This window comes from Prinia subflava, chromosome Z (assembly GCF_021018805.1).
Source record: "Prinia subflava isolate CZ2003 ecotype Zambia chromosome Z, Cam_Psub_1.2, whole genome shotgun sequence".
Classification (NCBI taxonomy): domain Eukaryota; kingdom Metazoa; phylum Chordata; class Aves; order Passeriformes; family Cisticolidae; genus Prinia; species Prinia subflava.
Genome location: NC_086283.1, coordinates 53,780,230 through 54,356,945, shown reverse-complemented (window position 1 = coordinate 54,356,945; position 576,716 = coordinate 53,780,230). Strand labels below are relative to the sequence as shown.

The window sequence follows — 576,716 nt, the reverse complement described above, 5'->3', positions numbered from 1 at the left end:
GATGTGTCTGTGAGACGTAGCATTTTGCAAGTGCAGACTGAAAAATGCATACTGTACATTTTGGAGACACAGGATGATCAGGTATATCACCCAGCCTCTGTGGAGCAGGTAAATTCACACTGTGTAACTGAGCACTAGCTGCTGCCTGCACTGCAATTAGCTGTAGTACATCCTTACACCCTGCATGTATGTGGGTAATTGCAAATTCCATAACAGTTAGAGCAAAATTACATCTGAGAGCCTGGGAGAGGCACAGCTGCTCAGTTCCACATCCCTAAGTCCAACCAGCGAGGAGACACATTCCCAGCAGGCAGATGTACACAGAGCACGTGTACATGTCACATCTTTGCAAATACACACACCCAGACACATGAATCAAACAGACACCCAGAGCACTCACATGGACACACAGTGTACTGAGGGATCCTGCTCTCCTCTCATTTTCTAGCATTCCATAATAAATCCTATTTCATCCCAAAATGTCTCCCCCTGCATCCACCATGTATCCCCCACTCCTGGGCACAACACACCCCTCAGTCTGAAATATGATCTGGAGGCTGCTCACAGTGACTTGTGGAGGTTCAGAGGTGTTTTATCACATAACCTACCGTACATGTCTAAAAAAAAATACAAGCATGTAGTCACACACACATACATGTGGCTACATTATTTCTTATCCTTTTCAAGTACTTCAGAGTTCACATGCTGAGAAGTTTATGATGCCACATGATACTTGTTACCTTGCTCAGCCAGAGCTTGGTCCATCCTCCTTGACCCAAAGGCTGGGAGAGAACCAAGGTCTAATTAGGAACCACACAAGCAGTCTGATCTCAGGCCAGTGGTGCTTCTTGAATTGCTCTCAATTGTTATCAAATTGTTATTGTGTCAAAATGGACCACAGTGTTCCCGGATGTCTTAGTTCTTCCTTTTTCTGCTTGTAAATTTCTATACATCACACAAAGAGGTAGAGATCAAGAGCCCTAGAAGGTTTAAAGAGGGACAGATTACTACTACTACTAGAAGCACTCTGCAGGCTTAGGGAAAATGTTTGAAACAAAATTAAACCACATGATTCATAATGCATTATGTAAGTAAGGAAGATAAATTTGAGACATGAGGTTGAATAAACATGCAGATTCTCTCATATCTAAATATGGAATTTTGCACCTCCCTCCTAGACTATCTAGAACTGGCATCTGTTTGGAGGAGAATACAGAGCAGATGTGATGCCGTGTGGCTAGACATGTGTTAATGTCATGTGTTAATGTTATGTAGAAGCAGAAAAATACAACTTCATTTCTGAAATTTGGTAATGAGTTAATCACTGAAGCAAGTTACGGGATCCTGTCTTTAAAACAGGACTTAAAATAAGCCTGCTATTTTAAAAAAAAATAAATTTAGGGCCAAGTACTAGGTTTTATTTCTTTTGATTTAATTTAGTTACTCCTTTTGAGAGTGTCTCTGCCATTTGATTATATTTTTACAGGATCCTGGATTCCTGGCATCCTGTTGAGCTGTCGTATTTGCAAACAGATGTGTACCCATACTGACCCAGAAATGCTGGCGTAAGTCTGTACTGCCTCAGGCTGCTTAGCTCAGTACTGCTTCTCTCCATGTCATCACATGTTTCGACCAGTCACGTGTTTCACTGCTCCCACCTTGTACTGCAAGACGGTGTGAAAAGAAAACTTTAAAGATGCGTTTTTGAAGCAGAGTTTGTTCTTGTTTCACAGTTCCTATCGACTCTTATCATACTCTAATATTCAGAAAAAAAACCCCAAGTCTCCTTCTAGATTATTTACAGCTAGTAGTAATCCTCTATAGGACTAAGACAAAGCAACTATTTTTAATACTTCCAAGAAAAGTATTACTGAAAAAAAGAAAACTACTTACGGTTAAATTGGTACTTGAATAGCTTAGGGATAAATCTTTTCTGACATCTGTTTCATCAGAAGCTTAAGGAATCATTCAAAACCACCCACATTTTTGAGCAAAAGACTGTTTTTGCAGCAGATTTTCTTGTGAATCATGATTAACATTCTTTTCTGTTGTCTATACCATACACAGAACTTTGTAGCATGCACCCACATACAGTATTTCTTAGAAAGATGAGACTATGGAGCACATACAGTTGCCATAGCAACATTTTTGTATTCTGAAGTGCTATCATACTACATTTTTTCATTTTAAGCTTTTGTAGACTGCAAATGACATCTTTCCTCATTCAAGCTGTCAGTTAATCTCTCAAGATTCATTCAGGATTACTTTCATTTTGTGATTAAATCCCCTGACATTAAATTATGGGCTGTTCTACTGCTATTGTAAGAGAATTTGTGGTTAACTGAGAACTAATGCAAGTCTTCATAGGCTTGAAAAGAAAGAAAAAATTACAGTTTATAGAATATACATGACAGATTGATCAAAGAGATACATGTACACAGATACCACAAGATACAACTGTATGGCAGTGACAGACACATTCTGCCAGGGAGACCCTTAAAAAAGAGACTTTGGCTTTATTTAAATCAGCTATGCAAAATCAGAGTAGAGGAGAAAAGAATAAGGTGATTTGTTTGCATTCACACATGATGATATTGTAAAATCATAGAATGGCCTGGATTGGAAGCAACAAGTCATTGAGCTCCAGCCCCCTGCTGTGGAAAGGGACATCTTCCATTAGACCAGGTTGCTCAGAGCCCCATCAAATCTGCCCCTGAACACTTCCAGGAATGGGACATCCACAACTTTTCTGAGGAAACTGTTCTAGTGCCTCACACTAAAGAATTTGTTCTTTTATCTATACTTAAATCCCAAAGTTAAAATCTTTCAGTTAATGCCATTCCCCCCTGTCCCATCACTACCTGCCTTTGAAAAAGGCCCTGTCCAACCTTCCTGTGGGTGCCCTTCAGGTTTTGGAAAACTGCTTTAAGTTGTGCCCAGATGTAGTGACTGAGACTCCTCCAGACTGAACAACCCCACCTCTCTCAGCCTTTCCTCACAGAAGAGGTTCTTCATCCCTTGGATTAGCTTCACGACCCTCCTCTGAGCTCACACCAATAGTTCCATGTCCTTCCTGTGGTGGGGGCCCCTGGCTGGACAGAGCACTCCAGGTGGGGTCTCACCAGAGCAGAATGAAGGTTGAGAATCTTCTCCCTTGACCTGCTGATCACAAACCTTTTGGCGTAGCCCAGGATATGGATATGATTCTGGGCTACAAGTGCACATTGTAGGTGGAGTTCAGCTTCCTATCCACCAACACTCCCAAGTCTGTCCCTCAGAGCAGCTGTCAACCCACTCTCTGCCCACCCCGTTTGTGTTTGGGGTCACCCTGATCCAGGTGCAGCACCTTCATTGAATTTCATGAGTTTCTCACAGGCCTACCGCTCAAGTCTTTTGAGGTCCCTCTGGATGGCATCCCTTCCCTCCAGTGTGTCAACAATTTACACCTTTGTATTGCCCAGGTTTTGTTTCCACTACAAGGCTTAAATTTTTCTGACTGCTCATCTGAAACTAGTTCATATTTTCAACTTTTCTGCTAATCATTTATGTCTAGAACTTGACAGCTGACAGTCTGGCTATTGCAAAAAATCTCCCACTCTAAGAAGACTTTCTCAGTATATAGTGAAAGATGTGTTAAGAAAATCAGACTGGCAATCACTGTTGTAACTGACAGTTCAAGTAGGAAGCAGAGACTACATTGCAGAAGAGGCTTCTGGAAACTTACAGTAAAGGGAAAGTTGAGTAGGGTTAAAGAAATATTCTTTTCAAGAAGTCCCTGAACATTCCTCTCTTTGAAGTCTACTAATTTCAAACCAAAAATATTTTTTCCCATGCGACTTCATAAATATGTATTACACAAACCAACATGAAAGATATTCAAGAAATATATTCAATAACCTTCCAACAGTGGGAAACAGATATTTCTCTAGATGCATCAGTGGCCAGAGTAGACATATAAGTGACTAGCACTTGTCCAGGCTATTCAAAATGCAAAAGCTCTAACTAGCAGGTGAAGGCAGAGCATTATACACACCACCTCATGAAGGAGAAAAGATCACATCCCACCATGCACACCATGCTCACTGCAGTATGTCAAGCAAATACCATTACAACTGGATGGCCAATCATAATAATATTTAACCCCATTGTTTCAAACCAGAGTCTCCATTTAAAAAATAAAACTACTTCCTAGGTTAATCTTAAATATGCTTTCCATTGAGCTTGCTTATTTTTTTCCTATATAATCTCCTTACTATTAACAAAGGGTGAAAAATTATTTTTTTTTTTTTGTCCAGGACGGTTTGAAATTTATCAGCTGGAAAGACCCCAGTGTTCCAAGAACAGAAGGATATAATTGCAGATATATCCATGCAGATGTTGTTCTTCTGTTGATACACACAATAGGCTATCTCTGCTACACCACTAAACAAATTGCTGTTATCAAAGTCTAGAAATTTTACAAGGGTGGTCAGAGTATAGGGAGGTGGTCAAGGTGACCACTGAATATGACAAAAATGTATTGGCAAAAAGATTCCTTCTGAAATTTCTGACACAATCTGCGGGCACACAATAAGAGTTCATTTTTTTAAAACAATGTTGCATAATGGTTTTGGTTAGGTTAGCCTTTCCTTACTTATTCTATTTCTATTTAAAGATACAGCTATTTATATGCATTTATACTGATAGAGATCATCTTGATAACAAGGAACGCTTTCCCCCAAAATCTATAGTGACAGATTTCTGTAATCTAAATTCACACACCTATCAATAAAGTCCCAAATTCAATTGAGAATTGCTATTTTACACAGAACATCTAGTGCAGAATTATCAAAATGTAAGCACACAAAATGTTTTTTTGAAGAAGAAAAAATAACAGTTCTATTAAGTAAGGAAACAGATTCAAACTTTCCATCCCAACAAGTAGGTATAATTTTTAAAAATATATTTTAGAGGATATTTTATATGATTACTAGACAATACGATGAAAGCAAAAGTCCATGATTTTTCTTAATGTAAAGGATATTTCTTCACTTTTTCAAGCTTTATTTTGTAGTTATTTTTTGGGTTTGCTTTTTTTGCTCTGAAGATTGAAAAGGAAAGCAAATATAAAAGTATGCAAGGGAAATGCTACAAAAGACGAATAAAGAAAAGCTGATGGATGGACACACACATGCATTCACATACAGAAAAGACAGATTAAAAAAGTGTGGCTGCAAAAAACAGAGACCCAGAACTACACATGCAGTATGTCAGTACAATATAAAAAAGGAAACCATAAGCATGACATATATAGTGCAGCCTAAAAACCGCACACTAAATACTTGTTTTCTTCCCATATGGCATGTCTGCAGTCACCAGATGAAATCCCAGTTGATAACTCTGCAGGCTTATTGCATAACAGGAACTGATTTGTTGATGAAAGCCAAGAAAAGATTAAACAGAGATTTTCAGGGTCAACCCACTTTACATCCGTTCAGATTTGTTGTAATTTCAAATGCCTTCTTTGCAGATGTACAGCAAATAGCTGTGGCTAAGCTTTAAACATGGTAAAGAATTAGACCAGTCAGTATCCTCCTACATTCAGGTCTTGAATTACTCTTATACTTCCACTGAAATTACAGGATTAAAACTGTAGTTTTGTAGATAGTAGATGAGTCTAAACAATTAAAAAGGAGATATCTGTTATGCACAGCCAACTCCCTAGCTGGCAAGGTATATGAAATATCTTGTGCTCTAAAGGAAATTAGCAAGCTTTTTGAAAAAGATTTGCAATAAATTAAATATATATGTCTTCCTCATTCTAGTCCTGAAATACATGAAAGAATATTTTAAGGTTTTAAAGGTAAAAATTTGTATTTATATAAACAAACTATGGCATTGAAGTAACTGATGTAGTCTATGCGAAACTGGTATCTGCTTTTGCATGTGAAGCTGGGCAAAAACGCTTCTGTGAGTCATCTACCCTACAAAACCTTCTGTTTCAAAGCAGCTGAAAGTAACTAGGTTTTTCTGAATAGTTTTGACTATAAAAAGCTACAGAAAATCTTGGTAAATTTTGAAGTTACTCATATCATCATCTTGGTTCATGATTCACATAAAGAGGAGAAATGACTGATAGTAAGACAATCTAAAATATATACACATAAAATACAAACTATATATATATAGTATCTTTATACATATATATATATAAAATAGTCTTTCAAGGTTAGAATTCTGACCATCTATACATATATATATATATACACACACCTATATATCACATGTATATATAAATTAAACATCATAAAAATGTTAAATGTTGTAAATGCCATATATTCAAAATTCTAACTTTGAGACCCTATTAAAATATATTTCTAGGCTTACTATCACCATTCTTACAGGTGTCAGTCAGAAAGTATCTTTTCAATAGGAAAATATCTGTTCTCCCACATGCATGATACACTTCAACCACAATGTATGAGAGATTACTAATTCAGACCCTACAAATAGTGCACGTTTTGGTTTTTGCTGTGGGATGCTGCAGAATATGTGAGAATTTGAACAGTTTGAAGCTACTTACAACAATGCTTTTAGAAAGTCTTATAGAAAAAAAATCTAACAGTCCTGACCTGGACTATGTCCCAGCAACTGCCTGAAAGGAACAGGGATGTATTAGGAATTTGTCTCTTGAGAAATGCTTGATACATATTTGTCTTTCTGGAAACAATGTCTGAAATCCTGACCTGGAAACAGGCCCTCTATTTCATGGACACTCTGCCTGATCAACAGGATCTTCACAGCCTCCTCCCCATGGTTAAATGAAAAGCTTTCATTAGAAAAAATTATGCTGCTAGTATAAAATACGAAGCAATTGCATGGGGAAGTTTCAATGAATTCATTTGTTGTCTCAGTAAAGTTTTCAGGCACACATTGCACACATGGAATAGCCCATTATAAAGAATTGATGCATGTACTGGCACTTACTGTAGAAAGGGGATGTTAGTTTCAGAAAGTTGTCCTAAGTTTTTATTTTATTAATATATCTACATAACTAATTTTGAGGAATGGAGATATAGATAGATAGACAGACGGATAGATAGATTAGATAGATAGATTAGACAGACAGACAGACAGATACAGAGATAGATAGATATGATTGCTTTGTGTGTCTTTCATATTATTCGAGTCACAATCTTCACAAGTTTTCAGCTACAAGCGGAATTTGCAGTAAGAGAAGGTTATAGTCCTCCCATACCAGCTACTGCAGGGAGGTCATAAGACAGAACTAACTTTTGGTGGCGTAAGAATCTTGAATTTCACTCTTGTCTTGAGCATCTAAATGCACTACACTCTTTATCAAGCTCTCTGAAAATTAGCCACATATGAGATATGTATTGTGACACTTACAAAGCGCTAGGTAGGTATGAAAATTCTGGTGTTATTGAACTTCCTTGTTGTGTTTAAGCAGTAGTAATAAAAGGAAAGTTTTGAAATATATCGCCCAGAACAGGCATCAGAATACTTCCTTATTGAAAAGTGGAAGAGTTCATTTAAAAAAATCCTGTTTTCTATCATCAATCTTTCATTTTGCTTTCAAGATTACTTATCTTCTTGGACAGTTTTTAATCCTCCAAAATATTACATGTGAGAGAAAAACTATGTCCTATGTGAAGATATTAAGGTTTTAAAGCCTTAATACTGAAAATAGTTCCCATGGTCCATCTTACATTTTATAGCATTTTTTAGCACTTTACAAGCATTTTTGTGTCAAGGCTCCCTTGCACTGAGGGATAAGCTGTGAACTTTACAGTGAAAACAGATAGCATTTTTCCTTGTTCCTCTCTACAGTCATTGCAGGTATAGAATATAAACAATACAATAGCATTTTTAGATAGATCCATAGAATAACTTAGGTTGGAAAAGACCTCTAAGGTAATTGAGTTCAGTCATGAACCCATTACTACTTCCCCTCTGAAATCATAACTCTGAGTGTCACAGCCACACCTCTTTTGAGCACTAACAGGGGTGTGACTCCAATACTTCCCTGGGAAGCCAATTGCAATGCTTAGCCAGGCTTTCAATGAAAAAATTCTTCAAGATGTCCAGCTTGAATCCCCTCGTGCAGTTTGAAGACGTTGCTCCTGTCCTGTCTCTGGCTGGCGGGGAAAGAGGCCGATCCCCACCTGGCAACACCCTCCTGTCAGGTGGTTGTAGAGAGTGGTAAGGTCACCTCTAAGCCTCCTTTTTCTTCAGGTTACTGAAGACCTTCTCTGGACATCATCAACTCAATGACCTTCTTGTAGTGTGGGGCCCAGCACTGGACACAGAACTCAAGGTATGGCCTGACCAGTGCTGAGTACAGGGGAACAATTACTGCCCTGGTGCACACTATTGGTGGTAGAAGCCAGGATGCCACTGGCCTACATGTGAGTTACTAACTCACTATCTGCATGATGTCTACTAAAGAGAGGGTTTTCCTCTAGAAGCTGTTGAGCATAGAAGTATGCTCCTTTGGGGCATGTAAAAATCCTTTTATACTGCTCTAAATTCTTGTGCCTGTGTTTCCAAATGTACACTTGATTTATTGAAAGTAAAACTAGCAGCTACAAGGATTCTGCATTTCTTTATATTCAGCAGCTCCAAAGAATCTCAGTTCCTTATCTATCCAATTCTTCTGAAGCCTCAGATATACAAAACCAAGTCTGAATGCAGACATTCTCATATTTGCTTGTCTGCTATTTCTGAATGAAAGTCACTCTTTAGTTCCCATCTCCTCTTCTCTTGAGAAAGCCCGATTGGGTGCTTAAAAATTTCTTTTACAAACATGGTTAAAAAACAGCACTAAAATCTTTGACAAAGAACCATTTCCACAGTACGAACTTCTAGACAGTGTTCCCAAGGCAACAATGTTGTTCATGGTGACTTCACTGATTACTCAGTGGAATTAATAAAAATGAATGTATTTTATCCTGCTCCTTTCCTACTAGTAGTATTTGGTTACTTTTTTTCTTGCAAGCTATTAATGTGTAGGAGAATGGACTACAGGCATTAGTAGTAGTTACCCCTGATGAGTCACAGCTGTGTTAATTACCAAAAACAGCTTTGCCCTTAACAGGTTATAGCTATATCCAATAAGGATGAGTGTGACAAAACAGTGGGCTGGCTGGTCAGGGGAGGAACTGAAGGAATGATCCAGAGGAAGACTAAGAGGAGAGGAAGGGTGGGCCAAATGTGGACTCACCAAATGGGAGAGAGAATTGCTGCTGTGAGGTTGGTCTGAGTCTGCAGTTGGAGCCTGTGGTCAGAATCCAGCTAAGTAAAACCTGCAGTCTGAGTCTCTGAGGGAAGCCTACAGCAGGAGCTTGCTGTAGTCAGAATCTTCTGGAGTTGGAGCCAAGGATGGCCAAGCTGTGAGGAAAAAGAAACCAGGAGTTTTTCACAGTGTGGTGAACAAGACTGTGTGTCTCGACTCATTTCTATCCTTAACATTAGGTCTGCTGGCACATTAATGTGTACTCCCTCATAACAGCAAAATTACTTAAAAAGAAGAAAGAAAAAAATTATGATATGCAATTTCCTTGGATAAACAATAGTATAAAAATCTAATGGCTCCAAGGACATCTTGCTCTAAGGCACTGTTGTGCAAAGAGGTAGTCGTGGTTTGTAAATATTGGTAAATTCACAGTTGTAATACCAACCAAAGGTCTTCTCCAGACAAGAATGCAGACCTAATGCTGGCTATTCAAGGAAGAGTCACATGAAAATTCTGTGTAAATCTGAGGAATACAGACAGTCCCTGTCTTTATCTGCTGCGCTTCACAGGTGATCATAGTGATACACACTGAATTATGCCAGTGGCTTTGTGGGTTTCCTCCATTAATGTTCACAGTTGATATTACTTAATCTCATTTTCCAACTCTTCAGTAAATGCTTGTCCAGCTAAACATATTATACTTTAATTGCAAGATAGTAGTATTTTCTCTGGACTTACTCTCTCTTCACTTGGTTTAGGAATTTTAATTAAGTATGCAGTTACCCAATCCAGTACAGAGTGCATGTCAAGCTCTTCCAAAAACTGTGCTATTCTCCTGGACATAGATAGATGACTGAACCTGTGCTTCTTAGCATCTTCCACAAAATGCTATGTGAGTTGATTAATCACTGAAGTACTAATGTTTGAAGACAAATATTAGTAGTTCACTGTCCAAAGAGTTCAACTCTTCCAGCTATAAAATGTTTTCAGAATACACATAAAAGAACTGTCACAGCTGAATATTGTTTCAAGCAACTTTCATTTAAGAAACTTAGGTGTAAGACAAATCCCAATCAGAATCGCTCACAGAGAAATATGTAAGTACTCTACAAAAGACTAGAAAAGGAGATACTAGCATTTTATAACATTTATACTGTGTAAAAAACATGACTGCATAATAAAGTTTTATTCTTATGAGACCAATGGCAGGTTCTCTTGGTTATGCACTTAAACTGGTGATTCCTTAATTTAAATACTGCTATAAGCAAAACAAAAAGCCCAGAACTTTTCTTTTTGGTGAGATTAAAAAAGTTGATTGGTTTAAATTTTTATTTATGTATGAGGAAAAAGGTAAAATCTTCCAAAGGTATACTAAAAAAATGAAAATATGTTCTTCAGAGAATACATCATTATGACATAAAGGCAGCATCAGATATGTGATGCAGCTGAATATTTCTAGCAATCCCTTACTTGTTTGCTAAGAGATTCAGGTGAGCCTATATTTGATGAAATGAAGATTTGTTCCTGTAATTAAAGTACTGGAGTGGAAGAGCTATCTCTTCCACAGAATTAGTGTATAGCTTCAGGCAAGACTGCTTTTCAGCCCCTCATGTAAAATTGGGGTAGCATTTCTCTTATCCAGTCTTTTCAATCAGCAAATGTTAATGCAAGTTTGTCTATTGCTTAATACATAAAGGGTGTTTCTAAAGTGCCATTACTCCACAGGTTAATAAAATTTAATGGTAGCTTCTCTGAAAGGCTCCAAACTCCACCCTGACAACAAAGGCAAAGGGAGGGTTTCTTTTTATATGCAGTCATTATGGTTAATTATAGTATAGCCTGCATTGCTAAGGAACCATTTCCACTGAATAGCAATTCCACCAGGAGGAAAACACATCTCTGTGCTGATGATGCCACCTGCTTAACTATGAAACCTCAAGTGGCAGGTTTTGTTCCACAAGCCTACTACAGAGACCTTCCTCTGAGGCAAAGCACCGGTGTGTGATGTGACAGATTTTGCCTGACTGGAGGGCAAGCAGGACATGCCCATAGGGTAAACCTTGGTCAAGAGCATTTCCATGGCATTAAATATTCATGCTGAACTGATCCAAACTGTTTCAGTATTCTGGAATCTACCTCTATGATATTTTCACAAATTGAAACATTTCAGCTTGCTGGTAAACTCTGGATTAAAAGGTCAGAATATTAAGGAGTTCCATGATCTGGAAATAACAGGTTTTGACGTGCTGCTCTAACAAAGCTACGATTCTCTTCTTCCACCATGATGCATGTAATTCCATTCTGTCCTATTTCCCAGAACTGGAGGTAAACAAAAACACATTAGAACGATACTTTCAGAGGGCAGGATGCTTTCAGCAGCATTAACGTCAAGCTTTTATGCAGTTCAGACTTCTGAACTGTGCATTTTTTTTCAGGACATTCAGTGTGGTTTATTTTTAAATCTTGTTGATCATGGAAAGCTGTTTTCTCCTTTCCTCTTTCATGACAAATCAGGATTCCTCATCCTAATTTTGATGGCTTTTAACCTAATATTAGCTTCTACTCTTGACCATTGCACATTACAATAATTGAAAATGCAAAACAGGACTACAATAGTTGCAAAAGCAGAGAACTGAGGTTCTCAGTTCTCTAATTACAGCTGAGCTGAATACAGTTGCTTCACAGATTTTTAAGCATTTCTGATTTTGTTCTCTTCACTGAATAACATGGATGTCCATGCAAAGAATATTAGCAGAAAAAAATAAAAGAAAACATTCAAATCTCAGCAAGATGTAATCCAATTGAAATATGCCATAACTTTGGAAAATTACACACGATTCTATACTTATCAATGCAAAAATACCTGAAATCCATTTTATGTTTGATTAGCTTCACATTATTGTTGCATCTATTACATACTTAAGGAAAATTGTTGCATTGTTTTCTTGAATTAATTTATAAGCCTTGACGCATGTTTTTTTCTTGTATTTGATCAGTTCATCATGTTTCAGGATATATTTTTGCATAATTGAATATGCAAAGACCACGTGAGGGAAAAAAAACCCACAAACCAAACCAAAATATTTTGTAACTCCTACTAATAATAAAAAGAGTTAGATATCTGTGGGAAGTATAAGGGCAAAATTCATTTACTCTGTAGTGGATGTGAAATTTCTGTCATATGTCTTTCATCTGCCATCCAGTCTGCCAGATCTTTCATGAATTTAGCATATGACTTTCTTGAGTAAAAAGAAGCAGTGGAGACAAGCACATGCTTTAATACTAATAGAGTTGTTTTTTTTTTTTTTTTTATATTCAGATTGTGTTTCATTTGATATGTAATAGGCTGAAGACATTAACTACAAAGTCTAGTGTACCTGGATCAAAAAACTTAAAAGAACACTACATATTTAGTTGGCAAGTTTGACTGAAAATATATATTTTCTTTTTCATTAATATACAAGAAAAATTCACTGTCAAATAATTTTTTTCAGGAACAGTTGACAAAAGGCATTGAAGAACTTATTTGCCTGTCCATATACAGCAGAGATAAGGTTATAATTATTTACCTGCCATTCCTATTCTTAATTTCATAATTGTGAAATTCTGGTCAGAAGGACCCAAGCAGCTCAGACCAAAGCCCATCTGTGCCAGCATAGCCTCCAACATTAGGCAGGGACAGATGGTGATCAGCAGGCAAATGCTGACACTGCCCCTGAATATACTCATATTTATTTGCCAGTGATCTCCATCCCAGGGATACTGTAAGCTATAAATAGTGTATTTGTGTTCAGTAGTTCTGGCTACAGTTTTTTTCTTTGTGCAGGAGACTTTTTGTGAATGTGGATAATTGTGTTAATCTGGTAAAGCCATACATATCAATAGGCTGAAATATCATGGACAGTTCATGTCTCCACTGTAAAGTAGGTAAGGGAGAGAGGGAAAAAAACATTTCTTATTTTCAGGTTTGAATTTAGTCATCATTCACATTGTTTGAAGAGGTAAGCATCTGGAAGATGACCCCTGTGAGAAGATATAAGGGTATTCTAGAACCTGAAAACTGATAAGATGTTCAACCTCTGGAAGATAAAAGTAATACAGGTGAAGGATCTACAATAAATATTTTCAACGAATAGAACACATTTATTGTTGATTACTACAGAAAATCTTGCACAACTACCATTGCATGCATAAAAAGATGTAGAAAAACCTTAAGACCAAAAAACATCAACTTCTTAAGCCTCACAAGCAAGTGCCTGACACATAAAACCAGGAAAAATCTTGAAACCAAGTGATGATTTTTTCATTTGGTACTGAATTGAAAAACAGCAAGACCAGGGATTGCTATTTCAGTCTTGTAGATCTGACATTCATTTTATAGGCAATTGTAATTCCCCAGCAGTCTGATCAAAACACAAACTTTGATCCTGTGCTAATACAAAGACTGGTTATGAAACATTAGAGAAAATTATCCATTGCAGATGATTTGGTTGGATGAGTGTGTTGCCTTGTATTTATTTAGGTCATGACAGAACTTTTAAGAACTGGATTAATCTGGGTTTTAGCTGTGAGCTACTTATATTTGTCATTGTACGTTTTCAGGTGGTTATTTACTCTGCTTTTGTAACTAATGTACTTCTGTTTTGCATTTTCAATTACTGTAATGCATAATTGTGAAGAGTAGAAGCTAGTATTAGGTTAAAAGCCATCAAAATGAGGATGGGGAAATAATTTTAAACTCTTACACTGGGGGAATTAAAGAGTCCTTTGCTTCCACCATATGGTAAAAAAAGCCTCCAAAACTCATCCATGAAGCTAGTCTCCATTCATACTTATCTACACAAATGCTTAGGAAGCAAAACTCCTCATAATTTGCTGTGACAGAGTTGCTGAAGATTTTTGCTGAAGTCAAGAGAAGGCCACACAAAGTACGTTGCACTGTCCATCCAACAATCTGTTTTTTCACACAATGAAACCAGTGTCTGTGCCCTCTATTAATGCTGCAAGAAGTCACTGTCCTTTAATTATCTAAGACTCTCAAAACATAAACATGCATGATGAAACAGTAAGTCCAGTTAAAGGCAAAACCCCTCACATTAAAATAGCAAACAGTTACAAATTTCTGAGATTTAAAATGGAGGTTACCCACTCAGTTGGACTGCTGGTTCTTGCAGGTTGCATTTCTTGTATGTTTTCAGTGAAATGGTTCATGTTCTGTTATCTGCAATTGACAGCGATAAGTTTTGTTACAGCCTCAAGGCTTGCTGTTTTCTTGGAAAACTGTCTTTATCAAGTATGCCACTGAAACTTACTTTTTTATTGAAATATATTTAGGCTGTTCTTATCTTTCAGTCTGTTCTCCATTTTCTTCTCACCTTTTCAAGTTCTCCATGTTATTGAAAATGCTCCTTCTGCATTTTGACCTTGCATATTTCTTATCCCACATCTTTCATTTTCTTTCAAGAGCTATTCACTCATTTGGTTTTTGATTTTTTTGTCTCTGAACTCTTTTGTTTTCTTTTTCCTAATCATTAATACTTCTGTACAGTTTAAAATGAAATACTTTCTGAAGTACAAAGCTGACAAACCCCTATCAGTTTGGTTTTTTAACTGTTACCAGGTTTTGCCTTTTATGACAATACCAAAAAGTTTTAGTGTTCCTCCATAAAATCAGGGACAAAATCAGCAATCATATTTTTCATTACATTCTCAAGCTACACAGTTCACATAGAAATTCCAAGCAATTTTGTCCACCTTTTCCTCTGTAAGTCATTGCTAGTTTTCTGCTAAAATACTTTCATGCAGTTTCTAATGAATTCGCATTCCACTATAAAAATATTATACAGTTTGAAGAACTATTAATAAATGTAGGAGCAACAAGTAACAAGATTGTTGTAGTGGGATACTATTCAGCATTCTGGGTAAGGAAGAGAAATATAAGAAAAACTTAGGGACATATGAGGATCTGTATCATTATGTAAGTACTGTTTTTCTATTTATTGAATATACCTGCACATCTTGCTTCCATTGCCTAGACTATAAACTATGTTTTGGTGACCTATTATTTTCCCAGTCCACTTTGGTCCTGCTGCTAGTAATTAGTATATTTTCTAGCAGACATCTGACTTTTGACGTAAAACCTTTCAGTGGTTCCTGGGAAGATCAGGGAAGGGTCCTTAAATAGCCAGAAGAAAAGTGTGTACAGCCCTTTACCACTTCTAGGCATATTGAAATCCTATAAGCTACTATATCTTTCTGTCACATGACATTTAAATATGTCTTGTTTTATTAACCAAATCCCAGATAAAATGAAAAATGCTTTTAAACTGTTATGCTGCACAGGTATTGGATATTGTTTTGCCAAGGCAATGCTTGTAACAAAAGCTTGTATCTCAAAAATCTAAGGAATCTCAGATGACCACAACTTGAACTTAAACCTTTGTGAGCTTTGGCCTTTATGTAAAAGTTCTGTGTAATATGTGCGGTATGTAACATTCTCGTAGTATTTCAATGGCCATCAAAGGCCTTGTGGATCTTTAGTCCAGATCTGACTTCCTCCTAAGCAGTCTGATTTTATAAAAAACTTTGCGGAAACAGGAAAGCTCATTTTGTAAAGGGTAAAATGGTTCGGTGGCCAGTGTCTTCCAGTTTTAGAACAGAGGCTGCATAACAGGAACAAGAAGGTTTTACTTCTAGCCAAGTTTCAACATATGCAATTGAGCATTAAAGAGCTTTTCCAAGAGATTTCCTGCTAACAGCAGGTGTTTTCTTTCCATGCCAAAAATGGCTTTTCTTTAATGAAAGTTGCATGGTGTAGTGCAGAGAAATCATGGAAACTAATCAAAGTAGGGTACTTTGAAAGATGTCAGATGAAAAGACCTGGCAGCACCTTTGAGAGAGGAAGCGCTCTAAATAGACATTCAGCTGTTCAACAGACAGTTCAAATGGGATGAAAAAGGAATACAGCAGAGCTCCTCATCCTGCCAGTCAGACTCAACTATATAATTGCTTATGTTTTCCACAATCTGCTCACCTAACAGAGACAATAAAAGAGTTTCACGTACAAAATACTAACTGCCAAAAATATGTTGAAACCACCCATATACAGAATTATTTATTGAGATATTTAGCCATAACGTGCTACTGACATGAACATATAAATAATGATGGTAGGGTTTTTTCCTTTCTTTTTCTGGAAAATTTTTCTGGAACCACTTCGTAATGCCAAAGAAACAAGTAATTCATCCTGTGTATCAAAACATTTTAATCAGTTGTATTTACTAAAGCTTAACTTTACCAAATAAAGTTAACTTTAGTTAACTTTAAAGAAATTTTACACTGGGATTGGATAAGTGTTTATACTTGATCCTTGAAAAGGCACCGTTGGTGGAGACAACTTTCTCTATTATGATGTGAATCAAACATAAGGGTTTTATCAGTTAGTATACTACTTAAACTGCATCCAGGCCGAGAGGCAACAACTGAACTGGACACTGTATAAATTTATATGAGAACAGGATATTTGTCCAAACACTGAATTAGGTGGGGAAAAACCCTGTGTATTTTTGCTTGAGAATTCAGATTAATCTTCTTTTCTTGTTTCTTATAGGAATTCAATCAGTTTAAAATATGTATAATTCATGACCTTAAAAGATGTTCTGTATGTCTTCAAGAAGTGAGTATCTAAGCCTATCTAAATGAGTGCATTTCAGATCATATAATTCTGTAATAGTGCCTCAGATTTCGGCGCTCTCAATTAGTATCACATAATTGCAGAACATCACAGTGATAATTTAAGTTTCTATGTGAGGGGACTTCATGTATAAGTAAACAATGGGAAAAGAAAGAAACTGGTATTTTTTAACATTAGTAATCTGGCATCTTATCTGACTTAAAAAATAATAGTCAAATTGTTAAGATGGATCAACTAAACCAATGTAAAAACATTTGTTTTTTCACAAAAATTAAAAGACTCACAGAATTTGTTGGTTTATGAAATCTGGTAAATTTCACTTTTTATTTTACATTATTTGTCCTCAAAGTAAGGGATTTATACTAAACCAGAAATATCTTTGCTTAACTACTGGCTGTAGAACATATTGTCATTAAAAGCATGGAATTCACAAGTTGTTTAGACACATATTTCCAAATCAAACAGTTTTTCTCCATTCAGTAGACTTGGTAAGTTTGGGCTGTGGAGTCTACTTCCCAGTGCTGGCATCACACAGAGCTGAAATGGCAAAAGCTTTCTATCCCATTAGCAAAAATTATCATTTCACTGATGACAACTTCATACTAAAAATCAGGTTTTTACATACTCTTTATGATGGAGCCTCACATCAGCCGTGATTTCTTATGTCTTTTGAATGCCCAGAGTCTGTTCCTATGTATACTTTCATTTGACCATAAGGCAGTAAATGAGACCAGAAATCACTCACATTTGCAGGAGAACATGATGCTATTAGTAAAACAGAAGAAACAAAATTGAGTCATTAGATTCAGGAGAGATGAATGCCACCCTGCCAAACCCTGTGCCAATCTCTTTACCAATGCCAGATGGTTTCCTTAGGAGGCTGTGCAATGGTCTCAGAAATCTCTGAGATTGCTGTCAGTCAGGCCAAATTTTAATTCGCATTTTCATTGCGCTATTTTTATGTAGAGTTACATGCTCATATACTCTCTGGAATTTTTGTTTTTACATCACTTCTGAGCATCTGACTTCATGCATCTCAAATCATCTAGTTTCAACCTCCAGCTTGATTCTAGACAGTTTTCACATTACACTTTATTATTTCAAAAAGGGACACAGTTAAATCATACATTCAGGTAAAGAGTTCAGCTATTTTTGACAGAGCAAAGTTAATATTTTTCTTCCAATAACATTTATCAGCAACTCAGCCTGCAGAACCCTAAATTACCTCTCACATCCCAATGCTTTCATGTTTAGGAAACAGGCTGAGAATAAGATTGATGACTGATTTTGCAACTGATTTTGCAATGTAATAACTGTGTAAAATTATGTCTCTCACATATATTTAATGGATTGGAAAGTCTGCTGCAGTTAATCAAGACTTCTCATGAACCCTAGCTCTATATCAGGAATCTAGAATATTTAACAGCTGTCGAGTTTAAAACTAAGTCACAATTTGCTTTGATACAACTCTTCATGACTAAATTTTTTTGCAACTTTTACATGAAAAATCTGTCATACACCATGTGTTTGTCATATACTTTTTTTTCTTCCCAGAAAAGTTCTTTGCTGTAAGACTTTCTGTATCATCTTTATTTTTTTCAGACAACATACACTCTTCCTGCACTAAATGCTTCACAAAGCAGAGTAGCATGCATGTCATTCAGTGTATTTTTAGAGGCATTCAGTGGAAAGGAATGTGTTTTAAAGAACATAATCCAAGGACACAAATTAAAGTACTGCTGAGTGGGGACCCAGATAAACAATATATCTTTGTAAGATAAACAATAAATACATTAGGAATCATATGGCTGCAACATATAGAACTGAAAAAATGGAACCAGAACTCATCTGTATGTCCAAAATTTGAAAAAGACTAGCTCAGGTATTGAGTCTTGGGCCTTTCTCCACTTTACATGCTCTGTCAAAGCATTGATCCATCCTATCAGAGTAAATATTATCTGAATATCTCTCTCCCAGTTATTGCTGTTCTATCATCAGCATGAAGCAGAACAGTATCAGGACTCAGGTAAAGCTGCCACATGCCTACATGCATTTTCGCACATGTTGGTTATTAAAAACTTCATACTTCCACAAAATCTGAAGAAAGTTTAAGATTATCTTGAAAGTTCTGTTATCCAACACTTTGTTTCTAAGAGGCAGAGAAATTAACATGTTTGAGAAACAAGGATTATCTTTTTCATTTGGACAGGCAGGAAATTTAAAGAAATAAAACAGGTAGTTCCATGAAATTTCCTTTGTCATGACACAGATGAAGCATGAGCATGCACAGCAAATACTTCGAGAGATATCGTATTTCTATGTTTCATTTCCTGACACACAGTAATCCATCCTGACTCCATAAACTTCTACAGAAAGTGAGATAGAGAGCAATTTCCTTGCTTGAATCCCTGTACATGTTATTTGCACATTTCCTTGACAGCATACTTACAAGGAATTCTCTTCAATTCAAAATGCACATGTCCATACCTTCTCTTATTGACACCTATAGCCAAGAAAAGTTGATATTATTGAAAATTTCAGATTAGTGGCTGTTTGTTGATTAATGGTTGCTTCTATTGTGATTCATTGCAAAATTCCTTATGCTATTATTTGTACAGGCAAATACAAAATCATACTTTTCTTAGAAAAGGATCAATCATTTTTGTATAAATTACATGATGGCAAGTGTAGACACACCACTTGTGTTGAAGTAAAGGTAGCATAAAACAAATTCAATCAAACAATCTGTTAGAAGGCAGAAAGTTACCTCCTTTGTGAACTAACACCGCTTTTTAAAAAAATCAGAGTTTTGCCTTACTGTGGAGAAAAGTGTCAATAAAGGATTGAATTGGCCAAAAATTTTTAGCATAGAACTGAACATAAATTATGAAGAAAAATTCACCAAGTTTTAGGATTCTTTCCTCATTTCTTAATACATAGTTTTCTAGATAGTATAAATAGCTGCTTTTTTTTTTTTTTACAAAGCAGAAAAGCTAAGACAGAGACACTGAAATTTTCAAAACACTGTAACTGTTTAGTTAAATTCTGATATATATGATTTGAACAACTGTACCAGAGAAGTCACAGGGTGCACTAGCTAGAAGGTTCCTTTAGGTGAGAAAATCCTGGATCTATTACTTTTTTGCCAGGCAGTAACATCACTTTTATGAATAATTCATGTTGCATAATTGTCTTTCAGATTTCTGTCAGAAATACTAATCACTTTGTTATTATAGTGCCAAAAGGGTAATTAAAAATTTATTACCGTAACAGTCAAATTTCCTCCAAATCAATGGCTAAAGATCAAGACAAGTTCTTGATTTCTTGTTGGTACATTTCAATTGCAGAAATATAAACCAGTGAATGTCAGTATAGTAATTCTTTTAAATAACCTGTATGGGTCTTTGTTTTCTGCAGAACTGCTGTGCTTAGCCACTTGGTTAAGCAAGGTGTTGTTTTACCATTGAAACCAAGGGAGAAAGGTGGCATTTCATGTGAACAGACAATAACAGACTCTATGCTTTCAGATGCATGTCTAGCATATAAAATCTCTGCTGAGACAGTTGCACAATCCTTTCCAAACTTATGAAAGTATCACTCAGTCACTTGATTATCTGTCAGATGCAGTAATCTGTTCCCTAACAGTTTATGAACATTAAATCAAATCACTAAGAACATTCAAAGTTAATTTGGCAACTTTCCCTATTCCTTACCACCAGAGAACTCAGGAAAAAAAAAAAAAACCCAAACAATAAAGGAAATAGGATAGTGCAACACTCAGGTGCCAGACGAGACTGCTTCATGTTATATTTTTGCTTGTTCTAGGGTTGATCATGAGAAAAAACATCAGATAAGACAGGAATTCAGGAAGATCGTTAGGATCACAATGGCTATGGGAGACAACATGGAATAAGCTTTAATATTTGCAGTAATTTTTTAAAAAATAACCTTTTGTTTACAATTATTTTTTAATAGACCACAGTTTTTGTTTTTGTAAAATTATTTCAGTATTTAATTTCATAAAGCTAAATGTAAAGCTTGATATTGGGTGGGGGGAAATAAAAAAAAAAAAGAGGAAAAATTCAGTAGACCAGGTATAGATCTTTTACTGAACCAGTAGCCTGTGATGTCTGTAGGAAAAGATCAGAAAGGTTAAGAAATATTCTTAATGTACATGAAGTATAGAAAGAGATATGAAGTGCATTAAGACAAAAAATAACATTAAAATCCCGTAGCAGAAAATTCTGACTAGCAAGAGAAGTGAAATTAATACTTCTAGCTCAGAACACTGAAATAAAATCTGATGGATGAAAGGCAATTAATTGCCATCTATTGATGTGTTGCCGAGTACATGATTATAGCACATTAACATTTCTTAAATCCTTTCAGTGACTTGTCCAAACAATATTTCTGGGAGACAGCATCTCACTAGGAAGAGAAATACATGATTAAGGAAAACTGTTACACCTCCATCTCTTTTCAGAAGCACAACTACAGTCAGAGGCCTTGCTGTCAGGGGTAATTTTAGTAATCATTACTCATGGCACTGTAGCAAGGCAGTACCAATACCTCTTTTTCCTGACACTTTCTATCTGTAATATCAAAGAAAATACCAGAGGTGTTTCCTGTGCAAGCCTGTGTTTCCTCTCTTATTTCCACCCATGTGACTAGCACTTCCATCAGTAAGCCATGTTTCCACCACCTGTTTAAAACAATACCATTACTTTCAATGTCATTCTGAAACAGATCAGCAATGAAGTCAGTAGCTAAAATGAAGAAACCACACTTTGCATGATAAGAAATGAGAATTTCCATTTTAAGAACTGCATTTGATATTAGATGTGAATTATTTTATTTCACTTATTTATATGTGAAATATTTTTCACAATTGACTACTAAGGAAGGAAATTTCTTCATTGATAACTAAAAGACACATCAGCATGTGAATAAACACTAAACAGAAAAGGACAGTATCATTTAAGTCTTATTATAATCAGAAATACTTCCTTAGTGTATAGTTTAAAAATTTCCCTTGGTTTTGTTTTAGGTCTTTTGTTAACTGCAGTTCCTTTAATTTAATCCTAAAAGACTAGGAATCTGTTCACCTATACAGTATCATTGTGTCATTAGCTTAGTCACTAGTCATTAGTCACTGCTACATTGGCAACAGTGCCAGTTTTCTTCTTCAAAGATAATGATATTTACCCCTTAACAAACTAAACAGTAGAAACATAAGTAAAATAAAGTACCCCAGTATAATCCACAGGTTTTGGTTAGACATGCATGATTAAGAGCTGTAACAAGAGACAACCATTGGCTTCATTGTCCTGGTAATGACGTGGAAACCATGTGCATGAAGGCACTGGAGAAATTAATGGAGGACTGTCTCCTGTGAAAGGGACCCCACAGTGGAACAGGGGAAGAGTGTGAGGAGTTCTCCCCCTAAGGAAGAAGAGGCAGCAGAGAAAACGTGTGATTGATGCCATTCACACCCAAACGTGTGATTGATGGAGGAGAGGAGGTAAGGAATCAGGAATAAAGATAAGCCCAGGAAGAAGGGAGGGCGGGATACCAAAAATGTTAATCCAATTTCTACTGTAGTTGTGAGAGAGGAGAGGTTCGGAGAGGAGAGGTTCGGAGAGGAGAGGAGAGGAGAGGAGAGGAGAGGAGAGGAGAGGAGAGGAGAGGAGAGGAGAGGAGAGGAGAGGAGAGGAGAGGAGAGGAGAGGAGAGGAGAGGAGAGGAGAGGAGAGGAGAGGAGAGGAGAGGAGAGGAGAGGAGAGGAGAGGAGAGGAGAGGAGAGGAGAGGAGAGGAGAGGAGAGGAGAGGAGAGGAGAGGAGAGGAGAGGAGAGGAGAGGAGAGGAGAGGAGAGGAGAGGAGAGGAGAGGAGAGGAGAGGAGAGGAGAGGAGAGGAGAGGAGAGGCTGCTCACGGCACTCCTGGGAGGGCAGAGGTCAGGACACCCCTGGGTCACTTCTGTGGTGTCAAACTGAGTTCTGATGGCATCTGCTCCTGCAGCACCATCAAGGGATGCCACTGCAGCCCTGGTGCTTCTCCTAGACCTCTCTTTAGGCTGATTCTTTTTTGTTTTGTTTCAGGGATCTCTTTAATTCCCTGAATGTTGTTTAATCCAGCCAACTGTCACAATCTCCAGCCTGACCAATTTCGGGGTAACACTCCCTGAGCATTTTAAATTTGTAATTTAAATACACCACACTGTCTGAGAGTCTCCCATTCCTACCTGGTCTGCTGGTTTGCCAAATGTAGGTGAAGACTCTGCAAGTCTGCAACAAAATTCCCAATTATTTCAGAAAAAATTGCTAGACTTTCTGGGTCATGGAGTCTAGTCTACGCTGCTTCATTTACTACATGGAATAATCTCTTCTGTACAGAGACAGATATTCCAATACTATTCTCAACAGAAGTTTCGGAGACAAAAAGAACTGCAGACTCTCTCTTTCTTTTCATTAATATGTAAAACTTTTCATTAATATATACAACAAGATGACAAAGTTTACTCTGTTTCATAATGAAAACAAAGTAAATCATTGTAGATTGAAATGTGACATTCAATCATTTTACTTCACTTTGGCATATTTCATACGCTTCTAAAGAGATTGGGACAGAGAATAAAATTCAATTTGTCATTGTTTGTTTAATGATGAGATTCTCATTAAAAAATTAGGGCTATAAAATGGAAGAGAATACCATTTATAGCCACACTATAAATATAGATTTATATATAAAAACACTAGATACCTTTTTCATTCAGTGTTTTAGTTTATGTGCATATAAAGAGGCTAAAATACAAACAAGAAATTGGATAAACAGAGATATATTGTTTTCCTTTGGTTTCATGCCCATCCAATTTAGCAAGCAAAACAGAATTCAATGTCAGAATTCTAAAGGTTCACTAAGAACATGCAAGTCATTGAACTAGTCTAGCATCAGCACACTGTGCCAAGGAAATAAAGCACTCTCTGGGGCAGTGACATTGTCAGCATCATATTCGCTATTTTGAGACATTGCTTTTTAACCCATTGTAAATCACGCAGTAGCACCAGCAGACCTATTCGTAACTTGCCGTGGAAAACCTATTGTTTTGTCTGGTATTGTGTACCAAGTTGCAGTACAGGGAATTCAGGATAGACACAGAGTCTTCACTTGGCTGAAAAACACATGAACTACATAACTGAATTTTCACCAGCTGGGAACCAGCCACTGTAGAAGACCAAGCTGATCTTAGCAAAAAAAGCTCATTTTGAAGTAGGTGCTAGAACTTTAATTGGAGTCTTCATCTAAAAATGGTTCTTGATAAAATAAGTGCCAAAACCCCCATTACCATGCTGTTAATCAGCACACAGTGTATAAAAAATCACTGCATGCATTTGGAAAATTTACCTCTCTGCCTCACTCTTCTTTTAACAATGCTAAATTAGTTAAGGCCAAGACCAGCTTCTGAATAGGCAGAGTTAATCAGGAAAGAAGACAAAAGCAGGTTTATTTTAAGTTTTTTCATCAACTGCTTTGAACCCTTTGGCTCAGTGTCACCTCTTGTCTATGTAACAGTGTTGCACAGACAGCTATTGCATTCTTTTGACCCAGACCACAGTCAGATCAGCCCTTTATCAAAACTGTCACTCAAAAGAAAGATCCAGCCCTGCTACTTTGTTAAAAAAATCCAATGGTTTCATTACCATGGTATATTTTATAATTGCATGTGGATCATAAACACAGGAATCTACCCATTAAATATATACTAGTGTCTCACTCTACCGATTTAGAAAAATTACAGAGTTTCAGCTGTATTATTAATTTCTCTTGAGCACAATCAAGAACTGTTAGGTTTTGCCTAGACAATAGAAGGTCTTCTCAAAACTGAACAGCACAAACCTTCCTTGCCTTCTAACCACTCTACAATTAATGCAGGATGGTCGCCAAAGCAGATGAAAAGAAATATGTGCATTAAAAGCTTCCAAGGTAAAGTCATCCATGGTGACCCAGATGGTAAAAGATCTTCAGCTAGAGACTGCAGCTGTACATGAAAATACTCCTCTCCCTGATACTAGCTTTAATCATGGCTGGCGTTATAGGAAGGTACAGGTAGCTTTTTAGAAGTGGAACCACATTAAAAATACTATCTATACTGGAAGCAGGCTCTTAATGCTGACATTCACCATGCAGAAGAGGCCTGTCATTATAGTTTCTGCTATGCTATTAGGAAGGCTACTAAAGCCATTTTTTGCTGTAACTGCAGGCCTGGACTGAATTTACACAGAGATGAAAGAAATCATTGGTAAGTGTGCTTTGCCTGAAAACACTACACTCTGTTTAGAAGCAGAGCATAGCAGAGGGTTGGGTGGAAAGAAGCAGAGCTCAAGAAAAATGGGTATACTCCTGAGAAAAGCTCTTAAAAATAAGCTTCAAGTATCTCTGGCTTTAAGGAAACTGAAAGAGCTCTACAGATCACACAGACTCTGGCATAGCTTTTTCTCATTATTAAAACTGTTCTAGAATTCTACAGCTTTCTCTTTCCTTTACTCCACCCTCACCAAACTGAAAGATTTTCTATACTTACTGGAGAAAAGTTCTAAAAATCTTCTGAAACTTCAGTTAACCATCTGCAATCAGATGCCCTGGCGGTGACTTAAGGCTGCAGAAATTCCAACACAGATTGTTGAGAGTGCCAGAGAGAACTCACTTGCTCTGCCATTTTGGTTTGTTCAAATGCAGCAGGGAGAAACAGCCTTACTTTTTTCCTTCACCCCATGTACCCTCATATTTGAGAAACTACAGACATCTGGCAGACATCTGGCAGTGAAAACATGAAAAGCAAGCATCATTCTAAACAGGCTACAGTTTGTTCTTTTTTTCCTTTAAAATGATTAAAAAGAAGGGAGTTGGCATCTGTAGCATACAAAACTTCTCTCTTTGATCAGTGCACGAAAACATTTTCCTGGAAAAGTTACATTAAACGCATCAGGACAGGAAAACCTCTGCCATCCCACAGAGATAAAACTGCAGGAATGAAGATTGTTGGTCCTGTTGTGCCCATAGTTTTCCTCTGAGAAGACAAATTAAAGTATTAATTATGTAATTTATTTTTCTGTATTGTGTTTGCAGTAATTTTTTTTGAGTTTGTTGTGGGTTTTTTTTCAATTTTACTGATCCTGTATGTCAGTGAACTGCAGTATAATTGTCAGCCAATTTTGCTTCAAGTTTTCATTATGAGTGATTTGTCAGTCTGGTGTGTGATCTACATAACTTTGCTTTGATGGGCTGTGTGAGTCCTGCAATCTCTTGTTTCCTTGATGACCCAGGACTAATGTCTTAAACAAAGGATTTTCATACCAGATACGAGGAAAGGCTGGTAAGATGCAGACTCTGCAGAGGTGGGGTAATGCTTTTTATCCTGCCAGTTTCCTCCCTCCCCATAAGGCTGGCAGTGTAAAACTACCCCCTGCCTTAGGGGAGGTATTCCAGACTCACAGGTAAACCAGAAGGTATTCCTGTATTCCTGCCATTGCATTGACACAACTGCATCCAACAGTGTAAAATTCCACCCCCCATTCCCCCCCTCCACCCTGCAAAATATCACGGTGTTCCCAGTAGGTGTGGATGTATATAATCCATAAAACTCTTTGTTGTGCTATCCCCACCCTCACTGGATCAAGACTTCCACAATCACTCCAACCATGGACATTGAAATTACAACTCTCAGGTCTTGTAGCTGGATCTATGGGTCATGATACGCTTCCTCTTCTCTATCTACTCTTGTTCTTTCCATTTATTTCTTTGTTTTCCTTGTTCTTTCCACTTCTTTCTTTCTTTTCCTTCTTGCCTAATTCCTTCATTATATTTTTTATGGAAAGGACCAAGACAGCTATATGCCTGCCTTCTGTTGCAACCAAATTGATTTAAAAATAAACCTGGTTTATATATACGTCTTGTCATGTTACTGCAACCACCCCAAGGGATTTATTAATCAGAATCTCAGCTGCCCTGACTCAGAGGTGGGTTGAAACATGGTGCACAGAGACTGACATGAGAATGTATGTAAGGTACTTTTTGGGAGAAGCAAATTTGTCCCTGAAATTTATGCAGAACACCATGATTAGAATACCAATAAGAGTTACTTCCTGGAAGAATATTTATCTTTGCAGACATGGGAATCAAACCTACTTTCTGTCGCGGTGCCCACTAGAGTCCACCGACTCTGTCCCCGGCAAGCCCAGGCGCGGCGACAGGCGCTCAGTGGGGTCAGCCTGCAAGCGGCGCAGGCAGGGCTGACTCCCTTGGGTTCTTATCCCTGAGAGGCTCTTGTGAGCGGTGTTGAAGCGACAGGCAGTGGAAAGAAAGGAGGAGTCAGTTCTGAGTGCACAGAGGGTTTATTAAAAACACCTCCTCAGCCCAGAACTGGCCGAGGAAGGAAGGGTGCAGTGGGTTTTTGTTAGGGGCTGGCTGGGAGGAGCAAGGGGAGTGGTTGGCTACCACTAGCCAACCGGCAACAGTTGCTGAGGGACCCAGGGGTGGGGAAACATAACGTGGACTAATCAGGAGAGGGTAGGAGGGGAGTTACAAGGGTGGGAAGGGTAACAGATACATCTAACAAATGTGAGCTAAAAATAACACACGGTGAGGGAGAGTGAAGGAACAAAGGAATATTAATGAGGGGGGTGAGGGTACGGAGAACCGAACTATTACAGAGAACATATGCCATAAACTAATTGAATTAAAACACTGCCACAACTTTCCTTATGTAGAATAATAGGGTAACTTAGATTACTACCTCTAAGACTAAGTCCAGTCATTAACCCAGCACTGCCAGGACCATCATTAATCACACTCCTAAGTACTATATCTACATGGGTTTGGCACAACTTCTGGACCCTTCATCGGCTTTGTTGCCCTTCTCTGGACATGCTCCAGCACCTCAAAGTACCCCTTGAACTCAGGGGCCCAGAACTGGACACAGGACTTGAGGTATGGCCCCACCATGTTCAGGAGGACAATCACTGCCCTGGTCCAGCACCATTGCTGATCCAGGCCAGAATGACATTGGACTTCCTGGCTACCTGGGCTCAGCTGGTTCATGTTCAGCTGCTGTCAACCAGCACCCCCAGGGCCTTTTCTACAAAGCCTGTGGTGTGTGCCCATGGTTATGGATACAACTCTTTGCCAGTTTATTTAGCCTCTCTTTAAGAGTTTTTGTTGCTAAAAACAAAAGAACAAAACAAAAGGGATAGTTTCCTATGTGGTATGTTTTTTGGAATTTTCTCATGGTTTTTCATTGATTCTTTTACTTCACTATTAACCAGATCATATATTCTCTGCATAACTTTTGCAGGATGAAAATATCACCATCAAATAGGCCCAGTTTCACAATGCTGATCTCAAGAAAGTGAAATCTGTGAGTTATCTGTGTGAAAGGATCGGTGTTCCTAGGATTGCACCACCACAGGATTGCACCACCACACATCTCATCCCAGCAACAACAACCTTTCCTACCACTCTTCAGGTTAGAAACATTTACACTTTGATGGCAAGGAGTCCCTGCAGTCCAAAGGATCTCACTGCCTTGGTAGTAAATTCAGGGACATTTATTGCAAGGAAAATACAATTAAAGACACTGAATAAATCTTCAGTGGATGATTATCTCAAAAGTTTGAAAGATGCTGAGGGCTGGAAGTATCTTAAAATGCCACGAGGGAGGAAAGACACCCTACTGTTTTGATCCATATCTTTCTTTCTACCGTCTGATACCTTCCTGCAGTGTCAGTGCAGGACACCTGTGGTACACAGCTTTGCCCAAATTACTGTTTAGGAATTGAATTTGACTGTACTGCAGCAAGACAGCAGCTCTAAAGCTCTGGTTTGCTGTGGATTACCAGCTCCATGAGAGTCATCCTACAATGAGAACTAGAATGATTAGCAGCAGGGTCTGACTCTTGAATCTGCCTGCCCATATAGCTGTTTCCTATAAACCAAACTTACTGCAGCACGTACCATTTTTTCCCTTCATATTGAAGACTTCATTTCCTCCTTACTTCTCTAGAAGAAAAGGGAGTAAATACCATACCCCCCAAACACCAAAGCACCCACACCCCAGTAGTTTATAGGTTAAAAACCTCAAATGAAATATGCTTGTTGAAAAGTACTCTTTGTAATGAAAGTCGTTCAAACCTGTGTTGCATCAGTTACAGCTGACCTTGCAGTATCACATTTAGCAACTGTCCCGGGACACCAGACTTCAAAAAACTGCTCCTCCACCTATGAAAATTGCCTCAATTTGTGAACTGAATCCGCTTATTTTTGTCTAAAGACAGCCATGGTTCATGGCACAATGTCTCACTAGAATGAAAATTCAAATGACTGCACACATGGGGGAATATTAAATCACACAAGTCAGATTTTATTTTCTCTAACGAAGATTCCAACCCTCTCCAGAGCTCTAGATAAGATTAATACTATTGTAAATAGGAAAAAAGCTAACTCACTTTTTCAGAGATTGTTGCCTTGGAACTTTAATATAATGAAAGGAATAACTTAAAATAATCACTGAATTGCTAATCCAAAAATTACTACCAACAGGTTGTATCTTTTTGCTGTTTTAGTCATCTCTATAAATAGACTACAATCTAACTGAGCAAATTCCATCTTTGAGCCTCAGTTCATTTATCTGTGAGATAGACTGTGATACATGTGTTGCCGAGGATAGTAAGGATAACAATAGAAAGATATCTGGAATGAGGACCGGTCTCTTGGTTTTCAAGTAGGATGGGAAGCCAGATGATATTTTTGAACTTCAGAGCACTGTCTTTATTGATAAAGGATGCTATGTCATCTGGCAGAAGGAAACCTGTTCCACTGTCTGCAAATGAACCTGTTCACAATTGTATCAGAGGACAGTAACACTCATGTCAGCATCTTTCTTACCCACTCTTCTGCCCACTCTTAGCAGATACCCCATTATTTTGAGGTACGCAGGCTGCCCCAAAATATCTAATGAAAGAATAGAAAAGAGAAAGTAGAATGTGCACTCCTACACTGGGTAGTTGAGATTTATACAAAAAATATTGACATTTTAATAACACCTTTTGCAGAATATAAAGATAATTCTGTTGAATATTCTAAGAGATAGTCAAATTCTAGTGTATGAATCTAAACTCTTGCTGTTGTTCTGATATTCCAAATGAGATATTGCATTGTTAGCAACCTCTTGTCACTAAGTTTAGTCAAAAGGTAAAACAAAAATGCAGATACACAGTAACTCACCAACAGCACTTGAACTACCCATTAAATTAATATTCTGATCATAAAATGGGCTAAGACAGAGAAGGGGACAGCTCTGTAGGACTGAGCTTTCTGTTGCAACTGAAGGTTGCTGCTGGAGAACTGCACAAGTGGGAAAGGATAGACACCCAACCATAAGCAAAAATTATATCCTAGAGGGAGAGATTTACATTCAGTATGAAGTGTAAAACAAAACAAATAGCTATTTTTTTTCATTAATGATTCTACTGCATTAAATTTATACTTCAAACCACAGGACAGTGTAGTGCATTGGCCCTGATGGGACACCAAGAGCTCACCAAAGCTGCTCTATCACTCCCCTCCTTAGCTGGGTAGGAGGGAGAAACTATAATGAAAGACTTGGGTGCTGAGATAAAAACAGGGATGGGTCACTCGCCAATTACCATCACAAGCAAATTGAATCAGAGAAGGATAATGAGAAATAAAACTCAAAATTTAAACCCAACACTCCCTTGTTCCCTGGCTCAACTTCAGTCTCAGTTCTCTAACTCCTCTTTTTCAGCACCAGAGGTGGATAGGAATGAAGGTTGTGGCCACTTATCTCTGCTACTCCTTCTTTCTCTTCCTCTCCTCCTGCTCCAATGTGGGATCCCTCCCATAGGAGAAGGAGACAGTCTTCCATCAACTTCTCCAATGTAAGTCTTTCCCATGGCCTGAAGTTCTTCACAAACTGCTCCTGTTGGGGAAGATGAAAGTTTAACAAGCAAGTTTTACAGATATGAATGTTTAGCAGAAGGCTCTCTGAATGTAGAACCTGTAAGTGAAATAGAGATGGAAGCAAGTTTTGATATAAAAGGATAAAAGATGTCTAAAGCTGAAATTGCTGTCAGTTGTTACTAGACAACTAAGAAGACAAAGGTTAAGATGAGTTGGAAGGATGACTAGAACAAAGGATATATTGACCACAAAAAAAGATGTTTTTACCAAGTAGAAAAAAGGTCTAAATTTCCACTGCAAAACAACTTAATTTTAAACTGTAAGATACTAACTTGATGTGATTGGATAGTACTAACTATATTATGGTAATGTTAATAGTTGTGATAAGCTATACGTAAATGTAAAGGTATTGTGTATGATGCTGATGGGTTTTTATGTATTAAGATGCTCAGTAAAGAAAACTATCATGCATTGTAACCAAAACTAAAGTGGCATCAGGCACGTCTATAAGCTGTAGCTGGCAGATTTAGACATAGGCTCTGTTACCCACGTCCCAGGACTGCTGTAACATCATCTATGTAATAAACAGCATTATGGAAAGAGCTGCCTGGAGTCCCATATCTCTCATTTGAGGCTCTTACATGCTCCAGAGTGCATCTCTTCCATGGAGTGTCATCCTTCAGGAACAGACTGTACTAGTGCAGGTCCCCCATGGGGTCATAAGTCCTGCCAGCAGACCTGCTCCAGCCTGGACTTTTCTGTCCATGGGGCCACAGGTCCTGCCAGGAGTCTGCTTCAGCACGAGCTGCCCACTTGGTCGTATCTCCCCGTGTGCATTCATCTGCTCCAGCATGGGGTCCTCCACGGACTGCAGGTGGATCTCTGCTTCACTGCAGACGCCTACAGCCTGCAGGTGCACAGCTGCTTCACCATGGGCTGCACCAGGGGCTGCAGGGCGATCTCAGCTCTGGTGCCTGGAGCGGCTCCTGCCCATCCCTCTGCACTGACCTTGGTGCTGTAGGGTTGCTGCTCTCTGTTTTCTCCTCTGGCTGGAGTTGTGCAGTGTTTTTCCCCTGCCCCACACAGGCCCTATGATCCCCCCAGCCCCTTGCCCACCAGCTGTAAGCTCATGTCCTCAGCAGGCTCTCCACAAGCAATGGCCCTCCTGTTCACGTGGGCACTCTGGACTCTGTGCAGGCCGTTCTCATTCTCCTGCATGGCAGGACATCTGGAAGCCAAGTGCCCTCTTCCAGCACCAGGCTGGGCTCTGGAGATGGCAGCTGGCCTGGAGCCTGCACAGTGTCCTGAGGGAGCAACACAGGGCAGGGTTGATGTCCAGGTGTCCAGAAAGATGAACTACTGCCAGTAGAATTACCTGGCTAAGATTTAGAGCTGGACATACTTCAGTGGTCTCAGACCTAAGGTGAGGATGACAAAGCCTGGGGAGAAGGATGTACTGCTTACCAATAATGGACCCAATGAATGCAGGATTTACAGGCAGAACTCCCAAGATGAGGAAGAAACTCATAAAGCCAACTCAGCAACCGTGCTAAAATCAGCTCTGTCTGGGTAAAAGATAATTCTAGCAGGAGGAGATCAAAACCACTTATTCATGGCCCACTGACCCAAGACAACCACCAGATCTGAGCATGCAGATTAATCAGTATAAGACGGGAGGGAATCTTTTAGCCAATAGAATATAGCACACTAATTAATAAGAGAACCATACAACTTGTAATCAATGAACATTACTGTCTTTGCTAAAATGTATAAAAACAATGAAAAGTTGTGATAGTCATCGTGCTGGTTTTATGGGTTAGCCACCCAGCACCCACTTCTGTGCAGGACTTTAAATAAAGCAAGTGCCTCAACTCTGTGTGGGGATTGGTCTCTTGCACATGGGGTAAAAGAACCCGTTTTGGAAAAACAGCTTTGCTGAGGACACATTTATAAAACATGCTGATTTTCTAACCACTCTTGCCTGTGCCTGGGCCATCCTGGGAGCAAGGCTGGGGCAGACAAGGCACCAGAGGTTTGAAATTCAGCACTACATGGTTGCTGTGGCCCAGCAAGTCACCAATCACCCATGACAGCAACAAATCATGAGGGCAAGATAAGGAAGACACTCATGGATAAATGACCTGCTGAATTCAGGCCATCAGTCAACAATCACTAGACTTGGAAAAAAGGAAAGGATAAAACAAAAGTGAAAAAGATAATCACTGAATTTTCTCTGTCTTTAAAAAGTCAAGCTTTTTCATGAGTTCCTGAAATTAATGTTTTTATTTTGGCTAGTGAAAAAGATAGTGTACAGACGATTTTTACTAGAACAAGACTCATTTAATACCATTTTACAGCACATTGCAAATCAAGACAAACATAAACCTACCATAGGCCAGGAAAAAATGAAGTCCCAAATTCAGATAGATAATTGTACTCAGACTTCCTGGACATTATTTTAGTTTAGGCAAAAATGACTGTTGTAATGAATTACTTGGCTCAGGATGAAGGACATATTTACACCCTAAATTACAGCCATTTGATATCTGTATGCGGGTAAACCACATACATGCAGGCAGAAAAGGGACTTATAAAAAAAAGTTTCACCTGTGAGGCCCTATGGAGATCTGAAAGCAGCCTTCAAGAGTTAAGCTCTTTTTCATCTCAGTTCTCTCCTCAACTTATACAAAGCATGATCCAAACATCTAGACAACTGCAGATTTTCTTGATGAAAATCACGTATTACAAGAAAAAGGTCCCCAAAGGATGATACTTATAATGATACTGATTTGTTTACTTTCTTTACTTTTATGTTTCATATTTCAAACATGTTTCCACAAAGATGAATGCATTTTTACAAAGAAAAAAGCAATCATCTGTCACAAAGTATCTCATTTAAACCACAAACCTGATTCCCTTTTACACTCATTCTTTATAAAAAACAAATCTGATTGCACTGTTAGTGCTGCTATGATGATTCCTTGACTAATAAGTACTATGTGCTTATCTATTGCTTTCTTCAATTACCTGAAATCAAAGGTAAAGCTCACAGTTATTTTATTGGTACAAAATCTAATTCTTACTCTTCATTACAAAGAGCTACTAAAAATAACTGGGAGCTTTACCTTTGTCTCACTACCACTATATTTAAATATGTATTCAGATAGATACAAAGTTAGGTTCTGTTTTTGATCCTAGATTCTGCAGAAGTTCATTCTTGCCAACAAAGCATATAATTGTTTTCTTCCATTTCTGCTGGGCATGAAAACATTAATGATAGAGTCAATAAAAGCATTTTCTAAATTCAAAACTTCAATTTTCTGCAAGAATAAAGTTTGTAAAATATATAAGGAAACAGTAATTCCTGTATTTTTATTCCTTACTTTTATTAATTTCTATATTTTTTCCACAAAGTTAATAAAGTCCTGGTTTCTAAAGGTGAACTAGATGTTTCTTATTCTTCTTCACAAGTGAGCTTGTACCAATTTTTTGCATACACAAAACATGAAGAAGGATATTGAACTGCCTGAATTGCTTCAAAAAATAATATAATACATCTCACAGAATTACTCTGTGCTCTTAAGACAGCAATTTTCTGTTTATAGACTTCTGCACTTGAAATTTTACAAATACATAACAACATAATTTCAAAATACTACTGTTTATTTAGATCAGTTTCTACATTTTTTTGTAGTAGAAAAAAATTTCAAATTTATACTCTGTTCATATTGTAATTTTTATTGTGAACTTTGACAGAACTACACTACACATAACTGAGATATTTGCATAGGACATGGGAGCAATGCTTCCTGCCTGAACACTTCAGCAGACCTTTTTTTTTATTTTCTTTTAAGTTTTGTATAAGAAGGCAGAAGCACTATCCAGATGGCCTTCATCTCAGGTGTAATAGTCACCCAAGCTTGTCAGGCAGTGTTGAGAGGCAAGTCAGGTAGGTGGAGAAGAGGCTTAATATCACTTCCCTTGTACTTCTTTTCTTAGGCAACAAGTCTACAGATTATTTAGGAAACCTAAGAAGTACTCATAATTAGGTCAAACCTGACTAATGCAAAACCTTGTTTACATAATATATGCATATGTGTGCATACACATAAATACCCTGTAACTGGAGACAGAATAGTTAAATCATAACAACTAAGCCCACTGAATAAAATTATGTTAATATTATGAGGTCTTTCTGGTACGAACTGTGTCTTTATAGGAGTTCATACATTAAATAAACACAAGATGAAAAACATTCTAACATTGATGTTTATTATAGATTCCTGTTTTGATTAATATTTCCCTCTTGACAATTACCCTTTTTTCTCCATTACTCTTCATTTTCTACTCTGTAAAGAGAATATCCTCTGGGTAGATGCTGTGGCCAACAGTCTAACAGATTAACAACACGAACAGCCAAATAAAATGCATTACTACCATTGCTACTTAATTACAGCTCATTTACTCCCTGTTTCTCATCTTGCATTCATTGCAGCACAGAAAGCAAGCAGTCAGAAAAACAGAGACTCTTTAATACATTAGGCTCATGCACTACTTTCCCTTCCAATTTCAGTCTCTGTCTTTTAGAAATAACTTTGAAGCAGCAGCTTTGATGCAGATCAAAGAGAATATCTTTTGCATAAGCCTCAGAGCTCTCAGGTCCCCAGTGTTCCTTCCCCATTTTTGCAGATTTTTGAAGATTTTTGCAGAGATTCAATCAATGACTTTTTGCAGAAGCATAAAGTACTCATGTTTACAGGTATATTGAGACCAAGTATGTTACAAATAGTAATTTGCACAAATTATTTCACATGATAGAGTTTCACTTAATTATTCATATTCAAGCATTCACTATGATTGTCCTCTTCCACAGACCTCTGCATACATTTCTCTCCTATCACCATTACAGATCGGTTTACTGAATTGTGAATTATTTAAGTGCAATCTTCTGGAAGGCTATGGTCTTCTTAACCTTACCACGTACTAATGAACTGGTCTTCAAAGTCCGTAGGTTTCTGTTGCTTTAAAGGATTTGGTAGGTTGCACAATGATCTTACACAGAATTTATAGCAGGGGAAGGTGGAGAAGCAAAGATAAACCATGGTGAACCAAGATAATGCATTACCATCCATGGAGACTATGATACACACAATGCATTTCTTAAGGGAGGGGAAAAATACAAGATTTCTTTGGAGATACTCAAGGCTGTAAGGACACTGAGCTAAGGAGGAGACTGAGACTGTATTCTGAAGATGTCCTTGTCAATTGATCACTCAGAAATAAAGATTTTTCTGCACAACAACAAGCAGCCTTTGCCTGATGTTATGTTGCCATAGGATATGCCATGCTTATACGACTATTGATACTGTAGCAACTTTCTATAGTTACTGGCAAACATTTGGTTCTGTTACACAACTCCTCATGCTTAATCCTTTCCACAACGAGGGAAGACCTTCATTTTCATTATGCGCAAATTTCTTTTGAAATATTTTCTCACGGGCAGTGTTTTCTGAAACCACAGCTTCAGCAAATTCCTACTTAACAGATGATATTAAGTAAGATGCCAAACATGTATTTGCAGAAACTTTACCTGTTAAAATTACATGATGTGAGATTATGATGCAACCAGGGAAGAACAAAATACTTCTCTACAATAAAATATGGTGAAAATTCATGCATATCCGTGTTCCTCTTCACATTCCAGCAGTGCTGGGAATCTAGGCAGAGATTGCTTCTTCCCTTCACTGGTTCTCACTCTGCAGCTGAGTGTTTGCTGTGACTCAGGTCAATACTTGCAGAGTTTTAGCCTGGAAATTTCCATAGCTTCATGCAGTGCTGGCCCATCAAAGTTCCTTGGCTGTTCTGTCAGAGAAATAAGATCCAATGATGCTTCTTTAATATAAAACTACTCCGTCTCAGCGCTATCCTTGACAAGCCCAGCTCACAAACAAGCCTCTTCTGGGGTCCTACCTATCAACATGAACCTCAGCTTAAGCTGAGCCACACATGATCCAGACTCAGAGCTCATTACCTCATTAAGTGTTTGCTAGTTGTAACTAGTCTGCTTCCTCTACAATTTGAGTCAATAAAAATGAAAAAACACCAAGTTTTCTCATTATTTTAAAAATGTGGAAATGACATGATGTCTCAACTTCTTCCCCCTCAATGTATTCATTTTCAGCAAAACATTCACTGTATTTAGAGCAGCACAACAGATTTCTTTATTCTAACCCATATCTCCTTGTTGCTGTTAGAAAAACACATTTTTTCCCTGACAAGTTTTATTCCAGGTAGTGTTAGGCTGTCCGTTGAAGCACACAACAGATACTGCCCACACAGTACCTCTTCAGCAAGAAAATGAAGGCAATAGCTTATAATAACTTGCCTGACTACAAAAGGTGTGTCTGGATGGTGTGTCAGGATTAAAACCAAGTTCCTCTGAAACAAGTGACAAATAGCTAAATTCTAAGCTGGTAACACCTTTAAAAGGAAGGTTAGGTTTTAAAGATATAAAAACATTAAAAGTTTAAAAGTAATACACAGAAAGTCAAATCTGAGAGAAACACAGCAGTGTGCTATTTTCTGTTGAAGTCCTTGATCCTAGATGCAAATGAACTATTGCACACACAAATTTTTCTCAGCATTTGTCACTAACAGTTTCTAATCTAATTACTAGTTTTAAAATACTTTTTAAAAATACTTTCAGCTATGTAATCTTTTCTATCCCATCCTGCCCCTATGATCAGCAAGGGTACAGACAAATTATATGGACCCAGATGAGGAGTCAGGTCTGCTGCTTTGTCACAGAGATTCTTTGCAGCATCAGAATATACTGAAATTGTGACTCAAAATCTATACTTAATAACTGTGGCTGTTCAGACCACTTTTAAAACTGATATTTGTCACTGACTCATATCTATGTTCACCTGTATGTATCTTAACTACTTAAATTGTAAACCAAATCCACTTTAATGCAGCAGGTAATAAATGCTCTCAGAGACACTCAAAGCCATGTGAAACATTTTCTCCCACAAGGGTTCAGGCAGTGTCTTGACTAGCAGCATGAGGACACAGCATGAAAAAGGCATAAGTCAGCTCTTCTGAACTTCAGGGTATGATTTATGTCAATTTAGATCTTACATGAATTCTGCTTGTCAGGTTTATGTATTTCTTTTAATCTGCTTTCTCTGTCCTCCATTACATACAGCTCTGGTTATGAAACGAATTTTTTTCCCCTGCAATTCTCAGCAGCTAATTTGTATAAAGAATATATATTACTAAGGCAAAGCTTAGTGACATTAGGAAAAGCTATCTGTGATTTCAATTGATTAGTGTCTTTGCTAGGTTCATTGATATCCTTCACTATCCACTGAAGTGAATAGTGGATATTCACTGAGAAGTGTTTTATTATCTGGCACAGTATTGAGTTGTAGGACCATATTAAGTGCCCTTTGAAATATGAAGATTATGGGGCTTTAGGGTCCAGGTTGCCAGGTTTTCCCATGTTCTCTTCACAGTGATACAATTCTTGAAAATTTTTCACCTGTTCTTCCATGATGGCTGGAGAAAACAAAGCCCACTGGAAATGTGGATAATAGGAATGCAAACAAGTCCCACACAGAAGCCTTCAGAGCACAACATGCTGCAACAGACTGACACTCATTCAGGAGTAGTAAGGACAGAGTAGTACTTTTATAAAACAACAAATACACTTGTTTGACAGGTTACATGCTATCCCACTGCCCACTCAGAAAAAGAGGCATATTCCTGAAGGTTTTCCTCAGCTCAGCATTAGTGAGAGTGTTTTGAAACTCAAGGATGGTCAGACCTATCCTTTAACCTAAATTAAAGAATAGAGGATCACTCACTGTTATCCATTTTTCAAACTTTTTACACATTCAAATCTTTACAGTAACTGTAGACATATTTAATGCCTCTTTAAACTACAGATAGTTTACAGATAGATAATGCCTCTTTAAACTACAGTGAAATCTAAAGTTTCATCTGTTGTTTTCTATGTTTACTTGTTAATCTGTGTTTCAGTAAGTATTAGAATCCACTTCAAGGTTCCCTTCATAGGTAGGTGCTCTCTTCAGCTGCAGTTTGTGGCATTCAGTACCTTGCAGGAGTCGTACAGCAGACACAGATTTTTCTCTTAATGAATACTAAAAGTGAAATGGTTAAGCCTAAAAGTGGCAAGGTTTTAATGTCAGGACAGCTCCAGTGAGCCCACTAAGTTTGAATAGCACATCGATTTACATGTCTCACTAAAAAGTTCGGCACTCTGTTCAAAATACAGACTTAAAAATTATAATCAATTCTCAGTATTTTCACTTTATTTTACTGAAAATTTCTAGGTTTGAATAAAAACCAGAAAGTACAAAAGGGTACCTCCAAAAGGTAATACCTCCTCCTGTCTCTTTGCTAGTCCACAAGGAAAAAAATTGTACCCTTTATGTCTCAGTGTTAAAGCCTCCCAAACCCTGTTCATGGCTCTAAATACTGCCATAAGCTGAGCTGGTTTTTGATGCATCTACAGTCAGGAGACCAGGGCAAGCAGAAAGCTGCCCTTGATCCTCTTCTCTGATGAATACTGTATAAAGCCAAAGTAACGTGGTAAGAAAGATATGGATTTTACTCTTCCTCTTTTTGCTGCTATTATAGTGACACCTGCTGTCCCATTCTGCCTTTGTAAGTCAGAAAAGCCTAAGGAAAAAAGTGGCAGCTTCAGAGTAAGAACCTTTACAATCAATCTAGTTAATTGTACAAATATTTCCCCCAAGTGCTTTATGCAGCCTGGCTCACGTACACCGTTACGTTTTCAGGTGTGGTGGATTGACCCTGGCTTGATGCCAGGTGCCAACCAAAGTCAGAGGGAAGGGAAGGGGCAAAAGGGTAACTCACTGGGAGGAAAAGATCCTTGCTGGTAGGATCCTTGCCATTTTTCTGGAGAACTGATGTTCTATAGAAAATAAAGAAAGAATTTAAATAAATAACGAAGAAATCGGAAATTTATGCTGAATTGGAGATTTGCCCAGAGCAGAAGCAGCGGGCTGGTGTGGCTGTCGTTCTAAAGCACCATGGCCTTGCAGTCAAGTGGTCTCAGCGGCATTTAACACGGAACAGGCAAAACTCACTGGGGGAGCCGTCACCTCCACGGCGGGCAGGGGTGTTCCGCTCCGCAGGGCCGGGTGCTGTGCCGACACCCGGTGGCTCTGCACAGAATGACAGCAAGGCTCGGAAGGCAGTGACGGGCGCCCCACCGCCGGCAGCAGCGCCCACGGCCCGAGGCAGCGCCCAGGCCGCCTTTGGCCCGGGGCCGGCCCAGCGCAGAGCCCATCCGCAGCACGGCGCTGCCCCGACACGCCCGCAGCCCCCGGCGGGAAGCTCACCGCCTCGGCAGGGGAGAGCTCTGGCCCGGCACCCAGCCCGGATGGGCTCTGGCCCGGCACCCAGCCCGGATGGGCTCTGGCCCGGCACCCAGCCCGGATGGGCTCTGGCCCGGCACCCAGCCCGGATGGGCTCTGGCCCGGGGCTGAGCAGGCCGCAGAGTCACAGGCGCTGGTTGGAGCCCAGGCTCCTGACACAGGCCCGCTGGCAAGCAGCTCTTGCCCCTGTTATAAATGCCAATCCAGTAGTCCAATTAGGACATAATTTTGGTTTATTAAAGAGAATCGAATTACAGAATTTCGGCAAACCCCCCCTCCCCGCCTTGTTACATTGACAGTGTACCCGGGATTGTCAACGGGAGAACTGGGACGCAGTTTTTGGCACTCTGCCGTCCCCACAGAGTTCACACATTGGCCTTGTTCGGGGCTTAGATTTTATACACTTTATTCCACCTCTGGCACCAAATTTCCCCACAGTCCTTTTGTTTCCAGGGTTGGTTATTTGAATTCATGTTCGTCTCCGGCTAGCTGAAGAGTTTCCCCCCTCTGTTGCAAGGTGTCAATTTCTGGTTTCCCGTGGATGAATGAATGAAAGTTTATGAACGGAGGGGTGTTTTTTTCCAGGGATCCAGGCGATGATGGTGCTCTGATGGCTCTGCCGGTGCTCTGATTGCTCCACGGGAGCCTTCCTCCATGGGAGGAAGGACTGATTGCTTATCTTAACGTGTCCTTCTTTCTGATGCCAAAGAGAAAGCCAGGGTTTTCCGTAAATCCTTTGTCTCTTTTCTAAATGGAAATTCCAGGGTGGTGCCTGCCTCCCTCTCAGTGAATTCCAAGGCAAACTGAAACTAAGGTTATATTCTCATATAAAATATATACAGTGGTTTTTATAATTTCTAACATACCATTACCCATAAGAACATGAGTTAACATCCCATATTTTTCACACCCCTGATGCCTTAAGTTTTAGCTTTCATATTTTCATATTCTGTGCTGCCTATGGGGTGTAGTTCTGAGGCTCATATTAAGTGCTAGTAAGCTCTCTTCACAGAGCAGGTAGACAAAACAAATCCTATCCTGCTGAGGGCCAAGGACGACTTTCAGGCCTGAAAGCATAAACAACAGTGGATGGAAGAGAGAAAACAAGAAGGTTGAGACCTCACAACCTGAAGCTGTAATTGGAAAATAAAACCCCAGTATGCAAATGAACCAAAACTTATAAAAATGTAAGGCCTCGTGAGTGATCAGCCATTTTTGTGACTATTCTTAGTCCACCCTGGGTGCAGCCTTGGTCAGGCTCCTGTCCTGCCCAAGGTGGATCCTGGAGGTCTTTCAATAAATACCCACTTTATTCTCTAGCTCTGTCCAGTCTTTGTTTCAGGTCAGCCTTCCAAGGCATCACCTGAACATAACACATCACACTTGCTCACTGCCACACCCACCACCGGGAGATTCCCTGTGTGAGGATCTACAACAGTCATGCACAGGGGGACGTTTTTGCAAATACAGACAGCAGTACTTGCCCACCCAACAACAGAGGTGCTGCAGACAGAAGTGGGGACGTACAGACTTCAGACAACAGTCAGCTTATTCTGTAATGCGATTTTTTAAAGAAGTTAATGACAGTAAGCTGAAGAATGCATGATTTTTCTGGGTTTCCTCCAATGGGATTCAGGGCTATGTTGAGTGACACAAAGCCCAACACATATGTTCTCATACCATTGATGAAGTGAGTTCACCATTTCCAGCACAATACAGAGCAGAATGAATGGCAAGGGCTGATAATATAAATAATTATATTTATTATCCTAATTATATATTATAATTATAATTATATTTATATCCTGAGCCAAAGAATCCAACACTGGAAGGACTAAGTCTTGAAATTTGGCTATTTGAGGTATTATTGAAGACTTATTAACCCAAAAGCAAAAGAAAGTTTGTGCTGTACTGTTCTGGAAAAAAGAAATAAATTAAATTCAAGTTCATTATCTGCTTTGAACACAGAATAAAAACTAGTAAACCTTTCTTTATCTGAAGTGAAATGTTAGTGCAAGAAAAAAAATTATTGAAAAGAAAAACACTGTAAGTAGGAAAGTAATATTTATTATTGTATTTCAAGTCAAAATTTTAATAATTGCCTCTGATTGAATCCAAAAAATGACTGACATGTTATGGCACAAAACCCCATATCAAGTTAGAGAATTATGACAGTTGCCCTCATGGACATATCTCACCATGATATTTTTTACCAAGTCCATCATCTGTGCTGATTTATTATATGTTATCTCTACAGAGAGCTGGTAACACAGAGATCATGGACTTAGCAGAACCTATATATAAATTGTCATGTGCAGAGCCAAATGTAAATAGATTAACAGTTTTGTGTCAATGAAGAAGGCTAGACTGGGCAAATACATAGCCAGTTAAAAGAAAAGTCATTAAAAACAAGGACTCATGTGTAAAGGAGGTATTAATGTCATTTATATATATATCTCACCTTTGCTTGACCAATTTGGAAGTGAAGGGGAAACCCCCTCACTTCCAAACTATTTCTCATATAGTAGAACCAGCAAATCAATCTTTCTGTATCCAAACACCAAATCCATATTAGTGAGATAAGTGAAAATTAAGACTGTTCACAAGCCAGGGTCATGCTTGTAGGTACTGCTGCAAACTCTGAGTCTGCTCTTAGCAGTAAGCTAGAATTTTATGCCATTTCTAGGGCTTTTTTGTTGTTTGTTGTGGGTTTTTTCCTAGTTCTTTAAATAAATGCTTGTCTTCACAATGCTATAAATGCTAGGACAATTTATTACCAAATTCAATAATTTGGTTTATTAAAAATTCAAATCACAAAATTTGGAATCAAATTACAGAATTTTAAGTAATAAAAAAACAAAACTCTACAAACAGCGACACTTACTTGACAGAATTTCTCCCGGGAAAAAATGAGTCAAGGGTGACCCAGAGACATGGACCCTGGCAGTCTGAGTCTCTAGCTGGGTTCACGCCTTGCCCACCTAGAGGCTTAACTTAAATACTCTTAATTTCACCCTCGGCAGCCCTTCTCCCATTGTTTCCACTAAGCACCGGCCATTAAGTTTGTTTATACTAAATCTTGAAAGAGTCTTATGGCCCATTCAAATGCTAATGTCCAGAGTTAGTCCTTGCTTTGAGTAATTTAACCTCCATAGAAGTGTGTGATGATTCCTCTGCACGTAGCACCCGATCAGTATAAATCCCTGCTTTGAGCTGTAGAAGTGGGTGACGACCCTTCTGCACGTAGCACTCGACCGGTGTAAGTCCTGGCTGTTGAGGTAATTTTCGCTGCACGTATGCAAGGGTAGGTTGATCGGTATTCATTGTCTCATCAGTGCCTCATGTTCTCACCTTCTATTTTTGGACCAGGGAGATCAGGAGAGGTGCTTTACAGAAGTCCATGAAACGTGCGGGTTGAGCAGACACACATACTTTTATACAATATATTACAGTTTCCAGTCTATAATTATTTATAGAACATGAATTAAATAACCTTATTTTCTACAACAAGATCTTCAGAACTGTTACATGAAGCTTTTCCTTTAGCAATGTTCAAACCTATCTTGATCTGGGAGAGGAGGTGAACCGAGCAAAGCTGAAAAAGCTTGCTATCTCACTTGTATCTTTGTAGAGGCAGCAGATTCAACTACTACATGTAACCATTATGTAACCACTCAGGAACTTTTCCTTCTGCACTAAGGGAGCCCCTTCACTCAATCCACACCCACAACCTGCCAATGTGGGGCTTACCTTGGACAACATTAGGTCTGGAAGCTCTGTTAAGCACAAATTGGTACTTCTTTTTTAAGAAGCAAAGGGAATGAACATCCCACAAGTCAGGGAGAATGTTTGGTGTAATACACGCCAGAGGCAATAGGTTCCTACATCTTTATTCATCATCTTGCAATACCACAGGTTCTTCATTTGCAATGTCATAGGCAATCACACAGCAACTTTGCCACCTACAGCAATTTTGAAGCCATCAAATAAAGGAAAAGGTTCTGTCTAGGTATCTCAGGTATGGAAAAATTATTCAGAAGAGATTAAGGAAATTCAGTCTGATGGTCAAACACCTTTCTTTAAGAAATTGTTACAAGTGATACAAGCACGAGTTTCCATTCTCAAATTTTTACAAATTTTATCATGCCAGCACCAAAACAATGTAAACATAAAACTAGAATTTTACTTGCCATCGGAATGCCAGAAGCTCCCAATTTCAGAGCAGACCTTTGTGAACCAGATGAGCTCAGTACAGTATATCAACACACTCTTCTCATAATTTTCCATTCTTTTTAGTGTGATATATTTGGCCTTTCTGGTGTAAAATTATTACTTGTGACATTTTGTTCATCCCTCAGAAACAAAGCACGCCACCTGTATTTAAAACCGGAGTAACAGGAGTACTTAGGCATCTTCAACCTGCTAAAATGCTAGTTCAGTTCCCATACATTCTTGTGAGTCTGACCTTCATCTCATTTTTCCTTTCATCCAAAGCTGACTATGAAATTTGGTTCAAAGGAATAAAGAAGTGAAAGACACTTCTGATCCGAATGACAGTGGAAGAACTTGGTCTCTTCAGAAAATCAGAAGTCCTGGGCATTACAGTGGAGTTTGACAAACAGGGCAGACTTGGTAGGTACTAACACTTGTCAGCTTGTCTGCCATACAAGAGCATGCTTGATATGGAAATTTTATGAAAAGTAGTGCCAGATGTGGATATTCTTATGCTAAGCAACCTACTCACCCTACTCCTTTCTTGGTGTCAGCTCCAGGAGAGCCAAGTCTTTACAAACGAAAACAACTTAATACAGAAAAAGTTCTATTGGCAAGAAGTATCCATTTCTCTGAATATTCTTCAAGATGAGGACAAGAAATAAGAGTCACCTCATAGCCCACCTCATTGGAATTGAAATATATTGAAATATATGCCAGACACTTGAATTCCTACCTTCAAGAATTATTAAGCTGGGATGCTTCTTCTGTATCATGGAAAAAGTCCTAATTAATTAGCACACTAAACATCTGACCCTTCAGTATTCACTGGGTTGCATTAATTGTATTGAGGGCATGAAGGTTCTATCAGGCAACAACAAAGTGCAAATCAGAGGTGAGTACAGTATAAGTGTCAGAGTATGCAATCAGGGCTTCAGTGCTCACCCTCTGCACTGCAGGCAGAAAACTTAGAATAGTCAAAGACTTCTGCTTTATGCTCTTCACCTTCTCTATGTCACTGTATGACAGACAGCCAGTGTGTCTCAATGCAGTCCTACCATCTCACAGAAATAACAAGCAGAATAGGGAAAGCTGTGCAACAAGAGAGAACTGCTAAGAAAGGAAGACAACAGACTTTGTGGAAGGCTTAACAACAGAACTTGAGAAAGGATGAGCTCACAAAAAATCTAGAGGCTCAGAATCTCTCAAGATTAGTGCACAAGCTGCAGCAGCATGATCCCTGCAACATCAGTTCTGCCAAGAGCCTTGCTTGAGCCATGGAAAGGTACAACTCACCACCTCTTCTTTACTTTGATAAACTAAATGTTAAGAAAACAAGATCATTTATATATTGGAATGATCTAAGAACAGAAAGAACATAGGAAAAGAATAAAATCACTCACATATTTGCTACCGGCAATGTTGTAAGTTAGAGTAATAAATCAAAAGTAATACTAAAGCAGTGGAAAGGAAAGATGATAGCAAGTCTACCACCTTCTCTGTATTTCCACAGGAAATGTAGTTTTACATTCATAGTTATGGGTGCAATTACAGGTAGAAGGAAAAGAAAAACTGCACAGGTTTAGAATACTTAATTTGACAGAAAGGTTCCTTGATTCACTGGAGTGAGGGAGGAAAATCTTTTATGTCTGTTGCAAAAAGAGCCTGTTCAGAGGGGTTGTTTCTAAACTGGGCTCTGATATTTAATCAAATTATATATCTATTTTCACATTTTGTGAATCTTCTTACATAGGGTCACCCACAGTTTGATGAAGCCACCCAGGATTTAGGAAGGAGAACCAACCTGTCATGTCTCAGCTTTTGTAGGTTCCAGGTGTGGCTGTGGCTGGAAGGGTGATGCACAGCATTGCTAATAATTTTCTTTCTTTTCTCCATGTCAGAAATGTAATGTTTTCAGGCTTTTTATATTTTTGGTTTGTGGTTTTGGGGATTTTGGGGGGCTTTGTGTGTGTTTGTGTGATGGGGTTTGTTGTTGGTTGGGTTTGGGCCTTGTTTGATTTTTTGATTTGGTTGCTTGTTTTAATTTTTTGAATTTTTATTCTTTTGAATTGCTTTGCTCTGACATAAACATTCCCATTAGTACCTTATGTAGATACATCCATTTCAGCTAATATATATATCTGAATATATATATATATCTGAAATATATGTATATGTATATATAATTTTTAAGGTGGTTTTGTTTGTTTGTTTGTTTGTTTTGTGTTTTTTGGTGGGGTTTTTGGTGTGTTTTTTTTTTTTTTTTTTGTGCCAGGAAGAAAAAAAGGTGAACAGTAAAGTTTTGAAGGATGTTATAATGAATTGCTTAGGACAGGGTATTTCCTGTACTAACTGAAACTTGTAAATGGCTGCCAAGTTCTTATTTTATTGACTTCTCAGACAGATCTGTTTGTGTGTCTCCAGTCTTGATGGCCATTAGTGTTTTCCCTTCCCAACATTTTTGCACAGAAGCTCTGTATTACTTCTGGTTCCCTCCTGCACAACCAGTGTGTCTGATAGAATAGCCTAAGTCTTGAAAGGCATTGATTAAAAAGTATAGGGTAGTTACCCAAAGAGAGCCTTTGATGTCTTGCTCTATCTGCTGCCTACCAAAGAGCTTTACTTTGCCAGTAGGCTGTCAAATGTCTTACTAGGAATTGTTCCAGTGTTGCATCAAAAACAAAGGAATGCACAAAATTAACCACTATTTCTGTGGCAGATACTTTTACAGTAGGGTTTCTGCCGCTTAGGATTGGAAAAATATTTAAAACACATTTTAGGAAATGGAAAAATTCACTTCCGTAATACAATAAGGTCTGGAAAAACAATTAAAATCTAGTGTAAGAAGGGGAGTGGACAAGATCTAAAAAAAAAAAAAAAAAAAAAAAAGAAATTCAGCTAGATGTTCAGCATTTCAACATTGAAATATCAACATAATATAGATGCTTTCAGTCAACCAGAACACAGAGATTTTGAAGGCTTTAAAAAGACATATCTGAAAGTATAGACAGAGATGTCAAATTGCTGAGCTGTAGTGGAGGCCGAGACTAGAGATCAGAAAGCACAGTAGCTGGAAAAATACTGTACTGAGCAGTCACTTCATTTCCTGACCTCATGTTCTCACAACAGTTCTTCAGTGCCTGTCAGTCCTAGAACTGCAGTTATTGCTGGGAAGACATTTTATTTTTTCTGAGAATCTGAATCACACATTATTCAGTCAGAAATATTTCAAAGACTAGCTTAAGAAAAACTGCTGCTGAGAAAATATCAATGGAGAAGTAGTGAACCTCCTACAGTATTGATGAAGTTAGTACAGCTTTTGGAAAAAAGAGAAAGAAAATGGATGTTTTCTGCAAGTATCTGAGCTTTTAGCATGATGATTACTAGGAAATAGTTTCTGTAAACAGTAATGTATTCAGATTAGTAAAGTTCTAATCAACAAAATCACTATGTTTTGATTTTGAAGAAAGACGTAAATATTTTAAGGGATTCATCATTGGTGGTGAGATTCTCCCTCTAAACCATTGCCTCAATTTTATCCAGCCTGCTAAAAAGTGTTTTCTCTGGGCTCCTAAAATGTCTGTGTAACATGAATGACTGCAGCTCATTCCCTAAATATCAGGAAACTGTAGCACAAAGTGCCCTACAACATATGACACCATTTTTTAATGGGACAAATGTCCATTAGATCCCAACAGTTTTTCAGGCACACAAACACCTTAGTAGTGGTCTCATCTTTTCTGCATACTTGACATGAGCTTTTTTTTTCCCCCTCAAAACTTAAATTCCCTCAGAGATTTATACATCAGAACAATGGGAAAAGAAAGTACATGTACAAAAAGCACCAAAATGCTACATCCTTATCAGTTTCAGGGCAAGATACCTGTTTTCCTTCTACTTACCCACTTTTCCTCATCATTTGTCATTCCTCAAGCTAAACACATTAGTTTTTGGCCTTGGAAAGTATTTTCCTCCAACCAAAACCAGTAGGTAATCAGAAAGATGGGACAGTACTAGGGTTCAAACCTTAAAGATGTTGACCCAGCCATCATGGGAAGCAAGATTGTTCAGAAGAGGCCTGAATTTCTTAAGATGTGATTGGGTTAAGGAATGAGAGATGGTCATGCCATGGTAGGAGGCCATCTTGAAGTCTGTCATTAAATCACTTTTATTAGGAATCAGCAAATATATTAGCATAAATACATTAGAATCATTTCATCCTTCAGAAGCCTATAACAGAAGAAATTCCTTCTTTATGAAGACCAACACACTATCTAACATGAAAATTTTTATCCAGGCCCTAATTTTATCTATCAGTAAGATTCGCATGGGAAAAGAGTAACTATTCAGTAAACACAGTAAATAAACAATCAGTGATGCTTCTTGTTCTTTACAAGTTCCTACTTTGTTGAATACCAGCAAATTACACATCTCCCTAAAGTGTTATCTTTCTTTGCCTCTGTTTGTAAAGCATGTGTGTAGATTTCACTTTCTAGTTTCTTACAGATATTTTCATACCTCTGTGGAATAAAGCCACTAGGACGCAATGCAATGTCCCTTTTAGTCTGTAAAACATGATGTAAATTATGACTGTACCAGGAGAAGGAGACAAGGCCAAAATGGCACAGGACAGGTGGGGTTTTTTTCACTCACTACATTCTCAAATTTGTAATGCTAGAGAAAATGTGTCTACATTCACAGTTAAACAGTATTTAAATAATTAACAGTATCCTGTGTTCAAGGATTCCTACTGATCTGGTTGTGTCTCTTGATATAGATCACGTATGGTTTTCAGATGCACCTGTAGGTATAGTCCTTAGAGTTTCCTGTTCTCAGTTTTTGAAAGGTAACATCCCAAATATTCAGTGAGATACCTGAAAAGGCTAAGTAAACACACAGGCTATCTGAGGTGTGCTGAGGACTACCAGTCCAGGATTACTCACAGATGGTCAGTATCTCAGAAACCTGCCACGTCTCTTACCTCACCTCCCTTCTCTCGAGTGTTTAACTCTTGTTGTCTACACTGTAGTTTCTCAAAAAACACAAACAAAACCAAAAACAAACAAACAAAACCCCCCAAACAAATAAACAAAAACACACACACACAAAAAAACAAAAAACAAAAAAAACAAAAAACAAAAAACAAAAAAAAAAAAAACAAAAACAAAAAAACAAAAAACCAAAAAAACCCAAAAAACCCCCAAACAAAACAAAACAAACAAAACAAACAAACAAACAAACAAACAAACAAAACCCAAAAAAAAACCAAAAAAAAAAACCCAGCAACAACAACCACCAAACAATTGCATATAGGCTGGGAAAATTTGGTGAAGAAATGATAGGTTTACTATATTGTTCTCTTTAAATCAAATATTTAAAGAAAATCTGGGCTGGAGTGCACTATAATCACAAAGATCTCCACAGAAGGAATTTATTTTAATCCCAGAACCAAAGCCCAGTAATACAACCCTTCCAATGTAACAAACTTTTTGCCACTAGAAGGCAGCAAAGCTTCAATATTAACATACATTTCTGTGACACAGAACAGGCAGAAACTTCTGTTAGTAAAATGAAGTATTCTTTTCCCTATGTCCATCTCAATGGTTGCTGATTTATCTCATATCGTTTGTTCTCAGTTCAGATGCATGACTGGAGAGTATTCATTTGTAATGATTTATTTAAACTCTGGCTAAGAGATTTGGGAAGCTAAAAGAAACCCAAAGTAATTTCACAGATTGCTGATGTAAGTATAAAATGTGAATCATAAAGTAGATTATCACTGAGTTCCCTTCGGGTAATATCTATGTCTATGTCCATAAATACCCAAAGAGTTTATCTCTCCACTTTGTGTGCATCTTCTCACTCCAACATTAATCTTATGGTGTAGGTATTATACTACTAAACTTTCCAAATGAAGAATTCTACTGTTCACAGAGTGCCTGGAATATCTGAGCTCTGTGTTAGTGAGATATTGCCTTTTGATATCAGTAAAAACCTGATATGAATTGCCAGTGATATTCCCAGCTCGGATTTCCTCAGCTATCTACGAGCTTCTGCACAAGATACAAAAGCCTTCAGAAAAACCCAAAGCAGGCCACCTGCTTATATTGTGTATTGCAACAAGCAAACCTAAAGTCTAGGAACACAGTGTAAGACTAATTATAAAAGCCATGGAGCACAGTCCTGCATAAGTAAATCCTGGAAAGCCTTCTCCCTAGGGTATTGGTAAATGACAAGAGGTAAATCATGGAGGGAATGGGGCATTCACAAACCAGCAATCCTAGGGCACCTAAGACCAAAGCGTTGCAGCCACAGAGGCTTCCAAGAAACATTGTTTTTATTTTGTGAAATATTTCTAACAGAAAAATTGAAACATTAACAAATGTTCATAGGAGATACAACACTCCTAATCTGTGTCTGTCAGTGCAGCATATGCGCTCTTTTCAAAATACTGCCCTTTCATTGAATAAAGAGTTTCAGAGAGCTTGGCACTCCTAGGAGTTTGTGGGGCACTTCATAAGAGAATGCAGAAAGTGTGGTCCCTTATTTACTCCTGTGCCCAGGATTCCCCCACCACTGCCATCAGTCCCAGCACCAGCCATTCTGGGTCATCCTGCTGCCCAAGAGGGAAAATATGTGCAGGAAGGCAGGGGTTTGGCCAGGCACAGCACTGTGCTTCAGACTGGAGCGAGAAATAAGGGAAGATACACACATGTGCACAGGCTCACACACTGAAAATATTCAGAAATTTGGGAACAAGTAAAAATCAATAAAATATGCTTGATCAACAATCAGTACAGAACAGAGCCGAGAAAGTTATTCAGAGTGCTCAGTTTGGTCTGAATTTTTTATCGTCTCTCAATTTGTGAAAATGTTCAGAGCATCATTTGCAGTCATACTTTTTGTAACTAAATCACTATGAAAATTTTAAAATTCACATGAAGTTCAATTTTGTACAATCATTCAGCATATAACTTGCAAATGAACCTAGAGATGAGTAACACAGATAAAAAGTATCCTGTCTCAAGCCTTTTCCTTTCACCCTGAACAAAAAGCATGCCTGAGTCACCAGTCAGTGATGTGGGCATATCTGTTCTCATTAATTCTAAAGGGTAAAAAGCAGTGCAAAGCTCCTTCTCTCTGAAGATTTTGAACGTGATTTAGGTAAAACATTTTTCTGTAGCAATATATTTATTTCTACCAGACTTAATATTCCTCTCAATTTGGCTCACAAATCCTGGTCTGTAATACTACTAGTAATACTACTATAATGAAGAAGCAGTGGGGATCTCAAGGTGATATGAGAGGAGTGCAAGTAAGGAACTCTACCACCATAGGCTGACAACATCCAATAGCTGGAAAGGGAAATAGGAAGCAGAAAAATGCATCAAAGAAAGGTGCTCCAAGTACCAAACCCCTTTTCTGCAGTCATGTTAGCCAACCAGGGCTGCCTGAAGGAGTTCAGAGGGAAAATACAGACAGGCCAATGCAGCCACACTGCATCCACCAGCAGGAAGCTCAGCTGCAGTGCCACCCTGCATGAGCTGGAAAGAAGCTGGTAGAGCTTAATGGCATATGGAATAGGCCATACTTTTGCTGCTGCATGCATAATATACATTGATCCTTTCTTTTACGACCAGCAGATTTCCTTCAGGCATTGCCATCACCAGTTTTTGCTCTCTGCTCTGCAAACAACTTACAGGAGGTTTTGAAAAGGAAACCTGAGTCCTGGATTATACTCAGTTAAAAAGGTCAAACTGCCCACATTATCTAAAAACTATTCCCCAAATTACTGTATTCAATAAGCAGAGTAACAAATCTCAAAAGACTCTACTTGTATGTGTGGAGAAAAAAGGGAAATTGATTTTTTTTTTTTTTAACTGATAGCTGCCTTTACATGTGTAGGTCTATGTAATTTGTCAAACCATTAGCAATACTAATCATAGTACACTGTACACTATCCTTGGAAATATTTCTCTAGTGTGATAGTCTTCCTCAGTTACATATTGTAGTTGAACAACATATGACAAAAGAAGGTGTAGGTGAAGATGGTATCTCAGAAGGAAGAGCCAAGCCCATTAAAAGCATTTTTCTGAGATATCTGTAGGATGCTGATCACTGTGGGTTTAACTGGACAGAAAATATACCTCTTCTGAAAGAATTTCAATACTCACTTAAAAATATCTGAGCAATAAGAAGTGTGTAACAAATGGATAATAATTGTAATATATAGAAATTATGTTACCAAAATTTACAGTCCATCAGGAGAAATATGAGCATGTATGAAATACTCAGAGCTCCTTATAAAAAATTGACATCACTTGTTTGCAGAAGGATAAAACTATGCAGAAGACAAAAGATTAACTTTCTTTTCATATAAGGAAACTTTTGCTGCATATTACAGTAGTAAGAATCAAGGAGAAATCACTTTCCCTTTGGAATTTATGACACATTTGTCATGGTGAAGCTTCTATGATGGTTCTTTTTTACTGATTCTTTAGTACAGTTGATTTCATAATGAACCAAACTTCTGCAAATTTAGTCAATACTGTTAAATCTGTAACTGAGGCATATTTAAAGCCTGCGTGTTTTGCAAAGTAAAAGTCCAAACCAGAGGAAATAGGGAAGAATTATCTGTAGGCAAGGCAAGTGCAGCTGGCAGATATGGGGGAGGAGCCCTGAATTATTCCTGTTTGTTTTGAGGATGGTTTCCTTGGCTACTGAAAACAATGCAACAACTTTTCTGGGCATATGCAGCAAAGTGCCACTCCTGTTAAGAATCATTATCTTCCACTAGCTGAAAAAAAATCAATGTTCTTTTGAAACCGAACAGTGGAAACTCAGCTGCTTTTTAGAAAGACTAAACTTCTCTTAAGGCTAAACCAGAGCATACAGTGAGGTAACACACAGTAACCCCAAATGTGTCTAAGGTGGTTGATGTTTACATGAATTCCTCAAAAGCATATAACATTATTTGCAAACAAATGCTTCTACCAAATACGTGATGCTTTTCCTTTAAGGGCTCTGCATTCTCTCTTCCTCCAGTAGAGTTCCCAGCAGTTAATTGATGATCAAAATGAAGCTTGCAAAGGTTCACTGTTCAAATTCCTGGCTGATGCCTTTTTCAGACCGTTCTGCACTTTATTCAGTACAGGAGGTGAAGAGACAACACTGTTCCACAGATATGAGAGAGGCAGGAGAGGAGTGCAGGGCTACAGCCACACTATTCTGCTTTCCGTACTTGAAGTGGAGAGCTGGCTGCAGGACAACAACTCCAGCTTTTGTCTTTCTACAAGAGCTTCATCACAGATCAGAACAAATAAACTTATTTTACCCCATATGGCAAGAAGTTGGAGAAGGTGTTTCCTGCCATTCCAGTGGTGCAGCCATAGGTCCTGACTCTCCTCACTTATCACGTGGACTTTTAAGGTTCCAGTTATTTGACAACTTCTAAGCAATATTATTAAGTCCATTATCCCAGCACTCTGCATCACCTCTAAATCAGACATATACCCTTTTACTTGCCCAGAAGTAAAGTCAATTTGTGCAAAATGAGGTCATGGGAATTGTTTTATCAATTTTCCTTTGAAACATACTGTATGTACTCTATGTCCACACGGAAGAAAAGGAGTGCAACTTGCAGCCCAGACTCAGAGTTTTCATCTCACTTAGCTATCACCATTGACAAGTAAACCTATCTGAGTCTATGCAGATATCAGGTTTATCTCACCATGACCTTGTATGAAAACCAGTTATGTATAAGGAAAACCTGTACCCAGGATTAAGCCTTTTACAGACTGCGTAAAGAACAATAGTAGCTTTCTGACACGATACCTAAATACTCCAGATGCCAGCACTTAGGTAGCAAAAATATCTCTGTGGAAAGGAATTTCAAGCATAAACTTGTCAACCATCTTGCAGCCTGAAGGATGCACTCATTTTGCCTGTTCACATTCGCTGGTTCTGTAGTTTGATCAGTGAGAGGAGAGAAACACCTGCTGGAAGAAAACTGAAGTAAAGGTAAAGTCTGCTCCACTCAAGCGCATGGGTATTTCACTTTTTCACAATGTACCCGGTGGCTCAGCATTGGAACAAGTGGTACATGAACCAGGCCTGAACGAGTAAACATAGCAGAGCCTGCTTTTCTCAGATGCCTCCTCTCTGCATTCCCTCCAAGACTGCCTGATGTGGAGGCCTCTCTGGGTATTTTGTTGCGAGTCAGTCAGGCAGTCACTGCATGTCATTCAGTGCACCAGCTGTCGCTGCACAATAGCATTCGTTCCACTGAACAATAAATTAAATCTCTCCCAAGTGCTAGCCATATTCTGCTCTGAGCCTTACTATCACTTGGCATGTGTTACTCCACAGAGTGCATGCAAGAATCCTGGGTTGGTGATACAAACACAGGATTCTTACTTGAAATTTCTCATGAAAAGAAAGTTTCAGTTTTTCCCCCTTTCACTAACAAATCTATATGCATTTTTAGGAAAGAATGAGTTTGCAGGCAGATGGTGGACAAAGATGCACAGCAAAGACAGCTCTGTTGATAGTTGTTGCTAAAATTGCTCTGCAGAAGGTGGTGACTGGCAGCTCTACACTGTGTTTGTGCTTCCTGGGGCCCTATTAGGAAAACAGACATATTGTGTGAGATAGGGAAAAGAGGCATATATTTGCCTCATCCTTTGTTTTGCCAGGAAAATTACTTTCTAGTGTCATGAATTGTGACATTTCTCACTTAAAAACCCCACTGCAATTGAGAATCCTTACAATGTTTGAGATTAAGTATGATAGTAGACACCAGGAATGGCCAAATATCACTTCTAATTTATTCTAGATGCTCACTGTCCTCATCACCACTCCTTCCTTCATGCCAGATTGTTCTTTACTGCTTCTCTTTAGCCTGTATGGGGCACTGACAGCTCCACTCAATTTTCTTAATCCAAAGCAGACACTCAGCTCTTCAGCCTTAGGCATTGATTTGGCCTCTTGAACTACAACCAGCTGGGCCAGGATTAGTATCCTCATGCCTAGCTGCATCACCATCTTTTTTATTCTTATTAGAGTGGCATGAAGGTCCTCATGACTAGGAATTTGTTATGATCTGTATTATCCACAATTAGGAAAAAGAAGGCAACTACCAAGTATTAATGGTCATTTCAAGATATCAGAAAAAAAAGGTTAGGAACTTTAAAGTTGAAAAAATAAAAGAGTTACACTTTCCAGCCTTTCTGGGTTTTGATTTGGCTTGGTTTGGTTTTGTTGTGGTCTTTTTTATCTCAAAACAATTGGATTTGAAACAACTGGTTTTGAAGCTGCCAACATTCCTGTGGGATAGAAGTACCATTTCTGATCAGCTCTGTAAGCCAACAACCTGCAGGAACAACTGCACAGTCTGTAACTAGCTTTGGGAGAAATGTATTATGTTCAGTGTCCTGCAAATTGTTTTGCTTTTGGAAGGAGCACTCTACTTTCTGTGTCTATTAGCCTTGAATTCATGCTCCCCAAGAGAAACAATACTGTTCTTTGTTCAGCACCTTATGCTGCTTACTGGCTACTGTCCCAAAGAATAACCAGAATGCTCAAATAATTAAGGTCTTTCCTAAGTACTTGCTAAATTACCACAGACCACTGTGCAAGTGATCACTGGGTGAAATACAAAATTTCCACGCACACTTGAGTACCTGATTCAAGACAAAGCACATTGAAGTGGGGCATGGTGTGGCCTTGCCAAAACCCAACTCCATGAGTCTGTGAAAAAAAGAAGAACACAAAATAAAAAGGAAACTAATCTGGGAGCATTCATCTCTCCGTTTCCTTTTATCCAAAATATGTAATACCTCAGTTTAAGTTTTGGAGATTGGTTATTGCAATTTATAAAAGGCATTTCGAAGATCAAGGATGATAAACAATTAATGCCATTAATAGACAGATATTAATATAAGACAGATCTCTTATCTAATCATGTGCAGGCATTTTTTTTTTAGCTCTGATGTTTATTTATAAAATATTTAACAGGAAGCAATTAGTAACAAGAGATGAAAACATACAATAAATGAATCTGTTATTTTGTGCTGGATTGAATTGTAAGGGGGAAAAGTGAACAATTTTTAAAGGATCCTATATTCTATATTTAAATTAACTTGTTACTTATCGATCAGATCAATTTATTTTGCTGCAATGAAAAACAAGCTTCAAGGTGGAACTGCTTCTAGGCTTTGGATTTGTAAATCAGTTAAATCTTTTTAACTTGTATTATCCAATCCTTTTGAATCACTTCATTCCAGCATCTTGCACTTCCTGTTCATTTGACTATCACCAGAAGAGTAAATCAGTATGTCCTGGTATATTCAGGGATGTAGCTTTTAGGCTTTTTCCCTTTCCTTTTGAAAATATGCCCTATCAACAGATTACTAGACATACTGTTATATTTTTTATGCATTCCTGAAGATAAATCTGGAGGCTGGTTTGAAATTTTTATTACTTGTCTTATATACACCTAAGTCAACTTCTGTGGCTGCTTTACATGAGTCCTCTAATGGGTCCAACAATGTCTCCAGGCCACAGCTTGGAGAAGAAGCACTTTGCTCTAGGCAAAAACAACAGTTCTGGTGATGCTGTTACACCCAGGTGAAAGTCCCAGAGTTTGTGGCACAACACAGGCAGAGACACTGGAGATGGCAGCTGCTGCTGGTGGAAAGAAGAAAGGTGGTGCTACCGATGCCAATGAAGGTGTGACAGGCCAAAGACAATTCCAGCAGCTAGGGTAACCCATCTCATTCCCCACAGCCATGTGCTCCATGTCAGCCTGGGTCACATGCTGCTTGTATTCTCTTACCACCAAACACTTGGAGGAATTTTTGCAGGAGAGTAAGGACAACAAATAAAATGAAATAGAGGATGTTGAAAACCCACCTTCACCTCTGTCTTGGCATCACCAACACAATCAGCTGCCACACTAGACTGACCCAAATCAAATGGCCCAAACCCTCCAAGTGTTCTGCTACTGCACACACAGAACTTCCTCTGGTCCCCTGGAAAGACAAATCCTGCTGCTGCAGCAGTGGAGATTTCTGGGGCACAGAGATGTGGAAGGCAGACAGAGGCCAAACTAGCAACCTACCATCCTTTCTTTTCTATTCCTCTCATCTGGCAGGCCCCTCTTAGCAGCTCCAAGCTCAGCTCTGTTCCCAAGGCTCAAGGCCTCTTTACACCCATGGGACCCATGAGAATCCCATGCCATGCACAGGTGTAACTGGACAGGCTGGTAATCCTTCCAGCCTGCCACTGGGACTTGTGGACAGGACTGCACACATGGTGACTTCCCTGATGAGCAACCTCTGCTTCTTGAGGTAGGTTTGTAAATGGCCTTAGAGAAGGGCTTAAAAACACTGTTCTAAAGAAATTATGAATGTAGCATGAACACCCACAGTATAATCTATATATGACAATGATCAAAGTGATTACCTTTTGTTATCCATATTAGGACAGTAGATTTTCCAAAAGCTTCTTTTCAAAATACCCCTTAGAAGAGGCAATGAGAGGAACATGTATACTAGAGGCAGGGTGGTAAAACTGCACCAGGGTAGTGCTAAGATTGTCACACTGGGGGATCAATCAACAGGAAAAGCAGTGAAAAGTGTCAGAACTTAGAGATATAGAAGTTATTTTGTGTAAACAGGACTACAGATAATTAGCCAGAACTTCAGAAGGTTGCTTCAAAGCTAAATATAGAGACGGCATAATGACAGATGACATTTAGCACTGATGAATAGTGTACCTTGGAGGAAATGTTTTGCTCAGGGTACTGAGTCCTAAGCTAATGGTAATGATTCAGGAAAAAATATCTTCCCTTTCTGTGGACAGTGAAACATAGAAATTGTTAAATAGATGGCAATTTTTTTTTAAAGTGGATTACAGATTTGTTAAATTTAATTAGTGGTCCAAAAGTTTACCTGAACTTATTTTGTTCAGTCCATGCAACAAGAACAAAGTTTCAAAGTTACCAAAAAAGGTTGAGGTGTTCAGAATGATTCAGCTGGAAAAGAGAATCACTGGAGATTATATCAGAGGCATAGAGTTGACAAATGTTCATGTATTTTTTTTTTTAAATTTCTGCATTCCTAGGTAGATGTGAGACTTAAGGTGTTTACTTGCTTTGCAGAAGAAGAGAGGGGTTTTGGTTGGTGTGGGGTTTTTTTGGTTTTTGTTTTGTTTTGTATTGTTTTGTTGTTTTTTTGTTTTGTTTTGTTTTTGGTTGGTTTTTTGTTTGTTTGTGTTTGGGGTTTTTTTTGTTTTGTTTGTTTGTTTGTTTTTTCGTGGTGTTTGGTGTTTGTTTTGTTTTGTTTGTTTGTTTTTTCGTGGTGTTTGGTGTTTGTTTTGTTTTGTTTTGTTTTGTTTTGTTTTGTTTTGTTTTGTTTTGTTTTGTTTTGTTTTGTTTTGTTTTGTTTTGTTTTGTTTTGTTTCTGATGTTGTGGTCCTTCATTGGGACAGAGTTAAAACCTTCTGGAAAACAAAAGTAACCAAACTGGAAATATCCAATCCTTTCATGGGTAGATATAGAGATGGAGAAGACCAATGTACAGAGGACCACTCTGTCTATCTGAAACCATAGGTCTGAGAAAGTACTTCTTTTCTGCAGTAAGGAATTGACAGCTTCCATTCTCTTTGGTTTTGGCTGGAAATTTCTCTTGATTAACCTGTTTTGCTGAAATTTCTGTGTCCTATTCCAAAAGCACTAAAGGGTTTGGCAGAGTGATATTAGGTGTAATGATTTTTGCTTCAAAAATTTCCTGACCATATCTAATAAAAAGAGAAAAAAAACCACCTTATAGAACCCAGACAGGAATATGCTTAGAGGAATATACTTCTTTTACATAGTAAATCATTAGCCAAGGAAATTCTGTAAATACTTTCAAGACCAAGAGGTAAGTGGAAAGATGATGTCCCTACTGACATGACTTCTACAGGTTCCAGGATATCAGAAATTCACAACCGAGCTGTCACAGAATCACACAGGATCACAAGATTGGAAGAGACCTTCAAGATCATTGAGTCCAACCCAGCCCTAACACCTCAACTAGACCATGGCACCAAATTAAATCAATACAACATCTCTTCTTTCATGTAACCAAGAGCTGCAGTCCTAGCACAGCCTTACTCAGCAGCTTGGCATCAGAAGTTTGTAGCATCTGCCCATGTCAAAAAGCAGATTTTACAATTACTTAGAATTAGCTTCTCCCCCCCACTCAGTTCTTGCCTACTACTTCAGTGTGACAGGTTGCACTCAGTTGCAGCAGAGCACCACAGACAAAGCTACATAATTAATACACTAGAAAATTAATTAGCCTGGTGCTCAATGAGATATGTTCTTGGTAACATGATTCTGAATAATCATTTATCTCTTGCTTTCACTGAGTGAACAGTTTGCAAGCATCAGCAGCTATTGCAGGCAATTACATCACTGATCTGTCATTCTTTCACGGCCGTACCATATGGACAATAATAACTTAAAGGGAGTCTAGCAGATGTTAAGGACATAGTGCAAGGCTGGGAATGTACAGATAGGACCTGTGTGTTTGCACTGAGATGGTTCATGCTAAAATTTTTTACCTAATAATTAAAAATGTTTGAATTTTTCAACATATATGTCTACAGTGAAAATCTGCATTTATGTTTAGTTTCAGAGATGAAGAAATTAAGAAAGCAGATGGCACTACAGAGCAACCTTTCTATGAAGTTAATTGATTTTCTGAGTGTACAAAGCAGGGAGAAAATTATGAAAGACAATTTTTTGAATCAGTTAGATTTGCAAGAGAGTTTTTGTGAAGTTACTCAAATAAGAGCAAGAGATCCTGTTTAAACCCAAAGTACACAAAAGTTAGTATCTTTGTTTCTCCAACCTTTGCAGAATGCATTCCATCATTGGTATATCCCAGAATCACAGAATCACTAGGTTGGAAGAGATCTTCAAGACCATCAAGTCCAACCCATGCCCTAACACCTCAATTAAACCAAGGCATCAAGCATCACATCTAATAATTTTAAACATATCCAGGGATGGTAACTCCACCACCTCCCCAGGCAGACCATTCTAATACTTTATTACCCTTTCTGGGAAAAACTTTTTCCTACTATCCAGCCTGTATTTCCCTTGGTGCAGCTTGAGACTGTGTCCTCTCCTTCTGTCAGTTGTTGCCTGGAGAAAGAGACCAAACTCCACCCGACTACAGCCACCCTTCAGGGAGTTACAGAGAGTGATAAGGTCACCTCTGAGTCTCCTTTTCTCCAGGCTAAACACCTCCAGCTCCCTCAGCCACTCCTCACAGGGTCTGTGCTCCAAGTCCCTCTCTCTCTCTCCCCTCATTGCCTCCTCTGGACGCACTCAAGGGTCTCAATGTCCTTCCTGAACTGAGGGGCCAGACCTGGACACAGCACTCGAGGTGTGGCCTCACCAGTGCCCAGTACAGGGGAAGAATGACCTCCCTGCTCCTGCTGGACACACCATTCCTGATCCAGGCCAGGATGCCCTTGGCCTTCTTGGCCACCAGGGCACTCTGCTGGCTCATGTTCAGCTGCTGTCACCAGCACCCCCAGGTCCCTTTCTGCCTGGGCACTGTCCAGCCACACCATCCCCAGCCTATAACATTGCAGGGGATTATTGTGGCCAAAGTTCAGGACTTGGCACTTGGACTTATTAAACTTCATCCCATTGGACTCTGCCCATCCATCCAACCATTCCAGGTCTCTCTGCAGAGCCCTCCTACCTTCCAACAGATGGACACATGCTCCCAGCTTAGTGTCATCTCAAATTACTAATAGAAGACTCAGTAGCCTCCTCCATGTCATCAATAAAAATATTGAACAGAGCTGGCCCCAGCACAGACCCCTGAGGGACACCACTGGTGCCTGGCCCCAGCTGGATGCAGCACTGAGCACGTCCTCTCTCTGGGCCTGGCCTTGCAGCCAGTTCCTGACCCAGCACAGAGGGCTCCTGTCCCAGCCATGGGTTGCCAGCTTTTGCAGGAGTGTGCTGTGGGAGACAGTGTCAAAGGCCTTGCTGAAGTCCAGATAGACAACATCCACAGCATCCCTGCATCCACCAGGCATCACCTGGTCATAAAAGGAGATCAAGTTGGTCAAACATGACCGACCCCTCCTAAACCCGTGCTGGCTGGGTCTGATACCCTGGCCATCCTCTAAGTGCTGCGTGGTGACCTTCAATATAAACTGCTCCATTACCTTACCAGGTATTGAGGTCAGGCTGACTTGCCTATAATTACCAGGATCTTTCTTCCCACCCTTTTTATGAATGGGTGTCACACTGGCCAGCTTTCAGCCATGTGGAACCTCCCCAATGAGCCAGGACTGTTGGCAAATGATGGAGAGTGGCTTCACAAGCTCATCTGCCAGCTCTCTCATCACCCTGGGGTGGATCCTATCTGGTCCCATAGATTTATGAACATCCAAGCAGCTCAGAAGATCTCTGAGTGCCTCTTCCTGTATAACAGGGGGACCATATGGTACAGAAGAGACACTTCTACACTGCTCAGTGCATATACAGTGAGAAAAACAAGGAACTAAGAACAGTTTTTGATCACTTTGTTTTTTCAGCACTAGCATGCATGAAGAGGAATGCCTGAGCCACTCCTTCAATCATGAGCTATATCTCTGAATAACACTCTCTTTTCCTATTCCCAAGGCCCTAGGAGCAAGGGAAGTGCCAGAGAAAGACTGGGTCCACATGTCACCTCTTTCACAGCACAAACACCCCTGTCCTTCCCTTGTTCCCTTGCTAACTCTGTGAATTTGGAAAAAAGGTAATGGTGTCTGGGTGCTTCACAAAAGGAAGTGAAAAATTTAAAAGCAGACAGGAAACACCAAGTTGCAATTAAGCCAGCCATGTGACAAGGGACTATCCTCTTATGGACAGATCCTGAGAACCCAAACAATTTTACATGTACGGACTTACACACACATACTCATAAGCATCTTTCTCAGCTCTCAGAGATCAGAGTTTCATCCACTTGAGCTTTGGGCTGGACCTGGACAATACCTCTGGTTTTGTGACTAATGCAAATTCCCAGAATTTGGAGAGTAATCCTGCCCCTGTGAACTTCTGGGCTGAAGTACGCTGTCTGCACAATTACTTTCACAGTGTCAGGGTTGTGAGGGTTATTCTAGTTACTCATAAAGTAAAAAGGAGTTAGGGTAATTGTCTTATTTTCCACCTGCAATCTTGTTTTTACAATAGCTTCTCTTCATACGAAGAGCAATGAAAAAACATATTTTTCTACTAAAGTTGAACTTGATAACATTATATTTATAATATGATTATTATATAAATATAGTAATATTGCTGTCACATATTAGTTAAATATAAATATAATAAATTAACAATACAGAATTAGAAATTTCATATGTTAGTCAAAATGGAAAAAAATGCTATCTTGGACAATAGAAAATTTCACAATAAAATAAAATGCTGTTCATCATGTAAGCCATCAGGTTGAGTTATACAAAGCAAAACTGAAGAAAAACTGAAGAACTCAAGGAAGGAAGGAAGGAAGGGAAGAAGGGAGGAAGGAAGGAGGAAGATTCATTAATGCACTCTAAACATTAAAAATAAGGAAGTGGATTGTTTCAGAAAGCACAGTAGAGATGGGCTGAGTGGAAAGCAATGACTTTCTGTATTTTAAATGAAGGAACTACTGAAACATGTTGCATGTGTATTTTTGTATTGATTCCAAAACCCTAAAACTCAAAACCATCCTGCTTCTATTTCACATAGGGAAAATTCAATACTTTTCAGAAGAGTGTTTTGCATTTCTGCCAGGTTAGCATTATAGTAATGTGTTCTTTCCATCATAGGTTCAGCTTGGAGCTAAAACCAACAAAAGCATATATTCCAAAATATAACTTTATCATTCCATCTCCATGGAGGTCAAAATAAACAGAAGAATACACTGCTGAAATCCCCAAGCCCTGTTGGTACATGAATACATTTCAGTTACACATGAATATATAAATAAAACCATGTGTTGTTTGAACTTAGCAGAAACAGTGCCCAGAAAGCTTCCCACAATTAAGCCAGCCAATATATCTCATAGCAAATTTGTTGCCCCCACCCCACCATGTGAAAATACATGTAACAGAGCAAAACTGAAGAGACTTTTCTCCCTGGTTTTATGATTCCTCCACAGATTACATAGATACATTTATACCAGATCTATCCATTCTCATTATATCTTTGTCCTTTTCCCCTGATTAAAAAGGCGGGGATGCTTGGGCCTACAGCTGAAGTCAGTAAAAGGACAGTGTGGTTGATTTTTTGTCCAGGGAAGGACAAGAAGAGGAGTGGAATGAGGGATGCCTCCTTATGTCTCTGTCTCAGCATTGCCACAGTGCAGCATGCCTACAGGGCTCTGGGGGAGAACATCAAAGTGGTGCTGCTTGCTAGTTCTTGTTCTCATCTTCCTTTTCCTCCTAGGACTTGCAACCTGTAATTTTGTGAGCAAACTAGTGTTCCCAGGTCTCCCCTCCACGTAGTTTCAAGATAATTATCTGTTCCAGTCTTTTCTGTTCCTGGAGGACCCACACTTACCTAATGAGCTAAGAAGGAAGTAGAATAATGCACTAATGACATTTGCTGAGAATTTTAAGCAGACAAGAGTTAAGAAACAAAAATGAGAGTGAGAAAGCACTTACAGAGACCTGGTGTAAGTCATCATGACTCATCAAAACAACCAAAAGAGCAGTGGCAAACTAAACTGAGTATTTTCAGGAGAGACACTGCTTCTCATTTGCAGCAAACAAACAGACAAGAAGGCAGGATGCTATCATTGATTTTAATTAGTAGCTCAATTATGACCAGCACATCAGGACTATATCAATTGAAACAGAAAGGCTGTTATATGCTTAATCAGATCTATATTTCTCTATGCATTAGTGTTCATTTTATCAGAAGAAACTTAGCTTGCTGGGGACTGACGTATATGAGGAGAAAAAAACCTCCACAACAACAACAACAAAACCCAGCTGTAATTAATGCTGCTGATGTTGTTGCATGCTTTAGAAAATGTTGTACAACTCATTAGAATTACAGAATGGTTAAGTGGGAGTAGGGTAGGGAAGGAGACATTGTCATATGTGGTTGTTTCAAAGGAAGCTGCTACCTGAACATGAGAGTCCACCTGCACAGAAACAGGTTACAGATGTACCCACTCAGTTTGAGGAAAGCTGGTTTATTTCATGGAATCATGGAATAATTTGGGTTGGAAGAGACCTCAAAGATCCTCTGGTTCCAAGCCCCCTTCCATGAGCAGAGACATCTTCTACTAGATCAGGTTGCTTAAAGCCCCATGCAATCTGGGCCAGAAAACTTAGGGACAGGAAGTTCAGTGCCTCATTATCCTCACAGTAAAGAATTGCTTCCTAATTTCTAATCTAAATCTACTCTCGCTTTAAAGTCCTTCTTTCTTGTGCTATCACTACATGTCCATGTGAAAAGCCCCTCTTCAAATTTCATGTAGGCTCTCTTCAGGTACTGAAAGGTCACAATCAGATTGCCCCAGAGCCTTCTCTTCTCCAGGGTGAACAAATACAACTCACTGGGTCCTCACAGATGAGGTGCTCCAGCACTCTAACCATATTTGTGGTCCTTCCCTAGATCTAGTCTAACAGTTCCACGTCCTTCCTGTGCTGGGACCCCAGAGCTGGATGCAGGGTTCCAGGTGGGGTCTCACCAGAGCAGAGCAGAGGGGCAGAATCCCCTCCCTCCCCTGCTGCCCACGCTGCTTTGGATGCAGCCAGGACACGTTTGGCTTTCTGGGCTGGGAGTGCCCATGGCTGGGTCATGTCCAGCCTCTCACCCAGCAGCACCCCAAAGCCCTTCTCCCCAGGGCTGCTCTCCATCTGTTCATCCCCAGCTGTGCTGATACCAGGGGTTACTCTGACCCAGATGCAGCAGTTTGCACTTGGTCTTGTTGAACCTGATGAGATGGGGCCCTCTATGGGCCCACTTCTTGAGCTTGCCCAGGTTCCTCTGGATGGCATCCCAACCAGGGGATGTGTCAGGTTAGTGACATGCAGGTGTGTCAGTAGTGCTGTCTGTATATTTACAGAGTATGCACTCCATCCTTTTGTCTATGTCTATGTCAATGACCTCTTCCTTCTCTTCCTTCTCCTTCCCTTCTCCACTGCTGTAGTCACTCCATCATTCAAGGCCACTGGGTTGGTCAGGCAGGACTTGCCCTTGGTGAAGCTGTGCTGGATGTCTTGGATCACCTCCCTGTCCTCCATGTGCCTCAGTACACTCTCCAAAGGGCTCTGTTCTGTGACCTTCCTGGGCACATAGGTGTGGCAGATGGGTGGGTGGTTCCCAAGGTCCTCCTGCCTATCTTTTTAAAGATGAGACAATATCTCCCTTTTTCCAGTCACCTGGGACTTCCCCTGACTGTTATGGCTATTTGAGTATCATGTAGAATTGTGGTAATCTGTTTAAATGGTTCATCCCTTTCCTCCCTGTTAATGGTTTTGCCCTGGTGTCACTCAGTTGGAAGAGTTACTTTACCCCACTCCCACTGTTTGTCTATCACCCAGGACCAAGCCCAGCTTTCTAGAATGTTCTCCGCAGTGTGATGTTTCATAGGCTGGCTTGTCCCAGCCACTCCCCTGTAATGCCCTGATTAGTTCATCCCTATGCCTGTTATTCCCTTCCTCCTCCCCTTATGTTATGTGATTGGCCCGAGAATGTATCCTCTTATCTGTACCACCCCTGTTCAAAAAGCCTGTGCAAGGCTCTGTTCCCTGCCTGTGTAGCCTGGTTCCCTTCGGATAATGAAGTTGGTCCGGAATTGCCAGCACACTGGTCCTGTGCCATCTTTTGCCAATCCTCAGCCGTGCAGTCGCTGCCTTGACAGCTTAAGGACCTTATCACTACCCTCCTTCTCCTGGGAGCTAGCCGGGACTAGAAGGAGAGGACAGTGATAATTGGTGCCCAACGTGCTCAGGACAGTGCTCACGACGGTCAAACCCCACCGTGCTCTAGCCTCGCCCGGGCTCACGGATTTCAAGAGCCTGTCTGCTCTCTTTTGGGGATTTGAACCACCTCAGTCGCAGCAGGCTGAGTTTTATCAGCAGCGCTCCCGAGGGTGGCAACGGGACCCTCGACGCAGCTAAGAGGCCGTTGCCGAGGATTGGGTTCCTGTCACCCCGTCTGCGATTCCTGCCTCCCTCCATGTTGCCTTTTGTAAGTAAAAAGGGAGAGTGTTTGTGAGTGTTGTGAGTGTGTGCGCACAGAGGATAGCAGACCATTTTATTCTGTTCTTTTACGTTTGCCTTTGTGACAGGTGCGGGTGGAGCTGAGAGGGCAGTGGAAGAATGGGTGCTGTGTGGTCGTTTTCTGCCCCTCAGCGCGCAGTTTATATCCAAGTTGTGGGCATCCTAAAGGGGGGAAGGAAAAAGTTTTCAAAAAGGTTGTTCAGGGATTTTGTTAGGTGGTTGCTGAAGCGATACCCCCGGATTTCTTCCTCACACCTTACTTCCCTTGATTTTTGGAATCAGGTCGGTGTTCATTTAACAGATTTAGTTGGAGAAGGGGATGCAGAAGGAATTCGATTTCTCCCTTGTTTTGTTTTGATTCATGGGGTTTTAGTTGGCCAGAGGGTATCGTCCACTCACCAGACCGATGTTCCCCCCCGTTCTCCTAACCCCTCTCACCGATCCTCACATCCCTCACCTGGTCAGAGGCACAGAGCAAGCGGTCCAGCACGGGGATCGAGCGAGAGTCTCCCCAGCCCTGTGCGTCCGTCCAGATCCCCTAGTCTCAGGAGTGCTGGCCACATTTCTCAGACCCCTACCCGCAACCCTGCTACCCCAGTTTTTACTCCAAAAGTTGTTTGGTTCCGGACCCCAAGTCCCTCACCCCAACCCTTATGTCGATCCTCCTCCCCAGCCCCGTCCTTGTCTCACCATTCCCCTAGACTTCCTCGGTATTCCCCGAAACCCTCTCGTTATTCCCCTAGACCTTCCCCCAAACCCCCTAGGGCACAAGATGACGCCCAGCCTCGAGGAGTACAAGATGGAGGGGACCGCATGGTCGACCCCCCTTCTTGTGCTTCTTCTTCCCATAACCCTTTTCTCCCCTTGCCCAACCCCTTCCTTGATGATGCCCCCCCCTTCTTATTACCCTAACCCCTCCTCTGACCACTCCTCTGTTTTTGGGTCCACCCCCTACTCTGCCCCTGCGTGTCCCCTCCCATTTCGTCAGGCAAGCAACACCCCTTGTCCCACCTCCGGTAACACCCACTGCTGCATACACGCCCATCCTTGTCCTCCTTCCGGTTCCCACGTCCCCCTATCCGGTTCCCACGGTCTGGAACCCGGAAATGAGGGGCCTGAAATCCGGAACGGGGAATGTGACAACATACCCACCGCACTGCCTGTGACCTTTAGTGATGAGCGAGATACACTGCCCACTTGGGAACCTTTTTCTTTTCAGAATAAGAAAGAACTCTGCAGAGCCCAGAAAGAATTTGGGAGAGAGGGGGAGTTCTTCAAGGGACTCTTGAAGGCTACCTTCTCCTCGAATACCCTACTCCCGTATGACATAAAAGATTTATTCGTATGTCTCTTATCGGCCTCAGAGTACATGCTTTGGGAAGCAGGGTGGAAGCGTCTCCTTAAGACCTTCCGCACTGAGCTTTTGCAGAGCTCGGGAGATGGCCTCGACACTTTTGGCCAGGCCATCACTATGGATCACCTGTGTGGTGAGGGGGAATGGGCAGAACCTCGGGATCAAATGAGAGCTTTGTCCCGAACAGTATTAAAAGGAATAAAAGATGCCACAGAAAGAGCGTTTGCTGGATTACCCACTGGTGACCCACACCCAGGCTTTGCCTTTGTAAAGCAGGGGGAAGCAGAGAATTTTGCAGCTTTTGTTAATAGATTGAAGCTACAAATGGAGAAGCAGGTCACAGATTCCAACCTCGTCGCACCGATGCTCCTGGAAATGGCAAAAGCCAATGCGAACTTAGCCTGCAAGCAAATCATCCTCAGCCTCCCATTGGACCCACCACCGTCCCTACCTGTGATCATAGAGGCCTGCATGCAGAGGGCACCCCTGCTGATGTCGACACAGTCACAACTTACTACACCTCTCAAGAATGTGGCTGCGGCAAGCCCAGCCACTGTACCAGTACCGGTACCCGCTCATCAGCCACCAGCTAGAAGGGACATGAGTAACATCATTTGTCTACGTTGTGGGAAGAAAGGACACGTGGCACGTTACTGTCGAGCCCCCTACCCACAGGGAGCTCAGCAGCAACTGCCTGGAGGAGCAAGCTCTTCCCAACAGCAATCTCAATCTGCTGCTCCTCAGACAAAAAACTGAGAAGGCAGCGTGGCCCTGCCCCGCGCAATGACAGAAATGGAGCAGGGGAGAATGGGCCAGTGAAATATGGACCAGCTTCTGGACGTGACGATTTTCTACCGGCTTTGACTACTCTTGATTGGCTCCCTCAAATGCGTTCTCTCTTAGTCATTTTAACACCAGTTGTTTTTAATTCTAGGGAGTGGACACCTGTGCAGGTTCGCCCATTGGAGAGCCCATTGTCGGACCAAGTCCAGCTCTGTAAGTACTTGGTCATTGGAGACACCAAATGCACACCTGCTGAGATTAGGGTGGCACCTCTCACCATGCCAGGGAGGCTCGACAATAGCTACCTAATCTTAGTAAGTTGTGTCCATCCCCCTTTCTTCTTGCCAGCAGAAACCACAGTAGCTCAGGCAATCCCCTTCCCGGAGACTGTCCGGGTTGATGACACTGCCCCGGAAGTCTATTGGGCAGAAGCGGTGGGCGAAGACAAACCTACACTTACCTGTACCCTCACACTGAATGGGGAAAATGTTAATGTCAAGCGTGTGATGGACACGGGGGCAGATGTCACGATCATCCCTGAAAAGGGATGGCCGTCGCATTGGGCATTGCAACCCATGGCAGGCAAGATACAGGGCATAGGGGGTGCTCAATTGGCTTATATAAGCAAGGACATCGTACAAATTACGGGGCCAGACGGCCTATTGGCTAGTGTAAGGCCGTACGTTACCAACTACAGGGTACCCTTGTGGGGGAGGGATACCATGTCCCAATGGGGAGTCAGACTTGAGATCCCGAAAACCCCTCGGGATTTTTAATATCGGTCGCTGATGAGCGCCCCGCCCAGAAACTGAATTGGACTTCTGACTTGCCAGTCTGGGTAGATCAGTGGCCATTAAATAAGGAAAAATTAGCGGCGCTCAATGAGCTCGTGGAAGAGCAATTAACACAGGGACACACTGAACCAACGTTTAGCCCCTGGAATTCTCCGATCTTTGTTATCAGGAAGCCGGGGAAAAACAAGTGGCGGCTCCTCCACGACCTCAGAGCTATCAACAATGTTATTGAGGACATGGGACCCCTTCAGCCAGGGATGCCTTCCCCTACGATGCTCCCCTAAGATTGGAAATTGGCCGTTATCGATATTAAAGATTGTTTTTTTAAAATTCCCCTACACCCTGCCGACGCCCCACGGTTTGCATTCTCAGTTCCCACTACCAACCGAGAAGCCCCAATGAGAAGATACCATTGGAAAGTTCTACCCCAGGGCATGAAAAACTCGCCCACCATTTTCCAATGGTATCTTTCTTCATTGCTGTCCCCATTGCGTGCAAAAGAAAACCAAGCCACTATCTTCCATTATATGGATGACATCCTTGTGTGTGCTCCAACCGACGAAGACCTACAGCGTGTCCTTGACCAAGCAGTCAACATTTTGACACTTGCAGGATTCATTCTCCAAGATGAAAAGTTTCAGAGGATGCCTCCTTGGAGGTACCTGGGTCTGGAGATTTCTGCGCGGACCATTGTTCCGCAACAATTGGTCCTGAACAGTAATCCCAAAACCCTAGCGGATCTCCACTCCCTATGTGGGACTTTAAACTGGGTTAGGCCCTGGCTGGGCATCACTACTGAGGACCTAGCCCCCCTTTTCAATCTATTGAAAGGGGGAGTAGAGCTTAGTTCTCCTAGGGCACTGACTGCAGAGGCAAGAACGGCGCTGGAAAAGGTGGAAAACATCTTATCCTGGAGACAGGCACACAGATACAAACCAGATCTTCCTTTTCAGCTTATCATCTTAGGTGAGTTGCCACATTTGTATGGATTATTATTCCAGTGGGACCAGGACCAGAGGGATCCACTCTTAATCATAGAGTGGGTGTTCCTCAGTCACCACCGGTCCAAGAACATTACTATGCCACAAACGCTGATGGCGAAGCTTGTGGAAAAAGGGAGGACACGTATCAGGGAACTGGCTGGATGTGATTTCTCGTGCATTCACCTTCCAATTGGACTTTCCACAAAAAAGGTAGGATCACAAAGGTTAACCAGGGACATGTTTGAGTTCTTGCTTAAGAATCAAGAATCGTTACAAGTTGCTCTTCAAGGCTACAGTGGGCAAGTTTCAGTCCATGCCCCGGCACATAAGCTGTTCAACGCGAAATTCAAATTGGTTATCAAAGAGAAACAGAGCCGTAGGCCTCTGAAGGCCTTGACAGTGTTCACGGATGCATCTGGAGCATCTCACAGGTCAGTATTGACCTGGAAAGATCCTCAAACTCAGCGATGGGAGACAAATGTTGAGGAAGTTGAGGGCTCTCCTCAAATCGCTGAGTTAGCCGCAGCCGTCAGGGCATTCAAGAGGTTTGCAGAGCCATTTAATTTGGTTACAGATTCAGCCTATGTGGCGGGAGTTGTAGCGAGAGCAGAGAATGCAGTTCTTAAGGAAGTGCCCAACCAGTGTCTTTTTGATTTTCTCTCGGAACTGATTTTTGCTGTCTCCCACCGAAAGCATCCCTTCTTTGTAATGCACGTTAGATCACATTCTGACTTACCTGGTTTCATTGCAGAGGGGAACCGCAGAGCGGACTCCCTTGCTGCCGGCGCAGTTGATCTCGCTAACGTGCCCGACCTTTTCCTACAGGCCCGCCTCAGCCATGAAATGTACCATCAGAATGCCCCAGCTTTGGCACGGCAGTTCCATTTACGGAGATGCCAAGCGAAGGCGATTGTGGCAACATGTCCCCAGTGCCAGAAGTTAGCCCTCCCGTCGCTAGGATCAGGGGTGAACCCTAGAGGGCTCAAAAGTTGTGAGATCTGGCAGGTGGATATAACCCACTTTCCACAATTTGGAACGCTCAGATATATTCATGTCTCTGTGGACACCTTCTCGGGTGCAGTTTACGCCTCTGCCCACGCGGGGGAAAAGGCAGATCATGTAAAAAACCACCTGTTACATGCATTTGCTGTGTTAGGGGTTCCTAGGGAAATCAAAACAGATAATGGCCCAGCATACATTTCCAAGGCTCTGAACGAATTCCTGCAAGAATGGGGAGTAGAGCATAAATATGGCATCCCTCACTCCCCCACTGGTCAAGCCATAGTTGAGAGAACCCACCAAACTCTCAAGCAGGTGCTGCTCCGACAATGGGAGGGTGCGAGAGGCCTTACACCCAGTGAACGGGTATGTAAAGCCTTGTTTACTATCAACTTCCTGAACTGCAGTTTTGACAACCCGCTTCCTCCGGCAGTCAGACATTTTCAGCCAGCGGACCTGAACAGTAAGGAGCGCCCACGCATCATGATAAAAGACCCAGAGAGCAGGCAAATAGAGGGACCCCATGAGTTAGTGATGTGGGGGCGTGGATACGCTTGCGTATCCACCCCTCAAGGGCTGCGGTGGATCCCACAAAAGTGGGTAAAGCCGTATGTCACACGCCATCCAGTCCGTCCCCCGGACGGGAGTGTCACGCCAGCTGAATCCATTTTACAGAGATGGCCCGAGGACCCTTTCCAATTCCCTCAGTTCTCCCCATTTAATTGACTCTCCTTTGATTTCTTTTGCAGAAAAAGACCTATCTCCAGCATGCACCCCCTGAGAATGAGTGCAGTGTTCCTGATCCTTGCAGTCTGTGTTTCTGCGTGGGTTGTCCCACAGCCGCGAAAGAATGTGTGGGTTACTCTGGCAGAAGCCATGAAGCAAAAACATATATGCCTTTCTGCCTCTTCCACTGACAATCCACTCTCAACATGTCTGGTAGGAGTTCCAGTTGATGTGGACAAATTCCCTGCCTCATTATTAGACTTGAGAAACAGAATACATAAAAGGCCTGGAAAGGTGTGTAGAATTCAGGCTGATTTTAAAATATATCAAGTTGCCCTTACAATAAAACAACCCCTTGTGTTATGGACCGGATGGGTCCGATCCCTTCCCAAAACCCACGAAGAGCCCCAAGAATTTGAACTTTTAGGTTCATCGTTGGCAACCCATTGTGTTCACTTTGATGTGGATCCCCCATTCCAGTTTACCCCTCATCACTTAAAACAGTACAAAGAAACTTTTACTGCAAGCAAATGGTGTACCCATTTAGCACGGATTCCCCTTCCCTCTACCCAAGATGATTACCCCCGTTCCCTTGGACCAGGAATGTTTTTAATTTGTGGGGACAGAGCATTCGCTGGAATTCCTACTCGTCTTGTCAGAGGCCCATGCACCTTCGGTCAGTTGAGCCTCTTCACGCCCAACAACACGCAAATTGCTAATTGGCGGAATGCATCACAACCAATTGGTAATACAAATGGTATTAGCCCATTGGACAGACCCAAAGAAGTTTCAGAAGGTGCAATGAAATTGGCATTGAAAAAAAGAGATCTCAAAGATCTTGATGACAGTTGTGATGCCGAGGTAATACACTGGTCAAAGGCCAAGAGAATTGCTGCTTCAGTTTTCTTGCCTTGGGTGGCCGCAGCAAAAGCTCTTGGAGAATTAGGACACTTAGAATGTTGGGTAGTGAAGCAGGCCAAGTTAACATCAACTGCACTAAGTGACCTCCTACAAGACGAGCAAATTACCAGACAAGCAACCCTGCAAAATCGCGCGGCCATTGACTTCTTGCTGCTTCTACACAACCATGACTGCTCCGAATTTGAAGGGCTTTGTTGCATGGACCTGACCACAAAGAAGAAAAGTATTGACTCAACCATCAAGGACATGCAAGGAATGATATCAAGGATCAAGCAAGAGACTGGAGATTGGGTTTCCCAATTATTTTCTGGATGGGGAGTGTCTGGATGGGTCACCTCCATCATTCGTTCAATTGTGTGGATTTTTGTTACACTATTTCTCATAGTCTTTATGCTTGGCCTGTTTAAAAAATGCTGTTTGTCTCAGTTATTCTCTACCCCTTCTGTTAATGCCCTTGAACCTGTCCCAGAACCTTCTGCCCCTGGCTATGGAAGAGGAGATGAAGAATGCCCCCAGGAACCTCCTAACCCGTGGTTTCAAGACATTTACCCTCAATGATATTATCCCTACCTTCATTTGTAAAGAAAAAAAAAAGGGGGAGATGTGGTAATCTGTTTAAATGGTTCATCCCTTTCCTCCCTGTTAATGGTTTTGCCCTGGTGTCACTCAGTTGGAAGAGTTACTTTACCCCACTCCCACTGTTTGTCTATCACCCAGGACCAAGCCCAGCTTTCTAGAATGTTCTCCGCAGTGTGATGTTTCATAGGCTGGCTTGTCCCAGCCACTCCCCTGTAATGCCCTGATTAGTTCATCCCTATGCCTGTTACTCCCTTCCTCCTCCCCTTATGTTATGTGATTGGCCTGAGAATGTATCCTCTTATCTGTACCACCCCTGTTCAAAAAGCCTGTGCAAGGCTCTGTTCCCTGCCTGTGTAGCCTGGTTCCCTTCAGATAATGAAGTTGGTCCGGAATTGCCAGCACACTGGTCCTGTGCCATCTTTTGCCAATCCTCAGCCGTGCAGTCGCTGCCTTGACAGCTTAAGGACCTTATCACTACCCTCCTTCTCCTGGGAGCTAGCTGGGACTAGAAGGAGAGGACAGTGATATAGAATGGCTTGGCAACTGCATGAGGCAATTCCCTCAGAACTCTGGGATGCATCTCATTTTTGTGGCTGCAAAAGTTTGAAAGCTGAACTGTGCTAAAGGGCTGAGTCCAACACCACAAAAAAATATGATCTGCTACCAAGTATTTTCCCATTTCCAGTATACATAATGTTACATCAGACTCATAGAGAAACTTAATTCCACAGGGTAGCCCTGGCTCTATTTAAATACCCTTATGGTTTGAAGCACATGTGAAGAAAAGGGAAACATGGGTTTAAGAAGTACTGGCTTGTGAGTGAGGCAGGGCAGTGTCAGAATAGTGCAGTGCAGTGATGTGGTAATAACCCATATCTCTAGAAGTGGGATGAAATCATTCTATTCATTTGGGTACTGGGAGCTTCACACCCTCGTTAGAAGAGTTCACAACTGACTGAGAGCTACAATTTTTGCACAACTAACTAAATACTTGGCAATGATGTTAAAAAACATAAAACAAGGAAAGAGCCACAAAACTGCTCACACTATCCATGGCAAATGGCGATATTAACTTTATCAACTTCAGATAAAAATAATTTTTATTTTCTAAGTGTATAGCTGAAGATATGTGTACTATCCATTGGTTTTATCTCTTCTACTTTCTACTCTGAGTCACATGAATTACTAGTTACTAAATTGTCAAAAGCCCTTTTTTAATATTTAAGCCTATATTTAGAACTTACTATGTTTTTTCAAGTAGCATGATAGACACTTTTCAGCACCAATCACATTAAGAGACCAATTGTAACTCCATATAGGCCTTTGGAAAATGTTTAGGCCAACAAAATGATAGAAATAGGCTGAAACACCCCAGGAAGCCTTCATTAAAGCTAAGAGCTTCAGGAGGTTCAAGAAAGCTTTTGGGAATAGTAAATGGATTTTTAAGTTGGGTCTTACTTCCCCTACTGCATAGACCAGAAAGCAACTATAAAAAACCCCAACATTCATATTCAGCAGTTTTTTATCAAGCTAACTTTTCCTACATGTTTGAGGGTGTAATCTTACATGTCCAAAACCCTCACAAACATGGTATTCAAAACTAAGTATATGGGATATATTGTTATTTTTCAGCTGTAACACATTAGGAAAAGTGGTTCTCTTGATCTTTGATGCCAGCATGTTAAAACTTATGCATAGCCAGAAGACATGCTTTTTCAACATGAATTCAATCCAAGAATTTTGTGACTAATTCAAGAAAATTTATGAGACCACAGACTTGGGAAGTATGAGCATGTGTCCAAGTGATACAGAGAAAGAGAAAAAACCATAGTGTCCAGTGATGTACATGGATAAAGGTTAGAGAAATTGCACAACTTGTACATTCTAGAACACAACTCAAAAGAAGAGTCAAAAATCAGAAAAGTGTAATTTATGGAACAAAATGTTAAAAAATTCACTTCTAAAGAGTAAAATTTAACCAGACTTGAGGAGTTCTCAGGCAAATCTGATAAACTATAAAAGAGCCTGTGTTTTACAATAATTTTCCTTAAAATGCAAACTCTTCACAGTGCTCAACAGAAAAAAATGGTAAATATTAGAAGGGAAGCTTTTCTTTTATCTGTAGGTCTTTACATTTACCTGGAAAACTTCAGTCAGCAGTATCACAGAGTATATCCCTCTAATTTCCCATAGAAGGCTAAATTATGATAATATGGAAAAACTTTTGCCTACGGCATTTTCCCTGTGATCTTTCTTCAAAGCTAGGGAAGAGAATCCCTTGCCATGAATTGACCATTCTGCTCCATACAGATACAAGCTGAGCTGGCAGCCTAATATTTCTACCATTTGAGCTCTACATCTTAAGTCCAAGAGCTGAGAGCTCATGGAGTACAATTTCTGGCCAGTGGCTCTTGCTGTTGTTTGACACCAAATCACTTTGCCTTCCTCTTTGGTTATTTCCAGTAAGTTTTTTGTGGGTTTTTGTCATTTGCAGGAGAGAACAATGACATTTTTATAGATAGTTTCACAAGCTGTATGTTTTCATTGGCAGGAAAGTTAAGAGCACTGGGCTAGCTGTCTGGCAGAGGCAAGAAGCACAAGCTAACTTGAAATACTGGATGCTAGTTACCACATACCTAAAATGGAAACCCTTAATCTAGAAGACAACCATGGAGAAAATGTCATAGGAAGACCTACACACTTACACAGCAGTGCAGGAAACCTCAGTCACTGATTGAATGTCTTTGCTAGTTCAAACCATGTGAACTTGTAGCAAGCCTTACTTTCCTCAGCAGGAGAAGGAAGAGACAGGGAGCCGTCCCTTGGTCAGGCTCCTTCCTATGGCAGCTGCCCCTCCTGCAAGATGCCAAACCCAAGTTACACATTTCCTGAATGACTGAGCTTGGACACTGAGGCTATCCCTTGCTGGAGCTCCTGACCCTCTGACTGTTGAGAAAGCTACCCAGAGTAATGGCCCTGCAGCTCCTGTCTGAGGATCTTGCTGGATCCCTGTGTCAGCACTCCATTCCCCTTCACAGCTGGATAGCATGTTCTCCAGCAACCACACAGGAGTGTCCCTGCTGCAGTCACACCTTTGCTCTGCACAATAGGCGTGGGCAATGTCACTTCCTAGTGACATTGACAGAAGACAGTTTTCAAGAACTTACAGTTTTCTTAAAAGTCTTGCAGATTTTTAAGAACAATATACTTTCCCCTCACAGTGGTTATGGGGCTTGACTACCTTCCCTAATTTCTAAAACTCTGAATTTGTTATTTTAATACTGCAATTGGCAGAATTGTCATCCAATTTAATTGCTGTCACAAAAGTCCAAGTGGGAAAGCCAAAGTCCTTACCTTATCCCTGTGAATATTACAATACTATAGATGTCAAAATTAGAAAATGGAGGATTACTTATTTCAAACCTATTTTAAAAATTACTGATTTCCCATTTGTGCTAAAATCTCACTCTTTAACAATTGCATTTGGACCTGTGCCCAGCAAACACAATAAGCACAATTCGAATACTGTGCAAACACAGATCCATCTTATGCAGCTGTCATCAGTCCCACTGCTTGCTTGGACTGCAGTCTTACTTTGTAAGCCAATAGCACCCCTTTAGAGGTTCCATTACCTATTTTTCCTGAATCTTGGTTTCTGGCTGGTGTATCAGATATAGATTCACTGTGCATGCCTTATGTGTACCCTGTTAGAAAAGAAAATCCCACTACTTTTTAGGTTTGTAGCCTGTCAACCCACTGTTCTCACAGGTAGTAGGAAGGCTTGATAAAATTCCAGAGTTCAAATTTTGTACATTTAAAAAGAAAATCAGCTATTTTGATCACTTGAAAAGTGATTTGGAGGTGTTAATACAAAATCATAACAAATACGTATCTGGAATGCAAATGGAAAGGATTTGCACTGAGGAACACTGAGGTTCCTTTTTCAAGTAATTAAAAATTTAGCTTGGCACAAAGTTCCTGAATTATATTGTCATTGGGAATGGAGAGCCACAGATATCTACAGAGCTGTCCTTTCAGCAGCTAGTCTGCATTACACAGGAAGCATTCTGCTGGATGATTTTTAAAAATGTTCAAGCCGCCATTGAGATAAAAATCTGAACTTTCTGGTGATTCTTTGACCCCACTCCAGTCTTCTTGAAATTATAAGTCTAGGCTGGAAACCTGCTTCGTGCTGGACCAGAAAAACCATGAAAACAACAATTAATCCCAATTAAACAATTAAAGGCAGGGCTTTAAGTTTTCTGGTTTTCCAGAAACTTGCTGCTTTTTTCACCCTTTATACCTACTGGAAACCTTATCTATGTACTACTGCTTCTAATGACAGGCTTTACAGCTGGTGTGGGAGGGCAGAGGCAGCCATGATTTCATACATCATCAGACAGTGACTTCTGGACTCTGGAAAAGAACACCTCACCACTCCAGACAAAGACTCATTGTCAGATTCGAATTGGTTAAATTAATAAGAAACTTTTATTTAATGGATATTAAGTGAACCTGATTATGATTCTCCAAACGCTGTGCTTTCCTAAGCAAGAGTTCTTATTTCAATGTTTTTGTAATACTTTTGAGTCCCGTGTCTCTGTGGAAAAGTTCTATAAAGATTATTTATTGATATAGTGGAACAGGAAAACTGACCTTTCCTCCATATGATTATAAGCAATTCCTAGCCAGGGAAGACAAATGTTAACACAAAGACTGCATAAGGCATCTGGTGACGAAGTCCTTCTACATTAAAATAAATAAATAATAAACATTCTTCCATCTCTATGTTCCTTTCACTTCCCATCACATATGAGGCAAAAGAGGGAGGCAGATAATTTCTAGGGGTGTTTTACTTTTTTTTTTTTTTTTTTTTTTTTTTTTTTTTTTTTTTTTTTTTTTTTTTTTTTTTTTTTTTGTGTCCTATGTGACACTCTTAGGCAGTCAGCTAGCCAAACTGGTGTTAATATTTCACCTCTGTTCTTCCTGGGAAAGCCAATGCCCTGAAATTTTCATGTTGTCTGTTTGTTTTTAACTAGTACTTGACTGAGGCTGAGAAACCTAAATATGTGTAAATAAAATAGCATATTTCTGTATTTCTATGCTGTGTGTACAGAGAACACCATGTGTCATATTGAAAAATCGATGAGTTTTGCCATGACTGTTGCAAAGTTTTTGAAGAAATCAGAATGTAATTTTCCCCAACCAGACATTTTCTCTCTTAGTTTAAAGATTGTGCTTGTGGTCAGGTTTGTAATAAGATCTGGGGTACAAAATGCTCTAGGCATTTTGTCTTTTTTGGATGAGCATTTAAGGCTAGACTCACTCTAGTTCAACTAAATTGCTGATTTAGCTAATTTTTTGATTCTTACTTGAGCATTCCCTGCCCTTGTTATCATCACATCCATAGCCAACTTTTCTGTAGCAATGGAAAATGCTGTGAGGTCAGGTCTCTCTAGGTTTAGCTCTGTGCCATTTGGTTTTACTCATCATAGTCAGGATGAACCAACCCAGACTAATCTGCAGCAGCCTGGAGAACAACAGCTAAAAAACTCCTGGTATAGATGTGGCCTGCCAAGGAGGCACTCAGGAGTCAACTTCCCTACGTAAAAAATTATGAATGTGTATGCCAGGTTGCTGGTGCATACCCAAGTATAGTTTAGCTGATGATTTGATAGTTAAGCAGATTGGGTACAATACAACTGCTTCAATCTCTGTCTATAAAATCAAGGTGAAAATGTTTTGATCCACAGCTGGTGTGTGAATGATGATGGCAACAAGCAGCAAGTGACTAAGTTACAGACACTTGGTTGTAATGACTGCCTGCACCCCACTGCTCAGAGACCACCCAGGGCAGCAGTGAGCGAGTTTGCAGGGTGCTACTTGGCTGAACTGTGCTGCTTCCCTCTTGCATGCATGTAGTGTCTGCAGTGCCTGTAAACTTTCAAAGTGGAGAGAAATAATTCACACAAAGACATGTGTACAGTGCCTTAAGAGTATGTGTGATTGGTGTTAGAGGAGAACTACCTAAACAGTTCACAGTCTGGTATACATGCATTGCTCCACTTAAGAAAGGGCTCATACACTAAACTAGTGACAGTCTGCTATTTGGAATGCAGGGTAGGTAAATATCAGATGCATCTGAAAAATCTGAAGAAAAAGACATCATAATAGTGTCTCAGAGAGATGCATGTGATTAATCATCATTTTCTTGCTTTATGAGCAAACAATATTGTGCACACATATTCAGACCTGTACTCCAGTCATGTTATTTTCCTTAGATTTTGATTATAGATAGACAATGGCCAGACTGCTATTGTTTAATTTATACAGTATCTTCTTCTGTTCATCCCACATAGTGCAAAAGTCATTGAAGTGTCAAATTATTTTTAATAATATGGATTTGTATCCTACTCTCTCAGAAACTGCAAATCTCTTAGTCAAGATTGGTCTGTCCCTATTGTGCACATAACTGCATTGGAATATATAGGCATTATGCAGTATACATTATACATTATATATGCATTATACATGCATTATACAGGCATAGAAGCAGGTAGTGCAGAACAGTGTGGTAATGAAAGGATACAATATTATAATTTTTCAAGAAAATGAGCTGAACATAAACCCATATGTGGGCTTCAACTGTCTTCCTTCTACCTCTTTAGAGTTTTTCTCTCCTCCTTTAACCTTGTACTGACCCTACCTTTCCCAGATGCATTTTTGGACTGCCTCTTTATCCAGTCGTACCTTCAAGCTAAGGAATGGGAATATTTATTCTATACATTCACATCCATTTCAATATTTATATAGGATAATAACACTCATTCTCTGAAAATTTTTTTTTTAATTCTGCAAGAGTACAATCAGACAAACTAGTTTTCCACAAATAAGGATGAGCAGGTGGACAGGTAGGTAGCTACTCCAGAGGACCCTTGTGCTTGTCATTATGGACTTTCACTGAAAACCACAAAAACCCCCAAGCAATATCAGCTCTATCTCCCCTGCTCTTGTTCACTAAGATCAACACAAATTGAGGAGACAAGGTAGTGCTCTTGAATACATAACCTTTAACTCTGAGCTAACCCTTATCTGCAACCCAGCTGCAGGGTTGTGAGACAGCTTCAGTAAACAAGAAATCATCCTTCTCATTTCTATGTTTAGAACGACCACATTCAGGGGTATAATCTGCTCATGGCTCTGTGCAGCAATGTGCCTCTTGGCACATATATAAAATGGTGTTTTTGAGGAACCACCTGAATCTGGTGGAATAGTCAGAGGCAATTACCACACCTGGATAGCTGCCTGCAGAGTGTGGTGGCTATAGAAATTGAATTATCCATCCTTCCTAGAACAGTCTGGCTGGACAGACCAAGGAGCAGTGACAAGCAACCTGCAACAGCATCTTGTGTATCTCCTGTGTCTGCACAGAAGGACTCCATTCCTCTCAGCCCAGGTAGTTTAAGTATATTCAATGTACAGTCAGATGAATATGGAATAAGAAAAATATCATGAAGATATGCCCATTGAAACTTTATTTGAAGAGTCAATCTTTTTTTTCCTGAAAAGATTTCAAAGTCTACCATTCAATATAAAGTCCTTTTTGAAGAATTCAGAAGGTTTTGTAACAAAATGTAATGTATACTAGCACACAATTTGCCTGCGTACACTTAAGCATTGGAGGTTTGCTCTTTGAACATCTGCTGTTTATGCCAAAGTCTTATTGTTTCCCTAATTTATTTTTCTTTTTTTTTGAGTACATCTGTATTATTGATGTTTTTATATATTTTGGTAATACTCCCTCTGTGGTTAAGGGAGCTGTTTATGTATTCCCTTGGCATACGGAGCAGCATCCCAATGAATCACTTTCCTCCCTTGCTTTAAAAGACTAAGAGTGACAATGACAGTAACAGGAAGGTGATGGAATCAATTTCTCCTTCATGTTCGAGGCTGCACAGTAAATCATGGTACAGTTAGTCACCACAGAGGGGAACGGGCAATGAGAGGATTTCATGCATTTACTACCCCTCTTTCATTGTACATCATATCCTCTGAATGTCAACTCACTGTCTTTTCAAAAGAATTCACTTTTTTTTTTAATTACTACCACCACCACTTCCTCTTTTTTTTCACTCTGATGAAACTACTTTGCACTGATAGTGTGTATTTAACATTGGTTACGTAGGCCTAACATTATGACAGGAAGGGTGTGTAATTAACCATGCTGTCATGCTGTTTAGATTCATGTTTCTTCAAAAGATGCTGTTATGCAACATCATTACCTGTAAATCTTTGCAAAATAGTAATAAAATTATTGAAGTCTGACAGGAAAGGGGAACCCTTACCTTCTTCATATATAATTTTTTTTGGTTTTTATTTTTTTTAATTTTTTATTTTTATTATTATTATTATTATTATTTTTAAGTCAAGGTGGCATTTAACCTAAATATGGAGTAGTCAGGTCAAACCACAGAGCTATCACTTGTGGGAAACTGCTTCATATACAAACAATTCCTGCATCGTCTTTCCTTGCTTTTACTCCAGCCCACCCCATCTTTCTGTCCAGTAACAATTCCGGGTAGCAGTACTTTTCGTAGTGACATGCTAGGAGGCAAACGCCAACTTGAAGTTTCTAGAACACCCCAGAAACCACACTAGAAGGCAGGACTCAAGAATAAATGTGACTCAGCTTACACCTGCTACTGTGGCCAAATCTCAGACTATAGCAATTGCCTCACTTCATAGGGGTAAAAATATTAATGATGAAGATGGTGATGTAATGACAATGATGATGATACGTAGATGGTCTAGAGAAGGAAATTCACAAGCAAATCCAAACTCATTCATGGAAACACATTAATAAATCCAGTTATACTGCAGAAAAGTATAAGTCAGCAGCACAGCACAGCTCAGTGTAGATGACCAGAAAGTAGTGACTGCTGATTTGCAGTGAACCACAGGGCTTCCCATATAAATTTTCCATTTCTGCAGCTATGCTACCAATTAAAGTGCAACAAAACAGAAAATACAGAACAGTGACCATTTGCAGATGTGAAATCTGCTCTGACAGAGAATAATGATGGAGGAAAAGAAATTGTTGTGGCAAGATGCTGAATTGGGTGACATCATGCCCATAATCTAAAGTTATGTTTTGGAGGCAAAGTACCAGAAGTTATTAACTGAAATCAGGAAACTCAGTTCTGCAGCAAATATCTCATGATCAGTAGTAAATGCAAAGTGAATAAAACAAAGCCTTAGTGAAACAAAGCTAATTGTTGAGCCAAGTTCACACATCAGTATCTGGACATACGTGATCACTAAGACTCACATTTTTATCTCAGTCTTTTTCTTTAGTATTGCCTATGTGCAGAAACCACTTCTCTTGAGTTTATATCAATTTAAAACCTGGAATTACATTTTTTTTATAATACATGTCTATATTTTATGTGTCTGTAATCTGGTTATTTATGAAATGGATATGTTCAAAGGACATTAGGGGCAGTATACAATGAGGATGGGTTCTTTTCTATCTGATTTTTACTTTTGTATTAGTAGAATTGCAGTCTCATTTAAGTCGAAAATTGCACAATTAACACTAATATGCTTCACTGATATGCTTCAGATTTATTTGATGGGGTTTTTTCCCCCTGGTGATAGAAATTAGTTAAAGTTTCTCAGTAATTAGGGCAAGTTTAGGTCCTTTTTTATGTTACAGTAATTCTTGCTTAGCTATAAAAATAATAATATATATGGATATGTTTGCAATTTAAGTGGCTCAGGGAGCATTCTCAGTAAACTACAAATGTTGGCTTTCTCTCTTTGTTAGACAACCAGGTGGGAGGTTCTGTTTGTAAAAGGATGCACACCTTGCCTAAAGTGATGTTATCCCCTAAAATGAGCTTGTTTATTTGAATCACAAGATCACATCTGCCAACAGAAGCAAGGAATAGAATGCTAGGAGGCTTTCAAAGCAGGCAGAACCACTACACAAAGAATTTATGGCCTAAGTTTTGCTAAGGGTAGCAAGGAAGCTAGGTTCATCATCACTGTCTGAAGTGAAATTTTGACAAAGTGGATTCCCACAGGGTCTAGGTCAGCACAAGCCATTCATTGTCAGTCTTGCAGTGTTTTCCAAACTTTTGAAAAAGTGATTTTAAATGTAGGAATAATTTTAAAGGCAGGTTAGAACTCCATCATGGATTATTGTTTCTCTTATTTTTGCAGCAGTCTGAGAAAGCAAGAGAAGATGTTCGTGTGTCAAGTCCCTTTGATATGATTGCATTGAAGCCATAGTCTTACTGTTCCTTACCTACAATACAGTAGTAGAGAAAAAGTGGGAGGGTTTGGTTTGTATGGGGGAGTATGACTATAAATTATTTCTCTGAAAGAGATTTTCATATGCTTTTACTTTTTACGTCAATTTGAATTAAACTGGAGGATAAGGACGGGAAGAAAAACTTACCAATATGAAAGAAGGTTCAAAAAGTACTTCTAAGAAATATGTATATAAAGTCCAGCCAGGGATGAGGAGAGGGCAGAGTTCAGGTCCTAGCTTTCATTTTTGCTAGAAGCAGTTGCAATTCTTCACAGACAGCATTAGCAACTCTATGTATGTTGTCAAAACCATATGCTTCTGTATTGAAGATAGTCAATTATCAAGTTAAAAATCTGCTTTTTCAGTTTACATAACTCCTGAAAATATTTACCTGTTGATAACCTGTGTATGTACAAATCATAGGGAACAAGTTGTCCCTGCCTCACTCTCAGATTCCATCAAGGGTAATCTCCAGTAAAGTGAATGAGGATATTTTCAGGTTTAACAACTCACCATGTTTGCAGTGACAGATTTCATAACCAGCAGTGATCTATCTAAAAATGTAAGTAAAACTTAGTTGTTTGTGGCTTTCTAAGTCTCTGTAGGTGTTTGTACTCACTGATCTCAAATTTAGTTGCTCATTTTACGTGATTTGGAGCAAGTCTTTCTCTCAGTTTTGCAGAGTTGGATCTTAGAAGGGGCCAACTCCATGATAATGAGTACTGGGAAGCTACTTTCCTATGTTACGGGTATGCCTATGTAAACATAGAGAAGGGGAATTCCAGTGCTCCTGGATTTTCTGGCACAATTGCTATCTAAAGTAGAGTTGGTGCAGTCCCATGTAAAATGTGGAGGTTGTGGTGGGCTCTGTAAGAGGACATTCACACACTGCTGGGCCATTAAGGTGTCTGAAGGTGAAACTCTTGGATGTCAATGAATGTCCAGGCATTTTCTGAAGTCTGAGTTACTGAAGAAATGACCCAGATCATTCCTGGGAAGCTAGGTGGACATGGAAAACTACAGCAGATCTCATTTCACTCAAGGGAATAGGCCTGTAGTGAGGACCTATAGTGAAGTATCTCTGGTCAGCCATTTGTCCTGGGCTCAAATGTCTGGAAAGATGCTAGAACAGTTCTTCCTACAATACATTTCTCAGATAACAAAGGTAAACACTACTGCTGTTTTCCCAAAATAATTTTTCACCATTACAATGCTTACTTCTTCTATTTATAAACAAGCATGAAAATAACCAATAGCTGTTTATAACCAATAACTATTTATAAACAGCATGAAAAATCTTGTTTTGAAAACTCTTCAAAGCAATACAACATGAACTTAGTATTTTTATGCTGCAGGAATTAAGATGGACACAAATTGTTTCCACAAAGGGATGCTGAGTTTGTGTTAGGAGGTGTTACTTTAGTCTTTGGTCATTGCACGAGAAGCTAAATTCCTTAGACAAATTATAGCAAAGCACGTGGTTGTGTAGCCTGAGGGATCAGATCTGCTGCTACCACAAAACCCCCACAGTTCTGGGAATGCATCAGGGTTGGAATGCATCTAAGGACCGGGGTCAATGTGGCAAGAGACTGATAGCCACTGACTTTGGTAGAGAAACACAACAGCATCCTCCAAGACCAGTGCTTAGAAAACGTGTCAGATTTTTAAGTGTGGTAAACAGCGATCTGGGTAAGACTGATCATCTGGGAAGGGAGCAGATGGCACTGGGGAATCCTGGCAGAGACAAGATCACATGCTAATGAGTCTTTTAAAAACAAGAAGGGGTCTGGGAATGGGCAGATGGAGCAGTGTAATGGCTGGGAGTAATATGGGAAAAGAGGGCTTCATTTTAATTACTAATTTTTTAATTGAGAGTATTACAAACATGAATCAGGTGGGACTGGGCAGTTGTGAAAGGACATCTGGGACAGGATAAAGGATGGTAGAGATTTGGAAAGAAAAAGAGGGGCACTGCTTTGTGAGGGAGCTTGACAGCACTACGTGATATCTGCCCAGGCCTGGAAGCCAGCTGGGGTCTTCTCCCCTCTGCCTCGAAGACACTTTTTGTTTATTCCCTGGGTGAGTATCCTGGGCCAAATGTAGACAGTGCCAGTCAGACAGTGCTTCTTTTCTGCCTGTGTCATGGGGCAAGTCAGTGCCATCCCCTGGGCAGATGCCACACATGTGGCTTCTGTGCACTGCAGCCACTGTGACAAATAAGCACAGGAGAGAAAGTGAAATTAGGATTGTGTTCTCTTTATGCTTTTCAACTACTCATGCTATTAAAATATTGCCTTCCACATGTTTTTTAAACATCAGTTCATTTTTTATTTTAATACCTTGATACTCAGTAGAAATAAAATGTCATTATTTATGTAGTGTATTCATCATATCCATGTTTACTTAGGGGTTTATGCATTTTAAAGGAATTGCGGTGATGTGATGTGTCAGCCACACTCAGAGAAATTAAAACTGAAACTTGTCGTATACTTAAAAACCCCAAAGGTTTGTTTCACTGGTGAATAGGGAAAAATCTTCTTAAAGGATAGAAAGCGAATTGGGTCAAGATATGCTGGCCATCATGGACAACAAAGGGGTTCAAGGTCACCTTTCATTGATTCTTAATTGAAATGTAGATGGCTCTAAAACCCAAAAAAACTTCTCAATCTGTAGAGTATTTCTGCAGTTACACCTTACTCCTTATTTTAAGAGTGTATAAAGAGAGTAAATAATGGTATATTTCTTTCTTAACAATACTTTTCCTGGTGCTCACAGTACATTTTAAATCAGAAAAAGGTGATATTTAAAAACCCAATTCCTAGAACTATTTGTATGAAGCAATATGAGCAGAGACTTCAGAACCCTGGGTACTGTGCACAGGCTGATGAATCCACAGATTTTTATAAACATATATAGATACACATTCAGAAAGTAAGAGACATCAGTACATTACAGGTACTGTTGCTGTCTGAAAGAAGTCTTATGGATATCTTAAGACCACTTAACCTGAAATTGTGACATAAGCAATTCCTTTTGCACCAACACAGAAGTAATAAACGTTTTTAGACAAGTGGAGTAAAAGGATGCTAAACGCTTAAATATCAATAGATTCACAAGAGTTTATTTCAGTCAGGGATCATGCGTGTGGTTGATGCCTTTGTCGGTAATACAGCTTCCCTTTATTTAAAAATATTTGCATTTATAGCATGTGCAGTTGCTCCATGGTGACACAGAGTCTGTGTTAGTCCTCAACTGAAACTGCTTTATAAAATATTTAAACAGTTGCACTTAAGAGGGGCAAATTCTCAGCCTCAGTAACGAGATGTATAAAATACTCTAGTGAGATCAAGATTTGCTCAGAGCCTGCCATCCGAATTGTGTGGTCAAATGGATGGTTTTCTGCTCTTTTATTTTGACTGAGTGTTGACATACTGTGGTTTTATCACTTTCCAAACCATTAAGCTGAGGACGTTACAACAAGAACTGAGAGAAAAAAACGTGAGGAGTACAAAGCAGGTTGCTGACCAGTTTCCTCTCAATTTTACAGTACATTTTATGGAAAGGAGAATGGAATGCTTTCTACTAATTCTTGTTTCACCTTGACTACCAAAGCACGCACTTTGAAAACTAAACATAAAACAGCTAAGGAGTGTTCTGCTCACATACATGCAGAGTACGTGCAGTCCTGGGAGAACTGACACACACCCTGGAGCTCATGTGCTCTCTAATCTCCTCTAGCTGGCTGTGGCATCCTGACTGCATTGTTTGTCTTGCACAAACATGCCAGTCTTGGCTGACAGCCCAGCAGGATTGCTGCCTAGTTAGGTCCTATGTCTCAACTGCAGTTTTCAGAAGGACCATAAAATTAAAGCTACAGCAACACTGTGTGAGACACGAGTGCACCAGCTTTTTGGCCCTGATGCTTCAAGGATGCACTCCTACTGCAATGGAATTGCATATTTTTGTTCAAGTTCTTCACACATTATTTGTACTACTTATGAATCCATTAATTTTCTAGAGTCCAATTCCAGTTACTGCAAAGGAAAGTAAATATGTTTAAAACATAAAAATAAAAGTGTTTCCTTCCCTAAGGTCACCCTTCATCAAAATGTTTTAAAAACCCTCCATTGTTTAAAAAAATAATAATAAAGGATCAACAGAAGCCTTATACTTAGAGCAGCACCAGATATGCTAAATAAATTCCTGACTGTTGTTTATCTGATATGTTCCTGAAAGACCTACAGGAATACAGTTTTCACATTGTAATATTCCACTAATAAGTTTTTCTTCTAATCTAAATATCCCTTGTGCTTTTCAAGCTTGATATCAATCTGCTCTCCAGATTAAACTAATCCAAATGTGTCATTCATTTCCTGGTTTCCATGAGATTTTTTTGATGATCCAGGATTCTCTCCATTAGGTTCCCGTATAAGTCCATGTATTTTTTAATTCAGGCTACAAAACTACGGAAGATGCATGTCAAACTGTCCCAAATTGCAGTCACAGAAATGTGAATGAATGAATGAATGCCTCATTCCAACATTAAAATCATAAAAGCCTTAACTGTAGCAAAGCCAACACATATCTCCCAAACTTCACTTGATCTGTCATTTCACAACTATTTTCTCTCCCAGAAACTCCATCTCTATTACAATTGCCCAAGTAATTCTGCTCTTACCTCCAGCTCTGAGCAGACTAACTGTCTAGTTTGCTTTTGGGATATTGTGTGAGACAGTGTGAAACTATGTACTTTAAATATGTCATTGCTATTGGTTCCCACACGTGCACAACCATGGTCAGAAGCCTTAATTTTGAAATTTTCATGCTGTGTATTACGTTATGACTTTGTTAGGCTGTAGGTATTCCTGTGCTATCATTTCTTCCACTGCTTTTCAGTAAAAACAAATCAAAACAAAACAAACAAAAATCTAACAAAACTTCTCTGGAAGTCTACTCAGTTTTTTAAAATTTAATTCAAAATCCCTCTTACATTTAGAAATATTAAATATGCAAAACCTGCAAGATTTTAAAATTTACGGAAAACTAATGGAAATAGTTTATGGAAATATAATAGCAAATCCTGATTTTAGCAGTGTTAGACTCTTCAACAATAAGGACTGCTCATAAGACTTGCTAAGGATTAATTTCCTCAAATCAGTCTTGTTATTTTTGTTTGTATTGCAGAAACTGAATTTTTTCTTCTGATGCCAACCAAGTTTACTTTCACAGTTACAAGTACCAGCATAGTCTTCTCTTGGTTAGAATGGTTTTTTTTAGAACTAGATTATATATGAAGCTGTTTTGGGAGGAGGGTTTCATGGTTATAATTCTGTTTATTTTAAGCCAAATTTACTTTGCCAAGGAAAAAAAGACATCATCCATGAATTAACCTCAGAAATGTTATTAGGATAAATAAGCTGAACTTTTTTTCACAGAGAACAGCAAAATACTCAGAGAAGCTACAGCAGGTAAATATGGTCTTTGCCCTACTTCTACAAAAATCTTTCTCTAAACAGGTGACAATATAAGGACAATCCATATCCTGTCTAGGTCACATGAGGTGAAGGGTTTGCTCAGTCATGGCCCACATCCCACGTGAAGTAATAAACTGAAAACTCACAAAACTTTTTTTGACAACACTGAGTTAATATTGCTCTGACCAAACACCAGTGTCCCACACACTCCACAATTTGGGGCAAAAGAGTTCCAATCTCAATTAAATAAAATACATTAGGAATTCAAGGTCTGCCAGGACAACATGAAATAAATACATATGCAATAAATAAATATAAAATATAAAATATATACAAAATATGAAATATAAACAAAAAATAAACATAAAATATAAAATATTTTTTTAAAAATATTAAAAGGGAAGGCGCAGGACTGATTTGATTTGGTCAAATTTCACTAGAGGAGATAACAGTTTACTTCATTTTTCTCTGCCGTTTACCTACTTTCTAGATGAGAAAAGATTTCCATTGACTCCAATGAGTGTCTTTGGTTCAAGTCTTCTAAAGGCTTTACAGCACAGAAAGCATTGGGGTTTTTTTCATCTTCTTCTCTCTTTCTCCATTCTATTACTGTATTTATTCTACAGTGTCTTGCCATGCAGCATAGCGAAACAACAATCCAGCTGCATGGTACAGACCTGCTTCTACTGAGCCAGAACTGTACAGAACTGATAAACACTCCAGGAAATCCTGAATCCTGACATATTCTCAGCAGTAAATTTGCAGCGGGCTTTTTTAGACACTGGTTGTTTTGGCCCTGCTCTTCTCTGTCCTGCTCTCCCTGAATGTTTATCTGTTAGACAGAATGATCGAACTCTGGCTGTCAGGTTTTCTGCAGGCTGCAGAGGAGAGTCCTGCCCTAGATGTGGTGTTTGCCCTCAGGGCGTAAGCTGTGCTTGCAGGCACTTCTCAGAAATGCCTCGGGAGACTCAGCGGAGATCATTGTGCCTCCTCCCCTGCCAGGAACTAAGATCCTCTTTCACAGGAAGAGTACTGAATGTGTCCCCTTACCTGCTGGCCCAGAACACACGCAGAACCAAACAAGAGGTTATTCTGCAGACAGCATTTTAGAGGCATAGCCTTGTTTTTGCATTTTCAGCTCTGCTCTTTTGGGATAGTTCTTAGTTAGCTGGGATAGTTAGTGCCCTGGGACCTTTTTACCTTCTCATTTGACAGATGCATGAAATTGCATGGATTAATGTGACGGATTAATGTGATCGATTAATGTGACCGATTAACACTTTGGTCTTCCATGTCTGAAATGTTTGGTACATGCAGTACAATTCTGAATAGTGTGAAAGAGAAAAGGAGAGTTGTAAGTGGGAGCACCATACTTCAGGAAAGAGATGGAGCAAAAAAATGGAAAGGAAAATATTGCCATTAGTATTCACCTGACATCAAGTGCTGAATTCTAGTTGATAGCTAGCATCTTTAATGACTGTTGTTTTTAGCTGTCAAAGATAAACACAGTACTTTCATATTATCTCAAACAGTAAACATGAAAGGACTGAGCTGAGGAACTTGTCAATATCTTATTTAAGCTACTTTTAGATCCTGTGTAATATTAGTAAAATCAAATGCATGAAACTTGTGACTGCAAGTAAGATTTTAAAAAACAGAGAGGGTTTGTAGGACTAAGAGGTCTGGGTTTTGTGCAACTGATAATAGCTGGCACACAGCTCCTCTGCCATTCACACTGGTCTGTCTTAAATCATTCCCCTGTGATAGCTAAAAAGTATAAGTAATACATGACTGAAAACAGTCCTTTGGGAACTTCATACCCTTCACACATACAGGATACCTTGTTGTCAAGTACCCACTAGGCATCAAATGTATGTAAACTCTCTCTTTCGACTACAATTGCAATAACTTCTAAGTTATTCAGGAACCTAAATATCAGAGCAGGTAGTTTGAAATGTCATACCAACGCCTCACTTTCAGAACTCCAGAGTATGATGTGCAGTACCACAGCTATATTAATGAATTTCATGGACATCTCAGATGCACTCATGCCAGGTTCAACAGGAATTCGTCTGTGTGTTAATGAGAATACTAGTGGGACTTATCATATAACTTGTGTTAAAGAGTAAATTACTCCACAGTTTGCTGAGCAATTATGCTAGTAGGGCAGTCAATCTGTAGAAAAGAATGCAGGTCTTTACTTACAGCTAAACAAAGGTTGTTGTCTACCACAGATAAATATGTACATGAGACTTTCTAAGCAGGAAAATAAAAATTCATATTAAAACTTTTTAAATAAGGTGAAAGAGAAGACCCAGCTCAAAAAAGAAAAGGCCAAAGAGCCAGTCAGATACTATCAGAACACAAATGATATCTCTCACACCAAGCAGAGAATGGTCTGCAGGCACAGGGGAGGGTTCCACCCCCACCCTCCTTGCTTAGAATCCATCCTGACACACACCGTGGCCTTTTTGGGGTCACGAGTTTGTGAAGTGCTAAATTCCTGCTACTCTAACTTGGCTTTGACACTGGCAGGCTGTTGATATACAATACCTCCTACGGTACACTAGCTAGTCAGCACGGCACCATCCTTATCATTGCTTGTTTACTATAACCCCAGGATAGTGTTTAGTGGTTGCAAACATTTGTTTTTATCAAACATGGTACAGATATGTCTACTTTTCTGTATTTTTGCCTTTTTTAGCTCTTGGAAGTAAATTTTCCCTCCCTTGAAGTTCAGTTTATGTGTGACTAAGAGATTTTCTTGTTTGATGGTTCAAATTTGGCAGTTTTAGTTTCTCACTTTTTGGACTTTGCTTATCATAATACTTAAATATAGGTGATTGTTCAAAGTTTATCTCTGCATGAAAAGACTCCTGGAATATATAAGCTGACCTGAATGAGCTCACTCTTGGATGCATGGAGGGTAATCTCACTTCTGATAGCACTATACAGAGGGATCCATGAAAATGTGGCAACATGACTTTAGGTTTAATTTTAGTCCCAAAGATGACTTTATTACATTACTAATGCTCAAGTTTATATTGCTGATAGAGAGTTACATCACACACAGTCACTAAGGAGACTGTAATTGTACTAAGGAGGTTGTAATTTATGAAATAATATTGCTACTGTGACTTTAAGGTTTCTTCAAGTCCTTTTTTTGCTGCCAGTTCTCAAATACTCCTGAAATGTCTCTGGTGGAATGATTTGCTATACTTTGCCAGAGTAGAAGAATAATTCTAAAAAGGCTTTTTGGCACAGATTCAAGATAAAAGCATTTCTTTTATGCAGTATTACAATTCCCTGAATGATTAACAAACCATATTTAGCATATGCTTCTAATGCTTTGAATATCTTTCCAAAGATGTGCTCATAACATTAATTTTTATACTCTTAGGAAATGATAAAGGAATTAAATCTAATGAAAACTGCTGTATTGGATTCCTTAGCTTACAGGAAGATCGAATGTACTCCCTGGCAGTTTTGGATGTCTTGAAAAATATAATTTTGATAATATATCTGAGAATAAGGCAAGAAATTCTAGGAGGAATACTACTAATAGTACCATGTAAAACTTGCAGCTTTATTTTCACACATACTATACATTGTAATAAAGGGAATCATGCATAATAGACCAGGGTTTTTACTATAAAAAACAGTGCAACTTCACATCCAGCTAAGTATAAACTTAAAAGAAGAAAAATATTTTTAAACTCTGCATAAGTGTAGATCCTGAAGCTGGTTTTTTTCTGCCTGTAAGCTCCCCTTGGAAGGTATTAAATTGAATCAGGCATGTGCAAACCTTAAATTTAGCTCATCAGCTATCACAACAGCTGAACTGCTCCGCAGAGAGGCAGGTGCCGTTGATGGTGTACACATTTCTGTGCTCAGAGCTATGCCCGTGGAAAGCGTATACTGTACATTCCAGCTTGGTGATGACACAGCTGTGGCCCAGGACAAGCATTTCTGCACTGCGGATGTCCCTCATCTGCCAGGACTGCTGATGCGGTCTGCAAGCCCTGCTCAGACCTGGCATTGTCACCAGCAGGAATGCAAGATGGGACACAGCGTTCCTTTACGGGGAACTGGTGTTTCTAAGTGCACAGCCTCATCATTCCTGACAAACAGCTGGTCATAAAATCCATAAATGAGTTCACAAAGATGTCCAGAAATGTCCTTGGTGGCCCTGGAATGAATTACAACAACTTTTCACAGGGTCTCTGCTGCTTGGACTTGGCTTGTCTGAAATGGGAGACAAGAACGATAGTCATTTTATACGGGAAGAAGTGTAAGCAGGATAATTTCAGGGGGGAGCCAGCATGAGGGCAAGAAGAAAAGGCACACCATCTCTTACCTAGGAGAGTGCAAGTGTTGCCTGTCAGCCAGGCACCTCTGCAAGAACTCCAGTTCTGAACTGGCAGATTTTATCAGTGTATCTTCACCATTGTGACTACTGCACCACAGATTTCGGGAAAAAACATGTCCCAGGTCTTCCAGCACTCCAAGGACTGAGTCATCTAGATGAAGGGTACACCCTCTCTCAGTGAGTCATTTCACATACCCTTGCCTGGTCCTCAGCTTTTCAGTTTGTGTTCTGACTTAGAGCAGAGCACTTGTCTTTGAGCAAGGTTAGTTTTTCCCCATCATACTTCAAAGGAAGAGGATACCATTGTGCAGGAATGTCCATCAGGAATTTTGATCATATTTCCACTGGTACTGATTCTCCTGCCAGAGCACACGTCTTGAGTCTGCCATCCCATGGAAATGGCTCTCAGTTGTTTACCACACTAGTCACTTCACCTTCCAGTCAACAGAGAAAAGGGAAAATGCCTCTTTAAAATGTATTGCATGACATCTATAGTGGCTGGTGATGACTTCCTATTCATATAGGCTAAGCAAGGAATCTTCTCTTATTAGCACTCCAAAGAGATATTAAAGGAACTTATTCAGTGGGCAAAAAAACACAGCACAAGATCTTTAAAAAGCCATGGGAAACACAGGACATGGAGAAAAGGCCTTTCAGGTTAATTATTGCTCAGTCCCTCAGCTGAATGTGCAGAAAGCCAGAGGGAAAGCTGCACATGAAGAGGGCATCCTCACCAAAGAGGCAGAGCTTGGCAGAAGGAGCAGGAGTCATCTTGGCTGCTGAAGGAGCATACTAGGGGAAAGAAACCCTGGAACCTGTTTAAAGCTGAACCAGTTGCCATGAAGGACATGACATTTTCCATCCTGGCTCCAGGATATTAAGCAAGCCTTGCAGATGTATTAAAAGGGGCCTGGCAGCACCTGAATATTGAAAAATACAAGGTTGGTCATGGGTTGTAGGGAGGAGAAAGGTGAATTATGTGAAGTTTTGGCTCCCCATGTGGCTCTCACATGGACCCATGTTCTCAAGTGCGGCTGGTCTGAGTAGAAGGTGCACAGTTGCACTACCTTGGGAGCTGGAAAATTCCCAAGGGAGAATTAAGGGAGGAACTATCAAGTGGTGTAGAAGAGAGGGTCAACGAGGAATCTCTGGACTCTAGGCAGCTCTTTTAACATGCAGTTTATTGCATAGGGTCATGGGTAAAAAAGAGCCAAGCTTAAAGCTGCTAGTCACTGCTAAAAGCGTGCCTGAGAGATGCTTAAGTTCTGATTCCAATACATTGTATCTTTTTCTGCCCTGAATATGCTAATTTACAACATCCAGCCAGCAAAAGACACAACACTTATAGAATCTACATACAGCCTATTAGAAGTACTACCTTACCATACTGTGTTACATTTTAAACCCTAAAAGCTACTTTCTAGATCCCCTTTTTTCTTCTCTGCCAAACTGGCAGGGTCTCCCTGACCCTTGGACTCTTTAGCTTGCAGAAGCATCCCTTCTGTTTGCAAAGGACATTGTTTAATCAACAGGGATCTTCCCTTCATCTCACTCAACCATTGTCTTTCCAGTTGTTCAGTAACTGACTGGCTTGGAATCTTATACCTCAAAACCAGCACTCATTTCTATTTCACTTACAGGTTTCATATTCCCAGATTCTTTTGCCAAGCAATCATATTTTTAATATTTCCCTGTTTCATCTTCCTCAGCAAAGTAGGAGAGGTGAAACACCTTTCTTTATCTCTTTTCCTGTTAAATCTTTGGAAGAGATAGAGTGTGGTACTGAGTGACCTCCATAGGCTGTTTAAACTATCTGAGATCCCCTCTAACAGTTTGATTCTTCTTCACTTTGGGTTGATGTTTCCCAGGTTTAGATTGTGCTTTTTTTTTTTTTTTTCAATTAAAACTTCTGGCAATATTTTGTTCAACTGACAAAAGGAAAAAGAGTTCAGGGTTGTGTACCTGGATTTGGTTCATATTTGACATCAGACACTATAATGGAAAAGAATAACCCTGAACTTAGAAACCGACTGTCAAGCATGCAAATGTATTTAGAAGGCTCCTTGCACAAACACCTGAGCCTCGTGATAGAAACATAAGAATCAAAACATACTTTTATTGTCGAATTTGCATTCAGACTCTAAGTTACTCCTGCAAAAACATCTCTCATAATCTAACATTTGGTGAAATGTGGCCAAACAGTGGGTAGTTTAACTGTCCTGTGGGTGAAATGAATAAATCACATAGAAATGTTTCTAGCATATTACATATGGAAAAAAATCTACTTCTCAAATAAGACAGGTTTATTTACTTTTGTTAAATAAAATAAATAAATTTCTTACCACAAACTCACTCACACATCAAGATGGTGACTGTGTTATTGAGTGCAAAATGTCATGGAGACAGGAGAAGGTAAAGGTGTTATGTAATTTTACCACTGAGGCAACTCTATGTAACTGCAGTCCAACAGCATCACATGGCTGAATATCTCAAGGGAAAAAAGAGAAGGTATTTCAGACAGAACCTTCTTTTTCTATGTGTTTTTTTTCTTCTATCACAGTGAGAGTTTGGCTCCCAAAACTCATAAAAAATTCCTTTAAATTCCTGTAGAGGAATTTGAAAAACTGCAAATTTTTCAAAATATAAACTCTATCCTACAGCTCACACTTTATTTGGCTCTCCACACTGCTAACCCAAGTCATGGCCCAACTGTGCCCTAAATTAAAGACTGAGTCTGACACTTGACAGTTTGAGGAGTTTTAAAAGCTATTTATTGCTTTTATTAGAATAATTTTTTAAATTAATTAATTTTCTATTAATTTTACCTTTCTTCACTTTTATACTGCATTCAACTCAAGCTGTTTTCTAGATAAACCCTAGAACCAAAGACAAGCAAAGTCTTCTCGTTGCTGTTAATGGGCACTGAATCTGATTCTGGGAATTAGCGAGTCACCCTAAGGACAGTCCAGACAAGACGAAGTCCTTCCTCCTTTGGTATCTCATGGGCACATCATGCTACATGCACAACTGTCCTGAAAAGCTAATGGGCCCCTGTGGCACCACTAGACACTCAAATTTGGCAAAGTCTAGTGAGCTCAGGCTACTCAGGATAATTCTACCTCCAGTGTAGCTACCTAGCAGCAAACTGGAAGACATACATTGGGGATGGACCCTGCAATACCTATGCAAGAGAATAGAGATACACTTTTATTTGTCCAAATGACAAGGAACTTTTCCTTGGTGTGTACTGGATACTGCTTCTTTTCCAAATACAGTTCCTGGATAACTTTTATCAAGTGTTCCTCTTACTGCTCTCATATGATTTCACAAAAATATTAATGCATTTTAAGTTAATCAAAATATAGGAAATGTGCACCATTACTTTCTTTAAATATAAGCACAAGTACATCTGTGCTTAACTACACAAATGTAGTCCCAACAATCCCTTAAATATACCCGACAAACTTTGAACCCGTAATAATGAATTTGTTCTAAGTTTTGGACCAGCACTATGGTATAAATTATAATACCAACCTATTCTCAACAAGGTCCATAACCACATTCAAAGAAGTTGTGCATGCATTGAATATGCCATTTGGCTTAAATTATAGGGAAATTAAAGATAGAGTAGGGAAGATCCTAGACAATTGCTGATTTTTCATGCATGCTTTGACTGAACAACTTGCACACAGCGCTTAAAGACTTACTGTTCTTCTGGAACTGGAGATGTTTCTGTGAGATCAATGTTATAAGAACTTTCTTTACTGGTTTATTTAATCTTTTTAGTCTGAGACTAAAAGAAGGCTGTTATTGGTATGCTTCAGAAGATACTGTTTCAGAGGATCAGTTTTGGCCAAAGTAGTAGTACTTGGCACATTAAAACAACGCCCAATCACTAAGCAACTGGCTTTTTTGTAAATTTAATTATTGATCCCTTGGTCTTAGCAAACTGGAACACCTGTTGCAATAGCAGAATTGCAACATAAGTACTGCTGTGGTATATACTACCAAAGATGCATTGCTCTACACCTAATTTTTGTAAAATAAACTGATGCTTATAAGAAATGTTGTCAAGTTGGAAATATTGGAAAATTGTTTTTACCCCCTCCTACATCCAGCAAAACACTTGGACATACTCTTAACTATAAACATGTGCATAGTCTTAATGCTTCAAATAAATGAAGTTTCTTAGTGAGCCTGGAGAGTTTTGTGAACTTATTCTGCAGCTCACTATAAGTGTAACACTGCAGTATCCTATACCGCTGACAATATATCTTAAATCAGAAATGAAGGGTCTACACATGAGAAAAAAGGGTCTTAGTCAGGTAGGCATGGCAGCTGCTGCATGATCTCTGATATCTGACTGTGCACTGGGCAGAAATCTTGAACACTTATGCATACATCTCTATACTGTATTAGCTTTCCTCCAACCAACCAGATCCAGAGGAGATGAGAAGGAGTATGAACGGGCCCTTCAAGATTTCCCTGGTGGCTGACTTGAAGCAGAATTACTCTACTTAATTGAATGTAAATAATGAACAAATCATACAACACGTGCAGTATGCTTCAGAAAACATTCAAAACATGTCACTGACTTTTCAGGAGGGTATTGGTGTTTAGAAAATACCTACCTAAATCATACTTCAAATATAGCAGTAAAGTGCAAAGGTCCCATTCAGCAGAAATATTCCTGCTAAGAAATCTTGCACAAAGGCACATCTGAGACTCTCTGAAAGAGTAGCAAGAGAAGGACAAACAAGAATAAGAGCAAAGTAATAATTCCACAGTATCAGAGTAAAACAACAGGACAAATGTTCTCATGAGGTCATATGGCTCTTCTTCCCCTCCCTGTGTCTGAGGCTGTCCCAAATACATGCAAACTATTCCTTACTGCTGTTTGTCCAACTTGTTCTGTAAAACCTGTATGGGTGAAGGTGTCACAGTCTCACTGACAAGTCATTCCAGTATTGCACTGTCCTGGACAGGCAAAACACACTGTTCCTTTGGTTTTACAGAAGTCTTTTACGCATTTCAAGACCAGTTACATGTTCCAGATTAGCCAAGAACCTTGATTCTGACTGAGTTAATGGTTGGTTTATGTTTCAGGTCATTTATTGATTGCTGGCTCATGTCCTGTTTATTTTCAAACACTGTCTTATCTTCTTTTAGCTTGACATGCTCCCTGAATGTAACTAAGGGCTCAGGACTTGCACATTCCACTCACCTAATTGCTCACACCCTCCTGTTCTCTCAAGCATGCACATTCATACAGGAGCAGCACTGTGTGTAGAGCTTTCCAGGTGCTGACAGAGAGGGTTCAAAGATGCTATCATCACTCACAGAGGGCTCAAATGAAATACAGCTTAGTTTTAGACACCCATCCACATGTATTGATGTCTTTTCTTTTATCTTAAGCAATCACACCGTAATGAAAGTCTTGGGATAACAGTCATTCTCTGTCTCAAAAACCTGCATAAAATATGGACCATTTCTTGGGCAGGCAACATATGAAGTTGCTGGAATATGGTAAGAGCACCACCATGCCCAAACACCTTTAAGCAGGGTCTTAGAGACCAAAGAATTTGTGACAGAAGTAGGGAAAGGTGGACCAGTTGGGAGCCCAGCCTTCCATGTGCAGCTCCAGTGTGTCCTGTTGAAGAGTGAAAAGGGAAAATGTATTCTCTTAAAATATGTTAGGAAAAAAGTGGGTTTGTGTGTCAAACACAGACTACCCCAGAATTGTTTTTAAGGTCAAGCACAGAAGAAGATTCAAGGTCCCATGCATTTTGCAGTATGACAAAGCCAATAACTTATGAAAATTATTTTTTACCTAGGGAAGTGAAAACAACAGAAGCAAACAAGCAAACAAAACACCAAGCAAACAAACAACAAACCTCCACCTTTTACTTTTCAGATGATTTTTTTAATAACATCAAGAATCTTCCAGTGAAGGGCGATAATCTTCAGATATATAGCTGTCCAAAACTGCATTTTCAGGTAAAATATTATTAATGGGAATTTTTTGACAGTCTTATCAAGACCCATCTCTTGAGTTTCTGGCCCCTGCTCTGAAATATGGACCTCTTGTGAAACTTCAGCTCATCCTACGAGTCCTGCTTCTCTTCCATTATGAGCATCATTTTCCACAAATCAGTCCTCCTTCTGCTGTCTCCTGCCTTCCTCTTTTTGCAGGACTCATACCCCTCATTCCATTGGGGAATGTCTTCCTTTTCCTCAAGGGCAGCACCACCAGAGGGAGCATTCAGAGCATGCATAGAGACAAGCCCTCCATGCTCCAGCTAAGCCTTCCAGCTACAGGAAGGGGTCATACCTGGAAGTTTCAAAATATAGCCTGGCTGTTGCAATTCTTTCAAATTCATCAGCCAAACTCATGTGGCTAATTTGGGAAAGAAAATCCAATGAGACCTCATGAGATGCATGAAACGAAGGGATCCCTTGCTTTCAAATAAATCTCTTCTCCAAAGCATGGTCATGTCTACACTGATCAATTTCGATTCCAATTTCTATGTAGAAAAATAGAATTTTCTCTTCCTATTCTTGGGAACAGCAACAATATTTGCAGTTAGAAATTATCTGAAAAGAAATCCAGACTCTACAAGATATCTGCTGTCATGGGTTTGCACTGGCCAGATGTTAGTGCACCCATGAATATATGTTTTTTCTCTAACAACTCCTGTGGGATGTGATCAGGAACAGAGCAGAGCAGGCTTAAATCTTGAAAACAAAAAAAAAACCTACCAAAACTTTATTAATTACATAAGAACAGGGACAGAAATACTCTTAAACACACACAGAGACAGAAATAAAAACTTCTTAGAACATTTCTTCTCCCAGTTTCTACCTCCCCACCCATCACTCTTCACAGACCAACCCCTGGGTTTTAGATCAAACAATCACCACTCAAAAACAAACTAATCTTCAATTCAGCAAGGGAGAGAGGAGTCTCTCTCGCACCACAAACTGTTCTTCAGAAAACACGGGTCCACCCCTTATGTGTTTCCATGTCACCCATAGCACCGCCCGGAGAAGTCTGCTAAGGTGACACTCTCTTTTTCCTATGTCCAGCGCTCTCACCGCTGTCTCATAGGCCAAAACTACATACAGGGCTTTTTAAGGATGCTGCATGCCGAGCTCTCCCCCTTTTTACCCAGGGGCCAGGGTTCCAGGAGCAGGTCTGCCCTGAGGGCAGAGGGCACCACCTCACCCTCCCCCTCTTTTCTCTGCTCGCTCCAACTCTTCAAGTGCCAGTCACTGTAGCAAAAGCAAGGGGCAGCTGCATCCACCCAAAAATGCAGTTTATGTTCAAAAGAGACTCAAGTTCAGTCCATGGCTTCTCTTATGCAAGAGAAGTCCAGCTCCAAGGCTACTCCTCTCATTCTTCCATCGAGTTCCTTCCAATCATGCTTTATCATCTCGGTCCCAGGCCGCTTCCCTCTCTCCGAAAACCACCAGTCATGAGAATCAATGTCTAAGAAAAGTTTCTTTCTGCCAAGCAAGGGTTAACAGTTTCTTCTCGGCAGGGTGCAGGCTCAGGCACTCCCAGGCTCCGCAAAACCCCCACGTGGCTGGGCAACTTCTCCCGGAGTTTGGGGGGGAGGGGGGGGTGAGCACACACAGCAGGCACTTCCACAGTTTTCCACCCCTCCATCCTGGACGGGGCAGCTCAGTTCCAGTCCTGTCCCCTCTCTTCTCCCCCCCCCGGGGGCTCCGGCTTACCTGAGCCCGACCACGTGTTTCCCCTCCCCCACCCAGCCTCGTGGCCAGGCGGAGGAAGGAGGCTCGAGACGTCTCTCTGCTGAAACCGGGATCTGAAAAGGAGGCCGAGCCCCTCAGACTCCTGCTTTTAACTCTTTGTGTCCTCAGAGGCGTGTCCAAACCTCCGAGTGACCAACCCAGGTGCCAGCAGAAAAGCTGATCACTGATTGGACTGCCCACATCTCCCTGGAAGAATTCACCTCCCCCCCAACCACGACATCTGCTTTTGAAGTCACTCCATTAAGCTAGGAATTGCACAGACCCTAAAATTTCACTCCTGGGCCTGTCGAAACCATGGGAAACAAAGTTTCATGGAGCATGGACAGTCTCCCATATAGCTAAATACTAGATTCTAATGACATTCATTATTTCAAAAGCTAGAAGAAAAGCATGTTATTCTGCAGAACCCTGTTTTCAGCAATCAGAGGCTTTCCATATGTATCTATTACATATGCATAAGATCTTCAGTTCATTTATGAATTCATTTGGACAATCATTTACTCTGAATTGTACTGCATATGTACTGGCTGGAGTGATCACCCAGGTGGCTGAATTGCCATAGAAAACAGCACAGACAAACCAGGTCAGCATGTCCCTTAAAAATTTTTAGCACAGAAACAAATAGTTATTTCCTTGTTCACTTTTCCCATATTCACTAGAATAAAAAAAAACTAATTCCTGTGGGTTCTTCCACAGAATCACTAGAACCACTAGGTTGGAAGCAATCTTTAAGATCATCGAGTCCCACCCATGCCCTAACACCTCAAGTAAACAATGGCACAGACTGCCACATTAAATCTTTTTTAATATATCCAGGGATGGTGGTTCTACCACCTCCCCAGGGAGATTGTTCCAATACTTTATTGCCCTTTCTGGGAAAAACTTTTTCTTTTCCTGATATCCAGCCTGTATTTCCCTTGGTGCAGCTTGAGACCATGTCCTCTCCTTCTGTCAGTTGCTGCCTGGAGAAAGAGACCAAACCCCACCCGACTACAGCCACCCTTCAGGGAGTTACAGAGAGTGATAAAGTCACCTCTGAGTCTCCTTTTCTCCAGGCTAAACACCTCCAGCTCCCTCAGCCACTCCTCACAGGGTCTGTGCTCCAAGTCCCTCTCTCTCTCTCCCCTCGTTGCCTCCTCTGGACACGCTCAAGCATCTCCACGTCCTTCCTGAACTGAGGGGCCAGACCTGGACACAGCACTCGAGGTGTGGCCTCACCAGTGCCCAGTACAGGGGAAGAATGACCTCCCTGCTCCTACTGGACACACCATTCCTGATCCAGGCCAGGATGCCCTTGGCCTTCTTGGCCACCAGGGCACTCTGCTGGCTCATGTTCAGCTGCTGTCACCAGCACCTCCAGGTCTCTTTCTGCCTGGGCACTGTCCAGCCACACCATCCCCAGCCTGTAATATTGCAGGGGGTTATTGTGGCCAAAATGCAGGACTCAGCTCTTGGAGTTATTAAACTTCATCCCATTGGACTCTGCCCATCCATCCAACCATTCCAGGTCTCTCTGCAGAGCCCTCCTACCTTCCAACAGATGGACACATGCTCTCAGCTTAGTGTCATTTCAAATTTACTAATGACAGACTCAATACCCTCCTCCATGTCATCAATAAAAATATTGAACAGAGCTGGCCCCAGCACAGACCCCTGAGGGACACCACTGGTGCCTGGCCCCAGCTGGATGCAGCACTGAGCACCTCCTCTCTCTGGGCCTGGCCTTGCAGCCAGTTCCTGACCCAGCACAGAGGGCTCCTGTCCCAGCCATGGGTTGCCAGCTTTTGCAGGAGTGTGCTGTGGGAGACAGTGTCAAAGGCCTTGCTGAAGTCCAGATAGACAACATCCACAGCATCCCTGCATCCACCAGGCATCACCTGGTCATAAAAGGAGATCAAGTTGGTCAAACATGACCGACCCCTCCTAAACCCGTGCTGGCTGGGTCTGATACCCTGGTCATCCTCTAAGTGCTGCGTGGTGACCTTCAATATAAACTGCTCCATTACCTTACTGTGGTCAGGCTGACTTGCCTATAATTACCAGGATCTTTCTTCCCACCCTTTTTATGAATGGTTGTCACATTGGCCAGCTTCCAGCCATCTGGAACCTCCCCAATGAGCCAGGACTGTTGGCAAATGATGGAGAGTGGCTTCACAAGCTCACTGCCAGCTCCTTCATCACCTTGGGATGGATCCCACCTGGTCCCATAGATTTATGAGCATCCAAGCAGCTCAGCAGTTCTCTGACTGCCTCCTCCTGGATAATGGGGGGACCATTCTGCTCCCTGTCACCGTCTACCAGCCCAGGAGGACAGTTGTCGTCTTCCCACTTAAAGACCACCGAAGCAGCTCAAAGCTACCAGAGCTGGCACTCTTCTCTTCTACATTCATCCCATTTCTTTATGGAGTTTGACAGAGAAAAGTGCTGGGTTTTGCACCTGGGACAGCGCTACTCTGGATGTATGGATGGACTGGGGAAGGAGACACAGTAGAGACATGCCACGGAAAGGTACCTGGAGGTCCTTGTTGAGGGGTAGTTGAACACAAGCTAACAGTACCCTGACAGCCAGGAGGGCTAACCCTGTCCTGGGGGACATCAGGCACAGCATGGTCAGCCAGAAAAGGGAAGGGATTTTCTGCTCTGCTCTGAGCTGGGGCAGCTTCATCTTGAGCTCTGGGGGCAGGTTTAGGTACTACAATATAAAAAACAGACATCAAGCTCTTAGAGAGCATCCAGAGTCCTCCTCTGGATGGACCAGGAGGAGAGGGAAGGGTCTTGAACAGAAGCCTACAGGGAGAAACGGAGGATACTTGGTCTGTTCAGCCTGGAGGAGACTGAGGACAGACCTCACTGCAGTTACAACTTCCTCATGGGAACAAGAGCAGGGGCAGGCACCAATCTCTTCTCTGTGATGCCCAGTGGCAGGACCCGAGGGAGTGGCACAAAGCTGTGTCAGGGGAGGTTTGGGCTGGATACTAAAAAAATGTTCTTCACCCAGAGGGTGGCTAAGTACTGGAAGTGGCTTCCCATGAAAGTGGTCACAGAACCAAGCCTTTTTAGTTCAAGAAGCATTTTAACAATGCTCTGAGGCACGCAGTGTGATTACTGGAGCATTCTTCACAGGGCCAGAAGTTGGACTTCCCTGTGGGTCTTCTCCAAATTTAGAATCTTCTATGATTCTTGATCATCAATCAGATTCTTTTCAAGAATAGTATGATCAGCTGCTGCTTTTGCCATTTCCTGTTTATTGTGAAATGCAAAAACCAAGGCTTCACCTTGCCTTGTATGCTGGAGCAGGTAGGAGCTAAGATTTTCAAAAGGCAGCTCTTTGACCAGATCTAATACAGCTGGGGTTTTCTTGCTATGGTATCATCTGGCCCTTATGGGGAGAAAGGGGACCTGCAAGTTGAATTATATGCAGGGCAGTTTATACCAAGGCTAGATATCCACATCCATGCAGAACAATGCATGCACCTCTTTCTAGGTTGTTTTTACAACCATGTTCTGGGATGTATATTACTGTCCCTGAATTGAGTTTCAACTTCAGTGTTACAATTGATGGTTATTTAAATGTTGACTGAAGAATTAGTGCAGGAGAGAATATTTCACTTTGTGGAGCAGCATGTTATTTTCCTCAGTTTGACTGTATATGGAATAAGTCTATAAAATGCAGCTAACATTGACAAGATATGCATCCAAAGACAAACTCTAGATCTCTTCAGCAGAATGAACTAACAATAAATCTAGTGAATAAATTACAAACCTCCTTAAGAAACTATTCTCCTCAAATATGCAGGTAAGCCTAAAACATACAGATGAGGAATACTTGAATCTTAACAAAAAGTGGTGAAAATGTATAATGTTCATTGCATATAATTGCAATGACATTCCTCTTCCCTGAAAATTCTGTAAGCCAGGTATGCATAAGGAGACACAAGAATGAAAGGGTGGGGGCAGAAAATATAAAATTCATATATATCTATTGTGTTACCTTGTAACAGAAAATCCAATTCTCTAATTAGTTATAAGTTTCAGAATCCCTCTGATGTGCCACCAATGTCAGTTCCCAGAGAAAACTATGATCTTAGAAAAGTGGAACATGAACGGTTTGTGCAGGCTGGAAATCAGATTTGTATGTGACTTGTTTCCAACGGCCTTTAGTTTGGCTGAAGAGTACATTTTTAATAGATGTGCAGGAACACAGTAATCTATCTTTGCAGGACTTCTCGACCAACAGACCAATGTTGCCATTTAGAATGTTCTTTCAAAATTATTATTACACTAATAAGATACATAATTACAAAGCAATATTGTACTAGTACTGGTAATTGTCTGGAGATTTGGCGGAGACAGAGAAAGCAGCCTAGTTCTTCTCTACCTTAAATTGGTTTAAAACATCAATAGCACATCAAAATGTAGGGTTTTGTAGTGGTGTATAAGTGCTATAAACAGTATGTAAGAATGTGCAGTCACTACCAGAAGCCCAAAAGAAATCCATTTTATTTAGGACTGTCATTTAAGGGCAGGAAAAATAGAGTGGAACAGAACATTGTAAGGAAAATTGTTAAGATAATCACCCCGTGATAACATAAAATATCTCCAGCAAAGAATGAACACTAACCATCCAAGGTTCAAAAGTGCAACAATGCCTTGGAAGTTTAAAAACTTCCACTTTTGAGGGTAGGTGTGATAGGCAAGACAGGCACCTCCTTCCTGCAGGACTATCCTGACTTTACTCGGACAGGAAGAATTCTGCCCCAGGATTCCCAGGCTGCCTTTGCTGGGAGGGGACCCTGCAGGAGCTGCTGATGGGGACAGAGGTTTCTGTGCCAAGGCTGTCTCCAAAGGCAGCAGCCACCCATCACCTTTGACAAATTTGGGATGGGGTTAGGTGAGGAAAGCAGGAAGGAGAAGCAGGGCCTGTGAGGGTGGAAAAAGGATGCATGGAGTGCCTTGAAGTGAGGGAACAGCCTGCTAAGGCAGCAGTGCTCAGACCAGTTGATTTTCTCTCAGAAATTCAGAGAGAAATGCAAGAAATGTATTATCATAAGTCTGAGTCAGGAGAAGAACTGACAGCCAGGAGAAAACAGCCCTGGGGGGAAATCCCCAAATAGCTGAATTGAGAAAACTTTGTGCTCTGGAGCAACCCAGCCTATGGTAGTACTAAAAGAACTGACAATGAAGAGAGAAAATTGCCAGTGGGACACAGCAGAGGTATGGAAACCCTACCTCCATCAGGTGTAGCAAGCTGCAGTGCACTGTGGAGCTGGGACAGACTGTGTTGTCAAAGAGAGGCCTTGCAGAAAACAAAGTGGCAGGAAGGCAGAATTAAGTCCCTGATGCATAAGGGAGAATTGGTGATGAGGACAGTCTAGCTTTGAACAAACCCATCCCTGAAAGAGTTCTCACAAAGGGAAGGATTCAGTATTTAAAACATTGCCAGGATACGTTTCCTGGAGGCAGTGGAAGTTAGGGATTCTCACACTTCAGAGGTGTCTGTGCTGTTCACAGGGATCCCAATGCTGCCAATAGCAGTGTGGACTGTGAGTGCCCCAAAGCACCTAGGGTGACCATGACAAAGCTGCAAGCATAGGGAGCACAATGTGTGTGACACAAGCTTAGGAACAAAGCAATGGTAAGGTCATATGTACCTTCTCCAGCCTTGCAAGTCTGTGAAGAAATACGGAAAGAACAAAGCCAGATGCAATTTCCAAGCAAGTGAATATTTTGTGAAGCAATGTGTGACGACAAAATTTCTGAAGTGGAATTAGGATGGTATACACTTGCTTTCGTCAGTTTTTCTGAGTTTAAGTTACTTTAATTTTATAATTGTTTTCTGCTTTTTCAAGTAGAGCTAAAATATACCACCATTCAAACGAAATGGTTTATCTGCCTTCAGCATCTGCATTTCTGTGGTTGTGTGCACTTCACAGCAACACAGAGTTATCAGCACACGCTGGGGTGCACCCTGTGACCACAAAACCACCCTGTTCTGTTCTTCCCCCCCTGTGCGGAAGGGCAAAGTGCCTATGTAGCCTGCACACAGCTGTGTGTCTCCCAGCAGAGCATCAGGATGTGGAAGTCAGAAACCCTTGCCAGTGCCTGAGTAAGAGCTTTTGGGCAGGTACTGGACATCAGCCTATGCATCTGGAGGGATCATGCCATGACAAGAGCACTAGACTTCAAGTAGTAGCCAATACCGGGCTTAGACTAAACCACAGGAATTAATTTAGTGTATAGTAGAGGGGAAAGCTGGCATAAATGTATACTGTGTATTATTGCTTTCTTAACAGGGTTACAACAACACTGATAAAAATATCAATCCATTAATCTGAAAAAGTGAAACAGCAAACCATCAAAAGAGGGAATCCAGCCTAATTCTTCTTTGTGAAAAAATGTTCCCTCCCCTTCAGCCCCTTACATGCCCTGCTGAGCAGGGATAAAAATTTTCAAAACAATGATGGTAAAAGAATTTCAAGTCCTGTATCTGTTTTCATTTAGCAAATACTTACCAAGCTATTTCAGATATTTTAAAGAGGCATTTTTGCCTTCCTTTTTAGCAGACAACTTGCAGAACCTGCTAGTTCAAATGTAGTGATCATTAATTCAATATACCAGTCTATGTAGTTTAAATTCAAACATAATAATAGAACTGATGCAAATGTCTTAATAAAATCTAAATAAGTATCTATACTGTGTTTTATCTTTATCTGAAGAAATGGAACTGGCATCCAAAGACTAGATGAACCACGAATTATTTAAAAATCAGCATTCTAAGCTTTCTGTTCTGACTTCTAGCCCAAAACACTGCATTCCTGGTGGCATGCCATGGGCTCCATGGTTCAAGTTGTTAAAAGTACTTCCAGAGAGTATCACTGTGTGTACCAAAACCATTCTGACAGCAGATCTGATAGCTGCAATGATGTTTTGGGGTGCCTATGAAGGAAATTCAGACATATACTTGGAGAAACCAAGCAACCAAATTGCAACAAATATATTTTATTTGTATGTTGTGGACTCATTTTGTCAGAAACGGAGAAATAATGTTGCCTTCTGCAGACACAGATTCTGAACTCTCTTCCAAAGACAATTTTCCTCTACCGAACATATAAATCCTAACATAGACTTATAGCAGACAGAATAATTTATTCCAGTTACCATTTTTCCTGCAAGTTACTTAGTTTCTGATTTTATATATTAATTCTTTTTCCAGAACTCTTTTGGACCAGAGCCATGACTCTTCTTAAGCAATCCTTGGCAAGTGCAAGCAGCAATTACCACATACGCTGTGGCTTCAACATTTCATAATCTATATTTTTAATACAAAATTTCTTAGTTTTCAGTGCACAAAAGCCATGATATTGTTTTCATGTCAGTGAACATTTCTCTAAAGATATTATTTCAGAAGTCGTGCACAGACATGTTGTAAAAATAAGACTGGCTTCAGAGTCATGGCAAAAATACACGTTTGCACTTTCAAAACATGTTACATATGAATACTCTCAAATTTGTTTAGAATGCATTTTTCCTCTTGCACTGCTGCCAGAAAACATTTTTTATTAGAATACTTCAATGGGATTATTTAAAAGAAAGGTAAACGCTACCAAAACAAGTCTATTTTTATGTGATCAAATATTCACATGAATTCTTTGCTATGTTTATGAAAACCTCTTTATTCTGTTCTGGGAGGATTTTCTAGACCCACACTTATTGTTTCTGCCAAGACATGTTGTGTTAACCTGTAATGAGGCAGTGTGGAAGAAACAGAAGTCATGTTTATTTAAACTTGTGGTGTGACTCAGTTATGTCTCCAAGGTAAGGTGCCATTCCTCTACAGAGCAGCTTTGTACATGTAATTAATGTTTACTATAACAAATTATGACAGACTTTACATGTATTTTAAAATATTAATTTAAGAACTTGTTAATTTAAGAATTTACTAATTTAAGAAAAATGTTGTAAAATGTGTTCTAGACATCAACAGCACCCAGGATAAATCTGTGTAGTAAATCATTGAAACTGGAGATCACGAAAATTAACAAATTTACTATAAATTTGCAAAAGTAGCTGGTTTGAAAGGGTGTGGCAATGAAGAAGGTTTGAAGAACAACAGTGCTGGAATTCCTTAAGGATCTTGGCATCACGCTTGTTTTCAGTAATCTTTATTTAGGACTTAAGCAAGGAAACCTGAGCATGATGTTGGTGCAACAAGTTATGCTGTTATGATGACAGATCTTGAAGGCATTGCCAAGGCAGGTGAAAACTATCATACAGAAAGGACTCTGAGGAAAAAAATATTATAAAAGAAAGATGAAACTCAACGGCTGAAAATGGGATGTCATGCAAGAGGGATTAATCACAGTATTTTGATACAAGGAAAAGACCTTTTGCTCAAAGTGATTCAGAAAAAGGATGTAAGTACCTCTCAGCTCATGGGAGATTTGCTGTGCATCACAGGCATAACACAGACATAGACATAGAAAAATTGAAGGTACCACCAGGGTGTGCTAGATATAGTATTTCCATCAGAAATAGGGAAGGTCATGCCAGTTTAAAATTCCTTAACTGTGGTACAGTGCGTATCTGAATCATTCATGCTCAGAGGGACTGAAATGTGAAATGGAATAATGAGGGAAATTAAGATTCTGTTATCATCTGACCTGAGAAAAGACTGGCTTTGCATTTTAGTGAAACAAAAGTTGGAGATGGTTCTCTACACTGGACTGTGCAAATACCTCAGAAGGAATTTGCCTGAATACAACTGAACACAAAGAAATACAACTGGGGAGCACGTTACAAACCTTCAGACCCACTGGTTCTGGAACAATCTAGCAGCTCCATCAACACTGGGGTCTCTCTTATCCAGAGGCCTTCCTTTTTAGCAGACAACTTGCAGAACCTGCTAGTTCAAATGTAGTGATCATTAATTCAATATACCAGTCTATGTAGTTTAAATTCAAACATAATAATAGAACTGATGCAAATGTCTTAATAAAATCTAAATAAGTATCTATACTGTGTTTTATCTTTATCTGAAGAAATGGAACTGGCATCCAAAGACTAGATGAACCACGAATTATTTAAAAATCAGCATTCTAAGCTTTCTGTTCTGACTTCTATCTGCACAGCGACAAACATTGTTCTCTGTCAAAATGTTCACAGAGATAGTTACCCACAGGTTCAATGGCAGGGTGGCACAGACGCACCAGCTGTGCACTGGATCCCTTGGGCTTTTCTTAGTGGTTTATGAGGAGAAGTTGTTTCAGTTAGTGGTCACTGCTTGATAGATATTCTATTTCCCCTGGTGAACAGGGGGATGCTGGTTGGATGGATGGATCCAGCCCATGGGCCATGTTTGGCTTCAGGGCTATGAGAATACCACTAACACATAACCACTTCATCCCCTTCACTGCAGCATCCATTCTCAAGGTTATTGTTTCCCTGAGATTCTCCTTGGGGTTGATGTTCTCCAAGGTACTAAGGTTTTCCCCCAGGGTTGCTGTTCCCTGAGGGTTTCCTCTGGGTTGCTGTTCCCAGAGGTAAGAAGGTTTTCAGTCTTCTCTTTGCCCTGGGTGTTTCACACCAGAGGCAGAGATGACAAACTGAGTCCACCGGTGCACATTTCCAAGGTTGTTTATTCTTCATTATCTCAGTTCTTTCTCAGCTCTGCCAGGCCTCCCTGGCAGGGTACCTTATCTCAGTTCTTTCTCAGCTCTGCAGGGCGTCCCCAGCAGAGCAGGACACGCGGCAGACTGGGCGGATCAGAGAGCCCCGCGCCTTATGTACGGTACCCCTGACCCAACCACTGTCCAAGACGTATTTTTTATTTACAAAATTGTACCAATGCCTACTACCTATACTAACATGTCAGTTCTACTCTAAGCCAATCTCTAAAATCCAACTCAGCACAAGATGGGGGACAAGAGCAAGAACAAGGAGGACAGGGGCCACTCCCCAATTCCTCCGTCTTGTCTCTTCAGCCCCATATGCTAAGAATCCTATTTTCTGTATTTATATTCTATAATAAACCATCCACTACTTATTTTAAATTCTTAGGATTTGTGATTCTTCCTGCATGTGAGTGTTCACTCCCATGGACAGGAATCAGAGTCAGTGTCCTCCTGGGATCTGTGTGGGTCTAACTGACCCCCCTGTACAGATCCCAGACACCCCTGTCCTGTCTCCAAACCCTCCAGGGTGGCCAGAGGGATGTTCTAGACTCCAACAGTCCATTTGTACAAACAGAGCAGAAACCTAAGAAGAAAGTATGCAAAGAGTAGTTACCATCTAAGAAATAGAAGAGAAAAAGTACAGTCAACTAGATGACAGCAGGTCTAGTGAGTCAGTGGCAACACCACCAAATAACATCTGTATGACATCACAGCAATGACCACGGCTTGCCTGTCCCAGCCATCCTGGCATCGATGGCACAGGCACCTCTGCCCTCTTCCAGCCTCATTCCCTCATTTCACATCACTGAGTAGAATTAACAATATTTTTCCAGCAGCTCAAGGGCTCCTGAGCCTTCCCTTTCCCCACAAGGAAAAGTTTCTTTTTTGCTGCAGAAAGGTCAGACAACAAAACCAGAGGAGCAATGGAGGGAAGTGAGACTATGCTCCATGCTGATCATGGTGCCAGCTGGAAGGGTGCTGCAGCAGCAGAGCTTGGGGCAGGTCTCAGGAGGACAGGAGACAGTACTGCACAGGAAGCTCTGCACACTTGTGCTCTTCACTGCCCTGTGAACTCTTGACACACAAGTTTTATTTTACCAGGAGACACATTTTATCAGAGCTGCTTCATTCTTTAAGAGGCCATAACCTGCAAGCATCCTTGTATTCAAGAGAAAAAAACAATCTGGGGGAAACAAGTTGCCTTCTCTGCCACATATTTTGTCTAAAATGTGAGGACAGGTTTCTGAAAATCCACAATCAGGACACAGACAAAATGTTAGACATTTTTTGGAAAGACAGGTATGTGACATGTCATTAGTCCCTGGGATGTCACTATGCCAGTGGGGCTGTCAGTTGTCTTTTACTTGGCAAACAAACAAGCATAGCTCCAAAAGGTGGCATTCTGCTCTAGGCTCTCTATACTTTATATCTGCGGGGTACTTTAAAGGTGACAATTCATGCACTCCAGGTCATAAAAATCTCACGTTGCAAAGTAGTTCAAGATTGCCAAGTAGCTGGCAGCAGGTTTATTCCTCAGTAGCAGGAGAATGAGAAATTAGTATAATGATTCACTGTAAGCAATTACAACAGGTGGGGAATTGCTCACAGCCTTTGTGTGCTGATAACGTTGAGACGTAAGCATTTATACCTCCAGTCAATACCTACACCCAGTTCTTGCCCTCAGCCATGAAGAAATGGAGCCATAGCCAGCTCAGAACGCCCTACATAAACCAAAATGTATTTTGAAGGATTTTGAAGACAGTGATTACCAGAATTCCTACTCTAAGCTGCTTTACCTGCTACCTTACTTCTAACCACCTAAGAAAGATGATACTGCCCATATTTTCAGATTTACAGCCTTAGCCTCACAAAGCACTTGAGTGTTGTACCATTTATACAACACATTACAGATAGATTTTTGCTTAACTGCTGGGCTGAAGCTTTTTCCAGTCCAATTTTCTCTTCTGTGAGAAGAGTGAGAAAAGTTCTGAAAGTAAAATTTTCATTTTTACCTTAACATTTCACTAAAAACAAGCCCTCTGGATTTGTAAATGTGAGCAAGGAAATCTTGGAGGGTTTGGCTTTCAAGACACATATCACACAAATGTAAGTATTACCATCACTGTTTTTTATACAGCTACCATTTACAAATCAGATTAGGCATCGGCCACAACACAATAAGAAGAATTCAATTTTTGATAGAGTTTTGGACCCTTGGCCTAAAAAAAGACTCTTTGGACCCTTACCCTAATCTGTAAAAGCTTTCCAGAAAGCAGGACTCAACTGAAGCTTCCTCTAGGCTGTTAAAGGCATCCATGTTAGGGGATTTTGTCACAGATTTTGCTAAAGATATGGCCTAAAAAGCTCCTTGGAAAACCTACATTATCCCCATCTTTCTCAGACACTCATATGTATTTCATCAAAATATACTTTAAGATATGCCATTGTTAATATGAAGGGCTACTGCAAACTTGAACCAAAATGATTATCAGTGACTATCAGCTTTTCCAACACCAGAATGTTATTTCCACAGAGAAGGAGGAAGGAAGGAAGGAAGGAAGCATGTGATTGAGCTGTTTAGTCAAAAACTGGAAGCACAACTAATGTAAAAATCTTAAAAATCATTCCAAACTCTTCTCAGGCAAGCCTCAGCATTTTCTACAGCTCCCCTCTCTGTACCATTCACAAAAACCTCTCTTCAGGGGTTTGGCTTTGCAAACAGATAAAAGATGAACTGGGTCACATTTGGAAGCTCACAATGTTCCCAGTGTCTCTTTATATTTAAGCAGTCAAGTAGCACATCTAACTTCTCACAACTACAAGTTTATTTACACAAAGTCAACAAACAGCATCTATGTCAGTGGTACACATGGGGCTGTGCAACTCATAAATGTTTGTGAGACAGAGAAGTTGACATGTTTTCTTGAGAATAAGCACCATATTAATTAAAATATCCTCAGAGGAACAAAATATGAGCCACAGCAATTGAACTGAGTGGCCTCTGCCCTGTTGTTCAGAAGTCTTTGGGGCAAAGCCAAATGAAGTATAATTAATATGCCTGGGAACCCATTAACAAACAAAAAAGGCAGAGTGGGAAGTGGGATTTCATAGTCCTTTACATGTAGGTTTATCTGAGTTGATAGCTAATAAATACCTTTGGAATTGCTTATCTGTGGAAAATTATTTCCCTTCTGGAGCAATGTTTCTCAAGAGATGAGTTATGCTATGCATGAAGCAGAAAAATCTTCTTTTTCTTGAAAGCACTGGTGCCAAAAAAATGTACTACCACAGATGTATTTTAAGCTAAAACCAGTGAAGATTTTTTGGCTAAAGTTGCACTCATCTGAGGTGGATGTCCTTTGTACTGACATCTTCCCAAGGCTGACTGTAGCTTCAGTCAGTGTGGGGGTCACGGGGACACACTGAACAGCAGAGTACTACACGCTCTGTGTTCATATTGTAAGGGCTAGTGCACAGCACAGAGTTTTACAGCTCAATGAAATATTCATTGAGACCAAACCACAGCTGAACTGGAGCCTAACCAAACCAAACTATAACTTTATTTCTTTTCCCCATGACATTGCACAACAGGCAAAGCTAGAAACAGGTAGGTGATAATTTGGAGTAGCTTCCTGTTTAAGTGTCATTTAGCCCAGGAAAATCTGTCATTCCAGCCAAGTGAATAAGAGGTATCTTGAATAACCAGTATGATATTTCCCTTATTTCCCCTCTGTGATTCCTTTCTCAAAACCTGCTGCATTCCACACTCTTGGGAGAAGACCTGCTACCAATTCAGTATCTCTTGCTAATGTGATGGGGATCGTGATTCCATTCAGAATTAGGCTGGCAAATCCCATTTGATTAAATCATAGCATCAAACCCATGAAAGAGCCTGGCAAGTGACAGTGATAAATACATACAATTCTGCCCATAATTTTTTAAAGTCTGGTCACGTAGGCGAAGAGATCAAAATGAGCAAACATTTCATATCTGGTCTCTCACCTTGCATTTCAAAAATAAATCATTCCTTTAAAAAAATAGTAAAAACTAACAAAAACTACAGGGTGAAAAGGGAGCTGCTTTGTTTCAACTCTGGTGTGTGGGCACTTGCCTTCAAATCATAGCATTCAAGTAGCAGGTTGGTAGTTAATACTCTTGTCATGCTACTAATGTTTTACTTAAAACATTAACTGAATATGCGAAATAGTAGAACATCCTTTTATTGTATTGGCTGAAAATAGTCTTATCCATTAATAATTTGTCTGGCAGAAGATTTGCCTTTAGGGTCTGAGCTAATATCAAATACAAAAAAAAAAAATGCATTTAAGTTGAATGACAAGCCTTGGTGGTGGGAGAGGGAAGAAATGTGGAAATAAAAGACAGCTGACTATGTTCTCCATTTTTAGTGTGCATAATTCTTCCGAATATTCCTTTGAAGTTTGAGATCAGTTGTTTGTTGATATAAAAGGCCTTCTGACCATAACAGAAACATTAAAAAAATTTAAATTTCAGTGTTACTTTTTCCAAGTTTAATTAAACTTCATTCAGCTTAACTCCCCTGTGATTTAGCTCTGACAATAGTCAGACAAAAATACCATTATATCAGCATCATGCAGAAGACAATGAAGCAGCACTGAAATTTCAGAACAAAGGGATAAGTGAGTCCACATTATTATATTTACCTGCCTGCCTCTACTGTATAATTGTTGATTTAGTGTTGGGCACACGAAGGAAACAAGCTGGTGGAGGACTAAAACCACAGGTGAAAACCACCTATATTGCATATCTGGACTGAAAACCTGAAAGCATGCAAATGTTCCATGACTGTGAGTACAGGATGAGATTGCTGGCATGCATGCTAAAATAGTCCACCAAGCACTGCCCAAATCTCTCAACAGAGTAGGAAAAATTAAATTTTCTACTCAAAGGCAGTGGGCAAAGTAAATTTTCTTTATAGCAGCACTATTAGAAAATTATGGAGAAATTTTTAAACAATGCACCTTCCAAAATGCACCTTCCATTTTTAAACAATGGGGTTTTTAATGCACTATAAAAATACTAAAAGAATTAATATAATTTTGAAGAATGCAACAAACTCAGAAAATTATGTGCAAAAGCAAAGAAAATAGAAGAAAAATCCTACAGTAATGAGCAATAAATTTCAAAAACTACCAATGGAAAACAGTCCATTTCCATTTACAGAATCTGTGTGTAAAGAGTTGATGTGGTAGCAAAGGCAGAATAATTGCGGAATAATGAAAAGCATCTTTCTTTTTTCAAGCAGAAAACCAAGGTCAGTCACACATTTTGGGTATTCTGGAAGACTTGCCTAGCTGTGCAAAGCAGGAGTTTTTCCTGAGAAAATGTCTGAATTAATTATGTTTTCAGCATTCATTCTGGATGCCTTAGTCAAAGAAGAAAGAGCAGCATCCTTCACACTACAGAGCACAATGTCATTTTAAGATGCTGCTGTGTTTGTGGTGGCACAGTATGCTGATGACATCTGTGACCTAAAATTCAAAGACCTGTTTCAGAAGTACAGGTTATTTCATAGAATCATAGAATCATGAAATCATGGAAAAGACTCCAAGATCACAGTGTCCAGCTCCTAGCCTAACACTATCAAATCCACCAACAAACCACATCCTTAGGTAGCACATCTACATGTCTTAAATATTTGCAGGGATGGTGATTCAACCACATCCCTGGGCAACCTGATCCAGTGCTTGATAATCCTTTCAGTGAAGAAATTTTTCCTTATGTCCAATCTAAACATCCTCTGTTGCAACTTGAGGCCATTTCCTCTTTTTTCCTGCTTGGTAGAAGGGACTGACTCCCACCTTATTACTGTCTTCTTTCAGGTAGAGGGTGATAAGGTAGCTGTAGAGAGTGATATGGTTCCCCCCTGAGCTTCCTTTTCTCCAGGCTAAACAAGTTCCTCAGTTTCCTCAGCTGCTCCTCACAGGACCTGTGTTCCAGACCCTTCGTGAGCTCCACTGCCCTTCTCTGGACATGCTCCAGCACCTCAGTGTCTTTCTTGTAGTGAGGCATCCAGAACTGGACACAGGATTTTAGGTGTGATCTCACCAGTGCTGAGTACAAGGGGGCAGTCTCCTCCCTGGTCCTGCTGGTCCCACTACCCCTGATCCAGGCCAGGATGCCACCTGGAACAGTGGCTCCTGTTCAGCCTCTGTTGACCAGCACCCCCAGCATCTTTTCTGTCAGGCTGCTCTTGCCCAAACCTGTAGTTCTATTGTGTATGGTGTGACACAGAGGGTTAAGACAGATGAACCATCCTAAAGGAGCCTCAAGCTATCCTTCCTACATTAGTTTTAGCAAACCCCTAATGAGCTTGCTAGACCTTGAGAATTCCTTTCTGTGATATCCAGCTTTACCCATGCAGGACTTGTTTCAGAACCAAGTTCTATCACCATTTTTCCTTTCACATACTCAATAGCTTTGTACCATGTTCTGTTTATTCAAGGGGAAAACTCTCACAACTGGAACACTGAGAAGATAGTTTTGAGGCTATGAAAATTTTACTTCTGTTCTGCAGACTGCAACACTTACTTTCCAATCAATTTCCCCAGAAACCTTTTTAGCTGTAAATTGTGATGCATTCTTTAAAGAAAGTGTATCATATGTTCTTTCCTCTGACTTTCATACCATACAACAAAGAGTAGACAACTTCATCATTGTGAACTACTAATTGAATCATCTGTACACGTGCACCATAATTTCTTTACCATGAGTAATGTAATTGTCAAGTACCAAGTTACGTCATTTGACATTTGCTGAAGTGCACTTCAAGAGAATTGCGACACTACTTTTTCATAAGAATTAAAGCTAATACATTGTCTTTAGGTTCTAATATTTTTCTCTAATGTAGATACTTTGTATTAATAAATGGACTAGCACAGGTCCAGCTGTGCTTAGATGTTGTGCCAACGTCACCAGACTCTGCAGAGAGGACTGTGTGAACACAGCAATGATGATCCCAGATCTGAGATAGCTTTGTACAACTACAAGGATTTTTTTCATCCCACCAGTAGCTCTGATATCATAAAAGGATTCAGATCTGCATGCAAAACCAGCTGCAGAGTGTTTGCTTTTTCCAAACTTATATCATAGTGCAAACAGGGAAGAAAATATGTCACAAGGGACAAAATTTTGGTCCTGAAAATCTGGCCTGTACTTTTCCCAATGCTGGTTGTGTTTATCTGTTTGACTCAAAATTCCTCAGGCACTGAATGCATCTGAGGAGAAAATCTACTTGAGCAGCTTTTTATCTATTTCCCGTTCAACTACAATGACGAATCAAACTCATGGGAAGCTGTTTTTTCAGACTGCCAGGTAAGCCTTTAGCACACCTCCCACCTATGCACCAACCTTGACTCTTCAGAAAATGACTGAGATTTTACAGAAAAGAATAAAGATAGTGGGATTCTGCTCTTATAATTAAGATTATATGCCAAACTCCCCTGCCTCAGATGAGCCAGCTAACCGCTGGGATAATCATGCTTTCAGTTTGCTATGCTACTTTTATGTTCTTCCTGCAGAAGGACACTATGTCAGCAGGAAGGATCCCCCCAAACAAAAATATCAGCTGGTCGTTTGAACATTATTCTGGAGAGAAGATCAGTGTGTTATTTAAATCATTTGACTGGAAAGAGGAAATTAACTCAGGCCTCTTATTTCTAAACCAAGTATTTTTATTATGAGGCTATTCTATAAATATTGAGTAATGCTTTCCCTGTGTTTTTTTCTACAAAGAAACAATGACCTTCTGCTCAGATTATTAAAATAACAGACAAAAGTGGCTACCTTTAGAAGGAAGCTGAGGTTTGTGGATACCAAGATGACAAACATGAACCAGCTTCAGGAAGATTCAGGCTACCCATTCTTCATTAGCTTTAGTAAATACCTAATGAGCTTGCTGGACTTTGAGAATCTCCTCCTGAAGTATCCAGCTTTGCCTATGAATGACCTACTTCAGAACCAAATTCCTTCACATTTTTTTATATACCTCCACTAATCCTATAGCACACTGACTAATCAGTGAGGAAGAAAGTCAAATTTCTGTTACTTTAGGGGTGCAATTGTGTCTCAGCCTGTGAAGCTAGAGGTGATCACAGGCAGCAACCAGTCTTTGACAACAGTCTGAAGAAGAAGAAGCCTGTGGGGAAAAAAGCATGCATAGAACTTGCCCAACATGATCTCCCAGACCCTAACACTATGTGCTCTGGCCATTCAATGAAATAGAGATGCTCTCAGTGTTTTTAGTAATCTTCAGTGGATTCCCCTTCCAAGAAGCTGTCCACCACCCTTTCAGTAAGGGTACCATACAATATAAACCAAAGTGTTGTGTAGTAAGTGAAGCATATTCACATATTTTAAAGACTCCAGAGAGCGCTGCTCTTCAAGTCTGGAATGATTGCTTGTGAATTATATGCTCATGTCAAGGCACAGCAGTCCAGTCTCCTAACTCTGGACCAAACAAATCTGCTCATTATATTTCATTATACTTTAAGCTGTGGAAATCTGGTACAGATGTGAAAAAACTCAAGTGTGTAAGTGGTGGAGACTTTCCACCGCTTGGTGCGGAGAAACTTTCTACACTTAGTGGTGTAGAAAGTCCAAAAGTGAAAGCACTTCTGTTGCTCTCTTCATCTGAAAGATGTTTACTTTTACAACCATTTCTTGCATTTGGGGCTGTATTTACTTCCTTTACACCTGTAGTGGTGCAGGGGATTAGCTATGGATAAAACATATACACCTTGAAGTATTGTGATTGGTTTGACATGCTGGTCTATATTCTCTTACAAAAGCCATCACCTTTGACTTTCTCTTGTATTGTTATAAACTTTTCTCCTTAATAACATAACTCAAGTAAACTTCAGCTGAAAGTCTCCATCCTTTCAGAGTCAGCTATGCATTTACCATTTCATTGACACGGTTTGTACAAATAAACACAGGTCTTAAACCAGAATTCACTTTAGGGAATTCACTCTCATGCTTAGTATGGACACAAAATTCTACATCTTAAATATATGCTGTAGTCTATGTAGTTATCAATGCAGACAGTTTATCAGAAGGGATATTTGTTTAAGAGAGATGTTACTATCCTTGACTTCCTTCTGCAAGAAGCCTTCACACGGAAAATATTACTCCTATTTGTGAAACATCACTGAGGTGCCAAAGTAAAGAAGAATGAAATACCCCTTTAAAAGTTAGCTGCTTTGCTCTGGAAAAATGTATACTAAATCCTGTAAATCAAGTCATAGTGTGTTGGAGGTTTGGGTTCCTTTTCTATCATATTAAATCTTACAATTACACATCCTTTTAAAATATGTTTTTCTAGCAAATTAGCAGCAAAACACAATAGTATCATTCATATCTGTCTGGTATGTTTAGCTTAAGCCTCACATGTAATTGTCTTATTAAATTACCTGGTGCTTTCTGGTATTTTGCTTGGTTTTGCCTGAGTAGAGAACCAACGCAGCTGTTCCTTTTTTTTTTTTTTTTTTTTTTTTTTTTTTTTTTTTTTTTTTTTTTTTTTTCCTCTCTCTCTTTGTAAAGCTTTGCTGGCTGCAAGCCAGTGAGTGACATGAAACAGTTCAAACATTCGGACTAAAATTTTAAGAAACAATTTTCATGCCTGAAAATTAGGTCTACATTTTCATCTGCATGTTGAACCTGACTTTCCAAATGTTAAGGAGAAAAAGTTCTTGTATTTTATTTTTTCTTACAACAACAAAATAAATCTAGGAAACTGATGGCTCCAGCACAAATACATTGTGTTTTCTTAGTCAAAGCAATAAAGAAACACAAGCTGTTTTTTCTCAAAACATATAAAGGTTTGAAGAATTGTTATAGAAAAATAGTAGCTATATTTGATAAATACTTCTTACACTATCTAGTAAGGACTTTATTATATTGTCCATTTTCTTTAGATTAATACAAATCTCACCTATAAGCTGATAACAGAAGCCATGACATCATCCAGCAATTTAGCTAACAGAAGAAGCAGGGTACGACCAAAGGAATGACCTGCTACCAGGCAAGCAAATAATTTTACAGCTGAACTTTATCAATTACTGCAGGAAAACCTAGGTGTGTGTCACAAGGCCTCACATTTCCTGGTATACCTCCTCAGCTTGTAGTCCCACCCACACAGGTGTGTTGGGAGTACGTGGTGATGCTAGGACACTCATGTTTGCCTGGCTGCACTCAGCCTGGGCTGTAAGGGTATCATGACCCATTTGCAATCCCTCTGCTAGCACAACAATCAATCTCCCAAGCAGAAAGCGAACACTTCTGACACACTTCTTACAATACATTATGCGTCTTTCACCCCCAAGACTCACGTATTTATTTTCCATTTCGCTTTGTACTAGAAGGCAAAAATTACTTTTCAGGTTCATGTGAATTCCTGGCTGACCAGTAACAGAAGGCTTTTGTAGTTTTCAGCCGCATGTCTCTTTCTGTGACTCATTTTGTTCGTAAGCTACACGGCTCTCTCACTGCAAGACTGGTAGACAGTATTAGCCTACAGCTTGTATTCTGGCACACTGAGATGCTCTTAAAACAATCACTGTTGTTGGCAGCCAGACACATGTGCAAACTCCCCCCTCCCGTGATGCAGTGGCCAAAATGAACAGGGCCCTGTGTCAGACCCAAAGGACCTCTTGGAGAACAGATGTCCCATGTGGAATTATCCTGGCTGCCCATAAAAGGCACCTCCTGGCCTGGTGTTTGCCCCCTGCAGGGGGGAGCACAATGGGTTTGGGTGTTATCCAAACACACGGAAAGTTGGTTAATGCCACTATTATCCCAACAGATGGGCATAACTCCGAGCTGATCAGAGGCTGCGTTTTGACATACTTGCCAGCAGTAGTATGCCCAGCTGGGTGAGTCAAAAGGGTCTGTCAGTTTTGAGTGTTCATGCATCTAGTTAAAGGCATGCCCTGCTGCTAATCTTGCTTTTCCCAAACTAGATTAGATTTAAGACATTCAGATGCCTTTCCAATGGCTTCACAAAAGCATTCCTTATCTCAGGCCTAAAGTATCAGGTACAGTACTGCCAGGGCAGTGTGTGGTCACAGCCCCTGGCCCATCTTTTTATTCTTCTCTCCCCACAGTATCTTGGCTGGATAAATATCTGAGGTGGGCCTCACACTTCTCTAGTGATGGGGACTGTAATGCCTACATGGATGTGTGAGGCAGCATGGACTTCTTGTTGGCAACCAAATGCTAGGGGTGAGCCACACCTCCACAGCTGACTGGAAGGTGAGCTGTCAGGGGCTACCATAACAGCAAAATGCTAGACAGACTTATGCTTGTTAATTGCTGTGCTGCTTAAAAATGGACAAGATGTTTGTGATTCAAACTCCTGCAGTGTGCAGTTATCTGCCTGCCTTGCTTGAGGCCTAATTCTTCAGTCATAACACTGCCACATGTTGACCTGACTTGTGACATCCAAGGCTGGTTCTGGCAGTCATTTCTGCCAGCCTCAGTGGGCACCTGCTTCGAAAGCAGCTCCCAGCAGAAAGAAAACTGATGTCACTTGATGGTTCAAATTTCTGGTAGAGATAACTTTCTTTCTCTCTTGAGTGTTTTGTCCATTACTGCTATTTTTATGCATTATTGGGTTTTACGTTTTAACTGCAGCCACTACCCATAGAGATGATTCATTAATGAAGATCTCACAGAAGTAAATGTCCCTCTTGTTCCTGGCACATGGCAAAAAACACTGATTAGTCACAGAAGCCCAGCTTACTCCCACATCCCTTGATCCCAAAGGACACTTCTAGGAGTGTGTCATCTTACGATTGTTTCCAGCTGTTTATTCCTGGATGGCTATTTCTCTGAAATGTTCATCTTTTCTGTGAATCAGAGTTTCTCTGTAAATTCACATTAATGATGTGTACGTTGGTCAATTTTGGTGCTCTCAAACTATAGCTATACTTTGCATTTAAAATTAATTTCCCCTAACACACACCATTAAGCTCTTTCAAAATAAAATCAGCAAAAGCTGAATGTAGTAATCATCCCTAGCAACAACTAGACAAAAAGAAAAAAAAAATAATGCATTTTTCACTTGTATCCACTACTGTCCTGGGTTTTTTGTGACATATTATTAAATTATTCCATGGGGAAACTGAACACAGACTTTATTAAAACCAAGACTTTATTTCCTTAGGACAGGTCATAAAACGAAATTAGTAACAGAGTAATACAGAATCTGCATGGGAGTTGAGATAAAACCTTACAGAAAATGACAGCAAAAAAAAGATTAAAATTTCCTTGTAGAATAAGCAGTATGGTTTAGAAAAACAACCAAACAGCCCTGGAAACACCTTTTCTAAGTATCAATAAACAAATACGAGGAATTTATTTTGCATGATTAATGAATGCTCTGCATTACAAACATTAGATCCTCAGTGCCTGTGCCCTCTGAATGCCCAGTATTCACTCATTTTATTTCGTAAAGGGAAGGAAGAAAGTTGAATTTTGATCTCTGACAGTTGCATACAAGTCATTTCAGGAGACATTGCAAGCACCCAGGAGACTGGAGTAGGGGCTAAAAAGCTTCAGAGGATCACAAAGGCTGTTTGCTGTTATTTCTGCAGAGCAGTGCTGCATCATGCCCTTGCTCACACCATCAGTCAGACCAGGCATGTCAGAACGTCCTGCATCTTCCACTCACTCCGTAAGCCCAGTTGTCTCAGCAGAGAAATCAGGGGATGGCAGTAGCACCCAGTGTATAAGCAAGTCTCAAAACACTGTCACAGAACCCAGTTACACCCATAGAATGGAAAAAAAAGTTACCTTATTTCCAGTGGTAATTGAATTGCACACAATTACTCTCGTTAGAGAACATTTAGCTAATGCATTGCTTTATTTTGATCAGCAGTTACATAAACATTAACAGAAATATAACAATGGAGTCATTTTTTTCACACTCAAAAACTGGAACTATAAATAATGAACCATCATGTAACACCATAGTGTTAAAGACCAAGTACATATTAAATACTTTAAAAATAATTCTAATTTGCTTGTTTCATGTTTTTATTTCTATTTCGTAATTATGGTGTTTGTATACATAAAAGAAGCATATTCATGATTCTTTCAAACATTGTTTTAAATCCCACTGACCCAAAATTTTACTAAAATAGTACATAAAAATCATAACTAACCACAAGAAAGTGCATTGCTTTACATACTGGGTCTCAGTAAAACCCCCCAGTCTCCTTTCTCTAGAAAAGAGACACAAATACTGTGAAATTCATTCGTAGAGCAGGAAACTTCTTTAGGTAGATTCACACATACAAGAAACCTGTCTCTAACAAATGGAAAGGAAAATAACACCTATTAGGAAAGGCCTGCTCTTAAGCTGTCTGCAACTGTGGGAAGAAGCACGTAGTCAAATTATTCTGCAACTAATTAGTTTCCGGTTAATAAAAAATTTCCATTGCTTCTTCTAACATTAACACTTAACACTGACCCCCAAGAGATCTACCACTTTCATCCAACTACAGGTCCCATCCGTGCTCTTCTCTACCTCCTGCAAAAACAAACAGAACTTGCTTTATCCCCTTCCTGCTAAATAGAGATTTTGAAACAGATCTCTTCTGTCCATTTTTATTAATTAAGAGCTAGTTTTAGAGGTCATACCCTTTTACCCCAAATGCTAATCCCCTGAGCTCTTATCACCTTGTTAAATGTTTCATGTTGTGAGCATACACTGGTGAAAGCTGGGTCAGGTCAGTGACCTCCCTGATGGGGGAAGAGGCCAATATTGGAGATGTAATGTACATCCCCCAAGGGCTGAGGGGGAGGAGGAGGCAAAACAGCTGCTTATCTGCCATAGCAGAGTGACAGCACATTCTTCTGGCACATGTTCATCTTAATTTTTGCAATTCTTTCTTTGTTTTCTCGTGTGCTTATGCATAATTTGCCAATTTAGTATAGCCCTAGAAAACTAGACAGCTCTAAGAAAATAGTTCATTTCCCTTTGTCTACAGAGACATGTACAAGTATGATCAGACTTTTGGTTAATAAATGGGCAAAGAATTCACAGAAACATTGTTACCACAGCCTGGTTTTGACACTGAAAATGATAGAGGATTTTTCAAAGGGTGTAGTTATGCCAGTTTACATGTTTAGTTTTGGGTGCTTTCACTGCAGGAAATGAACACATGGGGTCTAAGGCAAATCACAGAGAGATTCTCATTAGCTCTGAGAAACTCTCCTTGTCTCCAGACAATAATCCACTTTCGTTAAAGAAACAGGTTTTCTGAACAAAGCTGTTTTCAACCTTCTTTGATATTTCAACCTTCTGGGATATTGTATAGGAAGATAGGGATAAAGTAAAAAGAGGCTTTTATTGGAGTTCAAATTGTTCTGCAATTCCACATTATTTTCTGGCAGAGTGGAGAAAGTAATAATTGTGCAAGTTACAAACTTTCATGCATTAAGGTTTAAAGATATCTGCAATTAAATGATCCTAAAACTTTGACAAACATGAAACAAAAAGACAATATTAAGGTCTTAACTCATGACCTTGAAGATTACTTTGTTCTGACAAATAACATGATGGGAAAAATTTGTCCTCTTCTAACAAATAAACTTATTTTTTTGCCCCCCACAGTCCTGATCAACCAAAGGAATGAGAATATTTGGATATGGTTGATGGGAGAGACAAATATCACACAAAATGATTTTCCCTGACTTTCACTCTTGAGTTTTCCCAGATTTCTTATGAGAAGTTGTTTACTTTCTTTATGCCTTTTGCTCATTAAAGTCCCTTTGTGTCAGGAAGATGGCATGTCACCTTTATAAGACACAAAGATTCGAAGAACAACTCAGACTGGGAAGGATTTTTGGAGGTCACCTGATCAGATCTCTGCTCAGGCCATAACATTCAGTTGAATTTTGAATACCCCCAAGGATGTAGAGCCCACAGCCTCTCTGGGCAACATTTGCCAGTCTTTGATCACCTCACAGGGCAAAAAAACCCTCATTTGATCAGAATTTTGTGTTCCTGTTTTGACTTGTGTCTGTCTCCCTAACCCTCATATCTTGGTTAACACAAGAGAAAACAAAAAACCTTTGGCCACATTTTGAGTGTGAATGAGACAAGGCAGCCAAAGGATGTTACAGCTGCAGAAGAAAAGCTCTCATGAGGAATTTCCAGTCTGGGAAAACCTGCAGCTCCTTGTCTGAGCCTCATCTGAAGGTTATGGCTTTATACGCCTTCTCTTACTAGTTTCCCAGGGAGTTGTTTACTTTTTTTTTTAATAGTCCAACTGCACCTCTTTCTCTGACCTTCTGAGAAAAAATTATTTGCAACCTTCCTGACACAATGAAAAATGAAGCTCCATTAACCAGAGGCAGCCACTGTATGATGATCGCAACATTTGCATTGGACTTTTTTTTTTTGACCCTAATGTTCACTTTGTCAAAGGTACATTAATTACTCAAAACTTGCATCATATAAGTCAACATGAACATTCAGGTCAAGATAAAGCCTTGAGAATGTTTTCCTTCTTTTGTTTTGCAATGTACTTTCTTTCTTGGGAATTAGTCTACAACACATGGCAGGGCAAAGAGCTAAGCTGCAGAAATGTACCGTCACAGTAGTAGAGTGTTTTATGAGAAGGGAAGCCAAGTATCTTAGGCACAAAGAACAAGAAAACAACAAAAGTGATATTTTAGATGAAGTTTGTGAGTCAATGAAGAATTTAAGCTTTGATTAGAGATTAACTTGAAACATTAGAATAAAAACTTTCTCCAGAATTCATTTTTGATCTTTCCTTCACATTTGAGATGTACGTAGGAATGAGCACATTTGGTTAAATGAAGACCATGTCTGGTGCAACAGCTTCTTAACACAGAGTCAAGAGATTACTTAGACATGCAACCAATCCTACCTTAATTCACAAGACTATGATAATGACTACATAATCAGGTAATGTGACACAAGCTGACACCACTTTATTCATGTGTTACATCCAAATTCACAGCAAAACACAAGGGAAAGGTTTCGTGTGTTGAAGCCCAGAGATTAGTTAGTCTCTAATTGCAGCCAGAGTCTGTAGCATTCCCACAGAGCAGCCTATCATTAGTCTGCACATGCTTTAAATGAGACTCCTCAGCCCCTGCAAGTGCTCCACGCCTTGTGCCATGTCCCTCTGGAAGCGAAGTGCTGGGGGAGAAGGGGAGGTGAGGAGGGGGCTGAGGGGACCCCACAGCCAGGGGAGCTGCCAGGGACTGCAGCTGGGCCAGGCTGAAGGAGGCAGGCTGAAAGAAGGTGGGTTCAGGTTACACACCAGGAGGAAATTCCTCACTGTGAGGGTGGTGAGGCACCTCCTCAGTTTAGCTTCCCCCTCAAATTTGAAGGTAGGTGGTTACTGGCTATGCTAGCCCATAGAGCACAAGGAAGGTGAGACATTCCCTTACTATTTTTCCCTTAGAATTAGGACATTCCCCTAAGTTTAACCTACAGAGCAGGCTGCATGAGGAGAGAGAAGCACAATTTACATTCTACCAGAAAAGGAGGAAACCAGGGACAGATGACTCAAGCCCAGTGTTACTATTCTTTAAGTCCCTGGTCACCAAATCTTTTTATTGCCCTTTGCTTAAGGATGCTTTCATTACAGTGCTCTAAAACATCATAAAGATGAATTATTTCATATAGCAGGAAAATGAGCTCAGCCTGGTATCATTGTAGGCAAGAGCTACTTTGTGAGGCAGAGAAGAGGCCACAGTGGGTCATTGCTGTGCTACACAGACATTGAATGGTAGAACAGTAAAGGCTCAGAAAGACCTCTTAGATCAACAAGTCCAAGCATTAACCAAGTACTGCCAGTTTCACCACTAAACCATGTCCCTGAGCACCACATCAGCATCAAAAAGTGACCAGAAACTTCAGGGACTGTGATTCCACCACATCCCTGGGCAGCTGTTTGCCATGTCTGACCACCCTTTCTGGACAAAGATAAGCACCAAGTATTTAAACAAAAGGAAGAAACTAGTAGGGGTGAAGAAAAGAGCAGTACAAAGTATCATGCAATTAAATGGAGGCTGAGAGCTCAAGCTGGCTAAGCACAACTGCAATCACAGCCTGAGCTGTAGCGAGTGAAAGCAGGGATAATTTTACAGAGGGAGCCAGATCAATTCAGGAGATGGTCACATTTACCTGAGACAGAGGAACTGAATGCTAGGGCCAGGGAGAATTCTTTCCAAACCTCTGTTCCCATGCAGTGTCCCCAGCTTAAAAAAACAAAACAAAACAAAACAAAACAAAAAACAAACAAATGCCCATTTGCAAAGGTATCCTCTACTTGTGGGATGTTGCATTGTAAAAGAATGTTCTGCATGTGGGCTTTAATCACGCTTGTTAAATACCATTACAGTGAATGTGACCCTTAAATATCAAGGCTTACAGTAACCCAGCATCTGTGTTTTTTTCCCTCATAGCCAGCTCCTACTAAGTTCTTCTTGGAAGTGCTCACTTATGGACTGAGGTACCTGTCAGTAATCATAACCTGGCTTCCAATCTCATAAAAGAAAACTTTGTCATTATCAAGGGCTTTTGGTAAGTTACAATATAAGAGGGCAAAGCAAATGGCAACAGAGCCAGAACAAGCACTTTTTGTGAGTGACCTGTACTGCTACTGCTAGCATGACAACATTTTGTACCAGCTAGTACATTACTGAAACCAGTCCAAGTTCCCCAGCTGTTCTGAGGGAAATTTAAGTAGGAAAGCAGTACTATGAAGAAGGAAAATGTTTCCTAGAAGCCTGCAGCATTAGAGGGAGGCCTGGGTTTTAGGTATTGACAGCCCCTACTGTCTATCTGAAGGGCATAAAAGTGCAGGGTAGTGCAACCTATTCATAGAGAGGAGGAAAAGCCTAAAAATGGAGTTGGATAATGCACAATCAGTCAAAGTCATGACACTGTTTTCTGATAGCCCATAGATACCATAGAAAGTATGCCAGATGTTTCTTGAAGGATCAACAGCTTTGTGAAACACACACACCATGGATCAGTGTTTGTTGGAGGCAGTAGAGGGGGATGCTGAGGGGCTGCAGCTATACCCTGTTGTTGTGTGGATCTGTCACAGCCACAGGTCTGATCCAGTGCTTCTCTCATTCACCATGGTTATCCCCAGAGGAGTGCCTGGTGTGGGAGTCTGCTGGAAGAGGTGTTGGAGAGCTCTGCCTGCCTCTGTGCACTGTTACTGCCTCTGTGTGCTGTCAGTCCCCACAGGCCTCATTTTGCCAGCTGAGGAGTGGTATCTGGTGGGCCACGTGTGCAGGTTGTAGTGCAGCTGTAGGAACTAGCTGCAGGCCCTCTCCATGGCAATCCTGCTGTGCAGGAGGGCAATTACATACTCCTCTTAATGGCTGTCCCCTCCCACTGAGTGTGGTGGCTTCCCCAAAGACTGCTTGCAGGCATACCTCCCCTGGTCCATCACCAGGTAAAGGTGGATTTTGTGCAATGAAGAACTTGTGCATGCAATAGGCCACACTGGCTGCCTTTTTTCATCTCTCCCAGGCAGACAGGGCACTGGGAGTCTTCTGCTGCCTTTGCTGGCCCTATCTGAGGTAGCTGGCCCAGGCTGTCATCCTTTACAGCAGTCACCCTTCCCCACAGCTTTCTTGACACCCAGTGCTTTGCCCTGACAAGAGAGACATGCAGACTGCTGGAACCTGTCTGGCAGAAGGGGCACACAGATTTGTTCTCCACCCACACAGGATCCATAGGTGGCAGAACAGGTGGGGTCAATGCATTACATAGTTGGCCTCCTCCCAGCTGTCCAGGAAGATGGGACAGGAGATGTCCAGCTCCACGGCCATGCAGTGGCCTGCAGGGAGCTGGTGATGAGGGGCTCCCTCTCACTGCTGCTGCAGTAGAGGATGTCACACTAACAAGGGAAGAGGCACCACAGCCATCAGGTGACCTGGAGAGGGGTGATGGAAATGCCCAAGTCCAGGAAGAAAAACCCTCACAACCTCTCAGAGTGAGGTGTCCCCTTCCAACTCACCTCCACTGCTGTGAGTGCACCTCCTGGGTGTCCCAGATGCTTGAACCTGGTAGGGAGGGGGAAAATCCTCCAGCAGCTCTGGGACTGGGCATGGAGAGCTGCTACAAACAACTCTCCTCACTCAGTGTCAGTACCCGTGGTCTCATTCAGCACTTCAAACCTTGTCAAATGTTCAGCTGGGTAAGTGGAACTTGGTGCTGAATGTAAGCAGCAAGGATGACTAATATCAAGTTTGAGCTTCCCCTGATGCAGCTTTGCACCATTCCTCTCTGGCCTGTCACTGGATCCCAGCAAGAAGAGATCAGCACCTCCTCCATACAGCCAGACAGAGGATAGAGGAGCACTTGAAGGTGCTGCCTTTGCTCAGTGCCCAGACCTGCTGCCCTCCCCCATGCCAGAGCTGCTAGAGCTCTGGAGCCTGCATGCCTTGCATTTGTGCCCACTGGAGTCTGTGCACAGAGGCAGTGGCTGCTGAAAACCAGCAAGATCAGGAGCTGTTTTAAACTCAGGTTTATTTGGTCCAGCGATGGGAAGCTGGTGCCCCAGCAGAAAGGCCTGGCCATAGGCAGCCTTGCAATGCAGAGAGGAATTTCTGGAGGCCTCCTCAGTGCCAACAGGGCATCTCAATGTATCTCTGGCAAGTGCCTTCAAATGAGTAGAAAGCACCCATCACTGCTGGAGGGAAAGCCCATTAAATGACAGAGCAGTTCAAGTTGGAACAGACCTGCAGAGGTCACTTTGTCAAATGTTCATGCTCAAGGAACATGTTCATACTCATGTAGAGCATATTATCCAGGACTACCTCCAGACAGATTTGAATATCTCAAGAATGAAAAGTACAGCAGCTCACAGGAAAACCTGTGTGAGTGCTTGGTCACACTCGCAGTAAACAAATATTTCCTGATGTTGAGGAGGAACGTCCTCTATATGGTTCAATTTGTGCCCCATTCCTCTAGTCCTTTCATGGGGTGCCACTGGAAACAGCCTTTTTCCCTTGCCTTCACACCCTCCCTTCAGATGTATGTACACCTTGAGGACATCTATCCATAGCCCTCTCTTCTACAGGCAGAAGAGTCTGAGCTCTCTCCACCTTTCCTCTCATGGAAGACACTCCAGTTCTTTTGTTATCTAAATGCAGCCTTTGGCTGCACTCTCCAATAGCCCTGTCTCTCTCTGGTAGTCAGGAGCCCAGAACGAAGTACTGTGCTTCAGCTGTGGCCTTACCAGTGATGAGAAGAGGAGGAGGATCATCTGCACATTGTGAAAAAGGTTGATCAAAGACCTACGCGCACCAAAAAGTCTCGTAATTTGCAATAACACTCTGATCTTGTATCCTTGTTTCAGACAGCGTAGAGTTAATCTCTTCTCAGAAAATGGGGTTGAGACTGTGTGGTGCTCCATCTCCAGCTGGGCTTAAAACCATGACATCTTCATCAAAACTGAGCTGTCATAAGCATTAAGAACAGTAAGCCTTGAGTGGAGTAGTAGGATCAGTATTATCAAATGAATGGAATCAAAGTTTTTCACAAAATGTGTACGGTCAAATTCTTATTAGTGTAAATGATAAAAATGAGCATAAATTCTGAAATGGCATCTGATATGCATATTGTGCCTGTAAGAGAATGATAGAGGGAAAGAGAAACACAACAAATTTCCAGTTAAGTTTCCTAGATTGCACCCATTCTTCCCAGCTGACTGCCCCTGTGTAGTCATAATTAAGCACAAAGGTCTCCATGGAGCAAATAATAGGCATTTAAATAATTTTGCCATTCCAGATAACCTCTAACTCCAGTGAAAACTTCCTTCACTGTCATCCCCTAGTTCTCTCTTGCAATAACCAGGGCACAAATGTACCACTGCTTGGAAAAAAATTTGCTCCCCTGCCCTCCCAATCCTTTGCCAGCAAGCTTGAAGAGCTGTAAGTGGAACTGCCAGTGTCAGTTTACCTTAAGCGCAGTTGGCAGGAGATAATTCCTGTAATTCCCTCAGGGGAAAGAAAAAGAGATTTCAGAGATCATATGCACAGTGACCACACTCTACTAGGAAAGAGTTTCTCAGCAATTCTCCTACTACAGCTATTAAAGTAGGAGTCTAATCTGATGATAAAACACTCTGAACAATACACAAACTTGAAAAATGCTGTAAGGATTCTTCCAGTTTCTTAAGATTGGAGGACATATTTTTCCTGTTCCTATTTTAAATAAATAGCAACTTTTAAAAATTGCTCTAGTCCCAGTAGGTTTTTCTGAAATTCTTCTAGGCCATGCAGAATTTTAAGATGAAACACTCTTTGTCAAGAAATCTGAATAAACAGCAGTGATGCATCAGTGTTTTTGAAAAAGCAGAAATCACCTCTTCACTTTTGGAAACAGAGTTAGAGGAATCCACAGGACGAAAAGGTAGAAATAGGAGCCAAAATTCAGTATTTAGATTATACACACAATCTAGGAGACAGAAAAGCACTGCACTTAAATATTACCAATCATGGTGACACTGAGAATTTTTTTAAGAAAGGGGGCAGGAGACAACAGGCACAAAGTGAAGGAAGTTTCTATCTGAATAGAGGAAAATCTTCATCATTTTGAGGGTGATTAAGGTTTGGAACAGGCTGCCCAGAAAGAATGTGAAGTCTCTCTGAAGATAGCCAACCTGTTTAACAGGGGATTTGAGCTGGGTGATCTCCAGAAGGTCCTTCCAACCCCAACCATTCTGTGGTTCTGTGGTAGTAATGAATTTGCATGGTAGTGGTATCATGTAAGAGTCCCATTCTTGCAATCTGGGTTAAGTTCCCAGTTGGTGCACCAAAAAGGTCATAGTGGGTTGACCCCAGTGGATTCCAGGCAAGTTCCACGAAAGCTGCTTTGTAACTCCCCACTGCAGCTGGACAGGGCAGAGAAACTATAATGAAGAGTCCCTGAGTTGAGATAAGAGCAGAGAGAGATCACTCATCAAATATTGTTAAGGGGAAAATGGGGGATATTAATTGAAATAATTACTAAAAAAAAATCAGAGCATGACAATGAAAATCAAAATCAATCTTACAAATGCTTTCCCCCCACCCCTCCCTCCTTCCCAAGCTCTACCTACTCTCCTCGAGTGGCACAGGGAAACAGAATGGGGATTACAGTTCACATCACGTATTTCTGGCTCTGTGTAGGAAGAAGAGTCCCCCATTCCAGCATGGGGTCTCTCCCACAGGAGACAATTCTCCATGAATGTCTCCAATGTGAGTGCCTCCCACTGAAACAGTTCTCCACAAGCTGCTCCAGCGTGGGTCACTGCTCTGCAGGGTGCACTCCTTCAGGCTCAGCCTGCTCCTGGGGGTCCCCCACAGGCTCACAAGTCCTGCCAGGAGATCTGTTCCAGCCTGGGCTCCTCTGTCTGCAGGTCTGCAGGGCCCTGCCAGGACCCTGTTCCAGCACAGGCCTCCCAAGGGGTCACAGCCTCCTCTCAGGCACCCACCTGCTCCAGCCTGGGGCTCCTCCTGCACGGGATCTCTGCATCCCCATGGACCTCCATGGGCTGCCGGGGCATGGCTGCCTCACCATGGGCTCATCAGGGGCTGCAGGGGAATCCCAGCTCCTCTGCCTGGAGCACCTCCTGCCATCCCTCTGCACTCACCTTGGTGTCTGCAGGGCTGTTCCTTTCACACATTCTCACTTCACTCTTGTCTGTCTGCAATTATACCTGTGCAATAACTTTTCTTTTCCTTAAATACGTTATCCCCAAAATATTACCACCAAGTTTGATTGCCTCAGCCTTGCCCAGCAGGACATTTGTCCTGGAGCCAGCTGGCACTGGCCGTGCCAGACATGGAGGAGGCTTCTGGCAGCTTCTCACAGAACCCAGCCCTATAGCCTCTGCCGCTACCAAAACCTGGCCACACAAACCCAACACATTTTGATACTGACAGGCAATAATGGCAATTGTATGCATCATATGCCAGTGTCTCTTGATTAGGTTTTAAAGGTTTAAAAAGAAAGAGAGAAAGAGAGAGAGAGGAAGAACAATGATAGGGGGAATATTTTAATTTTACCACCTATATTTTAGTTTGGTTGGAACAAATTTTAATTTTACTGTCTATAAATAAATTGCATTGTAAAGATGCAGCAAGAACGAGTTATTATCCTCTAAAAGTTGTTCTTTATACATTACAATTCCCACACTTATCTTACTGCCTTTATAGTGTTTCAAAGCTATTAGTTCCTAATATCCTTTTAGGGTAATAGACTACAGTAAAGGAATACCAGCAGCAATTACACTATATTCTAAAGCTCATACTGTTTTTGTTTTTTTTTTAAGGTTGTGGTAATCTCTGAGAAAGTACTCTATAGATAATTGACTGTCCATTCCAAATCCACCATACTTCTGTCGAAATGGTCTTTTGGCTTAAATGCATTTCCTAAAATCATTATGAGACCTGTTATCCATTGACCTATCATTTTAAAAGAGCATCATGGTATCTTTTAGCCAAACTTTGCAAAAGGCTTATTCTCTGATTATTGATAAAGTTTGTCAAATTAGTCAATCAGTCTAAGAGACAGGTAAAATAAGTCCAGTCTCTCCTGGAGCTTTCTCTTGTTCCCAGATCAGCCTGTTGGCAGGGTGTAAGTTTTACCCCTGGGGCTGTGCCCCAGAGAAGACTCACTCTCACATGCTGAGCAGGACACAGAACCAGGAGCACAGCTCCTGGGAGAGCAGTGATGTGGTCAAGTGCTGGCAAAGGTCATTAGGCACACCACCTGAGATCATCTCTTTAATTTCAAACTTGTCCTCAGTCAGACATAACCTGGATTTACTGTAACACTTAGTAGCATATTTTGGGTCAGGTTTGTCTGAAAAGGTGTCCTGAGAAAAACATGGTCCAGCCTGCAAAAAATTACATTTAGGGGGAAAAATAAATCACTTTTCTGTTCACTACAAAGAAGTCTAGTATGTTCAGTCCCCCAAGAGCTAACTGTGTATTCAGAAACAAGATGTTTTTCATGAAAATAATAATGATCACTATGGAAGCCATTTATCTAAGAGAGCTCTAGACATAGATCAGAATGATTGTAAGAACTTCCTGCCTTTTTGCACCATTTGAGCATGACCCTGCAGCATGTTTCTCTTGTGTTTGTCCTCCCAAACTGCTATTTACTTCCTCTGTGTGTCAGCCCTCATTGGTTTCCACACCAATCCTGGAGTTTCAAACTGATGTTCCATTTCCTAAACACCCTCTCTCTTTGAGGTTGCTTCTCAGAAAGCCCCTCAGCTGGGTGAGATGAAATGCAGACAGAGGAGGCAGACACCTTGGGCTGCCTGTTTTGCCCTCCCAGGACAGAGAGGGGGACTGCCACCCGAGCAGTGTGGTTGTGTGTGCAGCACTGGGGAACCCAGCCCCAATGTTTGCTCCCATAATCTCAAATTCTCTACCCATTGTCAAGGCACAGGATGTCAGGACACACAAGCAGCTCAGTGATCGTCCTGGTTTTTGCTTCTCTGCTCTCTGTAGCACGGGTGCCTGGTCCCATACCAGCCCAGCACTGGCTGTTTCCCTTCCCAGTACAAACAGGGGTATCAGCTTCCTCCCAGCCAGCACTCACAGAAGCTGCCTGGGAGGTTCAGGGAGTCAGGAGGTCATGGAACTCCTGTGGGAGGAACAAGGTGATAAGCAACTGTGGGAGAAGAGCAATTTCCAGTGGGTTTGGGAAGGGTGACTGTGTGGTCTGGCGGAGAAATCCTGTGAGGATTTGCACTCTGTTATGTGCAGTGTGGGCACTTTGGCCCATATGGACCATGTCAGCCTCCTCCCTTGTGGTGGGGCAAAGCTACCTTTGCTGCTCCACTGAAGGCATCAGATGGAGTTATTTTGTGCTCTTCCCCAAGAAGCAACTTTGGCTGTGCCTGCATTGCTAGGAGGCCCTGTCCCAGGGCCACCCGCTGTGTTGCTTCTCCATTTCATGCCATCTTGACCCAGAACTTTTTTGTACCTGACAAGGAATTAAGTTCCAAGAGCAGGATTTTTAGATAAGTTATCACTTTCTTCACCCTTCATTTCATGTTTCTCATTATCTCCCTGCTTACAAACAGGTTGCCCTTTCCATTGATAAAATGGAGTAATTTCATCAACTTTTCTCGCAATACATGATCTATCCAGCTATGGCTGTCCAGCTGCTGTGGATTTGGTTGCCACTCGGTCAGTCTTTCATTTCAAAGTAAGCTGCACAAATAGCTCAACTGATACAAAGAGGCAGGATATAACAATAAAATAATCTTTGAAAGATACTAAAGAGACATTGTCTGTGGTAATGTCTTTGGAATTAGTGTCCCTAAAGGGTTCCTTACTGTTCTTTAACTTCGATTCTCATCACCATTTTACAAGCATTCACCATAACAGATTATTTTGCTTTACCACAGTGATGTCAATAACATGAGTAAAATTAAACCCCAGGATGACTCTATCTTCACACCAAGATAGAACAGTACAAAATACAAGAAAGAAGTAATTGAGTCCATGTTTGCTTTTACCTATAGCATGAACTATTTCAAACATACTTCAAAAGTGACTAAACCATTTTCAGGAAAATATCTTGATCATCAGCAAGACTTGTTGATTTCAAACTGAGCCCACACAGCATAACCATATCAGTTATACACCTGTTCCACATACAATCTCTGAATCTTATTTTAAGTTTCTCTGGAGTTCTGAGGTTCCTGTGAGTTCATTTTGTCTCTTCTTTTTTGCTGATAGTCACCAGGCCCCCTCACCAGTATGTCCTCTTCAAGTGTACAGCAATATGGCAACTGCAGGAAAGCAATTGAATCCCCAGTGGCAGACCTACTCCAGGGATGTCTGCCTGACCTGCTGGACCTCATGGACGCATGACGATCACTGGAGTAGACTTTGGGATGTCACAGTCCTCTTTTGGGTGCCTTTGTCAGTAGTCAGAATGGGGTGGAAGTATTTCTCACTTTCTCATCACATTGGTAACAGCTGCAATACCAGAAAAAAAAACGGGGTCTTTTTTCTTTAGTCAGTTTTTTTAAGGGCTCTTCATCTGAGTGTCTTGTTACAGGAGAAACGTGGTTTGCCACATCACCAGGCTTTCAGAAATGGGGAAGCAGAGAAAACCTGATGCGATTTGCCCCACTTATTCTCAAAGACATTTGTTCTGTGTTCTTTACGTTTATCTAATATAAAGTATACATAAGCAAAAATAGTTGTCTGCCAGAGCAATGAAAATCAAGAATAGACACTTCTGCTAATTAACAGCAGCCTGCAATTAACAGCCATTTACAGCCACTTACTTTTTAAGCCTGCTTCCTTTCCCATAGCATATTGCAGATTTACTTCAATATTCTTATATATTTGATTGAGGTACAGAGCATATGTTTTATCTTGTTTTGTTGCTCTGCACACACTGTTGTGTTCACTTCCCTACTTTTTCATTTCCAGATTTTGCATAGACACAATCTGTTAAATATTTGAGAGAATAAAATATTTACATGGCTAAAAGCAAAGTGTCAGTGTCCCTTCCACCTTGTTCTCTCAAGTACTGTCACCCATTGTGACATTTTTATCATTACACTTTCTTAAATGCCTTTTTAAAAGTAGGACAGAACTCGGCTGGTGAGTTGTGTTTCTAGGAGACAGTCAGAGGTTATTGTTTCATAACACGTGTTACACTCCACTAGTTTTTCTGTGACATCCTTTTAGACTGTTCCTGACATATCCTAAAAGATAGACCACATTCTACCAAAACACTTATTGCTAGAGCTGATTGGAAAATTAATTTGCTCTAGACAATTTTCAATAGAACTCTGTAAAGGAATCCTCTCCTATTGTTTTTGGGACAGGATGTTTAGATGTCAGCTAGAGGCTGAATCATTAGTTTGGAAAAACAATCCCAGATGTATACTTTTTCTCTAACTGCCTATGTTTTAAAGCCAAGTTACAGCTTGGAGGAGCTCTTTTCTGTTTGTGTGACAATGTACTTTTCATCTGAAGCCATGTTTCACCAAGTAGATCTAAGCTTGAAGTACCTAGTTGCACATTTGTTATTTTGGTTGGATTTTCAAAGTGGTACAAAATTAGACATTAATCCATTAGCATAGGACAAGAGAGAATAGTCCTAAATTGAAGGACAGTAAGTTTAGATTAGATATCAGGAAGCAATTTCTTACTGTGAGGGTGCTGAATCCCTTGAACCAGCTATCCAGGGAAGCTGTGGATGCCCCATCCCTCTAAGTGTTCAAGGCCAGGTTGGACAGGGCTCTGAGCAACCTGGTCTAGTGGAAGCTGTCCCTGCCCATGGCAGTGGGGTTGGAACGAGGTGATCAGTAAGGTCCCTTCCAACCCAGACCATTCTATGGTTCTGTGATTAAAAGGCATTGGCAGATATTGGCGGACTGCCTTTTTTCAGTATATAACACAAATCAAGTGCCTTTAAACACAAATTTCAATAGGCTTAGGGTGACAGTGCCCTTTTCATCTGAAGCCATTTCCTATTTTGTGCTATAACATATTTTATTGGTTGCAAGTTCACATAGCTTGCTCCACAAAGAGAGGTCTAACTCTGATAGAGGATGATGAGAAAGTGAAGTAACAAAATCAATGTCTTCAGGACCCTGCTGAATCCCTGTGTCTGCAATCCTGTGCACTGGGCTGATCCAGAGGTAAGTAGCCCTTAGTAGGGCAAAAAGTTGGATATGTCCTTATTCATTCTGCTCCTCTGATGTATTATCTGTTATATATCCAGGATTCTGGATTTGTAGGAGAACAATACAGCAATAATGATCTTCCACCACCATGTACCCCAAGCCATTTCTCCTCTGCTGAATATTTTCTTACACTAATATCACCAGTGAAGTACAGCAACAAGTATGCTTCACCCACGGTTGCAAATTCCTCCTATATGTGCCAAAATTAGACAAAGTCTAAGTTTTGTGTGCTGCAGAAAGACAGTCCCTTTCTGCAGTAGGGACTGTCTTTCTGCACCACCAAATAAGACAGTTTATAATACAGTGTAGTTTGTTTCTGCATGGCTGTCTGTCAGGTAATCTTGCCATCCAGGAAGAACACAGAATCCCTTCTGAGGGCACAAAGGATAGCTTCCCACCTTGGGAAGTGATGCTGAGCACTACCTGTGGCATCAAACAGATGACTCTTCATTTAGACAGCAGAAGAGTTGGTCTGATGAAAGGCCACTGAACTCAAATTGCAGTTATCTTTTTACAAATATAACACCTCTGGTTTGGTAACTACCAAAGTGTTTAAGAGCTGCAGATAGAAAGGGCAAGAAAAATTATAGTAGGGTTACTTACTTTTCCTTAATTCTTTAATCATGTTTTATTAACCTCTATAAAGGTTCATTAGATTTGTTCAATCCCACAAATTTGAATGGGTGCTGACTGTTAAAATTGTCAATGGAATACAAATCTGGAATCCCACTGTACTAATGATACCACAAGACCTTCAAAGGAACATAACACCAAAATTTCTCAGGGACACATCTCTTGAGAGACAGAACATTCAACTTTCTAAGCAGGAACTCATAATCACCAGTGGGAGCTTTTTAAAGGTGAAAGTGCAGTAGAACTGCCAAAGCAAAGGACTGCCCCCAGGGCAGACCTTTCTCTAGCACATCTCACCAGGCCAATCCTTTCTTTCCCTGCCATACTGCAGGCAGTCCAGGTATCAGCTCAGGCCAAACTCTCTGTGTGTGAGTGTAGATGTTGTTACTAGTCTGTGTTTTCTTTAAATTTATTAATTAAAATCTGTGATACACTATTCTTTCAGAAATACTATGTTAAATTTTTTTTTTCTTGAAGGACTCAGTCAAGGTGTCTTGAATAACCTTCTGAAATCAATACTTTCTGTACATTTCGTAACCACATGAAGTACTGGCATATGGAAACATATTCTCATTCTCTGTCCTTGTTTATTGTCATATTTTCAGTTCTGCTGCATATTCAAAGCAGTTTTACCTTAACTACACTTGACTTTAAATAATTTTGAAGCATGTTCTTGCCCTCCTAACACTTTCTTTTGCTACTTAGCCTTTGGCTTAATTAGTCATTAACAGGATGACATTGGAGCCTGATTCTTGCATGGAATTTATTTGGAGTTTTTTGTTTTGATTTGTTTTTAAGTGTACATGGAACAAACAATCCAGACCTGGAAAGGAAAAAATGAAGCTGGTTAGGTTTGGATCCGGGGAATGAAACTCTGTATCTCACAATTAGGTGTTTATGGAAGAGAAGTAGGATGCAGAGACAGAGAAGGAGAAAAGCATGCACTATATAAATTAAATTGTGTTTGTATTTATGCATTCTGTCTTACTGAATGACTTCCAGTCCTGGTAATTGTAATTCATTTCCTTTCTCTGGGGTGGAAGTTGCCTGGTAACAGCAAGAGTGAAAAGGTGGGTAATTTTTCTACTGTTTCACAAAACACCTCTGGAGCAATTTGAAATTACTGGGTCACAGTCTCTGTGTTGAAGTTCTCCAAGTTTCACATTTATTTGTTTGAAACAGGAATTAAAACTTCAGACAGTGATTAAACTGGGTGAGCATTGATCCCTTGACTGACACCCCTTCCCTGCTTCACTACCACAGCCTCACACCATTCACAGTTTCATAACCAGCCACAAAATTGCTACACAAAATAGGTGGAGAAGGGTCATGCGCAAATAATCCTTCAACTGCCTGAGTCCAGAAGTAATGCTTAAGACCTACTTGCATTTACTACAGTCATAGAATCTGCATGAAGAACACACTCTGGGAGTACTATTAGCGTTTTTCTTTACAGCCAAAGTAGATGGACTGCTGTATATCTTCTTCCAGTGTGTAAATGTTGAGTGTTTGCAGGATGTGTGCTATGATCAAGAATGTCCCCTTCTTTTTGATCAAATTTTTAACCCAAAATACACACTTTGAAGGTTAAATTCAGAACTGAAGTTTGCCTTCCATGTTCTTTGTACCTAACATAATTTTTTAAGTTATTAATTAGGCAGAAATAGATGCTTTTCTATTCCTGAAATGAAGTTTTTTGCTTTCTAAAAAATAGAACTTTTATCACTTTTGACTGAAATATCTGTAAAGCAAACCAAAAGGAAGAATATGTTTACCCGTCAATGGGTGATACAGATATAAAGAAAGATAGACATTCCTTGAAACTTATTAGGTTGTGAGTGGAAGCTCACAGACCATCAGGAACTGAATGGCCCAAAAAGATAGGTAGACCAGTTTCCATTTATATTGCTAAAAATCACTTTATATTATACACAGTTTGACAGGACATTGAAGAATCAAGATTAAACTGTCCAGTTCCTCCATTCTTAAAAGCAGGTAACGAAAGAGAAAACTGAAAAGAATTTTAGATGAAACTAGACAATTTTTTGTACATCTGAAGTGCACAAGATTGCGCCACTTACTTTTGTGAGGTAAATCATGAAGAATATAAAAACCCCAGCCCTTTCAGCTCCAGCAGTGTTAAATCCTGAGATGACCTCAGATTTATGAGCTGTCACAGTTAAATATTGTGAGCATTTGCAGACACAGTCCCAAGAAATTGAGGAGGAGAGACAGTACACTCATGCCAACAACAGTCAGGTTAGAAAATTCTTCCCTGGTTTGTTCTGTGTTTAGATGACTCACATCCCCAGGGAAACCACAGCAATGAAAACAAAAAAAAAGAGCACACACGGCTGTGTAGATGGATAAAGTGTAACAACACGTGTTGGTCAAAACTTCTCAAATGGTAAGATGATTTCTATAGGATAAAAAAAGTTATTAAGAGACAAAATTTCTAGAGGGTTGGAGGAAGTGGTCTTTTGGGCTAGCTAAAAGAGTAAGCAGCAGAGAGCAGGTCTTAATGCTAACTTGCCATGGAGCAGGATATCAAGGACTAGGTTATTCAACACCCTCAGTAAAGACTTATAAGAGGCAGTAAAAAGGGTGGCTTTTAAACAAGCTACTTATCTATTTGTAATAGGGAAGTATAATGCCATTGGCAAAGAACTCTGGAAAGACTTTACAAAATTACAAAAGTAAGGCTGTATGAGCAGTATGAGTCTGAATACATATAAAGCATCTAGGCAGAAATAAACTAACCCAGAGGTAGCAGTCAGGGCAGAGAAAGGAGATCACAGCATAATAGGATGGTGTGGATTGGAAAGACACCTTAAAGAACATCTAGTTCCAACCCTTTCACTTGATGAGGTTGCTAAGAGCCCCATCCAACCTGGATAAATACCTTTAATGGGGCATCCACAGCTTCCCCGGGAAACCTATTCGAGTGATTCATCACCCACACAGTAAAGAACTTTTTCCTTATAGCCAATATAAACCTACTCTTTTTCAGTTTGAACCCATTCCCCTTTTGTTTTCACTACCTGCTCTTGTAAACAGTCTTGCCCCATCTTTCCTATAAGTTCCCTTCAGGTACTGGAAGGGAAAAATTAACCTTCTCTTCTCCTGACTGAAAAAACCCGACTTCTCTCAGCTTTTCCTCATAGGAGAGATGCTCCAGCCCTCTTATCAACTTGGTGGCCTTCTCTGGACTTTTCTCCCTACAGGTCCATGTCCTGCCTGTGCTGGACACCCCAAAGCTGGATGCAGAGCTGAGTGCAGTGATGGGATCTCACCAGAGCAGAGCAGAGGGGCAGAATCCCCTCCCTCCCCTGCTGCCCACGCTGCTCTGGATGCAGCCCAGGACACGTTTGGCTTTCTGGGCTGGGAGTGCCCATGGCTGAGTTATGTCCAGCCTCTCACCCAACAACACCCCCAAGTCCTTCTCACAGGGCTGCTCTCCATCTGTTCATGCCTCCAGCCTGGACTGATACTGGGGGTTTGTCCCAACCCAGGTGCAGCACTTTGCACTTCAACTTTTTGAACCTCATGATGCTTCTGTGGTCCCACTTCTCCAGCTTGTTCAAATCCCTCTGAAAGAAATCCTGTCCTTCAGGTGAATCAACTGCACCACTCCACTGGATGTCATTTGGAAACTTGCTGAGGGTGCACAGGATCCCTCTATCTATGTTACTGATGAAGAGATAAAATAACACTGGTGTCAATGTGGATCCTTGAGAGGCACCACTCATCACTGATGCAGGTTTGGATTCTGAGCCATTGGCTACTGGATGTGGCCACACAACCAGTTTCTAATGCTTAGAGTCCATCTGTTGAATCCATCACTCTTAAGTGTAGAAAGAAGGAGGGGACCGTGTAAAAGGCCTTACAGATGTCCAGCTAAATTACATCTGTAGCTCTTCCCTTATCCACTGACATAGTTACTCCAGTATTGAGGGCTACCGGGCTGGTCAGACAGGATCTTCCCTTGTGAAGCCATGTGGGCTATATCAAATCACCTCCTTGTCTTCTATGTGTCTTAGCACTTGACTGGATATTATTACACTACTAGATTTTCCAAGTTCCTTTTTAAGAGTGAAATCCTCATTGCCTTTAAAATACTGCATACAATGTTTTCTGCTTTGCAAAGTGTATGTGATAAATTATTTCAAAGCCATGTCAGTGAGATGCAAGTGCTATACTCTGAGGAGTCAGAGAAGAAGCAACTCAATCTTTTTGCTGCTAGCTTAATTTAATTTAATTTAATGATAAAAACTTCTTTACAAATACAACTAGCAAGGCCATCTTTACAAGTATCCGTGTTACTCCATCGTACTCAGTAACTGTAGTGTTTACTCTGAACTGATCAAGTGGAGCTACTTGTTAAAGGTTTGGTCTTTCTCATGTAGTGTTTCATTATGAAATCAATCCAGAGGACAGTGGATGAGCACAGAGATTTCCTATATAGTGTTCCAGCACTGATGAACTTCTTGATATTGCACCTGACAAAATGTTAGTCATGTTATTTCATTTTAGCTTACAAAGTACAGAAGACTTTCTATACTTCCAAAGTAATCAAAACCGAAATCTGTTAGAAAAGAGCTCCACAGTGCTCTTTAAGACTTTGGGAAATGCCAAGACAGATACAGCAACTTCACAAGCAAGTGTCACTTCACTACTTCATGTGGAATGGACATAAGGAACAAGATTCCTTTCTAACCATGACTCTGTGGCTACCTCTGTTGTAATTTGGAGCAGTTTAACTGACTGACTCTGATTACTTTTGTTCAGTGCATCTCTTGGTCATACTGTAGTTTCTTTATACCATTACATTCACTATATAAAGCCTGCTTGTTTTAACTCAGTGTATTAAATATTTTTAATTGTGCTTCAGATTTAATTCCTTTGAGAAAGGAACAGTGTTTCCCATCTGAACAAGCACGTTGAAGAGGTTTAAAAGGTGAGCAACAGTGAGCACTTCCCACGATGTCCTTTCACCTTGCACCAAGGGATGGTCCCAGCTGAGCTACAGTGCAATTTGCTCCACCTCCCACAGCAGCCTTCATTTCATTTTGTGTTTGTGCAGCACAGACTGTAAGAAGTTAATGCACCATTCCAAGGTGCATTCTCCAATATCCACAGATATTATGGTTAAGCTAACAGGCTACCTGCAGCAGCTGTTACCATGATTAAAAGAGGGAATTTCTTTTTAATACTGCTTGGTTCAAGTTTGTTTGATCCCCTACAAGTGTCTTCTAAGAACATATAATTTATCCATTTTCCCCCAACTCTTTCACTCAAGTCAGAATCTACTGTCTTGGCTGATAACAAGTCATTGTTCCTGACCTGCAGCAGTCTGCAATATGCAGGAAGTGAGTAAAGCAGATGTAAGCTCGCTGAGAACTGTGCATTTCATCCTGTCTGCTAATCCTACCTGATAAGATCTGCTGTTTGTGAGCACATGCTGCACCGTATCTTCCAGCCTGAGGAAAAATTTATGGGTTCTGTAGTCATAAATTTCATGTAACCATGTATGGAAGGAGAAGCTTGTTGTAGGGACATTTTGAAGAGTGTGCACACACAAAATTGTTGGCTCAAAATCTTGTTTTATAAATGCCATAAGAACAACATGCACTGGCAGTACCTTTGAGCAATTGAAGGCTGTTTTATAAACACGAATCTACTAAAAAGCTCTACTGAATTGCTGCTCTGATATCTGTCACACATTCAGTATCTTCCCTATATATATAATATGAAATTTTGATTGGGGACAGAAGTGTTTGGAGTTCTTTTTTGAAAGGCATTATAACTATCAAGACCCCAGATCTGGTTTGTTTTTTTTTCTTAACAAAACGCTCATTTTCACAACACTGAAATTCAATAATTGCTTCCACTGAGAGGTATCTTTTCAGCAAGTAGCACTTTCCGCCAGCTATGATATGAATTATTATATGCTTGGAAAAATCTAGGTTTTGGATCATTCAAAGGGGATAAAAGTACAGATGCTCAAAACTTTTTTGGTATTTACCAAGGCCCCACAACCTGTCAAGATTTTATACAAGATCACCAGGTAGATCTAATCTAGATTGGAAATATCCCAAAGTACCCAAAATGAGAAGGTAAAGTAATGGTCAAGAATGATGGGGGAAAGAGGGAACAGTAGATTAAAGTAACACATTTTACTGACAGCCTTGACTGTATCAACCTTCCTGTAAGGGCTCTAACTTCTAAACAATTTGAAAAATGCATGAAAGTGTTAAGCATTTCAAGTCCATGCAAACCTGTGTTTTTTAAGCTTCTCATTGTGCGTATGTTAAAAACAAATTTCCAGAAACCTTCAAGATTTTAAGGCTCTGAAGAAAACACCACGTATTGCTAGATTCATGCTAAAAATACTGAGCAGTAACAGCACCTGTGCTTGTAATTGCTGTCAGAGCAGGCAACTCCAGGGTATCTTTCATGTGCCATCAAAGCAGCAAAATGCAATTGCATGGTATATGTCTCATAAACAGTGAGGTAGACACATTCCTACCAAGATTAATTTCAATGAAATATATTTTTACAAATCTGCACAAAAACATTTTTAAGCATTTCCAGTACTAGCAAAGCTTCTGCCAAATTTGACCAGAGAAAAAAGCAAGAACGTCTGAATCTGGCTTTATAATAAAATAATATGGTGCAATATCCAGCCCAGAAAAGCCAAATGGCTCACCAAGATCACTGAAATTTCCCATTTTGCTACCCTCAGAATCCTTCTCAGCTACTACTAACCCACTGAGCCACCATCCTGCTGTCACTTCATGGCTCATTTTGCTTAAATTGCTGAGAAGCTTGTCACAGTTCTTGTCTCAGACTTTGAAAATGGCTAAGCAGCCATACTCACATGAACAAGAGGAAAATTTAAACCATTCAAGGAGTTTGAGACCCATGTGAAATCCCACCACAGAAAACTGCTGTTTAATCACCACTGTAGTTCCTCACACTGCTTTCACAAATATTTTCTTTTCTAAGTCAGTGGGGGTTTAATTTCTTCCTTTAGTTCACTTCATACTTATATATACATATGCATACACATATACAATGTGTATACAAAATTTGAGTATTCCATATTGGATATTCCCTATATTTGGATATTCTCCATCTTAGCTGCTTTCTACACATTAAACAGACCAATCACATTGGCCTAGAGGAATAAATCTGTTTTGTTTTGCTCTGCTCTGCTTTTGCATCATTGTACACCGACCCCATAACTAAGAATAGTAAGCCAATTTTACCACAAGGGCTGATTAACATTTTTCAAAACAGTTCACAATCAGTTTTAAATTAAGAAGTTGAACTCATTATCATTTATTTCTGTGTGAAAAGTCAGTTCACTATGACTCATTTTTATCTTCTTATGTATTAGCAGGTATTAACTGAAATAAGAATATTAACAAGTCTTGAGGTCCAGGAGCTCCTTACCAACTTTTCCAACGGAGGTTGTAGACAATTTAAGGAGAAGTTGTTTACAATATATTATAAATGGAAAGTTCTATTGCAGGAAATACGTGAGAAATCCTGCTTCAGCTTCACAGTTTGCAGATCATATTGCCTTGAGAGCTTGTTCATTCATGGCAGCTACAGCATACTTCATGCAAAAGCATGTGCTGCTGTTATCACAGCATTTCCTAAAGCTGAGGTGAGTCCTTCAATTATGGCACTGATATCATGCTTGGCTCCAGATGCTAACACGTGCCCTTGTGAGATTACTGTGCACTTACAAGGCACACTTCTGGTGTGCAGCAGACTCTTCATTAAGCTCTCTGCCCAGCTGCTCTCCAGTGTAGGGAGAAAGTTCACTTCAGACCATGGGAACATTTTGTTTTATCCATGCTGAGACTGCCTTTTGGAGTGTAGGTTCTGCCAGCCCTCACTCAGCAGCCACAGCCAGCAGGGAGCATTAACCTTTTGTAGACTGTAAACACAAACTCTGTATACATGCCTTCCAAAATATTCACTTGGCTTACAGGTTGGAAAATGCAATTGTACTTAAATCATTGGCACTGATCTCATACTCAGTCTAGGTATATACTGTGAATTTGGGTTAATTCTTCTCTTGATTGATTTGTGGGTTTTATCTTCACATTGTTTGCCTACAAACACTTTATTGAATATGAAATACCACTTTTTGGGGTAATCAGTCCAATATACAAAAGCTTTCAAAGAAGTAAAAACTGACTCTTGAGAAATGGAGAGTGATTCTAAAGACATGTTTGTATCTTAATATTTGTCTCAGATTTATTTTTAAATTATTTTCCACATTATTATTTGATTAGCATGAAACATTTTATGAAGGCACAGAACACAATTGTTCTACATACGCAAGATACTCCAATAATAACATAGAATCTGAAAATTATAATAATTGAAAAAGAGCTAACCATTTTTCTTCTGCCTAAGAACATAGAGGAAATGTAGCTAGGAACATGCTGAACTTAAAATCTGGATTATAATCATAACGTTAAATGAGGTCAGGTAATGAGTTAAGCTTGGATCTTTGGATATACAGAAGCAATAAATGACCTTAAATATAATAAAACTTTCAAGTTGCAGATTTTCAATGAGTTTAAAAGATCGTGCTTTAGCTCTCTTAGTTAAAGATCTGAAATGTGAAAATAAAAAACCAAGTGGATATCTGGACAAATGTCATGAATCTGTCTAGTAATCTTGTAAAATAGGGATGCAGGAATCAAACTTGTGGGAGTATCATGAAATGTCCAAGTGGTAACACACAGTCACAAGGAAAACGCTATGTAATTTTAAATTATTGCTAGTAGGAATACAGAGCTCAGGGCAATCTGGTGGCATTTAACAGAATACCTTGGAAAGTATGCCTATTGAAATATTTCTGGCTCTTTTAAAAATATCTCTGGAGCCTACAAGACCAAACAGTACATTGGAATATGCTATCTGCATCCCTGAGAACAATAGAAGGCTTGATTTGTATGAAGACTGAACAAAGTACTTATAAGGAAATACAACTTACAAAACCCTCAAAGCATAATGAAGTTTTTTCATGGTGAAGGAGGGCAAGATCAGAAAGACAAACATAGAATGTTGTTTAATGCAATTTTGTTAACTCCATCATATGAAAAGATAGGAAGTTTCAAACTGCAAAGTTTGCATGTGAAGTCCATATAAAATAGCTGTAATATATATGAAAAATTTAACACGAAAACCTTGTCTCATGAGATTTGCAGTCAACTTTCTCAACAAAATTAATCTATATTGTCAGTAGATATACTGCAATCTCTCATCAATATCTGAATGTATGACACAGGCTCTTGATATTCAAGGTCTTGCAAACTCATTCCACCAGGACAACTGGATGATACATTTCATACGGTTGTAATCTTTTCTTATTTTCTTATTTTTCTTATTTTAAAAGAAGCTAGGCAATTTTTTCAGGGCACTAGAAATCCAAAAGCAGACAGTAGTTTCCTTGGTCAGAGGACAAGTGTTATTCCAGAGTCTCAAGTGTTTTTCTGTCTCGTATCTCACCCGAAGCTTTCAGCTTTTACTCACTGCCTTCTCTTTCTGTGTGCACTTTTGTTGTGTCTCTTTTGACCGTGCTTGACTCTCTCAGACACAACCAAACACAGACATGTGCATGTGGCTCCACAGAAGATTCCTCTAATGGTTCCAAATATGTGTATTCACACCCAAAACCTTGCAGGGGTCCAGATGACTTCCTTCTCCAGCCTCCTCGCAATCTGTGTGCAGGACCACTAGTGTATCCTCAGCTGGAAGGGACTGACAAGGAACATTGAAGTGACCCTGAGATTAGTTCAGTCGGTCAGAGCACGGTGCTAATAACATCAGTGTTGTGAGTTTGATCTCTGTATGGGCCATTCACTTCATCTGGATCTGATGATCCTTGTGAGTCCCTTCCAGTTTAGAATATTCTGTGATCTGCTAAGCCCTTCTCCTGGCCCTGCACAGGACACCCCAGGAAGGTCCCAGAGAGCATTGTCCAAGCACTTACTAAACTCTGTCAGGCTGCTGCTGCTGCCCTGGGGAGCCTGTTCCAGTGCCCAACTACCCTCTAGGGGAAGAACCTTTTCTTAAAATCCAGCCCAAAGCTCTCCTGGCTCAGCTTCATGCCATTCCCCCAGGTCCTGCCATTGGTCACCAGAGTAAAGGGTTCAGTGCTCGCCCCTCTGCTTCCCATTGTGAGCAAGCAGTAGACTGCCATGAGGTCTCCCCTCCATCTCCTCTTTCCAGGCTAAAGAAGTCAGGTGATTTCAGCCTCTCCTCATAAGGCTTCCTCTCTAAATCCTTTACCATCTTCAGCTGCTGAAGTCTTCTCTTTCAGGAAGTAGTTTGATTTTCCTTTCACCTAAGTTCAGAACCAGGATAAGCTCTATAATATGCCTCAGAGATGTGTGAGAAGCGGGGTGGGAGGGAGTATGAGAAAGTGAGGCAGGATAGCTATGCAAGGTGTGCTACAGTGCAAGGACAGCATGGAGACAGAGCCCTGTTCTGCTTTACACATCAGCTGGGCTTCCTTTGCAGTCAACACAGATTCGCACACAGGTAGGTGACAAAGGCACGTACCGCAGGCACACACATTCATCTAAGTTTTCTTCTACTCATTATTTATGAATTACACTGTCCCCTAAAGAATTTCTGGTGCATGTTTTGCTGTTTTGTATGCAAAGTGTGTTTACAATAAAGCCTTTTCATTTGCATCTTAAGGCTTATTGTGGCATCTCTACTTCCTCTTGCTGTTCCATACACTATTGGTGTGTGGCGTGCAAGCTGTCTTGGGTGTGTAAGCCTGGTGCAATCAGGTGGTAGAAGCTGTTAGACATAGGATAAGAGCAGTTTCCAGAAAGCTGCCATGGCAAATACTGGAAATCAAAAAGGCTCCTAGACATCTCTTTTATTGGCTTTGAGTTATTGTTATTTAAGACCCTTCTCTGACCAACAATGTGACTCCAAATCCAGACAGGCTCCTGAGTGTCATTGCATAGTTATACAGGATTGCTTCCTATTAACAAGGCTTTGTTACAGCAACTAGCTAAACTGAAGCAGCACTTTATGCCCAGATATATTGCACTGTTAATGCTACTGACTGTCAGTTAAGCTTTGCCTTCCATACAAAGCTATGTATTTCTTCTCAAAACATTTAACAAAAAAAAGAAGAGGTATTATTTGGCTTGTCTAAAGCAACACAAATGTTGTAACCCGAGCAACAATAACACTACCTGAAACATGTCAAGTGAAGACTCAAAATCCAGAGACACATCAGATTTCTTTAAAGAAAAATAAAATTATAACTTCACTTTATTACTCTTCTCATTCCATGATACTTTGTTCTATGAATACAGCAGAAAATGGCTAGGAAAAATCAAAAGAAAAAACACTAACACACTTAAAAGGATAGATTTCCTAAGAAAGTCAAGGAAAATAGGATATAGTCCCTCCACTGAATCCTCTTTATACCCATTCATGTTGCATATCTTCTTTGGGACAGGACAAGAGGGATACTGAATTGCTGAATTGCTGCAAAACCCCTGTCACCACTGCAGCTGCATTCCCATTGCTCCCAGCCCTGACCACGTCCCTCAGCTGCCAGGATACCACACAATGTGTGTTACACAACTCACTGCACTCTGTGCATAAAACATCCTACCCAAGAGATAGGTTGGCAAGCAAATTGAGGCAAAGACTGATTTCTGACATGTAATCCCGTGAATGTTCATTTATTGCAATGTTCATACTACTATTTAGCTTCAAAGGTGGTTAAAGCTGAGCAACAGCACAGTCCTCACAAAACAAAGCACTGAACATATTTAGCAATGAGAAAACCAAGCTGCATCTTGTGGGTCATTACTCTTCTTCTTAAAACAGCTGTAGCTTATCAGTGCCGTCGTAGTTCACCTGTTATGAATTCTTCAGATTCATTATTATTCTTTATAGTGTGTCAGTATCCATCGAGCTATGTGCCCGGAGATCACAAACCATTGCATTCATGAAAAGCTAGTTTCATTTAATGTGTTTATTTCTACCTTCAGGAGTACAAAATTTCCACATCACTACCCATGAGTCACTAGTGATTGAACTATTTTATCACCTACCCAAAACATTACCTCCCTTGAGTTTACTCTTTTCTCCTGCTGAGCCTGCTAGCACTGATTGAACTTACTATACTAACAGATCCCCAGAGGTTGTTTCCAACCACATCAACCTATCCTATAAAGAATACATCTTTTGCAAATCCTTAGGAAAAACTAGTCGGTGACAAAAAATGACATGCAGTTTAAAGAGGATGAAATTAGTTAGATGAGGCAAGGAGAACAGAGAGGACTCTTTCACAGCCCTCCTGCTTTCTCTTTTCAAATGGAACGATAAATCTTAGAGTACATAGAGCACACAGGTCATTCAACATGCTGGAAGGTGATTATCTATTGGTAGAGATTAGGATTGAGGTCTGTGGGGGCAACATGCCATCATTCGCCTGGAACATGGATCCCATTTGCTAGGAAAATATATCAATCCTGTTTTTAAAAGGACTGCCTGCCAAGGAGCCAGCAGTACTTACTGAGCACAGTGCATCCACCAATGTCTCAGAGAAAAGCAAACTCACAGAGGGCAGGACTGCTTAGTTGCTCTTGGTAGTCACATAAAGAACAGTACCACAACACTCTCAGCAAGTGACCATCCACCTGTGTTGCAAATGCCATGTGGCACCTTACATGTGTTGTACGATGAGCGGCCAGTGACATCAGTTTGCTTCTCGCTTAGGAAGAAATTCTTCACTGTGAGGATGATGAAACACTGGAACAGATTGTGCAGAGAAGTTGCCGATGTCCCATCCCTGGAAGTGTGCAAAAGCAGGTTGGATGGGGCTTTGTGTAACCTGGTCTTGTGGAAAGTGCCCTTGCCAATGGCAGGGGAATTGAAATGGGGTGATCTTAAAGGTCCCTTCCAGACAATTCTATGATTCTGTGATTCCTCTCTGGAATAAATCAGCTAGTTTTCTTTCTGGTATGAATTCCACACAGCTCTGTAAACTGTTACCAGAGCGGTCAGCAGCTTTAGTAGATGTTTTGCCTTTAGCAATGATAAGGTACAAGGAAAGTACTGAAGGAAGACAGACAAGTCAGTATACCATACAATAAGAACAGGTAATAAACACAGACCTGAATACAACTGTGATTCTGAATGCATGAATTTAGGGTGATTTTAACCGTAGCAAATTCATAAATATGAGGAAGCAGAATAGAGCTGAGGCAGTATGCTTCAATCATCCCAGGAGATTTTTGGAAAAGGCCATGGAACTCCATGCAGGTATCATATCTAGGATACATGCAGTTCTGTCAATGCACATGATGCATTCACCTCCTCCCTCTGTGGATATCTTCCTTGAGGGACAAATGCAGCTGACTGGGCATTAAGAATAATTGAGTTTCCTTGCAAGACCAGAACAATGGTGTGGGTTCAGGTTTGTCGGTTGTTTGATTCCAGGCCTTACATAATGCTTATTTTTCAGTATATTTACTGGGACTATAGTTACCATAGGATAACATGGGATCAGTAAAAATGAGAGAGAACCTTCCATGAGCAAATGCATTCAAAATAAAACGTCAGAATCTTGGTTTTCATCAGGCATTACTTATCTACTGCTGCATCCACAATTAACTATGAAGTAATTCCTATAATTTAAGCGTCTGAGTACTTTGCCTGGAGGGACAATCACATATTTAACTGTCTCGTGCTTGTCAAACTTCTACAATTCCTGATACCCACATTTGCAGCTGGAAAAAAAGAGACAATTGTCTAAAATCTGCCCCTTAAAGTGTATGTCCTCAATAGAAGATGACATCTGTTCATTGCATGTGCCACTGTCAGACAAACATGGAGGTTACAGACAGATCTGTACCCATTTTGCAGATTGAGGCAGAATATGAACCCTTGAAATACTGGCCTGCTTCCACAATTATTTTTTTCTTCCTTTTGCTGTTAAAAACAGTTTTAGCTACAGGCTGTCTACATCTGAAAGGATTTGACACAGTATTTGAAGAGGATCTGAAGCAGAAAAAGACAGACTTTTGCTGCTCAACCTTTGTTCAGGTCTTGCTGGAACACTGAAACTCTTCACTGAGTATTTCCCTTTTCTCCTTCTAAATAAATATTATTTGGTCAAACAGTTCACAAAATGTGTTTCAATTGAACAATGGCTAAGCAAAAGAATAGGATCCCAAATCAATGATGCTCTTGGATCCCTTCTAAATCACAATATTCTAAAATTCACTCATAGTTCTGCTCTGAATTTTCTTGGTCATTCTCATTCCAGATCCTTCTCTTCAATTAAACACCATGTAACTAGAAGAGAAACTGGAGTGAAGCAGGAGGTGACCAGCAGCTTGTGCCCAGAAGTGGGTAAAGTCAGTGCCCAGAAAAGCAGCAGCCCTGAGTGCTGTCTCAAGAAGTACCCCAAGAGATGACAGAACTCTCAGAGGGGCCCAAGGATGCAGCTAATGCTGGTGGAAATGTAGCTAATGCTGTTGGATAAGTGAGCAACAGCTGCAGGGCGAAAAAAATCACCCGGTTCTGCAAAACACGCTGTATATCAAATGAACTTAAATTTCACCAGGATCTATTCATGTGGCTACCTGGTTCTCCATGGCTCATGGGGAGAAGTCTGCCAGTAGTAGCTCCAGGAGCTCCCACACCACCGTGATATTGCATACAGATGTTGCTAAAGTGTTATAAGGGATTACACACCCAATGAAAACTATGGACATTAAATACATACATGACCTGCACAACTTTTGGTATCAGCAAAGTAAAGACAAGGCCATTGGAGAGTCAAGAATTCTGACAGATGAACTATTTCATGTATTGTTACAAAATTAATTATAATTAATTACATTAATTAACAGACTGGAAGAGCAATGAGCCCAGACAGATAGAGGTGAGAACACAGATGCCTGCTACAGGTTTTATTTATTTTATTTAGGTTTCTGTGTAATGCAAAGTAAATGGAGGAGAAAAATAGGGTCATTATTCTGACCAGGAGATGGGTTTATTAAATCCTGTGTGAACAGATGAAAATGTTCAGTTTATACATAGGATATAGAAATATTTCCAGTTAATGTCAGGATGAACATGGCTTTAAATTTATACTAGGTTTTGCAGGAGACTAGACATACGATATTAGTGCTACAAAACCTAGAATGGAATCTATTTCAAATTATTTCAGGGTGGAAATGTTAATTAGGTTGTGAATTTGGTGTGAATATCATATGATGAAATAAAATACAATCTGAAAAACAACTTTTCAGAAAACGAGGAGAAATTAGAAGCAGCTATGAAAATTTCAGAGGCAGTGAAATGGTTTCCATATACTTATGAGAGCTGAAAAAGGAGACAAAACAAGAAATCTCTCAATTCTAAAAATGTCAGATGAGTAACAGAAGCAGACACAGTCAGTTTATCAACATGTCACAAACCAATGTGATTCCAGAGAATGCCATTGAATAGGGTTTCCCAGTCTGATTCTGTATTGTGTTGCATGACCCAGGGATCATCTGAGAGCCACGGTGGGATCCCAGTGGGTGGTACTGTTCCTGTCTGCAAGCAAAGCCAGCACACCAGGAGGGAGGGAAAGTCCTACATCCCAGCCTAGGCAGTGAAATTAATGCCGTGCAGTGCCGATTTGCCAGCTGGAAGGTGACATACAGAGCCAAAGAGCACAAACCCTTTTGCCGTCTTCACGCAAACCTGATTTTGGGCTGCCCATAATAGTCCCTGCCGACCTCAGATTGCACAGGGACATGCCCTTGGGCATCCCAGCTCATCTCTCCTGCTGAGAGACTGACTTTGCATGAGGCTGTGGCAATGCTCAGAGCCGAAGGGTTCAGAGATGGCAGGGACAGAGGTTAAGTGTGACTAAGTGCCTGTAGCGCACTAAACCTGTCCCACCCAGCTGCTCACGGACAGATAGCTCCATCACGCTGTCCCTGAGCAAAGCTGGCTTGTTCAGGCTCTGAACAGAAAGCTGAACTGGCCTTGTGGGTTTTCAGGCTGTGGGGGACTACTGGAGAACTGGATGCACGCTTGGATGCACACCCACCTTCTTTTTACAATCCCCTGAAGTGTTACCAGTGGAAACCAGATATAAATGGGGGCAAAAAATCAAGCTGCAGTGGAAAGGGAATGGAGGGACTCATTTGAAGGGAATGGGAGATTCAAACTTTATTTTTACGACTAATATATGCACCTTCAGGCCTCAAAGACACCCATTACAATTTTTCCTGAATTAAGAGAGGCAGGTGAAGGCATTCAGACCTGCAAGTAGAACACTGAATGTAGGTAACGTGTACAATTCAGCACCCAATAACATCAGTAGGAGGGAGGTGTGATTTCCTCCTTCAGAACAGTAGGTACTTGACTGTTGGGGCTGAGCGAGACACAGCCTCAAACAAAACTGTGCACAAGTTTAAGAGGCAGTGAGAGCGAAGGGTGAAAAAGAGGATGTGGGTAAAGACTCTGAAAGTGCCTGAGGGGACAGCTATTAGACACAGACAGGAATTCTATTTTCAAGAGAAAATGCGGTTTTGAGAAAATCAAAAACGTTTATAAGCATCAACCACAGTGGGAGAGAAGGCCTCTTGGTGCCTGGGGAAATGCAGCTTTACAGACCATCCAGCTCATGGGAGAAATGGCACAAGACGTGAGCAGCAACTGCTGAGAGAAAAGAAATCTCTTAGGAAATGTAGTTTAACTTTTGAAATTACTTGAAATGTGTTGTTACATTTCAACATATTTAGGTGAAGTATTTTGATTATGAATCACTCATTCAGAACTTTTCACTCCCCAGTAACTTTTTTTTCCCACTTTTTCGTATAATCATAGAACAGTCTGGGTTGAAAGGGACCTTAAAATTCATCTAGTTCCAATTCCCCTCCTGAGGTTAGGGACACTTTTCATTAGACCAGGTAGGAGACCATCCAACCTGGCCTTGAACACTTCCAGGGATGGGCCATCTGCAGCTTCTCTGTGCCAGTGTCTCACCACCCTCACAGTAAAGAACTTTTTCCAATATCTAACTGAAGGCTACCCTCCTTCAACTTAGGAGCCCATTCCCCCTTATCCTGTTACTACATCCTCTTGTAAAGTGTCCATCTCTATGTTTCTTTTAGGCTCCTTTCAGAAATTGGAAGGCCGCAATGACATCACCTCGAAGACTTCTCTTTTCTAGGCTGAATAATGCCAACTCTCTCAGCCTTTCCTCATAGGAGAGATGCTCCAGTCCTCTTATCAACTTGATGGCCTCCTCTGGACTCACTCCAGCAGTTCCATGTCCTTCCTGTGCTGTGACCCCAGAGCTGGATGCAGGGTTCCAGGTGGGGTCTCAGCAGAGCAGAGCAGAGGGACAGAATCCCCTCCCTCCCCTGTTGCCCACACTGCTTTGGATGCAGCCAGGACACGTTTGGCTTTCTGGGCTGGGAGTGCCCATGGCTGGGTCATGTCCAGCCTCTCATTCACCTGCACCCCCAAGCCCTTCTCCCCAGGGCTGCTTTTGATCTGTTCATCCCCCAGGCCTGTGCTGGTACTGGGGTTTGGACCAAGTCAGGTGCTGCACCTTGCACTTGGTTTTCTTAAACCACATGTGATTCCTTTAAGTCCACTTCTCAAGCTTCTCCAGGTCTCTGGATGGCATCCCATCCTTTAGGTGTGACTGCACCACTCAGGTGCATCTGCAAATTTGCTGAGGGTGCACTTGAACCCCTTTGTTTTGTATGGAAATGCAATCCTGCTTCATACAAGACAGAAAATTTGATTATGACTATGCTTTATGCAGGCCTTAAGTCCCATTTTTTGAACAATGCCCTCAGAGAAGTCTAGCAGTATGATATGAGTATTCCAGCAGAAAGGAAACAGTAGCACTGAGAGAGGACTAAGGACTTAATTGTTGGGATGCAGGGTTACAGCAGGGCTCCCTTATCCAGGAATAGTGTCTTCTTAAAGAAATATTTAGATTTTGGCATTATTGTTGAATGAGATTTGAGCTACTAAACATTTATCTTTGGTTAAGTGGGAGAGGAAACCAGGCAGCTGCATGCCAGGCAGAACAGTGGGAGAGGAGGCCACAGTCCTCCCATCTCCTGGGATGCTCCCTCTCTTAAGGCTGCCGTCACAAGAAGCAGTGTGGAGTTAAATGTTTTGCAAGATGAGCAGCTGGACAAGAAGAGAAAAGAGTATTTAGGATAGAAAGGTATCAACACATCATTTAGGGCTGTAGATATGGCAGGGAAGATTTTATGAGAGCAAGATGAATAAGGACTTGTAAGGGGAAAGTAACATACATATTCCCAATACATCTGTTTACACCTGTTTGAAGCAATCTCACAAATAATGGTAATTCTCACATAATTCTATCCTAAATATTGGCTGCCTGAACTTTGTATGGCATGGAAGTCCTGTGGCTCCCTGCCTGAACTGAATCCCAGCAGCCGTATGTGCCAGATGACCCTGAAATGTCTGGCCCTGAAAGGGATCTTTGTGGGATGCCTGTGTGTTATACACCACCAACTCCTGAGATTTAATTATGTAACTTGCTGTTTCCTTGTATGTAGCATGTTTGAGAACTCCACAAACCCAAGTAACTAAAAATGTCAGGCTATAATATACCCTTTCAAAGAAAGCTATGCAACCCTGGCACTCCTGAGGCTACACATCACAAACCACACAACATAACACTAATTTAGCCTTTTTATTATAACTTAGTTTCACATTTCCTTCCTCAGCTGGGTAAGTGAACCCCAAAATAGAGTTTTCTAGGAAAAAAACACTGGAATTAATATTCATCAGTACTTTTATGAAGTACCAGGGTCACTGATATTGCAGACTATGGAAAACAACACCTCACATGATGTGTGACTGAATACAATAATATTCTCCAATAATCATTCAGGTTAATTTCTTGATTGATATCCTCCATTTCACTTAGCCTCTTGAATGAGCAAGTCACATAACTTCTGTCTTTTCTATCAGAAGAGCACCCATGTCTAATAGTGATAAGGAGGAGGGTGGATATGAAGGAGAAAAGGTTACAGAACAATTTGTTGTTCCTGCAAGAAAATTGCTTCTCTTCTTCTCTTCTAACTTCAGGTTTGGTGGGTTTTTTTGGTTTTTTGTGTGGGGTTTTTTTGTGTGTGTGTTTTTGTTTTTGTTTTTGTTTTTGGGTTTTGGGTTTGTTTTTGGGTTTGTTTTGGGGTTTGTTTTTGGTTTTGGGTTTGTTTTGGGGTTTGTTTTTGTTTTTGGGTTTGTTTTTGGGTTTGTTTTTGTTTTTGTAGGAAAGAGAACAAAGGCAGAAGCACCCATTGTCAGGCATTCATTCCCAAGAGAGCCAGCAAGTGAGCAGGAATGAAAGACATTCAAGGGAACAACAGATGGTGGTAGAAAATATATTGAGTAGTGTAGAAAATACATTGAGTAGTATAGAAATATGCAGAGTGTCTTCTTCTCCAGAAATGTCACTAATTTGGTAATTAACTGAGCTTTTAGAATGCATAGTCTTAAAATAGGACCCTGGGTCAAACATAGGCACTGAGATCCTACCTAGCAAGTAGGTAGAAAATTTTTTCTGCTTTTGTGAGACATGGAAAAACAGCAGTAGTCTTAGTGGTGCTGATCTCTCAACAGTACTGGATAAAGCATTTCCCTGCTTCAGTCTGGCCACAAATGCATAATTGTCCAGTCAGCCCGATGTCATCACTTCCCACGTCTTACAGCTTTGTCATCACAAAGTCTAGATCTTTGTTCTCTGCCAACCAACACAACTGCAGGGAAAAAAGGAAGATTATTTCTACTACAATATCTCACCATTCAGAAACACGTGTTTCCTCTTGTTTAACTTTCAGCATATGCCAGCATAATTACATAAGGCTGCATCAGCTGTGTAATGTGACATGAAGTTGCATAAGACAAAATGCCTCGTGCAATGTGCTGCATCATCCAGGAAATATGAAGAACTTTAGTCAGGAAAACAAGCAATTCTCAAGCAGTGTATTTAATCCAACACAGCCTATGCATCATTTTCAATAAAACTGTCATTCCCTCTTCACGTGGTCCATTCCAGCAAAATAATAACCACTGCAACCAGTAGCTTTTTCCCTGGTCATGATCTGGACTTCACTCTGTCATTCACACTGAGTAATTCTACTGATTCACTGGGCGACATCCCCAGATCTGAGAGTATATTGGATGAGCGGGTCTCAGAAAGTATAGTAATATGTGTTATTTGTCATGCCACATATATATCTCTTCCAAATGCTCTTTCCTTTTTACATCCAGGGCCGTATATAGCCATGGTATGGATGAATGGGACATTCAACTTCTTTTGAATTCTGGTACTTCGTGCCCTTCCTCACATTTAATGTGGGGACAGGATTTTATTTTATATTGCAATACTGCAAAAGTTATTAATTCCATGTTAGGCATTTTGCCAGAACTTAACAAATTACATTCCCCAAACCTACAGAAAAGGATGCATGCATATTTTGGCATGAAGAGTTGTTTGTCAGATCCCTATTTTTCCTCCTTTAGAACTAGACACACAAAACAAGCTCCAGAACTAAAATGATCCTGACCATCTTTGCATTTATCATTTATTTTCCTTCTCTAAAATCTAACAAGTTCCAGCAATGAATGATTAACATCTCATCATGTTTTCTATTCAAGAGCAGCAGAGAAAATTCTTTTCTTTTCACATAGTGAAGACCATAGCTGGCACACCCAGTCCCGAAATTTTTTTAAGGAGAATAGAATTCTTCCCATTGCCAAGTGTGATTATTTATTTTACTCTGTGACAGAAATGGATAGAAAACTTCTTCTATATAAAAATAAAATGTATAAAAATGTCTTTTTCCTCTCACTGCCATTTCTCAAGGGGATCAGCCACATCATTTCAAGCCTCTTGATTCAGCAGCATTCTCCCTACTGAGCATGCAATTGTTTAGAAACTATTTTGCAAGCAGAAAATTTCATACTGTTCTCCCCTTGTAGTGTGCTTCACCAATCTGTTGCCTTTTTCTCTACTCAAAAAGCAAGTTCTTTCAGTCTACGAAGTTGTTTCGCTTAGTGTCTGCACATTGCTGGACACTGAAGAGTTCAGGTTGTAGAAATCTGGATGGCCCAGGCACAGAGATGGGTGGTCACATAGTGGCTGGTCCTGCATCTTATGGTATCAGCTGTCATTAACAGCTCCTGCGATGCAGTCCTACCCAGCATTCATCACAGTTTCCAAAAAACATGAGCACAGGAGGGATGTAGGTGCTCTCAAATACAGGACCAGAGCTCAAAATGACCCTTCTTTCAAAAGAAGCAGGTGAAGTCATTTGAAATCAGTACGAAAAAATTCAGCAAAGAGAACTGCAAAGGCCTACTATTAACAAAACTATATGAACAAGCTTGATACATGTAATAAATGATTGGTCATCAGTGTAATGATAAAGAATCTGGAATTACAGATGTTTGAAATTAAACACGTGATGTTTTTAAATAATATTTCTTACATTTCTACTACAAGTAACCAGCTCAGCACATGTCTTAGAATCATGTAACTGTTGGTCATCGGCTGGTATGTGTGTGAACTGTGACAACAACCAGGAGAAAAATAGACTTAAGTTAGAGCATGGGAAAGTAGAAAAAAGGTATTTAAAAATGTTAGTGAAGCACAGTGACAAAGACTGCTAGAGTGAACGGTTTGCTTTGAAAAAGGTAATTATCTGTCAGGTTACACATCAACTTGCATGATCCCTGGAGGGTTTTTTCTAGCTTTGCACTCTTATGCTTCAACAGATTTGACTCCTCCAGCTGGGGAAATTTATTTCTGTGGGAGCTGAAATTTGGAGAGCATGCCTTGGCAAAATCAGTGGTTCACAAGTGAGCCTAAGACAGAGCAAAGAGGCTGTGGTGCAGAGCCCCGTGGCTTCTGTCCTTATTTAGCAGGCATGGGAACTTCATTTTCCCCAGTTTGGAAACCAAGGTCTCTCCAGCTATTACAGTGTGATCCTCTACTTCCTGCATATTAATGAGACCTGGTCTAAGGAGGAAGGACAGCATTACGAAAAATGGAGGTGATTTGTTAGGATATTAAGTCTTAAAGTTAACTGAACGAGATCCTTCAATATCAGCTGTGATAGCAGCTCTCAGTGGCTCCACTAGCCCAAAGCATGACCTTGGTTCATGCTCCTCCCTGGCAACACTGTTCATTAAATGCAAGGTGCTTCACCCATCCCTCCGAGCCTCTCATTCCTGAGCAACTACCAGGTTGTAGGAACACATAGAGGAGCAGCTAGCAAGGAGTAGCTGGCACACTATGATTGCACACCTTAATTTACTTTGCAGTGGCACAATTTCTCCCGCCTATAATCTCATGAGATATAGATATAGATATAGATATAGATGATATAGATATAGATATAGATATAGATATAGATGATATAGATATAGATATAGATATAGATATAGATATAGATGATATAGATATAGATATAGATATAGATATAGATGATATAGATATAGATATAGATATAGATATAGATATAGATATAGATGATATAGATATAGATAGATATAGATATAGATATAGATATAGATATAGATATAGATGATATAGATATAGATGATATAGATATAGATATAGATATAGATATAGATATAGATATAGATATAGATATAGATATAGATATAGATATAGATATAGATATAGATATAGATATAGATATAGATATAGATATAGATATAGATATAGATATAGATTAGATATAGATATATTTAAAAGAGACAAACAAAGATCAAATGCACTTGAAATGCACTTGCCCAGAGAAACCGTGGATGCTCCATCCCTGGCAGGTTGGATGGAGCTCTGAGCAACCTGGTCTAGTCAAAATGCCCCTGTCCATGGCAGGGGGTTGGGTTGAAATTAGACAATCTTTAAGGTCCCTTCCAATCCAACCCACCTTATTCTGTGATTCTGTGATGCTCTATAGGAAGTTATTCAGTGATACCAATTAATCTTATTCTTGGTGTTGTTAATGGAATTTGTTCCTTTCAATGTGCTGAACTGAGAGTTCTGACACAGAAGTTCCTAGGTGTAAATAAATATCCCCAAACCCAGTATTTTATTGCTAAGGTTTATCCCCTAATAAACAAAGGAACTAGTTTTCAAATATATTCCAATATATAAAAATCAGTAAAAATAAAATATTCTGACAGGTCAAAGAACCCCAGTTCTGACACCGAATTTAAAATATTGATTTTTATTTCTAGACCTTTTCCTCATCAAATGAACAGCATTCTCATGAATGAAACACTGAGCAGTAGACTGTGTCAAATTGTCAAGTGTCAAATTGTTTCCTCTTGTCCTACCTTACACAGACAAATTGTTTTCTTTCCTCTATGGAAACCCAGCATTTCTTGGAGCAGAATATTTTTTTCCAAAAGGAAGTGTCGCAACAACTAGTCCACTTGGTTCATTCCAAGGCATATAATGCTGCATCCCTGTCTTCACCAGTATGTTGCATACTGGTTCTGCTTTCAGAGAAGGCCTGCAGGAGAGCCCTTGGCAGCATGGCCTGGATGCTGGAGGTCCCCAGGCGCATCCCACGGGCACACTGAGCCATCACAGTGCTCAGAGGCAGGACAGTCTCTTCCCACGGCCACCACTCACCACGGGATGCACACTGTCTGCCTGGAGGACCCACCTCGGTGGCAGCACCAACTGCAATGCTTCACAGGGGTGTGAGGGATGGCTCATTCCAGAAGCACTCGTGCCACCAGGAATGAAAGTGCTACATGGATCTAAGCCTCAGACATGACTTAGTTCTGATAGCTGTGAACCACTTGACCAGTCTCCCTTTAGACCACTTGACCAGTCTGCCTTTAGTCTCTCCATTTAAACAATGCCTTTTCATTGTTTAAGGCTCAAATAAAGGAGACATAATTTTGTTTTGCTAATGACAGGCTTTTAACAGTTTCTGAAATTATCAGCTAAATCTAGACATATATGTAATAATAATTAATAATAATAATAAAGCAGACACTGAAACTTCTCTCTGCTCTGAACAGCACCATTTAGTTGTGCACACAGCATGGCAGCATACTAAAGGGACACCTGTCTGAGCTTACTCATCTGAATCTCAGTATCTCACAGAAGAAGAGAAGGACAAATGCAAGGGGAAGTTAATTCCAACAAGTAAAAGCTACACAGGATAGTCCACAACTTATGGAATGGTCCTGGCTGTTGCATTTTGCTGCATTGGTATGGCAGGGGACATTTCCTGAGACTATCTTTTCTTCAGACTCCTCTGAAAAGCTATCACTGTTTATGATGGCTGGGATGAAGAAACTAAAAGTAGATAGTTGGGCATTTGGGGCATAATGGACCAGGCACAAATCTAAGGATATGAACATGTTCATAGAATTCAGGGAAACGTACGATAAGGCAGAAACAGTCAATTTGGGTCAGATAATATTCACTGCAAAGAAACTGAACACAAACTCAATGCCTCCCATTTTTTCTGTGAATAGGAGGTTTTCATTTTGCTTTCTGCTCCCTGTAACATCCATTTCCTAGGACACATGGCTCGTAAAGACTCTCAGGGGTCTTAAAGGCCCCAAGGCAGGGCTCTGGATTTCACATGCCAAAGTAAAGGATTAATATGCAGGCACAACCTATGTTCTGATTTCATCCTTCTGCTACTCAGCTCATGGTTGTTTTAAGAATCATTTACTCTGTATCACTTCCAAGATCAAAAAACTGATTGTTTCAGAAAAGAACCAGAGACTCTTTTTGAGCACCTTCACAAAAGACAGAACACTTTAATTTTGATGAAAGCTAAAATGTTTAGCATGAACCTGTTTCATGAACCCGCTTTCCTGAGACTGCCAAGATGAGAAGAAAAACAAAACAAAACAAAATGTTAACAAATTTCTGAGCCATGAACATACTTGTTTATTCCAGTTCCTTGCAGCCAACAATATAGCTGGTAATGCAGGGAGCCTCACATTTTCCTGAGATGAAGGAATTGCAAATGCAAACCCTGGCTGTGCCACAGACAGGCCATGCAATCCTGGGTATCTCTCTGGCCCTCTCAGCCTCCTTGAGGAAAATTTCACAGACATTTTCCTTGTCTGTGAAATGAAAGCAGTGATCAGAGTTTTGTAATGTGAGTAGGATTACATAAAATATTGCTCATGTAAGACTGAAAGTTCCTTAACTATCATTATTAATTCATGGTTTATATTTCTTTTTCACTTTTGGAAGTTTTACCTAGAGCTTTTGCAATACAGCAGGTAGCCAGGAGGGTACAGAGAGGAAGAGAGTTACTAAGTAAGCATGTTTGAGTACAGAAAGAATGTGTGTAGACAAGTGCAAAAAGAAGTTGGGAGTGTAAGAAGGGCAATTTTAAGTACAGGTTAACAGAGCAAGATGTGTAGATAATATGTACAGATAATTCGATTTTCAAGCAAAAATGTAAATAATGTAAATCACAAAAAATAGACAAAGGGAACTCCTTGCCTCAGAGTTCCAAGCCATTTTGAAATTAATATTTCCGCCAGACTCGCTGTCTGTACCTTACAAACAGGTACTTGTTTTCTCTAAAAAGAGGTTTCTAGGTAAAAATGACAGAAATAAGTACGGAGTGTACAACTAGAGAATGCAGTTTAATTTTCTGGATATAAATGCAGCCTAGGAGCACCTGAAAGCACAGCATGATGTGACAACAATCTCGTATGGTGTTGCTTGACCAGTCATTCCTTGAATTTCCAAGAAGAGGATAATATTTTCAGGAAACTGTAATTAATCAGATGGAGAAGAAAAGGGTCATAAAAGAGCAATCTAATTGAGAACCAGAACTCTCTGTTATCCATTAATCATTACAGGAAGTTCTGATTCACCTCTTAGCTTCCTAATGTGAACTGAGTACTTGAAAATATGAGCCTATGTTGTGCTCAGTCTGGACTTCTTCTAAAAACCTGGTGGAAACTGCATTATATTTTAACACTGCCAAAAGATTTCTGATAAAGGATGAAGCAGTTACTTTTCCTCTAATTTTGTAGTGATGGATCATTTGTAGATAATGCATAACCACCAACATTTTACACCAGGTTCATTTTTGAAGAAAGATGAATTCACAGGTGTTTCATGTTTGTAAAATAAAAGATTAGTTGATTTAAAAAGTTATTAATTAACGTTTTATAGTGCATAAGTCCTTTTCTTTCCTAAAATAATTATTAGGTAAATACCTTCTCACAGCTTGGTGCCATCAGCAAACCTGATGAGGGTGCCCTCAATCCCATGGACTGTGTTGCCAAGAAAGATGTTAAACAGAGCTGGTCCCATTACTGACCCCTGAGGACACCACTGGTCACTGCTCTCCACTTGGACATGGAGCCAATGACCACAACTCTTTGAGCACGACCCTCCAGCCAATTTATTAACCACTGAGTAGACCACCTGTCAAATACATGTCTCTCTGATTTAGAGAAAATGATGTCTCACAGGATAATGTTAAATGGTTTGCACAAGTCCTGGTAAGACAATACAGATTAGAAATACCAATGATGGCAATGTGGAAATAGTATCCAGAGCATCTGAACTAACATTTTCCTTACAAATGTTGGAGAAAGTCACATTTTGCCTTATGGAGGGCAATTGCACGTCTCTGATGATCTCCACAAACACCAAACAATTCATGTGCTGCTCCTGTGTCTGATAATTTTGCTGCTAAGATGAACATCCATATTTACTCATAACACATACAGCTCAGAAAAGAATGTGTGTAACAACAGAATATACTGCTTCCCAACTACTCCATTTCTGAGCCAAGACTGCACAGACTGCATTACACAACAGGCGAGTAAAATTTTTACATTTCTTACGTGTGTAGGAGAGGGAGAAAGCTTCAGATTAGTTAATAACAAAATGTCCTGTAAATTAGATTAATTTATAAATACTGTTGTATATAAAAATGCCTTGAAAAAACATTTTTATAAGATGAAGAAAAATGCCCATGTCACTAGGCCTGGAAGTGATAAAAACTATGAATATTCTTTGAACTGACAAAAACAGTTTAGCTACAGGTATATGTAAAATACAAAAAAGAGATTTTAAGGCTTCAGCTAATTGCCACTAGCAAGAGACCAGCAGGTTGGAAACTCAGGCGAGGTCAGTGGTGTCTGAAGAAGAGCATGACAAATACATGGTATAGAAAGTTGGTCCCTTCTACCACAGATTCAAGCCATCACCAGGATAAGATGGAGAAACATCAAGTGAATCTGTAACTGGTAAAGAGATTAAAGGAAAGAACCCTTTACTTTTCAGAGCTGCGTGCAGCACTGACTGACTGTTTTTAAAATAATCTGTAAAATCCTCCACCTTGCAGCAAAGGAAAATAAGTTAAATGTTTCTTATCCACTGTTACCACAATCTGCTCTGATTTTTTTTTCTGTGAATGGACAGCACAAACATTAGTTACTGTGAATAAATAAAGCAATTGTATCCACAAACATTGCTCTTTTTAGCACTACCCTTTCAGATTTAACTCAGATTAGTGGTATGGCCTGTTTTCTCCATGGACCCACCCAATTTGCCACCTGACTGAGCCTGCAAGAGAGCTGAATCCATGGGGAAAACATCCCACCCAGTACGGTCCCCTCTAAAGGTGGCCTGGTGTACCAATGTAACAATGTTCCTACTCATCCTCACTCAACACTCCCTCATCCTGTGTCAATCCCCAGTTCTCCTCTTGAGGGGCTAGTGTAACCTTCAGCTGAAAATATTGGGTTTTATGGGTTTGAAGTGCTGCTCAACACTAAGCCAGTCTTGTGGCCTGTGTCAGAGTTGTGTATAATAAATTAGCTGTAGGTTGTTTTTGCCTCTGTCACAGATCTTGTGGGTCTTTGCACAGCATAATAATCTAACAATAAAGAGCTGCACCATAGAAAAAACAGCTGGTTCTATTGTTAGAGCTCAAGAAATGGGTTTCTGCTTCATGGAGGCTTGATGCAGGAAGATCCAGGCCTGTGTTTTGTTCAGAGTCAAACAAACCTCTTGTTTAGATCATTTACCTTCTTCAGAAGGATAAGTTCTCTGCTGTCTGTTCTTTCTGGTCTAAAATCAACACTTCTAAACTGTTTTCATATGAGGGAGGCTTTCCACTCATCCCACTGTAGATATTCTCCAGAGCTGCTTTCTTCATCAAACTTTTATCTCCCAAATCACATCCAAGCGTCATTTCCACAGCTGGTTTCTTTGGTCTTTTACTAGAAGAAAGAGACCAGAAAGCAGCCCCTCATAACAATAAATGCTTATAAACAATCTCAGCTTGAAGAGTTGGAGTTATTACATGATGTACTGGTAACAACATGTTCATTAGCTTAGGAAGATTAAGCTGTTTTTCTGACTCCTAAGGGCAGTCCTGGGGAGATGTAGAGCCCATGACAACAGAGAAACAAAACAGCTGAAGGGGAAACTTGGACTGACTGATGTTATTCAGGACAAAACTGAGAAAATTGCCATGCAGTGATAATTTTCCATTGTAAAACTTTTCTTAAAGACCAAGGAGCTATAGACTCCATAATTTGAGACTCTCTTTCCCCGACCCCATAAATTAATTAGATTAATCTTGGACCTGTTCAAGTGGAAAATAATGTGGTTATCCAAGAGGAAGATATGTATAGAAAGAAGAGAGAATCTGTAGACTCATGATATCTTTGGTCTCTGGACCCCTGTTTTGTTTTGTTTTCCAAGTTCAGGGGTTTGGGAAGAAAGAAGGATATAAGTTGAAGCAAATAAACTTATTTTCAGGATGTTTCCTAAGCTTGACAACATAACATTTCTAGATAGAAGATGTATTTGCAAATTAACAAAGTAAGGAAATCTCAAATTTGCTAAAACTCTACCCATCAGGCAACCTCAGTATCCTGCACAGAAATGAACACATTTGCAAAGGCACAATCATAAACTCTTTTATCATTACTATTCAAAATATAATAATGATGTATATTTTCCAAGGACTTTTAACTAGTCATGTGATTCAACTAAAATCTATATTAAGAAATGTCATAGTCATTTATATACTGCCTGCATAGACATTAAAGATGGTGTAAAGATTGTGCTGAAGGTATGAGGAAGGCAGTGAATGGCCACATCAAGGCATTTCAAATTCAGCACTCAATGTAGTCTAAATATACTAGCACAACATTTTTTGGTTTTATGCAATCCCTAAACATCCTAAAGTCCTGGCACTGTCATTTGCGTCATTGGTTCACAGAGCTTGTCAGAGCACTTAATTAATGTGAGTTCAATGCGCATTTCAGGCACATCAATTTTTCCTGGAAATCTGTGTCTGTCTGAGATGCTGAAGCTCATAAAGATGAGCAACTGCCTGCTACCCTGGAGATGCATAGGGAAAACTCTGTAAAACATCATTTGTTCTAGAGTTTGTGTATTTGCAAATTAACTTTACTCCTGAATTCAGTCTTACCTTAGGTACAGTATGACATTATTTCTGTTCATCATGTGCTAATACATTCTATCCTTCCTGAAATGTCTTTTGGTAATGAAATGTGAAGCACTGAAGAGACTCGCACTACAAGGATGCATTTGTACTAAATCATTCTTTTCATGGAAATTCAATTATTATTGGTCCTTTCTGTAGAAAGCCTAGCATGTTATTTGGTTAGAGAAATGGACCTTTTTAACCTGCTGCGTTTCACAGAATTGCATTTCAAAAAAACATTCTTCAGTAATGGTAAAATCTACCCTACACTTTTTTTTTTTTTTCGAACTTTAAATCCTGTGCAGCAATTAAGAAACTGGAAAACAACAAAATGACAGGAGACAACCAAATAAAGAAACAATGCTTAAAATACAACTTGACTGTACAACTTTAAATAAGTGTAGAGGGGAAAAAAAACCAACCCCACACCGTGGAAAGTATCAAATCATTATTAAAATATCCAAAGAAGGCGAATCTCACTGACTCGTGCAAATAGGCAGCAGCCACACTGATGGTTATCACTGCACATATATTCCCAGAATATATTCCCACTCCAAGCAGTGGGAGAGCTGCTGGGTATTCACCCAACGGGTCACCCAGCCCTGAGACATCACCTGTCCCCACAGCAGGGAGCAGCACACGCTGGCTCTCTCAAAGCAGCACCAGCCCTTCCCTAGCGGGTCCTGGTTCCAACCAGCACCTGTGTGAGGGCTGGGAGGTGCCAAGCAACCCCACAGCAGCCTTTACACTACGAGAAACCCGGGCTCCACTCCTCTGCTGCTTTTTAGTGTTATTTCTAGTCATGAAACCAAGAAAAAATGGTGTGTCCAGCAATATCTATATTTCACCAACAAGGCCTGTATTTTACCAGGAAATTCCTGCTACCCAGCACTATCCTGGAAATGCTAAAAAGGTACCAACAGAGCAAAAATAGCAAGCAAGACAGAGTTTAAAATTAATTAAGAAAACCAAAGAAGCCCTTGATGCAAGGTCCAGATGCAATACTAGAGGGAGAGGCAAAAATCATTGAGGTTTAAGCCAGCACTGAAGGAAATTACATTAAGTGTTTGTCAAATTTCCACCACATGCAGTAAACCTAATGACAAGCAGAAATCAAAGCAAAAGCAGTGCTAGAATAAAAGTGAGAACTTTCTTTCCAAATACATCTTGAAGATTCAATTGCAAGGCCTGGAGTTCTGCCAGAGTGTTGGGCAGGAAACCAGGTGTCTCATAAAACCACTTCCTCCAAAAATCCTGGACAGCAGCCAGTAAGGCTCTGTTATCAGTAAGGAGACAGAAAGCTTGCTCATACACACCAGAGTCTAAAAAAAGTGTTATGAATATTTAGACTATGCACGTGTGATAAGTACCCAGGTACTCCCATGCATACAAACCTAGCCAGCTGAGACCATCCTGGGTGAGTAAACAAAAGGAAGTAGAAAGAGCTCCTTTTCCCTGTTTTTTGTGACTTTGTTCTTTAAGATACTTCCCAATCAGGAAGCTGTAGACCTTGTTGTTGGTTTAAGCACTTAACCAGGCCCTGGACTTCAAAGCTTGCCCTCCCTGACCCATCAATATTTATTTTCTTAACTCTTGTTAATGACAGCCTATAGGTAAAGACCCTGGGAGGGGAAGGCATATTTAAGGTTATTACAGGAAAACAGCAAGGAACAGTGTGTATTTAAATAGAAGTACTAGCACATCTTTCTCTTAGATCCTCTCTTTAACTGATGGAACCACATTTCAGTATAAAAAACTCAGTGATGCAGGTGACATTACTTCAAATATTCCTTTCTTTTTTCAGCAATACATCTCAGTAACTACATCGCAACTCATCTGTATAGATTTGGCAAAACTGACATAGCACATTGCAATGTGGGTGCACACTTAACATTTCTGGGTTAAGAATTTTATATTGTGCACAATCTGGGATGTGCTGGACAAGAGCAAGGCTCATTTATCACCCATTTGGTGGAGAAATGAGGTAGAGGTGAGGTAAAAGAAACCTAAGTGGGAATTTGTGGGGAATGCAGTTAAAAAGGTTTCCATGTCCCATAGGAGTGAGTTTTTTCTAAAGGGCTAAAGGACATCGAGCTTTTAAATGAAAAAAGGATTCGCATAAATGAAAAGATAAAAATAAATTCACCTATAGATGGATGCAACTGCTGCTAGGTCTGTGGCTTTCTAAAGGAAAGGACAAAACTCATCCAGAAAAGCTTGAGAACTCACACTAATAAAACAAAAGGTAGTTTTCAGATATTACCCTTAACACATATATTAATTAATTAATTAATTAATATAAATAATTTAATTAATATAATTAATTAATTAATATAACCTTTAACTTCTGTAATGCTGAAAGTCCTGTAAAGAACCTGAAATGCCTCTGTGTCCTGGAGCTCTCTGGCTCATTAGACAATGGTATGTTTTCATTTAGTTAGCTAAGAAGAGGTTACAATCAGAAGTTGCATTAAAGTTTGGATTAATTTCCACCTCTTTTATTTCTGAAACTCCAGATTACAGAGATATGTCAAAACAATTTTCTTCACAAATGTAGCTTTTTGGGTTTTTTGTTTGTTTGTTTGTGTTTTTGTGGTTTTTTTGTTTTGTTAGGTTTTGTTTTGTTTTTGTGGGGTTTTTTGTTTTGTTTTTGTGTTTGTTTTGTTTGTTTGTTTGTTTGCTTGTAAGCTCATATATTACAGATTTATCTCATTTAACTGTATGTGTTTTGTCACTTCCTAGAAGTTTCAGTCTGACAAACAACTTGGATCCACAAGCTGTTTAAAGATCTTGCAGTCCACTTGGAAGAGAAGTTTCCAAGAATCTTACAGGCAGGCTTAGGTAGGCTGTGCCAGAGGTGTGCAAAATCACCCATCTCAGCATCCATACTATATTTATGTTACCTGGCTGCACTAATTTCATAAATGATGACGAAGAAGCCCTCTCAGATAACAGTTTCACTAGCCACTTGCACACTGACTCTTGACTCACCAAGCCACATCATTATGTGGTCTCTACTCAACAGTCTCTGCATTCTGGTGCAGAGTGTTCAGCAAAGCCATCAGCCTTTCCTAGTTCAATTAGCTCCAAAGGAAAGACTTAATAATATACACTCCAGCTTTCTCAGAGCTCTCAGAAAACATGATTTGTAAGAACCAAAAGAGATTGAGATAAGAGGGAGTTGCATGCATCACTCCTGCTAACTGGTATGAAGGGATCATAAACCAAGTCTTTCCACACTTCATGTTTTGTCCTGCCATGAGCTCACTGCCATTGCTCTGATCTGGCACATGACACTGCTAGAAATGCTCCCTCATCCAGCAGGACAAGGACAGCTATATAACACTCACTGAGTAATTTAGATGAAACAAAAAGGTGAACCTTTCTCATGCCAGGCACAGTATTTCGAAGTATCCACAGCCACAGGGGTGTTGGAAGGAGCCCCTCAACCTGTATGATAAACTGATGGTAGAACAAGCAGAGCCCCCTCTCCCAGGCTATTCCTGAGTACCCACCAGTACTTTTGCTGCAGAAAGAGCTCAGAAGATTGCTCCAAGTAAGAAAATACAAATAAAAAAATACCTAACAAAATATGTAATCCCCTCTGCTATTTCAGCAATGTCATGATTTAGACCCAAAATGTTGGTGTGTCACATACTTAGAGGAGTCTAGACTCAGAATGATGTTTTACAATCAACATTTGTATGTCTAGACCACCTCTTGGGCAATACTCTGCAGACAGCACACTCAGGTCCTGCAATTGCACAGCCGTATTTACACACCAGTGTGTGCCTGACTCTCATCTCAATTACAGGGAGAATCTGAGTTTCTAGCACAACAAATTGGAATAATCTTTTGTGTTTTCTTTTAATCAAAGCTTTCAGAAGAAACAAAGTTTTGCACAAACTCATTAACTTCAGTTAAGAAGGCAGAATATTTCTTTCAATCGAACATAATATAAAATTTGACTGAAAAACAGCAGGAGAAAATGGGTCTTCACAATACCTAATCCCCTCTTCTTTGTCGATAGACAGATGCAGTAGTACACATGCCTTTACGCAAGCACACATACTGCTTTAGAAGATCACAACTCACTTGGTTTTTTGCATTGAAACCTAACTGAATGAACAATTGTCTCTGCGAAAGTAATATTAAAGGACCAAATAGTGATTTTTGTCCAGGTCTTCAGTTCAGCAGTAGCAAAGAATGACTAGGTTAATGCCATCATGATTTATTTCTTTAAAATTTATGTGTTCCCTGCATGAGCAACATCTCCCTCTTAATACTGAAAAACGGTATTTATCCCTCTTAAAATTGTAGAGGATTGAACGCTTTTATTTGGCAAGAAATGTTAAGACCTTAAGCAAGTGAATTATGTTACCAGCTTGAAGGTATTGCCTTTCCTGTGAACCATGCCACAGCAATAAAATATTGGTTCTTCTCAAAGGCAAGCAAAAAGAAACCCAGGAGAAGTGTTTGCAGTCACAACAAATACAGCAGTTTGTACATGTAGAAGTACAGTCATGCATTTTTATCTCTATTTACCTGAGTTATTGATACTCTCCAAAAAAGTATCATCTAAATAGAGCTAAGAAAAATTTACAATTAATTAAAAGATCTCTGTGTTTCATAGCTCACACAAATTTTCCCAAACTTCATTTGCAATATACCTATTCCCATTTATAGATACAGAAATCCTATGCATAGCACTGTTAAAGCATTTTAACAACAGATCCTTGTTGTTCTTGTTTTGCATACTTAACTGAAAAAAGCAGCAACACTCAGGAAATAAATTGGTTAAAAAATTATTAAGCCAAGAACATGTTTTCAGGCATTGACCTTTGAGTCTGCAGTATCTCTTCAGAAGTTCCTATTCACTCATCACACAGCAATATTCTATTCTCAAAACGTTTGTGGGCAAGAGTTTTTAACACCAAGAACTATCCCACTTACTGGGAACTTAAGGGGAAGTTTTTCATTAGCTAGTGCAAATAACAGCAGCTGAAATAATTTTTTCAGCTTTCTGTTTCACATACGGAAGGAAAATTAAATGCGCTTGTTACGCAAAATTTACAGAACCCCACATAGGAAGGAAAAGTATGTTGCAGGTGAAGGAAGTGGGATCTTCTTGAAAAGACCAAAAAAACTAGTCATGTAGCAGAAATTGCTTTCCCTCCGAAGTGGTGGTGAGAAGGTATTCCGTACTTTGACAGAGGAGAAGGGAGTCAGTCCCACTTGGAGCTGTGCACCAACATGCAGCAAATTATTTTTGACAAACCCACACCAGTCCCTCCTTGGCATACTGAGAATGTCCATCCTCAATCCCCATTATGTCCACTCAGGCACAAAGCAAAACACTCAACTACAAATGTTGAGTTCTTCAACCTGAGTTTAAAAAGGCCATTAAAATTACCAAAAGGCTTTTTTCTATTTAAGCACGTTGTCAGTTCTGCCCCTCAACCATCATATCCCGACACCTCTGACAGACAAAAATGTCCAATTTCTCCCAGAGTCCACAGCCAAGAAAGGGGCCTATGGATAGAACATCATAACTAAACTGAGAAAGTTTTACATCAGGTATTGGAAAAGAATTCTCCATAGAAAGGATTGTCAATTATTGGAATAGGTTGCTCAGACACCACTCAGTGGTGGAGTCACTATCCCTAGAAGTGTTCAAAAAACATGTGGATATGGAACATGAAGATGTGGTTTAATGTTGAACAGGGTGGTGATGCCAGGGGGATGGTTGAACTATATGTTCTTAAAGACCTTTTCCAACCTTAATGATCCTAGGATTCAGTGACCCTCCAAGATCAGTGACTTTTTGTGGAGGAGTCAGCACCAGTGATCCTATGGATTTTTGCAGGCAAGATTTGCTTCTTCTGCTAGGTCTGCAGTATGTTGGGGACAGCCTTTAAAATTAACAGCAACTTGTCAATTTGAAAAGAGAGTTTTGGCCTCATTCCAAGAGGAAGGCTGGATTGAGTTGCAGCATCTGGATTTTTAGAAGTTGTTTAGTGCCAGAAGAACAAAGATGAGCTACACTGCAAATGTTTGTAGGCTCTTGCAGCCTGGAGCCTGTGATACAGCAGAGATTTATTTTTCATTTTTAGTTCAGCTGCAGCTGATTCCTACAGCCATGTTATTCCCCTCATCTTGTCGCAGAGGAACAAAAATTCCAGTTAAGTCAATAAATCTGTGCAGATTGACTCCTGAAAAGGTAAATTAATCTTCCCCAATTTTCTTTTTGTGTTCCATAGGGTGTCCACAACTGAATGATGTCAATGACCATCATTTTTAAGAAGAGATTCAAAACCTAGCTGACAATATGACAGTCTGCCACTAGTGCAGGTGTTCAACCCTTCGGTCACCAAGGACTAGTTCACAAAGATGCCACTAGTGTATCTCCATCTGAGTGACATCTGGGCCAAGACTGAGACACTCAGGACAGGGAGACAAGTTTCTGCACACAGCAAATTATTTTCTTTCTTGTGGTGCTAACAGAAGTTACTGTCATGAATTGCATACAGCAGAACTTGATGTCAGTGAAACTTGATGTGAATGAAACTTGATGTGCCCCATGTGCTCTCAGGGTACCCCCAGGGCTGAAGCCATGGGCAGGGGTATGTGAGAGATAAGCATCTTTCTGCAGCAACTTTCTGCTCCAGAGCTCAGTCAGCCACTACAGAGAATAAAGCTGCTTTTCCATCCAATCACTTCAACAGAAAAAAAAAAATTCAAAGCACTGCGTTTCTACCATATTTAAGTTTTATCAGACGGCTCTTATGCAAATCAGTAGGAGTTTAACAATCACATAATAGTCACTGATGTACAGGAAATATTTGCTATATTGAAAAGGTCTAAACATGACTTCTTAAACACTACTGAAACAGTATGTGTAACCTTTTCCCATTAATTCAGGTAGTAATGAGTGAAAGGTCTTGGTAGAAGAGTTAATAAATGTCAAGGAAATTTTGCAACAGCAGAAACCACAAGCCTCATTTCACTTTTACATATATTTTACAAGAAGCTGACTAGAATTACTCTTAATTGACAGTTGAAATGAGGATAAGAGCCAGTAGTATCACAATCTGGTATACAGAGTTTGAATGATAAACTTCTCAGACATAGGAGGAGACAAAAATAATTTCTGTTCTGTGTCTCTGCATTTTAGGAGGAAAAATTCAGAGTCCCCCTGTGTCTATAGACTCTTTTATTCATTTCTTGTACTTCAAATCTCTTAATTGAATCCCTTAGACACCCTATCGATTTTTTCTGCAGTTGTCTTAATAATAGGATATTTATGATTGTTAACATTACAATTTTTTTATTAAATACTTACTCTAACATCACATTTAATTTTCATTAAGGGAGCTGTTCCCATTGAAGTAAATGGCACAATTCCAGAGTGAGTAGCATCATTCCCAAATTAGTGTTCTGATGCCATTTTTTATTTTTAAATGATAAATAGAAATGCTTTGTATACCCCAAATATAAAAGCAATGCCCTCATTATCTAAGTTCATCTTAATTTAACTGTGAAACTGCTGGGAAAAAAAAATATCATCTCTATTCATGCTGGGTCCTTTTCAACAGTGTCTACTGTAAATAAATAAAATTACCTCCTCCCTCTCTCCTTCCATTTAGTATGATGTAGTGTCATTATTTCAACTTACATGAAGGTTTTTAGCCAGCTTCTAAGATACAACTTTGGTAACTGCTGAGGAAATTTCTAAAGTATCTGTCTTGCTGTGGTCAGCTTTTCATTTCCGTGAACATCAGATGCACGGACAAGGGTTTTGGGTCTGGGGCTGTCAGTCCTCACCTCATCACACATGGGTCTCAGCACTGAGGTGCAGATGTGGCTGCACACCTGGAGGGACGGAGGGCCCAGGTGCTCCGCCTGCAGCAGGGATGTTTTACCCACACTCATGAGCAGCATAGGGTCACCTGCAGACTCTGAACTGCAACCTGAATCTTCAGAGCAGGCGAGACATCACCATCAATGCAGGCCTGTATGGGTTAAAGAGCTCCTCATATCCCTTCACTTGTTTTCCTCCAATTAGGTGGGTTTTTTTCAGTTTGTGCAGTTCCTTTTTTGGCTTTCCAGTGTCTTTGGGAAGGAGAATGTACAGACTGGGAGTATTGCTTGAACTGCTCTAGTTTATAGTTTCATTCAAACTGACTAGATTTGGATTACCTATTAGTCAAATTAAACTCCAAAGCTTTGACTCAGACCCGAGTTTAAATGACAAGGTCACAAAGTATCAAGTGAAAATATCATGGTAACACAGGATACCTCTTGGGGAGGTACACAAGAAGAAAGGCCTGGTTTAGATGGTTCTCCAGGAGGCATCCAACACATTTTTATCTCCTTCCTGTCTAATAAGATAATAAAATATTTTAACTTATTCAGACATTGTGGTGGCAACTACCTTCAAACAATACTTTGGAAATAGAATGGGGTGGGAAACCTCAGAAAAGCTGTAAGAGCCAACTCATATTTTATTAAGGAAAGAGAAATATTGTTCGTATTGAAGTGTTGAACTATTTAACCTACTGTCAGGTACCAGAGCTTTTATTTCTCCTAACTGGGTCGCAGCATGATCAGTCAGTCACTTGTAAAGCCTAAACGTGTTGCAAATGATGACCTGCTTGTACTGCTCAACAGGCATAAATAATTCTCCTAAGCTATTTCATAACAGACCACATACTGCCTTAACAGAAATCACCCCTCTGAGAAAGTGATCTTTTCCGTTTGCTCTCATTTCCCCCAGTGACCTAGTTTTGGGGTAGAACAACACTTTCCCAAACAATGCTGAGTTTTCTGAGCTAGCAACATGAGTCCTTCTCAAGACATCAACAGGAACTGTGAGACAGCGTGTGAGATGGGCTGTGCCAGGGTGTGAGGCAGCATCACTCCTGACATGTCTGGTTCTGGTGCCAGCCCACCCAGCAGCTGTTCTTCTCCCACTGTGGCAGCCACCCCAAGAACTCACCCTGGGGAAGGCAACCCTGCTTTCCAAGCGTGCAGAGCCCACCCCTCTCACCCCCAGGACACAGAAGCACAAAAGAGCTGATAGGAAGTGTTTCCAGACCCTGCAGTTATGACTGTTGCACCAAGAATGGCTTTCAGAATCGAGTGCTGGAGATGCTGCAATACCAAATAAGGGAGAGCCATACCTGTATTTTAAATAACCAGCATACACACAATGACTATGGAACTCTTGCAAGAGCAGGAAAATCTCTTGACTGTGTGGCAGACCTTCATTTCATGTTGGATGGCAGCCTTCCACTGGTTTGAGTGATGCTTTACAAGTTATGCAAGGTGAAGGTGTGGCCTTCTGCTCCTGCAGCAGCTTTTTTTTCCTGTCCTCCTCAGTACTGGTGCTATATGCAATGAAAATTTAAATTGAAAAGAAGAAGTAAATGTTCCTCTTGAAAATTTTTCATGGCTACCAGAAAACAGCATTTATTTCCTAGTTTTCTGAGAAATTCACTGATTTCTCTACCTTTTTTTTCATAGACAGTGTTTACTAATTTTACATATATTTCCAAATTGGTAACCCTATCTATTACTCATATGCCAAGCATCAGACTGCAGCAGCTGGTTGGAAAACAGTTTAATCTCTTTTAGATAGCTTAAAATCCATGGCTTATAATTATAGAAAGGTAGAGCCAGGCTAGACATCATCAAAATGTTAACTTCAAGGCAAATGGGATGTCAGATGCCATCAAGAACTCCTCAAGTTTCCAGGACACACTCCAAGGAAATCACTAGTTTGTTTGATGTCATTCCACACCAGAGCATATTGGCACTAGGAGACTTCACGTGGAACGTGGGGCCCCTCCAAAGCACTTCTTGGAATAAGATGCTTCTCCAGCTGATAAGAATATTGTACAACATGTGCAGTGATTAATGGATTGATCACAAAAAGTCAATGTGGTCTGGCAGGAGAGAGCCAGAGACCACACAAAGACAGAAGGAGGACTGCTGCTGTTGCAGGAGGCCCAGATTGAAGAGCTGAATTACCATCAAAATGCTTGTTCCTTGGGCTGCTAAAACAATTATTCCATTTCAAAAGCACAGGGCACAGTGAAACTGAGCTTTATGATATGTATTTTACTATTTGTTACAGGCCACGTTCAGCCTGATAGAGAAAAAGAGTCTGTTCTAGCTTCTCCTTTTGGTGTCACCTATCAGCAGCAGCTGCAGAAGGGTGTGCAAAAATTCCTGCAGCCTGTAGTCTGATAGTACATTCCTCATAGCAAAATCTTTCAGCATCAAGCGCCTTACAAGGCTTATTTTTCAATGACAAGTCATGTGTGTGTGTATGTTTTCCCATTCTTCTCACTCAAATTTTCTCTCCATTCTATCGAAAACTAAATCGATAAAATATATTTTTTCCCTCATATTTGAATCTACAGATTCTCACTTTGTCTCCTTTCCCCTTGCAGAAACCTAAAATTTTGCACAGTGTAATTCTCCTGTTCCCTGTTACAATATTTCGCACTGTACCACTATTTCACGCTGTTATTAAAGGTGACTAAATTTTCTAGTAGCACAAATGCATGCCACTAGCTCTAAGATTTTGAGACATCAAGAAGTGCCCAGGCCAGGAATGGAAGCAGAAAATTAAAACCTTGAAAAGTTCATGAACAGACAGTGTGGAAAATACACCAAACTAGAGCAACTAAAATTAAAAGTGAAATCCTAATTATCTTTTTATACACAAAACATGTTTTAGTTTTGAAATTTGAACTTTTAATTACGTCTTAAGAAAATTTTCAAAATAGGTCATCTATAAAGTGTAAAAACCACATTCTTGAAAAGGTTTTTAACCAAAAATCTCCCATCAAAATAAAGAACAAAACCAAAACCATCAAAACAACACCCCCAAACCCCAATTTAAGCACACAGATCTTAAAAAATCTGTCCTTGAAAGCAATTCCATTTTCCTAAAAGGCTCCTCTCTAGTAAAAAAAAAAAAAAAAAGCAGGATTTCTTTTTTTTTCATGTTTACCAAACTTGGCTCTCCCTCCTTCATCTTGGCAAGATGCTAATGGCTTCAGAAATACTGAGCCTTTCCTGTTTACAAATGTTACAGTTATCATTTTATCTATCCTTTTAGGGCTTTCCAAGCCACTGCTGCTTAGCCTTGCCCAGAGGGATGATGCCTATTCTGTCGACACTTGTGTCCTCCACCCCTGCCTTTCAGTTTGCCTGCGGTTGCCACAGCTGAAATTTAGGCTGGAAGCTCTTTGCCTGCTGAGCCTTCCTGTTTGGGATTAACCCAGCCTCAGTGAAGGAGCTGAACAGGCTTTCCGTGGCCACCACCTCCTCACCCCCCTGCCAGTGCTAATGAGGAGATGGCCACTCCTTTCACAGCCCTTCGTAAGTGTGTGTCTGCTGTTGTGTGTGAAGTGTTGATGCTTCTCCTCAGAGCGATCAAATAGCAAAATATTTTCCCTACAGTTAATAACCAATATAATGGACTTTTGATGATTCCTTGAACTTTATTGCTATATTCCACTGGATAATTTCCAACCTTATTTTGGAATTGTGATGTCCTTTCCATCTCAAGAATTCACACTTCCCCTTTTTCCCCTTTTAAATATCTCTTTCAGGAAATGTGTGTCCTATAGCTCCTTTCAACCTGCATCCAGCCCCTTCATTCCATAGATTTAAGTCCTCCAAGTTCTCAATTACCTCCCTGGACTTCCCCAAATTCCTACGAAAACTATGATGCAAACTAAAATTATAGGAAAAGAGAATATTAACCATGGCAGCATGGAGTGCTAATCATGTTATTTGCTCTTTCAGAGTCCCAGAGCTCTCAGGGGAAGTTAAGTTCTGAGTGGACTGAGTGCTGATGATTCATGAGACACTTCAGATTTCACAGCCTTGACAGGCTGCTGGGAAGGGTATGTGTGAATTTGGTTATCTTTAGGGAAGATGATTTGGAGCCTCAGGAAGGCCAGGTCTGGGGCTGGTGCTCAGCCCTGCCATCCCCATGCAGAAGATATTGCACAGCATGACTCAGTCCAACCCTCTTTCCCTACAGTGTGTGCCACTATTGCTTCTCCTGCCTCATGTGATCCTGATGTAATTCCAATTACCTCACCCACATCATGTAACAGCTCAGCAGAATGACTGAAGATAACAGCAAATAGAGTTAAAATGAAAAAAAAAAAAAAATCAGATTTCCATGTTTAGGCACCCATAAGGAACTTTTGAGACTAACTTAAAATTCACTAGGACAACTTTCTTGTGTAAGCCAGGCTATATAATTGCTTTGTAATCATAAGTACACCCAACTATTAACCTCCACTCCTCCTCACATATATTTTGCCCTGTGTTCTTCGTTTTTCAGTTTAAATTTTTCTGAGTGGAGGTTAGGGAGATGAGTGGTCTAGGACTAAGCCCCTATGCTGCAGCAGAATGGACTCTGTATTCCAAACTAAAATCTAGTGATCTATCGTGGGAAGTAGATCAGACTAGGGCTCTCCCTAGATCACAAAGGCAAAATACTTAATGAAAAGTCCTTGCAGCACAGATAAACTCTTTTAAAGAATGCACGTATTCTTGTCTGCATAACCTTTTTTTTAGTTTTTGGTTGTAAGACACAGGACAGTAACATAAATGAACCTCTTCATATTACTGGACTTTGGACTGGGCTTGAACACAAGTCAAATCAGGAAGGGCAAACTTGCTACATGTTTTAAATCCATCTCAAAGACATAAGACCTAGACGTCCTAGATCAAATATTGACCTCATTTTACTAATAACAGCAAGGCCATGTATTTCAAAGCAATTAATTGCGCCAATAAAGTTCATAGGCTGTGATGAGAGAGGTTTTTCATATGACAGCTTAGTCCAAACTCTTCCTGTTTGCTGCATCTCATGCTGCAATTGCCCCAAAGATAAATTATCTTGATATCTAATATACATATCTCGTTACTTAACCTGCAGTAAAGACAGAAACTTTTCATATGCACTAGGCCACACCTACCACACCATCCCTTTGACTGCAAGGGATGTAATGGCTTGTAAATAAAACTCTGGCCATCTCCAAGACTTTAAATATGCTATTGAGTTGACAGGAAATGCATCTTTAGGACAGCTTTACCTAACAACAGTCTTCATGGGGCTAATTAACTATTTCCACTAGAAATAACAGCTCCCTTGCAAATTTTCTAATTGAAACTGCACCTGCTGGGACAGTATTAGCACTGGCTAATAAGCAGCAAAGACTTCCTCTAGGCAAGCCTTCTGGGAGTCTTCCAGTGACTTACCCTAGCTGTCAGCTGAACGAAGAACTAGGTAACACATTATGCAATTCAGAAGGAATCCTCAAAGCTGCTCACAAGGAAGGAGAAGCCCTGTTGAGGGAAGGAGTCAGGGAGAAAACACCTGAAATTCCTTGCTGGTCAGTAGAACCTTTTCTGTACTTTTTCTAGGGAAAAAGAGAGATGCGGGAAAAAACCCATCAGACTTGGAATGGGTTAAATTGAAAAATAAACATGATTTCACTCACTCTGATCGCCCAGTTCCTCAGCAAGAGCCAGAGGTGAGAGGAACTGTTTCAGGTGGAGAATGTCTTGGAAAAACAGGTTGAGTCTGTCTCAACATTTTATCCTCTAATAAAGAAAAGAAAAAGTATTCTCTACATCTGTCTTAGCCTAGTGCAAACGTTCATGAGTAGCACAGCCAAATCTATACAAATCAGACAAGATAACCAACCAGTCTAGTTTCAGAAGTGATGTTCTGAAAGCCTATGAAAGATTGACCTCTGCTTTTATCTAACACTTTTAATCACTAGACTGGAAATCCTATATTGTTTTGATGACCTGGGGATACAGCACATCAACTTTTCATATGTTAGCCCACATTTCATACTTTTTTCTGTATATGCTTTTTGTTGAAACTTGGCAATAAGTTGGCAATGTAAGTATTAATAGATGTATCTAGAGGTATAGCAAAACTTCTGAGTTCATCTGGTTCATCAAGACAAGAGCAGCTGAAAACTTATTAGTCAGCAAGTCTGCTATTCATAGCTCTGAGCACACAGCCAGTTATACATATTATCCCATGTATGTCTTTCTGTAAGAATACATAAACCATTAAACAGTTCTGCTATGCCCTGCAGTCAGTAGGGAACCTCCAGCAAACTAACAATGAGACTGCAGAGTACAAAGTCTCACACTAGTGGTGTCCGTATGATCCCCCAATACAGGAAGAAGGATGAGTTAACAGGTAAATAAAAATCCTCTGAAAAGCCTCTATCCATTTTACTTTTCTTAGGAGTAATATGGTTGGAAAATTCTTAATACAGAGCAAAAGACTGCAAGTGATGTCAAAAAAAAGTTTCTAGTGCAGGGACCATCAATAATGAAGAAACTGTGTGTATTTATCTGTCAATCTGCAGCTTGAGTGCACAATTTTGTTTCATTTGTTTCAAAGGTATTAATTCTGTGCCAAGGGATCCTGTAGACCATCTCCTCTCTTCTTACAGGGACAAAGAGATTTGTGACATTCTTAAATACCCCATGCAATTCCTCTTTTACACTGGTAGTAAAACTTCGCTCGCAGTTGTTCCTGTCAATTGTCTACTAGAATTTTAATTCATTTTCTAGCACAAGTAGGCCTAAAGAAAACGTACCCTCTTTTAGGAAGCTACATACACTCTGTGCTTGAGGATCATTATCTAGTCTCCCTTCAGACTTTTTTCCCTTTACAGTTCCAAGTCCCATAAATTTGTCCTCATGTGTGTCATTTCTAATTTCTTTACTCTGGATTTTATTTAGATGGTTATCTATTTCTGGAAGTCCAGTGTCCAAATCAGGACAGCTGTGGGTTGAACACAATGTGTCTTAAAACTAACAGATGTGGTCAGATGTCTCCATGGGATGTTTACCTTTTATACAACAGGGTGACATTGTTGACTTGTCTTCAGCATGTGATCTGCTGTAAATGATCACTTTTGCAAAGAATTTTTTGTAACTAGTTTTGCTCTTGTGATATAAATAATAGATTTATTCCATATGACTCCTTCCACAGGTTTACTGCTACAGTGCCCTTAATGAACTGCATCTTATTTTTAAAAATCATATCCAGTTTTCTGCAATCACGTCAAGCTCTAACCTCATCCTAGGTGGAATTCTGGCTCCTCTCACTGGAGTATCACTTGTACCTGCCTAACATGCTCTCTACTTGACTTTACAAGTGATTTGGAAAAACACTGAAGAGAATGCAAAGCAGGGCGGGCTGCAACAAAATCACAACCTTCTAGCCTCAAAATGATGCAGCTAATCAGTATATTTAGAACTTGACCTAGCTGAGCACTCCCTTTGGAGCAATTTTGCTAGGTTTTGTCCCTTCAACATGTCTATCAGGATGTCACTTGCTTGTCAAGCAGTCATGCTGAGAGATCAAGAAAACTGACTGCTGTGCACAGAGCCTGACATGCTGCCAGGGCAGAAAATTAGACAGATTTGAAATCGTTTGTCCTCAGAGCATTCATTTGTCTGTTGTTCACCCCCGTATTTATCTTCTCGGTATTTCAGTCCGAGTACTTGTTCCAGCACTTTTCTAGGAATTGAAATTGTAGTCAGAGCTGATAACGTCAATCTTCTCTTCGTTTGTGTTCTTTTCAAAGCTGTGGACCATCATTACCTGTTACTGTCCCCTGCCTTCTGCAACTAGGACAGACCTTCCTGAAGGTGCGGCTCAGGACTGGGCACAGCCAGTCCTCCAGGGTCAAGTCAGGTCCAGACAAACTGGAAATCTCTGCCTTAGCTAAATATTTTCTGTTTTAGTCTGTCCTCAACTCTTACTTCTCTACTGCTGAGTCAGCTGGCCTTTCTGGTAAAGAGTAAACTACAACAAGTATCAGACACTTTAGCTTTGTCAGCACCATCTAGCTTCTCCTTTCCCCCCAGTGATGGATTATAAGTTCTCTCACTCTGCCTCTTACATTGTCCTTATAGAAGACTGCTCAGTACTCTCACCGTAGTCCATGCTTGACCATCTTCAATTCATCCCTAACTCTTCATGCTTTTCCCTCACACCTATTCTTAGTAGCCTGAATGTTTTCATCTCTTCTATCTCCAATTTCATAGTAAAGATTTAGATTGATATACTTGCTACGGTTCCCAGCCTCCCAAACAGCCATAGGTTGAATCAGCATTATATTTTTCTTATGGGATTACTAACTCTCACTAGCCTTTTTATTTTCACCTTTAAACAAATTCTCTGTGTGATGTTCCTGTATATTCTCCGAGCACACTATTGTCTGGCTTTCCAAAAGCCTGCTGGCTTGTCCTAACTCCCCATAAGTCAGCTTTTGTCAAACATTCTCACCCTAAATACTAACATGTTGCTGTTCTTTGATAGTTTCTCCCCCTTAACTGAAAGACCATGTGAAGAAGACCTGTCTCTTTGGGTACTTTTCCTATCTTTCACATCAAGCAGTCCTCAGACATAAAATGTAGTTCATCTCTACCCTGATATACTTTTGTCAATTGGTTCTTCTCCTTCCTACATCTGCCCCTCCTTACCCTACAACCCACACCACAAAAACATGACAGCATCTCACCATGCAAAAATCCTCCTATTAACTTCAAAACCATATTGGTCCAAGATAGCCAAACTAGCATTGTGGCATTTTTGTTTCTCACACATACCTACTGATCCAAATTGGGCTGCTGAGCCACAGTGTGAAAGAGAAGCTCTCTGACTATCAAAAGTCTGTGCATCTCACAAAAGAGTTAAAAGCTTTGTACATATATTTCATCTCCTTCTGATGTGGTTACGGATTTTAATGCTCTGCCTTCTGACTGACTGTGTCTCTAAAGCATAAGTCAATTGAAAATAGGCCTGATGCTCCAAAGTGAGTGCTCATTTGCAAACCTCAGTGCAGCTGAAGTGGATTATGCTTTTTTAGGAGACTGATAGATAAACAGACTTGAAACACAGCCTGAGAACAGCTCTGGTGCACTTCTGAAAAGAAGCAAATTGATATCCTCCACCCCTCTGCAAATGGGGAATTAAAAATTTCAAGACTAGAAATTGCAAGTCCATCTGCTGCAGTAAGACTTCAAGGAAAATATACATACAGTCATTTTTCTTCAGTATAGAAAGGAGTAGGGTTTTGCTAGCAAGGGAATATTTAAATTTTTTTCTGTTTGTGTATTTTCATACTAACATAAAAAAATACAGCCTGCCATTTCTATTTTTCACTAGTACTTGTCTGCACATGTGCTAAAATTACCACCTAAATAAAATACCACAGTGTATCTCACAAGAAAAATCAGTGTAGTTCTCAGGAGCAGTGAAATTTATGAGCTTATTATAAATGTAAAAGAACCATATCTTGTCACCTCCTTCAGATTTGCAAGAGGGCCTATTCATTACTTGCTCACACCACAAACTGGGTTTTATTAGATAACTAATTTCATGTCCTTGTGTTAGTTACAATAAATTTATATGTACCCATTTCCTGAAAAATATTTTTAAAAGGCTTGATTTGTAGCCATTCCTATTCAGACTATAGAAAAATAAGTAGGCTGAGCAAAATACGAAGGTCCTGCAAGATGTTAGTCTAAATAGCTGACCCTTTTATCCGAGTATCAAAACAATGTTTTGCCAGTGTCCCCTCACAAGGGTGGAAAATTGCATCTCTAAAAGAACCGGGTACAGAACCTTCCTATTCCTGGGAAGCAGGTGGTCCAGCATCCCTGGAAACTGAGTGGAAAATACCTGTCCGTAACTCAGAAACTCTGCTGACGACCTGAAGCATTTAACAGCTGACAGCTGCCTCAGACGCGGAGCGAAGGAGCGGCTTCTCTCAGGAAGGCACCAGCCAGGCTGGCCGTGCTGTACGGGCAACACGTGGCAGGCTTGTCCTCAGCACTACCATCTGGCATCCCACAGCAGCAGGGGAATTTAGGCAATTAATGAATGAATTCTTCCTTTAAAGGTTCCTGTAATGCTTTTTTCTTCTCCAGCCAAAGTAAGTTTATTAACTCCAGCAACCTGGCCAGATGCCAATTTGGAAACTATCCTGTCATCTGACTTGTGTTTTCCCTGCAGAGTCAACTGCATGCAGAAAACTTCTTCATTTTGTGGTCTGGACCCTGACTCGAGAAAGATTTCTGTCTATTCAGATGCTGACATTGCACCTGGGAGTAATGAGGTAAACATAGTGTGGCACAGCTGTGAGGGCCCCAAGGGCTGATTTCCTGAAGCACCCAAACCATGTTCCCCTCAGCTGTCATAGTGGTCACCTTTTGTCCTAGGAAGTACTGCATTTTGTTGCTGGATAAATGGACTCCTTTGCAATAATCCTGAAAAACATCCTGTCAAATCAGGAGAAGTATCACCTTTATCTTTGACAATGGTAGTAATGAATACACTCTGCTGTACTTACACATAAGATTTTACATGTAAAAATGGATGCATCATCTTCTCTTAATGCAACAGTACAAATTAATTAGAAGGCATGTCAGTTTAGAGAGCGGTTGCTTTTTTTACAGTGTCAGTTTGATTTTACATTTGAAGCTTGTTGGAACTTCTGTAATTCTTCTATTTGTTTATTACAAATAACTCGCTTCAGAGATTACATTCAACAAAACCTATTATGGTGAAAGAGGGTGATTTCACCTTAGGTTGGGTTAGATTAGATTAAACTTTCAGAAGAAATTCTCTACTGGGGTGTTGGTAAGGCACTGGCACACACAGAGTAGTTGTGGATGTCCCATCCCTGGAGGTGTTCAAGGCCAGGTTAGATGGGGCTCTGAGCAACCTGGTCTAGTGGAAGGTGTCCCTTCCTATGGTAGTAGGTTTGGAGCTATATGATCATTAAAGTCTCTTTCAACCCAAACTATTCTGTGATTCTATCTAATACTCTTTTTCTGGTTGCACAGAGAAGCAAGACAATACCGTTTTTTCAAGTACAAGCTCCCATTTCAAACTGTCAAGAAATGATTTGTCATGCACACACCTATGGTACAGGGTCAAGAGGGAGCAATCTACACAGCACATGGCCATGGAGAATGCTTTTCGACTCAGGAAAATAAACAAAAACAGAAACAAAAACACGTTTAGAGAATGAAACATTACTGCAGTTGCAGAAATAAATAAAAACTGATTATTTGGTCTTCTTTGTCTCTAAGCTCCTGAAACTGAATGTCAGGATGAGTACAGGGAGTGGTCTCCAGCTGGCCTGGACAATCTGCCAGCGCACTCCCCTCTGAAGGGCATGCTGCCACCCTGTCCCACCACCACGCTACTCCTTCAAGCCTCCTACTCATGGAGTACCAGCAATGTGCCTGCAAATGTGTGGCACAGAGAACTGTCATTTGAACTCCAGGTGAAATCACCAAGCTCCTTCAAATGTCCCGATATAAGGAATGAAGGTGTTTGGCTGCAGATCACAGTGCTTAGGGAAGCAAAAACTAAATATCACCTGATTACAAAGTGAAATCTGTGGTCTGCCAATGATGCTACAGGAGGGTTTAAGCCTGAAAATAGCATATTTATATTTCAAGTGCTTAAAATTGTTTGCTATCTTTAAATTAACCTTCCACATGAAAGTAGAACTAATAGTATAATTCTAAAATCATCTGTCTCACTGCAAAGAAGATGTACTTTTACTGCGGCATAATCCTAGTTCAAATAAGCACTAAGTTGCAGTCAGTTCAGTTTAGTACATGGAGCTGCCATTCATCACATGCCTGCAATCATCACATGCAGGGAAGGCACAAGAGTGTGTGCAGAGCCACAGAACTACATTTCCATGCCAAAAACTCTGCTTGCAACTGGGCGTCCTAGGAGTGATGTAGTGAACTCAGGGCTTTCCCCGTCTCACTGCGGCTCCAGATGCGGGGCACCCAGAGGAACCAGGGCAGACATCCCCAAGCTTCCAGCAGGATAAGCCAGTAAGGAGTGTGGGGAGTGGTGATTTAGAGGTACATATCTAAGGTGTTCCTGTGGGTGTCTATGATCAGCTGCCATCAGGGCAAGGGAATCACCATGAAATCAGTGCCACAGGACACAGACATCTTGCAGGCAAAAGAGAATGCATACACAGACTTTTTTTTTAAATCCTGTAAGCTAATAAAATACTACTCAGCCTTAAAATTCACAGCATAATACCCAATCTTTTGACAGAAAATGCAGCATTATTCTTTTTCCCCGAGTTGGAAATCCACAAGAAAGAAAGATTCTGACAGCTGCAGATTTCACACATGTCAAAGGCACAAGCCCTGCTCTTACAGATGGATTGCACAGAAATACGCCTTTTGTTAAAAGACAGAAAATTAAAGGAACATTTAATCATGCTCTGACAAGCTTCTTAGCCCAAGGCTAATACCCTGAGTCCTGTAATAATTCCTGAACTCATACACTGGCTTACAGCAGGTGGCCACAGAGGTCTCAGGCAGTGGAAGTGCATTAACTGTGGGGCCAACTCTCATTACCCGTTAAGAAACATGTTAATACTACTCCTTGCCATAAAAGCAATAATAAGCGATGAAAGCACACACTCATAATTGTTTTCAATTACTATGTAAATAGTCCCTTAGCAGCTCAATCTGAAATTTTTAAATACTAAGCCATCAGCTATTTTTCATCTTTTAAAATAAATCAGACCTAGGAATCTTCTTGGAATGAATATTTATTGGAAGCAATAATTCCAAGAAGTTCCAAGTACAAAGTTTAGTCACTTCAGAGATGATCAAGAATTTTGTTAATGCTGCTCTTCCCAAACTTTTAGATTTGTTGGATCTTTGAACACTTTCAAAAATCTGATTCTTAGTCTGACTTTAGACATCGTAAGTGTGAGTAAATATATCTTTGTCTCCTCCTTCCAAATTTGCCCCTCACAGCCCTATGGATTAGCTTTTATTCTCAGGAGTTGTTTTAGAAACCTTTATTTAGAATGTTTTGGAAATAGTACCTAATTACAAGAACATCCCCATTCAAAAGATAAGTAAAAGAGGAAAAGAAAAGGAAAAAAAGAAGATGCCTTCTACATGGGTTAAACAGGTACACATGAACTTTAAAAATGTAAAAAATAAATAAGTAGGCCTTACATGTTTTTCTAAAAGCTAGAAATACCACTGCTTCCCTTTGCAAGGATTTATTAAGAAGCAAAATAAATTCTTAATTTGTAAAGATATTCTTAATATGTATAAAATATTAAGAAATATTCGCGTGGCCCTAAATTATCTGAAGTTCCTAGTGTAAAGCAGGCAGCCACATGTGCTTTATGATATATGTCACATTATATGAGCTTATTCAAGTACTTTGCAAACCTAATAAAAATGAAGACTCAGAGTCTTCAGGTTTCATTCATACTCCTCTGCACAGTACATCAGCAGTGAGTTTAGGCATGGCATTAGGAAAAGAAATCCTGTACCCTAATCTTCATGACCTAGAGTCAAACGAATCACAAGTGTACAGGCTCCAAGCTTTCAAAGATTTGATTTCATATTAGTTCATGCCCACACTTTGAATACAGCCCTCGTTTACTGCAGCAGATGTCAGCTACTAGCTGTGCCACATTTACATCAGAAGGGCCTTTTCTGACACCTGTTTGGCAGAAATCCTTGCAGATAACACGGAGACACATTGGTTTGCGGTTTTGCTTTCCCTAAATGCACACGCAGTTAGAGGCAGCGGACTGTCAGGTCAGAGATTTCCCCTACACCCTTTCTCGCCCTCAGCCCTACACCGAATAATTTTTTGCACCCCCTGGTGCTTTGAATCAGAAATAGCACCTCTCCAGGATTTCCAGCCGTGAATTCCAGAGCAGCCTCTTATGGGACGGCTTCGGTGGTAATTTCTGCCCAGATGGGAAGCCGAGTGGGGCAGGGTGGAGCAGGCAGCTGCTGGTCCCTGTACCTGCAGGTTTGCAGGCATCAGGTTGCAGGCCTTGTCGGTCACATCACACTTTTCCCTGTTTCCTGACACTTCAAATGGGGCCACTCTACGTTTGACAAGAAACATCAAACGTGGCAGGTGAGTTTCCCCAAGCCATTCTCTTTGATGACACCCTCTGAATGTTTTCTGGCTCTATATCCCCAAAGAGAATTCCCATTCACCCGCATACAAGAAAAGTTTACATTTATGTTTGGAGTCTAAATATTTCTACTACCTTTTTTCTCCTGGTGTGGGGGTTTGTGGGGTTGTTTGTTTGCTTGCTCGCTTGCTTGCTTGCTTGATTGTTTGTTTGGCTCAAAGGGTCAAAGTGAATTAAGATGACACTAGCAATTTTTCCCTTGTGCAGGTCAGATCTAAACACTCTGAGTCCTCCCAAGGAAATCAGTGCAAGCACTAGGGCTGGGAGATTAAGTAGGAAAAATTCCAGGCTCATCTGGAGTTTGTGTCTTGGTCTGGTCTGTAACCACTTGTTTTCCTTACTTAACATCACTGCCTGTTAGAGAGAAAAGCTGTGTGTGGAGAGTCTGGAGGAAGACATCAGCTGATTTCAAGGCAGTTACGACATCCTGTGTGTCTAATTCAGGTGCTTTCCCTGAGTTGCACAAGCACTCACAGCAGTCTGACCCGCTGCATCCTGCAAAGCCAGGAAGCTTTGCAAGAGAGGCCAAACAGGAATGGCAATGTGCCCAAATGCCCGTGTTTATGGAAGCCCTGAAGAGCTGTTGATCTAGTGCACATGACTCCAAAAGATGGCTCACTGGTCATCCTGCCTCCTCCTCAGAGGAAATGGTGTGCAGCAGAGCAGGCTCATACTAACAGAGATGGTGCCTGCCCTCCATAGGTAAAATGTGACTGTGCAAATGACATTTTCCATGCCTTCCTTGCTACTTCCTGCAGGAGCCGTACAGCTAGCAAGGCAAGAGGCTTCTCATTCAGGGCAGAAGGTGAATGCTGTGAGTCCTTTACGTTTGTATTGCCTGTGATGTGGTACCACTAAAATGGATGAGCATTGACATCACTGTACAAGGAATTTTTAAAGTTATTTCCAACGTTATGGCCTGGATAGTGATAAAAGCACAGTCTCATTGAGTGACAGCCAAGAAACTATTGCTGCTCCCATCATGCCATGAGCAGGGAGACAGCTGGCAGCACCTAAGAGGGTGAAACAGCACATAAGGCTGGCATGTGACACTCACCACTGTTCTTGTCCTGGCTTGGCAAAGCTCTGTATCTGCCTTACTCATATCCACATTTCCGTCTGATGTGAACCACTCCCTTCTTGCAAACACAAATGGTCTGGGCTGAGGTATAACTTGTCATGCACGTGAAACCCAATAAAATCCTTTCAGAAATATTTGCTGTCACTTTGACAACTGAGACCAGTTAGATTAGATGGAGGAAATGTATTTCCATCTTCACCAAAACTATTAAAACCAGGTCCTCATTTATGCATCAGCGTAGACAAGCAGAGTGTAGCCCTGATAGTTTGTTAGAGAGAAATCTCATGAACAGCAAAGACCCCTTAAAAGAAAATCAAGAGGAAAGCTGAATGCAGTATATTTCTGTGTGACCCTAGGAGCTGTTATTTTTATGTTTTGTAATGTTTCTTTAAGAGTCTCAGAAAGCACTGTATATCTGCAGCTCATCTTATACTGGGAAAATGTGCTAAATAAGCATGAAGTGGCAGCTGTAACTCACTGAAACAGAAATAGTTCTTTATCTAATGTAATAGGTATCTTAATGAAAAATATGTATGTTTGAATCTCATAAAGTAGAATATTTCATACTAGTGAGTGTAACCATACACCAGGGTGTGATTTACTTTGCAGATTAATAAATAGTAATAAAGTTCCCAAATCAAATGCCAACATGAAACAGCCACATGCTGTTCAAAAGGCAGCAAGTACCCTCAGAAGTCACCAGTGAGGCTAATCAAAACACATCAGCACTAATAGGGAGAATCACGTCTCCTCAGTCCTATCAAAGGGAACCCCAATGCCCCTTGCAAATTCCAAGGCCAGAGGAGCCCTGGCATGCTGGATTCAATGGCCGTGCCTCAGTCCATGGCACAGGACAAAAACTGCTTCTCTTGGCTGAAGTCCAAACTAGGCAGCCTTCCTGACATGTCTCCCTGACACCTGCTTCCCTGGAAGTCCCAAATTCAGGGGGTAGTGCAAATGATAAAATTTCTGCTTTTCTGCTGCCTTTCTGGGATGTTTTACATATGTTGTAATCTAGAAATGGTATTTAAATGGGAGGGATCAAGAGCCAGTGAGCTCTCAAATATGTGCATGTTACATGCTGCCTTCTGGCTCCCTGACTTGCTCTGTCACCTGGTAGCAATATGCCTTTTATGCCAAAAACAAACCATGGCACCAGGCCCCACACATCCTCTTGTGTTTCCTAAACTAGCATGTACTGAAGGTATTTGAACCAACCATTCAAAGAATACTTGTCACCTGCTTTTCTTAGTTGCTTGAAATGAATAGAAGATGATGATATATAATATCTGTAGTTTCTACATACAACTAAGAACCAATAATATCAACATATTCACTACTTTGCTATGAGGAAGAAAACTAAGTATTCCTTCAACATTTAATTTGGAGACTAAACATTCTCTGAGAATTATAGAATCATGGTTCATGGGCCAAAGGTGCCAAGACACCAAGTCAAGCCAGTAGAAATGCATGCAATAACTCAGATCCTGCAGTAGTGAATCCTGGGCTCCTTTTCCTCTTTTTGCTCCTCCTCTAGTCAGAATTTCTTCCCTTCTTTAGCAATGTGATAATCTTTATAAGGAATCCTGCAAGTGGCTGAGGGACTCTCATCATTTCTCTGACACTGGGTAGGTACAGAGACCCCTTTCAGCAAAGCTGGGATGACCCTGAGAGTGTAAAGATTTCTTCCTAGGGACAAAAGAGCTGGAACCTCTTTGGAAATGTTCTTTACTTTGATACCCACACTTGTCTTTAAAAAAATCCTTTAAGCTGTCATTTTCACATCAGTCATGCATAATGTTACGCTGAGTTAAAAATTCATGGTGCTTAGATAGATACATTTTCCTGACTGTGCTATTTTCACCAGTTTTAAAAGAAAATGTTAAATGCTGGGTCATAAAACCAAGACAGTTTAGAGAAGAAGAAAATAGCTATTAAAGTGTTAATATTTGATGTAGTTGATAAAGCAGAAATAATCCATTTTGTAACAGTGTAAGAACATTGATAGTGTTGCACCAAATAGAAATGCTATGTGTATTCCTGGCTCTTCTAACAGGTGGCTGAAGAAGGAATGACATTAGCATGGAAGAATACTAACAGTATTTGAAACTGGAACAACTGGCTTCATTTTCAAAGGCTAGTCACTGCAGACTTCTTTGTGTTCTTCACTGAAATTAAAGATTTTGATCCCTTAGACAGCCAAGCACTCTACTCCAAATTTAATGGTCCCTATAATTCTACACCCAAGCTTTTTTCCTGCTGCTAACATATCGTTTTGTTGGAAGATAAGAGGGAGCAGGTATGCTTGAGGATGGGTCACAGACTGCAGATCTTCCACAAAGCTGAAGCCCATGCCTCCTCATAACCAAAATGAGATGTTCAGCAGGTTGAATCAGCTGAACCAATCAATTTACCCAAAACATGGTAAAATAAAAAGGCATGACACATGACATTGGCTAACTCTAGCAAATTCTGTAATTTGGTGCAACTAACAGAAGTATCAGAAGGGTAATGAATCTGAATACCCTTCCTCATAAAAAACAATGTACTTTTGAACAAAATGCTTTTCATAGTCATAATCAGAACTGAGTTTTCAGTAGGGTAAGGTGGCCATTTTCTTCAGGCATCTCTTCATCGTAAATTGATATCAATAATCTTATTTCTAGCCACTAGACAGTAAGCCTGAACTAAAGTAAGAAAACTTTGCAGCTCTTTCAGTCTGTGTGTGACCTCGGGAGTGAAGGGGACAGATATTTGCTTGTGACAGAGTAACAGAAAAACTGGAGGAAGGTAAAGTTTGCCATAAGCAGACACATGAAATGCAAGAAATCATGCTGCATGCACTTTGGGTAGAATATGTAATTAAAGCATTATCCACTGTATTTGCGGAGGAACACAGGACCTCTAAGGTGTGGCAACAAGGTTTATTTTTATTAAGATCACCCTGCTAATGTACGTTTAGCAGTTAACATCTTAAATGGTTTAACACTTAATTTTGCAATCCGTAGTTTTTTATGCTTCTCCTGTAAGCACACACCAGCCACATCACAGCACAGCATAACTACTGCATTCTCATCCTGGCAGTGGGGTCTGGTGAGATACTGTCTAAAGGCAGGATTTACTATCCCAGTCAAATATATCATGTACTGGGATGAAAATAACTGTGTGCATCATGCTACATTTATAATGTTGTCATTCTGTCAGCTTTTCTTTGATCAGCATTAAAAGGTAAGAAGAAAAGCATTGGTGAGGAGTGATGCAGACAGAAGAAAAACACACATGAGATCTCACAGAAAAGGTTTTTCATCTTTGCTTCATAGCTAGTCATTCATTGTTCATGCACAGTACCTGGATAGTAATTGATCACTGGGCAAGGTACTTTGCAGATTTTTCTATTACTACCCATTTTAACTTCATTAGGTTTCATATATCCTCACGAAATTTCACAGGACTTTGTGTATTTGTTAACTTACAGAACAAATCACTGATGCCAGTTGTTTTCTACCATTATTTTTCCCAAAACAATTGTGTTGCATTTGGTGACATTCAGATTTGATGAAACTGGTCTGAGCAGAATAAAAGTGATTTTACAGGTAATCATGGGTTGTAAAGTATTTCATAACTCCATTCCTACCATCAGGATACAGGCACTCTGCAAAGGAGTCCCCTCATTCTGTTGGACTCAAAAAGATAAAGTGGTTTTAATACTGTTAAGAAACACACTTTTCAAAATTGCATTGTCATGGACGGAGAAGAGAGAGAGAGAGAGAGAGAGAGAGAGAGAGAGAGAGAAGAAAAAAAGAGCAGCTAGGTTTCAAAGGTCAACATTTTCTTAGTGGTGAAGGTAAAATGCTGTGTTCATTTGTATTTGAAAGTTCTGAAGTATTTCACTAGAAGTGTTATATACTGAAAGTATTTTGTTGATTTTGGATATATTTTATCATTGTAAATTGGTTTTAAGGGTCAAAAATCACAGCACCTGTGACAAGCATTCATTATGTGCCACCCTTAAAGGGACATGGGAGCATGTGGACGTGCAGCATGTTTGCATTTGTGCATAAAAAAATACAGAACAGACATTATCTACGTTCAAGTGCATAAGTTGCTAATTTTTTGTGGTTCTGTGTAAACACAGACATGTTAGACTTTCAAACTCCAGAAGGCACCTTACATGCTCTGGGTCTTGTTACAGAAACATAGTTCCCTAATAATTTTTTAGGTTTTGGGGGCTCTCTGAGATGTCTGAATAGGCTGACAGATGGTGCAAGACCTTTGTGCCCTTCTGGGAGCAACTGGGAGGCCCTCAGACAAGGCTCATTAGCATGCCAGATAGCACAGGATAACTGCATGGAGGGAATGAAATCCCAGCCTCCCATGTCCACCCGCCAAAATCCAGCTCTCCCGCAACCAGCCTTTTCTTTTTTTGACCTCTGATGCCCCCAGTGCATTAAGCCAGAGCTGAAGGACAGACTACTGGCCCTCCACACTGTGGACTGGGATTGGAAAGCTGCCATTCCTGAGCAGGAGAGCTTTCTGATCACACTGTATTTACATGGGAAGTTAGTCCTGGAAGCCTCAATTATGTAAACAAGCCTTTCTAATGAATCTCTTTCTGAGCCAAACCTCTAGATAAGCCCTGAACTTTATTTTTTCCTATTACACAACTCCGAGTAAAGCTCAAATCTATTAAATTGTCGTGTTATGAACACTTACTGTTAAACTTTGAAGATGTAATGTGTTTAAATCTCTAAGAGTGAATCAGGAAACCTGCTCCCTCTGAAGTCTCCAGACTGCCAGCTAGCAAGATAATACATCCCTGCTCTCTGTACAGTAACAGGCCAACTGAAAGTGTACCATGACTTTTATTGCATCAAGGTATCAAGGAATGAAATTAAAAAGGACACTGTATGTCAGCATAGCAAAGGCCCAAGACGTAATTGCTGAAATTGGCTAGAAAAACTGAGCATTTAAAAGGCTTCTCTTCTCTTCTCCATGTGTTTATGGTACGACATGGAAGCATATTTAGCCCTTCTACAAAACAGAGTCTGTGAGCCACATGTCGTCTTGTAGAGATGGGTGAATGTCTCTCATTGAAAATTTTAACTGCCAACATGTTACTGAGGGGTTCCAGAGAAACCCTGTTACTACTGTCAGTATTTTAGCAATAAGGACCTGGATTCCCTAAAACTGGGCCAGAATATCACTGTACTACAGACACAAAAATGGACCCCTGTTCATTAAAGAATCCAACTCAAGAAACATGCATACTCAGATCCAGCCTGCTGAACAGCAGACAGACATCCTCAGACTCAAAGCCATGGTCCTGCCTGATGCATCCTTAACTCTCAGCAGCCTTTAATACAAGACATAGATCAAGCAACAGGATGTACTGAGGTTTTAATTTCATTGTTGTGGGCAGCTAGCCTGCTATGATTCCCATAACCATCTTGATAGGGATGAACCTTGAGACCAGAAATAATCTGCAAAACCATGTCCAGTAAGCTTTCTGAAACAACCTCTCACCCACAGGAACTTCATGCTGAATTGAGATCACCCACATCCATGTGTTAAAATTGGCCTTTGAGAGAGTTAAAGTGGGCAATCGAAGCTTAAAAATCAATGGCATAACTTAAATAGTTCAACACTGAAGTCCTGTCTATTATTCCAGTTTCTGACTGTCCTCAGCAAAGGTTTTGACAAAATTAGGACGGTGATGTCATGTAACCCCAAGAGAAAGTAAGATGTGACAGGTTTCAGCAGAAGAGTTCAGCCATTCAGGCTTCAGCCCCACCGAACATCAAATCATCCTCCATGCCTCAAAAGAAAATGTGATCCTCAACCACTGCTGCTCCTTGAAGCACTTTAGCTCCAGGGAGAGTTCCTTCCATTTCCCCCTTAGGCAACTGAGAAAGTTTTTCCCAGGCTGGGCACACTGAACTCCACAGAGCATGGATGAGCCAGACACGTGTCAGTCATTTCACCTGTCAGCTAACAGGGCTGGAAAGACTTTCAGTGAGCCTGTAAGGCAACAGGACAGGAATGTGGCTACCAGCACAGCATAACAAGGCAGTCCACAAGCTGCTATTTGATCATACTGCCACATGTCTCATGTGTGTGTGTGTACACGCAGGAGGGCACAGGAGAAGGGAGAACAGACAGATAGCCATTAGATAGGTTTACAATAACAAACCAGCTTCGTATTCCCCTTCTCGGGTTTCAGCTATCAAATTTCCTACAGTCAGGTCCTGACTGTCATACAAGCTGCAAATTCATGCAAATCCTGAGTCATTGTTTGGCAGGGTATAGTTTTTTGGTGTACCCTGCTGTGGTTAATCACTGCATCTGAGATTCAGTTCTTCTTTGCCTTCTTCAGGGAGGTGTTACAGAAAATCATCATTTAAACACACAGCTCATTAGGAATCTGATGAAACACTAACAGAGAAAATGTTACTCTCTGATTGAGTCATTTGCATTGGATGTAATAGTTATTTATTCATAGGTTTTATTAAAACAAGTAAGTCATTAAATTTGTGGCAATGCTATAGTAGTTGAAAAAAGACTCCTAGCATTGCTGTTTAGATTCATAACTTCTTTGTGTGAGAGCACAATGGATTCAGCTGTGTTAGATTATCAAAAGTTGGCAAAGGCACATGAAAATTTCACTTTCTTTTACTTCCAGGACGTTGCTATTTTATTTGATGGGAAACTGCCAGGGAGCAAAAACCAAGTATTTGCAGAAGAACTTTCACTCAAACTCACAGACAAAAGAATAGGGAATTTGAATGGGTTAGATATAGCTGATATACATGTTTGACCTCATCTACTCTGGTGCTTTACTGGTTTTCAAACAGATGTGAGGGCAGCAACAACTGCTTCAGTGTAATCCTAACCTATAGCTGAATCTACAGCCTGGGCCTCTCTATCAATAAATAGGACCTGGTATCTTTTCCTGGAAGTTCTTTATGGTTAGAAGGATAGAGCTCAGGCTACCCTTTCCTATGCCTCAGTCAGATTTGATCAGCAATGTACTTTTAAGAAAAAAACTTTTTTTATAATAGTACTTGTTTCACTAACATTTTTTCTTAGAAATAGAAAACAGGTACAGCTCAGCTAGGTGTTTGGAAAATAGCATCATCACCGAGGAGCACTGTGCAGAGACCTGGCAAGAGCACAAGTCTTTATATAGCTTTTTATTTTCTTAAGTCCCATTGAGCTATTTTATTATACAAAATTTCTTGATTAACAAAAATCAAATGCAAAGGAATACATAAAGGATGATATCATAAAATAACCTTTTTCTCCCCCAACATCATTTTACTATCTATCACACGATGTTAATATTAAGTATCACATGGTGTTCCTTGTACACTCTCTCACTTCTGTGGTGCTTTCTAGAGGCAGAAGCCACACAGGACAGCAACTGGCCAATACTAACAGGCCAATAAGACATTTCTTGTTACAATTTTCTGAACATTGATGTCTACAGTACATTCAGCAACTCAGAGCTGTATTAACACAGGTGACACCTCCACATTCTATGTGGCTTGTTAAATGTACCTTCTCTGGCCTCACTATCCTACACAAATTCGAATTAATTTATTCTGTCATAACATAGATATAATGATGGCCCAGTCTCCCCCGGTCTCATGCCAGCTACATGAAGTCCTTAGTCTCTAGACAGGGAAAGAAGCAGTATCACAGGCCACACCACAAGCCCAGGGACACATAGACAAAAGGACCAGTACCCCTGGGGTCATGCTGGTCTGGCGCTGCACACTCTGGAGGCTCCACAGGCACATTCCAGCAGTTGGAATCACCATAAACAGCAGCTCACATTTGCAGGCTGGCCTCCTCCACCAACCACATCTCATGGAGATAGTTCTGTTGCAGTTGTAAGTGTGTCAACAGGGAAACATTCTTCTAAATGCTCCCTTAACGACTTCATTTTCTATTTTAAAATTACCTGTGCAGATAGAGAGGAAGTGGCAGTAGAAGAGGGCTGTGCTAAGGAAATCTCTACATTTAACTGCAGTGATACACTACACTAGGCTAAAGTGATTTTGCTATTATTCCTATAGGAAGAGTAGAATAGTCAGGATTTTTGCTGGTGTTTGAACCACTCCAGTTTGCAGCATGCTCATGTCAGCTGTTGATCAAGGTGGGTTGTGCAGTTACAATACTCTGGAAGCTCCAAGCAGCTGCACACTTTATCTGATGTCACTGCAGAGGAGGTGGTGAACAGTACTTGAAAATGTGTGGAAAGGAGCTAGGAGCAGGGATGTTTTAAATTATCTTAGAAGACTTTCTCAGGCTTTTCCACCTTAAAAGCAGAAGAGACACCTAGCAGACTAGTCCACTATATTTAAACACATCATCTAAGACCACACTATTTGAAAATTTCAATTAAAATAAAAAATTTGTTTTTAATCTAAAAACAATTGTCCATTTGTTTGAACAAGTTTGATTAATTTAACAACCACATAGCCACAAAGGAGAAAATGTGCAAATGTCTATTCAGAATTGTTACACAAGCAGGCAAGACCAATCTGAGTTGTAAACAAAGTAAATATCCTCTGATCTCACTAATGAGAGTCAAAAAATACAACACACAGTATGTTGCATAACATTTTTCCAATTAAGCTGCTGAGGTCTTTATCAGGGTGTCAGTTAAGGTGATCTTTCCATCTCTTCCATATGTGTCTTCACATACTGGTCTGACCCAACACAAGGAAAATCTACATTTGAAATCCCAGGTGAAATAAATGAAAACATCATAGCAGAAAGGCTGAATGTAAAATAAATGTCAACTACACTGCAAAGCTTTGTCCATAAGTAAAAATTGTTTTAGAGGACTGATAATTTTTTGCCATTTGTTTCACGACTTTTTACCTTCCTCTTTTCTTCACATTTGCACTTTTACCACTGGTACAAACAACTTTCTCTGTCAAGCAGTTACCATAATTTTATCATTACCAAATCATTCTTCCCTGTGATTTCATGAGGCTGCTATTTAGTGACTCACTGTCACATCATGCCTTAAAGTAATTTAAATTCTTCCTATGAAACCTGCTGAGAATTTTTGAAAAGGTGAATCAGAAGACATCCTCTCCTCAAGTATCATCACTTAAGTATCACAATATTTATTTCCCTCATAGATGAGTTATTGTTCCTCTAGCAGTGAAACGAATGTAAAGTGAGTATCAAAGATCAGTGTCAGTCATTTGTACTGTAGCAAGTAGCAACCACTTGGGAAGAGAATCAAAAGAACCACTCCTCAACTGTTGTAATTACTTTTAAAGAGCCATGCAATTGTCTTGCAGAGCCACTGAAGAGCCTTTGAGACACACAACGCTGTAAAGAGTGTCCCAAGCCCTGCAGGGTTCAGCTAGATCCTCACGGGTATTAGATACTCAATTTTACAAAATCTCAGTGGAAGAAGGTGCAAACTTTGAGAGGACTTAGACTTTTACAGGTCTTTTAAGATCTCCTGAACTCTGTAGGAGGGGGAAGGAGGGAGAGACAGACAGAGACAGATGGACAGACAAAGATCTGGAGTAGAGGAAGGTAAATATTGCAATTAGTTTTTCAAATAAGGAAGTCATGCACAGACACTACAGGTGAGATGCTCAAAAATGGACAGTACTGATTTAAGCATTCAACAATGTGACATCAGAAGCTCCATTTTGGTCCTCAGTTAAATTAGCAGGAGGAATTTTTCAAAAGTCAGCTATGGCCTTGTGAAATAGTCTCTGGCAGAAATATGAACTGAACCTAAAGTTTGAATAAGCCCACTAACTATATACGACTACAAATATCTCTGAGTTTTATCAAGTTTATAGATTATTTATATATATATATATATATATATACTTCATAGAAAGAAAGCTTCTGTAGGAAAATTCGTGACTGCTATTCAGCTTCTTCATGCAGTGTGTTACTGACAGCAAGCCAGAGTGTATCTGTTGCAGTGGTTGTGTGTCATCTATATGCAATAGCTTATCCAATAAGAACATTACCGTATTAATACTTGTGGCTTTGCAGGGACAGTTTGTTCTGTTAAACAATTTATTTCAAATGCAACATCTCTTCCAATTGTGGCTACAGTTTTGTAAATAACACTGCTACTGTTATGTAATTGTGTGTGATTTACTATCTACCCACAAACAAAATCAACAGTGGAGTTTACGGTTTCAATTCCACTGATACCTTTGTTGTTGTATTAGAGTATCCTACAGTCTTCAGGTCTTTCATAACTCAGTTTAAAATACCTAATATTCAGCTTCATGATTTTCCATGCTGATCTCCACTAACATTATGTTAGAAAACAGAAAAAACAGTGTCTTCCTTGCATATTCTGTATAAATTCATCACAGGTAGATTCATCTTGGTTTGAAAATTTAGCATAATAGTGAACCTCTCATCAAAATATTGTAAGGACCAATAATGTCACCAAAAAGCACCAGAACCGTATTTTTATAATGCAACCATGAAAAGTTTGTAAAGGTAAGAGGGCATGGACAAAATTAACCTCACCTCTGGAGCGAAACATCCTAAGAAATACAAAGCACTCACTGAAGGCCAAGGCATTGGAAGCTGAACAGTATGGACTGACTTCAGCCATCGCTGCACTTATCTTGGACCAAGCACTTCTGCTTGCCCAGGTCTCCTTGGGGTGCTGTGCAGTGCCTGTAAGCCCAAAACAAAATGGTGTTCCACAGCTCTCTATCCAAAATAACAAGAAATTTTATCACAGTCCAGTAGAGCATTTTTTGCAGCATGGTGGAGGGATCTGGAAAACAAATATCCCACCAGCAAAGACTAAGAGTAGAACAAAAAATCTCCAACAAACAAAGACCAAGACAAATTGACACTGCAGATACATGAAATGAGTCAAGCAGATCGCTTGGCACAAAACCAAGCTCTAGCTACCCAAGTCCCCACCAAAAAGCACTGTGATTGGTAACGTGTCCTCATGCATCAGTCTTCAATATTAAAGGAACACAGCTCAGAGCTTCATAAAATTCTTCATTATCAATTAATGTAAAGCTATTAATCTGTACATGTCGTATAGAGTAGCCTAAAATTATTCCAGCTGACTGCTGACAAAATGGTGTGAGATGCACTATATCAGGAACCTGTAGAGGGAGGGTCCTTACTACATCTGTTAGTGATCCACAGATGACGGGATGGTTGCACTGCTCAGTCTAAGAAAACATTTGCACGAGAGTCAAGATGCCTTTTAAGACTCATGAATGCCCACTGTTCACCTCTAAGGCACCCGAAATTCAAAAGCTTATGTTGAGAAACTTAGTGGAAGTTCATAACATCTGTCTTTTAGACCTCTGATTAGGTACTTACATCAGCAGCTACAGCCCCCTTGACAGGCAATGCAGCAGAGTCTACCTCAACACAAAAGTATCAGCACTATGTTAGGTCAGAATTTTATATAGCAGAATATCCTCTTTCCACTTGTGGCCATTATTTTATTAAGGATGGTCATGAGTACCATGGAACAGGACATCCCAGATCCTAGCACAAACTCATCATGGAGTTCCACTGCTGTCCCTGTCTCAGCAGGAAACCTCACCATTTCCTGCCTCCCCAGTGTGATTATTACCTTTCAGCTTATTTTTTTATCTGTGCTTTTCCTTGTACATCTAGACTGTTTATCTAGTGCACTTCAAAGACCTTGCTGAAGGAATTTTGCCAAAAGCCTTTCAGAAATCCAGGTAGTTTGTATCAAAAGGTCTCTCATAGCTAACATGTTTTGGCAAATCACTTCAAAGAACACATAGGTTATTGAGGTAGGACTTCCCTTTGCACAAGTTAGTATTAACTCTTTGCAAACACATCATGTTTGTCTGTGTTCATTCTTTCCATTTTTTTCTTACCATTTCTACCAGTTTTTCTACTATGCACATTATTTTTATATGTCCCTACCTCCCTGGGACCTCAGCTGAAATGCTGGAAATTTTAGTCTGATGTCACATTTACCAGCTAGGAAAGCAGTGCAAAGTAGTTACACACCAGTGTTAATCAAGATGTTTCACCTCTGAATACCTCCAAAACTCTTAATGCCTGCTTTTAGTACTGTTTTACTGTTCATTTACTGCTCCATAATTTTAATTTTGGGATGGTCATCTCATGAGCCTGTCACAAAGAAAAGATCTAAGATGGGAATCTCCCTGGCTTCTTCTACTCTGAAGGCTTTATTTACTTGTTCTGCAACAGCTTTGTCTTGCCTAAGTCCTCCTTTGATACTTTTGTCATCTGTTTGGCCCTACAAAGTCTCTGGCATGGTTCCTGTTTTTGATGCATTTGAACAGAGATATATTACATCTGTTAATTGTTTCTCAAACTCTTTTTTTGGACAGATAATTGTATTTATACATTCAGCCTGCTAAGGCTTATGATCCTTTTCATTTTCTTCATTTGGATATCACTTCAGCCTTTTGAAGTATTAACTTTAACATGGAGTAAGTTTTCTCTCCCTACTCTACAAAACTTGGCTTCCTTTTGCACTCAGTCCTTTCATAGTAGGTGTAAACTCTGGTGAGTGCATTTAGTGTGGGTGTGCAGAAATCCTCCATACAGCCTGAAAAAAAAAACCAAAAAGTTCAGATGCTGTGAAAGATGTATGGATGTAACCTAACTTCTGACTTGCTCTGGGATTGTATTATGTTTTAAGCTTGACAGTACCAATTTTACCTTTAAATATAAGGAGGAGGAACCATCCAAACCCTTTAAGAAAAAGTCTATAACAAACTGTGACAGGATTTGCAACCAAAAGGCTTGGACGGTATTAACCACTTATTTGCTAATACTGCAATACTTAATAAATAGTGAAAAAGTATTGCAGTGGTAGAATGCACCCATAAGAATAAACACTTGGGGCTCAGTCCTCAGAAATGCCAGGCACACTTCATGATTTAGATTTGCTCAACTTTTATTGCCTTCTTCTGAAGGCAAAAAAAGCAGACTAAGTCCCTTCCCCTCTGCTACAGGTGTTCTTTGATGTGCACAAGCCAAAGATCCAGCAACATAAATGCACTTCTTGAAAAGAGCAAGATTTTACTCTGTCTGATTAAAGGTAGTGAGTTAGTCCCTGGAATTAAATATTACAATATGGTAGACAGAATTGCATTATACTTCAAACTTTCAGCAAATGATTCATTCAAGAACAGAGTCAGTCATAATCTTTGAATTCCTTGTCTTTGAAGATGGTGATCAATGGAACTTTTTTTTGTAACAAACACCTTTGAGGGTTTATTAATACAGGTCATTGAAAAGTTTCTTATACTACTAACAGAGAAGGGAAATTCCTCCTAGCTTTACACATACATCTGCAAATATACAATACCCTAAAGGCAGCTCCTAGAAGACCAAAACTCCTTTTAATTTTCAAAGCAAAGTACCTTTTTCTTCCAGTGATCTGTGAATCCAAGAAATCCTACTTTCTTGTCCTTGAACACTGAATTAATAAGGACTAGTCACATTTCATGACCATGGCAAAATGCCATCTAACATTTCAGAGCCCTACAGACTATGAAGCAAAAGGCTGCAATCAGAACCTTAGCAGAAAATACTTTTTCAGCTAATTTATAAAAAGGACAAGTGCTTCATCTCTGACATTTATCTGAACCATTTCTCGAGAGGTGTGTATATTTCCTAATGCAGCTGCTTTCTTTTACACACATCTCTTTTTTGTGCCCGGAGTCATGTTGATCAGACAAGGGAGTGAGCTGGTGATGGGCCTCTGCCATTGCTAAGCACAGCTAATACAATCCTGGAGCAAGGTGCCAACACTCCAGTCCTTCTGAAAGGCACTTGAGAGTGAGGGACACAAGGAGAAGTGCTATATGTAAGTGCAGTTCAGCAGAGAAAAACCCACTTGACTGAACCCAGTGTTTACAGAAAGGTGGATACACTGCTTGAACTTTATCAGGCTCTGCAGATGTCACTTTGTCTTTATGCAGCATGTACTATTGATTTTCTTTCACCCAGCAACACCTTCCTGCTGTTTCTGTTACTGGCTCACGGCTCTGCAAATGGCTGTGGCATGGAGACATCTGCAAAGGGGCCAGAGCAACCCTCATCTTGTAACAGACCAAAGTCATGGAGCAGAGTGAAGGAGCTGATCTCAGTGCCGGGCAAGTGGTGTATGTCCACAGACATGATCTGCTTCAGCTGGATGGCAATTTCTTGCTAAAGAAAGAGTACAATCTAAATAAAACTGCAGAGGAGGGTATGATAGGAAGACCAGCCAAGCAGGACGGGATACTTGCATAGTTCAGTGAGCACAGAAATCCCCTAGCCTCTCTTCCCCTACTCCTTCACATGGGAGGCGCCAAAGTGATGTCACCCTGAAATCTGGTCCCCTTCTAAGGGTTGGGGGGGATGGCAGAGGTCCTGGGAAACATCTAAATTACATTCTTACACTATCATATTTTGAAGACTGCAGCCTGCTATATGAACAGTTCACTTTAATTTGCCATAGGAATGAAGCTCCAGGGAAGGCATCTGAGGACTTGCAAGAGCTGAGGCATAAGAGGCCCTTACTGCTTTAGTACTGCTCAGTTTTGTGGTTTCTGAGAGGGTTAAAAACCTGGGATGCAGGTTATAGGGATAACTCTTCTTCCTGGCACCATGGTTTCACAAATGAAACTGATTCAGACCATCAGAAAACTAAAACAAAACAAACAAAAAAAAAAAGTAAAATAGCTCCACATAACCAATACATCATAAAATGAAGAACATAGAGAAACTCTGACCACTCTATAAACATTATTTTTATATGGCCCCTTCCAAAAGCACGCAGCAATTCCCAAATTTATCAAAGTTTGTGTACTTTTGCTAGAACTTTGCCTTTGGAAGAAACCTGTATAAATAATATTTTTTTTGTGCTGAGAAGCATATCCTAAGTGTTACTGAATGTGAGTTAAATCTCCAGGTTGCACAAAAACTTGAGTGCATGTCCACAGACACCAAGCAGAACCGTGAACTGGGAATTTGCTATAGGCTACCCAGCCAAGACAACAATACCAATTAATTACTCTTTAAGGAACTAAAGGCTGCCTCTAAATCAATGGCCCTTGTCCTTAAAATGGACTCCGACTTGTAATATGTCAAGTCAGAGTACCACACACCTAGTACAAACAGGTGTGTTCTAAAACACATGGTAACATTTCTAAAGGACATGGTAACATTTCTAAAACACATGATAACTTCATGATGCTGAGGGAGCCAGCCAGGAGAGCTGCCTTCCTTGATTTGCTGCTTGGTAATAGAGAAGGTGTCAAGAGTGACGTGGTGATTGCTGGCCCTCTTGGTCACAGTTTAAAAATCTCTCTTGACAGGAATGAAACTCTCAGAAAAGCTTCAAGATAAGGACAGCAGTCTCACCTCAGTGGCTGGCAAAATTATAGAGAAATAATTCTGGTAGTTATTGAAAAATGTCTGAAAAACTATGCAGTCATCAGTCACAGCCAGCATGGCTTTATGAGAGGGAAGTCCTGCTTGAAAATTCAATTTGCTTTCATGACAACATAGCCCAAATAGTTGCTCAAGGGAAGCCAGCTGATGTAATATTTTTGGATTTCAAAAAAACTTTCAATACTGTCCCTCTCAGGATCTTCTTGGAGAAAATGTCCAGCCCACAGCTGGATAAACACATCCTGTGGTGGGTGAGCAGCTGGCTCATGGGTCAGGCACAAAGGCCTACAGTGAATGGGGTGGCATCAGACTGGTGACCTGTCACTTGTGGGGTTCCACAGGGCTCTTCAACATCTTCATAAATTACTTGGACGTAGCATTGAAAATACAGTAAGTTTGACAATGATACTCGAGGACAGAAAGGCTCTGGAGAGAGACCTCAACTAATATGAGGGCTAGGCAATCACCAACAGTATGAAGTTTGACAAAAACAAGAGCTGGATCCTGCACCTGGATGGTGCAATCCCTCTTGTGCAGACAGACTGTGAAATGAGAGGCTGGAGAGCAGTGGAGTGGAAAGGGCCCTGGGGGTCCTGGTCAGTGGCAAATTGAACACGAACCAGCAGTGCCCTGGCAGCCAGGAGGGTCAGCCCTGTCCTGGGGGGCGTCAGGCACAGCATCACCAGCCAGGCAAGAGAGGGGATTGTCCTGCTCTGCTTCTGCTTGCTTCTGATGATCTTTATTTCTCACACAAACCTCTTCCTAGAGGAAGAGTTACTAGAAAACTGGTTAAATAATATTCTAGTCTTTTTTATCTTAGAACAGAAAAAGAAAACTAAAAGCAGAACACTGTCTTTTCTAAACCACCTGCAAGCTCATGAAAAATCTTCAGACTTAAAGGAAACCTTGCAGAGGTGTTTAAACAAAACAAGCTGAGAATCTGTTGAAAAACCACAAGAAAAATTCCCCTCTTATGTGGGAAGATTATTCAGCAGAGCTAAATATTAATGGGGTTTTGTGGGTTTTATTACAAATATCAAAGAGGAACTTGTTACATTTTAAAAAAAAGTGAATCAGTGAGAAGCAAAAGTTTTCAGGATGTTATTCATATGTGAAGCTTGATCACATTTTGATTTTTTAACTAGTATTTTACTAGTATCCCACACACTTTATTCAAAACCTTAAATTGCAATGACTAAATTCCAGTCCCAAATGTATCTGGGAATGATTTTCTCCATCAAAGATATTTTTGCTCGACCCACTTGGAATGGTTGCATTTGAAAACCAAAGCAGTATTCCCAGAAATATGCAACTGACCCTTGCATTCAAAACTGCCATATGTTTTCTCAGATCCTGGATAAGTGCAGCAAAATCAAAGTGCAGCCAGCTTGCTAAGCACTGTTTTACCTGTTCGGGCATGTAACAGAACCGAGAGATAGAGAGAGGAGAATGAAGAGGTTTGTTTTTGTTTCATCCACAATTACTGTTTAACAAAAGCACATCTGAGACAAAGGTTACTCTGTACAAAGGGCATGACTTTTCAGTCAGGTGCTTGGATAACCTGTGAAGACACTGCTAAGTTTTCACACTGTCAGTTGCACCCCACTCCCCTAAAAATAATAGCATTTTCTCTGGATTCCAAGCCTAGACTTCTGTAGGCTTTGATCCATCCCGACAAACGAAATTAGCTACATCTTTCCCACTAGTGCTAACACTGATGCAACTCTCTGACATCAACCAAGGCACAGGCCATTGTTCATGTCAGCATTTGGCTTTTTGCAATGCCACATCAATTAGATCTGCCACTTGCACCCTCTGAGCTCCAGCATCCCAGCTGGTTCTCTTTTGTCCCACACAAACTCCTTCTATGATATTTGCAGTAACCCCCTCCTTCTCATCTTGGTAGGGAAAAAGATGTTTTGTGGTGGGTTTTCCACGTATATTGCCCAGTAGATTCCCTCTGAACAACAGCAGTCCTCCCCTCCCCACAAATGCAGGCAATCTGTGTACACAGCAGATCCTGAAACTAACACTTAGAAACTGACGTGGGAGGGGGCAACCTTGGAAAATACCTAGCTTTTTTTCATATGGTTCCTGGATATTTTTATCTCAATGTCGTCCATTTCTTGACAATTCAGAAAATATCTTTTACTTATTTGTCTTTTAAAAGTATTATTTCAGAAGACGATCAGATCAAATATTATAATAAAGAAGGAGAAGGGCAAAATTACAGAGGTAAAGAGAAACATTAGTAAGAAAGTAAAATAAGCTAGTAAAATAAGTAGAAACAATAAGGGGAGAGTTATATTTTTTCCCTAAAAGATGCTCTAAGGTGTGAAGTTCCCATACATTTCTGCTAAAAAATGTGTTGTATAATTTTGTCAAAAAAATTGTCTGGTTGCACTGTGAAGCATGTGTACAACTCCCTTAAGAGGTGAGCTACAGTAAGATGGTCAACTCAGTTCTCAGAAGAACAAAGGAAGGCAGCATTTTAGCCAATTCATTTGCAAAATAACACTATTTACTGAAGACCCATTCAAGGTGACAAAATGGCACTGGCTTCTCCTACTGATTAGAGCCATCCCCAGTTTCAATCCAGGGAGGCAGGGTCCTGTCCTTGTGAGATTTTTTGGTGCAAGATCTACAGCAGCTGTCTCTCTCTCATACCTGGGAGTCCCCAAAACACAAACTAGCAGTGCTTCTCCCAGGGAGGATGCTGGGCTTGCAGGGTGAGCAGAGGCTGCCCACAGGTCTTGCTGCCAGCAGACCCTCCCTTCCTAGGGACAGACCCTCATCTTCAAAGTGTTTGCCCTCACTCACGACACTTGCATCCGTGATCCAGTTGTAGTCCTTTCTACCACCAGACACTTCTAAGGAGGCAGAGGGGATGTTGTGGCATATTGCCTTTAAAATTTTTGACAATTAAAAAGCTTTTCATAGGCCCTCACTGTACCTGTCAAGGCCAGCATACAACTCAGCTCTAAATACTCTTTTCTAATGGCCGAAAAAACTTGTGTGGGTGGATGAGAAGGGCAATGTTCACTGTCCTGGCTTTTTGCATACATCAGGTGTCTCCTTGGTCTGCCAAATTTAAGACATAACTAGACTAGAAGGTGGTACACTGACCCCAGCCTAACAGCTGAACAAACTTTGCAGCCATAAATTATGAAAACACACAAAGAGAAAGGTCAGGAGGAAATGTTTCCTCATCACAGCCAAGTGACAGGTTCTCACTCTCAACGTGAGTGCTGCCCATATGAGCTGCACTGGCTGTGCAGTTAAAGAAAAGCAGCTGGGAGAGAGAGAGGATGTGGTTACTGCTTAGGGGACTTAGAAATTAAACAAGGTTGTTTCTCTATTTCTTCTTCCCCATCCCCTCACCCCCCCCTTTTTTTTTTTTTTTTTTTTTTTTTTTTTTTTTTTTTTTTTTTTTTTTTTTTTTTTTGGCATTTCCTTCAAAGCCTTCTCTTGTCCATAAAACCTCTCATCTATGTGTTTCCTGTGTGCTGCTATCTCTTCTGGTAGGAACTGTTACCTCTGAAACTTACTTTTTCATCTCCAGTTTGTGGTTTGTTGGTTTGGAGGGGTTTTTTCCCCCATATTTGCCACATATCCTATTTGTGGTTTTATTATCACAGCACCTAGAAGAGTTTTTTAGGTTCTTATCATACCCTCTTTTTTATCCACTCCTGAAGTAGTTATAAATATCTCCAAACCTGCACTCTGAGATAAAATGCTCTCTTTCACCATCTTTCCTCTTCTTCTGCTCAAGGGTAAGTGCACTAGCCTTTCAAGTGCTACCTTTGCTTTCCTGTTTAGGCTGGAAATTGCTAAGACAAAAGCTCAGCTTCACAGTTCCCCTTCCACCTGCACGGAGCACCCTAAATGGGGACACCAGTCTGCATATTGCAATGCTTGAAACACAGCAAGAGGGGCTGCACCTCTGAGTGGACACCTCTAGCAGTGCCTCTCCACAGACTGTTTGTGAGATGGTCTCTCAAATATGGTAAAGACACAGGGTCAAGGAGAGCTCTCAAATAAACTGCTGCACTGTGGAGTGGAAAGAAAGAGAGAGGGAAAAATATTACCAAGAAGATTGTCAAAGGAGAGTCCTGAAAAGCCTTCAGTAGCTTAGTACAGTTTCTCCATAAAAGCTTTTAGCAATTTATTAATAAATACCCTCTTGAAGAGGAGTCTAATATATTTACCTTATTTTCCAAAAGCCTTCAGTTTTACTTAGGATGTAACAGTCAACAAACAAATAAAATCATGTTTATTTTAAGGAAATAATTAAACAAAACAAAACCATACTGCTCCATTTTCTTGTAACAGAGCACCATCAGTGAGCTTTCTGCTTGCCCCTGTATTATATAATACATATATATATGTTATATGTAATATATATAGTACTTTGATGGCCACTGAAGGCATAGACTACTGTGTCTGGATTGCCAAAAAGGACAGATAGGTTAACTCTCCAGCTGCACTGCATCACCTCAAAAGCTCAATACTGTCAATACTACGAAGACTAAACAGTAAGTGGGTACACCCTGAATCAGTGCTTGGGTGATTTGTTGTCAGAGTTTCTGCAGCATGTATACTATCAACGAAGGTTTCCCACATTAGGGAGGCCACTGTTGACACTAGGAGCTCAGGACAATGCAAATGAGCCAAGGGGGGAAAACCCAAACAAAACAAAACAACTAAAGAAATTAAACAAACTAAAACTACAAAACAAACAAACACACCACCAAGTTATTACCTTCTGTAGTCCCTATAGCAGTTATATCTGCATGACAACCATTGAGTTGAGAGTTCAATGCTGGGGCTGGGGAAAACACACATGAAAGAAAAAGTTTTGTTATTCGATGTTGTCTGAAGAATGAAAAAGAAAAAAGGTAGAGGAAAAGAGAATAGGAACAATAGGTTACATCCAAGAAATCCTCTTATAAGTCAGACTGTAATAAACCAATGAGTTGGAACATAGCCTTTTTCAGTCCATATAGGACAAGATCCACATTCCTGTCCTTCCCATGACAGAATCTATTCTCAGGCTATTTTTTTTAGCAGACTGTATTTATAATGTTCTCTGACTTACACGAGACTGAGGGTTTCTACAGCTAGAAAAATTCAGGTAAGTGTGACAAAACAGAGAAACAGTCATCCACTAGAGAAAGCCTATTAACATATTAAATAAAGTTCTTTAACAGGTAGGGTTTTTAATTAAAGTTCTCTCAAAAGTTATTGACGATTTACCCTATTTCTAAGCACTATGAAATTCTATCACAACAGTAAGTAAACAATTAACTATGATGAAAGTGTTGAAAGAAAAATATGTTCCAGGAACAAAATACTACAGAAAACCAAGATTTTTATGTTGAAGTGTAATGAGATAAAAATTCATGTATTAAATATACACTTCTAATTATAATAAGATTTATCTACTGGGGAACAAACAGCTGACAACAGCAAGAGCTTTGCAATTCAAACCATTACTCATATTTATAAACTTTATAAAAGCAAAATTAACTCAGGGTGGGGTTTTTTTTGTCAGTTATTGGCAGTGCCATACATAGCTATGACACTGTCAAAAGCAATTTGATTTAAATAGCTCAGCTTCCAAAAAGTTAAACTAGTTTTCTGTGGCAGCTCAAAGAAAATCTCTTTATTTTCGCAGGTATTTTTGTTTGTTTGTTTTGGGTCAGAAGTGAAAAGCCTGCTTACTTTCCAGGTTGTACTGGATTACCCAAAGCAGCCTTCTGTTTCTTCTTTTTCATGCCTCTCAAACAAAATATAAATACTGTAAATTGAATTCCAACCACAAGGCATACCATTCATTGCCACATTACTCTTGATGTTGCTCCCTTCATTATTACACCATGAATACTCTCCATCATGCACAGGACACAAATAAAGCCCATCCAAACCAAAGACCACTTGTTCAGATGAGCTTTATTTGTTTGGGCTGTGCCATTTAGTTCTTCAGCACTTTTATGTATTGGTCCTGTATTTATGTACAATGCAGCTGCACAATGCACTTCTATAAGGCAAAGGGTTTTCACCAGTGGTCATGTTTCATTTGGAACTGAGGAAAATTCTCCTGCATGCATAGGTCTTCCCTCCCCTGCCAAGCAAGAGAAACCCCCCAAAAAAAGCCATTAAAAAGATTGATGAACATGTTCAGAAGAGGACAAAGGAAGATGGTCTTCAGCAATATTCATTAAATCAGATGGAGTGACTGTAACCTCATTGTGTACCACACTCGTTGGAGATCACTGTCAAAAAACAACCCAGGAAGAGAGGAGTAAATAATGTTGGTTTGCTTAGATGGAGTCAGGTAGCATCCTCACAGTAAGTGCTGCTGATGGCAGTGACAGAACTAAATCTCCCTGATATTCCCATTCCGCTTGCTGGATGTCCAGCACAGCTGAAGACTGTTCCAGCTGTGATCCTGCCTGCCTTACCCCTGTGCCTGTGCACTGCGTGTGCTCTTGAGGGCCACTACAATGATCTCGTGTCCAGGTCCCACCCCACCACTGCCCTGCACAGTGGGGCCATGGGCCTGACCCTCTGCAGGGCACTTCCCTGGGTCCCACCAGGCCCTATGGCAACAGCTCTTTTGTCTAAAAGGCAACAGACCCTTCCCTACCTCTGCCTGATTTTTATTTTGGATTTTATGAGGAAGACAAACTGCTTTTCCTTAATCTCCCTAACTAATTAGGGAACTGTGGTGCAGGCATTTCTGCCAAGGAACATGCTATGAGAGGACATGTCAGATCTCCTGACACCTTGCTGCCAGTACTGGCCCTGTCTGTTTATCAGCAAAAGGCAAAAGACAGTAGCTGCAGCTACTTGAGTAAATCAAGCATATGAATGGCCATTCCTTGGCATGGAGTAACCTGGGTCCCTGCTATTAAAGCTCCCTTCTTTCCAGAAGAGGGTGGCTGGATGTAAACTGCCTGCTGGATGTGGGCCATTTCAAGTAAATGCCTGGCAATTTTCTAGGAGAGTTCTATCTGGCAGGGGTTGAAACTCCAAGTGTTTTAGCAATTTGAGAGTATAGATGACCAGGTTCCAGCGCCTGGGAACATTCCTTACACTGTACAGCTTACAAATATAGACACAGCCATCATGCATAGCTATGCACTGCCCTCACCCCCACAGGAGCACAGCCTGGCAGCCACGGGAAGGGATAGCTGGAGCATTGGGCTGCCCTCTGCAAGGCACAGGGCATCACAGCTGAATCACAGTCCTCAAGGCTGACTCAGTGCTGACCTTAATTATACACATTTGGTTTTAAACTGCCTGCCCCAAAAGGTAATAACTATATTTTTTCCCTAATACAGAACTGGAGGACAGTACGACCATAGGTCACCTGCTCTTCTGCTCAGGTGGGAAATAGAAGCAAATCATTTTTTGCTTCAGTAACATCAGGACATAATCTAGCCCATGCACTGAAGAGTATGCAAATATTTCTGGAAGAAACTTGAAATAGAACATACAGGAAGTACAGGTATATTGATAAATCAGTGTAAAAAGAATAAAGACTGAAAATATGATCATGATAAATAGTAGATTGCATGTAGAACACTATATATATTCTACATATAGAGTCACTCTAACTCTATATAGAGCTCTCCATAAAGAACTCTAGAAACCACACAGTGGCATGTACACAGAGCCGTAAATATAAAGAGCCACAAGCATACAAACAAGTTATTTCCTGAAAAAGCAGGAAGCAAACAATTACCATGAGACTTTTGTTATATTAAAAGAGAAAATTTAGAAGGACTCTTGAGAAGATTTTTATAATTATTGTTATTGTTGTTTTTGTTGTCATTGTCGGGGTGTTGTTCTTTCTGAAGCTTCCCTTTTCCTTCCCTTGTATCAAGATCTCTCAGCAACAAAGCAGTACTAGGAAAACAAGAGCCCCTACCCCCATCACAGGGCTGCATACAAGGAGGAGAGAAAATATTTCCTGCACAGTTTGAGAAGCTCCAGCAAGGACCACACACCCCCTTCACTCTTTCTGCAGGGAAGGGTGGAGAAAATCCCCCAGAGTTCAAACTAGCTTACAGCTACCCTCTTCCAAAGCAGCATAGCTCCCAGGAATGAAAGCCATCAAATACTCATGGGTCAGGACAGAAATGTCCTGTTTTCCTTAGGAAAACCTATTCCTCAGGTTACTGCAGAGAGCAAGACTTTTAATCAACTTCTTATTAGAAAATATATCATAGTGAACTCCTGTCACCCTGGTTTTGAAGACTTTTTTAAGCCTTCTGTTATGTTCTTCATATTGGAGTCAGAAGTTTCACCTTATCACACTTTCTACTATAAACACTGGCCATGTTTTGCTAACTGTCTTTTATTGTTTACATATTTCTAGGTAGGAGGAGAAATGTGATTGACAGTTAGCTCGACCAACGTGGATTGAGAGGTGGAATTCCATCCTCCAATCCACGGGCACCATGGGAAATGTATAAAACTGGGTTTTGTAAATAAACTCGCTTTTTTTTTTCCTGCTTCGCTCACCAGTGTGTGTCCTCGTGTAGTTCTTCCCGTGTCCACTGTGACAAACTCCCTGTCAGGGTTCAGAAAAAAAAGGAGGCAGCAGAAAACTACTTGGAATAGGTATTTCAAAAAAATGTCAGGACTACAAATGGTCTGGTACCAGGACATTTCCTACATTAAGGTTTACCATCATGTTCATTACTTCTACCCAGTGAGCAGTAGGATTCAACTGATGGCTGAAAGCTAATGGATTACATTCCAGGTGTTAGAAAAAAATATTTCCATTCTACTGTTGCCCAGAACAAACTCTCATTTTTAAATAAAGCAGTTGTGAACAGTTACCTTCAAAGCAGAAGCAGACAGGGAATCTAATATGCAGTGTCATCACAAAGGGGAAGATTTTAATCAACCTGCAAGATCAGCTAGATGCAATACACAACAGAAAACCTCTCTCCACTATTTTCTACCTTTCAGGAAGGTGCCTGTAAAATGTGGGTGAATTATCTTAGGTTTGCTATCTCTAATGCAGCAGTGAGCTGGGAAATCCAGTCCCCTAGGTATTTTCTGAAAAGATTGAACTTCTCGTATTCAACACACATTTCAGACATAGTATTCAATGTTTATATTGAAAAATAACAAAATACAAAATCATAGTATTATACAATATTTTCAGTTGGAGGGGATCTTCTAAGGTCATCAACCCCCATGGAATGAGACAGGACACCTTCAACTTTCTCAGAGCCCCATCCAATCTGACCTGAAATGTTCCCAGGGATGTGGCATCTGCCACCACTCTGGGCCACCTGTTCCAGTGTTTTACCACTCTCATAGTGAACGTGCTTCAGACCTCTGATTATTTCTGTGGCCCCTCCTCTGAACCTGCTGCAACAGGTCCACATCCTTCTGATGTTGGGGGCCTCAGGGCTGCACACAGCACTCCAGGTGCACAGGGGAGCAGAGGGGCAGAATCCCCTCCCTCCCCTGCTGCCCACGCTGCTTTGGATGCAGCCAGGACACGTTTGGCTTTCTGGGCTGAGAGTGCCCATGGCTGGATCATGTCCAGCCTCTCACCCAGCAGCACCCCCAAGTCCTTCTCCCCAGGGCTGCTCTCCATCTGTTCATTCCCCTGGATGGATACCGGGAGTCTCCACAGCCCAGGTGCAGCACCTTGCCCTTGGTCTTGTTAAACCTCATGAGATTCCCATAGGCCCACTTCTCAATCTTATCCACGTCCCTCTGGATGGCATCTTATCCTTCAGATCCTTGTCAATTGCACCACTCAGCTCAGTGTCATCTAAAAATTTGCTGAGGGTGCACTCAATCCTCTCAATCTCCATGTCATTGATGAAGAGACAAAATAACACTGGTCCCCATATAGACTCCTTGAAGGACACCACTTTTCATTAATCTCCATTGTGACACTGAGATATTGAGCACTGTCCTCTGGATCTGACTGTCCAAATAACTTCTCATCCATCGAACAATCCACCCATCAAATCTATCTCTCTCCAGTTCTCCAGTTCAGAGAGAAGGACGTTAAGGAGAAATGCATCAAAGTATTTACAGAACTCTAGGTAAATTACATCTGTGGCCCTTTCCTTGTCCACTGAGAGAGCCACTCCATCACAGAGGGGCACTGGGTTGGTCAGTCAGGACTTGCCCTTGGTGAAACCATGTTGGCAGCCTCGAACCACCTCCCTGTCCTCCATGTGCCTTACCATAGCCTGTAGAGGATTTCTTCCATGGTCTTCCCAGGAACAGAGGTGAGGCATCTCCATTTAACCTTTTCCTTCTTCCATGGCATGAGCTCACCAGTAAGGATTCCCTATGAACGTTGCATTATCTGTGGGAATTACACAGCACAGCACTAGATTTATCTATGCTGTACAGAACAAATGGGTTAAATAAATTTTCCTAAACATAAAGCTTCATACAGCAGGTGGGACAAGGGACTACAGTTGTCATTTAACCACTTAAGAATAATTATTTGCCTTTATCTGACAGCTGGATGCAGTAAAACCAGTAGACATCTGACAGAGTCTGACTGTCTTCAGTGTGATGTGAGCTGATCTGCTGCTTCACACAGAGAGCAGATAAGGGAAAAAAGGGCTGGGTCAAGACTGCACATCAAAACTTTTGCCAGTGTCATTGTGTCAGCAAGGGGAGCAACTTGTGATGATAACCCTGTAACAGGAAAACACCTGGTTTACTGTACAGCTAGATCCTGCCAGAGAAGGGCTTCTACTAAGCAGGGGCTTTCCCATTTAAGCTGTAAAAGGAATGCACCTTTAAAGATATATACAAATAAGACAAGTCTGCAAATACAGCTATCCAAGCAAATCTCACCCACAACAAAATAACACAAGCCACACTTTCAGCTACTCCTAGAATATTAATCCAGACATCTTCAGTAAATACAAGTCAACACCAGTCCGGTGATTTTTGTGCAACTGCATTTAATACCACTGAGAAATTGCACTTTCCAGACGGGAAGAAAAATGCTAAAATTGTCAAAGACAACATTCTAGGTTTCATTTGAAGTACCACATCTGAGCAGACATTTATTCCCAGAAATATTTGCTCCAGTCTCTTGAAACAGCTGCAAAATTATGAATCTTTAGAGTATGGGGTACAAGATATTTTCTGACAAGTTCAGAAACCAATCTCTTTGTGCCAAAACAGAAATCTCAATCATCTTCCCTCTTTTGATTTAAAAGACATGCCAAACAGAACATAGGTGGTCATACTGAGAAGGAAACTCATCCCCTGGCAAAAAGGGCCTGAAGCAAAGTGTATCACTTGGGATGTACTCAGTCCAGGTCCCAGCCCTGCTGCTGGGAAAGTAATGTTGTTCCTAAGGCAGAGATGCCGTCTCTGCTAGGCCATCCTCAGTGGGAGGAGGTGGTTTGTAGAGTCCAAATACACACAGGTCTAACCCTGGGCAAATCACTTCCTTCACCATCACAGTTTCTTCTGCTACAATATCATTGCCTGTCAGGATGAGAAGATCTGCTAATCATGGTTTATCAAACTTCAGGACAGCTGAGGAAAATCAATTAAATTGGAGACAACCCCTAGAAACCCCCCTAGGAAAGAAACAATCACAGAAAACAACACTCTCCAAATGGTGTCCCAGCAGCAGGTCTTGCTTTGCAGTCTCAGGGACTTTGTCCCGCCGCTCTGCAGGGCGGGATGCCAGGCTCCTCGCCGAGCAGGGCAGTCGGCTGGCACAGCACCAGCACGGGAGGGAGCAGGGCATGCTCCCAGACACACTGCTGGCTGTGCCACCTGGCCCCTGGTCCTCCCACGGCTGAGGCAAAGAGGGCACAGCACCCACCCACAGTGAGAGACAGCACCTCAGCACGGCACCCTGCAGCCCCCAAAACCAACACCCAAGTACTCTACACTGTCTACACAGTGACATCTGATAGACATCTACATGATGTCTATCAGATGTCACTGTGAGGGGAGAGAGAGAAAATGACTTGAGATACAGCACGAAAAAAAAGTGTTTGAAAATGTTCTCAGACCAATATAAAATCAGTATTTTAACTGATGAGAAAAACACTATCCAAATACATATTTTTAAAATGCAAATATCAACAATTCAGTTACATGCTAAATATGCATCTGCAAAACCTACTCTAAATATAGAGAGGTCTACCATCAAACATTTAAACATTTCATCTGCAAGTGCAAGTGCATATTAATGAATGCCAAAGGCACTGTATATCCTGAAAGGAGACAGTCTTCACAATAGGTAAGGCTCACATCATTCATGTTTTGAAGATGCCATTAAAGTAACCACTACATCCTTGCAGAAGACTCAATCCAAGTATACCTTGAACTATATTCTACCAGGGATCGTTAGTAGTTTTGCAAAAACTACTTCTTCCCAGAATCAAAGCAGTTTGTAAGTTTTTGCCTCGAACTAGAAAAGGTGCAGGAGAGAATCTGAGGGGAAAAAAAGGTGCTGTCTTTATCTACACATTGCAGCAGGTTATACTTAAAGGAAACTTATTTGAGAAAAACAAACATACATGCCCATTAGTTGTGTAAAGGCAAGCATGATAACTATGTGTGTGGTGAAGAAAATGAACAGGAACACAGTGTACTAAAATGATTCTGTGTTTCTATAATCTTTAAATTTTTTGGAGGAATTTAATATTGTTTTGCTCATTTGTAACAAAAAAAAAGGGAACCCACCTTTTTTTTCTGCCCTTCAGACAAGATCTCAGTGTCTATAACAATTTTTTACTTGAATGTGCAAGTGAAAATGCTGTTTCATTTGTTTAACTGATGAACATCACACCCCAGCTATTCTGCTATGATTAGACTATAATTGTTTGGCATGTCCTGAGTGATTTTGTAACCTTCACTCCAGTGTTTGTGTCTGGAATAACAAACAATACAAGAAAAAAATGGAATGGACAAGATGTTCATTTAACACCGTGTTTGTCTAAAATTTTGTGCTTGTTCAATTTAGTTGAGCTAAACCTCGCGTATGACACAAACAGATATTATCAATCTAAACTGAATAATTTAAGGTCTGCAGAAATTTTATATAGGAGATCATGTGTGGTTTGGATTTTAAGTCTCTGTGTCACAAACAACATATTTGAAGTTTTTGCTTTGGATGGGACTGTGCCATGTCCCTGATTTTTATGAGCAAGTCTGGGTGAATGGCTGTGCTACTAAGAAAACAAACGAACAAACAAACATAAAATCTATTCCCAGCTAGTTGCACTCAGAGACTGTGCCATGTTTTTTAAGAGCAGGCAGCTTTTAAAACTCCATGCCAGAGTTTTAAAAACAGCCTGTTAGTAAAGCCCATCCTGCAAGACAGTCAGCCTGAAACTATAGACCCATTTGGTCCAGCTCCCTGGGGATGGTAGGTCTATGCAGGAAAGCTACTTCTGGAAGGCTGGCATCTTTACTTCTCTCTTTTTCCTCCTCCACAGCATTCACTGTCAGTAAAGGACCACTTTGAATGCCTGTTTCCTGCCTTGCTGGTTTATTCAAGAAAACCACTAAATCCATGCCAAAGAGAGCCTTCCTAACAGCTGTAGACACATAAGCCAACAGAATTAATTTTTACAGATCAGAGGAATCTGAGAAAGTTTACACAGCCCTAATATAACCACAACTATTTTCAGCTTGAGAAAAAAAAAAAGAAAGAAAATACCCTGGCCAAATGCACTTCACAAGTCAGTAACTAGCACAAAACACAACTTTCTACCTGATCTGTATAAATTATTCTCAGCATGGAAACAGCTCCAGTGCACAGCATGGTTCATTGGAGTAGCACTACCAAGTTTGCACCAGACACAGTGAGGAGACCCTGAGAGATTTTACAAACTTCTTTCATATTCAGGCAGTGCTAATAAACATAGCATAAGTCTCCTCTTCACAGAGGAACTCCCCCAGGCTCACAGGAAGAGCAAATCGAAGCGTGGAGACACTACAGAGATGAGAGCAGCACAAGTGCCCCAGTTCCACTCAGAGAAATTATAAAACCAGCCTAACACTGAATATGCCTACCCCAAGCACTTTACTCTTGTGCTGTTATCACTCATCAAATTTCTAGTAACAGTGCTTCTGGCTCCTACACAGCCATCACATCTGAGGTTTTTTCATTTCATGAGTTTCCTTTTTTGTGGGAAATCAGTGCTTACATAAGGGCAAAGTTCAGAAGTGGGGGAACTTAAACCCTTCTTTCCTGGAAGAGATACCCGAGGCAACCTGCAACTTCAGGTACCAGTGTTTTGCCTCACTTACTCATTGTACAATTCAGTCCCAGCACTATTTTTACCCTCAGTCTCTTGTCAGTAGCCCTTGCCCATTTCGTGTCATGCAAAATAAGCAGTGAGGAAGAGAAAAGCAACTTGTTTGGGGAGAAAATGCTAAGCAACTTCCTCAGCTAACAACAACTAAAGTTCATCTGAACCAAGGGAATTGCGCTGAGGGTTGGAGTCTCCTTTTTGTACTACAAGAAATCCAAAGTTGCTTATGAGGTTTTTTCAGGCAGATCTCAGAGGCTGATTACAGAGGAAGTTGAAAGATTAGAGAAAGAAGTTGAAGTTTGACAGCTCTCTGGCAAAATGTCTCAGCAGTAAAGCCGAATCAAGTAAGGCATGGAGGAAAAGTCACTTGCTGGGTTAAGCAAGCAGGAACCTTGGCAAAGACAGAAACAGGAGTCACTTGGGCCTGTGTCTCTGCTAAGGGTTGTGTACGTCAGCTATTGAAGCAAATCTCACCCAGGCCTCTCCCGGCAAGAGACTGCCAAAATCATCAAAGGGCTCTTGCTTGCAGAAGTTACTGCTGGAAGTCTCTTCCAGCAGACAAGTCCTGGAAGGGCACCCCTGTCCTGGTCCATCCAATGCCTCTGGGAAGGGGTAGGCTGTCATCTGCAGCTCACAGTGGGTTCAGATGCCTCTGTGCTCCACCCCTGAACCATCTCCCAGACTAACCTTTAAAACCTCTTTAAGAGCAAAGGTCAAGAACATCTGTTCCCACCACCACAGGTCTTAATGCTGAAGTGGGGTACAGTGTGGATTTGTTGATGTTACTTCTTTGGCTCTCTCTTTTACATCAAAACTAAATATATCACAATTCAGCATGCTCTAGGGGAGGAGCTGAGCATGTTCATTTCCACAAGATCACTCACTTCTCCTGTTTAAGTTCAATCACCAGTAAGTCAACTATTCACAGATGGACTGCTCAAGGGGAAGAAATACACGTGACCAAACTGTCTACTTGATGGAGTGAGATGATGAAGCTCCTATTTTCTCATTACAGTTACTTATCATTTCTACTGAACATCAAGTAAATAATTGATTTTTTTTTCTCTCCTACCCTTACAGATACTATTTTTAAACTGTTCTCTTCTTTCTTCCCTTTAATTTGAAGCCTTTTCTCTTCACATAAGATCTTATAATATTTCCTTCTAGTGAAGTCCAATTTAAAACAGTTATCCTTTTGACCTTTGACAATATTATATTTTAGGAATGGGAGATGTCACCATGTCTCTCATAGTATGACTTGTAGACTGAAACTAACAGGAGCCCTCAGCAGTCACCAGCAGTCGCCAGTACTTTTTTTCTCCACGTCAAGAAAGAAAAAAATAATGTATTAAGCAAGGCTCCATGTTCTGGACCCTGCAGATCTCATCCTAGGGCAAACACTTCCAGCCCTATATACCAGAAGTTGGTTTTCCAAGCAGGCAGGGACTCTTTTGCAACAAGGACAAAAAATGTCCTTGGGAAGATACTTCTTTTACAGATCTTAATTTCTCTTTTTCAGGTACTCTGGCTGCCAGCAGAGCACTGCTGCTCTTCACAACCTAAATAAAGCTGCTTCATCTACTCCCTGCCTGCCCAGGAGACTGGGGATCATAGCAAAACACCACAGCACCTGAGCATTCCAAGGATGATTAGCCCCACCACTGCAGCACCTCCTATGCTTAGCCAGGGAGACTGTGTGAGGGACACAAGCATGCTTCTGGCATTCTGGAGTCCTAATAAAATGACCCATCTGTTTTGTGCTTAACATGCATAAAAATTGCCCTATGCAGCAATATATGGCATGCAATTTAAATTTTCTTACATGAAGAAAGATGACAAAGGACTTTTTTTCTGGTAATTTTGGGTGATTATTAAGCATTTTTCTCTATTTCTTGAAATCAGCATAGAAATAGTCTGCGAGTGACTAAGAAAGACCAACCTGTACATTTTAAGCTCCAAGAGAAAAACTTAATGCAAAGGAAGTGGAAACCCATAAAGAGTGAGCAGTGCTAGAACATAGCAGTCTCTCTGCTAATCACCCTCATTCTGGAGGAATACAGATGAACCAATAGAAAAGAGCAGACAATTCCTCAAAGATAAAATGAGATTTTATAGGGATGCTGAGTGCCTAATATATTTTGTCCACATGCCTCTCATCAGTGGTGTGAAACGTCAAGCTTGGAAAAACAAAATTTACATAACTGTGTGTGAGAGAATCACATGTGTGTACAACAGACTACATCGGGATTTTGACTGGGCATTGAGAGGAGCAAAACAGGGATCAGAATACTGCCTGTGCACTGCCCCAGAAGCAGCTCCTGATAACCAGAAGAGTTCACCTGCAGTTCTGCTGGTAAAATACACTGACACAACTCCAGAACACTGGTGGTGAGAAACTACGCCTCTGTCTGCAACTAGATGTGAGATCAAGAGCACTGCTGCTGATATAACAGCAGTTTAACTCCTCATGGCAAAGTTAGTTAGGTCTTCATTTGTACTATTATCTATCAAATCACCTTTCAGGAGGCCTTCGGTCATTTAACCTGTCATTTAACCTGCATTGCAACCCAAATCTGAATGCAAAGGTGGAGTTTTCAGTACAAAGCCCAGTATTTGCTTTATAAACTAACACTCTGCTGAAAATAAACTACTAAAATCTGATGATTGTATTAGAACCATAATTGTGCATTTGCCTGAAAACAGTTATGTAATCATTTGGGGTATTTGTGACATGTTGGTGAATAAGATGGGAAAAGAGCAAAGGAACATCTTCCCAGGCAACTCCTAGTAATATTCTTGTACCATATTATTGAGGCATTCAAACAGAGTAGAACAAGGCATGTCATGGCCCACCTCAGATGCAAAGTAGCACAGGTACCATTGTATAAAGGTTATTTAAAAAAAAAAAGAAAAAAAAAAAAAAAAAGAGAGAAAAAAAAGGGAGTTGCATTAAAAAATAAGTGAGTGGAGAAGAGAATAAAAAACTTTAATGCACCACTCTGCTTTAAGCCTGATCTAGATCAGGATTTTTGCAAGTGTTTTAGTGCTTAACAGTATACTTACGACAAAGGTCCATGCATTACAAGAGATTAAAAAAAAAAAACCAAACCCAAAATAAACAAACACCAACACAAACAAGCAAACAAAACCCCAATAAAAACAACAAACAAACAAAACCCCAACACAAAATAAATGTGGTTAGTACATCTACCTCTTACTCCTCTGTTACAGATTTTAGAATATTTTTGCACCAGAGAGGCTGATTATGCCTTTGTTGGCCAAAACAAAGGCACAAATGGATTTTGCTTCCATGTATCTGCACATTCCTAAGGTCTGCAGTAAGCACATTCACTAGAAAAACACTGATGATGAATTTCTGATAAACACATTCCACTTGGAAGCCAAGCTTTAACCTAAATGGAGCTGCTTCTTCAGTCTCTAGAATATGTAGACAGCATTAGGGAAAGAAGAGGGAGCAAATCAATAATGCAATTAACGCTAGGTCTGTAAACAACCTTAAAAACAGCTTGAGAGATGTGTACTCCTATGATTCACTTCAGTAAGTTCTTACCTCAAACCATTAGCAGGTGTCAAACGGAAGAAAATGGAGGACCTATTATTGGTATGTTCCAACTTTCTCTGAAATGCAGAATTTAATATGTCATGCAAAGATACACTTACTAGTTTTTGAGACCACTTCAAACAAATATATGTATTATTATTATAATAAAAATATAATAAATAAATATATTTATTTCATTGATATGATATATGATAAAAATATTCTTTATTACAAAATCAGTCTCAGTAGTACCACATAAATGCTTTTTCTTTCTTTTCTTTTTGTCAGTGATGACTGTAGTTTACACAGAATAATGATGTCCATGATTCTACATTGACAGGCTGCTGCTGTACCACTGCATGGGAAAAGATGTGTCCTTTTAAAGAAATACTAATCAACTTCTTCAAATTCTTACTCACCTGGCATCCTAGGAATTTTTATTGGCTTTGCTCTGAGTTGTAGTTAGGGTATATTTTAAGGTGAGTCTGAATCTTGAACAAAGCAGCTCAAAATTATGATTAGCACATCTGCAATATTTTGTATCACTAAACTGAGCACCCTTTAATACTGAAGACAATACCCCAGTGTTGTCTAGTGTGGCTAAAATCTTAGTCTTCAGCTGGAACCCATACTTCCCTCTTATTAAAGTAATTATATAAGAAACTTAAAGTCAGTTCATTGGCGGACATTTCTTAGCCCTGAACATTCAGTTCACTCTTAAATGTTTCATCAAAACATCTCTTGCATAACAGTAGAAATTTATATGTCATTCTAAGTCTGTAGTGACTTTGTAAAACATTGGCTGCAGCCAGGCATACCAAACAGCATTTGTCTATTTTTACAGCTGTATTATATGGAAACAAGGAAGATGAAGACATATTATGAAAAATGTAGGAACCTATTGATGGAAAATAATATCTCACCCAAGTATTCTGAAGAAAATTACTGTACTTTTTTGAATTTGATCACAAGGACTCTTACTTGTTATTAAATTAATAGTGTTTCCAACTATAACTAATAGTACCTCAGGGTACACCATTAGTACCCTGGTGATGAGTGCCTGGCTGATGAAAATCTGACTCACTCTGGCATTTTGATTTAAAAATGTTCTTGATGTACATTCTCAGGCTCAAAGAAGAGGAGGCTTCCTGCTTTAATAATGTCCTCCTCAGCTCATACCAGTGCTGGGGAATTCGTAAGATGAGGATGTGACCAAACTGAAGCCACTCCTTGCCAAACACACTCTCTTTCTTGAGGCTAATTTATAATTAATATACCAACTAATGAGGGCTGCACCTGACACTGTAGTCACTCTTCTGCTTTGAAGCACATGACATTTGGCAAAACAATTTATATACAAGAGATACAAGAAGTTTGTCCTTATCTGCTTTTACACACAAATATACCAATGTACTAACTCATGAACAACCATCAACTACCGAAAACTTCACAAAGTTTCTTCTGCTGGAGAAGCTGGTTTCAGCAACTCTGAACATAGTCTATTACCTTATCCCACACACAACCTTCCTCTCACTGTTTTATTTTCAGAGAAGCTTGCAGAGCCAGAGGCTGGTAGAGAGCACCTCGAGGTTGTCAAACTGCCTCGCTGGTGTAAAGCAGTTCTCTCTCCATAGGATGCAAACATGACAATAAGTTGCCTGATAGAATTATAACAATGAAAAACAATGAAAAACAAAAAACAAACAACAACAACTTAAAGTCAGATAATTCACACAAGCAAACAAACAAACAAAGACAAAACAACTACCCCCCCCAAAAAAACCCCAAAGAAATAAACAAAAAGAAAAGAGGGGGGGAAAAAGAAAATGCCAACAAACCTGTATTCTGATATACAGAGTACAGGGCAGAGGCTGGGAGGGCTTGGAACTTTCTTTCTGGGCCCCAGTCCCAGCCCCTCCCTCCTCAGCATGTTGCACCTACACTGTGTATTTGACCTCTTCACACTCTGAAAATAAGCATGGTGTGCTGTGGGGACAGACAGCACAGCATTCTCCAGGAGGGAAAGCCGAAAGGCCTCTCAGCACTGACTTACCAGGGGAGTGGGGTAGCCCCATCCAGGAGGGGAAATGCCACATTCATGTCAATTGCTGTCTGTGTGAGACTAGGAAAGTTCTGCTACCATCCACCACTGCTGCAGTGATGTTACACTGACCTGCCTCACCTTTCCTCTCCAAACCTCTCTCTAATGTCTTCCCTGAGGGGTCTGGCCATTGCTCTAACATGGTAAAGAGGTAAATGCAGAGACCTCTCCAACAGTCTGCTGTTAAGCCTATCACTCAGACCCCTCTTCCTATCCACATCATGGGCCCCTCTGGATGCTCTTCATTTCCACATCCCCTATGCTCCACTCCATGGATGAAGACAGATGATGTCATCATTTTTCTTGCCCACCATATTACATCATGGCATTCTCCTATTTTACGCAGCTCCTTTTATCCTTCCATGACATCCAGTTTTCTACTAATAAAGTTCAAATTCTGTGGTTTTTTTCTTGGATGCTGAGGATATCTCTGTCCCTTCTCCATCTCCTGCTGAACCCTCTCATGAGGAGAGTACCAGTCACCACCCACACATTGATTTTGAGTTCACTGCAGAAAGGGAAGGCTCAGGAGTGCTAAACAATAGGAGGGAGATTTCTATGATGCCAGGAAGATTTTTTGCCTTTTCTTTTATATACCTTTTATACACCTTTTATGTATCCTCAGTATTCTTAGCATGCATACTTGTAATTACTGAAGTCTGATAACTTAGCATAACCCTAGTATTTTGTTAGGCCAGGAAACCAAGAAACCTCTCTAGAACATATCCTGTAAGCTAGAGATTTGTTCAATCCAGGGGGGAATTCCATGTATGGGGAGATATCATGCTGTTCATCCAAGCCTCCGATTGGGGCATCCTTGTTAGGTATGCTAATTTGTAAGGTCTTTAAATTCTATATACAATCTGTCATGAGTGTTCATGGGGGCACATTACACCTTGGCAAAGTGGTGCACCATAAGGCTCCTTATTAAAACAGCAAGGTAAAACCCCTTGTCCTTTACTTCTGTCCAGCTCTCATTTTTTTAAGACCAGGGAAAAGGTATCATCTACATTGTTCATATTAGACATGGAAAGGTCTCCTTGTTTGTTTATGTTCACTGTTGCTCCACTAGCACTGCATGCATTTGCTTTTCAGCAATATCCCTGCCTTTGCCACTGTCCTGACATGGGTAAACCCACCCTATCTCACTAATACTTCCTCTTGCAGTTCCTATTCCCAAGCCTCTCTTCAGTTTTGTGGTCAGTCAGTTCCCTATGGCTAAACAGAAGATGTTTGGGAGCTGTGTCTTTACACAGAAGACATTCTGTTTTACAATCAGACCAATATTTAGTTTCTGACTCACAGCCCTGAGTAGAAACAAATGCAACCCAGATGAGGCCACTAACTTTTAGGTCCTGCTGCCCTCACTGACGGCACTTGTGAAAAAGGAGGCTCAAGCTCCCATGCCCCCCACAAGAAGCAGATATTAGCTCAACCCAGGACTCAGTCTTTGGCCAGAAAAAAAAACCTATGGCATCCCAGTTTCACTGCAATTTGTCCTTCCCTTCAGTGAACCAGAAGGGTGGCTAAAAATTATTTTCCCTACCTGGGGCAGGATTCAGCTGCATTTGTCAGTAAACCTGAGTGCACGCAAGATCCTGTGATACCCTGACAGCAAGGATTGCACAGCTTCAGGGATGACTCACACACATTGACACAGCCAGAGAGGAGCTCCAACCACAGGGGTTTGGTCCATGCATGAACCTTTACCTAGTTTCAATCCTGTCTTCTGAAAGTGACTAAGAAAAACTGTGCACTAACAGGTCTTCTCCTACCCATCCTGGAACACGGCACTCCTATGGGAAGCGTTAACACTAATCTGGAAACCTCAACACAGGTGAGGATTTGTGTTACTGGCACTGAAAGAGGGCTACACCTGAGCTAAAATGTAGCACATCTTTCAGTAGTAGAAAACAAGTGGGAAGAAAAACATCAGCTTGCTGACTGCCAGCAACGAGCAGGCACGAACCCACAGCCTAGTGAGAGCCGAGACATCAATTTGTGGTGTGCACACATTGATGTGATTTTGCTGTGGCCCCAGTGACACACAAAGTGCTGCAGTGTCAGAAGCTGCTGTGCGAGGGCCCCAAGCTCTGCCTGTCCCCGCGGGATTAGACAGGGCGCGGCGTGCTACAAACACAGCTAATGCAACCCCTGCTGGAGAGCACCACCCAGCAAACCTCTACCACTCAGAGGCCTGGGGCTCTGCAGGGCTGCCTTGCTCAACCAGACAGGGCAATCGCTGAGCAGGACTTTCAAGTTCATGGAAAAGTATTTGGAGCAACTGAAGGAAGGTCAGGCTGAGCTGCTGAAGGAAATGAGGTACGACTCTGGAGAAAAAAGGGAATTCCCAGATACGTAGAATCATTCATTCCTAAAACAAGGATTGCTGGCATTGAGTCAAAGCTGGCTAAATGGTCTGTAATGGTAATTAATGATAAGTCATTGCTCATGTTGTTTTAGGGCAAAATATATTTATGTGGTTGTATTCAGATAATGTTGCAATTTCTGTACTTGCCATTCCCTGAGCTTTACCAAATACATACATGCAAGCTCCCTTCCCCATCACCAATTTATCCACCTTTTTTCCCTCCACTTCTCCAGGGTATGTACAGCCATCATGACAGCACCTCAGAGTATGCTTTCCCCCTCTCCTCACAACAGCTTGTGCTACCCTTCCTTCCTCCTGTGCTCCAGCTATGAGTGCCAGCACAGCCCCAGGGCTGCAGGCTGAAGCATTCCTGCAGAGCAGAGGTGGGAGCTACCACAGATGGGAGGCAAAGGGCATTCATGAGAGCTCTGCTGGCTCCGAGCCACGGAGGCAGTGCAGCACAGCAGGATTCTTGAGGGTCAGAGGAGTGCCCATAGCCACTTTCATCTGTCTTTCCTCTGCTCAGTTGCACCACCTCACTAAATGTGCATACACTCTGCCTGCACACACACACACACACACATATACTGATAGTCACACTGCATCAGGGTGACACATGAGAAGAGGGCAGGGACAAAACTGCTGCTGGCCTACAAACTGAAATGCAGCCAACACCCTAGGTCACCAGGCCTGCTGCATCAGTGGCAAATCCAAACTGTCGAAGCCAGAACTTGCATCTTTTCTTCTGCACATTCCTCATCTTCACTTTTCCTCTCCTTCACTTAACACACAGTTCATGCAGTAGTGAATAGTTTCTCACAGTTGTGCTTAAGCTTCTGCAGGAAAAAAAAGTACAAGAAGAAGCAAAAACATTGCAGCAGATTTGGGACAATGGACACAAAAGTTTTCTGACAAAACCAGCAAGAAATTTTATTCCAAGCATTGTGTAAGTTGAGAGAGTTATGTACTTTTTCTGTTTTTTGGATCCTGGATTCTGGAGAGATGAGAGCAAAATTTCAGAAAGAAACACTTAAATTTTGTGCTTACAAAGACATTGTCAATATCTCCTTTTAGAAAATGTTGAAATTTATCTGGGGCAGGGATTGAGGGAAGAAATCAGGATATGCACATGTGCATGTAGTTATTAGGTCATGCACTTATGGAAAAAGAAATCAGAAAATCCTAGGCAAGCCCCTAGACTGGCCGTACCCACACAGGGGGTTGTGTCTTCCCACACAAAGTGCTTTTAGCCCACATGAAGTGTTCAGGCTCACCCAAGGAGTCATATTTAACTCAGGATAGAGTAAGGATTTTCCAGCATCTGTACGTGGAGCAAATTGAATTGTCTGATGCAGTGCACACAGTTCACCTGAGGCCTCATCTTCTTCAGTCACAAGAGAAAGGATCTCCTTGCCTTTCAGAGGGTGCAGAGAATGTCAGCCACACCATCTCCTTTTCCCACCATGAGGGAGTGATGAAAAACTGTTTTTTGGTATTTCCCAGTACATTTGGTGCACATTTGAGAGCTGGGGATTAAATACTTTTTTTGCTTATCACAGCTGTAAACTTCTCTTTTCTCACCTGCTCTTTTCTTTCTTTCTTATTCAAAAACTTAGCAGTGCAGCCCACTAGTGTGTCTCAGATGCAATGGTTTAGGTATGTAAAAGTCAACACAAATTTTTAACAAAGACATAAATTTTCCTAAAGGTTCTGGTAAATACACCTGAGGGAAAACTTATTTGAGTCACAATTAGAATTCTGTCATCAAAGAGAAGATTTTTTTAAATCAGATCATAGAGTCACCACATTACCTTGCTGTAATCCAGTAAGCTGAGGACATAACACTGCTGTACAATAGATACAGGATGACAGGTCTGATTTTCACAGTGCCATAAAAGACATAAACCGGTGTTGTGTGATCCAGAAGTAGAAAATTCAGTTCTTTAGACCTTAGTATTGACTATGGGGGAGCTTCTCCCTCCCTCCCCCCTCCCCCCACTGTCATATAGTAGCTGTGGGTTTTCTTGCAGGGAAACTCACGGAAACCTCAATGCATGCCTCACCCGAGATGATTTATCACTTCCGCGCACAGTAGCTCTGCATATGTTACAACTGGCATCTGGTTTTTACGGGATGAGTACTGGGTTTTCTCTCTGAGGGACCATTTTTCCTCTCCCATGACTGAGTAGAGATGGGTAGTTGTATCGGTAGCAAGTTCAAGCAGGTACAATGGGCACAAAGATGCTTATCATAGTTACAACAGTTAGTTAGATAGTTTCCACTGAAACTGAGTCATCAGAGCTCCTCCAGAGTCACTGAAAAAGTATTACAGACAGTGGGAGTTCAAAGCCCAGAACAAGGTGCTGCACAGTCAGGAAGGAGCACTTGAGTAAGAGTGCAGTTTACACTGCAGCAGGCAGGCACAGAACCGGGTCCCTCAGTCTGTGCTTCTGCTGCCCTGGGCACCAAGTGAGCAGCATCGTGCCCTCCAGGCTGGTCTGCTTTGGTTACAGGCCAAATTCTGGCTTTTGGACATTTAAAGAAAGAAGCTACCCATGTGAAAATGCACAGTCACATTTGATGTCAGATAACATGTATGCTCGCAGCATCCAGTAGACTCAGCATGAGTGGAATGTGCTCACCTGGTCCCAGGGTCCCCACTCACCTTCCCACAGAAGAACAGAAGAATGGGAAGGAACCTGCACTCTTTCCTGTTGTCTGTGGTGGAAAATGTAGCATCAGGCTAGGTTTGCTGGAAGGTTGGTATTATCTGTTCAGCACAGTTTGTTTTGAATGTTCACTGCTCTCTTGTCCTGAGGACAACCACTGCTGTACAACACGCTATCCCAAACATGCACAAATCCATCTGGAAAACAGAATAATTTTCACTGCCAAACCCACACATGTTTCAACTTGCTTTCCTACTTTCTGACTTTTCATGATATCCTCAAGCTGAAAAGAAAAAGGTAGCATGCAAGGATCTTCACACATGCGGCCATTGTAACTACCTACACAGCACCAGGCGAAGTCCACAGACAATACACTCTGTACATTATGTGACATATATTAAGAGCAAAAAGCCAGGGAAGACCACACATTAAGCAATTCTCACTGCCTTGGCAGCCACCACTAAAAGTTACAGTGTCAATGGCCCTAGCTCTAACAAATGCTCAATCCACAGCTGTAAACATTTGCAAGTATGAGTAATATGAAACACTGAGACATCCCTGAGAGGTCTGTGCATGGGTGCAACTGTGTTTTTCACAGCTCTCCAGAGCTTGTAACTAAGATGTAGGTGAATTCCCTTTGGGCAGTGCTTGCCCAAATCAGCAGGACAAACATGTGCATCGCTCCTCAGCTCAATGGGTTGTGCCTCCCAGAAGACCAGGCTGGAGACTGAGCAGATTGAGCCAGCTGATATTCACCTGCTCCCCAAATGAGACAGCAAGAGACAGAGAGAAAAACAAATGGGACCCCATCGCTGCTGAACTGATGTTATCTGCAGGCAGCTGTGCCTTTTGTGCAAAGAGCACACAGTGCCACAATTTGCAAATGTCTCTGATGAATTGCTGCTGTCTCTGCAGTACGTTGTAAAGAACTGTCTGCTCTTAATTTCCAGGACTGCTTTTGAGGCAATAATGCGGTAATGCCATCCACTAATGAGTTAACCTAGTCCACAGGAAAATCAACTTCACGTTAAACAAAGCCTTCCCTACATTTTTCATGTAGTAGCATATGGAGGAAATGTTGCATGGTGATTGCAGTTTTTACCTCAGGCTCCTTAAATCTGAGGCTGGTATGTGTGGTGTTTGAGTATCATTAGAAGGGGGAAAGTAAAAGTACTGACAAACAGTATGTTTGAACACATCAGAACACAGCTTCTGTTGCAGATCATCACCAATTAATGGCCAGCCCTGGGAACAAAGCAAAGAAGTGATTTGGGGATTTGAGACTTGTGCTGCAAAGACAGCTAAGTAGCTGAAAATACTTCTGGAGACAAGACACAAAGCCTAGCTGTGTACAATGTGTACATCAGTTCCAGTCCCCAGCTTGAACACTCTCATCCTGACACAGTTCTTCTAAAAAGAACACCTAATAGTAATTTTAAAGCATTAATGAATTTGTTACCGTTTTTCAGTTCTCACCTTCTTTTCTGGCTGAACATGGACTGCTGGTACTGAGGGCTTACCTTGATCTGTTGTATAGAAGTAGTGGTAAGCACAGTGAGACCACTCATTCCTTTTTCAAAACTAATTGCTCCAAAGTTTTCAGCTTTGGGCTTGCATCTCATGCCCCTTCACATTGTAAAGAGGTGGTGAAGAGTTTCAAGTTGTGCATTATGAATGATACACTGTTGTAAAATTCAGTAAGCAAGCAATAAAAAGATGCTGCCTTATGAACTGTCATTACCGCTTACTTTTGTTTAGAAGCAGTTGTATCACCACTTTTTTCCCTCTAAATAACAAAAGAGAGTCCTCAGAAATGCCAGCAATGTTTTTTGTTCTCCATATTTTTTCTCAGTGAGTTCCTCATTTAGGTTGTTTTTGGGTTGGGTTTTTCAGGGGTTTTCTTTTTTAGGGGGTGTGAGGTGTGGGTGGTTATTGTAGTAACCAAATAGAAGTGATGTGACTGGTACACAAGGAGCCAGGAGTCCCTTGCTAATCAGAACAAGACATTAGGCCAACTGCATTTTTTACATTTACCACTAGATCAGAACATTTCCGCAAGGCAGCATATCCTAAATCCCCTGTCCTTTCTGCAGCTTGTGTTATTTAAGCAGGTCTTTTTCTCTTCCTAAAGTTTTGCAGAAGACTGGCCCATGCTTTAACATTTGAGAAGTTGCCTGTGTGTACTTTGAGCAGGACAGCACACAAACACTGCGCAAGCACCAGGGACGGCAGAGTACAGTCTCGGCCCTTGCTAGCTAGGCAGGACACTAGAACAACTAGCATTTTCCCAGGTTAACATAATAAAGATTAACCTATTAATTCTTGAAATATTTTCTTTGCTTGTTTGAAACTATAGATTATGTCCCCTACGACAAAAATCTGACATAGCTGCACTTCTGGCAAGCTGCCAAAGATTAGCTTGACACCTGTGTTGTGTGATTCAGGAGTGATTCAATTTTTACTACACAGTGACTATGGCCCAGACTATCATCTTACACCTGTTTTACATTGGGTTGTTTCCACTGCCATCACTGCTGTCTCACCAGCTGTAATTTTTTGGCTGAAGAGAAGCTTGTGCTATATAATTACCAAAGGACATTCTTGCATTTCTAGTTCAAACAAGATCAGAATGTACATCCTTACATTACAGTGTTTCCCTCTGCATTCTCTTCATCCTTACCACATTTTTTCTGTCCTTTATATTCCATTTTTTCAAACATAGTACCATGTTGTTTTATCATCTAAATTTCTGTCCTAGAAGAATATAATGGTTAGGTAGCATATGATTTCTCTGATATTTTAGCACCAATTCCACTTTTTAAACTTTCAACAAGTTAAAAATCGCTCAGGGAGAAAAAAAAAAAGGCATAATCAAAGTGAAAAAAAAAGTACATGTTTTTATTGGGTGAATCTATACTGAATTTTTTTCCAGAAAACTGGGAAAAGTCTAAAGTGCAGCTGGAGGGCTTGAATATATGGTGTAAATAAAACAATTGCTTATATTTATTAACAAAAATGTAACCCCGTGAAACAAAAATAAAATCTTTCACTGATATGGAGGATTTGTCAACATGATATATGGAATTCTTACTCTAATGCCAGTTCTTTCTACACATTCCAGGCAGGACTGTAATCCTGTTCTACACGGTGACTACAAACACGTCTGCCCTGAAGGTGTCACACTATATCACACCGATGACAATTCAACATCTGCTGTTTAAAGGGGCCTTTTTTATCAGTGTGATCTAACCAGTTTGAACTACTCTTTATCTTTCCCAGTGTTCTCCTCTGCCCCCAAAAAAACACAGAAAATTAATTTGGAGGAAGATTGGTCTGTCCGGTGAGCCACACCTTTCTCTGTGCATGGAACAAAACAGAGCCAAGGAGCTGTCTCAGCAACCAGACCATGAACAACGCACCAAATACTGGCATCCCACTCTATTTCAGCCACTGTTTTGTATTCAAAGCACACAGATTTCAAGTAAATTACCTTAGCTACCTGGAGGTATGTCAATGGCTAAAGAGCCATCATCAGCCAGCTGTCTTTTTTTTCCTTTTGCTTTTGTCAATTGCAAAGTCATCTTTAAAGTATAGAGCACTCAAAAATTCCCCACCATTTTTGTTCTCTTGCTGCCTGGCCCGTATTCTTCAAATTACCATCTCTAATGCACAGCATAATCTCCATCAGTTATTTCCTTCTTTGACCATAAAAAGATCCATCACAAAGTTGCACATAAAAACTTGCCACTGAACTGTGCAAAGGCTGCTGACTCTGTTGCAGAAAGCTTTAGTGCCACTGCAGAGGCTGACCTTAAAAATCTGCACCACTGTCCCCAGGAGTTCAGTAAACACATACTCACAGATTTCAAACTGATATTCAAGCACCGCACTGCCAAAAAACAGTGGGAAAGGAGAGAAATGGTAAACCTCCCTGCATGTGTACCTGCCAACTTTACTGACTGGCAGAAAAGGACAACACTAATATTTATTTGTCATTTATAAAGGCAATATCTAGCACAGAGAGTCCATACCCTGACCTTGGGCAGCAATAAGGCTGATGCTCTGAGACCTTTCTTGTGTGAATTCATTTATATGCCCTGTGTGAGGGTTTCTTGTGTTTTCTTCCAACATAGAAGTATTAATTAAGTTATGAGTTGCCCCTCCTGGCAGGAATTTTCACAAATTGTATCTGGGGCAGTGATCAGACAGGGAGGCAAATCACCACCCCCCCCAATGCAGCTCTGCTGTCCTCTGATGTGAGTGGTCCTGTCGTTTCTCAAGCAGGTGCAGGTCATAGTAATTTCAAACAAACTGCTCCAACCGTACCAACAAACTAGATTCCAGCCCAAGGCCAGCAGCCTGGCAAAATGCCACAGTTGATATATACATAGTCATATACGTACGTGGATGCTTTCCCCCGTAATGCGTATTGTGGAGCATAGCTGTTGCATAAACTTTTAATAGCGGGCCAGGGATTTACTTCCCCCTCTGGTCTGCGGCACACTTTTCTGCTGTTCTGTGATGTACTTTGACTAATCATTTCTTAGTCGTCTAGATGCAGACCTTTAAAAACACTAGGAGCTCTCAGTCCCCCTTTTCAATTGCAAACGATTAATTTTTGGTGAAGTGTGGCCTCCCTATTCTTCTGCCAGCCGTTGTGTTTGTGAAAGGACCGTCTCAAATTTCTTGTGTGGGAGCAGCTGTTGCTGGACCAAGGCAGCCTTTTCAGAGCCCTGCCGCAGCCGCTTTTCACTTCTCCTCCTCCTCCTCCTCTCCTTCCTCCCTCCTTTTGTCTCTTGCAAACCAAGAGCCCCTCTGACCCTTCGCCTCCGTCCAGCCTCCCTCCTTTGTCGGCCGTTGCAGACAAGTTCCACCCTAAATCAAGCATTGTCTCCATCTCCAGAAGCCAGCACGTGCCCACATCCCCCTAATCTTTTAATTTCCCCCCAGGAGAAGGCAGCTGTTAGCGATACATGCGATGCACAGCTGTCAGCTGGGGCCCGCCGCCTGCCCACCCGACAATGAGGACGGCAGCGCCGGGCCGAGCAGGAGCGCCATCCACATGGATGTGCCTTTGGCAACAGTTGGCAGCACGTGCTCTGAAATGCGGCATTGTCAGGAAACCCCCCGCCTGCCCCCGCCGCTGCCTCACACACGTATGGGCTTGAACTTTGGTTGATTTCAGAACAAAACACCCGGCTTCAAAGGGCAGGACTCCCCGGATAGCCGCATTATACCTTGGCCGCTGAAACAATCCCCTGCGAAATTACAGGGTATGAAAAGGACAGGCCTCCAGTAGCCTGGCACGTGGTTTACCCATTCTCCTCTTTTATACACCAGTCGTTTGAGAGTTTTGTCCTGGAGAGAGAGCAGCGTAAACAATCTGGAGGGGCAGAAAAGACCTATACATCATGATTTTACCTTTTTCCCCGGTGGTGAGGAAGGCCTACGTTTCTAAGTAAAGCAGGGATAAACGTGTATGAAGTGTGTCAAAGCGTGCGTGTGGCTAGACTGGTGATCTCGCCACCTTAATGTGCAAGGGACAGTCACTTCAGATCAAAATGAAGAAAAAGATGGTGCTCAAGTACCATAAAAAGGCAAGGCGTAATTGCATCTGCACAAACGTAAGCATGTTTGCATGCCAAATTTCTGCCTGCACTGAAAGCAAGTATGACTTCTGACAGCAAGTATGCACACAAATGATAAACTGCCCACTGTGGTCATTTGCCAGTGCAGTTGCCACAAGTGAGCTTGCAAGCATAGTAGTTACAGATCCCAATGGGTCCTGTAAATATTCTTGCCTTTTCCCATGTACTGTGGTGCATGTAACTTTACAAAAATCATATCTCTGTGCTTCACATTAGCCCCTGTCAAAACACAGAGTTTCTCAAGGAAATTCATTTTGCTAACGTATGTGTTGTGGAGAGGATATACAAAAACCTCAAACCCTTAAAATTGTTTCATTTCCTTTTCCCATGTAAATTGCTTTAAACTATGCATGTATTCCTGTCACTAGCCTTCTGGCTAATCATTAAATGGGAATTTGATTGATTTCTTCATGCTACTTTGGGTGGCTCCCAAAGGCTAAGCACTTAAAAAGGAACTGTCTCATCTGTTGCTTTTGCAGAGATCTCTTGCATAGTTTCCTCTCTAAGCAAAGGAACAAACAAGCCTCACTCCCAAACCTTTCATCATCATAACCTTTTTGAAGTCGAGTGGACAGTCCTGGGTTTACTTCACCCCTCTCAGTCATTTCACATGATAAGGAATAACTTCTGTGTTACTGGTGCCTATTGCCCAGCCTGCTCTGTACACGCGTTTTTACTTGCTTTATCTTACCTGGCCTGTAATTTAAAGAACTTAAAAGATACACTGTGCTAAGCAGGCCATATGGCATATGGTACACCTGACCCACGCTTAGCACCTGCTGAGCACACTGTGAGCGTCACAGGCTGTTTGATACAGCACTCCTGGCCAGAGGGCAAAAACATATCCATGCATTTGCATGCTGGACAGAAGCCACGGTGATCTGACACAGTATCCTGACAGTTCCTCCAAGATTAGCAAATCTGTAGAAAGCAGTGGGCTTAACCAACAAAGGAGACACCACATCGAGAAGACCTGCACACATACAGACACCTCGGGATCCCGATAGCCTTGCCCTGGTGAACAGGGATCTTCAACAAATGCAAACGTGCTTTGAGTGGGGAATGTCAGCATTAACCATGGGGATGCAATCTGGGTTTTCCTAAAGTACTCAGAGAAAGCTCAAAGAGATGTGTTTTGATATCACTTGGGCAAGTATATGTGCTGTCCTGACTTACCCCCATGTGGACCAAAAAGGGCAAGAAGTAACATGCAGTCAGAAATAGATATCTCAAAATAAAGTGGTAGACATCAAGCAGAAAGAGAATGCATGAAACTTTAATGCTCATAAGGGTTTAGCAAGCACAGCCTGAAGAGTGTCCTGCGAGATCCAACCTTTCATTCATTGCTGATGCTGCTAGACCATGACTCACTTTCTCTATATGCAAACGGGTCCATTAAGCCTGTATTTTTAGTGGAAAGTTCTCTGAGATTTACACAGCAGGAATAGCATACAGAAGTATCAGGGGATACTGCCACTAGGTAATTGGCATAGCAAAATCTCATAGCAGCAACAGCAGCCTTTGTCAAAGCAGTCCAGGTATTCATCAAAGGCAGAAGACACCTCATTGGTCCATGTGGGAGTTGTAGCAAACAAAGAATGGAGCAGCCAAAAGGAGCAGCCAAAAGTATTTGTCTCTTACACCGCTCAACAAGAAAATGTTATCATGCATGTGGTCAGCAAGGGGACATTTGTTGCAGACAGGGTGGCACAGCCCTGGCAGTGTCCTCAGCAGTGGCTGGCAGCTCAGTCTTGCACAAAGGGCAGAACTTGTGCAGGGTTAGGGCTAGCTGCAATGACATGGGCATCAGTGGGAACACTGAAGGGTTTCTCTTTTCGGAAATTCTCTAACACAGACTTTGGAATTGCCCAATTTAGAAGATTTCCATTTTATGCTGTGCTGATTCTCAACAATATGTCTTGATTATTCTGTTTCAAATAAATTTGGCAGTAATCTTTCCGTATTCATGTTGGAATGTTATCAAACAAAAAACAGAGCTATTATCATCTTTCATTTGTAGTTCTCTCTCCTGTCACTGGAATAAAAATTCTCTGGCTGGAAAGAGGTTGTCAGGCTGGAACTGCCTTTATGTTCAAGGCTGGAAGAATCCTATGATTGCATAGGCTTGATGTTGACAGTCCTTTAATGGGGATATGTTTTTCTTTACATATCTGCAAACCTACCCCTCACAGCAGAGGAAAACCTCACCCTCCCAGGACAGGCTCTTTCTCCATTCACAGAACCACTGAGGCTCGCTGTCAGGGGACTCTAATCATGCCACAGAGCAAATTCTGTCAGGATCTGCCCATGCGTGGGGCTGGGATACAGGTGGGCTCCCCTGCCCGGTCCAGGGAGCCCAGCTGGGAGGTCCTTCTCCTGCCTTGCTGCTCCGTATGGTGAATCTGTGGCGAATTGAGCCAGGAGTGAGTGCTCCAGGCTGCAGTCTAGTCTCGAACTACCCCGGCTCCATCTGTCACCCTATCTGGGGCATCTTTGCTGCATGATTGGCACAGGGCTTGAAAAGGCAGCACAAGACAGGCCATGTGGCAACCCTGCCGATGGGGAGGGGGCGGCGGGGGAGCGGGATGAAATATTGTGACAGGACACTTCAAGCCCCAGCTAATCACAGCTGCTGAGGGCTGAAGAGTGCTATACATCCCCTCGTATCAGGCAGCACATTCCTGGCAACATTATTAATTCAGAGGAGTCCCTTTAATTAGAAGCAGAGATTAAGACTTTCCCCGGTTGGCCTCACTGCGGCTGTAAAGGCAACAGGCAGGGCTATTGTAAGGCCATTAGGGAAGAACAATAGGACGCTGAAAGGGGGATGCGGGTGAATAGGGGAGCGAGGGCTGGCTTGTGCCAGAGGCCGGCTCGCCTCATTACGGGAGCGGCAGATGGAGCGTGGCCGGGTTGCTGGGCAGAGTCGGGGCCGGCAGCTGGCGGCGGCTCCCCCGCACCGCAGCGCATCCCGCCGCGCCCCGCCGCGCCCGCACACCGCACAACAGGTGGGCCCACGCTTCAGCCCTCACCAGCAGAGCCCGAAAACCTAAACAAAAAAATAAAATAAAATGCTTCCATTCTTTTTCATTTCTGACTCTTCCTGCTGCGTTTTCTCCGACATTCCGGAGCTCTGCCGAGAAGATATCGGGGTGGTATGGAAACACACTGTCTTGTCCAATTCATGGTCATGCCAGTCTATGCAGGCATTGCTTCCTTCTGAACAGGGATAAATGACAGCAGAAACCTGACGGCTGTGCAGGAGATGGTGCTATGGATCCAGGTCATTTGACATGGTCAGGCACCTCACCGATTCATCTAACCCTGCACTGGATTCTTAAAAGTGCCAACTGGCTCTACTGGCTTCAGAGGAAATTCCCTACCTTATGCTAACCAAAGGGTTTTTTTCCTTGATTTGCTGGAACTCGTAGGCATGTCATACCTGAGAGGAGTGGGTAGGAGGCTGATGGAAGTCCAGCCTTGCAGTCTACCACGTGTTGTGGCATGTGCCAACCCCCAGCAATCCGACCTCTGCAGCTCCCTGACAGCCCCCACCACCAAACCCATGCAGCTTTCTCCAGCTGCAGAGTAAGGACAAAAGTCCTGCTAGAAAGACGCCCTAGAACAAACCACAGAGGCAGTGGGGTTTTTTTCTTTATTAAGTTGGTGGGGAAAAAATCACATTTTTCTTTCAGTTTCGTGATACTTCAACCCTCAGAGCTTGTGAAGTAATGATTCTGGCAATCAGGGCTCCTGACTGGGGGCCTGACAACTACAAGGAGAGGCAACACTTTCCCCTCTCCCCAGGTGTGGCCTAAAGGCAAGTGTATAGAGAAACCTGTTCAAATTTGACAATCCCCTGACACTCTGGGGAAGATGATGCAAAAGATGCTGATGGACACCACAACAAAAGTAATTTTATAAGCATCTCTTTTTGCATGGCTGGGTCTCTCAAAGTTGTTTACAATGCTTTTGTGCAGTTCTAAGTTCTTCCCTCTGTAGAGGAGAAACTCCCACAACCTGAGCTAAGCTTATGGCTGAGCAACCTGGCATGGTCCCAAGTGAGTGCAAGACACACAGACCAGGCACTCTGCCTTTAACAAACTGATGTCCCCTGGTCTTTATTTTCTACATTCCCTTCCAGTTCATGACCATGCATGTAATTTTTGACAAAAGAACAACTGCAATTTCTTCCATGGAAAGATAATTTTAGAAATCTGTGGAGAGTATTTTTAATTACAGAAGTAGAATCAAGGAGAAGGAACCAGAACTCTGTTAGCAAGTCACTTTGTGCAGACCATCATCAGGCACTCTTTGGACCACCCACACTATACAAAATGCTCTGACCATTATTAAAGGTGAGACCTGCAATGCAGCATGCACAATATTCAAAGTGACACTGTTTAGGTCTCCTACAATCATCTTTTCCTTCTCTGCACCATAGAACACTCACCTTAGTTTCTTCTAGCTTACCTGAATTTTTTACTTATTTCACATGGTATGGCCTTCAGCTTATTCGGGGTGCAACTCTGTTTCCATAAAAAAAGAATGCATCAGAAGTGACTATGAAAATTTATTTGAATCCTTTTATTTTTACCACTGCTGGGCTATGGTCTTTGTCTTGATTTCTTATAGATCTAATGAAGACTAATCCAATGCTGTAGCACAGTGTTCACTCCCATGTAGCTACTAAGTATGGTACAAGGTGCTTAGTGGCTAAAACAGAGACTGGTGTCTTCTTACACTTGTTTTGCCATTGAAGAGAACACAGCTGAATGAGGCTCACTGGCAGGGTAAGCTGTGAACACTGTCCTGAGTCTGAACTCAGACCCAGCCATGAAGCACATTTCTGAGTCAGATTCATTTGTACAAATATAGGAATGGTCAGCTCTAACTTTTCGATTGCAAACACAGCTATTCCACACCCACAGAAACAGACAGAAGAAGGACCTAATGCTCAAATACAACCTTCCAAGAGCTGAGTCGCCTGATCTGTATGAATTTGTTGACAGCCAAGGCACCTTCTCGAAGGAAAGACAAAAACTCTTTTCTTTATTTAGGCAGAAGCAGATGATTATACAACTCATCCTCAGGTATCACAGTAATTTTAAAAAAAGTAAACAATTGAACAAACAGGCAGATTTAGTTCCACAAACAGATGTAAAGCAGAAAAGCAAAGCTTTCATAAGTGCATCTGCAGAGGTTTTGTCCTGTGCCAAGATCGGTATTACTTGCCCACCTTAATTTTGAAATGTGCTCCTTATCATTTGCAAAGCCAGTCAGAAAACTGAGAGAAAAACAGGAGAAGCTGTGCTGATGCTCCAGACACATGGACTACCATTTCCTGCATAAAGACAAAGTTTGTACAAGGAAGGATCTAGCTGACAAAAGGAGTTAAACCTGCTGCAGAGAGCTGGATAGTTTAACAAGTGGAGAATCAGAAATTGTTGCAGTTTTTTCACAGAAGACTTTTTAACTGCATGTTTGCAGCAATCCACTTGCTTGGTTTCAAGCACATTTGAGACAAGTCTCTTAAGGTCTTTCTCTTTCTGTTGTGAAACCAAGATGTTTATTGCTGTTCATAATAACTCGGGGATTCAAACCATCACTGCCAGGAGCTGTAGGCTGCTTAAACCGGCCATTTAGTAACAGCCTTGTACCTACATTCCCCCATCTTATAATTTCATGTCAACATTAATTCCCTGAACAGTGGAATTGGAGGGTTTGAAGAGAAAACACTGTGATTGCCACTGGAAACTCATGGGGTATGGGGAATAGTGAAAAATAACCATCTGGCTCTGACACTGTGTTCCCAGCACAGGGCTCTCTGTCCGTCACTGTGGGTGAGTTCATGCCTCCAACGACAGCAGCTTTGCTCTCTGACCCTGCAGCAGATTCCCAAATGCCAGCAAACACAAGAGGCAAGGCAAAGTCAACACACACACTGGCAGTGTCAACAGAGAGCTTCTTTCTGAGGAAGAGGCACGGGCCACAGGGTTTTGCTGCTCTTTTGCTGATGTATGTTGGCCTGGGAGATCTGACAGAAGCTGTAGCTGCCAGGGGCCAATGCTGTGACTGCATGTACACTCTGTGCAGCACCTCTCTGGAGAGCAAAGGGAAAAAATGCTGAAGAGGAGATGAGCCACATCTCACAACTCTGCAGTCTCTTTAAAAACATGGACGAAGGTCGAGAACTGCATGTGGATGTGTTTGTTCAAAGATGTGCACGGCCCACCTTAAAAATCCTGAGAAGTGTTTAGGTCATTCTGGTGCTCTTGGAATCTGAAAACCTTAAATCAAGCATTTATGGTTTGATTCACAGAAACTAAGATATACAGAGGATTTCTGACCAAAGTAGCCACAGTCCCATGTGCCACATAAATGTTTCTACAGGCAAATCCCTGTTTGCAGCCTTGGTTTGTGCTCAAAAACAGCTTGCACTTTTAGCTCTGGAAGCAGTGACTGCAAACCAAGGCATGCCTTTCACATGTGCTCTTGTTTATGGGACGTGGTGTTCACTTTTTTAAAACACATTCCTAGGTCAGTGGACTGAAGGAGATCGGTCACTGCCAAGGGCTTTAAAATGTGTTTTGTCAATAAAGGTTACCTTGACCCAGTGTGTCCTCTAACACGGCAATAAGATCAACGTAACTGTCCGTCCTGTAATGATTTTTTCATGAGGCTGCTCAGGGTGAAATAAGGTGCAATTAATTTCTACCTGTGGTAAGTAGACTGTAAAGCCAGAAAAACAATTTTATTATGTAAAACCCCATTTAAGAGAGTGTTTGCCATGTTCTTGGGTTTCAGCCTAATTGCATGAGACTAGAGGAGATACATTTATTCTGGCCCTAGTTTCCAAATGGCAAACTGTGCTCCTACTATTTTTTTGGAGCAAAAGTCATAAGTCCTTTCAATCCATTTCCAGTATCAGTAGACCACTCATCTTCAAGAAAAGAATTTTCTGAGAATTACAGTTTGGGGAAATAAAGCCATTTGCTGAAGGATATCTATTTAGCAACCTGGACAAAAATGCGAAGTAGGCCCACAAGAACCTCACAAAGTTCAACAACTCCAGGTACGAGATGCTGCACCTGAGTAAGAACAATCTTAGACATGAACACGGACTGGGAGAACAACCCATTGACAGCAGTCCTGTGGAGCAGGACTTGGGGTTTATCGTGGATGAAAAGCTGGACATGAGCCAACTCTGTGAGGTCACAGCCCAGAAAGCCAGTTGTATTCTGGGCTGCATCCAAAGCAGCGTGGGCAGCAGGACAAGGGAGGGGATTCTGCCCCTCTGCTCTGTCCTGGTGGGACTCCACCTGGAACACTGCATCCATCTCAACACAAGAAGGACTTGGACTTGTTAGGGTGGATCCAAAGGATGCCACAAAGATGATCAGAGGGGTGGAGCAGCTCTCCTACTAAGACAAGCTGAAGGAAATGGGGCTGCTCAGTCTGAAGAAAAAGAAGACCTAACTATGGTCTTCCAGCACCTAAAGGGGGCTTTAAAATGGAAAAAGAGGGACTTCTTATAAGGCCAGATAGGGACAAGGCAGGGGCCAATGGTTTTAAACTAAAAAAGAACAAGTTCAGATTAGCTCTTTGTTTTTGCTCAGAGAGTAGTGACGAACAAGAACAGGTTGCCCAGAAAAACTGTGGATGCCCTGTGCCTGAAAGTGTTTAAGTCCAGGTTGAATGGGGTTCTGAGGAACCTGGTCTAGTGATGAGTGTCCCTGCCCACGGCAGGGAGATTGGAACTAGATGATTTTTAAGGTGCCTTCCAACCCAAACCATTCAGTGTTGGTTCTATAATTCTAGACAATAGTTCTGTAATTCTACTTGCACTTGGTCTACAGGACAATCTGTGGATCTCAACAAGAAGTACTATGCATTTATTCTTCTATTCCACTCTGAGAACAGATTCATTCATAATGTTAATTAAATTTGTGTGTAAGAGTACATTTGTAAAAAAGGTTTCCACACATGGTTTTGAAGAAATCACTGCATGCATACTTGTGCCTTTTTACAGAATGTGCACATACCTGCGGGTGATCTTTCAATAATCTACATCTGTAAATATGTGCATCTGTGTGCCCATAAAATCAGCTCATGCACCTGCACTTTGGTGAGGGTCACAGCAGAGCTAATGAAGATTCCTTGCAAAATGCATCTCATGAAGATGAAAAATCATTGAACCCACTTGAAAGGCCCTGAGAAGTTAACTGATCACCTATTGTGATTTTTTTAGACAACTCTGGCTTAACTGAGTGTCAGATTACAATTCTTTTTTTTTTTTTTTTTTTAGTATATTTGGTTAATTCAAGATCTGCATGAGAATACTCAAATGGACAAGATTTTTGCCTGACCAAAGCTCCTTGAAGACAATTTTTCTTTCCTCCCTGGCTGCTGTCCCCAAGCAGGGGTGAGCCATGGGTGCCTCGTCTCTGCGTTTGACAAGCCTTGAGTGGGCAGGAGTACCGTGTTCAGACTGGTGCAGTTCAACAGGAAGCCAGACAGACCTTCACCGTGGGCAGAGTGGCAGCTTTCACAGTCCATGCTGCAGAACTTCAAAGGGTGTTCGTGTAGCTACTGAGAAATTGACCTACAAATTCACATTTACAGACAGCTTCCAAACATGGTAATCATGCAGTTTACACAGTAGGTTCAGAACCTACTGCCCAGTGCCAGGGTGCTACACTGAGAAGGCTTTAATGAAGAAAACAATGAGGGAGTCCTTTGTATTTTGGATTCCAGATCTTGCTGTGTATCTTGTGCCTGAAAAGTCAGCACTGGAAACACTTATTGGGGTATGAATGATGATAGCCCCACTGCCCTGTACCCTGAGCAGCACATTTTCTGTGGTCAGTACCTTCTGTAATTGCAGAGGGTTATTTTGCAGCGTGTTACTAATTAAGTGCAGCCTCCTTGTGTGCTTGCAGAAAAGGAAACCAAGATTTGTTTTGTTCCTCTCCTGATCATCAGCAGTCGTTGTTTTCACAGGGATCTCGAGGAAAGGGACAAACAACTATGTAAATTGTGCAATTTTCACAATATTACTTCTGTCGTTTCCCTCAGCTGCCCGAGACCTCTTTTGCTCTAAAGAGAAAGCAACAACGTGGGACAGTTTGTACATAAACAAGACTGTGCAGTGTTAGATGAGCAAAAGCCAAGCTGAATATCGTAACTAGATGCTGTCCTGGTCATCAGTTACTGTGGGAGGCAGGAACCTGTTTTCTCTCTGCAAGCATTGCGGCTCTAGGGGGTTTATTTATCAGCACGTTGTATCCAGGAATAAGAAGCTGCTCATTGAAAGAAATGTTACTGTTTTCTAGCTAGCAAGATACTGCCCTAACTTATTCCCACCCTCCATCCCCCTTCCCGCCCTTTTTCCCCCCCCACCGCACCCCTCCCACCAGCACACCCCCCTCATCTCTTGGGCACAGCATTTTGCCTGGATAAAGTCTTGTCATTGACCCAGGGTGAGACTACGACTTCACCAGAGTGCAAGAGTAGAAGGGAATGGTATCATTCTCTCACGTCAACAAGCAAAGTCAGGTTCAAGTACTTTCCAAATTAGTGGAAACTAGCAAATATACATATGATTTCTTAGGGCCCTTCACAAAAGCTGAACGCACTCAGTATGATTAAATGATAAACAACAATGCTGGCGAGTTTGCATTTGGTCTGCTGTAGCAATAACATGGTGTCCTGCCAGCAACAGCACAGAATGCAATGCTGGGAGAGCAGGAAACTAGTAGGAAAGAAAAAAAATATGCAAGCCTTGCCCTTTATGCTTTGCTGATGGGGAAAAATAAATAAAGAGCACAACCTTTCACAAAGGGCTGACTCTGGGATCACTCTGAAGGGCTGGACTGTGCATGAATCAGTAGAGCAAGAGGTGAAGGCTCAACTGCTGCACAGAAAATAGCCCCTCAGCAAAATGGGCACTGGTGCTTGATCTCTTCATTACTAATCCTGCCACATAGATCTGATATCATAATCCCCTTCCTTCTTTTATGTCTTAATCTCTTCCCCAAATTCCAGTCTATAGTAAAAGGACATTGCCCAAAAGGATGGGAAACTGGATTTGGCCTAAAGAAACCAGTAGCTAAATAAACAGGCTCTGATTTCCCAGAAGGTGTAGCATCCTTCTCCTATGTAAAATTGTTTCTGCTTTAAATCAGTAAAAGCAAGAGTGGAAGCATGACAGTCAGTGCTGAGTATGGGCTTTCAATTTTAAACAATTGCTCTCAAGAGACTGACCAGTTTGTGGCTAACTCTTTCTCCCAGAGGTCAAGGAGAAGTGCAAAATATCACTACACATCTATGGGAGTCTATGGGCTGTAGGACAAGGAGAAGTAGGAGAGTGGAGAGTGGATGGCAGGAGAGCATCAGCACCACTGGGCTGCCAGTGTGCAAAGCACTTCTCAGTGGTACTCCTGCAGGCCCGTGACACCCCGGGCAGCCCCACAGGGAACGTGAGGATCTTGGGGAGGAGACCTGCCAGCATCAGTGTCACACTTCCCTGCAGGCCAGCAGTGGAATGGTTGAATCAGTGCTTTTCAAAGCTGTGGCAGGAGGAAGGGTTCTCCATGGGGTCACACCAAAGCAGGGGTGTTTTTTCTCAGTACTGCTCTCAAGACATTGGGAAATTCATCCTGTGAACTCGCATAGTCATGCCCTCACTGCATTTGAATAAACATTGCTCTTTTCTTACTTGGATTAGCTCTGCTCACTGGAACCACATCCACTTTTTATGCTGGCTGTCTGTCCTGTAAACTAACACAGAGATGTCTAAAAACAACCTCAGGGGCCCTTTAGGCTTGCTAGTTACTTTCTTCTTCCCTTTTCCTACACAAGTAGATGATAATATCCTGTGAGGAACTGCTGCAGAACTCTCATTTTCATTTTTGCCTTTCTTGTCTTTCTTCAGTTCACAGCATCTCTGTTTATACTTCCTGCCATGTTACTGTAGCATTCAGCTATCTCCCCCTCTCAAAACAGCCATAGCAGCTTTTCCTCCCTTTTCTGCTCACAACTGCATTCATGTTTCACTCCAACATCAGTGCCGTGGCGTGCACCTCTCAGTGTGTGGTGAGCCATCTGAACACACACACGCTGTCTCCGCTTCTCCTGCTCGTGAAATGGTGATTGCTGAGGCTTGCCATGGCAACAGCATGCACAGCAACACCAATGCTTCCATGCAAGCTGACAGACTGGGTCTCTGCCTCCATACTCCATGGGCTGCCATTCACACTCGTTGCAAGTGAGTTACACATTGCAGCCACACGCACCTCCTGATAACGTCCCAGATCTGCACCCCATAAGTAACATACAAGGGAGAAATCCAACACTCAGAGATGTAGACAGGTGAGAACAGTCAGTGAAGCTTTGTTTCTAGAAATGCCATCAGATTTGTGGTCTTCCTTGCAAAGAAATATCAAGCTAAGTTTGCTACCCACCAGGCCTTCCAGGACCCATAAGAAGACTTTTGTGTTAGTGGCAAATACACTTGCACCTCTTCAGATGGGCATGGCTAAGTGAGTTTCTTGGCCCAGAGAGCAGGTGAACTGGTCTACTATTCTGTCCCTTAAAAACACACCTCAAGTGTACAAGCTGTAAGTCATAATAATGATCTCTGCATCAGCAACAATCAAAAAGGCCTTAAAAGAAAAATATACTGTCAGCAAAAGTCGTCATATTGCTGTTTAGCAGACTTACCAAAGAACAAGCTGTACACATAACAAATGCAATACTGCCTCCATAAATAGTAAGGTAACAGCCATGGAGACCACAGAAACTGTGGCATGAGGGAGAAATGAACCTTTGTCCCAAGCCTTGAGGAGAAGAACGTCTTTTTGCACGTACCCGTGGAATTCATACGCAGACAAGATGGGTAAGGCATCTTTGTAGCTGGAAATGTGACAAAGACTGTGTTAACAATCTCTGCCCTAGGGCACTCGTAAAGGCAGATATTTGAGGTAGTAGTTAGAAACCAAGAGTAGGTGACAGGACGTATGTTGGTATTTTTCTCTAATTAATGGGCTTATACATACAGGTTAAAAGAAGAGTTGCTCTTGGAAACAACTCAATATGAGATGGAGGCTACCTTGAATGAGACAGCAATGTGTCTTGTTGCCTACCCTGCAAATACTGCCACTCAGTCTACACCAGAAAATCATGCACCAGGCTCCAGTGCCTTGATATATTCTCCTTGCTCCAGCAGTTTTTGTTTCCTGTGCAGTAATGGGATGTAAGAAAAATCACTACCTCCCATGGCAGTTGTAAGACCCCTTTCCAAAGGCCCTTCACTTTCTCTTCCAAGTGCTTCTGCAGGCTTTCACATTGCTCAAAGCCTGCATAACCTTGTCAAGGTGTCACAGGTGGAGTGGGAGCTTTAGACAAAGTATATTAGAAAAACCTTGCTACTGAGCCACATGGACCCTCTTGCATTCTAAACTCCTGCTCAGAGAGGAGTATGGGTGCAGTTAGACCCAGCCTTACCTCTAGACTTTATCACAGTTTAAGAAACTTTGTCCAGCAGGATTTAAAGATGGCAAATCAGATGTATTTATATAACACAAATTATTTACGATTAGACAAAAGATCTTCAGATTTATTTACTACACAGTACAAAAGCTAAAACTGCTAGAAAGATAGGATAGATAGTGCATGATATCAATGCAGTTGTATTCAAGTAATTATATTAAAGCTGACAAAAAGAAACAATTATTACAGAGAGATCGAGGTAACTGACCTATATCAACACTTGTGGGCAGGTCTCTTTCTCCTAGCCTTGAGGAGTATGTTTAGTGGGCATCCCCTTATCCAAGGGAGGAAACTTCATAAACACACTCCAAGAAGGAATACATTAGAGGAACCTAACTGTATGAAAGTGGACTGGACTTTTATAGTGCAGAGTAATATGACTCCCAGTCATACATCTTCAAGTCATCTCAGCAGATTATCTGCCAAATCTTTGTCTCACTACCAGAATGTTGATTTGGAGTCAGTTAGTCAGACTGCTTTTAGCACAATTCACCAAAATAACACACGGCAAAGGCACCACATCAACAGAATCCAACGCTCGACCTGCAACACTATGTAAAATAACCAGAAATCCTGGAGATGCAATCTGGGAAGCAGACATTGTTTCCACATAAAACATGGATTCCCTCAGATATATACAGATTTTTTTTAGCTTTTACATCTTCTACAAGATTTTTGGGTTGCTGTGATATTTAGGGAACATCAACAGTTGCCCAAAAACACAGTCAAACAATCTTAAGGTCAGCATGGTCATTGCAGTACCATGGCCCCTTTGGGACTGATAGACTCCTGCTGAAATATGCTGTGAATTTCCAGTGATACTAGATACTAAGATAGTTGTGAGATGCTTTATTTAGAACTCATAACTATTTTAAGTTAGCCTTTACCACCCTTTGCTTCAGAATATAAAATTGCTAAAGCAACGATTACAGTGCTAAGAAGAAGGAAGGAAAATAAAGCTAATAAATTATACCCAGTCTGAATAATCAGGAAATTGCCAGACATGTACAAATGAAACCACTCCATACTAGACTTGGACAAGTGTTGTCACTACAGAACAAAATTAGAGCTATCACATTACTGTATTTACGTTGGTTCACAAAAGGGTGCTTGTACTGGAGCAGTAGTTCCACGTATTTGGATATTCTTCTCAATTAAATATATTTGGGGAAACGCCCTTGTATAGTAGTGAACTTTATCAAATGGGATGTGTGCTGGTCTGTGAGTGTCCCAGAATAACTATCCATGGTTATTAACTTCCATGTATGTGGGATAAAGGCTATATACTCACTGAAAGCATTGCCTGGTTCTGGTGGCTGAGATGAGAGAGGAGAGAAGGATCTGATAGTTTCAATCAAAGAAATTTATGAGGAAATTAATTACTGTTAATGTGCGTAATCTGGCTGACTTGCAGGGACCTTTTTGTGCTGGAACTAGGTAAAATTTAAAATATCTTAGTTGACTGCTAAAATGAAGGGATGGTCCAGTCTTAGGCAACAGATTATTGCCCCAACATAGAGATAAAATCTCTCTCTAAAGTGAACAGAAAATATTAGGCAGCTTGTAACAGGTATTGCACTAAGGCCTGAGACACACAGATGTGTTTCTCTTCAGCTGGCAGCTAAAGAAGGAGCCCAGAATGGCAGAGATAAAACACCCTCCCTGGATCCATCAGGTGATCTATCAGGAGGCTGTCAAGTTGTGGTGGCATATAGCAAGCCAAACAAACCTTGCAGCAAGGCCAGAGCAGAAAATATTTAATGATCCAGCCCTTGTTTTAGCACTAAAGAGACTAGAAAACATGAACTGGGATGCTGATAGCAGTTTGTGGCAGAAGCTGGGCAGCAACTCCAACAGCGCCCATACCACCCACTTAAGCAAGGGAAGGAATTCCCTCTCCTTTGCACCTTGTTTCTCAAGACCATGCCAGCAAACTACTTGGCTGAGAGGGACATTTTGGACACTTTCAGAATCTGTGCATTTTATGAAGTACATATTAGCAAAACACACATTGGGAGATGGTAAAGATAGCCGTGTAGACTGAAAACCAAATCGTAAGTTACAGCAGCTCTCTTGATGGAAAAGGTGACAGCATTATCTCAGTCAAAACCAGACAACACTGCTAGTGCTCCAAAAGAGGAGATCAGCTATTTATGAAATACAGAATACAACATGCATCTCACCTCAAACAGTTTATAAAGAAAGGCTTTGACCTGTCAAATTAGTGAGCAGACATTTAACCTCTCTCACTTTGAGCAATGAGAGCCACTGTGGTTTGTGATGCTGCCTGATACAAACATGTATTAAGACTGGTGTTTAAATGTGAAAACATGGTGAAACCAAATGACACCCCTCATGCTCCACGAGTTAAAGAGCTAAATACAAAAATATGTTTTTGCTGCATTGCAGGGAAAGGTAAGTGCTCTCTAGTTTGATCACATGTAGTTGCTGACAGACTTTTGCTGTGCTGATTGAGCTCACTGAAAATTTGGGTACCTACACCTCACATGTTTCTCAGCTTTGCAGACTGACCTGTACCTTGGCAAGTGGCTGCAGTAACATCAATCTTTCACTATACTGCCTTCCTAAAACCTCACAATAATCACTGGATGAAATGGATAACCAAAAGTACACAGCATGTGGAGACTGCTGTCTTCCTAAAAGCTTTCAATAATCACTGGATGAAATGGATAACCAAATGTAGACAGCATGAGGAGACTGCTGATTTTTACCCAACCCTGTGTTGTGATCATGAAACACACTGTACCTTAGCAACTAGGGCTTTGAATGTCTGGCAAGCAAAACACATGTAAGAGCTGCATGCAAAAGAAATTAAGTTTTACAGAAGAGACTGAGACAGCCTGATGAAGAACACTGAATAATAACACTGAATAGAGCATTCACTGGGGACATGAGAAACGTAAGTCCATGCTCTTTTGTGAATAATTTCTAGACATTCGTGTGGTCTCATCAGAAATACCCCAGGTGGGGATGATACATACACCTTGTGTCAGAAATTATTTTTTGCATGACCTAGAAGAGATATTTCTTGGATTATACCTTTTGCAAGGAAAGTAAAAAGAAATTCACTTTGGATCAGTCTTGAATTTCTCTGACAGTTTTATAACCAAATTTAAAAATCAAATGTTCAGACACAACCTTCTACTAGAATACTACTGGTCTCCAGCAGACAGAAGATAGGTGATAAATATAACTGCTTTAAGAAAGTTTACTGAATGTCTAGTTAGATGCTTTACTATGCTTTAGTATTCCCATTAAATGTGTAATTCATCTCCTTCTTATGTTCCCGCAGAATACGTAAAATTGGGATGCTTGCTGTTCCCACCAGCACAAAGTCTCAAGTCCAGGGTACAAAGAGTTAAGCTTCTACAGGATAAAATCTGAATAGCCACATAGGTATCAAATTGACTTATGAACTCTCTCACTCATTGTGCTTCTTCTTCATACTGTAATGAAAATAAGACCCATTGCATCCATCCTTTTCTTTCCCCCTGCCCCTAGGCTTTGTTCCATTTACTTCTACCAAAACCTGACTTTCAAAGACCACCTTTCCCTCCTCATGGCTGAGCTGACTTTCTGCAAAGGCACCATCTCTAGGCACTGACTTGCACACTACTGGAGCTGCACCCACTCCCTGCTCTGCCCATAGACAAAATGCAGGAAAGGAAGCCTGGACTACTAACACACTCCATTGGTTAGCTGGGGTTTTGTGCCTGGTACTTGGTTTTGCAGGCCATTCAAACAGATTATGAAGGCTCCCTTCAGCATGGTCAGGATGTCTGGAAAAGGGGGATGACTTGTAGGCATGACTCAATGCCTGCTACTAGTCATCAGGAGCTTTTCCAAGTTGGCTTCTATGGGGATTATACTTTAAGACAACAGTCCAGACAGTATACCCTCAGTAAGCCACCACAAGTGACTCTAGATGGGTCCACAGGCTCCAAAACTAGGTGGTGGGCAAGTTTCCACTGACTCAGAAGGTGAAAACCCACAAACAGGCAGCAGTCACTGCCAGGCTCCTCCTCACCTCACCAGACCTCCTCAAGGCAATATTCCTGGAGGTTTTGTCTGTGTCCCCTGGGCCTGCTGGTGTGCCAGCAGTGCTGAGATGATGGTTCTGAATTCTCCACAAAAGCAACCAGGCAAGCAGCTGCCTCTGGAGTGAGCATGCAGCAGCAGCAAGGCTGGCTGGTGGAAAGGACAGCCTTTCCCCTCCCCCAGCAGTGTGCCCCAGCCACTGTGCTGGGGTTATGAAGCGCTGGAAAGAGGTCAGGTGCATCATGCTCTGTGGTTGCAAATAAAGGTACTAATTAATGTCTGGGATATGTACAAGATCTTGAATGTAGCAGAAGGCACACTTATAGTAGAACAGGAGAGTGCATGCCCTGGCAGACAGTCTCTAAAGAAGAGCAATAGTGTGGCTGCTGGTGAAGGCCTTGGTGGACATCTCCTTGGCCTCATCCTCGAGATGCTTCTGCAGCACCATGACACTGTTTGCACAGTGGAGAAGCCCTGACCTCGCACGTGCTGGAAAGGATAGTACCAACCATTCATAGACTATGCTGAGAGGCTGTCTGAGTTACCTGGAGAGAGTGACAGTATGAGGGGCTGACAATAGAGAAGAGAAATACATGAAAGGTTCTGAAGCTTGCCTGGCACCACCTCCCACACAGTTGTGGTGTCCTGACAACCTCAGGTTGGTGTAGCCACAGCTCAGGGACGGAGCAGAGGACCCTTGGGATGCCCTGACACCAGCAGCTGCACAGGGACCTAGGACCTTCTGCAAATAGGGCAGTACTCCCACCACACTGAGCCTTTGCTTGCCTTATTTTGTGTTCTTACTTGATATAAACCTTTTGCAGCCTCTTCCCAAAACATGCTGAATAGTTAGAAACAAGCAAACTTGGGGCTCTTTGAGGAGCGTGCAGTGCCAAACCTGAGAGCCTTGAGGTGGCAGCAGCAACCAGGGACCCTGGGCAAGCCTTGGTGGGAGGGCCAGTGGTGTGGGGCAACTCTCTTTACTGCTTTGACCCCACAAGAGTGACCACAGCTCGGCTCCATGTCACCCACAGCCTTTGATCCAGCTGGTATGCCAGCGTGCCTGGGTCCCTGGGCCAGCCCATCCCCAGAATTGCCATCTGCCTGCACAATGCTTCCAAAATCTGTTTGCTCCACTGTCCCATTGAGTAATGTTTCACAGCCACAAGCCTGACTGTAGTGCATGCACTGACAGCACTGCACACAGTGACACAGTGCTCTGGATAAGTTTCAAAGGGCAAGGAAAGGATTTGGGGCACTAAAATAAACACAAGAAAACAAAAAAACTCTTTCTTTTCGCAAAATAAGATGATCTGAGTGAAATCTAGGCAACAAGTGAATCTCTTCTGGAAATACCAGGTTACACTCTGGTTTCTGGTGGATGCTTTTTGAAACATAAATTTTTGAAATTCAAGCTATGGGAGGTGTTGCTTACAAACAAGGCCAAGGAAATCACAAAACAAGATAAAACAGATAGGACATATAGTTACCTTCGTGAAAGCAAATGTATCAATGAGAAGAGAGAAAATTGTGTCCTGACAATTCTGATATAAGCCCCAAATGGTTCTGAAACAATTACTGCACATCTCTGCCTCAAATACTACATATGTATATGTGCTTTACTGTTGATACATTTAGCCATCACATCGCAGACAACACTCATTTGAAGGGAAAGTTCCTTAGGAAAAGTAGCTGGGGCTGAAATAACAACATCAAGGAAGAGAAAATGGCAGCTCTCCATAAAGCTTGCTTCAGCTTACCACTTATTTCAAGACGCTGCCCTGATGACTGATCACAGGAATGCTGAGGACGCATGATCCAAATGGAGCCACCACAGACTCTTTGGCCGAAGGACGGAAAAATAACTGAGCTACCAGTCCGGCTTTGCTCTAATATGTATTTATGCTCAGCTTTGGGGAAGAGAGTCAGCTAAGTAATTGCAGACCTTGTTTATGCATGATTCTGTTCATGTGACTGCCTGGATCCAGCCTTTTTACCCCTGAACCACTGTGCTCTCACTGCGGTGGTGGCTGCTGAGATGCATCCCTGCCTGTGAAAGAGGCCACTGCTGCTGCTGCTGCTACTGCTACTACTGCTGCTGCTGCTGCTACTGCTGCTGCTGCTACTGCTGCTCCTGCATGGAGAGAAGGCCTTGGCTGGGCTGCCTTTGGGGCAGCTCCCTTTAGGCAATGGAGCAGTTCTGCACTCCCCAGCAGTCTGCATGCTCAGAGGAGTACACTCAGAGAAGTCAGCCTAAATGTGGAAACACGCACCTACTTTTCCCACAGAGAATCCCAGCAGGAAAATGGAGGGAGCCTACTCCAGAGTATCGCTTTCCACATCCCACATTTTTTTCACCTCTGATCCAAAGATGAGTCAGCAATGACACAACAGCAAGACAGAAAGGCCAATTCGACATTACGCCAGAAGTCTTTCCTTTGTCCCTCCCCTTCTTCATACTTACAACTTTCAGAGGATCGGCTTTATGTCTGTGCACCACTCTAATGGCAATTAGAAAATTTTTTAAGTGTTTGAGAAAAATGCATATCACAAATAGGTTTCTACTAGCAACCTGAACAGAGTAAGTCTCACCTTTAAGATGCAATCTTTTATTAAGTTATAAGCCTCCCAGCCTCAGCAGTGCAACCTTATTGATATTCCTGCATTGGTTCAAGCTGTATAAGTAGCATGAAGAGAGCATAGGCCAGAACTGCAAACAGATCTGTTTTCTTGATCCTCCTGCCAGCAGGGAATTTTTCACATGCCTGGTAGCATGTAAGCACTGTCACGTTATACTTCTGTGTGTCGTTCTGACTCAGAGGTCTATGAGCAGGGACTGATAAAAAGACCCCAAACAGCACTGTAGAACTGGAGATTAAAGATGCAGAGTTTCCAGCATGGCATGCTGCCCTAGCAACATGAAAGATTTTTTGATAACAAGGAAATGGGGTCATATATGGAAATGTGGGAAAGATGAATTACAGGAGGGTGTAACTTGAACTTATATCACTTATTGTAAAGGAAAAGGCAAATGTATCCATAGACACAGAGTAGTAGTGAGCAAAATTTAGTGATCTGCCACATAGGAAAAAACATTAAATCCATGCTTTTGCTGTGTTTTGTTTTTTTTTTTTTTTCTCCCCTACAGATATCTTCTTCATCAAGCTCTCATTTTACCCTCAGTAAAACCCATTGCAAGCTTAGCAGTGTGCCCTGTTTATGAATTGAATTTATCTTCTGGCTACACCTTAGTCACGAGTATAAGGTAAGTTGTTCATATGACAGAGGCCTAGCATTTAATTGATTCACAGATTATTTACATCAGCTATTTGCTATAGCAAACACTCACCTTAAATATGTGGGCTTTGTTCTGTGATTACATGATTGCAAATTTTTATAGAAGAGGAAGACAGCCATAGAGTATTCCAGCATGTGACCAAGGAATCACTGGCTCAGGGAGAACACTGCAAGGAACTTCTGCATCTGGCTGACATTTGAGAACTAGAGAGGTTTTTTTGAACTATGTCAAAATGCTGAAATTGTGATTTTATTCACCAAAAAAAAAAAAAAAAAAAAAAAAAAAAAAAAAAAAAAAAAAAAAAAAAAATCACTTTTTGTGATTTCTCCTGGGCATGCTTTGTCGCTGAAAAACTCAACAACCTGGGCTAATTTACTACCTATAAATAAGTGTACATCAGTGCAATTCTGTCTAGCATTCTAATAAGCCAAATAAAAACTGATGTAATTGAACAGTATGGCTCAAAAAAGGCAACGTGTGTTTTCCTACAGAAGAGAGTACACAGAGCAGCTTTTTGAACATATTTTGGAAACTTCAGAACATCATTGCACTGTCTGGGACTGACAGCATCCATGGCAATGTGAAGTGATTTAAGAGTAAGGCTTGCAAGAGGAGAAAGCGAAAGAAGGGTGAGGCAGGGGTTTTGCAAAAGCTCCACGTCTGCATTTGGAGGGTCTCTGCCAAGTGAAGTAGGTTCTGGAGCCAGACAAGCATTGGCAGGAGCCGGCAGCAGGGGACAATGTCAAGGAAGGGAGGAGCAAGCACTGATCAAAACAGAGTAGAGTGCATATGGGTTTCATGTGAGGCCAAGACGTCTTTAACCAGGCGAGAATGCTTAGGGCACAAAAGACTTTTAATGTTTTTTGCACATGCAGACCCACACACTGGCTGCAACAGGAGACAAGCACAGTGTGGAATGCTCTCTGAACATCTGCAGAGCAGTCACTGTTCTTCACCAGAAACACTCTCCAGTCACCCAGTGGGTGGGAGCAGCATAAGCCAAGAGAAGTGAATCCTTCATGGGTACACACTTGAAATAAATTTTCAAATGTTTGGCCAGCTGCTTCTATTAACAGGCTCTGTTACCTGATCCTCAATGACACTGAGAGCTGATCTGTGTTTCTCTGGCCCCAAATCTGTCTTTACAAGCCATTTGGGAGCTGAGATGAAATGGCAAATTAACTCATGGCAGCTCCAGGAGATTGGTAATGGAGGATGTGATCTAACAAGGCTTTCCTCCTCTGTCCATTCTGAGTAGTGATCAAGCAACTGAATTTCATCTGAGTATCAAGGTCCACAAACAAGTATGTCCTGAGAGCACCTGCAGAATACGAAGGCTAATGGGTAATCTATGGGTAAAAAGATGGGGTAGAATTTAGATTTGAAAACTCTCCTGGAAGGCATCCAGTCCACCATCCTTCTCAAAGCAGGGCTAACAAACTCTGAAGTGAGACCAAGACCATTTTTTGTCAAGCTCTGAATATATCCTGGGTTGGGGACACCCAGCCTGTCCAGTGTTCAACACCCATCAGGAAAAAAAAAAAACCAGTTTTCCCTTACAGTTTTCTCCAATTTCCCTTTGCTGAAATTTGTGGCAGTTTGCTTCTCATCCTCCTGCTGTGCAGGGCCCAGCAGAGTTTGGCTCCCATCTTCTCTACAGCCACCCATTAGGGAGTTGACAGCAGCAATTGATCAAGCACTCCAGTCCCCCCATTGCCTGGACTTGCTCCAAGTTATCGGTATCTTTCATGTGCAGGACCCAGGACTACAGCTGCACACAGGACACCAGTGCTGAGAAGAGAGGCACAAAATACCTCCCCAGAAACAGGCTAGGGTGCAATTTTCTTGCTGGATGGCCCACTCCATGTGCCAGCCAGCAGGACCCTCACTACCCTTTCTGCACAGGAACTAGTCTGGACTGTCGGCCCCCTGCTCACAATGTTGCATGGGGTCATACCTTCTTCAGTGGCAGGTGGTGCATTTATTCCCACTCCCATGGGGGTTGCCATGAGCTCCAGCTTGTTGAGGTGACCCTGCATGGCAATACTGACCTCCTTGCCTCGACACCGTGTCCTCAGACTCAGGGTGTTCTCATCCCAGCATGCTGCACGATGCCAAGACTGGGACAAATGTCCAAAGCTTTGGATGGTGGAAATGAGACCCACCACACTTTTCCCATTGGCTTCATATGTCCCTTCAACACATTGTAAATGTGGACCAGCCCCTTCTGCAAAGGAAAAGGACAGGGAAGTTTTTTGCACAATAATGCCACTTTTCACACAAGAGATGCTTAATGGAGCCTTTTCCTAAGCAGGAGAGGGACGAGGAGGGAAGTAGGGAAGCAGGGACATGTCCCAGGTGAACATTTTCAGTCCCATTACTTGTAAGTTCACAATGCTTTCAACTGTCAATGTAAGGTACTTTTTTATTATTATTTATGCATTCTTATAAGTAAAAGACACCTACAAAACATTTGTTGTCAGTTTTAGAAATTTACTTCATACTCCTTGAGAATTTTTTCTATACATAGAATTAAAATCATCCTTTTCAAAAACTCCTCCTTAGTAAAATGCGTATTAGTTGTCCATAGCTCTTCTTTCCTTGGAGACACAGCATTCTCTAGAGCAGAAGTTGTTTTCTGCTGGCTGATTTCCCTCAGTGTTGCAACAGTTAGATTTATCATTTCTATTTTTTTTTAGCAATTAGTTTCACTTTAGCAGTCCCCTCACAGTTTCGCCATATTTTTACAATGAAATTTTAAAGAAAAATTATGGAAACTGTAGGTCTGTGATATTTGAGAATAGTGTTCTGGATCTCAATTTGGCTTTATTTCCAAGGTGAAATAACACATAGGCAAAACTAATTTCTAAACATAACCAGTAGAGATATTTTCCCCTCACAAACTAGCTTAAAAATGTAAGAAAACATTCATCTCACCATGTCAAAAGACAAACACAAAGAAGTTACTTTCCTCATTTCTTCTTTCTTGAGATAATGAAGCAGGCCATAGTTAAAACAGCTGTGGGCCTACTACTTTCTTCCTTAAGTCAAGAGTTCAATTCTTTTTCACAGAGTGTAGTTGCAGAAGGATATCAGAATCTGCAAGTATGGTTTTGCTCTGAAATGCTGTCTCCAGTTTACCTGATGGGACCTTTTAAAAAAGAGATGACAAAATGATCATGCGCTCCAGACATTGACCTGCAGGCCTCATTCACTGAGCAGCTGGTTTTCTAAGAAAGGTCATTTTGTCTTTGCCTTCAGCTTACCCTAAAATCAATATGGCTGGAGGTTTTGGCTCACAGAACTCTTTTTCCCAGGAAGATGGTTGTGACCCACAATTCTGTTTAGGATTCTCAAAAAGTCAAAGTCAAGCTGGACACAGTTCTCTTCACAGCGTCCATGTTCTTAGGGCAAGCTATATACAAGTGTCATTCAATACAGTTTTCTTCCAAAGCACTAGACAAAGATAATCCAATACTTCACAGGAAAAAAAGAGTACAGCAATATCCTTAGGAAAGCACAACGATGGAAATAAAATTATTTCTGTTTTACCACGACTTGCCAGGACATTGTCCCCTTGCTAGGTCCTCCAAAACCTGTGTGGAAAAATATTCTTTCATTGTGGGTAAAATATCCCTCTACCACAGCTAGTAAGTAACACAAGGGCCAGATTGTGGGCAGGGATATAATAATAATAATAATAATAATAATAATAATAATAATAATAATAATAATAATAATAATAATAATAATAACCACAATAACAACAACCAGCTCTGCTAAGCTTTTGACCATGCTCCAGTTTAAAGAGTTCTAAACAAAGGAGAATCATCTTACAGCCACATGGCTTACCCTGGCTGTTGGCCTCCACTGATCACCCTCAGCACCCGTTGCAATTCTAGACTAGACTGGTTCTAGATGAGTGTTCCTGTACATGTAAAATGATAAAACTACCAAAATAACATTGCCCCTTTTGTATGATTTGGAGGGGAGGAAAGAAAACTCATCATGTTTATTTAGCTTTATTTGACATAACTTTGTCAGCTCTTGGCTCCTCAAGGTGGCATTTCTGAATATTCAGGGTTCCCTGCTTACTTACCAACTCACAGTCTCTGCTCTCAGATCTTCAGCTCTCGGATGTCTCATTGCATGCAGCACATGGAGAAGGTCTGTCCTACACTTTTGTGAAGGGTAAACAGTCCCTAAATTTATAAATAAGTAGCTTCCCAAACTTTATGGTTGTTTTTTTTTCTTGAAGAGGGTCACATCTATCAAAGACCTTGCAGGCTCTTTGAAGAAAATTGTGAATCGCAATCACATGCACAATGGCTACATTTCAGTTTTATGTTTCTTCCCTGTTTCATTTTTAATTTTGACTGCATTACTGCCATGCCAGGAGAACATGCCTTTGTCTTTTTCAGCCTGCATGACTGTGAGTGTGGGTGAATGTGCATAGCTGGAGCGACAACCCACATGCTTACAAGATAGATTTGTTGGCTAATCATCCTGGCTGGGGGGAGAGAGAGAGAGAGAGAGAGAGAGAGAGAGAGAACAGCAGCTGAGGTAACTGTGCAGGAATGCAGAGTACCCAGCACTGATGCCATGCTGAGTTTCAATCCCTCAAGTACACTCAAAAAGCTAAAACTGCATATTAAAATCATCATTAAGGTAGAAAAGGTAGATCAAAACTCTTGGAAGAGGAGTATTCCCTTCCCTTTCCTACCAAAAGATGTGTTCAGGTTCAGCTGTAGAATCCGAACTCACTTCCCTACCTCCTTTTTCACACACTGTAGAAAAATCAGAAGATGCCTTTGAAGGTGAGTTTTCTTGTGTTGCTGTGTTTTTTGAAGGGAGCTGTACACAATGCCTCCTTAAAGGAATCTAACATCTCAACATGAAGACCTAGGTGCTGCCTCTGATTAAAAATACATACCAAAAGTAAATACAGAAGTATTTTCCAGAAGCTAAGCAAAGCTGAAGACAGTTAAACCATAAGGGAGATGTTTTTATCCTACCCAACAAAGAGGGATGTATCTTGGCTACATCATGCCCACACCTTCCAAGGAGGGTATCCAGCAGAGGTATTGTGTGTTTCAGATCCTTCAGCAACAGGAACTACACTGGCACAATGCCTATAAAGTCTCCAGGTCACAGTTCTCATTATCATGCAAATACCAGGGTAAGTTAAGTGTGTGATAAATCCCAAAAGACCCCAAAGCATTCATGCAGCCTCCCATGGGAGACAGTCACAAAGTGACAAATTTAGTTCTCATCTCATCACATTGAATTGGACAGAGCTACCACCACAGCAGTTTGGTCCAATGTTATACCTTCCTTTTAAAGATAACCACAACATCACTCCATTTCCAGCAGCAGCAGAATCTCTGTGAATTATGTAAGGGTGGCAGATTGCAAAACTTTTTCAGTGGCTCTTTCTGCCTGACTTTCTGCTCTGTAACAATATCTTACTATATAAATACATTCACAAACAGAGGCTTCATGGTTCCCTAAATCTAAAAATTTTGGTATTTCTCCAGTGTTATTGCATGTTCCTGATGCAATAACACTGGATACAGAGGAGAGGTTCTCCTAATCCGGTTTTCTGGTTCTCTTGGGGAGATGCAAAATTCAGTGGTTTCAAATGTCCATGCCCATTCTGCTTATGTCTGAAAAATGAGGGTAAAGCAATGAAATGTTCCTAGAGAAAGGACAAGAGGTTTTTTGTTTGAGGGAATCTGTGGCAACAACAGACTGATACTCCTCATGAAGGGGCCAGCTTGGAGTTAACTCTTGTGCAGTTCCATTCACATCTCTCTTCAAGCCACACAGCAATGAATAGTATGACTAGTGCTCCTGTACATATAAAGTAATAGGGCCCAAACCAACATTGCTTCTGTTTTATGATTTGGGTGACAGGAAAAAACCCTTCAGATTTACTCAGTGTTATTTGACAGAATTTTCTCAGCTGTTCCTTAGCTTGGGATTCCTGATTGCTCAGGGTTACTGCTTACTTACAACACCAAGGGTCTATGAAATAGTATTTTCTTAGCCAAACACTTAAAGATGAAAGTGCTTCTTGAAAATTAATAGAGATGACATTTTGCTGCAGGTAAAACCTAATTTTGGTTTCAGACAACAGCTGTCTTCCTGCATCTTTGCTCAGGTCCACAGGCTGAGTTCAAAATTCAGGAAACAATTTGCAGTCTTTGCCTTTAAAGTCTCCTCTGACCTCTATCCCACCACTACCAGAGAACCTAATGCCTGCCTGGATAGAGCCCCATATATTGAAGTGTGTCAGTAGGCAAAGGAGGCTTAAAGCAGCTTGATCACCTTGCCAAAGTGATTTTTAGGTAGTGTAAAGCCTGCATCCCTGGGGTCTCGTCAGCTTGTATAAGGTAGTACAGCCCTCTAGTTGGTGCAATCAGATGATGCTGGAAAACACCTGGACTGAACATCTCAAGAACTGACATTTATGTTTTTGTTAAACTTCTAAGCTGCAAAATATTTATACGTCTTCTTTGAACACACCCACATCCTCACCTTGAATGCATCCAGCATCCAGCTTTTCACAAAGACAAGTCCCTGCCCAATCACACCAAAACCAACCTTTTTCTGACATACACATAAAACTTCACTTCCCACGTCTCTAAAAGATTTCTGGTTATAGTTTTTTCTTTCATTTCTCCAAATAAAGCTTAATTGGCTCTCTTCCTGTAGTTTAAGTGTGCCTGCATTAATCAGATACCATTTAACCTTATTACTTAACTTTAGCATTAATAAGGTGGTTATGGTTGTTCTTTTTCTTTCATGACAATAGCAGGCATTAAATAATTTTAAAAATACTACTATCAAAAGCATACATTGAATAACAATATTTTTTCCCTAGTAGGCAGTATAGTCATGCTTGAGTTCTAAAGTATAACTTAATCAGAACAAAAGACCTTTCTCCCAGACTGCAATCCTCTTTTGGGAAAGTCATACTCATTGACATGATTGTTGGGCTCTTCCAAAGATACCTCCATCTTTAAGAGAAAACAGAATATGCCTCTTTCCCTTTCACTTTACTGAGGAATAAAGGATCTGCAGAAGCAGATTGCAGGGAGCTGAGCAATCTCCTTGTCAGATATCTTTATACACTCCACCTGGGAACTCTATTTTTCTGTATTTCTGGAATTTTTTTACTATGGTTTTGACCACACACTTGCTATGTACCTATCTCCAGTACCTGAATTTTAAGCATTCAGCCTCTAAATAAGTTATGTTGAAAACATATACTGTTTCTACAGTGCTAGATACAGAAGTTCCCAGGGCTGCAAGTTAATTAGGAGCGTCACACTAGGGAAGGATCCCTATGGGCTTGCCCTCTTCTGATACCCTTCTCTAGACATCTGCTCTTCGTCATCAACAGAAAAGAATGTGAGGCAGGGTAGACCTTTGTTTTGAATCTGTATCATTATATGTTTTGCTGAACTTTGTCCAAAAATCAAGCTACATTGCTCATTCTTCAAAATGAATGTAAATGCTGGGAAACTTATTTATGAATGATCAGGCATTCTACCTGATTATCTGTAAGAGAGAAAACAAACATTATCCATAAGAAGGAAAACATTGCTAACATCTAAAAGAAACCAGGACAGTCAGTAGTGACAAAAATATATTAACTCATCCATCCTGCCAATATCCAATATACTCTATCACTTTTTTAGGGATTTTTCTGGTTTACTTTTAAAACTTGTTGTAATGCAGCATAGCAGAGTCCATCATTGGTACATCTCATCTAATTGGTATCTTACAAAATGAATAAATACAAAGAAGTGTTAAAATAAAAATACACCCAAACCAACTGTAAGCAACTAGAAGGACAATTTACCTTTCAGGAATAGATCTCAAAATTAAACATTATCATTTTTCTCTTTTGTTTTAATTTTTTTAATAATAGTTTAGGCACCAATAACTGCATCAAAGAGGGGCATTAGATAAAACATATATTCTTGAATATTGCCTGTGCTTTCTAACTGTGTAAAGTCCATCTCTGCTACTTGGAAGCAGAAAGCCAGTAAGGAGTGCAAAAAAGGAGAAGGTCTGGTATTAAGGCACTTCTAGCAGGGATGATTATTACAGGCAATTAGGCTACATAATTGCCCCAGGAGAGGAAATCATCTGCTGCTAAGAAACAAAGAAACCTTAGTTTCTAGTAAGAGCCCCTACCAGCTGATACACTGCTGCTGTGAAAGGCTTTATGTAAGTATGTTTGGTAACCTCTATTGTGAGTTATATTCAGTTTTCATTTCAGTAAACCATATGCCTGTGGCAGATTAGAATGTTACTGCAGAAGCTGAATCAGGTGGCTGCTATCTTCTGCACTTATCATTAATGGAAATTTTATCTCCAGCTTGTAGAAGGAACTGTTAATCCTGAAGTTTCCCACTAGTCTTCTGGTATTCTTCATAGCTTCAGGGAGTAATGGGGAACTTGTCCATGTTACACTTTTAGCAGACAAGCAGTTGGCTCAGTATAGATAAATCATGTGGGCAATGGGGATCTTTGTGAGGCAGGGGCAGAGAGGAAGCCCATTCCCTTCCCTTGGGGCAGTGGAGTGGGTGGGCTGGGTGGTTTGGCCACACGTCAGGATCCCTGGGGCCAAAACACCCCTGGGGCCACTACACCTTCAGCTTCTCAGAAGCGACAGCAGTAACATATTTCCTACCGCGTCTTGTTTAACTTCGGCCCTGACAAAGAGGCACTGCAGAAAACTCAAGAGGACAGCCAAATCGTACAGGCAGGCCTCTGGAAAGCCTGGAGCAACCTCTTCCTGGACAGGGAAGCTGCACGGATGTGTCTGGAGATGTGGGCTCTGCAGAGGCAGCAATACAGGATGTGGGCCTAAGGGGGAGAAATGCAGGTTTGGGAGGTGGGGAACCAGTTCTTGCAAAATGTCCTCAACCGGCCAAGGCTTGCACAGTAACGTCAGCACTTCTGGGAACAGAGCATGCTCCAGCATCTCCACAGGGTCCTCCTGGATCTGGCCTGCATGGGTTTATTATCATAATTACGCTGCAATTTGCTTCAATGACACACTACAGTAAGTTACTAGTAATTCAGGTGAAGGTACAGAAAGGCCAGTCAAATATTTACCTCGTAAACAAAGCATCGTGTTATTCCTCAGATCCATGTGGATGCCCTCATGTAACTTGCGTGATGCAGCAGGGCTGTTATAACATCCACAAGCTCTGTGCCTGTTTTCTCCTGGATGCCTGCCTTAAAGGCCAATGGTGCATGCTGCCAGGTTCTGTTTCTGAAGCTGAATCATTCAGAAATCCTTTCTTCAAAGGTGATTTTCTGGAGTATGCAGCAAGTTATGAGCACATGCAGCAGTCTTGGCACCAGACAGGACACTGAGCAGTTCTCACCTATCTGGACAATAGCTTTTATAGGATCTTGTAGGACTTGGTTATTTTCAAGAGTTCTGGTCCAGCTGGTTCAAATACTCATTGTGGAGCCTCATTAAAGTATTCAGTCCTGCAATAATAGGCATAGGATGTGTCTTTTTGCCATGAAACTCCAGTGACCATTTCCATACCTGATGCCTCCCACTCAGCCATCCATCTACAGCTGTTCTTCCCTAAAAGGGAGTTTTACTGCTTCTGCATTCAGACTGGGTAGAACACTACTAAGTTCCTCTGGCAAGCCAGATACAGAGCAACACGTATTTCTTAGCAGTTAGATATGGAATAATTAGGACACCAAAACTTTATTATACAATTGCTTTGCAAAGCTCCATGCCATGTTACTTTTACCTGCTTGGTAAGCTTCTCTTGCACAACCCCTTCCTTTCTCACTCAAATTAATTCAGTGCTACCTCATTGACTCCTGCATGTCAGATGCCAAACCATGAGCCTTTGACACCAAGTGAACTGACAACTGTGGAAAGCACAACACAAACAGTTATTTGAAAATGCACTCTAGAATACATGTAGAGGAGGTACAAGTGTTGAGAAACCCTTTGCACGGTTTTCTGAGGGCTGCTATTGTTTTTCCACTAAGTGACCTGCCCCATGGGAACTGTGCAACACACGCAGACCTTCACAGCACAGTATCAAGTTTATTGGTTTGTTTCTTCTATTGAAAAAGGCAGGCTTGCTGAGAGAGGCAAACTAGGGAGTTCCATTCTGCAGCAGTGTTCTAGTGGTAAATTTTCTTCTGACAAAAGATGGAGCAGAACACACAGAGACAAAATACAAGCCTATTTATATAGTGTCAGATTTGAATAATGCTGCATCTTCTTCCCATGTGTGTATGAACAAATGCTTAAGGGTGAGAAGTTATTTCCATACACCCTACAAAGATATGTGTACTATGTTTAGTTAAATGCAATGTTTCTCTTCTGGAAATATGTCTGAATTATTTTACAAGTACAACTACCATGATTCAGTGCTAGTGTTATTTATCCATTTTTTTTTATTTAGCCACCCAGCTCTTCCAGTCCTTCTCATGGCATAGCTCTAAATTAGGAATTATTTTACATATTTTACGTATCTTAAACAGAAGAAAAATATTATAAAATTCAATATGTACCTTAGCATGGGGATAAAAACACAACATATTTCCCAATTAAATTATATTTTCACATGGTGTGTTACAGGCCATGGAGAATGGCTATATGCCTGAAAGCTGATCTTGTTGTTATAAAAGAAAACAAGCAGCACTTTTAAAAAGTTATTTAAATCAAGAAACCAGATTGAGAAATGGAAAACTTCTTTTTCCAGACAGCCATGCAATCTACCTTTGCTCTAAATTAGACTTGATAGCCAGATGGTTGGAGAGACCTGGAACAATTTCTGTCATCACATTTAATGGGCAGAAAGCATGCTTCTATTACCCATGGCCCCATAACACAATCAAAAGCACCTGTTTTTACACTTGTACAATACAGTCTGACTTTGTGAGGCAGTAACCTATGCAAGGCTGAGCCTGGTATCAGTGGGAGTGAGTGATTCCAACCCCAGACAAGGAAGGTTGTGTACAGTCCTCCTGTTACTCCTTTGCAGCAGGTGGAGCTTTCAGGTAAGATGGTCATTTAGTACAAACCATGCAGTTCTTGCTATTGTTTTCTTCATCCTCAATTTGCTTGAAGAGCTACAGAACATTTCTTTTTATAGCACTACAGAAACAGAGCAGAATGTGAGACAGAGAGAATCTCTGCATTAGCGAAAAATGCGACTGGTGCTTTGGGAAAAGGGAAGTGCTTTACCATCCTTCTATTTTTAACCATACAGCTTCATTCCTCACATACCATAAACATGCCTTCAACAGCACAGAAGCACCTAGTGACATTATGCATTTTTTTGTTGCATTTACTCCTATATCTGGAAAAATAGATTAGAGTAAGCAGGTTGATTTAAATACAGGCAGATAAAAAGCACAGAAATGTTATACAAGACCAAAGACAAGACCAATTGTGGCACGGGTGTAAGATCCCACTCTCACTTGGTAGCTACAATCTCCTACCATGCAATAAGAGGCATCACCTTGTACTTATTATATTTTAGAAATTGTTTGTGACATTGCTACAACTTAATTCAGGGATTCACATCTTAAGGCAAGGTTTTCTCTTGGGGTATGGTCCTCTTCATCCTCATGTCACCTGGAAATCATCTGCAAGTATTTTGTACCATTGCACCTGTGTGGAAAGTCCAGCTGCATAATGAGTGGCAATTGGGGTTCCTCACAGGGGCAGCCCCTGCTTTGGCCAGCACAGGATTCATGCAGTGCCTGCCTGTCCTTTGGGGTGGCACAGCAGCAGGGCGGGAGCACCACGCAAGGCTCATGAAGCCACCTGCTCCTCAGGCACAAAGGCATCAGGCCAGGCAAAGCTGTCCTGACGCTGCCAGTTGGGCAGTGCTGTCCTATTACAAAAACTACCTTTGGCAGCCACTTCTAGAAATAGTCCCATTCATCGTTCTTGCCTCAGAAACAATTAAATGCAGCAAGCTGCTGCCAAAGCAGATTTTTAACCCTGTTAATTCAAGAGCATGCAATTGTTTAAAACAAATTGGTATGTGTATTACACTAAAATCACTTCTTTTGTGTAAAGTAGGGCAACGTACTTCTCTTTTTTTGACTGCCAAGACTTGCCTATTTACTCTTAATCAGCAAATAATAGTACTGTATGTACCTCAAGTGTGGTCCCGTGAACTGAATGCGCAATGGCAGATGGAAAGCATTAGATGGTCCCTTGGAGTATGTCTTCTGGCTTGATTTCTTCCAAGAGAAATCCTGTTTGCATGGTCCAGCTCTGCTTGCTGTGTGAACCAAAGCAGGCTAGCAGGAGAAGAGCCACAAATTCATTCCAGCCACTTGACTGAGCAAAGCTAAAACATTTAGTGCAGCTGTGCCCTTACAGTGCACATTTTTAAGCAGAGGAGAAAAGCCTCAAACTGGTAAGCAAGTTTGTGGCTATACAGCTAAATAAGTTGATTGACTGGAGAGTTTTAGCTTTGGGCTCACAGTTGAGCATATTGTATCTAAATACACTTAGTATATGTCTTGTTTCTGAGGTACAAACTTGAAACTTTGGGCCTTAGATATTTATACATTTAAATAGAAGTTACTAAGAACCATTGCTTCATGTTGGCTTCAATAGGATGTGAAAGCTAGGTTCCTACAGCTTAGATACCCCCAAAAAGGGAATAGAAAGCAAAACTCAAATTCTCCACTCTGAAAAATTCTTTAATTCAGAGTCTAGTGGGACAGAAATTCCTTGTGATATTAAAATTCATATTACATGTTCTTCGTTAAATTTTGTCACTATTCTGCAATGGATTATAATACATGGGACTTCCTATCAAGGTTATAATAGCTTTTATCAAAATAATAATTTTTAAAATGTAACCTTTCTCTTGCCAGTTATAGCACAAAGACAATATAAAAACAGAAACTAAACTTCATATTATTTTCTATAGCCATGTCTCCAATCCAGAGAGATTGGAGAAATCTCCAATTTTTTTCCAGGAGAAAAAAGCAAGCAAGCAACCAACCAAACAAACAAAAACTTGTAAACACTCAAACCAACCAAACAAACAAACAAGAAAAATAGTTGAATAAACTAATTTTGAATTAGCAGTATGTGTTGATACTAACATTGCAGTGTCATGATTTCAAAGTAAAGTCAGCTCTACAGAGAGGATTACACACAGGGAAGGAAATAACTTTTGTATAATTTTCAGGCATAAAAAGAAAATAAGCATTGCAAAATAGTCATATGCCAGTGCAGTGGAAGACTGGAGGAGATATTATAACCACTATAACTGTGATGTATGGGATGTGATCATACTTTTAAAGATACCAATACATTCAAATCAATATTTCACATACATTCCAATGGTCAGAATGTTGTTGTGTATAACACTATCTCATTGCAGAATGATGCAGAAAAATACAAGTATTCACTCATTCAGTATGAAATAATGATACAAGAAGTATTAACATGTTTTTTTCAATATCCTATTGTTGCATGTTCAGACTTTACTAAGTGAGTAAATCATAGCTGCCATGATGAAATGGATAAGGAATAAGCAGGACTGAAAAGCAGTTATCATAAAAACCTGTAGAAAGAAACTCTGGTGCATGTACTGTCTGTACAGCTCCATCCCTCCGCCAGCCTTGGATTCTGCCACTGCTGCTTCTGCAGTGAATGAAGTCCTGTGCATGCATAGTCATGAGCCCAGCTGTCCACAACGTGTGCCCCTACAAGGAACACAATGGTCACACATCCTTCTCCACACATCTCTCTTGCACACACATGTGATGGCATTTGCTTCCACTTGTAAGATACTGTCTGCATACTTGCCGTGTTCTAACATGGGCACACACTCCTCTTTCCTCCTGATGTCAGGGGAATCTGAGAGCTGGCATAAATAGATGTGTTGTGATGAGCCAGGTCTCCCTTATGTGTCAGACAGCGGTGCTATGGCACGTTTCTGATGCTAGTAATTTTGCAAAGATCTTCTCCTTACAGAACTTACATTAATTTAAACATCCTTCACCTATAACTAAAACTCCACCAGTCTGAAATCTGCAGAAATCTAAGCTCCTTCCCTGAGCATCCAGAGTCATAAACGCTGTTTATATCAACTAGCATATGCATAGATTTTATGGAAACTTTATTTTGTGCAGTAGTTTGCCTTCCTCTTCATAATATCCCCTTTATCATCTTCCTTTTCGGTATTTTCTACTTCATAGGAAAAGAGGAAGCATTGTTTACAACAACTATATGCTAGTATTCATACTAGCATATCTTGATAAGATGATAATGCAGTTAACATAAAATAAAACTGTCAGGCATCTGAAGAGATGACTATCTATAACCACAAAGAGAGAAAGGTAAAGTCATGCACAGAACTGTAACAGGAAGAAAACACCATTAAGAGAAGAAAACCACACATGAAGGGAAATTCCTGACAGTTGTTACCATTAGGTGGTGAAATAGATATGCAGAAAAAATGCAGAATGATTGCTCAAAAAAACTGAAATTAAACTTCATGCATCACTTCATTTAAAAATATACCTAGAAATATAGTCAGCACACCACCAAAGCTGATGATGACAGTATTGAAATACACAGTTTTTATCACCTAGTAGCACACAAGTGAAGAGTTTGATGGAAAGCAAAGCATGAGAAGTACCACCACTCTGTAACTCCACTGCGTGTCCTGCACCTTGTGCCATGTCCCTCAGCTGGTCGTGTCCTGAAGAACCACTTTTATTATTAACATCTATTACCTTATGTCTCCTCCCCAGAACCTTCTGACGTGGCCACCATGGCAAAGCACAAGCCAGCCTGTGCAGACTATGCAACACAGCTGGGAGAGCAGCATGTTGGCAGAGCTCCCAGTGGCTCTGGAAACCCACAGTGCCTCTCTCCTGGGTACTTTTGCTTTCTGGGAAGGCAAAGTACTTGCGGCATCTTGCTCACAGACACAAGAGACTAGTGTCCCAACCTCCAGATCTCCCAGGTACTTGACAAAACATCCTGGATATCTGGTGGGCCAACCATCTCCCGACCAGCTGTCCCCACTAGAGTCAATAATACCCAAGTCTACTCTCTATCTTTAACAAATGTATAGTTGCTCTTTGCACAGTTATATATTTGAGCATGTAAAGATGTAGATACCAGCTGCTGAATTTTTGCTACATTAAGCAGAGCTGAACATTACAGATACTTGCAGCAGCACATAACTTGCACATCAGAGATGCCTTTGGTTGCAGCACTGTATTAATAACATTTTCAGGCTAACCCAGGTTCGTACAATTCGCATGACAGTGTATTTGCAGTGATCAAGAAGGGATTTTCAGGAGGATTGTTTAAGTCACTAAAATAAAAAATCGTGTACTTCTCATAGGACACAGCTTGTAGTTTCACAAGGCTGAAAGAGAAGGTCCTCCTACCATCCTTTATGAGACTAGAGGAAATATCCTCACAAGGTTATTTTGGTGTTGGCCCTTTAATTTCATTGTTTGCTGCATAGTATACTCCCTTCATAAAAGCTGGAAAGTTAAACTTCCCACCAGGTACCACTATCTATGCTTACTGTCTCAGTCAACAGACCAGTTACACTTACTCTCTGCTATAATTTAATGTTTTATGTAATTGTATACATGCGTGAGAACTTCCTTTAGTCTTCTCAGGCTTGTTTAACCACTCAAGGCTGTGAAGTACTGCGTATACTTCACATGAAAGTTGATTTCAGAACAGTCCACTTTAATCTGTTCTTGGCTCTGAGTACTGGTTAGGCCCCAAGCAAAGAGCAGAAATATGTTTCTTGGCTGTAAAATGAAGAAACTTGCATTTGCTAAGAGAAAAATATAAAAATGTCTAATAAAGCACCCGCACTTGATACGTTCTGTGTATCAAGGCAACTGCCTTAAAGGCAGTTTCTGTTATCACAGCTGCCAGAGTTGTTTATTCTCTTGCTTCTCTATGTGACTTTGAGAAAAGTCCTAGACAGACACCAGTTGCTGAGTGCAGGTTAAGTAGAAAAACAGGCTGTGCAGAAACTCCTGTATCTTAAGCGCAGAACCAAGTACTTACAGAGTCTGAGGGCCCCGTAGTGTTTACCTCAGTCCAAACTCTGGTTATGCTGCCAGCCTACAGCCTCTCATGACACAGTAACAGAGGCCAAACACTGCTAGAGACATCCTGTACAAGGAAGCATATTCCAGGAATGCTGGAGCTGAATCTGTACTTCCCTTATCAGGAACAATGCAACTGAGAGCAACTAGCTTCCCTTGCTCAAGTGGAAATGACCACTTTTCAGCAAGTGCTACTGTCAATCACTGCAAGCCAGCCCAGAGGAAATGCAATTGTGACAACTGAGTGGTTTTAGTGCCTATAAAGGAAGTGAGTAGTTTAACTTTCTTGCTCTGTGGAGAGGGGATTATTACTGTGTCATTTCAGTGTCAGGTCCTGGAGCATACACCATAGTTTGTGCACAAAAAGTGGGGTGATGTTTTCCCTTTTAACATGGGGCCAAATCAACCCACCCATATTAACTTTTCATGACAGGATCTCTAAAAAAGACCACACTATCCTTAAATTGTTTTGGACTTAATTTGACGTTGTCATGCAATTAGGTTTCGCAAAATTGGCTTCTGGACTGACAGCTTCTATTGTTACAGCATATGGCAATCAGAGAGCAGCTTGTGGCAGATGTGATGTTTATTCATCATTTGCTAGTTTCAGATTTAATGATGTCATTCTAATCAAAGCAAATGTTAGATGTGTTTGACATCTAAGGAGTTTTGCAGCCCCCCCCATCATGTTTAAGCCGCTTCTGTCAAGTGGAAACACGTCAGCTCTGAATGCATCTAAGTCATATTTAAGAATCAATGATGCAATTTACTGGAGGTCTGTATTCCAAAAATCCATGTTTCTAACATGCATTGTGTTCCTCCACCAGACTACAAAGACCTCCTATTACAATAAGTGAGCTCATTAGGCATGCGACTCCTTAGTCTTGCAAGCTGTTGCGATAAGCAGCTGTTGCAAGAGGGTAAAAGGTTGAATTATCAACTTGGACAGCACAGCACTTCATTCAGCCAGCCCAGGAAAGTATTTGAGCAATAACTCCATTACTGTGGAGCAGATCTTTGACTACAGCACACAAGCAAAACATCAGTGGTATTTCAGTGACATGCTTCCCCGCACCCAGCAAGCAAGACACTCCCAGAAATTAATTGTCAAAAATTTATTATGAAAGCTTCAATAGCAGCAAATATTTCAATAAAAGTTATTGCAGTATTAAAACAGATCTGCAGAGTGACCCAAGAGGCCTGTTGAAGCCTGTCTGCTTTGGAATATCTGCATTTGTCTTAGTAACCAATCCCCAATACTCCATAAATATTGATACTTTCTCCTGTGTTTTGCAGACAGCACCAACAGTTCCTAGTTACAGTGCTCTATCCAGTCCTTCTGGAAAGTTTTGGCCCACTTCCCTCAACTTTCTCTCTCCCTTCTGAAACAGCTCCACATAGCCAAACTTGCAATACTTCTTTCAGTTCCATGGTATGTCAGCCTCTCCACGGTTGCAGCCTGCTGAGGCTCACTGCTGAGATGAGCTGTTTTCCTCTTTCTCCTCTGTAAGAGCCCACTGCATGCCAGTCTGAGTGACTTTAATCCAGTCTCTTGACCAGGCTAATCCATGGAATCAGCAGCTTGTTGCACATTTTGGTGAACGCACAGCACGTTGAGAATGCAACAAAGGTTTCAGCCTCCCCGGTGCACCAGGTGACGATCACTCAGGCAGGGTGATAGTTGGCACCCAGTCATTGACGTTTCGGCTCTCTTCACAAAACAAACTCAGCTTCTCCAGAGCAGGGTCCTTCCAGCCTTCTTCATTCGGGTTCTGCGAGAAAGAAAAAAGTTGCACACCATGAGTGCTGCCCGCCAGCTGAGGTCATCATAATATTTACAGAAGCATTAGCTGAGGACTGGAGGCATTTCCAGACAGTTTCTGTCCTGACACAGACAAGACAGGAAGCAGAGATGCTGCCCTTGCGGACGGCGGAGGAAACCAAGTTACGAGAAGTTCTGCCTCCTTCTCCTCCTACTACTCAGCTGACTCGCCGTGTGCCAAGCACTCTGCTGGGCGCAGAACCCGACCACCCGCAGCGGGAGAGGGGGCCGCCCCCGGGAGGCTCTGGTACTGCGGGGCAGCGCCGGGGGGACAGCGCCCGCCGGACACCCACCGTGATGAGGATGCAGTGGAGATCCCGCGGCTCCCCGGAGTCCTCGCTGGGCCCCACGATGGCCGCCAGCTTGGCCACGTCGTTCACCCGCACGATGTCGATGTCGTTCTCGCAGCAGAAGGCTTGGATCAGAGTGAAGTGGATCTGCAGGGCGATGTCCCCCTCGTCTTCCTGGTCCGCGGCCAGCACGCAGAACGCGACGTTGTCGGGGTCGCTGCAAGAGGAAAGCAGCCTGATGAGTCCCGCGGTCGGCGCCAGCCGCCCCGCAGCCCCGCCGGGCTGCCCTGCGCGCTCCCCCTGTCCCCGCCGCCCTACTTACACATTCATCAGCTTGGCCGACTCGTAGACGCCGGCGGTGAGGCAGCCTCGGCGCTGCGCCGACACCAGCAGTTCGTGGAGGGCCGTGCCGGCGCCCTGCATCCTGCGGGCCGGGAGAAGACACAGGGTCAGAGCGGTGCCGCCACCACCACCGCCGCCGCCACCCCGAAACCGCCCGCTACCCGCTGTCCTCGGCTCCCCAGTGCCCACCCGCACGTACCAGTCGTTGCCTGCAGGCATGGGCTGCTGTCCGTGGATCTCCTCCAGAGTCATAGCAGTTACTCGGCACAGCCTTCGCTCTGCCCACCCCGTGAGCTCTCTGAAGCAGCAGCCGGCAGGCGTGCGCTACTTATAGCCCTCGCGGGCGCCTGCCGGGCTCCCATTGGCCGGCGGGGGAGAAAGGGGCGGCTTTATTATGCTAATCGGCGCGCGCCGGAGAGGAAGCGCGGGGCGGGGGGGGCGGGAAAGAGCGGCTCGTGCCGGGAGGCCACGTGGGGCGGGGGGGGGGGGAGGGGAGGGGGCGCAGGCACGCGCCGACCCGAGCCAGCGGTGCCAGCGGTGCCGACCCGAGCCAGCGGTGCCAGCGGTGCCGGCCCGAGACAGCGGTGCCAGCGGTGCCGGCCCGAGACAGCGGTGCCAGCGGTGCCGGCCCGAGACAGCGGTGCCGGCCCCAGACAGCGGTGCCGGCGGTTCCAGCGGTGCGCCTACACGCGCCACCGCTCCCTGCACACCGCTGGCCGGCAGGCACTGGCAAGTAGGAGGGCGACTTGTGCCCAAGACTTGGAACGGAAAATCTGAACAGTGCAGGGGAAATAATAATAATAATAATAATAATAATAATAATAATAATAATAATAATAATAATAATGAGAGAGAGAAAAAGAAAGAAAAAAGGAAACAAAAGGTTTTATTAATATGGTTTCTGCAAATGTGAACGTCGAGAAGGGACAGCCCCAGTGACCACTAGCGCTGAGGACAGCTCTGCAGAGGAGGTCCTGGGCTGCACTGGGCAGTCACCCGGTGATGCTCAGTAGCGGCCCCGGCTGCAGCAAAGCCACCCCGTGCCCCGGTGTGCATGGACAGCAGCAGGGCCAGCCGGCCGAGGGAGAGGATGATCCCCCTCTGCTCAGCACTCACGGAACAGCAGCAATGTCGTCTGTCCGGTTTGGGCACCCCAGCAGGGGAAACTCATCGATGAACTGGAGCAAGTGCAGATGGGGGCACCGGAGTGCCCAAAGCTGCGGCGCTGTCCTGCTCTGCAGGCTGAGGGACCAGGGCCAGTTCAGCCTGGGGAAGGCAAAGTTTGGGAGGCAAACTGCAGTCCCCAAAAACCTGTGGAGCGATCATTGAGAAGAAAACACCAGGGTCTGCACAGCAATTCCTAGTGGGGATGTAGGAGACAATGAGACTAAGGTGAATCAAGAGGCTCAGATCGGATGTTAGAAAAACCCTTTCTCCCTGGTAACAGTCAAGCAGCAGAGCAGGCTCCCTGTCCAGGGAGGCTGTCTGGATTTTGCAGGACTGCAAGCCCTGATGCTGACCTGTTCTGAGGTCACTGGTAATCTTTCTGCAGGCTGTACTGGCCTATGATCCTGAGGATGGGGGGAGTGGTGTGAGTGAACAGATTTTTTTTTTTTTCAGTCGGGCTTTATTAAAAGTAGCTGTAATTTGGTCAGTGTATCCTTCAAAATTAATTCAGACTGAAACTAGTGTGATTGCTGAACTCAGATTAGAGCCTGTTTGTTAGCAAACCAACCAATAATAAAACACATTTCCCTGTTGTGAATGAGCACAGTCTAAATATTAAAAGACAAATCACTTTTCACATCCCTTCAGTGTCTGACACGCTTAGGCTTAAGCTCACAGTTAGCACTTGTCTCCACCGAGACACCGCTTCAGAGCAGCCCAAGCCCAAGTTCCACAGAGGTTGTGGAGAGCCACCTTGGGGTAACCTGTGCTACTGCGACCTGTCCGGACCGATCCAGCGGACTGCACAGACAGACCTCTCTAACTTGTCATCCTTGCTGCTCCCTAGCCTGCAGCCGCATGGCCTCCGATCGAACGTGTTGAAACCCGGGGATGTCCTTTCCAGTATTTCACTGGGAGTCCTGGAGGAAGCACCTCTTATCTGTGACTGTATATGCTATGCTCTGCTCAGTAGTTTCAGCCCCTTTGAGCACCATAGTTCCCAAAATGCCTCTCAAACTGAGCCACTTTAAAGAGCTGTTGTGTTTCTACTTCCAGTTGTTTCTAGTTAATGCCCTGGTGACACTACAGGTGACAGCATTCGACCTGGTAGTAATCACTTAGAGAGTTTCCATTTTTAACTAGTGACAACATAGGCATGATGTCTGCCAGATACATCCAGCCTCTCTAAGAACATTTCTCTTCTGTCTACAGAGCTGTGAGTACTGGGGAGAAAACTCTTTGTTGTAAACAAGAATTCTCAAGCCTAACAATCTTTTTTACCCTACTAACATGCAAAGGCGTTCTTGACTTGGAAACCAAACCAGTGACCTCTCAGTCTGAATTTGCTTGAGAAGGGCATAAATTCTCAGTTTGCTTTCTTTTAAAAATGATGTGAGAAGTTTCCAGAAAATTATCTGCTGGCCTGTATTCAGGCAAGTGCAATTGTCTCCACGTGCTGGAATTAGCATTGTGTACATAGCATATACCATTCATTCTCAAAAGATAAAAACCCTTTCATACATCTGCTGCTTTTTTTTTTTTTTTTTTTTTTTTTTTTTTTTTTTGGTCTTTTTTTTTTTTCCCTAAGTATATAAATGCAGAAGAATAGCTTGAATGGTAAGACACATTAAATGGTATGTCTCTTAGAAGTATTCAAGGACCTATTTCTGATGAAATAGGTGGGAAATCCAGAACTGACTCACAGCTTTGAGAAGCTGATATCAGCTATGACTTGGATGACTTTCTCATTACAGTAAAAGTGAAAGTTACTTAAAATGGATCCGAATTAGTAAGCCAAAATAACTCAGCATGGAGAACAAACAGTGCATATGTAATAGTAAAATATATCTGTCTAGATAATAAAGCAGTATATAGAACCATATTAATGCATTAATCCTTTGACATGCAGGCTTCCAGTTTCAGCTTAATGATCCAGCACCCTGGAATTAGGGCTTCTTGACATTACACTTTTCAGTTTGCCCTATTATTTCCAAGTCTCCTAGCACAGATGGTGCTGAAGGCTGTGAAGCATTCATTACTAGACACTCAATCCAGCTTATTTCAAACCATAGGATCAACACCAGGCCTCTGATGCAGAAGAGGAGGTGTAGAGAGGAGAGATGTGCAAGCCCAAGGTCCTGTCCCTGGTTCGAAGGCATCAGCTCTGCAGATGTGATCCCTTTGATGCCTAACAAGCAAACAACTTCAGCGAAGATCGGTCTCCACTGCTTGCTTTCTTGGGCTTTTCCTCCCATGTTTTTAATATGTTTAACTGGTGGGCACTTTGGCAGATCGACTCGAAATCATCCTCTGGGTCAAGGGGGAGACGAGGGGCGGCGGTGAATGTCACATGGCAACAGCGTGAGTGAGTGGGCTCTGCCGTCGCTGCTGACAGCCCTGGTGCAAAGCCAGCCCACTCCCCCGTGCTGCCACAGCCTTCGGGCGGGCGCGGCGCCCGCAGCAAAGCCCGCGCTGACCCCTCGCGGTCTGCCGGCGGATCGCGGCTGCTCCGGGCGCCCCGAGCGCCGCCCCGCGGCCGGCCCTGCCCGGCCCGCGCCCCAGCGCTCACACGGCGGACCCGGCAGGGAAAACAAAACAAAACAAACAAACAACAAAAACACAAAAACAAACAAACAAACCCACAAAAATCAAACCAAACCCAAAAACAAAACAAAACAAAAAACAAACAACCCCCCAACCCACAAACAAAAAACCAACCAACCAACCAAAACAAAAACAAAAACAAAAACAAACCACAAAAAAATCAAATCAAACCCAAAAACAAAACAAACAAACCCACAAAAAATCAAACAAAACCCAGAAACAAAACAAACAAACAAAAACAACCAACCAAACAAAGACAATAAAAAACACACATACACACAAAATCAAACCCAAAACCAAACCAAACCAAAAAAACCCAAAACAAAAACAAAACAAAAAAAACCAAACCACACAAAAAATCAAACCAAACCCAAAACCAAAACAAACAAAAAACAAAAAAAAACCCCAAACAACCCCTCAAAAATCAAACCAAACCCCAAAACAAAACAAACAACAAACAAAATCCAACCAAACCAAACAAAAAAACCCCACAAAACAAAAAACAAACCAAACCAAAAACCAAAACCAAAACAAACAACAAAAAAAACCAACAAACAAAACACCAGCCAAATAACCAATCAAAAAAGTAGACCTTGATGCACCCTACACAAAGAAACCCCCTGAAGTGTGTTAGTTGAACCATAGACATGCTCGAGGGTAGTCAGGCTCTACAGAGACCTGGACAGACTTGATCCATGGGCCGAGGACAACTGGATGAGGCTCAGTAAGGCCAAGTGCTGGGTTCTGCACTTTACCCTCAGCAAACCCAGGCAGCACTACAGGCTGGGGGGAATTGGCTTAAGAGTTGCTCAGCAAAAAGGGACTTGGGGGTGCTCGTTGTGAGGCAGCGTGTGCCCAGGCCAATGGCATCTTGGGCTGACCCAAGAACAGTGTGGCCAGCAGGACAAGGGGAGTGACCATCCTCCGGTCCTTGGCATTGCTGAAGCTGCACCTCGAGTCCAGTTTTGGCCCCCTCACACCTCCAGGACACAGAGGTGCTGGAGCTTGTCCAGTGAAAGTCAACAAGGCTCACAAAAGGACTAGAAAATGTCTTATGATGAATGGCTGAGGGAGTTGGGTTTATTTAATCACGAGAAGAGCAGGCTCAAGGGAGACCTCATTGCTCTCTACAACTCCCTGAAAGAAGGCTGTAATGTGGTGGGGGGTTGGTCTCATCTACTGTGCCTGCAGTGAAAGGACCAGAGGAAATGGCCTTCAGCTGAGATACAAGAATCAGATTAGATATTAGAACAAAAATGTCACTGTTAGGGTGGTCAAGCATTGGAATAAGTTGCCCAGGGAGGTGGTGGTGTCACCAGATCTAGATAGAAGCTTCTAGATCTGGTGCTGGGTTATACTTAGTGGTTTAGAGTTACAGTGGTAGTGCTGGGTTGGCTGTTGTACTGCATGATCTTAGAGGCTCCTTCCAACCTTGACGATTGTATGGTTCTAAACCAGTCTCCTAGTATAAAAAGTGAGAGACAGAGTAAGGGGGAAATAATAGTATATTCAATCCCAACAAAGGCAAGAAACCTGGCAGAATTTAACAGATAAAGTGAAAAAAGATTACCCACCTGTATAGCTGATAACAAACATAAGTTTTGTCATTTTGCAGAGAAGGTAACAGTGTGTCTCCAGCTGAAGTGCAGCAGTCACAGACATTTCCTCTTGGCCTAAGTGAGAGGAGAGTCAAACCCTCCACACAACAAAAGGCTTGCAAGCCATGGGGATGGACACTCCAGCTGTGGGCCTCCTATGCTGTGCTCACCTGCCTAGCGCTCCCCTGGCTTGCGCTGCAATCCAGACTTCCCACCAGAAAGACTCTCTTTACCAAGATAGACCAGCCCTTTCAGCTCAAATGGAGTACTCCCTCCTCAATGTCTTTCCAAATCCATCAGAGCATCTCCCTCTCCCACTCCAGTCCTGCATCCAGTGTCTTCCCTTGCAGACCTATTGTAATCACCCAGCAAGCTTCTTTCTCCAGGTGCAGTGTCTCACAAAATAAAAACCAAATCAAAAACCTTTCTGCGGAACACAAGTTTTAGGAGGCTCTACAAATCCTCTGGTTAAATTCAAGCTGATATCATATTTTCCAGCAGATCAACAGGTCACTTACCTAATCCTCATGTAATTTCTTTCCACTGAACCTGACACAGATACTGCTGATCCCCACGCCTCGTAAACCAGATAGCATCCTCTGTACATAAAGTTTATTCTGTGACACTTTTGCCTCAGAGGTGACACCAGTCAAGACCAAATATCCACAATCTGTAGGCAACAGGGGTATTTCACTTCCTGAGAAAGCAGTGAAGTAAGATTTTTCATAGCTTCTTCTTAAAAAAACCCCAAAACAACAAAACCCCCAAACAAACATACAAACAGATCCCTCCCACCCAAACAAAACACAGAAAATCAAAACCAAAACCAAACCAAACAAACAAAAAAATCCCTGCATATCACAAGCCTTGGTTAATAAAAAAAAAAAGTGGTGGTAATAGAAGCAGCAGTCTTCTCAATTAAATGTTCTATTATTTAGTTAAAAATTTTTGAGTATTCTCATAAATATAAGTGAAATGCTGTAGAATGGAGAGCACTTAATTGTTTGCACAAGCCTGATTATTACAGAATGCTGTGCAGATGACCACAGAGCCCTCATTTCTGTCATCTTTTCAGGCTTTGCATAAAAAGGGCAAAAACACTTCTTGCACAAATTTTGAGTGTTTGAGTTTTTGTACCTCAAAACACAGTGCTATTTTCCCTAGCAGGTTTGCTTTCATTGTAACACTTAAATGGAAATATTTAGCAAGTTCACACTTTTTTCTTTATATAAGTGATCTATTTACTGTTTAGATTCCTATAGAGCAAACATCTAGCCATGAGATCCCTCAATAGTCACATATAGAACCATTTAGCTTGGAAAAAACTTTTAAGATCATCAAGTTGAACCATTTACGCAGCACTGTCATGTTCATCACTAAACCATGTCCCTAAGTGCCACATCCATACACCTTTTAAATACTTCCAGGCATGCTAACTCGACCACTTCCTTGGGCAGCCTATTCCAGTGCTTGGCAACCCTTCTGATCGAACAAACTTCTCCTAATATCCAGTCTAAACCTCCTTTGGCACAACTTGAAGCTGTTTCTTTTTGTTCTATCACTTGTTACCTGTGAGAAGAGATAGACCCCCCCACACACACCTGGCTGCAACCTCCTTTTAAGCAGTTCGTACAGTGATAAGATTTCCCGAGTCTCCTTTTTCTCCAGGCAGAACACCACAGCGCCCTCATCTGCTCCTCATAGGACTTGTCCTCCAGACCTTTCACTAGCTCCATTACCTTTCCCTGGACACACTCCAGCACCTCAATGTCACACTTGCAGTAGCACTACATATTTGGGTTTCATATTTTAAAACAAAACTATCTCCACCAGGAGTGATGAATAGAGTTACAGGCAGAAGACATTTTTCTTTTCATGCTTTTCTCCACTGTTACACTTTCAAGAGACACACTCTGGTGTGCATTAAAAAGAAAAAAGACAAACATTCAGACTGTGACAAGCTGCAATTGTCTGGGACAGCTCCCTCCCCAGACCTTTGCTAAAATCAACATAATTCACATCCTACTGGAGCTGAGAAAGGCAGTCCAAAGCAGCAAAGCACTTTGTGGGGGATAGCTGATAACATGTCAGGGAACCTTCTGCAACACCCCAGCTCAGGAGTGTCTCAGAAACACTGGGAGGCACGACGATCTTTTTTTCCCTTTTCTTTTTGTTTTTCATTAATAACTGCTGAAAGCCACGTTTTCTTGGCAATATTTTCTTTCTACCAGATCAGAATCAGGGCAGATTTTTCAGGATTCTCTCCTGGGATTTCTGTGTGTCTGTAAGTCAAGAAACTGAAACCTTATCGTGCATTCACAGCAGGTCTGACTGGCTGCTTTGTGACTGGTAATCCTAGACACATTCACAGCCCATATGCACTACGGCTGCGTAACACCCAGCTCAGTAAATCCTATGTTTTCTGGCCAAATTGGACAGATTGTGCACGCATGTTCATGCATGTGAAGCCTGTGTGCCAGGAAGTCTGCAGTGTCAGATTTACTATTCTTGAGCATACACCTTGTCCAAGAATGCCTGGAAATCTTACTTAATAGGATGGCTTCAGATGGAAGGTTAGAAAATTATGTAAGTGACAGAAAAAAATTGTATTTGTTAATAATTCAAGCCGTAAGAAAAGGGGGCAAATCAAAAATCCCAGATTCTGTCTCTCCATTCAGCCCTGTCTTCCAGATGCTGCCAAGTCACAGTCTTCCAGATGCTGTCAAAAATAATCTCTAGTAAGGCTCAGTTATAAATAAAAATGGGAGTTCCTTATAGCGTAGCTGTTTTTCATCCCCACTTATCTTAGTTCCTTAATTTTTTTTCTGCCATACCTGCTAATGCCTGCATATGGGCCCCTCTCCTCCACCAGAATAAAACTGCTGAAGTACAGCCTTGTTTTGCCGTCTCTCCAGCCCAACCAGATCACATTAAGGAGAGATTTTAATGATGATGTTGGTTTTTCCAGTGAATGGCTCCATACAATGCCAAAGTGAATTTTTTAACAGCTGAACATAACTTGATCAGCAATTTTTTGTTGTGTACTGATATTTTGTAGAGATGCCCAGAAAAGTTAAAAATCAAGCGCTTAAGAAGATCACTGAAGATCTGCCTGTTAAAAGGAAAAAAAAGCAAAATCTTCCCTTAGCCCAGGTGCTGTCAGAATTATTCATTTCACTGGGTTATTCTGCAGCATAAAGAAAAGTAATTCACAAAGAAGGAAGATCATAGAATCATGGAATGGTTTGGTTTGGAAGGGACCTCTGAGACCATCTAGTTCCATCCCCCCTGCTACGGGCAGGGATATCTCCCATTAGACCAGTTCGTTGAAAGCTCCATCCAACCTGGCCTTGAACTGGGCAACCTGTTCTAGTGCTTCACCACCCTCACAGTAAATAGTTTCTTCCATATATCTAACCTAAATTTCCACTTTCAGTCTGAACCCATTACTCTCTGTCCTACCAGTACAGCTCCCAACAAAGGATCCCTCCTCCAGTATTCCCCTTCATATACTGGGAGGTTCTTATGGGATCTCCATACAACCTTCTCCATGATTAACAGCCCAAATTTCCTCATCCTGTCTTTGTAGAGGAGGTGCTCCTGTCAGCTCCTCTGATCAACTTGGCAGTCCTCCTCTGGACTCACTCCAGCAGTTCCATGCCCTTCCTGTGCTGTGACCCCAGAGCTGGATGGGTTCCAGGTGGGGTCTCAGCAGAGCAGAGCAGAGGGGCAGAATCCCCTCCCTCCCCTGCTGCCTACGCTGCTTTGGATGCAGCCAGGACACGTTTGGCTTTCTGGGCTGGGAGTGCCCATGGCTGGGCCATGTCCAGCCTCTACCCACCAGCACCCCCAAGTCCTTCCCAGAGCTGACCTCAATCTCTTCTCTGCCCACCTTTAGGGTGACTTTAGTCTGGAGAAAAGGAAGCTCACGAGAGATGTTATTGCTCTCTACAACTGCCTGAAAGGAGGTGGTAGCAAGGTGGGGATCAGTTTCTTTGCAAGGCAACCATGAGAAGATATGGCCCAAGATGCATTGGGGAAAGTTCAGGTTGGACATCAGGAGAAATTTCTTCACAGAATATTCTGCGTTGGAAGGGACCCTCAAGGATCATCAGTTCCAACTCCTAAGTGAATGGCCTATACTGGGATTGAACCCACAATCTTACTGTTATTAATACCATGCTTTAACCAGCTGAGCTAAACTCAGGGTAGAAAGAATTGTTAAACATTGAAATTGGCTGCCCAGGGAGATGGTGGAATCACCATGGAGGTGTTCAAGAAATTGCTAGGTGTAGCACTTAGTGCTGTGGTTTAGTTGACAGGGTGGGGATCAGTCAAAGGTTAGATTTGATGGTCTTGGATGTCTTTTCCAGCCTAATTGATTCTGCATGATTCTGTGATTCTGTAACTTGGAGATGTGTTGCCCTATGTCAAGAGACTCTCATATCTCATCAGAGATGTGCCTATCTGAGTGAATACTCTGATCTTTTGTTAATCCTTTGATGTCTTCTGTTGTTGGTGTAACAGAATGGGCAACTGGAGAATGAAAATTCAGATGGTCAGTCTAGACCTTGAAATGTGTAACTCAGAATTTTTCCATATGCTTTTTCTTGCCTTTAAAAAGAAAATCTATGAAGCTGGCTTATATCTAAACAAGTCAGAGATGAGATCTGATGAGGATGGAGTTACCTTCCCTTCACCTTTCTCTTTAAAACAAATTAAAGGTAAGAACATAAAAAATCTTTACTGACCTCAGTTATTTGCTGAGACACCTCTTCACTGCCATTTTTTCTTGCTCACAAGCAACATCAAATCAAAACATTTGCATCCAACAATCCTTGGGACAGTACAAATAGAAAAAGCTTAAAATTAGAAAATGGATACATTTTCTCTTTCCTTTTCACCAGCAAAGATGAGCAGAGGTATTTTCTTTAGATATGAAGAAACACATTAATTAAACTGCTATGTAATGGTATCTAGAAGTTCAGACTTCCTCTTAGAGGTCTTGTTAATCAAATGCTCCAAATATCATAGTGAGAAGTGAGCCATGAATGACCTCATAAAGTGAAATCCAAGTTGCACTCTTTGATGGATAAGGTTACAAAAAGCAAGTGGTGACAGTTGATGAATGTGCAGAAATATAACATAACATTCAGATGCAGTTTAACCCTGTATGGTACTAAAGGTCAGTGGAGAGCTACTGAGTACAAAGTAAATGCAGGACTGTTATTCCTCACTATCACATTTTACTAGTTAATTGTCTATCTTGAAACTCACTGAGATAGCTTTAACTAATTGAATTAAATTATGTGTATGCCACCCAGCTAAGCTGTCACTGTTGCTCAGTTGCTTTTTGCTTTCTCATGTCGCAATATTTAATTCCCTGTCATTTTCCCATATAGCCCAACACCACAGTTACTGAGTATGGGATTTTAGTTCAAAGCTGAATCATAGGTTTCCACCTAGACCTTGGTAGTTCATCTGGTGTGGGTAAAGTGTGGCAAGCAGGGGCACAGATGGTGTACATACAAAGTGGTGTGGCAGGTAGCCTACTCTTGAGGCATGTGCTGTGATCAGTTACTCTCTGGGGCATGGGTATGACACTGTTTTCAGAAAGTGTGAACATCTAAAACTTCTCTGATTCCAGTCAGTTTGTATATGACTCTGGACATAAGGTAGATGCTCTTATTGACAATTATTCAGTATCCACAGCAACAGCATAAGCTCTGTCAACTGTGAATTATGCCTAACCCCCAACACCTTATGTTGTTTGTCATCAACAAGCCTTAAGTGAAGGATGCAGAGATGCTCCACATGGAACCAGAATGCAGCTTTCCCAGTCCCAGCTACCTCCCATACGCAGTAGAAGCAGAGTGTCAGAGCAGAACTCTCTCAAGTGCAACACATACTGGGGTTTAGTGAGGAGTGGAGCTCCCTACTTGTAATGCCTGAAGAGAGGGTCTCAAGCGAGCCTGTGGCAGTGGCATGTAGCTTCAACCAAAGATATGCCCAGAGAAAGCTTCTGACAGCCCTGGGAATAGAAACTGGGATGTAGGACAACACTGAGCAAAGGTTTTTCTGCTCAGCTGAATAAACAAGGACAGAAGCAACAGCTCTGCCCCTTGTCCTGGGCTGCACCAGAATTTGGTGCTCAGTCCAGTTTTAAAGATGCAGACCATGCACTCTGGACTTTCAGAAGCAAGGAAGCAGATTTGGCTGAGCTGTAGAAAAGTGGCATTGGAAGTCTGAGATTGCTCTAGACACTGACACTGGCAAGAATTCAGTTTGGGGTACATGGCTAGTGGCAGCTGAGGCACACATGGATATGCTGGAGGATCTTTGTCCTTCCACTTGCACCCACGAAGCCCTACCCTTCCAACTCTTTCTGTAGTTGTGTACGCAAAGTCATGCACAACATCTTTGACTGGAAAGGCTTCTCCAAAGTCACAGCCAAACTTATTGAACAGTGACTCCTTTCCTCATAGCTCTTCAGTTCTTCACTCTTCCTTCTAGGGCATTATGTTTGATTTCCCAGTATGGTGCTCTGTCACTGTAATTTGTCTAATACAGTTAAGAGGGGCCATGAGCAAACTCCTTTGGCTTGTGCCTCCAAACACTCTGAGAAAAAGATAAGGATGCCAAAGTGGGTTTTTATGACTTATCTTGCAGAGTATCTTCATCTTCCGTATTTAGGAGTGAGAAATCAGTAAAATTACCAGTAGATACTCTAATGTATCTTCTTGTTTAGTATTCTTCAGTAATCTGCTGAACAGATGAGTGTTTAAAAGAAGAAAAAAAAAATCTACCTGTTACTGCAAGAAACACTAGAAAAACAAAAAATGCATGTTATCTTTATGGGTGGCATTCTTATACCAGTCACTTAAAGCAAAATAGTTTAAATATCTGTTTAAATACTTTTTATAGCATGCAAGAGTTTAAAATTTTGATGCTAGTACAGAATACTCTCTGTATTCTGAAAAGGACTTGTGTGAAACGGACCTCTAGTGGTTTAAATGGGTATGTCTTCAAACCCTCAGCACCCCACAAGCTGCCTCCCACCTCTCCGGGCAAATCCCCCATTCGGGATTCTGAATGTATATTTCAAAATCTAACAATGACATCATTTTTTAAAAAATATAATTTCCCTTAGCTCCAGTTTGTGTGGATACAATAGGAGGAAACAGTGAAGCTCACTTACCAGTTATTCAATTTAACCCTGTTTGTAGTCAGTGTTTAAGATACACACATTTGGAGAAGTGGCCCACTCCCAGGTGATTAAGAAAGTCTGGGGACATAGGCAATGACATTTACGTAACAATAATAAGACTGAATTTGTTACAGACAAGATATCTTTTCCATTGTACAGCACTGTGCGACGAGCAGTTGTCATTCAGAACACAGAAGCAACTGTAAAACAGTAAGACAATTACTGAAGAGAAGTCCAGAAATCACACACATACCTTGGTGTTTGCTAGCAAGCGTTAATGAGAGTGGTGGCCAAATAACCTCATATTGTGGTTTGAAATGGGGAATATGGTGTAAGAATTTAGTCACCTCTGTTTTTCAGAAGAGGAGGACTTGTTTAATAACCTGGACATCAGCACATTTAACTCTGTTCAAAATGATAATGTAACCCTGGACAAAACAGAAAATCTCTCTGTGCCTGGCCTAGTTCCACATGTGCAAAACAGGATTAGCAGACTGGCTGAAACCCTGCATGTTTTCTGTAATTTTAAATCTCCCTGTTTAAGGATTCATGCTACTGGAGAGAAAGAAGCTTTTCGTATTTTGAATTAAAGCTTTTTGACCCTCACCATTTGTGGGAAAAGCCGGAAGTGAATAAAATATATAGACTGACAGATTTATTTATTTATTAATAGATAGATAGATAGATAGATAGATAGATAGATAGATAGATAGATAGATAGATAGATAGATAGATAATCTCTAAATGGAACTGCTTTTTTCATGTGTGTGGGCCTTGGTATTTGGTGAAACAGAGTACATAACTGTTGTTGCCATCTGGCAGTTTTCAGCCTTGTGAAGGAAGGGTGACGAGTATCGTCACTGACTGGGCAAGACCAGCCTGAAAAAAACCTGCTCTAACCATAAACCGCCAGGCAATTCATCAGAAAAGCTGAGGAAAGACACGTTCTTGTTTTTCCATCAGTGGGTACCCCTACCAGACGGAGGGGCGCCACAGGCTCTCCCTGCCCGGGGTCCCACTGGATGTCCCAGCAGCGTTTTCTTTCCGTTCGTGTGCCCGTGGCACAGGGTCGCCGTGCACACGCCTTCATTTTCGCCGGTGCTGCCCTTCCCACACCCGTGGCCGAGGGGCAGAAAGACAAGGAGGTGCATTCGTGCACCTGCGGTGCTGCGGGAGTCAGGAACTTCGCAGCGGAGCCTTCTCCAGCTTTGCTCACAAGGTGTCACCCGCGGGTTACGCTCGGCAGACTGCTGAACGCAGCTCCTTAAGGGACTCTACAGAGCTGTGGAAAAAGTTCCAGACCAGCGCTGGGTTTTCCCTTACCGCCACGGAGGGGCAGGTCACCCACGTCCCATGGCGAAACCAGACTGAACATGTGCTTGTTGGTAACTGCTGCACTAAGCACACCAAAAAATGATCCACTGACGTCACTTTTTGGAATTAATTGCATAGCTTTTTCTTTTACTAATTTATCCTCTGCATAATAAGTAGTCAAAATAGGATAGATTTTGCATACCCGAGCCTAAACAATGCTTCGCAGAACCAGCAGGAAATAAGGAAACAGGTTCCTCCATAAAGCCTATAAAGCCCCAGACTTTCAGAGAGAAAAGCCTGTGCTGAGGATTCCTCTGGCAAGCACCTACAGAAAGTATTACCATTGGAAGCTGAAAGCAGCCAAAGCATGGGAAGAATGAAAGTGACCATGACTGGGAATGAAAGAACAAACAACTGTTATGGAAGCAAATCAGCCATCCAACAATGTTCGTCTGACGGACAGAGTATCCCACTGTCACAATTTAGAATCAATTACAGTTAGCATTCCAGCACCTGAAGCCTTCCATATATTGTGATGAGGTGTATTAAGGCAGTTGTTACTTTTCAGGATAGTGCCCCTTCAACCATTTCTGTGCCTGGGTTAGGTTATACACTAAAGTGTCTTGAAAGCACTGTTGCAACAGGGCTGTTTCAAATGCATCGGCCTAAGTGTGGATTAAATTCTTGCTCAGTCAGGACCTAAGGGTTTGCTACATCACACAGATTTGGTGTCTTAACACTGTCCTGACAATTTTCTGACACATTCGTAACAGACAGAAAGAGGTTAACAGCCTCCCATCTGCAGTCAGACAGTCTCAGATCCCTGCAATTAGATGTTATCATTGCATTTGTGCTTGTAAAATGTCTGACGGATCCTATGATTTCACTAATTTGCAAACCCACAAGTCTGGTTAAAATTATAGTAGAGTAAGAGCTGAATAAATATTTGCAATTCTACACAACAGTTAGATGATTATGATGATAATAATAACAGCAATAATTAATAAAGATGAAGGTTTTACACACTGCTCTTTTTCCCAGCATCTAATCCCAGGAAAGGAACATCTGCAACACTTGAAGTGAAGGCAGAAAAAACGAGTTTCACACTTGTGCACCCTCCCCCCTGCAAGACACTCACTCCCTTGGGTCGCCCACTCTTCCTTCCGCCTCTGCTCGCACCAGTTCTCCTGGCACGCACAGAGGCACCAGCCTCTTCCAGGGGTCATTACGCTCCCACTGGAGCCTCTCCACTCCCCAGAGAAACACTCTAATACCCTTCCCGCTAATTTCCGTGGCAAACTCATCAGCTGCACGTCCCTATTCCTGCCTGCACATCTGGCTGACACACAGTAATTGCACCATTTGCAAAGCACAGACCTTGCATCAGCATTCAGGAAATTGAGAATGAAGTTTGCGGCTTGACCAAAAGAAAAGAAGGGGAGGCAAAGGAGTGGGGGTGGAAATCCCACTTGAAATTAATAACGTAAAGGGTTCTGCTTTCTCATTCAGGGCTCTCAAGCAGCAAAACAGAAACAAAATATTTTAGGCTCTCTTTTTGCAAATTTGAAGCCACCCTCTGACAGCATGTTCTTCATGACAGAATATGGTCTGAATCCTGTCATATATTTTAATGCACAGTATATCCCAAAGTCCACACACAGCCCTGCTGGCTGCATGCTGGTCCTATGGAAGATCTCTGGCATACGGTTTAAGACCAGAAAATAATACCATTAATGCACTAATATGCTTCAAAATGTCTCACCATTGTTTCACAAAGAAACCTTCAGAAAGCTGCGAGAAATGTGCATTGATTTTTCAGATCCAGTTTGCTGCCACACCAAAACCTGTACTGCTTTTACACCTCATTTCTAGTGCAAAAGGAATAAACTCTCACAATTACTTGGGTGCTCTTCAAGAATATTTGTGACTTCAAAATGCCCATTGCATTGCTAACCTGCAAGAAGGAGTTAATCTGAATTCATTCCTCTTGCTACAGTCCCAGTCAATGGTGGTCACAAGAAAGATGTTGGGGGAGAAGACCAGGGCTGGCCGTGCCCTAACCTATGTCCCTGGGACACCTGGGCCCCACAGGCTCTGCAAGTACTGCAGAGTCCACTGCTGGCAAACAAAGAGTGAGAGCCAACTCCTTGGTCACCCATCCACCATGAGGTCTGCTGCTGGACTGCACACAATGGACACTGCATGCACACACACTGGCTTTGTCTGGAGGCAGAGACACGGGGAGCATTAGATGGGAATGTGTGAGATGTTGAATTTATTTTAGGCAACCTGAGCCTGGAAGTCAAGTCCCTTGTGTTACTTAACAGGACACACTGTTCACAGTCTCTCAGACGTACAGCCTTCACAGAACATTAGAACTCATCTTCTTGTAATGAATTCAGATAATTTTGTTAAACCAGAATTGCAGACAGCCCAAGGACATATACTAAATAATTTGCAAGAGTCTGAATTAACCATTTTGTAGCTGTTTGGACCAGTTCAAATAAAGAAAGATTTGAGGAAGACAGGTAACCAAACCACCTAGAACCCGAAGTCAGCACTATCCCTTGAATGCAGCACTATTGCATATTTTTATGCAATAACAAAAGGCAAATAAAAAGCAAGCCACTAGTAGCCTCAGTTGTGCTCTCTCCAAGGCATAGCAGGAAGGGCTGTTCAGCTTTGATTTTTAATTTGCCATAGGTCTTGAATCTACAGCAGGAATAGCATCATGGGAATAAACAAAGTACTGTCTTAACCCAATTTAAAACAGTTTTGGCTGATTCACGCCATCTACAGAGTAGTATTTAACACATAGTAGCAGCTATCTATTTCTAAAAAGGCATGACACACACTTGCATATGGAGCAGTGGGAGGCAGAACTCAGCTGCACTACTTTTCTCTTTTATGACTGAGATCAGACAGATTTGTAAATTTAAGTACATTGCCTTCTACCTCTGAGGAACATATTTGGTATCCCAAGCAGAGCATGGCACAGGGAGCTTACGTTCACTCAGGCATATTCATAGATCTCTCCTGCTCTTTTAGGAACCACAGCACTCCATAACGATCAGCCTCCCTGGTGACCTATATTCTTTATTTCAAGCTCCGCCAGTTGGTGACTTTGAAATATACATTTCAGTGACAGATAAACAGCCTAGCTCAACATATTTAGCTAACCTGTTCATACCACTGCTTAGTGTTGCACCAAGCAGTGAAGTCAGTCCCACACTCGACTTGTGACAATTTCAGAGTTTTCTTCCAGAGAAACCCTGTGTTCAAGGGCACCATGCGTACAGCAGATTCTTTTAGGTTCAGCTGCAAATGGACAACAGTTTCCCACCTATGGTTGCCTTTACACTCCACGGTTCCCTAGTTCTTAATTCATTCAGTAGGGGGCTGCAGTCATTTTGTATAGTACCAATTACTATTGGTTTATAATCAACCTGTGATGGAGGCTAGGACCCTTCACTTTGTCGATTGCATCCTGTACCAGCCACTCCATTCCCTCCTGTGATGGATGTCAGGTTTAGGAGCATTTACTGCCCCACTCATTCCATTTACTCTTTTAAAAGATTGGCTTTTTTCCAACCCTTTTCAGTGTCTTCACTGTTCCATTTTTTATTTTTCATTGTGTCGACACTAATGGTTCAGAAAGCTCTTTGGCCAATTCCTGGAAGTTATCCAATCCTGCAGACATTTAAATGTTTAAGCTTAATATCTGCCATTTAATATCCTCCCTAGTCACTCACTAATGGAACAGAAGGTAATCATCACCGTATCCTCATACCTTTCACACATCCATCAAAGATTAAAATGCCTCTTCCACTGAGAAGCCATTTCAAATCCCTTGCCTCTGTTGGTGGCCCTCCCCATCACAGCCAGGTGCCTGAGGCAGCATGAAGGCAGGACTGGGGCCATGCCAAACTGACACCTTGAAGTCCTGTAGGAGGGGTTCCCTTAAGCTCCAAACTGACTTATTTCATGGTTTCTTGTACTATTTCCTGCATCCCCAACTTGCTCCAGGCCTTCCTTGTTATCCAAGGAGAGATGCACACATCCCTCTATACAGCTGCATGGAAAGAAGCCCTGCCTTTGCTGTTACCACCTTGAAGGAAACCAATACCCTCACAGACTTACACCCTTGGGATTTGGCCTATTTCCTTGTCATCTCCTCCAGCAGTCCATTTATGTATCTAGGAAGCATTGCACTAAGCACTGGATTAGGAGAGGCATATGGACCCAGCCGCAGAGGAGGTCTAGCTGGGTCTGATTGAGCAGCACCATTAACCTGGTCCTTCACAGACAAGAGGAGCATTCCCAAGGAATTCATCTAATTTCACTTTGCTGCAGATACCTCTGATCTGAGAAAAGCAAAGTACAACACCAGGACCCTATCAGAAAGGGGAAAGTCAAAATCACATGGCACACAAGAGAGTGGTCTCTATAAACATTCTGCAGGTATATTCAATACTTCCTCCTTTTTTGCATGTCTGAGCTCTCTGCTTCTCCTAAATGGCCAATGCCCAAAGCCACCATTTTTTATAAAAAGTGAACTTGGACTAGACACTGGATTAAACTAGCTATGGCCTCAAATACATCCTGGGTTCTGTCAACAAAATGTAGACACGTTTTGAAAAACAGTGTCATAAATAAGGGGATTTCTGCTTGAAAGTAATTACCTAAAGCTACAAATATTCTGATTCGCCAAAGCAGAATCATGAAGAAATACAATTGCTTTCAGGCAATACGAAACAATTATCACTAACTTTGGATACTGTTTTTCATCACTGGATCTAAAAGGCCTTTTACAAAGGAGACAAGTATTATTATCATCATCATCATCATCATGATTATTATTCCTATATTACAAAGGGGTGAACTACCCTACAGAAAGGCCAAGAGGCTATTGGTCACTTATTTGGTCACTGATGGAGGTAGATAGTCATTTGGTTTCCAGTCAGATCGTGTGGCCAGTAACCCGCCTACAGAAGTAGGTTATTTACAGGAACTTGTGCCTGTGTGACAGGTCACGATCACACGAATGGGTAACCAACAGACAGTGGAAATTACTGCTTTATTTTTAAATGCAGTCTATTTCTGTTATTCTCTCTCTGCAGAGGTCTGTGAGATCTGTGTTTCTGAACTCAGAAAGTCCAATAGAGAGAATTCAAGCAGCCATCAAAGAACCCCACAGAGATCTATGGATTTTCCAGTAGTGCCTGACTATCCATTTGATTCAGCTTCCTTGTGAAAGAGAGATAAGCTTTTAATATTAGTTACACTAACTTCAGGCCTGCTGACAGACATTTTCAATGCTGCAGCAAGCTGGTTCTGTTAAGAGAACAGATTTCTATCATGCAGTATGAGGCACTGATGGTGGTAAAATGCGTTCATTTCCACAGAGCAACTTGAAGATTGCACATTGTCATTAGGGCACAAAAGCTGATTAGGAAAGGGTGCTCGTTGCTGGTACTCCTGATGGTGGAATGTCCATCAGCATGGAACTATGCTTCTTCTCACAAAGCAGATGGAGTACTCCATCTCTGCTTGCTACATATTTCTGCAGACCCTAAGAATGGTAGTAGTGCACATAACTAACCCTCCAGGTGTGAAACTGCTAGTGAGTTGAGCAGAAATCGGTCTCCTCATTCCAAAAACATGGAGTAAGGAAACCTTTCAATTCTACACAGAAGCTAGGCTTTGCTAGAAAACACCTGAAATTAGGTAATGGGAAGTAACTTTCCTCCAAATGCCAGAGGTATTTAAGCAGGACACATAACTACAAACACTTTAGGCAACGAATACATTGCTTTGAGGCCAAATTCTCCATTTGATGTAAAGCAAAAATGATGTTCGTGGTATCAGTTCATGCTTCAATGATGTAACTATAAGCAAACTTAGTCGACTATTAAGAATTACTCATCAGAATCCATAAACACATGTTTCGGTTGAAAACATCTGAATGGGCCATATTCTTTTTCCTGTGGCATGTATGCACAGCCCTGCACCCCAGCAGAGCTGAAGGCCGTAATACACCTAATCTATGTGCTTTGTGGTTACCTAACCTTGTGAAAACTAGAAAACTGGCACCTACAGAAACTAGAGAGTTTTCCCAAGTGCATTTCAGTTCAGGGTTGTTTACTCAATGACTGTAACTGCAGAAATCATTAATTATTTTATTTAATAATTTACATAGGAAATGAAATCATTCTGTGAAGACTGTAAGTTTGCAAAGACAAGGCTGTGGGCTACATGCAGCAAAGACGACATGCAGAACTGAAGTGCTTCAATGATTTTTAAATACTCGACCCTTTAAAAAAGATCAATAGCTTTATATTATGTCCTGTGGCTGCTGAAACAGCACACTGGAAGTCCTCGGTGCCTCAGCCTGGCAATGCAAAGCACCCGCCTCACAGAGGCACAAAAGCAAGCACTGAGCATTGAATACATGTGAAATGCCACCCCATTCCAGAGGCTAAATCTGGGTCAGGGCTGCCAGAATCCACCATCCTCAATCCTATTCTGAAAAACTGTTCAACTTAGTGCCTCTTGGTGCAATACTAAGACTAGCTACAGTACAGAAAGAAATGTAAGACCAACCTTAGTAATAAAATCTGGGAGACCTGAGCTGCAGAGCCCATTCAGAGGATGTTTCTGTGCATGATACAAGAGACATTAATCACAAGACCAGGATATGGAGCTGCCTGGTTCCCTTACAGGTAGGCCTGTATTATGCCCCCTCCTGAATTCTCTCCTTCTCATTCTTCCTCTGGATTAGATATTAATGTCAAAGGACCTTTAGTAAAGAAAAACACCTTTTTATCCCAGTCAAGTCAATTCTTTGCAAGAGCGAAAATTCAAGCAGAGTGTGGGGGAAAACCACTCCCTGTAAAGAAACTACAGACCTGTGGCTGACCATGGACCTCCCATGCCTACAGGAGGAGCTGCAACCTGCTCTTGGCTCTGAAGCTGAAGATCGTTCTTCAGGTGTATGCAACTGCTGCTGTGCAGGCACAAGGGATGCCTCAGAGAGCCAGGTAGCCCTGTCTGCTGACATGTCCTGTGAAACACCCAGAGTGGCAGCTGAACACAGAACTCTAATCAGAGGAGCTGATTGCACAGAAGCAGAGCATTCAGTAACTACAAATAATACAGAATTAGCTATGTATTTTTGCTTCAGAACATGTAAAAGACAAGGTCTGGAGGTAAGAAGGAGAGGAGAAATCAGATTTCACCAACAGACCCTGCATTTTACAAAGCAGCAAACAGCTCAGTCATGGGACTCAGCATATTTAATGGGTAAAATCAGAGAGACCTGTTTAGCGAGACTTTTTACAACACTCTCAAATAATTATGCTGCGCTCCTGCCAGCCAGAAAGATGTGTTTTAACACGTACTTTGGCCTCTCTCACATGGCATATTGCTGCACATTTGTCTTGACAAGCTCTTTTGCTTTCCCGTGTTGTAGCCAAACCAATGTGTGCTGCAAGCAGGTTCAATCCCAGATCAGCTATTGCAGCGAGGGATTTGGCATTCAACACTTGTAATTGTTCTTTTCTCAGGCCTGCTCTTGCACAGCCTTGAGCACTGACTTCTTTTAATGCAAGCTGAAAATTCTCAGCCTTTTTTAAGATTGAACTTTAAATAAGTAAGACAATCTTGAAACCACCAACATAAACTGATGAGTAAACTGAGATTTCCTCCTCCTGATTTCAGGCTTGGGTATGAACCTCTAGCTGATGAGATTATTGACTAAGTTTGCAGAACTTTCCACAGTACTGGGTATACAAATCAGTTGTGCTTCTGGAAGACATAATTTAAGGTTGTCACAGCTGCTATAAATCTTTGCATTTTAGACATAAATGAAATAAGTATATAGTATTTTTTTCTTATAGGTAATGTTATAGAAAAGGTTTAATTGTAGGAAAGAGGTCCTGTAAAAATGTAATTCTGTGTGCAATCCACTTCTAGCTGTGTTTGTATTGATTCTCTAGTAAATATCTGAAACACGTGGACCTACTTACAGAATAAAAAGTACCTATAAGATAGTAGTCATGTCAAGCTATCTTTCCCAATGCATCCACTTATTTAATTTTGGCTGCGTGGAAGCGGTGGTATAATAATGTACCTGTGACAGATACCACTATGCTTTGGCACATTTTGAGGATAAAAACTTTCCTGAGAGGACTTCAGCTAACACTAAGCCAGGAAAAAAGCAGGTCTACTGGTAAGTGCTTAGCTTTGGTGGAAAGACAATTTAATGGGGAGTAACAGAAATATTAAATGTATAATATTTATTTTGTACTATGTAACATAATTTTCATACAATGGTTTGGTGGTAACAACATAACTGAACAAACAGCTGACCAATAACTTTCTCTCTACTTGTCTAAGAGTCTGAAGTTCCTGAGAATAAATAGTACATCAAGCAAGCTGCAGCTGATGCCAACAGGACACTACTATAGGTATCAAGAGTTACAGAGGGAGGGAAAAAGTCGGTGTTCTGGGAGGGAAAAGGCTGGTGTTCTTTTTTTATCTATATGAGGAATCTAGATAAATTAAAGTGAGATTTTCTGCAGGTTAATATACAGACAAATATGAAAAAAAAAAAATCAAAACAAACACATTCCCCCCACCACTTCACTTAAAAGAACCAACCCCAAAACCCAACCAATCTACCCCTAACTTCAAAACAAACAGGAAAGAGGATCACTTTGCATTAGTCTCGTGGTACTGGTAGCCTGGAAGGCTGCCATACAAGAAGCAGTGGGGAATTTCTGGGGAGTTTATAACTGGCACAACACTCTGTGCTATCGGCCTCTCTGGACTTTCTTCTGCTAGGGGGCACAGTAGAACAGGGAGTAGATTAGAGGAGGTATTTCCAGATTCCCAGCTGCATTTCATTACAGGCTTCTGTGAGAACTGGTTATTTCAAAGCACTGAAAGGAAGTGCCAGAGCTTGATTATTTCACAGCATCCCCCGGGTTACCCCTAAACCAGAGAGCCCATTGCAAACTGGAACCCAGCATGCTGGGAAGAGTTCCAGGTGGTAAGGACTGCCTTCCCCGCAGTTATGTCCAGACCTGCACTGCCATGGTTCAGGTAGAGCTCACCCTGATGCAGTGGCTCACTTGCCTCATTACTCACGCACTTAAATGTCTAGAGCACAAGTGGGCCAGAATGAGCAGTGCATTGCTCTACCCTGCAGATGAAAGACCATAAGAAAAATATAGCTGAGTGCATCCAGACACAGGAGGCCACAGTGAGGGGACAGGAAATGCTGGTGAAAGCACCAAGACCTGGAAAGCAGTACAGGATGGAAGACTGCCTGCACACAGGTGCCCAAATCCCAGGCTGGAGGCAGGCTGCCCTCCCAGGCTCCCACTGCCAGGCTGGCTGGGAGGTGCTGACTCAGACCACCAAGCCCCAACCTGCTGCAGCTGCAGTGCTGCCCGGCAGCTTTACCACCCTGTGCCCTGCAAAAACCGGAATGCCACACCAGCCTGCCGGCCACGGAAAGCCCCAGTGCCACAGACTGTGAGTCAGCACGGACCGGGGGAAGGACCTGCCGTCCCACCACCCCCTTTTTGCCCATCTGCAGCAGGAACCAGATCCAGACTGCGGCAATAACCACTGCACCAGCTTTGGTACAGCAAACCCCACTCCTGCAAGACCACCAGGACAGAAAGAGCTGGAAAAAACACAGTGCAAAAGATGTGTGAAGGTTGTCTGAGCCCTGCACCCTTGGCACGCTCTCCTCACTGGCAAAAGAGCAGGTTTTCTATGATGGTTAACCAAGCTGTATATACCACGTATGTCTTTCAAAGTCATCATGATATTCCATTACTTAAATCTGGATATTAACATGCAGGAGAACCACTGCATGTGAACAAAATCACACCCTTTCCCTGGCAGCTAGATACCCAAATACGTACTGTGCTCCTATATAAATATGTATGTCACCGTATGCTTAATGAATATGTCAAAAACTGGTTCGAATGTATGAGATCTTCTGGGGTTTTTTCTCCTTTATAAGCTTTTAACAAAAGTTAATTCAGCACTGAAATCAAGAAAAAGCTCACTTTTTTATTAATCAGTTACAAAATGAGGACACAGAAGGGTACAGACAGCAGGTAGACTCCTAGTTCTGAATTCCACTCTTATTAACACAGATAACCACAGGAGGGACAGCACAAGGTAATACTTGCTCCTGCAACACTCTCCTCTGGGATGTTGGATCATAGGCAGTGTCTTGGGTTGAAAAAATGTAACCAAAAATGTGTATTCTATTTTCATCTGTTGAAACCGGTTGGGAGATGTTGTTCTTTATCTCTTCTAACTCTAGGGGGAAGAAGGGGCAGATGCCTTCTGTTAATGGGACACTGATAACACCAGATAAGGCAGTGCCCTCTTATCTCTTCCTCCACCAATCCTTCTCTGAGGGACATCACCTGTGAATGGGCCATTTAAGGCCTCTCACATGACTGATAACATCACCTCATTCCATTGTGAGATGCTCCACACAGTGGGAGGAGCCAAAGCCTTTCCACCAGGATAAAACCAGCAATCCCAAACACTAATGCAGCCAGTTTTCCACTAAATTCTTGGAGGAAGACTAGACCCATCTTGCCAGCACTGGGCCCCTTTTTTCCTACAGGATCATCTCTACTTCACAGAACAACATCTGTTACTCCAGGAAGAGTTATCTGGACTTCCAACACACTGACAACAGGGCGTCAGGTCGTATCTCTGTCAGGGTTTTCTAGGACTTTTGCTTGTTTGCTACGTATTTTGCATTTGGGTTTTTTTAATATTTCTAGTAAGCAACTGTTACTTTTATTCCCATATTTTTGCCTGAAAGCTCCTAATTGCAAAATTGTAATAATTTGGAGGGAAGGATTTTTTACATTCTCTATTGCAAAGGAAACTCCAGTTCTCCCTGACACATACCTGTCTTTCCAAACCAAGACAGGCAGGTGTATATTCCTTTTAGGACACAAATCACTTGTGACAGAGCTTGTATGTGGGTGAAGATAATAGCTATCCATTTAATTAGCCTCCTCAAGAAAGGCAGATCTGCATCAGGCCTAGCTAAAACTAGAGAGCATATTTTATCCTGACAGACACTCCTCTGGCTGGGGTGCCACGAGCCACCTCTGAAGTCACAAGGACTGGGGACTGATCGGGGCTCCTGGTCCAGATTCTTTGATAGTGGTGGCTCTGTCACATGATAAGCCCATGCATGATATGGGTCTCCAAAAGGTTTCAACACTTGCTGTAGCTGCTGGCATGAAGGTGCAGTGGGTGGTCTGCCCCTTGCTTTCTCCTTTCCCTTCAGTGCTCTTCCTGGGTACCTCAGGAGTGAGGATGCAGCTTGGCCCTGTCCCTCTGAGAACCAAGAAGAACTATCCTTCAAGAACCAAAATTCATTTTTGAGGTGGCAGCATCTACCACCCTCCTGGATGGCTTCTGGGAAATTATCTGGCTGGCAGATCAGCACCACTGACACTTTGCAAACTATATTTATGTTCCTGATCTTCACACTTCTTCTACCTTCATAGACTGTCCTTTGCCATAAGCAATCTTTTCAACGAGTATTCTGTCTTCTACAGGCACTTCCCAGGGGACCCTGGAGTCTTGACAGCTGGGCTGAGTGGAAGCTCTGCCCTGACAGAAGGACAGCAGCAGGGACAAGGGGAGAAAGAGAGGATGGATGCGGTGGGCAATGGTTCCAGGAAGGAAGGGTCAGAGGCAATGAGACCTGTGAGGGAGTGGACAGCTCCAAAAAGGCTGCTCTCCTGAGTGGGCAGCTGCCAAAAAAGTCCTCATGTCCTTCCCATTAATGCCCTGAGCCTACTCTGGGTCCTCTGACCCACTCCTCTGGGTTCCCTGTGCCTGCTCCTCACCTCTGCTTCCGGTCCTTCATCTGCAGCAGAATGGGTCCCACCCACCTGGCAAACTGCCAAATGATTTTTGGAGGCTGTGGCCCCTTTTACAGTGATTATGCAGTGCTGCAGCTAAGACTGCTGAACTTTTCACCCTTTTGGTCGTTTATTTTTACAAATCATGGCACCATCACACTTTTTTCTATTGCACAACTGGAGTCCTGACCAAGGGACTTGCTTGCAGCACCATGGAAAATAAAAGGAGAAATCAATATTCTAGAGGTTAAGACAGTCCTCAAAGGCCAGATACTCAGCAGCTATAAATCAGTGCAGCAGGATTCACTATAGAAAAGCTTATACTCATTTAGTATCTGGCCTGAAAAGAATTCAAATAATAAAACTGCAGCAACAAGATGGACAAGAATGATTAGATCATCTCCTCCATCCCTCAGGGCTGGGACGTCGGGCTACACTGAGTGCTTTGTGCTGTGGTCAGTAAAGCTGTAGCTGGTTCAGGATCTGCTAAGGCTTTCCATTTCTGTTTTCCTAGTGCTTATTCTTTGACAAATGTATTTTGAGTGAATAATTTATGATTGGGATATTTAAAGAACAGAAACCTAAATCCTCTATTTACTGAATTGAAGCAGTGCTGGCCTAGAAGGAAACAGCTGCAACACCTCATTTCCCACTGCCTCTTCTCTGCTGACCTGCTCAGGACCTTCAACCCAGCCCAGGAAAAGCATCCTCTCCAGAGGAAGCAGTTATTAGAAGAGCAGCCAAAATAATTCATAAATGACCACACTAAAAATGGTTTACTTAACATGTTAGGGGCCAGGGGCCAGGTGTGCTACAATGTTTTGATTCCTTGTATGTTCTATGACAAAGATAGAAGACATACCATATCCTCAAAACTGTTCCTGGTAATTTCATATTACCAATTCCTGCATCTCCAGCCTTCCCTCTCTTTTGAGCACAGAATCCAAATTATGCTGTCTGATGCCATCTGGTGAATCCACAGGGGATGAGTAAACAATACCAAACTGATTTCCCTGTACCAAGGGAACTTGGCTTGCATTCACATTCCCTTGGAGATAAATCATTATTATTCTGATTGCTAAGGCAGATTCTACTAAGAGCAGAAGGAAAGGAAGGGAAGTGATAAAGAGACCTCCTTTTGCAGCAAGAATGCAGTGGAGATCATGGAGACAAGCTGCTGTAATAAAAGCGACTGAAGTGATAGGGGCTGCTCTTTTGATGTTCTGGTGAATTGCAAGCCTTGATTTAAGCAAGTAGGTCTGCATCTGCTCTGCAGATAAGCAAGGGAAGAAAAGTGTGGGTGAAAAAATCTACTGATTTTTAATAAGGGTAGGTAGTCTGAAGTACATTGTGTTCTCAGTTAAATTGTCACATAGTAAAAAAAAAAAGAAACCAGAGAAACTTCAAAACTGGGTGCAGTAGATCTAGAAATGTATAACACAGGGGAGAGGGATTTCATTCAACACATATTAAAATTATTTCTGTTTGTAATTAGATCTCATTAGGAAGTTAGATCTCATTGGTAGTTTTCAATCTACCAAAACTGTGCAATAACTTTACAGTATGAAAGTGATAGAGTGAATTTTGGTCCTGCAAAGACCTAGAAGTGTATGAAAACAGGCATGTCCATAGGTGCCCCATCATGTAATTTGGCAGCTGCAGAGTTTTACGAAAGAAACACAGAGCACAGATTTTGTACCAGAGTCCTACTAGAAGCAATGAAGTCTAAAGGATGACCAGAAATTAGTTCTTTGTACCTTACACATTTTCAGGTGAGGTCACATCTGATTTTTACTCACGCCTGGTTTAAGCCATTAGTGCAGTGCTCAGAGGCAAGGTTCCTTCCTAGTGCCTGCTGCAGACTTCCCAACACCACTTGACTGATGAGCTTATTCCTGTCCTTATCAATTGCATCTCCCTGAAAGATGTATCCATGCTGGCCAAGTCTGAGGGCAGCACAGTAAGCCCCACACCTGAGCAGCTGCATCTCCCCAGCAAGGCCAGCACAACACAGAGTGCTCAGAGACGTGAGCATGCAGAAGAGCCCTCCACAGGACAAACTCCATGTAGGATACATCCCAACAGTTGCACATCACTGTCCTTGCTCCCAGCATGTGCAAGAGCACTTCTTAAGGATGGCTGCCCAAAGCAGCAGATGACAGATTGCTGCTTAGCACAGTGGTCTGCTGTCAGAAGGAGAAGGGTTGTCAGGAATGTCCTACTTAGGGGATGAAAAATGTACCATCTATACACTCAGGAGCTATATGAGTCATTATGGCAGATGTAGAAGGAAAAAAAAATAGTGTTCCTTAAACTTATTGCTGTATCATGGAGACAATGAGGGGAAAAAAATGGAAAGTCACAATGCCCTTTAGGGACAATGCAAGCATCTACAGGATGACTCTGGGGAGAAAGGACAACTAAAATCCACAAGAGGAAACTCCAGTCAGTTTTGGGGGTAGCAACTAAACTGCTGGGAAAAGGATATTTCCTCAGTGTAGGAAGAGAAAATAGTTTTTTGTTTTTAACCCAGTATAGGATAACCTTAATAACATGAAGAAGGGAGAAAACATTTGCAAGTAGGAATGAGGAATATCCTATAGAAGACAGAGGGTTAACATCCAGCAGGGACCACAAAAAGGTGGATGTCCTAAATCACCCAGGCAGCAGATTCCAGCTAAAGAAAAAGGACCCCCAATCTTCTCTCTGGCACTCATTTGCATCTCAGGTGGTGGCAGAGGGGGAATCAGTGAAGACAGGCAGGGTGTCTGAGCTCCTGACTCAGAGAGGGATGGGGAGAAGAGGCTGGGATCAGACTCCCATGGGGAGCTGCTGCAGACAGGGATTTGGCAGCCTGTCCAGACAGGTCCTGTGAAGGGAGAGGAGAGTTTTTCTGTTTCACTCTGGTTTTTGTTTGTTTTTAAACACCAGCAGTATTTCCCAGTGTTTATACTCATGTTTGCACTCATTAGCAGCAGCTAATACACCACCTTAGCCATGATATTTGTGGATTCATAAAGCATCAGTACAGCAGAAACTTCCTCAGCTGCAGGGTGTTTGGTTTGTGTAATTCGTTTTAGGAAATCTCTCTGGCTTTTCCCAGGTTTTGTACCGTTAGTTTTATTGTCAGTTGTGTCTGCAGTTCAAACCCCTCTTTGCTTTTGATGCGTTCTCATGGCCCTGCTCCATAACACTCAAAGGCCAGCTGGGAAACAAAAGGAACCTCTGAGATCAAAAAGCTTCCAGCCAGTATGTGACTTACACCTGCGACAGGCTTACCTTGAGAAAAAAATCTGCTTCTGAATTTTTAAAGGAGAATCCAGTGTTAAGGATGTAACATGTGTATGTATATACATACACATATATACATCTATACAGATGTGTGTGTATATAGATGTAGATGTATACATATAATTTCTTTTTATCTCACACATTGACAGCCTTATTCTTATTACAGCTCTTCCAAACAGAAGAACTTTGAGCTCTGGGCCTCACCATGACCCGTTAACATCTTAAGCATAACTGTCTTAGGTAATTCTTGCGGATTCACATCTGATTACCTGTTAGGTCATATTTTCTTTTTTAATTTTAGTCAAAACATAATTGATATTGAGTCGATACTTCTTGTAATGCCGTGTTCCACCACCCCTCCTCCCCAACATGGCGTTTATACGCTTAGGGAGGTTTTTCGGTCAATTCTTCCAAAACGAGAACGAGCAAGGTCCACGCTTCCGCCAAGGTTTTGTCGGCGCGGTCTATCTGGGTGCACAACAGAGGCAGGCTGCAAGCGACTCTGCAAGAATACATTAGAGGCGAGCACGGCGTGAGCAGCGAGGCGGCTCGCTGCGGGCGGTGTGCCCGGGCCGGGCCGGGCCCCGAGCGGCGGCGGCGGGCGCGGGCGGGAGCCGGCCCGGGAGGCAGGGCCTGCAGGCAGGGGTGGGCACATCCGGCCCTTCTGCAACCGGCTCTGCGAATGCAGGCTGTGCCTGAGAATTCCTAATCTCAAAAGGAAGAATTCGGTGCAGAATGTGCATAACCATTAACCTAAAGCGCCAGGGCAAACTGCCTGTTCTCATGCAAGCCGGCAGGTAACACAAGCTCCAGGGACGTGCCAATGCCCTCCTAAAGCGAGGACAATGTCACTGTTATCGGCCTGTCCTATTCATTTTCATAGCTGAAGGGTAAGCCCTGGTGCTTACACAAACGCTAGCCATAGCGGAAGATTCTTTTTCCATCGGATCCCTCACAACACTGTTGTGGAGTCTGAAAGCTTCATTAAAATTCAGACTTCCACTCCTACCTGATTATTCCAGCAGCGATCCAGCAGGAGGTCTGACAAGACCCGGGCAGGTGGCAATCCCTGTCACATGCGATGGTTTCCACGCTGCCTTTTTTGGAAAGTGGCCAAGACCAGCACCAGAAGCACCGAAATTCAGAAAATAACAAAAGATGTTTGGGGCGAGGGGGATGTGCAGCAGAAGCGCCAACATTCAGACAACCCAGCAGCGGTTCCGAGGGGCCTTCCATACAATCCACAAGCTGGAGGTGCCACGGACCTCATCTATCCCTGCAGTTTGACCTCTCACACAGATCAAGTTCTTGAAAAAAGAAACCTCCCTACCCTTCTCCAGAGACTACATACACCTCTGCAGGGCAGCCAGCCAACAACAGCACAACGTAGTGCACATATGCCTTGGAGATCTTTCTTTCTCATTTGGGCTCCCAAGGAAACATGATTCCCAAATGAAAGGACACTTCACCACGCTTACCGCACATCTCGGAGGAAATTCAGTGTTTTTATGTCGAACCAAAACTCCCGAAACCAAAATGTTATAATATTTAAGTGATAGAAAAAGCTACTTTTTGCCACATCCTTCCTTCATGAATACGGCAAAGCCAAGAGCAGTATTTTCTGCATGCTGAAATGCCTCTTTTTTTAATAGTCTACGCTTCATGTAAAAACTGTTTTCTCCTTCTGTAACTGATTAAGCATGCAATAAATTAAAATTACATTCATTAATGAACGACCATCTTAATTTATAAGAAACACAGTTATGGACCTCTTCTGAAAGGGTTAAAGTGCTTTTTGGCTGCCTACCACTTACTATCAATTTGCGTAGTTAACCCACAGAGGACTGAGGAGTCAGGCTGGGAATAGCTGTGTTTCCAGTCTACATCAAGGATGGAAGCCTGACATTGTATAAAGTAAACAAAGATTGAGTAGTGCAGAATACTTATTTTAAGTAAGGCTTTATATCATTTGAGCAAAAAGGATCAAGAATGTTTATAAATAAACCATTGAGTGCAAATACTTTAAACTCCACCATAACAGGGTAACAATAAACAAGAGATTTCTGTAATATTAATTCTGGTTTAAGCAGTAACTGTATGCATGCTGAGGAAAATTAAATTACACCAAATTGCTTTGTATGGCGACAAGTCATTTTTACCACTTTATGGTGCTGCACAAATGGTAAATAATACCATAATGTAACTGCTTTCTACAAAACCTGATCACACATAATTTCTCCCAATTTATCGTGCCGGTTCATACCAATAAGTTCCCAAAGGGGCAGCTTTGTTAGCAGCAGTTATTGATTTCTGAGCTCAGACTGCATCTTCCTACTATTACATTTCACTTGAGAAATTAAAATGTTTCTGAAAACTGGCACTGGGGCAACACACCACCTTCCTGGCAAGGGAACATTACAAGGCATTTACTGCTGTCAGCGCCTATTCCATCTACAAGGTTGTAGTGCATGGGAAGCTTTTCTGCATTACTAATGAATAACAACTTCTGAAAGATGGGAAATTAATTTGATAAGAAGCCACCCAAACCCTTGCAGAGCAGGATAAAGGCATTCAGGAGGAATGCATAAACAGGATGGCTGAGTCTGCAGGGTAAAGCAGGAGGGCTGTCAGAGCAACGCTTTGACTTTCCTTGGAGATGCCCCTCAAGGAGCAGCTTCCCCGAGCCCTGAATGTCACATCAGCAGGGCACTGATTTCACACCCAGCTTCACCTTCTGGCCTTCTCTGTGCGGCCCTCCTCACATCTCTACAGCAGTAGTAGGTCTGCCAAGAGCCAGGAAGATACTGAGAGCTTCAGACCTCCCTAATTAACTCCTTAGTCATCTCAGCCCTTGATCTTTCTAGTATGGCCTGTCTTCCTTGTACTAATCCATGAAATCAAGAGAAGTGCTGACAAAAGTATAATTACTTGGGCTGCTGTTTTATGGTATGGAACATTTGGTAGCAAGACTGCTTGGAGGTGTTCCTGCTCCCCTTGCCTGCCCAATCCTTGCTTCTGGTGGGTAGACCACTCCAGCAGCCTTGCTGCAAGCTGCTTGAGAAAATGCCCCAGCTTAAAAAAAAAATGAAACCTACAAACAGACACCACACCTGACACAGATCCATATGTGTGCACAGGAGAAGGCTGATTTCAGGGGAGAGACCCAGAAGCAGGGCTGCCTCAAACTTGGATCATCACCAAACACTTGGTAGCCTTATACACATGAATGTTCAGGGAGATTTCTGCTCCCGGAGGAACTCACTGTATTTTGTACGCCAGGAGACAGCCATGGCCAGCAATAAAATTGCTACCAAATGTGGTAATATTTCCATTAGGGAAGATGTGTTTGCATCTGTGTTCAGCTAGGATAGCTTTATGCCCAGAGCGTTATCAATCAGTGCTTCTCCCTTTTTATTTTGCACTCTCAAGTCTGATTGGTATTTTTGTCTCTGAGGTTAGAGACAAATTTATTGTTTTTTCTTCCTAATACCATTAAAGATCTGTCATTTTGGCTTTGTGAGATGCTTTATTTAATCAAAAAGGAAAATAAGGGATTTTATTTCTACAAAGACTAGCAGGAGGCAAGAGCTGGTATTACCAAGCTTTGAGAACAGTTGCTATCAGGAAAATTATTCTCCAAATGGAGGCTGAGGATACTGACCACGGTGAGCTGAACTGCGACATGTAATTTCATTACTTTGGCTGGGTTAAGCTGCCTAAGCTTACTGCTGCCTTCAGCAAGGGAGCAGGTTGGCTTGCAGCCACAGTGGAGGGATGTAAAAGGCTTGAGGGTTGCTACAATTTTCTGAAGTGCTGAAAAAGTGTCCAAGTGGTCATTAGCTGATCCCCTCTTGGTTTAAACAGATCACACATTGCTTGATCTGAAACCAGACTGGTTAGGCAGCATTGCTGTTACAGACTTGCTCTTGAAGAATCAGCAGGCACACAGGAAATCTGTTTGATTCCCACATGTGTTTGGTTTTCAGACTTACAGTCTCCATGGTGGGGTAGGGGGAAAACCAACAACCAAACCATCATTAATTCCCTTGAGATCTGTGCTGCATTATTTTACTGTATGCAATCCTTTGTTCTTCATGAGGCTATATATACCAGTACAGCATTTCTTCTTCCTGGCTCTTTGAAAGTAAGAGAGTAGGATGAATAACAATCTTGCATGGTGGGTATGTATATCTGTCTGTAAACATTTATATGTGACTTTCATGTCTGTGAATTGTGCTGGGCAGATAATCATGAAAACTTGACAGTCTCTCCTTCAAAGCAGAACTGTGAGAAGCAATTACATACACTTTGAATACCAGCTGGACAAGCTTCCCACACCATAAAACACTGTATTTAATTTTGAACCTGAGGAGTTACATCCTTCCATCTTTACTCTGTCTTCAAATAAGATTACTGCACTGTGCTCCAGGAAAAAAACCATGATGCTTATTATTTGCACTAGCTGCAGAAAACCCTGGCTGAATTCACTGACCTCTGTGATACACAGGGTAGGACTGAATGATCAATCATCTTTAATCCTTAAAGCTTACCAACAGAAAAAGGGAAGTGCACAGCTCCCTCTCAAATGAGCTGTTCTGTTATCTGTGGCAGAATCCCTAGTATATAAGGATCTGAGCTTTATAAACTGCCTCATAAAATCCCACATTTATCATGGGTGTCGGTACTGGGTGTAACTAAACCAGCATGGAGAGTGGTTTAACAACATGTATAAACATGACCAAGCAATGCAAATCACAGTTCCTGCAACTCATTTTGAGCTGTTCTTAGAACAGGCAGGAGCAATACACAATAAAGGGTGGAAATCATCGGTTTTCCCCTTTTTGAACTTTCACTTCTTGTTAATGAATTCATACTGTGAATTAGTTCTGGTTGGTGGATACATTTAGGTGTTCTGTGAATCTGAGAGCATGTCCTTCCTCCATTCACATTGTGAAACAAGCACAACAAGCGTGCCTATTGACTGGGTATCCCTACTGCATTTGGTCATTTGAGAAATATGTCACCATAAAGGTCACTTGGATGCCTGAGGACAGGAGGAAGGAAGGTCTAAGTGTACAGGTCCATAGGGCTGTCAAGTGAGAGGAGCTGTGGACAGGCTCTTTTACACCCCCATAAAACCTGCTACTCCACAAACCACTGAGAGCAATGTGTTCACTTTCTTTTAACTCAAGGCATATACCTGCACTCAGTCAGTTTCAAATTATCATTAATCAGCACTCCGAAACTACCCTGAAGTCTTCACACACTCATTGCTGTAAGCCAGTCAGCCAGACTCAGTGCAGAACACAGGAAAAAACCCCCAAAACCTGTGTGATTTAATCTCCTTGGTCTGAAACACCAAAAGGAGTGTTAACTATGTGGACAAAAATCCTATTCTGATTTATCAGGACTTAAATACATGTTTTTAAATCACAATTTGCCTTTTCCTCTAAGTATATTTCCAGCTAGCCACTAGAAGAACAATTTCTGCTTGAGTGCTGGCTACACCTGTTTAAGATAAAGCGACTGGAAACTGGTCAAGAATTACCAGTAAAGCCCAGAATATGATAGAGGCAAAATTGGCAAAACTGAGCAAAAAACTGTGAACATTCTAAATAATGGCATTTTCTTGTGTCATTTCCTTCTGTGGGAAAGCTCTGTGAAGAGGGCTGTGTTTGCAGGGATTTTCACAAATCCTGCTGAGAAGGGAGGTGTTACCTGGGAGGAACATGTTGTCCTCCACATCTGTACTTTTTGTTAGAGATGAAGCAATTTGCCCTGAAACTTTATTCCTCCTTATCAGGTTAGGATTTTGCTCAATTTGCTCTGGTGCCAACCTGAGCTGCCAGCACACTGCTGACACTTGGGAAAAGGGGAGAGGGGCTGTGGTGCTATAAAACCCTAGGGAAAGGGGAGAGAGGTGATGAGACAGAGAGGCAGCCGAGTCTCCCTTGCACCCACAAAGTGCAGCATGGCTGAGGCAAGTTGTCTTGCACCACCCCTGATCAAATTCAGAGATGATCAGAGGGCTGGGAACAGTTGAGAGCATCCCCCAGAAATTTTTTCCCAGACTAAGGTTTGAAGACTATGAAGAGGATGGTCTTTCAATTCCGGAGAGATAAGCAAGTGCCATTAAAAGGCCCAGAAAGGGACCTTGGGAAAATTCTACTATTTGCCTTCTCCATTTAATTGAAAACAAAATAATTGGCAAGATTTAACAAGGACACAAGACAATAATGCCTCACAACTAGGACATGGTATAAATAGGCTTAAAATCCCTTGGAACAGCAGTTGCCCATTTTTAGATGTGTTAAATTTCGTTGTTTCATTGATAACAATAAGTTTCATTGCATGAAACTTCAATGGTATGTGGTACAAGTGCACGTTATGCCACCAGTCCATTGCATTGAGATTGGAGATAATTTGGCTTCTCAACTTGGCCTACTGTACCACTGGCACTGTTTTCCCCAGCTCCTACCACCACTGGTAATTTCCTGCACAAATGGGCAATCCCAGCCTGCATTTTGAATCTGTATTTAGACTTTGGAAGATCTATCACTTAGCATTTGTGAAAGTATCTGTTATATTTGCAAAAATAGCAGGCAGCTTAACATGTTTGGATTTGGGCTTGGCTTACTTCTTTCTTTGCTTCACGCAGAGACTCATGAGCGGCTCTTTTGATGCCACTGGCTTTTTCAACATTACACACTATCTATTAATTTCATACTACCAGACTTCCTTGGCTGTTATGTATAAAATGATTTCCAAGTGACTAACTTGCAGACAAACAAATGAGGTTGGGCTCTGGACCAGGTAAGGGAGCACCAGCCAGGGAGTCTGGCGCAGTGTTTGTCTTTGCCTTAAAATGATGGGACTTCATGCGGAAAGAAGGCAAGAGGATCTCTATAAAGTGTGACAGTGAGCAGAAGGTGCTGATAAGATTCTGATCCCTGAAATCTATTCAGACAGTCCTTGATTGAGCTATTTGTGCAGCTGCAAAGTCAAAGAAAAAGTGGGCACAGAAAGAAGTAAATACCATTTCCTTATCCTTTGTTATAGGGTCATTTTTTTGTTGTAGGGTATTTTTTTTTCCAATAAAGGAGTGTACACAATAGATATAGACTGAATACACAATGCAAGCAGACTTCCAGTGACTCTCAAAAGCATTGCTTTAAAGTGTCTGCCCCTAGGCATATCACTCAACGAATCCCAGAAGCTGGAAACTCCAGACCTGCCCTAACACTGAAGACATATAACAACCAGAAACAAGCCTTGAAAGCAACTTCAAAACCCTAGGAAGTCTGGGAGCGAACTTTCTTTATTGCTCCTAATGACAGAATATTTCTTATCTTTCTCCTTATCTCAGTGGAAAAACATATTTTAAATGTGAGAAACATATAAATAGCAGGTCTAGCTGACTCATTAAATTTTTCTGATTTTTTCTCTATCTTTTTTTCTCTACCTCCTGTTTTTTTCTTTATCTTGGCTATTTCTTACAAAAGATGCTTGCTTTCTACTTGACTTTCCTTTCTCTATTTTCAATCCTAAAGCCAAAACAAAGAACAGTGGCTATCAGCTAAGGTCCTTCATAATTCCTTTGTTGACATTTTTCTTAGCCTTCTTCTTACATCCCTTAACCTAAAACAGAAATTTTAAGCCTTCATCAAAGAAAAACAAAGGGTAAACATTATTTTCTCCCAGTCATTCTGGTTTACTCCTAAGGTTAGCAGCTATAGCTGTATCAGCTATACCTGATCAAATGCAGCAGAGTCAGGGTTCCTCAGCAGCGAGGTATAAGGATGAGGTTCCATTTTTGCCCAGGACATAAGCCCAAATGTGCAACACAGCCCTCCCATGCTCCTTCCTGCCTCCCCTTTAGCCAGCGACCACGCTGTGGCAGAGGGAAGACCAACAGCTGTTTGGGTAACAAATCACTTTAATGTCACATACAAGAATGCAGAACTAAAATCCGAGCTAATAGGTTTTACTGAACAGTTTTGCCAGGCTCAGCGGAGGTGAATTAGTTACCAGGGCCCAGCTCCAGGACGGCAGCGTGCACGGGTGACCACAGGCCGCACCTCTGACGTAGTGAGGTCATGAGATGCAAACCTGAGTGACCAACAGACCTCTACTCTCATTATTTCCTATCATGCTCTATTACCCTGAAGATTACCAAGGATTTTGGACACCTCATTTCTTGCCTTAGAATTTTCCTTGCTATTAAAGCATTGCAAATTTACATCAGAAAATCAGTAAGAGAAATTGTTCCCAGAGAAATAGTTAATCAAATTGCTTCATCTGTAATTGAATACATATATTTTTTAGTGTTACTTAACAAACATTAATTTTCAAGATGAGAAGACCTTCAGGATAAAAACTTTTGGCTAATGGATAAAAATTATGATCACCTTGATAATTTTAGTTCCAAAATCAGTGTTTAATCACAGGAATTGAACCTCTTTCCTTGTAAGTAATTTTTGTTAAGTGATGGAGAATTTTCAGGATAATATCAAAATAATCCCAAGTTGATCTACTATAAAGCTTTTGCTTCCTCTTCTTCCCAAACTTGTTTTACTTTTTAAAAAAAAATTCTGTATGGTCTGGCAGTTTGGCAGAAACATGAATAAAGAACTTCTAAGGAGAGGATGGTTTTAGACAAATAAAAGACTTATTTTCATGATAGCCAAACTGCTTGATGCATATTGAAGACAGTAATCATCAGTCTTTGCATTTTTCTTTCCCTTTCAGGGAGGACAGCAAGATACAGATGTATATTCTATACTCACTTATATTGTTACACAAGTCTTAAAGAAGCTATAAAATGTTCCCAATTTCTGCATGCTTACAATGACCTTTTAAAATTATCTAAGAGAGTTTCTTGTCAAAGACTAGCCTTGGTGCCTTACAATCTATCTTTTATTTTTCCTTTTGTTACTCCGTGGAACAGAGCTCTGTGTTCTCAAGAGGGTTTTGATAGTAGCAAATTGCTCATATCAGCTTAGAAAAACCCATCCTCTCTTGTACTGTATGTCCTTTTATTTAATTTATAATAGTGAAGCAATTGGATCCTTTGCTTTGTTCTCCACATAAAGTAACAGAAACCTAATAGGAGCAACCGGTGGATAGGAAAACCTTACTCTAAGGCAGGAAAAAAAAAGTCCCTGTGACAGACATCACTGAGAAATCATGACCTGGTTTAGCTTCAGCCAAAGAGGTGGTTATGAGGGCAACTTAGTTCAAGAAACAAGTTACATCAGGTTTTTGCATTCTTTAGGAGTGAGAAGGACAAGGGACGCCAGCACAAAAACGGAAAAAAAGAAAAAAAAAGAAAAAAAAAAGTTACCCAAGAAGAGGAAAGCAGTCTGCTTTCACCTTTAATTCACAGTATATTTCCACTGCTGACTCCTCATTTTATGGATTCATGCTTGTCTGAGTGTTGACAGGAATCAATTGGCTTGTCATTACTTAAGACAGATGCCCCATATAAGAAAAGGAGCAACTATAAGATACATGCTTTAACATTAATATTGTTTTTCTATCAAGGTTCAAAGTTGGGAGTCTGTAGGTTTTAGCTGGGTAATTCAGCAGAAGTTACAGTCAAAAGCACTTACAGACATTGGTACAAATCAAAGAATCCCACTAGTCTTGTGATCCTCTCCGAGTAAACTGTGTGTATGGAAAGTAACTGAATTAAAATGCTATGTTGAATGATAAAAAAGGCAGACTCTTCACTCATTACTGCGGTGATGCATTCCCCTGTATTCAGGACATATTATGATCTGAAACCTGCATACATAAAGGAGACAGGTCTGTGGTTACTATGTCTTGCAATCAGGTTTGTCACCAGAAAAATCTCTTATAATTCCACTTCTTAATTTGTTTTTGTAAAACACCATATGAAGTTATTAGTCTATAAAAAGAAGTAAGAAAAATAAGAAAACATCATAAAATATTGTAATAGTGCAGGCAATAAAAATGTAGGGTTCATATAGGAAGAATGCAAGCTTAGTATAAAGTTTATAAATGTCTCAGTCCACTACTGTCAAATCCTGTCGAATCACACTCGCTTTTCCTGTATTAACAATGGAACACCTTTGTTACCTCTCTGGTTTCATATTTATTCATGACTAGCACATGTTATCCCACACTAGTTGTTTGATATTGATATTATACATGTGAAAGACATGTATAATAGAAAACAGAAACAACTCCTGTGATTGGTGATGACTCCATTAAACAATTTTCATTAATTCGATCTTTTTGGAAATGTAATTGCATTTTCAAAAAACATAGAAACAATATATTGAGTTTTAGTTTCTTCATTATTCTTAATGTACTACATTATTGATGTTGCCTCATTGACCTTGTCCCCTGGGGTAATCACTGCTGACACCTTTTTTATTATTTTTCTCATTAATAAACATGTGCCTCCTTCACTAGCCCATGTACTTCTTCTACCATGTAGAGTGGATAAAGTGTCTTTTATCATTCATTTATTATTCATTGACTGTTGATTCTAAGTATATCCATGCCATCTTCCTATAAAAAAACACTGGAGTGGTTAGTTTCTTAATTTTGTACCCATGCACATAACTTAGGTGTTCATGTAAGAATCACAGGCTTTGTATTTGGACACTGATAAGTGTAAACACAAAATACTTGTTGTTGCTGTTTTGCCCCAAAGCAAATTATGTTATTAATGTAATTTGCTAGCAATATCTCATTTTAAAATATAAATACTGGCACAGCACCAGAATGAGGGGAATCCCTACCACTTTCGCCTACCACTTTCCTTCCCTAAATTTGTGTCCCTAATCCCTTTAGCAAACTTTCTAACAGGCTCTACTGTGAGATTTAACAGAGACCAGATTACAGATAACTCCACGGTTAGACACTAACCTATAGCGGTAGCTGCACTAAATCTGTTATTCCAAATTAGGAAATGAAAAGGAAAATATTCTCTGTGACCCTTACAGTGTTCTTAGCCACATAGATCCACCAAAGGCAGAGAAAAAGACCTTCTTCTGCCACATCATCTAAACATGCACTTGCCCTATGCTACATCACCTAAATGCAGCTGTCGGTGCAGTATTTACTTAGCTCCCTCTTCTTCTTTCGCATACAAACAGGGTAAATACAGGGACAGTTTTAAAGTCTCTGAGTGTATCCTCTACATAATTGCCATGTTTATCCATAATGATATAGGAAGTGTTCAGTCCAAAAAAACCAAAAAACCCCAAGGTTAGGAGATAAAACCCCTTGACTATTATAATTTAGTTTCACTGCCTCTGTAATTGCAAAAGTGAAGGCAATGCATTTTCTCTGCCTGATGGGGAAGATACAGAAGTAAAAGGTCAAGGCTTTATCCATCTGTGGTTGTGCCACTGACTTAGTGTATGATCTTACACAAATCACAGCTGTTGTGCATCAGGTCCTAACTAGGATAGTTAATGGCACCTTCCCGCTCTGCAAATAATTTTGTCTAAGACAATTCTAGTAGCTTAATAACATTAAACAACATTAGTTTATTGTGTAATGCCTTTAAATGCCTTTTGTGTGCTTATTTTTCTGTATTAGTTTCCAAAACTGTCATGACTGTAAAATGTATTTAAAATCCTTATTTTTATTATGTTATTTTTCCACAATTGGTAGTGAAATGGATTTTTTTCCAGCAATGTGTGCTGTTTTCCTCTAATGCTGGCTTAAGTCATTGACAAGTGATCTGAAAAGTCATGCCTTCATAGCAATATAAAGGTATTCCTTGAAACTTTGACTTTATTCAGAATTGCTCACAGTTGCATTCACTCAACCCAACTATTTATTCTTTTATTCTCTCATCCATTCATTCTCTCATGCACTCTGCTACTGACCTATACCCTGCATTATATATTGCCTCTGGGCATGTTCACTGCCCTTTTCACTGACTTAGTAAAAACCTACCACCTGTTCACTCACTCACTCTTGGACAGATCTTCCCGTGGTCTCAGACCTGGCTTCCAAGACAGTTTTGGTCTCCTCTCATTCCATCCCTACTCTGCTCCTGGATCTTCTACCCTGTAGCTTATTTGTTTGAGAATTTAATTAAGGACTGCAGGTTTAAGAGTCAATTGTCACAGCTTTCTTTAACCTCTTCTTCTTGATTAATTGCTTATTTTTCTTTCCTGGCACAGATTTCATACAGTTTGCCCAGACTGTGGGCAAATACCCATGTATATATTCAACCTCAACACATTGTCTGAAGTAAGTGTATTAGGACTGAGGCAGTCTTTCCATATTATTACTTTGCAGAAAACATTACTTCTTTTGAAGATTAGACTTTATTATGCCTATAGTAGAGGTTTTTAAAAGCATGTTTCCTCCATGTCCTTAGAATACCCACTATGGAATTGATGTGGACATGTACTAATAATCGTTCATTATATGATCTCATTGCCAAGGCATGCAGTATTTGGAAGATTATTATCTTTTTTAGGAAAACAAAATCAGTTATAATTACTGTGAGGACCAGTGTCTTCAGCCATATACCATTAGCTCACATACAACCCAGATTAGTATTGCAGACCCCTGGAAAACCTCTCAAATTTGTCTTGGAGGGCATTTGTTGTTTAGTCCTGTGAAAGACATGACTTATAATTGGAATCAAAAGGAACTTTCAGTGGTGCAATTTATGGTACTAACTGTATGTTCCCAACACTGTTATTACTAGTGTTTCTTTTTCTCATCAAATCCCATTTGGTAATATATTTTAGTTGAAAGGAGGTTCTAAATGTGACTGAGAATCTGCCATTTGACAAGGTGTAAATATCAATACCTTGTTTTCCCTCCCATCTTCAAGTCTGCAAGACTCTCCAGGTTTTGCTGAGAACAGAGATTCAAAACTACCTTATACAAATTAATAATATAATTCTTAAGAGGTCATGCTATCTAACCTGGATAGTCAGAAATAATGGAAATTTTATCTTGGTGCTAGCTTTTGCTCCAGTTCCCTTGTGCCACTCCAGGTTTTTGGACATTTGTGCAGACTGCAGGCTCCCTGGGGAAACCAGACAAAATCACTGTGATTTTCCTACTCCCAGCTAAGAACTGCCCAAGCCTAGATTTTGTAAAATGAGAGATTAAAAAAGCATCTTTGTTTCTTTCCTTGGAGTATCATTTCGTAGTTGTATCCCTCAGGAGATGCTCAGCCCTGCCTACACTAGAGGGTTTTGCTAGCATATTAATACCAGCAGTCAGTCCCAGTGGAGATGCAGGTAATCTTCTGATGGTACAAATTACAGCAATTGCCTAAATAAAACACGATAAGGATTTTTTTATCATGCTACTGTATTTGCAGCAAGGATTTTCTGGCATGGGTTCATTTGACCCTTTTTTATGCCCCTCTAAGACTCAGGTTTATCGTCAGAACTGGTTCTTCCCCTTCCTGGCAGACCATGGTTTCTCAGCCCCTCATGCTCCCCACTGCTGTTGCCCCTAGAGCTGGGTATGACTACTTTCTTCTCCATGCTTCACACCCAGTGTTTTGATGGCATTATGACCCTATTTGAGGTCAATGGTGTGATGAAAACTGATCACCCAATGTCAAGCTGGACTAAGTTAAATCACCACTTTGAAAATGTAATGCAGGAAAACAGATTTCCCACTGTTTTCCACACAACAGACTGCTGGCTATGCTGATACCCTCCTTCAAACTCTACCATTTCACAGACCCTGAAATATCAAGGTTGCTTTGCATCTAAACTTCCTTCAGCTGAGGTTATCATGTCTCCATGTCCTTAATAGGCTAGATTTCCTCAATGATTTATTCCTGACAATATTTCTTACCTACAGTTAATGTGAATTATTAGAGATTGACTAGCATGTTTTTGTAAAAATACAGTGCCGTGCAATGCTGGAATTTAAAGGTCAGCCAGTAAAGCAAGTGTCAATATCTGACAAACTAAATGCTTTTTTCAGTCTTGCTTCAATATCTGTTGCTAACCAAGCTATGGCAATGTCATGACACTGGTACCACCTGTTCCACAGCAATAAAAAACCCCAAACCAGACCCCAGTCCAAAACCAGACACCCATGTGTTGGTCCATGTCATTCAACTGAACAGTCACACCAGGCGTGCACGGACATGATGGTAATCAATAACACACTCAAGTGACTCAGCAGAAGGATCCCGGGGTGAGATCTGTGCATTTACTGACCTATTTTCTGTCCTCCTTTCATATACCGCCAAGCAGCCACCTAAGCGAACCTACGCTTTAAGGTGCAATAATTCCAGTAACGTTTGCTTTCGATACGAGTTATGCCATTCCCATGGTGCCCAGAGGAAGGATCCCAGGTGCGGTTTCCCCTGTGGTCTGCGGCGAGCGGATCCATCCTGCCCGAAACGAAAAGGCGGAGGAGGAGCAGCGGAATGCGACAAGTGGCACTTAGGTGCGAGGAGCTACGGCGGCTCTTGCACGGCCCGACCGAACTGCGGGACACCGCACCTGCTTTCGGCAGAGGCGCCTCGGTGCCTTGCCAAGCCACGCAGCCCCAGGTGGCGCGGGAGGAGCCGCTCCGGCGGCGCCGTGACCGGGCTAATGTCACCCGGCGCCGCTGCCGCTGCGGCCGCCCCGCGGGGCCGCTGCCGTTAACGGGGCCGCGGGGCAAGGCACGAGCGGCACCGAGGAGAGGTCCGCTCAGCGCCCCTGCCGGACCCCCGGGAGCGAGGGCCGGGCCCGCCCCCAGCGCCGCTCGGCCGCCATACTGCGGGGCAACCCAAACTTGTTACACACGGCCACCAACTCCTCCTCCGCTCCTGCCCTTCCCGCCGCGCCGCCCTGCCCCCGCCGGCGCGGGGAGGAGGGGGCTGCGCCGGCCCAACCCCAGCCGCGGGGAAGGCGCAGAGGCGGGCGGGGGCAGTGCGAGGGAAGCGCCGCAGACCCCCGCAGGTAGGAGCGCCCGGCGGGGCGGGCTGCGCGCCGGCCGCGGGAGGAGGAGACGGCGGCGGGAGGCGGGCGGAGGGAGCAGGAGGCGGTGGCGAGGGAGCGGTCGGCACTGGAGCAGCGACCGTCTGTGTCCGCCGCGCCTTCTCCCGCCGAGGTGGGTGCGGGGCTGGGGGACCCGGCGTGGGGGCGGGCGGCGCGGCCGCACCTACGGAACGCACTCGCTCCTGCCGCCTGACGGGGCCCGGGCCGCCGCTGGGTTCGGCTGGGGGGCGAGGGCGCTGGCAGCCCCCGCCTGCGACGCGGCCGGAGCGAGACGGAGAGGAGGAGCCTCCAGCAGCAGCAAATGAGCGAGGGCTGCCAGGTTTATAAAATCTGGTTTTCTTCCCACCGCCCCCGAGCCCCGCTGAGTCGGGCGGGAGCGACCGCACGCCGGCCGGCTGCGGCTCCGCCAGGTGCGTGCCCGGGGCGGCGATCGGGCCCCCGCCGCCAGTGCTGGCCGCACCTGCCGCGGAGACAGCGGCCGGGGCGCGCCCGAGGGTGGTGAGGACGGATGCGAGGCGTTTTCGCCCGGCTGAGAAGCGGTCGGTTTCCAAGGGCCAGCAGCCCAGGTTGCCAGGAGCGTGTCCGGGCGTTTCGGGGAGGCCGCTGTCTGCTGGGAACCGCCGTCCCGCATTCAGCGAAGAGCAGGACGCGGTACTGGGAAGCTTGCTGTCGGGTAACCGGCTGCCTGTGTTCTGAAGAGCTGATATATGCTGTTTTATTTTTCAGCTGTCAGGAGGGTTTCAGTAAGGTCTCCACAGAGGTGCCGAGTTTGCAAGGTACTGGTGAGGAGAGTGTTTTCTGTCCCCATTTGCCCCTCAGCTAATTCTGAGGGGATGTCTTCACTGCTTCCTGGAGGTGTGGGTTGTTGAGTGGTATTTTCCGCGTATACAAAACTATGCATCATGGGCGTTTAGGGGAGAAGGATTGAGTGGATAAGTGCAGCCGTGGTAACTTCATTGTTGCAGCTCCTTTCTATTACGTGACTGCCTTTAGCAGGGAGGGGAACAGTAGCTTGATCCTGCCCTGGTGTGGAAGGGAACCTGATGGATCTGTATGTTGAAGGGATTATTCAAGTCTGCTTTTTGGTTTAATGTTGAAACATTTTCCTATCTTTCTTCATGTCTTTATTATCGTGTACCTTTTGTGGGGAGTTACTTCTCCTGAAGAGGCTACATCACCTCTTAAGTTTATAGCACCCAGGTATTTCTAGTAGCTCTGGAAATCAGTGTAGTAATAAAGCCTCTTTTTGAAAGAATATTAAAATTCCTACAGTAATTAGCACACGGCTGTGACTGCTTTGTGCCCATCAGGCTCAGAAATAGCTACTGATCTCATACTCCCTTTTGGATACCTGTGTGGAGGTTTTGTTAGAGAACAGTTTAATGACTTCTTTTATTAGAAAGAGTGCGAGCTCAGGCAGTTACGCAAGTGCGCCTAAAGGAAGCTGTGCTGCCTGCATGGGTGGCGAACGTGGAGGCCGAGCCGGAGTGGGAGTATCATTTACAAACCGAGTTAGAAAGGGGCATTGTACGAGAGAACCGAGTGGCTCGCGTTAGGTGAAACACTGTGCGTACCATGTTGTCTGCCGTGCGGGGAAGAGCGTTAGCACACTGTGCTGCCTGGGATGAGCAGGCTAGGTATGGATGGCCACTCGTCATTCTTTCCGGTAGCAGAGATGAGGTGTAGGTGACTGTTTTCCACTGAAAGCGAATGAGTGGCATGGGAATGTGTTACTGCATGTATATTCTTAGAGAAAAAAAAATAAAGGGCTTTGTAAATTGGGAGCTGGACTGACAGATGAAGTCTGTCTTGACTATGATGTCTTAGCTTGTAGAAGAAGTATTTCACCATCTCTTCCCCCTCGCCTGAAGCAATTACTTTATATACCTTTTTCAATGGTCGAGGATTGCTACAGCATCTGCTTCCATTCATACCTGCCAAAATAGATCTGTAGCTGTTTTTAAAATTTCTCTCTTTTTTTTTTTAAAGAAACAAAAGCCATTGTAGCTAGTGGGGAGGGCGGTATCTACTTCCACGACAAATGAAGCGTTTGATGTGAATGGTTCTATTTCAAAGCTGTAACACTGATTCATAGGTTTTTTTGCACAGTCTAAGTACAGGTGTGCCCACAGACTTAATTTAATATGCTGTGTTGCTGTCTCTTTGCTGGTGTTATGTTTCAGTCCCCTCTCCTCCCCACCACCCCATTCCCTGCATAAACAGCTATTACACTGAACATTTGAAAATCTTTTTTGTTAACCTTGGATGGATACAGCAGTGCCCTGCCAAAATATGTGGATTTAGACCACTAAGAGGTCCTGCAAGAAGGGGAGAGGTTCTGGATGGCCTGGCTCATCCTGTATTGGCCTGCCTCGTGAGCAGCTGAGCTTCAGAGTTCCTGCTTCATGCAGCCTTCTGCTGGGGAGGAGGTGGAGAACTCGAGAGGATCTGTCATCTTCTGAAGGCCTCTTGGGTGGAGTTGAAATCTGCACTGTGCTTGCTCTGCAGTGCACTCTTGTCCTCTCTCCCAGCTGTCTTAGGGGTGTGTGCCAAATGAATATTTTTGTTTTCAAATACATTTTCTTAGCTGTTTTCTTGCAGTGAAGCAAGTGGCAGGTCTCTTTTGGTCATGTCAAAATTAATTCTTGTTCTGGGCTGCTAGCATTAGATGCAGTATTTGCATATGCCTCCTGGTTTGCAAAAGATGTTGTATAAGTTGATGTCATAATCTGATTTTTAAAGATGACATTTCAAAGTGGGACTCTAAATCAGTAGAAATAAAATCTTGGAGTATTTCTGTTGTAGTTATGTTATCTTGGAACTCCACCGATTTTTTTTTGTGTTTTAGTTTTGGTTTTCTCCAGAAAAAAAAAAAAAGATCTCAAGCCAGTTGCAATAGGGATTTTGTAGATAACAAGAATATAAAGTATTTCCCCTGAATGTTCAGAGGTGAAGTTTCTTATCCCAGGTTTTGCTGTGCAGGGGTAACGAAATAATTTCCAATGTTGATTTAACATGTATTGTAAGCCACCAGTGCTTCCAAGTGTTAGACCTTGTTGGACTCATATTCTGTGATTTAAATTATTTGAAAAGTAGTTTCTGAAAGCATTACTCATGAATAGGTGGTGGTCTACTGTGCTTCTTATTAAAGTAAAAATCAAGTACTTGTAGACATGACTGAGACAATATTTCATAGTGTTTTAAATTCTGGGTAGCATGTGAGAATAAGGTTGGAGATTTAAAGATGACAACAAAAACAAGTAAAGCAGATAGTATATTTTTGTTGTGGTGATATTTGACAATTTGGTGGGAGAGTGTTCTGTGTTGTGCCCTATACTCATTTGCTGTATGCTATGTTGATTAACTGAAGAAAGGTATGCTCAATTGGGAACCTGCATACAGGTTCAGACAAGGAGCTGGGAACTGCTTTTGGTTTTTGTTTGGTTGCTCTTTCTCTGAGATTTTCTGCCTCATGTTTTCTAACTAGTCATTTCTCTGGTAATAAAGCAGTGTTTTATAAGGCTTTCTTGATCTGGCTTTGCATAGTAGTCCTGTGCCTGAGTGTGTAGATAGATAGGTAAAAGAAGTTTATTGAAAAGAATGAGAAAAGTCCCACTTAACTTTGTGTCTTGATCTTGGGAAGTTGAAGTGGCTGAAGAGTTGCTTTTCAGTGGAGCATGTAACTGATTGAGTACCAAAGGAGCTTGGGAATGCTAAAAGGCACTGCAGCTTCCTTTTGCAGTTAACTTGTCTGTGTGTTGATATAGCTGTGCAGGCTAGATGTGGAAGCTGTTTTAATTGTTTTCCCTCTGATAGGAGGGTTTTGTGCTTGTTTCTTGGATGAATTAATGAAAAGAACCAAAAATTACTTTTTCTGTTCCCATAGCTCTTCAGCTACAAAGAGAAAAGTAGAACCTTCTATTTCAGACTAATGTGTGCTATCATCCTGGATTGGGAAGTTGTAGATCTTGCTGTCCAGAACTGGATTAGTGAGGTCTTACATTTAATTGTATTCTGACCAAAAAGCTTTTCTTCTATCTGCCTGTAAAGTTCCAGGAATGCAAGGGCTTGTTTAGCTTCTGGAGGTGCTGTGTAGCCTGCCTTCACCATGAAGGAGAATATTGCCTGCAGTAAGAAGTGTGTTGAGTTCCACTTCCAGCCAAGGGTGTCCAAGAGCTGCAAGAGCTGCTCTGCTTCCTCCTGCTCCCTGTAACACCAAGTTGTGGTGCAGTGAGCTTCTGGGTATGCCAGCATTTCTGAAAACGAAATGGATAAATATACCACAACATATTTTTTAGTAGATGTAGTGCTTTCTCTTTTTTTTTTTTTTTTAATGATGCGATGGAGGAGGGAAAGAAGACTTGTATTAAAGGAAGGGGCTGAAATACTGTTTTTCAGTACTGTAACTCTGAGACTTTTGACACATAAAGTCTTTTTTTAAAGCAACAAATAACAGCCTTTACTTCATGAGTATGTTCTGCACTGAGGAGGGGACAAAACAGATGTCAAAATAATAAAAAACTATAAACAGATGAAAAAAAACCAAATCTGCAGATGTAAGCAGGTAGGGAATTTAGGAACCTTTGTAAGGACTGTACATGTAGTTAATTGAAGACCATGTATGTTTAGAACCAAGTTTGTTGATACGAGAGCTAGTTGACACACTTTTTTGTCTTCCTCTGCTCTTCCACCTATTTCTTTTTGTCTCTGTTCATGTACAGCAGTGAACTCATAATCTACTAGGCATTTTCTGCATTGATCCTCTTAAAAATTAGTATTAGCCTATATATGAGGCAGGCTAAAGAGGCTTGAACACTGCTGCAAAATTAGTACCTGTTGGCCTCATTGCAAGGACAGGCAGGTTCCCTGTTTCTTTGCACAGAGCCTGGTTATGTGTTCCTCTGCAGGGTTGTGCAGGCTGAGCAGATGTGTAGATAATACAGCACTGGTATGGAAGTGACTTGGAAATATATGGAATTGGCAGACTAGGAAATTGTGATGATGCTTGTGCATCTGATTACTTATCTGGGAGACAGAAAGGAATATGCAAAGCAGGGGAAGGTTTATGGAGATGGCCAGTTCTACTGGGAAAGCAGGGAGGAGAGGAAAAACTTTCACAGACTTGTTTAGCTCTTAGCTGGTGTGCAACAGAGAGACCAAAGATTGCCTGGAAGCTAAAGCAGGTCTGACAGAACTGCAGCAGTGCAAGACAGGGGGGAGGCTGGTGTTCCCTGTGCCTGAGTAAAACCTCCAGGTCCACACAGATTTGCATGCATTGCAAATGGCACAACCAAGGAGTAGGGGAAAAAATGCATGAAACGTGATTATAGTTCTTGCTTTGTTGAAGAGTAGTTTTCACAGCCAGACTTTAACAGTATTTCTGAATTTTCTTCCTTCTCCCAGTGTAAAGCAGACATTCTTGTTGCCCCAAATAATTGATTTATAAGTATATGCTCGGTTGTGCTTTATTTTTTTAATAAACAAATGATACTGTATGAACTTTGTCATTGAATATACAAAGAGATGCCTAGAAATGTGGAGGCTTTTTGTTTTTTATAGAATGTCTTTGTTCTCCTTTCCACTGAAAGAGATAATGTGTTGTGATTGTGTGTTACTGGAAAAACAATGCAGGATGTGGGGAAGAGACCTAGATATGTGGAAGCTCTTGGATTTGTATTTGAATTCTCTCTCTGTAAATTGTATATGTTCTGCAGAGAATGGAGCAATGTAGACTTTTAAAAAACAAAGTGCACATTGAATTGACATCTTAAATCAGGTCATTGAAGTTGTGCTTGACGTTGGTTAGGTTTGTTGTAATTAAACTCATAATTTTGGAATATGTCAAAAGGAGCTGTTGTTTGTTCTGCTGAGCATGATATAGGCTGGTCAGTTTGTGTGAGGATACAGTTAATTCTGTAGTTTATCTCCATAAAACACATCACTTTACCTTTCTGGTTTGCAGATCATTTCTTGTGACAATGTAAAGACTAGGCTGGCAATACTTTGTGGTGCTTGGGACTGTCATATGCACATGGATAACACTGGTTTGTTTGCTAACTTCCAAGAATGTATGTTACAACAGTATTTTACAGATACTCTTCACTGTGCTTTCACCTCATCTAGTAATGCTCAGATTTGTTCAGAAGCCATCTATACAGTCACCTTTAAGAAATAAAGTCCCAGTTGTTAATGCAAACAGAACATTTGACTGTTCAGTAAAATCAGACTTTTGCTTGTCTGAAGATGTAAGGAAGACAGTTTGAGGAAGGAGGGATCATTGGACCAACTGATACAATGACAGGCTTTGGGACAATCAATATTCTCTCAACCTAATCTTATAAAATATTTATTGCCCTTCTTTCTGAGCCCCATCTTGGATGCTCTTAATAAACTCTGGAATTCATGTCAAACATTGCACTGTAGGCCATGAGATATTGCTGTGTCTAAATCTGTATTTAATTTGAGTATGGTAAGAATTGTTTGCAAAGCATTTAAGAAGAGAAGAGTGGTCTGCACACAGAAGTTAATAGTCAGGGTCCTGGTCTTGCTATCAGTTTTGTGTGGGTGGGACCTAGCTGAGGCTGGGCATATGCCTGCAGAGGTTGCCCTCTAGCACAAGTATACTCCTGACCTCTCAAAAGAACAAGATTACAAAAATCCAAACCAAACAAACCTCCCCCCCACCAAACAACAACAACAAAACAATCTAAACCAGCCAAAATCACACACAGACAGCCCTCAAAAACGAAAAACTCCAGAAACAAGCTTTAGTTGTCTGCAGACTTTAGGAGTCTGCTGGACAAATGCTGTGCTCAAAGCTTTTTTTTTTTCTCCCATATATCTGTTGTTTCTTTTCACAGAAAGTGCCTAAACTGACCAGAGGCAAGAAATTCAGGCATTCCTGTTTCTACTCAGCAATTGCATATAATTACTAAGGATTTTCTAGAGGTGCATATGTATGAACACACAGATCCCCATCTGTGTGTGGTTGTAGATGTACCCTACCTGAAGTGACCATTTTTCAGAAATTATTCATTGATCAGAGCTGTACATGAAAAGAGAATAAGTACCTTTGATGGAATTAATATCCCCACCAAGAAAGCAAAACAGCAAAAAATCTTGCAAAGCCATTAAAAAGTGTCTGTATTTTGCTCAGTGGTAGGAATTAAATTTTTTTTCCTATTAAAATCTAGTCCTACTTAGATGAGAGAATGACTGCCTTTTTCATGATTAAATTATTGGGATCATCGAAAATCTGCTGGTAAATGTTTAGATGCTTGGTCCTGTGGAAATAGATTTACGCTTAGTTGAATTTGACTTAGGTTTTACTCAGCATCAGTGAAATTGATAAACTGCTTTGAAAGGTCCCCTTGATTATCGTTTAGGTAAGTGAGACATTGAATGTCATTTCTCTTCTTTTGTACTGGCATTAGTTGTGAAGGATTGTATGATGAGTATGTGAGACCTCTCCATAGGCTTAAGAGCTTTTATCTCTACAATCTCTCTCTAAAGAATTAAAAACTAAAAGAACCAACCCATAGGTATACATTTGATATGTTAACTGTTTAAAATATTTGACTGGCTATTTTTAATGAAGGTGGAACTACTGAAATAGCTTATTTTTTTCAAATATGTAGATAAATTTGTTCTAAATGTATGTTGAATCTTATCTTTTATGTGTCTAAGGGCAATACCAGAGGCTATGTGACACAAGTCTCTTATTTCGTACAAACATGTGACTGCATAAATTAAATGTGTATATTGGGTCGTGTGTATTAAGATGTTGATCAGAACACATTCTCAGATTGTTGAATTTGCCTCTTTTGAAATTGATTTAAAATAATTATTTTAAAAAGGCAAGTGTTTGCATTTGCCTTGAGGTGTGTGTGTGTATATATATATATATATATACACATATATAGATATATACACCTCCTATATATGTGCATAAATTGTGCATCAAATGGTACATGCTGATATCCAGGAATTGCACTGAGGTTTTTTAAGAACTTGTTTTTCCCTCTTTAGCACTGACAACCACCAGAGGTAAAAGTGACCATTATTCAGAAGCTGTCTTCTGTTCTCTAATTTAATTGTTGGCTTTTATTAGAGTTCAGTTCCTGTCGCTGCATGTCTGCCTCTGTTTTTCTTCACATCTCTGCTTTCCGTCTTCTGGAATAGGATGCAGATTTATTATGTGTCAGTTGCTTTGGAAAAAGAAATTTCTCAGCAGATTATGAAATGATGCTCTTGATCAGGTGAATCTGATGGTCTGTGCAACCTCTGTTTTCTGCTTAGTGTTTGCTGAGAAGGCAGTACACTTTGAAGATGAATTTGCTGTAGCGTGAGGAATGGTGCTGAAACAGGTTTGGGAGCATGTTCTGGGAGAGTGGGCGAATGCAGCAAAAGTCAGTTGAGCAGGAGTAGTTACTGTTTGCCTGTGGAAGGTGAATGGAGTCAGCTGTGCTAATTTCTATGCAATAAATGGCCTTTGAGAGTCAAAGGTGCTAATGGGGCCCTGTCATTACAAAGCGCCCGACAGTGAAGGGAGCTTTGAGGTTCCCACAGAGAGATGCTGGCCTGCGTATTTCCATGGCAACGGCCATCCCTTACACATTTATAACCTTTGATTAAAGATACAGAGAGGAGGGGGAAACATTTTAAAAGTTACAAATGTATAGCTTCAACTAGATCTTTCATTTTAACAATATCCCTTATTTACATTCCTTGGAGTGTGGAGATTTTATAAGAAACACAGCTGTCCTTTCACTGTTTGGTAGACTTTGAGATGACATTTGGGGGCATATGTGATGTTCTGGAGATGGCTGACTTTGATCATAGCTGTACTAACATCACTCCACCAATTTAATTGTTATTTATTTACATTAGTGTATTTTGTACCAAAATTGTACTCAAAATTTATTATGTGAAAGGATTTGTTACTCTGATGAAAGCGTTTGAGGAAAAACCCCTAATTCTCGGTTGAATGAGATTCATTTTCAAAGTGAAGGAATGTGAGATAGCCTAAGTTGTAGTTTCTTAAGCAGTATATTTATTGGCTGATGTAAAAAAAACTTACACTACCATGCAGTGGTGCCCAGGTATCAGGATTGCAAAAGGAGTATTCTCTGTCCAGGTTATCTATTCTCACTTGTAATTCTTAGGTGCACCATGTTGCACTTCCTGGGAATTTTTATTGCTGAAAAGCAGCAGAATTTTACCACCCATCACTTTCCTTGGATTATCCTTGTGAAGAAGTAATTACTTTTGGATTTCACGTTTATGCTAGAAGAAGTTGAGCTGTAGTAGCAGAACTAATGCAATGGGGCCTTTGCAGAGGGATGAAATGAAACTATTTCTTCTGTGCCTTTACTTTGGACAGCTAGGCTTTCTTTTTGCTTTGGACTAATCAGTGCTGACTCTAGGTGAGTCCATTGCTGTCGTGGTAAGGGAAAATGACAGATGTTTTGTTGGATCTGGATGCAGAGTCTATCCGGCATTTTGCCATCATTTCTTTAAGAAGGAAGAGGTGTATAGATGCTACTAAACTTAGTGGTTGGTGACTGGTAATTTAAATGGACAGAGTTGCTTAGGGTTGCCAAAACAGAGTTTTAGTGCTTCAGATGTATTGTTCCGTCTGAATTGCTAAGGCTGAGCAGACTCTGGTTGCTAAGAGCCTCATGTACTGCTTCTACCTTGACCCTGAAGCAAAGCACCCTTCATGCTGCTCTTGTACAGATCCGTAACATTCCTTGAGAGAGTTTTTGGTACTGAAAGACCTGGTTGGTTACTGTGGAAAGTTCACAGTAACTATGCAAACAGGACTGGAAAGCTCATGATGCTGGGATATTTAGAAGGATACTCTCCGTAAAAGAGATAAGAAAAAGAAAACTTGGAGGAAAAATTAGAAGGTATTGCAAACTACTTTTTTTCATTTAGGCTGCAAAGGATATTGATACTATTACTAATACATGTAATTTTTTGTTAATTCCTGTGTATTTGGAATGGTTTACAGTGACTGTTGAGATATGAATAAGTATTCCTAGTCACTCTGAAATAAAAGATAACTGTTGTCTGCTTGGGATCTAAGTAAAAGCAGAAAACGAGCTCTGCGTGACATCAGGACCGTAGGTCACATGGACATGGTGGCATAGTTACAGCATTTCCATCCATTTTCATGAATTACAAAGGTGAGGTTTAGCACTCAGGTTTAGTCAGTGTGGATTGAGGTTTTTTTTTTAGTAGACAGAGGATGAGGCATTTTTTTGGCAATTTTTTGTTTTAACCAGAGTTAAACAGGTTCATTTTAAGGCCAGAGTAACTTCTGGGTCAAGTTGCTTTACCACTTGAATATAGGACGTTATGCAAGTGAACACAGTTATATCCATGAAGAGCTTGATCATTTGTCTTCTGAGAGTGCTGTCAGTAAAACACCAAAGTCACAGCCCCTCTCTCTGAGACTTTGTTCTGGTGGCTGCCACCAGAGAATAAAGCTGTAGTTTTTGTCAGCTTCTGCAGTGTGGCAGGAGAACATTCCCATAGCAGTTTTACAGTGCCTGGAGTTGATTGGGGTAATGCTTGAGGGTAGCAAACATTATTCCTTAGCTAGCTTATCTGTCAATTACAGCTGAGATTCTAACCTCTGTTTTAGGGTCCTGAAAACTTTCTTTGCAAGCTTTGTGAGGATTTCTGTCCGTGTAGAGAGAGAATAAAATCAAGCGAGATCCAGATAAATAACATTAATTGAAACTGCCTGAAAGGGAGATGGAGATGTGTAGCAGTGGGAATCAAGTGGTCTAAAGGATACTGAAAGCATGTGTTGGAGTTTGAAGAGGGGTACATAAAATGCAGAACAGACTCTGATGATCTGTGCTTCTGGCTGGAGAGATGCTGTGGCAGCTCTGAAAGTGAGTGTTCAGACCATGGTGTTTGGGCCATCTTTGAACAGTTCACCATGATCCTGAAGTGTCTGCCTGGATAAAGCTCAGCTGGAATAGATACACATGTAGAAGATAATACTACAGCCTTTGTTCAGGATTTGCAGGTTTTTATGTTCGCTTCTGAAAAATGTTTTAATGATCTCACTAGGAAGAGCAGTGTGGATTTTTAACATAGTACTTACATTACAGCCAGTAGCACCAGGAAAATGTTTGGTTAGATGTCCTTGCGGGATTGCTGCCATAAGTTCAAAACTTCTTCAGATATGATCAAATGACTTCAGCAGGCTCTTTGAGACCCTTCCTGAGGTGTTGAAAATCCTTTGTGGTTGCTTGAGTTCAAGATGTTCAAGCCTTGAGATTTAAGACTTTATAGAGTTGAAAATTGTAAATGTAGCTGAGATTCTATATTTGGTTACTCAGGAAATATGCAATTAGTTTTTTTCTTTATACATGCCCACCCCTGAGCATGCCTTCTGTTCAGACAGACGAACCTTTGGTTAGGGTTAAAATTAATCAGATATTAACAGTAAAGCCACAAGCATTTTTTATAGACCATACTATCAGAAGGTGGCATATATTAAGATTCTTGTGGGAAGCAAGAAAAAATGAAGTTTTGTTGCTGAGATACTGACAGTGTATAATGATGAATATCAATTTTAGCATTCAAAGAGGGAAAGTAAAGTTTTGAGCCACTGTGTTTGTTTAGGCAAGTCGTTTTTTTAAAATGCATTGATGGAACTGTTTGTACTGTTGGGAGCCAGAACAATGTCAGGTGGGTACTGCATGTACTGGAACAAGCAACTTCAGTGTTTCCTGAATTGTCCGGAGTAGAGGAATGTGAAGGACAAAACTGTAATAAAAACGGATTATTATTGCTTTTCACTGAAAGAGAAAAACTGTGGCTCAAATTCAGGTTAGTTTAAATTCTTGATGTTTCATTTCCTTTTTACTCCAAAGGAGTTCAGAAAAACATACTGATACCTTGCTTTTGAAGACAAATATATTCCACGGGACTTAGAAGTCAGGCTTCATTAAAATTAAAATCATTTTAGTCTAAGTTTTAGTATCAAGCTGCTTAGAAATTGTTTTAATCTAAATTTCAGAGTAAAACTGCATAGATAGTTACAACTGGTTTAGTGTGTTTGTAGTGACTGGTAAATGTATCCTGTTATATAAATCAGGTTATATGTTGTAGGTATTTCTAGTACCTATGACAAAGAGGTATTGTATATAAAGCTTGTTTTTCAGATGCCTTAAATTTCTAATACTATCATGTACAACAAATTACACGCATAGCTTTTTGTTCTCTTTGCACATTGGTACAGATTTTCCAGACTCATCATGCTGAACCAGTAGTGGGATTTGTGCCGAAGGGTTAAGTGTATAGAATAAGGGGCAAGGCATGCAATATCTGGGACAGCATCAGCAGTGTGGTGATGGTCTTTTCTGGGTGGTCTCTCTGTGGTGATTTGTATGGTCTGTGTAGCAATTGTTCAAAACTTTGTATTAGTACTTTGAGTGCATGTGTTTGTGGCAGAGGCAGGAAGTGAGAAGATGAAAGCTATTAACTTTTCATACAATGCAGAGCAAGATGCAGAATTCATCAGAGGCTCTGTTGAGGCCCAGCTGTCATCCCGTGAGTTACTCATAGGAGTAAAGTACTTGTGCTTCTTTTGGGGTTGAACTTTGTGGCAGGTGGAAACTGGAGTTCACTAAAACTGCTGTGGTAATTGTGGCATGTGTCTGGACTTTGGCTGCAACCCCCTGCTCAGCTCTTCGGCAGGAGGACAGTGTGATCTGGTCCAAAGCCTGAGGTCAGCTACTCAGGCTTTTACATCTCTGAGAGGCATGTGGAACAGCCTAGCACTGAAACTGCTAAAGGAGAAACTGTGATAGCAGGGAGAATCTAGTAATGAAATGTAATGATTCTTGTGGTCATCTGCAGAGCTGAAAACCTGTTGGTGAGGTTCATTGTTCATTGAGTAATGGCTTTGTACTTGGGGGTCATATAGACATGCATCATAGAGGAATACATTGGTTAATCAGGAAGGTGTTTCTAGTGTGAACAGGAAAAAACACTTGAAAACCTGAACTTTTCATTAGCACTTCTGCTTCCCTATCTAGCTTCTGTATGATGAAATACTGGAGTTTATTTACTTCTGGACTTGAAAGTCTTAAACATTTGACAGAACTTTTCTTGTACTCAAGGTTTCTTTATCTACTTACATTGCTGCCATGTTTCTTCAAGTATCTCAGGGTGCCTTGTTAATTTTCAGTATATAAAGCACTTCTCACTTTTGGATCTCCCAAAGCTAAGATTTCTTTCTCCATTTTCAGAACCTTGCCTTAATTTTGATTCCTAATTGTATTTGTTTTTCAGAATTTGTGTGAAAAGGTTGAAAGGTTTCTGTGTTACTGTGATGTGACATGAAGCAAGGGCAGTTTAATCTTTTGTAGTCAATGAAAATGTGAGCTTTAAAAAACATTCAGGAAACTGAGATGAAGTATAAGTGATTTTTGAGAGACTGAGGAAGTGATTATGAAGGCTTCAGAAACTGTCTTTCAACAGTCAAACTGTGCCCGATAAAGCCAAATTAGGTAGTTCCCTTTATGTGGAAAAGAGCTTTCACAATTAATGAGTTCTGTTTTCTGCACAAATCTAAAGACTTTAGGCTTAAGTGTAATTGATGGCTTTATGGTACTACCAGGGCTGTCATATTCTGGTGGCATTCGAGGGCCCCAAACAGGCAGGTGTGTTAAGAGTTTATGGTATCTAAACACCAGTGGAAAATGTGGTCACTGCCATATGAAGTTGACAGCGTGGTTTGAAACGAAGAAGGTGAGCCTCATGGAAGGAGGTGAAGCAGAATTTTGAAAGATAATTCGAGTGATCTTGCTCCTTTGAGTCACTCAGCTTTGCCTTTGGCTGTTTTATCTGAAAACTCTTTCCAGGTAAGTTTTTCTGCAGAAGTGAATCCCAAATGCTTGGAGGGCGGAAAGGTGGCAGTAGCTGTTAGTTTATTGACTATACAGCAAAATTAAAGGAGTATGGGGTAGGGGATATGACCATCAGCCACATGTCTCAGCTGTATGGCTGTCTCGGTTTGAAAGACAGATATCTGCTAGGAAGGGGCAGGACCTCCCTAGAGATGAAGAATTCAAATCCCCTCCCTCCAAATTATTCCAATTAAAAGGAAAATTAAAGGAGTGTTCAGGCAGAGGTATGGGGGTAGGAATAACAGTTCTTTACTAGTATATATGACAAAACGACAAACAAACAACAACTACAGCATCAATAATAAACAGAACCAAGAACCTTGAGGGCTTTCTTTTACAAAAGCCCAGAGCAGTTTGATCTGGGTGCCCCTGCAGGGCTCCAAGAGGCCGAACTGGAAGGAAGGAAAGTCCCGGGCTGGTGGATGAGATGAGGAGCTCTGCGCTGGCAGCTGGAGCAGCAGGGGTGTCCCGGCAGGGCTGGGCAGTGCAGGGCTACAGAGTAGCAGGAGAGCCTCAAAGCTCCGAAGAAGCAGCGGAGGTGGTGGGAGAGGCTGGAGAAAGCGAGTTCAGGATTCCCGGGTACACAGCAGATGACGATAGGTTTCCCAGGACGAGGCAGAGGCAGAGGGCAGCCTGACCGTCCTCCTCGGCGCTGAGAGCAAGAGTGCCTCCCCCTCCCCCAGATCTGTCTTTTTTGCCTTTCCCAAAGCTCATCATCTCTCACCTCTGAGGGACACTCCCAGGGACTCAAAAACAATAGGTGTAGCTTCGTGCTGCTATATCCCTCAAGCACTCTTTTTGTTCTGACTAAGTAGTCATTAAGGCTTCTTGGAAACTTATGGGAAAAAATTCTGTGAGAAGAGGGGGAAAAAAAACAAAACCAAATCTAACCCCCAACAATGGCATAGACATCAAGAGTGGATAGTTAGAAAGAGTGTGGAGTTGGGAAGGATGGAAAACTGGATAAAAAGAAAGAAGTATGGAATTTATGTGTTCTTACAGAAAAGGTGAATTTGGTGTCTCTTTGAGAAGGAGGATGGGAAGGATCATGTCCATATTTTCCAGTGAGTGAGTCATGTGGAAAGAGAAGGTGACTTGCTCTGAAGAAATACTCTATGCAATTTCTAGATGTTGATGTTTCATTGTGGAGTGAAACTGCAGTGTGTATTACTGATCTGATGAAAGCTGAAATATGTATTATTCTGGTTCACACATTACCTTCTTGATATATCCACTGCAAGTATATTAATAAGCCCGTGATCACATTTTTCTTCTTTGTCCCTCCAATTTGCTGAGAAATAGAGAAGTAGTTTAATTTTCTTAGGTATTTGTGCAGAGAAGTAAATTCATCACATTTTGTACATCTAGTAGAATTTTACTGGTACTTTTCCTGTGCCAGAGCATTAGAACTTGCAAACCTACTGGTGCTGATTACCATGTTCACGCTATGATAACAATTTAAAGATAGTGCAATTGATTATTGCTTAAGTTTTTGTATTTAGGTATACCAAACATTTTGGGAGTTCATTTCAGGGATTTTCCCTGAGGTTTGTATTCAGGCTGCACTGATTGATCCTTGGCATAGCTGTATCAATAAGTGAAGTCCTAAAAGGCAGATGGTAATAGAACTTGGTTTTTAGAGGGCAGCCTTACTGGCATATGGCTCTCATTATGGGAGAGTGCCACATCTGAAGTCATTTTAGTTCTTGATGTTGCAGTAGTGCCTTGTAGAGATGGTGCAATTGCTCCAGGGAGAAGATGGAAATGCCTCACATCACTCAGCTGTCCTCCTGCTGATTAAGGAGTGAAACTGTCTGAGATGCCTTTAGGAGGCAGGCAATTATTTTCAGACTGAGAGATGTTAACCAAGAACTGAAGCCTTCTGGGAACAAAGGATAAGCAGGGCTGGAGAGGGGAGAGGCTATTCCCAAAACATTTTTTTTGCTGCTTCTTAATACTAGTGTCCTTTAGAAAGGTTTTCTATTTACATGGTGAAGCATTTAGCACTTGTGAGCTGACTATGTGAAGAGCTAAGTGTTCTCTGTTTCATATTCTTTATCTTTACACTTGCTCAAGTGTAGAAAAATGTAGTGCTAATTTGCATCCTGTTAGTGAGAGCAGCACTGATGCTCTATTTTTTCTGCTCATTTCAGATAGTATTAGGGGAGTTGCTTTGTTTTAATATTGATCCAAAATCTAGTTTTAAGTGGCAAAGGGATTTATATCCAGCAGACTGCTGCCATGTGGTCATTATTTTTGTGGCAGACTCATTACTTGATGACAAAATTCAGGGCGTTGCCAACTGCTCAAGGCAACCTTTTGCTATGGTCTTTGTAATAGAGCTCTGAGAACAACCATGCAGCTTGAGTTGCTGGTAAGAAATTAATTTTTTAGGTATTTTGTTAGGCAGAGCAAATTGAAAGCCCATTTAAACATTCTTCTAGTGAATGAGTTGTCACAAGAGGGAATAATTTACTGGTAGTGGAAAAGAATTTTTTAATTTGTAAAATGGTATAATCTAGGCTCCAAATGGAAGAGGTTTACACAGTGTTGTCACTGTTGACTGGTCAGTTTCATTACATCATAACTAACAGTGAAGCTGTGTGAATTGCATAGCAGATTGAAGTTTCCTAAACTGACTCTGAGTCATGTTGCCTATGTGGCTATTAATTGTAAATGTGGTATCTTTTTTTGTGACTAGTTTTCATAATTTCTGTAATATCCTTGGTCCAGCTGGAGCCATAGGTAGGTCTCTTTCCCAAGAACAGCAATGCCTGAGCAAGGGCCTCGGTGTTGTCTAGTAGGACCTACTGGGAAACTGTTTTCTTTTTTTTGTTGTTGTTGGTTCATTGTTTATATATACTATACGTTTTCTGTTGCCATACAGTTTAAATGTGAGGAAATCATGAAAAACAACCGATGTGTATTTTGTGTAAATTATAGCTGAGCAATTGGCTGCTTGATTTACACTGTAAATGTGCAAAACTTAAATCTTGTGTAACTTAAATCTTGAGATTTATTTTGAACACATCAGGCTTTGATGTTATTTGTAGAAATGGATACAGAATAATGTGTTTACAAAAGTGAATGGCAGTTGCATATCAGTATTTTTTGCCTAAAGACATGTTGAAGTTAGATGAATAAATGGGGCTGGGATGACAGGCACGGACCTCAGTTGTGCTTGTGCTCTAGAATGTATTATTGCATTTTCTGGTTATTGCTTCTGAATCATGCCAGTGCTTTTTTTTTTTTATTAAAACTTGTGGTATGTATTGCATAACTACCATTTGCTTTTTCTAGTTTTGTGATTTTAAAAATTTAATTGTACCTTGATTATCTGCATCACTGAAGCTCACTTGAATAAATGAACAGAATGCAGTCCACACAAATGCAAAATCAGTAGGATGTTTTGAAATATGTGCAAAACAAAAGGCAAACTAATAACAAAATCTGCCTTTTAGAAGACATCAGAATAATCTTTTCTGCTTCTAAAAGGTCTCTTTTCTTTAATAACAAGAATCTATTAAATACCAAAAGGATGCTGTTACATTTTAATGATGTTGATGCTTTGCCTAATAAAATAAAGAAAATATATGTGGAGGTGAATCTGTGCACTTTGAGAAACTAAGAATTTAGGAAGAAACTTACTTGGTGCTCACTTAACATGTATATTTTCTTCATTTTTTTAGTATGTTAATTTTTGCTTTAATATGTTTTGATATGACCTTTAGTCAGGGTCTTGCTGAACCTATGAATTCCTATTTTTTTAAAGTTGGTCAGATAAAGAAGAGCAAAACTGTAAAAATGACAGAAAAGCAGTTTCAGAGAAATGAATGTCACCGAGTTGTTTTGTGGTAGTTGGGCGTGCAGTGCTATCTGGCTTCTCTTGGTTTGGTTTGGAAGCTGCTGGGAGATGAGGATTGGTTTTGCGGATGCTGGTGGTTTTTCTTTGCAGTCAGTTGGAGTGATTAGAGAGGATGGTCCCAATCTATCAGTGGGAAATGTGTGTGATACATATCTGCTTTTCTCCTGAATGGCTGAAACCTGGCACATGGCATAACTTTCTTTGGGGAATGGTAAGCTGATACTTCTGGTCTGCAGTAGCTATCACTGGCATTTTGCTCTCACCATATTCTGTCTGGGTGTGTAGCTGTGTCTGCTTTTTCCATTTCTTTCCCTTTAATTTTTTTTTCAAAGCTAATGCCACATGGCTGCTGTCATGCATAATTCTCTACAGCTTTGTTTATTGATGCACTTCAGTAGAGACTTATTTTGTCGTTGCTTTTGTTCCTGTTGCTTATATGGCAGTTAGTTTTCTCCTGAGCTCTGCAGGTGCCGGCAGACGGGGACAGAGGTGCCAATGGTGTGGGGCAGCTCGGGAGGTCCTCTGCTGACCTGGCAGCATTGACTGCTGCTATGGGAGCCTCAGTGGCGGTCAAACCTGCCTGTTTGCCACCACCTCTACTCCAGCCTGGCCCTCTCCAGGAACAAAAGCACTGGAACAGGCTGTTACGGAACCTTCACAGAGGCAGCCTCTGGGCTGCCCAAGGTGTCAGGGCATAAACCACAGTCAGTGGTAGCAAGTGGAACTGAGATTGTTCCTCACATGAAAGGTGTGTCCTTCTACACTGCTTCTCTCAATTTACACAAATCATATTTTGTCGTTGTTTCTTTTCTTTTTTAGCCCACCAAACCATGAATTTGCCAAGTAGTTTTCATAATGCTGTTTTAATCTGTGTGCTGAGTTGCTGCCTTTTAGTTACAGAATTGTTCTGTAAACATCAGCTCAAGAAGTGTAGTTGCAGATTAGAAGTGGACAGTGTTCAGGTTTTATTTCTCATTAATCTGTCAAGAATGAAATTGTTAAAACAATGAGAGGTTTCCAGTTCCCATGTTCGTATAAGCTGACTATGTTTTTCTTACCAATGAAATGTAGCTGAGAACAGCTAATCTGCTGTTAGGGAGGGTGAATGGGAGAAGGAAATTACAACCATCAGTTTTGTGACTCTGCTTTGTAGATCACCTATTTAACATCGTGCACTAAAACTTAGAAGTTTTGGCAATTCGGAATGATGCTGGCAGTTTCACATTGTTTTCTGTGTGAACCAAGTAGCTGTAGCTGTTCTGGTTGTTGCTGTTAGCCTTCATCAGTGTAAAATGAGTTGCACAAAAACCGCTGTGAAACTAATGATGTCTTTTGAAAAAATCACAAGTGTTTGGGATTAGTGCGGCTGCTTCAACAGCGTGACCAAGGACCAGACTGAGGGTGTGGAGCATAGTGTGCCAGAGCAGAAGCCAGTGGTGCATGCTGACTTTTGCAGTTAAAATGGTATGCAGAAGTAGTGCTGACAAAGTCACCCCATTGCATGAGCTACCAGAGATGCAAGAAATCAAGAGGTTTGGGAAGAGCTGCAGTGACTAAGTTGCCTTGCTTTGTTTGGCCTCTGGGAAAGTAACTGTATGAAGTGTAATAACAAAGAAAGAAGTTTGTTTTAAAAAGTAATTAGTTCTAAAAAGTTTTGAGTGACTTTGGGTAATAGCCTCCCAATCTTGAAATTAGTTTATGTGGGCAGTATAAATTTGCTCTTTGAATTTTACAACTGGGAGGATTTCAAAAAGCTCAGTAAAGTAAGGTGTTTAAATTTGCTTGAAAGACCAAAGTAAAATGTATGTGTAGCCCTGTTTTCATGACTTTTTTTACTTTTATATTAAGTGTTTCTTTAAACTTTAAAGGCATCGGTCAATGAAAGAAGCCTGTACTTTTCAAAATTTTTCTAATTAATATAAGTAATTATGTCACTGTATTAATATATATTCTAGTACCTAACATATCATATATACTAATACAATATTATAATTGATTATAGTAATTACATTGTTAATCACGTAAATACAGATTTTTCTTGTCTGGAAATCTTGTGCAGGTCAGGATCGTAAAGGGCCCTATTTGCTTGAAGTTCAGTGTTATTCTGAGGATGGATGAGGAACTTTGGGAAGAGAAAACAAGTTATACCTGTTTCTTTGACTTGGGGAGCTACTAGTTACAAGCTTAAAGCATTTACTGCTCTTATTATAGGATCTGCCTTCTTGATTTGGATTTGTGGGTGACAGAAGCAGATGAAATATTTTAGGAATAGTTAAGAATGGAGAAGGGAGGCTGCTTAGGCTTGGTGTCAACTGGCTGTGTTTTGTCCATCTTTCTGGGTCATAGAGATTCATTACTTCCTGAAGGGATCACCCATGCCTTCAGAGGCTCCAAACATACAGGGCTTCTGGGAAAGGGGTATGTTCAACTCTGTGTCAAGAGTAGCACTTCAACACCAGGCACTAGATCAGTGGTACTCCTCTGCTTGAAAATTTATAGTCTTGTGAAAGGAAAGCCTGGTGTAGGAGGAAAGATCCTCAGTTGTGCTGGCACTTTGTGTTGACTTCAATTTGGCAGATGATATGCAGAGTAAGATACTCTGCTAAACACTTTGGGCCATAAGCCATCTTCAGGGTAGTAACAATACAAGCACAAATGCTTTGGTCAAATGATAATTTGGACAAGATGTCTGATACCGAGAGGGATGAAGGAGGTTCTCCAAGCAGTGTTGCTACCATAGGCAAAATGACATAATGACATAATGCTGCTTTTCTTTTGCTCCAGACTGTCCCAGACAGCTTCAGATCCCATGTCAGGTTTTCAGAGAGAGTTTTCTGGGGTCTGGCATGTATGTGGAATGGACAGTGTCTTAAGGCTGAAATTACTTTCCCATTTATTTGATTTTGCAGTCTGTCACTTTCCAGTTCTACACTGAATTTTTTCTTCACATGGGATTTCTCATGAAGGCTCTTAAATATGGTGTGCAATTTGGGGAGTTCCATTTGCATTGTTACATTGTATGTTATCTTGTGTTATAATTGCTGTTTATGAACTGTGCTGTGCTGGAGTTTATCTAGAAATGGAGAGGCTAAATGGTGTCGCATCGTGTAAGCATAACATGTGAAATTCGTGTGTACTGAGATACTTCCTTTGCATGGCATGAAATCTCTCAGTTAAATATGTAAAAATATGCAGAGAGAACATTTGTAATTATGCTATGCAAGGTTGAAGGAGTTAATATGGAGAACTTGTATTGCAGTGATTCATGGAAAATAAGAACCGACTTTGAGAAGTGTGGCTTTGTGACAGAAACTTCTTTAAAATCTAGGTGGGATTTTTCAAAGCTATGTATATAGCCAAAGAGAAATGAGGAAGATTTTTTCACAACAGTTTTCAGATAGGTCCCTGAGCAGAGCTTTGCTCTGTAATGACTAGGCATTGTTTCCAAAGCACATATATATTGATGCTAGGGTTTCGCTTCCAACTTGACAATAGGTTGGGCAGATTCATAACAGAAAAGACTATGAATAAAATGAATTACTGTTTTTGGTGTGTGTGGTTTTTTGGTTTTGTGTTTTGTTTTGGTTTTGGGTGAAGGAATAGAGAAACGTATTTAAAACAGCCGTAAGACTGATTGCTGCCTTGGTCTTTGTTGTCATATGAAGTCTTTTAGAGCAATGCATGGGATGGTGAGGCAGCTGCATGTACAGCATAAGACTAATGAGTGGATTTTGACCTGAGAAGGGGCTGTGTTACAGAGCTGTGCATGCTACTGCTGCAGCTGTGCTCTCTGGTTCACTGCTTCTGCAGCTTTGTGGCACGGCTGCCTTGTAGAACTATGTAAAAAATGTAGAAGATAGTAAAATTCTTGATAGAGCTGCAAAATCAGTTTTCTTGTAGCACCCCAGAATTACAGCATTTGGTGTTCTTTCTATGCCTACCCTTCCAATAACCTATTGCCTGAGAGAGGGTGGGGTGTTGTAGGGTGGTGAGCTTCAGCTAAAAGTGGAAAGATAACCTGATGAAAAAAGTGAACCAGTGCCTTCCTGAAGAAAAGCAAATAGAAGGTGTTAGCCCATAAGTAACACAGACCTCTGGAATGACTGAGTAAAATTTTGTAGCAAGCCTTGTCCACTACTCTCATGTTCCCCATGCAGAAAAGGGATCTCTCCTCATTTTGATTCTAATGATTGCAAATCCCCCTGTCATCTTATTTCCAAGCATTAATTACTCTCTTCTGTGAGAGCCTGCACATTTTGTTGATCATCAGTTTCTGGCTGCTGAATCTTTTCATACCTTATTAAATGAATGACCATGCTATTCAGTATCACCTTCTTCTACAACCACAATAAACTCTTAAATTGCTTGCATACTTAAATTGCTTAGACTGTAGTAGGTGTTTCATAGGCAGACGGGTTACTGTTGGAAGTTTTGATCTTTGTGGACAGACAGTCGATCATTGGTAGCGTTAAAATTCCCGAATACAGTTTTTCGAAAGTGGAAGCCTTCAAAAACTATAAAATGAGATCATAGAAAATAAGTTACTGAGCAAAATCAGTACTGAATCTTGTTGGTTTTCTTCCCCATTAATTTACTAAATGTTGAAAATACAGTGCTAGGTAGTTCACCATCTCAAAGCACAGTCCTGGAGCAATCAACCTGATCATTCAGCTTTAAGTAAATAAATAATTTGGCTGCTTTTGCTTTTCTGTGTGAGGGTTGAAGAGGAGGATGAGTGATTATGTTATTGAATGTACTAGTTAAATATCCTAGGCTGTTTACATAGTAACTAATTAGGCTGGTTAACTCTGTGAGTGAATTTGTTTTTACTTCGACTAGACAGCTGCAATAGTTGCATGCCGTATTAAAATGTAAACAGATTTAAATACAGGTGGAGTAGGAATTTTTGGACCAACAAATGCAGTAAAACTTGAATTGAGCTTCTTGTTCAATTAGTTGTATGTTAGTAAGTGTATGTTAGTCTGTTAACCTAAGTGGCATGGTCTTCTGCTTGTCCTCTCTGTAAAAATGAAAACAATATCTACCTTCAGCAAATTTAGGCTATGTTTGCCTTAAACCCTACTTTTGTGAGCAAGTGGAAGGGGGAGGAGGTGTTTTAAAGAAAAAACAACCCTGAGTGGAACAGCAGAGGCTTGAGGAACGCTGCAGTAGACAGTGTATGTGGTGGTTTGAGTCCTTGGAGGTGTGAGATGGGGCAAAAGCTGCTTTGTACATTGCCTATAGATATGCTTTTCCAGTGAAATAGACTCAGCAGCTGGAGGCACAGTTCTGGAGAAATAACCTTCTATTCTGTTTTGTTTTCCTGTAATACTTAGTTGAGTATAGGGAACAGTTGCTTAGTTTCTGGTTGCTTTTTTTTTTTTTTTTTTTTTTTAAATCTTCATGCATCTTTCTGAAGCTGGACCCAAATTCGTTAAGTTCTTGGAAAGCTTTATAGAGAAATATGTACAAAATCGGTATAGGAGGAGGAAATGGTTGCTAGCAGTTGCATGGAACTGTTCACGCAGATAATGCTGACTTGGAATGAAAACATGCACTCCTGAATTTATACCCTTAACTTCACGACACTGATGTGCTTCAGTGGTCATTCGCATGAGGTGTATATATTCAGTCTCAAGCGTGCCCCTTTACAGTGGCCTTTTGTGACGTAGTCTGTTTTTCAGCACAATTTACTTTGACATTTACTTGAGTAGGTTTTTCTGTTGAAAGGGTATTTCAGATACCGTATGGTAAGGTTTACAAAAGAGTTGCATCTAATTGCTCAGACTGAAGTGCTCAACCCTCCCGGCTTGCACACACACTGCCCATGAAACATGTTAATCCCCTCCTGCCCTCCCCCCATTGAAGAAGCCTGATACATTTCCTTTTGCATTAGTTGGGCCTTCTGGGAAATACATGCAGAAATAAAAGACTTTTCTATAGCCCTTTCTCCCTCAGGAATGCATAGAAACTAGCTCCTTGGATCTGGTCCACAAACTTGAAACTTGATTGGGGGGGTGGGGTGAGGGAAGGAAATCTATAATCCCATGCACATGTTACTCAGAGAGTCCTAATTACAAAGTGAGGTAAAGGTATAGAAGCTCAAAAGATCTAATGGTACTTTGCAAATAAATAGCATGTTTGATTGTTGTTTTTTTTTTCAACCTGTATTTTGCTGAAGTTTGTGTCCAAAGCAGGTCTTTAAAACTCTCTTAGCTTTGTGACCTTTGTTTGTCCTTCATCTTCATGGGCGGTGTCTATGCAGACAGTCTGCATTGAGGAGGCTGGTTTTGTTTGCAAAGATTACTCAGGTATGGTAGTAGTTTCTCAACTAGCAGTGGTAAGCAGACATTTTACCTTAACTATAGCAAGAATTGGGCCCCTTAAATTGCTTGCATAAATAATTATGGTATAATTATTTGTGCATACTGGTTACACATGCATGAAAACCCACAAGAAAGTGACGGCAGGTTTTTACATGGTATCGCTGTGTTGGTAATTGATAGCTATAGTGTGCTATATACAGGCAGAAAGGCCGTGCTAAGGTTCGAGCGTTTGGTTGTATAGGAATGCCTGCAGCTTGGGATGAGCTGGCTGTCATGTTGCAAAGGACCCTGAGTTTTGAGCTGCCTACCTATGGCAGCTTGGGGCATGCAGGTGCTGCATGTTTGTAAGACCTTGTGAGGAGCTGACCTGGGGTTGCTTAGATGTGGAGGTGTGGTGGTGCTGCCAGGGCATAGAGTATGGAGTGGTGTGGTTGCCTGTCTATGTCCTTTGGCATGTGGCAGTGTCCATGCTGCCCTCCTCCTGCCTGAAAGAGGAGTCAGTGTGATTTGAGATTTGAAGCACGAATACAAGCCCTTACGAGTTGGACAGTGAGATTGTTCCTGAGGTAGGCTTGCCTGTGGGTTCATCTTTACTATGGGCAAACCAAAGTTGCCTCTTTCTCCTCCGTGATTATATTTATTGTTTTAATGTAGCCTGAAAATTGCACAATAAAACTCTTTATTATGAATACACATGCAAATGTCCAACGTCGCAACTTACGTTGATTAAGATCAACTCAAATAAGCAGCATTAATGGTGCATTATGTGTTTCTCATGGTCATGGCATTCATGGAAACTTGTACCTCTCAGTGTTGGTGCACCACTGCCATTGCGTGTACCAGAAAAGCCAGTCAGAGCTACTTCTGCCAGTTCCCACTCTCTTCTCCTTGTTCCTGTGCAGCTTCCTCAGAAGTCGTAGTGCCGCTGCCTAGAGGCCTGATGTGGCACCACATCAGTGCTGCTTGCTGATGGCGTGTCCCCACCAGTGTCTAAGCAGCACTGCTGTGGGGCCAGGACCTGCCTCAGCTGGTTTTGCCAGCAAGAGGTGTGTTGGTGAAACCATGGTGTGAGCTGTGCTGTGGTGAGCTGGAGCATGAAAATGGGCATCAGCAAATTAAGAGTGAACCTGACTTGACTCAAGTGACAGTTTCTTTCAGCTGACAAAAATATTTCGTAAGTTTTGGCTTTCTTTCACTTATTATTTAGTGTGGAATTGTAGGTCATGTTTGTTGGCAGCCACCAAAGGAGGGAATTATTTTAATTCCATGCCTCTCCCTGACGCAAGAGATTATGATCTCTGTGGTGATGGCTTGTCAAGCTGTCTCTTCTCCCCCCAAGTTTTAGGATGGAATTGCAGAGGATGTACCTGTTTCAGTGTCCTCTTCTTTTGATGCTAATGTCTTTGCCTCGTGTTTCAGTGCTCTCTGCACCTTGACTTCTGCTATGGTTCAGTTTAATAAGAGCATCTGGCATTCTAATGTCAGCAGCTGACAGTTTCTTAGAGCAGGCTGCATTTTTTTTTCACTGTGATTTTAATTTAGTTAGTAGTTGATCTTCGTTGAGGCACAGATTTTTCACCATGTTCAGTCTCAATAGGTGACATCTTGTTCTGTGGGCTCAGGTTAAGCCCAGACCTTCAGTGTAGAGGGAGGACTCTCCTTAAAATGTGTAAGGGTGGAGTAATCTGGCTTTGTAGGCTTTTGGGGACACTTTTCAACACTGACCAGCTCACTGTGATTAGTTACTTGGCTACTAATGAATTGGGAGATGTTTTCTGCATCTTTTTTATTGTCAGTGGTTGGTGCTTTTTCTCAGCTTACATTCTGCTTAAGTAGTTGCCCTAAGATTTAATATGCTGCTTCCAACCTATATTTTTTAATTATGTTGAGTAAGTTGCTGATTTTAATGTGAAATTTTCATTTAGTAATGACTTCTCAGGCTGTAGGCAATGTTTTGCTACAAAACTGGTTCACTTGAGCTCACCCATATGTGAGCTGTTGCCATGAAGTTTGCTGGTCTAGTTGTATTAACAGCAGACTACTTACTAAGGTTAGAAGGCTGAAACCAGAAGTTTTTGTTTAATTTGGAAACTGCTAACTTTCTGTAGCTTCATACATTTTGCAGACAATCACACAGTACATAAATACAGCATGTGGTTAATCTTTTATAGGAGTATTGTTTGCTTTTGAATGGTGGAAAATTTTCAGAAAAGTGTGTTGGAAAACACCGCTGTTTAATGGCAGGTCTTAATTTACTCCTTGATTTCATGTTTAAATTTTTAAGTATGCAGAAATCTTTCTGGATCAAAAACCTGCATCATAGGTACAGTGTGATGTGCAGCTTCTTTTTAATCATCTTCCTGAAAGAATGGTTGCTGTAGACATGATGAATCTTCAGTCTGTGTGCTGAGGGGTGCCTGGAGAAAAAAAATGTACTTAGTCATGCTGTATGTGTTTATTTAGCACTTTAAACTCCTAATTTTTCATATTGTTTCAACTTCATTTATTTCAGGTAACACTTTTGACTGTGGAGTAGGATTTAGGCATGGAGAAGGTATTGTCTTCTTTTGCAAGGGTAGTATAGTGTTGTTTTGTGCTAATGGATTAGAAGACTATATGTCAGCAGAGTTGCTTCAAAGCAAGAAATAGGTAAAAGTTTAGTGGCATTTAGCGTTGGGAATTTTAGTAAATGTCTAGTTAAAATACAGATCATTTGACAATCAGGTTGTAGGTGAAAAACTTGGGCGTGAGTTTCAAGGTATAAAATATGAAGTGATGAAAGCTGTCTTTGTATGCCTTAGGAAAAGAAGATTGACCCATAATGTGAAACAAACTGATCAACTGGTGTTTTTCAGCATGGATAAGATGCCTTTTAAGGGTCTGATAAATCAGTTGTGTGGTTTAACATTGAACAAAGCCCTTTTAAAAATAATAAAACTGATATTATGTCTTAAGTTATTAATGGTAGATGATAGCTGTAGACTTCCTTCTTCTGGAAGGTATTTCAGTGTCTATTGTGTATGGGCCCTCTGGCTGTTGCTGCAGTGTTGGCCAGCAGCTGCTGCCTTGGTGTGACAAGGGGGCAGCTGAAGGCTGTTTGGGAATGTGAGAGCTGGTAGGGATCCGGGCAGGCTCTGTCCCAAACTCTTCACCAAACAGAAACACCACTGGGTATCCATTAAGGAGGGATAGTTATTGCTGGGATGGCAGGCTCTTCAAGTTTGTCACCTGAAGTTTGTTAAGAGTGCAGAGTTAATTTTCCTTCTAAATTAGGTGTGGAGTTCATCTTTCTTGTGTTTGACAGTAACCGTTATTTTGAATATCTTGATGTTAACTTTTTTGTTCCTCCTTTGTTCTAAGTATATGGAGTCTTGCATAGCAAGATAAGCCTTGGTATCAGCAGGGCTGTCCTCTGCAGCCTTTGTGCCCTTCTTGAAGGCATGGGGCAAGGATGGGGGACAAGGAGGAGCAGCTGCCAAGCCCTTCCTTGCTTTCGGGTGGGGTGGCAAGAGAGCCATCCCTGTCCTGCACCAGACTCTGGGAAGGGCTGCTGGAATTGGACCAGGGCCAGGAGGAACCTGCTCTGAAAGACGAGTGGGAAGCACATTGTTTTGCTTTGCCCTCAATTAATGATTGAGAGTTGCAATGCCACAGCTCCTTTCAGCAGCACTACAAAAATGACCTCCATCTCTAGTAATTTATGCCTCTTACCTGGTTTTTACACTCAGTGTTTTCCATAGTGATCACTGCCTCTGTCAGCTATATCCCTGTTTGCCTGGCCGCTCCCTCCCTGCCTTCAGTGCCTGCCAGAGAGAGCAGGCTCTGAATCTCTGAGAAATGCATCCTCCATCTTTTACCTTCCCCGTTGTTTTTGGGGAACAGTGCTCTGTGGCATGGTTTGGCTTACGTTGCAGACAGCTGAAATGGTGATTTGTGAGCATATAGATCCAGACTGGTTTCTGATCCAGCACCAGAGCTGGAGAGCAAACCAAAACCCTCTGACATAGGCCATGCTCTGCTGGCCCTAGGAGGTGGAACTGGTTGTGCCATACCAGCTCCATATTCCATTTAGTGTTTGTAAAGAGCTGTGAATCGCCATTTTGTATCTGTAGAAATTGGATTCAGCAAAAATGCCACATTTAACAAGATCCTGTTATAGTATTTGTATTTGATGATGACAACAGGACCTATCGTGAGGGTTGGCCTCTGTCTCTTCTGGGTAGCGATGCTGTAAATAAAGTTTTCTAATGTATAATCCAGGAGTATTCTTTGTCCAAACTGATCTGTTTTGTCTGAATGCTAACACATGCCATCTGGGTTACCAGGTTTCTGTGATTTCCAGGGCTCACTTACAACACAGTATTGGATTGTATTTTTCTTCTTTTCCTGTTTTGATGTTGCTGAATTCTGCTCTGTAATCCTCTCAGTTCTGAAGGCATCAATTTTGAAAGTATTTTTGCCTGTTGGTTGAGGAACTTTCTGTTGCAGACGTGGTAGCCACTACCTTAAATTCCCATGGCCACTGCTGTCTTGGTGCCCTTGAGTACTGAACTGAGATGACATCAGTTGCTTCCCATGTATGTCAAATTCTAAACAAAAATGGGCCACTACAGCAGAAGGTCAGCTGGTGGAAAACACAGGCCCCGTTCTCTGGCCTTGCTTTTTTCCCCATTGTTTTCCTCCCTGCTGGTTCAGCAGGGCATTCATGTCTGGGAGGACATGAGCCAGGTGGTCAGGCTGGCCGCAGAACATGGGGAAGCAAAGCTGCCCTTTGGGGCATGTGCAGCACTGGGCATGATAGTGTAAGGGAACTCTTGTCTTCTCTGGTGTTGCACCTGGGTGATCCTCCCCTTGCTGCTTCTTTGTACCCACCCTGAAATTGTTTCTCTGTCCTCCATGTAAGGCTTAAGGTCAGTTGAGCGGAAGACATTGGGATTCTCACTGCCTAAAGAAGGTAAGTTCAGATGCTGATTAAGCTGAGTGATTTCTGCTAAAAGATGAAGGCAAGAGGTTTGTTGGCTTGTAGTGAATGAAAGGGGAAGAAGGAAATAAGTCAAAAGGTGTAATTTTGTTTTTACAATCCCATTTGTTTCTTGCAAACTTTTATGTAGGTTTTAATTGATGGGAATAAGAGGATGAGGGGGCTTTTGTGTCGTCTGGCAGTTTAAGAATTGGAGTCAGATTGAGGAGAAGTACATGTATTCGTGGTATGGCCAAAGTTATGCCATAAGACATATGCTTCTTGTGTCTTAGTAGCTTATCTCTGCTCTTTGGTTAGAAGGATTCCTACCTGGCACACCTTCTCTACTGCCATGAAGTGACGTAGCTACAGTGGAAAAGGAATGCAGAAGTGCACTAAGGCTTAACTTTTTGATGCTTAACCTTAGGAGCTGTGCTGAACTGACTGAAGTGTGACTTAATGAAAGACCTTGTACTGAAAAGTACCTGTTTTGAAAAGAAAAAAAACAACTGAAACCAAAACAAACACTAAGAAATTGCTTTATCTATGCCCTTGATGTTGTAAAGAGTATCTGTGTGTTATAGATTCTGGAGAGTAAATGCTTGCTATTTGCTTCTCTTTTCAATAACTACAGCTACCTAAATTGACATCGGAGGAACCCAGTGCTGGCAGTCCCCAGAGGCTGCCGGTTTCAGTCACGACTTTTGGCTCTGAACCTGGTTGCTTTGAAAACATGGGGGTTTGGACACGCATTGCCTGAATGTCTCGAAAAACAGTTTTGAAAGACATTTGCAAGGATTAATTTGAAAGTTTGGAGCTTTATTGTAATGTCTTAGCGATTGTGAACAGATTCCATGTATGTTTTTAATCTGTGATGCTTGTAATGCGTATCAGTTTAGTGAAGCTCATAGAAGCTTGGTTTAGTCTTCTTCCATTATCTTGTTTCCCTGTGAGGGAGTACAGGATATTACCTGAGTTGTGGAGGGTTGATAAGTACTAGAAAATGTTTACAGTAGGGTAAATTCAAGAAGCACTGCCTGTGTGACTTGTCAAAGAAAAGGTAATGGGCATAAATGTCTAAATACAAATGATGAAGAAGAAAAATATAGCTGACTCCTTAGGGTAACATATGTAAGACCTCAGTGTTTGGAAACTGAAGGCAGGTGTTTCAGAGCAGTAATTAAGCACACTTCTATAAAAGTGGCAATGGATTCTACTGCTGTAGGAGGCTGTATGTTGGGAACTGCTTTTCTAGGAGCAGATTTTCACTTCACTGGTCTTGGGGGGGGGGTTTACCAGCCTCTCTTACGTGGAAGGGCAGACCAATTTTCACCGGCAGCTTTGACTTTCTTAGCTGTATGGTTTTTTTCCCCATTCATATCTTCCCTTTTGTAAATGCTTGTCATGTAATTATTCTTTGTGAGTTTGTTTCATTTCTTACATGCTTCACATGATCTAATTCAAAGCACTGTGTTACTGACTTCCATGTTTCGGCTTCATGCATTGTTTCATCTGCATCCTAGTGCAGAAGCAGAGATATTTGAAAACAAGAGAAATGTTAGTATTTGGGAGAATTGCAGCTTATATCTAGTTTGTAATTTCTTTTGGTTGATTTTGAAGGTAGCATTAAGGCATAGCTTCTTAAGGTCATAAAAACTTAAGGTCATAAAAAGTAATGAATTTTAAGACTTTATTTAAAGTGTTCATCTGTCATTTTCACGAGATTATCACTTACAGGCACTTGACATCAGCCAACTCAGATCCATACTGCTAATTGAGAAGCATTTTCTCCCTACATGAATTCCTAAATCATGTGGGTTCATTACATAATATGACACTAACAGGCTGTGATAGAGTAAATCACTACCATTAGAGGCTCTTTACTTGCCTCAGCCTGCTATTTCATTTTATTCTGGGATTTCTTTCTTTATTTGTTTCTGAAGATTTGTATATTCTTTTATAATTTTTCTTTTCTCATGAAAATGGGATGAAAGTATTTATTCTGCTCTTTTCAGTTGGTCCCCACATTGTGCCACCTTTGACTGCTGCTTGTAGTTAGTGTGGTTGATCAAACATCACAATTCAGAAACAACATTGATATGATTAATTTTTGTTTTTAAGTGTGTTGTATATATTAATGAAACACCACTAGAATCTCAGAATCCTTCTTACCTTCTTTTATGGAAGGAATTTTCTCCTTACCCTTTCCTTATGCAATTTCATATGTCATATTTGCTGAAGAATAATTGTCGTATCACAAATGTTTTGGAAGAAGTGACTATCTGGGGTTTTTTAGATGTTTGTCTCATCTGGAGTTTCAAAATGTGGTTTTTTTCATAGGTTTGAAAAGTTTCAAAAAAGTGCTAAATATGGTGACCAAGGAGGATGGAACGAAGATAAAATTGCCCTTCTTGGGGAGGGGTACTATTATTTCTAGCTAATGGCAGTAGTTAAGTGATGTGATGTTAAACTTAAGATCTGATGGCTGTTATGAAAAGATTCTGTTCAGTGAAAAACTGCAAGAGGAAACTTCAGGGAAACTTTTTTGTTTTATTTTTACTAAGATTTTCACCTCTTCTTTTAGTGCAAAATCTTTTTTCATTGTTACGTTTTTGAGAGATGAGGAGTAGAGCTACCTGCAGAAGTTCAAGTCCTTGTTGACTGTACAACAGTCACCTTTTGTTCTCCAGTTGAATATGTAAAAGACTGACTAACAATGGTTTCGTTATGTGATGGCTCCTGAATGCTGTTGCCTGATGGGCAAGGAAGCGTCAGTTTTAATTAATGGACAGTCTGTTAGTACAGTTTGTTTGTCTGAACTGTGCTAGGAGGCCCTTTGCTCAGTGATACACTAACCTACAGGAATATTTAGTTGTCTGCCTTGGAAACCTTTCAGACTGGTGTATGAGTTGCAGCTTCTAAAATTCAGTGATTGGCAGAGAAGTTAGACTTGTGCCAGTAGCTGTGAGTTATGATTTATCTGTTTTGAAGCTCTGCTTCCGAAAGTGACAGGCTTAGTATCCAGTTCTTCTGACAGGGAAGCAAGTGGATGCCGTCACACTTAGGCAGGGACTAATCACAGACTAATCACAGACGTGGTTCTGTTTCTCAAGATACCCACTTAAACCCACCTAAACTGTTTTACTAACTGCAATGCTTTCTCTTTGGGACCTCCTTATATTTACAGTAAGGTAGACAAACCTTTTCAAACAAAGTTTTGCATACCCGTTACTCAAGGGTGCATAGCATGAGAAGCAAAGGTTAATGAAGTGCCTGTGTGTGAAAGTCTTAGTGGTGTGTTAACTTTTTCTTTGGCAGCTCTGAACTATCCTGATTACAGCTTTTGTACAAAGCATTTTCTGTCTGCTGCAGCTGTCGTGACTGTACTGTGTGTCATGATCAGTCTGTCACTGTTCATTGATCTGGAGGGGGGTAGCATTAATTACTCACTCCACTACCTGCTTCTCTAGCAGTGTTGCTTTTAGAATCTTCTGATGAGAAAACCACTCTAACTTTGATAGAGCGAGAGGGCAGAACTTGGTTAAACATCAGTGTATTTCAAATCAGTTTACTTCATATTGTTTCTACACAGAACTGTGTCTTTCGGATTGGGTTTTTGTTCTTGCAGCCTTTGTTTGCTGCCTGAAGTTGCATCAGGATGACAGCTATGAGAGTTTGTGTTAAAACTGTAAATACTGTTGGTTAGTGTTTGCCATACCCATTGCCTTGGTTTTCTAAGTGATCCTTTACGGCACATTTTCAGTCCTCAGCGTGTGGCAAGTAAATTTTAAACATGCTAATAGTGCTTGTTCATATTTTTTGTGCTATCCAAGTAGTGAAACCAGCTTGTGGTACAAATTATTCTTGCTAAACTTGTCATTAGGCTTTTATCTGCTCTATCTCACAGTATTCAAAATGGCTTTTGGTGTTCTGCAGTCAGTAAAGTTGGAAGACAAATAAAAGTAAGTAAACAGGCTTCAGCATAGGTGATCTGTCGCTTTCTGTTCTTCCTGCTGCTGACCATTTGTGATGCATCATTATAGTCTCATAGTGCTAAATCATTATGTCCCTGCCACAGTCTGCTAGTTTTTATCAGCATGGGAACAGAAGACTACTGTGGGACTGATGTCATGCAGTGACTTATTTATTTATTTATTAATCTTCTGGGAGCAGCTCACGTTTTGGCTGGGAGTGAGAAGAGGGTAATGTGGGCTTGGCATTCCCCATACACTGCTGTAGAGAGAGGCTTTGGAAGCAGCTGAAACCTACAACCATTATCTATCTGCTTAAGGGACTTAAGGTCTAAAATGGAGGAAGCAAAGGTAGTGGGATCTGCACTGAGTCCTGCTATTCTGAACTCGAGATCTTTCAGTCTTTAGTGCACCTATGTTACAATTTTTGACATGTTGTTAATACTACTGCAAATCAGAATCCTGTCTGTGGCTGTGTTCCAGCGATGCTCAGGTTGGTGTTTTTGAAGTGCTCTCCTGTGTGTGTGTGTGACAGAAGCACAGCTTGTGTAGTTTGGCTTACACTTACTCAGTCCTCTGGTATTAGCACAGGGTTTTCAGAGCCTTAGAGATCCAGCCTCTCTGTATGCCTCTCACCTTCACTGTAGCTCAAACACAAGTTAACACAGACTTCAAATTATATAGGTTGGTATTGTGCACTGTTTTCTCACTTGGTTAGCAGGAGCATTAACCCTGTGTGCTGTGAGCTGAAGAGACATGCATCACAGTTTGTCAAGTCTCATCACAGTTTGTCAAGTCTCTGGTGGAGCTGCCAGAAGGAGAATTACATAAAATAGATTCAAAAGATACACACATGCAATTAGAAATTGAAGAGGCAGTGGAAACCTGAACTGGGGAGGAACACATTCAAGATGCTTTGTTCCATGGCAGCAACTGGTCTGGTAGCTTCCAGTGTGTTTTCTGTGGTTGGCAGAATTTCAGTCAAAAACAACACTTTCCAAAACTGTAGTTCTGCACTGTGAAAGAGAGTATATTCTTCCTGAAAATCTGCAGTTAAATGAGCTTTTACTTGTTTCCTTGCATTAATAATAAAGCTTATCTGGGTCTATATTGAGCTGCATTTAGAAACTGATCTAGCTGAGAAGTGATGTCACACCTCCATTTCTCCCGTAAAAGCAAATGGCCTAGTTTTTCTGCTGCATAAGTTTTTTGAAACTTTGAATTTAGTGTTTTCCTTTGTCTGTAAGAACAAGGGGAAGAAACTTATGAATGTGTAGCTTTCTACATCTCAAAATAATACATATGTTACATAAATACTGCCGTTAAGGTGTAATTTCAAGCACTGTCAGTCTGGTGGTTGTATGAAATCTGAATTTTTCTGCTTGGGTGCCTGGTCCTGTTCTTCTTGTCCCTTGGGTGATGACATTCTCTTCCTGGTTGGTGGAGGTAGAGAAAAGACTGCGTTTGTTGCTGGCAAATCTGCGTATCTCCATTAATGCACTGCCAATATTTATTCACATTATCTTCTATCTTGTGCCTGATACTCTTCAGACGAGTGAATTTGGGGGCTTTTCTGATGGAGCAAATTTCAAGCGATTCATAGTTTAGATTCTTTTTAGTCCTTGGTAAGTAACACTGATGAGATAAGGGGAAGAAAAAAGGCACATGTTCAGATGTGACTCTTAACAGTAACGTGGAAACCACTCATTTGTGCTTAAGCTTTTTTCTGCATATCCCAGAAGTATATTCACCAGAACGTGTCAGGTCTGAGTAGCACTGAAACAGGCAGTGGTATGGATCCCTGCCTCAGTTCTTTCAGCTAGGATCCCTAGTTGAGAAAATGGTGTCTGGAGGAACATTTTCTCTTTTTGTGGGGTTGGTAGGGAATACCATTCTTCTTCTCTCCATATGGCCTAGGCTGGTTCAGTTTGCAGTGAGGGATGATGCTGGGAATTTTCATTTAATGTGAGAAGGAGCCTCTGTAGATGAGCCTTCTTTTATGGCACAGAGGTGATGCTCATGCAGTTGAGTTAGTAAAGATTTTGCTGTCATAGCACAAATTCTCAGGCCAGAGCAGAGAGGCAGAGGTATATTTGTGTATTGTATATCAGTGAGTGTAGCAAACATCCTGCTTACACCATTGCCCATTGAATTGTGGACTGGTTTTGCTTCTTTTGCTTCTTAGAACAGGGGATGCAGTGTGTTTTCAACACTCATGGCACTGTCTTGGTGCTTTCTGATTTGATTTTTGTGAATCTTATGCTTTAGTCACTTAGCACATGCAGAATGATGAAGTGACACCATTTACAACAGGAGAACTAGCTTGTATGAGAAGTTTAATTTTGGCCTTATGGAGGCCCTTTGATTGCTTGTCCTAATTTGGAAGCTGTCTCTGTCAGTCACATGTTATTTCAGATGAGTTACCTATGACTGTGACAGTAGGCGTGTCATTGCTTTTGAAGAATCTCAGCATTGGAAAAAATAAGCCTGTTTAATTATTACAGTACATTGCAATTCTACTTACTTTTCTCTGTGTATAGAACCCCAAAAAGACAGCCTTGCTTTCCTTGCTCTTATGATCTTGAAAAGGCCAAGTTTGGAAGACACAATTCCGGTTTTATTACAGAGAAATCTGGGAGAAAAAACTGTAAATGGAGTTTTCTTGGTGTTGTTTTTTTTTTTTTTCCTTCTCTCTTCATGCTACAACAGGCTTGGCTCTCTGAAGAAGCAGCTCTTTGACAATATGTTCTGAGCTGTGAGCATGGAATTTTGACACTCAGTACTGTGAGAACACAGCAAATGTTCACACTCAGGTTTTGGTGTGGAATTTTGCTGATTTTAATTTTTTTTTTTAACAGCAGCTTTTTGATCTGATTTTTGCCTGTCCTGTGCTACTACTGTAACTCTCCTGGCACCAGATGATTACTAAGATTTTGGACATGCAGTCTTAGTATTTTAAATGTGAGTTCCCACAGAGAAACCATTTTTTTTGGAAACTGTCATTAAAAAACATTTGAAAGATACTCTTCTCCCTTTCTTGTCCCCAGCATTCCAGAAAGTCTTGCTGTGGAAATAGTGAAAGCCAAAACATGTATGTTGTATATTCAGGCTATTTGTTGCTCTTGGTGTCTGATGGCTCTGTTTCGCTGTATAAAAGTAAGGTGTTTTAATTGTGCCATTTAGAGGTGGAGGGGGGGTTTTGTGTGTGTTGTTTTTTGTCTGTGTGTGTTTGTTTTTTCATGGTGTTTTGTTTGTGTTTTAGGGTGACCATTAATTGTGTTTGAAAGTGATCTAGAAGAGCCAGGCAAAATTGAAGGTTCTATTGTGCTTAGTAACATGATGAATGTACTTTCTGTTTCCTGATGGGTTTGTAGCACTATTGATTTCAGAGTTCTGTTGGATGCGCAGTGAAACAGGTTTTGAACTTTTGGGTAAAGGGAGTATTTTTCATTTGGAAAATCATGCTTATTCTTATTTGTACTGCCAGATGTAGCAGAAGTTAATCCTATGCTGCAGTATATCTCCTTGAAAAATTATGTTTTAAGCGGCTGTCAGAGGGTTGCTAACAGATGGGAAATTCGAGAAATGTGCCTCTAAGTTTAGTGTTAAAAGTCAATATATGTTCCTATCTGTACTAGGTGTAAAAGCAGTAAATTGATGTAGGAAACTGACCTCAGCTGAAACCAGCTGTTGCAGGTGTGTGGCAGTTAAAAATGGCACTTTCCTGTAGCCCCTACAGGAGCTGTTTTAAATCTGTAGTTCCTGATAGCTATTTTACAGATGATTTGGATAGAGCTTATATTAACATAAGTTCTTAATTTCTTGGCTGCGCTTATATGAGGTTGTAACCCTGAGGTATTTTTTTAAATCATCGATCAGTTAGCTTCCTTGATTGGACGTTGTTTACATTACCAAAATAATCTGCTCAAATATTTAAAAACGAGCATTCCAAGATTCAATTTGCATTCCAATTTAATAGCCTTTCTTCAAAATACAAATATTGCCAAAAATGTTTCAGTAATGTGCTATCTCCATATGATATATGCAGATACTGAAGTATTTTAATGTAAATATGAACAAAATATTTTCAGGATTTTTTTTATGCTTCTTGCTTTGCTTTTTGCAAAGGTTGTAGCCTTGGGATGCTATCCAGACTTTGAACTGTAAAAGAGCGCATAAAGAATGCAGGATGTTTTTAGAATAGACTGAACTGTGAGCAGATGGCTTCATTAAAATCTTTTTAGGCAAGGAAAGCAGTTGCTGCTTTTGGAACAAAATTGGCTAGAGCAACTGCTTGTACACTGCCCTCCTAAGTGTGTGGCAGGTAGAGTATTTGTTCAATTCTGTGTAAAACAATTGGTCCATGCTCCTTCAAAATATAGACGCAGGAGAGTGGTGCCTCTGTTCTGTGAAATGATAGGTATGGATTAGAACAAAAGACTGAATGTGTAATCAGTAAACTTTCTGTTTAAAATATTGGGCAGGGGGATCTCTCCTAGTTGATTTTTTGCTTCTTGACTCCAGAATTCTATTCTTTGCCACAAAACCCCGTTTTACTTTTGTTTTACTTCCTTTCTGGAGAACACAGTGGAAAACTGCATTTATAACTAAATGTAACAAAATGGAATTACAAATGATTATTGAAGGAGAGTGATACCTCAAAGGTAATTTTCTTCTTTTAGAATATTAAGACTTCTGGCTGAAGTGTATCTATCAAGAGCATGGTTGCTCAAGGTTTCAGTGTTCTTGTGTTGATCAGAGTTCTGTGTGTACAGTGTCAGCAAATTTTTGCACCTAAGCTGTAATTAGGTACTTGATGCTCAATTTTCTCCCAGTCCTTCTAGCCTCAGTAGTAAAAAAAGAACTTCTAAAGTTTGAGTCAAGGCAAATACTCACAAGTCATAATATCTGAATACCCTCTTACAAGCAAAATGTCTGTTGAGCTTCAAAGATGGGGATAGCTTTAAGGTGGAGAATTTGAAAGGTTGTTAGGCCCTTTCAGAATTGAGCGTTTCCTTGAATTTGTTCTCTTTAAAATTAAATTTGAAGGCAATAAACCTGGTATGTGGGAAGACACTGTCCTGCTATAATGCTAACTTTATTGGTATTGATTACAGCATATCCATTCTTTTGCCTGTGAAATGCCTCTTTATCAGATATTAGCTTGTTTTCAGTGGTGGAGGAGGACTGGTGCATCTGCTGCTGGTAGGTCTGAACTTGTGAGTTAAGGCTTGTCTACTGGTATATGGTATATTCTGGGGAAGATGGGCTTTTTTGTTGGTTTCTTTTTCTTAAACAAGCTTCTTTGTTGGTTTCAGATCTGTTAAAATGCCGCTAGCAGATAATCTGGGATGATAGTTGGGATTAATCTGTTGTGATTGAGTCAGGAGAATGCCTTTATTTATGAAGGTGTTTGTGCACTGGTTTGTTTCACCATACTGAACCAAATACCTCAGTGTAGTAGTTGTGTGGAAGTTTGTTGCAAATGTTTACCCATATTTGCATAATAGATCAGGTCCATGGTTTTTACCCAGGTTGCTTTTTTAAGGGTAAATTTGTAATGTACACATGCATCGCGGAAACTGGCTGAGCCAGACATCAAATTGCTGGAGGAAATTTTGTGCTTAATTAGAATCAATACATTCCACAGTGAGAGTAGAAAATGACCTTGAATTTGAGAGGATGAATTACTGGCATGTTAGTGGCCTTGTTTGAAGTCATTCCCTGTGTTATTCCCCCTGTTAAGCTTTGTATGTCTGTGATAGTTTATTTTAAAATGGTGTCTTTTATGTGGTTTTTTTTTTTTTCCAGAACTGTATGTGGTACTAAGCTAGACTGTGCCACTGTTGTTATAGAAGTATCTGAGCAGATCCACTGTAAATGCAGTTCTGGCCCTAGCTATCTCATGCCTGCCACTGTCTGTAAGACAAAGCGTTTGGACTTACCTGGTAGATGTTTGTGAAAAGAATCATGCCTGTAAGTGGAGCACTTCACTGCACCCCATAGTGTACCAGGTATTTGCCAAGATTGGCAGCATTTTTCTTACCTCTTTTTTCCTCTCTGCTTCTTTGTTGCTGACAGGTGCAGCGCTGCATCATAAGGTTATGAGGACCCTAATGGGCAGGTGTTTTAGGTTCTATATTTTACCCATTTTCACCTTTCATTTGAACAAAAACTGAATGTTGTATAACCATAGTTCTGGTACATCACTAAGTATTAGCAATATGTGCTATGAAAAGTAGTCTTGTTAAACGCCAGGCCGTGCATGTCCTCTGGACAGGAACTCAGTCCTATATTTGTGTCTGTCATTCTTTATTGATGTTTTGCAAACAAAGACTGCTAAGCCATCCAGACATCTGGGCTGAATCATATTTAACCAGCTTATGTGAGCAAATGCTTCTACCCATTCACATAGTGAAACGTTAGCTGCAAAGCCTGGGATATTCTGCACAGAGATGAATGGCTTAATGTGGTTATGATTTAACTAAATTCACTCAGCTTGTTCTAACTATGGCCTTTTCCTCATAAAGGCAGAAATGATTGCCACTTTGCAGTCTAGGTTCAATCTTTTGACTCACAGAAGTTTTCTGCTTTTGCTCTTGCTCTCTTTAGCTTCTGTCAACCACACACCCTTTATAAGCAGAAGCAAAGCAAATGGTGTCTGCAGACGTATTGCAGATCAGATGCCTCTTGTGTCTGGTCAGCCTTAGTTTGGATCAAATAATACACAGCATCTGAAAACATTTTTGCTAGTTCAGTAGTGTTTTTCTCTGCTGATGGAGTGGATTTTCAGCTTCCTAGAAACTGGAGATGAAAATAGTTATCTGTATGTTAAGGAGATAAACTGTCTGCTAAGACCGGAGTGCAAATGATTCTTAGTTGGAGTCTTCCTTGTTTCCAGATTTTTCCTAATATGCAGCAGAGGAAAATGAATCTGGTGTTCGCATATTCACTCCTGCAACTTTGATCTAGTTGTCAGTGCTGCAGCTCACAGGTGCAAACAGCTTCACACTGCTTTGCAGAAAGCATCCCAGAAGCAGGGTGGGAGGAAGGCCTACACTCCAAGGACATAGCCTTAAGTCATGGCTTCAGGTTGCACTTAACTGAGTAACTGCAATTGCCTGTTCCTTATCCTTTAGCTCCCTTCCCTCTTGTGCTGCTGGTGCCGCTTCTCTTGAGTAATGATGATGATGATGGGACTGTAGAGTGTGCTGGTTAAAAGTTTGTCTTATTCCCCTCGGACAGCTTTCTTCTGAAACAGCTGTCTGATTCTTAAATTTGAATTTTTTTTTTACTTTTTATCTCCACTCTACCATGTGGTGTGTTACTTGGGCAAACAAGCTGTACCTGTGCTATTCTTGTATTGTTCTCTTTAGTGCTTAATGCAAGTGCTGCTAATCAGTGGTGATTGTTTCTGTTTCAGGTGCAAAACTGGTTGATGACATCCACTGTGTAGATTAAGAGTCTGAATACTGTATAAAGCCTGGCCTGACTATAGTATTGTCTGCAGAGTGGGCTAGTAACTTGACTTTCAGGTCTGTAGGCTTGCCTTATCCTCCCTCTGCTGTTGATCAGCCTTCTGCAGTCTCATGGATATAAGTGTCACAGACAGGCTTCAAAAAGCGACATGTCATCCCTTCTAATCCAATAGAGTTTAAACGTTTGGACTACAAACAGTTGGCATTACTGAAACTGGGTTTGACAATATTTTATCTTCCCTAACCATTTTTATTTGCTATTTTATGGTTAAATTTGGCAAGCTAGTAGCAGAAACAACTCCATGTTCTTCCGTAGCTTTGCTGCTCTGAAGACCTCTTCTTCTGAGAAACAGTTTTTATTTTCTTGTTAAGTCTTCAGTGTGCTCCAGTAACACACTGAAGTGTTTGCTTTATCTACTTCAATTGATCACTTTAAGATCTTGTAATCTTATTTGTCTCAGTTTCAAGCCAGGAAGGGCAAAGATTGGAGGACTATAGACTTTCTATTGGATGATCATTTCATCTGAAAAATACTACTCAGCTCTAGATTGTTTAGTCTCAGTGAGGCGATCCAGATGATGGCACATTTATTCCTTGAAACCATGCATCTTTGCTGTTTATCCCAAGAACAGGGTACATGCTTTGCTGTCTGAGAGAATGCTTCTTGATGTTTGTTGGTCTGAAAATTTATCAGTCATCCTGGAGTCAAAACTATAAAACAGGATCCTGCATAGCAATGGGAAATAGAAGTCCACCTGACCCTTGCCTCTTCTGGCAGCACGAAAAAGAGTATAGGGTCTGGCATGGGGTCTTTGCTTGCACTGGCGTCTCTTGCTTATGAGCAGCTCATGGAGATGTGTTTGTTTAGGGCACAGGGTATGTGGTGCCAGAAGACCAGACAGCGCTGCTGAGAGAACAGGCACTTTTTCAAATCTGTCTGCATTCATATGCATGAGGTTGTCTCTGCTGATGGGTGTTTCTAAGCTTGTGTGTAACGAAGTAATGAAAGTGTGGTTGTGCTACCTCGATGGCAGGTGTGGGTCTTTCGGTGCAGTTGCCGGAGTCCTGTGGTGGCAGAGTGGCTGCTAGAATGAGGTAGCTCCAGTAGGTGTCATGGTAGCTGTGAAGGAGTGTGGTGAGTGGGTGGGAGATCCTCACACAGGTGGATGGAAAGTGGTGGGAGATACTCTCAAGCTATGCTACCAGCTCTTCAGACTGTTAAAGGGACAGTTTAATGTTTATTAAACTTGTTTTCCCCTGAAACCTTATGAAGTGGCTCAGTTGGAGGGGATTATTTGGCAAGTGACATGAGCATTAAGATGTGTAAGCTGAAAGTAGTGCAGATTTTTGCTGAATTTTTGGAATTTTAAGTTTTACAAGCCACATGAAAAACCTCACTGGGTAGGCTTCTCACCTTCTTTCTATTGGAGTTGCTGAAGTTTCCCAAGTCTTTTTGATTAGTAAAATGTCGAGGGTTTCCCCTCGAAGAAGAGAACCCTGGAAAAATGCCTTGGGAAACTCCATTTCAAGTGCCATAAGCAAAAGGCTTATTCACATCCTTTCTATTCAAATTGTTACTAGAAAGTTACTGGTTCTTTGTGTTACCATAGGTTGATTTTTCTGCAGAGATTTTAATATTCCTAATCATCCTCCCCTATTGGACCCTTCCCTCAGACCCCACCTTAACTCCCAACCCACACTGGGGTGTATAAATACCCCGTCTGACCCTGGACCCCACCTTTTGCCCCTTGTTACTGCTTTGGTGATGTTTGCCCTTATACAGTGTATGCCTTACTGTTCGTTGTTTTCATATTGTTAAAATTCCTTTTCGGACAACTGGATCAAGGCTGTCTCTCTCCAGTAAGTTACCCTTGTGGCAGAGTCCCCAGGAAACTCAAAAGAGTCTGATTGTCTGGGCTCAGACCCCCAGGAGTTTCAGTAAAATTTTGCTTTTTTGAAATATTGTTCAAGTGCCCTATCAAGAAGGGGCTTTCGTTGAGTCCACTGTGACATTTTGGTAAGCTTCCCGAGCCAGGCTTTTACCAGCAGCCTTTGTGTGCCGCAGGAGCTGGTGGAGAGCTCTGCTCAGGACCTGTTTTCCCAGGCATGGTCACCTTCTGTTTTTGCAGTTACCGTGTCCTTCAGAAGTGAAGCAGTTGATGCCAGGCTCTTGTACTGTTTTCTCAGATGTGGAACTGGCAGCTATGCTGTCATGTATCAGAGAAGCGTGAACATAACGCATGTCTCTGAGCGCTGGAAAATGTACCAGAGCACTGGAGAGAAGATAAACGCCACTGACAAATTCTGGGCCTCACATGAAAAAAGACCCGTCACCCATGGATGAGTGAGTGTGATTGCTAGTCCAGCAGCTCATCTTTGTCAGGGCCTGACCAGATTGTTTTCAGCACATGTTTTCTCAGGAAGTGTGCTATGAAGCCTCTCTGTTGTTAGACAGGAACAATCCTGTAGGAAATTTTGCAAAAAATCCTGTAGTAGGTAGAATGAAGTACCAGTTTTTATACTCTGAGAAGCAGCAGGAGATGAATCTTTGGTTCCTGTGCATCACGAACAATTAGGTGAGTATCAGCAAAATGAAAATTTTACATCACTGCTGAAACATATATGAAATAAACCTAATTCTTTAGCTCGTCATAATTGTGTCATTGTCTTGAAGAAGATTAATTTTGAGCAATACTTTCAAATGTTAATATTTTAAAATTTTTGTTTCGTTCTAACACCAAGATAAGTGAGAAACGGCTTTTTTTCCTGCTGTGGGGTGATGCCATTTAGCAACTAAGGCAACACAGCATGACAAGTGTTTTGCTAGCAGTCTTAAGGGAGGGGTCAACTGCTGTGAAGTTGCATCACCACTTATATGTTGGATATGCCACCAGCCTTTCAGAGCATATTAGAATTCAAAAAACTTTAACCTATTCAGATACTTTTAAAGTGCCATGACACAAAAGAGCTAATGGTAAAGTGCATAATGCCTGTTGTGTTAGAAAGATAGAGAAACTGTTTGAGCATAGATACTCTGGTACCTATATTTTTTCTGCAGAGGGACTACTAGTTTTAGGCTTTTTCAGAGACCAGTTAGGATAGTTGTGTGATCAATAATTTGAGCAGCTTGTGTTGTGCCTTGAGGTGTTGGCTGACCTTGCTGGTGAGCAACTTAGACCATTGCATGCAAACTGTAGCGCAGTTTCTCATGTGTCACTGAACAACAAACCTGTTGTTAAAGACAGTGTTTTGCCAAGCAGAAATATGTCTGCAGCCTGTAAGAATAAGGAAGCTTAAATGAAGCTTGCTAGCAAACGGTCCAGCAGGAGACAGGATTCTTAGTAACAAAAATAACGAGATATGTCATTCTGTCTTAAATTGTAGAGGAGCGGTAGCAAAGCAGCTAATACATGGATGTTAATCTGGAGTACTGATTTCAGTTTGTAGTGTGTATACTCGTGGTTACCTTGGATGACTTCTTACAGATCTGCAAAAGCTACTTAAGAAAAGCAAGCTGATTGTTAGTAGATTTAAAATCTCAATGCAGCTTTGTACATCCTATAGGAAACTTGAAGATTAGTGATTTTCAATTTCTAAAAAGAAAAAAATTCTGGATTCAAAGAAGTCTAGATAATAATTTGCTGGAAAGAAGGCTGTATATCAGAAGCTACTCCAGCTTCTGAGCTAGCTGGTTTCATATTTAATGTGTCCTAATAATAGGACATAGTTTTGATTTTTTTTTTTAATTTTTTTTTCTATAAACTCTTGCAATAGTTTAAAGCTAATATTTCAGTTACAGAAAATGGGGGAAAGTGTCAAGGGAGAGTGAGAAGGAGACAATGCTTAGTAAGAGTTTACTGTATGACGTCTACACTTATCAAATAAAAATAAAAACCAAAACCAGCAGACCCAAAACAAACCACCAGACTTTTAGCAAATGAGCTGCATAATAATCAAAATTTAAATTTGAATTTAGAAAATGAATACATCCACAAAGAACTTTAACATCAAAAGTTTAATCGATGTGAATTAATGTAGAAGGATGATTTTTTTGTTTTACTTTGTAGAAAGGGCCCTTTTATTTTGCAGGCTGTACAGGGGCTTTTGTTTGTTTCTTGCTTTATTAAGTGCACATTAGAAGAGAATGGTATTTTGTAGTGTAGAATGATACTTGGAATATAGACAATGAGGTGTCTTCTCAAGTCCTGGCTCTACTTGTTCTGGGTTGTGCAGCAAGGAAAGGGGATATAGCAGTCTCAAGGATGTTCTTCTTTGCATATTTTCTGGTAATGTGTTACCAGTATCTGATGACCTCAAAGTTCCAAAGGGACACAGGGAAGCAGCTAACAGCTTGAACACCTTTGCAGAATCTGGTTCACAAGTAACATTAATTGCTACTGAATTATCTGACATCTCTCTCTTGTTTGGGATTAATTTTTGCATTTGGCTCAGTTTAACCTAATTTTTCCACTCTGACATTTGAAATGTGAAAGCTCTAAGTGTTCTAGAATACTGGGAATCTCTGGTTTGAGATAAGACATGAATGGTGGTTACTGTGGCGTTTGGAGGTCAACATTGCCAAGGAAAGCTTTGTTTCTCTGTTGAGCCCTAAACCTTGAAGGAAGCACATAAATCTCATCTTGCCTCTAATGCTTCCATGTAATTTTCCAGTTCTGCTTTTCTGTAATACTAAAACCTCTCAAATTTAGCTTTCAACAGCTAGAAACTTGTAGTAATTATCTGTTTTGTCAACGAAATTTGAGGCAGAACCTCTGTGGTGTGCATATCTCCTATCCTTCCTGTTAAAATATCTATAATGATAGGACAAACAAGGTTTTCAAGGTTAGTCACTGAGGGTTATAATGACTCTCTCTATAGCATTTCATTTTGCATAAGAAAAAGTTCGTTTTAGGCTTTGCAGGAGTTAAAATCCCAGTAATGCTCATGAGAATGTTTTGCAAGCAAAGCTTCTATTAATCCTGTTCCTGACATGCTCACACATAATTTGATGTGAAACCTGAAGCACTTGTACTGAAAGATCTGCACCTGTGTTTTTGGATGTACAAAAAGCAGTAATATGGGCACAGACTGACACCCAGTTACTAGGTAAAGGTCAAAATGACCTTTGCATTATTAATATCAACACAAGGGTTGTATTGAGGCAGGAACATTTATGATCGATGCTCTGTAACCCCATAGAATAGATGTAACAGCACATGATTAACCGCTGCGTTTGTGGAAGATATCCCAAAGTCAGAGGGTTTTGGGGGTTTTTCCCAAACTCCAGAGTCAGTCATTGCTGCATTGTTGCTGACTGAATTCTGCTTATGTTTAACAAGTTTTGTTCTGTGCAAACATTTTTGTATTTGCTGGTATCTATAATTGCTTTGTGTATCTTAGAGAAGAGTGCAGACTCCCTGGCTGTACGTAGTTTAAAAAACAGCAAAGGTTATTGGTGAGCATGGTAAATAATGTAAGGATGATTTGTTAAATTCCATATCTATGCTGTCTGTGAAAAGCACTAGCAGCTTATTTCAGAACTATGATTCTGTTACTCTTCAGCATAAAAAAATGCAAGCATTGATGTAGAGTTTTTAACACAGTAAAAATTATAATTCATTTCAGACCTAGCAGAATCTTAAACACAGCAAAATCGCAAACCTTTTAAAATGCTTGCCACTGAAGCTGTCTGTATTAGCTATATCTGTTAGAGTGAAATGATAATTTCTTAAATCTCAAGGCTATTTTACTGTATTTCTGTGATGCTTGGCAGGAAAACATGAATTGCGTTTTGCTGTTGGAGATAATCTCTTGTCAAGATCTCAGCTATTTAAAATTACTTTTGCAGTGTGTGGTGGATTCTGAATTTTGACCCTAGACCTCATATGTCGTGTTTTGAGAGAGATTGGCTGGGACATGCAGTTGAGCCATGGTATGTGATCTTTGCTAGTCCTTAGAGACAGTGGAGTTTCTTGAATATGAAGGCAAATGTAATGGTGACAGACTTGTGGTCAGGATTTAAGCTGATGAGAAGGAATTGTAGTTGCTTATCACTTGCAGAATAAAGTAAGTTATAATGATGTTGCAGCAGAAGAGCAGTGTTTACTCTTAGGGAAGTGATGTTACCCTTGGATGGACTTTTGTCTCTTCAACGTCTTTTTCAGCAGACAGTCTTGCAGAAAGCTCCGTACCCGGTGGGTGCTATACAGCATCAGAGCTGCATTATGTCTGTCACAGGCCTAGTCATATACAGCCCTCAGACCTTCAGGATTTTCTTTTATGGACCAGGATGTCATCTCTTCCTCACATTTTCTTATTTTGGTCCTGAGATGAGGCAAGGAGGACTTGAAGTGAGTCTAATACTTACTTACCACTCACATTTTTTTCCCCTGCCGAAGGAGAGCCCAGATCTAGTGTCTCCCATAGCGTCACACTTAATTTCAACCTGCCTAATTTCAAACAAGCTGGCTGCTGAAAGGGATACTGTGTGTGGATTTAAACTTCCTTGATCCAGCACCTCCCCAAAGCAGATTTCTAGCCTGTGGAAGTTGATCAGTTGACCTCCCTGACCAGTTACACAGTGGTATAGGTCTTGGCAAGGAGTTACAGATAGAGACCAGAGGCAATGGGCAGCTTAAGTAAGCAGGCTGGACACCTTGCAGCTGTAAGGAAGAAGAGCAATTACCATGCTTGCTTTTCCCAGCCTCATTTTGGAGACCCAGGGGATGATTGTTTTAAGCCATTCACCCTGGAAAATTGCTGAATTTATGATGAGAGTCTTAAAACTCAGATGCTCATGTAGGTTATCAGCTGGTGTCTAAGACCTACAGAGCCTGAATTGCCTGTTTTAACAAGAGTGAGTTACCTCATCCTGCAAGTGGAATACTACAGGAGAAAGAGGAAAAAAATAGTTACCTGGTAGTAGACCAGGTGTGAGAGCTAAGAATGTCAGACTCTACTTGTGTCAGTGCAATGAAACTTGAAAAACTGCATTGTTTCTTTATGCTGTTGATGTGGTATCTGAAAATAGAACTTGACATTTGTTGTCTGAAGGTCAGGTATCAAATAATGGGTATGGAGAGTAAAAATAAGATTTTCTGTTATTTTCATTAATGCACGGGTAAGCAGACCTGAGGGAAATCACCAGTTTTATAGTATGTTGTTATTAATTCTTTATTCTGTGTCAGATTTTCAGTGGAAATACGTTTAGAAGCCAAGACTGCATTTGCTTTGAGAGGAGTCCCTATATAACTTTATCCCATGAATGGATGAAAGGAAAAAAGGAATTTAAGTTCTGTGTAAGTCTTAGCATCCCTGTCTCTGTCATATAGAAACTGAGTGGTGAAACTCCCTGCTGAAAAAGCAGCTTACAAAACAAACAGCACATGTGTAGAGGTGCTGGCTTCAGCTTGGAGCTTTGGAAAGAGAATTGACAGCATTTGATGGCGACTCTGCAGCTAACTGCCATAGAAATGCAATTAATTGAGCAAAAAGCATTTTGAAAGAGGGCTTTACTGCACCACCTTCAATGTGTGTAATGCCAGATGGAGGAAACATTGCACAGATCTTACTATTCAGGCAGCATGGTTCATGTCAAATACAAAGCTGGATGTGTGTAGTTTGCAGTAGAAGCAGCTCTGTGGAGGGACAGATAAAAACACTGGGAGTGATGATGCTTCCATCCCCTTGCTGTGTCCAAAACTCAGAACTCAAAATTATTACCACAGATCTGTTTGGCATTTTGTTTATGTAGTTCTTCATCCCAAACGTAACTGAGAATATACAGGTAGATCCAAGAATGTCTGAATTTCTTGTGGTCCATTCTGATTGTCATGCCATATAGAATAGGCATGTTTTTGTCATGCTATGAGGTGTTGTCCTAACCAGTTTTAGTGATATTCTCATTACGTTATGATTTGTGCAATTGAACATGAGAGGAAGATAGGAAGGTAGTTTCAAAGTAGCATGTGTGATAAGGCAGGTGTAATACATGATAGTAAGATAAAGATACTCAGAACTAGAACAAATTTTAGCTGTTCATAACTCAGATGTTCTTGCATAACTTGTAATGCTTGAGGAAATCCCTTTGTAGGTTTTTTTTGAAAATGAACAGTTTTGTTTTCGTTTCACAAAAAATGGGTGCATTCCATTGTGAATTTTAATTGGGTAAATAATAGTAAATACTGCTGCAAGGTTCAATTTCTAATTTTTATATAGCTGAAGACAGTAAAGTTTTGTTTTCATTACTTCTCCACTGTTTTGAATAACTTGATTCAAATTCCCTACTTCAGCAACCTTGTGCAGCTCCCTCAGGGAGGCTGCGCTATGTCTTTAACAACCAGGGAGCTGACTCAGACTCCTTCAGCTGAAATTCACTGTTTCTCCCAGCACAGAAGCTTTTTCTTAGGATGAGCAGGTAATCTCTTTTAAGACTCCTCTTTAAGGTGCAAAATGTTTTGCTGTGCAGTTGGAGAAGTACTGGTTTGTAATTTTATGTGTTGAGGTGAAAAATTGGTCCTCTTTTTCCTTCTGCTCCACTTAATGCCACCTAACTTTAGGGGGGGAAAAAAAGGAAGGCAGTGTTTTGAGCGTGCTTTTAAAGTTAGTTTAAAGCTGGTTTTATATTGTGTTGTCTCATTGTTAGTATCCCTGAACAGTGCATGGTGTTGACAGTATGTGGGAATATGTACAGCCTAAGAAGCTGAATGAATGTTCTTAGTGGGCAAACTGGCCCAAAGATGTTTTGGTGCTGAAAACTGCTGCTGTATGGAAAAGGTAGTTGCCTCCTCTGAGAGTCAAGAAACCTCAAGAGTCTGGAACCTGTCAGTAACTGGCCTATTTTGTTAAAATCTGGCTTTTAATCCTGGAAAACTAGAATCTAATACTGAATAACAGGGTTTTTCTGCACTATCAGGATGGTAAAATACTCAGTTCTAAAGAAGGTGGAAGATTATTCATGTATTTTCCTTGCCTTTTTTGGGGTGTGGGGGGAAGGGACCGTATGTTTCTCAAGGGAAGAGAGAAAAATACCAAGACAAAATTGGAAAAAACTAAATAAGAGGCACTGGGAAATCTAGGTGTTTCTTAATATGTGTTTAGATAACTCTTAAGCATATTCAGGCTGTCACCTGTAAACACTGCTAATGCAGTTTATGTAAAGAATCCAGGAAAGTAAAACTAGGAAATACTGTAGGATTATATAGTTCAAAAGCAATAGAAGTTCTCTGAAAGTGACAAAATATTTGATCTAAGATCTTAGGAAAGCAGGTGGTATAATACAGTGTGTTGATCTTAGTTTTAGCTTTTCTGGGTTTCCTGGGCATGTTGTCAGAATGAGTATGGAAATAGGTAACTTCTCTTACTAGTATTAGGAGGTGTTTCCTCATAATTGATAGCCGATAGTATTTTGGCTAAGATACAAGGTTTTGTGGTTTTTTGAGGACTTTTTAACTAACTCTTGATTTTCTTTTAGGGACCTTAAAGAATATCTGATAAAGAACATTAATGAAAAATGCAGGCAGAATTTAGACTTAAGTTTTCTGTTACTTTTCACTGAATACCAAAAGTAAGATTTGGAGTCTTATCTGCTGTTTCTTCTTGTGCAGGTTTTTTAACCAACAAATAATTTCCAGGATTGCTCCTTTTCTGATGGAAGGAGACATGGATTACATGGGATTTTATGACAAGAGGAGTAGTAATTGTCTCCTTTGTATTGATCTTGTTGAAGTAGAAAAATCATTGAATGTGGAGGTGGTTGCAGTGATCTCTGCTCTTTAAAGACTGTGTTGGTTTATTGACCAGAAAATTCCAGTGTTGGTTCTGAATTTTTTTCTTCCTTAATCAAAGGCTATGTGAATACATAAAGATTTTACATATCTCTGAAGTGGTGGCTTAAAAAGATTAATCTGAAGCAAAAGTGCTGGTACTTGTTACTTTCTTTATGCATTTTGTGCATCCTTGTTTCTTCTCTTGTGTGCTGTGGCTGTTGGTCTCACACAGTTGTGTTGGTGTTCTCCGCCTTTAATTAATTTGATTTGGAACCACTACCATGTTTTTTATTAAAATGCTCTTGTGTTGATATTTGTACATTACTGTACTGTAATTTGTACGCTACTGTAACTGGAAGAAAGCTGAAATTGTTAAACCCCACTCAAACCCTTTCCTGAAGAGGAGTTGGGATATATATATACTATCATGAAAGCTCCTGTTCAGTTTTATGGAAGTTAAGTTGCTTAACTACAGATTCTCTCAATATCCTTAAAAATGGAGAAACTCTCAGCTGTAGCTGGCCCAACCTTGATATTTCTGTTTTGCGTTTGGGATACAGGAGGCATTTATAGCTGCCTGCCACCAGTTTAGTGTCTGTATTTTTCTTGGTTTTTTTTAAAGAGGCTTGTGAGATCTGAGAAGTGCTGAGGTGACAGGAATTAAAACTGAGGATCCCAGCAGACTTTGGGCTAGATAGAGATGTCTTTTTGACACCTAACAGGGCTTTTTTTACTTCATTGTTTCAGAAGGTTTAGCACGGGTCTCTGCTTCAGATTAAAGCTCATGTACTTGTTTTCCTATAATGTTTAGAATAAGTAGAGGAGTGTTGATAGGCCAGTAAATGAGTCTGTGAAATAAAGATGTTTTTATGAAAAGCAAACTTTGCAGGCAGGAAAGGGGAAAAAACATTTGAGCTTTGCTCTCTGAGTCCTGTAGCACATTTGTTACTTTATTTTTCACCCGTGTCTTGCACAGGTGGTTAGCAGGTATAATCACCAGCCCCATCCAGAGTGGGTGGGGGCAGTGTCAGCAGCAGTTATTTTAGTGTGTCAGATCAATTATTTGAATGTAGTTATGGTAATACGCACTGTTCTTGAAGTTTGTAGTCTAGACTACCTTTTAATGTAACTCAAAACTCTAAAACCACACATAGCATTCACAGGAAAGTTCTTAGTGACAGACACTGTCTGTGAGCAGCTGTCTCTGCAGAGTCTTACTCATAGCTGTATGTTGGCTTTATTGTGGCTTCCATGTAAGCTTTTAAAATAGTTTTTCTAAGAAAGCCAGTATGTATAGGTTGTGGCTGACTTGAGATAGAGGTAGCAAATATAGCTCTAGTTGTGATTATCAAGGTTATTTATCTGGAAATGGTATTTCAATAAGGTCTAGTGTTGCAGTATAGTTCTGTAACACTAGAAATGTTGCTAAACTCAAAATTTGCCTTCATGGGCTCCCAAAGAGGCTTCCAAGTAAAGAAAATCTGCTTATAAGCTGCTTTTTTTTAAATTTCCTTTCTTCTTGTCTTCATTTACAATCACTGGGACCGGGTTACAGCAGGCATGTGCTTGAATAGAAAATGAAAAAAATGCTTCTGATCTAGATGGTAATTGATGTACACAAGGAAAATGTTAGTTCTTCTTTGGATTTTTAATATTTTTTTAAAAAATGCAAGCGGGATATGACAGTTGGAAGTACCTTTTAATGCATTAATGTGGTTTGGAATTTGACATAGTAGAAGGTATTCAAATAAATAAAGTGTATGCAAACACACATATATGAAGGATTGTGGATCTTTTATGAAAAATTTCGTTAAGGTGAAATTTTGACTATCCTTTTATTCTACATAATGTCTTCCAGTCTGTCTTTCATTTATAATCCAGTAGGTGTTTTCTTTAATCTTTGAAGACTTAGTCACAATTGTCAAAATAATGAGCTATTCAAGGTGTAATTTTTCTCTCCAAGCTTAAGTAATTGTTGCCAGATGAAACAGTTTAGAGGTTGGTGGTTTTTTTTTTTCCCTATAAGTTTAGACCTAAGTACTCTTAAAACCTGACAGGGTTTAAGGTTTGTTAAGGATCTCCTGCAGTGCCTGGCATAAAGGATCACCTGTGAGGTTTGAGTCAAACAAGGGTACCTGAAGGATGTCTGCTAACCTGCAGTGCTTACATGGATGTTTAATTTCATACTCAAGTCCTAGCTGGATTAAAGGGCTTAATTATGTCATAGCTTCTGGCAAGCTGGGAGTAGTTACTCGTGTGTAGCATGAATACAGGTGGTGTCTTGACAGGCAGCCAGTGGCAGTGTGACCAAAGGAGAAGAATGAGCAAACCACTTGCAAACTTGCAAACCACCCTTTACCTTAGCCCAGCCACCCTCATACCCAGCCCCATGTCTGTGGGCTCCTCTGCTGGAAACACTGATTGTTACTGGCCCCTTCCCAAGGACCACACTGAGGAGGGGTGGGCTGCCTCAGGAGCAGAGTTCCTGAGCTGAGGTGCCACAGCATGGAAGTCCTAGCAGCTCATCTGCTTCTTACCATCTCCATAGAGATCCAGAGGCTGGCTAAGAGGTTGCCTGACCTCCAGCCATCTGCCACCTGTCTTTCAGTCCCCAGTGATCTCAGATCATAGTTCAGAAACCTGAAGCTATTTGTGGAGACTTGAAAACCCCCATGTCAGGCTGATTAAAGTAAGCCAGTCAGCTGATTTGCTGCTAGGCTTTTCAGAGGGGTTTCACACCTACTGTAGCTATTAATTTAGATGCAAGTGCTTTGTTATAGTGAAAGTGCTTGTACAAGCTGTAGACTGCTGGAAGCTCTTTCTCAAGAGAGGCAAAAGAGAATTTTCTTTTTTCCCTTGAGGTATCTGCAGCTAAAATAGTTTATTATAGTTTGCTCTGGGAGCAGTATGCTATAAGGAGGCATACTGGGATCTGAAAACTCCAGTCGTGATAGTAGCTGTGTTGACTGGTGGCCTCTGGTGGCAAGCAGGATTTTTTTGTGAATTTTACCTGTTCATTTAAATACTAGTAGCTACAGCCTTAGAGATGATCTGGTGTAAGTTGTGGAGAGCTTCGTAACTGATCAGATGATTTAGTTTGCTTGCTCTAGTTTGTTTTCAACAGAATGAAATGTCAAAACATTCTACTACTGTTTGTGAAAAGTAGCTGGTTGGTAATGACATAGATGGGTAGTGGATATTCATGGGATAGCTTGTTGAAAAATGATTGTGGGAAGAATCAGACTACCTTGCCCTCTTTATATAGCCCAAAAGATACTGAAAATACTGTTTGGTAAGCAAAAGTAAGTTTGATGTAGCTGTTTGATGCCTTTTCCTTGTAGCCACAAAACATGCATTGCTGAACATCTCTGGAAAAGACCCCGTATAGGCTCTCCCTAGAGGTGTGCAGTATTGAGCTGCTTCTTGTAATTTTCTCTAGCCTGTTCCTTTTGAGGCCTCTGTCTTCCAAGTCATTACGATCTTCTAGGACGAATGAAACCTTCACAAGTGCAAAGGAGATTTTTTTGTCAGGTGCACCATCTTACCACTTGGATTTTTGGAAACCCCCTTACTATTGACTTCATTGAAATCTACTTCAGACCCTCAGTGACTTGCATTTAAAAAACACTATCCCTTCACATGGCTAAGACCCTTCTAAAAGTGCTTTGATGACTGTTAGGCAATACATATGCTAAATACAGTCTGATGTAACAGTGTTATGAGTCTGCGTATTGGAAGCATGTTATGCAGAATAGTCTTGGGATATGTGCTTTGTTGTGCTCAGTTATGATTGTTTCAGAGTGGCCCACTCTTCTCCTGTGATTACAGCAAAATAAATATGAGCTTGCCAGATTTCATTGTCAGTATCCAGATCCTTCTTCCTAAGCTTGTGCATAATGCAGTTCTTTAGTTAAACGCAGGAAAGTGTTGGAACTGCTCTATATGAATTTAGTAAAGGGCTGGCTGGTGTCTAACATCTTTCTGGGACATCCCGTAGCAGCATGTGAGGGGTCCCAGACTCTTACCAGTATCAGTAATTGCTACTGCAATGCAAGGGCTGAATAATTTTGTACTGGGTAGGTATCAGCCAGCTTGGGATAGGAGAAGCAAATTGAGCTTTAAAAGGGCTGATGTGTCTGCTTTTTATCAGGGCTCCTTAATATTTTTTTGTGTTAAGTGCAACGTCAGGATCTTGGCTCATTGGATGCAAATGTAGCAGTTCTGTTTTTTGTCAGGAATGCTCTGCCCTGGTAATCTGGAAAATAAAAGCCATACTTTTGGGGGAGGATTTATTATAATTCCCATATCAGAACTTGCCTTTCAGGATTACGTGGTATTGATGTCAAAGCCTGTTTCTTACCCCGTTTCAGAAAGGACGTGTTTCTGACGGCTTCCCAGCTCTGTGGTGTGCAGGAGGCTCTGAAGGGTGGCAGGTATGTGCACTGAAACCAGAGGTACATCCCCACAGCAAGGGGAGCTGTGTTGTATTCGTGGTGACTGTGTTGCAGGTCTTTATTAGCAAAACAAATAAATGTACTGCAAGAATACTAAGGACTTAGTGCGTACCGAAAAATATAAATCGGGATTGAATTATAAGTTTGATTTATTAGATTCTTTTGCTTCAAGACCAAAATACTCAGGAAATTTAACCAGGAAAGGACTTTTTTCACTCAGTAGCATACTCTGTATTTTTACCTGGTCTTTAGTTACCTCTAAAAAGTCATGTTCAGGGTTGCACCTTCCTTGTGTTATATGGTTTATATATATGAAGGGGTACTATGCTTGCTTTTGGAGATGTTTGACTCTCAAAGTGTTGGACATCTAGATACTTTTTTTTTTTTTAAAGCATACGTACGTGTTAATTTAGACAAGCAGATACTTTCACATGTGCCATCAGTTGCCAAGAGGCATCTTCGAATACCTTCAAATTATTCATTCAATCCAATGAGCTGAAGAAGAAATGAAAAAGAAACTGAGCAATATTTTTGATTGTGACAGTATGCTTAACTGGTAGGAGAAGACAAACTTCAGGGACTTCTTTCTCAATTGGTTTTAACTGCAGCAGTGTCACTGTCACAACCCAGGTTTTATATCTGGGAGTACCCAGTGAGGCAGAAAAGGGTCTTAGAACATGCCCAGGACTCTTGAATTCTGTGTTTGGGATAGCTTAGCATGCAAGTTAGCTCTTTCCTGTTGCTATTTGAAGGTGAATCGTATTTGTGTTATCTATCCACAGAAATCTTAAAAATAAGGATTTTAATCTGTCTTGTAATTATTTTTTTTCTCATAACACTTTATCTTTCTGTAAACTTCGCCCACAGAATAAGAATGTAGTAGTAAAAGATCAGGAATGTGTGTTTAAAAACATAAAGGATCTCTAGCTATCTCCATCTGAAGATAAATTCTCTTCTGTAAGCACAATCATTAGTTTCCTGAGGATTTCTTGATGGCGTATTTATCCCGCAGAAACAGAAAATACTGATTTCGGGCCTAAAACTGCGCTTTTAAGTCCTCGTTTAGCAGTAGTGCACATCCTTCAGCAGGCTTTGTGGTAGAGATAAAGACCACACCAAATTGTCTTGAGATTCTTCATCTAATTTATAATCATCTGGCAACTACAAAGTATTTTGGTTACAGTTTGAAATGCAAATAATCCCATGCTCTACATGTATGTTAATAATAAGGGCTACTGGTCTGCTAGTTCGAGACTGTACCTTACTTCAATAGAAAGTGAATTCATATGTATTTTATAATAAAAAGATTGTAAATAATGATGCTTTTCATAAGACTGTATAAAAATGGCACTGTGCTTGAGGTTTTTAAAAGGGTGAGAACTAAAGCTAAGGATATAGCCAGCCTGTCTTTACTGATCTGAAATTCACAACCTATGTTAATATAACTCAGCTGTCACAGGTAATCTGTACACTGCTCACTGTGTAATTTTGATTACTTAAAATACAAATATTGCTAACTTCTCCTTTCAGTTTTGGAAACACTTGAAAAATAAAGAGGTTTAAGCAAATCTCACAGTTCGACTTCTCTGGTTTGTTTTTCATGGATGGAGCCTTAGAATCTGTTGTAAAATAGGCATCAATAAATATTTAAGCAGGCTTGTAGTCTTTTAAAGCTTCAAAAGAAAGTTATTTAGGGAGGACTTGGAATTTATGCCCTCTGACAGTTGAATCCTTTAATTCGCCCTTTTCTGCTGGTGGAGGCAATTCACTCATAAACTTGCCTGTTTCCACATCTTGAGCTTCATATCCCTCATCCTAGTTACTGCTTGCAAGTTTTGCAGATATTTTGAGGTTTTTTTTTTTTTTTTTTTGTGGTTGGTTGGTTTTTGTAGTTTTTTTATTTGTTTTGGGTTTTTTTAGCTGTTGTTGGGGTTTTTTATTATCTTAAAATAGCAGGGTACGCTGCCTGGTAAATCTGCCATGGTTGTTCTGCTTCTGGTAGTGGGAAGGAAGGGTGTCTTGCAGTTAGTTTTTCCTTACTCTGAGATCCTCATTTTGCTGTCCCTGGACAATGATGTGAGAGTGATTTGATGCAGAGGTAGGGAAGTATGTATTTTCAAGGGCCTTTCTTTAAGCCCAAAGGAAGGTGGTCTTTTGTCTGGCAGCCTCACTGTGGGGCTGGCATCACCTGTGGTCATGGAGCTGTGCATTCCTTGTGTTGGTATGAAAAACGGGTGACGCCGTGGGTGGGAGAATACGTACAGATTGGATGAGGGATTGCAAGGAAAGACGAACCCTGTGGAGGAGAAATAAGTGCAATACAAAAAAAGGAGGAAAATTATGAGGGTATTTAGTATGGCTTGGGAATCATGAAAAGAGGGATGGATTGAGGCCAGAATGGCCAGCACTTCTTTGGCCTTTTTGAGGGAGAGGCTGGATCCTCTGATGATATTGATCATTTCTTAAGAATTTACAAGAGTCCCACCTGTGATGCTGACTGTTTCTGATGCTGGTGTGTTAGTAAATTCTCCTGGTTTTAACCTTCATATACAAAATAACACTAGGTCCACTTAGCAGTTTATCTGATACTGAGCTAAACTGAGAAGTTGCACAATGCAACTAAGTGTTTCTCAGAAGAAAAAAATATTTCAAAACCAGCATTGCAAAATTGGCCATTTCCTAGCTTTGAAATTCCAGAATTTGGTGTCTTGTGCGGTATTTGTTCATGCGAAATACACACTTGGATCCAGCTGTATCATGCTGACTGGGGAAGAAGCCTCTGGGTTGGTTGCATTACTTTAAAAAATCCTGGGTATTGGCAAGGGTTGTGGAATTGACATCTCTGAAAGACAAAATTTTGTGTTCGCAAGTATTTCTTTGAGCGTACTTTGCTTCAGTGTCCTGGAGGATGAAAAAGATGAGTCTCCTTCCCATGGTTGGTTTTCCAGCTTCTCACACTGCATGACTAGAATTTTGCATTTTTCCAGAAGGTGGACTAAAGCACTGCTTCTTTGATGCCCGGTGACATAGGTGATGTGAGAGACAGATGGTTCCCGATCTTGGCAACAGTCAGTATATGCCATTGCGTCTCCCTGGTTTCAAAACGTGTGCTAATATTCCTTACTAGCAGTTATGCAGCCTGAAATTTTTCTAACAGCTTTGAATTTCTGTCCTTCAGGAGAGCAGAAAGTTGTTTCTACCTGTTTCTCTGTCCATGCATTACAATTATATGTAATTATATGTATATTAGGTCAAGGGGAATGTTCACAGCTTTGAGCTTCCAGCTGTGCTCTGCCAAACTGAGAGGAGCTGCATTGATTGCTTCTATAGTTGCCCTGGTTTTAGTCACCATAAGTACAAGCATTATGGAAAACTCATTTTGCTCCCTTTTGTCATCATACATTGATGTAAAATTATTGTCAGAGTCCCTAAATTATGGATTTACTAGTTATTTACCTCAGAAAATTTTTAACAGTTTTACAGAGAAGTAGACCTGAGTTCACTTTAATCAGAATTTAATTATGTAACCAAATATTGCAGGTTTCTTTCTGCTTTAGTTCTTCAGTGTACTTGTTTCCAGGCAAATTGTGGCTTATTATTTGGGAGTAATGTTCAAAGTATTAGGAGACCTAACTTTACAGAAATTCAAAGTACTCAGATCTAATCAAAGCTAGTGAACACTGATGGAACTGAGATAATCTGAAAATCAGGCCATTGTCTGGGCCTTTTAAATTTTTTTTTTACTTTCCTTCTTGTACCCTTTGTGTTATGTAAAAAGAGGTTCATGTTAGATTATGAATGACCTCCCAGTGAATGTCAGTGAAGGACTTACTCCAGGTAGTTTTCAGCACCGGGAAGGGAGGGGCAGGGGACAGTAATTAAATTGAAGGCTAAATTAAAGGACAGGGTTCTGAGTGCACTTTCATCTCTATTTAAAGTTATAGAACAAAGTGGATCTTGCACAATTAGGCATGTAATATTCACGGTAGTCTGTTTCATTCCTTTTTGTAACATGAAAAATTTTGCCTTAGATCATCAAGTAATGTCCCACAAGTCAAACTTATTAATGTGAAAAAGGACCTTTCTTGCAACCCTGTATAATAGGAATGAAATCACAGATTTCCATTTTGTATAACCAGAGCAATTCTCAGTCCACACAGCAAAGCAGGCACTAAAGGATCCAGCCAGACATTTTCTTTCCTTCAAAAGATATTGTAATTTTTTTCAAACTTCATTGTCATTTTGCATTTACTGAGGTAGATGTTCTAGACTAGGAATGTAATGTGACTGTAGGAAAACTCAGGGTTTTCCTTTACTAGGACTTATATTTGCTAATCCTGTTTGAAAGTCCAAAAAATTTACAGGATTTCAGAAGTCTCCTCTGGAGTAGTCCCTGCTGTATGATATTGTACATAACTGATAGCTTAAAGGTGTCCTGGCTGTCTCTTAAAAAAAATAAATTAAAAAAGAAATTAAAAACAAGAGTTAACAGGGAAGTTTTACATGCAGTCTTTTCAGTAACAAGAGGTAGCATTAAGAAAAGGATTAGCTCTGTGTATAAACAGTGCCTCAAAGATGTTTCTTCATATGCTGTTTTTCTGCTTACATTTCTCTTAAAATAAAACAGTAAACTGCCTGGAACTTTAATAATTGAACTATTGTTCCATTTTTAAACACTTACCTGTAAAGCTGTTAGCTTGCCTCAGAATATGTCCTGTCTTGTAACTCTGATGAGTGGCCACTTTTTAATGTATTGGAGAGCAAAACCTGGAATTGCTTGTATATGATGATAAACAGGAAGGATGAATGACAAAAAAGCCTAGTAAGCGTAACTGAAAACATGATGCCTTAAAAACCAAAACAATTTATATGATCTGCTACAAACAGTTGGATTTGACCCAAAGTACTTACGAAGACAAAAAACCCCAAAAAATCTAAGTTACAGGTTCAGCTTGAGCAGGTTAGTCTTCTGTGGATTCTTTTCTTAGATAAAAATTTGTAGATATAAGTGAGATTTCTAAATCTTTTAATCTTGCCTGTGATCAGGTAAGATCAGTAAAGCAGGTGTAAACACTAATAGCCCATTTAGAGTGTAGTTGCCCATCTTCTACTCAGCCACCTTACCTAAGATCCACTGGTGGCTCTTGCTAGAGATTCCTTGCTCTTTCCTGCTTAAACCCAGGTTCTCCCAGAGGCGTCTTGGTTGTGCTTGGAGACGTTCATGCTGCAGGTTCCCCTTAGTCTTTTTACAGCTGTGTTTTTCAAGTACTAACCCTTTCCTGTTTAATGTTATTAGTGATTTTGTAGCCTTCTGTCATGGGTTGATACTGGCTGAATCCCAGGTGCTAAAGCTGCTCACTCACTCTACTGTGCTGCTGGACAGAGGAGAGAAAATTTAACAAAGAGTTCATGGGTAGAGATAAAGACTGGGAGAGATCACTCGTCGAATATCATCATGGGTGAAACAGGCTCTAATTAGAGATATGAACTGAAAACATTCACTAACACAATCTGAGCAGGGTAATGAGAGGTAAAAAAAGCCCTTGAAAACAACTTCCACCCCTCCTTCCTTCCCAAGCTGTAGCTCTTACCCAGTGGTGAAAGTGGACAGGGAATGGGGATTATGGTCAATTCATCAGCCATGGTTTATCCCACTGCCCAGGGAGAGGAGTCATTCCCCAGCTGCATCGTGGGGTCCCTCCCATGGGAGACAGTTCTCCATGAACTTCTCCAGTGTGAGTCCCTCTCATGAGCAGCAGATCTCAGAGATCTGATGCAGTGTGAGTCCATCCCATGGGCAGCAGTCCTCCCAAAGACGCTGCAGCCTGGGTCACTCTTCCACAGGGTGCATTCCTGCAAGGGGAGGCTGCTGCAGCCTGGGAGCAGAGCCCCTTTCTCCACAGTTTTCTCATGGGGCCACAGCTTCCTGCAGCGTCCAGCTGCTGTGGCATGGGGCTCCTCCACAGGATGTGGGTGGATCTCTGCATCCCCATGGACCTCCATGGGCTGCAGGGGCACAGCTGCTTCACCATGGGCTGCACCAGGGGGTCTGCAGGGCAATCTCAGCTCCAGTGCCTGGAGCACCTCCTGCCATCCCTCTGCACTGACCTTGGTGTCTGCAGGGCTGTTCCTCACATGTTCTCACTCTGCTCGTTTCTGCTCACAACTAAAACTATGCCACCACCTGTGTTTTGATTTCTTCTTAAATATGTTACCACATAGACATTACCAGCATTTGTAATCAGGCCAGTCTTGGCCAACAGCGTATCTGCCAGGGATTGGCTCTGCTGTACATGGTACCTGTATATGGAAGCTTCTAGCAGTTTCTTCCAGGAGCCACCCCTGTAGCTCACCTGCTACCAGAAGCAGGCAGTGTAAAATCAATACACCTTCACTTGCCCTCCTGCTGGATAACCTCCAGGTATTACAGTTATCTTGTACTGTAGTGTGTCTATTACTAGTCACCTCAGTGTCTCAGGCAGTGGTGGCACGGTGAAAATCTAGCATCTTGTATCCTGCTGCAAGGGACATGGTTTTTTCATCACCACCCCAAGTGTACAGGCCTCAAAACTTATTTATAATCTAGTAATTGATGAAGGCACTTGCTACTTCTGGAGTCTTCACCTAGAAGTGGTTGTAGGAAGACAGAAGGAGTGGAGACTTCTGGAAGATGGTGTAGAAAGCAGTGAGCAGTTTTGTTCATTAGGACAGGCCTTTCTGGGTCTGAGAGTAATAGTTGACTCAGAGACACAGAGACTTTCATGGGACTCTTTATCTAGCAGTTTCACTGTTGAAGTGTTCTCTCCCTTAATTTTTGTATGCAGTGCATTACCTCTTAGTTTCTGTAGCTGTACCCCTTGCACACCACACACCTTGAGTTAGTAGCATTATAGAAACTTCACTAAAAAAAACGCCCCAATGGGATGTACAGCAGACTTGTGTAACCATACTATTAATGCTGCACTTCTTATGTTCTTCGCTCTGTGATCATAGTCATAGCAATTTTTGTTACCTTTGTTTATTGTTTCTTAGGTGCGATTTTCTTTGCCACACTGTTGAAAGAATAGACTAGAGTCAAGTTTTGTGCCTTAAGGATAATTGACAATTCAAAATATTTACACCTGGAATTCTAGAATGAAATGATTGCTTTCCATTATTGCCCATTTGCCATGTAATGTGTGTCTTGTTTTTAAGAGTATGATTTTTACCAATTAATATATTTTGCACTCAAATTAAGATATGCAGACAGCTGTAGAAATAGTGCGAGATCAGTGCTATTTTTGGCAATATTTGGTTTGCTTTCTCTTCTACTTCTTACTTCCCTTCTCTCTCTACAGTATCATTTATTTCTCCGGCGAAACAGAAGAATGCACTTCGTCACTTCTCAGCAGCTCTGCAGCCTGTGGAGCGTGTGGGCAGTTTCTGTATGCAGCATCCTGGAAAATGTGCGTTCTCTTGAAGTGATCTGCTGAAGAGCACGTACTTGTACAGTTGTTCCAGCCTCCCTTGCTGCATTGCTCTCAAGGACTGAAATGCCCAGTTTCTAATACTCTCTGGGGTCTCTATTTCATCTGCCAAAGAAACTCTACCTGCTGCAGTTATCCAGTGAACCCCGAAGAGCAGGGACACTGAAGATGGCTCTGTGTGCTCTTTATGCTGTTTGGGGTTTGTTGCTAGAAGTGGCAATAGCATTTGGCCCAGTACCACGGATCACTTGGGAACATAAAGGTAAGAACAGAAATTTAAGTTTTGTAATACGGGACATTGCCACATCCTCAGGGTTTCTGTGGGATTTAAAACTCATTGAGGCTTTAGGTTCTTTCAGCTAACTTGCTGTGAATTTTGTCAGGTGTTGCTACTTTGCACACCTTAGGAAATGCTTAGGACCAGAATATTCAAAAGTCATTCATGCACTGGGTTAATTGATTTTGGTTCCTTCAAGCAGCTTTGAAAACAGAGCTGTTTTGAAAACAGAAGAGGAACTCCAAATTTGGCTTTCTCAGCTGAAGAATATTGCAACTGAAACTTGATTCAGGAGAAAACCCCAGTAGGTGTATTTTATTTTAAACAAATTATTCTTACCTGGAGTTTGAATACATTACCAAAATGCACCTCTCCATCTAATAACCTGTTTAGACACCAAGCCACCCTGAGCATTAAATAAATCAACAGGCACAGGAAAAATAAGTATTTGGTCCTCTTCCAACGGCATTTTATGGTGTCCAGATATGAAAGTCTTTCACAGAACAGTGCTTTTCGTGCATTAGAAATTGCAGCATGTATTCATAATCTCCCAATACAATAATCAGGAGTCTGCAAATATAAGTGCAAAGATAAGTAATAGAAGTTGAAGAATCCTTTAGCTTTTGGTTTAATAATTTAGCCTAGGCCTGAAAAAAACTTAAGAGCAAAGTCTATGGAGTAGTTATTTGTGAATATAAGCATTTTTCCTATTTTCTGCTCCTCTCCCCATGTGGCATGGATGCTTTAGGAAATTTTGTCTTTGGGTCCTTCTTTAACATTAGTAAGCAGCAGTTGATTACTTACACAAGTCTCCAATAACTGAACAAACTCAAACAAATACATTGGCCACATAATGAAGCAGTCGTAAATAAGGATGTTAAATTTTGAGCAGAAATTCTGTAGGAAAAGATAGATGGAGAATAAAAATGTGGTAGGAATAAGCAGATTATGAGATGGCTGTAGGAAGTGCTTTTCCTGATTATTGCTATAGCAATTAGTTAGTTGCTGATACAGCCTTTCAGAAAGGGTGGCCTAGACAAGGCTTGTAGTTCCTGCTTAGAGTCCTTGATGCTTCCATCTTGTAGTTAAAATCTGGCAAGGTGCTGTTTAATAGTATAGTAAGGATGCCAACTCACATCCAAATCAGTCAAAATAAATGGGGTTTATTTTAATTCCTACTATTTCTCTCTCTGTCTGTCCGTTCAGGATCGTTGCATTTAAATGTTGGAAACCTACTTTGAATAGGAGAAGGAATATAGTTCAGTAGAGTTGTATGAACCAGTTCCTCCATTTTGGGAGAAGTTTCCTGCCAAGTAGAAGATTGGAAAATGATATGCTTGAGAATCTAGTTTAAAACCAATGTTTCTGGAGTTATATAGCTGAAAATACACAATTATTAATGATAGAATTGGAAGTAATAGTATCTTGTTTTCTTCTGTACTATAAAAAGCTACGCTTAATTAATCTTGTGTCTTCATGTACAAAAGCTTTCAGTTATTCTTATGTTAGAGTATTACATTCAGAAAAAAATACTCCTTTGTATTAGTCAGTTTGTGTCATCTTTCTTCAAGCCATTTTGGTCAATTCTTACACAGTTCCTCATTCCACTGCCTTTTCTCTTATATCTCCCTCTTTTTCTTATCTTACTTCTATTCATCTTGATTTTTTTCCCTCGTGCTGTTATTTTGTGTGTATGTTGCATATTTCATCTCTGGTTTTCACTTCAGAATCAGCTGCAAATGATTCGTTACGTGCTTCTGTGTCCTGTTTCTGTTATGTCAATATGCTGGAGAGTTGTCTTCAGCTGCAGGGTATTTTCTAAGATTTGTTTCAGGGTAGTTGCAAGGGATGTGGTGACGGGCCTGATTTTCCACAGTATATTGATATATGGAAAGGAAAAGGTGAGAGACAATCTGACAGAGGATGTGGAAAACAGAAGTTTAGAAAAAGCAAGTAGAAAAAAAAAATGAAGGAAGAAGTGAGTTACAGAGATCACCACAAGTGGAAATACTTGAGCATTTGAAATTGAATGAGAAAGTTGGGACAAATGGTTTTTGATGTTGTTGGTGGAAGCTGCTGTTTCTGCTGAATCAAGCTTCTAAGGGGTTGCTTGTCTTTTACACTGGTCTAACTAACCTTTGTTGTTCTCAGGTTTTCCAACAGCTCTTAGACTACTTAGAAAAAGTTACTCATGAGCTTGACCCTAAGTGATTGTGTTTCTTCATGAGGTACTATTTTTTTTCCATTTCAACAGAGGTCCAACTAATACATTTTAATGAATCAAAAGTGTCAAACTACTCAACCTTGCTGTTAAGTGAAGACAAAAACATTCTATATGTAGGAGCCAGGGAAGTGATCTTTGCCTTAAACGCAGCGAATATTGCTGAGAAGCAGCACGAGGTATGCCTTTTAATACATTATCTTCCATGTAAATATTGTACTCCAAATTTGACCTTAATTTCCTGATATCAGTAGCACTGATTTTATGCAACATTTTATGCAGATGGGTACCTAAAAGAGAAATTGCTCTGTATGGTCTGCTCAAATATTATTTCTGGAAGATTTTACAGAATAAAAGAGAGTAACAAAGGAGAAGCTGGATATAAACAAATAATTAGATATCCTTGTCTGTTTTCTTCTTGGGGGCAGGATGCTGGACGAGAGGGGCTCTGGGTATCATCTGTAGCGGTGGTTCTTACGTATTTTCTTAATATCAGGAGTGGGCCATTTTCTGTTAATCTGAGTCAAAAAGTAATCTGAAACAGAGGCAAAGCTGGGGCTTGCTTGAAGCAGCCTGCAGACGTGCTGTAAATGAAGGCCCTGTCCTTTCTGTCTCATCTTCTGTTTTGTCTGCAAGTGTGTCTGCACAGCAAGTGGTGATGCAGACGGGTCTGATCAGCTTGCTCGGAGAAGTGCTTTGAATATGTTTGTGCTAGTTTCTCAAAGTAGATTAGCCCAGGCAGAAGTCTGCTAATGTTAAAATGCTTCCAGGTCCTTCCCAGGCTCCTGCTTTTCATCCCATCAGCAACACAGGCTGACATGTAGACCTGCAGCGTGGACTACCTACCACCCAGGGTGTTTTAGAAGATGCTTATGTGATTTTTAATCTGAGGAGCATGTTCATGGGTGGTGGTGGGCACTTTTACCAGCATATAAAACACAGTTGTAAAGTTGTACTCAGTATAGTGTAAATTAGTGCAGTAAATTTTCTTTGATTCCTTTCCCCCAAGTGTTTTTTATTCAAGTGTTAATGAAATAGAGAAGTACTTCAAACTGAAAAAATACTTAAACCAGTTACCGTTGCATTTCCCTAATGCATATGGTAATGAAAAGTTCATTAGCCATTTGTGGGGAATCATCATTATGAACCAGAAGATGGTAGTTTCGTTGTGCATAAGACACATGAATTTGAAAGTGTCACCTCCCTGGGAAAACTTGGCTTTGAACCTTTGAATGCTACTTGCAAAATATCTTGCATTTGCTCTAGGTAGAATTGCGTTTTCTTGTGTGTGTTACTGAAAGATTTTCAGACCTTGCATTGAGTTAAAGTGCTTTGAATGTGCTTTTTTGTTGCATGTTTTTTCACATAGTTACATTGGAAGGCCACAGAAGATAAAAGGAATAAATGTGCAGTCAAGGGCAAATCAGAACAGGTATGTACTTTTATTGAACTTTGAGAAAGATCTTCTGCATTTTTCTTCAAGAGGAGTGACATTAAAAGAAGAATGTCTCCCAACTGTTTGAAATTTAAAATTTAAAAAAATTACCTAAATTTTTTTAAATTAACTTGAGCATTAGAAACTGCAGCATGCTTAGTCTTTTTTTTCCTTAGTTCATTATTTTTGCTGTTGAATATTACTTGAATGTTTGAAAACCTGAACATACACCCTGATGTGTGCTTAATGCTGATGGTTTTCCATTAAGATGATAAACCAGTATTGCTTTCCTTGAAGTAATTGATAGCAACTGTTGTTGTTATTTGTTGTTCTGTTATTGCAATAATTCCTTCACAGCATTTGATTTTACAGAGTGAATGATTAATTTTGTGTGCTTTGCTTTAGGGCATAGGGGTTTTTATTAGGCCAGTGTATTTTTTCACTCACTCGGTACATGGGTGTTGTGCTGCTCGGCGGGTGTGCCCCTCGTGGTGTGACTCAGCTCAGTCAGCACCAGCAGCCAGACCTCCTGTCAGCTTGGGCAGGGTCCCCTGGTGTTTCTGGGAGCCACTGACTCCTCGTGACTGCCAGGGCAGCAGGGGTACTTGAGGTAGTTGGCTGTGTGTGGATGTACCTTTCTGTTTGTGTAACGCCATTTCATTTAAGGATGCAGGAAAGCAAGAATTTGCTGGGCAAAACTGATGGTCGGGCCTTTAGCACAGGTTTGAAAGTAGAAGTCTCTAAGTCTTCAGCATACAAAAAGCAGATCCACTCCACACTTGGAGGGATTTGATCCTTGAATGTACAGCCTGTTTAGTTCTCAGTGTTAAAAAAACCTTGAGTCCTGCATCCAGGGCTGATAGTTATCCTGCATTCATGTGGTTCATCAGGATGGGAGTGGGCCATCTGCCTTTGACTAGTTACTTCTTTTCCTTGACTGACCACTGATGACCATCAGTACATTATTCGAACATGAGGTGTGACAGATATTTAAAGTGTTTCCTCCTTGTCTACCTCTTCAGGATGGGATCAGAGAATGTCATTTTTGTTTATGGTTCAGTTGAGGTTGCTACTAATAATACTGATACACAGCCATGATGAATATGGGATATAAGTTTCTCTTGTGCATGAGGATATGTTTAGCAGACTTGTGTGTGAATCTCCACAAGTCCTCTCAAGAATTATTGGTGGGGTATATTAGACCCCATAAATACGTGCTTTGATAGCACACTGAATTTATTTTCTTTTATTTTCTCCTGCTCCCAGTTTGGCAACTCGTACTTACTGCCAGCCATGCTTTTTCCTCACTTCACACCTTCTACTAGTCACATTTATGTTGTAGCTGTGATGTTTTGGACACTGCAATAGTTTCAAAAGAGTCAAGGAATTAAGCCACTGCTGCTATTTCTTACACTTAAATGGGCATTTCTCTCCCCCACCCATCAGCACTATACTGCGTAGTGCAGAAAGCATTCATAAAGCTGTTCAAGGGCCATATCTGGCAGAAAACTGGTTTTACACTCTTCCCCCCATTTTTTTTTCTCCCATACAGTCACAGAAATGTGACAGTTTAATTTGTCTTATAAGGTGGAGTAGTAGGGTCAGTGCTTGTACTTGCTGAAGAAGTTCATGGGACAGTAGTACAGTGGAGAGAAGTGGCAGTGTACCAGCAAGAATTAAGGGGTGTTATTGATACAGTTTTTTTCCCTCTCTCTAAGTGGTTGTTTAGAGTTGTTTTACTTCATTATTATTATGAATTTTATTGCCTCCTTTATTAAGGATTTTGAACAACCTCCTTGTTTTGTGTCAGAGCTAAAGATACTACAGAGATTCCTTGGGCAGTATCAAGGATTGGCAAAAAAGAAAAAAGATGGCTATAGGCGACAAAACTTTGTAGCCAATTTAAGGGTATTAGAGATTGTGCACTTAACAAACAACCTTGGCTGTCATTGTTTCATCTAGATGTACAAGGGATGACAAAGTCTAAAATGCACTTCATGTTTAACTAGTTGTTCCCATGACTGGAGGTGTATTTGGAGCTTGTCTTTTGATGAAACAGCTTGGGCTGGACCCTGCTGAGCGTGCTTTCCTGCTAGGACACTGAGGCAGCTGCATACTACTGGCTGTAGGAAACCAGCTGCTGCAGGATTAGAACTCCTGGAGATTGTAGGAGATGGTGTCCCAGTGTCATGCATGTGTCACTCAGGCTTGTCGGTGTAATGTGGCATAAGCAGTGGCAGTGGATAATGTCGTTTGTTTATGTTGGAATGTGAAGCTATGGTTTATCAGACTAGTCCTTTCCTCATCCTCTATTACAGACAGAATGTCGTAATTACGTGCGTGTCTTGCAACAGCTGAATGATACTTTCCTCTATGTGTGTGGAACTAATGCATTTCAGCCAACATGTGATTACCTGGTAAGAAATGTACACATGTTTTGACCCAGCAACAGCTATGACTTACAAGCAGCTCAGGTAAACAATGAGTTACTCTTCTTTCCCAAAACTGTTGCATCCTCACTGCTGGCTGTAAGTTAGGAGTATTTGTTATGCTGTCCCATCATAATGGCAGAGTATACTGCTCCTTTTGCAGAGCACTTAATGAATTATTGATTCATCTTGTCTAACTGCAGATTTACTTTTTCTCAGCTTTTATACTTCTTCAAGTATTGTGCATTAGCATAAAACCAGTTACTAAAACTGAAATTACATTGTTTGCAACTCCACTCACTACTGAATCTCTCTGAAATGTCTCAGATTCCTGTCTCTGCTCCTGGCTGTGCCAAAGATGTGTAGTGCTGAATACTTCAGAGTGAAGTCTTGGCACAAAATTAGAACTCCCTTTTCTCTCCACTGACTCTTGTATCATTTTCCTTACTGCAGCTCTTAGCAATTTGAAAATTGAGAAATCCTGCAGTTCTTTATGCCTTTAGTTTCCAGTGCTTTCATTACCTAGTGTAACTGATTACTTCCCCAGTACTGTGGCTACATTTCAGCTTTCTGGTCCTCAATTCTCTTGGTTTGTAAGGGATTTATAAAGTACCAGCCAAAGAACTCTGTTGCTTTTTAAAGCCTAGTTGGACTATGCCCCATCTCACAAATTTACTATCATCTCAAAAATGGCTTAATCTACCTCAGCAAGCTTTCTTGATTTCTAAGACTCTCAGCTTTTTTCAAGCTAAATGAATAATTGCCAGTTCTTTCTATGTATCAGTTAACATCTCTGCCTTTTTTGCTGTCTAGTTTTTTTGGATGCTCTTTCTTGAGGTCTGTCTTGATTTAACTTTCCATCTTTTGCTTTTTTTTCTGCTTCCACTCTCACAAATTATAGGATCACATTTTTTATCTGTCTTTGGGACTTCATAAGATTTTCTGAAAACACACATGCCTTCTATAATTTTTCATAAAATTCCTTTGAATTGGAAGCTGATGATATAGCCCATTATTTAGTGTTTATAGTTTTTATATGTTTATAGTTTTTAGTGTTATAGCCCATTAATTAGTTTTTAGCTAACTTTACACAAGTTGAGTGGCTGAAAGAAAAAAGTGCTAATAGTTGTTTTGTGATTTTCAACAGAATTTAATTTCATTTGAACTTGGAGGGAAAAATGAAGATGGTAAGGGCAGATGTCCATTTGATCCTGCTCAAAGCTACACATCTGTTATGGTTGGTAAGTTCAGACTTCATGCTCCTTTTTCTTATGTTTAAAATGTTCTGTCTTTTCCACTGTCACCCTCCAATCTCTCATTATCAAAATGGTGGCTTGCATCCATATTTTTTTTGTCTGTATTGTGTATCTGTGTAGATGTTAAAATACTTACATAGTCAACCTAAGCTTGTTTCTTAAAAGGAGAGCTTCAATCGCTAGGATGTTTTGGATAAAATTTCTAAAATACCAGTTTTCAAACTGTATGTCTAGATGTTAAACATATTTAGTCTGGATGATCTAAATGTACTTAGACTGCCCTTGTAGTATCAATTACTGTAATTTCAGAAATGACAGCAAGCACTGTTGTTAGCTGTACTGAAGACATGCTACAGAATAGGGAAGCAAGATATTTATTGCAAGTATATGTACTGCATGGAAACACACCACCAAATCTTAGTTTGGGGAAGCCAGAACTTGTGCCTTTTTACCTGCACGTCTCGAGATCATAAAAGAGAAGCTCAACATTGCATGAAACAGGAAATGAGAAAAAGAAAAAAAAAAGTTTTCAGCATTGTGCCCAAATCTGTACAAATCAAGTTTGAATAGTGGTGGTGTAGAAGGAGAGGAAAATAATTCTAGAATTCTGATGCATTTAAGTAAATTTAGATGTTTTAAGATAAACCGTAGGTTTTCATATTAAATTATACAATGCCACAAAAACAACATTGACTTTTTCAGTTCTTGTGTTAGAGCAATAGTAATAATAAACTCAGTTGTGGAAGTGTTAGCTTGAGAATGATCAACAGAAATGTAAACATAAAAGACATGTCTAGGGCAGTTCAGAGGAAATCGGTGTTTCCCTTTTGTTTTGAGAAGTTAAAGCTTACATAGACTCACAAAATTTTTATGTACCCTCTTTGGTGTCCAGTCCATAAGTTCTAATATATATGGTTTTGTATTGAAGATGAGGAGCTTTATTCTGGGACTTCCTACAATTTCTTGGGAAGTGAACCTATTATTTCACGTCACTCTCATCAGAGCCCTCTGAGAACAGAGTATGCAATACCTTGGCTTAATGGTAAGTGAGCATGAAAACTGCCCCAAACAAATCACTACTTCTTCTTCAACACCACACATACAGAGTTTGAGTGTCTTACCTGGTTAAGGAGCAATTGTCTGATGTCTGAAAGAGTTGAATTTTGTTATACTGGCATACACTGTGAATGTGTGCCCTCGTGTATGCCGTCAGGAGATTGTGTTTTGAAATTTCAGGATTTTTATCAGCACTCATGGTGAAAACAGCTTTGGAATATACATGTTTCAACTTGACATTAATGGTTTATTTCTTACCTGCTTGTTCATTCTTGCAGTAATGCAGCTGAATTATGATATAGTAAGGAACGGAATGGTTTTAGTTTTGAATTGGTTCTTGAATTGAGCTGATCATGGTTCTTGACACTTTAATTTCCCGGATTTCAAAATTCATTGAATTTCGTGAATTCCCAGAGGTTTGAGTCTGTGCCAGAAAGGACCAAAATCATGACCATTGTCCAAAAAGTGCAGGATTCTGAGTTTTGTAATACATGTCACAGCACTGTCATTTTAATGCTTCAGCTAATAGCTGAAATAGAAGAGAGGCAGGCAAGGGCAAGGGGGGGTTACCTCTCCAGGCCCATTAGCAAACCACATTTGAGTGTGGACTGAGAAATGCTGAAGTAATGAGCTGTCAGATCATAGGGACCTCTCAGGTATTTTAGTGCTTTCACATAGGTTTTGTGGGGTTCTGGGTTTTTTTTCTGTTTCTGGTTGTTTTTTTTTGTGGTTTGGGGTATTTTTTTTTAGAAATCCTATACATATTATGAACAGCAAACTCTGTAAGTACGTCAGCGAGTAGAGAGGAAGTAAATGCAGTGTGGAGTTTGGGTGAAACACAACTTCTGAGGGTCTTTGAGGGAATCAAGTTAGTCACATCTGTAATAGAAAATTCTTCTGTTTGTATCTGTAGAGCCCAACTTTGTTTTTGCTGATGTGATAAGAGCAGATCCAACCAGCACAGATGGAGAAGATGACAAGATATACTTCTTTTTCACTGAGGTGTCTGTGGAGTATGAATTTGTTGGAAAATTGATGATTCCAAGAATAGCTAGAGTATGCAAGGTGGGAGATAGTTTAGTTTACTTTTACTGTATCTCATAGGATCTTGTGTGTGCATGTTGAAAAGCATTCATTATTCTGGACTTACTGCCAGGTAAGCGGAGGTGATTGAGATTAGTAAACCTTAATGAATGAGCTGTTCCAGGCAGTTCATCAGAACTGAGAAGGCCTAATGGTTGCTTTGTAAATAAATAGTTGATTTAATTTTGCACAGTTGTGAAATCTGGGACATGTGGAGGTTCTGCTCTTCTCTGGGAGAAAACAAGACAACCCGCAAAAGAAAAAGTGTTGGCTCCGGTTTTCATTGTTAATTTTTTTAAACAAGTACAGCTCCCCGTGAAGAAGTGACTTTTGTTGAAGCTGAGCAGATTGGATGTGTGTCAAGTGACTTTGAAGTAGCTGTATGCAAACACAACTGTAGCTGTGTCCACATAAAATAATTCTTGACTGTGGTGTAGCAGATGGGACATCTGTGAAACTGCTACAGCTGCCAGAGCCTGAAGGGAAATGGTCACCAGCAGTCTGATTCTGTCACACTTGCTGTGCTTAAGCCTCAATGTGTTAAGCTGATTCAAGTACATTCTCAGGAATGCTGGTTAAAAGTCTTGCTCATGGAAGTTTTTTCAGCAGAAAACATTTCTTTAACAAAAACTTCTTCAGTGGAATGTATCAATTTCCTTTTTTCCAACAGGAAATTTACCTGGCGGTTTCATTTCTATGAAGTTGAAAGTTTTATTTTGACTTTACTGTTTTGTGTTTAAACAGGGAAGTCAAAACAGCAATAACAAGTTAGTGCCCTTGAGATTTCCATTAAACAAGGAGCTGGAGGCTCCAGGTTTAGATGGGAGGCAGGTTTAGATGGGGCTTACTATTGTGGCATTCTGCCCACTGACAGCTTGTGCACACTTTAAAAGGGGAGTCTTGTAGAATATGAGAGCTTCATTTATTATATTATTATATAATTCAGACTGTTGTTTGAAATAGAAATCAATGGCAGATTGTAAATATATAAACACTTATACTTAATAAATTTTGCGGATTGCCTTTAATACACTGCATATACCGTTGGATAATGAATGGAAATATTAAATGGAAAATATTAATACTGGTTCAATATGCCCTCTTGTAAGAGAAGTATCAGAGCTACAACTCAATTATCAAATATTTTGAAATACATTTCCAGTCAATATATCTTAACTTAAGCCTTGGTACTGCAAATCCTTAGTAAAGGTGGTAACTGCTAGAAGGTTTATACCATTGCTGGATTTCGTCTAATGAAATTATCAGTGTCAGACAAGCCTTAAGGCATATTGCAGTATTAGAATTTAAATCCCCTTTGATGTCACAGAATAAATGCAGTATTACTTATTTCTCTTAAAGAACAGTATAATATTTCCATGCTTGTTTTACTTTTTTCCTACTGAACACTGCCCATCTCAGTTTTTCTGAGTGATTCTGAGGTGTGGTTCTTCACTAACTCCAGTATTTCATCTTCTCTGTGTGTGTGATAGAAATAATTTTGCATTATTTTTATTGAACCAATTTCCCTGTAGTTTTCATACTGTTTTGTTTCTGAATGTGTTAACATTTATTGATTTCGTATAGGTAAAATATTATAAAACACCTGGGCTTAGTAATTGCATGCTATATAGCAGTGGTTCTTAAATGCAAAAATGCTGCTAGTTCTCCTCACAAACACCTTTTTATTTTTTTAATACCATAAGAGGGACCAAGGAGGATTAAGGATCTTGCAGAAAAAATGGACTTCATTTCTCAAAGCCAGACTGATTTGTACCATCCCTGATAAGAATTTAATTTTCAATGTTATCAATGATGTTTTTATTCTCAAATCTCCGACTTTGAAGGAACCAGTGATATATGGAGTCTTCACCCCACAACTGTAAGTGTGGTATAGCTTTTTCCTGGATAAAGTACCTTTAATCTCAATTGGTTACTACAAGAACATTATAATTACTAATATGTTTTGTTGGGTTTTGGTTTTTTTTCCTTATTTCTTCCTGAATTAATAGGAATAATGTGGGGTTGTCAGCAGTGTGTGCATACAATCTGTCTACTGTAGAAGAGGTTTTCTCAAAAGGAAAATACATGCAGAGTGCTACAGTGGAACAGTCTCATACAAAGTGGGTACGGTACAATGGGGAAATTCCGAATCCTCGACCTGGTGCGGTAAGTGTCTGTAGTCTTGGATCTGATGACTTTTTTAATGCTCAGGAGGAAACAGGCTAGGGAATACTAACAACCTGCTAATGATTCGTTTGCCCTCACCTGGTTACTTCTTGTAAAAGCTTCATAGAAAAACACTCAGGTGATGTGTTCTGATCTTTTTATCTGGGAATCAAAATCTTGCGGTTTGGGGGTTTTTAAATTTAGAATTAAGTTACTTGCTGGTTTTGTATTTCATTAATTTGTTAATAACTTTCTCATTGTAAAATAGAACTCAGTTTACACTAGTGACATCATACACTTTTTAGTTCAGATGAAAAGAAGTATAGTAACTGTTGTGTGGTCTCAGTAGAATCAGCATGTTTATCTATTTAGTGCATTGCTCTGCAAACTCAGACTTTTCCAGTTCTGGGTCTCTTTCAGTTCTTTTTTACTCCTTGTGTTCCTTACAGTCATACTGTTGCTAGCACTAAAAGAGAGAATGGTTAAAAGTGCCGAAGGTGCATGAGAGCACAGGAGGAATATTTTCCTAGAATGTATTGTGGTCCCAAACAAAAATGTAGTCCAAAGCTCAGGGATTAGTACATCCCTGAGGCCAAAGTGCTGTGAGACCTGATGACCTTCCTTGGTACAATGAGTATAGTGTTACAGGTGTGGTTACTGGCCAGAATAACGTGGAGAAGAAAGTACATGCAATTGCTGTTATTTGTCTTCATTTTGTACAAGTAAATGTTACAATTTGATTTTTTTTCTTTTTTTATCCTCTCCCACTTCTAGTGCATAAACAGTGAAGCCAGAGCATCAAACTACATGAGTTCTCTGAATTTACCAGACAAAACTTTGCAATTTGTTAAAGATCATCCTCTAATGGATGACTCAGTGACCCCAGTGGGAGATAGACCTCGCCTAGTAAAGCGAGATGTGAAGTATACACAGATTGTGGTTGACAGAGTCAGATCGCTCAATGGCACCATCTATGATGTTATGTTCATCGGTACTGGTGAGTTCTGCAAAACACCCGTTTTTGGTGATGCACTCATTCTTTAGTTTTCTTAGAAACACTTGAGATTTCTCTGTTTACAGTGCTTTTACACCAGGTGGTGTTTTAACACTAGGTGGGGTAAAAAAGAAGTAAGGTGCCACAGTAAACGAGCAATCTCAGGTGCTTTGAAAAGGTATTGCAGGAAAAGAACTGCAAAGCTTCAGTGAGTTCAGCAAAACCAAACAATATAATCTCCCACTGGTCAATCTGTGTTATCAAAATGTTATATCTTGCTCAGAGGTCCTGATGCTGCTAAGTGTAATGATTGCCTTTGACATGGAGCTGTTCTGCTGAACAGCAAGCAGATTATTGAGACAGCTTGTAGCAATTGTGAAGGCTGTTTTCCTGCCTTTTTATTTCAAGGATCTTAAACATCTTGCTCTGTTGTTTCAGATCGAGGAGCCCTGCACAAAGCTATCAGCTATGAAAATGGAATGCACATTATTGAAGAAACACAGCTTTTTCCAAATTTTGAGTCAGTCCAAACTCTTCTGCTTTCATCCAAGACAGTAAGTGGTATAAGCATCACAGCATTCATTTCCTTTTGTTCTTTCACAAAACTTTCTTTGTACCATTTCGTGACCTTTTGACAAGACCATCACTGTGTGTAGAGCCAAAGGCTGCATTTGTAACTCACCAAGCTGCAGCAATCACATATTGCCTGCTGTCTTTCAGTATGTTTGGTAGGTGACAAGCTTCTGAAGGTATTTAGACCTTCATGGGGAATGGCTGGGGCAACACAGGTATGCAGGTCTTCACTTGGTTTCCTTGTGCAGAAGCAGGAAACTGTAAGGTGTTTTACGAGACAAATTTCAGGTTTGGAGTGATGTAAAAAACCTGACCCCTGGTGGCCACTGCAGAAATGTGAGGAAAAATACCTCACGTTTGGGTTGAGGTTAGCAGAGCAGTGGTGTGTGGTTCTGAGGGAATAAAGCTAAGAAGAGAGAAGTCTTCTGGCATAGAGATTCATAACTGTGTAGTTAATTGATTTCTGCTGTCCTGAATCTTGGAGACTCCTGCATGCTGGTTGTGTCATGAGAGCAGTCACGTTGCTGCAGCTGTGGGTGAGGTCCTCTGGTGAGGTCCTGTCTGCCCAGTGTGGCCCCAGCTGCAGCTCCAGCTGGATGGCACAAGAGCTGCCGCACGCTCCAAACCTGGCAGCTGTCCTGTGCTGTTTATTGCTTGCTTGATTTAATCCTAGAGTGTTTTGTGACCATAGGAGGATGGTCACTGGGTGTAGTTTGTACATGAGTTAGGGTCCTGCCCCTAGTAACTCAGACCTTCTCATCCATTAATCTATCTGTCTGTAGTCCCTTGTGGCATCAGTGAGATTTTCTGGGTTTCATAGATAATGAATGCCTCTTTTGAAGTATCTAGTAGTAATACCAGCAAAAAAAAAAAAAAAAAAAACAAACAAAAAAACAAACAAAAAACCCCCACCACAATACTAGTGATCCGTAAGTGCTCTGCAGCTTAGGGATGTAGGAATACTTTGAAACAGCTTTTATTTTTGTGTGATACTTAATAAAATCTTGCATGTCAGCATGATCAACTCAGTGGAACAGAGCTTTATGCCATAATTTGTTTAAGCTCATCCTGCATGCTTATTTATCCTTTCATGCTTGCAGTAGAAATAAAGGACAGAGTATGTTTTTGCTAGACAAGCGAAAATCGGGATTAAAAACGCCTGTGCTTAGTAAACATGTTTGTATTATTTTTGCATGATACATCACACTGACAACTCACTTGTGTATCCATGCAATATGTGTTATGTGTATTTATATATATACATACACACACACACACACACTCAAAGTATTTGCCTAATTTGCAAAAAAAATGTTTCAAATTTCGTGCTTTGACAGGAAGTTTTGGGATTTGCTCTGTCATAGAAGATAATAGCTCTTCTAAAGTATATACTAATACCCATTTTTCTAATTGTGGGATCATTCCTATGCTGGCATAATTGTGATTTGCCTATTTCAGGGAAGTGCAAAGAAAGAGATGATAAACCTGATACCAAATACACATCATGTAGCAATTTCACCACATACTTGGAAGTCTGCTGTAGGAATAATGGCATTGAATTTATTCCCTTTTTCCAGGTGCCACATACTCACTGAAGTAATGCTGCCCAGTACCTTTCCATAAAACCAGAGGTCCTGTTCAGTGATGGGGAGTGGGAGGTTGGGTCAGCTGCCAGAGTCATGGTAACTGACTCTGGTCATAGTACCACCTATATTCACAGCACCACCCAGGCAGGTATTCCTGCTGCTTCCCAGCCTGAAAACACAAGTTTCTGACTCTGCAGTCAGTGGCTACTGAAGTCCATCACTGAGCTGATATTATGTTACATGTCATGGCATCCCACAGCAGTGGACTAACCACAGAAGAATAATAATTATCCTGATGGTGGGCTTTAGACCTCTCTAGAGTCAGAGTCCTTTCTGATCGCATTTTTCAGTAGTCTCAGTAGAACTCTACGGATTCTTCCCGTAGAGTTTGGAGGGTGGTGGGAAGTCAGATGAGTCTACAGTAGATCACCTTAACTCCTGCTTGACTGGAAGGTGTGTCTGGGTTATTTTTAAAATGGTTTGTTCAGCTCACTGCATGTTCTCTGAACTCCTGGATAAATGAGCTGGGAAATATGCCAAGACACTACAACCCAAGTGCAGTAGTGCACTGTGGAAACCTTTGAGCAGAGTATGAAGCTTTTCCTAGGAAGTTATATGTTTCCAGCACTGTAAACTTCCTTCTATGAGCACTGCAGCACAGTCCAACACTAATCTCTGTTAAATTTCAGGATGGAAGAATGCCCTTGAACATTGGTTTAACTGTCGTTCAACCTGTACTTTCCAGCAGTGCCAGCAGATTCTTTTTAGATCGTGTTTTATCTTATATTTTTCAGTGTCAAGAGTTTCCCTGAAAGTTATTTGCACACTTTATATGCAAGAAGGATTCAAACTAATTTGTGGTTGGTCTTGCAGCTTCCTCTAGAGTCTTCCTTATGATCATTACATTAAAGAGACGGACATGTTCGGAGTACTTGTGGCAGTACCTCCTTCATCCTTAGTTGAAAGAGCAGAGTATCAGTGAGCCACAAAACCTAAATGCAGCCTTACTTACTTACTCTGTCAGTTCTTTTCTTAAGGGTGTTTATGATGTCAAGACCAAGTGTCTGCACATGGACATGACATTTTTGAAGAATGTTTCTGTGCTTTAAATCTTTCCTTGGTTGTCTGCTCATCGCTTTGTGACCATACTCATCATGCTAGAGTAAAGCAGCCTCGCTGCAGACATGACTGAGTACATTTCTGTGCACTGAGATCTGTACAGCTGCAGTACAGGAAAAGCCATTCCATGCTTGTATCCATCTCATTTGCCTGACAACTGCAGTAGAGTGCTGGTAAATGTGCTCAATATTCTACTCAGGATGAAGCCGGCCCACTGCTGAGGTGTGGGGTGTGCTGTTCATCTTTCTATGCAGGGCGTGTCAAAACGACTAATGGGTCAATCATGGTGGATTTGGGTTGCAGCACAGGCCTCTTTCATGAGGCTTTGCCTGATAATATATAAAGTCACAGTGTACCTTTAGCCAGGTAGACTTTAGAGCTCATTTTCCCTGAGCTCTAAAGCAGATGAGTGAAATAGGCAGCTGCCTGCCCTTTATAATAAGGATGAGTGTGGTCTTTTCTTGCTGTGCTCACAGTCAGACTGCTTTGGGATTGCCAGCAGCAATGGTTTCTGCTGCCAGCAGCAATGGTTCAACAGCCATTGTGATTATTTTCCCCTTCTTCTACGTGTCTTGCCAGTGCTGTTTCCTTTGAATACCACCAGTGTTCTTCCTTAATAAGCATTTGACTTTTGCAAGGGTGATGCTGATGTGGCTGCAGAGACAGGCTGGCTGAAGAGCTGAAGGCAGTAGGGCTGCTTTGGGTTAAGGGGAGCAGCCCTACTGCCCACTCAGTCTCGTGTGTGTTAACTGCAGCCGTGTCACCAGCGCAGCCATGCCTTGTCTCATAGAAGGATTACGGCATTCATATTTCTGGAAAAACTGATAAACTCATAGTTAGACGTGGTTACTTCCCACGTACTTGTTCCAGTTTTTTGTTGTCTTTTTACACTTTCAGCATTGGTGCAATATTTCTAAGATAACTTACTAGAGCTAAAAGCTAATCAAATGCTTACTCTCCTAAGGCACAACTTTTTACAAAAAAGGCTGTATATATGCAGCTCTTTAATAATGTTGAAATTGTTCCATGGATTGGGTTGTTTGGGTTTGAGAAAGTGATTGGCTGTGATGTTTTTTGTTGTGCTCTGTTTTCTTTAGGGCAGAAGATACCTCTTTGCTGGTTCAAATTCTGGTGTGGTGCAGTCTCCAGTGGCATTCTGTGACAAGTACACCACTTGTGTTGACTGTGTTTTAGCAAGGGATCCTTACTGTGCTTGGAAACCTCTTGAAGCTTCCTGCATTGATATTTTTAAAGAGGGTGAAATGGAAAGGTAATTGTATCCTTTGATTACCTTACAGTTACAATCAATGTTTAATCAGTCTTGTCTCTTACTGATAACTGGAATTTTAAAAATTGAATACAATTCAAATACAGACTTTTTCCTATCCATTTATGTCTGCTAGTGCTGTTTAGATGACTCTTATTTTAGTACAAGGGGATGGGCAGACTTTAGGAAACAAGATTTGAAGTTGTAATGGTTGGACTTCTTTTTACAGGAACTGGATTCAAAACATAGGTGGAGATGCATCTTCCTGTTCTGGTGAGTTAGTCTTCAAAGAGCTCTTTCATATGTCTAGGTGGAGTGGTGAAAGAGTTGTATTTAGTTCAGCTTTGCTTTTGTGGTTATCTGGACATTCATTTACACTTTAATAGGTATGGGATTCTGCTTTGAATATTGGAGCATCTGTACAACCTGCATGTTGTCTTAAAAACTGTCTGTGTTTGTATGCATTTCAGTGTGCAGTGCACAACCCCCTGAAATGAATGGGGGCACCTCAACAGTGACTTGTGAATGAAAGCAATATCAGAAGTACTTCTGTTGCAGAGGCCTCTGTCTCTTTGATGCAGCATTTGACATTCTGTGAGCTTTGACACGTGCTTGGTTATTGCTGCTAGATCAGATTAAATTATTCTGAAAAAAAAGAAAAAGCTGGTTTTATGGTGAGAGGGGAAGGGGAACTCAGAACATGATACAGAGCAGCTGAAGTACCTTCCATAGTGCTTTAAAACAAGTAACCACAGGTCCTTTCTTTATCGTGTGTGCTGTTGTCACTAGATCAAGGAGATCATAAAGAGTTACAGGAGATTTTAGCTGCAGTAAAAAAAGCTCTTAAGAGTTTGATGTACTTGCTTTTTATTTCTAATCCAAGCAAAGCGTGAACCGCCATGAGAGCTTTGCTTGTTATTTTTTTTTTTGTTGACCTAATAGAGTGCCATAAGGTGTGGGTGTGATAAAAGTGCAAATATCCTTTTTTTCAGGAGAGAGTTGGTAGTTCAGTTTCCTCTTGGATACTTTGTAGTTGCTGTGTTATTTAAAATGCACCGATTGGATATAAATTGAGACCAAGTATAGTATCTTTCCCAAACAGTAACTTCTCAGGTACACGCATAGTTGTGGATCAGTGAGGCCTCACCTTTTTCTAGAAGTGGAGGCTGCCTTAGAGTTGAGGTGTCCTATCCCTTAGGTTGTCTTGATGTTCCACCTGCAGCCTGGTATTCCACTGAGATTCTTGCATGCTGTCCACCTGGTCTTGTGAGGTGAATGCCGTAGTCTTCATGCTTCCAGTAAGATTGTAACACAGTCTGGTGAAGCTGTACAGATTAGAGCAAAATGGAATCATTGCTGATACTCTGCACATTTATTTTGATGTTCCAGATAAAGTAAGAGAGAATCCCCTACAGCATACATTCAAGCATGGGAGCACAGCAGAACTCAAGTGTTCTCAAAAGTCCAATCTGGCGCAGGTAGTTTGGAAGTTCAAAGATGATGTGCTGAGAGTGGAGAGTCCCAAGTACCGTCTGCTGGAGAAGGCACTGCTCATCTTCAATTTGTCAGAAGGAGACAGTGGTGTTTACCAATGTTTGTCGGAAGAAAAAGTCAAAAATAAAAAATTTTCTCAAGTGCTGGCTAAGCATGTTTTGGAACTGAAAAAAATGCAGCATATCACAGTGGGCCCCACCGTGACAGCCGCACCAACAGAAGGTAATAGTGATGTGCCAAAACTATCAGCTGTGTCAACCGAGGGGTCCTCTGCTTACATCTCGACCACTCACATGGTACCAGTCACAACAGCAAGGATATTAACAAAGCCCATTGGCCCTGTCCTAACAAGTGTAGCCTCCAACACAGAGCTCTTCAATTCAATTCCTGATGCAGTCCCAGAAAAGACAATGTTCCTCAAGTCAAATGATAACTTCCTGCTGATGTTCCTCTTCCTCTTCTTTTTCGTTCTCTTTCTGTGCCTGCTCTCCTACAACTGTTACAAAGGCTACTTGCCAGGGCAGTGCTTGAAATTTCGCTCTGTGATGCTGCTCGGTAAAAAGAAAACGAAGTCAGATTTTTCTGATTGCGAGCAAAGCGTGAAAGAGACGCTGGTGGAGCAGGGCAGCGTCAGCCACCAGAGCGGGGAGCAGCCCAAGCCCGCGCACGACACCGGCTACGAGACGGAGCCCGACTGCGGGAACAGCCAGCTGCAGGCCGGGGACTCGCAGGCGTCCCGCGAGGCCCGGGACAAGCCCTTCGACGTCAAGTGCGAGCTCAAGTTCGCCGACTCGGACGTGGAGGGGGACTGAAGGAGCGCGCCGTCCTCCCAGAGGCGCGAGTGAGCTGTGGTCCTGCGGCTGGCTATTTGAGCACAGAGAGCCTGGGTGTGACAGCTGAGCCATTGCAGGGGTTACACGCTTAAGCTGTACAGCAAGCCAATTTTCGTTCAGATCTTGGCAGATTAGAGAAGTGATGTAATTGTCTGGAGACCATAGCATCTTGTGTTGTACTGTCTTTTTTTCTGGTTTTTTATAAAAATGGCCAGTTTCAGATCACCACTTGTTTATTCCCAGTTTTCCTCCCGTTGAGCACTTTGCTCTAGTGAAGCTACTTGCTTGTTCTTTGGCCATGTTCTTCGATAGAGTAAAAGTAACTTTATAATTCAGTTGGCTTTAAAAAGTACTTCAGTCTTCACATATTTTTAGTTGCCATTAAAAAAAGATCTAGTTTCATTTTAATTCCAAATTGGAAATTGAGTTTAGTTTATCAGATTGGTAAATTATAGACTTTTGTCCAGATTGGGACATTTTTTTCTTTGCTTCTAGTGATTGTTTTTAGTTTTATGCTTTGTGTTTTGGCACACTAGATCTTTTTAGTTGGTTAAAGTTAATTTTTTTAACTGCTCTATAAGTATCTTAGATTTTAAGGTATAATGGGGATAGCATTGCCTTGATTTGTGTAAGACTCAGGGATAATCTTGTTTAAAGGCTCTTTCCTTTGCTGCTTTCTAGAAATGTAGGTACAACAATATCAGTTCAAAACATGGAGTAAGTGGGGAATGGGGAAGGAGGAAACAAATGCTTTTCTTTTTTTTTTTTCTTTTTTTTTTCTTTTATTTTTCTTTTTTTTTCCTCCCCCCACCAGCCAGCCAGCTGGACATAGTCACATTTTATTTTCTATACAAAACTGGATTTATTTTTTTTTCTTTAGTTTATAGAACAGTACAGGCAAGCAATGTCAGTTAGCAGTGACATGGAGAGAGATTTCTTGCATTATGGAAGCGAAACAGGAATCGAGAAGAATTAACTCCAACAATTCAGCTAGTGACTCGCTGGAATGGACTGTTAGGACACAGCCTGATGAGAAAACATTGCTGATTTTTTTCTTCTTTTCAGATTCAGAAATAATTCAGCTTCTTTTTGTGACAAATACTTGCAGCGTGACCCTTTCTGGATGATACCTTCACTCTCCTATGCAACTGGAGACTGAAACTGGAGCTGCTTAAACAATCAGTCCTTTGAACTGTTTATGTGAATCATGCCTGCTAACGTGAAAGTGTGCATTTGTTCTCAGCCTGGTTCACAGCAGCACTGTTTGTCTGTAAAAACATTTTATGTGTGCAGTACAGTCCTAAAGAATTGTTCCTCTCACTGCTTCTTTCTGTAAATATTGTTAGAAGTAGAATACATTTTAACAGTAAATAGCAGTATGCCTGGGCTGCTTTTCTGTGTTGAACCTTCATGCAAACATAATTTAGACCATCTTAGTGTAAACAGTTTATATTTTATAAGATTCAGTTTGGTTTTATTTTTCTAATTTTAATTATGTACATATAACAGAATAAATATTAAAATAAATTGTATTACATCTTGGCTTTCCTGAAACGTGACGCAATGACAGTGCTTTCCATTTGGCAAGCACTAATGTTCCTTGTGATTTCCTTTGGGGGGGAATGTAAAAACTTTGTAATTAATTTGAAGCAGCCTCTCAGCTTCAATTGAATGGGTTATAACCCAGGCTGGGGAGATGGGAAGGATGGGATAAAAACAATGTGGGTGAAGGAGGAAAGTGCTCTTCTCTAGGGGCCTAGAGACACTTAGTCTCAGTACCTTTCTAAAACTCATTTGTCTTTTTGCATTATTTCTTCATTGTGTGATGTATTTCTTGCAACTTCTTTCCTTAGTACCCTTTTACTTTCTTTTCTGTCCTCTTCTGTCACACAGCCTCATCTCCTATACCTTTCCCTCCTACTGGTACCTCCTTTTTGTCCTGTGTGGGAAGTGATTCACCTCCTTCACCCACCAGTACCCAGCCTGATGTTTGGTCTAGCAAAGACCCCGTAAAGGTCATGTTGTTGCCACCTTTCCTAAGTGACCAGGCACAGCATGTTAGTGTCCGGGGACCCTTCCACCTCTTCTGCCAAGCCACAGGTAAGTTGAGGGACCCCTGTATAAGCCAGCACTTTCTGCATTGAAGGTTTGTCTATGTAACCGTGTACTGTATAAATTTTACTTTTGTGATGTTTAGGGGGGGAAAACAAGAGCAAAGAGAGACAGTATCAGGATGCCAGCATGCTCTTACCCAAGAATAAGTCACTGTGAGTACTGTACTGTATAATGGAGGCTCTGAGGCAGCAATCTACTTTAGTATGTTAATAGCCAGTTGATTTTATTAGGCTCACTTGCATGCTGAAGGAATCCCGTGAGTCAGGATTGCATATGGATGTTTAGCAGGTAGATATTGTCAGTGTGTAAAAACTGCAGTTTAAAAAAACCCTTTTATTAGATTTGAACTTTACCCATTTTCTGGATCAGGTTAGTCATTAATTTTTCCATCTTCAAATGGTGACATACATACAGTAATAGCAACTTCCGTTTTATAACAGATATTTTATCTGAGGTGTACAGGAGGACAAAGCCATTTTTTCCATAGCAATTCAGCTTTTTTTTTTCCCCCAGTTTTTGTCTAGATTGTTACAAATTACAATTTGTAATTGCTGGTTTAAACTAAGTGTGATTTAATGGATTGAAACAGGTCTTCATATGTAACCTTAATCTTTAAAGAAGAAATTATATAGATTGAATAATTTTAAAAAGTAGTGTTGTTCTGTGTTGGCATCTCTGTTAGTGTTATGTGGAATCAGATCTAAATGCCTAAGTCTTTATGAGCATAGATCTTAACAAAGACACTCTTTGTATTTCCATGGCTAAAAGGAAAAACGGTGGAATGAAAGTTCTTTCAAATAATAGAATAATTTAGATTGGAAAGCACTTTTCAGCAGTAATTTGTTCACTTCTGTGATAGGCAGTTCGGAAACTTGGTTTTCCACCGTGAAAAAAAAAGTTAAAATGGCACAGAATATGTAAACAGTTTGATAATTCTTATGCAGACCTAGACTTTATTTTAGAATTAATTCTTCTCATCCAGCAGTGGCCATCTTAACAGGGTGATGCTGCTCTTAAAAACTGTATTTGCATTTGCCTTGGTGCTACTGAACTTAAGAAGGAAGGTGCAGTGTCCTAAAATCAGTGTGTGAACTCCATTCCTCAGGAAGTGTAGGGGTGAATAGTGGAAGAAACTCCAACAACCACATTCAAGGGGTGCAGTAATGGCACAGGTGGGGCAAGGTGACCCAGTTAGGGAAGCACTTCCAATGCCTTTCAAAGGGGGGAGAGACTGGACTTTGTATTATGGGTGAGAGTTTTTGCTCCCGTTAGGAAGCAGGGCGGTTGGCTGACACATCACACTCTTCTCTTACCCACAATTGCGATTTCAGTCTCAATTTAAAAAACTGAACAAACCAGCAAATGCAAGCCAGCACACTGAACTGATGCAGATATATGCGTCTTTCTGGGTCCTGCATGCGTGGATATATTAATTCATCCTGGGTAGGAGGTGGCTAAACAATTGCTTTTGCAAGGAAGGTCTCTGGATTTGTTCAGAGTTGTTCAGTGTCTGTTGATATTTCTTTATATTAACATAGCTTTAGTGGGACTCGCTTTCTCTCAGCTATAAGGTAAAATGTGTTTGCAGGGAGCAAAAGGGTTAAATGAGACTGGCAGAGTGTTAAATGTCTGCAAAAAAGGATATGGCATCAGTAAATGTATGATGCAAATACATAGATTACCACATCACCCAGTAAAAACGTCAAACGTTGTTGTTAATTAAGTTTCTAGCTTAATTGTTATTTTATCAGAATTGCTGAATCTCTTCCTTTTTTTTTCATTGTAACTATCTGTTTCAAGCTGTCTGGAAACTCAGCAGGAGTTGGTGAGTTCTTTTGCTCATCTCTTACTCATCCCACCTGTTTTAACTTGAAAGCTCCCTAAGGATAAGACTTTACAACCTTGTAACTGGCTCATTTCCATAAGGTAAAGTTAGTGGATACAGCGCAAACAGCACTTGTGGCAAACTGCTACATTTTTTCTGGAAAATAAGTTTTTTCAAGCATGGAATACTTCTGCCCTTCTAGAAAATGGAGGAATAAATGTCCCATCGTAAATTTTCTCCCAGTTTGCCTGTCTGTCTGTCTGAAACTCCCCCAAAGAGTTTCACATTTGTCCAGAGACCTGTATGCCATATGTGCATGGGCAAACATTAGGTTTCTTGTGTACTTTCTCTAGTAGAAACTTTCTCTTCTATTACAGAATTTTTAAAACTTTTAGAGGCAGTTCAGGCAAGTGTCAAATAAATTGAACTAGATACTACACCATCTGGTTCAGGAGAAAGACAGTGAAGTCGGTCATGTACCTGCTGTAGAATTTCTCTGGTGTGCTCTGTTGAAATCGGGTGTAGTAGGAACAGTTTTTTTCTAGAGTTGTGGTTCTGCTCAAAGGTGTTTTACTGGCACCTCTTGCCCAGCTTTAGTGTAGTATCTCCATGTCCATAACTTCAGAGACAAAACTAAAATATGGTGAGTGTGCTGTGCAACAGTTCAAATGCTTTTATAATCAGAAATGCTGCAAAGCACTGTGCTTCCCCTTCAGATGGAGCCTCTCTGTGTCCCTGGTGTCAAGATGACTCCCCCCTCTTAGTTCATCTGCAGCTGGAGATTTTACATACTAGATTGTTTTCCATCTTGGTAAAAATGTCCCAGTAGTGTGACCATAAAGTTCTGTGAACTTGGAAATACACTTTCAAGACATTATTATTTCATGGAGATACTGAGATGGGTATCTGGTAACACCCACGTGCAAGGCCTGTTCCCTGTGGTTATGCTATTTTAGAAGAAGTACAAGAAAGTTTCCCACATTTGTGGAAGAAAAGATCCATAACTTGCAAGAATTAGAACTGCAGGTTGTTTACTAGAGATTCTTTGGTGGAGCCTGAAGTTGCACTGAAAAACACGCAGAAGGGTGAGAAAACACAAAATACAACACAGTGAAAATACAAAATGCAGTGCACTGCACTTCAAGAGGGCTGCTGCAGACCAAATAAGACTCTTGACAAAGTACCTGCAGAGCACGTCTGAAAGAGACCAGTCCCAGGCGTGTCCAGGTGGCTGGGGGCTGTCTGTGCAGTGTCACCAGGTGCTGGTGCATTGCACGTCTCAGCAGAAGGGCTCAAAAGCCCATACACCTAGCTGCACCTGATCTTTTTTCCCCAGGAAGGAAGTCGCCTGTCAGAGACTGACTTACCCATGGAAATGAGTAATTCATTCTTGAGTGAGGGTTCTTTGTATCATTTGCATGATTGCCTCAGGTGTGATGCCCTGGGGTGGTCTGGTCTGGTGTAGAGTTCAATCAGGAGAGGCATGAAGGTGTGCCACTTCCAGAGCAGAATGAGCCTAGGAATGTTCTTTGTGTTGGACAAAATGTTTGTGCAGAATGACAAATTACAGCATGTCAGTATCTTATAATGGACTTTACTTGGGTTGTTACTCTTCTGTTCTTACAAGAACACAAATATCAAATAGCAGTTTTTCATACACCTGTGTTTTATAACTGGGTGAAGTTGGTATGTGGCTCTTAATTATGGCTATGAACAGATACAACATTTTTTTTGAAACATGGTAATGATTTAATTGGTAGCCTTGAAAGGAAAAGCTCTGCATCTTCCAGGATGAATCAATCTACTGCACCAATATTTCAAAACTTTATAAAATTTTCAAATTTTTATGCAGTATATTTTGAGATTTACACAGTCATGCTTTTCTGAAGCTGTACCTGTTACTTTACTCTGTATGCCCAGTAAATGGCTGGTTTACCTTCCTGTGGGAATGGTAAGTTTGCACCTTGTTAAACAATTTATGTTTAAAATCCCACTTTATGAATTGTCTTCTCTATAGACCCTTGGTGTTTTATCACATGCGCTTCGACTTAATTTCACTGTCTTTGGATATAGTTATCTTGTCGCTATTAATTCGCTATTTTATGGGTTTGTACCATTTTTTTTTCAATTGTTACTGCACTGACTAAACATTGCTTAACGGCACTGTGGCACTACAAAATCTTGTACGTAGATCGCTGACATGCCACCTGTTTATTGTTATTTGGGACGCATCTACAAGACAAGTTGAAAAATTAAGGTTGTTCCTTTAATATATAACAGAAAAGGTCTTGGAAATTCTATAAAATTGGGTAATATCACAGATCCGTTTTACATAAAACACACAGACATTAAAGATACCCTTGTTGCTTTAGATTGTGATATCTTAGGAGTTTAATTTTCTTACTATAGTGCTGGCATTTCTTTCTTCAGACATGGGGCCTGCTGAGACCTTCATAGCTAAGTCAGCATGCAAAACTAACAGTATTAAACACCTTTTTAAGTGCTGCTGCTACCTGAGCTCTGATGGCTTCCTTTGTAGTGACTTCTGTAATAAAATTGAAAATTAATTTTTATTAGGACCATGACATGATAATGCATTCTTAAATTCTGGCATCAGCAGCAGATTTTGAAACATTTCTGTAGAAATTTCCTTGCTGTGCAGTTTTATGTGTAAAGGCTGTGGTCAAGCTACAAAATATGTGGAAAGGTGTGCAGCAAGAATACCTTTTCAGGGTTTTGTTGTTATTGTGGGGTTTTTGGTTGTTTTTGGTTGGTTGGTTTTTTCTTGGTTGGTTTTAACTTTGTATTCGTTTTCCAGTAAAGACTAGAGTAAGTTCAGTGTAAAAGTAGTTCAAGAGTAAGGCAAATTTTAATGCATCAGGCATCAAATTAAAAAAGGGGAGACCAAGGAAAAGAAGTAGAACCAAAGGTGTCTTGTTATTTTTTACTCAGAAGATTTCACTGATCTATTGTTTTCCTACATTTCAGTGTGCTGCCGACTGCACTTGTACAGGTTTTTCCTGTGGAATGAATGCATTTGGGAAACATCTTGTGTGGCTTTTGGTGGTTTATAAATTATTAAAAGATAAAGACCCTAAAATACTTTGGGCGATTCAGTCCACTTATGTCTAGCAGCTGTAGGCTGCAGTGTGTCCCGTGCACACCAGTTGGTGTTTGTACACTCACTAATAAGTCTTGCAGGCTGCAGCTCATGGGAGCAGGGGGATTGGAGAAATGAAGCCATGGCATAGTTTGCAGAGTTTTCTGCTGATGCTCACACAGTTTGAATAAGCCACCCTTTTGAGAGAGCAACTTGTCAAAAATTCTGTTGAGGCCCAGGCAAAGGGCTGGCAGCTCTGTGCAGGAGTACCTCTGTGAAGCAACACCTTTGCTGTTGTCTAGTTCAGCTCTTCATCTGGCCTGGGGATTGGGTACTGCATGGGCTGTCAGCAGAGATGAACTGCCTGGGTCACAAAACAGCTTGTATTCTCCATTTGAAATTAATGTACACAGTTTGGGGAGACTGCAAGGGAGCAGAATCTGTATCACCTTTTGTAGTGTGACTAGGTATGTATAAAAGGAGAAGCTTGCTTCACATTGGAATCTTTGAGATCCAAATGTGTTTTGGGATGTCTTCTCTCAGGAGGGAGAAGGATTCACTTAGGTGTGTATTTTCTTCTCTGTACCGTGTGTTCACAAGAGTTTACTTGACCTCCCAGTGTAGCCTTTCTTTTTTTTGCAATTCAGCATAAATATTTCAACTTTTTCTCCTTGCTGATGTGGAACTCTTGATTCAGTAATGCCTCAGCTTGAAGCAGTACACTGGTAATAACTGCTACACCCTGGCCCTGAGTGAGCAGCTGTATTTTCCAGCCCTGCCCAGTGAGATGTAATCAGTTTGGGCTGGTATTGGAATCTGGACCATAATCACAATTTTGCAGTTTTCCTCAGAACACCTTGTTATCCCCTGCCAGCCAGGATTGTAACCTGACTACCTGTACACTTGTTTTTCTTCCCCATGAGAACTACAGCCTGCAGACTTGTAATTAATGATCTGCTGGTGTGGTGGGTGATAAAACTAAATTAGACCAAAGCTGTCATCTTCTTTTAATTATTTCAGCAGAAATTGCTACCAGAATTGTCTCAGCATATTGTATGCATTGTCCCCACAGTGGATATGAAAATCTCATTTCCATCTCTTTAGTCATCTTCCTGCTAGATCTACCTGGCAAACAAAGCAAACACATAGTTTGTGTTCTCTGGAGAGCAGGAGCGGTATTTAGAGAGCATGTTACTCCTTAGAATATGTTCTCCACTTTTCTTCACTTTTATTTAAAACTTCACATAGTAGACTTGTTAGCTGATAGGATGGCTAAAAATAATTAGGCAAACACAAAGTGCCAGGGGAAGTTTAAACTGGACATCAGGAACAAGTTCTTCATAGAAAGAGTGGATTGGGCATTGGAATGGGCTGTGCAGGGAGGTGGTGGAGTCACCGTCCCTGCTAGTGTTTAAGGAAAGACTGGATGTGGCCTTTAGTGCTGTGGTCTGGTTGATAAGGTGGTGTTAGGTTATAGGTTGGACTGGAGGATCTCAAAGGTCTTTCCCAACATAGTTAATTCCATGATACTGTGGAAGTAGAACTTTTTTTTGGTGACAGTCCCGGGTTCTAGCTTGCTAGTGCCTAATCAGTTTTTTTCCCACAGGCAGTTATCTAGGTTCCAATTGCACAACCTTTTTCTGGACACCCTCAGAGGGCATCTGAATAAAGGCATGAACAGTTACCAATTCCATCCTGTCAGCCAACCTGCTTTTAAATTCCGTTTCTGAAGGATGGATGCCATGTCCTGCTCGCACCTATGTGTGCTGTGTGTCACCTCTCGTGGCTGGTTGCTGCTTCCAGCTCTTAGGTGGCTCACGTTTTGCAGGGAGCACTTCCTGCTTTTCATCTGCCATAAGGCTGCATCAGCTTGTGGTGTTGATGTTACACAAAGGGATGGGTAATTTAATGAAGCACCAGGTGTCCGAAGGACATCATGCATTCTTCAGTGTGAAATACTTGGTATTGGAAGTAATATTCTTTGGCATTTCAGAGAGGTCTGCTTTCCTGGCTTTTTAAAGAGACTTTTTTCCATTGCTGTCAAGTTTGTCATCTAGAATGAATTGCCCTACTTCAACAATCAAACACCAACAAACAAAAACTATAAAAAAATTGCACGCTATTTTCAGAAAACTGCAAAGATGCTTGTCTCAATTTAAAGATCTTTTTCCACCTACTTTTCCAATCAGCTGCTCTCTGATGGCTTCATTTCATACTGGTTTATTGTTTTGGTAACAGCAGCATGACTCAGATTCCTACAGCTCAAGAAACTGTGACCAGCCCAAAATCTTTCATTCACATACTGAGTAGTGCTGGTGGTAATGTTTCATATTAATGATTGACCAAGCTCTTCTTGGGCTAACTTTAATGTCTGATTAAAAAAAAAAAACCAACAACTTCCTACATCCAGATTGTAGTGCCTTTTAAAAACTTAATCCCTGCTCCAGATGAGAGCTTCCTGTATGATCTCGGTTTTCAGAAATCTGGGATGTTTGCTTCAGTAGCATTCAGCAAAACCGCAAGCTTGATAACAAGCACTAAATCCAGATGCCATTCTTAATCTGATGCACATGGTGAGCTTTTAAAGAGGTCTTGGTGTGTGTTGGGTTATACAGGGGAGGCTTTTTCTTAAGCCTGAACTTCCCATCCCTGTGAATAGCCTCCCTTAGCAGTTCCTTGTCTAGATTATAGGAATTTTTGTAAAAGACTTTTTGTTATCCTGGTAGAATTTCTCCCTGGGATACCTGTTATCATCATTGGATTTTAATTTGCTGTCAACTTGCAGAAATTATTAGCTGGGGTGTAAGTTTTCTCATGGCTCCTGCTTTTGTACCAACTCCCTCATCTTTGTAGTGTTTCTGTGACTATAAGGCAGCCGTATTCAAATGTGACCCTTCAAGAACTGGGTTAGAAATGAGGGAGACCCTGTGCTGAACCATCAGTGGTAGCACTGCTCAGGTTTTACAATGCAGCTTCACTGGGCTGCTTTTGAAATGTCTGCACAGTTCTCTGTGCGTTGTAGCATGTGGCACAAGGAGCCAGTTTGGCCAGTGCTCCCTCTTGCTCCTCCTGCCTTATGTTACTGAGCTTTGCTTAATCCATAATCTACTCCTTTTAAATTAGTGTCTCCAAGCTGTCTTGAAAACCATATGTCTATTAGGATGTGATGCATATGTGGCAAGTGCTTAATTTGGTCCAGCTTAGCAGGGCACATCCCCATGCTGCTCTGAATCTGTAGCTGTGTACTTCAGTTCTTTAAGTCTGCTTTTATTTACTTCTTTTAACCGTAGGTCAAATTTACACCAATAACCCAGTGAATGCAGGCAGACTGTGGGTAGAAGATTGCAAACAGTTGCAGTGGCTTGTGTTTCTAGGCTAACTGTGGTGGTTGAACTTTTTGTCTCATGGAAAATATTGAGGAAAAAGTCATCTGGGTATTAAAATGTGGGTTTTGTAACCCAGACTGACTTGGCATAGGTCAAAGAACCCATTCTGCTGGCAAGGAACTACCTGGGCCATTACTGTTTCATTCCAGCTACTGAGAGCAGAGAAGATGAAATCTATGTGGGAAAGAAGCAAACACTTCCACAGATAATACCACAAAGCTTCCTGTATTATTATTTGATAACTGTTGATTCTCCTAAAATCATGAAGGTGGTGAAGTTAATTTTATTTAATCACACGTAATTAATGTAGTTTATTGAAGCAATGTTTTTGAAGTTAGTTGTTTGAAATATATTTTATGGCTACGTAGACAGTTACTTACGTACCTAGCCGGGTGTGCTGTTTAATTCTCTGCTTGATTATTATGTTTTAATAAAATTACTTTTTAAAAATCTTTCAGCATTCCTAACGGGGATGACGAAGTAAGTAGATCAGGTCAGAAACTTGTATTTTAAAGGTTGCACTATACATGTAATTCATTTGTATTATAGTGACAGTAAAAAAGCACAGAGTATATGTTTCTATTATTTTCCTTTATCTTCAAAAAATATTTCTCTAGCCATTACATCTGAGCCTGAATTTCTCATCACAGAGTTGTAGAAAATTTACATTTAACAAATGTGATTCAAAATTTTTGCAGATGAAACTGTTTCACAGTGTATTTTTTTCTGTTGATCCATCCTGAAAATGAAATCAAAGTAGAGAAGGTAATTGCCTGAAAATTCGAAACAAGCTGCACTGAAACAGAATCAGGAAAACTCTTGAGTACTCCTTGCACCTAGATTTTGCTGTCAACCAGTGTAAGTGGGGATATCTGAGTGTGTATCTCTGGGGATTTCCAGTGCTCCTGAATGCAGAGAAAAACAACAGAAGGGTAAAATTGCCTAGTTGCACTTCATAAGGGGCCAATCTGAACCAACAGCTTGCAATATTTCATGTATAAGCAATTGCTGCATTGTAGTCTCTTGGTGAAATGAGGATGTAAGCTGAAATTCTGGCAGATTTCCAGCGCAATTGCATCTTCAGCACTGGAAAATAGAGCAGGTTCTCTGGTGTGAATAGTACATCTGAAGTACATTTAGGGAAGTGTCCTGCACTAAACATGCTGCTTCCTTTTATGGCTCTAAAATGTCACTTAAGGATTTTGGGGTTTTTTTGCTGTGTTTGCACTTACTATTCCTCCTATTTATCCAAATTCCAACTTCAGCATTAGGTTAATGAAGTAATTTGTCCCTGGTTCCAGACTTCCCATGAACTTAGTGACATATAACCTATCTGCTGTTAATGGTAGAATGAATACAATCATCCATAAAACACCTAAAAAAAAAAAAAAAAAAAAAAAAAAAAAAAAAAAAAAAAAAGAGTATGTGCTAGACCAGCTGTTTTCAGTCCAGTGTATGCTTGCCCTTTCTGCACTGTTAGAGCTGCAGTCAGCCCTTCAGACTGTGCCACTTCCCTCAGAGAAACTCTACAATGCTTTAACTCTAGACATGTCCTCTATTGTTCACTCTTTCCCTTACTGCTAATTTATGTGCCCATATTTGTGGGAGATCTGGAAATAAAACCTAGGAGTTAAGAATTTAATATGATACACAACATAAAAATGTCTACTATGTACAAATATGTAATACGTACACAAATGTAAAAACTAGTTGTTCTTTTTCCTGCATGATTATCTAAAACTTAATGATAGAATTGTATTTTTGTAGGGAAAAGAATTCCACATCAACTTGCAATATGAAATGTTCACAATAAAAGCTGTGGTAGTGCCTGTCAAGACATATTTGCAACAATAGTTCATTTTCTTTTTACTCCAAATTTCTCTTCACATCTCTTGCTAAGGCTGTTCTGGATTCTAGGCCCAGAGGGAGAAATAGTCATGTTTTAAACATCAGAATTACAGAGTTCTTAGCTTGGCCCAGGTGTCTGTATTTTAAATGGGAAGATTCTGATGCTGCCAAGTGCACTTCAGCCAACCTTGCCAGGTAGTTTCTGGGAATAGCTGTTCTCTCCTTCAGGCTACTGTCAATCTCTGATTTATTCAAATGTTGCCCTTGCAGGTTAAGACAAATAAAAGTAACAAGGCTAAAAAATTAGATTGCTCTTTGTTGTTGATCCAAGCTTCTTTCAAGTTCTATCTTGCTTAAGTGCCTGCTGTGACTATTGGTTCTGTGCTTTTTCCAATTCTACTTCTTTCATTCCTAGTTCCAGCATCTTTGACACACTGAGTTCTTGAACTTTTCCCCTCCTGGCCTTTTTTCAGATTCTGCAAGGCACGTCTCAGGTGATTTCAAGTTTTGTATCAGGACCCAGGCTGGGCAGCAGTAGGCAATGTGTCCTAGTGCTACAGAAATTTTCACAGGCAGATGGTGCTGGTGTTCATCATTGGCTCTTATCATGTATGCTAAGTTCCCTGTTGTGAGAATCCACACAGAATTCCTCAATACAAACGTACAGCTTTGGCTTGAACCTAAATTTCCAGTGCTGGCTACTCTTTATCTCAGGTTTTTGGTACCCAGAATTTCAGCTGAAGAAGCCTAAGAAACATTTCAATCAACCATTTATGTTTTTAAGCCTAATCTTGACTTGATGGGGTTTGTTTTCTTTTCAAAGACTCAGCTTCTATTTTCTTACAGAATAATCTGACATTCTTACAGGTCCGGATAACTCCTACTTTGTCTGGAAGAAGAACAGACAAAAGATGAAGGCATGCATCACGGAGCAGTCTCACATGCTGCGTGATGGCAGAGTGCATGTTCTCAGCTGGGTGAAAGATTCAGTATCAGAAAACACAGAATACAGATGTTCATTCATCTCAAAAGTTGGGAACACAACATCAGAAGTGCTGATCACAGTGGATGATGAAGGTAGGCTTGTTTCAAGGGTAGGCTGTGTTTGGCCTGACCCTGATACGAGTAAAGCTTTATAATATTCACCCATAAAACGTGCATATCTAAAGATGGTAACTTGGCTGCTGTATTAGTCTGCACTTTGTTTATGAAAAGGTTTTAGAGCCATAAAAACACCTTCTCCCCCCTTCCTCAAAGGATTCATGTAAATTAGAAGTTATGATCTAGAAGCTGAACCAAAACCTGATAAACTAATTCAAAAAACCTGAAAATCAGATGAGTAATACACAGCTACAAAGAAGTACTCTGATGGAATTCTACAGAGTAATGTAGAAGAATTCTTTAATTCATAAGGACATAAGGAAGTCAGATGGTAAAGAGAAACCCCCACTCTACTGATTTAAAACTGCATGATTTGTAAACCACTTATGGCTGGGCAAGGTCAGTTCTCTCTGCTCCATTTGGACACTGACTAGGCAGGAGGGCAGTTAGATAACTTCAGCTGCTGCAGGATTTTGGGGTATCCAGACTGCCCGCTGCAGCTAGCTGTTGAGACCTTACCCAGGTGTGGAGGAAGTCTGAATAATCCTTTAAGACAGCAGGACCAATGAATGTGATACAGCAGGGATTTTCTTGGCAATATGAAGGAAAAATTAAGAAGCTGGTAAATGTCAGTCTGACCAGAAGGAAGGAATTAAGAAGACCAAATGTGAGTCTGTCAAGGAACGCTCAATGCTTCTTTTTTCAATGACAGAGAAAAGCCATGGGAGTTAACACCATCACTCCAGTTACTTTGAAGTCTGTTTCAGAAGCAAAATTAAGAGCATCTCAACCAAACCAATGTAAATGCTCTAAAAACATATGACTGTTAAGAGTGCCCCAAAAGATAAATAGAAAATATGTCACCATCAGTCTTATATTCTGCAAAAAACATTGGCAAATAGACCAAGATGCAGTAACATAGCCCTCCTTAAATTATCAATGTAAGGAAGTATAAGGAACTCTTGAGTAAAATTATGTGGCATCTACATATATCTGAAGGATCAGACCCAGCCAGCATGGGTTAAGAGGGACAGGATGTGTTTGACTAGCCTGGTCTCCTTTTATGACCAGGTGATGCCTGGTGGATGCAGGAAAGGCTGTGGATGTTGTCTGTTTGGACTTCAGCAAGGCCTTTGACACTGTCTCCCACAGCACACTCCTGCAAAAGCTGGCAGCCCATGGCTGGGACAGGAGCCCTCTGTGCTGGGTCAGGAACTGGCTGCAAGGCCGGGCCCAGAGAGAGGAGGTGCTCAGTGCTGCATCCAGCTGGGGCCAGGCACCAGTGGTGTCCCTCAGGGGTCTGTGCTGGGGCCAGTACTCTTTAATTGAAATCTTCATTGATGATCTGAACGAGGGGATTGAGTCCACCATCAGCAGATTTGCAGATGATACTAAGTTGGGGGGCAGTGTTGATCTGATAGATGGTAGGAGAGCTCTGCAGCAGGGCACGGACAGGCTGAACTGATGGGCCAAATCCAGAAATACGAGGTTTAGCAAGACAACATGCAGGGTCTTAGACCACGTCTAAGTGTTGTGGCTGCACTTTGGCCACAACAACCCCTTGCAGCATTACAGGCTGGGGTCAGAGTGGTTGGACAGTGCCCAGGCAGAAAGGGACTGGGTGGTGCTGGTGACAGCAGCTGGACATGAGCCAGCACTGTCCAGGTGGCCAAGGAGACCAACAGCATCCCGGCCTGGATCAGGAATGGTGTGTCCAGCAGGAGAAGGACAGTGATGGTACTCAGTACTCAGCACTGGTGAGGCCACACCTTGAGCTCCTTGTCTAGTTCTGGGCCCCTCAGCTTAGGACAATGATGGAGTGTGAGGCTGAGATGCTTGGAGTGCGTCCAGAGAAGGGCAACAAGGCTGGTGAAGGGTCTGGAGCACAAGTCCTGTGAGGAATGGCTGAGCGAGCCGAGGTTGTTCAGCCTGGAGCAAAGGAGGCTCGGGGGTGACCTTATCACTATCTATACCCACCTGAGAGGAGGGTGCAGCCAAGTGGGGGTCGGCCTCTTCTCCCATGACAAGAGGACACAGGCTTAAGCTGTGCTGGAGGAGGTTTAGGCTGGACATTAGGAGGACTTTCTTCACAGACAGGATAATTAAACATTGGAATGGGATGCCCAGCAAAGTGCTGGAGTCAGTGTCCCTGGAGGTGTTTAAGGAAAGACTGGATGTGGCGCTGGGTGCCATGCTCTGTTTGACAAGGTGGTGTTTGATCATAGGTTAGACTCAATGATCTCAGAGCTCTTTTCCTGATTGATTCTGTGATCCAATGATTACTGAAAAATGAGGAATACTAACGGGTGACATGTTCATCACGTCACCAGTCCATCTGTTAACTGGTCCTCTCCAACATGTCACTCTTCTCCCCAGGCTTATGATCTACCTGGAGTATTCCTATGCTTGTTAGATGGGTTTGAACTAATAATTTGTAGGTCCTACCTTTGGGATCTCAAATCACAGATAATGGCACTAAACCTGTTTACTCTGCAGGATTCTTAGTTTGCTGCACAATGTAAGAGACATTACCATTTCAACAGAACTTACTGCCAAATAACATGAAAGGATGTAGAGCAAAATGAAGGACAGAATGGGGGTTCCTTCTAGCCTCTTTCCTGCAGGCAGTCCTGAATCTGATCAGGTACTGACTTCTGACATTGTATGGTTATCTAATCGTCCCATTTCCATTCTCAGATAATGCTCGTCAGGATGCATGGACCAAAGAATTTGACACCTGGAGAAGCGCCATCAGTGAACATGACAAGATGATGCAAAACTGGAAGAAAACATGGGTAAGATTTTTATAAACTGCCTCTTGAGCTTCTGCACCTGCATGTATTTATATAACAAAATGATCAGTGTTCTGTGCATGTCATCATTCTTGACCCTTAGTCTGTTCTAAGTATGATCTTCATTGCAGTTATGTCAGCTTGTTCCTTCAGTCCACTAACCAAGTGCTCACCAGTGAGTAGTGCTCTTGCTGCCCAAAACAGTAAGTCTGTGTATAGTGAAGAGAGTAGATGAATTTCATTACATCTGTAGACTAACTGGATTGCAGAAACTACTGGACTTCATGAATGGTACTGTCCATAAAATCTGATCTTTTTTTTTAAAAAAAGAAGTCCAGACTCAGCTATTAATACTTTTTTTCCAACAGTTAGAACAAAGATCACTTTTGAAAACCTTAGATACTATGTGTTTGCTGCCTGTGGAACAGTTAGTATAGGCAACCTTAATCCCCATTTTCATTTTTAGAGTGGTTAACACATCATTCTGAAATTCTTCTTCAGGAGACCTGCAACAAGAGAAACAGCCTCTAATGGACAAAGAAATGAACAGGCTAGAAGGAGAAATGCATGCAAGTTAAGAGTGCCTGTTACTCTTAGCATAATAGCATTTGGAGATGTCTATGCAAGCATTAGTGCTGACATTGAAACTGATATTCAGCAGAAACACCTCAAGCACGAAGTGGAAGGGGATATTCTTACTGCACCAAAGAATAACTAAGCTAAGTTACATGGTACAAGAGAGGCCACCCATCTCATGCTACAACTGTCTCTGGTTTTCTGATGTCAGCTATTTCAGCTTAATAAAGTACAAAAGTAGTCTCAGCAAGACTTGTGCTGTTCAAAGGATATAATATGATGTTTTCTGTTTTCAGTTCATTAAGGCAACCAGGGGCTTATTTTGGGCTTGAGGATCTTGGCATATGATTTAGAAATTAAGACTTGGATCACATTTATTTAAAGGCATTTCAACTTGTACCCTTATTTTTCTTTTACTGTGTTGACCCTTATGTTGCCAGTGTTTTGAAGAGCATACCTTTCTAGTGTCAGCAAACTCATTTGTTCAAACGTATTTCCTTTGGCAATTGTGCTGGGTTTGAGTTAGTTTTCTTTACAGTGGCAGGTATGGGGCTGTTTTGGATTTGTGCTGAACACAGGGCTGATAATGGAGAGATGTTTTTGTCATTGCTGAGCAGGGCTCACACAGAGCCAAGGCCTCTTCTGCTTTTTAGATGGCCATGCGGGCAAGGACATTGGGGGTGCATGGGAGGCTGGCAGGGGACACAGCCAGGACAGGTGACCCCAACTGACCAAAGGGATATTCCAGACCATGTGGCATCATGCTCAGGATTTAAAGGCAGGGGGGCATGTACGGAGTGATGTCATTTGTGTTCCCAAGTAAACATTATGTGTGAAGGGGTCCTGCTCCTCTGGGGATGGCTGAACACCTGCCTACCCATGGGAAACACTGAATGAATTTCTTGTTTTGCTTTGCTTGTGTGCATGGCTTTTGCTTCTCTATTCAACTGTCATCATCTCAACCCACAGGTTTTCTGGCTTTTTACGCTTCCAATCTGCTTCCACTATGAGAGGCTGAGTGGTGCCTGATTGCTGGCTGGGCTTAAACCATGACTGTAATAAAGTTTCTATACCAAGTAAAGAAGACTCTGCCTACAATACAGACAGATTACAAAGTGTGCAAGAAGACTCTTTAGTTTTTTCAAATTATTCTTCTATATTTGAGATAATGTAGCTTAAAAATTCTATGCGAAGGAATTCAAAGACCATTCCTTAAGATGATCAAATGCAGACTGAAAATGTGAGGACCTACACTATTCACAGTATAAGTGTTCTACTGCATTACTGCTCAGAGTTTTGTCCTTCTGCATCTAAGAAACAAAAGTCTAAGGTATAAATTAAAAATTCTCTGTTATCTGCTCAATACAATACAAAACAATCTGGAAGCAAGTATGATGCTCCCTAATAATCAATCAACCCAGGCAGAGAGCTGCTTTGAGCAGTATCAGAAGATTCATACTCATCCCTAAGTTCTCTCCTAACTGGTAAGATTTAAATTAGAGTGTTTCCCACATTAAAGAAAGCAGTCTTCTCATGCTAAGGCTTGAATGATCCTTTTTTCCAGCATCAGACTACCTTGTAACACATACAGAGTGAAAATTCATTTTCTCCCTACTTTCCTTAACCATTTTCCTTGTTTTTCACATAGGCATTTCATTAATGCTGATGCATTAATGATACCACTGATACCACTAGAGAATTTTTTTCTCATTTGTTCTCAGGACAACTATAAATAGATTTTCCTTGAATTGCCTCTCCTCCATTTGTTCAACCAATTTGGAGCACATTTAAGTTTAGCTCTGTGGAAGTGAGTGGGAATGTAAAGTAAGACAGGGACCATGGTTATGGATGACATAGCTAAGCTTTGCTTTGTTTCTGCAGGAAATCACTGCAAGTAGTAAGAAGTTGCCAAATTTTTTGTTTAGTTCAACTAGGGGGGAAATGAAAAAAAATCCATGTACCAGCATTTAGTAAACATGGTTTTGACACCTTATAGTAATTTTTTTATACTTTCTAAGAATTGGAACTAAGTCTCTAAGATTATGAACAACGTATACGATTTCTGAAGTTTTATGCTCTTTTACAGTAAGACAAAATAGAAAGCATGGTTAAAAACCAAACTTCTTTACCAACTGGTCCTCATTCCATGCAAATGACTGGGTTTAGCAGTTCCATAATTTTAGATGTGTATCCCAGTGACATTGGTACAAATGAATAAATCTCAACTTACCTTTGCATCAAGGGGATATGCTGGCCAAAAGCATGATTTGTCACTGGGACCTTTCATCCCTAATTTCTATTTTAGATTAGAAGGAACTAATACAAAAAAGATCATCATCATCATAACTGGTGCACTTCAGCATAAGGCCAGCTCCCCTTGTGAATGTTCCTTCCCAAAAGGGACATTTCAACTGTCACTAAATTCCCATAAGACAAGCTTAGTTAAGTCACAAGCATTCTTTATAGAATCAATATATTGTAACAGATTTTATACAATTTATATTCTACAAAATTGTTTGCATTTCAAAATCATTTGAAGTTTTTTATATCACTTCTATCATCACGAGGCAGCTCCTTTCCACAGTATTGCACTACCAGTGTTCAGTATGGTGAAGCGCTTGCAGATGCACTGCAGAGATGCTGAGCAGCACGTGGCACCTGTATCACCTTTCAGAAAAGCTGACACAAGTCATATGTGCATCCCTCCAATTACCTTCTTTGAGCTTGTCCTCAAAAAACAGTTTACACAGGCCAATCTCACTAACGTGCTCCACCACTACTGTAAGCACTTTTTGTTTTTAAAATTTTATTTCCTCTAAGATACAAATTTCATTTCTTATAAGATATAAATTTTTTCTATTTAGATACAAACTGAGATTGATCAAAAACTCATAGATGTATATACCAACACAACCCCAAACTGAAGAAATGAGGTGTCTCAGCAAGGAGCAAGTACAGAGAAGCAGGCTAGCACATTTGCTGTCCTGCAATATCCTCTAACTTCAAAGCAGGATGTATGATAAACTACTCCCAGTAGCAACAGAAACATCAAATTTATAAAAAGTCTAAACAGAGCACATTCACTTCAGGAATTTCAGACCCCAGTAGTCTGTGCTATCTCCTTCACACCTGATGTATGATCTCCAAAGAACAGTACAGAAGAGCTAACTAGGAACTTTGTCATCATGGCCTTCCTTAATTAGTTTAAATCAAGCTACCTGCCCCCCAAAGTAATTTGTTGCTGACTAGAATAAAGTGACATTGATAGCATTATTTAGAAGAAAAACTAAGAACAAACCCACAATCAAACAACAGATGAGGGTTTTTATACAGGAGCTAAAAATTAAGGGCAACTCTCCTTTAGCCCCTTGTGGCTCAAGGAATCTCTTCTGAAGAAAATTGTTTTTCTATCACATTCTTTTGGTATATTCTACCCCAAGAAATCAATGCTAGTCCATAAAATACTAAAGTATGCCAAGCCAGCTCAAGTGGTTTGGGGCTACAACAGTTTGGTGTTGTCATCTGCTATAATAATTACAGAAACATATAGAACATAAGAACATTAACCACTGCCTCGTGCTCCAATGAAGGGATTCAGAACAATTTGCTTAGCTAACTTCAGGTATTTCTTTAGATTATGTTATTTTGCTACCTTCTTCCTAGGGATCTAACAGGAAAAAATGTAAAAGCCCAATAGAGCTGGATCTGGATTTACTGATGGTCTTCCAAATTTAGTATCGCCGTGTCAGCAGTTGCACTCTTTTCCAAATCCAGAGCATATGGGTTATATTCTTCTTCAAGTTTTCTCTTCCAGACTTTAACTAGGGAATATTGGAAAAACAAGAATAAGCAAGAAAGAAAAAAACAACCCATGTTACCATGTAATACTTGAGGAAAAACTCAAAAGGAAAGGCAACCCTGATTCTTTACTTCCCCTTCAAAATAAGTGCTGAGATAAACTGACACACAGGACTGCTGGCATTTACATCATGCAACATCATATGACGTGCAAAAGAATAACCTACAAGTGATGGGGCCCACTGAGCTACCTGTGTCCAACAACCTGCTCAAGAAAGGCTAACTCTGAAGGTGGTTCCAACTTTAAAAAAAACTCTTCAAGTTTTCAAAACTTTCTATCTGCAATGCATTTTCCGCTGACTTAAGAACAGAGCTGGAGGAAAATGTTTCTAGGAACAAGTGCTTATAGACAGGAAGATGCATCTCAAATAGGCTTCAATACAGAAGTTAAGTCTACCGTAGTCATAGACTATGGACATCTACAATTAATCTTAAAAGGATTTTTGAAACAAATAGAAATATAATTAGGAGCTCTGCTAAACCTCCTTGAGCAAAGCAATGAGTACTGTCTGCCATTCGTGGATTTCAGAGAGAAACTTTATTTAATACCTTCTCAGAAAAAACTGACTTCAGATTTATGAAAAACCCAAGAATTTTCCCCCTCCTTACTAATGACTAGAGCAGATGTCATTTGTTTCAGTGAAAATCACAGAACTGATGAGCACTATGTAAGAAAATGGAACAAAAACCAAGTCAGTAAATACTTACTGTAATTTGGTACATCCTCATCTGAGTCTTTGGAAGATGTTATACAGGTTTCTAACAAGCCATTTTTTTCAGATTCAGGAGTTAAGATGCTGGGTTGGGTTTCTCTTAGTCCTGCTTTAGCTTCTTCTTCTAAAGCTGCTATCATATCTTTGTAGGCCTTCCTGGCCTCTGTTGTCAGCTGTACCATTCTATGAAAATGGTCCTATGGCAATATAAAATACTAGAGTTTAGATCATACATTTTAACATCTCCTCGAAAATCTAATGAATATTCCTTATTCAGAATGGCTAGGTTCATATATAAAAGTTGAGCAGCTTAGTATGTATGAAGACATGAAAAACACAGCATTTATCAAAACAGCAGTTCTCTGAAAAATCGAGGGAGATAAAGATGATGTCAGGAATAGACAACACGAGTAATTTTTTTAAACAGCGCTGATTGCCTGTACTTCTAAAATCAGTTTTTCATTTAAGCTATGTATATGATGTGTGATGAAGAGTGTAAGTCTGCAAAAGCGAAACAAACAAAAAACTCCTTAAAATCACGGTATATTCATCTCCTCTTCCAAGTAAAAAGTGAAGCTGAACAAAGACAGGAAGTGACTTATTTCAGCTTACCTGAGCCCCATCATAACTGAAAATTCCCACCACACTCACAGGCACTGCCTTGTTCACACAGCGGCCCAGGGCCTTGCGATTCAGGGCAAAAACAAACGGGATATTCTGCTCACAGGCACAGTCAATAATGTTGTGTAGAGTCTCGTCCAGCCCACCTGCAGCAGACAGTACAATCCGGCTGACTGGAGCTAAAGAGCCATACTGTTAACACTTGGCAAAAAAATATCCCAACATGGTGGGTGCATTCTGAAACTACATCTTACAGAAAAAAACCCAGAGGTCAGAACCATAGTGTTGAGTATCATTTTTAAAGGACAGCTTGATAGTTTTTCTTAATTCTTAGTTAGCATTAATTTTAGACTGCTACTATTCCATATTTTACTATGTGTGTAGTACAGTCTAAACTAATATCAAAAAAGACCCAGCTGCTAAGGAATTATTTAAACTACAATAACTACATCAATTACAATAAATTATTGCTAATAACGGCAACTTTTAGGAAACTATCACTAGTGATTTATTGTCACTCTGTGTCCTAAAAGAGATTGATACAGTGGCACTCCTTGTGTTGGCAGAGCTGGTATCAGAAGCCTTTGGATTGTCTCAGCTGTGCAGTGCAATTTTTTGTGCTGCTACAGTGAATCAGTAAATAAAGAGAACCTAGTCTCAGGTAACTTCTCCCATCCCAGATAGTCTTGACTCAGCTCACAGTTCAGTTGCACAGCAGTAAACAACCTAAGCAAGAAAGGCACCTTTATATGGCTGATTTCAAAGGATACTCAAATAAATTCCTCCAATAATAATACTGCTGTCAATATACTGAACCTTCTCTTTTGCATTTCTTTTATTAAACAGACTTTTTTTTAAAGAACTTACTTACCCTTTGACTGAATCTTTTCACAGTTAGGAGAGATGATGACACACTTGAGTTTTTTCAGCTTCAGATGTTTCAGAACTTCCCTAAGACCCATAACAAGCCTGCGTTTTATCTTGGCCTTTACTGGGTCTTTTTGATACAAGCGATCTTGGAAACGAACCAGTTCTTTCAAGAGATCTGTCACACAACTGTCAACTTCTTTACTAAGTACCTGGCTGCAGTAACTGGAAGAAAGGGGAAATCAAATAGTTAGATTCACTAAAATTACATATATGTAGCATTTAAATATGTAATACATTAAATATGTATTTTAAATTCTATTCTATGTCTTTGTATTTTTTTCTATTTCCACTCCAAACACACTTGTTATATACACACAAAAAAAATTACTTAGGATTTCTTTTCAGTGTCTGAGAAATTTACAGGAAGAAGTTTTGTTCCTTTTGTTACCTGGCTTCCTAATCTAACTATATGAAAAATACATATATATGTATACAATAAACCTATATATCTATAGATATAGATACTTTACCCCAGGAAATAGGTAGGTATATCATATCTTTTTCTACTGAAGAATTTTTCTGAGGACATTTATTTTGACGTATATAAATCAAAGTACAGCAACCAGAGTACAAAATTCTAACTTATTTCTGTAAGGTCAAGGCTATGCATAACAAACATGGAAAACTGGATCACATCCCATTCCTCCTCCCTACATTCATGTCTGTCATCCTTTTCCACTTATCCAACTACGGCTTTGTGTTGTTTGTAAGGAAAGGATACAAACCAATGTAATTCACCCTACTAGTACACTCTGGGGAAGATCAGAGTTAAAAATTATTTCACCTCACCCCACTTTTACACAAAGGAGTTCCCAGTGACGAAAGGTATCAAAGAGAAGAACTAAAAGTATATCATTAGTTGTCATTCTGCATTGTCAACAGAAAGATTTGCAAATTCACATAAGATAAGGAGATCACAACATCTATGCTGAATTGTAGAGATAAAATTATTTCTAAATTTTATTTAGGTTACAAGAATTTTTACTTATTATTTCCTATTGGTTTCACAAAGTCTTGAAGACAGATCTACTGGAACACTAAAAACTAATCTAAAGAAAATAATCTAAGCTTTGCTGAATGCTCTACATTCTGTAAACAGAGTTGTCCTTCACATATTCAACCCAAACTGTGCTCTCAGGAAAACACTGTTGCATAGACACAAATTAAGCCATTTTTATTGCAATTACAAGTTAAATTAAGAGTTAACACAGCAGGAATTGTTGTATCACTATTAACCATTACTATGACACGAACTGCAAAAAAACCAGCAGTGGTGGATTTGCTTTATGGGAGGAGAACTCCAAGTTAAAACACTGCTTTCCTGAAGAAACTGTTTTAAGCTCTCATGACTGGATCTCTGACCTCTTCACTTATGGTAATGACTTTTTCTTTTTTATAAAGAAATGTGTGTACACATCATCTTAAACATTTAGCTGAAACTGTTTCCACACAATAACTCGTATTATCTTCATTTCTTTGCCCAACTACAACAAGAAAATGTCATCTGGTTTCTTTACATTTTTGCCATTTGGTCTAGCAGCAGAAAACCAAACTACAACTAAAAATACTATTTAAGAAATAAAGTAGCATACCTTATTTAAGCTGTTACCCCATTATTTAAAATAAAGTACTTATACTTTAACAGCAGCTTCTTTTCTTCTCTTAGCCTCTAGCGAATTTGGTTTTTTTTTCCTTCACAGAACATGCATTTTCAAGTGAGAATTAAAAAACACACTAAGTTTGTAACTTCTTTGTGTGTCAGCTTACAGAAAGACTGAAATAAAAAATTTAGAGCCTTCAGTCTAAACTCCAGTTACCTTGAATTACCTTGTTTGAAAAATGCCATATTGGTGGTACTGTGCAAAATGAGCCATCAATAGAACCCATACTTACTCTCTGAAATTCCTGCTATGGATTTTTGGAAGAGTGGCAGTTAGCTGCTTTGAAGTCACAGAACCTTCTTTAGATTCCTGGATCCCCTTGTGCTCAGCAAACTCTTCAGCAACTTCTGTTACTGGAGCAGCTATCATGTCAATCAAGATATTTCAATGAAAAGACCGCCCAAAAGCATTGTGAAGAGATTAATCTGCTAAGTATGTATGGAAGAGTCACTACTTTAGCATTAGAACAGTCTGTGGTAGTAGGGAAATAGGTTGTTTTTTATTTTTTTTAAATCTCGTAAGGTTTTTTTCTCATATCAAACCTCATTGCTAGAGGTAGGTGGGAACTGTCCTTACAGCATATCATGAAACCAACAGGCATGGAAGTGTGGAACAGTAATCAGAATCCCTATTACTGAATTGGAGCTTTGGCCCGCTTTACAGTCAAGATAAGCCTGAGGTGAATCGCAGAAAACTCTTGAGGCTGCAGCCTTCATTTGGCAGTATTTAGTACTTATTTTCCAAAGTACTAAATGTGCTCAAATTTCCAGCTACATACTGTATTACAGGTGGTCTCAAAAGATACCTGCTTGACTATCCTGTAGAAGTGTTGCGTTTTCCGTAATATTTCCTTCTGTCTGACAAATGTTATCTTCATCTTTTGTTGCTGCTTTCTGTTCTAACAGGTGCTGCTGTTTTCTTTGTTCTCTTTCTTTCAGAATAATCTAAAAATATATATCAAAACCAAACCAATTTGATGTCAAACAGATAACAAAGCATTACCCTTACCACATATTTACACAAAAACCATTTATAAAGAGGTTCAGCATTAGCATCTGAAGTTTACAACCTTTTCTTTCTATTTGCACATAAAAAGAAGGAAAGATTATTCCTAAATTTATATAGAAAAGGACTTTTACCTTGATTACTGGTGTATGGGTGGAGAAAATATTTATTAGGGATAAACTACAAGGACGGAACTAAAGTTAAAAAAATCCTTTGTATACAAGACGTGACAGGAAGCAATGTGAATGGGCAGAGAGGGAAGATACAACAGGAATCACTAGTTGGACCTATCACCTGTTGCTGCAAAATCAGCTGGAATTCTGGTTTGGAATAGCACAGAAACATTAAATATGAACTCTGATCCATTCTCCACAGTCCTGCAAATAAGCTCATCTTTGCCAAACCAAGTAATATTTCTTTGCATGTCCCCCGTACCAATGATCTGTGGACACTTTTGTAGTGGCACTTCATTAGCTATCAATTGATTCAAGGGAGAAAGTGTATTTTTTGGGAATGTGTATATGCCATTTAGCAGACTACCCTCTTCTACCCCTCCCCTCTTTGAAACCAAGCAAAGCTAAAAGTGAATTCAGACAAGTGATCTGAGATGCAGATCTCCATATGAGAGGGCTTAACAGACTCCCAAAGTAATATATTACCCTGCAGTTTTACTATTTAAGGTAAAAAAGAACAACCTTTTTAAGAGGTGTTGGTCTCTTTGCTTTAGGTACTTCTCTCTGTTTCCCCTTCTTCACCAAAGGAGCACTGGAATCCAAGGGATTGTGAGGCATCTTTCCTTGGTTTAAACGATGACTTCTCGTGGCTGTAGCAGGGTCTTTAGACAGCAATGGTATGGCACCACCAACTGAGATTTAAGAAGAAATCTGAATCAGACAACTAAAATGAATACCTGAACTAGAATCCAATTTCAAGTTTAAGACTGGTATACACATATTAAAATTGAGTTGTGTTGTTATTAAGAATATTTACAGGCAATCCAGTATTTTTGAACAATGTTATTTTTAAAAGACACTCTTCAGAAAAGACTGCTGTGTCCTCTGCTTCTGTTATATCCCTGGAATCACAATCTCTGTCCCAAAAGCAGAATTTGTCCAAACACTGCAGTCCAAGCTACCTTCAACACCATGGCATGTCGCCTTGGTAAACCTTCAGGAATTTCTGTTTCATGGTGGTGGCATTTCCTCCTTCACAGTTTCTGTATTGGATTAAGATAAATGCTGAGTAGCAGTATTACTGATTTTAGATTTACTTGCTGTAAATAAACTTAAGCACTTATGCCTACCTTTTGTTACACCTTAATGAAGCTAGATAAAATTCACTTGCAAATGAGTCAGAGTAATTCAAAGCTACGGCTAAGTCTCTTTGCTTTTTAGCAAAACTCCCTGAAGATGTCATTGAAGATTGCATTTTTTTCAGAGGGTTTAGAGCACATAAGCTTTTAATGACTGGACACATGACTAAACCTGGATCTTCCACAACATGATCTCGTATCAAACTACTCTCCCTCACTATCAGTAGGAACTGCTATATTCTGTAGAACACTTTGTCAAACTTTAGTTACCTGCAATATAAAGCAGTTACATTAGCAAGTCAGTGGAGAGGATGACTAAGTATCACTGGAACCAGCTTGACATCTCCCTCTGTGACTCAGGCAACCTCTCTCCACTAAATATATGCAAATATTCTGGCAGCTTGTCTTAAGCCATCTTCATTTACTGCTTCCACAGAATTTATATGCAGGTCCTCCCACAACACATGCAGTACTCTTACCGTAAACAGTTTACATCATAAAACTGCTACACTCCAGGGTTTTTTTGGCTCTGTGTATCAAAGTCAAACTGAGAACACTGCCAAGAATGTGCAGCATAGGTGGCTACACAAATTGAAGTTGGATTTGCACCAATAAATGAGCATGCACCCTGCAGATACATATCTCCTTCATGTGTACATCACCATTTCAAGTTCACAGTTTTCATATTCCTAAACTTGATGACTTTACCAGTATTATTTATCGTGTGAAGTAGTAAGTGGAATAAAAACAGTTGTCTGTGGTCACACTCCTCTCCGATGTTGTTCACTGTCCTTTTTTTTGGTAACAGGGGTCAGCACGATGCCACTTTGCAAACTGAAGTTGTCCTTTGGTACACACCAAAGCAATGGTGTACTGAACATCAAAAGTGTATAAAGCTAAGGTAACATCTGCCTTATGCTTCCAGGATACATATATGACACATCAATTTCTCTTCTGCAGCAGATTCAGGCACAGGAAACTTAGTATTCCTAAGAATAGGAATACCTTAGAAAACAGGTATTTTGACCCATACCTTTGTGGCCCACCATCTACTAATCAATCCATGCACTGTATAATTTTATAGAAACAAAACTGGTTATTTGCACCTCTGCAGCATTAAGTCTGATTGACCCAAATAAAAATAAAAGGAGATCAACTGGAAAAAAGAAAAAGAAGTATTTTAAAAAAGCACCTTACAAGTTCTCTCAGCTTAGTGAAGGAAAATCTCATCGATGCTTAGCATCTTGGGCTTTGTATTTAAAATCTCAGCTATCACATTAAGTATTGTGAGACGAGATCTCTTGTGATTAGATCTCCTTCTGAAATAACTTCTAAAAAAATCTTTGCTGAATTAAGAGAAATTTTATTGTCATTGAATGCTAGCAAATATCGTGGTTTCTTTTGCAAAACATACTACACCAGCATAATCAAGATTAAATTTTGACCTATAATGAGAAAGGCAGTGAGCTATTTTTTCTGCTTCCTGTTTATACCAAAAAGAACTGAAAGATCCTCTCCATTAACAAAACCTAGCATTTTGTTAACATCAATTATTTCACAATTAAGAGGTATGTCAGAACTCCTCCTTTGGCTTGGGCTGCCTGAGTCTTGTATAACCTCGGTGCTTGAAAAGGAGCTTTTTCAATCAGCTCCATGATTTCTAGCATCAGAGCAAATTAAAAAGCCTTTGTTACTCTGTAGCCCCTTCCTGCCACTTCAGATCAGAACAATAACACATATAGTTAAGGAAGAGCAAAAACCTCCACAAACATTGGTACTTCTGTCAAAGCAACATTCAATCATGCCTTGTATTTATACAAGGCACTCTTTCACAAATCAGTGTCCTTAAGATATTTCTTTCCATAAGTCTTCCATCAAACAATTCAGACTGCCATGCTTTTTAAATTTCTTTGAAAAGAAATTTTCCTTTGTATCTGGTGAACTTGCCTGCACAGAGATCATCAGAGGATCTGAAATCAGATCACGTTTTAATGTCTAAATACTTGAAAACAGCTTAAGGTGAAAAAAAGGAATTTCATAGTAACCAATACCTGAAAATACCACAGGTTTAGGAGACTGTTTTGACTTCTCTGTTTGCTGCTTCTGCTCCAAGACTGCAAGCATGCCACCCAAATCCAACTGCACTGGAATTTGACTCTTCTTACCACTGCTCCTGGATGTTTCCTGAACAAGTTCAGCACCAGTTAGTAACACCCTCCACTTCACAATGTAAAGACCATTTTTTTTTAATGCTGTAATACAGTCTTTTAACATCTCTATCCACACTACTTCTCTTCTTTAATGTCACTCAATGATCTTCAAATAAACATCATTTTTGATGTCAAAAAATATTAAAAAAAAATCATAAACAGCTCCTGTGACTTTTAAAAAGCCTACTGCAACAAAGCATAAAAGTATAAAGTCTTCAATAAAGGAAGGCTTTTATGTCACGGTCCCACTTGGGTCAGACTGTCATTTATCCTTGAAAGAGATAAAAGGCTCACCAGAATTTAAAGTTTGCTTAAAAGTATAGAAAAACTACTGTGATTCTCCAGGGTATGTGATTGCAACACAAATAAATCATTATCTCCAATGTTTGACTATAAAGAGAGGTCATCATCTTTGCACCACCTCTGCATAAGCCCTCATCTTTCTTTCTGCTTTGAAGAGAAGACAAAAGCCACGATCCATATTTAATGGTGCAGAAAACAAAAAGACTACAAATGAATAGTGTGGAAAAGACTATGAACAAACAAACTACCAGAGCAAAACATGCGAAGGGAATGACTGCCAGATTTGGCATTTCTGCAAGTCTTATCTGGGAGAATCAATTCTTTGTAGTTTTTGTTACAACAGGGTTACAGAACATGACCTCCTCAGTCTTCAGCTGGGATCTCACTTTGCATCAAAGCTGAGCTACAACCTACTGAGCAACACAAAACTACTTTCTGACCCCATCTGTTGTTCCGTATTCCTCCTCCTTGCCCCAAGATAAAGGGATCACTTTGCCTCCAGTTCCATCAGAACTACCTTTAGTAGTTCCTTATGACAATCAGTTTGGACTGGATTTATGCCATGATAAAGTAAAACAGGTGAAAGAAAAATTTCTGACATCTGAAACCCACAGATGGTAGTAAAAGTTTGTATTTTTCCCTAAACACTGTATCAAACCCTGGAGGCTGGCAATTACTCCTGCTGATTGCTTCAAATCAAGAGGACCACGTCACTTTTCTCAAAGTATGAATGCAGAATTCCAGATGAGCATGGACTTAGTCTTATATTTAAATAGGCTCATTTTCTTTGTCTGTTTTGTGTTGTGAACTTCTCTTCAAACATGAATTCACTTACCTGAGTTTTCTTTCTTTCTAATACAGAAGATGAAGCTTGTTTCCCTGACAGTCCATCCACCTTGGGAGTTTCATCCAGAGAGGGAGACAGGCTATCACAAGGCTCTTCGGAGACATGGATCTTAAAAATTTAAAGGCAAAAAGTGGCAGAGATGAAGAAAAAATGTTTAAAAACCAGACACACAGAAAAGGGTGAAGATGATACTAAATCCAAACCAAGTGCACCTTCAGCACCTCTGTGAATGACATCAAGCTGAATAGTACTATTCAGGGAAGGGATGCCATCCAGAATGAAGGATAGCATTCTTGACAGGCTTGAGGGGTGTGCCTGTGTGAAACTCAGGAAGTTCAGCAAGGCCAAGTGCAAGTTGCTGCACCTGCATTGAGGCAGGCCCCAGAATTAACACAGGCTAGGGATGAACAGAGGGAGAGCAGCCCTGTGAGAAGGGCTTGGGGGCACTGCTGGGTGAGAGTCTGGACATGACCCAGCTATGGGCACTCCCAGCCCAGAAAGCCAAACGTGTCCTGGGCTGTGTATAAAGAAGCATGGTCCATGAATTGAGAGGAGTAATCCTCTCCCTCTACTCTGCTCTTGTGTGCCCCTACCTGGAGTACTGTGTCCAGATTTGGGATCCCCAGCACAAAAAAGACATGGACATGCCACAGCAGGTCCAGTGGAGGGCCACAGAAATGGTCAGAGGGCTGGAACACCTCTCTTATGAGAAAAGGTGGAGAGAGTTGAGGTTGTTCAGCCTGGAGAAAAGAAGGCTCTGGGAAGACCTTATGTGGCCTACTAGAGGGGTGACCATTTATTGGCTGCCATACTACCTAATCACATTCATGGGGATTTTTTTCAGATTTGGAAGAAAAAACTAGCAAGGCAGCTTCATTTTCAAATATTTGTTATAGCCATATGAATGGCCTAATGATCATGTCTCTACAGTGTATGTAAGCTTTGAGGGGTTATATTCTACTTCCATCTACAAAGCTAAGGGGTTGCTTTCATCTGAGCTGCATGTGTGTACCTTATTTTGTAATAAATCTTTTTTAAGCAATTGCTGTCTTTTGCTACTCACTCCTCCTTGTCAAAGCTATTTACTGCCTCAAACAAACAACGGTTTTGTTTTCTTGTGTTTTGGGGTCTTTTTAAACTACTAAATTTCATTGGGAAATAAAGCCAAGGACTATAATTTTTAGTAGCAAAACTAACTCCAAAGCAACTGAAACCTGGAATTTTACCTTCATTATTTACATTACTTGCTTTGACAGACCAATCATATTTTCAATCCTTGTGATTTATGCTTAGGATTCGTTTGCATATTGAATGCATTTCCAAATTAGTTCTTGAGATTTATTTCATTCATGTAAAAAAAACCCCAAAACCCCGAACAACTTGGACTCATAACTGACATTGGACTCACACAGTGTCGCAAGATTACTTACTTCAGGCTGCTTTCTGACTGCAGAAGTGTAAGATGGTTTCTGAGGTCCGACCCTGTTTCTCCTGTCAGAAGCAGCTGCCAGATGAGGAAACTCCTCAACATCCTAAATAAATAAACCAGATAATGCTCATATAAGAACAATCACATCTGTGTTTCCAAAACTTTTTCCTACACTCCAACAATTTTCTCCCTGCTTATCAAACATTCATATTTTGTTTCACTGTACAAAAATTCATTAGCCAAGGGTAGTGCCACCAGCTATGACAAATATAACAACAGTTAAATCTTCTGTGTGCAGCTAATTCAGGGTTGAAACAGCTTGTAACAGAAAGGCTTCCAAAAGCAGCTTGCTATGGTTGTCAGTTGACAGAAATCATTAGTGGTAGACAGCTCCTAAAGGAGTGTTTTTCAAATCACTTAAAAGCCTTGCAAACAACTTCCCTCTTCTTCAGGTACAGCCTCCAGATGTGCAATTCTGCCTTAAACATGTGAGTGGTGAAGAACAAAACAGACAGTATGTACGAGTACAGAAATAAACACAGAAATTACTCAAATGATTATGGCTTACACACAAGAATATGTTTTATTAGCAGAGGATCCACTGTGCAGAATCCAGATTAATCAAGTGCAGACAGGCTGAAGATTGCCCTATACTCATCACCCTATACCCACTGTTTCCATCATAATGATCCCAATCCACCAGCTAGGTTTTTGCTTCTCCTCTCACTTTCTGAGAGGCCTTTTTAGCTGTGATACAGTACCACTGAACATACCAAGATGTTTTCCAGCCTGAAAGGCTTCATTTAAACACCCAAAGCTGGGAAACTCTAGCACAAGGACTGACACTCTTCCATCAATGAAATAATTTTAAAGAACCTTGCAAGTAAGCCAAAAAGCAACTGCAAGGAAGTGAAAAAATATTTCACAAATGCATTCTTTTCAGCTTAGAAGATTTAAATAAATCTTTCCAATTGCTCCTGAAATGCAAATAGATTTCTGATATTTGCAACATACTGCAGCAAACTGAATAATTATAATGTAGCACTCTGTGAGGTTACACCTCCCTGTATTTGTTCTTATCATCTGTAAGAACATCAAACCTTAAGATAAAGGTCAAGTAATTTCCTTTTTTATTTTCTTGCCACTGCTATATTCCCATTTAACCATCTCTTTCACATACTGAGAAGTCCTAATTTTGTTCAGTCTTGCTTCCCACAGAAATTGCTTCATACCTTTGATTATTTTGGAGCCTTTTGTGTATCATTTTAAGTTCAAATATGTGTATTTTTTTAAGGAACGGGAGGAATGTAAGAAAACAAAATCCACACTATATTTAGATCAGATGTGCCCTGAAATTCTGTACTGTCAAAATCCATTTTCCTTTTTATTTTCCTATCAGTGATTCCCAGCACCATTTACATGTCTGACCAGGACTACTAGCAGTGACCGAATTATCAACAGCAGCTTCAATACTTAACTCAAGGAAGATAGCGAGGTCAGGACACACCAATGTGTATGAAAAAACAGGACTGGTTTTCTCCAGATGTATCCATTTACGCTTATTAGCAGTGTCTATAAATGACTGACCTTTAGAAAACTAGAGAGCAATCCAATACATTGCCCTGTTGAGCTGCTGCACATAAACAGAACCTTCTTAAACCCCCTGGGTGCCCAGAAGCTCCATGTGTGTCATCTCTTCACTGTTTATTATTTCAAGAGCATCATACAAGCCATTTTTCAAACTGATGAGGACATCAGTTCCCATCAATCCCAAGCATTCCCAGCAAACCAGGAGGGTCAGAAAGCTTTCCCCCACTGCCACAATGGATGCTGCATCCACATCACAGATTTCACTGCAACGTGTATGTCTTGTTCCATGGTTCTATGCAAATTTTTTCTAATTTAGACTTCAATAGTCCCATTACCATTCTGCTACTTTCCATGACTTCTGCCGCTCTCTTTCAGTTTAGACAATGTCCATTCATAGCATATAGTGTTCACGGTAGTATATAGCAAAAATGGGGATACTCTCCTGAAGAAAAGAACTAGCAGATCTTTGATTTTATACATCATTCTCTAACAACGAGTCTGTCAATACTCATTTCTTGTGCCGCGTAGCAATGGGGAACAAAGTGACATGGACCCCCTTACGCATCCAAAGGAGATCCGTTTACTGTAGAAATCACACCCTTTATATACCTTTCATCTCTACCTGACAAAACGGAAACCAAACCGAGCCATAACAGAACTCAACAGAAAGAAGACAGCCATTGGCTGGCCCAGCTGCAGTGCTGCTGTCCATATGACCCTCCACCCAATCACCTTTCTGCTCACATGCTGCCCGTGCACCCCTCCATCCAATCACCTTTCTGCTCACATGCTGCCCACGCATCCCTCCATCCAATCACCTTTCTGCTCACATGCTGCCCGTGCGCCCCTCCATCCAATCACCTTTCTGCTCACATGCTGCCCACGCATCCCTCCATCCAATCACCTTTCTGCTCACATGCTGCCCGTGCGCCCCTCCATCCAATCACCTTTCTGCTCACATGCTGCCCGTGCGCCCCTCCATCCAATCACCTTTCTGCTCACATGCTGCCCGTGCGCCCCTCCATCCAATCACCTTTCTGCTCACATGCTGCCCACGCATCCCTCCATCCAATCACCTTTCTGCTCACATGCTGCCCGTGCGCCCCTCCATCCAATCACCTTTCTGCTCACATGCTGCCCGTGCGCCCCTCCATCCAATCACCTTTCTGCTCACATGCTGCCCGTGCGCCCCTCCATCCAATCACCTTTCTGCTCACATGCTGCCCGTGCGCCCCTCCATCCAATCACCTTTCTGCTCACATGCTGCCCGTGCGCCCCTCCATCCAATCACCTTTCTGCTCACATGCTGCCCACGCATCCCTCCATCCAATCACCTTTCTGCTCACATGCTGCCCACGCATCCCTCCATCCAATCACCTTTCTGCTCACATGCTGCCCGTGCGCCCCTCCAGCCTCTCTCCTCACCCCCAGCCCCCTCCCACCCGCCCAGCCTGCAGCCGTGCCTTTCCCACGGGGCCTTCTGGTGAGAACAAACCTTACACACTTCTACAGTGCCATTCCTGGACAAGGAACCTCACAGTGGAACCACACAGACACAGTTCTGCTTCACGTTCCACATTAAAATGCACAGAACAGAGGCCAGGTGGGCTTCTTTATGCGCATTTCAGAGACTGGGTATTATGTAACTGGATCAAACAGGAAAATTAACACATGCACATGCTGTACAATATTAGGCCTTCAATGAAACACTGTTCAACTGCACTCCAGATAACACTCCTCTAACATGGGAGAGCCTCATGCCTTTGCAATACTGATATACAGAAGTATCAAAGTACTAATATGCCTGTTACAGTTACATGAATTTGGAGGGAAACTGAAATTAAAAATTAGAAGTGTAACCACTGTCAACTGTGTTACACAGAAATTGCTCCCAGCTGTGAGACAAGCAGAATTGTAATACTGTACCACAATCTTTAAAACCGTGGCACACTGCAGCACCCAGAATATCCCCCATACCTCATGCAACAGCTGCCAGAGAAGATTTCTAATTTAGGAAATTTGGCTTACCAAACACGTGGTAATTTAATAACAACAGCAGTTTCCTACTAGTAATCTCTGACAAACACCTCAATTGAAAAAAACCCAAAAAACTGTATCAACATCCTCTACAAACAGGGTTTGAACTTAAATTTGCACAAAGCTGTGTTAAGTCATTTAGTCTTCTAGTACACTCATAACACTTAGAAGAACAGCAACAAAAACTTCAGTTTACCTCAATCTTCGGGGGTTCCTGTATTATGTTAGTTTCACTTTGAGGTCTTTCTACATCAGTGGGTGGCTTTAGTTTTTTCTTCTTTTTCTTCTTTTTCTTCTTCTTTTCTGGCCCTTCTTCAGGTTCAGTTTCACTTGCAACATCTTTTGTTCCTGACTGGTACAAAAGACCATGAGGCATGACCTTTAAAAATGAATCTTTTTCAGTATCACCTACCAAAATATATGCAAGCAACTAGCCTTACACTACTACAGGATATCTTAATCAATCCAGGTTGGGCCATTAAGCAGACAAGGAAAATTCAGTATCTCTTAGAAATTCATAGCTACAGCAAGAATTCTTCAGTTGCATCATGCTGCATTATTATCAGAACGTATTTGGACTACTAGGATTTAATTAGGCATAATTAAAATAATAAATAAGGCAAGAATTCCATGTTTCATGTCTCATTCTGAGGGTCAGGAATTTGAAAAAAATACAGCCTCTAAGTTGAAAGTTCTTATTCCTGGACTAGCACTGTCTTTTTGATATCCTGTGACTCTTTTCTGTGACAAGAAAAATTCTAGTACGAACAAGCTGACTTTTTATCATCTCTTAAAAGAAGTGGATACTGTACAGAGCTCAGGAAAAAAATGGCAATAAAGAGACACAAACATAGTGACAGGTAGTAGTTGAGAGCAGAAAATTTTTAAGTACCTTTGGTTCACTCTCCTGCTTCCCTTTTCCTCCGGAAAGACCTTCAGATCCTGGTGATGAAATAATTTTCTTTGGGGGCTGTGAAAGTACCCCAGCCCAAGACACCTGTGGCTGAGCAGAGCCATCTGCAGCTGCTTCAGGAAATGATATTGGGAAAAAAGTAAACACAAAGATGTCTCAAAAATAGTCCTCAAATACTTAAAAGAAAAACGATTGGTAATTAATTAGTCAAGGCCTAACAAATAAAGCATGTTCTTTCTGAGGAAGGACTGGAACAAAACCGACATTTTATTTCTCCAGCAAGCTTTGCTGAATTTTAACTACTCCATACTGCCCAACACTATATACATAAACACAATTAACTGATATTTGGAAATCTGTACTGTATCATATTAACTCCATAATCCCACACTCATCTTCAAAATACGGAAAATTCTGCTTTGTTTATATACAAAATTCCTTTAATATTTCTCCTAACAGCCATGCAGTTTTCATGCACAAGGCCACATCGGTACTTTTTAATTTTCTGAAAAATTCCTCGTGTTACAGGCATATGTAGCAGCTGAAATACTTCCCAGTGTGTCTCAGCGTACAAGAATGTCACTTACTACCACTGAGGTGTATCAGTATTATGAAAGACATAATTTTGTAACTATTCCTAACACGAAGCAAATATACAACCGAATCTAGAATTTCTTGAGAATGAGAAAAACTTCCCTTGAACAATAAAATAGCATTATGGGTTTAGATGGCTAATTTTGGCAGCAGGGTGATTTCGCAGCAGCTGCTGTGAAGAGATGGACATGGTCAGCCCCAGACAGCTCCAACACAGACCCATCGCCAGCCTCAGGCATGCTGATGGTGCCCGTGGTAAGGAAGAGTGAAAAACACATGCAGGAGTTGGAAGGCGGAACGGTAAGAAAAACCGTGAATGCAGCAGCCCAGCAGACACCAAGGTCAGTGCAGAAGGAGGGGGAAGAGGTGCTCAGGCACTGGAACAGAGGTTCCCCTACGGCCCCTGGTGCAGACCATGGTGAGGCAGCTGTGCCCCTGCAACCCTGCAGAGGAAGAAGTGGCAGAGTGGCCCCTATTTCTCTGTGTCACTTAGGGCAGGGAGGAGATACTAGGAAGAAGAGAGGGTTGGAGGAAAGTGGCTTTAGTTTTGCTTTTGCTTCTCACCATCTGACCCTGTTATAATTGTCAATCTTCATCAGGTTTAGTCTGTTTTCCTTGCAAGCAAGCACTCTCCTTGTCCTTATTTTGGTTCACAGGCTTTTTATTTTATTTTCTTCTGTCCCACTGTGAAGGGAGAGCCAGGGAATAGCTGTGTGGGAGTCTGCCTGCCACAGTCAACCCACCAGAAACTGCCACTTTTTTCTCAGGGATAGGAACTGACAACAGTATTTAACTAAAACCCCCATTATCAAATGATTTTAAAAGTTCTGGAATAATTTTATCTTTAGAAGGCTCTTCAAGGCATTTCAGCAGATTAACCGGTCTTTTCTGAATTCTTATTGAAGTTACTGGGAAGATAAGGAGCAAACTGTTCAGACTTGGTGCATGTCTACGTGTGCACAGAAATCCAGTGGGAAGCACTCGGAGAGTTTAAACTTTAAGGTATGTGATGCCTCCAAGACAGAGTCCTGATGAACAGAACTCTTTTCACATGAAACTAGCCATGTGAAAGCTTGTGGCAATTAAAAAAAAACCTCTTCATCCCCACAGCCAGACCACAGGTAAACAAAAAAAAACCCCACCACCCAAAGATGCTCTTCTCCATGTGAATTCCTAAATAAAATGAATTAACATAAAAAAGGGAGGCGTTTCGGCATCATGGTTCTCTTAACAGAAATAACATATGACACATTAAAAAATTTAGGTACATACTAAACTCAGGGGTGCCAGCTATTAAAACAAATCTGCATATAAAAACTAATCAAATATCAGTATCTGATTTATTCTTGGAAAAAATCTATGTATGACTCAACAGATTTCCAATAACCATGACACATTACTTTTCTCACCTGAAACAATATGAGAGGCAATTACAGAAATATCTTCCCTTGAGCATCAATGACACAATAAAATGGAACTTAATGTTGGAGCCAGTTTTCTTTCCCCTCTGCTCACTATTGGGGCCAGTCCTGTGTAAGGTATTAATGACCAGAATCAAGTCATCAAGTTCACAGATGACACCAAGCTGGGAGGAGTGTTATCTGTTGGAAGGTAGGAAGGCTCTGCAGAGGGATCTGGACAGGCTGGATTGATGGCCTGAGACCAATTAGATGAGGTTCAGCAAGCTGAAATAATAGGTTCTGTCCTTGAGATTGTCACAACAATCTCATGTGGTGCTACAGAGAAGAGCTATTAGGGAAGAGCAGCAGGAAAGTTGCCCAAAGGAAAAGAACCTGGGGATGCAGCTGAACAGCAGCCAGAGTGCACCCAGCTGCTTGAGAAAGCCACTGGCACCCCGGCCTGGATCAGCAATGGTGTGGCCAGCAGGACCAGGGCAGTGATTGTCCCCTGTACTCAGCACTGGCGAGGTCGTATTTCCATTTTGTCCAATTCTGGCCCTCACTACAAGGGCATTGAGGTGCTGGAGCAAGTCCAGAGAAGGGCAACAAAGCTGGTGAGGGGTCTGGGGCACAAGTCTTGTGAGGAATGGCTGAGGGACCTGGGGCTGTTTAGCCTGGAGAAAAGAAGGATCAGAGGAGACCTTATCACTCCCCACAACCACCTGAAAGGACCGTGTAGCCAGGTCGAGGTCGAGCTCTTTTCTCAGGTTACAAGAGATAGGACAAGGGGAAATGGCCTCAAGTTGTACCAAGGCAGTTTTAGATTGGAATTAGGAAAAAATTCTTCACCAAAACCATTATCAAGCACTGGACAGGTAGTCCAGTGTAGTAGTTGATTGACTGTTCCTAGACATATTTAAAACGTGGAGACTTGGCACTTAAGGACATGGTGGACTTGGCAGTGTTAGGGTTATGATGTTTTCCAAACAAAGTAATTCTTCAATTCTAAAATCCTATCTGAAGAAATATATGAGCAAGAATGAGCAATAAATGCTCATCTCATTTGAAAGAAAGTGATAAAGCATTATTTTTCTTTTTTTTCCTTTCATAATGAGCTTGCTCCTAAAATCTCTTTTTTTACTGTACACATCAACAGCTCCTCAGAACACTTTAGTTTTCCAAACTGCTGAGACACAAGCAGTTAAAAATGTAGGCAAATAATTTTTGTTTGGAGAACTTACCCCTACCATCACGTGAAGAGGGAATTAAATTGTCTCCTGCTTCATCTGAAGCTTTTGGTGAAGATTTGCTTTTTGCAGAAGTATCTTCCTGCAAAATAGACAGTCAGGTATCATAAAATTATTAAAATCACTGACGTAAACACAGCTAAACACAATAAACCACGATAAACTAAAAAATCCTCAACTCATCTACAGATAAGGGCATAGGGACCTTTTCAGCCTTTTTATTGCTTCTCTTAGAGGAATCATCATTTCATTTCATATGGTATAACAAAATTTGAGCAGGTGCTTCTTCACTGGCATACAAGCAAGATTATGCCCTCTTATATTTTACAAAAGCATCAGAACAATGATCTAACAACAAACAAGAAAATATTTTAATGCTTCACGTGTGCTAAAAACAACTTCTATCATCAAACTCAAATAATGAAAAATGGCACCCAAGGGTTAGCAGAAAGGTCTTTTTTCATTAAAGTTTTCCACTGAGAAGCATCAGGAATATTATTCTGTTTGGCTCTTTCAGAATTATTAATCATTAATCACTACTGAAAACTTTGATTCAATAGATGTGATATAATGCTGAATATTTCAATATTTTACTTACTAACAAACAGGGAGCCAAAGAAATGAAGAATAACGTTCAACAATATTTCTTCTCCTTCTGGAAATTCAGTTTGTTATTTACAACCTTTAGCAAAAGCAATTAAGTGCAACAATTTTTTTTTTTTTAATGTGCTGAAACTCTTGGATAAGTGACTGCTTACTTACTACTTCCAGGTGAAAAAGAGTAAGCTGCTAAGTACAGGAACACATGTGGTCCCTTACATATTTACGTTCTGGTGGCACCTGGCTTTCCTCTATCTATAGGCAGCACAGACAAGGAAAGAACAGTGAGGAAGAGTAGGAAATAGCAGGCACTGACAGCACCACCTAGCAGAAGAGCCCTAAAACCTCTAGCTCTGAACCTCCTTACTCACAAGGTACTTAAATAGGTCTTAAACTGCCATACTGAATGCAAAATGCTTGCATTAATAATGCTTGTACTTTTGACAAGTTTTATTTTTACGAGTTCTGCAACATGGGTTGCAGGTAGCACGGACTATCCTCGGTGTTCAGCAGAAGAGACCTGGGGTTGACTAAGGACACAGTGTTACTTTCCACCAAACTTACAAGTGCACTTTTATGGTGTACATTCACTATCTCACTGCTTCCCAAACTTTGCGACTTGTGGAAATCCAGAATTCTAGCTTCAAAGGTGGGTACAGGACGAGACTCTGGTTTTGGAGTTTCAGTTGACTTCTTGTTTGTGGTTTTATTGAACCTGTCTAAATAAAGCATGTAAAGTCTAAATAACTAAACTTGCTTGTGATCATTCCTAGGTACGTTTTACAATACACTAGTTAACATAACTACAGGGACTGTCACAAGGATTGCTGCCATGCACAGCTCATATTAAATAAAAAAACTAGCAATTATAATCAACATGCAAACAAAACATTGACTGAACAAGGACTACAAATTCAGATGCTCATTTTAGAAATTTTTGTATCAGTTTACATGAATGTGTTCAATCAGGAAAATACAGATCACCATTCCTTCTCAAGAATCACACAGAAAAGGTAACCTTTTCCTTAACTATTCTAGATTTAGAAACATAGGCACAAACTGCAGCATATTGCACAGACACCCATTCCACACCTAGTCCATGTACTTATAACCAACAACATGTTTGTACCTGGCTTCACAGAATCTCTGCTGCATGTAGGCAGCTGGAATGAAGTACTGTTCACAATTGTGACAGAAGCTTCACCTCCATCATGCTTCTTCTTGTCCAGCTTTTTCTCATCTTCTTTTGATCTCCTCTGCTGCAAGTAGTTGTGACATATTTAGTAGGTTTTACTGAAACTTTGTAAAGCTAGCAAGTGTACCATTAGTTACAGTTAACCATCTCTGTATCTGGAGTTTGACCATCAAGTTCATACAAAACAAATAGTTTGTATATCATAACCACAAGCAACCAATAAAAATAGGAACAACCATTTAGAGATATGCTATTTGATTTCATCTTCCTTGTTTCCTGTGCCATTTCAGCATATATTATAGCCCAAGTAAGATGAACACATACATATGCTTCTAGACAACTGCATTTTGGAGATCTCATTAATCAGAACATTTCCAATAGTTTTAAATTGTTTGGTATTAAATCATCCTGTCTGATTTTCTAAAACAAAGTTTCTTCTAGTACAGGGCTAAAATTTGAAAAGCATGCCATCTTTTGACTAAATTAAGTACCGTGGGCATATTGTGTAAGCCTGATGTCACCCCAAAAACTTGGAGTAAAGTAGTTAGAGAAGACACATCTACAAGATCCCTGTAAAGGACACACAATCACCCACACTGCACAGTTGTGAAAATCTTATGATTCTTCCATGAAACACATCTTGGCAGAGCTGGACTTAGGAATCAGCAAGCAAGGAACAAGCACCAGGTTTGCATCTATCCAAACTATATTATACCAGCCTAGACAAATGGCTAAACTCTGATTACAGGATGGTGGACTAAATTCAAACTATATTTGGAAGCACAATTGTTTTCTTAGGTGAGAGGGCAAGGCATGTCTTGATCTCCAAAAGCATTATTAAAGCATTAAGAAATCTGACCTAATTAATGCAAAGCTGCAAAAATCAATCATTTCTCTGAAGTTCACAAAAAAAAACATGACAGGGAAAAATGACAAAAAGACTATAGAACAGTACAAGGCTCGTACGAAGATCACAGAACTCCTCCCAGAAGCTTAACTAAGTTTCCTCATACTACATGACTCGTGCTAATGCTGAAGTCATCCTCTCCCCAGACAGCTTCAGCACTTAATCCTCCTCTCAGCAAGAAAACAAATAATTTCAGGTGTCTAGACTGTGTACTTTATGTCTAGTAATGCATGCTTAGGACCTAGTCTTACAACTCCTCCACACAGGCTTGACCACAGTGAAGTTACCAGGTCTCTGCCTAGACAGCAAGGTCCACTAGAAGGATGTGACTGCAGAACAGATCAAATCAAACCGCTGGAAACAAAAGCAGCCATACAAATCTAAGAAACACAAGGTCTAACCACTGAGGAAAATGAGTTTATAATATATTAGAGGTTTTTTTTCCCTTTTATATTTTGAGGGGTTTTCTATATTTTGTTCGAAAATATTTTGCAAGTTTCAGGAAATTTATCCCCAAACAGACACACACAAAAATTACTGAATATGTTTATAGAAAATCAGTTTTACTTCTGACTTAAAACAGTACACTTCTAACATAAGGCTTTCTTCCCTCTCCCTAACAGCACAAGTTCCTCCTTTCTTGTGGATTGTCCTCAACCTGTAGCAAGTCTTGGAAATCCTTCAACAACAGAAGTGATTTTTATCACTTTTCAGTCAACAGACGAAGACAGACACCAGGTCTGTCTTAAGGCAGGTTAATGGAAGCTGCCACTGGGCTTTAAAAAAAAAGCCCTTCTCCCCATCCCCCAAGGGCAAAGAGAAAGCACAGCTCACAAATGAATGGCTTTTCCCCCACCCCCACCACTTCAGATGCTTTTTTCTGGAAAAAAAAAAAAATTCCCCTCATGTTCCAAATATTCTGCTTGAAAAATTGTATTAATCTGAAGTGTAGGATTCCATGAACTTTTTGTTTTTTTGAAGCTGGGCACACTTCACTACTATCCCCTTTAAATGCTATTCATGATCACTACAAGAAGGAAGAGTGATGATTCGCTTTAAAAGTATGAACCAAACATTTATAAAGATTGATTTAAAGTAAGAATATTAATTTTTAAAAAAACACAAAATATGCTCACCTTTGAAAGACTCTTACTCTCTTGTCTGACTGGATATGTTTGCTCAGCAGATTCACTGCCTACTCCTGAACCATTATAGTGTGTTGAGTTGTTACACTGATACTGTGAGCCAGCTACTGGATACACATTTGCAACAACATCAGGTGAGTAAGAGCAGCTGGAGTATTCACGGAAGGCAGGATCTCCCAGAACACTATGTGATGGATATTGAGAAAGAAATGAAAGTCATCCTGGGGCAAGTCTTCAGCACCTACTTGTTGCCTAGACCAACATATTCCTTGTCTAAAGAATTTGTTTAACAAGAAAGTTCTATTTCAGGAAAACAAACTATTCCATGTTATTTCAATTAAGTATTTACTCACTGCTACAGACTTCTTTAAAAACAATTAACTTTGTTTTGGGAAAACATGTAGTTAAGCAAGTATCTCAAAACACACATCATCCACTTCCAAGTTTTAAAGCTAGTCTGCTTTGCAGTTATAGTTCTCATGCCCGTTTAAGATTACTGAGATTCTCCATGCGCATTTTCAGTAAGCTTTTTCTTGTGAAACAAACCAAAAGTACCGTGTAAGGACATGACATGCATAACATACTTGACTGCAAAAAACAAACATTAAAACCAGCCTTGAAATGACAGTAACAAAATGGGAGTATAACATTTTATGGAGTATAAAACACATATGAAATACAATGTAGAATTATAAAATAATAATTAACTGACCTGTATGTAACCATCACAATGAATGAAAACACAGCCTGTCTGGGGTATGCCTCTTTCCTTCAAATGTATGCTCAAAAATTCCCTTTCAATTTCCTTCTACACTTTGTCCAGAAAATATATAAAGTTTAGATTTGATTAGGGAGAATATAAATTTCTCAGCTTCAGAAAGTTGCAGTCAGTTTTTAAAGCTGTTCTGCATGAAGCTGTCAACTTCAGAATTTTGTACAGATAATGACAGAGAAACTTTCCCATCAGTACAAGAGACTCCAGATAACACACTTCATACTTCCTGTTGCAATTCTGACAGAATGTAGCCAAAACACTGCTTGTAATCAGTTTACACACAGAGAAGAAGTATATGAAATGAGACTCAAATACAACTTTGTCTCAGTCTCAACAAGAAAAACACTCATTAGAAAATACTGTTATCTGGGTTGGGGTTTTTTTGATAGTAATTGATTTATTGCTAATGCTGTGGGCTTTCTCTAATGCATAGAACAGGCCATACTCACCTTAATGCAAATAGGTTGAAAATACTAAGATTTCTTGTAGGATAAAATGATGGCCTACAATGATTGTGTTCACGAATGCTCTGAATTTTTAAAGAAACACCAATAACTTTGCAGTAACTGTACAATCAATCCAATGCTTAGGGTTCCGAGAAGCATAAACTATGTAACATCATCAGATTCTTAAAATACTTAATAATTTCCTATCCTACAAGGTAGGTTTTTTTCTAGTTTGCTCTGGTTTAAAAAATACTTTTAGAAGTCTACCACAAATACCATTACTGGGCTCTAATAAAAAACCCCAAAACTTTCAGAAACCTGTAGCATTTTTGGTAAAACTGCCTTTCTGGAGATGCACAGGTTGTGGAGAAGAGATCCAGGAGTGGCCCCATATACTTGATATTTTACAGGATGAGAAACCTTCTTGAAGAATCTTTTTCCTTGTCTACAACTACATCTACCTGAGCCTGGTTGCAACACAACCATTCTTTCACTCAAGGACTGGATTCAGCTCCTTCCAAACACACAAAAAGCAGACCAATCATTACAGACTACCAAATCCTCCTTAATGCTCTGTAACAATACGGGCCCTTGTAAGCAAAAGACATGGTACCTGCTATATGTCCAGAGAATACAAATGTAAAAAACTAAATCACAAAGATAATGCAGAAGCATTTCTACAGTTGGACTAATAATGTATTGGAACCTTGACTTTGTAAGAGTACTCAATGTCCAAAACCAGAAGGTTAAAATCCCCCAAGAAATAAGATTCAGAAAATATACATACTTATCCAAAGATGGTTCCTGAACAAATGGGTAGCATGTAGTTAAGTACCTAGGAAAGACACATGCTGCTGAGGGTTCTGACCATGCCACAGTTACCGCCGCATGCTTTGGAACAAATGGTTTGACCTCTGCTGACAACTTGATGCCCTGAGAAACAAAACGTTTTTTGGCTACATGCATCTGGAGATTAATGTTATTAAGTGAAAAAACACTCAGTCCCGTGAGCTTAACTGTCATTGGCAAGTGTTAGTTTGCTCTCTTCTAACAAGACATGCAAAACAACAAAGCTCACCAAAAGCAAATGGAAAAATAAAGTGAAAACAAAACCAAGGAATTTGAAGAAACATCTGACTGCTCTATAAGGTCACTTAATATCCTCATTTATCATGAGGCACTCACAAAGGTCAGTTACGTAAAGGACAGAAGCCTGCTTAAAACAAGATGCAGTAAATGCTAACATATGAATTCTTACTTTATATTTGAGCAGTACAAACTAAAACTCATAAATATACTAGCACTACTGTTAATCAAACTCTGAAAGTATGTAACAATGACTTTGTGCACATCTGTATTATAAGGCAGTCTGTCTGAAACGAACACTTCATTTTATAGCCTTCTTGTTTCTAGTACAACACAAATTTATTAAGACAAGTTTTCCATTTGTTCTGAATTACCATCGACTTAAACTGGGTATGTATATATGGAAGGACAATGAAATGAGACTCGAAGCATTTACTGCCATGTCATCAAAACATGCAGGAAGTAACGGTGACCGTAGCCTGATCACTAAGACTCTTGAGCAGGTGATAGGTCCATGTGCGTAACACTACTACTATAGGTTGGAATCTGGGCACCTAGCCTTAAAATGTCTGGGATGTCCACCTGTCCTTGCAGCAGACCCTCCACTCTGAATGACAAAAGGCTTCCACACTTGAGCTCACTGGAGTTAATGTCTGGAGTTCCCCATCCGCTGTGCTCGAACCTGAGCGACCCCTCCCCCCGAATTTTGACCTTCCAGAAGGATTCTTCCCTCAGTCCTGAACCACAGGCCGGTCCAAGGCGCGGTGGGAGTCACCCTGCCCAGGGAAGTGTGTGGGCAGCGGCGCCGAGGGGCGGCCCGGGCTGGGGAGGAGCCCCCGGGGTGGGGAGCGGCACCGAGGCGCGGCCCGAGGCGATCCGCCCGACCTCCCGCCCCAGGCGCCTCCTGGAGAGCGACTCCGCGCCGGGAAGAGCCAGGAAGGGGCAGGGGACTGCAGGTGCTGCCGCCGCCCTTACCTCGCCGCCGCGGCCCGAGCGCGGCCGCCTCTCGGCCGACATGGCGCGGGGGCGCGGCCCCGCTCCCCGCCCGGCGCGCCGCGATGACGCCGCGGCCCCGCCCGCGCCGGGGCAGGGTGCGCGCAGGGGCCGCGCCCGGCGGCCCGCTACGAGCGGCGGGGCCCAGCACGCGGGGAGGGGCACCGGCCGCGCCAGGGCTCGGCAGGTGCGGCCGATCCTGTCCCGTAGGAAGGGAGAGAGCAGGGAACAAAGGCCGGCATGCACCGGTGACAACCGCTCAGGATCTCGGAGGTCACGTTCTGGAGAATAGCGTGACTTAACCAGAGCTCAGCAAGACTCTTGGTGAAGGTACTTGCTTCAGTTGGACGGTCCTGCCCTAACCCGGCCTAGTACAGACCAGCACTTGCGTCAGACATCTCTGGCAGCTTTTGGAGGAAAGACTACAAGGGCTCATTTCCTCACCAGGCTTAACAGGGTACTTACTTTACCTGTCTCCATGAGAGCACACATTACACAGGCAGAGCACATACTTCAACTCTGCTTTTCCTGGCATGCCAAATTGTGCACAACTATAATGCAACTCACCTTTGAAATGAACCCGTTACTCTTCAGAGTTACTCAATATATAGAAGCACCTTCTTTAAAACAGTCTGTATGGCTACTACTACAGTGTCCCAAGAAGTCACAGTGGCATATTGGATGCAAGACAGGAAAAGCTGTCTACAACTCCAGAGTAAAAATTAACTAGTATTGGCAAACTTAAAGGAGCCTAAAAAGCTCTTTGAAATAGAGTAGTACTCAACCCGAAGTTTACACCAAGTAACACCAGGTTCACCAGATTATTTGTTTTTTTGAAGTAGGTACTCTTAAAAAACGTTAGACAATGAGTATTTGTTTTGTCTAGTAAATTACAACTCCAGACACTTAAGTTTCACAGAACATTAAAAGGAGTTTATTTCTTAAGCCTTCTTACTACTAAACAGTGGAAGTATTGGATTTGAACATACTACACTACAGCAGAAAAGACGAGTGCAAAAGTTACAGAACACTAACAAGTGAGGAGTTAATCAGAATACGCAACACAAACATCAACACAATTTAAGTCAGAGAGGCACTTACATTAACAGTAAAAGATAAAGTCATCACTCTTCAAACATCATAGCAGCCTGCTTGGAATTGCATTTGACTGAGCTTTGTTGCTGTGAATAATACAGCTCATGCACAGGTTTGGATGTATGTTTTGTAAATTTAAAGTATTCACTGAATACTACCAACATATATACACTCATATACATAGTTCCAGAAGATTCAAGAGACGATGGCTTATTTCTGCTCATCCTTTGGAAGAGGTCTTCTGAAGAGCAGAATATGTGGTTCTGCAGAAAGAAAATTGAACAAAGTGTCAGTTTGTCCAAAACTTGATTAAAGGGATTTCTTTAATCTTGAGATTAAAGAAATCTTGGTTGAGTTTAGTTTCAAATAATTAGGCAGCCCAAGTATGGCCCCACATGTAATATTAACAGACAAAGTTTGTAGTACTCTTACAACTGTCAAGCTTTTATTTTTATACCCAATGCTGTCAGTATCATAAACTTAAGATCCTTACAGGAGGGAAGTATTGGGGAAATACACAGTATTTTATAATATCTCTTTACATTAGGCTATTTGATAAACACAGTTACTATAACTTAGACTAAAACTGCCGATGCTGTCTGTTAGGCACACATCAAACACCAACAAAATCGACTTTGGTTAATACAGCCAGCTTACATTATTATCAATCTTCTTAATTCTAAATGCTTCTAGGAAAGTCTAAAATATCGAGGGTACCCAAATAAGGGAAACATTGGAAGGGTATGCTAATTTCATAACCTGGTTCTTCAGAAACTTGGAACTTCATGCTGCTGCAATTCATCAAACACCTCTTACTTTTTAGTCAGGCTGGTAAGTGGTAAGTTACCTGGAATGGCTGCTCCCACAATGCCAGCATCCTAGTCAGTAGGAGTTTTAGGGCTTTGCACCACATTAACTGAAATACTGATTTTTTGGGTGGCTCGACAGCTCGAGTTGAAACTATCCTCCAGAATTTTCAGAGGATTAATACAGGACACCTATTAACTTGTTGTATAAAAAACCAGGTGTGTCAGTTTTACAAATTAAAGATATATTGCGGTATTAACTTTGGTTCAGTCACTGCACACTCATGTTATTTAAGAAATTACAAAAAGCCTGTTTCTATGGGCAGAGGCAGGAACTCTCAGTCTGGCATTTTCTGTCTACAGATAAACCATATACATCTAAGACAAGACTTGCATTTTGCACGTCTAGCAGCAGGATGTGAAGGTTGAAAACAAAATTACATTGCCTTTGACGGCAAAGGACTAAAGTAGCAAGAAGAGAGTAACATTCAGCAGTGAATTCCAAATGGATTTCACAGTAAGAGTTACACATCACATACTTCAGCTGAGCACCAGGCAGTTGATATTTGACTTTTTCGTTTGTCTAATTCTGTTTAGATGTGCTCACCTGGCTCATGGATCATGTAGTGAACCCAGCCAAGACTCTGCTGAACACCGAGTCGTCTCCACTCTTCTTCAGACATCAGATGAGATTTCGGCACTTGTTTTGAAAGTTCTCGTGGCAGCATCACATGTCTGTAGAGGTTTAATTATTAAACACACACACAAAATACTGCACACTAAAAAACTGGAACAGATCTGCACTGAAAGATAGTAAGCAAGTTATGAATACTCAGTTTTGCTATAAAGAAAACAAGAGTACTGACTCTTGGCACGTATTTGATGATGAAACCCGTCCCAGAATCCAGTTTAAAATCACTTACTACTATTAAACGTTACATTTGTAAAGCAACTGCATACTGGGAGCTAAACTGTCTTCTAGAGGAGATTTAGACCCCTTTCAGACTCCAACGACGGTACATTCGGAGAATCATGCGCTCCTGGCAACAGGCTGCTTTATTAGCTACTTGAAAAATAAGAACTTTGGACTTCTTAAGTATTTCTAATACCGCTTTCAAGTAAGCCTAGAGGAGTTAAACTTCAGCAGTCTCTCGTCGGCAGAGGCCCACGCTCCCCATCCCAGGCTCTGCCACAACCCCCTCCCTGGAGTTAGCGCAGGGCGTACCGCCCCTCCGCCATCACCCTGTGGCCATGGCTTGTGTCGGCCGCGTACCGAACAATCCGGGCTAACCGATAACAGCATTCGGCCACTCATCCCCTTCGTCCACCAGTCCAAAGCCACGCGGGAGGCTCGGCCTAGCTCCTCCCCGCTGGCCTTGCGCCCTCTCTGGCTCCATTCCCCTATCGGAGCCTCCTCCTTCCTTGAGAGCAGCCCGCACACCTCGGCCAAGGCGCCTGGCCCAGCTGCCCTCTGGAACGTACGGGACGGCTCTTCCTAATCCCTCCAGTTGGCCATCCCGCACTCTTCTACAGCTTCTTACCGGTACTCGTACTGCTCGTCAAAGTATTTATCGGAATAGTAGATCTGCTTGTGGGCCATGGCGGGCGGCAGCACAGGCTGGAGCAGCGGCACGGTCAGCAGCCTCTGGTTCCCCCCTCACGGACGCCTCGCGCACTAACTGCCCCCTCCCACGCCCCGCACCGTTTGAATCCAGCGGCTCGGCTCCCATTGGCTCTCGCCGGGGCCGGCCAATCGCGTGCCACGCCGCTGCGCCCCGCCCGAGCCCGCCGCGCGTACCTCGCGCGCTCGCCGCTCCCAGCCAATCCCCAGCAGCCGCGGCTGGCGGGGGAGCGTTACGTAACGGGCGGTGGCGCTCGGGCAGAGCGGCGGCGCAGGCACGAAGCGGGGAGGCGGGGCTGGCGGGGGAAGAGGCGCGGGCGCGCCTGATTGGCCAGCGGCGGCCGGGGCGGGCGCGGGCGCTTCAGCGCACGGCGGGGCGGCCGCGGTGGGGGCAGCTGCGCCAGCCCGCGCATGCGCAGCTCGGCCCAGCGCTCGGCGCCGCTGCTTTGCACTGCTCGGCCCGGCTCGGCCTGGCCTTGCCCGACTTGGTGAGGCCCAGCTCGGCTCGGCCCTGTCCTGGTGTCTGAGGGGCTGCTTCTTTCCGGCGAGAGAGTGATGCCTTCGTTCTTTTGACTAAGCGTCGTGTTCACTTTAAAATTGTTGTCCCCTGCCTGCCAGGTAGCTGCTGTTACCCCGCGGTGTCCTTGGGTGCAGCTATAAGGAATGGCTATACTTGCTCAGGGTTACTACAGATAAAACGCGGCGTACAGGTGTGCCCAGAGCAGTGTGGGAACAGGATTTCAGTTTACAAACATCCTTACCCAGTGAAACAAACCATCAAATGCTTCCCTGGGAATGCGTGCGTAGCAGGCCGGAGGCGCTGCAGCTCCCCAGATAAGCACGCTATTTCTGTCCTGTGGGATGAGATAAGCGTGGTGGGAAGGTGGCCAGAAAGAGAGATCTCACGGTTGCTTTCACAGAATCACAGAACCATAGAGTGCTTGGAAGGGGTCTGAAAGATTATGTAGTTCCAACTCCCCACCATGGATAGGGACACCTTACACCCGATCCGATTGCTCAGCCTCATCCATTGCTGGCCCTGAACACACTCCGGGATGAGGCATCCATGGCCTGTGGATGTGCCACGGGCAGCCTGTTCAGTGCCTCACGCCCTTGCAGTGGAGAGTTTCTTAATGTCAACCCTATATTTTTCCTCTCATGCTCACTGCTGGCTGCCTGTGGTATGCTTCTCTCTGCTCTCATTGCTGGCCCTCTGCAGAAAAAAGATAAGTCTTCCAAGAAGTTTCCTTGGTGCTTCCTTGGTGCTGCCAGAAACGTGGGTACTGCCCGTGGTTATGTAATGCATGTGCCTGAAAACAGTTCTGATGGAGGAAAAAAACAACCAAAGCCATGTGATGCATGACTGCTGATACACATGCGTGGGTAATAGGTGATTTTTTTAGCTGCATTGTTTGTACTGGCACTGCAGCTTGTCTTAATGAAGTTTAAGCCAGTCTCACACCGTGCAGTCATTAAAAGGAGTGCTTATCATAATCTAGCAGTAATATTTTTCTCTTAATTTTACTGCATGTTAGAGCTTGTTGGGCACAGGTCATTTACAGGCAGAATGAAGTATATGAACCGGTGTAGCTAAATGTGTGAAATTCATGTTACAAAGTAATATATATTCCGGTATAATTGTAAAAGTGCCAACCATCTACAAGTTTTCTTAAGTTTTGGTTAGATTCTTTGCAATAGAAAGGTTTGGAGTTTTTTAGCCTAATTTCAGGCAGCACAACAGTTGTTTTTAAATACTTGAGGCAGAACGTACACGATTTCTGTTAGGAATATCATTGTGTAATAATGGGAAAAAAAGATTAAACCACCATGATGGTTTCTACTGGATCGAAGACATTTCCTCTTTGTGTCTTCTTTAGTAAGCTTTCTGCTTATCTCATACATACTGAACATGAGAGAAGATTGATCTTTGGGTAAGGCTGTGTGTAAGCCTTTCTCCTCTGAGTTCGTTCAGAAGTGAAAGGGAGCACCACACTCTTAAAGAGCCAGGGAGAGAGCAGTCACTGTTTTTGTAGACTTTGGCAAGGCTTTTGGCCCTGGGTAATACCAAAGACAAGCAGTTGATGTATGGACTGGGTGTGCAGACAATGACCTCAGGTGAATGGCCAGGCCCAGAGGATGGTGACACATAACACAAGTCTAGTTGGAGACTAGTAAGTAGAGGTATGTCCTAGGGGTCAAAAATGGGCCTGAGCCTTTTTAACTTCTTCATTAGTGACCTGCACGGAGGGCAGAGTGTACTCCTGACAAGTTTGTAGGTGAAACCCAGCTGGGAGGAGTAACTGAGAAACCACAAGACTGTGCTCACAGGTCAAGGAACTGAACTATTTCAGCGGAAGTAGGCTGAGAGGACCTCCATGAATTTGAGGGGAACAAGTGGAACAAGATGAAGAGCAAATTCCTGCACCTGTGAAGAAACAATCGCAGGCACCAATACAGGGCGGGAGCTCTCCAGCTGGAGATGTATGTTTCAGAAAAGGACTTGGGAATGGTGATGAACACTGAGCTGAATGTGACCCAGCACTGTGTCCTTGCAGTAAGGATGGCTAGCAGTGCACTGGGCTGTAGTAGGACGAGTGTTGCCAGCAGGTTGAGGGAGGTGATCCTATCCCTCCATACAGCTCATGTGGATCCTCTGCTGGAGCTCAGCTTTGGGCTCCTGAGTGCAAGAGAAAGATGGAGCTCCTAGGGAGAGTTCAGTGAAGGGCTACAAAGTTGAAAACCTGTGTGTGAAAACCTAAAGGCAGGATGTGAAGAAGACCAGAACCAGGCTCATTGCAGTGATACCCAGAGACAGGACCAGAGGCAGAGGGCACAAAGTGACACGGGGGATGTTCCTTGTGAACATCAGGAAGCCTTCTTTACTCTGAGGCAGATGGGGCACTGGCAGAGAGCTGCTAGTGTCTGCAGCTTTGGAGACCTTCCAAAGCCATCTGGACATGACTCTAGGCTGTAGGTGACCCTGCTTTAGCAAGGATGTCAGACCTCATGACCTCCAGAGGTCCAGCCCTCAGCCACACTTTGTGGTGCTGTGTGAAACAAGGCTCTTCATCACTGTCTTCAGGATGTTGTTACTCACAAAGGCTGTGTCAGTCACATTGCTAAAAAGGAAATAAACTGTTCCGCACAGTGTGGAGGGAACAAAAATGCTTGAACTTTGTCAAGGCAGCTTTGTGCTAGACCTTAGGAAACATTTTCACCAGTACATAATTTAAATGTCTTAGAACATTTCAGGAAAAAAAATGCTTTCTGCAGTAATGTTTTAGGTCAAGCTAATCCTGTCTCTGATCAGTGGTTTCTTTGAGGCCTGCTTTCTATGGTTGTGTCAGTTATGCTTTCCCACTGTAACTTTTGCAAATACGGAGTGTAGAACAAAAGGGTTTTTTCTCTCTCCAGTGCTCAGTGCTCTAATGACCTTTTAATTTTAATTAATTAATAATTTTAATTAATTTTATATTCAAAGAAGTTAGTTTCTGGAATTGAGATTATCAAGTGGTGATTTGAATCCTCACTCCAAAGCTTCTGAACCAGGTCAAAGGTCAGTGAGACCACAAATACACATATTTATTAAAGAGAAAAGCTGCTGAGAAGCTTTATCATACACTTTTGCCTCAGCATGTTGAAGGCATGTATTATAGCATTTATCAAAGAAGTTTGCCATAGCACAGACTAAAAAATATTCCACATAGTCTTAGGGGGGGTTGGTTTCATAGGAGAAATGTTAGTGAGCTGTGCAACTGGAATGTAAGCTACTGCTCAGAGACCTGTCTGATTAGGGCAGCAGCTGTGATTAGGCTGCTGTTGAAACACGAGATAAAATGGCAGAACACAAAGAGATTATTTTTGAGCTTCTCTTTCTGTCTCCTGTAGCTGTAACACAAGCATATACAAAACTAAGCGCTGGTATTCTGCACTGTGTATGTGAACAGCACGACTGTAGTCAGCCCAGATGCTCTTCAGAACTAAAGATGGACTATGAACATTATTGTGGAGGATGATTTTGTGTATCTAGACAGGAGCAGATTGAAATCCTGTGTGTAAGGTGTTTGCTTGTGGCTAAGGCCATCCACAGAGATAATATGCCATGATCAAACTGTTACAATGAAGGGCCCATATGCATCTTAACTATTGCATATGCAGAGTTCACAATGTAAATTATGGTACATGAAAATATTTTCCGTGCTTTTTGTCAGAAAAGGGAGATGAAAAATTTCCCATCTGTGTTGTGCGTAACAGTCGCTGGTTAAAAGTCTCTGCAGCTTTTCTTGTTTAGTTCTGTGAGACATTAAAAAATAAGTTATATGTGCTTTTACTGTGCTTCAGTTTTTAAACATGTCCTTATAAAACACTAATGTCAGATGCTTGAATGTATTTTTCTGAATAGAACAGCAAGATCAGAGTCAAGGAACCTTTTGTACTGTCTTCATGAGTCATAATCATATACACAGTTAATAACTTTTGAGTAATTTGAATGTGAATCACATTCATAGCACATATTGATGAACTGTTATCTGTGGTTTTGTATTTTCAATGTTTCTTATAGAAGCAAGGTGTACACAATTTTGCTTCTCATCAGTTTTGATCCTCGACTAGCTTTTGAACCAGTTGGCTCAAATGTAAGACAAAGGCTGATAAATTATTGCAGGTTTCATGATAACAGGTGGACAAATAGAGCAGAAGAACTCTGATGGGAGATTATGTTGCAGTTAAACTTGCACTTTATTAGATAGAGAATCTACATGGGGGAAAAAAAAGCTTTGCATAAATGCTTTAGGGGTGTATATCTTTCAGCATGTGGTGTACATGCCTTCTGAAACTGTAGAGCCACAAACCATGAGTCAGTAGAAAACCAATCTCACTTAATTCTTATATTCAGTAAGATAACTTTCTATTTGCTGATTTTATTTGCTGGTTTTATATAGTGTTTGTCTAGTATTCCACAACACTAGTTGAGGCCACAACACTAGTTGTCCCCAAAGCACTGTCAGGCTGTTTGTATGTGTAATATTAACAGTATTTGTCTCTGAAGCTTTGATCTTCAGAATTTACCTCAGTTTAGATGATTAAATTTGAATTTACTTCTTCACCTAATTTGAAGGACTTTATCAAGTGTTGAGTTGCTGTGCGCTAATTAACATCCCCTTAGTAAATGCAGAAGATGGATTATTTTTGTTTTGTTTTGGTTCACAAAAATTGTGATGAGAGTAAAGAATCATGCTATGTTTTGATGGTCTAGGTGACTGTGAATAAAAACAATGTAAGTGTTGAAAATAATCCAGTTGAATTGCTGAGGACTGCCCTCTGAGAGAGGATAAACTCACTTGAAAAATGGAGCCAATTTTGATGTATGCTCCATGCAGTAGTTATGCTGGCTCAAGAATTGCATTTTGAAGGTGTTCTTGAATAGATTATTGAATAAATGATTCCCAAGTCATAGAAGTGCCCAGCTTGCAGGATGAGTATAGAAATACAGAATGTCTGTGATCCATTCAGATCATTGCAAAGCTTGGAGGCTAATGGTGATCTGTGACATTTCATTGAGATTTAAGTCTCTCATTCTGCTTTTATGGATCTTCTTTTGGAAGTAGTGATGAGAACTTACTCGAAAGACTACTCAAGAAGCTACTCAAAAGCTTAGATCTAAAAAGTAACTTACGAGCCTGGGGTGACACACCAGTGTTGGGGTGACATGGAGAGCCCAGCTGAAGTGCCTCTGCACCAGTGCACCCAGCATGGGTAACAAACAGTGGAATCCATTGGCAGCAGGAAGCTGTGATGCAGTTGTCACCATGGAAATGGGGTGGGGTGGCTGGAGAGCTGCAGTGGGTGGCTGCAAGCTCTTCCGAGGGGACAGGTGAGGAAGGAGAGGAGGTGGTGTGGCTCTGTACCCTGGGGAGGGTTTTGGCTGTACAGAGCTCAGGGGGCAGTGGGGATAAGGCTGAGAGCCTGTGGGTGACAGTCACAGGGACGGCCAACAGGGCAGAGATCCTGCTGGGAGTTTGTTACAGACCACCCAGCCAGGATGAAATGAAATATTCTGTCAGTGGATGTTTCATGGTCATTAGCCCTGGTGATCACAGTGGAACTATACAAGAGCTAGTTCTTGTGGGAGACTTAAACTTGCCAGATAACTGCTGGCAACCCAGCACAGTGGAGAGGAGACAGTCTGGGAGGTTCCTGCAGTGTGTGGAAGGCAACTCCCAGACACAGCTGGGGGGAGCCTACCAGGGCATGCCCTGCCAGACCTGCTGCTCACAAACAGAGAAGGGCTGTGGGAGATGTGGTGGTCAGGGGCCATCCTGGGCACAGTGACCATGGAATGATAGAGTTTCCCTATTATTGGTGAAGTAAGGAAAGGGATTGACAGAACCTCTGCCTTGGACTTCCAGAGCGCAGACTTTGGCCTGTCAGGACACAGGTTCAGAGAGTGTCTCTGGAAACTGCCCTTAATAACAAAGGGGTTCAAAAAGGCTGGACATGCTTTAAGAAGGAAATCTTTAAGGTGCAGAAGCAGGTTATCCCTATTTGCTAAAGGTGAGCTGGCAGAGAAGAGAGACCAACCTGACTGAAGAAGAAACTTCCACTGGAACTCATGGAATAAATGAGATTTTATGACCTTTGGAAGATGGGAAAGGCCACTCAGAGAGTACAGTGATGTTGTTAGAGAGAAAATTAGAAAGGCAAAACTCAGCTAGAACTCATTCTAGCCAGTGCTGCGAAAGAGAATAAGAACTGTTTTTATAAATACATTAAAAACTAAAAGGCACCCAAGGAAAATCTTCATAATTTATTGGATATAGGGGGAAAAATTGTCACAAGGATGAGGACAAGTCTGGGTTGCTTGATTCCATCTTTGCCTCAGTTATTAACAGTAAGACCAGTTCTCCTCAGGGCAGGCAGCCCTGGTGGACAGAGATGGGGAGCAGAATAGACACCATGCAGTCCAGGAGGAAGTAGCTGATGACCTGCTGTGCCACTTGGACAGTCACAAGTGTATGGGACTGGATGGGATTCTCCCAAGCATACCGAGGGAGTGGAGGAAGAGCTCACCAAGCCACACACCATCATTTATCATCAGTCCTGGTTAACAAGGGAGGCCCCGACAACTGGAGGCTGGACAGTGGGATGTCCATCTACAGGAAGGCTTGGAAGGAGGATCCAGGGCATACAGGCCTGGGAAGGTTATGAAACAGATTGAGTGCCATCACACAGGATATAGGACAACCTGGGGATTGGGCCCACCCAGTGTGGGTTTAGGAAAGGAACGTTCTGCTTAAACAACCTCATCTGCTTTTATGACCAGGTGACCTGCCCAGGGAATGAGGGAAAAACTGTGGATGCTGTCTACCTGGACTCCAACAAAGCCTTTGACACTGTCTCCCAGAGCATTCTCCTGGAGAATCTGTCAACCCATGGCTTGGACAAGGGCTCTGTTTATGAGTTAAAGCAAAGACTGAACCCAGAGAGTGGTAGGGAATGGAGTGTCACCCAGTTGGTGGCCTGTCACTTAGTGGGGTACCCCAGGTCTCAGTATTGGTGCCTCTCCTGATCAGTGATCTGGGTGAGGGGATTGAATGCACCCTCAGTAGATTTGTAGATGATACCAAAGTGGGCAGGAGAGTTGACCTTCTGGAGGGTAGGAAGGTTCTGCAGAGAGATCTGAATAGGCTGGATTGATAGGCAGACACCAATTCCATGAGGTTCAGCAAGGTGAAGTGATGGGTCCTTGTGTCTTCTCCCAGGCAACCAGTGACAGGACAAAAGGACATAGGCTCAAAGGGTGCCAGGTGAGGTTCAGATTGGAGATCAGTAAGAATTTCTTCATGGAGAGGGTTATTGAGCCATTGGAATGGGCTGCCTAGGGAGGTGGTGAAGTCACCAACTCTGGAGCTGTTTGAGAAACAACTGGACATGGCACTTAGTTCTGTGGTTTCGTTGACAACATCAGCTTCTGTCAAAGGTCATCTTGAAGGTCTTTTCCAGCCTTAATGGTTCTATGAATCAATTCCCATGTTAAACAAAATCAATAATGCAGAATTGAGCGGATGATTTCCATAGCAACCAATGCTCATATAACACATTCAGGATGATACTGTGTAATAACTGGAGAATCAAGCAGAAGAAGATTCTGTCAAATGAGGCACAGTCCTGCTCAGATTTTTCCTGGAGGCTGTGTAGCATCACAGTATCTTAGAGTGCATCAGGGGCAAAAAATCTGTAGTGGAGAGTTCTTCAGTTACTGGATATTTTTCATACAGCGTTTTTCATACAGTGTTTAAATACATTAAGTAAGATTTTATTTAAACCTTAATATGCCAGTGCTAGATGTGAGAAAAGATCCTTTTCGCCAGACTTATCTTTACAGCTTTCTCTAGTGGTTGCCTTCTGTAATGGAAGAACATAAGACTTGGAAAAGTATTGTGATGACACATTCCCAGTTTAGTTTAGATTCTGATGTGGGATTTCTTTGCCCAGACGGATTTTTGCTTCATGAATTTTCAGGCTGTCTTTAGGCCAAATGTCTTCTCTCCACAGTATCTTGTTGCAAGGAGTTCCATGGCTGAACAAGTTCCTTTATGAGAAGACGTATTTTTAAATTTATGTTAAATCTGCCACATGCTGAGTTTTGCATTGAGCCTGTGAATTCATTGTCCCAGATGTTTATAGTTTCCAGAGATAGTGTATATATCCTACAGGATTATAAGCGAAGATTTTGATTTTGAGCTCAATGCATTGATATTTCCCCACCCCCTTAAATAAATATTGCTCACTGATTTCTGAAGTCAAATGTTTAAAATGTATCACTTATAAATTTTGTATGTATACAGGAGCGAAGGAAAATGTTATTGAGCTGAAAATACATCTGTTTGCAAGGATTATAAAGATTGCCTTAAGTATTGTTTAATTAAAGTGGTAAAAGATGACAGAATACAAATGAAATCAAATGTAATCTGAGTAAACAACATACATGCAAATATTTTTTCTTATGGTTATTGCTACAATTTAAGTTTTAAAATAGCCACTGGAGGGCTCACTGATCTTATGGTAAATGACAAGCTTATCTTTCAAAGACAGTACTTGTGGGTTTTGGTTAAGGCAGTATTAATTGGTTTGCTACCATTTGAAAAAGACTGGATGATAACAGAATTTTCGAAGATAATGCACAGGGAACACCTACGTTTTCATCTCAAAGAATAACAGTTCTTGGGTTTATTACCTGTGTCACAGTATGGGAACATTTACAAAGGTTTGGAAGGCAGGAGGATCTAAATCTCATAAAATGAACATAAAAGACTAGAGTTCCCACTCCCTTACTATAAAAAATGTAAAATGTCTTCCTGTCAGACAGCAGGGTTCCCAATTTTGAGGAGCCTCCTACACACGTGACAGATTTTCCCTTCTCCTTTGTGTGTGGCACCAGAGCTTCAGTGATGAGTCATGCCTAGGGCTGTGGTCTTTTTGGACCACTGGTAGGCCTGGGATCAAATGTAACACAGTGGGAGAATGGGTTGTAGAAGAATGGAGATAGTGCTGCAGGCATTCTCATCCCTGATAAGTTGCAGCTGTGTAAGACAGGTGAACAGCATTGAGGGAGAAAGAAGCATGGAATGCTGATGTGTATTGACCAATCACAAAAGGGTAAAAGGGCACACAGGTGTTATGCATGTGAGAAGGGTGTAAACGGTGATACTGGGGAGTGATAAAGTGCTGATGCTTGAAACCATTTATGGTGTCAGTTGTGAGTCCTCCATCACAGGACGTTTAATTAGTGTCAGTTTATCCTGACACTTTGAATCCAGCCTTTATTTAATTGGAGTGAAACAGAACTTAGTTTTCAGATACATTTGGAACCATTAATTCTGCTTACATACACTAATATTATTGTATTTTCTCCAAGCTGAATCTTTCCTTTGTCTTCTTGGGTTTTAAGTATCCTTCTTGGATATGTACTGTGTTGTCCTATCACTAATTAATTAATGGAGCTAAATTATTTATATTTATTATGAGCAGCTTCTGTAGGTTCACAGCAGTTCCACTGTTCTGTGGGGTATACATGTGCTCTATGAAATACACTTTTCCTGAAGTGATTTTGCCAGTCATTTGGGATTATCTAATTCTTTCTGTTCCTGTGAGAATATATTATACCAGAACTTCACTCAGTCTGTTGCTTTACTTTAAGGAAACTCATCTAATTTGTTGTTCTCCAGTGGTCATTTTCAGCTCAGCCTATTTCAAAATATTTGCCTTGCACTGAGTAGCTATTTGAATTTTTTCCCATGATTTTGGATCCTGCATTTTGCAAGCTAATTCTGTTTTTTTTTCAATTCCCTGTTTATATGTGTCCACTTTGAGTGTTCCTTGTGACTTCTCTCATCCTTTATTTTAGATACTGAAAAGTCGTCTGTTGCAGGGGATACACAAAATTTTGGTTTTTGTCCTGGAAGGTAAACCTCTTTTATAATTCACAATGAAGTATACATATTTTTGGTTTTTGGACATCTTTCTTGTACCTTCCATCAGCTTTTTAATCATTCATGTAAAGAAAAATGTCCATCAGTTAAACTCTTCCGTTATACTTTATCATGCAGTATCTATACAGAAAATAACAGTTATAACATAGATAGGCAGAAGATTCTACCTGGAAATACATTTTGTCCAAATCTGTCTTTCCTCCTTCTCACACTAAAAACATTCATCAAATTCACCTCTGCATTTCATTCAGGACATGTGTTCATGAGGCCATCTTACAAATTTGATACAAAAATGAGTCTTTTTCAGATAACTTCACCTCTAAAAATGGCACATACTGGAAATATGCTCAGTTTGAAATGTTTTCTTGTTTTTACAGCTGTATCTCTTTATGTAATGAACAGATTGCCTCTGCCCTAAACTATTAGTTTTCCTAAGAATATCCTTGATTGATGTCTTCCTTGACCATGAATATTAGGTCATTACATGCATGCATTTGCAGGCTTACCTTTGAAAAGAAAAAGAAATAAAATCAGCCAATTCACAGAAAAGAAACAGGCAAACTGATTCATCTTGCTTTACAGGTATTAAAACTTAATGCCTTTTTGTGTTTTTAACAGAATATTAGTGGTGTTGTCATGGATATCCTGTTTTGCCATCTTGCAGATGTGCTAAAAATGGGATTTTCCCTTCCCACCTCTTAACTATTCATATGAATGTGATGGAAATCAGAGAAAAGTCTTTAGCCATCTCAGCAGATGTTGGACTATAATGTAAGGGAACAATAGAATGTCAGCACATGTTTTATTTCATAATATTTTGCAAGTATTTCTACATCTTATTCCACGTTGAAAATTAGATGCATGTTGTGAGCTTTCCCTCATGCTGGAGCACACCGAACTCCAAGCTTCTGCTGGCTTTGTCTGATAGTGCAGGTCCTGCATCTTGGTGTTCCTCCCAGGAATCTATCATCACCATAAGAGTTGCATGAAGCCTCAAAATATTAGGCCTCAGGGCTAATATTTTTGTGAAAATAATTTTTTAAAACTTTTGTTTTGGGACATAATATTTTTATCAGAAGTTCAAGGTATGGACTGAGGGCAGATTTGAGAACCATTCTTGTATACAGTGGTGTTCTCATCGTGCGAGTCATGGGAATATGCCTCCCTTTGGGTGGACTTGGCTGTGGTGGCTGAGTCAGTGCAGCTGCTGGTGACCTCTTCCCACTGGTGACAGTGGTGGCAAGAGGCTCCCAGGCAGCGCCATGGGGAGAATGTCCTGGGGTCAAGCCTGGCCTGCAGGAACTGCTTTAGGCTTGGTCTGGCCTGAGCTGCAGTTCTCTCTGTTACAGGCATGCCTGTGACTGGCCCAGGACCCTAAACCTCCTGTCTGTGTCACCACACGGGACTCCCAGCACTCCTTCCCTTAGGGAGCTGTTGGTCCTTGCTTTTCTCTGGCACCAACCTTTTTCAGCTGTATCTTAGAACTGTCATGTCTGTACCATCTCCTTTTTCTGTCTTTTGCTGTAAAATCAAACCCTGCCAGAACCTTCTACCAGCTTACAGAGGGAGCTACAGGGATTTCAGTTTCCCTTCTCCCCCAACCACTTTTTCAACCCAACCTCATTTTTGTGATGCTGGAATCACCTGGCACAGCAATGCCACTTTGGACCCAGTGATCCCAGTCATCCTACCAGCTGTACAGCACAGAGCTAGAACCCTCATGACTCTCGCATCAGGCTCAGGACAGAGTTTATATGATACACCGATTCTCAAAATACTGCTGGTACTTCATATTTCATGACTTGTTAAACTTTAAAGAATAAACAAAAACCCTTTAGTTGCTGTTTGCCATGTTGATTTTAATTTTGGATGAAACATTAAAGGCTGTGGGAAACAATGGCTTGATTCTTTGTGAAGACAAAAAAAAAAATACTGTTAGTTTGTCTCTTTACATGCCTTCTGGAATGAAGTGCTTGGTAACACAACCACTGCAGTGTAAGTGTTTGACAGGCAGAGGGATGGGGATGTGTAAACTTGATTCACATTTTCAACTGAATCTGCACTGTGGAACTGTGTGTACATCAATGCCCGTGGGATGTGCCTGCCGGAATGCATCCTGGGCTCTCCATTCCTGTATGGCACAGACCAAGGACTGGCCAAAATGCGTCAATTTTATCTTCTGTGGAATGGCAGTGGGTGTGGAAATGACATACACATTTTTACTGAACTGTGATTTGCGACAGTTGCCATACTCATAAAAACCTGGTCAGAGCTTCCTCTTTCAGGCTCCTCGTAAATTACCTGATTTATTTACCTCACATAAGGTAAATAAATTCCCATATAAATTGATATATTAAGATCATTGTTAAGTCTTTGGTATAAGTAGCTTTCCAATAGAGTATAACTTTACTATCAATTTCTACAGCTGTATGCAGAAAGAGCTGGGTTAGATGTTGTAACTGCTCTTGGTTTTCAACTGCAGTACAGTAAGGCTATAAATCTGGAGCAATGCTTTTTAAAGAGATCACAAAATGTATACAGCTTTGTGAATGTACTTTGGTTTTGGACTTAAAGACCTGTTTTGGGAAGATTCAAGAAATAAAAATGGGAGTAAGGGGCGTGTGTTTCAGGACACTGAGTACACTAATGGTTGCTTGAGATGAAGTCACTTTATTTTTTTGGTTCAGTGTCACACAGCAATAAAAATTACAAAAATTACTCTGCTTTGAGTAGACAGTGTTACGCTTAGAGTTTGAGTCTTGACAGATAGGAGACATTTCATTTTATTTAAGAAGTGGATTTCAGACCCCTTGTGTTGTCAGGTCTCCCATTTTGTACATATGCATAATGCTAAACAAATCGGAAATGAGCCCCACTGGAAAAATGCAGAAGACACTGCTGTGTTATTACTATTATATATTACTATCATTTGTGGGGTGGGTTTGCACCTGAAAGAAAATTAAATAATAAGTGTGAACTCAGACTCATTATCCAGCCTGAATGCAGGAGACAAGAGTTCTTTCTCCATGAGTTCCAGTTGGCAGAAATGTGCAACCATAGTATGGATTTAGATGTGTGGGGTTTTTTTTTTGTTTGTTTGTTTTTTTTTGTGAGATGAAAGGCTGCATATGGGATTAGTGCTCTGGCTTGATCATGTTGTTTTCTCCTGCTTGATATCAGCTACTAATTTGTGCTGCTACATAGGAGCCCTCAGTGAAGATAAGGGTTAGTATGATTTTTAAGGGAACAAGAGAAGTCTAAACAGTGTAACTGATCATCTAGGTCTTTGATGACAGAGGTGGACATTCATCAGGACAAAACCAGTGTGTGCTTTTGAATTTTCAACCTGTTGTCCCTCAAAATTAATCCCTGTGGGTATAATTTGTTTTTTAATGGCTTGATCATTGACATCAGTAGTTGGATGCTACACAGTGAAGTTTTTTGAAGACTTCAAAATTGTCAGTTCATATTTTGAGAGCACTTGAACTGTATTTTAAATCACAAAATATGTTGCATCTGTGAAATACCAAATTTCTTTTCATTAGGGACAGTTTTTCCACTCTGCATGTTATAATTTCTTAATGTAAAATATATATATAATTAACAAGTCTATGAAATCTCAAAATAGTATCTCTGGATACTAGCACTGTATCTCTGGAGTATTTTTCTGACATTATTGTGCATTTTTTAATGTCTTAGTTATGCATGAGGAGTCTGAAAACTTTCTTCAATGTCTCATAGCATAGCAAGCGTTACCATGGTAGCTTTTAACATTTTTTCAATCAGCATATGGAGCCACAAGGGGAGAAAAAAGACTTGAGAGAAGAATTTTGGAATGGCATAATGCTAAAATAAACCTGTTATAAAAAATGCTCCATATGATTGATGATAAATTAAAGGAAACAGTCCTGTAATGTATCATCTGTTAGTTAAACATGTGCTCTCATTTATCTAATCAGTACATAACCAAAGCCAATTACTACAAATTAGCAACAACAAATGACAGCCTTTAATTAATTTGAAGTTATATCCCTTTATTTAAGCCCTCAACCCAATATCTGGACAAGTGGAAAACATTATCCTTCAGGGTGTTCAATACTGTATTTTCTGGAAAGGTAAATTTAAAATGGAGCCACTGGACTGAATGTAGGAATTAGGAATGTGGCAGTTTAATGTTGTAGAACTGGTTTGCCAATGCAGTCAGCTCCTTCCTGAAGATCTGGTGGGATGCAAGAGGGAAGAGGTCTCCCTGAATGCTGTTAAGTGGTAGCAAGGCTCCTTATGAAGCAGTTGAAGACTGATAGAGGTGCTTAAAAATACATAGTTTACTCATGTTTTCCAAAGCACATATTCCTCATGACTGCCAAAATGCAGCACTTTACCCTCTTTCAGAGTACCTTACAAAATGTGAGTTTTGTGAAGCTTCCAGGAGACAAGTTAGGTAGTAAGGCTTTAAATATGTTTAAATATGTGGCTTTTTTTTTAATACAGTCAATCATGTGATTGAGCTTTTATAAATACAACATGTTAGTTGAAGACATATGGTTTTATCAGTAGGGAATGTTTTGTATATTCCAATTTCAACTTGTTCCAGGATAAGGATGTGTTGATCCAACTGTTGTTCAAGATGAAGTTTTTTAGACAATATAAATTGCAGTACGTATTGTACAATCCAGCAACCAAATGTTGAACTTACTCCACTCTGGCAATTGAAAGCACAGGAGAATTTAGGCAGTAAGAGGATCAAATTATTTTTGCCCTTGTATTTGTCTCACTTTTATGGTGATCAAAATAAAGATAGAAGGGAAGAGCCTGAAGCTTGAACTTAAGCCTGAAGCTTCAACATGCATTTTGGTGCATGATCAGAGATCTTCCTGCTGCATGAAGCAGAGTAAAAGAAAGAAGCTGGGTATTTTGCAACAATGCAAATGTGAATACATACGTATACCTCAGATTTTAAAATACAAAAATGTTTGCTTGAACTTTACTTTCCTTGGTGATTTGTTTTACATTAAAATGCAGTTGCATTGGCTATTGGTGCAGTATATCTTCTGTGAATGAACAGAATATGTCAGTATTTAGGGTGACATCTTTGGAAGCATTAAATGCATATGCAAGCACTTTGAAATGGCAGAATATAATTAGAGCTGTGAGTTTGACAGTAATTACTACAAAATTACAATATTTTTCACTGTGCAGAAGGCAAAACTAAATGAAATGGATGCGTTAGCATCTGGTAAGCGTGAGCACAGTTTCTTTGAGATGGTTGAATGTCATATTTGTGGCACTCTGAGTGAGATCTATGGATGATTGTTCCTTACCATTCAATTGTTGCATCTCAATCTGCCGTGTTTATAATTGGAGTATGCCTCTTTCTGCAGCTTGAAAATATAAGTGGGGAGGAGGTCAAGTTCTCTTTAGTCATTCAATCAGAAGTGCTCCAGTGCAATCACACATGCAACCATATTCTAAGGACCTATTAGTTGGGAAGGCAACTGTCTAGTACTTTCCCAGTGCAAATAATTGCCAGGGACAGAAAAGGCTTTTTGAATGAAATTCTCCTCCTCCTTTTAAAATCAGGAAAAACACAGCTTTAATTCTGTGCCTGCAGATACTCTGTCTTCTCCTGTTATACACAGTACTGAGTAGAGTATTAAGTCCTGGCTTTGGTGCATGTATGAAATACTGGCATACATTTCCTAGTGTTGAAAGATTCATTATTTGAGATGGGTTATATGCATAAATTCCTTACTTTCTTAGATGTCAGTGAATTTCTCTCAGTGGTATGCTTAAGAATATGTATACATCATAAGGGTGAATAAGCATATGCTCATTTTCTAGCCTATGGGTCAAAACATGTATGTACTTCCTCCCTACTTTCCATACATTCCAGGTATCCTTTCAAGAGGGTTTAGCTGCATGAGATTTTCTTTGAGTACAAAGTTTCTGTGGTGTTTCTTTTTGTTTGATTTTTTTTGTTGTTGTTTTGTACGTGTGGGTGTTTCCTCTTTTTCTTTTCTGTTTTAATGCAGTGTCTTTTATACTGTTATTCTGGTGCATGGCATATGTCACTGAAATATGAAGTGAGGATGATGAGAATTCGAAGGAAGATAATGGTTGCAAGATTTCAGTTTGGTTTTAAATAAATCTAGACATTTTGCTTTGCTGAGTTTAAAGCAAGCCTTGTTGCTTGCAGGTGAGAAAAAATCCTGTAATCTTGCTCTATTTCTGTATTATTAATTAATGGGCTTCACTGAACTTAACTGACTTCTTAAAAACATTGTAAATGAGAGAGGCATGTATTTACTTGGTTCTGATCTTTGTCTTAGATAATTCTACAAAGAATATCCTATCCGAGGGAATAGTGAGCAGTAGAAGTTTCTTAGAAGAACTCAAATATCATTCCATTTTATAATTGCATAAAATGTATTTTTATTAATTAATGTATTATTTCGTGTCCAAAAGTTTTGTTTTCTTCTCACAATGTAAGTAAGAAAATACGGTACCTCTTCTGAAGTGTCTGTAGCATTGTGTAGTAGTGTTTATAGTATCTCTATACATCCACAGATCTGGTAAATGTGGTGGGCCCCTGCACAAGTGGGAAAAAAAAGGCCTGCTTCATGACTGATTGTGGAGTTACCTGTCAGATTCTCATAGGATGTAATAAAGAAAGAGAAATTTCATCATACCCTCCCCACCTGGCTGCCAAATGAAAGCAGTGTATTGCATATATGACAAATACTTTAATATGCAAGGAAAATACCTGGAGGATCTTATGTATGGACTTCCTAGAATATTGAAACTGGTAACAAGGAAGGATCTGCAGCTAGATTTCTGAGTGGCTATGATGGCAAGTAGAACTGAAACTGTAGGAATATATATATATATTTTAATCTCAGGGTATATGTCTTTTTTTTTTAATTTTTCTGAAACTGTTTTAATAAGTATGTGTTATAACTTAGTAATCAGAAGATAATTATATATAAAGATATTTAAAATTCAAGTAGGTTTGAGTTTGTTGGGTTTTTTCCCCCCACATTTCCTTTGTTCTATTTTTGCAGTTGCAGCCCATGTTTCTGCCTTGATTTAGTCAACTATATTTGGCTTGGAAAATGTATCATTACATTATGTACACTGACTATATGGTTTCCTGGGTTCATATTTTTAAGTTGTTGAAATGCAAAAGGCAATAAATGCCCCTATTTTTCCTATTACTATTTTCCAGTACTTAGTGTTTCATCCTGTAAAATTGTTTAACTGTGACTGTCAGCACGTTCTTTGTCAGAGATCTTGCTTTTTGGAGTAAAATTGATAAATAATGATACCTTCCCAGGCTTCCAGCAGAGGTTTTGGCTGTGAGAATAGGAAATTATTGAACACTAATCAAAGTATTTGGGAGCTATGGGTAATTTTAAAGTAATCTAAGCCATTAGGTGGACAAGTTGCTCATTCACCTGTAGTTATAAAAATAATCCAACTCTGTTGTGCTACTGTCTTAGAGAGTAGATTTTACTTATTTGCTACCTAAGGAAACCTAAGAGGAGAAAGAAAGAAGATTTATCTGTTTAGAAAGATAATAAACAGAGAAAGAATGGTGATTAAAAGGCCAGCAAGTTGCTGTTCACAGAAGTAGCTATTGAGATTGAATAAGGGGGAAAAGTATACAGCTCATTTAATGATTAGATGCAATTTGTTTGTTCTGAACAATATTCAAACATTTGAACTGCTAATAAGCAGATAGCTTCAGTCTGAATACTGAATAGGAATTCACTAGATGTAATTCATCTGCAGTAACATCTTACCAGCCCTTTATCACTATCTTTCCATAGCCTGTAGAGAGAGTTTAGGATGACTTGGTTTCTAACTTTAGCCCCTCCACTAAGTGCCTAAAATTAGGTGGGTTGAAAATGAATTTTGGGAACATGCCACTCTGTGGAAAAATTAGCTTTGAACCTGGAAACTCCCACCTGCAATCTGCATATGAACGTGTCAGAAACATGTGCTATATATGGGTGGGATAAAAACAGTTGTACTGTTTGTGGACACGTTGCAGTTCAGCTGAGATTCCATAATCATACTTGAGATAGCTTTCTGTGGCTATTTTAAACACATTGAATTCTCATTGGCATATCTGAACTTTGCAAGCAAACATTCATAAATTTCATTCATCGCCTTTATTTGTTGCCCAGAAAAAACTTATGTTGGTCTGCCTCTTGATAGCTAGGAATTGAATTTTCACAAATACCACAAATGACAATGGTGAATTATAAAAGCCATGTGATCTTAGCCAGATTTTAAAAATTGAAAATCTTTATATTTCTTTTTTTTTTTTTAATCTATGCCACGAATATTGCGAGAATATTCTCTTTTCCATAAAATATAAAGTCAAAAAATCTGGCTTACAACAGTATCAGCAATGCCCTTTTTCCAATTTACTAACCTTTCTTGAGCTAAGCCCTGAAATGAACTTATCATGGATATAACCAGCATTTTATGACCTGGCCATGATAAATGGAGAATTAGTCCTGTGTTACTCTTCTATTCAGTTAATCATTTTTCAATTTTGAAACGGCAGAGGGAGATTATATTACATTCTTTATTGACATTAGGAAAACTATTTTCTCCTGAGTAATGTCACACAGTTCTTAACATCACACAAATGTGATGTTACCCAGGAGCTCAGTAATCTTGGTTCCCAGCATTAATGTTTAATTATATAATATGATTTATCACAATGTTGATTAATTTCCTTCAAAATGTAAGGCAAATGTTTTACAACAATGGTGACCATTAGTACTACATCACTGGGACACGGGACAATTTTATGTTCTTTTGATTAATTACATCTCATGTTGTCCTGTCCCTGCAATATATTTTTGTACTAGAGTTTCAGTGAAGAGGGTGACCAATGAAGAGCACAAAGGACAATCTTTGCCATTTTCAATTTCCTATTTCATGTGCTCTGAAATGCTCTCTTTAGCTTTAATGCAGGTGGAGGAGGAATGACCCGTTATCCAAACTTTCATGCTGATTCCTGAGTGTGTGCAAGAGCAATGCTTTTGAAAAGACTATTCTCAGCTCTAAGAGCTTATCCAAACTCTCTAATTCTGGCAGTAGGATAAAACACTTTGTATTTTTCCAACCAAATGCTTAATGTGTTTCCTTGAGGACTTTACTATTTTCAAATTTACCAATTATTTCTGAATTAAACTTGCCCTATTACAACCATTTATATATAAAAATTTCTGTTTCCATTTTCTTCTTCTTCTTGACTACCTAGATATGATTTTCTCTTTTCCTACTGTGAGGACCTTAATTCTTTTCCTCACATGAATCCATTTTTTTCTGTAAATGTAGCATTTCATATATATAATATGTATTTTAAAATTTGCATTATTTATGTATTTAAATAACAGGGGTTTTAATTTTTAAATACTTTTTGGTTATTTTTCAGTTTCTTTTTTGGTTTGTGATAAAACCTAATTAATTTCTCTCATGCTTGAAATCTGTGGAGAGTTCTGTTTTTATGTAAAAATAAAATGAGTTTTTATTCTGATAACATTTCAAACACCCAAATTTGTCATTAGGGAATTCTGCAGCTTTCGAGACTTTCTAAAAGACCATTATTTTTCATTATAAATGAGAATTAAAATCTTTTGTGCCTGTGCTTGGATATAAGATATGAAGCTGTTACATCTGCTACTAAGAATGATGTAACTGATCTGGTATTTAAAAATGCCAGAGTGAGTAGGTAGTTGTGGGAGATGATAGGAACACTTTTAGCAGGTGCCTTGCTTTCCAGTAACCATGGACCTTAATGTATGTTTATAGATGCCCAAATTTTTAGAATGTATGGGTTGATTTTTTTCACTAGAGTCTTGTTTGAGTTTCACCTTTGTATGTGGTATACAAATATTCAAGCAAATAAACAATTACATGTAAAAGTAGTTAGTTAACAAGCACGAGGCATCAAGGAAAAGATAGAATTTGTAGTGAGTTAACATGGGACAGGAATAGCAGTGTGAAGGTGGAGGAATCTATTTTGGAACACGGAGTTGTTCTTGTGCTTTAAAAATCTTCAGGAACTTATAACAGGCTTTTTTGAGCTTCACAGATAAAACTGCTTTGTAGATTTTACACCTTTCAGTATTCACTTTATTGAAATACTTTGTGTCAAAAGTTTTGTACCACAGATACTACAAGGCATTGCATTTGTTTTGCTTCACCAATTAATGAATTCTTTTGTTTGTTGTTTCCTATGAGTTTGGATTTTTAATCTGATAGTTGTCATTGACACATGAGAGATACGTGCTGAAAAGAAAGTGAAAAGATCCTTCTACCTTAAGGCTAATATTTGCTATTTTTACTGCACCCAAAGAAAAATATTCAATGAGAAGAAGTATTTTTGTGTCACTGTAGCATTAGTCATAAGAGCTAAAGCATTAACCAAAGGATGCATGCTACACCTACAGTGTAGCATTTCGCTCCTCTGTGCTGGTTCTGTTGGAGTCCTTTCCTCGTTGCCTTGAATGCCTTGAATTCAGCACTGGATGCTGCAGTCTTCTATTGTGGTGCAGGTCACGTAGCAGTGAATGAACAAGGTTGCATGAATAATGTGCTTTTTATTCAGCGATTGGATAAAAATTAATGCCCTCAACACCTACGTACATCCAATCTCCACTGCTTCCTGTGTGCTTATTCTTCCAGAAGCTTTAATTATTTATCCTTGGAGAGAATTTGACAGTTACAAGTAGTCACGACTCAGCAGATTAACCATACAAACACCAGAACCAATCTCCATGTCAAGTACACTCGAATGTCTCAGGAATCAAGTGTTGATTTTGAAGTGATGTGACTCCAAATTAAGAGGAAAAAGAACAGCATCCCTAACTGCTGCATATTTTTTAATCTAACACTGTCTTTAATAAAATTAAATTTGGCTTAATATTCTTGCTAATTTCAAGAGGAAGTCTGAAGTGTGTGCTATGCTCTAAATACTAACACAGGCATTCTGCAATGGAAATACATTTTCAGGAGAGAATTAGGGGAAGCAGCATTATTTAATAAGCCAAAATATGTGCATGGTTTCCCATCATGCAGGATTGCATAGTGATGAGGAAAAAAAATGAATTACATAAGACACCTGCAGTGTTTGCTACTTGATCTTTACAAAGTATGTTCAAATTAAAGGAAAACTGCAGGCATAGTAGGAGTCAGTATAGCTATATACACTAAGAGGAGAAACAGCCTTGGAAATAAAATGTAACTTCTTTATATTAGCTAGGGACAGAGAGAGGGAGAAAAGCATGTGTGTGCATGTATATATATATATATTTAGATCTATAAACATGTTTTGTCTACTTGCTCTGAGTGCAAGAAGATCACCAAAGAAACAGTAAGATAATTTTTCATGACTTTTTTTTTTATACTAAGAATATTTATTATGTGGCTGTATTTTAGAAGACAATGCCAGAAAAGCCAATATTAGACTACCTTGCTGCAGCTTGTTGAATAATGCTACTGTATTATCTGACTGGACCGCATGAATCACAGCAGGTGGGAGCACATCTATCTGCATCATCAGACTGCATAATGTAGGAGTATGCCCAGCACCGGTAGCTACTAAGGATTGATTTAAACCGTAAGAATTACCCAGGAAAACTGTACCTAATACTGACCTTGTCTCCCCATGCTAAGAGGCTCAAAGTGTAATGTGCAGTGGTTTTGTTTTGTACTTTTGCTTACAAACAGTAAGTAATTGGGTGACTGATTACAGCAGCAATTCACCCAGAGTTGTGACAGACTCTCTCAAGTTTTAATAAACACCAGCTATTTTCCTTGAAAGTAACTGACTAGTCTAATGAAGAATTCACTCACAGAAGACATGTTCCTTGTGTTAAACAAAAGAATAGAGAAGATACTAACAGCAGCTCCTTTTTACCTTTTGTTCTAGGAATTATTAGCTGTTGAGCTTACTTCAAGCCAGTTGATAAACTGCAGATTGCACAGTATCATATTTAATTCTATTGAAATGGATGTGCATCTGGACCAGTGGTTGAGGTTTTTTTCTAGTGAGAAATCATGAGATGGAAATTCTGTCTAGGGACAATAGTCATAATCATGGTGACATGAAAGTCTGAAGGCTGAACTCGTTCTAATTGGTTTTGTATGTGGAACTTGGCCAACTCAGATTTAAAATTTTTGAGTGTTAGCACAGATGATATATCCATAATAAAAACAAGTGTGCTGAAGTATGGTGATGTGCCGCAGTACTGTCAAGTGTCTCTTAAGCATTTGTAAGAGATGTATCCCAGTCTGCATGAAAATATAGGTGACAGGCAGGTTTGCATACTTTGTGAGATAGATTAAGGACATTGTGAGCAGTCTTAGGATTTCAGAGAAAGGAAAATGTGCCCTAAAGTTTCAAACTTCTATTAGAAAATCATTCATGAGCCTATGATTCTTAATCAGAATGTAAACACTACTCTGTGGCATATACAAAATCTTTTTGCTCCAATTAAATCTAGCAAAACAACTCCTGCTAACCATGTGGTGGTTACTGTCAGTGTCTTGACATTTATCTATGAAGTTTTGTGATACAGATAATTTATAAAGCATATTTATTAAAAACACTAGACTTTAAGAAATGCAGACTAATACTATGAAGCCTCCCTCTATGGGGACATAGATATAATTTCACCTTTTCCTCTTCCTGCTTATTCCATGAGTGTGTTGTTACTTGACGTCTTCCAAATCTCCCCTTCTTTGTAGTTTATGGCTGAGTTTGGTCAGTAGTTTCATTAGCTGTCAATCTAACAATGATACGCAGATAGAGGATAGTGAGCAGCTGCAGAGGTAACCAAGGAGTGGAAAACAGGCTAAAGGGTCATGAATCTCATAGTCATGATGTATATGTAAAGGATGTTTTTATGGTAGATGCTTTTAATGGTAGGAACTAATTTTAATTTTCTTTGACCAAAGTTCTGTTCAAAGTGAACAAATTAATGATGGTTTAGAAAATCAGTATCTTTCCCAAAAAGGTACTTAAAAGCTGTTAAAAGTATTTTCATCTGGTGAAGTTCAGTTACATCTCTAGTGATGCTAAGTGACTATTCGGCTGGTTTAACTAGTGCTTATTTATGATTAGGATTATGGGCATCTGCTGTACTGAAAAGTTTCAAATTTTTTAATCTTGAAGTAAAAAATTAATGATAAAAGGGAAAACTTGAAATAGCCTCTTCATTTTTCATTATCTGTGTTACAATAATTTATCTGGGGGTTTCTTCAGACATCCTTTTGATCTATTTGCTGTTTTGTAACTACAAGGTGTTTTTTTAGGCATAATTACAGGAAGACCAGCCATATGATCCTCCTACACTGCTCATATGTCATGTACATCACCTTTCCTGGCAGTATATATCCCTTCTTTTCCTTAAGTGATGGAGAGATAATTTCTGCTGCAAAGGACCCCCCTAAGGCTGAGCAAGATGGTTTATCTACTGACGACATTTTATAGACTGCTTTCTTTCATGAGCAAAAAAGACTGAAGCAGCAACAGAAATTGGGTTTCTGGTCATTACTCTGTGCTTCTGAACAGATGAGACACTCAGGCGGGACTGTCTGAGTCCCATCTCTGTCCTCTCAAACTATGGTCTTACTTTTTGACGAGATACCACACTCACTTCTTGCTGCTGTAACATGGTGCTGTGGTTTAACCTCAGCCAGCAACCAAGCACTACACAGCTGCTTGCTCACTCCCCCAGAAATGGGATCAGGGACAATTGGAAGTCAAAAGGTAGGAAACTTGTGGGTTGGGATACAGACAGTTAAATAGGGAAAGCAAAAAGTGTGCACACAAAGAAAGCAAAACAAGGAATTAACTCAGTGCTTCCCAAAGGCAGGCAGGTGTTCAGCCATCTCCAGCACAGCGGGACCCCATTACATTTAATGATTACTTGGGAAGACAGACACCATCACTCCAAGCATCCTCCCCTTTCCCTTCTCTCCCACTTTAAATCCTGAGCATGATGCCCTGTGATCTGGAATATCCCTTTGGTCAGTTGGGTCACCTGTCCCGGCTGTGTCTCCTTCCAGCCTCCCGTGCACCCCCAACTTCCTCACCAGCATGGCCACAGGAGGAGCAGAAAAGGCCTTGGCTCTGTGTAAGCCCTGCTCAGCAGTAACAAAAACATCTCTATGTTTTCAGCCCTGTGTTCAACACAAGTCCAAAGCACAGCCCCATATTAGGCATTGTGGAGAAAATTACCTTTAGCCCAGGCAAAAACAACACGTGTGGCCTTGCAGGAACTTGCAAGTTTTTCATTCTCCTTGTTCCCTTTGTGAGTGTGATTTGCAGGGAGATTATGTAGCTGCCTGTAGATGCTAATGCTCTAGAGAGAATGCATGTGCTCTGTAGAAAGGAAGAGCTCCTTCCAGCTTTGTTTGCATCTTGGACAGCAGAGGGCAGGTGTTAGTTTTGTGTGACTGAAAGCTTGTGTGGAGTGGTTGTGTGTACATATTTCCACCTGCACACTAGAAAGGGTTAGGAAGATGTAGTATAGAGCAATTAAATATAGATTATGCTTTCTTGTGTATATGTAGGAAGTGTTTTTCTAGCATAATATTCGTTTGCTTTCCCTTAAAAAATCCACCTATTGCTTTGGCAAAAAAAAAAAAAAAATTAAACACAAAATAAAAATGGTATTGGCAAGGTAAGAAAGAGTATCAGTCCAGGAACATTACCATCTACCTATGCATCACAATTCTGAAACATCCCAATATCCTCCTGTTCTCTCATTTGACTCTCATCATGGTGGTCTGCATATGTATTCCGTTACAGACGTGTATATGTAGTCTGATACAAAATTTTATGTAGTAGACTTAATTCTGTCTTAACTGTTGAGTTTTCAATTTAATTGCACTTAAGAATTTTGTTGCTGCATGCAGTCCTCATACTTGTAGCTAAACAACAGATTTCTTCTGGTTTAGATATTCCAGTCAGGCATATGTTGGTAAGGTGCTGTTCAAAAACAGGCTTAGTATTTGTACCCTGTTCAGAGCAAAGTTGTGTATTTACTGGTAAAGTTTCTTGCACTTGGTTAGAGGATCAGTTTTAGTAGGACAAAGCATTCCTCTGGCACTGTCTTGGTAGTCCTAGACAGATGTAGTGCTGCTAGTCTTTATTTTAAAGTCTTCATTTCAGGATAATTGCAGTTTGGTGGTCAGTAATAACTGTTAGACCAGACACGTAGCAGGTTGCTTCAGTGGCACATGATAATTTTGTACCAATGTGGATCCCTACTCTTTCATATCCTAGTCAAAGTGAATAATAACAGCAGATAATCAACATCTATGGAGTGCTAACGTGTTGACTGTAAAGATAGCATTCAGTCTCAGATGTGCTGTTACTTAAACTTGAACTAACTGGAGACAACAGCACTACTGTTGTCTCTGGGTAGCAAGGCTGATTGTTTTCAGTGCACTTAGTAGGATTTTTCCTGCTGCTTTACTTATTGCCAGCAGACTTTCTCAGGCTGTATGGTGGCTTCAGCATCCTTTTTTCCTCTCTCTGTTTGTGAGCTGTATCTGTGTCTCCGCCAGTGACATTTCTGCTCTACGTCTTCATCCTGGCACCAGTGCTTGATTGAAACCCAATTCAAAGTGAGTATGGGGCAGTTCTGAGATTGGGCTGTTGGTGTATGGTTTCTCCACAGACCCTCACAGCTGACCATTTTTCTCTATTCTGATATCTCCTATGACCTGCATACCTTTGCTTGTCCAGTGGGCTTTGGTTTCTGCTTGTCTGTTCAAGCACTTGCCATGTTTTTGCTCCAGCCTTTCTGCTATACGTCCTTGCTACATCTCTTTGCTGTTACTGAAATCTGGTCCTGGAGCAAATGCCCAAAGTCCTCTGGAGAACTGCTGACCCTCAGAATACCAACAGTTTTCAGCCTTAATTGTACTGAAGCTTCTCAGGGGCTGACCCTGCTTGAGCAAACAAAACACATATTCTGAGGTTACCTAGAGAAAGATGCTATATACTTTTGCTACAACAAAGAAACATACAGATTGCTGTATATGACAGGGTGTTAAACATATCTTTATCTCAATTTCTCTGCCATTCTAAACATTTCTTAGTTTTGGAGTCCCTTTTAGAGTTAAGGGTGCTTGCCTCCCTTCTGCTCTGCTTCAGTTCATGGATCTTCAAACAAGTTCTCAGTCATCACACCTGCAGCCATTTCACTTAGTGCCTTTCCCTACATTACTAGCAATGTAATTTGTAAACTTCAATCCAGTTAAGTGAACATTTGAACAGATGTTTAAATCCCTCCATCCCTGCCCTGCCTCATTATCATGTCTTACACAGATTTGCCATCCTGCTTTCCATATGTATTGTTGTATCTAAGGTAGGCCAACTCAAATGCAAAGAAGAAAAGCAACCCAGCTAAGAAAAGAATGCATCCTTAATACATGCAGGCATGTGGGCATACCTGCACATATACACTTGTCTGCAGATGCCTCTTCCATTTGACTGTGCCCAGAAAGAAGTGAACCATCACTTCAGGTCAGATAACAAGTAGCATTAGCATAAACAGGTACGATGATTCATATCAGCTATATGTACGGATAGTGCAGAAGTAGTCCTTATTTTTAATTCACTGGGAATGAGTGCTGTGAGTGGTGCTGTGAATAACCCTCCACTGGTGCTGTTATCCACTACTGCAGAGCTGCCAGAATATTTTAGTACTGAAGCTGATCAATAATGGCTTTACGTGTAGCTCCATGTTTGCCAAGAGCATCTGTATTGTTTGGTGACACGAGTTAATGGGTTCTGTTTCAGGGTGAAGTGGATGCAAGTGCGTATTAGACACTTGTGCTGGCCTATTTTCCTCTCCGTCTTCACTGTTTATGACTGAAGTGATTTGGAGCCTAGAACTGATCTAGTAGAAAGTAACTCCCCAAACCCCAAAACAGTTTTTTGTGTGTTGTTCTTCAGCCACACACAGCTTACACTTCATGGCAATGTGGCAAAGGTGGTACAGTCTGAAAAGGTCTGCTGTCCCCAGATCTCTACACATACTGCCACAATTTTGGTCTGATGTGCAACAGACAAAGATGGTAATTTTTACTCTCTGTTGGTGCTTGCTCCTTACAGTTTTGACAACCTTTTAATTAGGGCAGAGGAAACTAATGGGTTTGGGAAAGTCTGGGTTAATGGACTGCTGTCTACTCAGACAAAGTATAGTTAGGCATTCCTGATGCCAAGAGTTACAATGAAGTGCACTATGCACTTTTTTCACTTAGTCTTTTCATTGCTGCTCTTGACAGTATTTAGCTATCCTAACAAATTAGTAGATACTAGAGCATAAACATTCTTATGGTGGTAAAGAACATTCTTATTCTTCTATGTATGTATATTATATAAGTAATAAATAATTTTTCATGGTTTTAAAAAGCAAAATATAAATAAAGCCATTTACATTTTCATAAAAGTAAACATACTTATAAGTGACAAACAACCTTAGAAATCTTGTACAAAAAGTCAGACACAATTAAAATTCCCAGACTTTCATTTGGATCTGGAAGAGGAGAATGAAATTTTACTCCTATTGGAATCAAGAGGAAATTTGTGAAGTCAGATTTCAAATACAGGGGCGTTTTTAAAATCAACTTTGTAAAACTTTCCTGGGAAAATAAGATATGAACAAATTAAAATAAAATTCTCAAAACCCTATCAAAACCAAAAAATTGACACCTTATTACAATGTAGAAAACTATTGAATTATTAAATGCATTTAATGAATGAGAATCAAAAAGATGCTATGTTAAAAAATAAGTAAATGACTGGCTTTCAATCTGAAGAAGATAGCACAAAAAGTTGTTGCATAATTTGTCAGTGAACTAGGCTGCTGTTTGCTTTCTCCTCCAAATCACAGGTTTTTCTGTTTCTTTAAAATAGAAACCCATGGAGACACACGGACATTAATGCATATATGCCCAGAAGAAACATAATTTCCATCAGTATGGATGAATTTGATGGGACCATGTTATGGGCTTCTCATTACATTATTCACAATGCAGTACATTTTGTACACTGTGCCACAGTTTGTGGACACAAAAAACATGTGACTGGGATGTATTTCTTAGGGCAGAGTCCCTCTCTGGTGTATGGCTCCAGTTAGAGTGTGACTCCTGGTGCAGAGGGTGGAAGCTTGGAACAGGGAGAAAAAGTAAAATTATATACGAAGATCTTCAGGCAGCCAAACAGACATGGCAGAGCTTTAGATTATCTGTTTGTTAGGATATACAGTTCTGTTACACTGCTGCTAATACTCTAGTTTCAGTGTCTGGCTGAAAGAAAGAAATAATTAACATCTGAGGGGTTATAAGAGTTGATTTAGTGTTGGTTTGTAGATATTAATGCACTTCACTGTCTGATCCTTCCTTACAAAAGCCTAGTCTCATGTTCAGATTTGGGTATTATCTCAGATACGTCTTTCCTGTGAACTTTTGTAGTGCGTTGACTTATAACAATAGGCTCTCAGGAACTACTAATGGAGCAGAAGGAATTACAGGTTTCATTTTCTTCCAAATGTTTTATGTCATATTTCAGTGGATGAACATGTCTTAAGACAAAATTGTTTCAGTATTTCCATCTAACAGAAAAAACAGCCTCCTGAACATTGTTTAAGGTCAGCTTCCGGTTCAAAATATAAACATCTACACAAAAATTTGTAGGCATAATTTAGAACTTAATTTTATACTCCACTGATGTAATTGACATTCGAGGTTGATCATTAATGATTAATAATCACTGGTCTTGAATAGTAATACTTTCAACAGTACGGTTTTCCAGAAAAATAATTTTCAAAACCACAGATAATGCTCCCATTTCCTGGTGCAGCCCACCCTTAGGAATAATGTTGCCACGGAAACAGCAAAACTCTGATCCAGTGAAAGAAAAGGGGTGAAGATGAAAGTGAGATGGGGGCAATTTATAGCAATTTTTAAAAAAAATAAATTAACAAATTAGCAAATAGATTTAATAAATTAACAAATAGAATTATAAGTTCTATTCGTTAGAATAGTTTTGGTTTCATGTTGGGTTTTTTGGGGGAAAGAGGTGTTCCTTGGATTTTGGTTTGTTGATTGGCTGGTTGGTTGGTTGTTTTTTCTGCTATGGGAAAATGGCACCCTTTACTTATAGGTCTTCAGGGGTTTTTGCATAGGACAGTAAGATGAGGTTGGAGTCAAACACTCATTAGGGAAAAAAAATCTAAGTGATGTGAGCCCAGTCTATGCTTTGGTTCCTGAAAAATGTTTTGAAGTAGAAGTATATATGCAGCTATGAGATTAGCCCCCCTTGAAATCACAGTAGGATGTAACTGAGCTCTGTGGGCAGGTAGATTAGAGAAACAGAAGAATACAGAATATGATATACTATATATGTACAAACAGAATATATCAAATTTTTTAGATTATTTTTAAAATTAAAGTAGCTACATACTTCTTAAGAAGGTTAGACCATAATGCCTTTTAGCTTATCCTATCTTGTTTTTCTGTTAACTACATCATCTGAGGTTGTCTCACATAAAGAAAGCTGGATTAGGCTGATTAATAAATACAAAGGTAAGAGATTTCTGATATGTATCTGTCTTGTGTTGAGCAAAGAATGCTATATTTTTCCTTCTTAATTATTGAAAGTAATGTCCCCACAGGATATTAGAAATCTTTGTACTATGGTAATGCTACCCTTTTATTTGACCATTTGTTAATATTGAAGATTCAGCAAGAACATTTACCAAAGCAGATTGTGAACTCTTGTGTCTGTCATATTACAGTGTGAGGCATAGCATCCTATTTGCTGATGGCTCAGTGTTACATCACAGTTACAGTAATTGCTTAGGACTTGCCATAAATAGCAGTGTTAACCATGATGCCCTAAGGGTACTTTTTGTCTAGTATTAAAACTCTTAGCAACAGTTATATTTATGTTTGTCTGACATTCAGTGTTCCTTATAACTTAGCTAACCTAAACTTAGTTTGGAGGGTTTTTTTGGCCAAAGTCAAGGTCTTTCTCATTTGTCTTAAATTCGGTTTAGCCTGCAAGCAATTTTACTGCTACCAGACAACAACTCTGAAGATGCAAATATTTCAGCAGAATTTCAAGTTTCTAGCACTTATTTGTATAGAGTACCTATTTGATCAGAGGTATTTTTGCCAACTCTGACTATATGATTAATATTTCTCTGAAAATGATCACTGAAAGTCACCTCTTTTGCATTCTGGAGAGTTTATTACTATAGATTGGAACATAATAGTGGTATTCCTCTTTATGGTGGTCACATGATCCTACCTGGTTTGGCTTGTGTATTTGCCAATGTCTCCTACATTTGCAGCAATTTAAAACCATTTAAACCTCAGCAAAATGCAGTTTCTCTCTCTAATCGTGTCCCCAGCATAATTTCTTTTCTTATCCTTTGTGGTTAATAAAAATTAGTAGCTTCTGAAATACAGGCTGCAGAGGTAGTTTAGAGACAGAAGGAAAAAGGTGGCAGCTAAGAATAAGCCCCAAGAGCTCCTTGGAGGAAGAAAAGGAGGAACAGTGCCATGAAACAAGAACTGAATTAGGGTGAGAAGGGTATCCGTGAGAAAACAGAGCTTAAAAAAAAGGGAAAAAAATCAAAGAAGAAACAATGGTCTAAGATGCCAAAATTACCAGTAGTTTGTAAGAAATGCTGCATTTTTCAGTACACCCCCTCATTGTGTATGTATTTCCAGGATTATATATAATTTTTCACTTATTGACATTTAATTTCCACCTGCCATTTTATTATTGGGTTGACAAAGAATTGTTCCATGGCCGTTTATTAATCATGTTGTAGTGTCTGGCTCACAGGCCTGCAAAAACAAGAAAAGAAAAAGGCTAATTTTCAACTTGGATCCACTTTACCTGCTGAATTAGCATAGATTGCAAATAAAAGAAAGAAATTGTGCTCTGAATGTCTTGCTGTCTTGCTATGATAACAGCAGCAACAAGCTTGTTTAAGGCAGGCAAGGCAAAGTCAGTGTCCAAGCTCCAGACACAGTGCTGGAAATGCAGAAGACATTATAAATGCTCTGGCAATAGCTAGAATGAGCTAGATCCTAATTTAAATTGCAGTTTGTGTCTGTTACACAGTCTCCTAATTTCATTCATTATTTCCTGGAGCTGGATTTGAACCTGCTGCCTGTAGGGCAAAATTATGTACTGTATCTATTCCCAGGAACTATAAAAGCAAGGTTTGGAATTGTTCAGTTCTCCTACCCTAGGACTGGATTTGTAAGAGAGACAGATTCCTGATCAGACACTGAAATAGGCGCTGGATTTCAAGCACTGGGTAATTCAGTGGCTTCTACTCCTCTGCAGTGTCTAATGTCAGATTTGCAGGAGAGCTCTGCATCCAGTGGGTGCCTTGGAAGCTATCCAATGAAAGTTTCAAAAATTAGACCTTTTGCTGGTGCTCTGGGAAGCTTTTATGCTCTAGCTTTCCCTTTGCCTACAATTCCCTGGAGTGATGATCATACTGCCTTTAAATATCTACTGTGCTAACAGGGTAAATAACGGAGAAATAAGTATATGCAATTTTTTTTTCAAGGAGAGCTTTGGGTTTGTTTTTGTGGTTATTTTTACGGGAGAGGTTGTTGGTTGGGTGGGGTTTTTTGTTTGGGGTTTGTTTGTTTGTTTGTTGTGGGGGGTTTTGTTTATTTGTTTTTGGTTTGTTTTTGTCAGAGGTCTCTGAAGACAAACCTGTAAAATCTGTGAATCTGCGGGCGCGCAGAGAGCAATCGAATATCAAACGAAATGTGCACATTCATGTTCCTATCTGGATGTAAATGAATTGGCTGAATGAACACAGTCGGGGAGAAACACGGATCTGACTCCACGTTTTTCCTCACCTGCTGCTCCTGTGGACACCCCAGGCATTTCTCTGGCAACACCCTGTCTTCCACGGGGGTTTCGCGACCCACTCCCGTCTGCTGACACGCCGGCTTCATTTTCTGGTGTTGCAGCAAAAAAGGTGCCGCCTGTGCTGGGAATGGGATCTTCCACTATTTAGCAAGGCTTTGCTGAATGAGTCATCAAAGCCGGCTGGTATTGGCTGGGCTGGTGAGCACCCAAGGGATTGCCTGGCAGAGGCTGCGAGGCCTCGCTTCATTCACAGAAATGTGGGGATGCTAGCCAGCCCTTTCATTCACACGCGCAGCATCTCATTCACATTTTGCAGTCCTGCTGGCCGCTTCTAATGAGGAGAGCCGCTCGGGAGCAGTAGGGTTTTCTGGGCAGTAGAGACACGTAAAAATAGGCTATGGTGTGTATATTTGCTGTTGCTGTGCTAGGAGGATGACGAGAGGAATGAATGCTGTGAGGATGCTGAAGCAGGTTTGCAGTGTGATGATGAAAGGATGTTCTGCAGATCAGTAGAAAACCGCTTTACATTGACTAGGACATTGCCATTATTCATCACTGCTGGGATAAGAGGTGCTGACTTAATTCAGTATGTCCTGAATATACTAATTAAATACCTGTATTTAAGCCGGCTGTTTCACTGTATTTGCAGTTTGTATACTGCAGCCTTTAGTCGTAGGAGAAGGAAGGAATTCCTTAGGCTTTTTTCATTTAAGGTGTGCTGCAGATAGTAATTTATTTTAAAAATTACTTTGCACTATGCAACTTCTCTGGTCTGAATTTGTTTATAATGCAGTGTATTGTCCTACATACAAAAAATGTTTTGCAAAGAAGATTGATTTATGGGAAAAGCCATATGGCTTGTGATGGTCACTGTATATCACATTGTTTGTACACATTTTGACTTTTAAAGAAATTGCAGGAGGAATTAAATACCTTTTTGTGCATATTTTGCTACTTCTCCAGATCAAATGTTTGTGACTGACATGCTTAATAAAGGCTTTTTTTTTTTTTTTTTTTTTTTTTTCACTGCAGGGTGTCAGTTTGCTGCTACCTGGACTTTTTAATATTCTTTCAGGGCTTTTTCAGTTTTTCAGAATTAAACCAAACATTCCAGTGAATTGAAGATCCTCTTCATGTTTTTCTTCGGAGTGAATATCAGTTGAGAAAGAAAAAACATCTGTTAAGCCTGTTGTCGGACATCAGAAAAATACTTTTCTTCACACATAGGTACTTATGTAATTCCTGCATTAAAATAGAATGTTCTTGTAAAGTAATAGGGAAGAAGGGTTTCTTTCTCTATCAAAATTTGAATGTTACAGTTTCTGTGAAGGACAGCATTGACAAAAAGGCACTGGTACGCTGCTTTTGTGGAAAAAAAATTATATATTCTTTAGTTCTGATCATCTGTTCTTAAAACGTTTAAGGTGTCTGTGTTCTGCTGCAGGGGCAAGAGAGAGGGATTATATTTATGCAAAAATAATCCAGATACTAGCTATCTAATTGTGATTTCTTTATGGTTTCACAAATATATGAGGTGGAAGAACATTTTAACAGATGAATATTCAGTTTTGAAGGTAATTGCCTTTGGTACTAAAAGGGTGGTGGGAGGGGATAGGAATTAAAGGTTGGGAGGAAGTATCTGTTTGAGAAGATAGGAAAAGGGAATTTGAGAATTGATTGGTGCTAGTGTGCTGTAAGTGGGTGGATGTGGGTTTTTTTTTTCTTCTCTCTCCTTTTTTTTTGGCTACAGGAAGTGATTTGCAGTGTTCACAGCCTTTTGTTGAAAAGGGTCCTTCTCATTTGTGTGAGTCATGCTTTTGCTGTGAGCGAGTTGGCAGCTCTAAGCAGGACTGGGATCTCAGTCACAGAAAACTGTTACTTCACCCAACCTTAACAGGGAACCAAACGAAATTTTTCCTTATACTCTTTTCTTTTTTACCCTAAACTCTTATTAACCCTCCGTGTTGTTATGAATTGCTTGCTATGTTAGTACAGGCATCTCCTGCATTGGCATCAGATTTGCCAGAACATATGCAGGAAAGCAGATAGAAGGGCATGCTTCAACGTACAAAGTATAACCGCTTCAGGAATGATTCTGTGACATCTGTTGATGATCTTATTCACAATTTGCCCATGAACAGCAAGGTCTCAGCAGTTCCTACAACTTCAGCTTCACCTTCGTACCTGGTCTCACCAGAGGGTCTCCGCAAGGAACAAGAAGATGGACCCACCACCCTGTGTACCCTCATCCATAAAGTGTCCCACTTGAAACTCTCTAGCACGGGCAGCTTTTTGGGTATCAAAAACCTCTCCTCTGCAGTAAAGGAGCTTGCTGTCTCCAAATTGCAGGGAAGCTCGAGTGCTTCTAGTTCAGCAGCAGGGGCTTCAGACAACACATGTAACCTTGTCTCTGCCACTTCGTGTTCTCAGCAGGACGTGAGCAAGATGAGTATGGGGAAAAAAGCACGGTCAGAGGAAATGCTCCTTGGAAGTGAAGATTGGAATCAAACTAGCAGTTTTGTCAATAAATCCTCTCGAGGATGGCTGCACTCGAGTGAGAAGATCCTGGGACCTGGTGTGACGTACATTGTGAAGGTTGGTCTGTTTTCTTCCATTCTCTGTTTTTATCAGTGAAAAATTCTCTGCTGGTTTTGCTGCCAGGATAGTCAGGCTGAAATGATCTCTGTTTGTGCTTGGTTTTTGTTTTTGTTTTTGTTTTGGGTTTTTTTGGTTTTTTTTTTTTTTTTTGGTGCATAATACATGAAATGTAAATGCAGGAAGGAAGGGTTGGGAAGCTGTGTTAATTTGTTACATTAAAGCAAACCTGCAAATAATGTTCTACAGCTGTATAAAAATCTTATTCCTAAGCTAAAAGCTGATTTGATTTGGGTTTTTTCAGCCTTCTTCTGAATTTAGGTTTTCAGTGTCATCTAGCATACTGTATATATCTTCTATACGTAGGCTTTCAATATGTCTGGTGCAATATACAGGAGGAAAGACTCCTTGATGTGAGGAGAACTGTTAATCATGCAGGAATTTTTCAGTTTTAGAAACCTCCAAGGGGAAGTGTGTTTTTAAAGTGAAATGATATTTGAAATCTTTGAGCAGTAAGACAGAGAGCACAATTCTTAATCTGTTTCACAATGAGAAATAATGTTGTGGGTAGAGCAGGAAAATGCAGCTTGTTTTACATAATGAGAATTCAGCCACCTTAAATGTTATTGCTCTTTTCAGTTCATTGATACAGCATGTCAAGAGCAGAGGATCTTAAGTTTACAGGGTAAACTTAATGTTTCCATATGCTTTGAAAATGTTCTGAAACCACCTGTTAAAGTAGAACCTTCAAGATTCTATGTATGTGCAATGTTTTTTGTAGTTAGGTAAGAGTCTAGTTACACCTTTCAGCATAGTGTGCAGAAAGTGTAAAAGTAACATTATTTTCCAGAATTCATTCTTCAGTTGCCATGTTTCATTTGCAAATAGGCTTTTGTATCTTAAGTGTTAAACTGTTTTGCAGCAGGCTATTAATATTACAGGTCTATTTTTAGTGTCATCTTATTTTTGGTGTAAGAGTCACAGGTGACTTTATTTCAGGATGATTTAAAACTCAGTGTCACCCTTGTTTCTTAACTCTCACTGCTTTTTCTCAAGTCTCATTATCAAAAGCAGAGTGCATATTTAGCTGTGGGGGATGAGGAAGCAGTTTTCATTTCTTTGTGTTAGTGGTGATAATAGATTTAGCAGGTGGTGGTAGATTGAGTAAGTTGGCCAATTCAGAGCACTATTGAAATTGTACTGTCTTTTTCACTACTCTGAAATTTACTGGAACTACAAGGGAGTCAGTGCTACCTTTAAAGCCACAAACTGCTGCTCTGTTACTCTTCAAGAAGTGTCTCAATAAAAATAACCCATTGATGCTAGGCATGGTGTTGAGACTCTGATGTTCTTTTGCACAGAAATACACTGGTTAACAGAAGGCCATTCACCATTTTCACATTAGCTCAGGGGATTCAACCATTTTACTTGTTATTTTGCTTAATATAGTATAAGCCCAATAAGGACTGTGGGAATACACTGCTGCTGTTAGTTTTTACCTGAAGTGATCATTATGAATCAGAACAAACACAGGATTCAATTTCTTAATCCTTTCCGTAGTTGACGTACTATATGCTAGAAGAAGCTGATATCTTTGAATTGAAAAGAGAATTAAAGTTGTTAGAAGTGGACTAACATTTACAGTTAGTAATTTACCCATACCTAACAGAGATAGTAGAACAAATATTTAATTACTGCAATTGATGTTGGGTACATGAAAGTGTATTTATACACGCTATACATATATGGATTTTCAAAATCAATCAGAAAACTTACTTTTAGGGGTTTGTTTGCCATTAAAATTCATGGAATCTAGTTTATTGTTTCTGTTAAAAAAATAGGATGATGACTTTAATTTTGTGGTTTCTGGCATAAGAATCACAGAACAGTGCTCTAAATGTAAAAACAAAGATTGAAAATAAACACCAAAATAAGTGGTTAATGAATGAATGAAAATAAACTGGTCCTGATTAGTTCCTAATTTGCTTGCTTATTAACTATCTCAGTTTTCCTTGGCAACTGCAGCATTTTTATGGATAAGAATAGAAGTACAGTTCCCAAATCCTTAAACATTGTTTGCTAGCAAGGCTTTTATCCAATCAGACCATCAAATCAATACACAGATAATGTATACTGAGGGGAAACATTCCTTGGATACCTCATGCCTATACTGACTGTCTGGAGGACTCATACCATGTTTAATTAGTACCATATGCCTTTTAGAAAATTCCATTTTTAAATGAGACAAAAATTAGATTTGTTTTTAACCAGCAAAGCTTTTTTTTTTTTTTTTTAATGTGTGTGTGTGCAAATGTGCACTGGGTTGCAATTTTCTCATTAATCCACATTTAAAACAGAAAATTTGTCATGGGACAGGGTTAATTGTAACTACTGGGCAGTTTGATAGCTCCTGTTGGAGTCTTCTGAAGTAAGAGACACAAAATTCCAGAATTCCTATGTGCAATGTATGAAAAAGCTGAGAGTTCACTGCTGTTCCCACTTTTTCACATATTACTCATTTTTAAAATGGGCAGTGTAACTCTAATGCTTAAAAAGTGTGTAGGTTTATGGCAAACTGTAGCTATATTCTGATCTCCATGGTCTGCTGCAATGGGATTGTTTTCAACCATAAAAGTGCTAGCACTTTCTACATTTTTTCCTCACAGTAGATTTCATGTTGCATTTTTATATATTATAACATAAAAATTTTCACAAAAACAACCCAAAAAACATTTTAGTAACAAATCAGACAATGACCATAACTGTATTGGGGACATAAAGTAGTCAGGTACTGATATGTTACTTAATGCTGCTGCTGGACTGTTTAACAAATAACAAATAATTAGGGGAAAAAAAAAAAAAAAAGAAAGGGAAGTAGTTTGCTGTGTTGAAAGTCCTTAAAGAGCTCAGCACTTTCCCTATACTGAGACTGATTACTATAGGGAGAGATTATAAAAGTTCATGTTGTCAGAAAAACAAACGTGTAGAATAAAATAAAAATTGTAAAAAAACCTGAGTAATGCAACAACAGTTAAATGTTTCAATGTAAACTGTTTTTTCCAATAATAAATGTCTACTGATGAGTATAACTGGGTAATGTTATAGAATTTTTGGAGTTTGTTTTATTTAAGTAAGATCACAACGGTCAAGAGGCAAATGCATTTCTGTCTTCAGGTAACTTGTGGCTGGATTTTGTAACAGGTGTCAATGAGTTTGAAATGCTGTTGTTCAGCAGTTCAAAAGCAAATAAACCAAAAATACTGTATAATTTTATGTACTTATATGAAGTATATCTGAAAAAAACAGTAAGATTTAAAGCCAACACTGTAGTATAGAACAGACCTGGGTAAATCTAATGTTAAAAATCAGATAGAAATATAGTATCTGAGAGAGAGAAAGGAAGAACTGTTTCATCCAAAAGAACCACTGCAAGTCTGGGAAATTATATTTCAACAAAAAGGATGTTAAATTATTAATATTTAGCAAACTATTCAAAGAAGATAATCTTAACTGCAATTATTTCCCTAACATTTTAACACTTTCATTCCTTGTGAGGAAATAATAGCAGTTTATATCTGATGTGGAAAACAGACATCATTGTGAAGCTGTTCAAACACATCCCCAAGTAAAGGCTTCAGTTCTGCAAACATTCCTGCATGACACCGTTTATGGGAACATTCTCCTTGAAATAATTGAGGCTACCTTTGTACACTGGAAGTTAAGTGTGTGCTTAGGGTTGAACTGAATTCCTGTCTCTCTTTGGTGGCTAACCCAGACTGCAAAGCACAGCCTTAAATGGAGCTAACAAAGAGAAAACTGCATCGTATGCCGCCTTCCTCTAGAAGACTTCAGGGCTCTTTGGAAAAATGTTTCTCTTTTTTTTTTCTTTCTATTTTAGCCAGAGTTGATTTGCTCTCACTAAAAAAACCCCAAAAACCAAAAAACCACATTACAGCAAAGCTTTTTCATTCCTCTTTTTGGTTAAATTTATCTTCTTTATAGAAAAAAAAAAGTGCGATTTTGTTTGGGTTTCTTTTAATCAGATTTAATTTCAACTTTTGTCAGTCAAACTGAGGTAGTACTGTTGGTTAATCACTGATCATTTGGCATGGCTTGACTAAAAACATAATCAGTAGGATTTTGTGCTTATAGTTATAATAAAAAACCCCACAGTCCCAAAGCATCCTGTTTAAGAAATGTGTTGTGTGTTTCAGTCATATGGTCTTAATAGGATAGAATACTGACTTCTTCAGAGTCTGCTACCCTCAACCCAGGTACACAAACAGTGTTAACAAAGACTAATGAAACTGGCTTATCACTGTGGGTTTTACAGCTGCATGCATGCAGATTAGGGGAGAGAGAAGTAAGTGACAAAGACACCATTGGTTTAAGTAATTAATCCCTCCTATTGTACCATATTCCTGAGAGATCAGTTAGTACCCTTTCCATTTTCCTTCACTGTTATTTGGACTATGAAATAATGATATTGATGCCTGTTGCTCTGTTGAAAACCTTTCTTTTGATCTTCATGGACCTGAACTACTGTGAGTCTGTTGTACAGCCCAATAATAGGAAAAGAGCATTTCTCACAGAAATTAGATCAGATTCTACAAGCAGAGAACATACTATAGAGTCTTTAATTATAATATTATTCTAATTACATGAATCAAGTACTATTACTGTACTTCTGCACACGTTGTGTAGAAAGCAAAGCATGTATTGATTTCAGAGTTGAAGGATTCAGCTGTCAATGTGAATGTCTGTTCTCTAGTACATTTAGAGTGTTTGCATGGAGTATTTTTATTTAAAGCAAAAATTTTACTCTTGCTAGTTATTTATCCTGCTAGTTGTGTATATCCTACAGTTTTAAAATCCCTAGATGAATTTAGCTGGTCAGTGTAGGAGGTAAAATTGTATTCAGGCAGAATTCCTTCTCTGTTTTTCCTTGGAAATTGGATTGTTGGTTTCTTTATTTCTCTTCCAACAATGTTTACAGGAAGAATATCATGTGCCTAATGTAAATATCTGCCACTGCAAGCACAAAGAAAACATACCGATGAATCAAGATCTTCAGGGAAAACTCATGCCCTTCTGTGCTGCTGAAGACAAGGCTCTCCTTTGTCCCAGTGACTGGGTGTTTTTCTCCCCCAGCCAAAGCGAAATCTTGTCTCCACTAACGCAACAGCTATAGTTGTGCTGCAGCCTGGCTTCATTTTATAACTGAAAGTTCAAGTGAATGCACAATGTATCAATATTAAATTTTCTTGTTTACAATGAGAAAAATCTTGGATCTGCTTTTGTGTAGTGTTAGAGACAACCAGCCTTCCCAACTACTAATGCTCCTTCAAGGTGATTTACTCCTCCATGCACTTAAACAAATTTTGTAGAGGAAGAGGGGTTCAGTAATGCTTCTCTGCAATTCTACATGGTCATGCAATATTAATTTCATTTGTTTCTATATGTTCATGACAAAGTGTAATGCAGCTCTACCTTTTTCAGCTGCAGGCAGGTCTGAGGCAGAGCCTGTCCATATGACTTGTGGTGGGAATAATGACGATACTCAGTGCAAGCACTTTTCCAGTGATCCCTTGTTTTCTGGAGGGATTAGGCACAATTCAGTAAGGATAATCTAGAATGTTTATTTAATAAGTTAGATATTCCCCTTGGTTTTTCAAGTAAGTTTTCATGGGGTCAGGTGAGATTTCAGTCTCAAAAGGCTAAATCAGACAGTCCAAGTCACAGCTAAAAGTTCAAAGACTGACACATGAAATTAGACAGAAATGGCAACCAAAGCCATAAAAATTAAAAATAGAAATGGTATAGGGTGGCACAAAGAAAGAAATGTAAGGTAGACAGAAAAAGCTGTCTAGGTTTTTTTTTTCCTACAGCATCATCACATTGGATTTACTGATACAGGTATTTTTATCTTTTTTTTTTCTTACCTCAGAATAAATCCTGAAATTAGAGATATAAATTGAACAAATACCTTAAATAACAAGGACATGACCAAAAGAGGGAGATTTTATCTTAAGGTGTTGTCTAAACTTGCTCAGCACCATTTCTATCCTTTGGATATGTTGTTGTACTAAGATGCCTTTACTTCCATTTTTAGGTTTTACTAATATAGGAATTACACAAGGGAGAGAATATCTCATGGGATAATATTGTTCCTGACTGACATTTGACACTGCTTGCCTGTGATAAAATTATTACAAGAAACAGAATTGTCTCTTTTTTTATTAGACAAGTTGCTTTCATGAACCACAGGACATTTTAGAAACACTCTCAACTTCCCAAAGAATTGGAATTTTCAGAAATGTTGCCTTTTGTCTCCAAATGTAGGGGCCATGTTTTGTCACCACATATTGAATGCAGATGCTGCAGCGTTATTCGCTAACTTTTTTTTGTAAATTAATGGCTTTGAAAAACTAAGCAGCAAGCACTAAGTAACTGGAAACATCAGTGCACTCTCTATTACAATGTATTTCTGCCAAGGAAAGAAAAGATGGAAAGGCAGGGCTGCTTGGTATTGGGCATAAACTGAAAGCTGCAGGTGCCAATTCTGAGCTGACCCTGACTTTGGGAGTTTTGGGAGTGGTGGTAAAAAGAGGTCTCAAATGAGGCTGCTTGGGGCCATTGAGGGCCCCAACCTCCCAGAACTGCTCTGCCTCTTCATAGCCTTTGTGCTGCAAGGAAACCTTCCAGAGAGTTTTCATTATTTAAATCCAGCCTCAGAAATATCTCCCCTTATCCCTTTTTTCTGCACAGTGGAGGTCATCTTTTGGGCGCTCTTACTGAGAACACAAACTATAGCTCCAGCATAGGAGAGTTAAATATTGATAAAGGCTCAGAAAAGGTCTGATTTAATTGCTGAACTCTTTTGATGATTACCAGATGTACATATGGCATTCATATAAAAAAGTACTCCCTCTCCTTCCGTGCATATTTTGGATTTTCAGTTTTAACAGTGACAAGTCCTTCCTACATCCCACCTCCAAATGCACAGTTTAGAAAGGAGAACAGTATATGCATTTCAGATACTTAACATGGGTTTGTATTTGCCATGGTAGAAAAGCACCTGTTGGATCTTTTGAGTCGGTGCTTTAATGACACTCTTCATCAAGAAGTTCTGCTTGCTAATGACTCTCTTACTCTCTATTGATTGAAGAATAGCTAGATATATTTACAGTGTCCATATTTACAGTTTCAAATGTCTAATTAGATTTCCAACTATTGAAGCATATTGTTTTGGCTGCAGAAGCTTTTGTGTATTTGTGTTAAAGGAATTCTGATGCAGAACAGAAGCTGCTAGAACTAATCTGCATGGTGGTTTAAAGGGAAGTCTATCTTAGTGGATATTCAAGGTAGCAGCAAAACAGTCTGGAAAGTGTTCACTGAATTAAAGTATGCAGCTGTGAAAATGAAGCAATTCATCTGTGCTACTGCGATGCATACTCTAAGTGGTTCAGACTGCAATAATTGCATTCACTGTTATTATATATTTTTAAAATTAAACCTAAAAAGTGTAGAACTAAAACCTTTGGGTTTTTTTTTCTCAAATGTAAGCTTTTTTCTCAAAAGCTTTTTTAAGGGAAATTTTTGGCCAATACAAAAAGTTGAGGCTTAATATAGAATGTGTTTACATTTAAAATGATATAATAAATCACTGTCCAGTGTGAGCTTCTGATTCTAACATTCCTGAGGTTTTGCATGTAACAACATTTATCTGTAAGATTGAAACATAAGAAATATTGTTCATGCAAAACTGCTGATATGGGATTTTTCTGAAATCTTGTGAAGGCCCAGTTCATTTAGCGTCTCTACTACATAAATATTTTTGGACGTGATGTTGGCAATCCTGTTTCATGCACCTGCAAGTGAGAAATAAGAAATGGGTATTTTATTGGAAGATGTTTTGTTTTTAACCCCATTTGAGATGGAGATTAGAAAATTGTCAAAAGCAAAATTTGTTTCTCGATTATATCTTTCCCCTCTCTAGCAAGAAATGAGACCTCAGAGTTGACTTAAGAAATTGCTTTTTGAGATAAGATATCTTCTTCTTTTCCTAGCTGAATCTTTTGCTTTTTTTAAGAGGTTCTGAGTCTTTGCTGTTGATTGTGAGATGCTGCCAGAATACTTTCACAGGGTAAGACAATTCATAAAAAGGGTTTGCTATCATTTGCTACTTAAGAATTGTTAGTCTGAATATATTGAGACATATAATCTATTTTTGCTACAGAAACAAGTTCTTGTACAAGAGGAAATAGGAAGGTGTTGGCCAGAGTTGGAGGTATTCTTGGGAGAAATGTGTTCTTTTATCCATTGCTATAGAAGCGAACCACCTGTTTTCAAGAGGGATGAAATTGACAGTCATATCCATCATCATTTCTACTGGAATGAAAGCTCTGTTGGTTTACTTGTCTCATGGAGGATTTTGTGATGATAAATTTACACTGAGTGGTTGAAGCTTATCTTTAGTTGAACCCCAAAGAAGATTTTCTGTTCCGTTTCCACTCAATCAATCCTTACTTAGAGTGTTCTGTCTGGATTGGAACATGCAATCTTTAATGAGAAAAAAACCTTTGGGGGAAATATTGATTCACTGTAAAGCTCTGTACATGATTACTTACTGGTATAAAAATTACCAACTGCAGAAGTATGAAAGCACGGAAGAGAGCCTTTCTGTTTTTCATGGCAGCATATGTTTATGACACATTTTTAGTGCCGGATTCTGATAGTGTCTAAATATAGGGCCTTTTCCTCATTCACAACAAGGCTGCCAGTTTTTCTTTCATGCCAGATTGCTGCTTCCACAACCAGGTATGCTGTTCTACATATAGCAGGAAAGCATGGAGCAGAGGTACAGACTGGGAGCTGTGGCATATTCTGGTAGAGCACAGTCATCAGGTACCCCCAGAGACATGCATATATGTCTGAAGATATGTCTTGCCCCAAGGGGAGGAAGGGCAGGAGCCCATGGCATGGTTGGGAGATCATGTTAGCTAAGCGCCCCTGTTAGCTAAAATTTTAATATGGTGTTACGTGATAGTTAAGCAGACGATTTAAAGGCAAATATATTTATATTCCAAACTATTCGAACTTTTCAGAGAAACTGAAATCTCTAGCAGCTTACTTAAAACTCTGTGACAACTGCTTATACAAATTTATTTCTCTCTGAATATTTAGTCTTAGTTCTGCCCACAGCTTTTTCTAATATTATAACTTACTCTAGATTAGAAATGTCACAGAACAAATTTTCCATTCCATTCTTCTACTGAAAGTGGCTAGGTAAACTAGCATAAATTCGAATGGTTTTGTGCATGCAGGACTTCCTTTTAAGCACACTGCTATCTGTTCAGCTGATGGTAGCCACCATTTTCAAAGGCTGCCTCTTCTGCTCATCAAATGGTTGTATTTTCAACAACACCAGAAGTGAGAAAGTGTCCTGCAGACTTCTGTGATGCCAGAGTTTGGGTGAAATGTCTGCAGGACAATGGTTCTCCACCTATGATGTTTGACAACACCCTCTTAGCAATGGACAGCTCTTAAGGAAAAAGAGAAAACAAACAAAGTAAAAAGGGTTTTGCACATTAGAGTGCAGACTTGCTGGCAATTGAGTCCAGAAAGATTTACCAGACTCCCAGGTCTATGTTCCAGTTTGGTAGCTGACCCACATCCTTGGGGTAATGACTAATATGATATTACAAAGGGCCTTTACAAGTATGATTTTTCAGTATGAATGCAGTACTTCTATATTTAAAAGATTTCAAATGTTAATTCAATCAAGTCATATAAATAAAATACATACAACTACATATGGTTTCCCTATGAAGTGAAGAACCAAATTTATGTTTTGATAAGCTATTTTCTTGTTTTCTGCCCATGTCTTGCTGATCAGTAGAGTTAAATAATTTTTTGATGCATGACTCAGTCAGACTAGTAAGGTATTCAGGGTAATAAATATTTTTGTAAAGCTCAATTAAGAAACTAGGAAGCATTGTGGCACTATTTAACTTAGTTTATTTTATTAAAGAGAATAATTTCTGATTACAGTTCCTTCTTAGACTTGTAATTTTTAAAAAAAAATCTTTAAAAATTTGTTTAGAATGTTTTTTGTGGGTATATTTCTTTTCCTGCATTGTGGTTTAGAAAGTGGGTATTGTAAATTCAGGTAAGCTGGGAATTTCATCTAATATGATATCAAAGGGATTGAAGGATTGAATTTCATATTAATTTGCTAAAGAGAAAAAATCATTTTATAAAATACTCGTTAATCTTGCAGGGGTGGTGGGTTTTTTGGGTTTTTTGGGTTTTTTTGGGGGGGTTTTTTTTGGGTTTTTTTAAATTTTTTTTTTCCTCTTTGCCTTCTCACACATCAATATTGTTATTAAAAATCTAGATTGTATCCACAGTTACATATGGACAAACTTAATGTCTTGAAATCAAGTCCTGGGCTGTTACTATTTTTGTATGATGGCCTGCTTGTTAGCGGGCATCTGGATTTGAATCTTAATGTGATTTAGGGTGGATGGCAAACCTGAAAGCAGTTTTTCAGTATTGTGGAACATCATGGAACTCCCAGTGCACATTTTACAAGATCCTTTAACTGTTAATGGTGATACCTGAAATTAGGAGGAACTGTCATTTTGATGCATAAATAAATGTGTATTGCACTAGTAGCAATAAAATCTGAAATAAAAGCTCTTATTTTTAAATAAGGGAGTCCTCAACCATAGTTAACTAGCACTAGTCAATTCATGCTAACTACTCATTTACTTCCATGGCATAATATAATTCTGGACTGGCTCTTTGGTGAATGAGAATAAGATGTAAAACAATAAAACCCTCAAATGCAAGCAAACAAATTTCCCCCTCCCTTTAAAAACAACAAAAAAAGATAATGTAGGCGTATGACTTGAGATACACATGAGAACCAGATGTGGCAAGTAAAAAGATACTCACTTTTTCAGTTTTGCACATGCCAAGTAAAAGCAAAGCCTAAGCCCGTGGGTGAGAAAATTGCAGTGAATTGCCCAGCTTATTTCATTTCTATTTTTGAAACTTAGATCTCCATATAACACCCAGAACCCCAGGAATCAGAATCTAATTTTTAAGCCTCCAGGCTGTTATCTGCAGCTGTGCAGCGTTACAGCATACTTTGGATACATCAGTATTTGAAGGCACAGGCTAACTTTGGTCTTAACATTACAAGTGTATGTCTGTTTGCTGATGTAACCATGTTATCTCTCACGTGACTTGTGCAAGGCAGGTACAAGCTGCAAAGTAGTGAAGCACTCAGGTCTGATGATGGTCGTCTGGTTACACAGATTGAAACCAGTAAATCTCAGTTTGCTAAGAATGCCCATGCAGCTTTGATGAGCTAATGATACTCCAGTAGTTTGGATTCAGAGGTTAGGAGTTCTTATTTCATTTGAGAGTAGGTGATGGGTAGATATGCTGTGCACAAGGCAGACACTCATCTGCTAGATGTATATGTAGGTTGGACTGCTTCAGTGCTGTATGGAGCTACATCCTGATGGAATAATAGAATAAGTCTTGCTACATTTTTATAAAAGTATTTCTTGCTGTTGTTACTGCCAGCTTTTTGGTGCTACAATGGAGAATTTCTACCAATAGCTTGGTATTTTGAAGAGATTGTTAGGAAGCACCAAACAAAGTTGTTCATATTTCTGGAGCAAAAGGCTTCTGACAGTGACTACTCTCTTTTCTTTCTGTATTTCTCTCTTGGCTCCAAGTACACAAAGGCACTCAGCCAGTATTCAGGTCTGTTTTTGAGAAGTGTTGAGAGATCTCAATATCCTCTTTTACGCAGGCTTCAGTAAAAGTTTTAGTTGCTGAACAGGAGTTTTCTGAGTCATAAAGAAGACAGGTACTTTAGGGAGTACGGAACAAATCTTCACATGTGTGAGAAACCAGAAATCTGAGACATTTGGCCTTCTCTTGCACTAACCTGTCCCAATTGTAACTAATAAGGATGCTGGAAACATGTGGAATGAGAGCTACCTGGATGTGGCACTCTGCCTCCTGCAAGGTACTGTTTAGCATGCAAAGTACAAGTTATGAATCTAAAACCTCTGAATGGGAAGGTACTCATTCATATGAAAGACTTTTTCCTTGGGACATAGTACCTTTGAGTGTACACAAGCTGGAAACTCATTCAAATATTAGAAAGTCAACAGAAGGCAGAATGTTATCTGAGAAAGCTTGGAACGGGTAGTCCCAAATCCTCCTACTTCAAGGTGGGCTACACCTTGATATATTTGGTTCCTGAGTAACGAGAGGGAGGATGATAGCAGAAGCTCATAAATTTCACAGTGCACAGAAGCTGATTGGTTAGAATATACATTAAGTGCTGGGTGAAGAGGAGCTTTTTTGGAAATAGACTGTTTTATAACTATATTTTGAATGTTTCATGGAATGCCTAAAGCAAAAGATAGCATTTCTTTTTAATCGGGGTATTTATTTGTTGAAATAAATGAATAATTTATTTCCTTGCTATCTTGGTTGTATGTCTTCTTTCTGTGGATCCTTGTCAGGATGTACTTCAAATGGATATTTTTAGACAGCAGTGTTGGTCTTGGGGAATAATTGAAGCATAGCAGTAGGTGAGTTATATGTCCCTGTAGTTGGCCTTTGGACCTTTTGAATGTCAGTTTTTATACTAATTTCGTTACTTGAAAACATGCTGTGGTGATTAAGTGTTCACATCTTTTATCCCAGCAAATCAGTTGCCATCTTTGCATTGATCAATCAGGAATACTGCAAGCCTTACTATGTTGTGTTCAACTGTCTCCGTGATATACATAAAACAAGTACAGGGTAATTTTTCCATCTGACTTTCCTTCAGTCTGATCTTGTCTCTATTTTTGTTAATGCAGATCAGGTAGTATGACTCAAAGGAGTCAGAATTGCACGTCTTCTAAGTATGTTTATGGTTTTTTGTCTACTTATTCATCTGTTTATTTTGACAGTGGCTTGTGTGCACATGTTTTTGTGTATTTATTTGCACGCCTGCATGTACTTGTCAAAATACCTTCCAGAGTTTGCTTCCAAAATGTTGGACCTGGTTCTCAAACTCATGCAATTACTTTGCTTTTAAAGACATGTGGCAAATATAGGTAAGTGAAGGAACAAGTGTAATCCAAGAGCGTTTTGGTATTGAGAGGTCTAAACTTGATGAAATAATGAAACTTCTTTAACAAAAAAAAAAAATCACAGGCATACCTTTGAATAGTCATACCATTTACAGCATATTTAATTACATGAGCATCTCAAATGAAATAAATAATGAGCAAAATTAATCTATTAAAACATCCCAGAATAAAACAAAATTACACAGGAAGAATACAGGAAAATATTGATCATTGCTGTTTATTGGCATAAGTTAAATTATTTCAGCTGATTATTTCAAGTGATGCTAAAGAATTTAATCTCCAAGAAAATGAAATCACCTTCAGAGATAATTAAAAATAGGGTTAATGGCTTAACTTCCTTCATCAGAGCATGAAAATGTAGTTGCATATGTTTTAGGTACTCAGGCAGAAGTATATGTAAAAAAAGGATTTTATCTGTAGTAAGATACAAGTATTGTCTAATTTTGCAATGATAGATAACAGTTTGAGAGTATGATTTTTGGCTTGAAATCTCCATGTGCCAGAATCTCTTTAGACAATGCACTTTCCACGGATATTTTATAAATTTTCAAAAACCATAGATCTGCAGATTTCTAAACTATTCTGGGAAATGGATCTTGAGATAACCCTTCTCAGAAATTGTGTGCTATAATAAATAATGCAAGTTCAAACAATTTAATGTGTAAGAGTCAGTAGATGTTCTAGCTAATTTTATTCAGTGTTTTGATGACTTCATAGCATTTGATAGAAATAAATTGATTAATAGTGGATATGTGAAAATAAATTGATATTCCCTCAGCCTGTAAACATTTTATGACATACATGCTTCTATGGAATTTTTTTTCTGAAATTCTAGGTATTATGGTTAGTGATGCAGTCATTCTCTACCTAAAAGATTAATTTTTTCAGCAAAAATAAAATTCCCAAACAGGCAGAAATTGTGGCCTCACTTAATTTTTGCAACAGTTTCATCCCAAATAGATTGTATTATGCTGTGAAGGTAGAAAAACTGATATGAAACTGATAGAAGACCAGATATAAAAACACAGTGCTAGAATAGCATCATGATCATCATTATCAGGCTCATGATGTAAAGAATTCTTCCCAGTTCTCTGGACTTTCAAAAGCCAAGTGTATGGCTGAATACTTAACTTACATGGGAAGATGCTGCCATGGGTTATGCCAGTCATGAGGGATTTTGTGCAGACACCATCCAAATATCTGAGAAGAGCTTTAGCTGCAGCAGACTTTAGCAAATTCAAGTTATGTCCACTTTTGGAAGCAAATCTAGAAGATTCACCTGAGTTTTTCTCACTTCCAGTGATAGATAATGTTGAATTTTAACATCTTTTGTAGCAGTATTCTGTTTTTTTCCACAGAGATGCAAGGCAGAAATCTGGGTCAAAAAGTCTGGTCTTGTCTTAATAGTAGCTAACCTTCATGTAATTCCTTTCTTGATTGACCCTGTTAAAGCCGTTTCCCAGCATGGATTATTAGTATATTGTATTAGCACTGTCCACCTTTTTACAACTATAATAAATGAAAATACTTAATCACATCTATCCCTGAGCTGTTTATTAAGAAATTTGGTTGTTGATGTTCTTTTCAGCTTCCCTGTTGTCAGTTGCTTTTTTTGTTCTTAATGTCTCTTAATGAGACTTAGTTCTCTCACTTTTAAATAACTTTGTCCTAATCACTAATACAAGATAAATTTCCTTAACCTCACTTTCTTTCTCATTGAGATTATTTTTTACTTTGATTGTATCTAAAGTGGATCAATTAAGATAGAAGAAAACTAAAAAAAGCACATCAATGTATTATAAATTGAGTGTAGTACAGTGACCAAGTTAAACATAAAACAATAAGTTGAATGAAATATGACAAATAAAACAAAATGTTTACAGAACAAATCTGTGACATAGAACAGCATAATCACAACAACCTACTTTAGACACAGGATAAATCAAATGTAAAAATAAGAATTGCACATTGCCTTTTAAGGGTTAGTTGCACTTTCTCCCAGAACTCAAGCATAATTATAATAAATTTTCCAACTGTTTCTTTTTTCTTATAGTACTTGGGCTGTATAGAAGTCTTACAGTCAATGAGATCTCTTGACTTCAGTACCAGAATGCAGGTTGCAAGGTAAGATCTTGTACAACTATGTTTTCTACAGTAACTTCTGAATTGTGTCCTCACAGGGAAAAAGCCAGACAGGTGGAACATCACTGATAAAGGATTTTTGGATACATAGGTCCACTTTTAAGTTTTGCTTTTACATGTAAATCCCTTACATGATGTTAATACAGTTTCGGCAGGACTTAAAGGTTATTTTCTCTGAGGATTTTTGATATGCCAGGAGCTACTTCAGAAAATTTTTGCCTATTTGTTATACGAAGTAAGGCACTTATCTGGGTACCGATGTAATGACATTTAAGCCAGTGAGAATTAGAATATGCTTAAAATCTATGTTTTTAAAATTAATCTGGGGAGCTGGTTTGGGGGCTCATGTTTATAGATTTTTATAGTAATTTCTTATGAAAAGTTGTGAGATTATAAGCTCTCTGCACAAAGGATATAAAGGAAAACATATTACCACAATACCAGAGACAAAAAAAGAGAGAAGGATTTCTCTTTCAGACTGTATGTAAGGAACAATAAGGTTGTATTAGGTTCTTATGATATTTCCTTTAAATGTGTCATGGTATTTCTGTAAAAGCAATATATAAGCACAATACTGAAGAAGTGTCCATGAATTTTTTTTTTTCTATGAAGAATATTTTCTGAGAACTATAAGAATGATGTTTTTGCAGGCATTTTCACTTGAAAAGCTGGTCACTGATTTCATAGGAATATAGCACTGATATCTTCTAGCTACTGGAGACCACTTTTTCAAATTCTGGAACTGAAATGATAAATCCTTCTCAAAGAAATGCACATAAAGTGATATGACTGGATACAGTGCCTGAATTTCACCTCTTTGAGGCGCCTTACAGTTGACAATAAATAAATCTTTCATAAGCCATATATCATATCATAAACAGCTAAATATTTATTTTATTAAATGAGAAAAATCACTTGGTTTTAGGCTTGAATGTTAATCATATGGTCTATATGTATTGACTTTGAGTTACACTTACATACAGCAGCTTTGAATTGGGCCATGTAAGTCCACAAAAAGTTGATCATTAATTTGTCAAGATACTGCACTGATGAGAGGCACAAAAGCCAAAGGACAGGTAAATGACAGAATCCAGTTTTTGAAGCAATGTAGACTATGGAGGCATTTGATAATTTTACTACTGTACTTTTAAAAATGTATCATGTACATTTCTTATGTATTTCAGCAGTGACCTTTGAAAATTATTTCATATCTAAGCAGATTTGTCGTTCCAGTGCAGGTGGTATGTTTATGTTTACCCCTTGGAAATTCAGAGATGCTGGCTTATGACACAGTTGGGATAATTATTTGATTTGTTTTCTACATCTGGAAGTGAATTCATATTAATTTTTCTGCAGTTTTCTTCACTGTATGTCTTCATTGTAATAGTGCTTTACTTTTCTTATTATCTAGATTAAAGGCACTACTCTGACGTGAATATGTAAGCATATTTGGTGATCTGAAACAGTATGGTCTACACAAACAAAATATCTTTGCCTTGTAGTTCCTCCAATAAAAACCAAAAAAGTTTATTTGCTTTTACTGTGAAACAAACTTGGAATGGTATTTTTTTCTTTTGCAGTTATAGCATATTTCACTATATGAAATAATTTTGTTATCCCACCTTTCTCTAATTATATTTAGAGAACAGAATATTTTCTTTTCAAGCAGGAAGCCATATTTTCCTGTTTTGCTTTTTATTTTGCATTTACAGTTTTCTGTTTATCATAAAACAATGAAATCTCATTGTTGTTGTAATGTAGTTCCTGATATAAACTTTTTAGGTTTTTAGGTAGCTTTCAAATCAGGACCTAGCATCTAAATCTGCATTTCATTAAATCATCTGGCTCTAGAAATCTCCTTGTCATGTCCTAGGTTTTCTGTACTCACATGCTTTTTTATGTAGCATTTCACATACAAGCCTATTGTTTATTAATAAAATATTATTAAGGAATTGCTAAAATTCACACACACTAGTTAACTTCCTGGTGTCTCTTAAGAAACATAACATAGGCCTCAAGGTATGTACTGAATTAATAAGGCTGATGTTCTGATATTACAGGCACCAATTCCCTCTTAAGAAGACACCTCATACCAAATGGTCTGTGCAGCCCTTTGATTACAAATAAAATAAAAGCACCTGAAAGTCACACTTATGTCTACTACATCATACATGTATTCTTAGGTATGTCCATTGCTGATTTCTCTGCAGCTTGCCATCAGTAAAAAAACCTGTCCTGGTAGTCTGATGGCTTCTGATGTGGCCTGGCCAAGGCTTAGGTCCGTAGTGTTAGCCATGACTGCATCAGCCAAGGAGCCTGGGTCCATAGCTGAAATGAAAGCTTCTCTGTGTAAACCTCTCTATGCTGTTTCCTCTAACCAGAGGAACAGATGTCACAGCAGCTGCAATCCCTTTCTGACCCACAACTTTGTAAATTGATCCTACTGCATGCATCATACCTGTTAAAAAACTGTTATTTTTTCAAGACCTTTCAAAACCAGTCATTGAAGAAAATTATCTGTCTTGGACTGATATGACTTCTGGCATTATGCAGTATTTACTAAGTATGATTAAAAAACAGGAAAAATGAGTCAAGTTACTTGATTTAGTGTGGAAGCCTGGATGCATTTCTTCCTAATAAGTAGGCATCATGTTTAACACATACAAAGCACTTACTCCCTTTCTAGCACTGCCTCACATGCCTATCCCTGCCTCCTTTCGTAATCTTACTTTTTGTCCATGTTGCAGAGTTTAGACATAGGAAGTCAGTTATTAGGAATCTTCGCCTTTTTTCTGCCTTCCACTTATTGCATATGTCACTTTATATCTCTGCCAGCTCTGAGGATGAACAATTCCCCAAAGTAAAATAAGCAGCACCAATTCCTAGAAGAAAAAACTTGTGGAGCTCATGAATGGGAGGATGAGACATGTAGTCTCTTGCTCTGCTTGAAAACTCCTGGTATTATTTTAGACAAACTGTTAGTCCCAGTCACAGACAACTCTGATTAAATGAATTAGTTAGTGCTTGTAAATGGCACTTCAATTGTGGAGTGAGCATTTAGAAATTACTTAAAAATTGAACTGAGATTTCCACTTTATGGTGGAAATAATGGTGAATTAGAGATGAGAAATTCATAGGAAAAGGTTGTGTAGATAATTTGAATGGCTTTAAAAATCACAGCTGTTATAATGCATTAGGAAAGTATATACATCAGTGTGCATGCATGGATGTATCTGACAAATGAAGAACTTTGGCTTCAATTTCAGGAACTGCATCAAAGCCCCAGAGTAATAATTTGGTCAGCAGTCCTTATTGCAGTCGTGTGAAATATCAACTTGTGCCATCTAATACTGTCTTACTTATTCTATCCTATAACTTGTGTTTGTTTTGCTTTTTCACTTTTTTTACACTAAAATGTTAAGACTTGCGGCAATAAATTTATCTTCATGTGAAAGCAGTGAGCAAACACTTTCACTTGGCATACTCTTCACCAGATCTTAATAACCTTGGAGGTGCCTTGCAGTGGTATTACTGCACTAACTTTGATCTGGAGGAAAAATTAACCGCTATGTAAAATTTCTAACAGTTTTTTGCCTTTATCATTATATGTTTGAAGTCTCAATATTCTCTCACTACAGGGGAAACAAAAGAACTAGAGTAGTATTAATCAGTTGTATTGTATTCATTCTTTCCTGTAATGAATGTAATGTCATGTGAATTCTTGAGCAAATAAGAGGATGCGCCAGACAACGGTCAGCCGTTACACATAATTATAAACGAAAGCCAGCTGAATCCACGTGTTGCATCTTTACTCACTCAGTGATAATCCTCGTAACACATGTGAAGTCAAGGTGACTTTCTTGGGCAGCAAGACAAACAAAAGCTTTTAATTTTCAACATAGTGGAGGAACAGGAGGACTAGCAGACGAGACTACTGAGCTAACCACTGGTAGCACGTGGTTAAAGTTCATCTGAAAACAACCTTCATCGTCATAGAAAGAGGCCACTCTTAAGCTTCTGTGGCCAGGCCCTTTGTGCCTTCAGACATTTTGTAAAAAAATAAGTTAAAAATCAGGTAAAATTCTTTTGCAACATGTGCAGTGTTTGCAGTTCATGTATTATGTTTGTATGCTTATTGTTAAAGCTGCAGTAGAATAATGAGTCCTCACTTTTGTGTTGTATGCATGAGTGACTTATGCACTGATTTGAATTAGATGTTGCATGCACTGTTTGTTGTACATCTGAGTCTGAACCACAAGGATGCATGTTCACTGGCATCTAATTGAATGCCATCAGTTTACTGCATGCAGCATCATAAAGTCACACCTGCCCATGCTGAGTAAAATATTATGTTGCATGCTGTTTTAATAGCAATAGGTTAGAGGACTGAAATACCTCATATCAGCAGTGGACCCAAATCCAAACTTGATCCCAGTCCTCTACTTTAACTCTGTTGGCATGAACAGCTTGAAAAATATTCCTCTCCAAATTTGAGGCCTGAACTTAATTAATAAAATTATTAAACCAAATCCATTAATGCCAATATTCCTGGAGGAGAGATGGTGGGAATCCAAATTTTAGAGTTGTGTTTGAGTCCAATGCTAAGAATATGAAGCAGTTCAGTTGATGTAATGTTTCACCTGTATCTGTGTTGTTTGCAGAAATTGTCAGCAAGCGTCACTGAGAAAATGGGTAGAAGACACTGAAATGCAAGAACGTGTCTCCTGTGATTTTTGAAGGCAGATAGGTAATCTGTTATCTGCAGTGAATTCTGTATTCAGTGTCCTCCTTAACATGCTGTCTTGCTTAAAGGTGAGTATGTTTTATCTCTGCCTTCCTCCAGATGAACTGTGGTTCTAGAGTAGCACTTAGGAGATGGCAGAACACATAAACCATTTGCAGTTGCAGGAAGAGGTAGGCACAGTTACTTCAGAGTCAAAGCTGTGGGAAGCATGAGGTGCTGGCTGTTGCTCAGTTCACCAGGAAACAGGAGTCTCAAAAGTGGATGGAGACATCCTTATAATTCATACAGCACACCTCTGACTGGGGCAATGACAGCTATAGCGCCTGATAGTTTGAGAATAATTTACATTTGCTAGTTAAACTGTTATTAGCACAGAAAGGGGATAGAATAAAAAGGTTTTTGTGTGCCTAAGGTTGGAATCTTTCCTTTTCAATGCAGTATAAGAGTGGAAATTGTTACTGAGTATTTTACTAATACTCAGGAATAATTTTACTAATATATGGTAATGCAAAGCCAGAGTGAGAACAATTAAGTGAGCTTCCCCAGTCCATGTGGCTTTATAAGAAAACAAAGAGCCTCTTGGAGGATAGAGAGGGTGGAAAATTGGAAGCCAAATAGTCATGGAAGCAGTTACAGGTATCATTGCATCCTGGATTTTCAGAAAGATGATGACTCCACATGGGTCTGCAGCAGCAGAACCTGAAGCAGAGTGGTCGTAACATGTTTTAAATGCAAATTGCAGTATAAAGTTAACAACTGACAGAAACTTGGAAGCCAAGACACTCTTAAGTTCTGCTACTAGCACCTGGCAGATTGATTACACAAAGAATCGATGGCATAAGGAATTTGTGTTGTTCACATGACATGTCCAATCACACCAGACAGTTCATCAACCCTGAACAGTCCTTTTTGGCAAGCACAGCCCAGATACTTATAAAGTGTCATCTATCTTATACAGAGCTTTTTTAAGATACCTCTCCCCAAAGTCCTTTTTGGACATGAAACCAGTTAGACATTAAAGAAAAATATTTGTTAGACTAAATGTTTTTACTCTACTTCTGTAAAATTTCCTGTGCCTGCCTTTAAAATATCTGCTAATATCTACTGTTTGACAGAAAATATTTTAGTAAATGACCTGAGGCTGGGCCCAGTTTGGAGATTACTATGATCCTGATTTAGCAACAGAAAACAGTTTTAATTTCCCTCTCCAGTTCTCTGACCAGGACTACAATAAGTAGCTAGAGACCAGGCTGAGTGGAAAAAAGCCTGAAAGTCATAAAAAACCGTAAAGGATTGAGCTACTTAGCAGATCTAAACTTAAAAGTACATTTTCTTAGATATTTTTGGTGGCATTGACTACATTCTTGACAGTTGGAGGGTTGTCTGTAAGGAAGGTTTTGTAGCTGAACATTTAGCACCAAGGCTTCATACACCCATACTTTATGTTCATCAAAGCTATGTATGCAGAGTTAAGAGATATAAGGTGAGCCAGTATGCTAAACAAGTTTCACTCTACATTTCTTAAAATAAGACCATTGTTCAGAACTATTATATTGGAAGAAATCATCAAGATCAGGTAGATTTCTCTGTTGCTGATGAATGAAACTGGGTTTTCTGAAACCTGCTTGCATGTTATGAAAGAAGGTACAAATTGTACAGAAATTGTCTCGAATATTCCCTGAGAAGGTAGATTGTCTGTAAACTGTAAACTGAGAACAGAGCATTGAGCATACCAATAAAAGTTTCTTTGCCAACAAAAGCAAAAGAGTCCTTTGAACTGCATTGCTTTTGCTTAGGAGGTTAACAGAAGTCTCACACTGAAGATGCATGAGCATGAGAAACAACTATCATTAGATAGATTGGACACTACATATCTAATGACGTGTGGTATTCTATGCCTAACACTTGCCAAAGCCAAGCACTTGAGTGTATAAAACTTATTCAATAAACCAAAAATTAAGTTGGCCAGCTTCCTTTCATTTTCTGCTTTTAGATTTTCTACATGTGAGGAAACTCCATTTGAAGAAACAGAATGGGGAGCTGACAAACAGAAAAAGAAGAGTTGTCGTCTCCTTGCTCTATGAGTGACATCGGCTTGTGTGACACATCTGCTTGATGCCACCTTATTCCACAAAAGTTTTCTTCCAGGCTTCGCACCAAGACAGGCTTCTCTTGAGTCAGGATGGTGACAGATGACATTGCTTGGTCTCTGCACCAGTTTCTGTGGGGGTTTCCCCTCAGGGGTGCTGCTGCACGGTACTCTGGATTCGTGGCAGTAGGTGCATCTTCACCCAAAGTTAGCCTCCCCTTCCTTTCCATACCCTTGATTCATTCTCCTTAGCTACTTCTTCAGCCTTGCATCTTCCAGATGTGGTCAATCTGTTGTCAAATACTGATTTAGTCTTCGGAGGTTGTGAATGTGCCCTGTGCTACTTCCAACAGCCCATGCTCATTTTGCCTGTTTTGCAAATGAACAAAAAATATTTCAATTATTAAACAAATTTCTAAAAATGGATTTTTGGTGTCTGGCTTGGTTTTTTTTTTAATTTTCTCAGAAGCAAGTTATTTTTAAATTTAGTGCAGACTTTGTTTCTCCTCAGCAAATATTGGTATGATACTTGGTTAAAACTTACAGGAACTTAGTACTGTTAACTGTTAACCTTCTGAACAGTTCTTCCAGAAGTTCTTCTTCTTCCACAATCTTTTGTGGTCTATTTTTCAAGCTGTGGAGTCCTAAGCTTTTGAGGTGGGAAGAAGTAAATTGGGGAACTACAGGACACTAGAATATCTAAACCAGAGAGTATTAGTAGGTTTTAAATATTTTGATAACAAACATTTCAGACTAAAACATAGTCACATGTCCTCATCTCATTATTTGAGATGGTTTTACTTTTTTCAAATATGCTGAGGAAGTCTGTGCTTTTTCTATGTGTATATAATTTCCCTGAAATATGAGTTCCAGAATTCTGGGGTTTAATCAATTAAATCATATTAATTAAGAACAGGAACATCACCATCAAAAAATGGAGAGTAATTTCATGTGATGATGTTTCATAGTGGAACACATTGGAGCTTCCTGAGTGGACTACTTTGTATAACAGAATAAAATATCACTAAAGCTATGAATGATACGTGGGCATTAGCCTTTTTAATAGAACTAAATGGCAATGTAAAATGTCCTTTTTTCTGTCTCAAATGTCAAACCACTTTAAAGCAGTATAGGTCAATCTCAGAAAATGAATATTGGTGATTTTGTTGTGAATACAGTTGAATGCTGAAATTATATTCAAAATATGCAACATGTTTTGTGCCAAGAAAATGACTCCACAGTATGACCATCTGCAAAGCAGAAAATACTCTTGGGCAGATTTGGAACTCAGCATGTGGTCCCTACTGCAGACAGCACAGTAACTAATTTTACAAGAAATCAGCATAACTCTACACTGATTTTTATCTGAGCCCAGCTAATGAAGCAGGATTTGGGTTAAAAAGGTGTAATGTGTGTCTAAGTCAAATAATCTTCGTATTAGAAAGGAAGCAAATGTATTAATACCAACTTTTTCAAATTGGACAATATTTAGCCAGGCAGATATATACAAAACTTTTGGGTTTGCCTTCTTTAGGCAAGTGTTTCCATGCACAGTCAGGTGATGGCGCGGTCAGCATAGTGGCAATACCTGTGCCGGGGCTTGGTTTGTGACTCAGGAGTTCATGCTGCTGAGGTATTTGCAAATTTGATTTGCTGAAAAAAATTGTTACATCTGCCCTGTCCTGCCTGGCAGTGCAAGCTGGAAAAAACCTATAGGCCATCCTTTCCACATCACCAGGCTATCTGGCTATCTGTGCACAACTTCACCCCCAAAATGATCTAGAATATTCTTAACAGAGTGATTGGGGAACTGTCATAGAATCACAAAATGGTTTGAGTTGGAAGGGACCTTAAAGACCATTCAGTTCCAATCCCCCTGCCATAGGCAGTGATACCTATCACAGGACCAGGTTGCTCAGAGCCCCATCCCAACCTGGCCCTGAACACTTCCAGGGATGGGGCACCCACAGGTGCTCTGGAAAACCTGTTCCAGTGCCTCACCTCACTCACAGTGGAGAATTTCTTCCTAACATCTCGTCTAAACTTACCTTTTCCATTTGAAGACATTCCCCCCATCTTAGCACTAAATGCCCTTGTAAAAAGTCTCTCCTCACCTTTCTTGTGGGCTCCGTTCAAGTGCTGGAAGGCCATGTTAGTTCACCCTAAAGCCTTCACTTCTCAAGGCTGAACAATCTCAGTTCTCTCAGCCTCTTCTCATAGGAAAGGTGCTCCATCCCTCTAGTCATCTTGGTGGCCCTTGGATAAAATGCATATCGTTGCAGTGACAGATGTTCAGTCATCCTTTTTCTTCTTATTTTCTTCAAATACTGCTTTTAGACTCCTTAACTCCCACACAGGAAAAGTACTGTGCCTTCTGTTGCAGGCATGCAAAGAGTTGCTGCCAGGGCACTCTGACCTTGATTACACAGAATTGCTCTATGAATACATTTTCTGAAGTTCCCAGCATTTTCACTAAAAGCATTGTTAACTTGAACTCTGCAGTTGCTTGAATACATTTAGTATTCACAGAGGTTCAAAACCCAAAGACTCCCAGTCTTCCCACAGCCTTTGGGAACACTGAGTTCTGTAAAACCAAGATCTTTTACTAAAAGGAATACAGATAGCTGGAAATTGTATAGTGCTTTTTTACTGAGAGGACGTGTAGCCCAGGTTTTCCAGCTGGTTTTTTTTAAAGTCTTCTCCGCTCTGCCAAGACTGAGCATTCAAGAAGGAGTCAAGGCTTGTGAAGCCTTGCCCTGGGCTTCAGCCTTTTAAGCTAGTGTATTTCCTCTCCTGTGCTCAAGTAGCAGTGTTGATCAACGAGGTCCTTGAGTCAGATGAACTATTGGGTAACACCCTTAATATCTGGTTATCACGAGCTGGCAGATAGGAGAGGTAGTAGAAAAACTACAAGACTCAACCCTGCTCTAGAAAAATGACACGATTGCACACATTTTTTGTTGGGTACGTGGCCTGAAAATCGCCTTGTCTTTCTCTAAGTTCCATGCTGCCACTAGAAAGAAGATAATGGGGGCAAATAGGAAGAGAAAGGAAATTATAGATTAATTTATCCCTCAAGGACATATCTCAGAAATCCAAGTCCTTTCTGTGAGAGGCAAAACCTGTCTCAATGCACCAGTTGGACCACTGGAAAATACAAAGAGGTGACAAGTGTTGGTAATGTCTCTGTGAGAGCAATTTGCAGTCAAAATGCCTGGAAAACTAAGACACACATGGTAAATAAAGAGGCATGGGTCTGAAAGACTGAAGTGGGCTGGAGACTGCCACTGGCCTGAGCTTCCCATTCTATTACCTCCAAAAGATTTACTTCAGCAGAATAAAGAGATGGGAAACCACAAGTTTTAGTTCAGTAGCCAGAGAGGATGACTCTGTAAAAGACAATGTCTGTTTGTTTTTCTTGAGTCAAAAAGAAGCATTTTTGGTGAATTTTTCTTTTGAGAGGTGTACTATTTACTTTTCCCTGGTTACATTTTCAGGAGTAACCCTTGTCTCAGTACCAGGGTGATCACTGTATGATGCTTGTTGTGTTTTATTTCTAAGATGCATCAGACATGTTATTTTAAACCAACTCCTTTTTACTTGCTCTGTAAGAAAATCCAGTAATTCAACTAAAACCCTTGTTTCGAATGAAAGAAAAAAAAAAACAGTAGTAAAGGCTGGAACTAAACACAGGTGCTGAACAGTGAAATGTGGTATTGCAGTATAATGGCCTGAGTGCATATGTAGGGCAGGATTTGTAGTGAGAGGCAATTATATTAGATAAACAGATGTAGGTGGGGGAAAAAATGCATAAGATAAGTTACAGAACATGCAACCTCTCCTCTATACCTGAAGAAAGGATAGAGTGCTTGAAAGATTTTTTAACCATGTCTTGCTATAAATCTCACACTTCTTCAGAATAGCAGGACTGTAAACCTGATTCAAGGTGTATTCCATTCCTACAACCACCCATCTCCCCAAACCAATGAAATGTGATTCTTCCAGGTGATTCAGACTTTGGATTGGGTCCAAGCTGAAAGCACACAAGGCATAAATGTACAGCAATTATTGATTGCCACCTAATATAATCTGTCACAATTGCTGAGCCATTATAAGTTGAATTCTGATATAAGTGTATGACTTTGTTCTTCTGACTCACTTGTTGATCTGTGTGCAGTAGAAATATATGGCATATGGCATAAAGTTAATATATGTCTTTAAACAGATGCTGTATCAAGGTTTTGATTACTTTGACTGCTCTTTAGCTTGTAGTTCATTGTTTCCCTTTCTGTTGTTTTCTGGTTTGGTTTTTTTTTTTTGGTTGGCTGGTTTGGGTTTGAGTTTCGGGGTGTTTTGCATAAAATATGTTATTTGCATGGTTTTGGCTCTCTATATAATGTGCTATTGATCTCAATACATATTAAAAATGGTTATACAAGGTTTGGAGTCACCTTTGCTTGTTCCTATGAAACCATTCTGTCTTGTAGTGGGACCAGCCTATTAAAACCTTGTACCTTGTAGAGGTCAGAGGGAAGGCCTGTGTGTGTACAGGAGCAAATTCTAACCACTGACCAGATTGACCATTCAGATTTTAGGTCGCTAAATACTGAAAGGAACTGTAAGATTTGTTTGGAGCAATACGATTTCAAGAGTTTTTGTGGTGTACAGTTACTCTTCTGTGCAAGGGTATAGATTCAAATCAGTTTTGGAAATACATTTCTTTCAGTAAACCTGAGTGCAATGGGAAGAATGAAACAATGTTAAAAAACTGAAGCAAAATACTGATGGCAATAATTTTCCTTATAATATTAACATAAGGCCACTAATAAACTACTCAGATTGCATTGAACTCGTTTGACTTAAAATGTTGTACATCTCATGTACTATATAGAATGTATATATTAACAGGAATATTTTAGGGTTCTGATACTATCTAAAGCCTGGTGGTTTTTCTCTCACTGGAAAAGTGCATAGTATAGTAGTAAGAAAAATGATACTTTCTAACTCTCTCATTAACAGAAACATTTTTTTTAAAAGAAGGTGTTAAGCAATGTATAAAAGTGAGACTGGAAAGATGGTATTAGGAGCAATATTCTAATTCCAGTGAGAAAAGGTCTTTTTGATAGTGTGAGTAAAATTTCTTTTTTAGAGGAAAGCTAACTGACCCTCTAACTATCCTCACTTGTGATCAGAAATAGAAGTTGAAACTGTTCTCTCCAGTGCATTTCAAGGGTAATGAAGAAACCCACACATTCTTTGCCATAAAGCTTTTTTCTGTCTCTTCAGGGAAGCAATCAGTCGTGTTTGTGAAGCCATGCCTGGTGCCAAAAGACCCTTCAAGAAACGAAAGGTATATTTTTTTCTTGTAGTGCAGTTGACTGTATTTTCTCTGTTCAGCACAGTGGAGACCAGGCACAGCAGGCAGGTGACTTTAAGGCACCTTTGAAAATTGCAGATGATTAATCATTTAAAGTATTGGCTGTTTTTACACACTGTATCTTGTTGCTTGCCCTTTTGGTCAGGATCTGCTTTTGTAGGCATCGGGAAATATAAATACATCTAGGATGAAGATTGTGCTTTTATGTTCCTTCTGTAGAAACCTCCTCCTTTTACTTTCTTTTTTTTTGTAGACTGCAGGTGGAAGAGGATGCCAACCTCTTCCAACCAATGGGATGCCTTTTCATAAAATATGAAAGTAGGTGCTGGAAGATACAGCAGAAGCCTGAAACATATATAGTTTTGAAAGTGACTAGATTTTTTTCTTGAAGGATAGATCTGCTGATGACATTTAATGAGTTTGGTAATCACTGATATCTGGAAATGGAAAGACCATATGAGGTGATCCTTTGTGCCCTATGCTCTTTCCATAAACACCTGTGGCTGATGCTCAGTGCCCAGTGCTGATGGTGAGTCCACTGTGTATCTGACATCGTTATTACCATGCTTTTATTTTTATTTGTGTGCTAGGAGCTAGAGTCTTCAGAAAGGGAGAGGAGGAAGCCTTGGCTCAGCTCCTGCACTGGCTCTCAACAGTCTCTTCCAGAGGCTTGCTGGCAAAGCTGGGATGTAATGCTATCCCTAAGGAAAGAAGCACAGAAAGTAGATGGAATGGGCAGGAGGAGAATGGGCAGGTGAAGGAAAAGGTCTACCTGCTTCCTTAGCTGCTCCACCATCTAGGCAGGATCTCATCAGAAAGGAACATGAGGAAATGTCACTTGTTTGCAAAGGAAAATCATATCCTGGTAAAATCAATCATATGTGACAACATGTCACAGTGCAATTGGAAATTGTCTCAGAAATTAAGGCTATGGTTTCACCTCCACCAAATTTATCTCATTGGCATTTCTTGGTTCTCTGGCTTTTCATTTTAAATCTGAAAGTAAAGATGAAAACATCTTTCTTCTTGAGATGCAAAATGACACAAAAGGTAGTTGAAAAAATATGTTAAACAGAGTTCCAAGTGACTAGTCAGACACCTATCTGTTGCTTATCAGTTATTGAAAAGAGCAACAGAATTTCAGATAAATGTCAAAGACGTGTCTTTTGCATCATGTTTCTGCCACTAGTGGCATATCAATTTAGTTAAGGTGACATGTAATTCCTGAGGCCAAATTCTCACACTTTGCCTACACTGTGGGTAGGTGATCCTTAGGCATGACCTGGGAATCATGGATGATTAGGCAAAGAAGAGATACAATAATATTCAAAGGAGTTTGCTCAAAAGAGAAGTTAATGAAGGACTAGCTCTGTAACATGAAAGGGTTGAAATAGTGCGGCACAAGTTACATAGGAGCAGTATGTACGTAGTGTATTTTTAATCAGTTAAACAGAAGGAAAAGAAGATAAAAATTGAATGAAGGTAAACTTTCAGGACTACAGAACCTCAAGTGTGTCTGTCCATCCTGTGAGGAACAAAACTATCCAAGCTTGCAGCCAGCTTAGGACAAATGCAAAAATAGTGGCAGAAGAACGCTGTCTCCAGTCATTTTGCATTTATATCCTAATGACCAGCATGAATATTTGCCAGTGCAAGTAGAGCAAGTTAAAGGACTCGGTCTGTTACTACTGGGCAGCCTGATTTTTTGCAGGCTATGGTTACTTGAACAAGGCTGCTCTCATGCAGCTATGTGGCTTCCCAGAGCTGTCAAAGGTGAGAAGTTTGTGAATTGTTTTGACAGCATAACTTCTATTGCTACAAAACCTTCCAAGAGCTGGTGAAATGCCAGTTATTAAAGTTATCAATAAAGTATTGATAAAAGTTATCAGTATTGTTACATCATCTGTATTACTTTTTTAGTCTTGTTCTCTGATAATTTTTAGATGCATGTTTTACTCCGGCATAAAGAGGTTTTATTTGTCTATCTCTGGCTTTTACCTACTCTTAAGTCTACAAGCAAAGTCATAGAATATTTTGGGTTGGAAGGGTCCTTTGGAGGTCATCTAGTCCCCAGCACTCTGTATCCCATTTTGTGAGCATTCCATCGGTATCACTGAAGTCTCACTTTCCGTGTGGTGTGGGGCTAGAACAGTCAGTAGATGTAGAGCAAACAACAGATCTATTTTCAAGAGTTGAAGCTATTTTTATTGAACAAGAACACTGTCATTTTAAGATACTGACTGAAGGCATTCATCTTAGTCTGCTTACTTGGTCTCTTGGTGTAGGTGAGACTGTGCTGTCTCACAAAACCCCTATTTTTGATCAAGAGTAGATGAAGAACTGCTTGGCTAGCATTATTATTATAAATAATAATAATAATAATAGTAGTAATAGTAGTTGTAGTAGCAGTATAAATGAGAAATAATGTCCAGAGCTGTTGCAATAAATGATCTTTGAAAAGTCATAAACTTTTTAGAAGACTTTAAAATCACCACTAACCCTGCATACAATGAAAGTCATTCAAAAAAAATCATAGAACAAAAATCTGCTTTTTCCCCCCCTCCTCACAGCCACCAAGCAAAGTCCTTTCTAGCATCTTGGGAAAGAGCAATCTTCAGTTTGCAGGAATGAGCATAATGTTGAATATCTCCACCAGCAGCTTAAATCTAATGAATCCAGATACAAAACAGGTGAGTGTAACTTCCATACTAATTTGTGAGGCTTTTGATGAACAGCCTGCTGCACAATTATGTACTGTCTGCCAAATACTCAGTTGCTCAATATTATTATTCCTCAATAATGTCATAAAATGAATTAACCCAAAATACAATCATAGTGGAAATCAGTGTATTTCCCTAATCAACCCTTTTTTCTTGCCATGTTTCAGGTAGATTGGTTTTGCTCTTAAAAGACTTACGAAGTGAAATACCTTTTCTGGTCATGGGAGTTGTTATTGAATAAAATTACAAACTTTCAGAGTAGCAAAAGGGACATGCTTGGAGCAACAACTAAAATAGTGAATGTGCATCCCAGTTTTGTTGTATTCTTCCCATTTAGAGTCTTAAAGGGCAAACTGTTCCTGAGGCACTGCTAAAAATACAGCCTCAGGGATTTTGCTGTGCTGTGAAAGGCCAGTCTCTTAGAGAGACAAGGCAGCCTTTTAAAAGTAGCTCATTTCTTCTTCTTCACTGTGCTGAAGGTAGAGACAGACTTTGGGGAATCACTGCAGTGGTTTGTGAATGATGTATGAGATGAGAAAAATCCTTGCTCAGGGTATATGTAAAGAGGAAGCAGACAGACATGCGTAGTCACTGCTGTGCTAGTTGCTGTGAACCACATATTGCTTTAGGGCATGCAACTTTCTGCCCAGATACAGAGAGGAAAAAGTAAAATTCCTACCATCCTTTGGGGCCTCGGGGTTAAAAATAGTAAAGAATACATATGCCATCTATTAAAAAGCTTGCTGTTCATTACTGTGTCTTCATTCATATATCTCCTTTCTTATCCTTATTTAGAAAACATCACAATCCTCTGCAGTGAGCACTGAGACTGTGGGAGCAGTGCTATGACTGGCTGCAGTAGTTTGTAGCCTTACTATGGAATACACACGGCAGTGCTTTTCCTAAGGACAGTTACCCCCCTCCTCCCCCCCCATCAGAAGCATAAGAACTTCATGTTAATTAGCTCTACTGAGGAAGTGTCAGACCCTGAAAGCCAGCTTGTCATCAGCTGATGATAGGGCAGAAATGTAGTTAAACTAATTTATTTCAGAGAAGAGTCAGCCTCCACATGTTTTGCCTTTTCTCTGAATTGACAAAACCGTTCCTCTTTCTCTCATATCATTCTTTTTGAGGTAGACTCTTCTGGGTGCTGCAGGCCTGGGAAACGTCTGGTTTCTCAGAGATCCCTAGTCTGGCTGTGGCCTCTCCTGTTTCTTGTTTATGCCAAGGATTGATTTGCAGGCCAGAAGCAGAAGCATGGCCCAGTAGCTTTGCATGTGAGGCAATACACAGGAGGATGGCTGTGAACTTCTGTAATAGCCTCTTTTTCCCAGCAGATCTGGAAGGAAAGAAAAGACAGGATAGTGTTGTTTGCCCATGTGGTAGAAGGAAAGCAACTGCATGTAGCCTGCACAGCAGTTCAGTGAGCATATTAAGCAGTGATGAGTGGAAGATGATTTTGTTTTGCTTATTTCTTTAAAATGAAGGTTGGCACAGATTGAAAGGTTTCTAAACTACATGCCAACATTAGTGAACTGTTCTGTTTTAAGCAATGCACTGATAATTTGATGTGTCTCTTTTCAGTATTTTGGTATTGGTAGAGGTGAGGTGGGGAATACCCCCACCTCAAACTAAATTAGCTGTGGAATGAAAAAAAAAAACTACTCAACTTAAACTAATGTTTTCAAGCACTTTTAAGCTTCCTTAAAATTTGGAAAAAAATTAGTTTAGCAACAATCTGAAATAATTTTTCTTTTATATGCTGAAATAAAAGATTAGGTTAATTGCACAAGTTAAGATAGTGATAATATGAAATGTCTAACAGAACTTCACTAGTTCAGTTCTATTGTTAGGATATTCTACATTCTATATGTGTTCTATGTTCTATATGTTCTATTGTTAGTTCTTTAAGGGGAAAAAGAGAAGGAAATCCTCATGACTGAGTAACAGAACACTGATTCACCAGTGTACACTTAAAAACTCACCACATCTTTGGAGGCTGCTGTGGGACAAGCAGGGCTATTGAAAATGAAGTGCTCTTTACATAAAAGAAACACTACAAATAGTAGTCACCTCTCTCTGACTTAGTGAAGCAGTAAGATCCAAAGAAAGTCCTGTCAGGCATTTTTCTTTCCAAGGTAGTTGATAGTTCAGGTCTTTAAGAAGCAGGTTAGAGGAAACAGCACAGAGGATATTTTTCTAGCCTATTTTGTTTTTTCCAGAATGGTTTTCCCTCCAAAGTGGTATGTGGTTCCCTCTCCAAAGTGAAGAATCAAGACCCTAATTCCATTGTCAGATGCTCTGAGGCACTAAACAGGGGCCTGTCCCATCCCAGATGAATTCCTTGACATGGCTTCTGTGACTCAAATATAAAGTGAAAAAATCTTTCAAATGACCATTTCTTTCTTGGTTGTGACATGATTTTATTATTAAAAGATTTTGTAAGTTAATTCTCAGAAAAGCAGAGACGTTCTGCTTTTATTAGAGGTTCAGGACAAATTGTCTCTTCCCAGAGAAATATCATATTAGTTCAAATTGTACATAAGCAATTTGAATTTCAAATTCCCTGGAGTGTGCCTGTGAATTTGTCCACAATGCTACACTGCAGCTAGATTCAAAATTCTGTTTGCATATTGTAAACATGTTGATGTTTGAAACATAAAGTGACACAGTAGGTGTTGGATGCAATGTTGGGAATCTTAGCTCGTGTACAGGTTGGCATGGTTTCATTGATTTCACCAGAGTGGCATCAGCAGAAAAACGGTTTGATGAATAGGACCTTTTGTTTCATTCATCATTATCTGTAATAAAGAAAGTGAATTTTAGCAGATTAAAATTTCTTCAAAGAGACTCTCCGACAGGTCTGTATGATTTACTGCAGTTCTGAGAACATTTAGCAATCTTGCAGTGTGCTGACACATTTTAAAGAACACCAGAATAGATACATTCATCCTTAAGTTTGTTTATATTACCATGCTACTCTTTGAAGTCCTTGTAGGTAATTTTTCTCTTGATTTTGGATTTTCACCAGCATACAAGCAAAAAAGAAATCGAAATTGCAAACGGTAAGAAACCCGTCTGATTCACACTTGTTCTTTCTGATCCATACAGATCATAGCAAATCACCATATGCAATCTATCTCCTTTGCCTCTGGAGGTGATCCGGTAAGCATTTCTCTGAAGCCTTCTCCCACATGGATAGAGCTTTGTGAGGGCAGTGTGGTTAAATTTAATGCATATCTTACTAAAAGAAAAATATAACCACAATAGCTCCTGTTTCTCCTTTCACAAATTTTTCTTGATCGTTGCCATCAAGCTCTCTTTGAGGGGAGTGGTTGACAAGTGTTCATAGATCCTCCCCTTTGAATGACTGAAACAAAAAGCATCAAAGGGTTGTAAGCATTCATATAGTAACTGATAAGCAGGGCTTTGTTTTTCAGATTAATGTAGAATAGCCATATGGGCATTGTGTGGATTTTTATCCTGTTTTTTATCTTGCACTTTTTACAGTAATAGAATATGTTGCAGCTATATTTATAGTATTTACAGTATTTATACTAATGCTTTTTATTCCTCTCAACTGTCAGTGTGCACTGAGAAGACTGTGCTAAATTCTGCCTGTAGGTATATTTGCTGCAGTCATGCAGCTTGAAGACAGGCTTTCAAGAAAAGCACAGATTTTTCTCGCCTGATTTGCAAGGCTTTTAGATACACCTACAAATTTTATTCATTTAGATCAAAGGGCAGATTCCAGCTTATTGTGCTTTTCCTTATTTTTATAAGCTGTTCATCCAAAGGTGTATTAATAAATGGGCTTGAAAAGTATTTGTCACTCAGGAAGCAAGGAGAAAAAATATCAATTCGTGACAGTGCTCACCTCTTACCTTAGAGGTTTGAAAGCTTTTAAACTTAGATTAATTGAATGAGTACCTTTTTCTCCATCGTGTGATTACCTGTCATGTATCAGTCATGTACTATAGGTAAGGCAATTTCTAGCCTGCTTTGTGAGTTAATTCTCTCAGTTCAACTCTGTTAAAGTGGAGATGCTTGGTGCTTTCCCTGTTCATTTTGCTTTTGTCAGAAAACATAAAGACAAATTTCAGTCTTAGTATAGCTTTGCTGAGCTCAGTACAATTACAGAAGGGAAAAGGACACAATATCACAATAATTTGGGGAACAAAAAATGGATCAACAGCAGCTTTGAAACACAACAGATTGCAATGGATGCTGTAAATGAACAATTCCTGAAGTGGGCAGAGGAGTGATTAGCACAGTTCCCTGCCTCCGTAAGAGGATTCTTTGCTGCCCATCTGCCATCCCAAATGCTAGGTCCTGGAAACACCATTTCACACTGCCCACTGATGAAATGATTTACCAGGAAAGAGGAGAGGAACAGCAGTAGAGTTCTGGATTTGGAGTAAACAAGCTCTTCCAAATGTTTTAGAGAGATAAAAATCTCACTACTGAGTCAGTGAGCTACCAGAGAAATAAAATTGCATGGTGCAAGGGAGCCTACAACGCACAGTGAAATTATGAATTTGTGTTCTCAATAAGGCTACTGCATGAATTCATTCTGGTGTTGGGAGGAAGAAAGTAGGTATGGATAATGTTTCTCTACAAGCTTATCTCTGGTCTAGTGAGGAACAACTTTAAATCAAAGGCTTGTGCAAAAAGCAGCTAGTTCCTTTGTCCTGGGTGCACGTAGAAGATGACAAAATACAAGGATGCGATTTAGGTCACAGCTTTATTTACTCATCAGAGAGCCATCTAGACATAACTTTCATCAGCCCTTAATGATTTCCACTTGGTAGAGAACTGCCACCACCAGACTGCATCTCCTAATCACAGCTGGGCTCTAGACCACAAATTTATCTCCTTATATGAGTTTTGAATTGGTTAGAGAAAGGCCATAGTGACCTAGGAAGCTAGATCTGTGCCCATGTTTCTTCAGGGAATGATTCCCTTATTTTGAAGTTATGTTGGAGTTTGGTTTATTAGGAGGTGAGACTACTCTCACTTCTCTACCCCATCAACCTTTCTGCTCTGGATATCTGCCTTCCATTTGTGACAGCAATTAGCTTTACAATCTTCCTCCCCCTCACTTACCATCAATTATATTATTCAAAATATAATCCCTGGAGAAGTGTTCCACAGTCCTGGAGAAAGGCTTGAATACCATATTTACTTTTGCAATATTTCCCTTTGCAATTGAGTCAATTTCTGCCTGTGTCAGTATAAGGGAGCTTAACAATCCCCCTACCAAGTCCTTTTACACCATTTCAGAACCATTTTTATTTCACTTCCAAGACTGTGTTCTCAATCTGCTTTAGTTCTCTTCAGCTCCTCCCATGATACACCAAATCATTTTGCTCCACAGCAATTTCAGGTAGTTGTTTCCAGGCTGCCAGACAAGACATCTGTTTTTGGAGATATCTGCTGAAATTTTGGAGTGGAGGATCTCATAAAGTCTAATAAAGCAGGTCTCTCAGAGGTCCCTGAGGCAGCAGTTTTTCAGTTTCAGCAATACCTCCAAATTTTAACACCACAATGTAATGTCTTTAGGCTGAAAATTATAGCTCATTCATACTTGTTTTCAGTTCTTGAATGTCAAGGATCTCTTTGCTGCGCCTGCCAATCCCTGTATAGTTTTTGGATGGGAGTCTTCTAACTTAGCCACACTGAAATGTGCCCACCTTAGGTCCTTAATGATTTGTCATAGTCAGCTTGAATCTCAGAGCTTTAAATGAAATAAGGGGTAGGTGTTTTCAGACTGTCACACCCACACTAGCTATGAGATAGATCTATGGTTTACCCAGGCATAAATGTATCCATTAGCTGTCACTGTGAGTTTTTCTAGTTTTCTGGGCTTTCATATTAAATTAGAAGTTTTCACTTCTCACGCTCTCTTCACGCAAACAAAAGATTTTTTTGTAAACGCTGTCATTGTTTTGCATGCGTCTTGATGAGACAAGCGTGTTGATTGACAGTCCTTTTGACCAATGGGGTTGAGAGGTGGGAATTCCACCTTCCAATCCACAGTCACCTTTCTACAAGTATATAATGAAATGAAATAAACAAATCAGGGCTTTTTGACCCCTGCTCTGAGCTTTACAAAGTTCCAAGTGTCCGTGTAGTCATTTCAGCATGGCAACAGTGACAATTAGCTATGCCTGAAGTAGTAAATATATTGATCTGTGGCCTATTTTCTAGTCTTTCTGGCCCTAGAATAAACAACACAGTGCAATTTGCACCCACCCATTCACTCCCTTCCCTCGCAGTGGTCTCTTGGGATCAATGCCAAGCCTGTGCTGGTTCCTCAGAGATTTTCAGGGCATGCTGAAATGGTTTCAGGTCATGGTGAGAAACCAGTAGAGTGAGGCAAGGTCTCCATATTATTTACTACTACAGACATAGTCACCTTTTTTTTCCCCTTTGTACTTGTTGATATGCATCCTAATTTCCGCTGTAGTCACTCTCCAGGCACTGTGCCACAGGATGTGGAAGAAATTACAAGACAAAATGGTAGGGCTATTCTTTTTTAACAGACCATCCTCACTGCTGCTGTGTCTAGTGCCTTCCAACAATGCCTTAAGTGACATGGTTACACATCTTTCACCAGAACCTATGGCTGTACTTCATTGTTTCCCTTGCTCTCTCCTTAGGAAGGAAATGGTATAGGCATTCAGTATAGTGGTTTGTTTTCGGTGGCTGATGGTGGTGGTGTGTGCTTGAACTAGAAAAGGCTGTGCTGAAGAAGTCTGTCTTTCAGATCAAGATTGATGTTTATTAAGACATTAGATCTCGGTGTCATTGGCAATGATCTTGGATCGGTCACCTGAAAAGGCTTTGGGTAGATTTACACAGCTAGTTGTAATGTATCCTGTAATCCCCTGGGTTTAGCTATGCCTGACTAACCAGGCACGTCATGAAATGCCAGATCTAACCAGGACTTCCTGATTGCATCAAGGCAATATGGCATTTTCCAGATATATCAGCAGGCCTGGGCGTTTCCCAGAAACCCAGACCATTTTGTTTCATCTGTATAATGATAGAAGTCTGCACCACTTGTACTTGAGAGCATAGGGGTGATGAGAGGAAGAAAAAATATCCCTCAAGAAGATGTTTGTGTGTTCTTGCCAGAAAATCCACCAAGCATGTGGCAACAGGTGTGGTAGGGAGCAGGCTGGGGAGGGTGTCCAGGGATACTGCTCGTCAGAGCCCAGCAGGGGCTGAGCACCTCTGTGCCATATGGTACTGCAGTCAGTAAAGTAAACACCTGCTTGTCACACATGAATAAATGCCATTGCTCACTATTTCTGCGGAGCAGCGCTGTTACTCCCACTCTTTCTGCCACAGAACCAGATGATTATTCATGTTATGAACTAAAATCTCTGGGCAGTTTGAAGATAAGGACTTGTAATTCTATTCCCTCCTAAATGAGGCCTGAGCCAAAGCCTACTGAGTTTGTTTAACTGATGGAAGAGATGTTAAAATTCTGCTGGATTAGATCACATTCTGTAAAAAGTAAAGTGGTAAAATTAGTACCAAAACCCATAAACTTTTATATGGGGTTTAAGTAGTGTGCAACTGAAAAGCAAAATATGTCATTTGGGCTCTGCCCACAGGACTATACATACTGTGGACTGTGATCTTTTGCTGTAATCATTGCAAATATAGGTTTGCATTCATTGTAGATATCCTAATTTTTTGACAGGATACTTCAGACTACATTGCATATGTAGCTAAGGATCCTGTTAATCGTAGAGGTAAGTTGGAAATATATTTTTGATGTCTGTTTTTCCTTTGAGAAACACTAATTATTCATAGTTTAGGTCAGATTCCACTCCCATCCCCCACTTCCCCCTCTGAAAAATATAAATGTAGAATGTAGCCCAACCAAAGGATTGCTTTTGAGAGAGCCATGGAAAGATTGTGTAGCAATAAGAAGCAGCAGTTTGTTTCTCAAACTTGGAATAAATAGGTTTTGCCACTAGTTCATACCCAAATATCACTTTGATTCTCTTCATGTCTTAAATCAAACACTCGCCTTACTTGGCTATGTGAGCTTCTAGGCAACAGCCAAGCCTTACCTACACCCAATCACTGTGCAAGAGCTAAGCAATCTTCTGATTAAGTCATCTGATGAGGCAGCTGAATCTGTTAGAGCTTCCCAGTACATGCCTAACTCTTCCTGGCAGAATCAGATTCTTTATCAAATAGCTAGCTTGTGAGCCAGCTTGATGTAATTCTCTTTCTCAGTGAAGTTTTATTCAAGATTGTATTGCTTTAGGAGCAATCATTCAGGGACAGGAACCTGCTTGATTGTGTTCACTAGGTCTTAATGCAACATACAAAGTCTTTGGTAATGTACCTGACAGCCTATTTACTATTCATAGATCATAGAGAGAGAAGAACAGACTGGCTACAAAAAAAAAATGACATTAAGCACTTTCAACAAGATTTCTGCAGAATTTTAACTTTTAACTTTTAACTCCAACCCAAACTCAGCTGCCCACCTTACCATGAGCTCAACTAATCCAGTAGCTTCCATATGTGGTCGTCTTTAATGGTACCTGAAGGGTCTGCTGTGTCTATGTGCAGAGATGTTCAGACTTGAGAATATTAGCTCATAAATAATACCTGTACTAAGCATACTGATATGCTGAACATAAGCGAAATATCTAGAAATCTTAAAGGGAATGGGAGGTAGGGAGTGGTCCAGTTCTTTGCAATACTTGTTACGTTACAGCATCATGTGTCCCCTGTCAAGGAGGCTCCAGTGTCAGACTGTGGAATGCATGGTGCAGAGCTGCTCTCCAGCCCAACCAACTTTAGCAGTACCCTTCTGCTAAATCCAAGACTGATTTAGTTGGTCTGAGAGATCTCAATCAATGTAGGGACTAGCATTGTAGGCCAGATATTTGCTCTGTAGGGTTTGGAGGAGCCCTGTGCTCTGTTTTCTATCCCCATATGAGTGGATTTTATACACTATGTTCCTTCTGCACTATGTTCTTCCTGTACTATCTTACATTGAATGTGTTTATCCTTAGCTTCCTGTGACTGTTCCTTGTTGAGATAGGCTATCCTAGATTGAGGAGTCATCTGACCAGCTGATATTGTCATCTTTCTTTGGTGTATTCAGGTCAAGCATTCCAGCTGCAGTGCACATCCCCTGTCCTTCAGATGATTTCTGTACCTCCTTCCTTCATTTTCCTGTAGCTGTTTTAAAAAGGTATATGATATCTGCATAACAGGGGCTGCCACTACAGCAGAGAATGTACCTTCCTGTTTTTTCTTGCTTTTGTCCTCTTTGTCGGCAGGTTCCTCCTAAGCCCTTTTTGCTGCAGTGAAGCACTGTTAACTCACGGGGAAACTCTTTTACACTGTGATCTTTAAGCCTTCAGGATTATGACTTTCCTATGGGTGCTTTCCCCACATGTGCGTATACATTAATGGTTTGCAGATCAGTGACTTTGTATGTCACCTGTATTAAAGCACATTCTTCTAAAGGGTCTAATTTACCAAGGGACCTGATTCGCCCCCTTTCACCGCCACTTGCCGTTCTGTCATTCTTTCTATTGTCTGCAAATCACTTTAAAAGGGAATTTGTCTTTACATCTATATCTAGCAAAAATGTTGCTTCTGCTGTTACTGACACTACCCTACCAATACTGTAGTATAGCTTGCATATTAGACTAATTTCTTCCCAAGTATGGAAAAGCTGTTTTCATGCTTTGCATTCTGGATCTAGCAAGCTAAAGGCTGTCTATTTTCTGCTGTAACATTCACAAGAAATCATCTCTGTGTGAGCCAAACCTTCTCATCTTTTTACAAGAAGCATATCTCCTACCTGCTGAAAGTCCATTCACGTATCCAAGGAAACAGGTTACTCATTATGTCACCTACTGAAACTACTTAATGAGTCATGCTTCATTTTAGCTCCAGAAAGGTTTAGCAGTGTGCAATGTTACCTCTTTAAATTCACACTCTTGTTATAGAGTGCAAACATTTTAGCTTTGTTTGGCCTAACTAGTTTTGGTCCACGTTTTCAGAGATAAATATGCACCTTCCATGGGGGCTGATTGTTTGATGCCAATAGCAGTGTTGCACAGGGCGCAAAAAAGCAAATACCTTACTGCTAGTCAGGGATGTCTGCCTCTGTCTTTGGACACATGGACACACTGTTTTTGTATGCTGAATCCACTTTTGACATGCAGCTAGGGGCATTTTCCCTGGACAAGGCATTTCAGCTTGCTGGTTGGCACAGAAGATGCTCTACAGTGAGAAGAGAAATCCACGGTACCTGTTTGGCACAGTGACTGGTGCCATCTCGTGCTGAATGAGGTGCTGTTGCTGCTGCTGCTGAGGAAGAGACAGCAGACATTCCATACTTGTCCAACTGCAGGTTCTTGGCCCTTTATTCTGGCCTCTTCAGAAGTCTATCCAATATTTCAGCTTCTGAAAAAGTCATATTAAATCTACTTAGTATTCCTGTATTACTTCAGTTAAATGTCATGACCAACCCTTATTTGTGGGACACTGATATCCAATGCACTTGGTTCCAGTGAGTTGGACACTGGGCATGTACTGAAATGCAGTTTTCCAGCTGAAGAGTTTATATTCAGCTTATTAAAGCAGTCAGGGGTGAAAAAATCAGTAACTTTGAACAAGAATGCACTTTCCTGTGGCAGGACTTGGAAAAGAACCAGTTTGAAATCCAATCCAGGCTATAGCTAGTAGGCAATATGTTTGTCCAACTCTGAGCATGGAAAATTAACTCACCTGGGTTTCTCTGGATATTACAGAGATGTTGTTCATTGAGATCTTAGCTTCCACCTCTTTGTACCCATCTGTGCTCCTGCAATGTCGAGTGAGCTCTTCACAAGTTCACCTCTATGTGTTTTCATATATGATGAGACTTCCAAGCCATTCTCTGATTTAAAACCAGGACAGATTTGACTGCTTAGATAGCTGGTGAAGGTTTCTAGGTCTTCTATAGGAAGAGAGCTTGTGTTGCTAGCCTCCCCTTTACTGCCTCTATCACAGTGGGTTCAGAGAGGTTGCACATGGGGAAGTTCTAGAGTTAATCAGGTGGCTGGCTCTACACTCCTCAGCAGCCCCACAGTTTGCTGGGTGTGTGTCCATGCAAACAAGCAGGAAAAGGTGCCAACCTCTGTATTCCTGGAATAAGATCAGGGCTCATTATCTAGAAAGTATCTGTGAATACTGCTCCTCCCTCAAACTGTAATGAGGGAAAAGAGAGCAGCTTGTGAACTTGAGGTGATTAGACATAAAATGAAGTAATTAAACTGAGGAAAATAAAACTTTTTTTGTTATTATCATCTATTATTGTTTCTGTAATTTCAATTTAACACTTAGAATTCTTATATAATCTATTGCATTCAGGTAATAACAAGTGTAATTTTATGGGGTTTTTTCTGTTTGTGGACTTGTTAAAATTGTGGAACAGATTTGTGACCTTGTCTATTGCAGTTACATATCAGTGCAATTTTATGTAACCTTTAAACAGTTTGATTGACTGAAATTCCCTGTATCAAAATTGGGTTTCATTGAAATGCACATCACTAACAGGGCAACTAAGCTTGGCATGTAGGTGTTTTATCATAGGTCATTGCATCCCACCATGACAAAAAGAGTGATTTGCATGTGTCAATCTTTTTCATTTAGCTTGTCATATACTGGAATGCTGCGATGGCCTAGCCCAGGATGTCATCAGCACCATAGGGCAAGCATTTGAGCTTCGATTTAAGCAGTACTTGCAATGCCCCTCTAAGACACCTGCTTTTCCTGATAGGTGAGTACAATTGCAGAAGACAGCTAAAGGACTTTCTTTAGCTTTCAATTTACTTGATAAAGTGTGAGCAATGTTGCTGGAGACAGACAGGACTTGAATAATTTAAAAATATTTCTGCTGTATCAGTGAAACAGTGTTTACCTAACGAATATGAAAGAAGTACAATCCATTTAAAAGAATGGGCTAAGTATGGATTTCACAATGATCATGTGTTTTGTGCTGTAGTTAGTAGGCAGAGTTGGATGGCCAAGAATGGTTGTTATTTGTGGCATTTCCTCATTACTGTCACAGCAGCTGTGTCAGTTTAGATGGAGTAGGTCAGAGTGCTGGGCTTCCAAAATGACTAATGATGTTTCAGTATTTCTCATATTAGGATGATGTTTCTAGGAATATGCTGTATTGCAGGGAGGTTTGACTGCACTGATATCTGGAGGATACAAACTCTGTCTGTTGTATATGTTTGAAAGACTGGGATATAGCATTCTGTTTTCTTTAGAGACATGGATTGCTATGTGCTTACTAACATTACTGGAAACCCTAGTGAACTGGCACCCTCTGTAATCTCTTATATCAGAATGAAAAAGGGTATATAGGGAACATAAAATGCTACTATTCTAATCTGGAAGCGTGCTGTACTCGACTTATATCTCTTGACTTTGTGAAGTTCTTGCAGAATTACACTGGTGATGGAGCAGTCATCATTAAAGACAAAGATTTAGAGCCTGGTCAGTAAATCAAGTCATAATATTTCAAGTGCTATTTTAAGGTTAGATAAAGTTGTTTGATAATGCAGTTTATAATGGTCTTTAAAGCCAAGTTTAAACATACTCTACTCAGCATAGATAATTTGGTCCATTGCAAAGGAGGTTTATGTCAGTTTGTCTAAACAGAGAAGATCTGCTGCATCATTGCTTCCTAACTTGCAGTGGTAGCTGAAGTCTCCACACAATATACAGTAGTGATCCCCTGACAGGCAGCCTTAACCAGCTGAAAGTATTTGTACATGCTTTACAAGCAAGAGGGAAAATAAAGCACTCTCTTCCTTACAGGATGCAGAGTTTTGAGGACCCATGGACGGAGGAAGACAACGAGGCAACAGAACATCACTATTACAACAACATCCCAAATAAAATACCTCCCCCTGGCGGATTCTTTGATGCCAGGCTCAAAACAAGGCTTCCCACTGCTGCAGACACAGCTGAGGTCAATATAATTTCATTTCTACTCTCCTGCTGATTGATCCAAAATTTTTAAAAGACATGGTTTTATGAAGGATACCTTGGGACTGGTATAACTCACAGCCGTTCCTGTGGGCCAGTATCTGAATAGCCATTGCAGATCGAGGGGGCAACACATTAGGCAGGTTCAGAACAAATTAAAGAAGGTGAAATCCTCATGATATTAAAAGGTTCCTGGTTCGAGGAACAGAAATCCACTGGGGGCTGCTACATCTGCAGAGACCATATCTGCTTCAGAGAGTATCAAATAGTGCACATTAACTGAGAAAGATATAATGCAGAATCATTTAAAAAATCTAGTGCTATAATTACTAACGGTTCATCATGTTAGTGACTTGGCAGCAATTAGTATTCAGCCAGGTTCCTAGGCAGGTTTTCCACCTCATGTTGAACTTAGGTCAGCTTGAATATTTCTACCAGCACTCCTGTCAAAAGTTGGACTGCAGTATCAATGTAGCCCTTTAAGAGGTGTTTTCAGATTCAGCACAATTCTGCTAAATCCAGAGGGTCCTGTCAGTAGCCAACATCCTCCCCTCAGTGCTCAAATGCATCCTCTGGTGAGGATGTGAACTTTCAGCTCATGCTGTGGAGAGTGCTGGGGCAGTCTTCTGGTCCCATGTGTATTTCTGTGGAACACTTTTCCCAGTAACAGGTTGTCAAGACTTGCTATGTGAATACAGATTAAAGAAATAATGCATCATTTGGTGTCATGAGGGTCACTAAAAGCAGGAGGCAGGGAAGAACACATGAAGGACACTGGTAATATCTTACTCTTACAGAAATGTATTTGGGATATATATATTCTAACATTATGACTGATTGGAAAGGAAGAGTGAGGGTACACAAAATAAATCCAAGGAAACTGGCAGAGTCACTTGTAATGTGTCTGAGAATTTTAAAGACAATTGAAAATTTCCTTGCACATCTGTCCATTCTAGTCTGCATCAGGAGTGGGAGGAGAGCAAATTTATTATCAGAGCCATCACTTAGGAGAAAAACTCAATGAAGATTGGCATCACTGGCCTGTTAAACAAGGTGAGTTTTGCTACTTTCAGCTGTATATAGTACAGATGGTCTTGAAGGTCAAAGCATGTGAAAGCCTGATGCCTCAAAGTCTTCAGGAAATGAACTGATCTTGGTTGATAGGTTCCCTTTCTCTGAGTTGTAGTTTACTTGATGCTAGTGAAAAGCATTTATTAATTACCTCTGGATAAATTATTAAATGCACACCTTCATGAAATATTTTCTTCTGCAGAGCAGTTCATAAATAGAATTACCCAGACTTTCAGCTTTTCTTTATCTTAAACCCTCATGATATTTAAGGGTCTGCTGCATGATCTGTTGTGAAAATCTGACCCACTGGGGTATGCAAAATAGAATTCTCAAACCAAAAGCCTAAAGTAAGAAGTTTAATTCATAATATGAACCAATGCTCTCTACTCAACAAATAGTGAATATAGCAGAATGTTCCATTTGTTTTTGAATTTCAAGTAATTTCAAAACGCATGTAAAATTTCACCAAGCTTTATGTGATAACTTTACTGTGTTTCTGGAGATACTTTTGTTCAAATGCCAGAATATATTCTCTATTGTTAATCTGCACACATCTGAGGATTTTATACCTTCTCCTCCTCTAATGACTCCCCAACAGAATATAATTTTTGAAATTTGCAATATTTATTTACAAAGATTTCCTTTCCTCCTGGGAAATAGCCCCCACCATACCCTTATTGGAACACAGATCTGAATCTATTAATCAACACTTTTTCTACTATTGCAATATTGACTTTACATCTCCCTGTCCAGGAAGTTTTAAATCTGTGGTGATGTGGTGTGATGATAATTGGTCAACACTGCTCTGTCGAGTAAAAAAACAAAACAAAACAAGTCTTGAATTTTTTAGGCTCTCTGGATATTTGTAGTATGTCAGAAGAGAAATCAGAAGTAGCACCAACACCGGAGCTGCCAATATATGTAAATACCCAGCATATAAATAGAGAAGATCTATTGGCACTTCAGGCAGATGCTGAAAGTACCTTCAGTGGAACAGCAGAGGATGATGAAGCAACCAGCCCAGGAAAGGATCTGTTTGACATGAGTGAGTTCCCTTCCTATTCATTTCCTTTCTAACAAGCGACCAAACATGTTTATGCATTAGCTCTCTATTAAAAAATATATATTTTTTTAATTTTACAAATTTAGTCTTCCTGGTGTAATTATGGTGAATTTTAGTGTCTATTGTGGTTTCATATTGGACTGAACTAAAATAAGAGTGGCTGAAGACTTGGAGCTAGTCTGTATAATATCTGAGTTAAGGTTAGTTGCAGTCCATGTTATCCTTAACATCACAGGCAATTATGTCAGAAGAAAAATTTATGTGGAAGCTTGCCACACAGGAAAGTGAGGGAGGGTGAAGATGTGGATGGGTGGAGAATTGTCTTCAGCCTGTCCTGTGAGTATGTTACAAGGAAGTCAATGCATATGTGAAAAGTTTTGTGCCACAAGGAATATAGCATGGAAATTAAAGTACTGAATTATCACTTACTCTGGGTAGGCCTACTGTCCAATCTGTTCCAACTTCAAAGGCAGCCTTTCCTAAATCAGAATCATCACCATAGCTGAAAAACCACAGTTTAAGCATCAGCCATAGTTGGTATTTGTGTTACTAATACACACTGTTTTCAGCCTTGAGAAGATAGATAAAGTGAAGAAATAATGAAAACATTAGATGCACAAAAAAATTTCTTCGAGATTTTTTACTCTTCCTACCTCAAATAAATTGCTTATCTATGCTCTATTTTATTCAGTTCACATAGAAGGCAATGGACAAAGGGGTGTGTACCTACAAATTACTTGTAATATAAAGCATCTGCATTTCTGCTATCTTAGTACAGGAAAAAACCAAAACATTTTCCTGGCATGTTTTTGCTGAGATATGGCTCTATATCCACAGCTTAGTGTGATGTTCAGTTGAAAGAAAGGAGCAGGGAAGAAAGTTGGGAGAGTATCTATCTATGAATATAGATTTGAAATGAGAAATATCTGCTGTTTGAAATCAGGGATGCTAACTCTTATCAGCCACTGGAACATCAGAGAAAAGTAGTATTAGAAAATGTGCCAATTAGCCCTAAGTTAGTGGTTTGTCAAGCTAAACATATGTTGGACTTCATGCAGACTGTGGTATAGTGAAGATATTCATAAACTATGTTTAATAACTGGCTGAGGTATCAATAAGCTGTGCCAGCACAATATTTTTCCTATTTCTTTGACCTAAACTAGCCTCTCTGTGGCCCCATGCAAACAGGGCTTTGTACTCCTCGCATCTGAACAATCTATGTAAAGCTGGTATATCTCTTCACTCTGCCACTCTCCCAATGTCCTTTTGTAAGCCTAGGGGCACAGAGCAACATTTCTTTTTGGTATGTACTGGTGGGCCAGATGAAGGTCTTGCAAGAGCAAATAGCCTCCAAGAGGTCAGCATCTAGCATCTAGCAAAGCACCCTATGACATATTTGCTGTTTCTGTAAGGCTGTTGGGGTCCATAATGAAGCTTCTTTCCACTCAACTCTACAATTGCACTGAGTTCAGGACTTAGCTGAGGTTTAAAAGATGCTTACCCAAGGCTGATTTTAGCTAGGCAAATGATGTTAAATGTGTTAACCCGTGTCTGTTTATGTTCTCTTCCTAGATGGAGGCTAGGAGTAGGCTGAGTGGTGAGGTTGAATATTCCCTACTAGACGTAGCCTTGGGCTGGAGACTCAGTAATGGATAATTTTTAAATTAATAAGTTCTTTGAACAGAGACCAGATATGAGTATAATGACATTAGGTACCCCTATTATGCAATTTATTTGAAATTAAACTGTCTGACATACCTAGAAAGACTGAAGGAGAGATTTGCCTGGTACCAGATCATATAAATACAGCTGCTGACAATAGCCACTACTGAAATAAACCAGCACCTTTCAAAAGATCTTGCCAAGGTTCAGTCTGATTTTTATCAGTATTGTTCTGTGCATAACATGGATTTTAGACACATTACACTTCTCAGTCTTAATATATAAATCAGTAAATCTATTAGTATCTTCCCTCATTTTTTCATGAAGAGAAGTAGCTGTAATGTAAAAGAAATCCTGTTTCAAATTTCCAGAATACCACGTTTTTTGCTACATGATCTACTTCTGAATGGCCCTGCTCTTGTTTCTTTTTCCATAACCAGAACCATTTGAAGATGCTCTCAAGAATCAGATATCTGAGGCTATGTTGAAGAAATCCACCTCCATGGGATGCACCAGTCCTCCTCTATCCAGAGCAGCTGTCCAGACTGAAGTGGAAGAGCTGAGTACAGAGCCATGGTACCAAGGAGAGATGAGCAGGAAAGAAGCAGAACAGCTATTAAAGAAATGTGGAGATTTCCTTGTGAGGAAGAGTACCACAAATCCTGGCTCCTATGTGCTGACAGGCATGCACAAAGGACAAGCCAAGCATCTTCTTTTGGTGGACCCAGAAGGAACTGTAAGCACTGACTCCTCACTAATAGATGAAGTTTTTGACTCTACTAATTTTCTCTAAATGCCTTTAGTCTTTTTTACAGCTTATTCACATCTTATCATAAGCAACACCTCATGTCTCTGATGTGCCATCACATCCCAAATTCTCTTCCTGATGCCTAGCAGAAGACTTAGCACATGATTGCTGCACATTGCAGGGAGCCTTAGGGACCTGATTCCCAAGCAAGTTCACACTTTGACCAGTGCTGTGCAGTCTTGGTCAAATGTCGGTATTCTTGCTAAAGAAAGGAGGTTTGGCTAGCCTGCACGCTGGTGACTTCCACTTGGCATCTGTCACCTGAGATATGGACCAGGCCCTCTGTGTTTTCCTGCATGTATGCCCAGGAGAGAATTGGAGTAAACCTGTTCCATCTCTTAACTGCACAAAGATTCCCTCAGCTGATGAAGGCACCTTCCCTACAGGAGGATAGAAGGGATAAGGGAGCTCTAGTTCTCTGTCGCTGTCCTGTCCTGCTTCTGTGGAGGCATAAACTCTTCAGAGAGATTAAAATCATTGTCATGAATTTTATCCTTGGCTCCTGGTAGCTGCAAGTAGGCAACTCCTTTTCCTCTGTAAAAGACAACTGTAGATAACCAGCCCAAAGTAAGTGAGAAACTCCCATAAAGGAGTTGTCCTGTTGGCATCTGAGATGAGAAAGCTGTGAATTGTGTCAGGCCTGAAGAGTCTGTATTGCAGTAGAGAGGAGCGTCCATGGTACTTTTTGCAATTAATTACCTTTGCCACATGAGGCCAGTCAAAGAATGGTTTTGCACTTTTGAGGTGCCAGCCTAGTCCTGGGTTTGATGGATATACCAGCCCTGGGGAGTGGCTCTACACCTTTTGAGGGGCAGCCTCTCTTTGCTAAAATTTGTCAACAGTTTCGTGACAACAAGGTAGCCTAATTATCTTTTCCACATCAGCCCACAAACAACTGTTACAGGCTACTGCAAAGGAAACACTGCTGTGTGATGTGGCAAGTGCAGGAATGATGTGTCCCACTGGGAGCTTTGCTGCAGTGCTAACTGGCATGAATACTCAGGTCCTGTGCTGACTTCCAGGGCATTTTCTTCCTATACAGGTTGGAGAGCCCCCCCCACCTTTGCTGCAGTGCCTCTAGTGCATCTCTACTTTGCTGACCTCCTTGGTTTGGGACCTGCTTGTTATCTGCACCTAATCCCATCCCTCAGCCTGCTTGTATCGTCGTGGCCCAAATGGCTCCGAGCTGCCTTGCTCAGAAGGCACTGTTCCAGAACAATGATTTTCTGCAACTGTACTTAGTTACAGACAGCTGTGCTGTCTGTACGATTTGTGGGATCCTGACACAGCTTCTGAGCAGCCCTATTTGCAACTTGTCAAAGTGGAGGGTCATCAATAAAATGCCGGTGTGTAGCCAGCCGCCGCAGTGTGCCAGTGGCTGGGGTTTCATCCCACATGGTCTCGGCGGGATTGTTCTTGAAGACTGACTCATACAAACATTGTCTGAAAATTAATTTTGCATACAGCACCCAGTGACACGTAACAGGTCTTAAGGGTGTGTTCTCAGAGCAGAGTTAACTGTCCAGTTGCTTCTGCTTTCATCCAGCTAACAAAAATGTAAAAAAAAAGAAAAAGAGATCTCTTGTTCAGATAATGGATGCTTAAAGTGGAAGACTGCAGGATTTTTCTAGATTTAGAGTTAGATCTCTGGTGATGGTAGAGTGTCTAACTTATGGTAAGAATATGTCAGAATACAGACAAGTAAAGTTCTTTTTTAAAGATACCTTTTCATTTTGAGAATATCGTTTTACTTTAGAGAAAGTGACACTTCAAAGCAGAATGTTTCAGAAATTGGGAGAGCCTTTTGGTTTCCTTCAGTGTCATAACTACATGTAGACTGACCAGAAAGCATCATATGCCATATTTACTTCCTTGTTTTTTTGGGTTTTTTTGGTTTTTTTGTTTGTTTGTTTGTTTTGTGGTGTTGTGTGGGGTTTTTTTTGGTTTTGTTTTGGGTTTTTTGTTTGTTTTGTTTTGTTGTTTTGTTTTTGTTTTGTTTTTTTTTTTTGTTGTTGTTGTTTGTTTTTGGTTTTGTTTTTGTTTTGTTTTGTTTTGTTTTTGGTGTTTTTGGTGTTTTTTGTTTTTACCCTGTGACATGCTGTGTTAAGCTCTAGCAAATTTTACAGAATTTAAGGTTGAAACTGAATTATTTCAGGAGAGGTGTCCACCACAGCATAAGAGGACTTCTGAATGTTTTAACGCAAGTTGTTCTCTCTTCCTGAGAATAGTTCAAGGAGAGCAGATGACATTCCTTACTCAGAACAGTGCTCACAGGCGTTTGCTTGAGGCACTGTAGAGCCATCCCAATAAAAGTTTTAGTGCAACATGATGTTTGCTTGAGGTGGATCCATGCTCTGCCTGTAGCAGCTGTATGCCTTACTCATTTGAAACAGAGGAAGGAAATGTTTTGTGAGCATGTGGCTAAAGAATTAAAGATTGCTTTGTATGATTAGTTTTTGGCTGCTGACAATTTTGACTGTTTTCTCCTGCAATACCAGTTTTCTCCTATCTCAGATGGAATATTGTATACCAGCAGGATGCTGCTACAGAGGGCTGGTATATAGGCTAGAAAAATTATTTTTCCTGCCCTGAAGTGTTTCAGTTCCAATGGCACAGGATATATTGGGCAGCATAGGGCAAACCCAAGCTAAGCACTTACAGTGCCTTGATCTGTTTCTAGGAACGGAATTTTTGAGTAATGGAAGAAGAAGATCTTAAGAAAAGTACAAAAAATGCTGAGGTGCACAAAGAATCTGGTTTCTGGCATATCTGGCATGATGGCTCTTTCTAATTAGAAAGGTGCAAACACTTCAAAGAAGTAGGTGGACCTTTGAAGAAGAAAAATTGGTCTAAAAATCTGGCTTACAGTGAAAGAAAATCACAAACAGAGGTTTTCAAGCAGACTTATTCAGAAAGAGTAATAAGAGTAGGCTGGTCCATGGGATTCATGCAAAATATCTATTTGTTGAAAATAGGGAGAGTAGAGAGAAAACAGAAGCCACACTGTATTAAGTGCCAAATTTCCACCAATTTTGGTGGAAGAAGTATCAATTTCTAAGATATGTTTTTATCATTTTATTCTTAGACAATTTTAGTGTGAAGTTAAAGAGAAAAGTACCTTACTCTTTAATCTATCTTCTTGCATCCTTTTTTTTGAAGGTTCGTACAAAAGATCGTGTCTTTGACAGCATAAGTCATCTCATCAACTATCACCTTGAGAATAATTTGCCTATAGTTTCTTCAGTAAGTGAACTCTGCCTGCAACAGCCTGCTGAAAGAAAACACTGACTCCAGATAACTCATTTAGTTATTGTAACTTGCGAGCTGTAATTGGTAGAAATTGCAGATCTGAAAAAAAAATGTACATTAAAAAAAAAAATTCACATACATTTCACAAGTATGTTTTATTTAAGTTTAAGAAGCCCCATTTCATATGGTACTCTTGAACATTTTTAATGCTTCATGACAGTGTGACATGAAATCACAGCAAAAGGCTTTCTTAAAAGTAATTTCAACAAAATTATTCAGATTCTCTAATGTGAATGTTGATAGTGTATATACACATTATATATAAAAATAGTTATATATTTATATTTTTCAAGTCAGTCTGTTGACAGTATAAAACAATCTTCTGTGCCATGTGTTTTTACCAAAAGAAAAATGATAAGTGTGATTGTTCAGATAAAAAATAGAATTCAGCAGTCTCAATTTGTTGAGAAATTTAATATTACAACTCTTATTTCTGATTTTGCCTAAGAAGCACAACTATGGGGATCACAGATGGATTATGCTAGTTAACCATGGAAGAAATCTGAATTCAGTAACTAGTATTCCAACTCAGAAGTTTAGCATAAAATGTTTTTTAAAAGCATTATTCAGTGTTACTGATATCAAAAGAATTTTATCTTTCTGACGTCAAGTTTGAATTCTTATATGATGCTATTCAAAACATTTGTATCTTACTTTAGCAATGATTTGGTGTGATCTCTATGTGTATGAGGTGTGTGCTCTAATTTTTCTAATGATATTGTAACTGTGTACTGTAACTTCAATTTATTAATTTCAGTGCTAAGGTTATAAGTAGTTCTCTGCTTATGGTGAAGATCTAGGTGTCCTTGAACTAAGAGTCTCAAATGAGATGTTGCATACTGATTAGACAAGTTCAAATAACTTGTGTTTAATAGGCCTAATACAAGATGTACATGACTGTTCAAAGACATATCTGAAAAATCTTTTCTTCTTATAAGCAGTGAAAACTATCTGAACTCAGTGGTCAGTTTTGCAAACGATGTCACTTGCATTTACTTGCCAAAGCAAAACTTCATTTTGGCCTTCAGCAAGTGATAGATATTGGAAATGTACTGTTTTTCTCTAAGTATAGACTTTAAAAAATACACATAAATAAAGACACATTTCTGGCAGAAATGCCTTTGACTTTTGGTACGGGGAAATGCTTTAAGGGATGTTTGTACTGTTCACATTTAAACATTATATAAAGTTATTTTCCCATTCTATGAATCTTATTATGAGTCAAATTCAATAGACACAGTTCCTGTAAATTCAATGCCTGTGCCAGAGTAAAGATTTAGCCTTCAGCAATCCGAGGTCTTCTCTAGCACCAGTCTCTCAAATCAAATCTTCAGATTTGATTCATAAAAACTCAGCAGGGTAAGTCTGGGTTAAGTACCTGCCTACCCTGCAGTATACTTAAAGTTACATTTGGTTCTGAGAAGTTGCTAAGTTTAAAAATTTGTCAAACCATAATCAAACTGACTGAAGAATTCACTTAGAATATATTTAGGCAAGCCTATCATGTTCAAATTCTGAAATAACTTTCTTGTACCTTCTGCTTTTAAATATGGTGAAGTTGCAACTTGAAAGTTTGACTTTGAGTAGTCTCAAAACTGAAAATTATTGAGACATGTAAGACTAATCATGTAACCTGCACCTATGTAAAAATACACTTGATTCTGTAATTAGGACATCAAGAAGCTAAATTAAGACATTAGTGAACCAAACGCTTGTGATTAATTTTACTAAAGATAGCTAGTATTTGATATTTCTAGGTCTGAATGGGAGCTGAGAGCAAAGGAGAGCAATTAGATGCTGAATTCAACGCAAATCAGAATAGCATTGATTTTAGTGGAATTCTTAAAATTTTATTTTTCTAGATTGGGAGTGGCAAGGAAATAGAAATAGATCTTATGTTGCAAAGTAGTATCCACCAAAATGAGTTTGAGAGTCTCAAAAAATCACTTTATTTATCCATGTCTCACCATATTCCAGTTTAAATTAACTCAGCTGCCACTTTTTTTCATATATAATGCTTGTTATTACATGCTCTAACCTTCCTGTAGCCATGTTCTGGAAAGTTTTCACTGTAATATCATTACCTATAAGAGGAAGTGTCTTTTTTCTTTGAATATTACTTATCATTTTAGTAAAAGACTGCTGCATACCCCACTTAGGTGTCTTCAAAAAGCCCACATGCTTCCTATGTCCATTTTGGATTCCTAAATATCCTGGAAAAATGTGACAAGATTTGAGTGTATGAATTAAAGACACTAAACATACACTGAAATACATACCTTAATTTTTTTACCACTGTCCTAGCTGTAGCTTTAATAATTTAGCAGCTACTTAGCTGCATGTTTTGGAAATTAAAGTTAGTGTCAAGGAGACACGAAATGAAACTGCTTGACAGAAATACTAAATTTCCTGGACTGTATTTCACAAACTGTGCCTCCAGGGAAATGTGTCTATTTTTGAGCTGCTCTGTCAGCACAGCCAGTTTGCTCAGCTCAGCATATCCACTGATGATGCAAAGGTTACATACATCTTGTGTGGATGCAGTGTGGTGCGAGATGGCAACAGCACCTTTGCACTGCCACAGTGCCCCGCTGACACGAGGGGCCAGCAGATCCCATCTGGCCACACAGGAGGATACAGAGGCTTTTCCACATCACTGGGAGCCACACAGTCTCAAAACTGGACAGAAGGGAAGAGCATGTGTTCCACTCAGCACTACATTTGTGGATCCTGACATGATTTTTGTCCCTGTCAGTCTGGAAGATTTGTCTTTCCCCTTTATGAAAAGGCAAAATAAACTGTAAAGCTATTTGGATAGGCAGTGCCAAACCAGTTGTCATTAGGCCAATTTTAAACTGATTTCAACAAGAACTAATTGAACCTGCTAGAGAGGCTGGGCTCACTTCTGTGAGCAGCAAACACTGCCACCAATTTAAGAGATGTAAAAGTAATAAGGTAGATTTAAATGCTGAGAAGTTAGCTGAACACCTAACAAGTGACAGCATAATAATGAGATTCTTTTAATGTTCACCTTTGGTTTGGAATTCCTCATATTTTTATTGGTTTTTTATGCAATCTCAAGGACTAGACACTTGCTTGTGGTATTTCAGTACCATGACTTCAAGAAATGGGATTTTGGTGAAAGAAAAAAATGTATAGACTCAATAGAAATCACTGAGATTAGGTGATATGATAGTACTTTTTGATGTTTTTCCAACAAATAGCTGAGAAGTCAGAACTGGAACTCTAAATATCCTGCAAGAGTGTCTACATTGGTTTTGACTCCTATCTGATTAACAGTTTTGATTTCAGTTGTATTGCAACTATAGGAACTACTGACTATGAAAACACATTCAAGACCTTTAAACAAAGAACATTTATATGTGAACCAGATGATTCTGATTACTTTTTATTGCAGAGCTAGACTAATTATTAAGTTAATAAAATTCACCCAATGTTGCCGGCAGTGATAGGCTGGACATCTAGATACTATAATGGTCTCATACTTTCAATTATTTCAGATACTTCAGAAGCAATAAAACCTGAAAATATGGTTTGAAAACTGAATTACTTTCTCACAAATGGGAGTTTGCTCAGAGTGAGGAATTGCAGCTTCCCTTTCCTTAATGTAAGAAGAGAATGTTAAAACTATCTGGCCAGTCACCATATGAGAAAATGCAATCTCCATGGCTTGATGCCTGCCTTTTTGCCCAGTTACACAGTTATTTCACTTCATTTCCTACAGGGTTCACCATGGGAGGTAACATGCCAAAACCTGTCTGCCAGACATTCAGTAAAAGCTTGAACAAAGGTCCTCAGACCAAGACTTCGGTGCAAAGTGTGCACTGTCATTGGAACAAAATGTTTAACAGTCTGGTAAATATCACCTGCCAGCACTAAATTTTCTATAGCCTGTATTCATACTTTTTCCATATTGTGGAATAATATACTCACATTTTTTATCACCATGGTTCCTATCCATCACGTGCAGTAAGATGAGGAGAATTTAAATAAAAATTAAACTGTAGTGTGGTTGCTGCTGGGCACATCAATGCCAGATGCCTGCTATAATGTATTAATAATAGAATTAATGCATATTTAAGCATTTGTCAGTAGATTTGATAACCATCAAAGTTTTGCAGTTATCAGAGAGATATTTGGAACTTGTAAATATTCTGAAAAAAGCTTACAAATCCTGCTTGCAAAACTCTTCTTTCGTTTCCAATGCCTATCCAAAGTAAGTGGTAGAACCAAGAATTCATACTAAGTAAACCAGAATCCATATTTGCATAAATGAGGTCTAAACTGAAGTACGAGACATACTTCCCTTTTTATCTGCCTGACAATTTCAAAATATGTCTGCATAAAGTCTAAATTCAGACATACCTTAGTGTACTGTCAAAATCACTTTGACTTACATGGTCTGTTTTGCCCAAGCTGAGGTTTGGATTCTTCACACACCCATGTGTGTTCCAAGCTGTCAAAATGTGGGTGAATGTCCACTTAATGCTCTGTGATCAGCTGGACTTTACTCACTTGCATACAGTGTCTGTGGACCTTGGTCATATCTGCATTGGATGCAGCTGGAATGAGGGCAGGCCCGTGGAAAAAATAACACGGACATACCATTCGCCTGCAGTTAACCAGAGGCTTGGATAGAGAGTGAAAAGCTGTCTTGGGAGAGAAAACTTCAGGGATAAGAAATGTGAAGCCTGGAAACATGAGCCAGTAGGCATTTAAGCCACTAATGAGAATAGAGAGTTGCTGCCAAATTATAAACATGCTAATTGGTTGATAGAGTTAAAGCAGAACCTCTGGGGATACAAAGCCTACTGCTCATCTCTTATTGAGATGTTTATGCTCACAAGCCCTGATCTATTCCTCAGCACACTGCAACGTAAACATTTCCTAAGGCTTCCAGGGAGAAAATGCAGGGCTTTTTTTTTTTTTTTCTTTCTGTCTCAGTAAAGGGGATAAGATTTTGGAGCTACACATTTCTAGCAAAAGCACTATACAAAGAGTGTTTAAACTTTGTTTGACAACATAACAGGTCATGGAAACCAAAGGAAGAAAGAAGCTAGAACTAGGTGACTCATTCTGCTACCCCACTGTGTCAGAGACAGTGCAGATGACTCAGAAAACAAAGGTGGCCTCAGAACTTGAGATTAAGATGCAGATTTACACTTTATGTAACTATCATGAAGATCAAATAAAGACCAGGTCAAATGAAAGTTTTTTCCAGCAGTCCTCCTTTTTCTTCCACGAGGAAAAAGACAAAAAACACATCCAGGCATATATTAATTCAAAATTTACTGAAATTTTCTATTAAGTGAAGAATGTGAAGATTATAATCAGTATATATTTGTGTCCTTTATGTCTGGATTGCTGTGATAACTGCTTCTTAGTAAAGTCCTGCAGAGTTAAAACTTGAAAGAAGCTAGGTTTCTTCTTTCAAGATAAATGTTTTTCTTTGCATTGTGTGGGCAGCAACAACAAAATTAAAAAGTGACTATTTTGCTGTAAAAGGAAGTTTTATTGTACAATTGTTATTTAATAATATTTATTACTTTTAGAAACATTTTTAACTGAGAATTGCAGGAAAAAAATAATGTATGTGGAAATATTGTGATGATTTATATTCCTAACCACTTTTGTGAATCTCAAGTCTTTGCCTCTCTGCTGACTGTGATATTTTAGCTATAGAGACAAATTTTGTCTCTGAGGAAGTCCTTGAGCAATGTAGTTTGGAATATAAGTGTCATGCAACTGTTTTCTGATTATTCAGTTTGTATATGTTTAACCAAAGTAATAAAAGAGTGAACACTATTACTAGATTGAATATCATGTGTAGTGGGCTTGAGCCTATTCTCTCATGCTCAGGTTCCTTAATGAAGTTTATTTGCTGGGTTTGGGGTTGGGCTTGGTTTTTTTTAATTGACTTGAAGGGAGTCACATTTTGTAGCAGAATTTTGTGCCATTCCAAAAGGTTCGCCTGGATACTGAATATTAGTAAGTCAATCAATTGCTCAACCCACTAGAATCAGGGATGAAAAAAGTCAGAGGACCAAACAGCACATGAGGACCTGGATCTCAGCTACACTGACCTTACACCACCACAGAAGCTCCATGTACTTTGACAGAGACAACACATGTGTTTGTTTTCAACAAATACTATTTTCATGAAAACATTAATACAGGCTCTCCTTCTGAGCCAGATGATGCCCTGGAAAGGCAGCTTTCCTGCTTGGCACACTGGATAGGTGAGAATAGAAAAGTGTAGTCCACTCCATGATGTTTCTGTGGAGAATGTCTGAAGGACAAGAGCAGCCACTTTGTGTACTGTGGAGAGGACAATGTCTCCATGTCAGCAGGAAGCATAGGTGTGCTGAGCTGTAACCCTGGTCCTCTTCCTCCACTGACCACATGTCTTCTTCCAAAGGCCCTTCCTTCCTTTTCGGACAAAAAGGAACCACTTGGACAAAAAGCTGAGCCTGAGCATGCCCTGGGAAGGTATGCTGCTCTTGGAGAGAAGAAATGAATGCATCAGGGGCACCTGCAAACCCTGCACACCTCTGTATGGTGCCTCCAGCCCTCTTCAGGTCCTGAGGGGGCCACAGGGCAGTAGCAGAAAACCCCAATCACTCCAATTGCAGCTGGCCCCCATGAGTCTGGCCACCAGAAGGGAGTGTCTCCAAGCCTGTCTCCATGGTGTAGGTTCCCAGATCCTGCTGGGAGTGTTGGCAGGTGAAATGGCACCTGCAGGTGAACACCAGCACAATTCCACTCACAAGCAGCCAACTGCCCGCCTTTAGGACACGAGCTTTTTGGTGACTGGCACTTTACGAACAGTGTTTTCCATCTCCTTACTAGGCAGCTGGAAACAAGCCTTGAAGGCAGCACAAAGCTTCACTAGTCACTTCTTGTAAAATGTCTCTTTCCAAGCAGTGGCCATGCCTAGCATAACTGGAGCAGACAGCTCTCCAAGCAGACAGGCCAAGGGACTGACCCTACTCCCAGAAAGCAGGGACAAAGCCTTCCTCCAGCCCTGGAGATAGCAGATGAAGAGCCTACCACCCTCAGCTTCATAGCATTCACAAAATCATGTACTATCCTGAGCTGGAAGGGATCCATCAGGATCATCATGTCCAACTCCTGGCCCTGCACTACACACCCCAAGAGTCTGCCTTGTGTCCACATGTGCCTTGGAGTCCACATGTTTCTTCAGCTCTCTCAGGCTTGGTGCTGTAACCACTTCCTTGGGGAGTCTGTTCCGCTGCCCAACCACTCTCTGGGTGAAAAGCCTTTCCCTGACTCATGCCATTTCCTGAAGGTCTGTCATTGGCCACAGAAGTGAATAGGTCCCCTCCCATCATGAGGGTGTTGTAGACCACAATGAGGTCTTACCTCAGTCTCCTCCAAGCTGAAAAGATAAGACTCCTCACCTAGGTTCCCCTCCAAACCCTTCACCATCCTCACGGCCTTTTACTGACAATGTCTTTTTATATTGTGACACCCAAAACTGCCTCTAGTACTCAAGGTGAGGCTGCCCCAGCTCAGAGCAGAGGGGACAATCCCCTCTCTTGCCCAGCTGGTGACGCTGTGCCTGATGCATCCCAGGACAGGGTTGGCCCTCCTGGCTGCCAGGGCACTGCTGACTCATGTTTAGCTTGCCACTGAGCAGGATCCTCAAGTCCCTTTCCACATCACTGCTCTCCAAGGTCTTATTCTCCAGCCTCCCATTCCCCAGTCTACACACACAACCAGGGCTCCATCATCACAGGTGCAGAATCCAACACTTGCCCTTGTTAAACTTCATATGGCTGGTGATTGTCCAGTCCTCAAACTTACTGATGTCTCTGGAGAGCCCCTCTGCCTTTCAGGGAGCTGGCAGCTTCCTCCAATGTAGTATCATCAGCAAACTTAGTATTCCATCTAGTACTCCATCTGAGTCATTTATGAAGATGTTGAGCACAGGACTGAGGATAGGGCCCTGAAGAACCCCGTCAGTGACAGGTGCCCAGTCTGATGTCACCCCATTCACTGCAATTCTTTCGGCCTGACCCATGAGCCAGCTGCTCACCCACCACAGGATATGTTTATCCAGCTGTGGGCTGGACATTTTCTCCAGGATTCTGAGAGAGACATTATGAAAAGCTTTACTGAAACCCCCAAAGATTACATCAGCTGGTTGTCCTTGATCAACAAAGTGGGCTACCCTGTCATAGAAGGAAATCATGTTTGACAAGCAGTACTCTTCCCTCTTATGAAGCTGTGCTGGCCGAGACTGATGACTGCATTGTCTTCCGGGTTTTCAATACCTCCCAGGATAATAATGACCATGATTCTACCGGGCACTGAAATGACACTGACAGGCCTGTAGTTTCCAGGGTCCCTCTTCAAGCCATTTTTGAAACTTGAGAAAACATTCTCCAGCTTTCAGTCAGCTGAGACCTCTCTGGATTCCCAAAACCCCATGAAAATCATTGAGAGAGATTTTGCAATGACAACAACAGCTCTTCAAGGATTCTTGGATAAATCCCTGTCAGGCCCCACAGATTTGTAGGGATCTAGCTGGAGCAGCACGTCCCACACAGTTTCAGTGTCAGCTGGGAATTGATCATTCTTGTAGTCAAAGTCCTTGAAGATCAGGGCACAGAGCCTTCCTTGACCTGTCACCTGTGTTGAAGACAGAGGCAAAGAACACATTAAATACCTCTGCCTTGTCCATGCCCCTGTTTCTGAGGGGAGCATCCACACCCTTAATGGGCTCATTTTATTTCTAAGCTGCGTTTTGCCACTGATATTGAAATAACTCTTTTTATGGTTCCCCGCATTTCTAGCAGCTTCATCTCCAACTGACTTTGACCACAAGGATTTTCTCCGTACACTGGCAAACAGCAACTCAGTATTCTTCCCATGTCACCTGATCTTGCTTCCACTGGGCACACACCTTCCATTTTAGTCTTGTTTCCAAGAGAAGATCCCTGTTAAACCAAGACAGCCTTCTGCCCTCAGGCACAACACCCAGAGTTAAATGAATGTTTTCCATAGAAGGCTAAAATCTTTTGAAAATCCTTTGAAAAATGACTGTTTGACAGCTTTAGTTTAAAGGTTTGAGATTTTTTTATTAGAAGTTTTCAAAATGTTTCTGGTACTTAATGAGTTGAAAACACTCTCTAAGACTGTTGGCAATAAAAGACTCTTCAAAAGCAGATTGTGAAAACCTTTATTTTCTCCATAGGTGGCTGGATTTGCATTTATTTCATAATCCATAATAAAAACAAATATTCCAATTCATGAAACAAGATGAATGAAATGTTAGTCTCCTGTGTAGCCTTTGCTCCATGTAAAATCAATTGGAAAGGAAAACCTAATTCGGTTTCCTGTATGCTTAAATCAGCCTAGATGATGAAAGGCTTAGATTCTGGGATGTGTTTGGAGGAGTTTTCTAATATTTTAGGGTGAAAGTTGGTCTTTTTCCAGCTTCAAGGGTATGTCACCTTGGCTGTTTAAAGTCTACTGCTGTTAAGCCCTTGACTTGTCCTAATTTAAAATTCTGCTCTGAAATCTTCCACAGTCTATGCCTTACCTAATACTTCCCAATGGGATGGACTCACTGAAGACTGTATTGACAACAGCTTTTTTTTTCTCCAGTTGTAAGTACTTTCTAAATTGTATTAGAAGTGTTACATGTGAAGCCATGAATCTTAAAAACCTGCTTCAAGTACAGCAGGGTAGTGAACTAACAAAGTATCCCCACAGCTCCAAAATAAGAGAAGGAAATCAAAGAAGAATGAAAGGGTTTTGTACCAACAAGCAATCACATGGCCTTTAACAGCTGAGTTCTTTGCATTACTTGCACCTTGCACCAATACTGACAATAGCTAAGGCTAGAACACAGATGTTAAAACTCATTTTTATGTATGTTTTCTTGGATTTTGGCAGTTAAAAAAATTATTTTTCATCTATATAGCAAGAATCACATAACATCCTTGACATGAGGGGTGGTGAGGGTTCAGCCACCATGTTTTCTCAAACCACTGTGTTCCTAAGGCCTATCTGCTCTACAACAGCAAGGAAGCTGCCATGTGCCACCACTTTGGGAACTAACACAAGTGCACAAATATTTTAGCTTGCAGTTTTAAAAGCCACAACTTCAGGGGAGAACTGCCACAATACAGCCCAACAGCAATGTAATATCTGAAACCTAATTAAGCCATGACAATGCAATGCCACCAAGTCTATTTCTCACAAAACTACACAGCCTGCAGTTTGTATCTATAATCCATATAGTTACATGATGCTTAGTTGGTTTAGCTTTTCTTCTTCTCTAAGTGCACTTCTTTTCAATATTTTTGGTAGAAATTATTTCATATTTACTATTCTCTTTCACAGTTATTTCATTCAAATACAATTCTTTGTTCTTACACACTTTTCTAACAGCATAGAACATTTACAGACTGTTAATTTGTAAAAGATAATCACAATGCAAACCTCTACATTTTAAAGGTTTTTGCTACATACAATACACAACTTATACACTATACATACTTGAGGAGAGTCTAATGCTGCTGCTTTAAATGATTAAGACCAGAGTAAAGCTAAGGCTGAGCTCTTTCAGGCTGTGTATTAAAAAGTTCTCAACTACTTCTGATTGTGCATAAGGCAAAGTGTATTTTGAGACATTGAACATAAATCTTTGAAAGAGCCCAATAAAGTTAGATGTATACATTCTTACTGAGACAATGGGAACTTGTCCCAGAATTTCCCATCAAAGCTCTACTGAAGCCTCCAGCCATAAAGTACAATTGATGGAAGTACCACAGGGGCACTTCCATGGGGACCTGAAGCCAGATGTCTGTGAAGTCTTTACCATTCCAGGAACCGCTTTGACACTCAACACCAACACTTAGGCTGATAAGGCAGAGATGAACTATAAAGCTGTTTTCAGGCTTCTCTGAACAGACTCTCAAAAGGTCATGGCTGGAGCTCCAGGTCTTCCAAACTAAATGAACCTTCCTTCCAGATCCAAGGCAGGGTCAGGTATAAATGGAGCTTTGCCCTTCAGCATGACCCTGCTGTACCGCATTTTCCCTCTTGTATCCACAGAAGTGTCCAGAAATGGTAGAAGATAGGATCCCACTGACAGAAAATGGGACATTGTCCCACTCGCCAAACCTCCCAGGGAGCATTTCTAACACAATCCCACGTTGTGGTAGGGCCTGGAGCAGAAAGAAAGAACTCCACAAGAACCCACTATGGTTCATTGCTTTCTGAAATGACACATTACTCTTTCAGAATTGAAGGATCTCAGCTTAGGTAGTGCATTCACAATGTACACAGGTTTACATAGGCTGGACATACAATTTTAAATATATTGAAGAGAGTAAGCAAAAATATATTCATTGAAACAGAACATACACTTGTTACACATGTACTGAGGGGTCACATTTTAACTACTTTAAATAGCAAATATATATCCTCTCTCAAGGTTTACTACTGCTTACTTAAAATATGTTGTGAAATGCCACAGTGACAACTGTCATGTTGTCTTTCACTAAACACAGAAAGTCTGAATAACAATGGAAAAAAATAAAAATACTGCATTGATATGACTTGTTAAAGTTTCTGACAGTTAAAAGCTACTACTTCATTTTAAATATCCCCATTGAAACACATCTATTTGTACAATTAGTCACACTGTATACTACAATACAATGTTTAGCATGTTGTAAACTTTCACCAATGACTTTTTAACGAGAAATTGTACAAATATACAGCTATTTATACCACATACTTATAAGGCCATTAACACAACAGCAAGATACATGTAAAGAACTATAATCACCAAATTATGCAATGAATTCTTCTCCCAGTTGGCAATAACCGGGATAACCTTACAACCGTCAGCAGTCTTTAGTGAATGCTGAATCTCCAACAGGTTTTGGTGACGTCTTGCAAGATCAGAGGGTGCCAGATGAAGCCTTAGCATGCAATACCATTGTGGCACATACTATCCTTAGCTGTGCATGGACTCTGTCCTGGCCACTGGGCAGCACAAAAGGCTTTTTCTGAATCAGGCGTGTCACTGAATGAACACCCTAAGCAAATGATTGTTGATAAATAAGTTCTCAGAGTTAAATAAATGGTTAGTGTTTTCCTCTGTGACTGAAGTGCATGAATATTTAAACTACACTTGTAGCTTAAACCTAAAAACCAGAGACAAGTACGTGTCTCGAGGAGTCCTTTACTTACAGAAGTTTCCATTGTGAAATGAAGATTCATTTTTCTCAGCAATACATGAGGGAACATTTACTGGTGGGAAGTCTTCCTTTGGCTTCTGAGTATTGCTGCTGCTGGATTTACTTCGACTGTGATCTGGAGTGGGTTGAATAGGCAAAGATCTGGCCACCTTAGATTTCACCAGGCAGCCACAAACGAGGCGGAAGAAGGCGCGACGCATCTCCTTACTGGCCAGGGTGTAGATGATGGGGTTCATTGCAGAATTGATGACCGCCAGAGCAATAAACCAGTGGGCTTTATACAAGATAGAGCACTCCTTGACTTTGCAGGCCACGTCGATGAGGAACAGGATGAACAGTGGAGACCAGCAGGCAATGAAGACACTAACGACGATCACAACAGTCCTAAGGAGTGCCATGGACCGCTCCGAGTTATTGTGGTTGGTGACATTACGACTGCTGGACTTCACCAGTATGTAGATACGGGCATAGAGGATGACGATGGCAACCAAAATGGCTATGAAGATACTAATGCAGAACACAACATACTTTTTGGAGTACAGAGGCAAAATTGTTGAGCAATCTGGTAAGTTGTTTATACAGTTCCAGCCAAGGATGGGGAGGGCACCCAAGGAAATTGAAATAAGCCAGCATGTACCAATGAGAAGGAACACTCTGTATTTTTTATTTGCGTCGTAAGGCCTCATTTTAATCATGGTCAAGTGCCGCTCAATAGCTATCGCTAGCAAGCTGAAAGTGGAAGCTCCCAGTGCAACAAACATGCTACCTTCCCTAATGAACCAGATTGTGGAGGACAAGCTCAGAGTTTTCTTCCCAGACATAAGAATGTTTACCTTGTAAACAATCCCAGCTAAAAGATCACAGAGAGCTAGATTGCCAATAAAAAAGTACATGCGGTTGTGAAATTTATTGTTCTTCCATATGGCAATCAACACCATCAAGTTTTCCAGGACTATGAAACTACACAGGATCAGAAATGAAATAGTGGGTAGGTCTATTTTATCAGTTGCCTTTTCCCTTAAAATAAGCTTTCCTGTGTAATTATAATGCAGTACAATCAGAGAGTCCACCTCTTCATTTCCTTGAGGGCTGACAAGAGCATCAGGTGTCATGGTAACTGCTGCCATCATTTGTTTCTTGATGGATGCAGGACTTTTTTTCTTCAATTTCACAAGAATATAGTTCCAATAATTTTCCACAAGAGGGAGATCAAGCCACGTTCTTCCCAATGTTCCTCTGGGCAGGCATTGTGTATCCCCACCTCCGGCAAGCCTCGCATATTAATTCGGGAGAGTGGCTCTCACACCAGGCTCTGAAAATAAAATCGACAAATGTAACGTAAGTATCACTGTCTTCCATGTCACCCAGTGCTTAAGTCTAACACACACCCAGGAGCCAGGGGCGAGGGACTGTGGCTGATGGGGCACCAAGGTCGAGCACTGCTCTCTCTGCATGCCTCTCATGGTAGGAGTAGGTGAGCTCAGACACAGCCTGGATGCAGAAATACTGGAGCAATGCAGTGAACTGCTCAAAGGTGTTTCCCTCGTACAAAATTTCCATGCTGGCAAACACACAGAAGAGCCACGAGAAGGACTGGCAAACAGACCCAGCAAGCCATAGTGTGCACAGCAAACAGCTCACTTCCTCTCCAAAAGACCTAAGTGTACACTGCACTACCAAAACACCACCCAACCACCACTGCCTCCACAGCAGCAGGGCAAACTCTATGCTTTCTAAGCTTGTTCTTGTTTGCAGACCCAAAGTAGGAAAGATCCTGAGAAAGTTGTTGTCAAGTCTTGATGCCAGTGTGCATGTTGCCAGTGCCTAAAATAACTTCCCCCAGCTAATGGTATAGACTTCTGCCATTTACAATTGATAAGATGCACTGAACACCTGTCATCATAAAGCCAGTCCTACCTACTCAAATTAGTTGGCTTTCTACTACCTTTTTTAAAATAAACATGGCAAGTCATATTTTTATATGTATTTTTCTTTATACTTTACTTTGTTTTTTTTCTCTTTGCATAGGTATACAGGACATCTATTTAATCTTCTTAGGTTTTTTAAAAAAATAAAGGTAGTTACACCAAATTTGTCTCAGAAATTCTGATTTTCTTAAGTTACAACTTAGATTTACTGCAACATCTTGCCATGAACTTTGAGGTTCCATTTTCACAGCAGATGTTCCAATATGTCTTTTCTTTTTCTTTGTTTTTCTTTTTTTTTTAAATATCAGAAGAGATCTGCACAGTAAAAATATCAGAAGATGTCAGAAGCACTTAATGTTTTACCAAAAATGTTGCAGTTTAGTTGCTGCATACTCTAATGACAATCACTGCTCATGCCCCAAATGTATGCACTGAGGATGAGCAAATGGCCAATTTTTCACTTTTCTAAGAAAACAAGGATGGAGATGAAGACAGAACTTGTACCATGTGAACCAAATTTGTAACTTCTCCTTTTTGTTGTTTTTGTTATTGGACAAGTAAGAAAAAAATGTGCTGGATGGGAAGACACTTCTTATGGGCCAAAAATTAAATAACTTAGTTTAGGGAACTTTTTAAGAGCTGGAGCTCCTGACTATAGCATTTATTTACTCAAGAGTCATAAACATTTTCCAAACACATCACAGACAGTTTCAAAGGACAGGTATCAAGGTAAGGAGGGATGAAACAAGATGATCTTTAAGGTCTCTTCCAACCCAATCCATCCTCTCAATCATCAGATTTTATGATTCTGTATACAGATTTCTTAAGATCAGAAAAATGTGTAAGTCACTGCTGACCCAACAGACTGTTTTGGCACTTGAGATGTGGGAGATGCATTTTCAGATGCCTTCTCAGGATGATGGGAGGAGCAAACCACATCACAGATGAAAGTAAAGGGATTTAAATGGTGATCCACACCCTATTTTCCCACCCTTCCTCTTCCTTGATTCCTCCTTGAGAAAAGAAGTTATCTGATAAAAGCATACAGTGAACTGATTTGAAGTCTTTGGTACATTCAGGAGGTTCTAAAATTACTTTCTGAGTAAATAACATGGTGTTTGCCCACTGTTATTTCCATAGGTTCAAACTACTATGGCTGAAGCTGTCCACTGGGAAACACATCCAAGAAAGACAGTTTTTGCTTGGTGTCCTTGGTGCTTTTTTACTCTGAAGAGGACAGCAACCACCTCATTCCTTTCCCAGGTGCTGAACTGGGCCCTTGAGCAGTTACATTATTTTCTGAAGCATGTTAACAGTGAAGCTCTCAACAGAAGAACTTCACCTCAGCTAAGGTTCAGTGTAATTGTAATTCAGTTACAATCTGCGCACTGTTATCACATTAACTGTCACAGTCTTTCATTGTATTGGCTTACAACAAAATCCCACTGTGTCCATATGAATTGCAAGTGCTTTCCACTGTGAAATAAACAATTACATTTGACTAGAAAAGTAATTGTTAATAATAGTTCAACCAGCAATACCCATCAGATTAGCTGACGACTGCCTGAGGAATATTCCTATCATTTAAGACCACCACATGCAACAAAATAAATATTTCTTTAAGTCATTTTGAAGTGAGTTATCACCCTCATCTGTCAAAGGGCAAATACCTTTTTTTCTGTGAAGAAAATTGTATGCCAGACATAGGAGTTTATCACCCACAACTCAGCAGATGTAAATTGTCATGACTCCACTAAAGGTAATGGTACTATACCAGTTCCCCTGGCTGAAAGCAGGGATGAAGCACTTAATCAGCAGGAATTCTACAGCCTCTGCCATTGTTAGTAATTACTTCTCTTAAAATTGTTATAGCGAACTTAGTATCACAAAAGTAAATCTTTGCCTTTGCAAAGCTAGTAAGAAGACAATGAAAACCGTAACATTACTATGTACCACGATTCTCACTGACTGAATATCAGACATAAGACATTTGAAAGCTAATATAAATAATGTAATAAATTAGAATTTATTTCCGAGTAATATCATTCAGCCATAGTCTTCTTTTGTTTACCTCTTGCTTTGGAGCTAGTAATTCAGAAATCACACTTTCTCTTTAACAATTAAAAAAATTAATGTTGGTTATGCATTATAATAACAAGAAAGCAACAAGTCAGGTTCAGGATAATATCTGTCACTGCTTTGTGACAGCTCAATGATTTACTCCTCAAAACAATTTTGCCCCAGTCACATGCTGCCCCAGCTGCAAAGTATGGATGTCGTTTCAAAATATTTAAAAAACTACCTGAAGAACCTGTCTGTGGCATGTTGCTTGCCCAGTACTGCCATGGTTAGGTACCTCAGCATCCCAGACTCTTGAAATCATTGGAAATAAGTTTTATTTCCTCCAAAGCAAAGCAGAGGATCCCTATTTCTGCACCACCAGGTACCATTAGAAGGTTAGACCTCTTTGCAGTGCAGGGGAAATTTGGCAGTACCTCCTCATGGATGTGCTGGCTAAACCAGCCATTGCTAAATTCCCAAATTAAGGCAGTGGTACGATGTTAAGAACCACAGTCATGTTCAGGACAATTCAGTTGCTTTCTCCAGCTATTTGGCTGACCTTTGTCATTCCAGCTCCAAGGATGGGGAGAGCAGCTGGGGTCAGCTGTATCAAGATATCCCCCCTCCTGTGCAATCTCCTCGCCCACCAGCATGCTTTGGGGTTTAACCACTGGATAGAGGTTAATGTGGTCTCCTGCAGAGGTCAATGATCCTGGCAGGGTCAAGCACCCTTTCAAATTAGAGCAGGGGCTCTTTACCATGGATCACATGACTGGTGGATAGAGTCCACCACTATCTGTATGGTCCCTCTGCGACACACACCATGAAAGAAGCAATGCTGTGGAGAAGGCCGCAACCCCTTGACCTGCCCTGTGGCAAGACACAGCTTCTCTGTCTTCTCCAACTGAACCACAAAGTGGTACAGGTAGAAATGCAGGGTCATGGCTCTCACTGGCTCCCCTGGCCTGCAACTTTTCTCTGGGAACATGTACATCCCAGTGCCAGGAAGCATCAAGGAACCTGTGATAATGGGGATGTCAAAACCCTTGAGCAACCATCTCCTTCCTGTACATCTCGACTCTGTTTGCAGTGGGCTCTCTGGTTACAAGTCCCACAGGGAGATGAGGGCTTTTACCCTCTCATGAGTCACTGGGCACTTTATATCTAAAAGAAATAGGAAATCTCTGTATTCAAAAACAAGCCAAACTGCTCTCAATTTTCCTGAAGTGAAAGCAACAAGTGAGAATAAAGTGAGCATAGGACTTGACCTTCCGCTACGTGCTTTTGCCTGCAGAGGAACATATGACACCACACATTCATACACTCGTAACATGGAATCATATTTTCCCATCTTCCAAACAGCCACAAACAGACCTGACCAAAGAAACCTGATGCCCCTTCACCACCACCACCATCAGACGCACTGCAGTTCTCCCTCTGCTTCCACGTACAATGATACACTTTGGCCAGAAAAAAAAAAAAAAAAGAGAGAGAACTTTTTAAAAACGGCAAAGAGAAGAACAAGAATGCAAACCTTTTTATATTCTATGTATCTGTAAAGCCTTTCCAAATGAAAAGTAGGCACACGTAATTTATCAGGCACACCCGGATAGTCTCATTAACAGAAAGGACTTTTGAGAAGAGCAGCACATTTCAATACACATTTCCACTGAAATTAAGCCGTGCTAGATGCAAATGAAGTTTAGACAACAAACATCTGCTGCAGGAAAACGTCTTAGAGAGCTCAAACTTACAAAAGATTTTTTCTTAAGTGAATATGCTGGTAGTTTACAGCCTCGGGAAAACAAATAGCTACTTTGCTTGGCTTCTGGCTTTTAGACATCAGTTTGAATTTTGTAATACCGAGTAGCATACATGTACACCTCACAGGGGAGCTCCCGCATGGTTTAATTCGTGGTCGTTAAAGTCTCCCAGCGCTCCCGACCTATTCCTCCCGCTCCAAACTTCAGTAACTGTTCTCCAGTTGCCACTAGCGCTGCGGCCCGAGCCTTCCGGGGCGACAAGCATCTTGTCTGAGTTACCCGACGTGTCCGCGGCGCGATGGTCTCGCACAGAGAACATCGTTCTACCCGCGGGCTGTAAGGACCCCCAGACCCGCGGTTCCCCGCGGCTCGATGCCGCTCCGTGCCAGCCACCGCTCCTCCGCGCCACACCCCGAGCGGCGGCATCCCGCCCCGACAGCGCGGCCGGCACCGCGTCCCGGGCGGCGGGGCGGGCACCGCGGGTACCTGCTGCGTCCGCGCCGCGTCCCACGGCGCTCCGGGGCCGCCGCATCCGATCTCGCCGCCTGCGCGGCGCCGCTCGGGCCCCGGGGCTGCGCTGGGCAGGACCGGGCCGGGCCGGGCCGGGCCGGGCGGGGCTGGGATCGCCCCGGCCCTGCCCCGCCGCCGCCGACAATCCCCGCGGCTCCGCGCTGCGCGCAGCCGCCTCGCCCAGGTACCCCAGACCTCCCTGCCGACCGCCCCTCCGGTCTCTTCTCGGTCCCCGCGTCCGCCTGCCCTCGGTTCCTGCCTCCGGCACGCTGCTCCTGCGCCGCCGTCGCCGCCGGACAGGCTCCGCTCGCCGCTCCCGCGGCCCCTGCCTGCCCCGTCCCGTCCCACCACGCCTCACCCCGCCCCTTGGCCGCTCACCGTGCCCCGCGCCCGGGGGAGCAGCGCCCCGGGGCTGCACGCTGCCGGCAGGGCAAGGCCGCGGGGGTACCCGGGCGTGTAATGCTTAAACGGAGTTTTGGCCAGCCGGCGTGGAAATGCGAGGCGGCAGAGCCCAGCGCCGAGCATTTATAACGTCCAGAAGAATGCGAGGTGGAGAGTTACTCGGGTCGAGTGATCACAATGTTCAAGTGAGGTTGTACGTATGCTACCTCTGCTCCTCTGTCTCACTGTGTCCACTAATGCGACCTTCAGAGAGCTTGAATCGAGAGGTACAGGGTAAAACATTCAGAAATTCTTGGTAAAAGTACTCCTGGTTTGACCCAGAACTGCTGATTACAGCATGCTCCTTGAAGCGTACCTCTTGACAAAGTTATTCAGTGAATAATAGCAAACCCAAGGACAGCGATAGGCACGTGGAATGTGCCGGCAATGGGAGCACCACTTTGAAATTTAACTTGGAACCTGGATCCCACAAGTGTCTTATTTAAATCCACTGGTAAAGTCTTGTGGGTACAGCAAATCTTTCTATCAAGTGCATATGACAAGCTAGCAAACAGAAGCACTACAGCAACCTTGCTAAGCACAGGCAGACGTGTGGGGTTGCCTATCGTCTCACAGCAATCAGTGTTTTTCTTGGGAGCCTCCTGTCTGGACCTGAGCATCATAACACTTGGAGTCGTGCCATGAGCCTGGCTGTCAGGTTGCCTGCACTGTTGTTCTGCAGTGAGGAAACGTCTTGGAGGAAAGCAGAACTAGGCTTTTTATTGCCAGATGTTTAAACTGATGTAGCAAAGCAAATGGTTGTTTCTGTGACTGCTTCTTATCTCCTGAAGAGGAGCAATAGGACTTTTCTGGTTTAGGACTTCGGTAGGAGATAAGGACTACACTGCGCAAAAATGGTGGTAAAATTGCTTCCAAGCTGATGGACCCAGTGGATATGGCCCAACTTAGCTATGGGTAGGACTCTACTGCGATCTGTAGTGGTCTTAGCCTTATCTCCTGCCCTCCCATTTTGTGTGCTGTGTGAAAGCCGCTCTCTTCTGCAGAACAGGAGTGGAAAACTCCTTCCGTGTCACGTAAAAGTACACACCACTTTTTGTCAAAGGGCAGCTCAGGCCTGTGAATTACTACTCTCCCATTGCTCAGAAAAGCCTTGTTCTACAGATTCCCTGAAAACCACCCCAGGATGCTCTGTAGTCTTCTTGGCAGTCACTTGTTACACACCAGTGAGATCCAGTTCATGTATAGTGCATGTGAGCAACCCCTATCCTAGCTCTATGTTCTGCTTTATTCTTTGCCATTTTCCCCTTTCTCTCCCCATGTTTTTCCTTTACTACCTTTTGGTTACTTGGAGAGGGGAGCCAGAAGAAATAGTCACTCTTACCAAAGTGTCATGGATGAGGGGACAAGATACTGCCACCACAAAGATTTTTTTTTGACAATAGTTCCAGGAGGTGGCAAACTGTGTCCTGCTGCCTGTAATGGTTTTAAGTTGCCTTCAGTTGGGCTTACCACCACCAGCAGCTCACAGGGGCAGCTAACAGCAAGGCCCCACTACAGTACAAGGGAAGTGGTGTACGATGAGGATCAGATGTTGTTTCTGACTAAGACTTCTGATGGTGTCTGGCGTGGTGGTGCCTGAAACCACCTTGGCTGCAAAGCACCATGAGCAACACAGCCCTACCAAGTGAGGACAGAGATCTCATGCTCCAGCTTTCCTGTCCATCATGGGAAACGGACTTCACACACAGCTGTGCTGCAGGGTTCATCAGCAGGCAGTGGTTTCTTGCAGATGCCTCTTTGACCCCTGTGGTTGCAGTGGCTGCTGATGTCATTGAAGGAGGTAGGCGGCAGGATACTGAAGGGCCGGCTGGAGAAGCCACCCAGGAACAAAGCACAGCAGAGAGTCCCAGTGCAGAGGCTGCAGGGGATTTCCCTGGTGTGGCATCTCAGGCCAAAGCAACTGTTGGCACAGACCTTCCGAGAGCTCAGCCTCTTTGACAATCTTTCAATTGGCAATGAAACTGTTTCAATTCCAAATGTCATGCAGCAGCCAGTGAGGCACCCATAGAGAGCTTTCCACAAAGATCTCAGCCTTAAAAGAGACTACATTTTTGTGAGGTAGAGAGATTAATGGCTAAGAAAGACAGAGAAGGCCAGGAGCAGTGATGAATTTTCATAGCAACACGGAGTTAACAGCTCAGTTTTCTGAGGATGAGAAGTGCTTTCTGCTGGGGAAATTCCTGAGTGATTGGGCAAACAGGATGAATAATGGGAAAGCACTATTTGATGATGGTACTGGAGGTATTTGACAGTGAAACTAAAACTGAGAACAAGATGTTTCCAAGACCTGGAGGTCCTGAGTGACCTGCTGATAAAATGCAGTGTTAATTTTGAGGCTGCTAAGTGAAACATAGAAAACCAACTCTAGTAATAGATGAATAAATTCATGTGGGGTGTAAATACGCAGAAGAGAACTCTTTGTGGATACTCTTTAAAAAGCAACTGACATCCGTTAACTGTCAAAGGAAAACTGAATTCTAAGAACGAGTGAAAAAGGAAAGAAGAATAAATTGGAAAGCATGACTGAGCTTGTGAGCTTCTGTGAGCTTGGCAGCTTCAGTACCACAAGTGTCTGTGGTTACTTCATCTCCTGTTTTGTAAAACACAAAAAGGAAAAAAAGGCAGTGGAGTAGTTAGAGAAGTTATTTGTGCAGGGAAAATTCAGGTTTGCTAGGGCTAATCAACAGTTAAAAAAAAAAAAGGATAAACACAAGACAGAATACTTTCAAAACACAAGGGCACAAATTTCTAGCGACGTACTGTTGAGCTCTGGAGACCAATGAACATGAGAGAAGAAGTGTTTAGACAAGCTGATGAAACCACCTGGAGTAGAGGGCCGCCAATAGTTGTTAAGTCCCATGAGAAGGCAGTGCAGGGCACAATGGCTGGGGGTCACAAGCTGGGGTAGTATTTACCCTGCACCATTCTAGCTCCAAAGTTGGCATGGGCCAAATCCTGTCTGGGCTCTTTTCTTCTGTATTGCAGTTAAGTGTGGTCTTGACTAAGGTGCAAGTCATGGCACATTTAAAAGCATGTCTGTTGCCCACTTTAGTGGGCTTTGAGAAAAGAAGATGTTTCTGTAGCGTGGCAGAGGAAGAGTCAGCAGAGGGATCAGAGAGAGAAGGCTCAACAAATGCCATGGGCTCAGCAAATGTCCCAGTGAAGTTATCTGAATGGTTGTGGGCCTCCCAGTACCCTGCCACAGTCAATGGATTTGCTTTTCTGTTGTAGGTTTTACGTGTAGGATAACTGATTTTAAAAAGGCTATTTTTTTCCCAGATGCAGCATTTTGTCCAATGAATGCAGTGCATGATGAGTGCCATTGATATGGATGGCTTTTCACTACATGATTTAAAGTCAGAACAGTGGTTTAAGCAATTTCTACTTAAAGATAGGTAAAATTTATAAACATGCTATAAAAGCTGAAGTTACTCTCAGATGAAAGATATTGTGGTTTCTCTATAGATGAAACAGATAATGTTTCAAGATTAATATTGTCCTTCTCATGTGGTAGTTACAATTAAGTCCTTGAAGAATCTCCTTTTTCTGTTAACTGTTTAGGGCATGATAAAATCTTTGTAATATCTGTCTGTCAAGATCATACATGCATTAGCTATAATAATGCATTAGCTATAATTTCTTCATACTGACATTCATCCAATGCTTTACAGGTCTGTCTCTGATTTACTTGCCTGGAGCTCTTGAAGTAATGCTTCATCGTTTGGAAAATCAATAACTTATTTTGGCTGGTTTGGTATGAAAGCTAAACAGCAGCAAGGCAATTTTAATATTACAATTCAAAGCAGTATGATATTTATCTGATTTTGTGATAGTGTATTTCAGCTCTCTACTTTTCTACTGCTGCTGAACTATCATCTTTATATTAACAAAGGTATTATGCATTATTCCATCTAGAAGACGAAATGGTGCAACATTTTTTTTGTAACACCATTTTTGTTCTTATTTCTGTGACTCCAACTCAGTGTTAAGCCAATATTAAATGTAGTACTGTTTAAATTAGAAATCATTGAAAGATAAGTAATATTCATTAATATTTCAATTTAATATAAAAAGTAAAACTAAAATGGGAGAACATGTATTTAGAGTGCTTTTAAATCATAATCTGCAGTGAAATACATTTGGATACTCCATCAAAGAAGAAATCTGTCAAATCAATCATAAAATATAAGCAGAGGACATTTTGGAAACTTCAAATATTATGACTTTTCTGACCTCCTCGTGCAACTTTACACCATGGCACACACGTAAGTAAATATATGCTCATAGGACATACTCTAGTTGCAAGTTTTATATTAACTACTGGGATCTTGCACTTAGCTAAGATGAACTCTCTCTGTCTCTGCAACTCACACCTTCCTCTAGGGATAAAGGGGCAGATGCTCGGAGCATGGCCAGATATTTATTGTAATTGTTAACATTAAGACGGATTGAGCTCCACATCCAGCACTGTGCAGACCGCACATGATAAAGAAAAGATAGCTGTTATCAAAGCACTTCCAGCCAGACATGATGTAAAAACTGAAATGCAGAAAAAGGAGAAGGGGAAATGAGTTCAGTCAAACAGCTCCTTGGGTTTCCCCATCTGCATTCCGCAGCTCGACACTCCAGACATGAAGACATGAAGACGCCTACATCACTGTCTGAAGGCTTGTCCCTCCTTTCTTTTCTGCACCTTATTCCCATCTTTCCCCAGCAGTTTCAGCCCATCCTTCCCCAGCAGTTGACATCTTCTCCTATGCACTGAGCCTCAGGGAGCCAGAGGGAGATGTCCAGGGTGACATGGGCCAGCTCATGTGCAGCACTGCTGCAGCATCACCCATCACACGCAGGTCCTGCAGAGCTCCTGCTGCCCAGGCTGCCTCCACAGTGTGCATTCCTAGTCCTGGGCATGGGCATTCCTGCACCCCGCAAAGGGTAGGCAGAGAATGGCTGAGGCATGGTGCCCACTGCCAAATCCATGGGCAGACACCCACACCATCCCTGGAGGAGTGCTACACTTCCCTAACACAGCTTCACATGGTGGGAATATGCACATGCCCCTTTGGAGCATACTGACCCTTTTTTAAATTCGTCTTTTAGTGAAAGCAAAAGGATAGCCTGAAAGAGTGGAAAAACTCAACTCTCAGCAAAAGTGGCAAAAAAGCATGAAGAGAAAAATAACAAACTGTAGGTCATCTGATTGAACTCCTTCTAAACTAGCCAAGAGCTGTAGTATGACTAAAACTCAAAATAAACTTGAGGGTTTTGAATAGAATTTACAGTAAAGAATCAAATTTTAGTTAATAGAAAAGTTAAGCAAGCAGAGACTAAGCATATATTATCAAAGGAAGATGGAGATAGAATCTTATGATGGTTTGGGTTAGAAAGGACCTTAAATATCACCTAGTTCCACTTCTACTACCAGAGGTAGGCACATCTTCCAGGAGACCGGTTACTCAAAGCTGCATCCAGCTTGGCCTTGAACACTTCTGGAAATGTGCCAGTCCCCACCTCCAAGTACAGTATTTCTTCCTGATATGCACTGTAAATCTGCTGTCTTTCAGTTTAAAGTCATTCCCCCTTGTCCTATCACCTCATGCCCTCGTAAAAAGTCCCTCTCCAGCTTTCTTGCTGATCCCCAGCAAGTAATGGAAGGCTGCAATTAGGTAACCCTGAGGTCTTCTCTTCTCCAGGCTGAACAATCCCAAGTCTTGCAGCCTGTCCTTATAGGAGAGGACCTGATCCAGGCCTCCTATCATCTTTATGGCCCTTCTGTGGATTCTCTCTAACAGTTCTACACACTTCTTTTGTTGGGGACCCCAGAGCTGTGTGCAAGGTTCCAGGTGGGGTCTCACCAGAGCAGAGCAGAGCAGAGCAGAGGGGCAGAATCCCCTCCCTCCTCTGCTGCTGACGTTGCTTTGGATGCAGACCAGGACATGTTTGGCTATCTGGGCTGCAAGCATGCAGTGCTGAGGAATACTGAGCTTCTTTTTGAGCCTAGATACTCAATTCCTTCTTGGGAGTATGCAACAGTTTAGGAGCCTTGAAGGCCTGAGACAGGCAAAAAAAAAGAAGCCAGGAAAAAAAAATTAAAGCAGCTGGGTTCTTGGGACATCTTGCTAAAAATGGACCTCTTTTGGGACAGCAAAAAAGCTCAAAGCAAGAAGGTTTCCCCCTGTTCTAACGCGATGATTTTGTAATGCTGGAAGATTGTACTTTGTTTCATTGAGATGCTTGATGTGCTGTTTTTAACTCTTGTAATAGTGGGGCATGATTTTCTTGCCCTGCTGAGATAAGTTGAACTTATTGCTGCCCTGTTACCTTATCAGTCATTTTGCTGTAAGCTGTTACCATCTCTCTAAAGTCAGTCTATAGCTTGGTCTCCTTTCTTTAAGCCACGGCCACCATGTTGTAACCTGGGGCTGCAGTGTGCTGTGGCTCCAAGTGGGTTTGCCATCAGCCTTGCTGTCTCCATTAAAAGGCATGCCTTACCTCAGACATGTATGGTAGGCTGTATTATAAGATCTTTTTTGTCTGGGAGCCTGGAGAGGGGACACCTCATATGGCCTGGCCCTCACCTATGGGTTTGAGAAAGGGGCTGGTTGTGGGGTCATGGCCGCCTTGGTACAGGCAGGGGGACAGCAGGAGATAGGGCTGGAGATATGCCCCTCTAGTGAGCAGTGCCCCCAGGCCCCTGAAAATGAATCACCTCTGCTGAGCCCATGGGGGGTTGTGAGTCAGAATTCTGAGGTGTGCCAGGCTTTAAAATGGCGTGGCTGTGCCCATATCGAGTTTATTCAGTTAATGAGTTTCCTTACTTTTCAATGTCTCCAAATTCCCTCAAAGCCTATTCTGGAAAATGCAGTTCAACTTGTTTTTGAGGCTCACTAGCAGTGTGCACGGACTGTATGGAGGGACAATTACATCTTGGCTACCACCAGCTTGGACAAGTCACTGCTGAGAAGACACATCAGGAGCCAAGGAGGAGACTCATAGTGGGCCATATGGAAGTAAGCTGTGGAAAACTTTATTCCTTTAACAGTACAAATAAATAGATACCTAGACTAGACCTAAGTTATCCAGGTAATAGAGCGATGGAAAGAAAGAGGCCTTTAAGTGTCTCTACGTCTGCAGAGTGTCTCTACGTCTGGGTCAAGGCTACTTACACCATCCCTAAAACTTGCTTGGGAAGACCAGAAACTCCTAGGAAACATGTGTTCCCTCAGAAGCCAGTTTACCTATTCCACAGTAGCCATGGGGCACAGCCACAGAGGGAAAGCACTTCAAACAGAAGACACTGTTTGTATTAGTAGCAGACTAGGCTAAAATCTGTACCTACTCTGAGTGTAAAGGCATTTCATTCCAGGCACCTGAATTCCAGCTGTCTCTACCATGGGAAATTTATATGCTGAGAATGATTATGAGGAAAGAAAAGAGACGTGGAGGTGGGTAGGAAGAAAATCAACATTTTAAAAGAGATAATAGACCTGATTTTGAAAGCCACTGAGAAATTCTGAGAAATTACCGGGGCTAAGAGGGGCTGAGAGTGCTCAGAAATGTTAAAAATCCGGCATATGTATTGACTTTACAATAATGACTCAACATTATTAGAAAAGTACAAAACAAGCACTGTTCAGAAAAGAGCCCTAGACCAGTCTCAGAAACTCCTTAATGTTCTTATGTCCTGCTCTCTTCGACATCTGTTTCCCTTTACACAGGAGATAAATTCCTCCCATACCACACAGCATTCCTTAAGAAGTGTTTTTACTTGCTGAAACAAGAAGTTCACCAGAAGCACTGCGTGCCACTGCTGTCAATCAGACTTTAAGAGCTCTTTAGGAGCTAATGGGTGGCGTGTTTGTTGCTGTTTTGTGGAACTTGAAGTGTCACAGTAAGGGCCTGTGTAAATAACGCCCTGATGGCAGTATGGCCTGCCGGGAGACTGAGGGTTGTGTTGCTGAGTGGAGTAGGATTGCTGGTGGAGGAAGACCCGAAGGTGGGTGAGCCTGCCAGAGGCATTCACACATATACGCATGATGCCAGCCATGCCTGCACACAAAATACTGGCAAGTTGTTTTAAAGTTTGGAATGTGTTTTTCACTGTTCCTCTTGACAGTGCCTGCGTGGTGTGAGGCAGGGCTGTGTGGTAGCACCCACCCACACTGTCACCCAGACACTGGCAACCTTATTGCTCCTCTGGCATGGGACACTCTGGCTCTGTCACTGGCTCTGCTAAATAATGCATATTCATGGTGGCATTCTTGGTGACACCCTACTACCTCTGTAGTACCTAAGACTAGCACCATACCAAGCACATAATCCTGTCTGTGGTATTCTCAGGGTCACGTCCTTACTGCATGCTGTACACTTATGTTACTTATTTTATTAACTTATTTTACACTAAGCCATTTTCTGCATGGCAGTGTACAAATGAGATGAAATATTGGCTTTTTTATGCCAACACAACACAAAGATCCCCTCTGATATTGAAGGTCCTCCTATTTCTTAAGGCTCCTCTTTATCCATAGCTTCTCATTTATGTTCTTTCTTACACTTTACCTTTTTATATGGCTTACATTATTCAGAATGTTAGGTTCTACAGCTGCTGAATATTTTTTTACTATTCAGTAAGTGAGTTTTCCTATATTCCTACATATTTCTGTAACTCTAATTTCTTCTCTTAGTCTTGAAAGCTTTGACACCAATCTTCTTCTGCCAGTATTCAAACTCTCCGTGCCTTCTGCCTGCTTCTTTCATTTATCTTTTCTGCTCATTGCTACTCCTTTAAAAGTGTTCTAAAGGCATCAATATTAAAAACATCAGTGGTACCAAAAATCAGCTTCTTGTTGGTTTACTGCTACAGCTCACATGCTCCCAGGTGTCTGCTGGAGCAGGAGCAACCTGCTTAAGGGTGATAGTGTCTATCAAACCTTGTTTCTGGAGTCTTTGGCAGAGCTGAAAGTAAATAGGTGTGGAACTAGATGAAGTTCATGGGTCATCTGATATCTGAAGTGGTGGATCTACTGCCTGAGGAGAAACATTGCTCATAAGAATTTTTCCTAACCCCAGAGAAGAGTAGGAATGTGTTTCTCTGGGGCATGTTATTTTCTGGGGTGTTTTTGGAATAGTGTTATTTATGTCCCACCCATTGGCAAGCTTGGGAAGAAAAGGCATAATCAAAGCCTTATTTAGCTTAAATACAGAGCTCTCGTTTTGGAACACAAATCCTTCATTTGCATCTGTGCTGATGGCCGTGTAGCATGTATGGACACAGAACAGTTACCAGTGGCATCCTTCCAGTTGTTACTGGGTAACTGGGCACACACTGAGGTGGGTGGGCAATGAAAAGGAGAGCTAAACAACCTCACTGCAGCAGGACCATCATTGCTGTAAGTTGCTGCAATATATTAGTGCAAAAGAGGCAAGGGTGTGTCTCAGCATCTATGGCTTTCGATTGCATGCAATTTCAGATCTCTGCCTCATTTAGACACCTTCTCCACCTATCCCGCTGGGATAGGCACCACAGGAAGCAGAATGGCATAGGAAACAGAATGACCCCAAGGTAGAGGACTGCTTGCACATTTATACCTCAGCCCCAAGCAGCTGAAAGCCTCAGGAGCTCAAGTTAGGCAGGGAAGGCCAGAAACCAGAATCCCTAGCTCAACATGAAATTAAATTCAAAATCTGTCATATTTCTTTGTATCTTTTTCAATGCTCTTTCTGTTTTCCCTGGAATTGTTTAAAGGCCTGTAAATCTTACTGATGCTTTCCTTTCCTACAAAGAATAGTCTTCTAAAGAAAACTAAGTTTTATGTGGGATAAAATTTTACATAAGGAGATAAAGATGTGAGAAACTGTTTTCCTCTCATTTTGTGTGCTGTTTGGTGTTTCTGGTATTTATTTTTTAAAAAGTACAGTTAAACACTTATAAGAACCTTATATTGTACTATTTCACTGACAAAAATGAGTTTCTGCATCAGGTTGCTACTACTATGTCACTTTTCTTTGTATCTTTATATTTTAGTATTAATTTTCAATAGTTAATGAATAAACCGTCATTACAAAAAAATGGGAGGTTGATGTTACAGTACTCCCAATGTCTGTGGGGTCTGGACCAGTGCAAGTTTGTAGTCAAAGGCAGTTGTGTCTGGGAGTGTATGTCAACACACAGAGTTGTCATTTGGGCAGTGCACACATCAGAAATGTTGCTCTGCTAAGAGCAAATCAGGAGATCTGTGACATGATATTTTATCTAACAGCAACATGGTCTTTTGGTCTACATGGGCACAGACTCTCTGTGCCAGGCACAAGGAGAGAAATCAGTGAATGAATCACTCTATTCTGTTCTCATTTCAAACACCTTGCCACTATTTGTTCTGACGGAACCCTTACGTGCCCGTGCTCCCTTACACTGCACATAGGGGAGGGTGGCTGTGTGGTTAATCCTTGTGTCTGTATCAATCACCTTTTCTTTGTAAATGCTGGGTTTTATCCATTTCTTATAGGTCATTGTCTCATGCTGCCTCCAGACAGAGCTGTCTTTGTGCTGGAAGACAAAGAAGTAACACAGGATAGTGGCTGTGGAGCAAAATAATTTGCAGCATTCCTGTTTATTTTCAGATTTTGGAGATTTGTACAAGAAACTAGTTCTGTGGGGTTTGCACTTTTAAATCAATGTACAATTTTCACTTAATTGCCTCAGTCACTTTATGAAACAGCAAATGAAATGTTCTTATTCTCAACTATTAATTTGATTATGGTCCAGAAATGATGCATTCCAGCTCTGAATTTCTGGTCAAAACCTCAGCCTGAAGACACTGAAACTGATAGACGTTTTCCTATTGACTAGATCCCACACTATCTGACTTCAGCACCTAGTGCTTTGAAACCTACTTATGCAGAAATTATATTTTGTTAGTGGCATTACTTGGATGTCCTATGAATCAGGATTTTGAGAGACAGCAAAAGATGCAGGAAAGACTGGAAAAAGGTCTGACACTTATGTAATACCTTCCTTCATCACATACCAGATTTCCAAGAACTCTGGGCAAGTAGAAATACCATTGAAAGGGTATTTTGTCCTAAGAAATCTCATCCATAATATATGTATACAACAATTTATAGATGAGCTTGGGAAACAAAATTTTCATTATTTTGAGAACTGTTTGTTGATTTCAAAATCTGCTTTGTATTTGTTTACAAATGTTGATTTTGTAGCTTCAGCGGAAATAGCTATGTTATTGAATTTCTGTGTGTACATCTCATACCTTTTGCATTTTTCTCTTGATTTCCTTTCACTGTGTTTAGTCAGTGGGTTGCCTTCAGATGAATCTGAAAACACCAACTGCTGTGTCACTAGAAAGCGGTTTGTGTGTCCTCTTAGAGAAGTTTAATAAGATCTCCATAAGCAGAAGTTTTCTACGTGAGCAATTTGTAATTCTTCTTTTAGGGTTCTGGACAGAACTGGATCTTTGTATAAATTCGTTCACTTCAAATGACTTATGTGGGGCTTTTTTGCTGACTTTTTTTTTCCTCAGCCATTTAAAGAGAAGAAATGAAAAAATATGTTGCTTGTTTTGGAGTTGAATCTGATGGGCTTTGTGTCTCTTGCTCTAAGAAGATTTTGAGCATATTCTTGCAGTCTTCAAGACATATGAATATGGACTATAATAACAGATACCAGAGGTGTATGAGGTGAGACAGCTACCTATCACTATAAGCTCTGAAGACACCCATGGTTTCATTTTGGAGAATTTCTGTGATCTGTATTTGCTGTCCTGCACTAACTAATGGTCATGCGGACGGTGGCTGATATTTTTGCAGGCTTGTTTGGTGAGATTGCTGTTGAACATTGGTTATTGTCCTATCAGTTAAGGTCCTCTAATATATGGCCAGCTTAAAAATAGTGTGGCTTAAAATAGTTTGTTTGATATGAATTCTTCCTGTTACAAGACTGAAGAATTGGGCATGATTCCCTGGCACAGAAGGAGAAGAAACGACACAGTGTCTTAATAGTTGTGAAGTGTGACATGATTCCAGGTATAACCATGTGGCCACTTGTTAGAGATAAGAGAGTTGAGAAGCTTTCCTCACAAATGCTGTGCTCTGGGTCACATGAGGCTGCAAAGATAAAGCATCTGCCTGTACTTTATACAAGACCCTGTTCCTTCTCTTTCCCTTCCCCGAGAGAGCTGGAGAAATACCTCACTAATTTTATTTCCTCAAATACTGTAGTCCCAGCAATATCCTCTTCAAGTGTCTTCTTACAGCAGTGAAGATGTCCTCACTCAGAAAATGAGGACCAGAGAATTTGTGTTTCAGAGAGGGGGAAGGGATGTGCTGCCCCACTCAGCTGACTATTTTTAGCTGTCACAAATAATCACAGGATGCAGGGGGAAGCATATCTCAAGAGATCACCCGCAAAAGGAGTGAATTAATAGCAGGAGTGCTATAAATATACAGGGGGTGGATGACTTGAGTGAAAGTGGCTACTTTAGTGGACGAACTGTGGAGAATTGCAGGAGAGGGATGTGTTTGTGGCAAAACAACAAGAGTTTTCATGAGTATATTGTCTCAGAGATAAACTCAGAAGGACTTATTGATAGGAAATGTCTCTTGAAGGGTGTTGAAGTTTTTGCCCCCTTTTCTATAGCAAATATTCTTAACTGTTGTGTTCTGCTTCTTGTTGAGTTTTGTGTTGCTTACCTTTTGCACTATCTGCGGAGCATCTTCTTTATCACAGTCATTCATTAATCTTTTGTGTCTTTCATTAAGAAAGCAGCAAAAGGCAAATGGATTCTTTGGACTCCTTCAGTACTAGTCTGACATGAGTGGCCTGAAAAAGGAGCTTGAAACCAAAGAGAAAATTCTCCCAGGCTTTTCACAGTTGTTGCAGATTCTGGAGAAATGCTTCTGTGTTTGAAAAGAAGTAGCATCTATGTCAAAATAGAGCAAAAGACCTGTCACAGTGAGCAGGAGTAGGTCAGTTTCTGGGTGTCAAAGACCATATTACTGGTGATATGCAGAACTTCTTCCAGCATTGCCACGACAGACACCTTCACAGGAGCCCAGTTTCCTGTGAAGTGAAGTGCAGTCACTGTCTGGAAATTCACCGTCTCTGGTTAAAATTAATCATGAACTGGTTTGATGTGAGTAGTCAGCACCATAGTTCTGTGGGGCTCGGTGTACATACAGCTCCTTTTCTGTGTAATAATTCTATATTTTCACTCCAGGGCCTTAAGAGATTTTGACAGTGGGAATTACTGAGTAGTGCATCCCATACAAAATATATGGTACTCTTTGCTGGGAAACATTTCTTTATATACCAAAAAGATTATTACCTCTTCCTATTTTCAGGTGTGTTTGATTGGTCTAAATGGTCTCTGACACCAGGAACTTTGAAAGGTCTGAACTGCTGTTTTGGTTGCAAGTGGAAGACTTGTGCTCAGAAACATCTATGGCACTGAATTCTTTAATTCCTTCTAGGGCAGTAGACTTGCATTTTATTTCTGCAGCTTTTGAGTCATTTCACTGAGCACTCAGGTGAGAGAAAAGAGCTAGTAATTCCCACCCGAGTAATGCAGAAATAAATGTCATTTTGGAATATGGACAGATGACCTGCTTGGGTTCTGGGCTGTTAAGAAATATCTGCCTACTGAGACTGCTGCTTGCCACAGTTTGCAAAACATATTTTTATGCAGAATACCTCAGACTGACCAGGCAACAAAGTCTAAATAAGCCTTAACTATAAAGTTTGTTTAAATTACTTCTTGTCTACAGCGAATCAGAGCTGGTTCCTGTTTAATTGTTAATATGAGAACAAAATTAGCTGATGTTTTACAAACTAATGGTTTATTCAATCAAAGTATTTTGTAAATTGTGTTGAACAGTGGAAAGGTGCCAAGGTGTTTGTATTTGTGACATATTTCATTTTCTTTTTGTGATTTCCTACATGAAGGTTAGGTTTCTATTGTCTAAAATAAAAGCACAGGCAGTTCCACTGAGCCTTTTTAGTTTTATTTTTAAAATTACCAATGTGTTAGTATGCAAGTTGGCTGAGGTGGTATGGCAGAAGCTTTCATTACAATGTGATGCAAAAAATTGATTTACCTCAGCTCTCATAGCGCAGCTTTTGAACAAACAACATCAAACTGCCACAATCAAGGTTAAACATCTAATGCATCTTTGACAATTACAAGAAATGCTGTAAAAATAACTAGGATTAAGCACAGCACAATTGGTGGCCTGGCGCAGTGCCCTTGCAGGGAGCACTGCACACTGCTGTGGGAGAGGGAAGATTTTTGCTTCTTGGGTTCATTGCATCCTGTTGGGATTGTGGAGGGGGAATGCTAAAGGGGTAACCCTGAGATTTTTGGGATGGAATAACATGCCAGCAATGTTGCTGGGGCACCTTTCTTGGCCACCTGGAGAGGATATATTCAGGGCTGGCTCTGAAGGGGCTGCCAGCCCAGCCCTCCATGCCTCATTGTGCTGGGAGAGCCAGAGGCGTCTTCAGACACCGTGCAACAGGTATCAAATCTGACAGCATAAACCCACGTGTAGGGTGTGATGGGCAAAAAGCAATCAGCCACACAAATCTGTGTCAAGGCTTGCTTTCAGGTTCTCTGTTTTGTACTAACCTCTCTTTAATTCTGCCTACAACTGGCACAGACCAAAGGCAGCCTGTGAAAGAAGCCTGTATGGACATGCAATATTATCATGTTGCTCATTGCTGGGATCCTTGGCACAGGCAGAAGCCTTGTCTGAAAAAGAATTTATATTAGTTTTTCTTTATTGGGAGATGTTTGATCACCAATTTTAAACAGCTTAAAAGCATAAAAGGAGATAAAAAACAGCAGTCATGAGGCTGTGAGGAGAAAGTACAACAGATTTTGTCAGTTTCTTTGACATACAAGTTTTTAGGTTGTGAAATACCTTTGTTATATTTTTAAGAAATAAATTTTGATCTTGCAGTTGGTATGCAGAGTATGATTACTTTGGAGCCAGACTTTAAAAAGACAATCTGAGGTGCCAGTTGAAATAAATTTCAGGCAGAATGCAATCAAAACTGAGTCTCTCGATTCCTGCTAAGCTTCCTTAAATGCATATTTAAGGAATTTGATTTCAGCATGAAACACAGTTGTTAAAGGCTAACCCATTGTCCTATAGTCAACTCCCGACACAGATAGGTTGTAGTAGCTCTCAAAAGGTCTTCAAGTGACAAGAGATAGTGGAAGAAGTATTGTGAAGGAGAACAAATTCTTAATGATCCATACTGTATAGAGTGTGCTTCATGGCTAGCAAACAAATATTTAACAGGAAACCCCAATAGGTCTGTTCATAGAGTCATGGCAAGAGGAATTTCCTTTCATATTCTTGTAAGCTGGCCTGGCTCACACATAAATGAAGACCCCAGGAGGCTTCCTTCCTTCTCTTTTGGGATTTCCACTGGGAAAAATTACAATTAATGTGATCTAAAGCACCTACACATGCAGCTGAAGACTTCAAGCCCTGGAAGTGCAGTGGAGCTGTGATGTCCAGGCACATCTCGGGGATATGTTTGCACTAGCATGAGGCAATGGCATCACAAAGTCACTCTTATCTCACTGTCCTGTTTTCAGCTAGGATAGAGTTAATTTCTGCTCAGCAGCTGTTACACTGTTGTGTTTTGTATTCAGAAAGGGAACAGTGTTGATAACACACTGATGTTTTGGGTTTTGCCAAGTTGTGTTTATCCTGAGTCAAGGACTTTTTTCTTCTCTCTCATGCTCTGCCAGTGAGGCAGGATGCAAAAAAACCTTTGGGGGAGCACAGCTGGGACAGGTGACCTGAACTAACCAAAGGGATGTTCCACATCACAGAACATCATGCCAATATATAAACCGGGGGGACTTATGGGGAAAGGGGGTCTGTCTGGGTTCAGGGTGGGGATGCTTGGCATTGCTCAGTTGGTGGTGAGCAATTGCATTTTACACCACTTGTTTCCTTTTTACTGTCACTATTATCATAATTTACCATTTGTATTGTATTTTACTTTATTTTTCATTGTTAAACTGTTCTTATCTCAACCTGTAAGTTTTACCTTGATTATCCTTTCCAGCAACTGTGGTGGGACGTGAGCAGGGAGGGGGTTTGAGTGAGTGGCTGTGTGGTGCTTTCTTTTCCATTTGGGACTAAACCACAACAAACCTTTTGGATGCCCAATATTGAACAAAAAGCATCTAGGTAACAACAGATCTGACCAGAGCATGTTAAAAGAAAATTGTTACAAACATTCAGTGTTTTGGTTTAGCAGTTGTTAGTTACAATGCAGACATATTTTCTCTCATATATGTTTAGTCTCTCTTATACTGGTAATGCCTTTCTTGCAATTTGTGTTCTCTGTGGTATTTCATAGGATAGGCTTATTCTGTGACAATGTCTCCCCTCAGGACACAGATCTGGTGTTTGTATTCAGTATTGCAGGCATCTCTATATTTTGGGAGTCATCTACTGGGAATGATTAATAATCACATCTTTGTTATTTTCTTCTCAGAGTAATAAACTATGATGGAGACACCTTCCTATCTTTTTTCCCTCCTTTTTTCTTTCTTGTCTTGACTGCAGTAGTTGAGAATTTTAAAGATTTTGAATACCCTTTGACTACCCTTGAAACAAACCCGATCCTCTCGTTAGGAGCCAGCATGTTATTGCACATGGTTCAGGTCTTGTTTAAAGTTAGATAAGCAATTCAGAATATTACCCAGACATCTGCACAAAGGTTGGATAGTTTGGAGTGGCGAGGAGAGTGGGATTGTTTGAGCAAGTACTTGGGTAGTGGACAACTCCAGTGTGTTTGTACTTTACCCTTGAACAAATTCAGAGTCCAGAAAAACTAGCAAAATATTTCTTTAAAAAGAGTGCTGGCATTCCGGAGAGGACCCAACTGACTGCAAAGTGTTGGGGCCTGGCCAGGCCTGTTGAGCCGTGTTCAGCACTGCCCAGTGGCCTCAGGAGGGTCTCTGAATGTGACAGTGAGATGACAACAGGCCCTGCAGCTGCTCCAGTGGCAGCCAGGCACTGCCACTGAACCCACTGGAGCAGAACCGACAGGTGCTGCTGCCAGGGCCCCTGCAGAGAAGCAGAAAAGTACATGAAAGTCACCTGGTAAAAATGCTGTAGCAGAAAAGCCAAGGAGAGCAGGGAGAGCAAAAAAAGGGAGGAAGCAGAACCGTCACAAGGATGATTTTCAGGACCATCATCCAGGCTACCACTGGAATGGGAAGAGGAGATGGAAGGATGTTTTATGAAAATACAATGAATAGGTAATAAAACAGCAATTGTCCTGTTGCATAGCAACTATTCATGGTCACTTGACATGGAGGTAGTGTATCACTTGATAGAGTGGAGTTATCTAGCACATTCTAGGAGTATATTGCAGAAGCAAAACTATAGAAGCTTCCTACCATATCTAATCTAGCTCCTACTTTTAGTTGTAGTATTTTGTCTAACTGGTTTGCACAGCATCCTGCCACTTCTAATTCTCCTTGAGCAATCATGTGTTAGTCAAATACTTATGGGGAACACCACAGATGAATGCAAAACTAATGATTAGATTTTAATTGCTGATTTTGTGAAGAATCAAGTGTTGTACTTCTGGCCATGATTTCACAGAAGTGCCAAACAGGTTAAGCCAGAATGACTGATTAGAGAAATAAGGTTCATCTTGTGTTATGCTGCTGTTTCTAAGAGCAAAACAGAAGTAAAAGACTTTGGCTACTTGCAATACACATCCAGTCAGTTGGACAAATTTTCATCTCAAAACTCTTTGAGCTCATGCAATTTGCAACCATATGTCAGGGCTGTGAAGGGTCATCTGGTATGAAAAGAGGCCCCAGCCTTTTCATCTTGTAGAGGAATAAATATACATCTATAAACTACATCTGCATCCTTCTGCAGACTCCTAGGGACTGCCAGATACATAAATATAAATTCAGTACTTCTCTTTATGTTATTCTTAGCCCTGTTGTGTCAGGAAAGATCCTCGTTGCTGAATTTGTGCCCTGCCACAGAAGGCACTTAGCTGAGGTGTTGTGCTGGGAGG

General features: G+C 40.6%; 6 protein-coding genes and 1 long non-coding RNA gene across 30 annotated transcripts; 2 read left to right on the top strand and 5 right to left on the bottom strand.

The window, feature by feature from the left end:
- Positions 1-275,898: 275,898 nt before the first annotated feature.
- Positions 275,899-277,605, bottom strand: GADD45G (growth arrest and DNA damage inducible gamma). Its single transcript, XM_063423103.1, has 4 exons — positions 277,452-277,605; positions 277,233-277,334; positions 276,914-277,127; positions 275,899-276,570 (listed from the first exon to the last, which is right to left on the bottom strand). The coding sequence occupies exons 1-4, from the start codon at positions 277,502-277,504 to the stop codon at positions 276,460-276,462; spliced, it is 480 nt and encodes a 159-aa protein (XP_063279173.1). The 5' UTR covers positions 277,505-277,605; the 3' UTR covers positions 275,899-276,459.
- A 164-nt stretch (positions 277,606-277,769) lies between these two features.
- On the bottom strand, positions 277,770-320,686 carry LOC134564638 (uncharacterized). Of its 2 annotated transcripts, XR_010083594.1 has the most exons (4): positions 320,550-320,686; positions 287,373-287,458; positions 283,140-283,318; positions 277,770-282,696 (listed from the first exon to the last, which is right to left on the bottom strand). It is a non-coding gene; the product is annotated as an uncharacterized LOC134564638 (long non-coding RNA). The 2 variants fall into 2 exon arrangements; XR_010083593.1 differs by having other exon boundaries at positions 277,770-283,318.
- Positions 320,687-321,126: 440 nt separating this feature from the next.
- Positions 321,127-422,869, top strand: SEMA4D (semaphorin 4D). Of its 16 annotated transcripts, XM_063423598.1 has the most exons (20): positions 321,327-321,432; positions 322,047-322,096; positions 375,995-376,057; positions 383,416-383,806; positions 386,076-386,221; positions 387,412-387,474; positions 389,796-389,894; positions 391,054-391,147; positions 392,091-392,204; positions 393,132-393,283; positions 395,005-395,180; positions 395,311-395,467; positions 396,242-396,464; positions 396,900-397,015; positions 400,837-401,009; positions 401,236-401,279; positions 402,396-402,722; positions 416,475-416,684; positions 419,406-419,503; positions 420,002-422,869. In XM_063423598.1, the coding sequence occupies exons 4-20, from the start codon at positions 383,713-383,715 to the stop codon at positions 420,029-420,031; spliced, it is 2,316 nt and encodes a 771-aa protein (XP_063279668.1). In that variant the 5' UTR covers positions 321,327-321,432; positions 322,047-322,096; positions 375,995-376,057; positions 383,416-383,712; the 3' UTR covers positions 420,032-422,869. The 16 variants fall into 16 exon arrangements, with proteins under 16 accessions (XP_063279666.1, XP_063279663.1, XP_063279655.1 ...); XM_063423599.1 differs by lacking the exon at positions 402,396-402,722 and having other exon boundaries at positions 321,328-321,432; XM_063423585.1 differs by lacking the exons at positions 321,327-321,432; positions 416,475-416,684; positions 419,406-419,503; positions 420,002-422,869 and adding an exon at positions 321,154-321,281 and having other exon boundaries at positions 402,396-404,865.
- A 243-nt stretch (positions 422,870-423,112) lies between these two features.
- On the bottom strand, positions 423,113-450,175 carry SECISBP2 (SECIS binding protein 2). 7 transcript variants are annotated; one of them, XM_063423606.1, is made up of 18 exons: positions 449,876-450,175; positions 448,602-448,747; positions 446,585-446,777; positions 444,476-444,605; positions 443,911-444,065; positions 442,741-442,828; positions 439,485-439,618; positions 438,789-438,971; positions 434,967-435,068; positions 433,525-433,644; positions 432,228-432,360; positions 429,560-429,729; positions 428,665-428,803; positions 428,092-428,221; positions 426,140-426,360; positions 425,260-425,414; positions 424,643-424,844; positions 423,113-423,897 (listed from the first exon to the last, which is right to left on the bottom strand). In XM_063423606.1, exons 1-18 carry the CDS (start codon positions 449,915-449,917, stop codon positions 423,788-423,790), a joined length of 2,553 nt encoding a protein of 850 aa, XP_063279676.1. In that variant the 5' UTR covers positions 449,918-450,175; the 3' UTR covers positions 423,113-423,787. The 7 variants fall into 7 exon arrangements, with proteins under 7 accessions (XP_063279676.1, XP_063279671.1, XP_063279674.1 ...); XM_063423601.1 differs by having other exon boundaries at positions 444,476-444,602; positions 449,876-450,031; XM_063423604.1 differs by having other exon boundaries at positions 448,650-448,747; positions 449,876-450,031.
- Positions 450,176-450,804: 629 nt separating this feature from the next.
- On the bottom strand, positions 450,805-453,507 carry CKS2 (CDC28 protein kinase regulatory subunit 2). Its single transcript, XM_063423222.1, has 3 exons — positions 453,336-453,507; positions 452,402-452,529; positions 450,805-451,251 (listed from the first exon to the last, which is right to left on the bottom strand). The coding sequence occupies exons 1-3, from the start codon at positions 453,392-453,394 to the stop codon at positions 451,199-451,201; spliced, it is 240 nt and encodes a 79-aa protein (XP_063279292.1). The 5' UTR covers positions 453,395-453,507; the 3' UTR covers positions 450,805-451,198.
- Positions 453,069-539,732, top strand: SHC3 (SHC adaptor protein 3). Its single transcript, XM_063423221.1, has 13 exons — positions 453,069-453,337; positions 485,678-488,452; positions 503,681-503,751; positions 515,889-515,952; positions 518,550-518,669; positions 521,811-521,864; positions 526,414-526,465; positions 530,388-530,514; positions 531,564-531,717; positions 532,691-532,787; positions 533,656-533,850; positions 535,971-536,266; positions 539,498-539,732. The coding sequence occupies exons 2-13, from the start codon at positions 487,913-487,915 to the stop codon at positions 539,624-539,626; spliced, it is 1,899 nt and encodes a 632-aa protein (XP_063279291.1). The 5' UTR covers positions 453,069-453,337; positions 485,678-487,912; the 3' UTR covers positions 539,627-539,732.
- Positions 539,733-548,768: 9,036 nt separating this feature from the next.
- On the bottom strand, positions 548,769-558,743 carry S1PR3 (sphingosine-1-phosphate receptor 3). Of its 2 annotated transcripts, none has more exons than XM_063423123.1 (2): positions 558,551-558,743; positions 548,769-553,222 (listed from the first exon to the last, which is right to left on the bottom strand). In XM_063423123.1, the coding sequence occupies exon 2, from the start codon at positions 553,038-553,040 to the stop codon at positions 551,895-551,897; it is 1,146 nt and encodes a 381-aa protein (XP_063279193.1). In that variant the 5' UTR covers positions 553,041-553,222; positions 558,551-558,743; the 3' UTR covers positions 548,769-551,894. The 2 variants fall into 2 exon arrangements, with proteins under 2 accessions (XP_063279193.1, XP_063279192.1); XM_063423122.1 differs by lacking the exon at positions 558,551-558,743 and adding an exon at positions 558,149-558,543.
- Between the last annotated feature and the right edge of the window lie 17,973 nt (positions 558,744-576,716).

Bases quoted from the DNA above. Each gene is read 5' to 3' on its own strand.
- SHC3 (XM_063423221.1), top strand. From the start codon at position 487,913: ATGCTTCAACGTACAAAGTATAACCGCTTCAGGAATGATTCTGTGACA. The intron at 488,453-503,680 runs GTTGGTCTGTTT...TTTTTCTTATAG, and splicing joins GTGTGACGTACATTGTGAAG to TACTTGGGCTGTATAGAAGT. The intron at 532,788-533,655 runs GTGAGTTTTGCT...TGAATTTTTTAG, and splicing joins TCACTGGCCTGTTAAACAAG to GCTCTCTGGATATTTGTAGT.
- S1PR3 (XM_063423123.1), bottom strand. From the start codon at position 553,040: ATGATGGCAGCAGTTACCATGACACCTGATGCTCTTGTCAGCCCTCAA.
- SEMA4D (XM_063423596.1), top strand. From the start codon at position 383,713: ATGGCTCTGTGTGCTCTTTATGCTGTTTGGGGTTTGTTGCTAGAAGTG. The intron at 386,222-387,411 runs GTATGCCTTTTA...TTTTTCACATAG, and splicing joins TTGCTGAGAAGCAGCACGAG to TTACATTGGAAGGCCACAGA. The intron at 395,468-396,241 runs GTAAGTGTCTGT...TCCCACTTCTAG, and splicing joins CGAATCCTCGACCTGGTGCG to TGCATAAACAGTGAAGCCAG.
- CKS2 (XM_063423222.1), bottom strand. From the start codon at position 453,394: ATGGCCCACAAGCAGATCTACTATTCCGATAAATACTTTGACGAGCAG. The intron at 452,530-453,335 runs GTAAGAAGCTGT...AAACCTCTACAG, and splicing joins GACGAGCAGTACGAGTACCG to ACATGTGATGCTGCCACGAG. The intron at 451,252-452,401 runs GTGAGCACATCT...TTCTTTCTGCAG, and splicing joins CTACATGATCCATGAGCCAG to AACCACATATTCTGCTCTTC.
- GADD45G (XM_063423103.1), bottom strand. From the start codon at position 277,504: ATGACTCTGGAGGAGATCCACGGACAGCAGCCCATGCCTGCAGGCAAC. The intron at 277,128-277,232 runs GTAAGTAGGGCG...TTCCTCTTGCAG, and splicing joins TCGGCCAAGCTGATGAATGT to CGACCCCGACAACGTCGCGT. The intron at 276,571-276,913 runs GTGGGTGTCCGG...TCTTTCTCGCAG, and splicing joins TCCACTGCATCCTCATCACG to AACCCGAATGAAGAAGGCTG.
- SECISBP2 (XM_063423606.1), bottom strand. From the start codon at position 449,917: ATGTCGGCCGAGAGGCGGCCGCGCTCGGGCCGCGGCGGCGAG. The intron at 446,778-448,601 runs GTATGTATATTT...TCCATCACATAG, and splicing joins CAGGAACCATCTTTGGATAA to TGTTCTGGGAGATCCTGCCT. The intron at 442,829-443,910 runs GTAAGTTTGGTG...TCTATTTTGCAG, and splicing joins TACACCATAAAAGTGCACTT to GAAGATACTTCTGCAAAAAG.